This window comes from Lycorma delicatula, chromosome 13 (assembly GCF_047948215.1).
Source record: "Lycorma delicatula isolate Av1 chromosome 13, ASM4794821v1, whole genome shotgun sequence".
In the NCBI taxonomy this organism is placed as follows: Eukaryota; Metazoa; Arthropoda; class Insecta; order Hemiptera; family Fulgoridae; genus Lycorma; species Lycorma delicatula.
Window position 1 is genome coordinate 20,933,399 of NC_134467.1, and position 576,716 is coordinate 21,510,114.

General features: G+C 31.2%; 4 protein-coding genes and 1 long non-coding RNA gene across 5 annotated transcripts; 3 read left to right on the top strand and 2 right to left on the bottom strand.

Annotated features, from left to right (window-relative positions):
* Nucleotides 1–1,635: 1,635 nt before the first annotated feature.
* On the bottom strand, nt 1,636–141,406 carry Khc (kinesin heavy chain). The gene is made up of 19 exons (XM_075380977.1): nt 140,890–141,406; nt 71,736–71,823; nt 60,444–60,671; nt 56,249–56,392; nt 53,036–53,160; nt 47,395–47,648; nt 31,110–31,247; nt 30,720–30,820; nt 28,348–28,748; nt 24,927–25,073; nt 20,787–20,927; nt 17,534–17,702; nt 16,003–16,177; nt 15,368–15,469; nt 13,683–13,815; nt 10,447–10,635; nt 7,696–7,831; nt 5,207–5,365; nt 1,636–3,076 (listed from the first exon to the last, which is right to left on the bottom strand). The coding sequence occupies exons 1-19, from the start codon at nt 141,034–141,036 to the stop codon at nt 3,060–3,062; spliced, it is 2,994 nt and encodes a 997-aa protein (XP_075237092.1). The 5' UTR covers nt 141,037–141,406; the 3' UTR covers nt 1,636–3,059.
* Nucleotides 141,407–159,634: 18,228 nt separating this feature from the next.
* Nucleotides 159,635–166,598, top strand: LOC142333693 (uncharacterized). Its single transcript, XR_012758659.1, has 3 exons — nt 159,635–159,911; nt 163,532–164,082; nt 166,510–166,598. It is a non-coding gene; the product is annotated as an uncharacterized LOC142333693 (long non-coding RNA).
* Nucleotides 166,599–180,774: 14,176 nt separating this feature from the next.
* Nucleotides 180,775–215,158, bottom strand: LOC142334034 (testis-specific serine/threonine-protein kinase 3-like). The gene is made up of 4 exons (XM_075381699.1): nt 214,767–215,158; nt 206,217–206,427; nt 184,956–185,146; nt 180,775–181,045 (listed from the first exon to the last, which is right to left on the bottom strand). Exons 1-4 carry the CDS (start codon nt 215,156–215,158, stop codon nt 180,775–180,777), a joined length of 1,065 nt encoding a protein of 354 aa, XP_075237814.1.
* A 5,748-nt stretch (nt 215,159–220,906) lies between these two features.
* LOC142334035 (uncharacterized) lies at nt 220,907–432,217 on the top strand. Its single transcript, XM_075381700.1, has 27 exons — nt 220,907–221,545; nt 272,891–273,011; nt 305,595–305,648; nt 338,279–338,339; nt 349,664–349,795; nt 350,800–350,884; nt 356,260–356,410; nt 358,022–358,282; nt 362,035–362,577; nt 368,635–368,774; nt 370,457–370,526; nt 371,120–371,184; nt 377,100–377,215; nt 380,184–380,270; nt 387,238–387,323; nt 389,555–389,622; nt 393,306–393,506; nt 398,009–398,136; nt 400,946–401,074; nt 407,411–407,465; nt 412,204–412,308; nt 413,872–413,988; nt 416,317–416,514; nt 421,462–421,628; nt 426,285–426,338; nt 429,100–429,413; nt 431,927–432,217. The coding sequence occupies exons 1-26, from the start codon at nt 220,907–220,909 to the stop codon at nt 429,410–429,412; spliced, it is 4,146 nt and encodes a 1,381-aa protein (XP_075237815.1). The 3' UTR covers nt 429,413; nt 431,927–432,217.
* Nucleotides 432,218–476,533: 44,316 nt separating this feature from the next.
* Nucleotides 476,534–532,669, top strand: l(3)80Fg (dnaJ homolog subfamily C member 16 l(3)80Fg). The gene is made up of 14 exons (XM_075381448.1): nt 476,534–476,800; nt 484,493–484,559; nt 488,333–488,517; nt 490,651–490,784; nt 495,011–495,157; nt 497,262–497,442; nt 498,999–499,200; nt 505,623–505,833; nt 509,003–509,172; nt 517,672–517,871; nt 518,932–519,189; nt 523,087–523,297; nt 527,210–527,341; nt 532,113–532,669. Exons 1-14 carry the CDS (start codon nt 476,655–476,657, stop codon nt 532,248–532,250), a joined length of 2,382 nt encoding a protein of 793 aa, XP_075237563.1. The 5' UTR covers nt 476,534–476,654; the 3' UTR covers nt 532,251–532,669.
* Nucleotides 532,670–576,716: the final 44,047 nt, after the last annotated feature.

Here is a 576,716-nt window from a genome sequence, read left to right on the forward strand (position 1 = left end):
TGTGCACAAATATTATTATCATTATTTAAAAAATTGATATACCAATAAATGTAAAATCAGGAGCCAATGAAATATTTAATATATATATATATATATATATTATAAATTATATGCAACAGGCATCATCATTAAATCTAGCATTTATTCTTATTTTATAATTCTTAATAATAATAATAATAATAATAATAATAACATAAAAATAACCCAGACAATAATAAATAAAATAAAAACAAATGTGGAAATAGTTTTTTGGATGCTCAACCTTCATTACGTTTTGTAATAAAAATCATTAAAATAGGATTTAAAATAATGATAAAAACAAATTTTCTGTTTATAAAGTACATCTTACCATTTAATTTTAAAACAAAAATGTTTCAAAAGAATTGTTTAATATAAATTTATTATTACTGGTTAAAACGTTAATAATGAACAGATTTCTTATCTTTTTTCTTTTTTTTTAATAATAATAGTTATCGGTTTATGTCACTCATCTACTAATATTGCAGATGATAGATAGATCACGTCATGTTCACTTATACCTGGCAATTTAAAAAAACAGTTTACAAGAACAAAAGTTCATCTTGAAGGAAAAAAGGCCACTAATGGGGTTTGGTACAGTCTTGAATACACACTTCTAATTATAAAGTACAATTAATACATATATAATGTAAAAAAAATGATATAATTTTAATTCCTGGAGAAAATTAAGTTAACTAAAATAGGTTAAGTTATTTAAAACAACGCTAAATAAAGAAATAAGGTCAGAAAAAGTAAATCATGGATGATTTAAAATGAAAAAAAAAGATATTACAACTCAGAAGTTTAACAACGTATATAAATGCAAGAACAGTGCGATGAATCATTGTAAGGGACCTGCCTAAAAGCAGATAACCAACCAGATATTTACAATAATATAGTTTATGCCTAATAAAAGCTTCATATTTTTTGGTTTATTAATGTTTTTAATACTATTATATTTGTTTACAGCTGAAATTAAAGTATTGTATTTTTAAAAATATTTTTCACGCTTTTATCAATTATTTTTCATTAAATTAATAATATTTTACTATTTATAACAATTAAGCTTCATTGATAAATAATCTTTAACTTAACTCACCAAAAAAAGAATTATATTAATTTCATTATTTTTGGATTATAGTTTTGAAACAAAAAATTGTAAGCCCAATTATTAAAATTTGTTAATTGATGTCAAGCCTTGGCTTGACATTTTCAAAAGAATACCAGTTTATTTTTAAATATAGTCTAAAATAAGGTAACTAAAGATTAACCTGTACGATGCAGCATTACGGAATATCCAATTGATAACAATCATTGGACAGACCAATACTTTCGTAAAAAATAAAAAAAATAATTAAAAAATCTTTTAGAAAATACAACAAAATATTATATATAATTGACATCTTTTTATTATAATTTAATGATAAATAATACTGATCTGAATTTAAAAAAAAATAACTTTTTAATTTATGAAATTATCAGTAAATTCTAATAGTATAATAATTAAGACTATACACATTTAAATGCTTTAATATTTAATACACACACACACTAATATAATATAATATTTTATATATATAAAATATAAGCAGGTACTATAATGTCCAAACTTAAAAAAAATATGCATATTTATATAAAGTAACAGCAATAATCGATTATTTCAACAATATAATCTGTTATTTCATACGTAAAATAAAAGAAGCGTAACATTTAAAAAAATGTCCATTAGACAAATTTTTGATTTTAAAAAGTTAAAATTATAACATACATACATATTAATAATTATACTGGAGTATTGAGTTAAAATCTACTTTAGGTAACCACATTTCTTTTTGTAGGGAAAAAATATATATTTAAACAATAATCATGTACAGCAATTGATGACTACAGAAAGAATTTTGGTCAGACTGTACCAACTGACTAGTTATAAAAAGGTCTTTTATCATATACCTATTCAAAACGATATTTTTTTATTCAATCAGCTTTAAGAGTATTATTTTCTGTGTTCATTCTTATACCTGGGTGCATATATATATATATATTTACTGGTCGCTAAATGTTTTTGTCTATCCTAATTTGATTCCTTCTTTGATTTATCACCGTAATTTATATAGACGCATTTTTAAAAATACTAATAAAATAAATATTGCACAATATTTTAGCCAGTTTATATAAAAGTATTTTATATTTTATTCCTTCATTCATTTTTATAAATTATTTTTTTTTTTTATTGTAAAAAAAAAAATTAATTTTACTGTAAATATAAAATATTCACTATTTAAAAAAATTTATTGACAATTAATATTGCAGGATGAGTGATAAAATATAGTATTAAATGAGGTTGAGCAACAAATAAAATCATTGATCGATACGTGTACCATACCAAAAATGGTTTATGAGTTTCCGGAAAACACATTTTACTTAACAACAAACATTTTTAATTTATTATTATTATTATTATTATATATAATAAAAAGGACATTAATTACACAATTTCAACAAATTACAAATATATATATTTATAAAAAAAAAAGCATAAACTGGATGAAATCAATTATACAATTGACCAATCACAAAATAATAAATAAATAAAAACCAATATAATTTACATCATGCCTGTAGTAACAATAATAAATAAATAAATTAACTGGTGATGGAAGTATACTGTATTATAATGAAAGAAATATATTTAATTTTTATTTTTTAGAAGCAGACGACATACGACGACATAGCTTTTTATCTTATTATTAATTATTTTTTCACCCTCTTCTATAACTTCTTAATTGATTAACGTTAATTCATTAATAATAATAATTTATATATCATTACATCAAATAAATTTTTTATAATGATATATAAAAATAAATATTTTATTTATCTTTATTTTATTAATTAATGCGCAGTAGTTTTTTTTTTTTTTTAATATTATTATTACAATAATAATTACTTTTGTTTTTTAATTAATAAATTAATTTATTATTACCTTTATACATACATTACCAATAATAATAATATATATCGTACGCGTCATCGTAAGCCACTCAGCTTTCATTAATATCTGAAAAAAAAAGAAGAAAACTTATTACAAACCAATTATCTAGTATTCTCTATCCGTAAGTCGTTTGGCATATCATTAGAATTTAATCATGTATAAATGGGTACAAATAAATACCTGAATTTTCACTGATCTACTCCTATGAGTGCAAAATAAAGGGTGTCTCAAAATTAACGCAGGATTTAAATTGCATGCCATTTTTTTTGTCGGGTTGGCAATGCTGTTTGAAGCACATATAGTAGTAATCACATTCCGGTTAACGGTGAGTAAGTCATGATGGAGAGATACACAATGCGCATAACTATCGTGAAAATATGTTACAAATATAGAGAGTATTGTGCTGAAACAATGCTCTCTGTAGAACCACGTAAACAAAAATAAATTCCAAACACCAACCAAACGAAAAAAATTAAACTAATTAATTTGGCAGAAAATTTAGGTGACTAATTTGGCAGATTTAAGTGCTTTAATAATTTAATAATGTATATTTTACCGTTAGTAAATGTTTTTTTTTTTAAATTTGTTTTTATTCTTTTAAGTGTTGCTTTTTTACTTTGAGTTATACTTTGTTTGGGTTACATTCAGTTTCATAACTGTTTTTTTCTATTTTGTTCTTTTTTATTTGTTACGGTTATGTTGTACACATTTTCATACATTATAGGTTCTTGTTATTTGTTGTTTGTCAATGGTGTATGTTATTGTGAGATGATAGCAGCATTTTTGTGGCTTCAATTGGAAACCATGGGCATTGGCTTTGACGTTAATGAGATGTTCTTGCAACATGTCATGTGGTGAACAAAACTAATGAATTGTTACTGCAGAAATTTCACGGGCGGGTAGCTGATTTCGCCCAACAGTGATCACAACTTGCTACCAAGATCATGCAATCTTACACATGCAACTTTTATCTCAGGGAATTTGTAAAGTCCAAAGTTTACAGCAAACACATACCAACCATTTTTTAAAAGAAGAAATCCAATGTGTTATCACAAAAACTGAACTAAAAGTCTGTGAAAATATGATTGTAAACTTTGTCATAAGATTGTGTGAGATGTATAAGACACGGAAGACATTTAACAAATATTACTTTCCATATTTAATCGGAGTGTTTATACTCTTTTCAAGCCTCTTTTGTCGGGCCAGTACTGGAGTGGAATGGTGATCACAATGCACCAGATCTAAATTTCATTCAGTTGCCCATCTCCCACCTGCAGAAGAGGCTGCAGAGCCTTGCGATGGAAGCATGGCAGCTGATTTAAATCCTGCATTACTTTTGGGACATCAAAAGTATTACTGGACTAACACTTGCATGTTTAAATCGGCTGTCATTAGTATCGTTAACTGCTGTTCCTCTCTCACCTGTTGATTACAATCAACATATCTAAGAAAAAAAATCACTGTGGTTATACAGTGAATTATTACTTTATGAATAACAGACCTTCTACCCAAGATTTACGTGACATTTAAATATAAGTAAATAAAATATCAGTAGTGGATAATTATCTCTCTCAGTTCAGGATATACAAAATATTCAATGAGTTGCACCCTAGTTAGCCAAGAACTAAATAAAGATGAAGAAACTAAAATCAAGATACTTATTTAAGAAGACTGGTGAATAACTGTAAAATAACTGTATGATTGAGAGAGTAGCAAGCGAGAAGCTTCCAAGATGATGGAATTAAGAACTTGCTTTCTAATTCATTTAGATTAATGTGGAGAAATAAAGATGTTTTAACTAAAGGTATTATAAGTGAATACTAAAATAAAATGCTTTTAAAGATTTTTCTCACTTTTGTAACTTTGTTTTCAAACTATCCCTCGCTGCAAAAAAACTAAGGCAGCAGAAAATAAACTTTGATTCAATATTGAACATATATAAATCTAAACGACAACCAAGATATTGTACTTTTCTGTTATAATTCTCTATTATTCTCCTACTATTGCTAAATTCTCAGTAGTTATAAATCACAGCTTAAAATAACACGGCGCAATAACGTGAAAAAAAAACTAGTGCAATACTGTCACCTACCTATGCGTCATGTTCAGCAAATTCTGTTAACGACAGGTTTAATAAATATATTAAGAAATATACAATACTGATGAAAATAAAAAGAAAATTTTATACTTGCATACCTTTATTAGCTCCACCAGAAAGTATGGTCTTCTTCTTTCTGATTTCTTCTTCGTTTGTTAAAATTCGCGAAGCAGGATTATTGTTGCCGATGATTGGTACCACTCTTAAACCACCACCAACACTGCTAACATGATGTTGGCCGGCTCGGATTGGTTTAGCTGAAATTTAAGATAAAGACTGTCAACACAAAATAATGTTTTAAAGGGGAATACTAAATGAAAAGCTTGAAAAAATTGGTATCAAAAGTTTACCTCTTCAGTTATTTAAAAATTATCTGTTGAATAAAAGATAATATATAAAAATTAATGGAATAAAATGCAACCTACAAGATTTGAATATTGGTATTCCTCAGGGAACCATTCTTTAGCCTTTATTATTTATATTAATGATATATTTGAACTACAAAATCCAAACTATAAAATTTTATCTTATGCTGATGACAAAGTTACAATATATTATAGAAAATTTTTGGTTTAAAGTTTTAAATTGGAAAAACAACTTACTGAATTAAAAGTATAGTTAGATTCTAGTAAGTTAGCTTTAAATTTAGTTAGTAAGTTAGCTACTAATTTAGCTCTATTTAATTTTTGATAATTATAATATTACTACTGATTTTAACTTTCTATTAGCAATAAATTTGTTCAAAGAAAATATTACACAAAGTATTTAGGTATTGTCACTGATCAACATTTCAGATGTGATTTTGAGATTTTAAATAAAATAAAATATAACATTCTCTTATTACCTAGACTAGTGTTTCTCAACCTGGAGGCCGTGAAATTAGCCAACAACTTTACACATTAACAATAATAAAATTACGAGAAAAAAAAATTATTTATTATAAACATTTTACTTGCATTTATAAAAACATATATAAAGAAAATAAATTATCAGATGGTTGTGTTTGTTTTTCATTTAAAAGTTTTTCCATATGTGGATTTATATTAGAAATGCACAAAAGAAAATTGTTTTCAAGTGATGAAAGACGATTCTTATATATAGATTTTAGTACAACCGTAAATGAAAAACCTTTTTCACATAGCTAAAATGTGGTTAAAGGGATTAATATTTTCAATGTTTCTACAACTGCATTTCTTTATTCAGTTAAACAAGCAAGCCAATACATATCTAAATCTAAAGATGTGAATTGTAGTTGTAACATTTTATCGGTAGACATTTCAACAAGCTGGTCATGTATTTCAACTGGTAACTTAGCAGCTGCAACATTTTAATTAAATGGATTCAATACCCATTTCTTCAGGAAATCATTTTTATCTTCTGGGAAATACTCTACCAACCTCAATTATTATTATTTTCAATGAAAATAAAGTTTTAAAACCTTAAATAAAGCCACCAGATGCAAGCTTTGCATTTGAAGCTAAACTGATGTTCTGCAATCCCTTATGTCTCTTTTATATTGCTGAAAGCATGACATGTTCAAATGTATTATAGGCATGTTTGAACATAATACTCTCACAGTGAATATTACGCAAGCAGACCAAATTACAAGGAGCCTGGGCACATCAAGTTAGAATCTGTAAACTACTCATGATTGTACATGAGCAATTTACATGTATCCATGTATGTACATACATACATGGATGTTCATACCCGTCGCTATCAACGCAGCTAAATAGTTTTAACTAGGTTTCATTGAGTTGTTGTTACCAGTGGGAGGGGGGTCATGAAATATTCATTATATATATATATACTTTTTTTTTTTTACTTTTTGCGGGACAGTGGAGATAAAAAGGTTGAAAATCACTGATCCAGACTAAGTAAAATTTGTTTTGTTCAAAATTTATTTACTAATATGAAATAGAATTTATTACAGTACCATTAGCTATGGTATAATTGCATGGGGGTCAGCTAATAGATATATAAAAATAAAAAAAAACAATTGAAAACTATACATAACAAAATAGTAAAAATTCTTAAAAGATCAAACAAAAATATAAAATTAACACTTAATTTTTTTGAAAAATATGTATTAGAATATTTGAGTCATCGTTACAATAACATAGTCCTTAACTATATAAATACTCATAATTTCTCTACAAAGATATAAATTTATATATAAATAAAGATATAAAGAAATTGGCAAAAGAAATCATAAACATACTTCCTCTTGAAATAAGTTTCAAGAAAGTTTATAATCTCAAGAGAATTTAAAACAAATATTAGAAAAGGTTATAAGATGAATAAACTTGAATTAAGACTATTTCACACTGATGAATAGTTAAGTGATTATATTGGATGAATCATTATTTTTGTTTTTACGTTTTTGTATTTTTCTTGTACTATTATTATTTCTTTTTTTTGCACTATTTTTGTATTTTTATACCCGACTGTATAAATGGCATCTCTGCAAAGTACTGTTAGCACAATGGTAGGTACTATGTTACCAGGTATTAATAAATAAATAAATTTATTCAAAGAAAAAAAAATCAATTCTTTTATGTACATCACTTAAAAAAATAAAGTATACCTATTTGTGCGCTAGGACCACGTCTTGCCAAATTCTTTTGTCTCACAGCCTCCTTGATTCTATCAACTTCATATTGGTATCGTTTTCTATCACGCATTGCTCCTTCTTTCGCTTCTTTCAAGGCCGTTTCAAGTGCCTGTTTCAAACAAATATAATCTTAATAAAAGGCAAATGTTAAACGAATCACACAAAAATTAACTCATTTTATAATCAACTTTATAAATATCCTACAAATATATTATTAGTATTATTCTGAGACTCCAAAACTGAAAAAAATTTACAAAGATGAATGTTCTTTGAAATCTAAATAACAAATTTCCATTCTTACAATTTCATAAAAATATTAGGTATCTTTCTACCATCTTTTGTAATAACGGTATGAGGAATTAAAAAAAATTAATTTGCAAAAAAAAATTTACCACACTTTCCAAAAGTATTGATTTAAATAATTTTTCATTATGTCTATGTTTACTATATTTAGTCATATTTATTTATTCATCATTACCAGGTTACAGAATAAGATACAATACATAATTACATGAGACGTTATATAACTAGACATTGAACCCTGCAGAGATGCTTAAACATCTCTACACAGCCTGGGGAAAACCTAACAGCCTTATGCAGTTATGTTTTAGGGAAACTATGCAGACATCTCCATTTTATGAATATAAAAAAAAAAAAAATAAAAAAAAATACTATGATTATATTAATTATGAATTGTGGAGCTATTTAACTAGTACGGGTTGAGTAGTTTTTTTTACAGAAAAATTTCACAGAGATGTCTGCAAACATCCAAAGCAAAATGTGCTGAAGCACCTAGCTTTTCAGTGTTACTGAAAATGATGTTAGCAATCCTTTTCGCCATTAATTCTGGAAGCAACCACTCGTTGATCACTCTCAGACATAACTGTATCGATAAACTGTGCCATAAAAAAAATAATGACCAAGGAGATGTTCAGTTGTCATCCCAGCCTAAATCTAAGTTGAGGTAGATATTGTACGATTTCCTCAGAAAATGTGGATTGTCTTTTACCCAGAAAAAAGCTTTTCTGTTACTATAACTTCAATAAATCGCATACTTATCTGAGAACATGAGGTGGTTCTTATTGTTTACTTTCAGAAAGTGTTCAAGCAGTAAACTGACATGCATAAACAGATCAATCGAGGTCAGTATCACTCAACTCATTAACAGTGGCTAGACGAAAACATTTAACTTTCAAGTCCTTCTGAATATGGTCTCTCATTGTCAATCTTGAAATGTCTAACTCTGCACAATGTTTGCATCGATCGTTGAATTGATGCCTACATAGCAGCACACATCTTGGCTTGATTGCTTGGCCTCCCACTACGTGGTGCGTAAAAAACACTTCCTGTTGCGAAAGCCTTCTTTTCTTTTTCAAGTTCATCATGATGGTGACCATTTCCCAAAATGCACAAAGAAGTCATTCAAATGTTCTCCAACGTTTTACCAGTGTGTGGATGTTTGTAGTCCCATATAAAAGCTAACAAATGCTCATCGACAGTGCTCTCATATCTGCCATCGTTCTACACTGACCTACGATTAAGGTCATCCCACCATGAATAAACACATTGGATGATCACCGTCACAGCTTATCCTACCCACTTTTTCCAACAGCAGTGAGTGATATCAGTGGTGAAAATTAGCAGATTTTACTTTACAAAAGCAAACTTTTGAGTAACAGGGACTGCTTCATATCAAGATTATTTGAGCGGTGATCATTCTCAATCACTGCCATCTGTCTCTTGATTTTTTTCTTTCTTTGATAAATAACACACAAATCTCTTAAGATTAGTGAGCATTTCTGTCTGGAGATTCCATTTCCTGTCCAGAAATAAAACAGTAAGTCTAATAGCTATTGTATCTATTGGTAAAACTGGAGAACATATACTTGAATGACAAGGATTTTCAATTTTCTAAGCATTCTTGAATCTTCATGGAATAAAAGGATGGTTCCCAAGGGATAAATTGTAAAATTTTACATTTAAATTTTTATTTACAGGATGGATGAAGTTCTACACAAGAAATACCGGATGAAAATAAAGAAGACCAAAACGAAAGTAATGAAATGTAGTAGAAATAATGAATGTGAAAATAGGAAGAGAAAAGATCATGGAGGTAGAAGAATTTTGTTATTTGGGAAGTAGAATTACTAAAGATGGATGAAGAAAGAGCGATATAAAATGCCAAATAGCACAGGCGAAACAAGCTTTCAGTTAGAAATATAATTTGTTTACATCAAAAATTAATTTAAATGTCAGGAAAAGATTTTTCAAAGTATATGTTTGGAGCATCGCTTTAATGGAAGTGAAAATTGGACGATAGGAGTACCTGAGAAGAAAAGATTAGAGGCTTTTGAAATGTGGTGTTACAGGAGAATGTTAAAAATCAGGTGGGAGGATAAAGTGACAAATGAAGAGGTGTGGCAAATCGATGAAGAAAGCATTTGGAAAAATATAGTTAAAAGAAGAGACAGAGTTACAGACCATATATTAAGGTATCCTGGAATAGTTGCCTTAGAAGGAAAAAATTGTACAGGCAGGCAACGTATGGAATCTGGAAAACAAATTGTTAGGGATGTAGGATGTAGGGGGTATACCGAAATGAAACGACTAGCACTAGATAGGGAATCTTGGAGAGCTGCATCAAACCAATCAAATGACTGAAGACAAAAAAATATACATACCATAAAATTTTTTTCTTGATAATCAAATCTAAGTAGTACACACCTTAACACGTTCCAAAGTAGCACGCAGCCTCTTCTCTAATTTTGGTAATTCGCATCTCAAATCAGCGTTATCGCGAACGAGTTGTTTGTGCACTTTAGTTAATTGATCTAGATTATTTTCTAAGAAACTAATCTTCTGTTTCTGTGCCAAAGAACCACCATCATCCTCGTTATCTTCAGCATTTACAGACTAAAAAAATAAAATAAAAATAAATATTAAAACATGACATCCAGTTTTTCAATAGTGTGTCACTAACATCAATATAGGAAAAATAATTCTTATAAGCATAGTTCCAAGAACCATGCACCCACTAATTTATTATCAGAGATTTATACACCCAAATGAATTGGGCTATTTCAATGATACTTTTTGATTCAGAGTTCTGTAAATCTATAATTTCTTATTATTCTTTATCTGATTATTATTGAATGTATTGTTCTTTATTCCTTTAGTCTTGAACGACTCGCCATAAGAGTCTCGTCTTTATTAGGATTCTAGAAGTTAAACGTATCTTAAATTTTAAATACTGTATTAAGTCTTTATTAGAAATAATTTATATGAAGTGGAGCCTCTAATATATTAAAAAATATGTCTTTTAATCTAAATAAATTATAGTCTAACGTATAAGTATAATCTAACGTATAATATTTTGTTCACTTCATTATATATGTAAATGGTAATTCTGTTCGATTCATTAGATAAGCAGTTACATGTTACATTGTTAGGAAGTAATTATTTATTAGCTAAAATTTAAAGTGTTTCATTTCGAACAAAATGGTACCTTGTTTTCTTTCAAATTAGGCTTCAGACAGCCAATATATAACAGAAAATGTTAGAATAGATTTATGCTCAAAATTATAAAATAATGTAATACTAGTTACAATAAAATAATACTACTCTGTATCACTAAACTAGTGTTTTGACAAACGCAATGTAAATTTAATTATTATTGTTACAAAACAAAATTACGGCGTTACCAAAAAATACAAACAAAAATATTAAATGTAGACACTAAGACATTCTATTTTTTACAAAAACTAACATAACTTTAATGAATCTACATTATTATTTACATAATGTCAACCTCCATAGCAGAGTGGTAGCATCCTTGCCTTCCATCTTGAAGGTTATAGGTTCGAACCTGGACAGGCTTGACATTTTTTTATAAGCTTCAAAATTTAACTTTCATTCAATAAAAAAGTACAGCAATAAGCTCGTAACTGCAAGCATAAATAAATAAATAAATATGTATCTATATGCTGTACGATTGTAAAATGAATGAAATAAATTAATAATTACATGAACTGTATGAAAAATCTATAATTTAATCTGTCATAAAAAGAGGCATGTACTCTGTATACCTCTGAAGCAACTAAAATATATTAAATGATAGCAGGTTAAAAAGAGTCAATTATAAACAAAATTATAAAACATTAGGTGTGATATGGAGCTGGTAAGATAAGAAACTCGGCGTCTTATATGCTACAGAGATTGCAATCAATGCGTTAATATATTAGATAAATCAAAAGCAATTAGCAGATCAGTAAAAGCTACAATTTTAATCATTCCTTCAAGATGATGTCTAAGATCAAATAAATCTGAGAAATGTTAAGTCATTTATGTTTATACTGGTGGCTCACAGAAATTAAATAGGATATAAGTCAAAATCTATAGGCAAATATTAAAGTTATAAAAACCTTAAGCTCAATGTTGAAGGTCTCGATACTTCAGGATGAAATTCAGAATAGAATTTTCCATAAGCGACATACTAAAATGCCTGAGTAAACATCTAAATTTTTCAACAGGTATAAGAGGGTAAATCAAATATAAACTGAAATTTTTGTTTTATAATTTACTGAAGGTTAATAAAAATATATATTCAAAATATTATTTTTCTACATAATTTCTTCTTTTGGGAACACAGTTTTCCCAGTAGATAGATAGCTTTTTGATCTCACTATTGTAAACTGAAGGTGGGCATGACGCCAACCAATTGCGCATGAACGCTTCAACAGCAGCATTATCTTCAAATTTCTATCCTCCAAGTGGTTCTTTTAGTGGCCCAAATGAATGATAATCGCAGGGCAATAAGTCTGGACCGTATGGAGGGCGCTCAATGTACTCCAGTATAAGAATGGAATTTTTTCTTGAGTCTGAGCCGAAGTACGGGGCTGAGTGTTGCCATGAAGCAGAATGATGTCTCAGATTGGAGATTGATGTCTTTTTTGACGATATACAAATTTTGCTTTGTCTAAAAGTTGGCAGTAGTATACAGAATTCACTGTACAACATTCATGGAGAAAATCAACATGCAAAACTCCTTTGATATCAAAAAAATAATGTGGAATCGAATTAAGCAATCCAGCTGACAACAGAGTATTGACTTTAACAGGTGGTGCAGTTTTTCCCTTTTTTCGCCACTCCACACTTGCCTGTTTTGATTCTGGGGTGTTAACAGTGCACCCAAGTTTTATCACAGGTCATCATTTGATACAAAAAAAATTCTCCTTCAGCTTGTTAAAGAGTCAACAACTGCTGGCACACTTCTAACAAAAAGAGCTTTGAACCTTTGGTGAGAAGACGAGAGACCGATTGCGGTGCTACATTTTTAAATCTAAAATTGCCAGTAATGATTGCCTGAACACTGCTATAGTTTATTCCGATCTCAGAAGCAGTTTCTGCAATTGTTAATCGACGGTTGTCCTTGATAAGGTGACGAACCATGATAATGGTTTTAGCATTAGCACTTGTCCTTGGGCTATGTTGTGATCTTTATTTTCAACTAGTTCTCGTCCTTCCAAAAACTGTTTATGCCAATCATACACTTAAGTCTTTTTATATGTGTTGTCCCCGATCTGTACCAGAAGTCTTCTCAAAATCTTGGATGGTTTCACACCCTCTCTCATGAGAAATTTAATAATAATACACTGCACTATGTACGATGATACCTCTTGCTCTGAGTTTGTGATAATGATTAGAAAAAAGTAGTGAGCTGGCTTTCTAAGAGTAGGATCCCCTCCAAGCATCCTTACGTACAACACAGAGAAACCATTCCCTTCTCCATTATCAAAGGCAACAAAAATTCCAGTTTATATTTGATTCACCCTTGTAATAATAAATCAAAACTAGTTTTGGACCATCTGACAAACTGTAAAAGTTATAACAAAGTTCATCTGATATCAATATTATCTCACAAGTATGTGTTTGGAAATGAGAAGCATGTACACATAGTTTACCTTCTTAATTCTAGCCTGCAAATCCTGAACGAATAATTTTCTCAAATTGTGCAATGTCTGTAATTCTTTAGCTACTGTGTCTTCAAGACCTTTCAGATCTTTGCGAGCCTGTTCTCTCCTTTCATTCGTTAAACTGTAAAAAACAAAAAAGCGCAACAATTAATTAACTTTTTATAATTAATAATAAATATAAACAAATATCACCAATTATAGATCCAAATCTTATGTCCCTGTAATATGAGATATAAACTAAACAAAATATAAATTTTTAGTTGAATCAATTCAAAAAAATATTACATATGAAGCGAGATAAAAAAATAGAAAGAATTTTTTAATTCTGCATGCTATGTACTTTTGACTGACTTCATTTTTTTTTTAAGTAAGAAAGTATTGTCTGTAATGTATAACAATAATTTTAAGCCATATTACAGTAACAGTTTAAATTTAGCAGCTGAATAATTAGGATGCATTTAATTTAGAGTGATTTACTTTGTTTGAAAATGACACAACAAAGAATTTATATTAAAAATGGAATAAAGAATTGAAAATATTAGAAAAGACTTTTGGCAAAAATTTATGTCGACACCAAGGGTTTATGAGTAGTACAAATGGTTTAAAGAAGACCATGAAGACAACGAATGGATTGACATCTTAACACATAAATGACTGATGAAAAAATTGGCAAAACAAAGAGATTGTGATCAATAATCATCAAATCAATACCTACATGAGATGTTGCTAAAGATGTGAGAATCTCTTATCGATTGTGTAAAACTAAAATTTTTTCAAAACTATTAAATTTTCAACAAACGCGACATCTCAGAAAAGTCGCAAATAATTGTTAGCTGCCATTACTGATTACTCAAATATATCATAATGGTTAAAATAAAATGTGGATATTGAAATGAAGGTACAATTATCCTGATGGAAGCTTTCTGAAGAACAGAGAACAAAAAACCCATGAGAAGTTCATTTGAATGAATGTTAAGACCCTCCCAGTGGTGGGTGTCATCTACTATGAAAGAAAGCAGTTTTACATCGTTTACATGAGGCAATCTGAAAAAATCACAGCACACGTAAACAAAACAATTATCGAATTTTGGATGAGTCCAGCAAGTTACTGAACAAATTAATATGAAATAAGTGTACTATGAATAATACTTTTCTGTTAAGATAATAATTTACACAGAAAGAAGAATGTGAAAAAGAATTAAGAGGTGAAGATGGTACCAAAAAATACACGAAAAAATATCTTGAAACCAAGCACCAGAAGATTGGTAATTTAAACAAAATCTGTGTTGTAAAAGGCATAAGAATAAGAGAAAGAGAGATAAAGAGGGATTTGATAATAAGTAGAACAGAAAAGAATGCTTAAAATATGATGAACAGATTTAGAAATGAATGACATGTTAGAAGAGTTTTTAAAATATATGCTGAATAAATAACATAGTTAACAGAGACAGAAAAACGTATATCATATTTTGTGAAATATAAAGTTGTAAAAAAAAAAAAGAATTGAAGGTGGGAGAAAAAGAAGGAAACTGAAAAAACATAGTATGATATTTCACAGAGAAAATATGTAAATAGATGTACAACAAAATATACAAGAAGAAGGAACACTTGAACCATGATGACAATGATAATAAAATTTATACAAACAAATTGCCTTAAAATATTATACTCACATTAATTCATTTAATTTGTTACTCTTTTCAGTTTCTTCTTGTTTAAGTTTTTCATATTCTTGCTGTAACTGTTGATGAGCTAATAAGTATTTCTGGTTGAGACTGGAAAAAAAGAAAAAAAAACAACGATCAATCAATGTCATATTAAAAATAACAGTAAACATTTTAATTCTTTACTTTTATCGTTTATTTCTTAGAGAACAATCAGTTATCTATGTTCCTTTAGGTAACAGTTATAAAAGAATGTTAAGAAAAATTCTAAATAAAAAAAAAAACGATAGTAAAATCATAATGCTGTTAATTGATCATACTTGGTTGATTTCCCTGGAAAAAAATCACTCATTACACTTTTTCAGAAAAAAAAATTAAAATGTACTTATTTCCAATTCTGTGAAAAACACCCATCTGTAAAGATATTGTATAAGTCATATGTAATAATTTGAGCCAACATGAACATTCTAGCATATAGCTATCACAAGAAATTTGTGCCCCAAATTTTTGTAAAAAAAAATTTCGGTTTGTTAAAAAAAAAAAAAAATAATAGTGTTTAAATTTGAGATAACAGCTTTAAAAAAGAAAAGGTTTTGGGGTAAATCTCTCCCTTAACAAAAAAGCGTTAATGTAAAAACACTTACTCTTTAAGTTCGTTAATAGCAGCCTGTTTTTCAGAGATTTCATCACGTAATTGTGCAACTTGTTTTTGATGAGCATCGCGTAACTGATCCATTTGCTGTTCCAATGCTACTCGCATTGTTGCAGCCTTTTCTTTTTCTTCAGCCTTCTCTTTTGATGAAACTGCATGAACTTGTTCTGAAAGTAAAATAAACATAAATATAAAACAATCTTCAAACTGAAATGGTTTTTTATTTGAACTGCACATTAATTTAAACATCTGGTACCTTAAATTTTCTAGTTTTTTTAATAATATCACTTTAAATTTAAATATAATTTTCCATTCCAGAATGAAGATGTCCGAAAAATTCTAAAGTGATGGTGTTGGCCGAGATAATTATTTTTACTGATGTAAATGTCTGCCGAGGCATTTGCATCGGTGGCATCCTGACTGAGGACTGTGAGATGTAATCAGTTGGAGAGTCTAAAGACGAACTCCAGTAAAGCTCTTCTGAGCTTGGAACAGAGGGGGTGGTGTGGTGACTGGAATCGCCACAAGGTGAGTGTCTTCCCCTACGGGGTTGGGATGTTTGTTTTAGTTTAAGTATTTACATCTTTAATTATTATAATGTATAAAGGCACCTGAAATCTTAATATAACTGGACGATATCAGGACAACAAAATGCCACGCAAAGCAAGAGGTGGTGCAGAATCTTGTAGTTTCATTCCCTTACTACTAACATTCCAAAACTCATTGATTCAAACCCTCTCATATTCTACTGTTATGTAGTTAAGTATGCCTGCTGTCAATGCCTATAAAGCAATGCGTAGAGATAAGGGAGATAACTTTCTTTTTGATACCAACAGGAGACGTATCATTACTACCCAGAAGAAAAACAGCTAAGCATTGAGTACCAGCACTATAGTTTACCGTAATAAAAAAGATTCAAAATACAGTCCTTTGCAAAAGTAATTCTCTTATGAGTTCATACATGTTTACAGATTGACTGTAAATTCTGTGTGATACATTAAAACAGCTTAAAAGATGTATGCATTGTGTTCATCAATCTATGGAGCCAATAAATCTGCAACATATGTCACGCATAATCGCAGGGCCTTGTGAAATTGAAATTTAAACCTTTTCTACAACTTCCTAGGATATGAAACAAGATATATAGAATAGAGAACCAATATGCTACTAGCGCTTTATGGTTAAATTAGAGCAAAAACAGAAGTAGACTCACACATTGCAGTAACTCGTGAAAAAACAGAATACGACAGGAAATTCATAATAAAAAATTATTTTATCAGAGGCACTTTTCAGCAAAAAAGTGGATGACAAGTTAATTTGTCAAAAACCAGTAAGGAGTTAAGAGTCTCTAGATGAAGAAAAGAAGTGAAGGAAAAAAAGGATTAAGTTAATAGAGGTGAGAATTGGAAACTACAAGGATACGAAGGAAAGGCTCGGGATAGAAATGGATGGAAACAGCATTGGCATAAGAGACCTGCTGCCAGGCAGAACACCAGATGATGATGATATATAAAACAACATACCAGCAGCTTTCATCTTAGCACATTCTTCTTGTAATGCATCGACTTGTTCTTCTAACGTTCGCTTTTTATTTTCTGCTTCCCTCATTGATTCTTGCAATGATTTCATTCTAGCTTCGTGCTGAGATATTAATAACCTACATTCACTCAGATCTTTTTCATATTCGCTGATCTATAAAAAAAAATGAAAACACATAAATATATTACTAAAATGTAAACTAAACTATTAACTTATAAAAGTAATAAATATTATAAAAGAGATAAAACATTAACAAAGACAATTAGAAGTGATTATAGGTGAGAATAAGATAAAAAAGAAAGGTAAGAAGGAAATATTTGGAAAAAATAAGAAGAACCCAATAGGGTTAGACTCGCACTTATGTGGAACCAATACTGATAAAAAAAAAGTATCAAGGATAAGGAAAAGGGGATGAGTTGTAACAAAGGGTGATCTATCCAATAATGGGTATATCAGAATAGTTTTCAATCTTGTCCAGGACCGAAGAAGAGTTCAAGAGATGAAAGCAATAGAATTAAATTGATTTATTTTATTTTCAGAGAAGAAATTAAAATTTAATTTTCCAACTAACCTCGAAACAAACTTCCTTCAGACATAGTAAAAAAAGATACAAACCCTTAAAATAACTTTTAATAAATTCTTCAGTTATGATTATACATAGATGTGTGTAAAAAATTACATAACATTAGAAATTGTTAACAAAAATGTTTTGGATATTGCAAAAAAAGTGGTTTTAACCAACATTAAAGTAGTTCTGACTATTGTTGGTTTTTATAATTTTAACGCTAAGATCTTATAATTCTAGTTAAACCATTTTAATCATACATCCTACTTATCTGTAACAGATTTTCCAACATAAAATTTGTAAAAATAATGATTTTAAATTTTTAAAAAAAGAAGTAATTAAGACCAAGTTGGTCTTAATTTTAAAAAAATTGTTTTTATTTACATTTTTACGTAAATTATTTTTAAATTTGATTTTATTGATTAAAATTAAGGTCAGGTTGGTCTTAATTTTAACTATTCAACAACTCGATGATTTAACGATCTACGATTTATTTAATGATCTGTAATCATTACACTAATCATAGTTATACCGAGAAAAAACTACCCATTTTAAAACTAACTACCAAACAAATTGATTTATTTAATAGAATACTGCAAGAAATTAAATGTTTATGCTGTAAGCGATGATTACCTGGTAAGTGAAGTGGAGAATCAAAAAAATGAAAAATTATAACCTAACATTTAATGTTCCACACATACTCATTGATGGCAGAGTATAAGGAGCTTAAATTGTAAGATATTATCTACAGGGTTGATGAATAAAATGAAAAATAATTAAATAAACTAGTTTATTTTTAAACAGGAAACGTAGCAAAATTACAGCAGCTCTTATTGTATCAATGCTAAAAAACAAATCACATAACCAAACCACTGACAATAGTCACTGAAACATTATTTCAATTTTTTATTCACTCATTTCTTTATTTCACTAAAACTCTTATTTCATCAGGATATAAAACACATTCAATAAATTTTTAACAAAAGTTTACAAAAACAAAAGTAGAATGCTTATATATTAATAAAATTAAAAACTGTAATAACAGTAAAGATTTACATAATTAAAAGTAAATAAGTGTTAAGTCCTTGAGATCTTTTGGTTTTTTCAAACCATCAGGCATTAAAATACTATTAAGTCAAAAGTTAAAATATTTTAATTCCTGATGATGGTTTGAAAAACCTAAGGATCTTGAGGACTTAATACTTATTTTCTGATAAGGTGGGTATATATATATATACGAGGGCTATTCAGAAAGAAAGGAACGTTTCCTCCTGACGCCGCCAGAAAAATTCAGCAAGAGATTACCTTAACTATCTCCAACATCATAACCGGTGATGAGACATGGGTGTACGGGTATGACCCTGAAACTAAGCAGCAGTTGACGCAGTAGAAGTCGCCAAGTTCACCACGGTCAAAAAAAGCACACCAAGTTCGCAGCAACGTGAAGTCCATGATGATTGTTTTTTTCGATATCAAAGGCATTATCCATAAGGAATTTGTTCCTCTTGGTCAAATTGTCAATGGGATGTTCTATTGTGTAGTTTCGAAGCGGTTACGTGAAAGCATTAGGCGCAAACGTTCAGATCTGTGGAGTAACAACAGCTTGGTTCTGCACCATGACAACGCGCCTGCACACACATCGCTAGCCGTTTGGAATTTCTTGGCTTCCAAAAAGACGGTAGTGATTCGAAAATAAAATTTCAATTGAAAGGTCGTCGTTTTAACACAATTGAGGAAATTCAGGAAGTAACGCAGAACGTGCTTCAAACACTTACACCTGCAGACTTCCAGGGATGCATGGAATCATGAAAAAAACGCTGGGATCACTGTATCAATGCCCAAGGGAATTACTTTGAAGGAGGGAGTGGAAATTATAAGATAAGGTAAGCTATTTTATTTTTACGGTAAAATTCCTTGAACTTTTGGGTAGCACCTCATATAATAACCTGTAACATAAATGATTAAAATATGAGCAGGCCTACTAAACATGTTAATCAAATGACACAGCAACATTTAAAGGAAAGTTGCCAAGAAAGGAATGATTGTTTAAGAGAAAAAACATGAAAAAGGGATGATTGTTTAAGGCAAAAATAGAGTAAGAAATGCCATGAATATTACTAAGGAGATTAAACAACGATAATATAAATTGTTATTAATATCCTACTCATACAGGGAACAGAGTAATATGGTACTGTGCGAGCAGTCAGCGGCTAAGGGTGTCAAGACCTTCAGTTTTTTCTGGTATTTTTCCTAAAATTGTCATTGGATTTGGTTAAAATTTATATGGGACCATTCCAAAAATATACACTTCCAATTAAAAAAAAAAAAATTATTAAATTCCGGTTTACTAATGTCAGAGATATTGCATAACATACATTAAAATAAAATACGGTCAAATTCATAACTTTTTCCTTTTTTTGAAGTTCGTTAATAAAGCATTAATTTTCAATAATGTTTCTAAACAATGTTTCTTGATCACAGTATTGTAATGTTACTTGCATCAGATGCTTCCAATTTTATTTCACTTTTGCCTTATTTCCTTACTCATTGTCTCTTTTAACATAAAATTTGTTAAATCCAAAAATATTAAGTATTCACCAAGGTTCTGTAATAAACATTCTCTTTATATATATATATATATATATATATAGTAAATAATTGAATACACTTACCTTTTTGTTACAATCAGCCTGATAAGATTCCATTACTTGACATCGCTGTACTAAATTCTTAACCTCAGATTTCATTTTTGAAATATATAATCTAGCAACTGTAAACTCTTCTTCAATTTTACCGTTTGAATCACTATTTAACTGTAAACAAAAAATGGAAAATTAAAAATGGCAATCTGTACATATATTCTCATCAAATTTCATTAAACAAAATTAAAAATAAGTGAGGTAATCATATTATCAAATTTTTCTAATAAATTTTATATTTTAATGCATAAAGGATTCCAGAAGTAAAAAAAATCTACTTTTTAAACTAATTCTGCTAACTTTATGAACAATTTTATCTGAAATACGGCAACATTTTTTGTTGAAATTTTTAAAATCTCTTATCTAATGGATTGCTTTATAAAATACATAGTAATGAAATCATTTTTTCAATAAATACTGCTAAAAAAAATATATTTTTTCTTAATACTCTATATTCAAATTTTAACCATAGTTTTTTGATAGACTGCTGCTAATATGGTAGGTATAATTATTTTATTAAAAAACATTTTTCAATACATGAATTTTTTATTTCCTACAAGTGAATGTATAGTTCTCAACAGAAAGGGACACAACATTTGTTTTTATATAAAATCTATCCTGGTATTTCTTTATGGCTATAACACGTAAAATACCTGAGGTGCACAAATCATCTAGACTGAGTTGCTTTGTCTGAGATTAGAGATGTTCATTATTATAGCAACAGTCAAACTGAAATGATGATAAAAAAAAATATATTTAGCTTTTATTCTGGAGATAGGCTATGCTGTTTATAATAAGAGATATTTAGAATAAAAAATAACTAATTAACACTTTTATAGTAGGAAAAGCAAATATTAACAAAATATTTTTTAATTTATAATTTTAGATGGAAAATCGTGTAATAAAAACTAAATTTATAATATTCAAAAAGGTTTTACATATTATATTGCAACAAGACCAGTATAATGGACCTAACTAATGGATTCCTACCAATTAAGAAGAAAGTAGTAAAAAATATAATAATGGGAGGATCCAAGAAAGGGATAAAAAAAAACCCTTTTAGTAAAGTTAACAGGACTGTTTAACAGTCACCTTGTAATATGTCCACTGTTACACCTAAACAGATGTGCTTTCATGAGAAGAATTACTGGACCTAGGTTAGGAATGCATGGGAATAAAAGGGCTCGGTAAATCGTTCTCACGCTCAACTGGGGGTTTGGTCCGGCAGGTAAAGAAGATAGGAGTACAAATACTCTGTGGAAGACCAGTATGAAATCAGTTTAAGCAAGATGTTATGATGTCAGTCGGCGAAGAGGTCAATGAAGAAGCAAATTTCTAGTGAATTAAGTTCTGCACGATAAGGCTGAGCTCACAAATAATTCCAGTACATGAAAACAAGAAATGGTTTCAGCAAGTTACTGTAAGACTATAAGTGAAAGAGATAATGTACTAAATTTCATTCATAAATTGTTAGGATCGTTTTATTTGTGAACAGCAAAGGTATTTGCAGTAAAAGAACTTTATACTTATTGTACTATTGTTATTAATACAAGACTAGTGATTAAAAGTGTTAAGACTAGTGGTCATGCTAATGTCTTTTGTCAATGGCACTGAATTCTGCTTTTTATTATTTAGCTGCCTGTGAATAAATTCTGATGATTACTTTAAAGTCTATTTTGTATATAATCACTGATTATTATTATTATTATTCTGATTATTATTGTGGTTGTGTTTACAATTTTTATTATTTGTTTTATTATTGTCATTTACTATTACTACTGTCATTATTAATATTATTGATTTATCTTGTTTTACTTTTGTTTTTAAAACAATAAATTGCAAATATTTTCAACTGTCAATCTCTCAATATTCTGATCGAGCTGCGAACATTCGACAATATTATACAAAATTTAGTCTCCAGCTAAACATGAATTTTTCTACAGATCTCAGTTTTATGAAATACAAACTAAAATTTTTCTCATCTTTTATTTCTTATTCTGAAAATGAGATTTAAATACGTTACACAAAATTTTAGCTTTTTTATTGGAACTTTTTTTTTTTGGCGAAAAGCATTTCCGCTTATCATCGCCTGGAAAATGAAAATATGAAATATAAAATAAAAATAAAATCTGATAGACAACAACAAAATTAAAATAAAATAAAAACTTAAAGTAGAAATGTAAAAACAAATTTAAAACTCAAACTAAAATGTTAAACATAAAAATATACAACTACCGTACAATACATTGGAACTGCCTGAAACAATAAACAGTTGTTTATACTGTACTGATTTTTTTAATGTCTCAAATGTATTGTACTTTTTTCAAGTATATTCTTTATTTATTATTTTATTTATTTACTTAACTATTTTCCATTATAATTTTTTTTTCTGGAGTGTCTACTAATGAAGATATTTTAATAATCAAATGATAATAAATACATCAAAATAGGTTTAAATGTATAAGTAAGAAAAGTTTTTAACAGTTTCTGAGAATATTCTTGTTTTAAAATTTATTTTATTAACAGTTTAAAAATAACCATTTTTGTATTCATATGATCATGCAACCTAAAATGGATATCAAATCTACATTTTAAGTTTCTTGTTACAGGATTCCTAGCAAGGTAGAGATATTTTGTTGAAACTATACTAGATGATACCAAAACGCATAGATCATACTTTGTGCCCAATAATGAAGATGCAAGAGTTTTATTTACTTTTATCTCTTACGAGTACTCATACTTTTAGTTAGGATAGGGCGCTATGGAAAAATTTTAATTGAAAAAATGCCGCAACTTGGAAATGTCTGTTAACCACTGGTATAGATTGTATAACTTGTCATGTCTGTCAGTACTTTCACAGCAGTACAAGTATGCCACTTTTACAAACCCAATGTGCATTATGTATTGCTGAAAATTAATTTAATCACTTTGTTTTAATCTGAATAACAAAGAAAAAATTTTTTTGCGTAATTTTCCCAATAGTACAGAATAAATTGACTATTTTTCATGTAATGTCTAGATTTCATGGAACAGAAAATTATAAAATGTTTGTCTATCAATTTTACACAATGACAGATTGCAGTTGCTTTGTTTTCTAGGAATGTTACTCAGGAAGCATCTTCAACAGACTGAACTTTCGATTAAATTCATTCACAAGGCAATACAAAGAACTAAAGTTATGTCCATATGAAATTCAAATAGTGCAGGAAGTTGGAGAACAGACAATTTCAGAACCACCATAGGTGATTCAAACGTTTCATTTATGATGGTGTGCATGTTTTAGGAAATCTTATTTCTTTATGATGATGCACAGTTCCATCTTTCTGGATATATTAACAGCCAAAACAATGGAGTATGGAATGAAAACAATAATTGCATTTATCATGAAATACTATATTTAAAAAAGAAAAAGAAATGTAGAATGTTATTTCAAATTTTAGAACTACGAAGAGTAAACCTGAGATTACAAGGTTACAAGCTGCGGTTACATGCCACACTACCGATTTAACTATGAAGTTACAATGTGAATTTTTCAATAACCATCTATTTACCCTGAACTTTGGCCTCCATGGTACCTGGATCTCTCACCAACAGATTTTTCATTTATACACTCACCTGAAAAGTACTGTTTGCAAAAATAATTTGCACACTTTGGATAAACTGAACAAAAATATTAGTGCAGCAACTCTAAGGAAAGTTGTACTGATTATGAAGAAATGAGTTGATACCTATAATTAGTGCACAAATGGACATTTTGAACACTTATTACAATGTGTAAGCAGAAAAAAGTCTGGTTTAGTTTCCTGTTCATAATTAATTAGATTAGTCTTGTCATTAAATAAATATAGTTTATTTTACAATTGGATTGTGACTTTAACATCCTGAATGTAGTTTAAATTAAAAAAAATAAATAAGTAATTGTAAAATAAAATTGGTAAATAACCACATAAGAGTAGTGACTCAATATATATAAATAAACAAATTACTGACAAACATTACCCAATCATATATAGCGATTCTTGCAGTGTTTTGTGCTCTTAATACATAAGGATTAAATAAAAATATAATTTATTTCATCAGGAAGACTAATAATTGTTAATATTTTTTATTTACCTTAATATCACCTTCACCACCAATAGCGACACCAATTTCACCGAGATCTTTTAATAAATTAGTTAACATTTCAGTAATGCGCCGCCTCTGATGTGTTGACATATCTTTCAATTGTTGTAATTCAGAGGAAGTACTATTAAGAGAAGACTGAAACAAAAATAAAAGTAACATTTAATTACTGAGTGAGGATAGTTTATGCGATAACTAAATTTAAAAAAATATTTGTCAGTTTAACTTTTCAGTTCATGTTCAGTAATGTTATGTTGTTTAATCAACTGTAAACCAAGTGCTGCTGTATTTATAATGGCATCTATCAAACAACATTGAATGAGAGCATGTGGTGCAAATGCTCAGAGCTGCTATCACAACTATGACAGTGGTGTAAGGAAACGGTACTTACTTTCTCAATACACATACACACACCTCTTCTATGTATTTAAAAATCAATGTTTGCTTGTTTATCCTGTATGTGTTCCTATACCATTGTCCAATTATGATGAAACTTTGGTGAGTTGTGCGCACGCCTGTGAAGGTTTCTGAATTAGTTTGGTCCCACTAGGTGATGCTGGGATTGACATATTTTGAAAAATTGTATTTATGATCTGATTTAGCTCATATTCAGAATATATAGTTACGCGAAAAGAAATATTTTTATGAAAAATGAGCCCTCTAGGTGGCGCTGGGGTTGAGATAACTAAAAAAATTGTATTTATGGTATGACTTGGCTCATATTGAGAATATGTGTTACTTACATGGAAAGAAATACCTCTCTAAATGTGGCTGGGGTTGAGATATTTGGAAAAATTGCATTTATGGTCTGATTTGGCTCAAATTCAGAGCATATATTAGTTAAATGAAAATAAAGGTTTTTGCAAAAACTATACCCGCTAGGTGGTGCTAGTGTCGAGATATTTATGAAACAAACAAACAAATATACAAACAGACTTTCTTCTTTATATATATATATATATATATATAAAAAAGATTACCCATGCAAACAAGATACATATTAAAAAATTTTACTTTTTTAAATTCATCTGGAAGATCACAGGCAAAAGTATCTAGGCTCTGACAGTTTTTCTTAAGTGGTCAGAAAATGGACTGTGAATAAGTGTATTAGTGAATAGTGGAAAAAAAAGTGTTTAACAAACTTACATAAATAAGATTTTATTAAAAGTTTGTGAGTTGTTGTGTGCATGCCTGTGAAGGTTTTTGAATTAGTTTGGACCTGCTAGGTGGGACTGGGATCAAAATTTTCAAAAAAATTGTATTTATGGTCCGATTTGGCTCATATTTGTCCAAGAATTACAAAATTATCAATTTCTATCATACAATTGACCTAAAAATATTGTCAATTCTGCATTTATACACATCTTAATCCTTAAAGCCTCAAGGTAATGATATATCGTACATGAGTACTTGTGGTAAAAGTCTCACCCGTATGATATATCGGTATGTAGTTTTTATGTTCATATATTTTTTTACGTTACCGCTAGATCGCTCATACATTATCTTTTCTTACAGCTTACAATTCGTAGCTATTGATAATGTAGGTTGTTTTCATTTTACGATACGTATTTTAGAGAATAATCGATTTCAAAATTCTGATAATCTCTGATGTAAACAGTAGTGTGTTCCGTGCATTCATGGTTATGTTTTGGTTACTCCGTGCGTTTATAAGGGATTTTTTATAGGTATTATAATATTATTTTATGAAATAAGAGTTTCCGTTATAGTGTTAGTTACCATGATTCGTAAAATATTCAGATTTATTCGTTAGTTCAGTGTTTTTTTTTCTACAATGTCCGGGCCTGGTAGACGTCTTACTGATGCAGAAATTAATAACTTTTTTGTTGATGATACTGATAACGATTTCGAATTATCTAGTGACAGTGGGGCTGAAGAAGATGAGGCATACAGAAACATCATTGAACCGGAAGATAATGTCCTTCTTCCACATCAATTTTTGGAACTCCCCGGCCCAAAACATATGCCTAATCCAGGTTCCACACCTATAATTTATTATTTACACTTAATTTACTTGAACTGATGGTGAAAGAAACCAATAGATCAGTTGATCAATATTTAAATGCAAATAGAGATAGGCTGTCTGAACCATACCGAAAATGAAAAAATATTACCATTTCTGAAATGAAAGGTTTTATAGCTTGCATAATGAATATGTGGATAATTAGAAAACCTACTCTTAAGAGTTACTTTTTTTTTTTTTAACACCCCCAAAGTGACCGGTCCTCGCCGTTAGGCTTTAACACGATCACTTCAGGGTGTCATGGCAGTCGTCTGCCCCCCTGACTTGGCCTCTCCTAGGGCTTCCCTTCGGGGTCCCACAAGTGTCATCAGGATACAGTAGCCATCCCTTCTGGACGACCACTGCACCCCTCAACTAATGGGCTGCCCTTCCCTGGCCTACACTAGGTTGCTACACTCGCATTGCGCGGGTCCAGCAAACCGCCGCGTCCCCCCACTCTCACACCTGAGGGTCCCGAATGCATCATTGGAGCACCCCGACTAACCCGCATTCTTGCATATGCAGGAGCCAGAGTGACCTCTGCATCCGACTCTTAAGAGTTACTGGAATGCAGTATCATCACAGGCAACCCCTTGGTTTGGTAAAATGTTTTCTGCGCACCATTTTAGAATTATTTTGAAATTTCAAAGCATAAATGTTACAAAAAAAAATGGTAACACAAAAATTTCAATAACTCTGTAAATAATATGAATTTTGAAGTGAAAATTTTTTTATTTTGTTCACAAATAATTTTAGTTTTTAGAAACAGTGATAGATTAGATATAAATAGCAAGGATTTTTTTCAAATAAAGAACAAATTCAGTATTTTTTTTTTTTTTAAATGAGAAAAAGTTGAATTTTATTTTTTAAATAATTAATCAAGGGTGTAACACCATTTTGGATCGCAGCACCACAATCGACATATTTTTCTGAGAAATTACAATTTTTTTCATAATTTTATCGTGTATATTGTTATTTCTGTGGCATTTCTACTAAACATCTACTTTTTATGAAAAACGTGCTTGAGGCTTTTAACTAGAACTTACAAAATAGGCTTGAGACCGTAAGGGTTAATACACTTGGACATTATGAAACACAAAACATGCAACAACATACTCTTAACAAGAAGGCTCACTCAATTCAAATCTGATACATTCTTCAACAATATCCTTAATACAGGAATTTTAACTAAAAAAAAAAAATAATAATTCAGAAATAAATCATGTAAGAATATAAAACAAAAGGATTACTCATTGAAGGTATGATTATATGACATTTTTTAAAAATGTCATATAAAAAAAATGTTTTACAAAAAATTTATTTTTTGTAAAACATGTCATACAACATAATTAAGAGTTTAGTTTTCAAAATTTCATTTTGAAAATAATTTACCTGCTTCTGCATTAGTTCTTCGGCAAGATTTTCATTTTCCTTATTCTTACTTTCGACTTCCTGACTCTTTTGATCATAATTAACAGCTAATTCTTCTAATGCTTGTAAAACTTCTTTTACTTCTTCTTTAGCGCTTTCGTTTTCTTGGGTAATACGATTCATTTCTTGTTGTAACAATTCGTAATCTCTTCTAGTAGATGCAATTAATTCTTCTTGTTCCAGCATCTGTTCTTTTAACTTTTCAACGTATTGCGATTGCTGATTAATTTCTTCATCTTTTTCATCCAACTGCTGATATAATCGTTCTCTTTCTTCTTCTAACTTCTGTCGTTCTTCATTTGATAAAGAACCTAACATTATACCGGCACCTGGTGTAGCAGGTATTGGACCCAATATGACCTCTATTAACAGAAAAAAAAAATTATTAATGGCAATATTTTTTTATTGAAAAAATATTAATATAAACATATCTGTATAATATTACAAGAGAGGCCATTCTGATCCTTATTTTAAGGGATTTTTAAGATTAAGTAGTAAAATTAAAGCAAATTGTAGGATTAACTTCAGAAGGCAGGTAAACAAAAATAAGACCATCTATAATGGCATTGATAGATATTCAAGAAAGCATTTGATAATGTAAACCAGAATAAAATTAAGTTTTAAAAATTTAAGACTATTCAAATTTATATACAAGCAAAGAATTATCATTATCATCAGCTGTTTACAAGAAGGTTATATTTCAATTTAATGTACTTTTATTATATTATCCATGAAGATACCAATAAACAGAGCTATGTATTACTAAAAACAAGAAAAATAAATTACTGCCCATTAAATGTTAGCAGGTACAGCTATCCAAAATCAGATGTACAAGGGTAACAATTGACTTTTAAACATAAACAATTTCTTTGATCATCTTAAAAAAATTTAAGTTAAATCTGAAGAGACAGTTGATTACAGAGAAGTTTCCTTATCAATATACTAAAGTTCACAACGTAACACAACTTTCAAAATTTCCCATTTCTTTGAATCACGCTGTATAATGTTGCATCATTCATGGCTCATTAAAATGCAGGTTATACTCAGCCCTACGAGAATTTTGGTTATGTTCACCATACAGAGTGGTAATATAATGAACATAATTGCGCTAACATTACAGAAAGTAATTGTGAATAGAGCTTGTTGCACCTTGGGTTCTTTACTCGTGTCAAAAGATAATTAGTTTAAAGCCATCGCATTAATGTATTTGCTTTCTGTGCGAAATAATGAAACATTACATACACTATGCCCATTCAGTATACATAATAAAACATATATATATATATATATATATATAGAAAAACACTACATTTAAGATGGATTTTATAAACTGTATCAATCATATAAACATAGAGGGTCATTGAAAAAGGTTGCAGCAATAAAAAAATAAAAAACAAATCTCCCTATGTAAATGAGATAAAGTATTAATTAGAACTGCAAAATAATCATATCATCAAATTTTTTCAGACATGACTGGCTGTAACCTTGACCATATGCACATAACAATACAACGCCTCTGCACCACTATCAGTCAGTCCAATGGCAACTATCACAGGGAACGTTTATTTAGAGATGCTAAAACTGTTACTGCAAGTTGACCAACAAGAAAAGAAACGTTGCTGCAATGTTTCAACAAGATGGTGCGTCCCCATACTTTAGCGTAGGCATTCAACATGCTCTAAATGAAAGAATTGTTGGATAGGTAGGGCCTGTCCCCCTGTGCTGTGGCCTCCGAGAAGCCCGGATTTGACACCCATACACTTTTTTTCTATGGAGATACGTTAAAAACATTGTCTACAGTGAAAAATATCAGGGAATATGTATAACATTTAAGACAGGATCACTGCTTCTAATGCCACAGTTGATCCTGCGATGATCCAGCAGACATGGACAGAAGTCGATTATCGTCTAAGTGTTTGCAGAGCGACCAACGGAGCTCATACTGAAACATCCTAAGGTATGTAAGAAAATATTTGAGTTAGTGAATTTAAAAAAAATACATGTTTGATTATATGTAGTAGTTTCTGATAAATTTTTTTTGAATTGATGCAACATTTTACAACGATCCTGTATGTTTATATGATTGATACAGTTTATAAAATCCCTCTTAAATGTAGTGTTTTTCTATATATATATTTTCAAGATCTAATTAAATATGTTTCCTTGTATAATTAATTAATTAAGCGTAATTAAGAAATTACAATTTTTTTAAACTTAAATTAATCAGATTCAATAATCCGTCACAGACATTAGAATGGTTAAGTCTTTAGCTGTGCATAACAAACATCAGTTTCCAACATGTAATTTTATTGAATAATTATAAAAAAATATACCTTTTTTGTTATCAGGTGGTGGTGCAACAGGAGTGACCGGTTCAACTGGTTCTTGCAAATTAACCTGTTCCTCAACATTTACAGTTTCACCCTTTCTCCACCTGTATCAAAAGGATAACAATTAAAACATAATTAAAATGTTTGTATATGTATATTTCTTTCTATTATCAGCTGAATCGTGATGTAATAAACTGTTCATATATTGGTGACTTCTAAATACACTATAATTCTTTAATAACCACACCGAATTGTACACTTGTAAAAATTTTGAAGTATACAATGTCTCATAACTTTTGTCGAACTGATAACAAAAATCAGTATATTTAATAAAAAGTATTAAAAAAAAAATTAAAAACAAAAAAGAAAAAAATTCCAAAACTTCAAACATACCTTTCAAGTTCACACTCTAATTTCTCCAATTTTCCTTTAAGTCTCCCGACTTTCTCCTTTTCCTTCTCATATCTTCTTTTCCATTCTTCTGCTGTTAATTCTTCATTAACTGTTACAACATTTTTAATTGTCTTTGCACTAAAATGTAAACAAAAATAAAACATAAGAATAATTATCAGCTTGAACAAATAAACACTTCAAAAATAAAGACAAATTGAATAAATTATTTATATATATATATATATACACATAAACAGTAAAAGCTCCTTATTCGCGGAGGTTAGAGACCGTACAAATGCTGCGAATATCGAACAGAACTAATACTCATTTAAGGAAGAATGGTTAGGTTTTGTCCAAAATGAAAAAAAAAAAAATCATGTGTACTTACTTATGGTGATGTTATTGATGAAATACAGATGGCAACATTAATTATAAGCACTGGTTTAATACAGTACATAGGTACACTACACAAAAAATATTTAACAAAATACAGTATATTTCCTAATTTACTCATAAGCACTTACCGAACTGTTTGATTTAAAAAATCACTACAGTACGTATTGTATTAGAAAACAGTATTAACATGTTGAAATTATACTCAGTAATCGCCTTAAAAGACAAGAAAACATCACTAAAGTACTACGTAAACTAAAATTAAAATTACTGTAAAGAAAATTTACAAAACTAACCTACAGTATTTTGGATTGCATTTACGAAAATTTGTAATTTTTCCTTATCTCACTCTTGTTTTTAAATGTGAAATTCTGTGTATTCTTGCATGGCATCCTCAATTTTGCGTTTAAAGATTAAACTTCTGTTCAAAGATGGATCAGCATCTATAAAAAACTGGATAAGATCATAGGATAGTTTAATGCCATCGGTAAGTGTTTTGATATTTAACTGTTTACCAGGGATTGTATCTTCTATCTCTACATGTTCATTCTCTACCTGTGCCATTAAATCTTTTAATATTTTTAATGTCACTACATAATATAATGTATGCGAATATGGAAAATTTTAGCAGCGAGTATAGAAAAAACATCGCAAAATATTGCACCGTGAATAACAAAATCACAAATATGGGAAGTGCGAGTAAGGAGATTTCACTGTGTGTGTATATATATATATATATATATATATATATATAATAAGAGATAATGTGCTATATTGGTTACTGAAATAATCATTAAGAGAAATACTAAAGCATAGTTTACAGAAAAATAACAATTTAGATGTATATATTTTCATTCATAAACAACCACAAACTATAGGTATTTCAGATGTAAATGTAGAAGAGACATTGGAAATGAAATATTTTGAAGTTGTCAATAATAATAGTTGCCTAAATTTAACATATTGATGTTAAATTTTCTTAACATTATTTTTGAATACTTTTCAGATTGTAGAATGGAATACTACAACACATCACAGAAGTGGAGCAAATTGTTTTACGAGGAGTAAAAGTTTAATGTTGGACTACCTATCATTTTACCACAAAAATGAACATTGGGTCACTATACTACTGAGAAAACTGAACATATAAAAATCTAAATCATTCAGCAAGAATTTACTCTAATATTAAATTTATATTATTGCTATCTTATCATGATTAATAAATTCTGAATTTTAATAAAATTATATGTTAAATAAATAACCAATACATTTAGAAAAAAATTACTGTTTTGGATAAGACTGATCTCTGTGGTGGAGTGATAACTGCTCTGTCTTTCATCTGAAAGTTCTGGGTTTGAATTCTGGTCAGGCCAGGCAAAAAATTTATCATCATTCATTGGCATAACACTGTTGTTACTGCTGTTAAATAAATAAGTTATATTATCCGAAAACATAGGATTTTTTTCAAGAATGCTAAGAAATACTGACTTCTCCTGCAGAATGTGTAATGCTTAATGCTAGTAATATGATAAACAGTAGACAATGGTTATTGATATTAAATACAGAGTTATCATAAAAGAATGGTGCGGTTTCAATAATTCATGGGAAGATTGTATGGAAATTTCTAGATGTTATATTGGTATCCCTGAAAGCCTCCAACCCAAAAATTTGTTTATCAGCAGTTGTAACCACAATGTCAGTTCTTGTATTGTTGTTGCGGTGAGTTTAATGAGGTTACTATGTTTTCGGATAAAGATAAAGCAAAGTGTGTTTTATTGACGGCTGAATTAAAATCCGTAATTTTAGTTCAACGTGCGTTTCGACACGAATTCAGAAGAGATCCACTGCACAAAAATAACATAACACGTCGGTTCAAATAATTTGAAGAAACTGGATCGGTTAAGAAACAAAAATCAACCGGCAGACCAAGTGTACCAGACGAAACGGTTGAACTAATTAGACGATCGGCAATTGGAAGTCCTGGGAAGTCCATCCCCCGTTGAAGCGTCGAATTATGTATTCCAAAATCAACAGTTCACAAAGTTTTACATAAAAAACTGAAACTACACGCTTATAAAATCCATATACTGCAGGAATTGAAACCCGATGATGGTGTAAAACGTTACAATTTCACTGTTGAAATGTTGGACAGAATAAGTGAAAACGAATCATTTTTAGATGATATAATTTTTACAGACGAAGCTACATTCAATGTAACGGATGTGTTAAGAGACACAATTCATGAATATGGGGCTCTGAGAACCCACATGCAATTATTGAGAAACAATGCGGGCCTAAAGTTAATGTTTGGTGTGGTGTGATGAAAAATCATGTAATAGGGCCTTTCTTCTTTGCTGAAAAAACAATTAATGGAGTTGTGTATCTTGACATGTTAACCGATTATTGCTTTCCTCAGCTAGATGAACTCGAAAACATTCATCGACTTCATTTCCAACAAGATGGTGCTCCCCCGCACTTCAATGCGTCACGGATGCTTTGAACAAAAAATTTGGAGATCGATGGACAGGCCGGCAATCCAAGGAGTCCAGACCTGACACCTTGCGATTTTTTCTTGTGGGGGTACATCAAAAGCGTTGTTTATACACAAAAAATTTGCGACTTAAACCACTTAAAAAACAGAATTTATGAAGCAATGACAACCATTAATGAAGAAATGTTAACTAATGTTTGAGTATCGTTTGGACATTTGTCAAGCGACTAAGGGCGCACATATTGAAACTTATTAATTATGTAAAAAAATTAAAAAAAATTATGGAAATCTTGAAAACATCATTTTCAAAACAAATTTAATATCAATTTTTGAAATCTAAGATGAATTTCTTTACAAAAAAAATTTTCTCTTTGAGTTTATAAAAAACAAAATTATTTTTGGCAGATAATTAATTCACCTCATAAGCCTGGAACAGAAATTTTGTAGTGTAAAAATTGTTTGCCTGACTATCCAAAATCCAGGAACTTCAGATGAAAGGCTTAGTCAGTACCACCTCTGCACTGACAAGGGTGTTGACCAAAACACAATAACTGAAAAACTATACAATATTACTTTGGATAATTCAACTTAAAGGTAAACAATTTTAATTTTCTACTAGGATTGGCCAGTACATTATAATACTTTATGACAGAATTTTCCTGTTAAAATAATTATATAAACACATAATTAAGCATTTTTTTAAAAGTATGAGTATCAGTTTGAATAACTTTTTGACTATCATGAATTTAAGAAAAAATAAATAACAGAACTTGATCAAGGAATGTCTATTAATCGACTTACGATATCATAATAACTTAAAATAATTTAGCATATCATATTCACTTTGTTTTCTTAAGTTATAGTAATTACATTTTCTGTCAAGTCTTAGTTCAGAGGATCGTATTTTTTTCATAACATAATTTGCTTCAAACAATGAAAAATTATTATAATAATAACTAATGCTACTCATTTTACAAATATGCGATTACATTATACGATAGAAAATAATTTTTAATTCTTCATGTAATCATTCCTTATTGTTCTAATAATAATAATGAATATACATTTTTCTAACATGTATTTTTCCTTAATAAATTCTTTATTGTTCAACAAGAAATATTTAGTAAACTTTATGGACATTTGCCTTAACATTAATCTTTACACATTATAACCAGCACATGAAAAGAATGGTTATCTAACCTCTTCCACTGTTACTTAACACATTAGCTGTTACAAGTAAAAATTGTAGAGAGAGTATTATTAAGTTTCTATGATTTCAAATGGCAAAGAAGATGTTTTATTCTTATTTTATTTTATAGAGTACTAAATACAACATTTTTCTTCTTTTCCTAGTATTTTTCAATTTAGATAGATACTTTTATTAATATACAAGTGATGTATTTTTAAATTTATTAATTTTTTTAACAACAAACTGAACCAAATATATAATACAGGGTTATCATAAAAAAAATGGTGCGGTTTTGAACATGGTTTAAATTAAAAAAGAATTACTTACAGTTTATGGTTTTATTTTTCAAATTTGTCGTCTCAAACATTTTTTTACATAATTAATAAGTTTCAATATGTGCACCCTTAGTCGCTCGACAAATGTCCAAACGATACTCAACTTCTCTCCAAACATTAGTTATAATTTCTTCGTTAATGGCTGTCATTGCTTCATTAATCCTGTTTTTTAAGTGGTTTAGGTCGCAAATTTTTTGTGTATAAACAACACCTTTGATGTACCCCCACAAGAAAAAATCGCAAGGTGTCAGGTCTGGACTCCTTGGAGGCCAAAGTATGGGTCCTTGCCTGCCTATCTATCGATCTCCAAATTTTTCGTTCAAAGCGTCCGTGACCAACGCATTTAAGTGCGGGGGAGCACCATCTTGTTGGAAATTAAATCGATGAATGTTTTTGAGTTCATCCAGCTGAGGAAAGCAATAATCGGTTAATATGTCAAGATACACAACTCCATTAATTGTTTTTTCAGCAAAGAAGAAAGGCCCTATTACATGATTTTTCATCACACCACACCAAATATTAACTTTAGGCAAATCGTGTTGTTTCTTAATAATTGTGTGTGGGTTTTCAGAGCCCCATATTCATGAATTGTGTCTGTTAACGCATCCATTCACATGGAATGTAGCTTTGTCTGTAAAAATTATATCAACTAAAAATGATTCGTTTTCACTTATTCTGACCGACATTTCAACAGCGAAATTGTAACGTTTTACACCATCATCGGGTTTCAATTCCTGCAGTATCTGAATTTTATAAGCGTGTAATTTCAGTTTTTTATGTAAAACTTTGTGAACTGTTGATTTTGGAATACCTAATTCGACGGAGGATGGACTTTTCAGGACTTCTAATTGCCGATAGTCTAATTAGTTCAATGTCTGGTATACTTGGTCTGCCGGTCCAGTTTCTTCTAATCATTTGAAGCAACGTGTGATGTTATTTTTGTGTGGTGGATCACTCCCGAATTCACGTCGAACTAAAATTACGGATTTTAATTCAGCCATCAATAAAACACACATTGCTTTGTCTTTATCCGAGAACATAGTAACTCACTAAACTCACCGCAACAACAATACAAGAACTGACGTTGTGGTTACAACTGCTGATAAACAAACTTTTGGGTTGGAGGCTTTCAGGGATACCAATATAACATCTAGAAATTTCCCTACAATCTTCCTATGAATTACTGAAACCGCACCATTCTTTTATGATAACCCTGTATATAAAGTTTTAAAAACACCTATCATAAAGCCTGTAATCACTTTAATTTATCTGCGATTTGTGCTGCTGTTTCTTACTCTAGAGACAGGTGATATAGTTACTGGCCGACATCTTGGGTAAGAAATATATATAATTTGATGATGTGTTGCAAGCAAATTGGATCTGTTTATTTAGAACATAATTTTTTGAATGTTTGAAGATTTAATAACACTTGAATACGAATGTTGTTTGAAAAGTTTTGAGCCTCAACATGAAGCAGATGGCAGCACTCGTCAACAAAGGCTAGGGAATGTATTCACGTATGCGTTGAAAAATATCCACTAAAATTTCAGCCATTTTGGACGTTCATTTGTTGTCTGATAATCATTTGAGTAAGTCATTGTGAGTGTTTTTGTGAAAATGGGGAAAATCAAATATCGTGTCGTGATTAAATACTTGCATTTGAAAGGGAATACACCTATGTAAATTAAAACCAAGTTGGATACAAGGACTCTGTCCCATCATTTGTCACCGTGAAAAAATGAGCAGTTGAATTTAAACATGGTCGTACCAGCTTGGTCGATGATGAGCGTTTGGAACGACCAAAAATTGCAACCACCACCGATATCATGAAAATAGTTCACCAAATGGTACTGGATGACTGAAAAAAGTAAAAGTTAGAGAGCTAGCAGAGGTTATGGGCATATCAAAAGAATGTGTTTGTCATATATTAACTGAGGAATTGGATATGCGTAAGGTATCTGTGTGTTGGGTACCGCATTTGCTCACTTTGGACCAAAAGCGCATTTGAATGAACATTTCCAAGGTCCCACTGAAGCATTTTAAGCAAAACGAGTAATATTTTTTTGTGTCAATTCATAACTGCAGATAAAATGTAGATCCTACTAAACTCCTGAGAAGAAACAACAGTCAAAACAGTGGACTGCAAAGGGTGAACCTGCTCTGAAAAAGGCGAAGATGGTTCCATCAACAGTGATGACTGTTTTTTGGGATAGTAACAGAATTTTGTTTATTGATTATCTTCAAAAATGTAAAACAATAACGGAACAGTATTAGGCATCATTACTTGAAAGCTGAAGGCAGAAATTAAAAAAAGTGTTTTTCCATCATGACAATGTTCACCTTCAATGGTTGCCATGGCTAAAATTCACGAATTGCACTTTGAATTGGTTGATATAGTATTCACGAGAACCGGCCCCAAGTGATGTTTTCTTGTTTCCTAAGTTTAAATTTTCACTTGAAGGAAAGATATTTTCATTGGATGAGGAGGTTATCGCATACGGAAATAACTATATTGTGGAGAAAGATGCCAGCTACTATTTGGAAGGGTTAAAGAAATTAGAGCATCGCTGGAAAAAGTGTATCAACTTGAACAGAGACTTTGTTGAAAAGTAAAACTATATTTGACAGAAAAAATATGTTTTTCTATGTTATGCTCAAAACTTTTCAGACAACGCTCGTATAAGTTAGATATACTTTGTTTTTTAATGCAAGCTGTACCAAGAAAATGTAAGAATGATGTTATAAACAACAAATATGCCTCCCAAATAATGTAGCCTGTACAAAATGTTCCAGAATTAAACCTATAAAAACAGAACTAGTGGCAAAAACTCATGGGAAAGGTTGTAACTTGTCGAGAGAAATCTTGTGAATAAAATAAGCAATGCTCATAATCAAAGTTTGGATTAGTGGCTTGTGTTGTATATTCATTTTATGTGAAGTTATTTTTTGCATATAGTTAGATTTAAAAAAAAAGTCCAAATGTAAAATTTTGTTTTCTGCTTGGTACAAGTGCTACAGAAACATTTGAAAATGTTACATACAACAAGCAAATGGTGATGAAGCTATGTCTTATTAAAGTCATTTCGTGATGGTCAGATGTTGTTAGAAAACGATAAGAGAATGTAGATGCTGGTAACCAGCTTTAACATCGGAAACGTTGAACGCGTGTGTAAATTACCGTTGTTGTCTACCAATATGTCCTAAAACATTTATTCGAGTGAACTGTCATGTAATTCACACTTTTATAAAACCAAAGACTGGTTCTTGCTTCATGACAATGAACAATCTCACACAGCCATCACTTGTACGGCAGTTTTTGGGCTAACAAGTGATAACGCTGGACCACTCTCAATACTTACAGAAACCTTGCAGACTATTTTCTATTTCCTAAAATTAAAATGCAAAATGAATAGGGAATGATATAAGTCGATAGATGCCATAGAAGACAAAAGTCTTGTAACACTACAAGGATCCTAAAGGCAGCTTAAAAATAAGACTTTCTAGGGCTTTTGACGACCTTTTATAACTGCTCTAAACTTTTTATCATGTTGAAGGGAAACTATATGGAAGATTAGCACAAATAAACTTTTTTCTCGACATGTTTTTATATCCTCAGTCCTGGAAACTTTTGTACGAATTGTGCAAATCGACATAAATATGTTGATATTTTTTCACTTTATACTGGATTAAGATTTCAAGGAGACAAGAATTTTGAAGCAATAAAATTAGGTGAAATATTTGTTGAAAATTCAAACTGAATTCTTTTCAAGATAATAAACAAGCATTTTAGTACTTTTAAAACCTGAAAAAATTCAAGGGTGATTCAGCTTTTAAACAAAGTGATTTAAGAAACTGATAAAAATTGCAATTTTCTTATGAAACGTACTACTAAAGCCAAGAATGAATAAAAGTAGTAAGTAATAAGTAAAAAATAAAAACTAAGCTATACTGACATGGAAATAAATTCATGAAGATTTAACACTTTAAAACCATTTATAAAATAATTAAAGTCAAAACTAGATGTGGATATTAATAGTAATCATAATTAGTAAAAAAAATCCCAATATTTCAAAGAAACATTACAAAAATAAATTATACCTGTTTTTATAAAATAAAAACAATGGTTTAAAAATTGTACAGTATCCTGTAAGGCAATCTGTTAAAGTAGAAAGTAAAAAAAAACTAGTTTAGAATGGTTTAAACTAGGTAAAACCAGCATCTCAGGAATGATCAAACTGAGAATGTACAGGACTACATTTCATTCACACTCATACATATCATCCTCATTCATCCTCTGAAGAATTGTCTAATCGGTAGTTACCGGAGGCTAAACAGGAAAAGAAAGAAGTCTAAATTGCTTAAGGATAAGTCAAAGTATTAGTTTAAGTGGTTTAGATAGTTTTTAAGGTAATTTTCTACTTACAATCAGATCTGTCAAAAAAATTATATAATTAACTTTTTAATTAACAAACTTTTATAAGTATTTTTACCAGACTAAGTCCATAGAAGGAGTGATAATGTATTTAATTGTTATGTATATTTGTTTGGTCCCCTCTGTAGCTTTACAGGTCCAACCAATTACAACCTATTTTCGTGTTAAACAGGTATTCGTTCTGCAAGTAACGCAGACATTCTTAACTTATATTATTTAGAAGGGAGGGAAATTAAAAAATTTCAATATTTTCAAATTTTAATAATGGTATAAAACAATAAAGAAGAAACAACTTTTGCCTCTTGTGATTTTTTTGAAAAAAAATCACCATTCTCAAACTAAAAATGAAAAATGTACGCCGTAAAAGGAAGCAAGAATGAATCATTACTAGAGCCTGCCTGCATACTGTATATTGCCAGTACATGTTGCAATGAATCGCTGTTAATGATGGAGTATCACAGGTCAGAACCTTTTCTTTCTTTTTCCTGTTTAGCCTCCGGTAACTACCGTTTTAGATAATTCTTCAGAGGATGAATGAGGATGATATGTATGAGTGTAAATGAAGTATAGTCTTGTACATTCTCAGTTCGACCGTTCCTGAGATGTGTGGTTAAGTGAAACCCAACCACCAAAGAACACCGGTATCCACGATCTAGTATTAAAATCCGTGTAAAAATAACTGGCTTTACTAGGACTTGAACGCTGTAACTCTCGACTTCCAAATCAGCTGATTTGGGAAGACGCATTAACCATTAGACCAACCCGGTGGGTACAGGTCGGAACCTGTGCATGATATCTTTACCTATTATCATTAGAAGTTAAGTTAGAACTGTGTAGGATATAGGGCCTTCACTTTTTTTACAAATAACAGGCACCCGAATAAAACATAAAATGTAGAAGTAATATTAAATTTCACATCGCTAATTTCATCCTGAAAAAATGCCTGTAAGAAAAGAAAGAAAAACTTGTGTTACTATGGTTTGTTCGTTTCTCATAATTATATTAGATAGATGTGTTAAGTCAGGTATATTTTCTTTTTAATAATTATTAATTTTTCTTTATATTTATTTTAAGTTTTGGATTTTTTTCCTTATATCTAATGATATTTATTGAAATATATATTTTCATTTTTCTATTAATGAATTAATTTTAACAATAGATAAAAATTATTGCGCAACTTTAATTTTGAAACAAAAACAGTAGAATGAGTATACATCTGTCCATAAACAATTTTTTTAAATATCACTGCAAGTCACATATTAAAAATGTATGAAATAAAACTACGGTTAAAAGTAGGGAAATAAAAAGTACCATATTCTCAGTTAGTTTTCCTTCTATCGACTTTGATATCTACATACTTTACATTTTGATTTATTTACCACCTATATACAATTTATTCTTATTTAATATTTACATTCTTTAGGTCTATATTTGTTGTGATAACACACAATTATTTAATAGAAGTTACATGATGTCTAGGTTGATAATAAAATAACGTAAAAGCTAAAAATAATTTTTCCTGATAAAATTGTTTATTATATAAATCAAATAAAAACTTATTTATATTGCGGATTTCACTTAATTTATTTAACTGAAAAAAAAGAAGAAATTGAAAATAAATTACTCTAATAACGGTCTGTACATTTTCAAGAAACACTTAAACAACTAACTTATCTTCTTAAACAATAAGAATACTCATTGGAAATCTTTTAACTAACAATAATTCTTTACATGGATTCACAATACTTCTGAAAAAAAAAGTCTCTTGAGGACCATAATATTCTGAAAAAGTCAGTGTACAAAGTAAAGAGTACAAAGGGTTTAGTCTAATTTATAAGAATTTATTAAACTTTCAATAAAGAAATACATTTAACTAGCGGATAAAAAGTTAAATAAAATGATTAAATAGTGTAATTTTCAATTACAATTACTGAAGAAAAATATAAATTATTTTTATTATAGTATAATAACAATAATATACTTACAAACTAGTCATGTTTCTTTAAATTTTAGTCACAAATATGCCAATAACACAAACAGAACAATTTCAAATTAAAAAAAAGGATATTAATTTTTTTAATATAAACACCAAATTATCAGAAACGAGCTTTACTAGTTGTTAACGAGACACAAAGAAAATCTTATAACAAAATGCAATGAAAATGTTTATAATTAATGAATTGATTCAATACTACACTGTAGACTAAACAATAAAAACGATTTATGAAGGTGAGGGATATAAATTTCATATCCAAAGTAGATATCCCCACTCTTACCAACACAAAAATGTTATGTATTTGTGCATACATGCACACATACACATGCACGCACATAAAACTAATTTAACATTACTTTTAATTAATGTGTATTAATATTAATATCCTAATATATTGAAAACTAATTTTTCAGCACAACTTTCTTTAATAGATTCAACTGGGTAATCTAAGGATGAGGTACTATTTTTAAGCTAACAAAATTGTTTGTTATAATAAAATTTAAAAAATCCCTAAATGCAATTTGTTAAATCAAACAATAAAGAAAGAGATGATGTATTTATGGAATGAAAACTTTATATCCTGCGAAAATGACAGAAGAGACAGAGAGGGGCAAAATGTAAACTATTATGACTACAAAAGATTTAAAACTGGTAATAATTAATTGGGTATTTAGAACGAACCTTTCTTTATTTTTTTACATAGTCAAAAATTTAGATTTTAATAGTGTGAAACTACTTCTTTTACATCATGACAGAAATTTTATGCTGATTTTAACTCGCAAAATCATTTTTATTTATTAATCTTACCAAAAGATTTTTTTTTACTTAAGAAAAAGATTAAATCAGGACTATATGGTAGACGCACAAATACTTCCCAGCCAAATTTTTCAAGTAGCATTCAAATTATTTATGCCCTGTAATTTATACTTTCTTTTTTGTATGAAAATAAGATACAGGGTTATCATAAAAGAATGGTGCGGTTTCAGTAATTCATAGAAAGATTGTAGGGAAATTTCTAGATGTTATATTGGTATCCCTGAAAGCCTCCAACCCAAAAGCTTGTTTATCAGCAGTTGTAACCACAATGTGAGTTCTTGTATTGTTGTTGCGGTGAGTTTAGCGAGTTACTATGTTCTTGGAAAAAGACAAAGCAAAGTGTGTTTTATTGATGGCTGAATTAAAATCCGTAATTTTAGTTCGACGTGCATTTCGTAGTGAATTCGGAAGAAATCCACCACACAAAAATAACATCACACGTTGCTTCAAATGATTAGAAGAAACTGGATCAGTTAAGAAACAGAAATCAACCGGCAGACCAAGTATACCAGACATTGAACTAATTAGACTATCGGCAATTAGATGTCCTGAAAAGTCCATCCTCCGTCGAATTAGGTATTCCAAAATCAACAGTTTACACAGTTTTACATAAAAAACTGAAATTGCATGCTTATAAAATCCAGATACTGCAGGAATTGAAACCCGATGATGGTGTAAAACGTTACGATTTCGTTGTTGAAATGTTGGACAGAATAAGTGAAAACGAATCGTTTTTAGATGATATAATTTTTACAGACGAAGCTATATTCCATGTGAATGGATGCGTTAACAGACACAATTCATGAATATGGGGCTCTGAAAACACGCAATTATCGAGAAACAACGCGATTCGCCTAAAGTTAATGTTTGGTGTGGTGTGATGAAAAATCGTGTAATAGGGCCTTTCTTCTTTGCTGAAAAAACAATTAATGGAGATGCGTATCTTGACATGTTAACCGATTATTGCTTTCCTCAGCCGGATGAACTCGAAAACATTCATAGACTTCATTTCCAACAAGATGGTGCTTCCCTGCACTTCAATGCATTGGTCACGGATGCTTTGAATGAAAAATTTAGAGATCGATGGATAGGCCGGCAAGGACCCATACTTTGGTCTCCAAGGAGTTCAGACCTGACACCTTGCAATTTTTTCTTGTGGGGGTACATCAAAAGCGTTGTTTATACACAAAAAATTCGCGACCTAAACCGCTTAAAAAACAGGATTAATGAAGCAATGACAACCATTAATGGACAAATGTTAACTAATGTTTGGAGAGAAGTTGAGTATTGTTTGGACATTTGTCGAGCGACTAAGGGTGCACATATTGAAATTTATTAATTATGTAAAATAATGTTTGAGACGACAAATTTGAAAAATAAAAAACATAAACTGTAAGTAATTCTGTTTTAATTTAAACCATGTTCAAAACCGCACCATTCTTTTATGACAACCTGTATAACACTTCACAATAAGCATGTGAATTTGCTGTTAATTCATTTGTATTAAATCAATGACTTAGATAATCTAATTCCAGAAATGATCATTATCTTTTCCCATGTGCTCATAGAGCATTCTTTTTTTTTTACGTTTTGAAGAAGTCCCTCATGTTTATAATAATTACAAAATGACAAGAAAATTTCTATTTCAAGGAAACTATGTGAAGCCAATGTTATACCCAAGATAATTACAGTTAATTTCATGATGAAGAGATCTTGAAATCTAACAAAATGAACTACGTAATCCATCAATATTGATTTGGGTTCTGGATAAATGGTAGACACTAACCACTTACAATCTGGTGGACCGGCAACACCTGGAATGTTTTAGTTACTAGTAGAATCTTGAAAACTGTAGGCGGTGAAGTAAAGTAAATGCTAATATTTAAAGCCATGTCACATAAATTAGTTCCTGCAGATCAACGAAGTTAGGTACACTAAGTGCATCACTGTATGCGTTTAGCATTTTCAATACTAAAAGCATTTTAAAAAATACCGTATTTATTCGAAAATAAGTCACTTTGATTGTAAGACCCTCAAAATTTGGCGGGCAAATTTTGGGAAAAAAAAATTGCGAATGTTAGACACCCATCAGCCTGTAACATGTTTTCAGCCTGTAATTTCTAGAAAAACAGTTCTTTGGGAATTTTTTTGTTACTGTACATACAGTTAGTTGTTGACGAAGGACAAATTTTACCTTCTCAGGTATTTGCAAAACAATCCTATGGTATTTGACAGAAGGGGGCGAGACGTTGACCTTCACAAAGTAGCAACTTAAATCCTACTACCTACTTTCTTTTTACTAGTAAAACAAGACCAATGGTTAGAACAGTAGCAACTTCATTGAAAGTGAGTTTCTCTTGTATTTTGTCTGTGTTACCGGTAAAATGAATTCATGGAAAAGTTTCACTGTAGGGTTTATAAATTAGATGTTCTGGGATTCGCTGAAAAAAAAGAAGAAGGTGTTTGAGCAGCGGGTCGAGAGTAATCGGTACAACCAAACATGATTCGTTACTGGAAAAATCAGAGTGATAAACTTAAAGCGGAGCTCAAACTTAAAAAAGGAACACAATCTTTTCATGGCCCTAAAAAGGATGCCATCCCACAGTGGATCAAGCAATGATTAAGTAGGGGGAAGAGAATGCTGTGTAGTGAACTGTGAAATGATACAAACAAAAGTGCGCGAAGTACCAAAACACAATTTAAATGTGAGTGTATAAAGCCAGTTGTGGGTGGGTGATGCGATTAATCAGAAGAAAGGGATTCACTTTTGAGGTGGACAACTTTGTGCCAATTACTATCAGTAGAATATACTGACAAATTTTTGGAGTTTCAATGATACATATTACGTGAAAGAGGAAAAATCAGTAGCCATATCTCACATTAGAAATGCTGATGAAACACCTGTCTTTTTTGAAATACCGCGAAACATGACAGTAAACAAAGTAGGCGAATCCAGTGTACTGGTGAAAACGGCTGGAGGAGAAAAAATGAGATGCATAATTATATTAGCCATTTGTGCAGATGGAAAAAAATTGCCTTCTTATGTCATTTTTAAAAGATAAACTCTGCCAAAGGGAAAACTACCAAGAGGTTTACATGTTCGCATACAAAATAAGGGGTGAATGAATGCAAAACTAATGTGCGACTGGCTAGAAGTCGTTTAGATCGCATCCTGGAGCAATGTTAAAGAAACGAGGACTTCTTGTCTTATATAACTTCCATGGCCATCTTGAAGATTCTGTGAAGAATGTTAAAATCAATGAAATGCACACAGACAGTGCAGTTATTCCAGAAGACCTCACTTCTGTGCTGCAACCCTTGGATATGAGCATCAATAAGCCGTTCACGGACCACATTAAGAAGTTTTACACTAAATGTATGGCAGATGGAGATCACACTTTCAAGAAGAGTGGACAAATGCAGAAACTTTCAATAGAGCTTCTTTCCAAGTGGATTGTCAAAACCTGGAGGGAAATTACTTCAAAAATGATAATTAAGAGTATCAAGAAGACTGGTATCTCCTGCACATTGGATGGAATGGAAGATTACCTCATATATGAGGATTCTGATGACACAACTGAGGGAGAGACTGACATCAATGACGGTGAAGACGAGGATGATGGTGAAAGCAGTAGTGACTCTGAGTAAACAACTGTGTTCCAGGTAATTAAAACACAATACTGCACTTTTTGCACTGGACAGAAATTGGTTTGACCTATAAATTCTTAAGTCGTTCATTTCTGTTTAGAGACATGCCGGTACCTCTGAACCTGAACAAAGCCATGCCCCTGATGTCAAGTAGCACGTACCCTCAAATTCCATACTCTTTTATCTGTATAACTTACAATAGTTAATGTTTAATAAAACATACTACATTCATAGTTTGGTAATACAGTTATTTTCATTTCCAAAATATGCATTTGTAATACCTGCCTTGATTATAAGATTCCCCCTCAAATTTTAGGGTAGAATTACACTAAAAAAATAGGGGTCTTATTTTCGACTAAAAATAAGATAAATTTGTAAACCTTTACAAATTCCACTGTAGATTTGTTGCTTTAGTTCTTCTGTCAAAAAGAAGGGTTATTCAGACAGAATACAATCTTTCTTTATTGAATGTGATTCACTATTTTTTTTTTTTATACTTGTTAAACCTTATTAAAAAATAATTTCTGATTAACTGATGTATTTTCTACATAGTAACTTTTCTCTCAATTATAAATTAGATCACATTTGAAATTCCATTTTTACACATGATTTCTATTAATTTTTTTTACACATTAAGTAAAATGAACATACTTGGCTTGGATTGAGGTAATAAAAAGTGAATTAAATTTCCAATGACATTATAAAGTCACCCCATTTTACTTTTTGGATACCCTTTTATTAACAGAATGGCATTTTTATAACAAACTGGTACTTGTATCAATTAAATAATTAGGAGTTTTTCATGTGTTATTAAACCTAAGCAACAATACTAATTTGTAACAAATCAACAAAAGTTTCCCTAAAAGAAACTTAATTTCATTGTTTTAATCTAAAGTCTATATTACCATAGTGCATTTTAATTATAAGTAATTCACATTAAAAAAAACCATTACCATAACAATAAAATTACAATAAAAAAACTTACCGTCTACCAAAATCTAAAGTGGATTTAGTTTCAGATTCGTTAAAAGATGCCGGTGAACAACAAATAATGATTGTAGTTCTAGCGTTACCACCCAAAGATTCTTGTAAGATACGAGTTAATTTTGAATCTCTGTAAGGTATGTGCGTTTTATTACCATCAGCCAAAGCAGATATGACGTTACCCAAAGCCGACAGTGATTTGTTAATATTTTTAGCTTCATCTAGAACAGTACCTTCAGCACCAGTCTTGCTGACCTATTCACAGGGGGAAAAAACAGTTTAATAATACCTAAATATTTTATATTTATAAAATTTAATTGAATTATATATTTAACTGAGGTTTACAAACCCTAGAGAAATGCTAGCTACTTTGTTAATGACATATGCTATAATGAAAATTCATTCTTGAATTTTCCTAATGATACATTCCTAATATCATTTATCTCCTTTAATTTGAATTATTTTGAGAGATTAATTGAATCATTACAAGAATAAATTTCCCTAATGATTTGTAGCAGGGTATTATAACGCCTTATTTCACGACAGGAAGGGGTACATTCATTTTTCTACTATACACTACCAGTTTTACAACTATGACAAACTTCAGGTTCAAGAGACATTGATCATGTCGCCGAATGGCATGTAATTCATAACCTTGCAGTGGCCCTGAAAAGGGCCATTTTTTAGCGTTAGCTCTGAGAAGAGCTGTTGTTTTCGGAAGCTGGTCTCCGGCGAAGTCGGGGAACTGCAGCTCATCCATTGAAGTCTGACCGGGCTTTCCCTCAGCGGCAGTTGGCTACTACAGTGTGGCAGTGGTGGCCCCCAGAGCCTTGCAGCATTGAGGTCGGTCGTCTTTTGCCAGCGCGGCTGAGGTGGTTCTCCCTGAACAATCCCATGCTGGGCCAGCTCTTGCTGCTGAGCTCAACGAGCTGAAACTGGAGCAGGAAGGTAGCGTCCACATCCAGTGGCTCCATCGATGGGCCGGCCAGGTGACTTCTTCTTCTTCCAACTGAATTGCCAATTCGCTCTCGTGCACGCTCTTTTACAGGAGCCTGAGAGTGGTGGGACTGCAGCGCCGCTATGGGGGGAGAAGTGTGCAGTCACATGCATGGTGGGAGTGATGCTTGTATCAATGCGTGTGATACTGTGCACCCTGCTCACATTGCTGCTACCGTTATCGCCCGTCGATATTAAATTAAGCATATATGTGGTAACAATCAACAATTTTTTCTCTGAAAATAATTTTCTTATTAACCATAAATAATTTTTATATTTTCAATTAATTTTTAAAATTCTCTTGTAACACTTAATTTCAAAGGTGTTTTGTTTTTGCTTTCTACTTTTCCTAAAATCCACATTTCACTAAAATTAAGAGCAACATTCCAAAAATATATATATATATATTTTTTTTTAATTTCTAATTACCATGTACGTTAAAATATTTCATAATTCCATCTTTTTTCTTCATAAAAGCTCTCCTTGCTTACGCCAATCTGCATTTGACCTTTGACTTACATCATTCATTCTTCTTTATTTTTATACCCTAAATGACAAAATTTTGTTAATCTTGTTATATTGTGTTCCCTTTGTTTTAATTATCTTCTAACTTTAGTAAGAATCGCAAATAAAATGAAAGAGTAACTCTAATATATTCTCCTTTCAGCACTTTTTGTCACACGGCGTACACTGAATGTATAGGAAAATTCATCCCGTAATTTAACCAGCATAACTGGAATAATGGAAGCGACAGCTGCTTCAATCCTACACCTCAAATTGGGTAGATCAGTAGGTAGCAGACACACATAAAGGAGATCCTTTATAAAACTCCAAAGAAAAACATGGGATCAGAGTCATGATAGAGAGGAAGCTCACAACGTACTAAAAATTAAATCGTCTGGTCAAACTTACAGTCAAGGAAAGTGCCATGCACACAGAATATCCAAATAAGCAGGTCCAGTTTATGTTTACACGTGTTTCATCGAAAATAAAAAAGGCTCATAGAATTTTGGAATAATGAAGAGAAAACATTTAATTTTGGGAATCTCTTTTCCATTGTAAGAGTGAGACATTTTCTAACTCTCAGACATGACAATATGTGCTTATTGACTTTTAAACTAAGATGAAATGTAATGATCAAGAAAGCCATCAACTTCATGTTCAGCGACGGCTTGCATATAGGCACTGTGGAACTGAAGCACCCCTTATTTTTACTTGATATTATCGATAATACTTAATGTGAGTCCTTTTTTCTTTAATTCTTTCTTTATACTTGTACAATATATAATCCTTAAGCTTAAAGTCAGAAGCCATCCCCCAGTTTATGAAAAAGATATAAAAATCTTTGTACGGAACTGTACACTTCACAGTTCCTGCGGCGTGGTGTTTGCTGTTGTACGCAAGTGAACAAAGAAAGCTGCACACGAGTCTGCAAGGGAAAGAAAGCACTGTCACCCTGCAGTGCCAAGCTTGGCATGCTGGTAGAAGGTAGTTTTTTTTTACTCCACATGTGTATGAAACGTTCCTTGTTCACACCCTTTTCTAGTTTAGTCAGTGGAAGGAATATGAAAGCGGTTTAGTTGTTTTTTCAGTAGTGATCAGAAGATGGTGGAAAGCAAGGGCTCTTTGATCACCAGACATGTTCAAAAACACCCTATAAGGGCGAAAGAGAAGGTAGTTAATAAAAAATGATTATGTATTTGTTTCTGTATACACAGAACAAATTTAATTAAGCACCACTGAACTATAGTGTTTTTAAGTGGGCATTTTATTAAGCTATTATCTAATAATACTAAAAAATATCTGTATAGACATTTTATTATTTTTTCGGTTAAACTGAATAAGGTTTTAAGCACGTTGTGCTTAAAACATATTCTTGAATGTGATGAAGTGTAACTATTCTAATTATTCGTTTTTTTCTATTCTTTTGTTTTACAGAAAACTTTAACCGTGGCCTTGAAAAGGTCCAGAAAAAAAATTTCTGGAGCAACACCCCCACTAATTTTAGTTACGAGCTGCAACTGTTCATATTGCAACATTTTGATTGAGAACTTGGCACTGCATGGCATAGTCACTAGGTTTTAAAGCCTGTTAACAGCTGTAAACGGTACAAACAATGCATAAGCGTAAGGAAATGCACATGAAATCATTTACTTAAAACATTCTTGTCATCATTGGTATTACAAGTCCAGAATTCCTAATAGAATTTTTTAGGACCACGACGGAACCTTTTCTTTCTTTTTCCTGTTTAGCCTCCGGTAACTACCTTTTAGATAATTCTTCAGAGGATGAATGAAGATGATATGTATGAGTGTAAATAAAGTGTAGTCTGTCTTGTACATTCTCAGTTCGACCATTCCTGAGATGTGTGGTTAATTGAAACCCAACCACCAAAGAACACCGGTATCCACGATCTAGTATTCAAATCCGTGTAAAAATAACTGGCTTTACTAGGACTTGAATGCTGTAACTCTCGACTTCCAAATCAGCTGAATTGGGAAGACGCGTTAACCACTAGACCAACCCAGTGGGTAAGGAATGACTACCTGAATTTTCTTTTAGACACCTTTGGTCACCTGTACTCTCCCCCTTTTCAAAGAAATCTAGTCATCTCAAACCGATTTTGCTGCTGATAAATGTTATTGTCACCCAGAATATCATAATTAAACCTTCTACCGAATGTACATCAAATTTTAACGACAGATTCACATTTAGCAAACTGCAAAACAGAAGTCTTTCTGTTCAGGAGTCATCTTTGATAGTGGCTTTGTCAAGCAGAAAAATAGGGAATTAATCTACAGTGATATACGCAAAACTATCCTTTTTTTCTCTTTGATTCTAGCCACAAATCAACACTGAACACGTCTTCCAAAAAATATTATTACAAATTAAAACAGTGATTTTTTTTGTACACTCAGTATTTAATTTTTCATCCTTGTACATGTTGCATTTTATTACGTTTTAGTCTAAATTATTCTTAACTCATTTTTGGTTCTACCAGAAGAATAATACCAACAGAACATCAGAACAACTTTATTATTTTTTCTCTTTACATTAGGGGTCTCAAATTTAAAAAAAAATTCTTATATTACTTCTTTTATGTAAATATAGACCAGGAATTTGGGGATAAGCTACAAATTTTTCTCATTCCATTCTGAATCAGAACTTTTACTTCCTTATATGAAGTAAAGGAAGTATTGTGATTGTGAAAAATTTCGATTTTCAGATTTAAACGGAAATATCCATTTTGACTACTCTCAGCGTGATGTCTGTACGTACGTACATATCTTGCATAATTCAAAAATGATTAGCTGTAGTATGTTGAAATTTTGGATTTAGGACTGTTGTAACATCTAGTTGTGCACCTCCCATTTTGATTGCAATCAACAGAACCAAAAATCTCCAAAAAAAATATCACAAAATCCTAAACAAATCTGGATTTTGGACTTTTTCTTAACTGCAGTAATAAGCTCTCACTAAGAGCTTTTCAATGATATATCATAAAAGGTACTTATTTTCATTGGTTCCAGAGTTATAACCAAATGAAATTTAATTAATGAAATATTTGGATCTTATAAGGGGAAGGCACGTCGATTTGAATCAGACTTCATCTCCCTTTTTTTAACTTTTTTTTTTTAATTTAAATATATTGTTTTATTAATAATTATTAATAAAAAAAAAACTTACAATAAATAATAATTCAGTAATAACAATAAAAAAAATATCTAAAAAAATATCAGAAGTTATTAATGAAATAAAACCTTATGTACTTTTCATTTTTAAAAAGAATTGTGTATGTAATTTAATAGTGGTGCAAGTAAATCATGTGATGTGAACATCAGATTTGGTGAAACATCAGATTACTTGTTTTTGTGTTCATTTTGCTGATGGTTACAACAATAATTTAAAAAAACAAAATAGTATTAGCTAAGTATAAAACATATTTATTTAAAGAGTAATAAAGCGATTTTTATTCTATCCTAATATTTCAGGTAAGATTGTTGAATTAATAATTGCATAAATATTTGGTGTTAATAAAAACTAATATTTTAGTAATTGCGTAACTGTTCACTTTATTAAAGGATTGGAGATCATATCTCACTTTCAAAATGAAACAAATTTAAACGAAGTGCAGCAAAAAATGTGTAAATGTAATTAAATAGGCGTTCAAGGAAGTTATGTGATGTCCACATCAGATTTTTACTTTTAAAACTGCCACCAGATAATTTCATAGAATATACATATAATTCTTCTTTCTTAATGTATAAATAAAAAATTTTTTAAGAGTTTTAAACATTTTATAATACCAAATGTTCTCTCTAAATCTACAAATATCATGTACATTTTTTTATTTTTCCTAAGCCTTTGTTTTAAAATTAAACAAGAATGTCATTTTCCATACCTATCTGGTTATTGAAACTAAACAAGTCATCAATCAGTACACCTTAACGTCACATATTTTATTTACCTGCAAACTATTGCAATAAGTATTTTTTATATACCATAACATTAACTTGTGCAGCAGTACATCAATTCCTTCTATTTTCTTTGGTATGATAACAGTTATACTTTCAATTTGTTTTTAAAGGCAGGGCAATTTCCATACTAATAATAAATAAAATAATATTAAAGAATAAATAACAAACCTTTTCACTGCCAGCCAAATCTACTAAATATAATTTCCCTGATAACTTCTTTTCATTTTCCAAATTTTCTTGTTTAACATTAATCAAGAAAACACTATGACTTCGAGAGCTGTGTTCATTCATATCTGTAAAAAAAACAAAAAATTATTTACTTATAAATAATAAATATTATAAGTATATAAATATACTTATATAAATAAATAATAAATAAATACTGAAAAACAAACTTTATAAATATTTATTCCCTTCGCTAGTCTTTTTTAATTGTTAAATATATATAAAATTGATAAGTGATATAATAATATTGATATTGATAAGTGATGATATTATCAATATATGAAAACGTGCATAAAAAATTAGTAATACTTAATAGTAATCAATAGGAACTTTATTGCTAAAAAATTAGTAGTAATTTTTTAGCAAAACAAATCTAAACTCTACGTTTAGGGAAGTATATGGGGTTGTAGATTAGGTTAAGTATTATTTGTTTATATGTGACTGAACAAAATTTTCACTAACTGGACAAAATGGCAGCCGTTTAAAGGTGGTGAAAATCAGTTTTTCAATTTTTTAGGCCATTGGAAACTTCCTAAGGGAAAAGTTTTTGAATAAAAGTTGTGGGCATTTGCAGTATTTCAGCCCTTATACATTGAATATAATTACTGTAAGCCAAAAAAGCCAAAAAAAAAAAACCATTAAAAAGGGCTGTTTTTTGGAGAGCCAATATTTATTTTAAAAATTACATTTTTATCATTTTATTAGTTAGTTCTTGGAATTCTGAATTCAACGAGTGGTTACACAAGAAAATTGGTTTATTCGCTGCTGATGTAATGTAATTTATTTATAAAAAGACTCTTCGGCAACTGTAATTTATTTTGGCTTTTAAGAAATTTTTCATGTCCTTTTCAAGTGCAATCTATTCTTCAATACTTGCATTTTTAAATGGTGTAACGTTTTAGATCAATAAAATTAATGTAAAAGTTGTTTAAACTTCTTTGAAAAAATGAGCAAAAAATAGAGCGTGCTCGCATGGTAGTCACGGAGGGGGAAGCAATTCACAACAGTCATGTGCGAATGAAGCTGAAATTGTACTTTCAAATTGGCAGAGTGAAGTCAGCTTTTATGAACTTTCTACACTCTTCTAACTTTCTGTAACTTCAATTAATCAACGTACATAAACTGGACCAGATATTACATAAATATAATAAACAGCGTTTATAAATAGTATTCTGTCTGTGTCTACACAGATAGAATTATAATTATAGAGTGGACTCATATTCATGAGTTACAACACATTTCAATTATTATTTAAATTTATCAATTTTTTTATCTACAAAAATGAAGAGTGTGGTAAGTACATAAAAGCCGAATATAATATGATATAATCCTATCTGAAAAAATATGTACAAACTGAAAGTTTGATAGTTATTTTTTCAAGCTACTCCAGTTTAAAAAAAAAAATGGTCTCAATCCAGCTAAAATTCGGGAAGATAAGTGATTTTTTCGCACCCTGTAATAACTATTTGCTTTGCAAAAAAACAACCATTATTAACGGGTTTTCAGCTTTTTTGCAGTAACTAATTATGAAAATTCAATGTTTAAGGGCTTACATTATAGGTACTGCAAATGCTCACAACTTTTTTGTCTAGAGAGTTTGCCTTGGCCTAAAAAATTGAAAAACCTATTTTCACCAACTTTGAACAGTTGCCGTTTTGCTCAGTAAGCAAAAATTTTATCCAGTCACATATAAACAAGTTATACTCCCTATTCTACAACCCCATATATTTCCTTAAACTCTACTAATTTTCTTCAAAAATCGACTTTTTTTCCCTGCCACTGACTGAACTGTAATTAGGTCAATTATTTCAACTGGTTCATAAAGTAGTTGTTACCTGCTTCAGAAACACAGAAGGTTGTTTCTTGGGAAATTCTAATGTAATTATTTGGACAATTATCCATTTTACACTTCCCATGTGAAAGCATACAGTGGAGACTCCTATAGGAGGAGTCCATTGCACTTCCAATAAATAACACTGGCAGTTGTAAAATCTGAATTTTGATTTGATTTCTCCGATCAAAAATAGATCTTAATGATGGAAAATTTTATTATTAGCCGATGGCAACGAAAAAACAATACATTATAAGTCTGGCAAAGGCCATTAGATTAAGTTACATTTTATTTTGAACGGGAAGCCAACCTTTACTCTGGTGATACTGACCTTCATAGGGGAGACACCAGCCTTGAGATGATCCCCGTTGCCATACCACCCCCTCAGTTTCTAGCCCTGATGGGCATTACCAGAGGTCATCTTTAGACCCTTAAACCTTGATAACATAACAGTCATATGTTTGGCCTCTGTCAGAATGCCACCGATGCAAATGTCTTGTCAGACATTTCTATCAGTGTATTTACACAACCTACTACCTACTATCGTCTTCATTTGGCGTCTTCCAACCACAACCACCTTACCATAAGTTACAAGCTTCAACTGTCAAATTAACCGATTCTCAGAAGCATGAACCCTGTGCCTTCCTCTAACACTGAAGGTTTCACAAAAAAAAACTCTTCCTATATCTAATTTCAATTAGACTATGAACTCAGATCATTAATTGATAGAGTCTTTAAACACAAAAAACACTATCCTCATAGCAACAAAACAAAGTGCTGATCGCAGCAACAATTCTGTCTTACAATTCAATTTACTCTTGTTTTACTTAAAAATCAAGAAACAGATTCACAAATTTAATAAGCCTCTAATGAAAACATACCCTACCTCTCTCTGCTCTGGTCTGTTTTTGGAACGACATTATTGCCTAAATCTTCCCACACCGCTCAGCTGACACTACAACCACAAGTTTCTTTAGGTGTGCTATCCCTAGATAGAAAACATGACTCATAAATAGTTTCCATAGGTATAAAAAAGAGAATAGCCATCCCATACATATTTGTTAATAAAGAAATACCTCTCTTGATTGGCTAATAGAAAGTACAGCATGATAACAGATGAAACTAGAATTTTTTGTGCTCATATTATCCCTGGTGATTTATAGATTTGTTTTTATTTTATTAAAATTAATCTTTTTAAGATTTCTTTTTGTATATGATAAGGAACATAAGAGAAGAATTCAAGCATTAATTATAAAAACAATATGATAAAAAGAAATAATCACAGTGGTACAAATAAACCAAAGCAAGGGTAAAATAAAACTTACTAGTAACAGCAATATGCCGATTCGATTTTCCTTCTTCAATTACTTCGAATACTTCGTCAGGACTTGATACAAATCGTTCTGTAGCACCTTTTACAAATGGAACCCTGTTTTTATCTTCATGTACGCTCAAATTCACCTTTGATACTGCAAAAATAAACAAATAAATTAGGAAATAACACTAAACAATGAATTTTATAAATAAAATTTATAAAGAATTAACGCCAAGGACTGCTGTCGAAAGGTGTAGTGTTGTTGCACGACAATGCCCATCCACATATTGCTGAAACGCTCTGGAAACTCAACTTTGAAGTACCGGCTCATCCTCCGTATAGTCCTGATCTTGCCCCTTCTGACTACCATTTGTTTGGTCCACTCTAAGAGGGGACCATGAAAGAAGCTGTGCATTCCTGGCTAGCAGCTCAACCGAAAACCTTCTTTTATGAGGGCATCAAGAAGCTTGTACAACGATGGACCAAGTGCGTTGAAATGCAAAAGGACTATGTTAAAAAATGATGCACATGTAAGTTTCCTATTTGTATTGCAATAAAATTTATAACCTTATTGTGAATAATAAACGACTTACCCTCATATATCATAAATGGTACTTATCTTCATAGGTTCCAGAGTTATAGCCAAATAAAATTTTAATTAAAGAAATATTTGGATCTTAGGGGAAGGAACATCGGTTCGAATCAGTTTCATTTTTTAACTTTTTTATTTTAAATATATTGATTTATTAATAATTATTAACCTCTCATTGTAAAAAAAAACTTATGATGAAGAGTAATTAAAATATATATATATATATATATATATATATATATATATATATCGTAAGTTATTAATGAAATAAAATTTTATGTACTTTTCATTTAAAAAAAAAAAATATGCAATGTAATTTAATAGGCATAAGCAAGTCATGTGGTGTTCACATCAGTTTTTTTAAATTGTGATTCTTTTCAAGTAAATTTCTACTCGCTAGATATTTCATAACATATTACTATATCTGTTTTTTATTTTTCTGTATGTATGTTCTGAATATTTTTTTATTGAAATAAATGTATGTTTTTATATTTTCATCTTTTTATTAAGTGTGATACCTATTAAATATTAAAATGTTATGACAAGTATGTATAATAATTTTTGAATTTTCAAATTCTCCAGATTTCATTTTGTAAAGATTAATCTAAATAACTGGCATTCCAGTATCAATTTAAATTTTAATAAATCTTTTATTCCTTTTCCTGGCCATTTTAACAAAGTTCAATGAATCAACAAACCATGCCTAAATATACTTTTGCAGTGAAACAAATACTACTACTTATATAAATAATTAACAATAATAGTTTTTATCTTATTGAAGAACTCTTGCATATTTAAATAATACAGCTGAAACTACAAGGTCTTACAATTTATAAGAACCCAGTTTCTTCTTGACCTTGCAATTCAAGAACAGTGCATTCCCTCCCCTCCTCCAGACAATATCTAGTGAGTCATTTAAAAATTAATAAAAATACTGGTGAAAAATCACCATGGCCGTTTCTCGTAAATTATTGAAATGAGATATACCTCCCAAATGTAACGTTAAATTGTAAACAGATTTTTCTTTTGCCATTTGGAACTTCTATTAACCATGTTAAAACACTTCAATTTGTATTCTGTTTTTTGGTTTGGATGTTTTGTTTTCTTTGAGTTTATTTTTGTTCCTCTGTACTAAGTTTGTCTGTATTTCTCTTAGTCTTCCCTGGAAACTAAATTGATTTTGTATTTTGTTTCTAAGTATTTTTTCTTTATGTTTAAACCTTTTATTTCTTAAATGGTTTACATTCTTAAATTTAAGAGATTAGTTAAATATTGTCTTTCTCAATCTACTGTCAGTCATTCTTAAAAAAAAAAAAAAAAAAAGAAGCTGTAATCTTTTTTTTCATATTGAGTCTGTAATTTTTTCAAATCTTTGATACAGGCTTTTCATATGGTCTTAGTATAATTTTATTATTCTAACTTTGGATCTAACATTTTCTTTTCTTTTTTAAGGATTTTTCAACTACTGATTTATTTGCTAGCGTCACAGTTTCTATTGTACGTAAACAATTTGGTTTTATTTTGTTGTAGTATTAAATTTCATGTCAACAGATATACTAATCCCATATTATTTCCTTAGTAATGTAGATTTAATTTTTCTACAGCAATGTTTCGTAATAATTCTCATGGGTATTTAAATTTTTCAAAAAAAGTTTTACTAAATTTCTAAGCCTACATTTTATATCTATCATGGATTCAGTCTTTTCATGGATAGTTGAAAACATGTTCTTTCCTTTAAGATTTCTATTCGTATTTTTAGCTGTATTGAAATCATTTTCAATCGTGGCATCAACTGTTTTATAAAGACACAACGATCTACCTAAATTTATTTTTTTTAAATATTTAACATTTTTTTATTTTATGATATTTTTCATTTGTTTTTCCATGCTTCTATAAACAAGGTCTTGTACCCTTTTCTCCAAAAGTGGATGAAACTTAAGTGAATAAATTTAAAAACATCAATGTTTATAATAAGATTTTAATTGGCTGTTATATATTCTTAATCCTTTGAAAATCACTTCACGATTTTTCATCAGGTTCAGTTAAACGCAAACAAAGATCAACTGACGATTTTTCATCAATCTCATTTTACCCGAGAAAGACGATTTGGCAAAGTTTTGTCACGGTCAAAATGATATTTGTACTGATCAAATGTTTGGTTGTCATAGTAGTCTGCTTATGAGAGAGGTTACATTTGTTTTTGTTTAAAATCGTAAGTGACATCACAATTAATAATCGGATAGTAAACAAAAACAATTATTATTATTATTCTGAACTTAACGAGTGTTTATGTTTTTATTTTTAGAAAACATGTAATCATGTTCATTGCAATGAACATCGCAATCAACAACAATAAATATCATTTGCTTGTTATTGTTTTGGGTCGGCCGTGAAACTATAGTTTGTTCGGAATGAAAGTGAATTATTTATTTTATCTATTTAATTTTTTTACAATACTGTATTTATTGGTGTGTTGCATAGTACATAGATGAGTTGAAAAAACATTGTACGCTTATCATTATTTTTAGTTGTTTATAACATTTGGATCGTAATATTATACTTACTTTATCTTATTGTTTTGTTTTCTTTTTTCCAGCAATATTTATTAGTGAATTGCTATAATAAACAAAATCAGTGGTGTGCTTTGCACACTGAATGAAAATTATCGGGAAATTAGGAATGTTCAATCCAATACCGATTTGTATACTGACAGTTCTAAAAAACTTAATTTTACAAATTTACATAATTTATCAATTTCTCGCCAAAAATCATGATTGCCACTGTATAATTGTTTCTTGATGTTAAAGTAAGCGACTTCAAACTCATTTTTTATTTCTGATTTTAGGTTCTTTAATCTTTAGAAAATTTCTAGTTGATATCACATTAGTTTTCCTACAATTTAGAAAAAAACTGCAAAAAAATATTGGTAATAAAAAATTTTATCGATTTTTTAGTACACGCTTACAAATAGTCACCATAAGACACTGTACAGTTTTTTTTTTTAACAAATATGGATGCGATTTTTTTTAACCATCTAGAAAAAAGTCTGGTCCTCAAAGATTAAATACTAAAATAGATTTTAATCCTAAAAATTTAGAATTTAATTATAAATGTATATAAACATATAACACATGTAAAATAAATGTAAAGAAATATACAAAGAACTAAAACAGTTCATTTAGGTCACGTGTGCTAGACTCTGCACTATAAACTATGGCTATTTTAGAAGTAAAGACTTTTGTAACTATAACAGATGGTTCAATACTATTTATTTTTTTTTGTTTGCTGCTTTGTAAACAAAAGTTTATAAAATTTTCCTAGAGATTGGTTTATGACGACGTTTGTCAAAATGTTGTAATTCAAACATATTATATGAACTAATCCACGATTTATAATTATTTATTTATTAAGATTATAATATTCAACTACAGAAGCTGTTTTAAAATCACTTCAATGACATCATTTACAATGAAGGACTTCAGAAAAAGCTCCAAATACTTCTAGACTGGGGTACACCTTCAAAGATTAACAAAAACAAAAGTTGTTTTCTTATCATTCACATTTACAAAATAACAATAAAATTAAAAATAATAATATAAAAATAATAACTTACCATCTAATAAATCACGTATTTTATCCATATAAATTTCAAAATAGGATACTTTAATGTGAAATTCCAAATTTTCTTCCATCGCGTATATATGATTGAAAATATCGTTGACGATACGTGGAATAATACCTTGTTTCTGTTGATCACCAATAACTCCTTCCATTGTATGTGTTTTACCAGATGATGTCTGGCCGTATGCGAATATCGTGCCATTGTAACCACATAAAACGTCTGTAAAAGAAAAATAATAATAAATGAAAATTATTATGGAGAAACACTTACAGAAACGCATTCAAAAGTAAAATTTTTAGGAGAATTATCAAAACCGTTTGAAATAAAAACAGGCATAAGGCAAGGAGACGTACCGTCTCCAATCCTCTTTAATTGTGTGTTAGAAAAATCAATCAGAGAATGGAACAAAAGGTTAGAAGAACTACAAATTCATAGGAATATAAAAGTAGGAAATAAAGGAAAATGCATCCCGATAAACAAACTTGGGTTTGCAGATGATAAAGTAAATTTGAATTGAGAATAGAAATCCAACAAAAAGAAAAATGTGCGAATAAAATATATTTACAAATCTCATTTGAAAAGACAGAATGGTTTTCCAACAGTAAAAGTAACAGAAACAAAATCATCAAAGTTTCGGAAAATAAAATAATTAAAGGAACAAATAAATTTAAATATCTGGGAAAAGTAAGAACACCAAATGTTTTGGAAAAAGAAGGAATGAATAGAGTAAGAGAAATTCAAGCGGCTATTCATTTAACAAAAAAATCCCATCTAAAAATGCAAAAATTTGACATTACAGAACAGCCATTTTACCATACATCCTTATGGAGCAAAATTAAAAAAAAATTAACATAATTAAAATGGAGAAGAAACTATTATGAAAAATTCACAGCCCTAAAATCATCGATGGAAAATATAGGCTTAAAAGTTCAGAAGAAATTTACAGAAATTTGGAAATAATAGAAACTAAAATAAGAAAAAGAAGACAAAGTTTATAGACATCTATACAGAATGGATGAGAACAGACTAACTAAGCAGTAATTTACATTCTTTAAAAACAGAAAAACAAAAATTGCGTGGTTTAAATAAGTTGACAAGGATTTAAAAATATTAAACATCTCAGAAGAAATAATTAAAAATAGAAACATATTTAGAAATTTAGAAAAGTAATAGACGAGTATAACTTTTCAGCAAAGCTGAAAATTATAATAGATTAAAGAGAGAAGAGAAAAACAGAGCGAAAGAATGAAACAATTTTGGAAAACGAGAAAGAAGTCTAAAACTGTGCAACATGATCCTTAGATTGTCCAATCGAAAAAAAAAATTATATAGTAATTAAATACAACAGCATAATGATAATATATTTGAAAGTCATCAATTTTAGCACTGAACTTGTCAACACTAGGTTCTGGGGCTCAGATGGAAAAACAGTTTGTATATAAGTTTGGAGTATGATCATAAAGTAATTATAATGTAACTTTTGATGTATGACTAAGTTTACACTTCTTAAATAAACCAGCCGGCCCGTTAGCCAGAATCTGGGTCCAGGTTTTCTCTCAGAGACCAGGTAGGTGCAGGCAAACCCCAGAGTCAATTCAGAGGCTCCTCGGGACCTCCTCCAGGGCTGCAGAGCTCACCATTCCCTATCTACCCAACGGGTTCTGCCCCTGGGCCCCCCTAACAATTTTTAAGTATTGAGGCTCTATAGAAACCTGAAAAAGAAACTACATTATAAAAGACAGAATAACAGTAGCTATGGTAGTATAACTGAGCAGTTATAGCAAGATGTGGAGTGGAGTAGATATACGGCTATAAATAGAGGAAAAAGAACCTTTTTAGAACAGCTCTGCTATACACACACATTTGACGACAAAATATTCATAACTTATTTCTTTCCCATGGGGGCAGAAATATAACAATGAAGTAAAAGGATTAATCCTTATTTCTTAATCTTTGATTTACAACTTCACCCCCTGGGGGTGAAAAAATAATATTTTAACCTTCAAGGGAACTAGGGCCTCAATCTGTGGTTTAAAACCTTCTATGGTGTAATACGAATGTATCCTGAAAATTTGAAAGCGATCAATTGGTTGGTTCTTCGAGATTATTCAAGATGAAAATGAAATACATCTACAAACCTTCTCAGTTATGCCAAGAAACATGAGTAAAAATTTGGTTGCGATTCACCGCTTACTTTTTTTGCTTATCTCAAGCAAACAAAAAACCCTGTTTTTCTTTATATTATTATTATTATTATGCTTCTACGGCCAACATGGGATCACTTAAGTCAATTTTAGTTAGATCTTTTCTGAGAAAATCTGTAAACACCCTCTTCGTTGTATTTTGTCGTTTGTCTGATCTAATTTTTTGTCTTTTAGCTTTGTAATTTTTCCAGTTTTATTCTGTAAGTCAGTCAGGGAAATTCCCAATTCTTTCATATTTTCTCTAATTTCTTTGATCCTTCCTACTTTTAGCTTTTGGAACCAGAGCTTTTCAATGATATTTCTTGACAGTCTTGTTTTCGATGTCCTTATGAGATGACCAAAGAAACAGACTCTTTTTTTCCGTATAGTATCAGTAACAGGCTCTATTTCTCGATACACCACCTCATTTTGCACAATCAACCATTGGTCTTCTTTTTGGTGTTTTTTTATTGATACACGTTTCTTTATATTATAATATAGATAAATGCTTATTTTTTGTACATTAATTAAAATTCTTAGTTATTACTTACAAAGGATTTGTTGGAATTTTTATAAAAAAAAATATTTAAAATTTTACTTTCTTTAATTCTAGCCCCCTCAAATAATCTACCAAAAGTAAATAACATAAAAATGATGCAGCTCTCCAAGATTCCCTATCTAGTGCTAGTCGTTTCATTTCGGTGTACCCCCTACATCCTACATCCCTAACAATTTGTTTTACATATTTCAAACGTGGCCTGCCTATACAATTTTTTCCTACTACCTGTCCTTCCAATACTAAAGCAACTATTCCAGGATGCCTTAGCATGTGGCCTATAAGTCTGTCTCTTCTTTTAACTATATTTTTCCAAATGCTTCTTTCTTCATCTATTTGCCACAACACCTCTTCATTTGTCACTTTATCCACCATTTTTAACATTCTCCTGTAGCACCACACTTCAAAAGCTTCTAATCTGTTCTTCTCAGGTACTCCAATCATCCAAAATTTCACTTCCATATAAAGCTATGCTCCAAACATATACTTTCAAAAATCTTTTCCTGATATTTAAATTAATTTTTGATGTAAACAAATTATATTTTTGACTGAAGGCTTGTTTCGCCTATGCTATTCGGCATTTTAAATCGTTCCTGCTTCGTCCATCTTTAGTAATTCTACTTCCCAAATAACAAAATTCTTCTATCTCCATAATCTTTTCTCTTCCTATTTTTATATTCAGTGGTCCATTTTCTTTATTTCTACTACATTTCATTACTTTCATTTTGTTCTTGTTTATTTTCACACGGAAGTTCTTGCGAAGAACTTCATCCATGCCGTTCATTGTTCCTCGTAAATCTTTCTTCCTCTCAGCCAGAATTACTATATCATCAGCAAATCGTAGCATCTTTATCTTTTCACCTTGTACTGTTACTCCGAATCTAAATTGTTCTTTAACATCATTAACTGCTAGTTCCATGTAAAGATTAAAAAGCAACGGGGATAGGGAACATCCTTGTCGGACTCCCTTTCTTATTACGGCTTCTTTCTTATGTTCTTCAATTATTACTGTTGCTGTTTGGTTCCTGTAAATGTTAGCAATTGTTCTTCTATCTCTGTATTTGAACCCTAATTTTTTAAAAATGCTGAACATTTTATTCCAGTCTACGTTATAGAATTCCTTTTCTAGACTATAAATGCCAAGTATGTTGGTTTGTTTTTCTTTAATCTTCCTTCCACTATTAATCTGAGGCCTAAAAATTGCTTTCCTTGTCCCTATACTTTTCCTGAAGCCAAATTGGTCTTCTCCTAACACTTCTTCTACTCTATCAATTCTTCTGTATAGAATTCTAATTAAAAATTTTTATGCATGGCTAGTTAAACTAACTGTTCTGTATTCACATTTATCTGCCCCTGCTTTCTTCGGTATCATGACTATAACACTTTTTTTGAAGTCTGACGGAACTTCCCCTTTTTCATAAATATTACACACCAGTTTGTATAATCTATCAATCGCTTCCTCACCTGCACTGCACAGTAATTCTACAGGTATTCTGTCTATTCCAGGAGCCTTTCTGCCATTCAAATCTTTTAATGCTCTCTTAAATTCAGATCTCAGTATTGTTTCTCCCATTTCATCCTCTTCAACTTCCTCTATAACAACATTTTATAATTCATTTCCTCCGTATAACTATTCAATATATTCCACCACCTATCGTCTGAGTCTGAGCATTATTATTTTCATTAACTGTTTTCCGATTTGAATATAATTCTTTAATAATTAAGCTTTTCTCTCACAAACATACACATGCCTACTAATTTACATGGATCTATATTGCATGGACAAGTCATTAAAAAAATAAGCATTCATTACATATCTATGACAAAAAATTTGTTGTAGGAAAGATATTTGTAAAAATTTTTATTAATCTTGTAAGAAAAAAAAATTAATTTTATTATTTATTGTTCCTTACAGTATATATTCAATTTTTTATTTGTTGAATGCTTTGCTAATAGATAAAACAATTACTGAGAAAAAATTTGCTTAATTTATATAAACACAAGTGGTAGAAAACTTTGATGATGAGAAAATACTGATGCTAGATTGATGAATTTAATATTGAGATAGTTTTAAAATTGACATAAGAACATTACAGAAAAATGAAAAAAAAAAAATTTTTTTAAATGCTATTTTATCTAAATAACTGTCATTTAAGTTAAGTTATCAAAACATTTTGAACAAAAAAACCTGACAAATGACAGCAGTAAAATATATAGAACAGAAATTTGTTTTGGTATTGCAAAAAAAAAAATATTTTTTATGGAACAAGCCAAAACAAACAAGAATAAATCTCTCCTTAAAAAAATGAAATCACTTCTCTGTTTTAATGTCATATAAAAAATGCACTTTAATTCTTTTTCAGTAACTACCTATTATGAGTTAAAAAGGTAATAAAAAAATACTCTCCTAATTAATTGTATGTAAGCAATTTTTTTGGTATAGCCCTACCTCTAAAGTCTTAATTTATGTAAATTTTTATTGGTGTGATCGAAAAATAACAATTTTTAATTCTAAGTGATATATCTTTTCAACTAAGTTTGTCTTTATTCCATACAATGGTAACATTGTCTGTAATGTATATTAATATTTTCAGCCATATTAGAGGGATAGTTCAAATTAAGCATCTGACCAAAGGAACTGTATTAAATTTTGGGTTAACGATGGAATAAAATACAGTGAAATGGTGAAAACGTTAGAGAAACTTTTCGGCAAGGATAAAATCAACACAAAGAGTTTATGAGCGGTACAAAGATTTCAAGGACATGAAAATAATAATATGACTGCACATCCCAACACATCAACAACTGATGAAAATATCAGCAAAATAAAGTTTACCATGATTGGTCAGTAATTATCAAATCACTTTTGAAATAATTCTGACTGATATTTAAGTTTGAAAATAGTGGCAACTATATCTGTTCCAAAGTTATTTAATTTTCATCACAGAACAATTGTTAGATGGCATACCTGAAGAGTATGAATTACATATGTCATAATAATGAAAAATGGGTTTACAGTTTACCAGTAAACTCATTTGATTGGTCAAATACAAGTCAAATCATCCCAACGGAAGCTTCCTAAAAACAAAACGCACCGAAAAGCGTACAACAAATACAATCAAATGTTACAGATCTCCTTAGTGTTTTTTTCCAATTACAATGGCATTATCCATTATGTATTCTTACCATACAGTTATATTATTAATAAACAATATTAGTTCAAACAATCCAAAGAAAACTAAGACAAATGTGGGCAAATAATTATTTGATTTTGCATCATAATAATGTTACGGTTCGCACTTCACTATCAATTTCTGATTATTTAACCAAAAATAACATTATACTGATGTTGCAGCCTCTATACTCTCCAATCACAGCAACCTATGACTTTTACTTGTTTCCATTGATTAAAAGAACATTAAAAGTGCAATCATTTGCGATTATAAATGAAATAAACAAAAAAATACCCGGTGAACTTAAAGAGACATCATCAAATATTGCTTTCCACAAATAAATATTTTGACGACTGGAAGAAATGCCGACATAAGTTCATTACATTTCTGAGGGATTACTTTGAAGGTGAATATCGATACGGAAGAATAAATAAACTGTTTTTCATAAAAGTTAAAATTGATATTTGTTCACATAATTATTCAGGGGGTAAACCATTTGAAATGTCCTATTTTCATTTACTATATCTCCTAAAATAGACATGTTGACATGGAACAAAAATTAAATTCAAGCCTGTCTTATCATGTTATAATAAAAAATCACATCACATCATTTTTACATGTGTCCTACCAGTCACAATGAATAATATCCAATTGATAGAAATTTGTTGCCATGTTCGTTGAAGCATTTCTGGTGTGATGGTCGAAATGGCATTCCAAACACTAATGGAACTCCTGGATGTTTGCTACTTTTGTCATATACATCTCATCTTTCACATGACCTCAGAAGAAAAAGTACAGAGGGGTTTTATCTGGCGATCTGGGCGACCAAGGAATTCAACCGTCTCTTCCAATCCACCTAACAGCAAACACCTCATCCAGCCTTTCCCTTACCTCATGGAGCCAATGCAAGGGAGCCCCATCTTGCTGGAAGAGGATATTAGTATGCCTATGCTCAATTTCTGGGAATGCTCTAACACATCAAGATTTCCAGTACGTGGATTGAAAGAGGTGGTTGAATTACCTGGACATCGAGATCACCAGACATAACCCCACTGGACTTATTCTTCTGGGATTTTCTCAAAGACAGGGTGTATCAACAAAAGTAGCAAACATCCATGAAAAAACACTTTCACATGCGTGATAGTGTTCAGAATGCCAATTCAACCATCACACCAGAAATGCTGAAAAACAAATATGACAAGAAATTGCCTATCGACTGAATATTCTTCGTGTGATTAGTGAGGCACATGTGGAAGTAATGTGATGTAAAGTGATTTTTTGTTATAACTTGATAAGACAGGTTTTAATTTAATTGTTGTTTCATGTTGATATGTGTAATATTTTAGGAAATACAATTAAATAAAAATAGGGAATTTGAAACAGGACACTCTGTGTATGAAATTACACCTCATATATAAACCTTAAATAAATTAAGAAACTACAGAGTGATTTTTTAGTCCTGTTACCCAATTGTTAATGTCTGATAATTTTTTTTTAAGAAAGGGAAATTTTGTTTTGTGAGATGAAGTTGGTAGCGCTACTCAACCAGTAGATGGCAGTGGGAGTTGATTCTCCTTGAGCTGTGTAAACTTTTGTGCCGTTTCTGGCCGTGTTACGAACAGAATGTTTTTTACCATAGAACAATGAGTTTTTATTCTTGAACAATATTTTTCTACGAAATTGTACGCGAGTGTAAAAGTATCATTTCAAATTAAATTTGTTAGTGTACCTCTGCCAAAAAAATGTCAATTTCTAGGCTAGCATACCGATTTCGAGAGACAGGTAGTGTTTGCGACTGAAAACGTAGCCGTCAACCAACTCGCTTGACAGATGACGTTTTAGAGAATGTGAAAACAAGATTGCTCAATTTTCCACGGAAAAGTTTATGAAAACTTTACACGCAAGTCGGTTTGTCATATTCAAGTGTTCAGAAAGCTGCTAAAAAATCAAAATTGTAGCCGTATCGCATACAATTAGCTTCAGCCTGCAGATTTAAACAAGTGATTGCAATATTGCTGTTGGTTTAGGTCTCTCGTAAATGATATCAGAATCAAATTTTTAAACACAGTGTTCTTTAGTGATGAAGCCTGGATCCATCTCCACGGTTATGTGAACAGTCAAAACTGTCGAATTTGGGCGGTTGAAAATCCTAACGCTTTACAAGAAAAATCTTTGCATCCTGAAAAAATTGATGTGTGGTGTGCAATATCTCGTCATCGTATAGTCGGACTCGTATTCTTTGAACAGACAGTAAACGGTGAAGTATACAGGAATATTGTGTGCCAATTTGTGTCCCTCCTAGAACCTTAAGAACGGTAATGCTGGTTTCAGCAAGACGGCGCTACATGACACACGTCTCGAGAAACCATGGATTTTCTGCAAGAGTTCTTTGATGATCGAATAATAAGCAAGGGCTTATGGCCTCCAAGGTCCCCAGACCTCGCATCTCCTGACTACTTTTTGTGGGGCTATATTAAGTCCGAGGGCTTCAAAAACAATCCTCACACCATTGATGAACAAGTCAATATTACAGACTTAATCAGGAATATTTACAATGTAACTCTTAAAAAGGTTTCTGCTAATATGCTTAAAAGAGTCCGTGCATGTATAACCGCAAGGAATGGGCATTTTGAAAATATTCTTCACAATTATGTAAGTAATAGCTTTTTATTAAATCTCTTTTGTACGTAACCAATACATTTTTTTATTCCACCTAAATTCCCCTTTTTTAAATTACATTTATAATTGGGTAACAGGACTAAAAAATCACTTTGTATAATAACTTGTTTAAATAGACATATTTTTTTTCAGATATAAGAATATGAATAAATTTAAAAAATATATTCATACTCTGGAATAAAATGTTTATATCATAATAATAGAAATCATTAATGGACAGATTAAGGGTAACAATTGTATGACTTATAAGAATATGTGTTATAATAACTGTTTGATAAAAACATGAAAAAGCAAACAGAAATAGATTAAATATGAATAATGTAGCAAAAAATAACAACTATATAATAAATACAAAAACAAACTACAAATAAAATATTTAAATGAACATGTAACACTGGTATCACATTAAATAAGAAATGACAACAAAATTAAGATAAAATCCATTACGTACAAACATATCAGTAACAATAAAAACAAAAATTAAATGTATATATCTTAAAAATAGATAACATAATTAAACAAGTGAACCATTCTCTAATATTCTCTTTGAAGGATTCCGCTGTAAACTTTATTTAAAAACATCATCGTTTCAAACTCTTATCATAACATCAACTTTTTCAACATTTATCTTATAATACCACATCTGAAAAACTATCATTTATTTTTCTAGCTACCTTATTGTCTGTCTATTAATACCCATTAAACTGTTTAAATAATCTTAAAAACTAAGCCCACAAGGTTTTTGTATCGACAACCACACTCTATATACTTATAGGGCATCTCAATAACATTTTAAATTTAAAACTGAATAAATTCAACATTTTTGATCACTCAATTAATCTTTAATCATTTAGAATGATAATTCACTATTAATTCTTACTTCATTGACTGGATAATTTTTTAAAACATCATTCTAAAATCAAACATAACTATACATTCGATTGAGATTGAGCAGTTGTTTATATTGTATGTAAAATCTTCACTTGCTATTTTTGTTAAATAATTACTGCTTAATTTTTTTAAATAAAAATAACGTATTAGTATATTATTTTTTTTCTAGGCCTAGAAAGGACCATAAAATATTATTTCAATTCCTTCTGTACTGATTTTCCCTCTTTTTCCTCCAGAATTCTTTCATTCTTTCACTATGCTGTGTTTTCTATTCTGTCCAGAAAAAGTGCTCACTTTTCTTTTTTCCTTTCACAAGAACTATTCTGCAGATTTTTTCTCAAAACTCTTTCTATCTTGGCAATGGTTTATTTCATATTTACTTACAGGTCTTTTTGATTTTCATGTGTGGTAGCAGAATTTCATAGATTTCCAAAATTCAGCAAAAAGCTTTTTGGTCAATCTATCTGAATCCATTTGAAACATATGTCCCACAAAATTTAATCTTCTATTTTGGATTGTGGTTTCAAAATCTTGAAAGTTTTATATATACACAGTGATTCAGAAGGATAGGGCAATACTTTGACAACTCATTCTACAGGCTAAAAGTAAGAAAAAAGTTCATATAAACATATGTCCGAAAACGCTTCGTTAGCGAGTTATACAGGGTGAAAGATTTCGCCCGAGTTTCAGTTCCTCTGGGTAAATTAAGGCTTTCTGAAATTCTGGGAAGGTCAATTAAGGCCAAATTCAATTGTTTCTTGTGGTTTTTGAGCTGAGAAATCGAAAAAATAGATCCCAGAACTATATCTCTCATAGTTTCAAAGATATCCCATGTAAAACGCCAAAAATAGGGTCAAAATACATATTTTTTTACGTTTGACGGACAATAATGTTGTTTAATTGGCAATAAATCATACATTTTTTAAACATAAATTGCAGAGAATTTAATTATAAGAAGATTGATGTAAATAATGTCAACAGAAAACAAATAAAATTTTAAACATGTCGATTCTTATTAACAACTTCGTTTGGGTGCTATGCAAACTTGCATCAAAGAACAAATAATGAAAGGAATAATGTGAACAGCTTTTGAAATCCTATCGTTGCAAGGGAGATAACTGCATCTTCATTATTTTGAAGAAGACAAAACTTGGGTGCATCATTACAACCCAGATGAAAATGGCAGAATAAAAAAAAACTATACTTGTCCACAATAAATTCTTTTTATAGTGTTCAGTATCCAAAACACACATTACATGGCTGATGACCTCCTAGAAGACCGGTTTACTATAAAATTTGTGTGATACATACGACATTAAAATACTTTTAGGATACATGCGTGTCATGTTCAACAATTCAAGAACTCATAATTTTACAACACAAAAATACTCGGCCATACTGCCGAAGCTTTTATGAAGTTAAAATTGAGATTTGAACTATTCTGCATTCTCCGTAATAGTTTTGATGCCCAAAGATTTTCATTTCTTTTCGTAAATTAATGGTATTAATTTCACTACGGATAACTGAAGGGCACGAGGAAGTAATGAATTAAAAAAAAGATCACCTGAATTTTTGATTGATGGAATGAGAAAACAAGTTTACCTTTGAGAGAGATAGTTGTAATGACTACGTGGAAAAATAAATGTAAATTTTTGTAGCAAATAAAACATTACTTTTATGCATATTTGTTCATTTGTTTATCTATCTCTTTTCATTTGCGAGTTATGAGTGACTGTGCGTTACATTTCAGCAACTCCTATTAATTTTAATATGAATAATAATCATCATAATAATAACAAACCTGTAACAATTGACTTAGCAGCTTCACTGTATACTTTCTCTTGTGTCGCATTTGGTTTGAATACTTTATCGAATAAATAAACTTTTCCCTGAAAAAAAACAAAATTATTAATAAAGAAAATATTTTATCTAGCATAATACATAATAAACTATTCTAATCTGTACCTACCTGAAATATGGATTTTCTTTTAACACCGCAATATTTATATATAATATTGATAAAAAATAATATATTACATTTTCATTTACTCTTAATTTTTTATAAATAATTTCCTACGGTTGATCTTTCATTCTTTTTATCGATATTAAAAATTATACAGTGAAATAATGCTGACAAATATTGTTTATGTTATTTTAATATTAAGTTATTCATTAAATGGTAATATCGAGGTTGGTTTATAAATGAAAACATTAATAAAATTATTTTAAACATTTTTAAGGCCAAAAAACAACTAAATCAAATTAAAATTAACCTTTAGACTGCATACTTCAATCTGTATTTAAAAAAAAAATTCTTTTAAGTGTAATTTGATTTGATTTGAAAAAGTAGTAACATTTTACACATGAGATTTCACACAAAAGGAACTGTGCAAATTTTCTGTTTATGCCATTTATCATTTTATTCAAAGTTTAAAGTAACTATTCCATTTTGTTTCTCCATAAGAAAACAATAAATAATTTTACTTATTGACATCTCTTTTCCTTTGTTTCTAGAATGATTTCACCTTGCGTAAATCTTCTTATCTTCTTTGCTGGGTACATTCTGTTTTCGTTCTTTTCTTCTGGAATCCTTCACATATTTTCAATTTTTATCTGAACATGTTTCACTGTGATTTTAAGTATTTCTTCTATCTTTTCTTCTATTAGATATTCTGTACCCTGACTGAAATAATTAGTAGTTGATTTTCTGTGGTTTCCATTGGTCAAAGGTTTCTTAAGTTAGTCTATTTTCATCAATTCTCATCAAACGAGGTGTGGTTATAAAATAATATAACTAATGCTGCTACAGAATTGTGCATAAGCCAAATTTGACCAACAGCTGTATAGTGTGAAGCCTTCTCTTTTGATTATTACCACTCCAGTTTCTGTGGACATATTAGTCTGGCCGTGGCCTTCGTTTGGATAACATCTGTTTTTCTGTTTTGCCGAAAAAATGATAAGTGTTTTAATAGAGCAAAGAATTGCCGTGAAATTTCATATGAAACATAGAAAAACTGCTACTGAAACTTATTTTTTATTAAAAAACGTATATGGCAATGAATGTTTTTCATGTGCATGGGTTTTTGAGTGGTTTAAGTGTTTCCAAGATGATATAAGCCGAGAAGATGATATTCACTCCGGTGGCCCTTCCACGTCAAAAATGGATAACAACATTGAAAAAATTGGTAATCTGATCTGATCTGACTGTTGGTTAACTATTCATGTGATTGCTGAAACTGTAGGAATTGACAAAGAATGTGTAAGGCAAATTTTAAATAATTTTAACATGCAAAAAGTGAGCGTGAAAATGGTGCCTAAAATTCTCACAATCAACAAAAAGAAGCTCGTGAATCTTTTTGTTCTGACAATTTGAATGTCACTGAAGATGACCCAAACTTCTTTGAAAGAGTGATAACACGAGATGAATGGTTGGTTTTTCACTTATGATCCAGAAACTAAGTGTCAATCCATGCATTGGAAGGCATGAGAGCAAATCAAAATTCAAGGCGATGATTGTTTTTTTGATATTCATGGGATTCTGTACCTTCACTGGGTTCCTGAAGGTCAAACTATTAATCAATATTACTACCTTGCTCAACTCCGTGAAAAAATAAGAAAAAACCGTCCCAAATTGTGGAAGAACAAGTCATGAGTTCTTCATCAGGACAACACACTGGCTCACACTGCATTGTCTGTAAAGGCATTTCTAGCCAAGCATAACATCCCAGTGTTAGATCATCCGGCTTATTTGCCATGTGACTTTAATCTATTTCCCAAGGTCAAATCTGCATTAAAATGAACAAGATTTCAGACCGTTGAAGCTGTGAACAAAAGTGACATGTGTCATAAAAGAGCTCAGAGAAGAATAATACTTCCAGTATTGTTTCGAATAATGGAAAATTTGCATGGAGCATTGTAGGGATAGAGGAGAGGTATCTATTGAATGGGATAATAACTAAATATGTAAAAATTTTAAATAAAATATTTACAGCATTAGTTTTGTTATTTAATAGCCACACCTCGTACATACATAGAATGCAACTTCGTTTCCTAATCGTCTGCCTATCTTCTGGTAAAGTACATCGATTTTTAGTAGATTTATTTTAAACTTTTATTTTTTTGTTCATCTTTCTGTCATCTTCAATAGCAGAGTTGTAACACCTCTGCCAATAATCCAGCAAGTCCTGGGTTAGACTCCCTGACAGATTGTTATTTTCTACAGCAATAGATAAAAACTTATGATTCAAAAATTTTAACTTGTATGGTTTTAAATAATGTAACTAAGGCATTTGTCTTAATAAATACTTTCAATTGTAATACTTATAAAAGATTTTACTAGTACTATTCTTCCTTTTGCTATTAATATGTCGTTTTTTTTTTTTTAACAATTGACAATAAATTTATCTATAAATTTATGTCTTCAGACAAGTGAAATGGATTGTTTTTTGTTTTTTTTTTAAGAGCAGATTTATAAATTTATATTTTTAATTATTTAAAAAGGTTTTTTTATTTTATTTTAATAAATAACTTACAAAAAATTTTTAATTCTATAAAACTTAAAAATGTCTAGTAAAAATTGGTTTGACATGGAATAGAATTAATAATGCAGAAAAAAAAGGTAAAGAAATTTTTCAAATTATATCGGTAACTGAAAACTTGTATTTTATTCAGACGAAAAACAGAAAATAGAGAAGAAAATTACAGACTCCTTGGTATGTTATATGAGAAAATAACATCTTGAAATTTAAAATTAAAGGCATGTTTGTACAAAATTACAGATGAAACGTAAGTTTTGCCTGCAAAATATTATACACAGGAAGGAAGATGAACTATAAAGAAGTGGTACAAGAAACAAAAAAAGAAAACAAACTAATAATATAATAATATTATGAAAAATTCACTAGAAATTTTTCATAAAGGAAAGAGATGAATGAAAAACAAAAATAAACTTAAAAAAGAAAAAAAAATATCAAAGAAAGTTATTTTGCGTGTTTTATTATTTCTTTGTAATTCATTGAAATTTCAAAAATTTCTTGTAATAGAACTTATTTGCATTTTTTCAATTGGAAAAATAAATAAAATATGTAAAGAAAAAAAAAATAAACAATGTAAATAAAAACAGAAAATAAAAAAAAATTGCTCAAAAACAATATTTTTCCCAGACTAATAATTTTAAAAAAATATATTACTAACTAGCGATACTGAAATAAGAAGGATTTTAATCGGTAAGAAATAAGAAATTGACAAATATTTCACATGGTGTACCAAAACTGAAAGGGTAAAACATATATGAATAATAAATTGAAGTGTATGAAAATTGGAAAATTTTGATAATCCAACGAAAGTGTTTTTTTTTTCTAGAATATGGGCATCAACTGAGTTTGATCTTTAGCCTTACTTGTACAGTATAAAAAATGCCATGTCTGACCGGGATTCGAACCCAGGACCTCCAGATGAAAAGCTGAGATGCTACCATTCCGCCATCAGAAGTATGATGCTCTTCAACTATCAACATTTTTAGATTTCTTTACACTTATTCTACAGAGTGTCCCATATAAAACGCAACCCATCAATCACTCATCCATGAAATTTCAAAAGTCAAGCTTACTCCCCTACTCGTTACTGAAATGGAGTCGTCCCAACATCTAAACATCGCGGCGACGCAGTAGAACACTACCGATAGTAACAACAATGCAATCATAACGTTCAGTGTATTGCTAGAGACAAGAAGGTGTTTTCGCTAGATGAACGTGTTTTCATTGTCGAGTCGTACTTCAGTACGAAATCAGCGGTTGCAGTGCAAGATTTGTTTCGCCATAAATACCCAGATAAACCGGGTCCTAACAAAACATCAGTATTAAGGTTAGTCGCAAAATTTAGAGAGACCTTTTCTGTTAATAAAAAGGAACACAAAAGATCTGCGTCGGTGTTGAATACAGATACAGTCGCTTAAATCAAAGACCGATTACTCGCCTCGCCAAATAAATCGATCAGACGTTTGTCTGCTGAAATTAATTTGTCTAAATCAACCGTTCATCGGGCGACCAAACGATTACAATTACTACCTTATCGCATACAAACGGTTCATCGACTTCTTGAGCCCGACAAAGAAAAACGGCTACAATATTGTCAACGGTTCCGTCGATTTCTGCGCTGGGAAATTAACAGGGAATTAACGTTACGGATTCGTTATTTTTCACAGATGAAGCACGGTTTCATTCGGATGGCTACGTAAACAGCCAAAACAGTAGAATTTGGAGCGCTGAAAATCCCCACGTTTATCAAGAAAAACAATTACACCCGCAGAAGTTGGGCGCGTGGTGCGCGATATCGCGGAAGAAAATAATCGATCCTATTTTTTTCGAGTACACCATTAATGCAGAACGATATCAGGATATTTTATTTCGGTTCATCGCACTGTTGGAAGAGGAAGACAGACACTGCCGGCTACAACATGACGGTGCGACATTGCACTACGCAGGTTCAACTTCTGATTTCGTCGAGGAATTCTTCGGTAATCGTGTTATCGGTCGAGGCTTGTGGCCACCGAGATCTCCAGATTTGACTGCGGCGGATTTTTTTCTACGGGGTTACCTCAAAGAAAAAGCCTACAGCAACAAACCACAAACACTTGAACGATTGAAAGTCAATATTGAACAAGCTGTATTAAATATCCACCCACAAACTTTGAAAAAAGTTGCAAGAAACGCTGTAAAAAGAATTGAATCTTGTAGAAGATGGCGGCCACTTCGAACATTTACTCTAAATGTAAGGTAATGGATGGTAATAATAAAAATTACATTTACATTTACACATGCCTTTTTATTATTTCAATACCTACCAATATAAGCTTGGGTTGCGTTTTATATGGGACACGCTGTATTTATACATTACCCTTTGAATTTTGGTACGCCATGTGAAATATTCATTAATTTAAATGATGCAAAATGATTTTTTACAAGAGTAATATTATTCTTAGTTAGTGAATGTGATCTGTTATTGTGTTTATAAAAACAGTGACGTATATAAAAATGTATACATTAATGATAAACTGAAATAATTTATTGAAATCTAGTTTACATGTTATCCATCCATTAACATTTCCTATAAAATAAATAAATTTAACAATTTTACCATAAAAAAACTCCAAAATGGCGTCCATTAAAATCTTTTAATCATTAATACTAACTAGTTTTATGAAATTATATTTTATTAGATAAAATGTAAAATTTTTTACTGTGATCAAAATGACATGTCATTTGCTCGAATCGATTGATAAACAGTTGAAGTTGTTAATGGATTATTAAAATTTAAGCATTCCTGGCAATTTTGTACCCTTTTTCACTTCCTTCACTAAATAAATTTAATTAATAATAATAATAAAACAGAAATTTATTGGGTACATGTAAATCAAATTTCATTAAAATAGCTCAACTGTTCTTAAGATAAAAAAGTTTCATTGAAAAAATACAAAATGGTATAGAAAAGTAAAATGAAGCGAGTAAGGCATTCTATATGAACATCTCGTGATTATTTTTACTATATTTAAATCAAACAATCACGTTAACCTACTTGTGAATTGTAGTAACTACTTGTGAATTGTAGGAAAGAGATTTTATCGTATTACATTCTTTTTTTTAATGCAAAGTTAACTTCCATTGCGGAATGATCTTCATCCTTTCAAGGATTTACAACCAGATGGCATTTTTCATACACTACAAAATTCATATTCCACATGCAAAAGCTTTTAGATTATATATACAACAAATTTATACATAGATATATTTAAACGTTCATTTGTTAAAAATCTTAAATCTCCGAAAGTTCTTCACATATTGCTTTGAAATTTTGACACAACATTGCATTCGAATAGGCGCATGTTTTTATATATCTACTATTTATATACCTAAAATGTCACAGTGATAGGTAAAAACATGCTATTTATGAAAAACAGCGCTATCTGTTGAACATAAAAGCAACACACGCTACACTAAATATTTTATGATTCCATTTCAATGTTTACAATGTGTGTGTCCGTTATAAACTAAAAAAACTACTGGACTGATTTACGTGAGGGGAAAAGGGAAAAGTTGGAAAAAGGAAAAATCAAAAAAGATAAAAGGGAAGAAGGGGTAAATTGAAAAAAGGGGAAAACAGGAAAAAGGAAATGGAAAGGAGAAAGGGAAATAAAGGAATGAGAAATGGGGAAGGGAAGGGAGAGGGGACAAGTAAAATGGGAAAGGGGAAGGGAGAAATTGGAGAATGGAAAAGGGTATATGGTAAAATGAAAACTAGAGAAAAGGAAAAAGTGGGAAAGGGGGAGAAAAGGGAGGAAGTGGGGAAAGGTTAAATTTTGTGAAGTTCTGTAATGTTCATTGTAATGTTTTATCAAACTTCTTTGAATTGTGTTTGTTTAATAAAAAAATATATATACATACACACACAAACATTATATTTTTTTTCCATGTAAAACAATATATTTTACTTTGTATTAATGACATATGTAGGTCATAAGAGGAAAATAAAAAAAGAATTAATTAAAAATGCATTGCGACTAAAAATACACTTCCTTACAACAGTGAAAAACCCTAAAGGTTTATCAAACAATTACCTTGTCATTCCTTTCAGAACTAATAATATTTTAAATAGTCGCTTTAATATTGGAAGGACAGGTAGAAGGAAAAAGTTGTGTAGGCAGGCCACGTTTGGAATATGTAAAACAAATTGTTAGGGATGTAGGATGTAGAGGGTATACTGAAATGAAACGACTAGCACTAGATAGGGAATCTTGGAGAGCTGCGTCAAACCAGTCAAATGACTGAAGACAAAAAAAAAACTTTTAGATTAAATAATTTTTAGCTTACTGTATTGTTACAAAGCTAATCGATCTTGTGTTATCTAAATAATTCAACTCAAGTTCAAAAAGATATGTAGTAATATTTAATATTTAACTTATGGTTATAACTATTACTGTTGTCGTCACATTTACTTTAAATATATCACACAAATTTTGTCATGTAATATTATTTAGAATGCACAACAAATAAAAATAAGTGAATTTTCGTTGGAAGACGCTGAGACATATTGTTACATCATGTCATCAACGGTCTTTTCCTCTACTACTGTTTACTCTAAGGAAAATTATTGAAAGATTTGTGAGAGAAAATTTAAAAATTGTGGTAATTATGTGCTATAATACATCATCTTTTATTCTCAATAAAAGATGATGTATGATGGAGTGAATAACACTAATTTAAATTAAAAAATCAAAACTACTTGCAAGATATTTAGAATAAATTTCATTTTTATAAAGCATGTAAAAATTCATTTCCAATTAATTATTTAATCCAATGTGATACAGTAAATACTATACAAAAATATACTAATTATCTTTCATCAAAATCACATTATTAATAGAATGATCATGGCATACATAATACTATTCACTGCACAAACATTTTAGTTACTAAAACAAGTAAGTTTACATCAAAAATTAATTTAAATGTCAGGAAAAGATTTTTGAAAGTATATGTTTGGAGTGTCGCTTTATATGGAAGTGAATCTTGGACGATCGGAGTATCTGAGAAGAAAAGATTAGAAGCTTTTGAAATGCGGTGCTATAGGAGAATGTTATAAATCAGACGGGTGGATGTTCAAATGAAGAGGTATTGCGGCAAATAGATGAAAGAAGAAGCATTTGGAAAAAATATAGTTAAAAGAAGAGACAGACTTATAGGCCACATACTAAGGCATCCTGGAATAGTCGCTTTAATATTGGAAGGACAGGTAGAAGGGAAAAATTGTCTAAGCAGGCCACGTTTGGAATATGTAAAACAAATTGTTAGGGATGTAGGATGTAGAGGGTATACTGAAATGAAAGGACTAGCACTAGATAGGGAATCTTGGAGGGCTGCATCAAACCAGTCAAATGACTGAAGACAAAAAAAAACAAGTATTCTATTTTATAAAAAAAAGAAAAAAAAGCTGACAACAATATTTATAATTTCATTTAAATATATTTTTGTACAACTGTATATCAGCGCTACACTAGCACTCCTTGTGGTGACAGGGGATACTACTGACACACTATACCCACTTAACCACTAGTTTGAGCATTTTTTGGGGTTGGAGTGTGGTTTTGAAAAAAAAAATTTTGGAAATATTTTTTTAATCATTAACAAATATACCCTTAATTAGGTAATATTCCAAGATATTGAGGGTGACCTTGCTCTACAGCCTTACTCCCTTAACCTACTACGTTGAAAATTTAATGACATTAAAATTGGTACAGCAGTTCTGGAGAAATAAAGTGTGAGACACTGAATAAACAAACAAACACACACACACACGCAACACACACACACACACACACACACACACACACAAGAATATCTGGAAAATTTCCATCAGGTTTTATGGGTTAGGTGTCAAAATGTACCGGTGAAAACTGGACATGCCCAAATTGGACCGATTACAATATTTTCCCTTCTAAAGTTATAACTCTGCTATAGGACTAGAAGGGAAAGTAAAAATCTGGTAAATTATTAATTACTATTTTTGCTTAAGACAATAATTTTGTGTCCGAGAAAGTAATTTATTATATACTTCCATTGTCATTTCATTTATAATAAGATACCAACCAGTTTAAAACATTTTTTTTTTTTAAATAAATATTACTCTGTTGATGGCGTTTTTAAATAATAAAAAAAAGGGCTGAATTTTTTGCAACTCTGCTTAACTTCAACCTAAATTTTTATTTATTTTACTAATATGTTTACATTTGTAAATCCTACGAGGTAAACAAGTTCACAGTACATAGGAACTGGTTACAATAATATTAGTAAAACAACAAAAATTACCACTCAAATAAATTATTTCATGAAATTTAACAGATCAATATATATATATATATTATCAATTATTATATTATCAATTGCAGCATGGATTATACAATACATCATGAAATAAATTTGACTTTACAACATGTACCGTGGTTACAAATTTTCTTGTTAGATTCCGTTGTTACAGGAACTTGTAGTTTACTACTGATTATCTGAATTTTCTTTCAACAGTAGCTTTTCCATTCATAAATACTATGAAATCATTCGACATATTATAAATGGTTTTTATAGCAACAATACAATTATTTTTGTTAGAATAATAGCTGTACAAAATTAATGTATTCAAATAATTTTCATTAACACCTTTTGAATTATTTTATTTAGCTTGTACTTTCATACAGCGTGTACCACGAAGAGGTATACGCTTTTGATTCAGTATCACTCGCCCATTCCTCTACCGATTCTACTGAAACTTTACAGACCTTTTAACTAAGATTCTAAAAATCTTCTACGAAAAATTCAACCTGCTATAATTAAAAGAAACAAAATTGCAGCTTTTAAACAAAAACATCAATTTTAAATAAACCGCATTTTTTATTCATTATAAAATAGCTTATAAAAATTATTAAAAACAGATGATAATTAGAACTAGAATAATTAAAAACAGTTAGATAATTAGTCACAGTTATGACTAAATTATTGTGTTATTCAATTTGAACAGCTGTTTAATAATATATCATCTGTTTTTAATAATTTTTACCAGCTATTTTGCAATGAATAAAAATGTTATTTATCCAAAATCGATTTTTTTATTTGAATGCTGCCATTTTGTTTCACAGAACATTTTTTGGAACCTTTATTAAAATGTCTGTAAAGTTTCAACAGTATCGGTGAGCGATACTAAATTAAAAGGGTATACCTCTTCATGGGACACAGTGTATATATTTTACCTCAATGTTATTTTATTTACTTATATTTGATCAAGGTTTTATCATTGTTTCTCTCGATCCATCCAGACAAATGCATGACACTTCCTTCTTTTTAATAGTACAGTAGAATACCCACCTATTACTAGCTTGATCTAAATATTAATCAGAAAAAATATGATTATTTATTAATCTATTTTAATTATTTTATTTTCCGCCAAGTCAAAATACAGTGTTAGAAGTACTTCAACCTGTTTCTAATTCTAAAGTTATTTTATACGGCAAGTTGAAACGGTAATGAGTTCACGAGTCAATTACTCTTATCATTTTAGTAATGTTTTGGAGGAGATGAAGAATGACACTCTTAATTACTTCCTTGTATGAAGTATTGTAATAGTAAAACATTTCAGTTTCCAGATTTAAACGGAAATATCCATTTTCACTAGTTTTGGCGTGACATCTGTACGTACGTATGTATCTCGCATAACTCAAAAACGATTAGCCATAATATGTTGAAATTTCGGATTTATGACTGCTGTAACATTTAGTTGTGCACCTCCCCTTTCGATTGCAATCGACTGTGTCCAAATAAGACAAAAATTCAAAAAAATTAGGATTTTTGTCTGCAGTAATAAGCCCTCATTGAGAGCTTTTCAATGATATATGATAAGTGGTCTTATCTGCATAGGTTCCAGAGTTATAGCCAAATAAAATTTTAATTAAAGAAATATTTGGATCTTAGGGGAAGGACAAACCAACATACTTGGCGTTTATAGACCTAGAAAAGACATTCGATAATGTAGACTGGAATAAAATGTTCAGCATTTAAAATAAATTAGGGTTCAAATACAGAGATAGAAGAACAATTGCTAACATGTACAGGAACCAAACAGCAACAGTAACAATTGAAGAACATAAGAAAGAAGCCGTAATTAGAAAGGGGGTCTGACAAGGATGTTCCCTATCTCCGTTACTTTTTAATCTTTACATGGAGCTAGCAGTTAATGATGTTAAAGAACAATTTAGATTCGGAGTAACAGTAAAAGGTGAAAAGATAAAGATGCTATGATTTGCTGATGATATAGTAATTCTAGCCGAGAGTAAAGAGGATTTAGAAGAAACAATGAACGGCATAGATGAAGTCCTACGCAAGAACTATCGCATGAAAATAAACAAGAACAAAAGAAAAGTAATGAAATGTAGTAGAAATAACAAAGATGGACCACTGAATGTGAAAATAGGAGGAGAAAAGATTATGGATGTAGAAGAATTTTGTTATTTGGGAAGCAGAATTACTAAAGATGGACGAAGCAGGAGCGATATAAAATGCCGAATAGCACAAGCTAAACGAGCCTTCAGTAAGAAATATAATTTGTTTACATCAAAAATTAATTTAAATCTCAGGAAAGGATTTTTGAAAGTGTATGTTTGGAGTGTCGCTTTATATGGAAGTGAAACTTGGACAATCGGAGTATCTGAGAAGAAAAGATTAGAAGCTTTTGAAATGCGGTGCTATAGGAGAATGTTAAAAATCAGATGGGTGGATAAAGTGACAAATGAAGAGGTATTGCGGCAAATAGATGAAGAAAGAAGCATTTGGAAAAATATAGTTAAAAGAAGAGACAGACTTATAGGCCACATACTAAGACATCCTGGAATAGTCGCTTTAATATTGGAAGGACAGGTAGAAGGGAAAAATTGTGTAGGCAGGCCACGTTTGGAATATGTAAAACAAATTGTTAGGGATGTAGGATGTAGAGGGTATACTGAAATGAAACGACTAGCACTAGATAGGGAATCTTGGAGAGCTGCATCAAACCAGTCAAATGACTGAAGACAAAAAAAAAAGGGGGGAAGGAACATCAGTTCGAATCAGGCTTCATTTCACTGCAAGAAAAATGCTGAAAAATAAAAACAACTTACAATAATGTATCTAATTCAAAATGTCGGGAGGGAAAACTTAAGATTTTCCAAGAATTAAAAATCCAACTGTATAATCATTTATGTAGAAATACAGTCGAGTGAGATCACTTTGGTTTCAATTCATGTTAATTAAGATTGAGGTAAAAATTAACTGCAAGGTTATTTTTTATCTTATTATACGTAAAAAGGGTTAACTAATTTCCTAATTTAAATCTAATAGGAAGGTGAAATCAACTGTGTATATTCAATTGACCTTGAGTTTACCAATAAAAATAAAAATTGATCATTAGTTTTATTAATTTAAAATGATAAAAAAATTTTAATTGACATAAAATAATTAACTAAAATAAAAGAGATCAAAATAATTATCAAAACATCATTAATATAACAAATTTTAATTTAAATATCATGATATCACAATAAAAAATTGAAGTAAATCAATAGTTAAATTTTTTGTTTAACAAGTCAATTTTTCATTTTAGAACTGAACTTAAGCTACAGTAAATTCACTGTTTTGGGAAGAGCGAGTTGATTAAAATCAACTTTTAATCAGTTATTTAACTGAATTAAATAAAAACCAATAGAATTAGGAACAGGAGACAAATTTATTTAGTAGAGTAAATTACTTATCTATTTTAATTTTTCAAACTATTTTTAATTTTCCCTTTTATTTCAAATAGTGAAGTTAGTAAACACAACATTACCATTTTAATGGTGACAAGGGAAAAAATATTCTGTGAAATTTATGAGTTATTCAATGTTATTTTTCCTAATTGCGCACCAATTTTGAAATGTGTCATGTCAAGAACAGTTTGACATTTTAAACAACCAGGAAGCATTAGGAAAAAAGCCGGCTATCTAAAATTGCTACTTGTGATGATAGTTGCATAAAAATTTATTACAACACTATATTTAAAATCTCAATTTTTCAACTAAAAAAAAACATGATATCAGCCAAACTAGCTGGCCCGCCTAGCCAGAACCTGGAGATTCAGTGCCCAGGTAAACCCTAGAGCCAACTCACGGCTGCAGAGCTCGCTTCGGTCCAACTCCCGTCTACTCAGAGGACTCCAGTCCCTGGAAACTAACAGTTCACAGTTCATTCATGGATAAAAATTTGGATACGATTGATCAAGTAGTTTTTTTATTTAACTTGAACAAACAAAAACCCTCTTCCTCTTTATATAATACTACTAGCTGTACCCGCCACGATTCGCTGTGGCACATTGTGGTTGCATGGATGAGAAATGAGAAACAAAACAAAGCATACGTTTCATACAAGTTTAATTTTGCAATACTTGTGGATATACAATATTTTTTTTTTTTGTTTTTCCACTGTCTACGTAGATATAAAGGCTATCTGGTTTGCCGACTCGGGAACACGCACATACAGTTGTCCATGTGAGAAGCAATCCGCATCTAAATCTAAACCACACAATTCTAAAGATTGACCTTGAGCTTTATTGATTGTGACTGCAAATGCCAATCGAATTGGGAATTGCAATCTTTTAAATTGAAATGGTGTATCGGCCGGGATCATGGGTATTCAAGGAATGAGGACATCTTCAGCTGTGAAAGGCCCAGTTAAAATCATTGCTTCCACTACGTTATTCATCAATTTATTAACTGTAAATCGCGTGCCGTTGCAGAGTTTAGGCTGATTAATATTCCGCAACAGGATAATTGGCACACCTATTTTCAATTTTAATATGTGTGGTGGCATCTCTGGCAGATTAAGTGATTTCATCTGCTTCCACAACGGTGTCTATCGACTTATATGTAATTTCCTCACTTTGAATGCTGGATTGAATAACATTATTAAGTCGATAGACATCTTTATTCTTTGCGGCAAGCATAGCTCGTCCACTGAGCCGATCGTGATTTCTATGATTAATTTGAATATCAGGAAATACTTTTTCGATCGGTTCTTCTTTCGATGTTACTAAATTACAAAAATTATCAGGGAATGATATTCGTCAAGACTTCTCATCGACCGACAGCTGTCCGTTTTCAATGTCCAGTAATTGTCGTGAGAATACCTCACCTGATGGATCATTCTGCAACTGGACACGCATATTCGTAGTCGACTGCAATGTACGTACGTGTCGCCACAGTGTTGAATATTTCAGGCAAGCATTTATTTCGTCTGCTGGTGCCGATCGAGAAATTACAGGCAATCTTTGCCTAACATCTCCTGCGAGCAATATCAAAGCATTCCCGAACGGTTGAACGTTTCCACGCAAATCTCGTAACGATCGATAGAAGAGCTTTAAGCGATTTTTTATGCGCCATCGTGCATTCATCCCAAACAATGAGTTTACATTTTTGTAATACTTTTCCCATACAGGATGCTTTGGAAATATTGCACGCGGGAGTCTCGACGATTTGCATGTTTAATGGCAACTTCAGAGCTGAATGCGCAGTCCTTCCACCTGGTAACAATGTCGCAGTTATTCCAGACGAAGCAAGAGCTAAGGCTATGTCATTTTTTGATCAAATCGTTGCTAGAATCAATCTAATGAGGAATGTTTTCCCAGTTCCTTCTTGGGCATCCAAGAAGAAGGTCCCCCCAACTCCGTCATTTATCATTTGCATTATGCGATCATAAATGCCTTTCTGTTGACGCGTTAATTTGGGAATGTTTCATTGGACATATGATTGAAGATCACCAATGTTGTAACTCTGTTCACGGCGTAAATCCACATCAAATAAGGCAATCGCAGCTCCGGTGGGTGCTGGCATTCCCAATCGACTAAGAACTTTATTTGCATTAGCTAAGCACTTGTCTTCAATATTTACCAATGCTTCGTTGTAATTGCCTTCTGTAAATTCAGACAAAAGTGAATATTTAACCTAACAAAGGATTTTTTGGTCATTACGTACGGATATTTTTTCTGTGTATTTGGTTATTTCGCCTTTTTTTGTTTGCATAGTCTTAAGTCTATCTGGGCTATAAGAAATGTGGGTGTTTTAATTTATTTACTGTAATTGATCCTTCTTGGTGGCTTTTCTTTTTGTTTTGGTGTTTTTTTAAATAAAATACAGACGTTTCAGCCGTTAAATATAATTCAAAGAAATTTGTTACTTAATCAGTTGTGATTTTTTTTAAATTGGCAACGGCCATACGGGCTCTTTGTGATTGGTCGTTGTGTTTGACAGCGGCCATCTTGCATTGATCTGATTGGTTTTCCTTTTTTTACATTTCCATCTGAAATATTAGCCTCTTATTATTTATTAAAAAACTGTACAAATTAAAAATAGATATATCGATTTATTAAAAATAGATGAAAACAATCTCTGATGCGGGTTATATATCGTGCTAAAATTTGAGCTCAATCGGTGCTAACATTTTGAGTTTTTGAAGCGCACACAAACGAACTTAACATTTATATATATATATAGATACAGATTAAAAAGTTAATAAACTCAAACCAGTGAAGAACATTATGAGAATGATATTTGATTGTAGAATCAAGTTCTGTGAAATTATGATGGCAGATCTTGATGCGTATTATAGTTTATTAATAAATAACATAGCTTTTAGCGATTAGATAACTTTCATGTTGAAAGGTGAAATGAACCAATATAGTTGTAGATATTGGGTAGAATAATTTTAAAATTTAGTTTAATTGAACCATTAAATCTCTTGAATGTTTCAAGCCCCTGATCTAAAATACCTTCAGAATTAGAATAGGGTTGTAATACTTTTTAGACACTATGTTTATAAGGATTCATATACACAGGTGATAACAAAGTATGGAAATTCTTGAACTTTTCAACTGTTAAAACTTAAATTAGTATATTCAAACTTTTTTTTTCTGTTTAGCCTCCGTAACTACCGTAAGGTATTACTTCAGAGGGTGATAAGTGTGAATATAAATGAAGTGTAGTCTTGTACAATCTGAGATGTGTGGTTAATTGAAACCAAACCACCAAAGAACACCGATCTAACATTCAACTTCATATAAAAGTAACTGCCTTTACTTTGAACCTTAGAATCATCAACTTCAAAATCAGCTGATTTGGAATGATCACGAATAACCCAGTGGGTAGTACAGTCAAACTATTTCAAAACCATTTATTTTTCAGTTTGAGACCACTATTTGTGGGGGGGGGGGTGTACTCTTTAAAACCTAACTGTGAAAAATATGAAATGGCCACCGATTTGGTTAGGACTGTTGTTTTTTGTATCAAAATTTACATTCTTCAATGCCTTTAATCCTCCCCTAAATATTTTTAAAGTTTTTAAGTTTCACTGCTATGGAGACTTGGGAGTATGATGATCTCATACTGAAAAATAGAATATTTTGAATTAGGTAGGGATATTTGCTATTTCTTTTAATAATTCATCACTGTCAAGCAGTTATTTAAAAAAATTACTATAGACACCTTTAAATCTAACTGTGGAAAAATTAAATGGTAATCAGCAGCCACAAGGATAGCATTAAATCAATAGTTACAATAATTCTAACTATTACATGGTTAGGGTTGTCAAGAGCTCAATGCAGGTTCAGTGGTATTTCCGGTGAGGTGTAGTCAAGATAAAAATAATTATTTTGAGCTAGAAGGATTTGATTAATTTATTCTTTTTTTTGTTTAATGGTTGAAAAAGTTACTTAAAGACTGTCAAATTTATTAAAACCCAGTATAAAATCTTTATTAATGAATTTGGTATGTAGTTATGCAACTTATAATCTTTATAGCATAATTTTAAATTATTAATATTATTATTTTTATAATCGCATCATAGAAAAAAACATGTAAATATTTTTCACTGAATTTATAAATTTGTTTCATTACATCAGGATATTAAGTTATGATAGGAATGCTATTTCATTTTATATTAATGTAATAAGGCTGAATAAAAAGTGAATGTTATTAGCAATTATATATTCCATCTATTCTAAAAGAGATTAAGAATTTCAAATTAATTTTTTCAATATTTAAATAGACACTAAAAATAGTGGCTAATTTATGAAATGATAGTTAATTCTCTCTCTCTCTCTCTCTCTCTGTAAATATATATAATGCTGAAAGAAATTTAATTTTTCAGATACCAAAATGTTGCAATGAACAAACTAACATATTATATTCAAGCAAAAAGTGTATTAAAAAAAAAAAAACAGCGATTAAACATAGCTAGGACAATAAAAAAGTGGTTTCAGAAAAGGAAGATCATGTTCAAATTTTTAACATACTTAACTAGACAAAGAAATGTATCTGCCAAAAACTAATATACTGTGAAAAGTAATTGGGACAAGCTTTTTTCTCTCTATTTATTTAGCGTATGGCACCAAAACACAACACCAATTACAATCAAAATTATTTAACAAACTAATATGCAACTGATTCTGGAGTCGCAATCAGGAATTCTTCAGGATTCCCTTCATAAGCTGTCCTAGGGCAAACTTCTGTAATGTGTCTGACAGTTTGATTTTCACCAAACTCACAAAGGGGCGTCAGTGTTTTACCCCATTTATACAGGAAATAGGTGCACCTACCATGCTGAGTTCGTATTCTGTTTAGCGCTGACCATGTCTTATATGGCAAGTCAAAACCCGGTGACCTTTGAGTAATACAGGGTGTCCCACATAAAACGCAACCCATCAATCACTCATCCATGAAATTTCAAAAGTCAAGCTCACTTCCCTACTCGTTACTGAAGTGGACTCGTCCAACATCTGAACATCGCAGCGACGCAGTAGAACACTACCGATATTAACAACAATGCAATCATAACGTTCAGGGTATTGCTATAGACAAGATGGTGTTTTCGCTAGATGAACGTGTTTTCATTGTCGAGTCGTACTTCAGAACGAAATCAGCGGTTGCAGTGCAAGATTTGTTTCGCCATAAGTACTCAGATAAACCGGCTCCTAACAAAACATCAGTATTAAGGTTAGTCGCAAAATTTAGAGAGACCGGTTCTGTTAATAACAACGTACACAAAAGATCTGCGTCGGTGTTGAATACAGATACAGTTGTTGAAATCAAAGACCGATTACTCGCATCGCCAAATAAATCGATCAGACGTTTGTCTGCTGAAATTAATTTGTCTAAATCGACTGTTCATCGGGCGAACAAACAATTACAATTACGACCTTATCGCATTCAAACGGTTTATCGACTTCTTGAGCCCGACAAAGAAAAACGGTTACAATATTGTCAATGGTTCCGTCGATTTCTGCGTGAGGGAATTAATGGATTTTATGGATTGTTATTTTTCACAGATGAAGCACGGTTTCATGTGGATGGCTACGTAATCATGCCAAAAAAGTAGAATTTGAAGTGCTGAAAATCCCCACGTTTATCACGAAAAACAATTACACACGCAGAAGTCGGGCGTGTGGTGCGCGATATCGCGGAAGAAAATAATCGATCCTATTTTTTTCGAGTACACCATTAATGCAGAACGATATCAGGATATTTTATTTCGGTTCATCGCACTGTTGGAAGAGGAAGACAGACACTGCCGGTTACAACATGACGGTGCGACATCGCACTACCCAGGTTCAACTTCTGATTTCGTCGAGGAATTCGTTGGTAATCGTGTTATCGGTCGAGCCTTGTGGTCACCAAGATCTCTAGATTTGACAGCGGCGGATTTTTTTCTACGGGGTTACCTCAAAGAAAAAGTCTACAGCAACAAACCACGAACACTTGAACGATTGAAAGTCAATATTGAACAAGCTGTATTAAATATCCACCCACAAACTTTGAAAAAAGTTGCAAGAAACGCTGTAAAAAGAATTGAAACTTGTATTCAAGAAGATGGCGGCCACTTTCAACATTTACTCTAAATGTAAGGTAATGGATGGTAATAATAAAAAGTACATTTACATTTACACATGCCTTTTTATTATTTCAATACCTACCAATATAAGGTTGGGTTGCGTTTAATATGGGAGTCCCTGTACATGGGATTTGGTTATTCTGCTTTGTGGTCCATTCTTGATGCCAGGCGTCAGTTAGGTTAAATCCGTCCTCTGTGGCAGCAATTGGTGTTTTGACAGGTGGCTTTCTAGAAAAAAAAAGGCGACCACGATTGGAATCCTCAATGTCCTCATGCACTGGTAGGTTTCGATTGTCCATAATCTTCTTGTACTCTGTTACAAGAGCGTTCATACGGCGCAGGTTTGGGGATGGTATGTGGCTCAATACCGGGAGTCATTCCACAGGAGTAGAACTGATAACCCCGGCAATCATTCTCATAGTGTTATTAAGTTGAGCATCAATTCTATAAATATAAGGGCTGTTAAGCCACACTGGCTGACAATATTCAGAAGCCGAGAAGACGAGGTTCAGAGCTGATGTGCACAAAGTGGAAGCCGAGGCTCCCCACGTTGTACCACAGAGCTTATGTATAATGTTGTTTCTCGCTTTCAATTTCCCTGGAGTTTTCATTAGATGCTACTTAAATGAAAGGGTTCTATCAAATGTCACGCCTAGGTTTTTCGGTGTCTTACTGCGAAAGAGACATGTATCCTGGAATAGAATTTTAAGCCCCCTATTAGCAAACTTGTTACTCTTACTCATTTTTTCTCTAATTATTATGAAATTGCCAGTTATGTCTCAAACTGCCTTAAACTGGTTTTATCTGCCTTTTGGTGGTATGACTGATTGACTTTGACAATATGAAAGCTGTTTGACCAGTTTTAAAATAGAAGTAGTCACCTTAGCTTCAGTTGTGAGCCTCTGAGTGAGGCAAGTGGATGTTAGTTTTTGTGCTCCGTGTTAATAAGTGTTTAAAAATAGATATTATTCCAAGGAAACGACCAAAAATTATCGCTCTTAAAGATCGTACTTCTATGACAGTGAGAGATTTCGCTTCTGCAGTCGGTGTAGGCAAGTGTAATAAGAATTCTGACAACGTTCAAAGAATCTGGATCATATTTCCAAAAAGGAAAGTAAAATGCGGGTGCAAACGGAAAACTAATCCAAGAACTGATAAAATTCTAATAAAAATAGTAAAATTAATCCAAGGAAAACAAGCTCACACCTTAAGCGATTTATTGGCGACTGGTTTTGATGTTAGTAGTTCAACTGTATGCTATAGAAGCTTCTGAAAGATGACTGGAAGGAAACAAGACAAATGAAAAACCAATTTTGAACTCTTAAAATGAAGAAAAAACATTCAGCATGGGCCCAAAAATATTAATCATCAACTACTGATGACTGGAAGAAAGTAATTTTTAATGCAGGGTTACAAAGCAAATTTATACATTTAATTTATTAATTTATTTACGCAGGGTTAAAAAGAAAATGTCGTGAGATGAGGTGACAGTGAACCTGACCGGTGGGTATCCAGCAAACTGTAAAGCATCCTCTACAAGAAAAAGGGTAGATTAAAAAAAAAATAGCTGATAAAATTATTTTAAATTTTAAGGAGGTGAAATAATGTTCTAAATCTGTTACTACTTTACAGGAAATAAGTTAACTAGTCTTAACATCTCTTCCTGACTGGAAATTTTTTTGGTGAACTTTGTAATGATACATTAAAAATTCAATCGGATCCATCCGGTTGAGATCTGTATGAATAGTTCAGTTTAATTGTTGGATTTCACACACTGTAATTTTGTAAACAGATGAAGAGTAGCAGCCAGAGAGTAGAGATTACAAAAAAATCTGACGTGGACACTGCATGACTTCCTTCTACGCTTCTTAAAAAACATATACACGTTTACAAAGTACAGAGTGATTCAAAGAAACAGGACATTTTGAAAGTTGTGTTGGTAGCCGTGGGCGATTGGTACCACTTGATAAGTGGCGCCAGCCTCTCTAACCAACCTTCCATTTAGTTGTCATGGATCCTTGGAGTGGTGCGCAACGTGCATTTGCTATCAAAGCGTTTTACAAAAACAATAACAGCGTGGAGGGAGCGCGTAGAGAATTTCGCCGTCATTTTAATCTGGGACGGCACGACCGTGTTCCATCAGCACGTGCAATTAAAACACGGATATCTAAATTTGAGGAAACCGGTTCGGCAATGAAAAGAAATCTCCAGGCCGTGAGCGAACCGTCCGTATACCACAGAATGTTAAAGCTTTACAAGATGCTGTCACACGAAGTCCACATCAGTCAATCCGTCGTCTCTCAGCATCTTTACAATCGCGTAGTTCAAGCGTTCGAAGAATGTTAGCGAAGGACTTGCAATACCATCCGTACAAGTTGCAGATCGTCCAGAAACCGAAACCGAACGATACAGTTGTGCGAGCACAATTCTGTAATGTAATGTTTCAGAAGATAAACGATAACGAAGAGTTTGTTCACGAACTGTGGATGTCAGACGAAGCGCATTTCCACCTCAGTGGATTTGTTGCTCAGATACCGGGCACAAGAAAATCCTACACAGCTGCACCAGTGTCTGTTACACAACCAGAAAGCGACCGTGTGGTGTGCTATGTCATCTTACGGTGTTATAGGCCCTTATTTTTTTGAGGATGACAACGGTCTTGCGATTACAGTGACGTCGGCTCGTTACGTAGCCGTGCTTGAAAGCTTTGATGTTGAGCAACAAAAGAGATTTCCACCGATTCTTAACGCAGCCTAGTTTCAACAAGACGGAGCAACGTCACATACTGCACAAATATCGATGGCAGCTGTACACCGATTGTTTGGATAACGTGTCATTTCACGAAACGGTGACATTAGATGGCCTCCCAGATCGCCTGATCTCTCAGCTTGCGATTACTTTTTGCGGGGTCACCTTTAAAGCAAAGTGTTCCACAGTAGACCTGCTACAACGGAAGAACTGAAGGCAAAGATCCGAGAAGCAATTACGGAAATTCCAGTCGAGATGTTACGTCAAACCGTGAACAATTTAACGAAGAGACTTCGTGAGTGTTTACGTAGAAGAGGAGGTCACCTGGAAGATGTCATCTTTAAAAAATAAACTAAAATGTATGTATCCTAAAACGGCAACATTTGTACAATTACATGAAATAAAATTCATTTTCTAAAAAAAATATTTCATTAACGTTATTTAATTTTTAAAATTTCCCGTTTCTTTGAATCACCTGTACAAACATACATATGTATAAAGAAAAATGATATAATTAACTAAAAGATTTTATAAGATTTTTAAAAGAATGATTCCTTGTATAAAACTGAGCAATAAAAATTAATAAATTACAGCAGAAAATACTTACAATATTTTCATCAGGGAATTAAGAACGTGATCAACATTCAACGTAATTGAAACCTGTTGTTGAAAAGGATCCAAATACTGATTAATAACAGGATATTTCATCAGTAATAAATAAAATACCAAGAAAAACTATCCTGGTTTTGTAAAAAAGAAAATTTTGAAAAAACCCTGAGTAAAAAAGGGATGAAGAAGAAAAATATGAGAAAAACAAAGACAGAAATAAACAAACAACAATAAACAGAGGGGGAGGAAACAAAAAAAAATGCTTTGAAAGTAGAAGGATGAAGGAAGAATATGAGTGGCACATTTATTAAATTTCTTAACAAAATGAGGTGGGAGAGAAATTAAATCTTTCATATTACAGTATCTAACAACAACAAAACTTACGGGATCGTTACAATAAAGCTGCCTATTAAACAGAAATCCCTTCGCAGCAATTCCTTAACTTTCACAGACACAGTTAAAATGCAAAGTGTACACATCCACACAAATATACTAAATAGGTGGTATGGGAAATAGTCTACAAGAGGTAGAAACTTGTTCTTTCCAAGCTATATAATATACAATGTATAATGCTCCAGGGAATCCAGAAATCTATTGGGGAATGCGCGCGCGCACGCACATGCACACAAGAGAACACTGAATCTCAAATTTAATGCGTTCCCAAGAATACCTTACATAACAACGGATCAACTATCCATGAACACACATACACACACACACATATTATACGAGTGACAGTTGCAAATTAAATAAGTAAAGCTCTTTTCTCCTTTCTTCTTTTACCTTAGCTATCTTTTATTAAGGAATATAGAAAAGAAATTTATGGAGAATGTTCTTTTTTACTATTCTTTACTTTATCTTTTATTTCGATGACCTTTACACGCACATTTTACCAAAGAAGATGAATTAAATTCAATTATTATTGAGAATATACCAAAATCTAATCAGGAACTAATTCAACAGCTACCATTACCATGCAGTCATCTGCATGGTAATGGTGGAAGTTTTTTTTTATGTTCTCATGAACATAAAAAAAAAAACTTTAAAAAGTATAAAAATTACTTCTTCCTAAAATTCAGTGTTTTGAAATTGTTGCTAAATAAAAACCACTACTAACAACTTAGTAGCATAGGCACGCTTCTACAGCTAGTTCCTCTGGGCGGGCAGCGTCTCGGAATGTTTAGGTATCCAAAATTGAACAAGGAAACATAGAAAAAAATATCAGCAAATCTTCCCGATTAAATTTGGTTTAGATCTGTTTAGGCATCTTGTATTAGAAATAACAAAGATGAACTACTGAATGTGAAAATAGGAGGTGAAACGATTATGGAGGTAGAAGAATTTTGTTATTTGGGAAGTAGAATTACTAAAGATGGACGAAGCAGGAGCGATATAAAATGTCGAATAGCACAAGCAAAACAAGCCTTCAGTCAGAAATATAATTTGTTTACATCAAAAATTAATTTAAATGTCAGGAAAAGATTTTTGAAAGTATATGTTTGGAGTGTCGCTTTATATGGAAGTGAAACTTGGACGATCGGAGTATCTGAGAAGAAAAGATTAGAAGCTTTTGAAATGCGGTGTTATAGGAGAATGTTAAAAATCAGATGGATGGATAAAGTGACAAACGAAGAGGTATTGCGATAAATAGATGAAGAAAGAAGCATTTGGAAAAATATAGTTAAAAGAAGAGACAGACTTATAGGCCACATATTAAGGCATTCTGGAATAGTCGCTTTAATATTGGAAGGACAGGTAGAAGGAAAAAATTGTGTAGGTAGGCCAAGTTTGGAATATGTAAAACAAATTGTTAGGGATGTAGGATGTAGAGGGTATACCGAAATTAAACGACTAGCATTAGATAGGGAATCTTGGAGAGCTGCATCAAACGACTGAAGACCAAAAAAAAAAAAAGAAAAAAAGGGCATCTTTTAAAGATTGCACTCTCAAAATTTTGATCAAGATCCATATGAAAATTCACTCAATACCAGAGCTGGAAGCTTAGAAGTAAATTAAATTAATTAATTTATTATATTTATATATTATATTCAATTTACGAAACAAATTATCATAATACCAAACTAACCTTTCTTGAAACAATAACAAAAGAGAAGCTGGATTCAAAATCAATAAATCGTTAAAAGAAGATATATATATATATATATATATATATATAGGATTCAAAATTCTTCTAATTTTGAACTTTTTGTTTACCATTTAATTTGAACCACATGTTTTGCCTATATGTGTTTGATAGTTTTTTTTTTATGGATCACTTTAGTTCATTTTTTTTTTTTGGCAAGTTCTTTCTTTTCTTGCTGATTTGTTGTTTTTCTAGTAATTTCTAAGGGTTTCAGATCTTCTTGTTCAGAGTACACCCGGCTTATTGTTTTCTTGGGTTTTGATAGGAATCTTGTTTCTTTATTTTTTTGATTTCTCATAGTTTCCGGTTTTCGTTTTTACGTTTTCACGGGTTATGTCTAATTCCTTCACGTCTTTGTGTTCGTATAACCAGTTCGGTCTGCTTTACTTGTTCCAGAAAAGTTCGATTATCCGTCTGATAACTCTGATCTCTTCCGTTCTGAAAATATGTCCTAGAAAGGAAATTCTCTTCTTTCTAAATTTATTAGTTATCGGGATGATCGTTTTGTAAATCTCTTAGTTTGGAATAATTCTCCAAATCCCGTCTTTTTTAATGTTTTTCCCGATGCATCGTCGTAGAATCTGTCTTTCAATCTTTTCCAGTTTGTCGGTAAACCATGTCTGGTGCGGTCCAAATATGGTTTCGTATCCGTAAAGCGGATAACTGAGTTATAATGTCTTATATTTGTGTTTATGGACGTCCATTTTTTGTTATAGATGTTTTGTGTTTTTATTGCGGCTTTGATGAGTTTATTTATTCTTACATTCCAGTTTGGATTTTCTTGTAGGCTGTGATGTTTTCCCCCAAATATTTAAAGTTTTCTACTAGTTCTATGTCGTTATTGTTTATTTTTACTTTGCTTATGCATAGCGGGTCTTTCACCATAATTTTGGTTCTTTCGTATGAAATTTTTAGACCAATTTTTCCTGCAATCTCTTCCAGTGTTGACAGTTGGTAACTGGCCTCTTCTATATTTTGGGATAGTAGGGCTAAATCGTCCGCATAGCCTAGGCAATTTACTGAGATACCTTTTCCTATTTTAACGTTGTCTTTATTTAATTTTTTTCCAATCCTGTATTATAAATTCAAGGGCACAGTTAAATAAAAGCGGTGACAGTTCATCTCCTTGTCTCAATCCTGTTCTGATGTCGAATGGATCAGATATTTCTCCCCAGAATTTACCCTTGGATTCGGTATCCGTTAGAATTAGTCCGATGATTCTGACTAGTTTTGGGTGAAGCCCTAAATTTCTCAGGATTTTTAGCAGGGATTCTCGATGTACACAATCATATGCTTTCTTGAAATCAATAAAAGTCACTACCAGTAATTTGATTTTATTACAAGGCCAAAAAAAAAATCATATATACGACTCTAAATGCATAATCGATAGTATTTTCAGTATCGATTTATTTATATCGAAAATAGTTGTGTTTTAAGATATGCTACGATATTGAATGAATGAATTACAGCAGTAAAATTTATTAATTTATTTTGTAATTATTACAAGACTAATCAACAATAGAGCATTACAGAAATTCACTGGATAAGATTAACAAAAACAGTAATAATTTATAGAATAAAGGAAATAGTGAAAATTTACAGAGTACGAAAAAAGTGAAAAATATTTACAAATAAAAAAATAGGAAATTGAACCCCTGATTCTTAACATAAATTATCAATTTTATGAAAACTACATAAATAAAAAAATATATTATTAATATATATAAATGTACATATATAGAAGTATAGTCTCATGTTCAAAGCCGCACCATTATTTTATGATAACCATGTATAATTATTCAATTTAACTTACAATTAACTTTTAAAAATTTAAATATATTCAAAAAAAAAATTGTGTTGATTAATTTAATTAATTCTTATTACGAATCATATTATTTTGTCACTACTACGTTTTATATTCCTCCTCTTTAATAAAAGTAAAAATTACAAACAAATCGTATTCATATAAATTTAAATCGGGGAACCTTGGAGGACAACTAGTTGAACCTTCTTTTACAATCTATTTGTTTTGATGTCAAATTTACATGCTGTCTAATGTCATTAAAAAAATATGCTTTGTCACATTGATAAAAAGACTAACATTTTTTGAACACAAATCAGAATTTGTGTACAAAATTTAATTATTAAATTAAAACGCAACCCAATTTAAAGAAAAATAATGTGCCTTTACTTAATGCGATTAGTTATAAATACTACAATTATTTACGCAAAATAATAAAAGACAAACTTATTTTTTAATAGAATTTGAAAGTAGATACATACTCCAAAATAAAATTCAAAAGAGAAACATCAGAGCCATTCCTAATCAAAACAGGTTTAAGATAAGGAGATGGATTATCCCCACTGTTCTTCAACTACGCCCTAGAATATATAATGAGAGAATGGTACAAGAAAGACCAACCACACGTGACAATTGAAGCGAGGAAACATATAACCATATCAAAGTAAACTGTCTAGGATTTACAGACGACCTAGGACTTTTCTAGCCAATAACATCGTAGAAGCTAGAATCTAAGTAACTTCATTGGAAGATCTAGCAAGAAAAATAGGTCTAAGAATATCATAAGAAAAGACTAAAACAAGGCTATAAATTTCCTGGTATTGAACCAAGTAATCATAAACGGACACCGAGTCGAGCTAGTTGAACGGTTTAAATACGAGTTGCGACAATAAAGTAATGAGACTGACGTGAAAAAAAATGTCGCTTACCGTTTTAGTTATGTTTAGTGTTGTCTCCTTCAAAGTAGTTCCCCTCTGATTACACACACTTATTCCAGCGCTTCTGCCATTGACGGTAACATTTCTGGAACTCATCTTCTGTAATATCCTCCAAGACCCTCGTCACAGCTTTTTGGACATCTTGTGTTGTTTGAAAATGGTGTCCCTTGACCGCCATTTTGACTCTTGGAAATAGAAAAACGTCGCACGGAGCGATATCTGGTGAATAATGTGGCTGTGGTAGTACTGAAATTTGTTTTGAGGTTAAAAATTGCTGTACTGACAGAGCAGTATGGGATGGCGCATTATCGTGATGCAGAATCCAATTATCAACAATGTTGGCACAGACACGAAGAACTCGTTTAGGAAGTGTCTAAAATTTCTTTGTAGAAATATCGGTTAACTGTTTGTCCAGGAGGCACCCTCTCTTTATGAACAATTCCCTTGGAATCGAAGAAGCACACAAGCGTGCGTTTCACTTTTGACTTTGACATGCCAGCTTTTTTTGGTCTGGGTGATCCCTTTGAGCACCGTTGCGAACTTTGGCGTTTTGTCTCTGGATCGTATGGAAAAAACCAACCTTCATCGCCAGTGATAACACAGCTCAACAAATCTGGATCGATTTCCGTTTGCTCTAACAGATCGGCTGCCACATTTTTCCGTGTTTTTCGCTGTTGTGTGAGATTTTTGGGGACCATTTTTGCACAAATCTTTCTTGTACCAAGATCATCAGTTAACATTAGACGAACCGTTTCTCGATCGATGTTGAGTTCTTCTGAGATCATCTTCACGGATAATCTTCGATCAGATCGTACGATTTCACACACCCTGGTCAAGTTGACATCTGTCCGTGAGGTTGATGGTCATCCACTGCGATCTTCATCTTCAACATTCGTTCTGCCTTCACTAAAAATTTTATGCCACTGAGCGCTTGACATAACCTCCTCTCCAAAAGCCTTCTGAGGCTTACCGTAAGTTGTCGTCGCTTTTCACCCGATTTAACGCAAAAATAAATGGCATACCGTTGCGCAATATTTTGCGGTTTTATTTCTGTGACGAGAGACACAAACACGTGTTCACTTATTACAGCACAACTCACGACTGAGCAGTTGCATCAATGTGCCGCTTGGACTAGAAGTAGCTTATAGACCAAGGACAAAGATGGTGTGCCTACGCAAGCTGCAGGGTTGCTACATCTTGGAAAGAAAAATCAGTCTCATTACTTTATTGTCGCACCTCGTATTAGTCTGTCCGTGGCCTTCGTGAATGAATGAATGAATTTTCAGGCTCAAGCGTCAATTTAGCAAAAAAAAAAAAAAAATGACTAGATTTTACAAAATTTGAATTATGGAAAAAGTTTAATATTTTCATTTTGAACGCAAAATGAGGTCTGTTCTACCGCTTTAAAGTAAATCGTAAAAAAACTTAAAGTGCATTATAACATTTTAATCAATTTTTATGCAATTAAAAGAAAAAAAGAATTCTAAAAAAAGTTTTTTCTTATAAGCTCAGAGATTACTTATGTAATATAGACATTTTTTTTAATTGAAAAAAAAATTCCATCCTTGACCAAGATTCGAACCCAGGATTTCCGGATTAAAAGCCACACAAAAATTCTATTAAAAAATCAGTCTATTAAAAAAAAAAAAAAAATGACAACCGAACGAAGCATATATATCAGCTTACCATGACATATAATGACTAATCAATGAAAAATAACTAAGGTGAAAATGTAATGCGTCATCAGAATTCTTACGTTCGCGTGATATACAGTACGGTATATAATCATCAATTCAAGGTAATACGAAAAACTAAAGGGATGTTAATAAAATAATTTTTTTTTTACATAAAATTTCGTTACAAAATAATTATTACGAATAGCAAATATAATTAAATAAATATTGATTTAAATAAGGAGAACAATAGTAATATTAATTTAATAAAAATAATAAAAGCTAAACAAAAAAAAAAGCCTTAAATTATACGTTCATTGGCCTAAATTACAAGGAAAAAAAACAATGTACTATTGTTAAATGTCTAACAAAGAAAAACTATTTAAAGGTTTAAATTTATTTAACTAAATAAAAATAAAAGTAAAACTTATATAAAAGTTAAAAGCTGGTTTTTAAAAATTAATAATGGACAATTAAACGGTTTTTAAATTTAAATACCTAATATATTCTGCCGTTTAATATTACAGCTATGAAGATATAACGTAATTATAATTTTTTTTCTAGATCCATCAGTCAATTGACCGGTTTCTTGTTACTTTCACCTACTTCTTCAGCTATTTGTCTATATGCTATATATTTAAAAAATAAATTTTAAAGATTACACCATCTAATTTTTAACGTATTTCATATATATATATATATATATATATATATATATATATATATATATATATATGCAGAGTGATTCAGGAGGAAAGGGAAATAGTTTGGGAACCAATTCTAGAGCTTAAATAAGGAAAACCTACATATAAAAATATATGTCCGTAAAAGCTTTGTTATAAAGTTACGGCTAGCGAAAAAATTCGTCCGAATTTCAGTTCCCCTGGTGAAATGAGGTCATACTGAAATTTTTAAGGGGTAAACGTTTTTTGTTTTTTTTTGTTAATTTTTTGCTGGGCGAAAAACGCTCCGGCGTTATTATCGCCCGAACACGATGTATTTGCTTTAAAAAACTAAATTTCAAATATTCACAATTTTTTTTTGTTATCAGTTATTTGACTGGTTTGATGCAGCTCTCAAAAGATTCTCTATCTAGTGCTAGTCGTTTCATTTCGGTATACCCCCTACATCTTATATCACTAACTATTTGTTTTACGTATTCCAAACGTGGCTTGCATGCACAATTTTTTCCTTCTACCTGTCCCTCCAATATTAAAGCGACTATTCCAGGATAAATATGTGGACTATAAATCTGTCTCTTCTTTTAACTATATTTTTTCAAATGCTTCTTTCTTCATCGATTTGCCGAAATACCTCTTTTCATTTGTCACTTATCCACCCGTCTGATTTTTAACATTTTCCTACAGCACGGCATTTCAAAAGCTTCTAATTTTTTTTCTTCTCAGGTACTCCGATCATCCAAGTTTCACTTCCATATAAAGCAACGCTCCAAACATATACTTTCAAAAATCTTTTCCTGACGTTTAAATTAATTTTCGATGTAAACAAATTATATTTCTGACTGAAGTCTCGTTTCGCCTGTGCTATTCACATTTTATATCGCTCCTGCTTCGTCCATCTTTAGTAATTCTACTTCCCAAATAACAAAATTCTTCTACCTCCATAGTCTTTTCTCTTCCTGTTTTTACATTCAGTGGTCCATCTTTGTTATTTCTACTACATTTCATTACTTTTGTTTTGTTCTTGTTTATTTTCATGCGATAGTTCTTGCGTAGGACTTCATCTATGCCGTTCATTGTTTCTTCTAAATCCTCTTTACTCTCGGCTAGAATTACTATATCATCAGCAAATCGTAGCATCTTTATCTTTTCACCTTGTACTGTTACTCCGAATCTAAATTGTTCTTTAACATCATTAACTGCTAGTTGCATGTAAAGATTAAAAAGTAACGGAGATAGGGAACATCCTTATCAGACTCCCTTTCTAATTACGGATTCTTTCTTATGTTCTTCAATTGCTACTGTTGCTGTTTTGTTCCTGTACAGCAATTGTTCTTCTATCTCTGTATTTGAACCCTAATTTTTTTTAAATGCTGAACATTTTATTCCAGTCTACATTATCGAATGTCTTTTATAGGTCTATAAACGCCACCAAGTATGTTGGTTTGTCTTTCCCCTAAGATCCAAATATTTTTTGATTAAAATTTGTTTTGGCTATAACTCTGGAATCTATGCAGATAAGACCACTTATCATATATCATTGAAAGGCTCTCAATGAGGGCTTATTACTGCAGACAAAAATCCTAATTTTTTTGAATTTTTGTCTTTTTTGGACACAGTCGATTGCAATCAAAAGGAGAGGTGCACAATTAAATGTTACAGCAGTCATAAATCCGAAATTTCAACATATTATGGCTAATCGTTTTTGAGTTATGCGAGATACATACAAATGTCACGCCAAAACTAGTGAAAATAGATATTTCCGTTTAAATCTGGAAACTGAAATGTTTTACTATTACAATAATTCATACAAGGAAGTAATTAAGAGTGTCATTCTTCATCTCCTCCAAAACATTACTAAAATGATAAGAGTAATTGACTCGTGAACTCATACCGTTTCAACTTGCCGTATAAAATAACTTTAGAATTAGAAACAGGTTGAAGTACTTCTAACACTGTATTTTGACTATCCCCTAAGGGGGATAGGGAACATCCTTGTCGGACTCCCTTTCTTATTACGGCTTCTTTCTTATGTTCTTCAATTATTACTGTTGCTGTTTGGTTCCTGTAAATGTTAGCAACCATTCTTCTATCTTGAATTTAAACCCTTTTTTTTTAAAAATGCGGAACATTTTATTCCAGTCTACGTTATTGAATATCTTTCCTAGGTCTATAAATTTGTGACACGAAGTTGGTAGTGCTACTCAACTGGTATAGATACGGCAGTGTGAGTTGATTCTCCTTGAGTTGTGTAAACGTTTGTGCCGTTTCCGGTCGTGTTACGAACAGAACATCTTTTAACATAAAACAACGAGTTTTCATTCTTGAACAATCTTTTTCCACGAAATCGTACGCGAGTGGAAAATAATAATTTCAAATTAAATTTGTTGGTGTTCCTCCGCCAGAAAAAATGTCAATTTCTAGGCTAGAAAACCGATTTCGAAAGACAGGTAGCGTTTGCGACAGAAAACGTAGCGGTCGATTAGCTCGCTTGACAGATGACGTTTTAGAGAATGTGAAAACAAGATCGCTCAATTCTCCATGGAAAAGGTTACGAAAACTTTCCTCACAAGTCGGTTTGTCATATTCGAGTGTTCATAAAGAGGCTAAAAATTTTTAATTCTATCTGTATCGCGTACGATTAGCTTCAGCCTCCAGATTTAAACAAGCGATTGCATTATTTCGGTTGGTTTAGGTCTCTCGTAAACGATAATGGAATCGAATTTTTAAACACAGTGTTCTTTAGTGATGAAACTTGGATCCATCTCGACGGTTATGTGAACAGTCAAAACTGTCTAATTTGGGCGGTTGAAAATCCTAACGATTTACAAGACAAATCTTTGCATCCTCAAAAAATTGGTATGTGGTGTGCGATATCTCGTCATCGTATAGTCGGACCCGTATTCTTCGAACAGACAGTAAATGGTGAAGTATACAGGAATATTGTGCGCCAATTTGTGTCCCTCCTGGAACCTCAAGAACGGTATTGCTGTTTTCAGCAAGACGGCGCTACATGCCACACCTCTCGAGAAACCGTGGATTTTCTGCAAGAGTTCTTTGATGATCGAATAATAAGCAAGGACTTATGGCCTCCAAGGTCTCCAGACCTTACATCTCCTGACTACTTTTTGTGGGGCTATATTAAGTCCGAGGTCTTCAAAAACAATCCTTACACTATTGATAAACTTAAAGTCAATATTACAGACGAATATTTCCAATGCAACTCTTAAAAAGGTTTCTGCTAATATGCTGAAAAGAGTCCGTGCGTGTATAACCGCAAGGGGTAGGCATTTTGAGTATATTCATTAACAATTATGTAAGTAATATCTTTTTATTAAATCTCTTTTGTAAGTAAAAAATACTGTTTCTTATTCCACCTAAATTTCCCGTTCTTAAATTTCATTTAAAATTGGTTAATAGGACTAAAAATACGAAAGGTAAAGTCGATAGATGGGTGGAATATATTGAAGAGTTATACGGAGGAAATGAATTAGAAAATGGTTTTATAGAGGAAAAAGAGGAAGTTGAGGAGGATGAAATGGGAGAAACAATACTGAGATCTGAATTTAAGAGAGCATTAAAAGATTTAAATGGCAGAAAGGCTCCTGGAATAGACGGAATACCTGTAGAATTACTGCGCAGTGCAGGTGAGGAAGCGATTGATAGATTATACAAACTGGTGTGTAATATTTATGAAAAAGGGGAATTTCCGTCAGACTTCAAAAAAAGTGTTATAGTTATGATACCAAAGAAAGCAGGGGCAGATAAATGTGAAGAACATAGAACAATTAGTTTAACTAGTCATGCATCAAAAATCTTAACTAGAATTTTATACAGAAGAATTGAGTGGAGAGTGGAAGAAGTGTTAGGAGAAGACCAATTTGGTTTCAGGAAAAGTATAGGGACAAGGGAAGCAATTTTAGGCCTCAGATTAATAGTAGAAGGAAGATTAAAGAAAAATAAACCAACATACTTGGCGTTTATAGACCTAGAAAAGGCTTTCGATAACGTAGACTGGAATAAAATGTTCAGCATTTAAAAAAAATTAGGGTTCAAATACAGAGATAGAAGAACAATTGCTAACATGTACAGGAACCAAACAGCAACAATAACAATTGAAGAACATAAGAAAGAAGCCCTAATAAGAAAGGGAGTCCGACAAGGATGTTCCCTATCTCCGTTACTTTTTAATCTTTACATGGAACTAGCAGTTAATGATGTTAAAGAACAATTTAGATTCGGAGTAACAGTACAAGGTGAAAAGATAAAGATGCTACGATTTGCTGATGATATAGTAATTCTAGCCGAGAGTAAAAAGGATTTAGAAGAAACAATGAACGGCATAGATGAAGTCCTACGCAAGAACTATCGCATGAAAATAAACAAGAACAAAACAAAAGTAATGAAATGTAGTAGATATAACTAAGATGGGCCACTGAATGTGAAAATAGGAGGAGAAAAGATTATGGAGGTAGAAGAATTTTGTTATTTGGGAAGTAAAATTACTAAAGATGGACGAAACAGGAGCGATATAAAATGCCGAATAGCACAAGCTAAACGAGCCTTCAGTAAGAAATATAATTTGTTTACATCAAAAATTAATTTAAATCTCAGGAAAAGATTTTTGAAAGTGTATGTTTGGAGTGTCGCTTTATATGGAAGTGAAACTTGGACAATCGGAGTATCTGAGAAGAAAGGATTAGAAGCTTTTGAAATATGGTGCTATAGGAGAATGTTAAAAATCAGATGGGTGGATAAAGTGACAAATGAAGAGGTATTGCGGCAAATAGGTGAAGAAAGAAGCATTTGGAAAAATATAGTTAAAAGAAGAGACAGACTTATAGGCCACATACTAAGGCATCCTGGAATAGTCGCTTTAATATTGGAAGGACGGGTAGAAGGGAAAAATTGTGTAGGCAGGCCACGTTTGGAGTATGTAAAACAAATTGTTGGGGATGTAGGATGTAGAGGGTATAATGAAATGAAACGACTAGCACCAGATAGGATCTTGGAGAGCTGCATCAAACCAGTCAAATGACTGAAGACAAAAAAAAAGGACTAAAACATCACTCTGTATAATCTAACTTAGCGTACGCTCGCTAACCTCGACTAATTAACAGTAATGTTTGATTATTTAAATAATAAATAATTGCAATAATTACTGAATTTATTTTTTTCTCCTAAGGGAAGGAGGAAAGCTCTACCAGCCGCCACCAGGCCCGCTCTGACGGCAAGTGCGGGGCTTTGACCTGCTAAAAAATTTTCCCTCTTGTCGCGCAGGGGGCCAGACCCAATCCACATGGTATGCACACAGCCCATAGGATTAGATCCGACCCCTTTGCGACTACGGAAAATTTAATTTAATAATTATTGTGTTCTTCTTCTTCTGTTTAGCCTCCGGGAATTACCGTTCAAGTATTCCTTCAGAGGATGGATGTTATGTATGAGTCTAAATGAAGTGTAGTTTTGTACAGTCTCAGTTCGACCAATTCTGAGATGTGTGGTTAATTGAAACTAAACCACTAAAGAACACGATCTAGTATTCAAATCCGTATAAAACTAACTGCCTTTACTAGGACTTGAACGCTGGAACTCTCTACTTTCAAATCAGCTGATTTGGGAGGACGCGTTCACCAGTAGACCGACTCGGTGGGTTAATTAGTCAAGGTTAGCGAGCGTAGGTTAAGTTTAGTTAAATTATATTTTTTTTAAATAAATAAATATAAATGGTAATATAAGGTTATATTGGGTGATATTAACAATAACCTAAAAGTTTGTCGTTTATTGGTCCACGGGTTAATATGTAAGTACCCAAACATTTCTAAGAGAGTTTTTTATCTATCTCGACTTAAAAAATTATTAAGCAATTTATGTGGAAATTAGTTACATTTGGTATAAATGACTTCCATCAAAATTAATTAATTAAAAAACTAATTCATATTTCATTAAAGGGTATCGTTTATATATGTATGTTTAAGTGTCTGTGATGGGGGAGAGAGAATTCTGATAAAATACGTCTTTGCTTAGATATGCAGTCTATTTTGATGTTAACAATAGCATATTCGTCAACAGTGTTAAATTACAATCCTAGTAAAGTATATATAAGACTGCCGCAAACTATACTGTAACACGCGCACGCAAACACCACACACACACACACACACACACACACACACACACACACACACACACACACATTCTCTTTATTCCTGTCGCCTGCAAATGCAAATGTTAAAAGAGCACAGCACTAACATCTCACATCAAAAACACACTGAATCCATTACATAGCATTAAGATGACGTCATTTACATTTAAAAAACAGGCTCCTTTTTACATACAACATACGACATTGTCTTCTAATGAATTTAACCAGAACAATGAATACGTGATATAATAAAACAATAAATATAATATTCAATTTATTATATATATATATATATATACACACACACACACACGTCCCCTCGTAAATTATACATTTGGTTATTTAGTTAATATTTACTAAGAAAGAATTTAAATTTCAAAAACAAATAACACAGATAAAAACATAATCTACTCCAGAAATTGAAGTGAATTCTATTTATTATTTAGGCAGCAAGATTACAAAAGATGGACGACGTAAAACAAGACGAAAACGACATGAAAAAAAAAAAAAAAAAAAGATTGAATGGTTTGTATATATAATTCACTTACTAAATCTAGACTTGAATATAGAATTGAATGTTGAACAGGCACTTGTAATAAATAGTCTCACTTAACAAGTGTGAAAAGAGCACAAAAAATAATAATTAGAATTATACATTTCAAAAGCAGTATCAATCCATTTCTTGAGTAAGGTTTTCAAAAAAATATGATGTGGACACTACATGACTTCCTTGTACGCCTATTAAATTACATATACGCATTTTTTTTTTACATGAAAAGTACATAAAAATTTATTTCACTAATAACTTCTGATATATTTTTTTTATTGTTATTATTCAATTATTATTTGTTGTAAAAGATTTTTTACAATCAGAGATTAATAAATCAATTTTTTCTCTTCTGTCATTTGACTGGTTGGATGCAGCTCTCCAAGATTCCTTATCTAGTGCTAGTCGTTTCATTTCAGTATAGCCTCTACATCCTACATCCTACATCCCTAACAATTTGTTTTACATATTCCAAACGTGGCCTGCCTACTGCCAGGTATTCACGGATTTGAATACTAGATCGTGGATACCGGTGTTCTTTGGTGGTTGGGTTTCAATTAACCATACATCTCAGGTATGGTCGAACTGAGAATGTACAAGACTAACACTTCATTTACACTCATACATATCATCCTCATTCATCCTCTGAAGTATTATCTAAACGGTAGTTACCGGAGGCTAAACAGGAAAAAGAAAAAGGCTCTAAAATTTAATAATGAAACGAAAGGGATGTGTGTTGCGCTGGCGGAAAAATCAAATTGCCTCAACTTGATGTACCACCAGAGCAATTGAAAACCCTACTTGCTGGATATATCGCTGAATCGAAGCATTTCCTATCGAACATCAGGAAATATAACTCTTGCTTCCAAATGACGTCATTTGGTACGTAAATCGTGACGACTCAATTCATGCCAACTTTTAAAATCAAAGGGCAAATATATCAGAAAGCTGGCTCCCTGTTCCCGTTCCCAGATAGTGACCAAAAAATTCCATCAAATGTACTTCATCGGTGATGATAGAGATGGAAGTCGATGCGCGTTGTGGAATACATACCTCGCTAAGAAGATCCATTATTTCGCAGCTACAAAAGCTCCTTCACGAAAGGAACAATTTGGTGCGTTTGTTCAATACGGCAATTGATATGATGAAATCAGATATCCACAAGATTGTCATTCACGCAGACAAAACGCCCGCTGGAGAACATATCCGGAGATATAATGCTCCGACTATAGACGAAGTAGCAATTGTCATAGTCGGACATCAGTTCCAACCTAGAGATATTGTTCTCCATCGAAGAAACTATCAATTGATAAACGTCGCAGAAACTTCGCTGTGCCACAGCGAAACGTGGCAGGGTACAGTTAGTATATATATATATATTAGAGTGGTCCAAATAGGGCAAAATTTTTGTCGAAAAACGTGCACCCCCTGATTTAAAAGTACCCTCAAAAACAAAATTTTTGACGCGTTGTTGAACCCTTTCCGTTCGAAAAAAGTCATCCCTCACTCCACTTGAATTTTAAAGGGGATTTAACATGGATTTTAGGTTATTTTCAAATCGTGACGATATAGCGCTAGCATGTTTCATCACAAAACTTAAAAAAATAACGTATATAAGGGTTTTTGGGGTCGGAGAACACGAATTTGAAGTCAAAAACTTATTTTGACACATCACAACTGTCAAAATTGCTGTCAATCAATTGACAACTAGCGTTTTTATGAAAAAAAATCAATGCTCAACATTACAAAAATTGTCAATAAGGGGTTTTGGGGTCGGAGAACACGAATTTGAAGTAAAAAAACTCATTTTGGCACATTGTAACTGTCAAAATCGCTGTTAATCAATTGACAACTAGCGTTTTTATGTATAAAAATCAATGGTAGACATTACAAATAACGTTAATAAGGGTTTTCGAGGTCGGAGAACACGAATTTTAAGTTAAAAACTTATTTTGACTAGTTAAAACTGTCAAAATCGCTGCCAATTAAATGACAACTACCTTTTTTATGTAGAAAAATCAATATTAGACATTACAAACAACGTTAATTAGGGTTTTTGGGGTCGGAGAACACGAATTTGAAGTGAAAAAATTGTTTTGACACATTAAAACTGTTGAAGTCGTTGTCAATTAAAAAAAATCTGAAGGATAGATTCAAAAAGATCAACTCTCATTTTATTAAAAAATTTTATATTCATGTATATAATTATTCAAATAATGTTGTTAAAATTTTATGATTTCTATTTCTATTATTTACATTACATTACATATGTAATGTAATTATATACATTTGGATGTTTTTTGCGATGATCATTTACAATTTGTAATATATATTGCAATTGACTTTCATCTCTAGTGAATTTACATCTAAATTCTTTCGCCAACTTAACCGTTCTTTCTGAGCAGTCATTGACGACCTTTAGATTTTTAACACAATTCAAAGCAGCCAAATAATCTTCGTTTTCGGTCAACTTACATGGACCAATTTCTAGAAAGGTAGTCGCAAGTTCGAATCGTGCACCCCCTACTTTTTTCGACAAAAATTTTGCCCTATTTGGACCACTCTAATATATATATATATATATATATAAATGTTTTTCTTTTGATAAAAGTATAAAAATATTTTGAAGAAAGAACAAGTATGGTTTAAAAAAAAATAATAATTTAAAGTTATTGTTTCATTTCATAAAAGTCATATTCACTCGTTATTCTGTTAAATTTATGTTTGCATAGCAATTATATAAAAGATAAAACAAACCGCTAATGTATATAGGAATCAAATAAACAAAAAAATACCAAAACACTACGATTTAAAACAATGGCATAAGTGGAAAAAAGTATTGTGCGTTTGATCCCTTGTAAAATATCTACACTATACACGGCTGTTATAGTTGCTTATTAAATTTTCTGATAATTCAAGGCGTTGTGATTAAATCCATATAAAAATCTTTTTTCTATGTTAAATGGTTCATGAGAAATTTGAATTTGAAAAATTGATGTGGTTAATATAGTAACCAGCGGATGATAAGGGGTTAAAAGGATTCGCCTATTGTCAGATGATAGAATGAAGAAAAGTATAAGAGAAAGGAAACATAGTAAAAGAAAAAGGAGTTAAAATAAATCTGAAACAAAACTGTTAAAACAATCTACATAAAGTAAATAACCAAGGTAAATTCTTCTTGGAAGACGAACGAACTATTTAGTTACGCACAAGTTTATCTAATTTCAGTATAATAAAGAATGGTAGAAGGTAAAAAATTTAGAGGAATACAATTTTAATTACTTACAATACATGAAGCGGAAATAAAATAATATAAATATTTGAAATTAAAAATATTATGAAAGAATTTAAATTACGAGTCGTGTGAATAAACCGACGCAAAGCACACATAACATCCTTTTAAAAGGAGAAATTAGTTTACTTTCTCTCAAAATAACACCGAGCAGAACGATTAAACATATTTAAACAATGCAGGAACTTGTTATAAAGTAATATATAACAACAGTTCAAGTATGAACGTCTACAGATGTACTACATTTTAATGAACGGGATCCATCCTATCAAAACATACTTTCATTAAAAAATACATCATTAAAACCAACTTTGCCGATCCCTTAAGCGGAGCGGTAGTGTATCGGCCTTTCATGTGGAGGTCCCGGGTTCGAATACCGGTCAGGTATGGTATTTTTCAAACGCTACAAAATTCCATCGAGGAATGAGATCAAAATAATCGATTCCCGTAATCTTAAAAAAAAAAAAACATTCCGACATATCAAGCTCAATCCGTAACAATTAAATTATAAGTTTTAGATTTATATCCAACCTTTATTTATTGTTGGGTTCAAATTAACAACGTATGAACTTTTTTTTTAACCTCCCGGACAACAGTTATGTATCGTTTAAATCAATGGTTCTCTCAAACTTTTTCGCCTACCGCCCACAATGAGAATTAAAATCTTTTTAGCGGTCCCAAAAATTTAAAAACCAAAAAATGCAACGTTACAATAAAGAGCTCACAATTTATCATTAAAATTAAATTAAAACCCTTTAATTTCCATATTTTTTTTGTATCAATAGGTTACTTAGATCGTGAGATGCAACATTAAAGACAAAAGTGACCTTTTCTCTTTAAAGGGAAATATTTCAATTCAGAAAAATCTTAGACATACAAAAAACAAAAAATTAAAGCTAAAATCGCAGGCTTTTAAACGATTTTAATGCTATTTACTGAAAAAATTTCGTTTCCACCATGCGCTCGATCAAATATGAAGAAAAACTTTCAAATTTTTACAAATTTTTTTCTCATTGATTTTTTTTTTTATTTGATGATTTTTGAAATCTGAAGTATACTGTCAAAAAGTAGAGTATTTAAGCTTTAATTTCTTTTTTTATTCGTTTCTCTAAGCCTCTTGGTTGCAAAGTTAAACTACTTTAAATACAATCATTTTTTTATCATAAAATATAAGTGTCCCTTTAATTTTTTGTACTAGTGTAGTAGGTTCTTAATTTTAGTTAGAAATATCAGGAAAACATAATCATTGCCTTTGTTTTTTTTTTTAATCAGCTATCGCTGTCCTAGACCGCCTTTTTCTTTTTCCTGTTTAACCCCCGATAATTACCTTTCAGGTAATACTTTAGAGGATGATATGTATGAGTGTAAATGAAGTGTAGTCTTGTACAATCTCAGTTCGACCATTCCTGAGATGTGTGGTTAATTGAAACCCAATCACCAAAGAACACCGGTATCTACGATCTAGTATTGAAATCCGTGTAAAAATAACTGGCTTTACTAAGACGAACTCTGGAACTCTCAACTTCCAATTCAGCTGATCTTTCTTTCTTTTTCCTGTTTAGCCTCCGGTAACTACCGTTTAGATAATTCTTCAGAGGATGAATGAAGATGATATGTATGAGTATAAATGAAGTGTAGTCTTGTACATTCTCAGTTCGACCATTCCTGAAATGTGTGGTTAATTGAAATCCACGATCTAGTATTCAAATCCATGTAAAAATATCTGGCTTTACTAGGACTTGAACGCTGTATATCTCGACTTCCAAATCAGCTGATTTGGGAAGACGCGTTAACCACTAGACCAACCCGGTGGGTTAAATTCAGCTGATCTGGAAAGACCCGTTCACCACTATACCAACCCGGTGGGTCATCCTAGATCGCCTGAACGCCCCCAATTTTCTACAGGCCTTCTACCGCTTTCCCTTGAAGATCTCAAGCACCCAAAAGGGGGCGTTATCGTCAACTTTGAGAACGAATGGTTTAGAGAATGAGATGAAATGATAATTTTGTAGTGTATGAAAATGCGATGTCTGACCCCGGGACTTCCGGGTGAAAGGCCAAGACGCTACCGCTCGCGCTACGGAGACCGGCATGATGAAACACTTTGATTGTATTTAAACCATATAAAAATTTTAACTTTCTTAACAAGAGACGCGAATGTACAATGTTTTTTAGCTCACAAAAAAAATCTACCAATTGTATCGATGAAATAATTTAAGAATAAAAAAACCGGTAAACAGAAAACTACTTTTATAAATAAATAAATAAATAAAAATTTAAAAAACGTATAAAATTATTACGAAACTGAAATCAACACCCAAATAAATAATAACTTAATAGTAGACGGAAAAAACTAAAAGAAAGAAGATAAATGTATACAATGCTACCTCTCCCCATTAAATGAAAAAAGAGAAACTGTATTTGACCATTACATCCATTTTTTAAAGACCGAACAATGTAATAATTTTTAAACGTTATGTAATACCAATCAATTACATGGCGTTTCAAATTAAATAAAACTTTTACATGTGAAAAAAAACAAAATTCACAGCATACCCCGGAACGCAATGATTTTTTATTTTATTTTTTTTTATAATTAAAACAATCAACATAATATATCAATTTATACACCAAAAATACTTCAAGTATTTTGACATGAGACTGTAATTAGCGTGGCCATCAGTGACGGCTCGCGTATAAGCACTATGGAACTGCAGCACCCCCTATTTCCACCAGATATTATCGATAACATTTAAATACAGGGTAATCATAAAAGAATGGTGCGGTTTCAGTAATTCATAGGAAGATTGTAGGGAAATTTCTAAATGTTATATTGGTATCCTTGAAAGCCTCCAACCCAAAAGTTTGTTTATCAGCAATTGTAACCACGTCAGTTCTTGTATTGTTGTTGCGGTGAGTTTAGTGAGTTACTATGTTCTCGGATAAAGACAAAGCAAAGTGTGTTTTATTGATACCTGAATTAAAATCCGTTATATTAGTTCAACGTGCGTGTGAATTCGGAAGAGATCCGCCGCACAAAAATAACATAACACTTTGGTTCAAACGATTCGAAGAAACCGGATCGGTTAAGAAACAAAAATCAACCGGCAGACCAAGTGTACCAGACGAAACGGTTCAACTAATTAGACGATCGGCAATAAGAAGTCCTGGGAAGTCCATCCCCCGACGAAGCGTCGAGTTAGGCATTCCAAAATCAACAGTTCACAAAGTTTTACGCAAAAAACTGAAATTACAGGCTTATAAAATCCAGATATTGCAGTAATTGAAACCCGGTGATGGTGTAAAACGTTACAATTTCGCTGTTGAAATGTCACACAGAATAAGTGAAAACGAATCGTTTTTAGATGATATAATTTTTACAGACGAAGCTACATTCCATGTGAACGGATGCGTTAACAGACACAATTCATGAATATGGGGCTCAGAAAACCCACACGCAATTATTGAGAAACAACGCGATTCGCCTAAAGTTAATGTTTGGTGTGGTGCGATGAAAAATCGTGTAATAGGGCCTTTCTTCTTTGCTGAAAAAACAATTAATGGAGTCGTGTATCTTGACATGATAACCGATTATTGCTTTCCTCAGCCGGATGAACTCGAAAACATTCATCGACTTTATTTCCAATAAGATGGTGCTCCCCCGCACTTCAATGCGTCGGTCACGGACGCTTTGAACGAAAAATTTGGAGATCGATGGATAGGCCGGCAAGGACCCGTACTTTGGCCTCCAATGAGTCCAGACCTGACACCTTGCGATTTTTTCTTGTGGGAGTACATCAAAAGCGTTGTTTATACACAAAAAATTCGCGACTTAAACCGCTTAAAAAACAGGATTAATGAAGCAATGACAACCATTAACGAAGAATTGTTAACTAATGTTTGGAGAGAAGTTGAGTATCGTTTGGACATTTGTCGAGCGACTAAGGGCGCACATATTGAAATTTATTAATTATGTAAAAAAATGTTTGAGACGACAAATTTGAAAAATAAAAAAACATAAGCTGTAAGTAATTCTGTTTTAATTTAAACCAAGTTTAAAACCGCACCGTTCTTTTATGATAACTCTGTATATAGGTTCTTTATGACCTCCTTTCTTCCGAGTCATTCTTCCTTTCTGGCCGAGACAATCGAGATTTTAATCTAAAAAAAAATTTACTATGGCAAATAAATAATTTGGTTCGGGAAAATATGTATAATAAAAGTGTGCCCTAGCGGACTCGAAGGATTAACCATTTAACTTATAAATTAAAAATTAAGGAAACAATTTTAGTTTTTCGCCAATAACGGCTATTTTTAATCGCGTGTAAAAAAAATCTGATGTGGTCACCATATGACTTCCTTGTACGCCTATTAAATTACATATATACATTTTTAAAAGTACATAAAATTTTATTTTGCTAATAACTTCTGATTTTTTTTTGTTATTATTGAATTATTATTCCATCGTAAATTTTTTTTTACAATGAGAGGTTAATAATTATTAATAAATCAATATATTTAAATTAAAAAAAAAAAGTATAAAAAAAAATGAGATGAAGTCTGATTCGAACCGATGTGCCTTTCCCTTATAAGATCCAAATATTTGATTAATTTAAGTTTTAATTGGCTATAACTCTGGAACCAATGAAAATAAGTACCACTTACGATATATCGTTGAAAAGCTCTCAATCAGGACTTATTACTGCAGTTAAGAAAAAGTCCAAATCCAAATTTTTGTATATTTTGGGCTTTTTTGGACACCTGGTTCAGTCGATTTGCAATGAAAATGGGAGGTGTACAAATAGATATTACAACAGTCCTAAATACGAAAAATTCGACATCCTACGGCTAATCGTTTTCCAGTTATGCGAGATACATACGTACAGACATCACGCCGAAACTAGTCAAAATGGATTCTTCAGGGATGGTCAAAATGGATATTTCCGTTGAAATCTGAAAACCGGAATTTTTAGAAATCACAATACTTCCTTATACTAAAAAAAAAAAACTGTGTTAAAAAAATCACAACTCAATAAGAAACAAGTAAAACCGTTTAGGATTTTGAAGCTTTCGTTGTAAAACTTTTTGTTGTTGTTAGTACGTTAAATTCATGAACGTTATTTAGTTACAATTCGTAAAAGCATTTAACAAAATCATGTTTAATGAAACATAAATCAAGTAACATTTTCGCGGTGGGCATTACGCTCCCGCCTGTTTCCTCGTGAAAGTAAAAAAAAAAAACAGCTGATAACATTAAACAATACCCGCTTCTGATTGGATAGTGGTTGAAAAGAGTAGGCTTTTGATTGGTTGAACAACTAACTGTATCGTAATGAAATTTTGTTTCATACTGACCCTCATTATGACACGGGTTCTAGCCGCGTAATTCAAACGTCATAATACAGCTGTAGAAAAATTATCATAGTAGATACTACTTTTAAATTCATTTTCTTAAGTAAAGTAATAACGTAACGTGTAGATATTGTGTATGTAAATAAATAGTAATTCTGTGTTATTTGTTAAATTTATTATCATTTATATGTAAATATGAAATGTTGCATTATCTAGTGTAACCCATATACTATACGACATTATATACACAGAATGATTCAGGAGGATAGGGCAATACTTTGACAACTCATTCTACAGGCTAAAAATAAGAAAAAAGTTCATATAAACATAGGTCCGAAAACGCTTCGTTAGCGAGTTATACAGGGTGAAAGATTTCATCCGAGTTTCAATTCCTCCGGGTAAATTAAGGCTTTCTGAAATTCCGGGAAGGTCAATTAAGGGGCAAATTTAATTGTTTCTTATGGTTTTTGAGCTGGGAAATTGAAAAATAAGTCCCAGAACTGTATCTCTCTTAGTTTCTAAGATATCCCATGTAAAACGGCAAAAATAGGGTCAAAAACACATTTTTTTTACGTTTGACGTACAATAACGTTGTTAAATCGGCAATAAATCATACGTTTTTTAAACATAAATTGTAGAGAATTTAATTATAAGAAGATTGATATAAATAATGTCAACAAAAAAGAAATAAAATTTTAAAAATGTCCAATCCATGGATGAAAATCATGTCGACATATTCGGCATTAGTGAAGATACGCGGCATTTTAAAAAAAAAAAAAAAAACTAAACAGAATTTCACTTTTTTAACACCTTATAAGGATGAAAATTATTATATTTAAGCATTTTTATTACCTACAAAATAACTAACGTCATGCTGGATACCTAAAAAAATGTTTTTTTTCTGTTTTACATTGAATATCATGAAAACTACAAGTTCGGGGAACCTGTTTTAACCTATTTTTCATGTAAAAAAGCATTAAAAATCACCAAGTTTACCCTTTATATAACCCCTTAAAGATTTCAGTACGACCTCATTTTACCAAGGGAACTGAAATTCGGGAGAAATTTTTTCGCTAACCGTAACTCTATAACAAAACATTTTCGGAATGTTTGAATGAACGTTTTTCTTTATTTCAAGCTGTAGAATTAATCCTCAAATTACTTCGCTTTTCATTTGAATCACCTGTATAATTTTTATTTTTACGTAAAAATCGTAATGGCTATGACCGAAAAAATTAATAACAATATAAAATGATAATAATAAAAATATAAATGACAGAAGCTAATCAAAAAAAATAATAAAAAAATAAATTACGTTTAAAATTTTACAACAGTCTATAATAATAAAACAGCACACTGCAGTTTACAGTATACAAAAGTAATAATAATCTCCGCTAGTCTGTAAGTCGATCAAAGTCGTGCGATACCGTTGAATATTATACACGTCAATACAACAAACACGCGAACATTACAATGCGTAAAATAGACTAAAATACACAAAAAAAGACAATGAAGTTAAACTATTGTCTATCTAATTTACAATTATATTACTATATTTGATAATAATATTATAAAACTAGTCTGATCGGTACGCATACGATACGCGTATTAATACATTGAATTTATGAAAATAATAAAGACACACAACTAAAAAAATAGATCCGACTTAAAATATTTAAATAAATAAACCAATCAGATTCGGGAATTTAAAAAATGAAATTGTATAATTTAAAAATTGTATCAGAAACATAAATTATACAGAATGATTTTTTAGTCCTGTTACCAAATTGTTAATGTCTGGTAATTTTTTTTTCTAAGAAAGGGAAATTTTGTTTTGTGACATGAAGTTGGTAGCGTTACTCAACCGGTATAGATACGGCAATGTGAGTCGATTCTCCTTGACCTGTGTAAACTTTTGTGTCATTTCCGGTCGTGTTACGAACAGAATGTCATTTACCGTAGAACGAGTTTTCATTCTTTAACAATATTTTGCTACGAAATCGTACGCGAGTGTATAAAAATCATTTCAAATTAAATTTGTTGGTGTTCCTCCGCCAGAAAAAATGTAAATTTCTAGGCTAACAAACCGATTTCGAAAGACAGATAGTGTTTGCGACAGAAAAAGTAACGGTCGACCGACTCGCTTGACAGATGACGGTTTAGAGAATGTGAAAACAAGATCGCTCAATTCTCCACGGAAAAGGTTACGAAAACTTTCCACACAAGTCGGTTTGTCATATTCGAGTGTTCATAAAGCCGCTAAAAAATTTTAATTGTATCTGTATCGCGTACGATTAGCTTCAGCCTCCAGATTTAAACAAGCGATTGCATTATTTCGGTTGGTCTCTCGTAAACGATAATGGAATCGAATTTTTAAACACAGTGTTCTTTAGTGATGAAGGTTGGATCCATCTCGACGGTTATGTGAACAGTCAAAACTGTCTAATTTGGGCGGTTGAAAATCCTAACGCTTTACAAGACAAATCTTTGGATCCTGAAAAAATTGGTGTGCGATATCTCGTCAACGTATAGTTTGAACAGACAGTAAATGGTGAAGTATACAGGAATATTGTGCGCCAATTTGTGTCCCTCCCTGGAACCTCAAGAACGGTATTGCTGGTTTCACTAAGACGGCGCTACATGCCACACGTCTCGAGAAACCGTGGATTTTCTGCAAGAGTTCTTTGATGATCGAATAGTATGCAAGGGCATGGTCTCCAAGGTCCCCAGATGTCACATCGCCTGACTACTTTTTGTAGGACTATATCAAGTCCGAGGCCTACAAAAACAATCCTCACACTATTGATGAACTTAAAGTCAATATTACAGATTTAATCATGAATATTTCCAATGCGACTCTTAAAAAGGTTTCTGCTAATATGATGAAAAGAGTCCGTGCATGTATAACCGCAAGGGGTGGGCATTTTTAGCATATTCTTTAACAATTATGTAAGTAATAGCTTTTTATTAAACCTCTTTTGTAAGTAACAAATACATTTTTTTATTCCACCTAAATTTTCGTTTTTAAATTACATTTAAAATTGGGTAACAGGACTAAAAAATCACTTTGTATAAAACTTGCTTAAATAGAGACATACTTTTTTTCAGATATAAGAATATGAATAAATTAAAAAAATATATTCATACTCCAGAATAAAATGTTTATATCACAATAATAGGGAGGGGTTAGTAGGGCGTGGTTAACCCCTCCCTGACGATTTGAGGCAGGCGTTGATCACAAAAGAACCAACCGGCGAGGCAAACTGGAGGCTCGTTTTAGTTCGAAGGGGACTCCCCCTGAGCTGAGCTTTACTTCATTTTATGTGCGGATCAGGATAGTGGGGGGGGGGGGGAAGAAAAAGGTTTCGTATTACATTTATAATACGATAAGTAACTGTAATTATCACTTATACTAAATGTTATATTTAAAAAGATATGAATTTTTAATTATACTCCCTTTTTACCAAAATAATTTTATCTAATCATTAAAATAAATGCATTTTTAATGAATTAATTCCACAATATTAAAAATATATAACGTTAAAAAACAATAGGGACCCCAAGAAACAAAAAAAAAGGTGGAGGTAATGCTCGTACGAAGTATGTACGTGTATTTATGTGTTTAAAGCTTAATAATTACTGATTGGATGAACAAATCTTAATGAAATCTTGTTCAGAGATTCGTATATATGGGGCAATTTGTCGGTGATGTTTTGGAGTCAATACTGCAGGAGGTGGGATAACTTTTTTTGAGTCAATTCTCTCAAAATCTTTCAAACCCAGTCAACATTAAACTCATTAAGTTTTACTATTTAAAAAAAAAAAAATGTTGACCCAAATTTCCAATTTTCCAAAAAAATCTAAAAAATTTTTTTTTTTACTTATTGCATATTTTTAGTAGGTTACTCACAAATGTGGGTGGCCCTAAATCTTCCAGGCGAAAATATACGTACATGTAGTTAATTCTATAATTCTTTATAGGATCCCTACGTGGAAAAAAGCCATTTTTCGAAGAAAAATGTACGCACATTGGAGAGTTTTCAGAGGCGTATATGGCCCTGAGATCGTGCTTCGCATACAGGACTGTCTCAGCTGAGGCAGTCTTAGTTATAGCAGGAACATCACCAGTCGAGTTGCTTGCTAAAATTAGATGCGCAACTTATTCAGGTATGAAAAAAGCGAAGCGTATGACCTTTTGTTAGAGCGATGGCAGGTACGTTGGAGTGAAGCGTCCACCCGTGCGTGGACTAGACGCTTGATCAATGAGGTTAATAAGGCATGAGTCCTGGGGGAATTTGGTGAGCTCGGTTACGAGTTCACACAGTTCCTGTCAAGACCACGGCTGTTTCCGCTAATACCTCCACAAATTGAAGAGAATGGATGATAACGCGTGTCCATATTGTGCGTGGAACACGTTGTATTCCACTGTTTACGTTGGGAACCGTTGACGCATAATTACAGACACCTGGGTCCTCTCACACCAGAGAATATAGTAGAGATGCTTTACAACGAGGAAACATGGGATTCCATCTCTCGTATATTCATCCGTATTATTAGGAGTAAGGAGTCAGATGAGTCTGAGAAAGTCCTAAATATTCCAGCAGCTAGGTGAGAAATTTCGACCGAAGAGCGAGGGAGATGGACAGCCTCCTGCGGAGCCGTATTTCGTTCGCGCTTGCGTGGATGGGCTACGGTGATGATACACGAGAACTATCGAACCCCTGAGCCTAAAGACACCCCTCGGAGCTCAGAGTGCTTCATTGCGGCCCGACCTCGGTGGGGAGAAGTGGTGAGATAGTAGTTTTAGTCGGTAGGGTGCAGGTATACATACGCTCTTAACAAAATCTAGCGGAACCTGTGCGAGTCCGACAATGTCCAATTTGCGTGCGTAAATGGCATTTCTCCGACTCATCAATAAAAAAAAAAATATGTAGGAATGGTGAAGCCGATTAAAATGTAAAAATATCTATTTTTCTTTTTTTTTGTCTTCAGTCATTTGACTGGTTTGATGCAGCTCTCCAAGATTCCCTATCTAGTGCTAGTCGTTTCATTTCAGTATACCCTCTACATCCTACATCCCTAACAATTTGTTTTACATATTCCAAACGCGGCCTGCCTACACAATTTTTCCCTTCTACCTGTCCTTCCAATATTAAATCGACTATTCCAGGATGCCTTAGTCTTAGTATTTGGCCTATAAGTCTGTCTCTTCTTTTAACTATATTTTTCCAAATGCTTCTTTCTTCATCTATTTGCCGCAATACCTTTTCATTTGTCACTTTATCCACCCATCTGATTTTTAACATTCTCCTATAGCACTACATTTCTAAAGCTACTAACCTTTTCTTCTCAGATACTCCGATTGTCCAAGTTTCACTTCCATATAAAGCGACACTCCAAACATACACTTTCAAAAATCTGTTCCTGACATTTAAATTAATTTTTGATGTAAACAAATTATATTTCTGACTGAAGGCTCGTTTAGCTTGTGCTATTCGGCATTTTATATCGCTCCTGCTTCGTCCATCTTTAGTAATTCTACTTCCTAAATAACAAAATTCTTCTACAACCATAATCTTTTCTCCTCCTATTTTCACATTCAGTGGTCCATCTTTGTTATTTATACTACATTTCATTACTTTTGTTTTGTTCTTGTTTATTTTCATGCGATAGTTCTTGCGTAGGACTTCATCTATGCCGTTCAATGTTTGTTCTAAATCCTTTTTACTCTCGGATAGAATTACTATATCATCATCAAATCGTAGCATCTTTATCTTTTCACCTTGTACTGTTACTCCGAATCTAAATTGTTGTTTAACATCATTAACTGCTAGTTCCATGTAAAGATTAAAAATTTTCTTTTTAATTTTGCAAAACTTTTTTGGTTTTTTAAACTTTAAATATTATTAAAAGCTTAAATAATAAAATTTTAGTAAAAATATTACAACAAAATTTTATCATAATTCACCACCACCCAAAAAAAAGAAGAAATATTAGGTTAATTCTTTTTTTGGTAATACACATTTTAGTGGAATTTTTTTCACAATAATTACTTTTCCACTACACGAGATGTGTTCAAAAAATAACAGAACTTTTATAATTACGCGGCAACGGAGATATTTAATGACGTACGGTTGGCAGCACAAATTTTGAAGGCGAGATTTCTAAGGTTCAAATCCTAGTAAAGACAGTGACTTTTATACGGATTTGAATACTAGATCGTGGATACCGATGTTCTTTTGTGGTTGGGTTTCAATTAACCACACATCTCAGAAATGGTCGACCTGAGACAGTACAGGACTACACTTCATTTACACTCGTACATATCATCCTCTAAATTAATACCTAATTGTAATTCCCGGAGACTAAACAGGGGAAAAAAATGATACAAACATATTAAAGAAGAACTGGAAAGAGAGAAAACGGTCTAAGAATAAATAACTGAAGATTAGAACATAACCCTAAAACGCCTAAAATCGAAAAATTTTTTTTTATTATTTCCAGAAAAATTAAAACTTAAGTCTGATTTATCGGAGAACAGCACTAAATCAAACAAATAAATAACAAAAACAACGTAAAAATTAAAAGTAATAAAATTATAAATTCTAAACGTACTAAGTAATACGTGACCGCGCAGCCTTAACAATTCATAAATTATTTTACAAATTACAATATCGCTTAACCTTACACAACAGTAACATTTAACATTGACAATGACAACTCGGGATAACGAAAAATAAATAAATAAGAAACTAATATTAACGTTCGAATAACTTTACCACACGTCATCAGAATTGTGTAAAAATAATAAAAATTAAAAAAAAACACGACTGTCAAAAAATAAATAAATAGAACTAAAAAAAAAGAAGAAAATAAGGTATAGAAATAAAGGAGTAAACATTGTTACGCAGAATTTAATAAAATAAAATAATGAATGATCAATCAACTTTCAGACAGTTTTAATTTGTTTAAATATATTTTTCATGTTGTAAAAACAGCAGATATTTAAGTCTAACGTATAAATTCTCACAAGGACATATACATCAGCAAGAAAATTCTGGGAAAATTTAAACAAAATTCCCTTTGATTTTCCATCGGGGCTATGTTCAAACTAAAGCAAGAAGCAATTCTGGTCCCAACGTGGAATAAACAATGAAAAAAAAAATCCCCACTACCGAAAGATCCTTCAACATTTGCCTAAGTTACAACATAAAATGTCAAAATACTGGTGGCACTGGATATGCTTCACGACCTTGTGCAAGCCTAGAAATAATTGCATTTTAGAAACCAAACAATTCGTTCAAAGATTTAGAAAAGTTCCTCGAACTCGACCAGAAAAGTTTCCGTTACGCTAGAAATACCCAGAAAATATTTACGAATGTATCTAAAAAAAAAAAAAAATTGAAGTACTAAAATTGAAAAACTGAAGAGTTATCGAATCAGATTACTTCACGTAACAAGTGATTTTTACAAAAGCTAATGGAATTTTGTGGGAGATTTCCTAATGATCATTTATTTAAGTTATCTGAAAAGTTTTAAGCCTACCATAGAAAGACGTACTTTTTTCTATCAAGTATAGTTTTATTTCTCAACAAATTTTCCTTTCAAGTACATACACTTTTACCAGCAATGCTCTAACCTGTTTAACCCTTCCAAATACAGAATGTCCCATATAAAACGCAACCAATCAATCACTCATCCATGAAATTTCAAATGTCAAGCTTACTCCCCTACTCGTTACTGAAATGGACTCGTCCAACATCTGAACATCTCGGCGACGCAGTAGAACACTACCGATAGTAACAACAATGCGATCATAACGTTCAGTGTATTGTTAGAGACAAGATGGTGTTTTCGCTAGATGAACGTGTTTTCATTGTCGAGTAGTACTTCAGTACGAAATCAGCGGTTGCAGTGAAAGATCTGTTTCGCCATAAGTACCCAGATAAACCGGCTCCTAACAAAACATCAGTATTAACGTTAGTCGCAAAATTTAGAGAGACCGGTTCTGTTAATAACAAGGAACACAAAAGATCTGCGTCGGTGTTGAATACAGATACAGTCACTGAAATCAAAGACCGATTACTCGCCTCGCCAAATAAATCGATCAGACGATTGTCTGCTGAAATTAATTTGTCTAAATCGACCGTTCATCGGGCGACCAAACAATTACAATTACGATCTTATCGCATTCAAACGGTTCATCGACTTCTTGAGCCCGACAAAGAAAAACGGCTCCAATCAACGGTTCCGTCGATTTCTGCGTGAGGGAATTAACGTTATGGATTCGTTATTTTTCACAGATGAAGCACGGTTTCATTTGGATGGCTACGTAAACATGCCAAAACAGTAGAATTTGGAGCGCTGAAAATCCCCACGTTGATCACGAAAAACAATTACACCCGCAGAAGTCGGGCGTGTGGTGCGCGATATCGCGGAAGAAATCCTATTTTTTTCGAGTACACCATTAATGCAGAACGATATCAGGATATTTTATTTCGGTTCATCGCACTCTTGGAAGAGGAAGAAAGACACTGCCGGATACAACATGACGGTGCGATATCGCACTACGCAGGTTCACCTTCTGATTTCGTCGAGGAATTCTTCGGTAATCGTGTTATCGGTCGAGGCTTGTGGCCACCAAGATCTCCAGATTTGACTGCGGCGGATTTTTTTCTACGGGGTTACCTCAAAGAAAAAGCCTACAGCAACAAACCAGGAACACTTGAACAATTGAAAGTCAATATTTAACAAACTGTATTAAATATCCAGCCACAAACTTTGAAAAAAGTTGCAAGAAACGCTGTAAAAAGAATTGAAGCTTGTATTCAAGAAGATGGCGGCCACTTTCAACATTTACTCTAAATGTAAGGTAATGGATGGTAATAATAAAAATTACATTTACATTTACACATGCCTTTTTATTATTTCAATACCTACCAATATAAGGTTGGGTTGCGTTTTATATGGGATACCTGTATATTCCTTCAGAATATTATTACGACTAGACGGACAGTCATGACTGCTTTTACATTTTAACTATGATTTTTTAAACTTTTGACTTTAAATGGATTAATTTTAACTCCTGATGATGGCTTCCAAGTAAACCGAAAGATCTAAAGAACAAAACAACGTGCTAATAAGGTGGATTATATTAATTGTTAATTTATTTAACACATCAGCGGTACCGTGATACAGAAATTGATTTTTTTTTAATTTCAAAAGTAAAAAAACAATTTTAATTGTAATGTCATAATTAACATTTTTTATAAAACAATGTATTACCGCTTTCATCTTTCATGAATACAATTATTAATTCCAATGAAAACGATTTAACTGTATACCACAGAATAACGTTCAAATAATAAAGGAACAACCTAAAATAAATATAATGCTGAATAGAATTTCTGAGAGTAAAAGTTTTTTTTTTTTTTAATTATTTATCTAAAAAAAAAGCAATATAAAAAAGAACGAAAACTAAAAAAAAGAAAGAAAAACAAAGGGAGGAGAAAATATGAACAAAAGAGGACGTCGCACAAAGAAAAGATACACAAACCATAAAATGAAGAATAAATTTTACACAATTTATGCATACACGAAGTAAAACTATCATTATTATTTTTTTTTTTACCTTTAAAAAGCGTACTTTAAAGTAAATAGCTAACGTACATATAGCAAAGCGATTGTATAAATATACAGGACTTACAAACTTAAATAAATAACGACAACTGACGGTGTATCATGAAAACACAAGGGAGTTCATACAATTTTACCCGTCCGACGTACAAATACACAAAGTTTATCCAGGCGTGACATCATTTATTCAAACACGTACAGTAAAAATATTTTGTAAAATATCCCACTGTATTATACCTTCCGGTCTTTCATTAAAAAAAATTAATAATAATAAATGTAAACCCGATCTCCGTGGCAGCATAAAAGCCTTTCATCCGGAGGTCAAAGGTTCGAATCTCGGTCACGCATGAAATTTTTTTATAACAAAATTCTACTGGGTTAAGAGCACTCGTTACCGGTAAAAAAAAACTGTTTTTTTCGAATTTCTTCCGTTTATTTTTCAATATTTTCTAAGTCAATTGATATAAGATTCATAACTGTATGAGGGCGTTTCGGAAAATATGCGGCCTAGCTACTTCTTTTTTTCTTTTTTCTGTTTAACCTCCGTAAATTACCGTTTAGGTATTAGGATGATATGTATGAGTGTAAATGAAATGTAGTCTTGTACATTCTCAGTTCGACCATTCCTGAGATGTGTGGTTAATTGAAACCCAACCACCGAAGAACTACGGTATCCACGATCTAGTATTCAAATCCGTATAAAACTGGCTTTACTAGGACTTGAACGCTGGAACTCTCGACTTCCAAATCAGCTGATTTGAGAAGACGCGTTTACCACTAGACCAACCCGGTGGGTTCATACAAAGCTACTAATAGATCCGAACGGTATACCCTGCGGCTTGGTCTAATGGTGAAGGCGTCTTCCCGAATCAGCTGATTTGGAAGTCGAAAGGTCCAGCGTTCAAGTCCTAGTAAAGTCAGTTATTTTTACACGGATTTGAATACTAGATCGTGGATACCGGTGTTCGGGTTTCAATTAACCATACATCTCAGAAATGGTCGAACTGAAACTGTACAAGGCTACACTTCATTTACACTCATACATATCATTTTCATTCATCCTCTGAAGTATTATCTAAATGGTAATTACCGGAGGCTAAACAGGAAAAAGAAAGAAGATCCAAACGGCGATTTGTAATTAATGTAATATCCGTTGGCATACTAAACAGTTTCCAACATGTCTTCTCAGTTAATTAATAGGTAAAATGGATAAAATCGAAATTCGTGCAGTAATAAAATATTTCGTCGTGAAAGGTTTACACTCGACGGATATAAAAAACCCTTTCGGCACGCCAGAAGGTGGCGGTACATTTCAACAATGCTATATAGAGGATTAAAAAGATTTCCACTTTAAACTTAAGAAAAACTTCAAATATACTCAATACGACAATGGTTGCATGTTTAGCATACGACAAGCCCCATCTTCTTACAATTTGGTCATACCTTACCGTAAGGGTTGGTCATATCAAACATTGTTTCAGATAAAAGTTTTAGGTAATGTTTAGAGGACTAACGACCACTTTAATTCGATAGTGTGCCTATTAAGGGAGATATGATTTTTTTCAAAAGTCTTCAAAAGCACAATTCCAGTGTGGTGTCCACCACAATTCAATTGTGTAACTGTCTACTTTATTAAAGAATTGGGGGATCGTACCTCATTTTCAAATGAAGTGCAGCTAAAAAAATGTTATATGTAATTTAATAGGCGTACAAGGAAGTCATGTAGTATCCACACGACATCACAAGCCTTCGACTTCCAATTGATGACACACACGTACAGAAAATCAGTAATCTGGTGCATTAAAATCGCCGATCGACTGTCAGAGAACTTACAGGAAGGGTTAGCATCTCGATTGGATCATACCGTGACATTTTGACTGAAAAACTGAACATTCATCGAGTCGCAGCAAAGTTTGTTCCTCGTTTGATGACCGAAAAGCAGAAGGAACATCAACTAGACAATTGCCAGTAATTCCATGAACAAGCCGATGAGAATGAAACATTCATGCAAAGGATCGTAACGGGAGACGAAAGCTGGGATTACGGCTACGACATCCGAGACAAAACTCCAATCATCAAAAAATCTCACATTACAAAAATCGCTGTTACCATTTAAACAACAATAACACAAAAACTAAACGGGATAACAGCACTCCAAGAACATGTGGTTACAGAAGAGGTTATGCGGAACACAATGCTACCAACCGCACGTCACTAAATATTTCCTTTGGCGCGTAATTACAAAAGTTGGGTTATTTTTTGAACAGTATATGTTTTTCGTTCTTTGACTTAAAATATTTTACAAGAATTATCTGAAAAAAATATTTAAAACAAAAGGAGATAGAGCAAAAAAAAACATATATTTTAATTTTAAGAGATGGAAAAATTGTTTGATTTATATATATGTATACATTCTAGGTAACAAATTTGCTTTAATAAAATACCTAGGAAGAAAATCAAAATTGCGTTTTCAAGATATCTCACAACCCCTTAAGCAAATTTTGAAAAAAACAAATAAAACAATTAATTCTCCATATACAGAAATATTTGAGCCAAATTTTTAAGTAAATCGGTTCAGTCAACCCTGAGAATATAAGGCCAAAAGCAATTCGACATAAATGTTTTTTTTTCTAGATGAACTAGTTGAACCCTAAAACAAACGTAAAGATTTGAAAAAAAAAAGAAACTAGTTACAAAATTTTTCAATCAACACCATACTTAACACTTTAATATACCTATAGCTATATTAGCGGCGGTGGGGATCAATAATTTAAAATTCTGATATTGATTTGAAGCCAGACCTTTATGATTCATAACATTATTATACCACTATACTAAAATCTCAACAAAAATATTCGTTATAATATAAAACAACTAATGAAGATAATAAGTGAATGTAAGTACATTAGAATGATTCACTTTTAAGAGAGAAAAAAGCTACAGACAAGAAAAAAACATTAACAAAACGACCTTGTAAATACAAGAACACAATATATATATATATAAAATATTAATAATCTATTGTCTCATTACTGCAATGCTGTTGTAAACTTCACACAAAAATTCATACCACGGAACAAATAGAAGTAAAAAAAATTTCATAACATTTAACGAGACGAGACGTACACAGGTTCAAAAATCTTATAAACTCTTATATATTAAAAAAAAATTAATACGCATTTTTTTTATATACAAATAGAAAATCAGAAAAAAATTGTATCTGTAGTGCATTCTTTTATATACGGGGAACTGACATATCCATCCATAATCAAATTAAATACAAGACAAATGCGTATTTTTAAATAAAGAAATACTAATGATTGAAATACAGTGGTCGATTAACCGAAATGACCTTCACAAGGACGAATCCGAATTAGAAAATTAAAAAAAAAACCCTTTCGGCACGCCGGAAGGTGGAGGTAGATTTCACCGGTAATAAGTAGGGGATAAAAGAGATTTCCATCTTAAAGTTAAGAAAAAGTTCAAATTTAATCAATACGACAATGGTTGCATGTGAAAAAAGTTTCACATGTTTAGCATAAGACAACCCCTACTTCTTACAATTCCATCAATATTTTGATCATCCCTTGCCGTAAAAGTTGGTCATATCAAAAATTATTACAGACAAAAGTTTTACGTAATGTTTAAAGAACTAATGACCACTTTAAACCGATTCGATGCTGTACGTAATAAGTCCTAAAATCTTAACTAGAATTCTATACAGAAGAATTGAGAGGAGAGTGGAAGAAGTGTTAGGAGAAGACCAATTTGGTTTCAGGAAAAGTATAGGGACACGGGAAGCAATTTTAGGCCTCAGATTAATAGTAGAAGGAAGATTAAAGAAAAACAAATCGACATACTTGGCGTTTATAGACCTAGAAAAGGCATTCGATAACGTAGACTGGAATAAAATGTTCAGCATTTAAAAAAAATTAGGGTTCAAATACAGAGATAGAAGAACAATTGCTAACATGTACAGGAACCAAACAGCAACAGTAATAATTGAAGAACATAAGAAAGAAGCCGTAATAAGAAAGGGAGTCCGACAAGGATGTTCCCTATCTCCGTTACTTTTTAATCATTATATGGAACTAGCAGTTAATGATGTTAAAGAACAATTTAGATTCGGAGTAACAGTACAAGGTAAAAAGATAAAGATGCTACGATTTGATGATGATATAGTAATTCTGGCTGAGAGGAAGAAAGATTTAGGAGAAACAATGAATGGCATGGATGAAGTCCTTCGCAAGAACTTCCGTGTGAAAATAAACAAGAACAAAACGAAAGTAATGAAATGTAGTAGAAATAAAGAAAATGGACCACTGAATATAAAAATAGGAAGAGAAAAGATTATGGAGGTAGAAGAATTTTGTTATTTGGGAAGTAGAATTACTAAAGATGGACGAAGCAGGAACGATATAAAATGCCGAATAGCACAAACGAAGCAAGCCTTCAGTCAGAAATATAATTTGTTTATATCAAAAATTAATTTAAATATCAGGAAAAGATTTTTGAAAGTATATGTTAGGAGCGTAGCTTTATATGGAAGTGATATTTGGACGATCGGAGTATCTGAGAAGAAAAGATTAGAAGCTTTTGAAATGCGGTGCTATAGGAGAATGTTAAAAATCAGATGGGTGGATAAAGTCACAAATGAAGAGGTACTGCGACAAATAGATGAAGAAAGAAGCATTTGGAAAAATATAGTTAAAAGAAGAGACAGACTTATAGGCCACATACTAAGGCATACTGGAATAGTCGCTTTAATATTGGAAGGACAGGTAGAAGGAAAAAATTGTATAGGCAGGCCACGTTTGGAATATGTAAAACAAATTGTTAGGGATGTAGGATGTAGGGAGTGTACTGAAATGAAACGATTAGCACTAGATATGGAATCTTGGAGAGCTGCATCAAACCAGTCAAATGACTGAAGACAAAAAAAAAATTTTAAACACCCAAGGCTATTATTAAAAGTGAGGGAACTGGCGTTATGGTGAGTGACTTTATATGGGAATAGATATATAACTTATCTTGCGCTAAAGGGAGGGGATATAGATTTTATCAGGCGCAAAAATAATTTGATTACAATATTAATAATCATTTAAATTTTAAATTGATTTATCATTATTTTAATAAAGGGAAAATATATCTTGTATAAACATAATTGCAGTTTGACAGTTTTCTTCAATAAACAATAATCAGTCAACAGAAAATCAATCAACAATCATCATTAGCAAAGTTTTATATTTCAATGATTGATCATAACCTCTTTGATATGATCACACTGGGAATGAATAAAAAAAATAATAAACAATATTTTTCTCTCTCAGAAATTAAAATCTGGGCTTGATGAAAGAAAGTAGTTTATTATGGACTGATAAATTTGTTACGAATAATATTCAATACTTTTAAAACAAGATCATCATCTGAACCAGAGGTAGTCAACCTGGTCCCTACCGCCCACTAGTGGATGTTCCAGCTTACATGGTGAGCGACAAGGGTTTTGTTCAATACTATATAACTTTCCTTTTTCTTTTAATTTAATTGACATTTTAAAAAATTTTCATAGCTTTATTTAAAAACTATTTCATAAAATTCCCTGTGACAATTAAAATTTCAAAAAATATACTATCTGTATCACCTACGCATAAGTTTAGTTCATGTTACATAAATGAAACTAAATAACCCACTGGGTTGGTCTAGTGGTGAACACAAATCAGCTGATTTGGAAGTCGAGAGTTCCAGAGTTGAAGTCCTAGTAAAGGCAGTTACTTTTACACGGATTGGAATACTAGATCGTGGATACTGGTGTTCTTTGGTGGTTTGGATTTCAATTAACTACACATCTCCTCAGGAATGATCGAAATGAGACTGTACAAGATTACACTCATACATATCATCCTATCAAGTAATATCTGAACGGTAATTCCCAGAGGCTAAACAGGAAAAAAATAATAGTAAAACTAAATGACGCTATAGTGCAACCACAAACAAAAGAGGTTCGTCGGTGAAAAGAGCCTCGTCCCAGAATAGCTCGTTCATCTGTCAGTATAAGTATTTGCTAAGTAATTATTATTATATGCTTTAACTTGCTGTAATTCTGCTTTATAAATTTTATAAAGTTATTTTCCTACTTTATAAATCAAAATTACTGTGGAACTGGTGGGCGGTTAGAAAATTTTACTACTAACAGAGACACAAAAGTGGGTGGTACATATAAAAAGGTTGACTATCACTTATCTAAACGATACTTTTCAGTATTTTTTTTTTGATTACAAAAGGAAACCATTAGACACACAGTACAATGTAAAAATAACAAAAACATTCAAATAACAAACTTTTAAATACGCATTTAACGACAGTTCCCAATTAATTTACATTCATGTTAAGTACCAAAATTAAAAATGTTAGACAACCTGACATTAGATATAAATTACTAATAAAAGTGACATAGTATAAAGAATAAAAATCATGAAATGCCAGGCCTGGAAAATGAAGTAGTTCTCTACAGCCTTCTTCAATTAAAACATAGTTGCACTTCGGCATATCAAACCCACCAAAAATCAGATGATGATATAAGAAACCTTTATTCTTTCAAGCTAAATAGAATTAATATATAATGAACATCAATACCCTCTCAGTAACAACAATACAGACCAATCAAGACGTCTTCACGGATAATATTCATAAAAAAGACTGGGTGCAAAGCAGTAATTAACATACTCAACATTTTTAAGAAGGATTTACATCTTTGTACTGCTCAATAAAGGAAATTACTTATTTACAAACCGATAACTGATAAATCATACAAATTTTAAAAGAAATCTACAGACTGATAATTACAGCAAAATAAATCAAATAATCAAGTTTTTGAGCCATCTTAATATTCATGGAGAAATTATTAAATGAAAATATTTGTAATGACTGAAAAATATGTATGAAGCAGAAACAAATTTTTTAATAAAAATTTTTTTATACCACTTATAAATTTCATCCCAGTACCAATCGTAAGTTTATGATCCGATTTTAATTCATCTTCTGTTTTGACCCAAATTTAACTATATACCAAGTTTATAGAAAAATATTTCTTTAACAATATGATTCGTCAAAACTCCAAAAGTTTTAGGAAAAATTAAAGTATTGTAATTAAAACAACAATACAGATTAGTGGTAAGGATAAATAAAAGCATAGAAAAAGGCATAAAAAAAATTACAGATATTTGGGGGGCTAGGTTGACAGTATTGAAAATGCGTAACATTAATAAAAGAAAGAGTAACTTAATCAAATACTATGTATTGAGTGTCATGTGCATAAGTGAACCACGGACTATGAAGATGGATAGGTACCGGATTGAGGCTTTAGAGATGAAGATATGGAAGATGGATAAATTGAGTAATCAGAGAGCAATCAATAAAAATAAAAAAGAAAGAGCATTTTTATGCAGAAAGAACAAAAAAGAAAACGAAATCTATTAAGGATATGTAGTTGTAGGAACTAGAATATTGAAAACCGCATCAAAAGGATCAATAGAAGGAAGATAGAAGCCAAGAAGAAGGATGAGTTAATACATGATATGAAGATTGGAAACTATAAACGAAGAAAGCAGAAGGTTTAGAACAGAACTGAATGGAGACAGAAGTGGTGTTAACAGACATGCCATCCGGCAAAAATACCAAAAGACGATGTTGACAACAGATCTTCAAAACATCTTTCAGTGCTTTTATCACACTGGTGTAGGTTTAATTTTTGTTTTAGTCAGAATAAATATATAAAAATCCGAAAGTCACTGAAATATCTAGATTTATTTAGGTGTATTTCAAATATAGCGGATCCCCAGCAGCTGTATTACACCAAAACTTTGCCACGCCAGGATGTGTTATTAATTACTACACCAAACAACAAATCTTTGCTTGTAACGGGGAAGGCAGAACCTAAGTAACCAATAATATTTATATAAAAAAACAGGTAAATAGTTATTTTGAAATTATTCAAAACTGGTTAACTCCAGGGGTAAATTATTTTTTAAAAACCCCAGTTAATGATCAGTTGTACATTAACCATCATCATTAACTCTAAAAGATTGGCAGATCAACAATTATGTCATGACTTACAATAATAATCAATATTTCAATAGATAATTTACATTTAATTCTTTCAGTTTGAGTATCTAACAAGAACTTACATTCAGTTATTTTCTTTATATATGCAGCCAATTCTCAATTTTATAATTTTACAAATTGTTATAACAACTGGAAATCGGCTGGCTGCTTTAATATGGGTCAACATGTTGCAGATATTATGCAATTATTTTATGGATATTTATTTATATAAAAACAGAATTAAAATGCTGTTGTTTTAAACAATATATTGATTTTGCACTATATATATATATATATATATATATATATATATATATATATTGGTTTACATATATATATATATATATTATTTCAACTTTAATATATTGAAGAAAAAGATTCACCAATTTTTCCATTTTTTTTTTTAAATCCACTAGAACAGTTTTTTTTTCAATATAATAAATGATTTTCCATTACTTTTCAAATGTACAAACAAAACAAAATAATGTGCAATATGATGCAATTTTAATTGAAGGATTAATTCTTTTAAAAAGTAATGTAAAAATGACCAGTTACGTTATACGGTAGCTGGCTACCACATAAAGAAAAAACTAGGTTTAGAAATTATGTACAAACAGAAAAAAAAACTTATTTAACATTCATAAACCCTTTATTATGATTCTCTCTTAATTTTTGAATTGTTCAAAATGTCTAATCTTTAAAAAAGAACCAGTACAAAAAAAAATCTCAGATTCATCCATCATTTAAACTCACACTGGGGGAAAGGAATTTTAAATTCAGCTAGCTTTTTATCAGAAGTTACAGGATTGATGTTCACTACTACAACAATCACAAAAATTTGTTTGATTAATAAAAAACTTGGTTTTTTAAAAATCATTTCAATTGTACAATGGACATCATATTGAGCTTCCATGAGCATCATAAAGGAAGTGACTATGTGATTACTTTCAAACGAAAGTCAAAGAAACGGCTTTACAAAACAAGTTTACATTCAAATGAATTTTTGTAAATAAATAATTATGTAATATTTATATATAATCAGTATATCATATGAACACACCTTTCTTTCTTTTCTGTTTAGCCTTCAGAACCACCATAAGGTATAACTTCAGAGGATAATACGTATGAATGTAAATGAAGTGTAATCTTGTATAGTCTCAGATCGATCATTTCTGAGATATGCGGTTAATTGAAACCGCACCATCAAAGAAAAATGGTATCCACGATTCAAATCGAAATAAGAGTAACTGCCTTTTACTAGGATTTAAACCTTACAACTCTTGACTTCGAAATCAGCTGATTTACGATGACAAGTTTATCAGTAGACCAACCCGGTGGGTAACAGACCTGTAAGTATTCTACATACTTAAATGTATATCAGTAAGTAGCATTTAATGAACAAAACTCTGTAACAGACAATGAACGAAAATAACTTGAAGTTTAGCAGTTTATGTATGGTAAAAGAATACCATAAAGTTTTATTTTTTAATCTGTAATACATTAATATTCATAACACTCATTTATGCGTTATCTTTTCTAAACTATTTATGATATATAATTACTGATAACTCATTTTCCGTTGTGGCAAAGTAAATATAGAAATTTATAATTGTTGAACAGATTAGGTAAAGTGTTATAATATTTAGAAATGATATTTAAACAGATCTATTACTAAATACATTTTAAAAAAGAAGTCTGGCTGCTAAATTTGCAATATGAGGAAATTTTCTCATTAAAACACCTAGAATTTTAACACAATATATTATACAAGTATAGGAGGGGGATGTACGTCCAAGAAAATCAAAAGATTTTATCCCCACCCAAAAAAAAAAAAGTTTGCATTTACCTAAAAATACTCCAAACTTCATTCTGCGCTTGGAAATTAATAATGAGCTCACACATACCTTTGCATTACTTATTTATTTTATAAATTTATCGGATTGCAAAAATTGAAACTTAAAAAGTTAATGAAAATCGTTGATTACATGGAGTGGTTTAAAAAAGCATGCAATCGGCACAAAAATACTAAAATGAATTTGGTGTAGGGAGAAGGGATCAGTGGAAAGACCAGACGTTAAGGGTTACAAGTATAACAAAATATTTAACCAGGGACAAAAATAAGACAAAATCAGTAATTTCAGTTTCACAATATTTATTCAAAATTACATATTCAACTTAGGTGGGAGGGGGAGATAAAGTACATATAATGGATGATATTAAAGTAGATTTTATAAGAATAACACTTAAAACAGGGAGAATAGCATATTTCAGAGACAAAATTATGTAACAATAAACATAAAGAAGATCAATGATAGATTAATAACTGAATTAAGTGGACAGGTAAATTAATAAAATCGGATTGAATACGTTAAAGAAGGATATCGATTGATTTATTATTATGTAATATTATTTACTGCTCTTTAGGGGTCAAAATATTTATTTTTATTATTTATATACACAGCTTTTTATATTGATAAAAATTTTGTCTGTAATTATTATTTATGCTTCAACTTCAGTTATTTGTGTCTCACTTTATTCTATTTTAAGAATAAATTTACAACAGCTTAGGTAGTTGAATGATGTATTTTGTAAAATTATATACTCATATAAAATTTAATGTTGAAAAATAAATGAGCAATAATAAATAAAAAAAATATATATACTCACAACAGTTAGCGGATAATCAATGGACATATAAAATTTATAATCAACCTATTAGTATTGGTAGAAACAATAATAGAATGTACTTTTAAATATATATTCCAAGGAATTTCTATAAATTTTATGGTACTTACGTATTAACACCACCTACAGCTCTATTTAAAAACAAAGTAGTCAATCGGATTTCGGTGGAAAATGAGCCAATATAGAGTTTAACATAGATTCAAAACAAGTCTCTTTACTTAATTTTAATAAATGGTTATTTATATTTATTTATTTTATAAATATAATTTAACCAAACTTAACCTATGCTCACTTCGTTCGCTAACCTTGACTAATTAACAGGAGTGTTTTGATTAAATAATAAATAATTGCAATAATTACTGAATTTATTAAATAAATACTCAAAAAATTACGGTGTTAATTAGACAAAGTTAGCGAGCGAAGCGAGCATAGGTTAAGTTTGGTTAAATTATATTTATAAAATAAATAAATAAAAATAACCATTTATTAATATTAATATAAAGAGGCTGTTCATTTTCCACCGAAATCCGATTGACTACTTTGTTTTTAAATAAACCTGTAGCTGTGGTGGCGTTAATACGTAAGTGCCAATTTTATACTTCTGATGATGTATATATAAATATATTGGTATATATTCTACTACTATATCTACCAATACCAAATAGTTGAAACTGGATTTTACGTTACCGAAGATTACTGTCAACTGGATATTCACCAAAAAAAGGCTTACAAAACGAATGAAAGATAAAACCAAATTTGCGCATTTTTCTATATACCGAAGGGATGTATTTGCAGTGTTTTGTCCACCAGTACTAGATTAACCCTCTACCAAGCTCAACACAAAATTTTAATTACGAACCCCATTTATATAAGTTACAGACAACTTCAAACATAAATTGAAGGGTAGACAAGAAATCCCATTTTTGGGATCACAAAAAAAAAGCTGACAACACAGTGTAGGACTTTCCTGTCATGCGGCTTTTTTCTGATGCACAGCTTTCATACACAACTTAATTAAAAATATTTTTTATACAGTTGTACGTCAGTATAACAATAATACTCCTTGTGGTGACAGAGGGTACTATTGACGCAGTATACCCATTTAGCCACTAGTTCAGAGCATTTTTTGGGTAGGAGGTGTGATTTTGAAAAGGTTTTTTTGCAAATATTATTAGTACTTATGTATTAACGCCACCGCAGCTACAGCTTTATTTAAAAACAAAGTAGTCAATCGGATTTCGGTGGAAAATGGGCTGAGTTTAACATAAATAAATAAATATTTATTTTATAAATATAATTAACCAAACTTAACCTACGCTTGCTTCGCTCCTAACCTTGACTAATTAACACCGTAATTTTTTGAGTATTTATTCAATAAATTCAGTAATTATTGCAATTATTTATTATTTAAATAATCAAAACACTCCTGTTAATTAGTCAAGGTTAGCGAGCGAAGCGAGCGTAGGTTAAGTTTGGTTAAATTATATTTATAAAATAAATAAATATAAATAATTTATTAAAATTAATAAAGAGATTGTTTTGAATCTATGTTAAACTCTATATCGGCCCATTTTCCATCGAAATCCGATTGACTACTTTGTTTTTTAAATAAAGCTGTAGTTGCGGTGGCGTTAATACGTAAGTACCATATTATTTTTTAATTGTTAACAAATGTGCCAAGAAAAATAAGACCTTAATTAGCCAAAATCTCAAGATACTGTGGGTGACCTTGCTCTATAGCCTCACCCCTTGACCACAGATTGAAAATTTAATGGCATCAATGCCCTATATACAGAAGTAATCTGACCAAACTTGGTCAAAATTAGTCAAGTAGTTTTTGGGATATAACATGAGACAATGAACATATACATATATACGAACATTTATAAAATTTCTATCTGGTTTTTTGGATTCCTTAGATGTTAAAATGTAAGATCCAATGAAAACCGCATATGCCCAAATTAGACAATTACAATACTTTCTCTTCTAAAGGTATAGGCGCTAGAAGGGAAAGTAAAAACAAAAAGACCGCCTTCTCATATTTTTATTTGATTTTAAAAAATAATTATTTTTTCCATTTTTTAAATTTTAAAGGTATTACTTATTTTTTATCTTTTTAAAAAATACACTAATTTAAAATACAATAATTTCAATGGCACTAATCCAATTTTATTACTTCGTCAATTATTATGAGTACATCCATTTGTATTATTTAAAAGTAATAACATATTGTTCTATATTATTAAAGATAAAATTTAAAAAAAATCATTTTTATTTATTCCTCTACTAAAGCCAGGCCCCTCCGAATTACAGGCCCTAGACATTTGCCTCATTTGTCTATTAGTAATCCAGCCTCCTTGTCAACTGTCAAATAATATAATAAAATAATCTTTATCTGTCCTTTTATTTAACAACATTATTACCCCATCTTATTTATTTACAATTTCTACTTATTTACTATTCTATCTATCGGTTACTGGTATATCCATATTAAATATAAATAAATATAAATATATAAATTATGTTATTAACATTAAACTAATTTGAAAACTATTTTTCTTTATTTACTTTTTTTTATTAAACCGCATTAATTAAAACATATAATTGTTGGCGTAATCCTTTATAAACAGTTTATATTTAGGCTAAATGTTCAATTTTTAAAAATAATTACATTACTATGCGAGTTATTTACTAAAAATAATAGATACATCATCAATAAACAGTCCTTGCATATACAGACAATTTCCTTATTTGCTAAAAAAAAGTGAATTCACTTTTTTGAATAAATTCAAAAGTGAATTTATGGAGATCTGCAAACTCCCCCTCTATGTTGAGAACAACCCCTAAAACGATTATTTAAAATGCTTAAGTATTAAATTAAAGAAGTATCTTTATTACTTTCAGACTTTCATACAAAAATTATGTATGATACATAAAAAAACTATTTACTATATAAAAAATATTTTGCATGTCAATCTAATAACTTAAATGTTTGAAATAAAACAAAATATATTATTTAAAAATAGTAATACAAAATTAAACAATAAATGTAAAAGACAAAATAAAAAATTATCAAAATAAAATATACAGAGACTAAATTGAATAAATGATTCCAAAAGATATATATATTACTTGAAATATTGTGATCCTGATTTGAAACAGATCGAATTGTAGAGTGAACAGCTTAATTATAATATACGTATTAGAGCATAACAAATACTAACTTTTTAAAAACTCTGACATATAGTCTCTTTTTAATTTTTCTCTAAAAAAACACAGTTCAGGATTAAAACAACCTCAAGTTAATATACCAAATATTTTCACAGATTACTCACACATTTATGGATCTATAACATTTAAAAAAAATATCTCAGTTAACATTTTTTTTTTTTAAATTGAGCAATTTAGTTTAAGAGATAATAAAAATGTAACAAAAAAAAACTATCAATAAATCCCATTATCATATAAAAATAATAAACCTTTAAAGAAATACAGTTGTTTTGCATACGAATATTTTTACATGTACATAATATGTATAATATAAGACAAATTACAATTAACAAGCTGTCATCTTTCTTAAAATGAAAGTTTTTTTTTCTGAAAGAGTTAAGATTCCCTTTGTTCTTCCAAGCATGAAGTAAATAAAATAAAATTATTTATGACAATTCTGAAATAATTTAATAACCTTTCTCTAATAAAATACTTTCAGTTAACATCTTAAATAATAGCTAAATGTATTTCTACAGTAATTTTTTCAATATTTTTTATTAAAAAGATGAAATTTATTTGTAACAAGTAAAAGAGCGTATTCACTACAGAAAAACTACGTTTAAATCGGTTAAACCCATTTTTCTTACAATATTAGCGACTTTTTTAATGAAAATATGCGTATAAATATAATATGATGTTACATTTAATCATAAAACTTGTGACTAATATTTAAAATTACGTAAAACATGAAATCTATAAAAATATACATGATCAATCTAGTAAAGTATGCATCATGAGTTGGTAGTGGTGCTTCAGTTTTACTCTCATAAATTTACAATAAAATTAAGTTAAATAATAAAATACATAAATAACAATAATAACAGACTTTTAAATATAATTTATAAACACTCACCCCTATAGAAATGCAATTTTCATCGGAACCAGAAGGAAATTTGACAATGAACTTAGAACCAGCCTTTTCTTCTGAATCATTTAATGGCCTAAATCGACAGACCACTTTGATACTGTCTTCAGCCGCTATTTCACGTTCACCGGACATTTTATTTTAGATTATTTTACACCTCATTCATTAAGAAATTTATTTATTTAACAGAAATACGACACCATTGGTAAATTAAAAAAATTACTATTGTATTTTCCAAGACACATTGACAACGATCCGTCCGCAATACATTCAATATGGCTCCCGTAGTTCATTACTTTACCACTAGTACGCGCCACTATTTATAAATATCCCAGCTGAGATCGTTCGATCATAAAAGTAAAAGATTGTTATACTTCTAGATTTTTTAATAAAAAAGAAGAAAATGACGATAAGTTAAATCGGTTCGCACTTGTATCTTACGAATGTTACTTCTGTAATGCGGATATCACATCTTTTTAGGAGCAACAACTAAATACTGTATGACTCATTGTCGATTCGACAAAAGTTGTCCTCGAAAAGCCGTCGCGATGTCTGCTGTGACGTCAGATTACGCCATGCGCACCTCTTTTCATATTGATCTTTTGGTCCATACATTTGCTATCCCTACCCCTAAATGGTATATATACATTCTTTTCTTGAAATCTGCACTATTACTTTATTCTCCAAGACTTATATATAAAAACAAATTGATTAAATAAAAACAACTAAAAGTTTAATCAATCGATATCTAAAACCTAACCACGAAAGGAAGCTATTTATAATAATAATTTATTCATTTTTTATTAAACTAAGAGTACATTAACATTTACGCATCGGTTTTACCCTTTTGCTATACAATGTACGAATTTCGTGATAGATTTATAACAATAAAAAAAAATCTATGTACTTTAACAGATATAGGTCACGCACCTATCTGCATAACATAATTTTAAAAATATTACTATTAGATTAATATTCATAAATTTTTTAAGTTTTACGCATTACAAAGCCCTTAAAATACAAACAACATTAATCAATTTGTATATAAAAAATATTTGTACAGGATAAACAATTTTTTTTTTCTATAATGAAAGTTAAATATACTGGTATAATCTTAAATACGTGACACTTGTGAATTAACCAATACTTTTTTTTAAAAAAAGAAGAAATACCGTAACACAAAATGTATTCTGATAAAATATACTGTTACGTAACCAAAATCAATACCACATATACAAATTAGCTTACTTTTTTTTTTGTTTCAAAAAAATAGATCCTTTACTCTACAATCGAAATTATAAATATTTATATTATATTACACAATGAGGTTCCCTTTTTATTTAATTATTTTTATAGAATAAAATATTTAATTGTGAAGTTTTGTGGGGAATTTTCCGAACCTTTTTACATAAAATCCGGACTGAGACAAGGCGACGGACTTTCGCCTTTATTATTTTATTGTGCACTAGAATTCCAGATGCGCGAATGATTTAAAATTAATCCAAAAAAATATTCACATAGGATACAAAAGAGATAACTTAAATTTAAATCGCCTAGGATTTGCCGACGACTTAGCTTTATTAGATAATAGTATCGCGGAAGCCAGAATACAAACAACAAGTATAGAAGAACTTGCGAATAAAATTGGACTTAAAATTTCTTACGAAAAGAATAAAATGATGGCTATAGATCCTTTAGTTATTAATTCTGTGAATATTAACGGAAACAAAGTAGAACTTGTAGAAAAATTTAAATATTTTGGAGAGATAATTACTTGTAATTGTAACGAAAAACAAAATTGGACCGAAAGACTTAATAAATTATTTAAAGTGCTAAAAGTAACCAAAAATACGTACAACAAAAAATCGCTCTTGATTAACACTAAAATTAGACGTTACAAAACTGTGGTTAAACCGGTAATTACTTATGCGAGCGAGACTTTATTTAAATTAAATCAGAAAAATAGGACTGGACCTTTGCTTAAAGTTGAACGCAGGATTCTTAGAACCTGCATAAAAAAAATATATAAACACGAAAATCAGTATGGATTATCGCCTAATAAATTTCTGTACTAAAACTTGGAATCCTTAATCGATACTATGAAAAAGAAGCAAATTTCTTTCTGTGCACACTTGTTAAGATTACCGCAGGATAGGATTAATAAGAAAATTATCGATCGATTTTGGTCTTTAAAAAATCCGCCGTTATCGATTAAAGAAATTAAAGAAGACATGCAAGAATTAAATTTGACTTATGAAGATTTACTTAATAAATCCGAAAAATTAAAATTTGTTATTAAAGATCCGAATACCGACTTTAAAGTAAGAACTTTTAATTATACAAAAAGGGTTTATTCAGAAGAGGATCGTAAAGCAAGATCGTTAAGAATAACTAAATATTGGGAGAAAGTAAAAGCTAAGAACTTAAAGGCCAAAAGATCGGCAAAAAAGACTTAAATTATTCTGACTAAAGTGGTCCTTTGTAGCCTTAAAAGTAAAAAAAAAAAAAATAATAATAGATTTTTTTTGGAAAACTATACGCTAAAAATCTAATTGGAAATAGATAACAATAATTTATTTTATTTTTATAGGCCTATAATGTACCAATAAACCTATGGAACTTGATAATATTACGTAATAATATATCTTCCAAACATTCTACCTAAGGTAAATTACAAACGACAGTTCTCATGAGATTACAGATCTCTATACACATGAAAATATTATTCATTTTGACTGTTTTCTTTGCTATTGTTAAAATTTATAGGTTTTATGGAATCCGCTCTCTCTCTCTATATATATATATATCACACACACACATACACACACACACACACACATACATACACACACATATATATATATATATATATATACACACACACACACACACACCTAAATTTTATTATTTTCAAATAAATTGACAACAATAAAATAATTATTTGTAACCGTACAAAATATATTTTTTAATACGAAAATAAATAAATATTTTATAATTCTTTAAATTTTAGTTGATAATTATTTCAAAAGATAGAAGATTTAAATGTATGAACACATTCACTACTGTAGACGTCATAATGCTTAACTAGAAAACGAAAATATTAAATAAAAAAAAATATTCAAATTTTATTTAAATATAAAAACATTTGCTACGACTACAAACAAAAAAAAACAGTGTCCCCTATGAAGAAACGGAGAAACGTTCAGGACATGTTTTACTAGCAAAAATATTGAAAAAAGATTTACACGAGGGTTATTTTTTTTTTCAAGGTCCGATCGGTCGCGAAATAAAAATCCGAGCAAAAATCGGATGAACCTTTGCGCATATGTGTTGCGCAAAGTCTCTAGTATGGCCTTCAATCACGCCGCGTCACTTCGTTTAGTTCTGAACACGCAGCTAGCACGTAAACATGTCTACAACAATAGCATCTCCCGCCAAGTGTGAAGTGCTTGCGGTAATTCGATTTCTTCAGGCTGAGGGGTGTAATGCGGCTGAAATTCATCGGCGAATAAGTAATGTGTATGATGAAACTTCAATGAGTGACAGCAAAGTGTGACAATGGTGCAGAAACTTTAAAGCAGGACGTACAGATGTTCATGATGCAGGCGGACAGGGAAGGAAGCGAGTGTCAATTCCGGAATGGAGTTCTCTTGGTTGAATTCATGGAACGTGGAACGACCATCACTGCAGCCTCATACTGCGTTACTCTTCAACCTCTACGAAGGGCAATTCAGAATAAGCGGAGAGGAATGTTGTCATCAGGCATTGTCTTTCTCCATGACAATGCTCGGCCGCACACTGCAGCTGTAACAAAGAAGCTCCTGCAGCGTTTTCTTTGGGAAGTGTTTGATCACCTACCATACAGCACGCACTTGGCTCCATCCGATTTTCACCTCTTTGCTCACATTAAACGCTGGCTAGGAGGACAACATTTTTGCACAGACATCGAGCTGCATACCAGCGTAGAAACATGGCGTAAAACACAGGCGGCTTAGTTCTATGACGAGGGTATTGAAAAGTTGGTACCACGCTACGACAAATGTCTAAATCGGAGTGGCGACTATGTAGAGAAATAGTTAACTATTTAAATACTTGTTACAAATAAAAAAAATTGTATTTTCACTGTGGTTTTAATTTCGTGACCGATCGGACCTTGAAAAAAAAATAACCCACGTATGAACATAGGCCTAGAAACGCTTTCTTTACGAGTTACGTCAAGTGAAATGTTTCACCCAGTTTTCAGTTCTTCTAATAAAAGGAAGCCGTACTGTAATTTTTTGGACTCAAATTAAGGTATAAAGTTGGTGATTTCTTATGTAATTTAAGCTTGGAAAAAGGATAGGATATGTCCTGGAGCTAACTCCAGTAGTTTTTATGATATCCGACGCAAAAAACAAAATTCGGTATCGAAAAACATATTTTTTTTAGCCTTGTAGAACAAACCAACCGGGTTGTCTACTGGTCATCGCGAATCAGCTGATTTTGAAATCGAGAGTTTTAAGTTTCAAATCCTAGTAAAGGCAGTTACTTTTATACGGATTTGAATACTAGATCGTGGATACCAGTGTTCTTTGGTGTTTTTTTTTTTTTAACTCCGGGTCCACCGTAAGGCATGCTTCAGAGGATGAGATGAATGATTTGTAACGTGTATAAAAAAATACCATGCCTAACCGGGTTTTGAACCCGGGACCTCCGGATGAAAGGCCGAGATGCTACCACTCGTGCCACGGAGGCCGGCTTCTTTGGTGGTTGGGTTTCAATTAACCACACATCTCAGGAATGGTCGAACTGAGATAGTACAAGATTACGTTTCATTTTTTATTCATACATATCATCTTCATTCATCCTCTGAAGTATTTTCTGAACGGTAAAGTAATACCTGAACGATAATTTCCTGAAGATAAACTGGAAAAAGAAGAAGACTTATATATAAAATATTGTGGTTCGAAAATCTCCAAAATTATTAGATAAATTTCTTTGAAATTTAGGTATGTTGTAGTAGTGCATCTAAAGTTGTGCATGTGAAAAACTAATGAAAATTGGTTGAGTCGTTCTTTAGTTACGCTCAATTTAAAATCAAAAAAATTTGAGCGGGGAAATTTATAATCGTGGTTCGTTACCATTCTGTAAGTTTGAACGTTGATGTTTATTTTTAGAAATGTTTTAAATATTTAAATTTATATAAATTGTGTTGTGTTTTAAATATATTGTAAATATTTTATTGTGTTCTTTTTTATAATGTACTTTCAGAAGTACAAAAAGTTTGAAACGGAAGATTCTGAGGTTTAAATCCAAGGAAAAATTAGTTTCTTTTATACGCATTTGAATACTAAACATAAGATACCGGTGTACTCTGGTGGTTGAAGTTGAATTAATCAAACACAGTAATGGTCGGCCTGAGACTGTAAAAGACTACACCTCATTTACGTGTCATATCATCATTTCATTCATCATGCGGTGAGAGAGGCATCCTAGAATAGCCGCTTTAATATTGGAAGGACACGTAGAAGGAAAATTTTGTGTAGGCAGGCTACGTTTGGAATATGTAAATCAAATTGTTAGGGATGTAGGATGTAGGGGGTATACCGAAATGAAACGACTAGCGCTAGATAGGAAATCTTGGAGAGCTACATCAAACCGGTCAAATGACTAAAGACAAAAAAAAAACTATTACCGGTCCGATTTCATTTATTAACCAACAAATAATCATAAGAATAGTATTATTTTTGTAAATGTGATATGTATTACAGATAAATGAAATCGGGCCGATAAGAGTTTTGAAACATTTTTTTTTAATTTTTTGCTTATTATACGGAACGCTTAAACATTATTTATTATCTACTGGTAGACCCTATTGCTATATATATATATATATAGAGTGATTCAGGAGGATAGGGCAATACTTTAACAACTCATTCTACAGGCTAAAAATAAGAAAAAATCTCATATAAACATAGGTCCGAAAACGCTTCGTTAGCGAGTTATACAGAGTGAAAGATTTCGCCTGAGTTTCAGTGCCTCCGGGTAAATTAAGGCTTTCTGAAATTCTGGGAAGGTCAATTAAGGGGAAAATTCAATTGTTTCTTAGGTTTTTAAGCTGGTAAATCGAAAAAAATAGGTCCCAGAAATGTATCTCTGTCATCCCGTGTAAATCCCGTGTAAAACGCCAAAAATAGGGTCAAAAAACACATTTTTTTACGTTTGACGTACAATAACGTTGTTAAATTGGCAATAAATCATACGTTTTTTAATCATAAATTGTAGAGAATTTAATTATAAGAAGATTTATGTAAATAATGTCAACAGAAAATAAGTAAAATTTTAAACATGTCGACTCTTATTTTCTCTTTAGCCTCCGGAACCACCGTAAGGTATTACTTCAGAGGATGATATGTATGAATGTAAATGAAGTGTAGTCTTGTACAGTCTCAGGTCGACCATTCCTAAGATGTGAGGTTAATTGAACCCCAATTACCAAAAAACAACGGTATCCACGATCTAGTATTCAAATCCGTATAAAAGTAACTGCCTTTACTAGGAATTTAACGTTGGAACTCTCGACTTCTAAATCAGCTGTTTGTGAAGACAATTACAACCTTATCGCATTCAAACGGTTCATCGACTTCTTCAGCCCGACAAAGAAAAACGGCTACAATATTGTCAACGGTTCCGTCGATTTCTGCGTGATGGAATTAACGTTATGGATTCGTCATTTTTCACCGATGAAGCACGGTTTCATTCGGATGGCTACGTAAACAGCCAAAACAGTATAATTTGGAGCGCTGAAAATCCCCACGTATATCACGAAAAACAATTACACCCGCAGAAGTCGGGCGTGTGGTGCGCGATATCGTGGAAGAAAATAATCGGTCCTATTTTTTTCGAGTACGCCATTAATGCAGAACGATATAAGGATATTTTATTTCGGTTCATCGCACTGTTGGAAGAGGAAGACAGACACTGCTGGCTACAACATGACGGTGCGACATCGCACTACGCTGGTTCAACTTCTGATTTCGTCAAGGAATTCTTTGGTAATCGTGTTATCGGTCGAGGCTTGTGGCCACCAAGATCTCCAGATTTGACTGCGGCGGATTTTTTTCTACGGGATTACCTCAAAGAAAAAGCCTACAGCAACAAACCACGAACACTTGAACGATTGAAAGTCAATATTGAACAAGCTGCATTAAATATCCAGCCACAAACTTTGAAAAAAATTGCAAGAAACGCTGTAAAAAGAATTGAAGCTTCTATTCAAGAAGATGGCGGCCACTTCCAACATTTACTCTAAATGTAAGGTTATGGATGGTAATAACAAAAATTACATTTACATTTACACATGCCTTTTTATTATTTCAATACCTACCAGTATAAGGTTGGGTTGTGTTTTATATGGGACATATAAAAGGTAAGGTTCTGTAGAATCTAACCCAATATAACTTATGCTCGCTAACCTCGTGTAATTAATGTTAAGTATACAATTTTTTTTAATTTTATTTTTTTTTAGTTTGGTAAATATTAATGAGCAAATTATGATTCGTGAAAAAAAAATTAAAAATGTTGGCTGTAAAATTCCAAAAAATTACCATATACAGTATTTAATTACCGTATAGTTTTATTGTTAATTTCCGAATGTCTAGTTATGTGATAAATGCATAGCCTCATTAATCAATTGTTTACCGTAATACATTTATCTGTAGAAAACACTATAATGTAACATAATAAGTTTTTACATAATCTTTTTTTACTTCCTTGTACGAAGTAAAAGAAGTATTGTGATCGCGAAAAATGTAGGTTTTCAGATTTCAACAGAAATATCCATTTTGACCATTCCTGAACCCATTTTGATTAGTCTCGGTGTGACGTATTGTATGTAGGTACGTATATATCTCGCATAACTCAAAAATGATTAGCATAGGATGAAATTTTGGATTTAAGACTGTTGTAACATCTAATTGTGCATCTTCCCTTTTGATTGCAATCGACTGGACCAAAAGTGTCTAATATACTCAAAAATCCAAAAAAATTGGATTTTGAACTTTTTCTTAACTGCAGTAATAAGACGTGATGGAGAGATTTTTAACGATATATAATAAGTGGTACTTATTTTTATTGATTTCAGAGTTATAGCCAAATAAAATTTTAATTAATGAAATATTTTGATCTTACAAGGGGAAGACACATCGGTTCGAATAAGATTTCATCTCATTTTTTTATTTATTTTTTTATTATTTTATTAATAATTATTACAGACTTCGAACATACAGACGTCACGCCGAGACTAGTAAAAATGGATTCAGGTATGGTCAAAATGGATATTTTCGTTGAAATCTGAAAACCTAAATTTTTCGCGAACACAATACTTCTTTTACTTCGTATAAGGAAGTAAGAAATGGTGATTAATACAAACTCCCGAAAAACACTTACGATGTGAAGATATTCTTAAAATATTTTTCCAGATTCGTTTGCCCCGAATCTGAAAAAAATTGATTTACAAAGAAAGTGAATAATACACTATGTTAATCATATATTTCTCTAAAATACAATTCTTTCCTTCAAACGCAGACAAAAAATATTTAAAAAAATTATGTCGTGTAAAACTTAAAAAAAAAAAAATACAAAAATTCATTCTGTAAGGGGCTGTTTTAATTAAAAAACAATAAATAACAAAATAGTGTTATTTTAAATAGATTTTGTTCTAAACGATTGTTTATTTCGTGTTTTTTACTTCCTTGTACGCCGTAACGGAAATCCAGTTTAACTAGTTTCGGCGTGACATATGTTCATATGTATGTCGCATAATCAAAAACGATTAGCTGTAGGATGTTGAAATTTTGGATTTAGGACTGTTGTAACATCAAATTGTTCATTTTCCCTTTTGACTGCAATCGACTGGACCAAAAGTGTACAAAAAAGCACAAAATCCAAAAACAATTTGAATTTTTGACTTTTTCTTAACTGTAATAATAAGTCCTCATTGAGAGCTTTTCAACGATGTATAATAAGTGGTAGTTATTTTAATTGATTTCAGAGTTATAGCCAAATAAAATTTTAATTAATGAAATATTTTGATCTTACAATGGGAAGGCACATCGGTTCGAATAAGACTTCATTTCCTTTTTTTTATTTTAAATATATTGTTTTATTAATTTCTGATTGTAAAAAAATATTTACAATAAATAATAATTCAATAACAACATTTAAAAACAAAATATATATATACGAAAAAATATCAGAAGTTAGTAATGAAATAAAATTTTATGTGCTTTTAACAATGGATTTAGGACTGTTGTAACATCAAATTGTGCATTTTCCCTTTTGACTGCAATCGACTGGACCAAAAGTGTCCAAAAAAGCACAAAATCCAAAAACAATTTGAATTTTTGACGTTTTCTTAACTGCAATAATAAGTCCTCATTGAGAGCTTTTCAACGATATATAATAAGTGGTAGTTATTTTAATTTATTTCAGAGTTATAGCCAAATAAAATTTTAATTAATGAAATATTTTGATCTTACAATGGGAAGGCACATCGGTTCGAATAAGACTTCATCTCCTTTTTTTTTATTTTAAATATATTGTTTTATTAATTTCTGATTGTAAAAAAATATTTACAATAAATAATAATTCAATAACAACATTTAAAAACAAAATATATATATATACGAAAAAATATCAGAAGTTAGTAATGAAATAAAATTTTATGTGCTTTTAACAATGAGTATATTTAATTTAATAGGAGTACAAGGAAGTCATATGGTATCCACATCAAATTTTTGTTTTCAATAAAACAAAATAAAAATAAAAATTATAATAATAAAAACATCAACTGTTGATGACGACAATAAAAATTTGATTAGTTTTAAAATCTAAATGATTAACTTTAGAATAAAATGATCTGTTCAAATTGCAGTTACGATTCTTCCTTGTAGCAATGCGTCATTTTACTCCTGAGCGTGTAAACTCTCTTGGGAAAATTGATTTCGTTTATTGCAATAAAATTGAACTGAAGTGTTTTGATTTGAAGTGGCATCTTAGTAAAATGCTTAATGCTTCTTCTTCTTCTTCTTATTATTGTTATTATTATTTATTATTATTATTCGCTTCCATGCCCCACGGGGCGACTTCCCGCTCTTCTCGATGGAAGAACTGGAGGTAGTACTACGGTCGCTGAAAGGCAAAAAAGTCCCGACGTTATACCAGCCGAAGTACTCAAACTAGTGGCGCGCTGCAGGCCCCGTCTTCTACTAGACAGGTATAATGCATGTCTGAAGGCTGAGTCTTTTAGCTACAAGTGGAAGACAGGGCGTCTTGTGCTAATTCCCAAGGGAAAAGAAAACCCAGAGTCGCCGTCCTCCTACCGCTCATTGTGTTTGCTTGGCACAGCTGGGAAGGTATTGGAGAAGCTGTTAAAGAAAAGACTGGTTGCGGAGATGAATCAGGCAGGTGGCCTGTCACCTAACCAATACGGTTTCCGGCAGGGTCGGTCGACCCTAGATGCAATTCAGGAGGTTGTTGAGGCAGTGCAACAAGCAGAGGACCACAATCATTTTTCGTGACGTGGGGTCCTACTCGTTACGTTGGACGTAAAAAACGGTTTCAACTCCGCACGATGGAGCGATATGATTCGAGCCCTGGAGCATTCGTTCCATGTGCCTCAATACCTTCTCAGAATGGTGGACGCATATCTGAGGAACCGCGGTCTCATTTACGAGACCGCGTCAGGGCGGCGCAGGGGTTGATTCTCGGCCCCGTCCTTTGGAACGCCGTCTACGATGGCTTGCTGAGGCTGGAGATGCCTGAAGGATCTGCCTTGTTTGGGTACGCTGACGACGTTGCTCTACTTGTCGCAGACCGCGCCCAACTGAGGCTCAGCCGAGCCATGCACAGAGTCGGTGACTGGCTGGACGACCATGGGTTGTCTCTAGCCCTCAGCAAAACGGAGATCGTAGTTCTCACGAAGAAGCGTATCGACACCCTTCTCTCCCTGCGGGTCGGGGTAGAGGTTGACGAGACCAAGCCGGCCGCAAAGTACCTCGGTATGATATTTGACCGGAAACTCAGCTTTGCTGAGCAGCTTCGTACAGCCGCCGACAAAACTGCTCTCAGCCGGTTTTTGGCAATGTCGGCGGACCGATGGCCAGCAGACAGCGATTGCTGATGTCCATAGTGCATTCCATTCTGTTATACGGGTCGGAAGTGTGGACCCAGGCATTAAGAGTTGCGAGAAACCGGAAGCGGCTTGCGCAGGTGCAACGCACCGCAGTCTTGCGAGTCGCTTCCGCGTATCGGACGGTCTCTGAGCCTGCAGTACTTGTGGTCGCCGGCGTCATACCCGTTGCTACTTTAGCAAGGGAGGCGTTGCTACAGGAGGCGACGGGCAGGCGAAGACCGGGTGACCATTACCAACGAGGAACGCACTCGCACGTTCCTCGTATGGCAAGAGACCTGGGACCACGAGACCAGAGGACGATGGGCCGCAAGGCTTATTCCTCTGGTGAGACCATGGACGGAGCGGCGGCATGGAGAGGTAGAGTACTACATGACCCAATTTTTAACGGGTCACGGGTACTTCAGCGCTTACCTCCATGTCATAGGGAAAGCGCCGTTCCCCGACTGCCTGTATTGCCCCGGTGTACGGGACGACGCTGAGCTTACCTTTTTCAAATGTGCTCGGTGGGTGGCCGATCGAGGGACACTAGAGGCGGATCTCGGAGCACTGAGTCCCCACAATGTGGTTGTGATAATGCTCCGTGGCCTGAGCAGCTAGGAAAGTGTAGCCCGATTCGTCGGCAACATTTTCAGTGCCAAAAAGATTGACCTGGATAGTCCTAGCACCTAATCAGGCTAGTATAGGAGGACTCGACCGGAAATAATGTGTTAAATGGTTCCGGGTCGAGTCCTGGTAGAAAGGGGGGTGGTTTTAGTCGGTAGTCTGCTGATAGTGATCGGATAATACCATCAGCGTAAATGCATTTCCACCTCCATTCGCAAAAAAATATTATTATTATTATTACTATTATGTACATTTATTTCCGGTACTCTTTCAGAACATTAAATATACAAATTATATAAAACAATGATGATATCTTTAATGATGGCTAATAGTTGGATTCTTATTTATGTGAATTTCTATGACGTCAGCGACGTAAAGATGAGGAACATTTGTTCAAGTTGATACTTTAACATATTAGTGAGTTTCATCCTGTAGTATAATTATTCTTTACTAAAATAAGAATTGTATTGTGTTTATAATAGTTTTGTAATTATCATTTACAATAAATTTTATATTTGAAAATATTTTATATGAATTTTTAATTGTACTCTAGTTTCTAGAAATTAATTATATCTAATTATTAAAATACATGCATTTTTAATGAATTATTATATTACACAATATTAAAGGTACATATCGCTAAAAATAAAAAGAATTGGGGGGGGGGGGGAATTCCAAAAGAGTACCTTATTTGCATTAAAAAAACATATTATTTCTTTTAGGGTCCCTAAAAAAAACAAAAAAAAAACGAGTTTTCAATATAATGTATAAAAAATAGACTAATGAAGATGAAAAGAAAATTTAGTTTTAGTGCACAATTTTTATATTTTATTTATCTTTTAAAATATTTATTTAATTTTTTTTTTATTATTGATCTTATATTTAATATCTACATCTTGATATATAAAAATGTTAAGTTCGTTTGTGTACGCGTCAAAAACTCAAAATTTTCTGCACCGATTGAGCTCAAATTTTAGCACGATATATAACCCGCATCAGAGATTGTTTTCATCTATTTTTAATAAATCTATCTATCTATTTTTAATTTGTACAGTTTTTTATAAATAAGAGGCTAATAAATCAGATGGAAATGTAAAAAAAGGAAAACCAATCAGATCAATGCAAGATGGCCACTGTCAAACACAACGACCAATCACAAAGAGCCCGTATGGCCGTTGCCAATGTAAACAAAATCACAACTGATTAAGTAACAAATTTCTTTGAATTATATTTAACAGCTAAAACATCTGTATTTTATTAAAAAAAACACCAAAACAAAAAGAAAAGCCACCAAGAAGGATGACTTACAGTAAATAAATTAAAACACCCAACTTTCTTATAGCCCAGATAGACTTAAAACTATGCAAACAAAAAAAGTCGAAATAACCAAATACACAAAAAATAATATCCCTACATAATGACCAAAAAATCCTTTGTTAGGTTATTTTTTTACATATATATGACCAAACCATCGTTTGTTGGTCATTTAGCGTTCTTTGCTATGTAAAAGCAAAGAACAGAATTCACAAATAGTAACACTAAAACCACACAACCTAAGTATTCGTTTTTTTTTTTTGTTTTTTCTAACCTCCGAAACCACCGTTATGCATTGCTTCAGATGATGATATGAATGATTTATAGCGTATGAAAATGCCATGCCTGACCGGAATTCCAACTCGGAACCACCGGATTAATGTCCGAGACGTTACCACTCGCGCCACGGAGGCCGGCAAACATATTCGTTAGGAGCCGAATAAAAACACGACTTACCTATATGGCGTTGTGTGTCAAACCGATTTTATACGGACTATAATTACTTTTAATACGCGAAACCCTTTGCAATGATTGAACATTGACTTAAACCTCTTCAAAAATTATTCCTTTTGAACTAAGCCACATTTTGATATCATTGTTTTTCTATAACACGGCTGGAATTTTTTTCGTTTAATGATAAGAAGCGTTGTCGAAGACAATAACCGAATTCTCTTCCAAAGGACATAATACACCGCTAAATTATTTCTAAATAATTCAAATTCGTGTAATTTTTTTACGAATCGTGTTTTTATCAAAATCTCACCTTTTTCTCAATTGACCTGCGGGGTTTTGTTTTCTTTGAAGACCGTAATTCATTAGTAGATTCATACTCGAAAATCACGTTGTACACTGAAGCAGCACAATTTCTACTTACGTTAGCAGTTTATTAACATCTGAAATCAACGCCGTTTGATTATTCTGTAATTTGTAAGCATTACTCTGGTTTTGTAAGCATTTAAAATGATGTGTTTTTTTCGTACGACTTAAGGGCTTTTTTTCGCAGCCCACAAATCTTTATATATAAAAATGTTAAGTTCGTTTGTGTACGCTTCAAAAACTCAAAATGCACGGATTGAGCTCAAATTTTAGCACAATATATAACCCGCATCAAAAATTGTTTTCATTTATTTTTCGCATCAGTCACATACCCGCGACCGCGAGAAAACAGTTTTTTTAACGGTCAGCTGTGTACCAGTGACCGCGCCATCTGCCGGAAGAGAGGGGAACACTCGCCATACTAGCTAACGACAACCGCAGTCACATGTGAAACAATACCTGTTCCCAATTACATTGTTTATTAACAAAAAAAAAAACGTATCCACTTGCATCCGATTCAGATTATTATACAATCTGAATTAAATATTCACTTAAATCGAGGTACTTTTGTGTGATCGTGTCGTTATTTAGCTGCGCCTTTCACCAAGCTCTGAATTTATTAAAAAACGACCAACAGTGGGATATATGTATTAATGACGCGTGCAACACTGCACATCCAAACCAAATTCGCGCATTATTCGCAATTACATTGACCGCTTGCTTCTCTCCACAGAGTTATGGGAAAGATATCGATCGCATATGGCTGAGGATATTTTGTATACAGTACGCCTAGAAAATACCAATATGACCGTGGAATTTACAGAAGGCATTTACAACGAAGCATTAATAAATATTGAAGACAAGTGCTTAGCTATTGCAAATAAAGTTCTTAGTCGATAGGTGATCTTCAGTCATATGTCCAATCAAACATTCCAAAATTAACGCGTGAACAGAAAGGCATTTATGATCGCATAATGCAAACGATAAATAACGGAGTTGGGGGGACCTTCTTCTTGGATGCGCCAGGAGGAACTGAGAAAACATTCCTCATTAGATTGATTCTAGCAACGGTTCGATCAAAAAATGACAATTATCCTGTTGCGGAATATTAATCAGCCAAAACTATGCAACGGCACGCGACTTCCAGTTAAGAAATTGATGAATAACGTAGTGGAAGCAACGATTTTAACGGGGCCTTTCAAAGGTGAAGATGTCCTCATTCCTCGAATAACCATGATTCCGACCGATACACCATTTCAATTTAAAAGATTGCAATTCCCAATTCGATTGGCATTTGCAATCACAATCAATAAAGCTCAAGGTCAATCTTTAGAATTCTGTGGTTTAGATTTAGATGCGGATTACTTCTCACATGGGCAACTATATTTTGCGTGTTCTTGAGTAGGCAAACCAGATAGCCTTATATCTACGCAGACAGTGGAAAAACAAAAAAATATTGTATATCCACAAGTATTGCAAAATTAAACTTCTATGAAACGTATGCTTTGTTTTGTTTTTCTTTTCTCATCCATGCAACCACAATGTGCCAGAGCGAAGCGTGGCGGGTAGAGCTAGTAATATATAAAAAATAGACTAATGAAGATGAAAAGAAAATTTAGTTTTAGTGCACATTTTTTATATTTTATTTATCTTTTAAAATATTTATTTAATTTTTTTTTATTATCGATCTTATATTTTGTATCTACATATATTTATTATAAATAATAAGTCATAAAACTTTTAACCACTTCTAATAATTTCCCTGCTATATAATTAACCGGCTGTCAAAAAAGAACTCAATTTTTTTTTATTATATTTAAAATTATAACCCGGGCTGTAATTTTTAATGGTAGATACTTTGAACATCTCTTATAACTATTAGCAATTGTTAACTGTTTATTTTTAAAAGAAAGTACACCTAACGTTCTACAATAATTAACGTAAGATTGTCACAAATAGTTGTTTTATTTGTTTAATTAAAGGTCTATTATTGTGAGAAAATTATTACTTAATTTGATACTAATTTACAATACTAGAATTAACGATAAATAAAAACATTTAATATTTAATGGAATTGAACGTAAAGTGGAGGACATGAAAACAGACACAAAATTACAACATCAATTTTCTGCAATAACTCGGCTATTTTTTAACCGATTTTAATAAATGAAATGTTATTTTGTTCAAAATAAAAGGCTTAATATTTTAGAAAAACATACAATTTGATAAAACTTACACTTATGTTGATATAACGGATTGGAAAATAAACATGACTGCCATTTTGTAATTTGCGAAGGTACTAAGTGCTGATTTTTTTCTAATTTTAAAACTTTATTACCAAAACGCTTCACAAATATTAATGTGATTCCTCTATCCAAACTTGAGATATAAATTTTTATATAAAAATAACAAAATGGCGGACAGTAGGAGAATGAAGGAAAAATTGCCATTTTTCCTAAGGATATTTTTTGTTTAGTTTTACAAGTAGAATTCGAAAAAGTATAGCCTGTCCACCATTTTAGACATTTTTTATACGGGTCGATACATAACCTCCTTTTTTGAAGTCGGTTGATAAACTTTCCGATTATGCCGGTTTTTTCTGATACACGCTTACACACACAATTTAAAATATTTATCATTTTATTTAAAAATAATATTTTTTGTTTATTTAATTAAATGATTCTAACTAATGCTTGCGCGCATAACGAATTTCATTCGCGCAGATGTGGCAGTACTAGTGGCCACTTTAAACGACTACATAAGCTGTATGTCAGTGCTACACTAGCGCTCCTTGTGGTTATAGAGGGATACTATTGACGCAATATACCACTTAACCGCTAGTTTATTTAGAGCATTTTCTTTTTGGGATGGATGCGATTTCGTAAATTTTTTTGCAGATATAATTTTTTAATTCTTAACAAATGTGTCTAAAAAAATAAGACCTTAATTAGGCGAAATCTTGAGATACTGAGGGTGATCTTACTCTACAGCCTCAATTCTTTGACCTTCTAAGTTGAAAATTTAATGGAATCAATGCCCCGTAGAAGTAATCTAACCAAGTTTGATAAAAAACGGTAAAGTAGTTCTGGAGATATAAGGTGATTTAGACTGCAACACCGAACTCAAACGCGTCCGGAAAATCAAACATCCGAAAAATTTCTATCTTATTTTTTGGGCTCCTTAGATGTGAAAATCCAGTGAAAACAGTATATGCCAAAATTGGGCCGATTATACTTTCCCTTCTACAGTTATAGTTTTGCTATAGCACTAGTCGGGAAAGTAAAAATACATGTACATTATTTTGTTTAACGAAATAATAATTTCTAATTTAATCATTATATATCAAATTTATATTTATAAATAAAGATAATATTTGAGACAGTTTCTTTCATTTACTAAAATAATTACTTAAAGTGGATAAAACTACATCCGGAACAACACAACTCATAAAAAATGGGGTTAAAAATAAATACAAGGGGGATTCGAAGCAGGGACCTACGGATGAAAGGCAGAGACCCTTCAACTCCACCACAGAGATCGGAATTTTCATTTGATACATATTGTAAAACTAATTATTGAATTTTCTTTAAAATTTTGCGCCTAAATACTTCTAAAATAAAAAGCATTAATTAACATAATACTTGAAAAAAATTCTTGTAACAAAATATGTCTTTAATGAGTTATACATTAAAATTATTTCAGGAAATTCTTTCTCTTCTAATAACGAAAATTGTAGAATAATAACATTTTCAGTTAAGTCTCCTATGTAAAAAAACGATTTATTAAATGTAATACTACTACAAAATTTAGTTTATTTTATACACGAGAGTCACGTAGGTATGTTTAACAAAACGTGAGGCAAACGTCTCATGAAATATGAATGAGTAAAACACGACACACGCTCTCAGCTTTAAGTTTTACTGATTATAAAGTGATGAAATTACATGGATAGATTTATACCTAAAATATTAATAAAAATTAAATAAATTAAGAGTAAAATAATCATTAAGTTCATCCTAGCTTTTTTTTTTATGTAAACATATTTAACGCAGATGAATGAACATTATGAATTAATTATAAGATAAATTTAGAAAAATTAAAGCGCATATAAAAATAAAAAAGTACATTTATTTTAAATAGAAAAATAATTGTGAATTGTTAAAAAAAAAGTCAAGATAACATAAAATAATTTTTGAGCGGTTGTTTTATATAGAAGGGTAGTTCTATTGTTCAAGAAGTGACAGTAAGCGATGTTATATTCTAGGTTCATTAAACCAGGATGCGTTATTAATTATAAACAAAAACAAATGATGACCTGAAAACAAAACCAACGTAGAAGATTAAAATTTAACTTCTATGACTTGATTTCAATCTGTCAACCTTTTAAACAGAAACATTAGGCTTTTAAACCTCTAAATATTTGTTGTAACAAAAATATTCAATTATCTTTCGTAAAGTGTGGGAAACAATTATAAGAAATTTAGTACAAAATAAATTTAAAAAAAAAAACATTTTTAGAGGTGAAGATTGACATGGTTCATAGTTTTTTTACGACTGAAAATTTCAGAGAAAATAAAAATAAAGTTATCCATTCATAACATGAACTATGCGTGATTTCTTTTTTTATTCATACGTAAATTATTTCCCACTGAAAGTGTAAAAAAAGAACGAAATAATATACAGGTTAAGTGAATTATTATTGAAAAACACGCACCTCTAGCACAAAGTTATCTTTTACTAGCCTACTGTATACTCGGGGAAAAAAATGCGAGTGAACTGTGAATAGTGAACAGAGAACGGTTCAAGGCAACAGTGACGATGCGATACTTGTTCAAGAAAGCGGTGAACAACGGACAAGCAATTTGTAATGCTTTTCCTGTCATACACAATTACGCTTCCACTTTCCATCTTTATCATACACCCGCGTTGATGTATTTCTCATTCATTGTATTATAAAAAAACAAAAAAAAAAAACAACTACGTATAAAATAAAACTGTTTAAATTAAAAATTCATTAATATATGCATGCATGAAGACATCTAAATAGGTTATGTATGTATAAAAATTAAAATTTGTCAATAGCCTATACTCAAAATACCATCAGGTAAGAAAATTACACCCTTTTTGATATTTATTTTTAAGCTTTATTGATTAGTTTGTTTTACATAAAACTTTTAAGGGGAAAGGTATAAAAAAAATGAAATAACATTTTTGTTTAATTTTTTCGGCTATGAACTCATATGAAGTAAAACAGTTATTGAAATACTTATTGAAAGTTATTTTGAAATTTTTTTTTTCAGTAACAACATATATGATAGTATCTTAATGTTCTGTCATTTATATTGTAATATATAAATTTATGTTTGTGTGTATTTGGAAGGCTATGCTTTTCTTTTAGCAATTCAATAAACAGAATTGCTGGACTGATCTACAACTATTGCATCCTCAATAAAACAAAGCAAATACGAAGGACATAGCAACTGTATACAAAAATTCTTAACATGGATCCAATGGCAAGAAACACACTGAATACTATAGAGAAGAAGAATCAAGTTTAAACAAAAGTGGTGAAAAGTCAAAAAGGATAACCTAATGAGACAAACACATGTAAGCAAGTGAAAATCTATTCACTTAGGTAAATAGTTATACGTTAGCTAAATCAACCACACATAAACATATTCAACATACATAAAAAAGGAGCTATCCCACTTTTTTCCTGAAAGGAGCAAGGAAAACCATGGTTAAACTGTAATCAGAAGATCTCTAAATTTAAAATTTAACATCATATGGTTATGAAACTAATTTGAAGATATCCTGTATATCTTGCTTGAAACCCATTCTCATTTATTCCAGCTAAACGTTTGAGTTAACTTTTAGATTTTTTGTTATTTTTTTCTTTGTATCTTTTAATGACCCTTTCAGATTATTTAAATCAACCTTCCTCTCTCATAATGTTTCCTAGCCAGTTTATTTTACTATCTTTATTGTTCTGATTAAACTTTTATTCTCATTTAGTCTTAATTTATTACAATGTCTGTCCAATTAATTTTCTTCAATTTCTTCCAGCTCATAATTCACATATATTTAAACTTTTTTTTAAATTTTTTTAAGTGTCCATGTTTTATATCCATTCTGATACGTATTGTAAATATAAAATTTTACCAAATGCTTGGTTTAGTGTGTGTATATATATATATATATATATATATATATATATATATATAATGTGTATATAAAATATATTTCTGTGTTCTTTGAAACAGTCATGAGTGCTTCAAAGCACACCTATGTGTGAGTACATTGAAACCCTCTGCAGAATGTTGTTGTTATGGGAAGGAGAACTCTACGACGTTCATGTCCAATCAATTCCTGCAGCATAGGAAAGTTTGATAGAGGAAATTCAATGTATTTTCCACAAATAAAATCGTGAATGATTCTTTATACATGTATAAACATAATATGTATTATTGATAGTATATTATATAAATTCTATTAAAGTAAACAACCTAGTACAGAATACTGAGATAAGACATATCTTACATTAACTTTTCATGAAAAGTACTTTTGTGGGATCTGACATCTTCAGTCACGATTGAAATAATTTTGTTATTGTAATAATAAAATTTATGTATTAATTTATATAAGTGCTGCTATCTGTTGCAGTTTTTTTAAGACTGTCTCCCTGAAATGCTGTCTGATAATTTATTAAATTGAACTTTGTTGTATTTATATATGTAATATTTTTCTAATATATTTAATTTTATGACATGTTTATGCATTTTTAATATTTCTAAATTAATGTTAATGTCAGAAAATAGAATGTTTATTGTTTATTATACGGTCTGCCATATTAGATAAACCTAATTTATCATTTTTGTAATTTCTATAATTTTGAAAGAGCTATTTGGTTTTCCTATATAAATACCATAACACATTTTTTCTACCTTTTGTTTCTTATTATCTACTGGTTGTAAGATAATTATTTTGTTGTTATATTTTGATAGTTGTTTTTTATAAATATTTTAAATTAAAATAGTATATTTACTTTCAACTGTTATATGTTTTATGATATTTATTTTATTATTTAACTTTTCTTTGTTATTATGTGTGTATTTGATTTTAATATTTTTTATGAGATCTGTGGGTATCGACTTTTGAAGTCATTTAGCCAAAATGGAAATTTATAGCATATGAAAAATACCATGCCTGACCGGGATTGGAACTCAGGATCTTCGGATAAAAGGCTGAGATGCTATAACTCGTGCCAAATTATATTTGTATGAATAGTTATTTTATGAGATCAATGATAATTTGATTGTTTATTAATTATTATATTATTAGATGTTGGTTTTATATATAATAGGTTTCAGTTTGGTTGTCCTTGTTTATTTTGATATTGACATCTAAATAATTAAACAATATATTATTATATATTCACATATATTTGCTACCTGCATCAAGGATAAATATGTTAAACAAAATTGTATATCTATTTTTAAATTGATAATAAATATTACGTATTATTTAACAAAAATCTACAAATACAAAACTGTGAATGTTTAAGTGAATGCTAAGAATGAATAAATTCAGTTTTCTTATCGTATGAATATTTCTTGTTGCCTTTCATATGTTATATAATTTTACATTCTGGTTCATTTTCTTTTTTCTTTTAAGTCTATTTTCTCTAATTTATTTTTCAATTTAAATTTTTATTTACTTTTATGTATCATGTTACAAAAAACATGTAGTTAAAAAATTTTGTATTTTTAATTAGTTCTTTTATTAATCATCTTTCTATTATGATATGAACTCGCAGCTGGCGCTCAAGGCTTTTTTTAGTAGCTGCGTCAAGGATAAATATGTTGAATAAAATTGTGTATGTAATTTTTAGTTGACAAATAAATAAATAAATATATATATTAAAAAATAGAAACTTATTCAGCCAATCCACAAGTACAGAAATAAAAAACACTCTTACCTTACTTTTCTTTTAAGGGCTTTTGGGCCTAAGCCCATCATCAGTACTGTTTTTTAAACCAATTTTTTTTTTCTTCTCACATTTACAAAAACTAAAAAAAAAATTATTGACTGAACAAATATTTGCTCAAAACATTTTAACTTATCAAAAATGTAAATGTGTAAAGAGAAAAAAAAGTTTTAAAAAACATTACTGAAGTTGGGCTTAGGCCTGAAAGCACTTTGATGAAAGAGAAAAGTAAGGTTAGAGTGTAATATATTATATTACACTTTTACTCTTAATATAAACTTCTTTAGCCACTCCACAAGTACAGAAATAAAGAATATATTAGTTTATATTTTGTAATTAGCTAGAAATTACGTACAGAGGAAATATGAACTATAAAAAATTTAATTTAAATAAATTAATAATATACTCATATTTATATATATATTTTTTTATTCCAGTATTTACGTATATCAAATTTTATGTGTAAGTAATCCTTAAAAGGTAAACTAAGTTCCCTGTACATCAGACCAGACACAAATTTAACAAAAAATATAAATTATTCTATTCTTAATTACTAACTTAGATAACTAAATACAGTATTAGTTTTTTATTTTTATTTTGTATTCCCTAGTGACTAGCTAAATATTATGATTTAGTATCCACTTTTTAAGCCTTTCTTATAATCTGGTTTTTACTTTTCAACTGCTTCAATTCATTTACTAGTTGATTGATTATACGAAGGTTATTTTTTTTTCAAGGTCCGATCGGTCGCGAAATAAAAACCCGAGCAAAAATCGCATGAACCTTTGCGCATATGTGTTGCGCAGCGTCTCTAGTATGGCCTTCAATCACGCTGCTTCACTTCGTTTAGTTCTGAACACGCAGCTAGCACGTAAACATGTCTACAACAATAACATCTCCCGCCAAGTGTGAAGTGCGTGCAGTAATCCTATTTCTTCAGGCTGAGGGGTGTAATGCAGTTGAAATCCATCGACGAATAAGTAATGTGTACGATGAAACTTCAATGAGTGACAGTGCGATAATGGTGCAGGAACTTTAAAGCAGGACATACAGATGTTCATGATGCAGGCGGTCAGGGAAGGAAGCGAGTGTCAACCGATGATCTCGTTGAGCGAGTGGATGAGGGAATTCGAGAAAATCGTCGGTTCACAATTTCTATATTGAGGGATCCGTTTCCTAAAATTTCAAGGTCTGTTCTCTACATCATTGTGAGTGAGAGACTTCAGTACCGCAACTTTGTGCGAGATGGGTTCCCAAGATGCTGTCACAATATTTATTAAAATGAAATGTAAGTAAATAAGAAAACTTTATATTTAATACATAAATCCTTTTAAATAAATTTTTTTCGATATTGTCAACTTTATTAAATTTTTATAATATTATTTATTTGCGACAGTTTTTCCTTAAATTATCAATATAATATTTTTCAAAAACCAAATTTTATCCTGCCGCTATTTTGGGTACATCGTACCAAATTTTTATTAATATTATTTCCCTTATCTTAAAGAAACCTTTAAAATCTTACAAAGAGTGATACAATTTAAAAAATTTGAGTTACAACCTCTGAGACACCCTCCTGAAGCCTTCCGGTCATACGAATTCGGATAGTAGAGTGCCTGGGTGATCGTGCAGGGACTAAAAATACAATATGGCTTAGATCCGGCCCCTGCATGATAAGAGGGGAGGTTTTTAAAAGTGTGAGAGCCTCGCACTGCCGTCAGTGCGGGCCTGACGTCGGCTGGCAGAGCTTTTTCCTCCCCCTACGGAAAGAAAAACAAAAAACAACCTAAAACGCGTTTTCGACAAATTTTTTTAATTTCTATCCCAGGTTAGTCAAAACTAAAAATTCATGGACCTATTTTTTTTATGCGCGCGCGCGTTCACTCGAATTATAATTATAAAGGAGTGTTTAAAAACTGAATAAAAAATTTATAAAATTAAACAATGTATTACATACATCATTGTTAATTTAATCTCATAGCAACATACGTTAAATCTTATTAAAATCATTCTGCGTAAGACAACCGTAACAGCAAGATTAAAGAAGAAAGGTGATATAAGAAAAGTAATAATAAAATACGATAAAACATATTAATCGACTAAATTATGTTGAACTATCTTATATATTTACTTCTCATTTTATTATACAAGTTCGCTTCCTTTGCTGTTGGAGTTACTATTTACGTAGTATTCAGAGCCCCACTACTAAAATACGTAGTGGGTGCGTTGATCTTGAAGAATTTAATTATAATTTTATCAAAAATTAGAAATTAAAATTATTTTATACATCAAAATTCAACGTATATCGAATACATAAAACAAAATTTCTGTATGACAAAATTTTAATGCGACAAAATTTCTGTATGACAAAATTTTAATACGACAAAATTTCTGTATAACAAAATTTTAATGCGACAAAATTTCTATATGTGAATGAATAATATAAATTGTGTACAAAATTATTATTTTATTAATGTATAATTATTTTATTTTAATAAAAATTATTTGTAAAAAAAATTGTTTTGAAATTTTATTTAAAAAAAAAATACAAATATTATGCGCGCGCGCGTGTGTATGTGAGTACATAATTTTTTTTTCAGACTGAGAGATATTTAATTTAAAAATATTAAAAAAATCTGATATAAAATAGGCGTACATAACTTCCTTGTACGCCTATTAAATTACATATACACATTTTTTTTTGAAAAGAAAAGTGAAAAGCACATAAAATTTTATTTCATTAATAATTTCTGATATTTTTTAATTTTTTTTTTTATTACTAAATTAATATTTATCGTAATTTTTTTTTACAATCTGAGGTTAATAATAATCATAAATAAATCAATATATTTAAATAAAAAAAAACAAATTCTCGCCGATGTTTCTTCTCCTTATAAGATCAAAATAATTCGATAATTAAAATTTTATTTTGTTCTAACTCTGGAACCGATGAAAAAAGTACCACTTATTATATATCGTTGAAAAGCTTTCAATGAGGGCTTATTACTGCAGTAATAAATTAAAAAGTTTTGGATTTTGAGTTTTTTTGACACTTTTGGTTCAGTCGAATGCAATAAAAATGGGAGGTGTTTAACTAGATGTTACAACAGTCCTAAATCCAAAATTTCAGCATTCTACTGCTAATTGTTTTTGACTTATGCGAGTTACATACGAACAGATGACACGCTGAAAGTAGTCAAACTGGATTCAGGGATGGTCAAAATAGATATTTTCATTGAAATCTGAAAACCGCGATTACAATATATGTGTAAAAATCATCTACGATATTTATCGATTCAGTTATTGATATTTAATTGATTAATAAATTTTAATTGTTTTTTGTTTACAAGATTGAACATTTTGTTTCATTTAATATCTTTTTCTTTTTCCGTAATTACCTTTATGATAATACTTTAGAGGATGATGTATGAGTGTAAATGAAGTGTACTGTCTCAGTTCGATCGTTCTTGAGATGTTTATCCCAGAAAGCAAAAGAGTATCGATGGAACAGCAACATCCTCTCCAAAAGCGAAAACCCCCTTTTCAGCAGGAAAAATTATGGCTTCATTTCTTCAGGATACAGAGTGTTCTATACACTGATTTCCAGAGCAGTACCCTATAAATGCTCAATATTACTTAAATTTAATAAAATGTTCAGTTAAGCAGTCATCTGAAACAAGTGGAAAAATATCAACAGGCCATCTGTTTTTTACAGGACAATATGCACCGTCATTTAGTCTGTCATACTATGGCTGAAATCCGTAAATTAAAGTGGACTATTCTGCCATACCACCATATAGTCTGGACCTCACATTCTCTGACTTCCATGTGTTTGGACTTTTAAGAGAAGCTGTAGAGGGTAAATAGCTTTGTTCCAATGAAGCTGTTTGAGAGTGGATTTGTCAGCAACCACAGAAATACTGTATTTTTCTGAAGAAATATAGAAGCTACTCTGAAGATGGCATCTATGCATTGAAAAGGAGGGAGTATGTTGAAATATAAAAGTGTCTAACTTATTTGCTTTACATTAGTTTTTGAATAAATAAATATTACAATTCAAATTTGAATGCTCCTCGTAAATACAGTTCATTAAAGTATTTTTAAGAATTTTTTTCTAATTCTTTAATTTATGTTTACATTAGCATATTCTTTTTCTACATAAAAGTTCTACTTGTTTGTTCCGGACTGCTGTAATAATAAATCATTGGTTTTTTGTCCATTTCTTCTTAATAAACCTTTTATGACCTCATAGGATCACTTTAGTCAGTCCACTATCCAAGTCTCTTCTATGGGACTGTTTGGGCCTTGCGGTCCTCTCACAACTTTTTCATACATTCAATCTTTGTGCCCTTTCTAGTGTTGAAGATGTTCGTGTTGTGAATTTCTTTTTTGTGAATATGAAGTGAGTATTTTTGTTCTTGTTTAATTTTATCTTATCAGTGGTATCTTCTGGTGTAAGGCCAATTTCCTTCAGATCCTCTCCTATTTCTCTGATCCATCTGCATCCTATCTTGGTGTTTTTTAAGTCGACATTGTAACTGTTAAAGAAATTTTGAATCTTGCATCCTCAACATAAAATCCTAGTCTTCACTTAACGCGTGGTATCAGTGATGGGTTCTAATTCTTTGTACATGATTTTGTTGGCCACAATCCACCACTGCCCGTCTTTCTGGTACTTTTTATTGATGAAGGTTCTTCCAATTCTTCTTCTGAAGTTTGTCTTTGATTGTTCATTCAGGTGAAAGATGGAAGAGTGTTTCTGCTGCATAAGTGGCTTCCGGTTTTAAAACTGTGTTGTAGCATCTTATTTTTGCGTTTATTGATATGCATATTTTATTGTAAGTGTACCGGATTAATTTTTGAGCTTTAACTAGTTTGTTTCTTCTTATCTGGATCAAGGTTTTCTGTTTAGATTGTTTGTTATTATTTCTCCAAGATATTTAAATTGGGTTATTATTTTGATTTTATTACTGTTTATATTTACTTCTTTTTATTGTCGTGGTTTTTGGGGCATAATTTCTGTCTTTTCAAATGATATTTTGAGGCTAAATTTATTTGCAATATTTTGAAATTCTAGTATCTATGATTGATTTAGCTTCATCTATGTCGTTTGCCAGTAGTGTCAAGTCATCGGCAAAATCAAGACAGTTTGTTTTGATTTTTAAGCCTATTTTTATTTTTGGGGGGCATTTTTTAAGCCATTCCCTCATTACCATTTCTAGAGTGCAGTTGAATAATAGTAGTGCGAACCCATCGGCTTGGCACAGTCCTGTCTTGATTTCAAACGGTTCCAAGAGCTTGCCTCTGAATTTTACCTCTGACTTAGTGATTGTGAGGGTCAGTTTTATTATGTTTATTAATTTGATGTGTAGTTTGAGGTATTTTAGAATTTTCAGTAGGGATTCTAAGTGAATGCAGTCATAAGCTTTCTTGAAACTACAAATCTTATCACCATGTCTCTTTCTTTTCCTGTTGTAATCCATTATTAGCTTGATTCATGATCTGGTCTGGTCAGCTCCTCCAGGGTTGAAACCCCTCTGATATTCTCCTAGTTCTTTCTAAAGTTGTGAAGCGATCCTGTTGAGGATGATTCTTGAAAAAATCTATCCCTTATTATTTAATTACTTAAAAAAATGTTACAACTTCTGGTATAGCAATTTCTTTAAATTTAATATTTAAGTCTTTATTAAAAATTGTTCCACTGCATTTCATTACATCTGTTTTACAAGAATAAACATTGAAACTGAAGTTTTAAAATCTTTTTATTTTTATATCAGTTTCAGCCAAAATAATATTACAGTCGGCAGATAAACATTTTTATTTTTATTTATGAACTCTTATTCTTATTTTGTTTCCTTTATTATATTCCAGAAACAAACAAATCAAAGAAAAAGAAAAATTTGGGTAAATTCTTATCTCACACCTTTCTATATTTAAAACTACTATTAATAAAAATTTGCTTCACAAAAAATTTGTTTGAATAATTTTTCTTTAACTTTATTTAAACTTATATAAAATATAACACAAACGAATAAAAATTCAAAATAGTATCATTTTTTTATTATAACAGAATGTGATGTGATATGTTCATAGTTTTTAACTTACCTGACATGACTGAATGTTTGCCTAGGAAGACGTAATAATTTTTCAACAGTTCTAACTATATTATCACAATCTCTCCATTCTCGAACACTGAAATAAATTAAAAAAAAAAAAAATAGCCACAATAGTGATGTAAAAACAAATAAATAACTAATAAATAAATGTGTTATTCTAATCAGTCGATAATAATAACATTATGTTGATCAATCAGGAATAGATTGATATACTATTTCATAGATAAAAAAAGGGTTTGATCAAGGGAAACTTTAGTAAAACCTTGATTCAGAACAGATTGTAAAATATACAGTTAACAAAAAAAACATATGTATTTAAAAACTTTATTAATTTTTTTAAATATAAACATATTAGGGACGTTAACGTGAAAATTAACTATAAGGCGAATCACAAATCAGAAGTATAAATAAAAATTATTTGAACACGTATGTACATACGTGTTTAACAAAGATATAAATAATTCAGGTTTTTTAAACGTTTGTTTAATTAGTATTATTTTTATAAATTCATTGAAAGGTTAACATTATTTCTGTACAAAAATTTTTTATACAGATATAAACTGTAGTATTTAAAATAAACTGTATAATAACTGCATAATAAAACGGTATTTTAAATAAATTGATAGAGGATTTTATATAACATTTTAGTAACTTATTAAAAATGGCAACAAAAGTATATGATCCTTTTTTGTATGTTGTATTGCGTTGATTTATTCGAAAACAGTTCTGATGTTTGGTTTGATCATTTTTTTTAGAAAAAAATATTGTATAATCATTAATATAAAAACAAGGAACATTGCTTGTTCCTTGTTTTTATATTCCTTGTTTTACTTTGGAAGAAATCAAAAATTTATTTAGTCGATCTACACTTATTCACTCTAAATAAATGGAAGAAAAATGCAATTCATTTCATTATGGTGTCTGACAATTTTTCAATTTTAGTATAAAGTTGATATTTATAATTAATTTTTACCTGATTATTTTGAAATTTAGACCTAAAAATTTTCTTATAGTTTCCTTTATTTTTTTTCTAGATTTTTTTAGTGGACAGTCTTAGGGTTTCTGCAGGATAGAGTGCTTCCGGATTTATCACAGTTTTATAGTTTCAAAATTCTGAGTTCCATGTTTGTTATACATGCTTTTTGTTAGCTGGAAAGCTAACAAAATTTATTTTACTAGTTTCAACTGTAATTATTCATTCATTATTATTCATTCATAATTATTCATATAATAATTCATTCATAATCATTATATTAATTTCATATTCATTCATTCATATAATTCATAATTATTCATCATTCAACTGTAATTATTCATTTTACTAGTTCTAACTGTTAACACTTTTTTATCTAAAGAATTCCTATTGATCCATTCTACGAGATATTTGATATTATCCACTTCCTCTAAGGAAATTTGAGCGGTTTTTATTATTAGTCAATAATTTTCTTCTCTCAAATCCAATTTTTAATTCCATTTTAGCTGCTTCTTTTTCTAATTCTTTACTTTGTTGTTCAGCTTCTTTCCAATATGGCTTTATCACGTCCAACTCTTTTACATCGTTTGCAACTGTTTTATAACTTGTTTGCATCGACTAATAAGTAATGTGTACAGTGAAACTTCAATGAACTTTAAAGCAGGACGTGAAGATGTTCATGATGCAGGCGGTCAGGGAAGGAAGCGAGTGTCAACCGATGATCTCTTTGAGCGAGTGGATGAGGCAATTTGAGAAAATCATTGGTTCACAATTTCTGTATTGAGTGATTAGTTTCCTGAAATTTCAAGGTCAACTCTCTACACCGTTGTGAGTGAGAGACTTCAGTACCGCAAACTGTGTGCGAGTACTGAAGATGCTGTCCGACTATCACAAAACAATGAGAACGGACGCCTCCCTAACGTTTCTCTAGCGCTACCACAATTAAGGAGAAGATTTTTTGAACAAAATTGTCACAGGGGATGAGACACGGGTCCATTTCGAAACTGAAGAAACAAAAGAACAATCCAAACAGCGGATGCATTCTCATTCTCCCAGTAAATCAAAGAAGTTCAAGCGAACCTTGTCCAACAGAAAGCATATGGCTACTGTGTTCTGGGACCGGAATGGAGTTCTCTTGGTGGATTTCATGGAACATGGCACGACCATCACTGCAGCCTCATACTGCGTGACTCTTCAACGTCTACGAAGGGCAATTCAGAATAAGCGGAGAGGAATATTGTCATCAGGCATTGTCTTTCTCCATGACAATGGTCGGCCGCACACTGCAGCTGTAACAAAGAAGCTCCTGCAGCGTTTTCTTTGGGAAGTGTTTGATTACCTACCATACAGCCCGGACTTGGCTCCATCCGATTTTCACCTCTTTGCTCACATGAAACGCTGGCTAGGTGGACAACATTTTGGCCCAGACATCGAGCTGCAGACCGGCGTAGAAACATGGCTGAAAACACAGGCGGCTCCGTTCTATGACGAGGGTATTGTAAAGTTGGTACCACGCTACGAAAAATATAAAAATTTAGAAAATAAACTTAAAATTTTTACATTTCCGTTCAATTTGTATCAAATTATTTTCATTGACATTTTCTGAGTAATGAATTATTTTTTTAAATTATTTTTTTATATTTAGTAGCTTTATGCATTAACCTTAAAATTATTCTATGTATTGTATTTATATTTTGTTTTAAATGTAACGGATATCACATTTATTTTTTATTTTATAATTTTAATTTGATGTTTACGATGCTGTTTTGATCAAGGTTTTGTCATGGTTCCTTTGATTCTTCCTGGAAAATGTTAATGCAGTTTAATTTTTCAACCATAGAGTAGCGTATCTATTCATTCATGACATAATTCATATAATATTTTATTATGTACTATTCAGAATAAAAGATTTATTTATTTATTGTTCTATATATATATATATATATATATATATATATATATTACTTTCTGTCTCATGCTGTAGCTGTAGAAAGTATTGTAATCTGCCCAATTTGGGCATATGCGGTTTTCACTGGATTTTGGGATTTTGATACTTAAGGAACTCAAAAATCATATGGAAATTTACCAGATGTTTGTATGTACATATGTGTGTTCGGTGTCTGACACCTTGTAACTCCAGAACTGCTGGACCAGTCAAAATCGGTCCAAAATTGATCAGATTACTCCTGTATATGGAGCATTGATGCCATTAAATTTTCACCCTAAAAGGTCAAGAAGGTGAGGCTGTAGAGCAAGGTCATCCTCAGTAACTCAAAATTTCGCCTAATTAAGGTCTTATATCTTCAGAACTACTGGATCGATTTTGACCACACTTGGTCAGATTATTGCTATATATGGGGCATTGATGCCATTAAATTTTCAATGTAAAAGGTTAAGGAGTTGAGGCTATAGAACAAGGTCACCCTCAGTATATCGAGTTTTCACCTAATTAAGGACTTTGGCACATTTGTTAATAATTAGAAAATAATAAATAATATTTGCAAAAAATATTGCACCCTCCACCCCAAAACATTCTTTAAACTAGTGGTTAAGTTGGTATACTGTGTCAATAGTACCCCCTGTCACTATTAGGAGCACTAGTGTAGCATTGATGTACAGCTGTTGTAGAAAAATATTATATTTAAATAAAATGATAAATATTTCAAATTAAGTTGTATCTATAAGCCGTGCATCAGAAAAAAGCCGCATGATGGGAAAGTCCTACAACTATGTTGTCATTTTTTTTTCAAACGTTATATTTATCAAGTAAAACAATTTAAAAAATTTTTAAATTATAACTACTAGATAAAGTCAGAATAAAAAGGGTAAGAACACTTCCTTAACTCTAGCGCCTTTGGATTATCATTCCATCTTCAGCAGTCCAAAATATAAATTACAAATTTCATTTATACGTAAATACTTGTGTCAGTAAATTAAAACTTCTTATAGCTACCATGGTAAGATAATATCAATATATATATATATATATATATATATAAAAATAATTTTGAAAAGTTTTAATTAATAAGAACAATACTTGAGTAAATATATAGTTATAAAATAAAACAAAATATGCAGAAAAAACAAAGGAAACAATTCATATTTTTGGCCAATAAATAATGATCTGCCAGCATATTTCTCTTTAAGTAGATTGGAAAGACATAAGGTTAAATGTATAAAGAATTATACTTGAGACAAACAACATCAAAGGAAGTAAATAAGAATATGTAACTGAGTTAGTCTGATTTGAGGGTGGTAGACAAGAATAGTGCCTCTCACTTTGTTTATGATATAGTAATTCTCTAGTTGATGGCATGTGCACACTTCAATTGTTAACAGCCCTGGAGGAAGGCGTGAAAGAGTATGGATGAAAATAAATATAGTAAAAATTAAAATAATGGATGTAAACAACAAAGAGGATTTAGTTATAGGAACAAATGAAGGAGAAATAGAAAAAGTAACAACAAGTTACAGATATTTGAGGGCCACAGAAACAGAGAGTGGTGGAAGTAGAAGATAGGATAGTGACTTCAAAGGAAGGTTTTCATAGACTTTTATTGCGTAGAATTAAGGAGGAGGTTAGCCGAATACTACATTGTATGGAAGTGAAATATGAGGAAGAGGGAGTGAGTCTGAATGTAGACTTTTGAGGATTGGGTATGTAGGAGGATGGAAAAAATAAGACGAATGTGTATAGTGAGGAATGAGGAAGTAATGAACAGAATTAAAGAAGAAAGAGCATTATGTAACAAGTACACAAAGAAGAAGAAACTGGTTAGGACATGTGGTTAGGGAAAATGGAATTTTGGTAACTGGATTGGAAGGATCAGTAGAATGCAGAAGGAAACAAGCAAGAAGAATGATGTTAATAAATGAGATGAAAATTGAAAACTATAAGGGGATGATGGAGAAGGCTTGAGACTGAAATGGATGGAACAGTGGGCACTTAAGGGACCTGCTGGTATGCAGAACACTGCATGTGATGAGCCCGTTGGGTATTTTGAAATCTTTTTTCAAGTTTTTAAAGGATTTTCTAGGTATAACATTACATTTTAGTTGGGAATACACATAGGAACAATAAGTATTTAACATTACTTTACAAGTAAACTTAGACGCTGTTTCCCTACAACCAAAAGAGAAAAAAATATGAAAACTGTTTCAAAAGTAATGTACATTAAGTATTTGTCATTATAATTAAATACAAAGATCAAATAAGAAGTAATGCTAAAGTATTTTTCTGTGTTATATATAACAACACAATCTGTAATCTGGTTTGGTAGGAAAAAATTATTTTTTTATGTACAGCAAAAATAATACATTTATAAATATATAAACTCTACCAACAGTCTAGGAAAGTAAAATTACATTCTATTAATATAACAAAATTATGATTTTTCTGAGGAACCATCATGTATTCTCATTCTAAGCTAAGCTAGCATGTTCGTAATGATTACAAGCTTATATTTTATCCAAAATTTCATTCAGCATATTACAAAATTACTTTTAAAAGATTAAGAAATATAAATCTAAATAAAAGTAATTGAATAAATAGTTTGTACAACACAAATTTAACTAATGATATTTAATAATAATAAAATTTGCAGATTATTGTTGGACGTTAAAGAAGGTTGTTCCAGATGACGAATACATATTGAATTGCATCCGTGACAGCATAAATATTACTACAATATGCTGAATTGTTTTCTTCTGATTATAACTCTTGAAACTCTTCCTGATTATTACAAAAGAAATAATTTATTGTCAGCATAAAGAAGATTCTAGCCTTTCAGCTTAGATCCCAAAAGCTTGGCTTGTTTCTTCGAAAAGTTCAAATCCTGAACAAGGTCATTTAATTCACCTTGAGTTATCAGATGTTCACCGGAAGAGGATGCTGCTTCAAAAGAATCATTTTACTCCTTATGTCAAACTTAAATGGCTACCTCATATTCTGATTCATTTTCTAAAGAGAGAGTGTTGGAGGATGCAGGACAACTAAGTCCTTACCATGAAGCACTAGCCTTATGCCAAATGGTAAATTTTGGTATTATCCTGTTTGTTTATTTTTTATACCTTTTATATTTGTAATACAGACATAAAAGTTCGGCAAATAATTTTGTGGTTCACACCACACCATCGTATGGCAACACTCGTGCATCATTTACCAACTCTAGCAAAGTCTGTCAAACATTTCACACAGGTTGAACAACATGTGAGGGACATATCTTTATCAAGCAAATTTGTCCCAGACCTTAAAGGACATTTCAAATGAAGCTATCCAGGACTACTTCGCAAAGTGGAAACACCGCTGGGAAAAGTGTGTGAATAGGGAAGGAGAGTACTTTGAAGGGTGTGAGGACCAATAATTTGTAAAATTACTAATGAAGATTAAAAAGATAAGGTTCGGTTATTTTCTGAACAGATCTTGTTTTTTGTTTCGTCAATAGTTTGTTTTGATTTTTCTACAGAATATATTATATACAGAACAGAATGCTGTTTATTGGGCTGTTTTTATGTTGCTGTGGACAGCCTTCATCGTTCATTGACTGTATCTTTATTTGAAGCTATTTACCATCTGTAAAATGTAAAACATTGTGCAATCAGAGCAGTTTAATCTATACACAAAAGGTATATTATGTTTGTTTTGGTGATTCTGTTCTAGGTGTAATGATTTATTTATGTTTTTATTCTATAGGCTACAGTGAATCAAATTTTTAAAATTAATTTGAGCTACTTTTCCTTATGTCTTTACTTATCTTTATCAGAACGATAAAGAAAGCAATAAAATACATTTCCTTCTATGCATGTCATACAAAAATATTCATAAAAATAATATTCTAAAAAATAATTCAATCATAGTCATATTCTATAGAAAAAAAATTCATGTTTTGTGTAATATTTCCTTTAAATATGAAAAAAAATTTGAAAGAAAAACAATTAATAAGGGAAAATTTAATACTAAGGGAAAAGGAATACGAAATACAATCGGATAACTGAGAATGCTGAGAGAATGTGCATTTAAAGCAAATAGGATACGTATGTCTGTTTTATTGATTGGGAGTTAGTATTTACACGATTATTGGTCTGCAGTATGTTGTTTTGAACATTTTGAGAAACACTAGTATAGATTGGAAGAATAAAAGATTAGAAAACTCAGAACAAATTTTCAAGTTATAAAAATGAAGTTATAAATATGAATCATATAGAGCAATATTAAAAAAAAACTAAATATTTTTACTTATCGTTGTTGTTTCTATTTATAAATATGCAATTCTTTAAAAATAATAGTCACTTATTTGAAAAAAAAATAACATCCACTTATATTAAAACAGACAACAGAACTGTTTAATATAATATTTCATGTAACAAGAACAGAACAGAAAAATTGTATTTCTCATTATAAATATTTGGGTTTCACCAAGGCTCTAAGCCTTACCGGCAAATGCCCATTCAATACAGTACAAATACATTAACAGTGAAAAATACAAATACAAAACAAAATTTTGTATTACTAAAATCAGTGTACTGTTAAGTTTATGATAAAAATATTATTAATTATGAGAAAATATTAAGTGGGTCGTGAAGTGGTTGTAATAAAAATATATATTTCATTGTAATGAAATAATAAAGTATTTAACTATTTGTTGCCTTACGATTAACAAATAACGATTATTTGGATGCCTTAACGATTATTTTGGATATTTACATTTTGAGAGGCTAGCCATCGAAATACTTCTATCTTAAACAAACTATAATTTGTCATAATCTTTTATTTCTTTTGATAACATATATAAACTGGGAACAACAACTTTCAATGGCTTTCTACCATATAAATTATACTTAGAAACAATGAATAGATCTTTTATACCTAGTTTGATGAATAATATTTTTTTAGATTTAAAATCATTTTTCATACATACATATAAATATTAACCGATAAAATCTACAGGTGATAGTGTTGATACGGCATCAGAATTATTTTAATTACTCTATTTCAACCCTTTTTAATTTTTTCAGTTAAATAATTTGCTGTTGAACCCCATATTTCAACACCATATCTAATTAATGATTCAAACATCAATTTATGTAAAAAATTCATTATTTTTTATGTTAATATACACTTGAGATAGTAAAATTTACTAGTAACTATTTGAAATTTTTTTTAGTAGATTTGTTATATAACTTTTTTATTTTAATTTACTATCTAAAGTAATTCCTAAATATTTAAATTATTGTACATTTTGCAAAATTTTAAAATCATATCCATTATTATTATTCATAGTGCAATTACAATCATGAGCTTTGATAATCAGTAAGCTTGTGACGGGTTTTGAAGTGAACCACAACTGTTTTACCTTTAATTAGGCAAAGTCACCTTTCATGAGTCCATTTCATAAAAGAATTAAAATCACCTTGAAAACATGTTTCAGTTGTTTCAAATAACTTATGAGTAATCAAGATTAATATGTCATTCGCACACAGGAAGACTGTACAATATTTTAGTTCATGGTAGAATTTATTTACGTATATTAAAAAGAAAGGTAAAAAAAAAAGGTTCAGGTTGCCTTAATAATATAACAAAACAAAACACTCCCCTAATCTCCATGGAGGAGTGGTAGCATCTTGTCCTTACAAAAGGAGGCCTCAGATTCGAATCCCAGTCAGGCATGGCATTCATTTGGTAAAAAATTCCATTTCCCATGTATAAGCTTCAATGGTGAATTAATTCATCAAACAAAAAAAAGACAGAAAACGATTTTCAGTATCTCATTCAACCATCGTTTTAATCATTAATAAATAAAATTTGTAGTTAATATTTAATATCTTCAGGTATTTACCTTGACATATTTCATAAGTTTTAAATTTTTAAGTAATTTTATGAACCTTAATCACATTTATTTTTTAATAATCATGTTATCTTGTTATGCTGCTGTGATCAAGGTTTCACCATAGTTTTTGTTAATTTATCTAGGCAAATGCTGAAGCAGGTCTTCTTTTTTTCATCAATGGAGTAGCATATATCTAACCATTCCTGATGTGGTTTGTATATAATTAATTATTTATGCATTGATCACAGAATAAAAGATTTATTTTATATTTTACTAGTAAACAAAGAGTCATAATTACAGTAGGAAATTATGAAATAAAAGAAATCGACATTGAAAGAAGTGAAAAAGGATGTATTATTTTCCTAACACTTTTCAACAAATGAGATGTAATCAAAAAGTATCCGACCTTGGGTCATAAAAACAAAATAATCTATTTAGTTTAGTGACTTATTCCCTTCAAAGTAGGTTCCTTCTGATGTACTACATATCGCAGTGATATTTACATTGAAAGTATTTCTCAAAGCTATTTTTAGTGACCACGATAAGTCGCATTTCTTTTAATCTCTTCTCTGTTTTCAAATATCTTTCCTTTAAGTGGAATTTTAAGCTTAGGAAGGAGCCAAAAATCGCTGGGAGCCATGTCTGGTGAGTAAGGAGCGTAATAAAGTATTCAATTTTGTGTTCTGTTAAGATTCTCTGGATAAGTTGTGGTACATTATGTTGGAGTGTTGTCATGATGAATTTTCCAATCACCATTTTCTCAGAGTTGTGGTCTCTTGTGTCAAACAGCATCTCTTAGCTGATAAAGAACAGTTGTGGTAGTACTGCTTTTATTGATAGTTTGTCCTTGATCATAATTATGATAAACCACACCTCGATAATCAAAAACACTGTCAAGAGTACATTCGTGTTGTAATTTTGTGTTTGGTATTTTTTTGAATTTTGGTTTTTTTATCTTGATTTTTTTTTTTATAATGATTTTATTTTGTTCATTTATTTTATTTTTTGTTTGTTTGTTGGTAAAATCATGACAGCAAATAGTAATTTTTATTTTTATGATTAATAAAGAATTACCTACCGGTAATTAATTATAGAACTGAATATAATATGTCAGCAGGCTTGTATGATTTTCACCAGGCATGTAATTTATAGTAGTATTATTTCATTTTTTTCTTAATTTTTTTTGTAAGTCTGTTATAACATATTTGTTTTTCTTGAGAATTACTGTACCAGTAGAACGTATGGTTAAACAAACATCTTCCCATATGGAAGATTGGTAGTTCCAGGCCTAGTTAAATCATTGTATTTTAACACTAAAATCTACCACCAATATCAGTAGTTTCTGGCACTAGTACAGGGGTGTTCTGATGCTAGAACACCATTCCCCAGTACTGCTTCTTGGGAAAAATAAAAAATTATCTTTTCTTAAAATTTGTTATAACTTTTACAGTCTCTCTTTTTGTTTAGCCTCCGAAACTACCGTTAAGGTATTACTTCAGAGTGAGGATGATATGTAATGAATGTAAATGAAGTGTACTCTTTACAGTTCAGATCGACCATTCCTTAGATGTGTGGTAGAGTTCTAAGATTCAAATCCTAATAAAGGCAACTGCCTTTATTAGGATTTGAACCTATAAAACTTTTATACGGATTTAAATACTAGATTGTGGATAAAAGTAACTACCTTTACTAGGATTTAAAGCTTAGAACTCTTGATTTCTGGGTTAAAACTTAAAGTCTGACCTAGATTTTTTCCTTAAATGGTTATCACTAAGGACGTAAATTATAATAATCAGATCACATGAAAATGATCCTTGCTTTTGGATATCTGTAGGCAAACGGTGACAAAATAGATAACTAAAAATCTAATTAAAAAGAAAGTCAAACATTTGATGTGAAAAAGACAAATTTTTCTTCTTATTGAAGAAAGTTTTATTACATTTGGTGAAAGACAGGATCGCTGAAGGGGTGTGATGTTCTCCTTGGACTTTCCTTCTTTGTGTTAATGTTTGGTTTTATTGTTATTTTGATTTATGGTTTGCTAAACTGTTGCTGTCTTTGTTTTTGTTAGGTTATAAATTTGTTTTTTGTTAGTTATTGTTTTGTCAGTGTTTTTGTGTTGCATTTTATGATTCATTGTGTGTCAAACTCATTTACCTTTCGGGTAGGTAGAGTTTAGTTTCTTTGTTCTTAGAAAGTCATTCAGTCTTGTTTGAGACTTGGCTAGATGTGTTTTGTTTGGAGTTTATGTTAGTTAGTAGGACACCGATGGGAATGTCACTTGGTGGCATCCTGGCTGAGTCTAGACTGAAAGATGTTATTGCTGAGGTACTAAAGATGATCTCTGGTAAAGCTCATAAGGGCTAGGTATGGAGGAGGTGGTGAAGTGACCAAAACCGTCACATGGAGGCTTTCTTCCCCTTCTTCCCCTATGGGGTCAGGATGTATACATCAAAATGATTGTATTTTTCATAAAATTTTATGTGTACTATATTTTTGCGATATGTTAAAACACAAAATCAAATGTTCTGGTTCTGGAAAATTTACAAGTGTACCCCAGCACTAAATGGTTTCTCAAATCATCCTCACCTATTGTTGGATTCTAATTAACAACAAATTATGGCCTGGATGTAACAAGCTCTATATTATTATATAAAATAAGGCCTGCTGCCTATCGATCCCCAGTTGTACTATTCTTTAAATATTTGGAGACTTACAGAATATTATATAAATCAAATCACACCATTAACAGTGCAAGTTAATTACAGGAGACTTTCTGGGTATTAAATGAATGTAACGGGTACAGTATTATTTAAAAACTAATATTAATAAATAAGACAATAATAAAATATAATTAGAAACAATGTAATTAAAAATATGAAGAAACAAATATATATACATTCACACATACATATATTAATATTTTATATATGTAAAATAATTTTGTTTGTAAATTTTTTGAAAAAAAAATATCTATACTAAAAACAAAAAATATCAATGAACATGATGAAATATCAATATAATTATAGTAATATTTTATCAATTATTTTTATTGTAATATTTTTTTATCGTCCGTGTGGACTTAAAGAGGTAGGTATATTATTCACATTAAGATGATGCTGATTTGTGTAGTTATTATTATTGTTATTTCCACTGCTGTTATTTGTATTAGTGTTGGTGCTATTTTTATACTGCGACTGACAATGATGTTGTTGATAGGGTTGTCCATCACCTTGTCCATGTTTTAATGGCTGTTCACTATTCATTATTAACCATGGTTCTTGTGCTATTTGTTTTACAGTTGCACGTCTTGTTATATCAGGCTCAAGAAGATGCCTGAAAAATAAAAAAAATTATAAAAATTTTATTTTATAATTTCTAAGGAAAAGTCTAGTAAAAGTTGAAAAAAAAATTATGTAAAATATCTACGGCTCAAAATTCAAAGATAATATTTATGAATTAAAAAAAAATTAAAGAAATTCATTGAAATTTAAAAACCCGCAACGATGTAAATGTTAAGTAAAAAAATATTAATTAAACATTCACAAGCTTTTTGAAGAAACATATCTATTGCAGCACTCCCTGGTTTAAATTATTAATTTATTTATAACCATAAAACTAATCTAAGAACCTGTTCTGAGTTGACACGTATGTAATGCAAAAAGTTGGATCAAAATTGGTCCAACTGTTTTCGAAAAATATCTACTGCTGCACCCGTTCTCTTTTTTTTGTTTAGCCTTTAGAAGCACCGTACGGTATTACTTAAGAGGATGAATGAGTATGTTATATATGAATGTAAAGTACAGTCTTGTACAGTCTCAGGTCAAACACCCCTGAGATGTTTGGTTAATAATTGAAACTGGACCACTAAAGAACACCAGTATCCACAATCTAGTATTCAATTCTGTAGAAAAGCAACTGCCTTTACTAGTATTTGAACCTTAGAACTCGCAAGTTCGAAACCAGCTGATTTGCGATGATGAGTTCACCACTAGACCAACCCGGTAGAGGTTTATGTAAAATACCTGTATGTGATTCATTGTATCTGTAAATGAATGTGGATCCTGTCTATCTGATGTATTTTAAGTGGCATTGACTGATATGGTCATTAAGAAAATTCCAATAAGTTAAAATCCAGTAATAAACAATATTTTAACTGATTTATTGAGACTAGTTTGATAAATATGGGCATTTACTTATGACATTTTAGTTTAGTTCACACTAATTTTTTTTTTGTTTTTGTTTTTTTTCTGTTTAGATTCCGGGGATCACTGTCAGGTTATTACTTCAAAGGATGATTGAAGATGATATATATCAGTGTAAGTGAAGTGTAATCTTGTACAGTCTCAGGTCGACCATTTTTGAGAAGTGTGGTTAATTGAAACCCAACCACCTTGGAGCACTGGTATCCATGATCTAGTATTAAAATCCATATGAAAGTAACTGTCTTTACTAGAAATTGAACATTGGAACTCTAAACTTTGAAATGAACTGATTTGCGTAGACACATTCACCACTAGACCAACCAGGTGGGTTTAGTTCACACTGCTTGAGATATTCCAGGTGTTTAGTTGTTATTTTTCTATATTAAAATAACAAATTTTTTCAATCGGCTGTCAGGTTGTTGTTTGGCACCAATAAGTATTAAACATATAGGCTAGTCAATTATTCTTCAATCAACATGCAAGAAAAGATCTTATGCTTCCTTTGCTATTTTTGATAAATTACCAAAACACTGAAAAAGTCTTTCTGCCAATTTATTAAAAAAAACACAAAAAAATGATTCACAGAAACATTACTCCCAGGCAGAAGAACTTTGAAATAATACTAATACTAAAAACCAAAAATTTTTCACATCCTGTTCTACGAATGTTCTTAAATAATGCTTTTTCGTTTAAACCTTCTAAATTTTGTAGCTTTTTTTTATAAAATAATTTTCACGTATTTACTTACCTTAGTATTATTTAATGTGTATATATTTCAATTAATTTAGACTACAATTTTATCCAGTTTTCATTTTATAATTATGCATTTTGTAATACTACTACTCTAATCAAAATTTTTCCATTATTTCAGTTTATCAATCCAAATATAGACGGCTACTGAGCCTCGAAACAGTTTAGTGACCAGTGTCCTAAATAGCTCCAAGAGCTAATCTAAAAGCTAGACAGTTAACATAAATATTGCTAATTCTACTTAAATCTATAAATCATATAATTTATACATAAACAAGGAAAAAGTGATGATCTCTTTTGGAATAATTATATAAAAGACATATTAAAATAATTTTAGTTAGGTTTATGCTAGAAAGAAGTTGAACAAACTAAGTACATAACATACATCTATTTCTTGAAAATGTATTTATAATTTAGAATGGTATAGAATGTTTAAAAATTAAGTAAAACAGAATCGAAATAAAGAAAAAATGTTATTTATAATCTGAACAGGAATCAGGTTGTAATAATGAGTAAAAAAAAGAAAGGGCAAGCTGAGATTCATAAAATCAAACAAGGATGTAAGCTTGTCTCTAGCTTTTTAATTTATAAACAGAAGAATCAATTTACAAACTAAAAGAAATCCAGAAACAAAAATGTTATAATTCATAAGAAATGGATTTTGAATATCTAATATATTTGAGTATTTAAAACGAGGGATGAATTAGAAGAATTTGTGAATGATATAGATTTTTTATGCTAAGAAGCAGGAGAAATACATAATTTAAAAGTAAACAATAATATAATTATGGTTTATAAACGATTAAATGTTTTGAAGTTTGTTTGGTTTGTTGAAAACATTTATATTTTTAAATTACTTTCTCATCGTCATCTGGTGTCCCTCACACCACTGTTGCCTATAACCACCTTGTCCCAAGCTTTTTCCATTATCCCCCTGTAGTTTTCAATTTTTATCTCATCTTTTAACTTATCCTTCTTTCTCGCATCCTTTTACTTCTACAGAACTTTCTTGTATAATTGTCAAAATTTCACTTCCTCTAACCACATGTCCTTATCAGCTTCCTTTCTTTTTGTGTGCTTCTTATATAAGTACTCTTTCTTCTTTAATCCTGTTCATTCCTCTCTATCCTTACCTCCTCCATATCCACATCTCAAAAGCCCAATCCAATTTTTTCCCCTGTTTCTCATCAACCATGCTTCACTTCCATACAACAAATCAGTTCATAATTCTTTCTCAGTTGTAAGTCTTATTTAATTATAAGTTCAAACTTTTACTACATAGTAATTTCCTCTTACTAAAGGTTTTCTTTGCCGTTGCTTATCTTCCTTCTATTTCCATCACCCTTTTCTAGTCTTCTGTTATCATAATCCTCAAATATTTGGAATTTTTTACTTTTGCTAATATTCCTTCATTTGTCATTATCATAAAATCTTCTTTATTGTTTACTTCTATTGCTTTAGTTTTTCTACATTTATTTTTATTCCATCTCTTCCTACAGGGCTGTTAATCTGTGAAGTTTGTGTGTGAAATCAGCTAGAATTACAATATCATTAGTCATTTTCCTTTTTATTTATTGCTTTATTTTTTTCTTTCTTTTAATATCTAATAATTTTAAAATTACTTTCTAGAAAGTAAGTTGTTCTTATTTTATCTCTATTCTAAAAGTAAAGTATTTGAAAATGTATAGAATGGAGACATTTAATGAACATTTATAATTAAAAAAGGACATTTAAAATTTTAAGGTTATATGTATATATATATATATAGTGAATAGAGTTTACAATCTGTTCAAGAAACAGGTTGTAAGAGCAGCGAAAGATGAAGGAAGAGTAGTTTTGATTCAGAAAGGAGTTAGACAAGGATGATGTCTCTGTTTATGATACTGGTGAGATGCAGGATGTTTATGATAAAAAAGGCATAGAAATAATAGAGAATGAAAATGTTCATCAAACAACTGAAAGAAATTTTTTTCTCTTTATATATTATTTTACAAAAATACAGAAAAAGAATTAATCGGTAGATTAACAAAACAATAAAAGTTTTGATGAATAACTTAAGTACGTATAATATTCTTGACCAATTAACTGCATCTTCATGCTCATCCATTAATTCTATATTTGCTATCATTAATTATATATTTATTAAAATTGTAATATTATATAATGGTGGTACCATTTTAATTGATGTTACATTGCTATTAAATCAAGTTTTAATAAAGTGAGATTATACTTGGTATATGCAGGTGTAAAATAATTTAATTTATAAATGAAACAATTTTTAAAATACTTACATTACTAATTTTTTTGCAGCAGGGGTGATAAATGCATCACACCTAGAAGGGAATGTCAATTTACGATGCATTTGTATAAATAACATTTGTTTTATATTTGAGTCATCAAATGGCATCGTTGCCGTTAACATTATATATAATATACAACCTAACGACCAGACATCATACATCTTTGGATTGTATGCTACACCCTGAAACAAATTTTAATGTTGTATTAACTTTTAATGGAGAACTGAATGATATTTACTTAAACTTACAATACTGAGTAAGATGTAGAATAATCATTAGTATATCGGATATCTGAGATATAAAATTAATGGGAATATAGGTCTTGTATTTATATACTACTGGTTTCATTTGATTTCTAGTTATTACTTAATTAAACTTAATTCTGAGATCACTTCTACATGTACATAAATTCTTTTACTAATTGTACCTATTATTCACTCCTACATAATGTTTTAAAGCCCTAACAAATACAATACTGTCTTATTTCCTTACAATTTGTCAGCAGATTGGTAATTTTTTATCCTTGTTGTGAATCCAAGTACATTCAGATTATAAATCTTTTGATTTTTTTAAAATTATAAAGATTCATCTTTGATATAAAATGACATTTTTTTTAAAAGGCCTTTCAAGGCTAATTAAAAGCATTTTCAATGGATTTATTACAATTGTAATAAAATTAAAAAAAGGGCCAATTTAAAAAACGTTACGTTAGGGAAAATTAGGTTTTTTTTTGTTTAAACTCCAGGATCACTGTTAAGTATTGCATCGGAGGATGAGATGATATGATTTGTAGAGTGTAAAAATGCCTTGCCTGACTGGGATTCGAGCCCAGGACTTCGAGATGAAACGCCGAAATGCTACCACTCGTGCCATGGAAGCCAGCCAAGGGAAGGTTAGGTTCCTTTTACTATTTCACACCTTTCAATCTCACACTGTTCAAGTGCATGGATATCTTGATCACTAAATTTGATAATAACTAAACAAGGTTTTTGGCTTCTTAAAAAATGATTTATGCTTAATTAACATCATGTGTGTCTAAAGTACGTATTAAAGCAAATTAGATCCAAAATTTATGTCATTTGGTAGTAATAGACAATACTCAATTTATTTCTATTATATTTTTAAAAATTTTAGTGGATTAACTCTACATAAAATTAAATCATTACAAAAATTTAATTATTTGGTTGTTTGCTTATTAAAAAAAAAAAAAAATCATTTAATGACAAAGCGATAATGCAAATTTTTATCCAAATTTTGAATAATTAAAACTTGATTATCTGTGAATAAGTACAAATATAGAATAAAATTCTTTCATAATCCCATGTCCTCAAGCACTGATCCTAATAAATTGAAACTTGACAGGAGTTCCACATAAATTGTAATTTCAAAAGAATATTAACACGGATTGACTGCCTAATTGACTATTGCTGATTTTTCTCATATAATCAGAAATAACTAACTGGATAGTTTAAATAATTTATTCAATTAGTATTATTCTTAATAATGAATATTAATAAAATTTCAAGAAATTAACGCACAAAATTTTTATCAATGATGCAATATTGTAGGGAGGCACAAAAATAGAAGTACAAAAAGAACTAAATATTTCAAATTGAAAATAAGAAAACCATAATAGCAAACCAAAAATATTCAGTTATTTTATAACAAGTTATAATGATACAAATTTATCAGGAGAAAGTCAAACTGTAAGAAGTAGATCATGAGTTTTTATTTCACTGAAGTCAGAAGATTCAACCAAAAAAGTTACCAAGAGGCATAAAAAAGGAGCTCATTTTTATTAACAAGTTCAACATTTCTGGCGTGACAAACAAGATACTTCCAAAAATAAAGATTGTCATTTTAGAATAACTTTTTTCTTCAGTAATTTATATCCTAGAAACATGTACCATCTCAAAAAAAAAATAAAATATAGAAATGAAATTCTTGTATGTGTGATACAGAAGACAAAGGACATGACAGAGTAAGGAGTGCAGTTTTTTTTGTCTTCAGTTATTTGACTGGTTTGATGCAGCTTTCCAAGATTCCCTATCTAGTGCTAGTCGTTTCATTTCGGTATACCATGTACATCCTACATCCCTAACAATTTGTTCTACATATTCCAAACGTTGCCTGCCTACACAATTTTTTCCTTCTACCTGTCCCTCCAATATTAAAACTACTATTCCAGGATGCCTTAATATGTGGCCTATAAGATTCTAACAAGCACATAATGGGAGATTTAGCCCAGGTACAAAAAAGCTAGTTAACAAAAAAGATATTAATGAAATTTAATATATAAATGGAAAGTTTGTGTAAGTTCTGTCCATTTGTAACAAAAAGAGAACCAACTGACCGATTGCTTTCAAATTTTTCAGGATACATTCATGTTATCTCAGGGAAGGTTTTAAGCCATAGATCAAGGACTTAGCCCCCTTGGGGGATGAAGTTGTAATTTTTCTTCGTGGACGATGACCTAATACTGTTTTTGATTTTGGTTTTTGACATGAAAATAATAGATTGTGTGTTTTATAACATTTGATTTTCAGCTCTCTACACCTTTAGTTCCACTTCCCGAAATAAGGTAATGGAAAGGGTCACCAAAATGGATATGTTTGTCTACAACAGTTGCTTCTATATCAAGAACGAGGGAAACATTGTTGGAAAGAGAGCTTTTCAAGCTTTAATTGTTATTTATCAGCATTATTCTCACAACCATAAGGATAACGAACACAATGGTGGTCGAGGGGATGAAGCCTCCTGACCAGTTAGTTTTTATATTTACCTCAAAAAAATTTGAGCAATTCTGAAATTCAATTTTTGGTATATTTTAGATAAACACTTGTTTCAATTTAAATTCCTATTATTATACAAGATTTTTAACAATGCGCCCCTAAAAAGTTTTTAAATTTACCTATATCGATTTTATATTATTACTTAAAAAATTATCTTTAGATTTAAATTATTATTTTAATTTTTGTTTAATATTTTTTTAACCGACTTAAAGATAGGATTGTAATCTCAATTTGAAATATTCCTTTAAGGAACACATGAATATTCAAAAGATATGCCCTGAATTCTAGCGGAATTTTAATATACTTCATCAAGATGACGAAAATGCAGTACAATTTAATAATTAAAAAAAAATTATGTTTTTGCGCTAAATTGCTTAGCACCCACCCTTATGATGTAGCTTTAAAATATAAATTAAACTAATATAACATTTACAAATATTTTTAAAATTGTTAATTTGAAGAGAAAACTAATTAGATCACTTCGATATAAAATGCGGTATGTATTACATATAATTAAACTTAACAGTACTTTTAAAATACATTTATAAATTATCGAATTTTATTTTTTTAAGAAAATAAATATGTTTTGTATCCTTTTTATTTGTAGGTTGGCAAATCTGAAACAGCTGTTTCACTAAACCCCAAACAGTTCGTTTTGTTTTAGATGTTGATTACAGAGACGAAGAAGTGTATTGATAAAAAGTGGTTGTGTATTCGTGCTTAATATAATTTTCCTAATCGGTGAGGTGAGAATTGATTTAAAGATTATATATATACATTTTTTTTTTTTAAAATAATGAAAGATTCGTATTACACGATATTTACCCATCAACGTTGTATGTTAATATTTTGCCGCTAACACATATTTTTGTTCTATTGATTATATGTTTTATTAAAATTTTAACAATCTAACCTTGTTTTCTTTTTTTAATTTGTAGTAGTATTATAATATCATTGTAAACGAATTATAAATTTGTCTGTTTGGTATAATACAAGTAAAATTGATTATTTTAAACACTGTGTGTTTGTGTGTGTGTGTATATATATATTATACCCTATACCTTTTTTTTGTTTTAAAACAGCTGATAGTATTGATGTGTTTTTAAATTGCTCCATCTCTGTTTCACTGGACGTATATTGGAGAAGGAATGATGTTTATTCAATGTGATGGTATGTCGGCTAATAACGTCCTGTAGCAACGCAGTACAAAACAAAATCGATCTTTTTGTTTATCAGTACCGGATTATTTATGATGTTATAAAAAACATGAATTATCCTTTTAAGATATTAATTATTAATTTTGCAGTACCTCTTCTTTTATTATATGATTTTATTTATTATTTATTTATAACATGATTCAATTTTAGTATTAAAAATATCAACTTAACTTCATTTATTTATCTATGAATATGCCATCTTTGTTAAAAACAATATTTATCACTTATTAAAAAAAAAAGTAAAAAAACTAATTGTATCAAACTTGACAGCAGAATTGTTCGTGTTATTCAACACAACATTTGGGTTACAAAAAAGGGCTTATTATGCTTCCACTGCCAATTTTAAATAAATTACCGAACTATTAAAAAAAGAAAATTTCCAATCAATTATTTAAAATACAATTAAATGATTTTCTTTTACGCAAACTATATATTTTCAATGAATTAAAAAAAAAAAGTAATTTAAAAAAAATGCTAAATTTTCAACATCCCGTTCAGTATAATTTTTATTAACGCATATTTTTTTTATTTCTGTACGTTTCATGATCCAAGGATATCAAAAAACAAAACAAAAATCTAACGGGTATGTTTTGCACTATGTACATGCGTTGGCGTGTTTGAAGGTTAATAAGTTTTGACCGGATAAACCAATCTTGATGATATTTTGTACAAAGAATCGTGTAGTAAACGGGACATATTTTTGTTAAATTTTTGTTATAGGAATATTTTATTGAGAGCCCAGCATCTCCTAGATGTCTCGCATCTCGTAGACGAGAAAGAGACAGCGTATCACGTCTTCTTTCACTACCACCGATTTGAGGATGTGAGATGGGAAATATTGGATACTATAGATAAAAGGGATATGTTCCTCCCAGAGGTACTACAGAGCAGATGATGTTGGAAAGCGCGGAAAACTGGACTGACAGGTACGCGGCTGAGTGCCTAGGGGGTTTCCTGCACATGTGGGGGCCGCCTGGGTGCGATGAGATCGTGGGCACCTTGCTCCTACGTCCGATGGGTGACCCGTGAGTTAAATATACTGTAGTGTTCGATTGCGTGTGAGGTGTTTATTTATATGATTGGATGGACTGACTTTGATGTGATGTATATTGTTTGCGGCGTGACGTATATTTTCCGAGTTATGTTTGGGTGTCGTGGTGTGTGTGGTGAGATTTTAGTTTGATGTTTGGTATCTTGTGCGTGTGAAATCCGGGGTATCTGAATGTGTGTAAGGGCGTACTCCCCGTTCCTAAAGTAATGCACACCAGCTGTACCAGGAAGAGTGGGTAGCCAGGGGTGGAGGTTTAATCGGTAGTGCGCAGGAATACATACGCATTTAATATAACATCTTGCGGAACCTGTTAGCGAGCTCGACATTACTCAGGCGTCCGTAAATGGGGTTTCTCCACCTCTACAAAAAAAAATGCGAGCGGTCCTCGTTATTTCTGGTGTTAAGTGCATTGATATCCTTGCGACTGAGCAATAATTACGTTACTAAGTAAGTAGGTTAACTTATTCCTGACACATAAAAGAAATAGATGACCAAGGTTTCAATTTATAGCAGGTCAGATGAATTGAATCGTTCGATGGCCATTATACGCATGGTATTTTTCTTGATGTGAGAAGTATACAGGTTGTTAGGTGAATTTTCTCCAATCAGTATATTACTCTTTCTTTCTGGAGATGGTTTTTTTTTTTGAGATAGGTCGGTCAGATTTGGTTTGATTAATTCAGGCTTGTGTCCGGAATATAGGGCCATTGATGTATGGAATGTCTTTTATGTCTTCCCCAGGTAAAAACAAAACGTACCAAAGTAATTAGAGAGCTTGCGATGGTTAATTCTGGTTTTGATCTGCAAGTTAATTGGAAAAGCGAAAGGGAATGGACGGAATATAGTTGCTGGGTTCCTTAGATTCTTAACCCTGCGGAAGATGCTGTTATAAATAGATACCTGGGTGTGGCTAGAGTGCACCTATGTTAGGATGAGAATGGATGTGTGGAGAAATCTATGGGGTAGGGATTGACCTCGCTCCCGAAAGCGAACCAGAGCAGAAAGAAACAGTATATTTTCATTAGAGGCTTATTATTAAACTTGTGAATCTGTTTCTTGATTTTAAAGTACCTTAAGTGAACTTCGAATAAATTAATTGTGGGACAAAATTGTCGTTACGTTCAATACTTGTTTTATTGGTATGAAAATAATGTTTTTGGTGTTTAAACACTCGATCAAGTAATGAGCTGAGTTCATAGTCTAATTGATGTTAGATATAGGAACAGTTTTTGTGTAAAACCTTCGGTGTTCAAAAAGAGACGCGTAGATTGCGCTTCCAGAATCAGATAATTTGATAATTGAGGGTTGTAAAAGTTATGATAAGTGGTCGTGGTTGGAAGAAACGATACGAAGGCAAGTTGTGTAAATACACTGATAGAAATATCTGCCGAAGCATTTGCATCGACGGTATCCTGATAGAGGTCAAACTGATGACTGTGTTGTGTTATCAAGTTGTCTAAAATACGACTTTCGATAAAACCCATCAGGGTTACGAACGGAGGGGGTGGTGTGGCGAATGGAATTGTTACAAGATGGGTGTGTCTTCTACTACGGAGGTCAGGATGGTTAAATTTTGGGTGTCAATATCTCCAGAGGGTGGTATAGATTTTTGGGTCAATTTTGCAAACGTAATCCCATTTTATATTAAGCTTAGTTATATGTGTACGTACTTATCTTATTTAAAAGAAAAAATGTTCTACAATTCTACCTTCTACAAAAGAAAAGAAATAAGTATCTTTTTATTTATTGAATATTTTTTAAATGTCTTCCTAGGCTAGTAGTAGTGCAAACACCCCCCAAAAATATAAAAAAAATCAATTTTTTGTAACTTTTTTTAGTTTATTAAACTTTTAATAATATTATAATAAAATTTCAACATAATTCACCCCCCATCCGTAAAAAAGAAATCTTAGGTAACTTTTTATTGGTTGTACATATTTTAGTTTCTCCCATTTAACATAGTAAATATAGAAAAAAAGTTTTTTGGGGGGATCAGGGGAAAAACATAAATAAACCGATTTTTTTGAATTTTTAAAACTTTTTTTTGGTTTATTTAAACATATAACGATAATTTATACGTTAAAACTTTATCATACATTTCCCTCTTCACCACAAAAAAGAAATCTTTGATAAATTCTTTCATATACAATTCTTTTCCCATTATATAAGAATAAATAACCAATGTCAGGAAAGTATTAACAGTTTTTTTTTTTAATATTATAATTGATCTTTTTTCTTCTTCTTCACCCTCGGACCGGATCCTGCACTTAAGTATTACACAGCCCAGGAGAGTGTTCTTTATTCTAACGGTCCTCCACGTCTCGGCCTGCCGGTCGGATCTCGCTTTGCGCCCGCCTCAAAACCCGGAGTAGGATTCACCAGGCCCGGCTATGCCACTCCGGGAGCAGGGACTCTTGTCTTTTTCGCTCGGGGGTGCGACAGTCCCCGTGCCTCATCGCTACCGTCCATTTGTGCAAGCACGTGCGAACCACAGCTCCGTATTATAATTGATTACATATTTTTTGATCACGATTTTAACCATGGTTTCCCGTGATCTATTCAGAATAATTTTGGATCAATTTTTTTCTTTTTATCCATGGAATAAATCTACTAATTTTTGGCTTGATGTATACTTTTACTTTACGTGTACAATAAGAATTTAAGATTTATTTATTTTTCAATTAATCGTACGGAAGCTTTTTTTTTATTAAATGGGAACGATGGTACATAGCTCACATCAAAATTTTATTAAAATTATAATACGAATTAAAAAAAAAAAATCAAGGTCAAACGGCCGAGAAATTAGCGATTGACATTTACGTACATTTGTCTGTATTGTACAGAGTGTCCCATATAAAACGCAACCCATCAATCACTCATCCATGAAATTTCAAAAGTCAAGCTTACTTTCCTACTCGTTACTGAAATGGACTCGTCCAACATCTGAACATCGCGACGACGCAGTTGAACACTACCGATAATAACAACAATGCAATCATAACGTTCAGTGTATTGCTAGAGACAAGATGGTGTTTTCATTGTCGAGTCGTACTTCAGTACGAAATCAGCGGTTGCAGTGCAGGATTTGTTTCGCCATAAGTACCCAGATAAACCAGCTCCTAACAAAACATCAGTATTAAGGTTAGTCGCAAAATTTAGAGAGACCGGTTCTGTTAATAACAAGGAACACAAAAGATCTGCGTCGGTGTTGAATACAGATACAGTCATAGAAATCAAAGACCGATTACTCGCCTCGCCAAATAAATCGATCAGACGTTTGTCTACTGAAATTAATTTGTTTAAATCAACCGTTCATCGGTCGACCAAACGATTACAATTACGACCTTATCGCATTCAAACGGTTCATCGACTTCTTGAGCCCGATAAAGAAAAACGGCTACAATATTGCCAACAGTTCCGTCTATTTCTGCGTGAGGGAATTTAATGTTATGGATTCGTTATTTTTCACAGATGAAGCACGGTTTCATTCGGATGGCTACGTAAACAGGCAAAACAGTAGAATTTGGAGCGCTGAAAATCCCCAAGTTTATCAGGAAAAACAATTACACTCGCAGAAGTTGGGCGCGTGGTGCGCGATATCGCGGAAGAAAATAATCGGTCCTATTTTTTTCGAAGAGGAAGACAGACACTGCTGGCTAAAACATGACGGTGCGACATCGCACTACGCAGGTTCAACTTCTGATTTCGTCGAGAAATTCTTTGGTAATCGTGTTATCGGTCGAGGCTTGTGGCCACCAAGATCTCCAGATTTGACTGCGGCGGATTTTTTCCTACGAGGTTACCTCAAAGAAAAAGCCTACAGCAAGAAACCACGAACGCTTGAACGATTGAAAGTCAATATTGAACAAGCTGTATTAAATATCCAGCCACAAACTTTGAAAAAAGTTGCAAGAAACGCTGTAAAAAGAATTGAAGCTTGTATTCAAGAAGATGGCGGCCACTTCCAACATTTACTCTAAATGTAAGGTAATGGATGGTAATAATAAAAATTACATTTACATATGCCTTTTTATTATTTCAATACCTACTAATGTAAGGTTGGGTTGCGTTTTATATAGGACACTCTGTATATAATTGATTAAGATATAACCTTCGATTGTCGATTTTATTTGTAGTAATAAACGGTACGTAAAATATTTACATCTGTAATGGTAAAATAAAACGAACTTTTATGGTGGTAAGAAAAATTGGTAGTTTTATGGAATACGACGAATCTCTTTTTTTCATTGTTGATTTATTTGCTACTGAATTATTTCAGCTTACGGAAAATTTACTTGTTGACTGCTGTATGGCGATTTACGGCAGCCAGATGTTCCTTATTGCTTCGAATACTTTCTGGAACGGATTCTCGTCCGTTATCATGCGACCACATATAAACTCGACAATTTCCAAAGTTTGAAATCCTCGGAGTTCTCCTGTGCTTTTTATTTCGTCATTTCAACGAAACCCCTCCCCACCCCCAACGTTCATCGGTTTAAGGACGAGCACCGCTGTTAAAATTGACGAATGATATTAATCAAAATGGTATACTTCCAGCGCATCGGTATGGTACGCAGGTTAGAAATCCGAGTATATTTTCTTGTCATGAACGTTGTTTTTGATAGAATTCAGCAGGGGTTAGAATCGATCTGACAGCAATTCACCGTTTTTTCAACCAATGTCTGCCGAAATTGTTATGCGTAGACGCTACCAGCATGATTTTTCGCGGCGCCTCCAGAACAGAATCTTGCCGATTTTGATGTCTAACGTTTCCCCCTGATTTTATGTTGCTTGTACTATTCGGTATAGTCGGGGCATGTAAATTACTCCAGACGATTACGTATTGGGACCCGAATCCGACTCGCGGTCCCACGAAGCAACAATAAATAGTTCGTACGCCAAACTATATATAAAACGTTTTACGTTCATAAAGGTGAGGTTCGAATTTTTTTAGCTACGTATCGAAATACAGTAAAACTTGGTTATAACGAGATTCAAGGGGCCTATCAAATATGCTCGTTACTGTCGAGTGCTCGGCACTTCCGAGTTGCTACCTGGTAACCGTAAATTTTTACGCCATCTATTACAATACAAAAAAATATACTGTATACCTAAGAAGAACCTGTTAAAAAAAATCCCTTTCGACACGCCGGAAAGCGGAGGTAGATTTCATCGGTGCAAGTTTTTTTTGTCTTCAGTCACTTGACTGGTTGAATGCAGCTTTCCAAGATTCCCTATCTAGTGCTAATCGTTTCATTTCGGTATACCACCTACATTCTTAACAATTTGTTTTCCATATTCCAAACGTTACGCGCCTGCACAATTTTTACCTTCTGCCTGTCCCTCCAAAATTAAAGCGACTATTCCAGGATGTCTTAATATGTGGTCTATAAGTCTGTCTCTTTTTTTAACTATATTTTTTTCAAATGTCTCTTTCTTCATCGATTTGTCGCAACACCTCTTCATTTTTCACTTTATCCACCCATCTGATTTTCAACATTCTCCTATAGCACCGCATTTCAAAAGCATCTAATCTTTTCTTCTCGGGTACTGCGATCGTCTAAGTTTCATTTCCATATAAAGCGACGCTCCAAACATATACTTTCAAAAATCTTTTCCTGACATTTAAATTAATTTTTGATGTAAACAAATTATATTTCTGACTGAAAACTCGTTTTGCCTGTGCTATTCGGCATTTTATATCGTTCCTGTTTCGCCCATCTTTAGCAATCCTATTTCCCAAATAACAAAATTCTTCTACCTCCATAATCTTTTCTCTTCCTATTTTCACATTCAGTGGTCCATATTCGTTATTTCTACTACATTTCATTACTTTTGTTTTTTTCTTGTTTATTTTTACGCGGTAGTTCTTGTGTAGGACTTGGGTTTCATAAAGTCTGTGCAAAATGGGTCCTAAAACAACTCACACAGTAGCATAAACAAACGCGCTTGGACATCTACCAAAAACATTTGGATCGCTACGGTAATGATCTTCTTAGACAGAATCATCACCGGTAACCCACCGGGTTGGTCTAGTGGTTAACGCGTCTTCCCGAATCAGCTGATTTGGAAGTCGAGAGTTACAGCGTTCAAGTCCTAGTAAAGCCAGATATTTTTACATGGTTTTGAATACTAGATCGTGGATACCGGTGTTCTTTGGTGGTTGGGTTTCAATTAACCACACATCTCAGGAATGGTCGAACTGAGAATGTACAAGACTAACACTTCATTTACACTCATACATATCATCCTCATTCATCCTCTGAAGAATTATCTAAACGGTAGTTACCGGAGGCTAAACAGGAGAAAGAAAGAAAAGAATCATCACCGGTGACGAAACATGGATTCATCATTACGAGCCGGAGAATAAACGGCAGAGTATGGAATGGAAACATCCAAATTCGCCCTGCAAAAAAAGTTCAAGACCCAACCGTCCGCAGGAAAACTGATGCTTACGTTTTTTTGGAACTCACAAGGCCCAGTACTGGAATATTATGATAAAAGTGGCATGACAATAAACAGTGCGCGTTATAGTGAGATGCTTACTGCCAAGCTGAAGCCTGCAATTCGAAGCAAACGCCGAGGACTGCTGTCGAAAGGTGTTGTGTTGTTGCACGACAATGCCCGTCCACATACTGCTGAAACTCTTCAGAAACTCAACTTTGAAGTAGTGGCTCGTTCTCCGTATTGTCCTGATCTTGTCTCTTCTGATTACCACTTGTTTGGTTCACTCAAAGAGGCATTAAGGGGCCGACGATTTACCTCGGACGAAACAGTGAAAGAAACGGTGCATTCCTGCGAGCCAGGAATGCACCGTTCTTCTTTTATGATGGCATCAGCAAACTTGTGCAACGATGGACCAAGTGCGTTGAAATGCAAGGGGACTATGTTGAAAATTAATGTACATGTAAGTTTCCTATTTGTATTGCAATAAAATTTATAACTACATTGCGGATGACTTACCCTGGTATATATATAAACATTTGACGGTGGGTTTGGTGTCTGGGGGATGTGAAACGGGAAGATTTATCGAATTTCGTGTTTTTTCCGAATTTTTCCGGAACAATTTGAGAAATTAGTTTGATTTTTGGTGAATATGTTTTTTCATGTAAATATTTGAAAAAACTTTTCTGCGTTATTTTCCGATATCTTGTTTCTGTGGCGGGAGGGATGAAAGAGGGTTAAATGTGATTGAACGGAAATAATGATTTATTCAATTGGTTTTATATCATAAATATTTCCAACATATATTTTTCTTCGTTCTCTCTGGGGTTGTAAATTATGATACAATTTGACCATACTGAAATCAGCTGTTGTTTTCATTTGCCTGATTTTATTAATAATATCGGCCAGTCGGACACATTTACTTGTTTATTTATATCTCTGAAGAAGGTGTAAATGCTAATAGTTTTGTAAATTAACATAAAATGATGTACGATTTTTATGTTTACATAAAATCTTTAAATATTGTAAATGGAATATGGAAATAGAATTTTGTAGCATATGAACAATGCCATGAGTGACCGAGATTCGAACCCAGGACCTTCGGATTAAAGGCTTAGACAATACCACTATGCCACGGTGATCGGATTTATAAAGATTTATCTTTATAAATAAATCAGGATATTCATATATATTTGTACTATGGTTTTTTTAAAATTCAGGAATCACTGGATCGATTTGTTTAATTTTTCTATGCTTTCAGAAAGGTTTAGGTTAATTTTATTTAAGTGTTACTAATTAAAAAGCGTATCTATCTTAGTGGAGACATATCGGTCTGCTGAGGAAGCCTTGGGTAGTTAATTTTTTGTTGATTTTAACCTGAAAATTTTTATACTTATTAGAAAACATTTTTATTTTTATTTATTTATTTTGTTTCCGATTAACTCTACCATTGTACTCTCTTCGGCTATTCTAATTCGTTTTTGTTTTTTATTTATTATGAAAAGTGAATTTTTTAGGGTGTAAAAAATATTTCCAAGTATATTTACAATTTAAACCCAGATTCTTTTGAATGAAAAACATTTTGGTGGTTGGCGGAGTGGAAAGTTCATTACTAAGGTAGATGTACTTATTTAATTAAGAAAGAAAAACAGATTACTTTTTGAAGAAGGGAGAAAAATCCTCTTTAGATAAGTAGGGAGGTACTTTTGTGATGTTAATGTTGGTAATATTTCTGTGCCAGTTTATTCTGTTGTTATTTCTTTATACTGGTTTTTTTTTTTTTTAATTTTCTACAATTAAATTATTTTTTAGCGTCTTGTTAAATGATAAACTCTTTTTGTGGAGCGATGTAATTCATTTTACAATAAAATCAGTCATTTTTTTCTTAATCCTTTTAATATGCAAATATTGTTAATTTTATTAAATTTTGTACAAAAAAATAGGATAATTCTAATTATATTTAATACATCTTTAATTTTTAGAATATAAAAAATTAAAGTTAGATCTTTGTTTGGTTCAACTTTGTTTCATTTAGGAAAAAATTTAATAAATATTTTCATTAATATTTAAATTTAAAAAAAAGTTAACAATTGTTGGACTTTCCCATCTTCCGAACGTTTTCCGAACGATAACACCGAAGCATTTTTCGCCCAGGAAAAAACTTTCCCATCCCGCTGCTTTTAGGTAAATTTCATAAGAAATCTACCATTGTAATGAGTACCATGATTCGACTATGTATATATATATATATATATATATATATATATATATATATACGAGGTGCAAGTAATGAGACTGATTTTTCTTTGCAAGATGTGGCAACCCTGCAGCTTGCGTAGGCACACCATCTTTGACCTTGGTCTATAAGCTACTCCTAGTCCAAGCGGCACATTGATGCAACTGCTCAGTCGTGAGTTGTGCTGTAATAAGTGAACATGTGTTTGCGTCTCTCGTCACAGAAATGAAACCGCAAAATATTGCGCGACGGTATGCCATTTCTTTTTGCGTTAAATCGGGTGAAAACGCGACGACAACTTACGGTAAGCTTCAGAAGGCTTTTGGAGAGGAGGTTATGTCAAGAGCTCAAGTTTTTCGGTGGCATAAAATTTTTAGTGAAGGCAAAACGAATGTTGAAGATGAAGACCCGCAGTGGACGACCGTCAACCTCACGGACAGATGTCAACTTGACCAGGATGCGTGAAATCGTACGATCTGATCGAAGATTATCCGTGAAAATGATCGCAGAAGAACTCAACATCGATCGAGAAACGGTTCGTCTAATATTAACTTAAGATCTTGGTACGAGAAAGATTTGTGCAAAAATGGTCCCCAAAAATCTCACACAACAGCGAGAAACACGGGAAAATGTGGCAGCCGATCTGTTAAAGCAAACGGAAGTCAATTCAGATTTGTTGAGCCGTGTTATCACCGATGATGAAGGTTGGTTTTTCAATGCGATCCAGAGACAAAACGCCAAAGTTCGCAACGGTGCTCAAAGGGATCACCCAGACCAAAAAAAAGCTCGCATGTCAAAGTCAAAAGTGAAATGCACGCTTGTGTGCTTCTTCGATTCCAAGGGAATTATATAGAAAGAGTGGATGCCTCCTGGACAAACAGTTAACCGATATTTCTACAAAGAATTTTTAGAAAGACTTCGTAAACGAGTTCTTCGTGTTCGTGCCAACATTGCTGATAATTGGATTCTGCATCACGATAATGCGCCATCCCATACTGCTCTATCAGTACAGCAATTTTTAACCTCAAAACAAATTTCAGTACTACCACAGCCACCTTATTCACCAGATATCGCTCCGTGCGACTTTTTTCTCAATTCAACACTAAACATGACTAAAACGGTAAACAACATTTTTTTCACATCAGTCTCATTACTTTATTGTCGCACCTCGTATATATATATATATATATATATATATATTTATTTATTTTACTTTCTTGTGGACACGATAACTGCCGTAATTTTACGTTATCACTTTAAAATTGTTCCTTAAAAATAACTCGTCCGAAAATCTCGTTTGAGTTTGTTAACGGCCTAAATCGGACCATGGGAGTAAAAACGGAGCAGCTTTTTCGAAAAAAAAAAATATCGCTGTAACTTTCGTATTAACTAAAATATTGAGTTTGTTCCTACTATTCTTTGGATAAGGGCCTAAAACTGTAAGTAAAGTTTTTTGATATCATCAACCATTGACCCAGGGGGTGGAAAACGTGAGGTTTTGAGGATAAAAAAATCATTCCTCCCTTAATAGGCACGGTATCGAATCGGTTTAAAGTGTTTGTTAGTCCTCTAAACATTATCAAAAAATTTTGTCTTAAATAATTTTTAATATGATCAACCCTTACGGCAAGGGATGATCAAAATATTGCTGGAATTGTAAGAAGATGGGGCTTGTCGTAAACTAATCATGCGAAACATTTTTTCACATGCAACCATTGTCGTATTGAGTAAATTTAAAGTTTTTCTTAACTTTAAGATGGAAATCTCTTTTATCCCCTACTTAAAAACCGGTGAAATCTACCTTCGCTTTCCGGCATGCCGAACGGGATTTGTTTGATGCATGGCTTACACACACACTCACCCAGATTAATTAAAAATATTTATAATTTTATTTAAACGTAATATTTTTTGTATAGCTGTATGTGAGTGCTACACTAGCGCTTCTTGTGGTGACCGGGGGTACTATTGTGACGTAGTTTACCCACTTAGTCACTTACCCACTTAGTTTAGAGCATTTTTTAAGGTCGGGGTACGATTTTGTACAATTTTTTTGGAGAAATATTTTCTAATTTTTAACAAATGTGCCGAAGAAAAATAAGACCTTTATTGGGCGAAATCTCGAGATACTGAGGGGGACCTTGCTCTACAGTCTCATACCCTTGACCTTTTAAGTTGAAAATTTAATAAACATCAATGCCCCATATTAATAGCACTAATCTGATCAAGTTTGGTCAAAATCGGTCCAGTAGTTCTGGAGATGTAAGGTAGATATACGGTGCCACAATGAAAATACACACGGTACATTTTTTTTGGCTTCAGTCATTTGACTGGTTTGATGCAGATCTCCAAGATTCCCTACCTAGTGCTAGTCGTTTCATTTCGGTATACCCCCTACATCCTACATCCCTAATAATTTGTTTTACATATTCCAAACGTTATCTATAATCTTTTATCTGTAAATAAAAAGTAATTTTTTAAAGTTTAAATCTACTTGAGCCTTCCGGCGTGCCGAAAGGAATTTTTTAATAATTTCGAAATTCTTATATATCTGTATTTAGGTTTTGTGGGCATACCATATTACTCAAGAAAATATTCTCTATAGTACAAGTGTTTTTATTATACTTTTTATGTATTTATTACACATTTAATAAAGTTATTTCAAGCCAGACATAAAATACTGTGTTTTTAACCCTAATCTTTTGTTTTTTACCCCAAATTTTTAGGAAACAACAAAAAATACAATTCTGGAATCTATTTTTTTTTTTCAATCTTTCAGGTCAGATTTCTTCTTGTTTTTGTCTTCAGTCATTTGACTGGTTTGTTGCAACTCTCCAAGATTCCCTATCTAGTGCAAGTAATTTCATTTCGGTATACCCTCTACATCCTACATCCCCAACAATTTGTTTTACATACTCTAAACGTTGCCTGCCTGCACAATTTTTTCTTCTACCTGTCCGTCCAATATTTAAGTGACTATTCCAAGATACCTTAATATGTGACTTATAAGTCTGTCTCTTCTTTTAACTATATTTTTCCAAGTGCTTCTTTCTTCATCTATTTGCCGCAATACCTCTTCATTTGTTACCTTATCCACCCGTCTGATTTTTAACATTCTTCTATAGCACCGAATTTCAAAAGCTTCTAATTTTTTCTTCTCAGATACTCCGATCGTCCAAGTTTCACTTCCATATAAAGCGACACTCCAAACATACACTTTCAAAAATGTTTTTCTGATATTTAAATTAATTTTTGATGTAAACAAATTATATTTCTTACTGAAGGGTCGTTTCACCTGTGCTATTCGGCATTTTATATCGTTCCTGCTTCGTCCATCTTTAGTAATTCTACTTCCTAAATAACAAAATTCTTCTATCTCCATAGTCTTTTCTATTCCTATTTTTACATTCAGTGGTCCATCTTTGTTATTTCTACTACATTTCATTACTTTCATTTTGTTCTTGTTTATTTTCATGCGTTAGTTCTTGCGTAGGACTTCATCCATGCCATTCATTGTTTCTTCTAAATCTTTTTTTAATCTCAGCTAGAATTACTATATCATCAGCAAATCGTAGCATGTATCTTTTCACCTTGTACTGTTACTCCGGATCTAAATTGTTCTTTAACATCATTAACTGCTAGTTCCATGTAAAGATTAAAAAGTAACGGGTATAGGGGACATTCTTGTCAGATTTTTTTATTACTGCTTTTTTCTTATGCTCTTCGATTATTGCTGTTGAAATTTGGTTCTTGTGAATGTTAGCAATTGTTCTATCTCTATACTTGAACACTAAATTTTTTAAAATGCTGAACATTTTCTAGTCGTTATCAAATGCCGTTTCTGAATCTATAAATGCCATGTATATCGGTTTTTTTTTCTTTAATCTTCCTTCTACTATTAATCTGAGGCCTAAAATTGCTTCCCTTGTCCCTATACTTTTCCTGAAACCAAATTGAAGACCAATTTGGTTTCAGGAAAAGTATACGGACATTAACATCTGGGAATTTTCCATCCGGTTTTTTTGGGTTTCTTAGGTGTAAAAACGTAAAAATTTGGTGAAAATTTCATATGCCTAAATTACCTTTACTTTCCCTTCTAGAGATATAGCCCTACAATAGCGCTATCTAGACGGGAAAATAATAAAAAAATTTGACAACATAACTTTCCGTTGTCATGCTTTGGTTTATAGTAATTGACTTTCTCAGTTTTTATTTTTTAATTAATTGTTTATGAAGAGGTAAAAATATCTCATTAATTTTATTTAAAATTAAATTAAATCTTCCTTTCGGGAAAAAATATTACTCGGTTGATAAAATTTTAAAATCTTAAATGTAATTGAATTTTCTTTTTAAACTTTCAAATATCTATTAATTAATAGCTTCAAAAATATAATTTTACTTTCCCTGTGAATTCACCGGGAAATTATGTATGTATGAGGTCCGTTGAGAAAGTAACCGTACTTTATTTTTTTTAATCTTTCAGATTATTGGCCTAAATTACTAATGTCGCATATTAAATAAAATTGTATTATTGGGATTAAAGTGTCCAACAGAATTGGAAATATCTGTTTATTTTTGCTAAAATTATAGGCTAATCGCTCAATTACCGTTACTAATGAAAAATCAATTTTTTAATAAAAAATGGTAACCCCTGACCGGGATTTGAACCCAGAACCTACCGGATGAAAAAGAGATGCTACGGATGACTGGTGAAGCGGTATACAATATAATTCAGATAGATGTATAACAAATTTATCAATTTTGGCCATATTTTAAAATACCTTCCAACTATATTTACTAGTTTAAATTTACTTCACAGTAATAGCGTAAAACATTGTTACGTAGAAATTATCTAAGGGACTTATTGGATAAACATGTGTTAATTTTAAACAAACGATAAAGGAAGCTTTTTCAAAGCGATTGTTTTGTCTAGATGGTTCCATTTTCATCTTATATTTTAACATATGATGTTGCTTATTGTCGAGAAATTTAATTCATTCATTGCTAACCTTATTTCAGCCAATTAAACAGTTCACAAAGGAGTTATTACCACCCTTGAAAAGGCTGATCTTTTATTTGATATCTAAGATCAGCTCAATATAATTTACTAGAGTTGATTTCTAAGTTCTAAAAAGGACAGAATACCTTTGTAATTCCTTGGATTCCTTGGTAAGTCCTAAAAAGGATTATCTTTGTAAATCCTTTAATTTATCAGGCTCTTGAATGTTCCTTTGTAAGTCCTAAAAATGATTATTTTTGTAATACCTGGAATTTCTCAGAATCGCCTGAATATTCTTTGTTAAGTCCTAAAAAGGGGCTACATTTGTATATCCTGGAATTTCTCAAGATTGCTTGGATGTTTCTTTGTAAGTCTTAAAAAGGACTATTTTTGTAATACCTGGAATTTCTCAGAATCGCCTGAATATTCTTTGTTTAGTCCTAAAAAGGGCTACATTTGTAAATCCTGGAATTTCTCAAGATTGCTTGGATGTTTCTTTGTAAGTCTTAAAAAGGAATACTTTGGTAATTCCTTGGACTCCTTTGTAAGTCCTAAAAATGATTATTTTCGTAATACCCGGAATTTCTCAGATTGACTGGATATTCTTTGTAAGTCCTAAAAAGGACTACTTTTGTAAATGCTGGAATTTCTCAGGATTGCTTGGATGTTTCTTAAGTCCTAAAAAGGAATACTTTTGTAATTCCTTAGATTCCTTTGCAAGTCTTAAAAAGGATTATTTTTTTAATACCTGGAATTTCTCAGATTGCCTGAATATTCTCTCTAAAAAGGACTACATTTGTTAATCCTGGAATTTCTCAGGATTGCTTGGATGTTTCTTAAGTCCTAAAAAGGAATACTTTTGTAATTCCTTAGATTCCTTTGCAAGTATTAAAAAGGATTATTTTTTTAATACCTGGAATTTCTCAGATTGCCTGAATATTTTCTCTAAAAAGGACTACATTTGTTAATCCTGGAATTTCTCAGGATTGCTCTTGGATGTTCCTTTGTAAGTCCTAAAAAGACTACTTTTGTAAATCCTGGAATTTATCAGGATTACTTGGATGTTTCATTGTAAGTTTTAAAAAGGACTACTTTTGTTATTCCTTGGATTCCTTTGTAAATCCTAAAAATGATTATTCTCGTAATACCTGGAATTACTCAGATTGACTGGATATTCTTTGTAAGTCCTAAAAAGGACTACTTTTGTAAATTCTGGAATTTTTCAGGATTGCTTGATGTTCCTTTATAAGTCCTAAAAGGACTACCTTTGTAAATTCTGGATTTTCTCAGGATTGCTGAAATTTCTCAGGGTGTTTCTTTGTAAGTCCTAAAAAGGATTACTTTTGTAATTCCTTGGATTTCTTTGTAAGTCCTAAAAAGGATTACTTTTGTAATACCTGGAATTTCTCAGATTTCCTGAATATTCTTTGTAAGTCCTAAAAAGGACTACATTTGTAAATCCTGGAATTTCTCAGGATTGCTCTTGGGTGTTCCTTTGTAAGTCCTAAAAAGGACTACTTTTGTAAATCCTGGAATTTATCAGGATTGCTTGGATGCTTCTTTGTAAGTTTTAAAAAGGACTACTTTTGTAATTCCTTGGATTCCTTTGTAAATCCTAAAAATGATTATTCTCGTAATACCTGGAATTTCTCAGATTGACTGGATATTCTTTGTCCTAAAAGGACTACTTTTGTAAATTTTGGATTTTCTCAGGATTGCTGAAATTTCTCAGGGTGTTTCTTTGTAAGTCCTAAAAAGGATTATTTCTGTAATATCTGGAATTTCTCAGATTGGCTGGATATTCTTTGTAAGACATAAAAAAGCCTGTTTCTGTAAATCCTGGATATTCTTTGTAAGATCTAAAAAAGGACTATTTTTGTAAATCCTCAAATTTCTCCGGATTTGCTGAATATTCTTTGTGAGATCTAAAAAGGAATACTTTTATAAATTCTGGAGTATCTTAGGATTTCCTGAGATTTCTTCTAATAACTCGTAGCAGCTTTTTATGATCACCAAGAATAACAATTAAAAAATGCATGTCCAGAGTTATGAAATGTATTTTTTATATATCTAATAGCTTTTTAAGTTAAATTTATGATCACAGCATATCAGAAGAATACGTCCAAAGTGAATCAACCTTGCTTTGAATTCTTTTCATTTTGGTCGTACACAATAGTTTAGTCAACATTTTACAGAAATTGTTTTGTCTCATTTCTTTTGATTTTTTGTAGTATTTTTTCCAGTGATTTTTCCTTTCTCGTAAATTTCTTTATATTTATTGTTTCCCCATTTCTTAGATTAAAGAATACATATTATCTAAAGCTAAAAAGGGTAAGGGCATTTATTGCTAATAAATTTAGCTTACCTTTTATATGGAGGAGGATGACGTATCTAAATCTCGATTATTTTTAGCTTTTCTTGTAAAGGAAAATTAAAATCGATAACCGTTTACATCTAGTTATCGTATTTAATCTTAGACATGTAATTAAGTATAAAAAATTATTTGATAAATTTACTTGCAGAATTTCCGGTGCCGCGTATGCTGCACTACCACAGAATGTTTCACTTAATATTCTTTTACGTGTTTGCGAATCTCTGCACCATCTAGCGAAACCGAAATCCGTTATTTTTACACAGTCTTTTGATGATAAAAGTACATTTTCACATTTTAAATCTCTGTGACTGATGTCTAAAGAATGAAGATATTCTGTTGCTGAAACCAACTGTCTGGCACAATAAACAAATTATAAAAATTTATTAAAAAAATATGTTTTTTTTTTATTATAAAAATAAATAACTTTTTTGTTTTGTTCTAAGATATAATTATAATAAAAGAAGAAGAAGGTTATTATCTTTTCCTTTTGAATGAAAACATAAGACGCTACAACTCCGCCATGGAGGTCGGCATTAATTACAAAAACTTGGGGGGAGGGGATTTTATAAATTAAGAAAAAACAATTGTATGTTTAGATTTTTTAATTCCTGTTCATAGTAAGTGAATTATTTTGAATATGTATATTACAACACACACACACACACACACACACACACACACACACACACACACACACACACACACACACACACACACACACACACACACACACACACACACACACACACACAGACAGAGAGAGAGAGAGAGAGAGAGAGAGAGAGAGAGAGAGAGAGAGAGAGAGAGAGAGAGAGAGAGAGATAGAGAGAGAGAGAGAGAGAGAGAGAGAGAGAGAGAGAGATACAAACATAAAGGGTTGAATCAGTTTCTGTTTCAAATTTTTTTGGAGTTGTGCAGTACAAAGGAACCTCATCGAATAAACTGCATAGTAAAAATTATTAATTTTTCCAGGTATACAGGTATACAGATTGAAGATATACTATAAAGCAGTATCAGTTATAATATATATAAACAACCAGTTTACTAGTGGTGGCTCGCGTATAGGCACTGTAGAATTGTAGCACTCATTTCCACTTAATTATCGATAACATTTAATACAGAGCATTTCACTTACCTAAATGAAAATTGTACGAGGTGATGCAGGAACTCAAACAGTTTTTGTTAAAATCTATAAATGTTCAATATGTGCTCCTCTGGTGACACGGCACACATCAACACGAAAGTCTAGCTCTTGACAAACTCGTTCTAACATGTTATTTTCGATAGAGTTGATCGCATTGATTATGCGATCCTTTAGCTCAGCGATATCGTGCGGCATCGGTGGGATAAACACGTTATCTTTCACGTAACCTCAGAGAAAGAAATTACATGGCGTGAGGTCTGGAGATCTTGGTGGCCACAGCATAATGTGTTGGTCTTCTTCAGACGCACGTCCTATCCAGCGCCAAGGTAATGTTGTGTTAAGGTATGTCGAACCTCGTTATGAAAACGGGCAGGACAACCATCTTACTGGAAAATGAAGTCGTTGAGTAGCTGTGGCATAAGCCATAATTGTAACATATCTAGGTATATCATGCCTATCGTTTACATAAAAAAGAACGGCCCATACACTGCCTCACGAGAGATCGCACAAAACACTTTTACTTTCGGAGAATCCCGAATGTGTTACACGTAAGCGTGTGGGTTTTCAGTTCCCAAAACTCGCAGGTTATGACCGTTTACTTTGCCGCTAATGTGGAAAGTAGCTTCATCGCTGAAAATTATCTTGTTTAGAAAACCTTCATCTAACAACATCTTTTCCTGTAACTGTAAACAAAAATCGAGAATACGTATTTTATCTCCGTCAAAAAGACACTGGATTAATCGAAGATGGTACGGTTTGAATAATAAACGTTTACGGAGAACTCTCCACACTGTTGTTTTCGGAATTTTTAATTCTCTGCCTGCAGCTGCAGTCGATTTTGACGGGCTGCGAGTGAAACTTGCACGCACACGTTCGACATTGACTTCTGAGGTTGATGGACGACCAGTTGATTTTCGCTTGCACAAACAACCGGTTTCACTGAGTTGTTTATACCGTGCACGAATTGAATTGTCACTTGGTGGCTCCTTATGAAATTTCAACCGAAACGCACGTTGCACAGAAATTACCGACTTTGACAAGTGAAATTCTAACACACAAAACGATTTCTTGCTTCCCGTGGCAGCCATTTCCTTTACTGTCGACGCCTAGTGAGCAAATGGTTTACTAACTGTCTAGTATATGTGGAAAAAACTATTTGAAGTACTCTTTCGTACAGTACTTGTTTTATTCTTATGAGTGAAATAGTTTTTTGCTAATGAATTTTCGAAACTCCGAAGAACATTATGAAACGTTCTGTATAATGACTCCTTTTTTCTTTTTATTTATACAATAAATAATCCTTAAGCTTAATGTCAGTAGCCATCCCTCAGTTTATGAAAAGTTACAAAAATCTTTGTACGGAACTGTGCGCTTCACAGTTTCAGCGGCGTGGTGTTTGGCTGTTGTGCGCATGCGCACATAGAAAGCTGGACACAAGACTGAGGGGGACAGAGCACTCTTGCTCCCGCAGTGCCGACCCTGGCGTACTAGTGGAAGGTAGTTTTTTTTTTACTCCGTGTGTATACGGAACGTTCCTTGTTCGTTCCCTTTTATAGTTTAGTCGGTGGAAGGAATATGAAAGCGGTTTAGTTGGTTTTTTCAGTAGCAATCAGAAGATGGCGGAAAGCAAGGGTTCTTTGATCACCAAATCTGTCCAAAAACACACTGGAACGGCGAAAGAGAAGGTAATTAATAAAAACTAATTACGTATTTGTTTTTGTGTACACAAAAATTTAAATTAAGTATCGTTGAACTATTAGTTTTTTTAAGCAGGTATTTTATTAAGTTATTATCTAATAATACTTCTTTTTTTGATGAGGAGGGGAATACGAGTTACGTACGCCCCATAAGGGGCAGCGTTGGACTCGCCACAGGTTCCGCAAGGTGTTAATTAAAGTGGGTATATGTTCCTGCGCTCTACCGACTGAACCTAAATTCCCTCACCAACTCCACCCGTCTGGGGAAGTTTTTTTACCGAGGTATATTGTTTTTGTATTGATTTTTCTGAAGCAAAATATACCTTTTTAAAGGGAAAAGACCACTTTTGTTTTTAACACTGCATATCTTCCGATCTAAGTAACATACTGATATAAATAAATATGGAAATTAAAGGGTTTTTATTTAGCTTTAATAACAAGTTGTGAGGTTTTTATTGTAGCGTTGCAGGTTTAGGATTTTTCTCATTTTTTGCCGAGGTATTAAGATCTTTAAAGATTGAGACTAACATGTATTACTCGATTATAACTTAGCCCAAAATCAGTTGAATATGCTGTCACTATTATTGTTATATAACTATTTAGATACAATTGTAATTTTTTTTGAAAGCAATTCTAATAAAAATACTTCCAAATATGATTAAATAGGCGTTTTAATTCCTCTCATTTAAAATGTAAGTTTCAACTCAAAAATATGATACGAAATATTTAAAAATAATAATTGCAATTGCTCTTTTTAAAGGCGAATCTTAAAAACATCAATTGCAATTATTATTATTTTTAACAGATGTTAAGTTTAAAAATTTTGGGGGCGCTAGAAAATCTTTGATTCTCAATTTGAGGAGTGGTCGAAAACATTTGAGAATCAATGGTCTAGAAATTTTCACGCCACAAAAGGTTCTCATGTACACATTAAAACGAAAGCAGGAGATTGAAGACCGGGGCCTTGCGTCTTGGTAGGTCAGGTGGATCGAATCTCCTACAGGTATATTTCCTGTAGTGTCTGATTTAGATGCAATTATATGTGTTTCCTCCGTCGGTATGTCACACAGTTTCTCTCCGGGCATGGTGCATTTCGGACGAGTTTGGCTGGGTTTCGTTTGGTGGAATCGAATCAATGACCGGATTGTGGGATTGATGATACTGTGACCATGTCTTCTATGTTTTTCTACGATGAGGTCGAACGTTCACGAGCTGTTAGGGAACATGAGACATTTCTTTCTGGATTTCCGTATTTGATGAACCGGCGAGGAGTGGTTTTTTTAGGTCTCCAGAGGGAATTTAATCGAGGTATTTGATCATCCTAAGATCTCGGGTGGCTAGGGTTCCGGCCTAAACCCACCGGGTTGGTCTAGTGGTGAACGCGTCTTCCCAAATCAGCTGATTTGAAAGTCGAGAGTTCAAGCGTTCAAGTCCTAGTAAGTCAGTTATTTTTATACGGATTTGAATACTAGATCATGAATACCGGAGTTCTCTGGTGGTTGAGTTTCAATTAACCACACATCTCAGGAATGGTCGAACTGAGAATGTACAAGACTACACTTCATTTACACTCATACATATCATCCTCATTCATTATCTGAAAGGTAATTACCGGGGGCTAAACAAGAAAAAGGAAAGGAACTAGGAATTGGATTGGTTGGAGGTAAGCGCATTGGCATCTTGCCACGGTTATGTTGGTATCGTTTGTGATTCAATTTGAGGCTCCCATTGGCGGGGGTGGCCGCGCTGCCGGGGTACGGTAGCCCGTACAACTGGTGGCGTGGCTTCGTCCTGCCGGTGGCGGTCCCTGATTGTGACTTGGTAATGCCGCGCGAGACTCCATGATGGTACTGTGTGGAAGTGCGCTGTTTGTCCCCGACTCCTGCGCGGAATGAGGTTACGTTTCCTTTATTAGGTGAAATTTGGTCGACTTATTGGGTGTAGGTTTGAATTTGTATGTTGCGTAAAACATAATTTTGATTGGTATGAGTGTAGCACTTATTTGACTTACAACTCGTTCGTTTTCTGAGGCATTTACAGTTACGAACGGTGTTGTAAAATTTACACTAGGCGCGGGGTCCACGCTTCCGCGGGCTCGGTTAGTTAGTTTAAGAGAATCATGTTAGGTTGGATGTGTACCCATCGGGTTGGTCTAGTGGTTAACGCGTCTTCCTAAATCAGCTGATTTGGAAGTCGAGAGTTACAGCGTTCAAGTCCTAGTAAAGTCAGTTATTTTTACACGGATTTGAATACTAGATCGTGGATACCGGTGTTCTTTGGTGGTTGGGTTTCAATTAACTACACATCTCAGGAATGGTCGAACTTAGAATGTACAAGACTACACTTCATCTACACTCATACATATCATCCTCTGAAGAATTATCTAAACGGTAGTTACCGGAGGCTAAACAGGAAAAAGAAAGAAGGTTGGATGTGTACATGTCCGTTTTAGGCGTACGTGACGTAAAAAATTTAATTACTAATGTAAATATCTGCCGAGGCATTTATATCGGTGGCATCCCGACTGAGGCCTGGCTAATGACTGTGAGATGTCCAGAGGGTCTAAAGATGATCTCCGGTTAAACCTCTCAGGGAACGAAGGAGGTGCTGTGGTGACCGGTAATATCTCAAGGTGGGTGTCTTCTCCTCCGGGTTTGTTGGGATGATCATGTGGAACTTTTATGAAGTTAATAAGTGTCCTAAAAAAAAAAAACTATTTAAAGTGCCTTGTTCAACAATAAAACATGCATTAAGTACATTTCTTTGTTTTTTTTTTTTTTTTAAATTAACATCTAAAATGCGCTTTTATTGCTTAATTGCTGTCATTTTTATCACATTTAATAATATTTTTGTCTCAGTTTTGTTTCGTTTTAATTAGAATCTGTTTCCTATCAATACATTTGTGCCAGTATCTATTATTCAAATTCATTATAGATGTACTACCGTTACTGTACCAATAAATATTGTAATTTTGTTATGTGCAAACTAGGTACGTATATTATCACTTTGCTAAATATAAATTATGAATTTTCAATTACTACTAACGGCCATTATAAAATATTTATTACATTCATGTATATTATTTTCAGTTCCTGTTAATAAGTCGAAATCAAACTGTACTATTCTGTTCACTCAATGCTCAATAGAAATAATAGACCCGCAATATACAGAGTAATCATAAAAGATAATTTTTTTTTGTCCTCATGAATTTGACTGGTTTGATACATTTCCATTTTATTCCAATTCTATTTTAGCAATAACATACATTTTCATAATACTTATACTTATGGAGATATAACGGATTGAAAAATAAACATGACCGCCATTTTGTAATTTGCTAAGGTATTTAAGTCCTGATTTTTTACTAATTTTTAAACTTTATTATCAAAACGCTTAGCAAATATTAAAGTGATTCCTCTATTCGAACTTAATATATAAATGTTTATATAAAAATAACAAAATAGTGGACAGAGAAGAACGAAGGATAAATTGCTATTTTTCCTAAGGGTATTTTTTGTTTGTTCTAGACAGGATCCCAAAAGTATAGACAGCCCACCATTTTAGAAATATTCTGTATATATATATATATATATATATATATATAGGTGTGTGAGAAAAGTAATGAGATTGGTAACGCTGCGACCGATCTGGCAACGCTGTGTTTACCGGTCTATGCTAGACCGGTTTGTTCATCCCTTCCACATGCACAGTACGAGTTTCAACTCTGTTCAGCCAACACATTATTTTTGACAGCGCCATCAATGAAGTTGTATTTTTGTTGTGTGTTACGATAATGAAGCATCGGAATTTATAGCCACGTTGTGCAATCAAGTTTTGTGTTAAATTTGGGGAATCCGCGAGTGTGACCTTTGAAAAGTTGAAACAGGCCTATGGGGAACATTGCTTATCAAGAGCACAAGTTTTCCGCTGGCACAAATCATTTTTGGAAGGCCGAGAACACGTTGAAGATCAATCTCGCTCAGGGAGACCTTCAACTTCAAAATCTGACGAAAACGTTGAGCGTTTGAGGGTTCTTGCGAGATCAGACCGTCGTTTAACAATAAGGATCATGAGTGAACAGTTAAATTTAAACACTTTCACCGTACATAAAATTTTGTCAGACGATTTGGACATGCGAAAAATCTCACAACGGAACAGAAGGACAATCCAAGAAACATATATATATATATATATATATATATATATATATATATATATACAGGATTATCATAAAAGAATGGTGCGGTTTCAGTAATTCATATGAAGATTGTAGGAAAATTTCTAGATCTTATATTGGTATCCCTGAAAGCCTCCAACTCAAAAGTTTGTTTATCAGCAGTTGTAACCGCAACGTCAGTTCTTGTATTGTTGTTGCGGTGAGTTTAGCGAGTTACTATGTTTTCGGATAAAGACAAAGCAAAGTGTGTTTTATTAAGGCTGAATTAAAATCCGTAATTTTAGTTCAACGTGCGTTTCGACGTGAATTCGGAAGAGATCCACCACACAAAAATAACATTAAACGTTGGTTCAAACGATTCGAAGAAACGATCGGTTAAGAAACAGAAATCAACCGGCAGACCAAGAAACGGTTGAACTAATTAAACAATCGGCAATTAGAAGTCCTGGGAAGTCCATCCCCCGTCGAAGCGTCGAATTAGGTTTTCTAAAATCAACAGTTCACAAAGTTTTACGTAAAAAACTGAAATTACACGCTTATAAAATCCAGATACTGCAGGAATTGAAACCCGATGATGGGGTAAAACGTTACAATTTCGCTGTTCAAATGTTGGTCATAATAAGCGAAAACGAATCATTTTTAGATGATATAATGTTTACAGATTAATTCCATGTGAATGGATGTGTTAACAGACACAATTCACGAATATGGGGCTCTGAAAAACCATACACAATTATTGAGAAACAACGCGATTCGCCTAAAGTTAATTTTTGGTGTGGTGTGATGAAGATTCGTGTAATAGGGCCTTTCTTCTTTGCTGAAAAAAACAATTAATGGAGTTGTATATCTTGACATGTTAATTGATTATTGCTTTCCTTAGCCGGATGAACTCGAAAACATTCATCGACTTCATTTCCAACAAGATGGTGCTCCCCCGCACTTCAATGCATCGGTCGCGGACGAGTTGAACGAAAAATTTGGAGATCGATGGATTGGCCGGCAAGAACCCGTACTTTGGCCTCCAAGGAGTCCAGACCTGACATCTTGCGATTTTTTCTTGCGGGGGTACATCAAAAGCGTTATTTATACACAAAAAATTCGCGACCTAAACCGCTTAAAAAACAGGATTAATGAAGCAATGACAACCATTAACGAAGAAATGTTAACTAATGTTTGGAGAGAAGTCGAGTATCGTTAGGACATTTGTCGAACGACTAATAGCGCACATATTGAAATTTATTAATTATGTAAAAAAATGTTTGAGACGACAAATTTGAAAAATAAAAAAACATAAGCTGTAAGTAATTCTGTTTTAATTTAAACCATGTTCAAACCCGCACCGTTCTTTTATGATAACTCTGTATATATATATATTTTTTTTTATACAACCAGCCCTTATTTGAGAATTGAATGAAGGTATAGGGTTGAATTTTTTTTGTTTTGACTAGTTGATATTCAACCGGTGATACAGTTAAGAAGGGAACCAGGAAATTACTTAATTCCTCATTTCTCTTAATAAACCTGGCATAAGATGTTTGTAATTCTTTTTAAAGGTGATTGTATAATTTTTACTAGTGATTTATGTACAATTAAATCGGGTATTTACAACAAAATTTTATTTATAGAAAGCTTAGGATCACTTAAGAGGTGTAATTATTAATAAAAATTACTTACTTGAAATAGTAGTTGGCTTTTGACTCCATAACCGGTCCTTTATTTCGTATGTGATCCAGCAAATCACCTTTTTCACAAATATCCATAAATATGTATACTTGTTCGGATATTTCAATTATATCCAATACCGATACGATGTGAGGATGACGTAGTACTCTAATTATACTTAATTCGCGCGGTAAAAATTTCGTTACGAAATCTTTTGATGCTTTTTTCTTATTTATTACTTTACAGGCGATTTTTCGCGTGAAACCGTTTTCATAAGTTTTAAATGCCGTTTTGACTTTACAATACGAGCCTTCTCCGATATTTTTACCTATCCTATATCCACGCCGTTGTAATGCCAATCCTGCATGATCTCCAAATACTTCATTTAATTTTACAAACGTCATCGGTACACAGGATGGGTAAGACATTACGGTTTTCTGATTAAATTTTTTTTCTATTAATTTATTACTTAAAAAGACAATTTTTTTTATTTTTTTTTTAATATTGTTTTGTATGTTTCGTAAAGTATTAGGTGTAAATCAAATCCATAAGTTTAACGATCAATTAATTACAAAAAAAACCACTGAGTTATTATCTCACAGTATTTACAGTAATAATTAAATAATATTAACACTTAATTCTTTCAATAATATTTTAACACATTTTTTTCTTTTTCATAATAAATTTATTCGGAGGTGTAAATTGTATGTTTTTATCATAATTTTTTATAATTATTATTATGTCATAAATTTTTTTAATTTTCTTATATTTTTAAATTTTATCATCATTTAGACAAAATTCATTCAGTCTTTATATTTATTCGTAATTCTTTTTTCTGTTTTATTTCTTTAATAGTAATTTTATTATTCAGTAGAGTTTTTTTTATCACCTATATACTTTAATATACTTATTTTTTTTAATCAATAAAAATAATCAAATTAAATAAATTGTATATTGTTTTTACAACTTCAAATTTTCATTGTAGGTTTTGTTTTTAATAAATTCTTTAAAAGAATTAAGTTTAGGATTTCTTTACCTAATTTTTATAAATATCTTTATAATGTATTAAAATTAAAAAAAATAAATAATTATTTGTTGCCGGGTAACAACTTTTTTATTTTATTGCCTATTTAAAAAAAAAATCTATATACATATTTATATAGAATCATTCACGCGAACCGGATGTTTTTAAAATAATCATAAAAAATTGAATATTTACTTTAAAAAAGTTTTATTGGTATTGAAACACTTGTTAAATCAAAACATTTGTTACTTACTCGTGAACGAAAAATTATGTCCGACAAGTGATATCCATTTTGGGCAATACATTGTTGTAGCCTTTCACGGTAACCGGCCTCAATTCTTTGCAGCATGTCTACATCAATCTGGGTGACGCGATGACGAATTGCGGTCTTTAGGTCCTGCAATGTACGCGGTTTATTGCCGTACACACGCGATTTCAGAAACCCCTGCAGAAAAAAATCACAACTACTCAAGTCGGGGGCCAAGGAATGTCGCCGAATCTGGAAACGATCCGTCCCGGAAACAAGTTACGGAGAACAGCCGTCGTTGCCCTCGCTGTGTGCGCTGTAGCTCCATCCTGCTGGAATAACACATTTTGAAAATCGATTCCCCTGTTTCGTAACTCAGGGATGAAAAACGTATTCAACATCGCAATGTAATGATCAGGTGTTACAGTTACGGCAGCGTCATTTTTTTAAAAAAAATATGGTCCAATAACACCGACCTTTCCTATTGCACACCAGACAGTCAGCTTTGGGCTACGAAGTGGTCTCTCGTGAAGCTGATGTGGGTTTCTTTCTCCCTGAAACCGGCAATTGTTGACGAAGCCATTCCAGCCAGATAATACTTCAGAGGATATGTATGAGTGTAAATGAAGTGTAATCTTGTACATTCTCAGTTCGACCATTCCTGAGATGTGTGGTTAATTGAGACCCAACCACCAAAGAACAACGGTATCCACGATCTAGTATTCAAATCCGTGTAAAAAATAACTGGCTTTACTAGAACTTGAACGCTGGAACTCTCGACTTCCAAATCAGCTGATTTGGATTTCTAAAGCTATAGTCCCCTGCTATTATGCTAGACGGGAAAGCAATACCTTAATGAAGTAATACCTTACGGTGGTTCCGGACGCTAAACAGAAAAAGAATGACGGAATAGTAAAAAAAAAAATAAAACCATTGAAACGAATTTTCTTAGTAATTTTTTTTCTTCTAATTTCAATCAAAAGGGGTTTTTCTCTATCTTTTACCAAAAAAAAAAAATTTAAATGAATTTTTTCAACGCAATTCAGTGGAAACATTTTATTTAATCATTAAAATGAGTAATTATATAGGAAAAAACGTTTTCTCTGAGAGTAATGATGTTCATTATATACAGACAGTCCCGGTATGGTGAACAGAATAAAAATTCCATAACGTAGATTGGATATCTACATTTCAACTGTAAAGTAAGTGCTGGGTACGATTTTTCAATCGTGTAAATGGACAAATTATATTAGAAATGGTGGTGGGGGGTGCCGAAAGTATCTCAAATTCCAATGGGCATACCGGAATTGGAGACCAAGGACCCCTGGGCAGGGGTAAAGTTGCATAAAAATCAGGTTTCTCCGTATATTTTGAGAAATATGGGTCGGATGAAAAAAGTTTAGAAAGTTTTTGTTTGTCCTCCAAAACTGCACAATTTTGTTTAACTCTCTTTTGTGAAACTAATAGTAATTATAAAAAAGGAGAACAACGAATAAAAATATTAGATTTACCTTTAATTTCAAAGAAATTTTAGTTCAATACCATTCCTTAAATTGTAGCGTAGAGCTTGGAAAAACAAAAAAAAAATTTTTTGAAAAACTTTTTTCTTTGACGCATATTTTTCGAGATATACGGAAAAAAATGATTTTTTCAAATTTAGCCCTGCCCGGTGGCCCTTGAAACCCGGTTACATGTTTTTCCTTCAGGATTTTGTATCAGCATCCGCATACTATTTCCACAGAAATTGGCTTACATTTTTAATGGAAATGATTTGAAAACAATGAGTTTTGTTTTGGAAATTAAAGGTAAAATTCTGCAGTGTGTTCAAAAAGTGACGCATGCATTGGTATGGAAAAATGAGTACGTTACAATAGTTGAAGAAAGTGGTTTCCATTATGCGATTCGTATAATTGAACACGACGTTGCATGCTCTTAAACACATGTCGTAAAGTTTGTTGAAAAATTACAGTAACACATCGTTCAATTTTGTTCTGAATTTGGAAACGGTGTGAGGTATCCCCACACGAGAAAATCAGGAGACTAAGGGGGCCACAAACCCTTTGAAGTCAGTTGTCCATGAAAATCCTGATCCAGGAAAATCATAGTGTGGTTGGCTGTATGAGCCATAGCATGGTCTTGCTGAAACCACGAGTTTCTTTAGCCGATCTGCATGCAGGTGTAGTGTTTACAAATTGTTGTACCATATGTATGTAACCCTCACTGTTCACTGTGACGTGAAAGAATGTTATGAAGATTCGCCTACGTGAAATTGCATACCAAACACGCGCTTTTTGTTCGTACAGTTGATGTGGATTTTCCGTACACCAAATGCGTGAATTCTGTGGATTCACGTATCCATCAAGACGAAACCATGCCTCGTTAGACCAAAACCAGTCATCGAGCTGTTGCCCCATAGGGCGTTACAAATGACATGTACCGCTGACATCAGTTCAAAAGGTGGTTTGACGGTGGTTTTGGAGTCTAGGATATGTAAAACGTAAAGATATGTAGAAATTTTCCAGAAGTCGAATCATGATACTCATGGTAGTTTTCTTATGAAATCTACCTAAAATGATTGATTTGACAAAAAAATGTTCATGGAAAAAACTGTACAGCTTAGAAAGATAAACTAGATTTTTGGTAATTTTTTTTTCAGCCGACGCATATTTTTCGAGATATACGGAAAAATCTTTTTTTTTTAACTTTACCCGTGCTCCGAGGCCTTTTTTTTTTTTTTTTTTTTTTCCTGACCGGATATCCAATTAAGTATACTCAGTCGGGGAGAGTGTCCTTTTACTCTCAAAGGAGGCGTCCCCCAACCGCCGGCTATACGTCCGGCACGGCAGGTTGGCCTCCCCGGTCTCGGATCTTTTGTTTTACATTGCCTGCCTCTAATCCCCCGCTTTAGAGCCAAGGTCCGGCTATGTCGTCCCCCAGCGCCTCAGCAGGGAACCGGGACTCGGTCTTTACGCCTTTGGCCTCTAATCGACAGCGCCGACCCCACAAAGAGCCTAGGCTCCCGCAGGGACGACCCCGCCTGATGACCGGGACTTGGTCTTTTATTTTAACCCAAACTCAAACTCCCCTGGAGTTCACCCCCTTCTCAGGTACCCGCACACCAAGGCGTACAGGCCCTCCATGGAGTGACTGTCCACCCTACCCTACTGTTTATACTCCCATTCTTCTGTCTTCATCCTCTTTGGCCCGCAGGACCTCCCCGGCGAACCTGCGGAACCATTCCCAGTTCTCATTGTTGTACCCCAACCGGTTTATGAGATTTTCTGGTGTAAGACCATTAATTACTATTTGACCTCTGTTAACGGCCCATCTTGGACATATGAACAACGTATGTTCGGCATCGTCGTTCTCTGGACAATAGATGCACTGCGGGGTGGCTCTCTTCCCGATCCTATACAGATACTGACCGAAAGAGCCGTGCCCCGTCAGTAATTGTGTCATGTAAAAATTGACATCTCCGAGTCTATTGTTATTCCAGGTTTTAATATTAGGGATTAGGCGTCTGGTCCATTCTCCCACTCTGGACCCTGTCCACTCTTCTTGCCATTCTTGTTCTATAATCCCTTCCATCTCTTCTTTCGACATACCGCTGTGTCTGAGGGTTCTGGCTTTTATCTGAAGGTCTATGGGTAGGACCCCGGTCAGTACGCACGGTGCGTAATACGATACTGTACAATAACTAGCAGCTACACGCAGCAATGCCAGTCTATGGACACTTCTCAACTTCTTTTTATTTCGCTGTATGCTCATTGCCGCCCCCCATATGGGAGCCGCATACAGTACCGTCGAAGTGATAGCCGCGGTTATCAATCTTCGAATAACCATTTTAGGTGTGCCGTGGTTTTGAAATAATCCTCTTAATCCTTTTACAGCAGGAGTAACTCTCCCACAAATCATATCAATATGCTTGCTGAACCTTAAACTTTTGTCCAGAAGTACCCCCAAGTATTTTGTTTCTTTTACTTCATCAATTCTCTGTCCTCTGATATTTAGATTCACACTCGCTCCGAGGCCTTAATATCCAGTTACGTTTCTGCCCGTATGGTTTGAGATACTTACCGTAAAGTATTTCCAATATTATTTGTTTATTAACACGATTGGTGAAAACATCGTACCCAGTTCTCCGACTATTACCAACCGGGTTGGTCTAGTGGTGAACGATTCTTTACAAATCAGCTGATTTCGAAATCGAGAGAGTTCTAACGTTCAAATCCTAGTAAAGATAGTTACTTTTATATGGATTTGAATACTATATCGTGGATACCGGTGTTCTTTAGTGGTTGGGTTTTAATTAACCACACATCTCACGAATGGTCGACCTGAAACTATAAAACTACAATTCATTTACATTTATACATATCATCCTTTGAAGTAATCCTGACGGTGGTTCCGGAGGATAAAGAGAAAAAGGAAAAACGTTTTCTGATTATTGGTTTTTTTGTTCCCCCTCTGGTTAGGGGAATAATCCTATTTACGGACAAAGTGTCGGGGTTGCTAACAGGTTTCGCAGATGTTATGAGCCATACTCTGGAATGTTTTCTATGATGGAAAATTCAGGCTTCCTTATCCGGAAGGAATGAGGATTGTCGGCTATGCAGATGACGTTGCGGTACTGGTGGAAGATAGGGAAGTGGACCTTCTTGAAATTAAGGCATATCAGGCCTTACAACTATTACACGAATGGTTAGATAAAACTAACTCCAAGTAGCCCCAGCCAAGTCAAAATGCATTTTGCTCTCTGGTAGGAGAAGGGTCAGAGGAATAAATATAGAAATAAGGGGGGAAATTATTCGTGAAGTCAGTAACGTCAAATACTTGGGCGTATTCATAGATAAGAGTCTAAAGTACGGGTATCACATAGATATGATTTGTCAAAAGGTTGCCCCTACAATTAAGGCTCTAATAGGTCTATTTAATAACCACTATGCACCGAAATTGGTGGTCAGAAGGTTGATCACAACGGCAATGATGTCATCTATCTTATACGCGGCACCAGTCTGGGGCACTGCAATGAATGTAGAACGCAATAAACGCAAACTTAGAAGCGTGCACAGAGTAGCACTAATACGAGTTGTCTCAGGATATAGAACAATTTCTTACGATGCGTTATGTGTCTTAGCTGAAACGCCTCCCATTGAATTACAGATAAAAGGAAGCATGAGGGCAACAGGTGTGCCAAGAGCCGAGGTAGAAGACACAGTCGTTAGCAACTGGCAAACCGCATGGTCATCCGCTCAAACAGGAGAGTGGACAAGGAGACTTATTCCCAATCTGAAAGAGCGGTTGGGTAGGGAGAAAAGCGGACTAAATTTCCACACCACTCAGTTGATGACAGGACATGGGTCGTTCGGGAAATATCTTAATAGAATCGGGAAAAGGCAGACGTCGAGGTGTCCGTACTGTCAGGAAGAAGACAACGCGGAACACACCGTATTCAACTGCTATAGATGGGAGGGTCTCAGACATGAAATAAGGCATAATAACCTGACACCTGACAACCTGGTTAGCTGGCTAATGCAATCCAATAACAACTGGGATTGGTTTTCCAATTTTGCGAGCACCGTTCTCAAATCTAAAGAGGAAGTGGAGAGGCATCACATAGGATAGGCACGAAGATAGGGCAGGAAGGACAGTCCCACCCTGGAGGGCCCGTATGCTTAGGTATGCGGGTTCCAGTGATGGGGTGGGAACTCCTGGGGTTGCTTGAAAGGGATAAAGAAAAGACCGAGTCCCGGCGGCGGTGCCGGTTCCTGGGGGCGCTTCGGTGCTTGCTGGGGCTGGCGCCGCCGGTTTGAGGCAGGCATAAAAGAGTAAAGATCGAGACCCGGTTCTCTGCATGTGGGGAGGGACGGCATAGCCGGACCTTCCCTTACGTGCGGAGGATTAGAGGCGGGCAGCAATAAGAAAAGATCCGGAACCGGGGGGGGCTGATCTGCCGTTCCGGACGTACAGCCGGTGGGTGGGGAGGCCCCCTTTGAGTCAAAAGGACACATCCCTGGGCCGTGTATACTTGAGTGGATGTCCGGCCCATGGATGTAGGGGGAAAAAAAGAAAAAAAAAGATGTTATGACGTATGTAGCCTGCGCCCTACCGACTTAACCTCTATCTTACCAGCCCCCCCCTTCACGAGGACGGAACCGGATTTAAGCATTAGTCACCTCCAGGAGGTATCTTCGAGCTGAGGTGTTCAGAGTCCTCGTGCATCATCACTGTCGCCCATCCATGCAAGCACGAATGAACGCCAGCTCTGTAGATGGCTGTCTGTTCTTTGTTCATTCTCCAGTCCGATATCTTTTACCTCACTTCTTAATGACTTCGCTGGTCTTCTGTGTTCTGCTGGACGGTCCGCATGTTATTATCAGGGACCCTCTCCTACTCATCTGAGTTGAGTTAGCCAAGGCAACCTAGATATGGTTGCATCCAGTTTCTTCTCATTAACTGTTCACCTGTCCACCCTGCTCCTTCTCTCGGAGAATCTTTGTGGCTAGTTCTGCTACTGCAAACCAGTTTCTAATCTCCCCTGAATATATACTCCAGTATATTTCCGGCGTCATTTGGAGGACCCCGAGGTCTCTCCGTAGAGACACCCGTTTTCCACAGTCGAAGAAGGTGTGCTCTGGGGTATCTACTTCCTCTTAATAGACACACACAGGGTCTGCATTTAGGCAGAATCTGTGGAGGTAGGCTTCAAAATTGCTGTGACCAGTGAGGAGCTGTGTAAGGTAGTAATTAAGCTCCCTCATGCCTTCTACTTTGTCGCGATCCAATCCGTGCGATGACCTTCCTAGTCCACCTCCCCTTCTCCGACGTGTCTCACTGTTCTTGCCAGGCAGCTGTAAGCTACTGCCTGGCTTTTCCTGATGCCAGTCTTCTATGTCCCTGGTCTCGTTCTTCAATCAGTAACGACTATTGGTTTAGCGTACCGATATGAAACATTTGTTTGATTGAAGAAAGAGATATCCTTTAGTACATGTGTGATCCAGTTGTTTATTATTTTGATATTTTTCTAATTTTTAGGAAGGATTTATTCCTCCTGTAAGGTCATTTAAATATAATTTTTTTCTTTTTTTTTCACCTTATATAGGATTAAAAAAAAAATTTTAAGTAAAAAAAAAAAAAATAAAAATAATTAAAAATAAAAATAAAATAAATTTAAATGAAGTATTCCTTTATAATATATTTTTCTCGTTGGGGATAAATTTTAATTTAAGATACTAAGGAAATAAGAATTAAAAAGTAATAGTATGTGAAAGGATTTTTAATATATCTTAAATGAGAATTGATAGATGAACGAGAGTATTGGACGAATATCGGGGTACAATTCAGTTCGTCAATTACACAACACGGGTATAGTACGTTAAATCTACGCATGCGTCTTCGTTAACATTCGGGTTAGTTCGTATAAAATCGTAGACACTTGTTAGAATTATACTGAAGTTCAGCCATTTTATCCCTTATCTTAGTATATAGTGGTACGTTGAACAGTGTTCCCGTTATACGACCATATTGCTGCTCTATCTTTAGCCTGTTCCGTTATATATTTTATGAAATATTAATTATTTCATTATATAAAATGTGATTTAATTAATTCTAACTACAGCTGTATTAAATCAGCTCGATAATATTTGTAAGTATTTAAAAAATTTATTACATTTATAAATGTATTTTCTGTTTCGTTACTACTTGACTTGTGTGTATATATATATATATATATATCTGTGTATGTGTGAAGCGCGCTTCCATCGATTTTACCTATGTATAATAGCATCCTACGCAAAAACGTTACGTCTCTTTCTAACCCTCCTACGTTATTTTATCTTTCTCTTTCATCAAGTTTTGACTTTTTATTTTATTTTTTACATCTCTTATGTGAAGATTTCTTGATGTTATATTATTAAATTTATATATATATATATATATATATATATATATAAAATTCTGTTATAAATCAATCTAAAAATAGAAATCTCTGTTACCTGGTACTCTATTAACAAATCCATCCATTTTCTAACATATGTTTTATGTTTTTATGTATATCTTAGCATAAAAATATTATTATTATTTTGTTTTTTTATTATATATTATGTAATTAACTGGAAACACTTTTAAAATTTATATTTAAATAAATCTCGAAAATTCAAATTTTATCGAAAAGAAAATATTTAATAAATATATAAAAAGAAGTACTATGTAAAGCCTAGATACTTCTGAAGAAATGTAAATAAATAATATATGTTTTTTTTAATCCCATTTAACCATTGAAAAGTTAATTTGTTTTCGTATAACAAGGTGGTTGTAAAAAAAAATGATTCCACGTTATGTTGTTATTAATATTAAATAGGTTACAAAAATATTTAATTAAAAAATTACGTCATTTCGATTGTTTAATAATCATCGTCAGTAGATACCCAGGAAAAATATAAATTATATAATTTTTAATTATTAAACGGAAAAAGAATTAATAATATTATTAAAAAAGGTATTAATTTATAAATAAGTAGTACTTATAAAAATAATATAATTCTAGTATATTAATTTTTATTTATTAATAAATATGTTTAATATATCTTTATTCCTCGGTATCTATTGGTATTTAAATTTTAAATAATAAAATTATTACAACGATTTTAAAATATACATATTTTTACCTATAAATCAACATGTCCTCATTGATTAATAATGAACGCCCCGCAAAAAGTGATAGAGTATAATTGATGAAAATTTATATATACGTTCTTCTTATGGTATAAGTTCATACGAAGAAAGGTTTTTTGAAATTTCGAATTTAAAGGGTTAAAATGGGGTAATATTATATATATATATATATTTTTTTTAATTTTATTTCTCGGTAATAAATGAAGGTATCAACTTGAATTTTGGACTTAGTAATTTTCATATAAATATCTAAAAAGTAATTTCTACATTTTTTGAAATTTCATTTTGAAAGGCGTAATAAAATATAAAAAAACTTTTAAAGAATGATTACAAAAATCTTCCCCATTTTTTCGAGTATAATAAATAAGATATTTAATCGATTTGAGATTGCAAATACTCTTTAAATAAATATCTAAAAAAATAATTCGGTTTTTTTAAATTATAATAATATTTTAAGAGGTTAAAAAAAATAAATTTGATTTTTTTTTTTTAAATCTTGATATTCTTTGAATTTCTACATAAAAAATAAAGATATCGATTTGATTTTTGATACATGTAATCTTATATGAATATCTAAAAACCAATTTCGAGATTTCTCGAAATTCGATCTTGAAAGAGATGAAGAAAAGTAAAAATTGTTTGTACAATGATTGAAAAGTTTCCTTATTTACGACTATACTAAACGAGAAATTCATTCGGTTTAGGTTTGCAAATATTCTTAAGATAAATATCTATCTGTTTTTTTTTTTTTTTTAATTTCGATTATTAAGGGGTGCGTTGATGTACGGGACGACAACTATTATGTACCTGGGACGCAACTGGTTGCACCTATCTACTTGACTAAAAATATAAAATTAAAAAAATTAAAATAATGAGAAACGAAATACGGTCATCTCCTAGTGTTGTTTTTCGGGTAACGCTTAGAACCGGGCGAAATATATTTTTACCCTTACTGGTACCCTTGGTACCCTTATTGGTACTTATTGGTTACCCTTGACTGGTAAACCAGTTAATTATACCTAATACTTTTAAGATGAAGGCCGACTATTTTAAAACCCGGATTTTTCAGATAATTTAAAATCTAGGGTCCTGTACTGACCAAAATGTTGTTTAGAAGAAATTACCATACGCTGATAATTTTATAATTAAATATGCTTTAATTTTTATTTTCCATTATTATTTACAAGATGAAAAGATAAAGATGCTACGATTTGCTGATGATATAGTAATTCTAGCCGAGAGTAAATAGGATTTAGAAGAAACAATGAACGGCATAGATGAAGTCCTACGCAAGAACTATCGCATGAAAATAAACAAGAACAAAACAAAAGTAATGAAATGTAGTAGAAATAACAAAGATAGACCGCTGAATGTGAAAATAAGAGGAGAAAAGATTATGGAGGTAGAAGAATTTTGTTATTTGGGAAGTAGAATTACTAAAGATGGACGAAGCAGGAGCGATATAAAATGCCGAATAGCACAAGCGAAACGAGCCTTCAGTAAGAAATATAATTTGTTTACATCAAAAATTAATTTAAATGTCAGGAAAAGATTTTTAAAAAATTATTATTTTTATAAGTATGAATTTAATGAACATAGGGGGTCCAGGGGGCGGGTGGCTAAACGGGAAGAGAGAGTGAAGAGAGTCCTGTAACCTGCTAGTTTAATATATATATATATATATGCATGTATATGTGATATATATGATATTGAAAAAATAATTAGGTACTTACGTATTAATGCCACTGCAGCTGCAGCTTTATTTAAAATTGAGTATTTATTTTATTGGGTCTCTATATTAATTTTACGAAATGGTTATTTTTATTTAAAAAATTTTTTTTTTTGTCTTCAGTCATTTGACTGGTTTGATGCAGCCCTCCAAGATTCCCTATCTAGTGCTAGTCCTTTCATTTCAGTATACCCTCTACATCCTACATCCCTAACAATTTGTTTTACATATTCCAAACGTGGCCTGCCTACACAATTTTTTCCTTCTACCTGTCCTTCCAATATTAAAGCGACTATTCCAGGATGCCTTAGTATGTGGCCTATAAGTCTGTCTCTTCTTTTAACTATATTTTTCCAAATGCTTCTTTCTTCATCTATTTGCCGCAATACCTCTTCATTTGTCACTTTATCCACCCATCTGATTTTTAACATTCTCCTATAGCACCGCATTTCAAAAGCTTCTAATCTTTTCTTCTCTGATACTCCGATCGTCCAAGTTTCACTTCCATATAAAGCGACACTCCAAACATACACTTTCAAAAATCTTTTCCTGACATTTAAATTAATTTTTGATGTAAACAAATTATATTTCTTACTGAAGGCTCGTTTCGCTTGTGCTATTCGGCATTTTATATCGCTCCTGCTTCGCCCATCTTTAGTAATTCTACTTCCCAAATATCAAAATTCTTCTACCTAATTATAATAATTATATTAATTATAATAACATAATTATAATTAATATTATTAATAATTATAATAATAGTAATTATTGTATTTAAAATAAATAATTGCAATAATTACTGAATTTATTAAATAAATACTCAAAAAATTACGGTGTTAATTAGTCAAGGTTAGCGAGCGAAGTGAGCGTAGGTTAAGTTTGGTTAAATTATATTTATAAAATAAATAATTTTTATTTATTTTATTTATTTTATTTATTTTATTTATTTTATTTATTTTATTTATTTTATTTATTTTATTTATTTTAATCTATTTAAACTCTATATCGGCCCATTTTCCACCGACATCCGTTTGACTAGTTTGTTTCTAAATAAAGCCGTAGCTGCGTTGGCGTTAGTACGTAAGTACCAAAAAATATTATTTATAATATATATGTATATATCAAATCTTCCTTTATTGCTTAAAATCATATGCAATCCTTTTTACTTCCTTGTACAAAGTAAAGGAAGTATTTTGTGATCGCGAAAAATTTCGGTTTCCAGATTTCAACGGAAATATCCATTTTGACCATCCTGAATCTATTTTGACTATTTTCGGCGTGACGTGTCTAACTTGCATAACTAAAAAACGATTAGCCGTAGAATGTTGAAATTTTGGATTTTAGTACTGTTGTAACATCTAGTTGTGCTGATCCCCTTTTGATTGCAATCGACTGGACCAAAAGTGTCCAAAAAAAAGTCTAGAATCCAACTTTTATGGATTTTGGACTTTTTCTTAACTGCAGTAATAAGTCATCATTGAAAGCTTTTGATCGATATATCATAATTGCATAAGTTGTACTTGTTTTCATTGGTTACACAGTTATAGGTAAATAAAATTTTAATTAATGAAATATTTGGATCTTACAAGGGGAAGGCACATCGTTTCGAATTCGACTTCATTTCCTAATTTTTTTTAATTTCAATATATTGTTTTATTAATAATTATTAACCTGTGATTGTAAAAAAAAAAAAAATACAATAAATAATGATTTAATAATAACAAAAAATAAAAATAAATAAAATCAGAAGTTATAAAATTTTATGTAATTTTAAAAATGTATATATGTAATTTAATAGACGTAAAAGGAAGTTATGTGGTATACATCAGATATTTTGATATAAAAGTTATTGATTTAAATCATTTTAAAATTACAACATATTTTTATTGTCTGAATAATTCGCTAAAAGGAAAGGAATATTCAAATATTTCATTAATTAAAATCTTATTCGACTGTAAGTCTTGAACTAATAAAATACCACTTATGATATATCATTGAAAAGCTCTCAACGAGGTCTTCTTACTGCATTTAAGAAAAAGTCAAAAATCCAAATTTTCTTTAGATTTTCGGCTTTTTGTTCCAGTTGATTGCAACCAAAAGGGGAGGTGCACAACTAGTTGTTACAACAGTCCTAAATCCATAATTTCAACATCCTACGGCTAATCGTTTTTGAGTTATGCGAGTTACATACGTACAGACGTCACGCCGAAAGTAGTAAAAATGGATTCAGGAATGGTCAAAATGAATATTCCATTGAAATCTGAAAACCGAAATTTTTGCGATCACAATATTTCTTTTACAGAGCAGATATACCAACATAAACTTTAAAAAATTCCCTGTAAAACCATATCATTTACTGTATTTTCGTACACCGATTTAAGTTTTTATAAGCTATCGAAAAAGTATATTTAATTTGTAATCATTCTGTACATTAAACTTATAAACTTTAAAACATTCAAAAAGATAGTTAGGAATGAACCCATAGACTTGATCGAGTGGTGAACGCGTCTTCGCAAATCAGCTGAGTTGGAACTCGAGAGTTCCAACGTTAAAATCCTAGTAAAGACAGTTACTTTTATACGGATTTGAATATTAGATTGTGGATACCGGTGTTCTTTGATGGTTTTTTTTTTCTCTACTCCCCTGGCCCGGACCGACTTGATGGTATTACGCCATCCAGGGGAGTGTCCGTTACTCTAATAGGCCCTCCCCGCCTACCGGCTATATACCGGCATGGCAGGTCAGGCCTACCGGTGGCTCTTTTGAGATTTTTTATTCTCTATTATGTCCTCTATGGAACCACATCATACCTACAAGTCGTGATGTGACCCCCGGATCTTTTATAATACTCTCTTGTCCCTACAGCACACCCCAACGAGTCCTCAGCGAATCATTGAAACCAGCACACCTAAGCATGCTGGCTCTCACCGCTGAGGCTGTCCACCCGACCTAACATACTAGAAACCCATACTTCTTTCATCTTCATTCTTCTGTTTTAGTACTGTCTTTATATAATCAGCGACCTTCCTCCAGTTCTCCTTACTGCTGAGCATGAAATCCACGGTCTCCTTCGGCGTTTTTCCATGAATACCCGCGTCGTGTCTTAGTCTTATCCATTTATTACATACTAAAAACGTATGCTCAGAATCATCGTCCTGTTCGCAGTACATGCACGTGGGTTCATTCCTTCTTCCCACCTTATGGAGATAACCATTGAAACACCCGTGTCCCGTCAGGAACTGGGTGATCCAATAGTCAGTTTCTCCATGCCGCCTGTTAATCCATCCTGTTAATTCTGAAATTAAGGTTCTTGTCCATCCAGCCACTCCAGCCTCCTCCCACCTCTCCTGCCAGATTCTATGTATGTTTTCCCTGACTTCATTTTCTGCCCTCCCTAAAAACCTGTCAGTTCTATATCTGGCGATAAGGTCAATCGGTAACATTCCCGAGAGTACACAGAGGGCCTCGTAAGAAACAGTTCTATAGGCAGATACTACTCCCAGTAGTATCCCCCTGTGTGCTCTCTTCAACCTGTCTCTATTTCTGCTAATAGTGAGAGCACAACTCCATGCCGGCACGGCATACATCATTGTTGACACTACGGTTGTCGCTAAAACTCTTCTTTTTGATGCTCGAGGAGCGCTCTGCTTTGACAAAATTATATTTAGGCATTTAGTCAGTTTCTCCGCACTCTGACAGAGACTTAGTACCTGCTCAGTAAATCTGCAGTTTTTCTGTAAGATGACTCCAAGATATTTTAATACTGTTACTTTCTCAATATTATAGTCTCCAATTCGTATATCTACTGGCTGCAATACACGTTTTCCAGTGAATTTAATGTATTTAAATTTTTCAATCGAAAGCTGCAATCCCCTGTCGATGAGCCATCTACCAACTGTCTCTAATGCAGCGTTTGCCTTGTTTTTAACTTCATCGATCGGTCTGGCCTGCACAAGGATTGCCAGATCATCTGCGTATGCTATAATTTGTACACCCTCAGGATGGTTGGGGATCAATTAACCACACATCTCAGAAATGGTCGACCTGCGACTGTACAAAAATACAGTATCATCTCTGAAGTAATACCTGACGGTAATTCCCGGAAGCTAAACAGGAAAAAAAACTATAGGAATGAAACGGGGAAAAATTTATATATTCATTTAAAGATCCATCAATGTAGAAAACATTCATGTAAAAATTTCCCGTTATTTTTATTGATGCAAGAAATAGCTAAAAAAAGGAAAAAATCGAGTAATTTTTGGGGGCTTGGTTTGAGTTAAAAAAAAAAATGTACAATTGATTATCCTGATAAAAAGGATTTCAATTTTTATAAATAAATTGTTTTGATAAAATGTTCCAGAAAATTAAAAAAAAAAACAACAAATAATTTGGCCTAAACATCCCCACCTTTTTTTAAATTGTAATATAAATGTAGTATAATAAATCCCCTTGAGAACGATATCTTCGTACTAAAATTTGACGAAGTTCCAAATAAACAAAAAATATTTCAAACAGGATAATTCAGGAAAAAGGCCAGTGAGAAATTAAAAAAATCCCTCTTTTTAAATTTCTGCTTTTTTAAATTTAAAATTAAAAAAAAAAATTATTTTCCATTTTTTTTAAATTTCCGCTTTCCGGCGAGCCGGAAAGCGGAAGTAGATTTCACCGGTGCTAAGTAAGGGGATAATAGCGAGTGGTAGCGTCTCGGCTTTTCATCCGGAGGTCCCGGATTCGAATCCCGGTCAGGAATGGCATTTTCATACACACTACAAATCATTCATTTCATACTCTGAAGCAATACCTAATAGTGATCCTGATGTTTAAACAGGGGGAAAAATAGGGGATAATAAACATTTCCACCTTAAAGTTAAGAAAAACTTCAAATTTACTCGATACGACAGTGCTTGCATGTGAAAAAAAGTTTCATATGTTTAGCATCCGACAAGCCCAATCTTCTTACAATTCCAGCAATATTTTGGTCATCTCTTGCCGTACGGGTTGGTCATATCAAAAATTGTTTCAGACAAAAGTTTTATGTAATGTTTAGAGGACTAACGACCATTTTAAACCGATTCGATACTTTGCCTATTAAGGGAGGTATCATTTTATTTGTCTTCAAACCCCCATTTTTTTCACCGCCTGGTCCAATGGTTGGTTGATGTCAAAAAACATCAGTTAAATAAGCTTTAGACCTTATCCAAAGAATAGTAGGAACTTTAAACGAATTCATTATTTTACTTAATAAGAAAGTTACAGCGATATATTTTTTTTTTCAAAAAAGCCCCCATTTCCACTCCCATGGTCCGATTTTCCCATTAACGAACTGGACCGAGATTTTTGGTCGTTATATTTTATGAATCAATTTGAAAGTAATTGGCGAAAAATTACGGCTTTTATCGTGTCCAAAAGAAAGTGAAGTATACAGAATGTCCCATATAAAATGCAACCCATCAATCACTCATCCATTAAATTTCAAAAGTCAAACTTACTCCCCTACTCGTTACTGAAATGGACTCGTCCAACATCAGAACATCGCGGCGACGCAGTAGAACACTACCGATAACAACAATGCAATCATAACGTTCAGTGTATTGCTAGAGACAAGATGGTGTTTTCGCTAGATGAACGTGTTTTCATTGTCGAGTCGTACTTCAGTACGAAATCAGCGGTTGCAGTGCAAGATTTGTTTCGCCATAAGTACCCAGATAAACCGGCTCCTAACAAAACATCAGTATTAAGGTTAGTAGCAAAATTTAGAGAGACCGGTTCTGTTAATAAAAAGGAACACAAAAGATCTGCGTCGGTGTTGAATACAGATACAGTCGCTGAAATCAAAGACCGATTACTCGCCTCGCCAAATAAATCGATCAGACGTTTGTCTGCTGAAATTAATTTGTCTAAATCGACTGTTCATCGGGCGACCAAACGATTACAATTACGACCTTATCGTATTCAAACGGTTCATCGACTTCTTGAGCCCGACAAAGAAAAACGGCTACAATATCGTCAACGGTTCCGTCGTTTTCTGCGCGAGGGAATTAACGTTATGGATTCGTTATTTTTCACAGATGAAGCACGGTTTCATTCGGATGGCTACGTAAACAGGCAAAACAGTAGAATTTGGAGCGCTGAAAATCCCCACGTTTATCACGAAAAACAATTACACCCGCAGAAGTCGGGCGTGTAGTGCGCGATATCGCGGAAGAGAATAATCGGTCCTATTTTTTTCGAGCACACCATTAATGCAGAACGATATCAGGATATTTTATTTCAGTTCATCGCACTCTTGGAAGACGAAGACAGACACTGCCGGCTACAACATGACGGTGCGACATCGCACTACGCAGGTTCAACTTCTGATTTCGTCGAGGAATTCTTTGGTAATCGTGTTATCGGTCGAGACTTGTGGCCACCAAGATCTCAAGATTTGCGGCGGATTTTTTTCTACGGGGTTACCTCAAAGAAAAAGCCTACAACAACAAACCACGAACACTTGAACAATTGAAAGTATTATTGAACAAGCTGTATTAAATATCCAGCCACAAACTTTGAAAAAAGTTGCAAGAAACGCTGTAAAAAAATTGAAGCTTGTATTCAAGAAGATGGCGGTCACTTCCAACATTTACTCTAAATGTAAGGTAATGGATTGTAATAATAACAATTACATTTACATTTACACATGCCTTTTTATTATTTCAATACCTACCAATATAAGGTTGGGTTGTGTTTTATATGGGACATCCTGTATATTTAAATGCATATATAAATTTTTAAACTGACGGTGGTTTTGGGGTCTGTGGGATGTGAAACGCGGAGATATGTCGAAAGATTGCGGAAGTCGAATCATGGTACCCATTATAATAAGCAGCTTTCTTACGAAACTACATAAATATTACAGGTAGAAAGAATGTAAGGTAGATGTTAAACGTTGTCCATTAACGGCAGAAATAGGGGAAATGAAAAAGTATAAGCAATTATTATTTCCAGTCAAAATCTGATTACGAAAAACTGTTCTGTTATATTTAGGTTAACAGCCCTACTGTCTGTAATAAAAAAATATATATAACGTTAACTGTGAGACCGTATAAAGGTCAGTCACGAACATATTAATAATTAATTGAAAAGCACCACAAATATCACTTTACTAGTCAATTATATTTAAAAATTAAATGACATAAATTTATTTTAAATAGCAGATCTCTTTTAAAAATAAATTAAAAAAACATTAAATTCATATATATTTTTATAAATAAATCAATTAGGATAATGTCTCTGTCAACAAAATTGATATATATATATATATATATATATATATATTTTTTTTTTTTATAATTTCAAATCGTTAAGAATTAAAAGAAAAAAATTAAGGTTATATAAGATGTCTGGATTCATAAACCTAAACATATCGATCGGTTCTTCGATTTTATTATTACACAATATGGAATTTAAAAAAAAAACAAAAAACCATACAGAAATTTTACATATATAGAGTGATTACCAAAGAATGTAATAAATTTCACGTTTTAATTGTGAAAGTAATGAAAAAATTCCTACTAAAACATAGGTTGAGAAACGCTTCGTTAGCGAGTATCTACTGGCGAAAAATATCGCCATGATTTCTGTACCTTCGGTAGAATTAAAACGGACTGTAATTCTTGCGACTTAAATCAAAAGATAAATTTCTGAATTTTGTATGAAATCTGCATCAAAAAACTTAATTAGAATTCTGTACAGAAGAATTGAAAGGAGAGTGGAAGAGGTGTTAGGAGAAGACCAATTTCGTTTCAGGAAAAGTATAGGAAAAAGGGAAGCAATTTTAGGCCTCAGATTAATAGAAGAAGGGATATTAAAGAAAAACAAACCATCATACTTGGCAAATATAGATCTAGAAAAGACATTCGATAACGTAGACTGGAATAAAATGTTCAGGATTTTAAAAAAATTAGGGTTCAAATACAGAGTATAACAACAATTGATATTATTTACAGGAACCAAACAGCAACAGTAATAATTGAAGAATATAAGAAAGAAGCCGTAATAAAAAAGGAAGTCCGACAAAGATGTTCCCTATCCCTGTTACTTTTTAATCTTTACATAGAACTAGCGGTTAATGATGCTAAAGAACAATTTAGATTCGACGTAACAGTACAAGATGAAAAGATAAAGATGCTACGATTTGCTGATGATATAGTAATTCTAGCCGAGAGTAAAAGGGATTTAGAAGAAACAATCAACGGTATGAATTGGTCTTACGCAAGAACTATCGCATGAAAATAAACAAGAACAAAATGAAAGTAATGAAATTGTAGTAGAAATAACGAAGATGGACCACTGAATGTGAAAATAGGAAGAGAAAAGATTATGGAGGTAGAATAATTTTGTTATTTAGGAAGTTGACGAAGCAGGAGCGATTTAAAATACCGAATAGCACAGGGGAAAACGAGCCTTCACTCAGAATTATAATTTGTTACATCAAAAATTTATTTAAACGTCAGGAAACCATATTTAAAAGTATATGTTTGGAGCGTAGCTTTATATGGATGTAAAACTTGGACGATCGGAGTACCTGAGAAGAAAAGATTAGAAGCTTTTGAAATGCGGTGCTATAAGAGAATTTTAAAAATCAGACGGGTGGTTAAAGTGGCAAATGAAGAGGAATTGCGCCAAATAGATGAAGAAAGAAGCATTTGGAAAAATATAGCTAAAAGAAGGGATAGAGTTATAGGCTACATATTAAGGCATCCTGGAATAGTCACTTTAACATTGGAGGGACAGGTAGAAGAAAAAAAATTGTATAGGCAGGCAACGTTTGGAATATGTAAAACAAATTGTTCGGGATTTAGGATGCGGAGGTATACCGAAATAAAACGACTAGCACTATATAGAGAATCTTGGAGAGCTACATAAAACCAGTCAATTGACTGAAGACAAAAAAAAATATATGAAATCTCACCTGAAAAATGAAAAAAATATATAAGAACATATCCCAGAACTGTATTTTTAGTTGTTTTCTAATAATTTGGGGTAAAAGACAAAAGATTAGGGTTGAAAAACGAAATATTTTGTCTGGCTTGAAATAACTGTGTTAAACGTGTAATAAACACATAAAAAGTATAATAAAAAACTTGTACTGTAGAGAATATCTTTTTGAGTAAAATAGAATATCCACAGAACCTAAATACAAATATGTAAGAATTTCGAAGGTATTAAAAAATTTCTTTCGGCACGCCAGAAGGCGGAGGTAGATCTAAACTTTAAAAGATTCAAAAAGTTAGTTTTTTCGTTACAGACTATAGGAATGGAACGGGGGAAAAATTTTTATTTTCATATAAAAGGCCATCGTTTCACATCCCCTTGACCCAAAACCACCATTTGTTCAAAAGTTTATATATATATATATATATATATATATATATATATATATATTTTCTTGTAGACAAGATAACTGCCGTAATTTTGCGCTAATCACTTTCAAATTAATACGTAAAATATAACGACCCAAAATCTCGGTCCAGTTCGTTAATAGGCAAAATCAGACCATGGGAGTGGAAATGGGGGCTTTTTTGAAAAAAACAAAATATCGCTTTAACTTTCTTATAAAGCAAAATATCGAACTCGTTTAAAGTTCCTACTATTCTTTGGGTAAGCGCCTAAAACTTATCTAAGTAAAGTTTTTTGATATCGCCAACCATTGGCCCAGGGATTAGAAAAAAATGGGGTTCTGAAGATAAAAACAACTATACCTCCCTTAATAGGCAAAGTATCGAATCGGTTTAAATTGGTCCTTTGTCCTCTAAACATTACCTAAAACCTTTATCAGAAACAATTTTTGATATGACCAACCGTTACGGCAATGGATGACCAAAATATTGCTGGAATTGTAAGAAGTTGTCGTATGCTAAACATGTGAATTTTTTTCACATGCAACCATTGTCGTATCGAGTAAATTTGAAGTTTTTCTTAACTTTAAGGTGGAAATCTTTTTTATCCTATACTTAGCACCGGTGAAATCTACCGGCGTACCGAAAGGAATTTTTTTTGGCAATCATTAATTTTTAATATCTATCTCATGTCGTAGTCCAATGTTTTTTTGTGTTTTTATTTTTGGTTTTCAATGCCCCTTTAAAATTAAGAGTCACGATTCTATTCTTTACATTTAAAAAATTTGAGTTGCCCCTCCTGGATGCTTAAGAGAGAAGGCGTGGTACTTTCCTACCGAATAATGAATGGAGTATTTCGAGGTAGTAGTAATTTGGTGAATTATAATTTTATTATGTTTAACTGTTGCAAAGTTATTTAAAAGATCATATTTTGTTAACATCTTGTATTCCCTAACACAGCAAAAGTGATGATTATTTAACAATTTAAATTCTTATTAGAATTTTAATTTTAATTAAAAATTGTATAAAGGTTTTTAATAAATATTTATCATAAATCTTTGCATAATTCTCTGGTTAAAATTTGGGAATCCGAAAAACTTCCAGAACATTGGACGACAGCTATTATATACATCTTTTACACAAAAAAGGCGACAAGACAAATCCGGACAAGTGGAATTTCGTTATTGGATTGTACATATAAAATGTTATATAGAATTATTTACAATAGAATTATGGACCAACTAGAAAGCGAGCTAGGCGAATACCAAGGTGGTTTTCGGCCTTGGCGCAGTTGTCCAGATCAAATTATTACTTTGAAATTACTTATAGATATTTATAATTGAAAGCAAAAACAGATGATTATTTCTTTTATTGATTTCATAAAAGCATACGATTGCATACATAGGCCTTCGATGTTAAAAATTCTGAGAAATCTCGGATTTGATCCTAAATTGTTAAATATGATCGGTTTAACATCGACAAATACAAAATCTAAAGTGAAGTTTCGTGGCGAATTTTCCGAACATTTTTACACAAAATCCGGACTGAGACAAGGCGACAGACTTTCGCCTTTATTATTTAATTGTGTGCTAGAATTTCTGATGCGCGAATGGTTTAAAATTAATCCAAAAAATATTCACATAGGATACAAAAGAGATAACTTAAATTTAAATCGCCTAGGATTTGCCGACGACTTATAGCTTTATTAGCTAATAGTATCGCAGAAGCCAGAATACAAATAACAAGTATAGAAGAACTTACGAATAAAATTGGACTTAAAATTTCTTACGAAAAGACTAAAATGATGGCTATAGATCCTTTAGTTATTAATTCTGTGAATATTAACGGAAACAAAGTAGAACTTGTAGAAAAATTTAAATATCTTGGAGAGATAATTACTTGTAATTGGAACGAAAAACAAAATCGGACCGAAAGACTTAATAAATTATTTAAAGCGCTACAAGTAACCAAAAATAATTATAACAAAAAATCGCTCACGATTAACACTAAAATTAAACATTACAAAACTGTGGTAAAACCGGTAATTACTTACGCGAGCGAGATTTTATTTAGATTAAATCAGAAAAATAGGACTGAACCTTTGCTTAAAGTTGAACGCAGGATTCTTACAACCTGCATAAACAAAAAATATAAACACGAAAATCAGTACAGATTATTGCCTAATAAATTTCAGTACGAAAACTTGGAATCATTAATCGATACTATGAAAAAGAACCAAATTTCTTTCTGTGCACACTTGTTAAGATTACCGCAGGATAGGATCAATTTTGGTCTTTTAAAAATCTTCCATTATGGATCAAAGAAATTAAAGAAAACATGCAAGAATTAAATTTGACTTAGGAAAATTTACTTAATAAATCCGAAAAATTAAAATTTGTTATTAAAGATCCGAATACCGACTTTAAAGTAAGAACCTTTAATTATACAAAAAAGGTTTATTCAGAAGAGGATCGTAAAGCAAGATCACATTAAGAATGACTAAATATTGGGAGAAAGTAAAAGCTAAGAACTTAAAGGCCAAAAGATCGGCAAAAAAAGACTTGAATTATTCTGACTAAAGTGCTCCTTTCCGGCCTTAAAAGTAAAATATTTATCATAGCTCTATATTTATAATTAAACCAATTAATTTATTACACATTAATGTAATTAATTTATTAATTAATGTAAGTTACATTTAAATTAATAAAAGTAAAAATTTTATGTAACGAAAAAAATCAATATTAAAAATGATTGGACATAATCAAACAGTAAATAATAAAAATAGTATAAACAAAAATTAAATTGAATAAATTTTTTTAAATGAAAATCAGTTAAAAACAAATTGGAAAATGATTTTTGTTACAGATATGATAGTGAATTTCATCACGTTTATTCATATTTCATCACGTTTTTTCATTAAATAACATTCCCCACCTCTCCGGCAGTTCAATTAAAACGGGGAAAAAGGAAAGATCAATCAAATGTTTTCCATTTTATGTCTTTTTTATTTAATTTTTTTTTCTAATTTCAGTTTCCCTGTTATACCGATATATGCTGTTATAGCTATAACGGAAAAGATCAGTCAAAAAAAAAAAATGTAACAAAAAATTTTTTTTTTTAAGTTTTTGGCTTAAGCATAACTTATTTCTCTTTATCCTGTTTAGCCTCCAGTTCTGACTAAAGTGCTCCTTTCCGGCCTTAAAAGTAAAATATTTATCATAGCTCTATATTTATAATTAAACCAATTAATTTATTACACATTAATGTAATTAATTTATTAATTAATGTAAGTTACATTTAAATTAATAAAAGTAAAAATTTTATGTAACGAAAAAAATCAATATTAAAAATGATTGGACATAATCAAACAGTAAATAATAAAAATAGTATAAACAAAAATTAAATTGAATAAATTTTTTTAAATGAAAATCAGTTAAAAACAAATTGGAAAATGATTTTTGTTACAGATATGATAGTGAATTTCATCACGTTTATTCATATTTCATCACGTTTTTTCATTAAATAACATTCCCCACCTCTCCGGCAGTTCAATTAAAACGGGGAAAAAGGAAAGATCAATCAAATGTTTTCCATTTTATGTCTTTTTTATTTAATTTTTTTTTCTAATTTCAGTTTCCCTGTTATACCGATATATGCTGTTATAGCTATAACGGAAAAGATCAGTCAAAAAAAAAAAATGTAACAAAAAATTTTTTTTTTTAAGTTTTTGGCTTAAGCATAACTTATTTCTCTTTATCCTGTTTAGCCTCCAGGAATTACCGTTCAGGTATTACTTCATAGGATGAATGAAGAGGATATGTATAAGTGTAAATTGAAATCCAACCACCAAAGAACACCGGTATCCACGATTCAAATTTGTAAAAAGTTAACTGCCTTTATTATGACTTGAACGCTGGAACTCTCAACTTCCAGATCAGCTAATATTGGAAGATGCGTTCACCACTAGACCAAACCGGTGCGTTTGACTTATAAATTAAAAAAAAAAAAAATCTGCAAAAAAGTAAATTTTTTTATTCAATGCTCTCAAATCATAAAAATCTATTTTAAGCAGCCTAAGGTGTGTGAGTATGTACGAGGTGTGACAATAAAGTAATGAGACTGATGTGAAAAAAATGTTTTAGTCATGTTTAGTGTTGTCTCCTTCAAAGTAGTTCCCCTCTGATTGCACACACTTCATCCAGCGCTTCTGCCATTGATGGTAACACTTCTGGAACTCATTTTCTGTAATATCCTCCAAGACCCTCGCCACAGCTTTTTGGACCTCTTGTGTTGTTTGAAAATGGTGTCCCTTGACCGCCATTTTGACTCTTGGAAATATAAAAAAGTCGCACGGAGCGATATCTGGTGAATAAGGTGGCTGTGGTAGTACTGAAATTTGTTTTGAGGTTAAAAATTGCTACTGACAGAGCAGTATGGGATTGTGCATTATCGTGATGCAGAATCCAATGTCGGCACGGACACAAAGAACTCGTTTAGGAAGTGTCTAAAATTTCTTTGTAGAAATATCGGTTAACTGTTTGTCCAGGAGGCACCCGCTCTTTATGAACAATTCCCTTGGAATCGAAGAAGCACACAAGCTTGCATTTCACTTTTGACTTTGACATGCGAGCTTTTTTTGGTCTGAGTGATCCATTTGAGCACCGTTGCGAACTTTGGCGTTTTGCCTCTGGATCGTATTGAAAAAACCAACCTTCATCGCCAGTGATAACACGGCTCAACAAATCTGGATTGATTTCCGTTTGCTCTAACAGATCGGCTGCCACATTTTTCCGTGTTTCTCGCTGTTGTTGTGTGAGATTTTTGGGGACCATTTTTGCACAAATCTTTCTCGTACCAAGATCTTCAGTTAATATTAGATGAACCGTTTCTCGATCGATGTTGAGTTCTTCTGCGATCATTTTCACGGATAATCTTCGATCAGATCGTACGATTTCACGCACCCTGGTCAAGTTGACATCTGTCCGTGAGGTTGATGGTCGTCCACTGCGGTCTTCATCTTCAACATTCCTTCTGCCTTCACTAAAAATTTTATGTCACCGAAAAACTTGAGCTCTTGACATAACCTCCTCTCCAAAAGCCTTCTGAAGCTTACCGTAAGTTGTCGTCGCATTTTCTTCCAATTGAACGCAAAAAGAAATGACATACCGTCGCGCAATATTTTGCGTTTTCATTTCTGTGACGAGAGATACAAACACGTGCCCACTTATTACAGCACAACTCACGACTGAGCAGTTGCATCAATGTGCCGCTTGGACTAGAAGTAGCTTATAGACCAAGGTCAAAGATGGCGTGTCTACGCAAGCTGCAGGGTTGTCACATCTTGCAAAGAAAAATCAGTCTTATTTCTTTATTGTCGCACCTCGTATTTTCATCTGTATTTTGGTCTTATAACTCGACTTCTTGGATCAATTTTCTTCAAACATATATACTAGCTTTGTGGAGGAAAAAATGTATTAAATTTTTGCAAAAATTGGAAAAAGGGATGGGAGTTTTTAGACGAAATAAAATTTTAGATATTTTTACTGGGGCACTTAAATTAAAATATTTTCTAAAAAAAGTTTTTTTTTATAGATGTCACAAATATCAAATATATTCATTTAATATTTCAATCTCTCCCCAAAAAATTATTTTTTATTTTAATTATTTTGCTATAACTTGCTTCATAAAAGGAGTTAATGGGGTTTTTTTAAGTCTGTATTTTTTATATCGATAGGATATCAAAAGACTATAAAAAAATCTTCTGTCCATTCCACCTACACAAATTGTTTGAAATAACAAAAAATAATTGTTTTTAATTAAAAAAAAAAAAAAAATTATTTTAAATCCATCTCGGAAATTACTCATTGCATGTAAAATATAAAAATCTTTATTTTTTTGTACCTCTTATTTTTAAGTAATTTTGAAAAAAAAAATTAGCCAAAATTTTCAACACCTTTCTAGAAAATATTACAAAAATATTTTTTTGTATTTTTTTTCGATCTTAAATTTTTTTTTAAAATTTATCACTAATTAGGGATTAGTTTTTAAAAATTAATTGTAACCGAAGTTTTCCCTTGAGAAATGGAGCCCCCAAATTGAAAAGAATTTTTTTTTGGTAATTTAAAATTATAGGTAGATTTCATAAGAAAACTACATATTGTAATGGGTACTATGATTCGTCTTCCGGAAAATTTCGACATCTCCGCATTTCATATACCACAGATTCCAAAACCACCGTCAGTTCAAAAGTATATATACGAGGGTTATTCTTTTTTGAAGGTCCGATCGGTCACAAAATTAAAACCACAGTGAAAATAAAAAACTTTTTATTTCTAAGAAGTACTTACATAGGTACGCTATTTCTCTACATAGTCGCCACTCCGATTTAGACATTTGTCGTAGCGTGGTACCAAATTTCCAATACCCTCGTTATAGAATGGAGCCGCCAGTGTTTTCAGCCGTGTTTCTACGCTGGTCTGCAGCTCGATGTCTGTGCCAAAATGTTGTGCTCCTAGCCAGCGTTTCATGGGAGCAAAGAGGTGAAAATCGGATGGAGCCAAGTCCAGGCTGTATGGTGGGTGATCAAACACATCCCGACGAAAACGCTGCAGGAGCTTCTTTGTTACAGCTGCAGTGTGCGGGCGAGCATTGTCATGGAGAAAGACAATTCCTGATGACAACATTCCTCTTCGCTTATTCTTATTCATCCATCCTATGTAACTACTTAAGTACTTGTTAAAATAAAACATTTTTTATTTTCACTGTGGTTTGAATTTCGTGACCGATCGGACCTTGAAAAAAAATAACCCTCGTAATTCTTATCATTATCGGGGACAAAATTCTAACCAATCGTATTCTTTGTTTTTTAACCAATCATAAGGTGAGAGTAATTCTTATCACCATCATGAACGAAATGCCAACCAATCGAATCTTTGTTTTTTAACCAATGATAAGGTGAGAGTAACTTATCATTATCAGACACAAAATTCCAACCAATCGTCTTCTTTGTTTTTTAACCAATCGTAAGGTGAGAGTAACGTATCATTATCAGACACAAAATTCCAACCAATCGTCTTCTTTGTTTTTTAACCAATCGTAAGGTGAGAGTAACTTATCATTATCAGACACAAAATTCCAACCAGTCGTCTTCTTTGTTTTTTAACCAATCATAAGGTGAGAGTAACGTATCATTATCAGACACAAAATTCCAACCAATCGTCTTCTTTGTTTTTTAACCAATCGTAAGGTGAGAGTAACGTATCATTATCAGACACAAAATTCCAACCAATCGTCTTCTTTGTTTTTTAACCAATGATAAGGTGAGAGTAACTTATCATTATCAGAAACAAAATTCCAACCAATCGTCTTCTTTGTTTTTTAACAAATCATAAGGTGAGAGTAACTTATCATTATCAGAAACAAAATTCCAACCAATCGTCTTCTTTATTTTTTAACCAATCATAAGGTGAGAGTAATTCCTATCATTATCGGGCACAAAACTGTGCCCGATAATGAGGTGGTTGGGGTTCAATTAACCACAAGGAACTTATTAACCCCAACCACCAAAGTAAACCGGTATCCACTGTCTAGTATTCAAATTCGTATAAAAGTAACTGCCTTTACTAGAATTTGAACTTTATATTTCTCGACTTCAAAATCAGCTGATTTTCGATGACAAGTTTAACACTAGATCAACCCACTGGGTGGGGTTTGTATCCTAGTAAAATCTAACTGCTTTTATACGGATTTGAATACTAGATAGTGGATACCGGTTTACTTTGGTGGTTGGGGTTCAATTAATCACAATTCTCAGGAATGGTCGGCCTGAGTCTGTGCAAGAATACACCTCATTTCATATTATCTATATCATCCTCATCTCATTGAGCTGTGGGAGAAATTGATTATTGATTACTGGTTGAAAAAATTGCAATGTACCACTGAAAAAAATACTATTTTTTTAAAAGTTATTCAATAATGAATTGCCAGATTTTTTCCTTTTGTTAGTAACGATCATTTTGTTTAATAACTTTAGATTAATTTCTATTTTTTTTTTTTTTTTAATTTATAATAATGATTTTTAAATCGTTGATGCCATTTAATTTTTTAATTCGGTCAAGCGGTTGGGTTTTTATATTAACTATGGGTTCCGTACCGTAAAATTTTATACAAAGAGAATAACTGTTTAATGTAATTCTTTCCTTGTATATTTATAAACTTTAATGTATCGTTTAATTTTTCTACTATGTAGTAGTTGTTTGGAGAGCAAATTCCTTGGTAGCCAGAGAGGACAGCTTTGCCTGTTTTTTTTTTTTTTTGGGTAGTGAGGAGAGAAATTTTTTACTGTGATAATAAATAAGAATTCATACTTGATGGAACATAGTTTATATTTTATAAGATTAATGGAAGATGACTTAAGGGTTGTCCTTGGAAGAGATGGCACGATCAGTTCTTGTTAATAATAACCTTTTAAACTGTAAACAGTACGAGGTGTTAAATAACGATACTAATGCTGCAACAGAAGAACTGCGTATGTGCTTTAAATTCATACGAACGACAACTGTATAGCTTGAAGCCTTCTCTTTCGATTGTTGCCACCCCAGTTTCTGTAGACATCTTAGTCTGGCCGTGACCTTTGTTTTGAATAACATGTGTTTTTTTTGTTTTACAAAAAAAAATATAAGTGTTTTATTAGAGTAAAGAATTGTCGTGAAATTTCATTTGAAATTTGGAAAAACCGCTACTGAAACTTAACTTTTATTAAAGAAAGTATACAGGAATGAATGTTTATCTCGTGTACGGGTTTTTGAGTGATTTATGCGTTTTCAAAATGGCCAAAAATATGTGGAAGATGATGTTCGCCCGAGTTCGGTCTTCCACGTCAAAAACGAATAAAAATGTTGAAAAAAAAATTGGTAATCTGATCCGATCTGATCGTCGTTTAACTATTCGTGCGATCGCTCAAACTGTAGGAATTAAAGAATTCATAAGAAAAATTTTACATAACAATTTTAACATGCAAAAAGCGTGCGTAAAAATGGTACCTAAAATTCTCATAGTCCAACAAAAAGAAGCTCGTGAAAATGTTTGTTCTGCACTTTGAATGCCATTAAAAATGACCCAAATTTCTTGGAAAGATTGATGACAGGTGATAAATCTTGATTTTTCACTCCTTTTTTTTCCCACTATTCTAGATCGGTCCGAATTGTTGGGTATAACTCCACCAAGAGGAGTATCTGGTTACTCTAACGAACCTTTCCACCAACCGGCATGGTAGATCGGCTCACCGGTCAGCTCTTTTGAGGAGTCTTTATTGTGCCCTTTCTTGACGCCGTGTCCGGACATATCTGCCCAAAACACGTCGCCGGGTCTTTTCTCTTTTACTGTGCCTACCATCCCTTGGAATCCCCAGTGGATCATAGGCACTGGCACACCTGGGCATGCCAGCCCTCACCTTTGGGGCTGTCCTCCCGTTCCTATACTAATAACCCCGGCGCTGCTCCTCTTGATTTTTACTTCTGATTACCTCCGTGGCATATGTGTTGACTCTCCTGCAATGTTCCTCGCTTTGTAACATGTAGTTCACTAGGGTGACTGGTGTGTACTGTGTGATACCCGCCCTATTCCGTTGTATGTCCCACTTTCGGTATTTGAAGACTGTATGTTCAACAGAGTCCTCGTCTTCGCAAAAAATACATGACGGTGACACAAGTCTGCCTATTTTATGCAGGTAATCTTGAAAATTACCATTGCTCGTTAATATCTACACTATGTAGAAGTTTACTTCACCAAACTTCCTGCTGTTCCACGCGTCTAGGTCATGTATACTTCGCTTGGTTCATTGTGCCACCCCTCTTGCAGGTCACCTGTTCTTCCATTCGGTCACCACAGATTCTCTTGCGTCTCTCCTGCTCGAGCCATGAGCTATATCCAGCCTTTCTCCCACTTGAAGGTCGACTGGCGGAACTGAAGCTAGAACACAGAGAGCCTAGTACGATACCGTGCGGTAGGCGAAAACTACTCCTATTAGGGCTCTCCTGTGTGCGCTGTTAACTCTAGTCAGTGTGATTTTTCACTCTTTTTTTTTTTTTTTTTTTTTTTTATATTCCCACCTACTCCCCTGGAACGGATCTACAATCAAGTTTGACTCGCGCCAGAGTAGTGTCCTTTACTCTAGCTCGCCTCCCCGCCCGCCGGCTGTATGTCCGGCACGGCAGGTCAGTTCACCGGTTAGCTCTTTTATTTCTTTTATAGATATTCATCATACACTGATTACTGAGAGTCCACCACCCTTGTTCTCTCAGCAACAGTCACCCCTATTCTTTAATCTCTCTCTTTTTTTTTATACGATATCATACCAACCCAACCAATTAGTTTAAAACTTAAGCCACGGAGTCCTCAGGTTTCTTCACCTCTCTGCCCATCCACGCAAGCACGAACGAGTATGAGCTCCACCTTCGGCTGTCCGTCATCACAATCGAGCAAGAGCACCACCTTAAATTACCCGTCAATAACAAACAGTTAGTTACCTTATGACAGTTTTCAGTATCTTTTAACAAATTTTTATAAACTTATAATTTAAGAAACACAAAGTTTAAGAATCTATAAGTTCCTTCACCACTTATCCGATAAAACCTACAAACCAGAGCTCCATCATCAGCTTCCCCTCAACAACAAACAATTTCCTCTTGTAAGTTTTCAGTATATTAATACATTTTTATACATATTTTATAAATTTTTTTTTTTTTTTTGGTGTGTAAACCACACTTAAAGCTATATCTCAATATTGCCCATTCTCTCAAATATTGACAAACGGAAATTCCACCTACGACAAGCCGTCATCAGCGAGCGGTTTCTTCTTGACGAGCTTCCTCATCTTTCTTCTTTATAACTGCGGTTATAAACGACGAGATCACATTAAAGTTATCCTCGTTAAGTAGCATTTTATCCACCACATTCTCCGTAGATAATGGCCCTATACGTCTTACACAGGATTGCCTGCTTTCAGTCCAACGGTTACATTCAAATACTACATGTTCAGGGGAATCATAAGCCCCACAGTAAGGACAGTTGTTGTTATCTACCCTTAGTCTCGCACATAAATAGGACCTGAACGACCCATGCCCTGTAAAAAATTGCGTTATCCAGTAATTTATGTCCCCGAACTTCCTTTCTATCCATGGTCGGATCAAAGGTATCAAACGATGTGTCCATCGTCCCGTGTTGGCTACATCCAAACGATGTTGCCAATTACGCAGCATCTCTTCATATGCTTTTTTAGAAGGTTGTCCACGTGCTATATTCACTCGCATCTCCGCCAGTTGTTTAAGCGGAGGAACTCCTGCAATTACGAGTACTGCCTCGGTGGAGACTGAAGAATATGCGCATATCACTCTTAAGCCCATGCGCCGTTGAATTCCTTCAAGGGCTCTTCTGTTCTTGTCGGCACGCAGAGCTCTTTCCCAGACTTGTATACCGTAAAGTAAGATGGAATTAACTACGTGAGCGTAAATCTTACGCTTCGCAGTTCTGGTTCCTGTCATATTACCGAGTAATCTGCTAAGATTTTTGACCGTGCATTCAGCTCGTTTACGTATTTCATTCACGTGTGCCGTAAAACTCCTCCTCATGTCAAGCCAGATCCCTAAATATTTGGCTGAATTTTCACTCCTGGAAGCTCCCAACTTCACCGAGGCTAAAAAAGTTCGAATGTAAAAATCGAAATTCAAAGCGATGATGATTGTTTTTTCTATATTCATGGGATTGTGTATCTTCTCTTGGTTCCTGAAGGCCAAACAATTAATCAACATTATAACCTTGAAGTCCTTGCTTAACTCCATGAAAAAAATTAAGAAAAAACAGACCCGAATTGTGGAAGAACAAGTTATGGGTTCTTCATCAGGACAACGCACGGGTCACACTGCATCGTCTATCAAGACGTTTCTAGCCAAGTATAACATCCCAGTGTTCGACCACCCACCTTATTCGCCTGACCTGGCACCATGTAACTTTTATCTGTTCCTCAAGGTCAAATGAATTGATAGGAACAAGGTTTCAGATCGTTGAATCTGTGAAAGAAAAAGCGGCACGTGTCATGAAAGAGCTCACAGAAGATGACTTCCAGAACTGTTTAGAATAATGGAAAATTCGTTGTAGGGATAGTGTAGGGGTATATTGTGAAGGGGATAATAACTAAATATGTATAAATTTAAAATAAAATTTTTTACAGTATTAGTCTCTTTATTTAAAAGCCAGACCTCGTATTCTGTAATAATAATAAATTACCATATTTTAGAATTATTTAAATTTAAGGAATCATTCTTTCTTTATATATAAGATTATTATGTATTTCTAATCACAGTTTTTCGGTTCTTTGGCGTTGATAAGGATGAGTGTGTTTCTATAGAACGGTTGCTCAATTATTAGGTCCGTTATTTATATGATTGTGGTTTACTTACTTCCTGTTGTATATATAATGACGTCACTTTGATACTATTATTTCTATATTGATTTTTTAAATACATTTTATCCTATATATTAGAATTCTGTATAGTTTATAAAATTTTGATAGAATCTGAACTTTCAGCGCGGTTAGGTTATCTTTTGAACGATATTATTAAAGATTAATTGATTTAATTTAGAATTTAATAGAAAATTACTTATAATTAATTAAAAAAAAAAAAACTCTTGCGTAGAACTGCGCAAGAAGATCCACTTTTCGTTATTTTATTTTATTTCCTTTTGAAAAAGTGCCAGTCAACAAAATCTAATCAAACATTTTATCGAAAAAAGAACACGAATCCTATTCTATTACCGGAAATTTGTATGTGGGTCTGTGTGTGTGTATCCCTTAGCTTAGCACCGGAATTTACCGATCATTGGCGGAAAATCCCGATTCGTTAGTACATGCCTCGTGGTGATCATAATTTTTAGCCCACCTGGCTGGTCTAGTAGTTAACTCGTCATAGTAAATCAGCTGATTTCGAAATCTAGAGTTCTAACGTTCAAATTCTAATAAAGGCAGTTACTTTTATACAGATTTGAATACTAGATCGAGGATACCGGTGTTCATTGACGGTTGGGTTTCAATTAACCACATATCTCAGGAATGACTGAGACTGTACAACACTGCATTCATTCACATTCATACATATCATGCTCTGAAGTAATACCTTACGATGGTTCCGGAGGTTAAACAGAGAAAAGAGAGGTTGTATACTAGTTATATTATTATATATCGCATATATATATCGATGTATGTGCAAAATATATACTAATAATATATTAGTCAGTTTTCATAAGAAAGCTATCTATTGTAATGGGTACCATGATTCTACTTCCGGAATATCTTCGCGTTTCACATCCCCCAGATCCCCCAAACCATCGTCAGTCCAAAAGTTTATATATATACAGGATTATCATAAAAGAATGGTGCGTTTCAGTAATTCATAGGAAGATTGTAGGGAAATTTCTAGATGTTATATCTGTATCTCTGAAAGCCTCCAACCCAAACGTTTGTTTATCAGCAGTTGTAACCACGTCAGTTCTTGCATTGTTGTTGCGGTGAGTTTAGTGAGTTGCTATGTTCTCGGATAAAGACAAAGCAAAGTGTGTTTTATTGATACCTGAATTAAAATCCGTAATTTTAGTTCAACGTGCGTTTCGACGTGAATTCGGAAGAGATCCGCCACACAAAAATAACATAACACGTCGGTTCAAACGATTCGAAGAAACCGGATCGGTTAAGAAACAGAAATCAACCGGCAGACCAACTGTACCGGACGAAACGGTTGAACTAATTAGACGATCGGCAATTAGGAGTCCTGGGAAGTCCATCCCCCGTCGAATCGTCGAATTAGGTATTCCAAAATCAACAGTTCACAAAATTTTACGTAAAAAACTGAAATTACAGGCTTATAAAATCCAGATACTGCAAGAATTGAAACCCGATGATGGGGTAAAACGTTACAATTTCGCTGTTCAAATGTTGGTCATAATAAGCGAAAACGAATCATTTCTAGATGATATAATTTTTACAGACGAAGCTGCATTCCATGTGAAAGGATGTGTTAACAGACACAATTCACGAATATGGGGCTCTGAAAACCCACACACAATTATTGAGAAACAACGCGATTCGCCTAAAGTTAACGTTTGGTGTGGTGCGATGAAAAATCGTATGATGGGGCCTTTCTTCTTTGCTGAAAAAACAATTAATGGAGTCGTGTATCTTGACATATTAACCGATTATTACTTTCCTCAGCCGGATGAACTCGAAAACATTCATCGACTTCATTTCCAACAAGATGGTGCTTCCCCGCACTTCAATGCATCGGTCACGGACGCTTTGAACGAAAAATTTGGAGATCGATGGATAGGCCGGCAAGGACCCGTACTTTGGTCTCCAAGGAGTCCAGAGCTGACACCTTGCGATTTTTTCTTGTGGGAGTACATCAAAAGCGTTGTTTATACACAACAAATTCGCGACTTAAACCGCTTAAAAAACAGGATTAATGAAGCAATGACAACCATTAACGAAGAATTGTTAACTAATGTTTGGATATTTGTCGAGCGACTAAGGGCGCACATATTGAAATTTATTAATTATGCAAAAAAATGTTTCACATGACAAATTTGAAAAATAAAAAAAACATAAACTGTAAGTACTTCTGTTTTAATTTAAACCATGTTCAAAACCGCGCTATTGTTTTATGATAACCCTGTATTTCATTTTTTGTGGACACGTCGACTGCTGTAATTTTGCGCCAATCACTTTCAAATTAATTTATATCATATAATGACCCAAAATCTCGGTCGAGTTCTTTAATGGGTAAAATTGGACTAGGGTGGTGAAATGGGCCGCTATAACTTTCTTATTAAGCATAATATCGAATTCGTTTAAAGTTTGTACTATTCTTTGGATAAGGGCCTAAAACTTATTTAAGTAAAGGTTTTTGATGTTACCAACCATTGGCCCAGAGGGTTGAAAAAATGGGGTTTCGACGATAAAAATATCATACCTCCCTTAATAGGCAGTATCGAATCGGTTTAAAGTGATCGTTAGTTCCCTAAAAATTACCTAAAAATTTTGTTTGTAACAATTTTTGATATGACCAACTCTTACGACAAGGGATGACCAAAATATTGGTATTGTAAAAAGAGATTTCCCATATGCTAAACATGAGAAATTTGGTTACATATGAAACCATTGTCGTATTGTGTGAATTTGAAGTAAACGCATTTAAACTGCCGTGACTTAGTACGGTATATATTTTTATATTTGCATGTGATACTATGTTATTGCCAAGAAATGTGGTTTTTCTTAATGTTAACCCTTGTTTAATGTGAAAATGTCTAATATGCTTAGACTTAAGGAGAAAAGTTCTGTATATTCAAACAAGGTAGGATATCTAACGTAAGTTGTAATATTTAATGTGGGTAATGTAGGTCTATCGTACTTTAAAATAATTTTCTCAACATCACCGTTGTTACATTTATACATGTTTTTAAATAAAACTTTCTGAAAACATTGTCTTTTTTTAATAATACAAAGAGACAAACCTAGAATTTCCCACTAATCTTCAAATAGCTGTGTTGTCAAACAGTTCAGGAAAAATCATAAGTAAGTCTTAATAAATTTAGCAATAGCTTGTAGTCTAACGATAAAACATGGAAAGTAATGTTTGATACGAGCTCGTACAATCCGCTATTCCCCTATTTATCCCCAGTAAAATTTATCTTCACCTTCCGGCGTGCCGAAAGAAATTTTTTTATTATTTATGTGATTATTTTTCTTCGTTAAATAATGAACTATAACGAAAAAGTAGGCACCGAAATATACCGATCACTAGCGGAAAATCCCGATTCGTTAGTATAAATTTCTAGAGTTAAATTTCTAATTTAACTTTCTTTATATTAATTTTCATCATTCAAAAATAAAATTTTTTACACAAGAGTTAATCAATTTTGGATACCTAATAATCCAATTCCATAACGCCGCCTGATCCCGGAGGGCGTGCTGTGTACGTCTCTGCAGCTAGTTAAGAAATAAATAAAAAAATCAAGAAAGAAATTAAAATAAAATAAAACTATACACAAATATATACATAAAAAAAGAAAAATAATATTCTGTAACAAGAGAATCATTAATAAGTTATTAATTCTAACACCCTAACTATTTCGATACAACGCAGTACATATGTTGGATTAACCAACAGACCGTACACACTTGTGTCAACTTGACTTCCTGCATAAGCGGGTATGGAAAATACCCCATTACACAATCAACATAACCCTTAAGATAAAAAACATTTATCCAGTCATCTGTGACTCTAAAAGTAGGTAACGCTACCTGAACATACCGAAAAATATTACTAACAATAGATACCGTAGATAAAGAAACATAAATGTTCCAATTTGCAATATGAAAACGAACCACGCTTCCAAGTTTTCCTACTCAAATCTTTTCAACGTTAAATTAAGCGTAACTTAAAAACGACTCAACCAATCTTCATCAAAGTTTTACATGCACAATTTCAGATACAATACTACAGTACATCTAAATTTCATTGAAATTAATTTAGCCGTTTTGGAAATTTTGAGCCACAAATTTTATATATAGATCAGTGGCGGCTCGCGTATAGGCACTATAAAAATGTAGCACCACCTATTTCCGCTTGGTATTATCGATAACATTTAATATAATGAATATTTTTTTACTTTAATGCTTTCATTATACTTTTTTTTTTGTCTTCAGTCATTTGACTGGTTTGATGCAGCTCTCCAAGATTCCCTATCTAGTGCTAGTCGTTTCATTTCGGTATACCCTCTACATCCTACATCCCTAACAATTTGTTTTACATATTCCAAACGTGGCCTGCCTACACAATTTTTTTCTTCTACCTGTCCTTCCAATATTAAAGCGACTATTCCAGGATGCCTTAGTATGTGGCCTATAAGTCTGTCTCTTCTTTTAACTATATTTTTCCAAATGCTTCTTTCTTCATCTATTTGCCGCAATACCTCTTCATTTGTCACTTTATCCACCCATCTGATTTTTAACATTCTCCTATAGCACCGCATTTCAAAAGCTTCTAATCTTTTCTTCTCAGATACTCCGATTGTCCAAGTTTCACTTCCATATAAAGCGACGCTCCAAACTTATACTTTCAAAAATCTTTTACTGACATTTAAATTAATTTTTGATGTAAACAAATTATATTTCTTACTGAAGGCTCGTTTAGCTTGTGCTATTCGGCATTTTATATCGCTACTGCTTCGTCCATCTTTAGTAATTCTACTTCCCAAATAACAAAATTCTTCTACCTCCATAATCTTTTCTCCTCCTATTTTCAAATTCAGTGGTCCATCTTTGTTATTTCTACTACATTTCATTACTTTTGTTTTGTTCTTGTTCATGCGATAGTTCTTGCGTAGGAATTCATCCATGCCGTTTATTGTTTCTTCTAAATCCTTTTTACTCTCGGCTAGAATTACTATATCATCAGCAAATCGTAGCATCTTTATCTTTTCACCTAGTACTGTTACTCCGAATCTCAATTGTTCTTTAACATCATTAACTGCTAGTTAGAAGTATGATTAAAAAGTATAAAGCAAGTTTTTTTAAATTTCGAAAACTTTTTGTCATATTATTTTAAAAATTTAGGATAATTACGAAGAAGTGATTTTCAAATTTTAAATAAAGATTTTAATATATCAAAAAACGGTTCTTTTTCTTTGAAATTCGTTAATAACGAACATTTAAAATTACGATTTCGTAATATAAAGTAATTATTATACCAGGGTTCAACATCGGTGGAAAATTGTATTGAATAAAGATTCTTATTATGCTATGCAAACGTATATTACAATTATTAAATGTAATTAATATTTTTTTTATCGTTTCATTTATTAATTAATTCAGAGGAGAATAGCCAGGAAGGGAAAGAGATAAAAATAGGGATACAGTATTTCTGTTTACTAAGTAATTAGAAATGAATAAAGCAACCAACGGCTTCAGACACTTTTGTATACATATATTACCTACATATGCGTCAACCTATATACAAACAAACAGTATATATACTCGTATGTGTGTGTATATATATATATATATATATATATATATGTATACAGAGTGTTTCTAAACTGGTGGGTTGGCTATACTTTTTCGGCTTCTACTTTTAAAACTAAACAAAAAATATCCTTAGGGAAAATGGCAATTTCTCCTTTGATCTCCCCCTTTCTACCATTTTGTTATTTTTATATAAAAATTTATATCTCATGTTCGGATAAACGAATCGCATTATTATTTGGTAAGCATCCTGGTAATAAAGTTTTAAAATTAGTAAAAATCAGGAATTATTTTCCCAAATTACAAAATGGCGGCCATGTTTATTTTTCAATCTGTTATATCGTCGTAAATATTAGTTTTATCAAAATTTATGTTCTTTTCTAAAATATTAAACCTTTTATTTTGAACAAAATGACATTTTATTTTTTGAAATCGGTGAATAAATAGCCGAATTATGGTAAAAAATCGATGTTGTAATTTTGTGTAAGTTTTCATGTTCACCACTTTACGCTCAATTCGATTAAATATTAACTGTTTTATTAAAATTATTTTAATTAAATTCAATATCTGACCAGTGGTAGGGATATCGTAAAGGTTTATAACTTGTCCTATAATGAAAATATGTAGAGATATCGCACACAGGTTCTGTCATACTCTACCATTAACAACAGTACAATACAACGTATACCGACAACATACAGAGCCTGGACGAGCCCTAATGGGATGCTTTAATTCAAGGTCAATGGAGAAAAATCGGTGGCAGTGATGTTCACATACAAGACACGTACTCCAACCAGGCAACTGGAAATCTCAGAAGAGAAAATCCCCTTTAGGAAAACAGTGAAGTACCTGGGAGTAGTCCTGGATAAACGGCTTTAGGAAAAAATGTTAAATATGTGACCCAAAGGGCAAAGGCCGTCAGGGCCTCATTATAGAACAGTGCCAGCCCATATCCACTGGCTACCATATTGCTCATTTTTCGGCTACAAGTCACGCCAATTCTAACATATGCTTACCCGGAATGGAGAGCTTTGTTGAACTCCACGCTTCAAATGAAGTTAGAATCCGTCCAAACCATAGCGTTGCGAACGATATTTGGAGCACCATGGTTCATCAGAAACGCCAGTTTTCGCCACGATGCGTGACTACACACCGAATCGGAGGTGAGGGTGGCGCAGTCATGCAGACTGTTCGGGAGAGCGACCATGTCTGAACACAGCCTTCTCTGGGACATCTGCCGAGAGGACCCTATTCCACAGGGTATAAGAAAACGACCTCATGCCGTATTAGATGAACAACCGTGAAGAGGCGGTACGGTAGTCAAAAAATTATGAACCAGGCTTAGGAGCCTCTATATCGTGTAACTTATAAGTGAAAACCGCGCGAAAATCCCGGCAGCGAAAGTGACCGTTTTCACAATTAATTTTTGTTAAAACTATATAAACCTAGACAATAATCCATATCGTCCCACGAAGAAACCATAATTTAATTCAGTCAGCATATGCGACTCCCTACGGAGAAGGGAACGCATTGCTCCCTCCAAATAACTAGGGCCCCGGTAGACATATTCCTGCTAGCCTATAAGGTGCTAGTACCGAAAGGACTTAAGCGGATGGACTGAAGGGAAATCACGCCGGGATTATTAGGCTCAAAAGCTCAGTCTCCCACGGTCAGACCCAGTAAATAAATTTCACGCTGGTCTATACGGATAGAAACGCAAATTACCAAATCCGTCCATAAATATAATATAAAATTTATAACCGTCACTAAATAATTCATGAAATCCGCCCGATAATAGAAAGATACATCAGAAAGGGAGATTGTCCAGGCTGTTCGATCTGTAAGGAGAAATATTCAAACTCCCGCCATTCTTGCGTTCCGTTCCGTTAATGGGGTGCTTTAACATGAGCATCCAACTCCAAGTCATTCATCACGCATACAAAAAAAATTGCAAAAACATCAAATTTTTAATTTGAAGCTATGACTTTCACATAATCTTACACACCACCATCAAACCTTGTTGTCAAATCTATTCTGAGATACTGTCTTAAAATTTTTTTTACCTTTTAGTATATTTAATGTAAGAGTGGTTTTTAAAATGTTTTTTTACAAATTTTTTATTACGAATTTCTGATTGTCTTTACTGTTATTCAAATCTCTATAAAGGGTGGAGCAAAAACCTCTTACTTCTTTTTTTATCGTTTATGGAATAGTCTCTAGAACAAGAATTTGACTGTCAAATATGATTCTATTATATTAGTATGTCATTCTATTTATGATTTCATTCAAGGATGACGGAGAATGAGACTTAAGTTTTGTTTTCTTTTGTGTTTTGTCTGTTAATATTTTTCTTCATAATTTAATACTCAAGGATAAATTGATTTTTATGAAATTTTGTACTCATTCCTAAATATGATTCACTTATATCAAAAGTTTACTTATTTATTTTTGTTTGATGAAATTACACTGAAACTTTGAAGGTTATACGTAAAAAATGGAAATGAAATTTTGATGTGTATGAAAACTACAATGCCTGACCGGAATTCAAACCCGGGATTTCCGAATATAAAGTCTAGACACTACCACTTCTCCACAGAGAAATTATTTCACGTAACTTTCCTTTTAAATAGCATAACTTTTCCAGGAAAGTTTAATGAACTCTGCCGGATTTATTTTTTTCATATTACAATACTATTAATGGTGTGAAATAATGATATACTTCTAAATTTATCATGTGTAAATTAAATAGTAATCAATCAGATGATTTCAGTTGATTGAATTGTCTGTCATTTCTCCCACCACCACCCCATTCGGTTGCCCTAAAGCATAAGATCGAATGTCCGTATCACAAACGACTAATTCGCCTCATAAGATTTAGTGACCAATATCCTAATTAGCTCCTAGAGCTTATCTAACGTCGTGAGCGAAATAAGCGTGGTGCCCTACAACACTTGCATGCGTGTCCCACCGCTCACTTGTCATATATTCTAAAATTTGAAGGCGCACCGCGTTAACTACCAAAATATATGGCATTCAATAAATTAAATTTATCACGTCAAGATAGAAATTCGCTGCCACGCCTAGCTCGCTGAATGCCAGCAAGTACCTTTTTTTCCCCCTACTCTCCCCGACCGGATATCCAATTAAGTATACTCAGTCGGGGAGAGTGTCTTTTACTCTCAAAGGAGGCGTCCCTCACCCGCCGGCTATACGTCCGGCACGGCAGGTTGGCCTCCCCGGTCTCGGATCTTTTGTTTTACATTGCCTGCCTCTAATCCCCCGCTTTAGAGCCAAGGTCCGGCTATGCCGTCCCCCAGCGCCTCAGCAGGGAACCGGGACTCGGTCTTTACGCCTTTGGCCTCTAATCGACAGCGCCGACCCCACAAAGAGCCTAGGCTCCCGCAGGAACGACCCCGCCGACCGGGACTTGGTCTTTTATTTTAACCCAAACTCAAACTCCCCTGGAGTTCACCCCCTTCTCAGGTACCCGCACACCAAGGCGTACAGGCCCTCCATGGAGTGACTGTCCACCCTACCCTACTGTTTATACTCCCATTCTTCTGTCTTCATCCTCTTTGGCCCGCAGGACCTCCGCGGCGAACCTGCGGAACCATTCCCAGTTCTCATTGTTGTACCCCAACCAGTTTATGAGATTTTCTGGTGTAAGACCATTAATTACTATTTGACCTCTGTTAACTTGGACATATGAACAACGTATGTTCGGCATCGTCGTTCTCTGGACAATAGATGCACTGCGGGGTGGCTCTCTTCCCGATCCTATACAGATACTGACCGAAAGAGCCGTGCCCCGTCAGTAATTGTGTCATGTAAAAATTGACATCTCCGAGTCTATTGTTATTCCAGGTTTTAATATTAGGGATTAGGCGTCTGGTCCACTCCCCCACTCTGGACCCTGTCCACTCTTCTTGCCATTCTTGTTCTATAATCCCTTCCATCTCTTCTTTCGACATACCGCTGTGTCTGAGGGTTCTGGCTTTTATCTGAAGGTCTATGGGTAGGACCCCGGTCAGTACGCACAGCGCGTAATACGATACCGTACAGTAACTAGCAGTAACTAGGTATTGCGTGTAGCATTGCTACACGCAGCAATGCCAGTCTATGGACACTTCTCAACTTCTTTTTATTTCGCTGTATGTTCATTGCCGCCCCCCATAGCCAGCAAGTACCTGTCTACCAATATTAAAACGCTTGGAACTTTAATTGGCTGATGACAAGTCATAACTGTCGAGTAGCTTCCCACAGCAATAATATAGGTATCTTTCCCTTAAATAAACTAATAATACCGGTTGAACAAAACAACGGCATCAAGGAACACCCACACGGTCCAACAATTCGATTCATGCCGCATTGACTCGCCGCTTATGAGTTGCCAATTTTCCCCTTGACCTCTAAGTTCCAGGGTGGCCTGAGTTCTGACCCACCCAAGAGCTTGGCAGTCGAACATCATATGTTCGTTTGACTGAATCTCCCCGCAAACGCACACCTCATCAGCCTGTCTATATACTAAAATATATGACTTGTCAATAAATTAAAATTTATTCCGTCAAGGATAGCAATTCGCTGCTACGCCTAGGTCGCTGAATGCCACCTTTTCTTTCTTTTTTCCGGTTTAGTCTCCGGTAACTACCGTATAGATAATTCTTCAGAGGATGAATGAGGATGATATGTATGAGTGTAAATGAAGTGTAGTCTTGTACATTCTCAGTTCGACCATGCCTGAGATGTGTGGTTAATTGAAACCCGACTTACTTGTAAAAGTTACAAAGAGGTCAGGTCTGCCGAAAGTTCGTACATAAGCGAAAGCGTCTTGAGTGTATTCATGCAGATAACGGGGACTGTTCACAAAAGTAGAAGGCAGAATAACCATCTTGCCTATATCGTTAGGTCTAATATTACCATCTGCGCTAATCGCATCTTGTAGATGAATGTAATTTTCAAAATGTAATCTTAATTTTCTTCATCACCCGTAAAATACACATGCAAAAATTTATGCTGTTCATTATCTGCTGGAAAAAATGATCCAATTTGATAATATATCTGTCCTTGTACAGTAAAAGTTGGTGAAAATCCGGGCATTCTTATCACTTTATATACTCCAAAGGATGTCATTTGGAAGCAAGAGTTATACTTTCTGATTTTACTTAAAAATTGCTTCGACTCATCTGTAACACTTAAATATAGAGTTTTCAAAGGCTCCTCTGGTTCACCAAGTAAAGGAAGCGAAACTTTACCGCTGGAACAACACATTCCATCAGTTTCATCTTTCCATTTCAAAGCATCGCAATGCTGACATTTTCTATTCATCGAGCCAATACCGATTAAAGAATGCTTATGGTATTCGAGTGAAGGATCATATTGAAATCCAGAATTATTAAATACAGACCAATTGTTCGAATTAAATTTCGACGGCGCGCGATTTGCATTTCTGCATGAACGATTCTTCTCGCCTGCGATTGTTCTGAAGTTTCTCTTGCTCTCATAGCTGCCTGCTGTTCAGCTTGTCTTTCTAAACGAATTAGTTTGAATTGGTGTTTCAGCTGCTCTTAAGGTAGCTTCGCGTTCAGCTTTCTCATCTAACCTTCTGAGAAGTTGTTTCATCAGTCTTCAAAGCACATTGTCACCTCGATTGTCGTCTTAGTTCTGCGTGACCGGAAGATTCTTGAGTTCGAGCAACTTCTGCCGTCCGGGCCCGTGATGAATCCCTTGGACAGGTTAGATTTGGGTTCCGAGGAATTTAAGAAAAAATACAGAGTAAAAACTGAAAATAGCGTTAGAAGTAAAATAATAAACAGGCACCTAACCTCAAAAACTGGAAAAAGTTTTAGTATTGCTTAGAAGTGACAGAAGAATAACAATAAATATAGAAGGATTTGAAACAGCAGAAGCGCTTTACTCAGTTGAATAGTGACTTGATCGTCGGTATTACAGTGTTGGATCGGCACTTTATTTCATTTACTTACTGGAACGCCAGATGGCGTTGAATTTGGTCAAATTTTTTGTCGGACGATCATACCTAAAAATATTTATTTTTTTACCCTCCCGAAAAAATATTGGTTTTTTTTTTTTTTTACTAAAAAGTGTCCTATGTCCTTCGCAATACCTTTGAGAATATGTGTACGAAGTTTCATGATGATCGGTTGAGTAGTTTTGCGTGAAAGCGTAACAAACAAACAAACTCGCATTCACATTTATAATATTAGTAAGGATTTACCGTATGGCTACAAGATACAACACCAATTACAGTCAAAAATTACAAACAAATTTAACAAATTAATATAAGCTAGTGATTCTGGAGTCACAATCAGGAAATCTTCAGGAGTCCCTTCATAAGTTGTCTTAGAGCAAACTTCTGTCATGTGTTCTTGATTTTCACCACACTTGCAAAGGGGCGTCGGTGTTTTACCCCATTTATACAGGAAATAGGTGCACCTCCCAATTTTCCACCCTTATTCCTTTGTGGAATATTTTATTGTCACCCGATCTTAATATGTGTGCAAAATTTCATCAATAGGCATGTCAGAACGTATGTTAAATTATTATACACGCACTCTTAATTTCCACCCTTAATTTACCCCCGTTCAAGGGGATGTTTGAAAAAAATAGTGAATAATGGTGGTATTGACAGCCGACCTTAGTAACTTTGCAATATTTCATCAATAGTTAATGTCAGGAAGTATGTTAAATTAAGGATAAAAGATTAGAAGACAAACATGGAAAAAAATAAAAATATTGTGAATTAAAGTCAGTAAAAATACTGAATTATAGTGCATTATTTATACGTTTTAATATGTAAAGAAAAGAGAGATAAAAGTTTGTTTTCGTTCAAATAATCTATATACGTATATAAAAATTAGTGTTTGTCTGTCTGTATGTCTCTTATGCCTTCCTAAACCGTTCATCCGATAGCGATGAAACATTGTGGATTGGTTGGACACATACCAGGAAGGTTTCTGAATTAGTTTGGACCCGCTAGGTGGCGCTGGCGTCAGGATATTTCGAAAAATTGTATTTATGGTCCGATTTGTCTCGTATTCAGAATACGTGTTACTTACATGAAAAGAATTATCTCTGCAAAAAATGAACCCGCTAGATGGCGCTGGGGTTGATATTTAGAAAAAAATTATATTTATGGACCGATTTGGTTCATGTTTAGAATATGAATATTAGTTACGTGAAAAGAAATATTTTTGCAAAAATTAAACCCGCTAGGTGGCGCCGGTGTCGAGATATTTACGAAACAAATAAACAAACAGACTTTTTTATTCTATATATATATATATATATATATATATATAAAAGCAATTTTAGGCCTCAGATTAATAGTAGAAGGAACATTAAAGAAAAACAAACCTACATACTTGGCGTTTATAGACCTAGAAAAGGCATTCGATAACGTAGACCAGAATAAAATGTTCAGCATTTTAAAAAAATTAGGGTTCAAATACAGAGATAGAAGAACAATTGCTAACATGTACCGGAACCAAACAGCAACAGTAATAATTGAAGAACATAAGAAAGAAGCCGTAATAAGAAAGGGAGTCCGACAAGGATGTTTCCTATCTCCGTTACTTTTTAATCTTTACACGGAAATAGCAGTTAATGATGTTAAAGAACAATTTAGATTCGGAGTAACAGTACAAGGTGAAAAGATAAAGATGCTACGATTTGCTGATGATATAGTAATTCTAGCCGAGAGTAAAAAGGATTTAGAAGAAACAATGAACGGCATAGAAGTCCTACGCAAGAACTATCGCATGAAAATAAACAAGAACAAAACAAAAGTATTGAAATGTAGTAGAAATAACAAAGATGGAGCACTGAATGTGAAAATAGGAGGAGAAAAGATTATGGAGGTAGAAGAATTTTGTTATTTGGGAAGTAGAATTACTAAAGATGGACGAAGCAGGAGCGATATAAAATGCCAAATAGCACAAGTGAAACGAGCCTTCAGTAAGAAATATAATTTGTTTACATCAAAAATTAATTTAAATGTCAGGAAAAGATTTTTAAAAGTATATGTTTGGAGTGTCGCTTTATATGGAAGTCAAACTTGGACAATCGGAGTATCTGAGAAGATAAGATTTGAAGCTTTTGAAATGTGGTGCTATAGGAGAATGTTAAAAATTCGATGGGTGGACAAAGTGACAAATGAAGAGGTATTGCAGCAAATAGATGAAGAAAGAAGCATTTGGAAAAATATAGTTAAAAGAAGAGACAGACATATACGCCACATACTAAGGCTTCCTGGAATAGTCGCTTTAATATTGGAAGGACAGGTAGAAGGAAAAAATTGTGTTCCACGTTTGGAATATGTAAAACAAATTGTTAGGGATGTAGGATGTAGAGGGTATACTGAAATGAAACGACTAGCACTACATAGAGAATCTTGGAGAGCTGCATCAAACCAGTCAAATGACTGAAGAAAAAAAAAAAAAAAAGGCATGTTCGTATGTGTGTCCGCTAAAGACTAAAAAACTAATGGACCGATTTACACGCGGGCAAAATGGAAAAATGGAAAGCGGGGAAAATGTGGAAAGAGAAAAGGGGAAAACGGGAAAGGGTAAAAAGGAAACTGGTAGAGTAGTGAGGGAGAAATTGGAAAGGGAAAAGGGGAAGGAGAATAACTGAAAAGTAAAATTTGTGAAGTTCAGTTTTTTAATTTTTTTATCAAATTTTGAATTGTGTTTGTTTAAACTCTCTCTTTCTCTCTCTCTCTCGCTCTCTCTCTCTCTCTCTCTATATATATATATAAAGAGAGAGAGAGAGAGAGAGAGAGAGAGAGATAGATAGCAATAGGGAAGTATTGCCGGGTCTGCTAGTTGATTATAAAATGCAAAAGTGTTTACAATCAATTACTTATACATTTAAATGTAATTTATTCGTCTGGAATAATGAAGCTGTAAAATGTATTGTTAAGAATTCGTTTTATAACTAATGTAAATTTAATGTAATTTTATTTCAATAGCCGTTCGGTGTGCCGATATATTATGTTAGGTTGTCAATATAAAAGCCTTTTTCCATTACGAAAACTAAACTTTATGTTAATTAAAATACAAGGAAAAAATTAGTTTGTTATTTGCAATAGTACTCTAGTTATATCTGTAAGAGACTGTACCTATTTATTCTGTCTAGTAGACCAATGATTTCCATTCATTTACAGAACTGTATAATGTTTATTTATTGTTTTTATTAACAGTATTTTTCTTTCTTTTTATAAGCTTTTATTTAACATGCTTTAGTTATAATCAAATCTTGCAACAGCTATATCTTTTGATCTATCGTATGAAAATCAATGAAATTTGGTACACGTATGTAACTTCGATGACAATACAGCACTACGGTGTCGGAATTTGATATGACCCACCCCCACGCTAAATTCATGTATTTACGTGAAATTTTCCGTTTCTCATGAACTATCGTATGAAAATGATTGAAATTTAATACACGTATGTAACTTCGATGTGTAAAAAAAAATATTTTTACTTTTTTTTAGTCTTAAAAAAAATACAAAAAATCCAAAAAAAATTACAAAAATATATTTGATTAAATATAAAAAATTTTTAAGCTTTTTTAAAAAAGCTTTTATTTAACTAATATTAATGTTAACATTAATAAAAAAAGGAAACAAATTAGAAAAACCGCGTATAAAGTAAAAAATAAGAATTAAATCAAATTGAGAATTTTAAACAAAAAAAATATAATATATTAACAAATATAAAAATGCACTGAAAAGTAAAAAATAAATTATATAAATATCTAATAAATAACCAATAAATAAATGTAATAATTATTAAATTTTAAAATTAAAAGTAATGAAAATATTTAGTTAAATAAAAGCGTGGAGCAGTTTTCGTATAATTTTATTTCGACAGTTTTCGACATGTATCGTATAATTTTATTTATGGTCCTATATGGCTTGTATTCAGAATATATATTAGGTGAAAAGAAAAAAAAATTTGCAAAAAATTATACCCGCTAGGTGGCGACTGTGTTGACCGGCGGGTTGGTCTACTGGTGAATTCGTTATCACAGATCAGATGATTTCGAAGTTGAAAGTTCTAAGGTTCTAGTAAAGATAGTTTTTTATACGTATTTCAATACTTGATCGTGGATACCGGGGTGTTCTTTGGTGGTTGGATGGATTTTAGGAATGTCTGACCTGAGACAAGACTACACTTCATTTACATATCATCCTCTGAAGGAATATCTTAATCTTCAGGAGACTAAACAGAAAAAAAGTGAGGTGTATACTTGTTATATTATTATATATCGATATGCAATATATCGATATATATATATATATATATACGAAATATATATTAACAATACATTATATTATTTGTATGATTGTTTTTCTTCATAAAATAATCAACTATAACAAAATAAAAGCACCGGAATTTACCGATCACTAGCGGAAAATCCCGATTAGTTTTTTTTTTGTCTTCAGTCATTTGACTGGTTTGATGCAGCTCTCCAAGATTCCCTATCTAGTGCTAGTCGTTTCATTTCAGTATACCCTCTACATCCTACATCCCCAACAATTTGTTTTTCATACTCCAAACGTGGCCTGCCTACACAATTTTTCCCTTCTACCTGTCCTTCCAATATTAAAGCGACTATTCCAGGATGCCTTAGTATGTGGCCTATAAGTCTGTCTCTTCTTTTAACTATATTTTTCCAAATGCTTCTTTCTTCATCTATTTGCCGCAATACCTCTTCATTTGTCACTTTATCCACCCATCTGATTTTTAACATTCTCCTATAGCACCACATTTCAAAAGCTTCTAATCTTTTCTTCTCAGGTACTCCGATTGTCCAAGTTTCACTTCCATATAAAGCGACACTCCAAACATACACTGTCAAAAATCTTTTCCTGATATTTAAATTAATTTTTGATGGAAACAAATTATATTTCTTACTGAAGGCTCGTTTAGCTTGTGCTATTCGGCGTTTTATATCGCTCCTGCTTCGTCCATCTTTAATAATTTTACTTCCCAAATAACAAAATTCTTCTACCTCCATAATCTTTTCTCCTCCTATTTTCACATTCAGTGGTCCATCTTTGTTATTTCTACTACATTTCAATACTTCCGTTTTGTTCTTGTTTATTTTCATGCGATAGTTCTTGCGTAGGACTTCATCTATGCCGTTCATTGTTTCTTCTAAATCCTTTTTACTCTCGGCTAGAATTACTATATCATCAGCAAATCGTAGCATCTTTATCTTTTCACCTTGTACTGTTACTCCGAATCTAAATTGTTCTTTAACATCATTAACTGCTAGTTCCATGTAAAGATTAAAAAGTAACGGAGATAGGGAACATCCTTGTCGGACTCCCTTTCTTATTAGGGCTTCTTTCTTATGTTCTTCAATTGTTATTGTTGCTGTTTGGTTCCTGTACATGTTAGCAATTGTTCTTCTATCTCTGTATTTGAACCCTAATTTTTTTTAAATGCTGAACATTTTATTTTAATCTACGTTATCGAAAGCCTTTTCTAGGTCTATAAACGCCAAGTATGTTGGTTTGTTTTTCTTTAATCTTCCTTCTACTATTAATCTGAGGCCTAAAATTGCTTCCCTTGTCCCTATACTTTTCCTGAAACCAAATTGGTCTCCTCCTAACACTTCTTCCACTCTCCTCTCAATTCTTCTGTATAAAATTCTAGTTAAGATTTTTGATGCATGACTAGTTAAACTAATTGTTCTATATTCTTCACATTTATCTGCCCTTGCTTTCTTTGGTATCATAACTATAACACTTTTTTTGAAGTCTTACGGAAATTCCCCTTTTTCATAAATATTACACACCAGTTTGTATAATCTATCAATCGCTTCCTCACCTGCACTGCGCAGTAATTCTACAGGTATTCCGTCTATTCCAGGAGCCTTTCTGCCATTTAAATCTTTTAATGCTCTCTTAAATTCAGATCTCAGTATTGTTTCTCCCATTTCATCCTCCTCAACTTCCTTTTCTTCCTCTATAAAACCATTTTCTTATTCATTTCCTCCGTATAACTCTTCAATATATTCCACCCATCTATCGACCCGATTCGTTAGTAGTACATATTTCGTGGTGATCAGGTGCTCACTTGTTAGCCAACCGGACTGGTCTAGTGGTTAACTCGTCATCGTCAATCAGCTGATTCCGAAGTTGAGAGTTTTAAGATTGAAATCCTACTAAAGGTAACTATTATACGGATTTGAATACTAGATCGTGAATACCGGTGTTCTTTGGTGGTTGGGTTTCAATTAACTACACATCTCAGGAATGGTCAACTTGAGAATGTACATGATTATACTTCATTTACATTCTTACATATAATCCTATGATGTAATACCTTACGGTAGTTCCGGAGGCTAAATAGAATAAGAAAGGTGTACAGATATTTATTTGTAAAAAATATATATCGAACAGGCTTTTATCTTTATATATATATATATATATATATATATATATAGAAGAGTATTCGTGCGGACAAGGTACATACTAGAAAATTTTATTTTTTTTAAATTTGTCCGGAAAATCTCGCAGGTAAAAGCATCTAAGCTCTGACACGTTTTCTTAAATGGTGAGAAAAATGACTGAAAAAGTACATTAGTGATTAAAGTGTAAAAAATAAAAATAAATATAAAAAAGTGTTTAACAAACTTGCATAATTAAGATAATAAGATGTTATTAAAAGTTTGTAAGTTGTTCTGCGCACGCCCGCGAAGGTTTCTGAATTAGTTTGGATCCGCTAGGTGGCGCTGGTATCGAGATACTTCGAAAAATTGTATTTATGGTCCGATTTGGGTTATATTTGTCCAAAACTACAAAATATTTGTCGACGCACAATTAATAATATGTAATCATATAACGCGGGCGAAGCGGCAATTAGGATGCTAGTATGTATATAAACTAGATTCAAAAGAATTTTGAAATCCGCTAATAAAAAATATAAGTAGTTTATTGGAGCTAATTTAAAAAAACAACATAAGAAAAGTTTCTAAAAAAAATTTCTAAATATTTTAAATAAATTATAAAACCTTATACGACTATTTCAATTGTTAAATTATAATTTTATTCCAAATCTTTTTGTGGCGGACGGCTTCCGGGGCGCGAGTGATGGCGTCTCGGCCTTTCATCCAGAGGTTCCCGGATTCGATTCCCGGTCAGGCATGATATTTTCACACACGCTACAAATAATTCATCTCATCCTCTAAAGCAATACCTAACGGTAGTCCCAGAGGTTAAACAGAAAAAAAAATTGTGGCGGAGTCTTTTTGTTTTTCATACTAAACGTTCTGGGTTCGATCCCGGTCGGGCTTGGTTTTTTTTTCGCTACAAAATTAGTTTTTTTCATCTTGTTATTTAACTACTTCAATTTTACAGATTTTTTGGAGAAAAATTTAATGGAATATATATATATATATATTTTTTTTTTTTTTCATCTTTTGCTCGATTAATTATTTTTTAATGAAATTTTATTCAAAGATTTCTGAATATGGATTATTGATGCCAGTTAATTTTAGATTAAACCCACCGGGTTGGTCTAGTGGTTAACGCGTCTTCACAAATCAGCTGATTTGGAAGCCGAGAGTTACAGCGTTCAAGTCCTAGTAAAGCCAGTTATTTTTACACGGATTTGAATACTAGATCGTGGATACCGGTGTTCTTTGGTAATTGGGTTTCAATTAACCACACATCTGGAATGGTCGAACTGAGAATGTACAAAACTACACTTCATTCACACTCATACATATCATCCTCATTCATCCTCTGAAGTATTATCTAAACGGTAGTTACCGGAGGCTAAACAGGAAAAAAGAGAGAGAGTTAATTTTAGATTACATTTGCTCAAACGGGTAGGGAAATTTGATTACTATGGGTTTCGTAACACAAAAGTTTATTTATTTTTTAATTTTCGTGCAGAATTAAAAAAAAAATAAATCTATTTTCGGAGTGTTGAAAAAAAAGTTATGATACTGGTATATATTATTTATAACAAAAATATAAAAATAGTTTTATTTCAGTCATGTTTATTTTTGTTTATTCCTTCTTTCCGGAAATAAAATAATATAAAAATATATTCTTTATTGACATTTTAATTATAATTTTCTTTCTCTATGTGTTTGTTTTTCATTTGATTAAGTAACATCAAAACGTTGTTTATTTATATAAATGTATTACTTTTCAAATTTAAATTCCATAAAAACAATATGTTGATTAAACATTTCTGTTATTAAATAACAATATTTATATTTTTTCCGATGATTTTTAAGGTTAATAAATTGTTTCATAATATTCATAAAGCCGGGTGAATGGTAGAGTGGTAGTGTCCTCTCTTAGCCTTCCATCCCGAGGTCTTCGGTTCGAATTCAGGTCAGGCATGACATTTTTCATCCACTACGAATTTTCATTCTCGTATGACAAAATCACCGAAACAGTCGATCCCTGTCATTTCTTGAAAATAATAATATTTGTGGTTTCGGTTTTTTAGTGTGCGGTAAAATAATGTAACTGGTTTTATTTATTCAATTAGATACTCTTAATAGTACGAGATAAGATGCTTCAAGTGTCCTTATATCAGTATGGCTTGATTTACAGATAGAAACTTGTTGATTTCTCAACGTATACGAGGTGTGTGAGAAAAGTAATGAGATAGACTTTTTACTTACCAAAGTTTTTATTTTTTTCAAACAACAATATTATCCCCTTCAAAGCAGTTCTCTTGGGCAACTATATACCGGCGGAGTCGTTGTTTCCACTCCTGGTAACAGCGCTGGAAGGCTTCAACTGGTATGGCTTTTAACTAGTCGGTCACAGTCTTTTGAATGTTCTCCAGAGTTCCAAAATCACGTCCTTTTATGACACGTTTCAATTTCGGGAAAAGGAAAAAGTCACAAGGACTCAAATCAGATGAATAGGGGGGGAGGGTGGTTGAGGAACCGTAGGAATGCATTTTGAGGTCAAAAATTCCCTGATGGAAATGGCCGTGTGACATGGGGCACAGTCATGATGAAGCATCCATTTGTCTGCAATGTGTGGTTTCACGCGAATCACTCTTTTCCTGTGCCTTTCAAGGACACCTTTGTAAAACACTTGGTTGACAGTTTGTCGTGGAGGAACAACTCCTTTATGCAAGATACCCCTACTGTCAAAAAAGCAAATCAGCTCGGTTTTGATTTTTGATTTGCTCATTCGACATTTTATCGGTCGATGAGATGACGGGAGTGTGCCACACTTCGCTTTGTTTCTGGATCATACTCAAATATACAGGATTCATCACCCTGTGATCACACAATTGAAGAATTCTTGGTCATTGTCAATCCTTTCAAGAAGATCAATGCACACGTTTCTTTGATGTTCTTCTGTTCCGTTGTGAGGTTTTTCGACACCAATTTTGCATGTCCAAATCGTCTGTCAAAATTTTATGTACGGTGAAACTGTTTAAATTTAATTGTTCACTCATCATCCTTATTGTTAAACGACGGTCTGATCTCACAAGAACCCTAACACGCTCAACGTTTTCGTCAGATTTTGAAGCTGAAGATCTTCCTGAGCGAGGTTGATCTTCAACGTGTTCTCGGCCTTTCAAAAATGATTTGTGCCAGCGGAAAACTTGTGCTTTTGATAAGCAATGTTCCCCACAGGCCTGTTTCAACTTTTCAAAGGTCACACTCGTGGATTCCCATAACTGAAGACTAACTGTCTTCAGTTAGTCAGTTTAGCAAAAACGCGATTTGTTCTAAATTCCGATGCTCCATTTTCGTAACACACAACTTCACTGATGGCGCTGTCAAAAATAATGTGTTGGCGGAACGGAGTTGAAACTCGTACTGAGCATGTGGAAGGGATGAACAAACCGATATAGCACAGACCGGTAGACAAACAGTTGCCAGATCGCTCGCAGTGTTACCAATATCATTACTTTTCTCACACACCTTGTATTCACAGTATGTCTGAAAAGTTCCCGAATTAAATTTCTGTAGTCGATACAAGTAGCGCCTTATCTCGGACAACCAAGGAACTCAACTTCGTTTTGCGTTTGAAACAGATCCTTTTTTAATCAACTTATATTGGTTTACTTGGCATTTCTCCCGCCACCACCTCATTTGGTCACCCTATTGCATAAGACCGAATGTCTGTGCCATAAACGGCAACTGAGCCTCGAACCGTTTAGCCACCAGCATCCTAACAGCTCCTAGAGCTTACCTAACAGCATGAGTGGACTAAGCGTGGTACCATGCATCATCGGCTTACGTGTCCCAACCGATCACTTGTCATACATTTGCTAAAATGGGTAGACGCACTTCGTCAACTACTTAAAATGTATATGTCATCCATAATAATATTTATTTTGTCTAGGCAGCAATTCGCTTCCACCGCCTAGGTCGCTGAATTCCAGCAAGTACCTGTCCACCATTTTATAGCGCTTGGGGCCATAATTGGCTGGTGATCAGCCATACTCAGGATTAGGTTCCCACGGCAGTGCGGTAAGAGCCTTTCCCTTAAATAAACTGTGGATGTCGGTTGAACAAAGCAACCGCATTTAGAAACTTCTACACGGCCCGAAAATGTGGCTCTCGCCACACTGACTCGTCGCTTACGAGCGGCCAATTTTCCCCTTGACCTCTAAGTTCCAGGGTTGCCCGGTCTCTGACCCCCCCCCCCCCCAAAAGAAAAGAGCAGGGCAGTCAAACATCAGGTGTTCATTTGACTGAAAATCAACTCATATGTATGCTGTTCTTTGTTTGGAATACTACTATTCGGAAAAAATTTCCGCCAATTTTTGACGAGTTTCTTGAAAGGATGTTTTACGCACATAAAATTCCTCTATAAAGGTCCTTTCCTCAATTAAATAAGCCACTTTAGAAAAACACAACTGGAAAGAATGAAAATATACTGCATTTGACTACATACGAGAATATTAACGTACACAAACAATACTGACTGCAGTTGTAGCCGGCTTTGTTCGGTTTTAAGTTTTTCACTCTCTGTAATAAAATGTGTAATATTTTATAAAAGACATGTATAATGTAATAATAAAAATAATAATAATATAGTAAGGTATACATGAATAAATCCAAGTCTCTTGTATTGTCTCTAAAAATACTCTATTTACATATCGTTAGTATATTTAATTATTATTAATGTATAAACTCGATGGAATTTCTGTTGTTCTTTATCTGTAAATGTTTTTACTGTTTGTTCTTGTTTATTATTTTGTTTCCTTCTTATATAGTTATAATGTTTTATATGTCAGTAAATATAAGGGAAATAATATTGATAAGAATTGTATGGCGTTATCGGTAACATTATTTCGTTTTGTTATTTGTTTTATTTGTTATTTACAAACATTTATTTATTTTAATATATAAACTACATTTATACTTTTATTTGAGATTTAAATTTTAATTTTTTTATGTTGAAGTTTCATATTAATTTTAATCAATTTGTTTTTGTCTTCAGTCATATGACTGGTTTGATACAGCTCTTCAAGGTTCCTTATCTACTGCCAGTCGTTTCATTTCGGTATACCACTTACATCCTATACAATTTGTTTTATATATTCCAAACGTTACCTGACTGCACAATTTTTTCCATCTACCTGTCCTTCCAATATCAAAGCGACTATTCCAGGATGCCATAATATGTGGCCTAAAAAATCTGTCTCTTTGTTTAGCTATATTTTTCCAAATGCTTCTTTCTTCATCTATTTGCCGCATCACCTCTTTGTTTGTCACTTTATCCATTAGTCTGATTTTTAACGTTCTCCTATATTACCGCATTTCAAAAGCTTCTAATCTTTTCTTCTCAGATACTTCGATCGTCCAAGTTTCACTTCTATATAAAGCAACGTTCCAAACATATACTTTCAAAAATATTTTCCTGACGTTTAAATTAATTTTTGATGTAAACAAATTATATTTCTGACTGAAGGCTTGTTTCACCTGTGCTTTTCGGCATTTTATATCACTCCTGCTTCCATCCGTCCATCTTTAGTAATTCTACTTCCCAAATAACAAAATTCGTTTACCTCCGAAATTTTTTCTCTTTATATTTTTATATTCAGTGACCCATCTACATTTAAATCAAATTATAATAATTAGATTGTATTTTTACGACGTATTTTACGGTTAAATATCTTATTTTCAATATAGTTATAAAAGTATAAAATTTAAAAAACCCTTGAAGTTTAAAAAAATGACGTAGAAAATTAAAAATTGGATGACATTTATGGCTCAAAACCTTTGGGAAAAAATGACAATGAAAGAATTAAGTCGATATTTGCCGAGAAAATTATGAACATACACCGTACAGGTGAAACACATACCCCTCTATTTCCACATTTCTATATTCGGGGATTAAAAATTGAACTGGGACTTATTTTGTTGTCGCGTTTTTGTCTAGTCTTGTGTTGCCAGTGTAACGGTATCTTTGTGTTCCTTAATTATAGCTGCAGCGTTGAGAATGCGAGCAATCAGTTCATCGCGTGTGTCTACTTTTTGCTTGTAAACCTCATTTTTCAACCATCCCCACAAACAATAATCCATCGGAGTGAGGTCTGGGGTTCTCGGTGGCCAATTAACCGGCCCTCCACGTCCTATCCATTTACCAGCAAACTTTTCATTAAGACATTACCTTACTTCATTAGTGAAATGTGTAGGAGCTCCATCAAGTTGGTAATACATTTCAATTCGTTTTGCTAAGGGGATATTTTCCAGCAATATAATAAATTCATTACGTAAAAATTCCAGATAATTTCTCCGTCACACGATGTTGTAGTATGAAAGGACCAATTAATTGGTCATCTATGATACCACACCAAACATTCATTGAAAATTGTTATTTATAATATGTTTAACACAGGACCTATGTTTATATGAACTTTTTTCTTATTTTTAGCTTCTAGAATGAGTTGTGAAAATATTGCCCTATCCTCCTGAATCACTCTGTATAAAAGATATAGATTTTTAGAATTATTTATTTATAATTTTTTTTTTTTCAGGGAATGGACTACTACAGGAAGGAATTATCAGTTAATTCGTGCTTCCTGGTAGTTAAACTGATTCTATTACTGTTATCAATACAATTGACAAAAACAAATGTCGCTGCCGATGGAAATATTGGTAAGTGTTTTAGTTATATATAAAATAAATGTTTTTTTATGAAACCTAATCTATTTTATTTTCCCAGGTATTGTATTATTATATAAGATATCTTACAAAGAAGCGTATAAAATTTAGGACATGTTCTATAAAAGAAAATAAAGGAAAAAAGTTAATATAAACTTAGGTACGAAAACGTATAGTTTTAGAATTAATGTTTGTGAAAAATTTCTGCACCATGAGTAAAAAAAATGAAACCATGCTAAAATTCTTAAAAAATTTAATTTAAGGTGTAAATTTGATAATTTCGTATGATTTATCGATTGAAAAGTTGAATAGCATTGGTATTTTGGTTTAAAATTATAATACGATTTGAATGGCAGAAAGGCTCTTGGAATAGACGGAATACCTGCAGAATTACTGCGTAGTGGCGGTGAGGAAGCGATTGATATGTGTGTGATATTTACGGAAAAGGGGAAGTTCCGCCAGACTTCATAAAAAGAGTGTTATAATCATGATGCCAAAGAAAGCAAGGGCAGATAAACGTGAAGAATTCAGAACAATTAGCTTAACTGGTTATGCACCAAAAATCTTAACAAGAATTCTGTATAGAAGAATTGAGAGGAGAGTGGAAGAAGGGCTAGGAGAAGATGAATTTGGTTTCAGAAAATGTATAGGGACAAGGGAAGCAATTCTAGGCCTCAGATTAATAGTAGAAGGAAGATTAAAGAAAAACAAACCGACATACTTCACGTTTATAGATCTAGAAAAGGCTTTCGATAACGTAGATTGGAATAAAATGTTCAGCATTTTAAAAAAATTAGGGTTCAAATACAGAGATAGAAGAACAATTGCTAACATGTACAGGAACCAAACAGCAACAGTAATAATTGAAGAACATACGAAAGAAGCCGTAATAAGAAAGGGAGTCCGACAAGGATGTTCCCTATCTCCGTTAATTTTTAATCTTTACATGGAACTAGCAGTTAATGATGTTAAATAACAATTTAGATTCGGAGTAACAGTACAAGGTGAAAAGATAAAGGCGATACGATTTGCTGATGATATAGTAATTCTAGCTTAGAGTAAAAAAGATTTAAAAGAAACAATGAGCGATTAGGATGAAGTCCTACGCAAAAATTACCGCGTGGGAATAAACAAGAACAAAACGAAAGTAATGAAATGTAGTAGAAATAACGAAGATGCACCAGTGAATTTAAAAATAGGAAGAGAAAAGATTATGGAGGTAGAAGAATTTTGTTATTTGGGAAGTAGAATTACTAAAGATGGACGAAGCAGGAGCGATATAAAATGTCGAATAGCACAAGCTAAACAATTGGTCAATAGCGAAACCAAATTGGTCTTCTCCTAACACTTCTTCCACACTCCTCTCAATTCTTCTGTATAAAATTCTAGTTAAGATTTTTGATGCATGACTAGTTAAACTAATTGTTCTATATTCTTCACATTTATCTGCCCCTGCTTTCTTTGGTATCATAACTATAACACTTTTTTTGAAGTCTGACGGAAATTCCCCTTTTTCATAAATATTACACACCAGTTTGTATAATCTATCAATCGCTTCCTCACCTGCACTGCGCAGTAATTCTGCAGGTATTCCGTCTATTCCAGGAGCCTTTCTGCCATTTAAATCTTTTAATGCTCTCTTAAATTCAGATCTCAGTATTGTTTCTCCCATTTCATCCTCCTCAACTTCCTCTTCTTCCTCTATAAAACCATTTTCTAATTCATTTCCTCCGTATAACTCTTCAATATATTCCACCCATCTATCGACTTTACCTTTCGTATTATATATTGGTGTACCATCTTTGTTTAACACATTATTAGATTTTAATTTATGTACCCCAAAATTTTCCTTAACTTTCCTGTATGCTCCGTCTATTTTACTAATGTTCATTTCTCTTTCCACTTCTGAACACTTTTCTTTAATCCACTCTTCTTTCGCCAGTTTGCACTTCCTATTTATAGCATTTCTTAATTGCCGATAGTTCCTTTTACTTTCTTCATCATTAGCATTCTTATATTTTCTACGTTCATCCATCAGCTGCAATATATCGTCTGAAACCCAAGGTTTTCTACCAGTTCTCTTTATTCCGCCTAAATTTGCTTCTGCTGATTTAAGAATTTCCTTTTTAACATTCTCCCATTCTTCTTCTACATTTTCTACCTTAGAGAGAATTCTAGGAGAATCCTAGAGAATTCTAGGAGATTCTCTGGAGAATTTTAGGCCATAGAAACTTTTCTTCCGTATTTCGGTACTTAAGTTACTCCAGATTATTGCCGTCTTCATCAAAATAAAATCCAGTCGAGGAAGAAGAATAAACGTAATTCAGCATATTGAACGTACCCTGGGCAACAAACCCAGAAGAATTTCTTATTGTACTGTAAATAACAGAACAAAATATGATAAGAAAGTGAGGAATATTTCAAAAAGATAAAAAGTATCCTTTTAATTTACGAACAGTTAAAAATTTACTTCCCCGTTCTTTTGAATTTTTTTCACTGGATTTTGACAATTTTACTAACGTACAAAGTCTGTAAATACACTAGTAAGACTAGGTTTTTTTGTTTGGCAATCAAAGTGGCAACACTGTAATGTTACTAGTAAACATATGTTTATATGAACAGCTGATTAATATTAGGTATTAATATTTCTATTCTATTTTTGCCACGTGAGACGTAAACAAACTTTTCGTGAAACGAGATTTTGGTGTGCGTTACAAAAATGAGTGATACTAATTATAAGCAACGTTGAACAATCAAGTTTTGTATTAAACTTTGTGAGAATGCTATTGAAACTTTTTCAAAATTGAAAAGGGTGTATGGAGTTGACGCTCTGTCACAAGCCCAAGTTTTTATTTGGTTTAAAGCATTTTCAGATGGCCTGGAAATGTTGCGAACGATCCACGCTTTGGAAGACCGTTAACGTCAAAAAGTGATGACAATATTGAGTGAAACAGAGACTTAATGGGGTACAACCAGCAATTAACTGTCAGAATGATTGCAGAACAATTGAATTTGAACGGTACCACAGTCCATCAGATTTTGAGAAACAAATTGGACATGAAAAAAGTTTGTGTAAAATTAGTTCCAAAAAATCTCACTGGTGAACAAAAAACAACAGGGTAGAAGTGAGCCGCGATCTTCTACGGCAAATTGAAACCGATTCTGATTTTCTAAAAAAATGTTATTACTGGTGATGAATCTTAGATATTTGAGTACGACCCAGAAACAAAACGCCAGAGCAAGGAGTGGCACACTTCAAACCACCACGTCCCAAAAATGCAAAAATGAGCAAATCAAAACCATGCTAATTTTTTTCTTCGATAGTAATTGGATTATCCATAAGGATTTTTTGCCTACAGGACAGACTGTAAATTAATATGTTTACCGAGAAATTCTTGAAAAATTGCGGAAAAGACTGCCAGCCATCAAAGATATCTGGATGCTGCATCATGACAATGGACCTTGTCACACTTCACTCTGAATTAATGAGTTTTTGGCAAGGGAAAACATTCTTGTAGTTCCTCAACCACCTTATTCACCTGACTTAAGTCCCTGCGACTTTTTCCTTTTCCCGACTTTTAAAAAACACCTCAAAGGACACCATTTTGTAACAGTAGAAAACATTAGAAAAAAATTGGTACCGACCAACTGAAGGATATTCCGGTTTTTGAGTTCCAACATTGCTATGAAGAGAGGGAAAACCTTTTAAAGCGTTGCGTGCCTTCCCAAGGGAACTATTTCGAAGATGATAGAGTCCAACTTCTCGGACATATTTTTTTTCTTTCAATTTTTCAGGTCATATTTCATATAAAACCATTAAATATACCCCTTAATTTAGGTTCCAAGAATTACAGTTTGGCTTAATTTTAGCAAAAGCGCTGAAATTATAGCTAAATCATTTGCCAGCTAACGAAGCGTTTTGGAACTATGTTTGTTTAAATTTTCTTCTTTGTTATTTCTTTATTTGTTTGTTTAACCTTAGGGACTACCATTAGGTACTGCTTCAAAGGATGTGATGAATGATTTGTAGTGTGTGTGTGTGTGTGTGTGTGTGTGTGCTGGCCGGGATGCGACCCGGGATCTCCTGATGAAAGGCCGAGACGGTACCACTCGCGCCACGAAGACCGGCCTTCTTTATTACTTGCTTTTCTTTATCTCACATTGTTTTTTATTTTTCATGTTTGTCCTCAAACCTTGCATCTTTAATTTAACATACTTTCTGACAGTGCCTATTGATGAAACTTTGCACGCTTATTAAGGTCGGGTAACAATACAATATTCCACAATTTATTTTGCAAAAATCCCCCCCCCCCCCAAAGGGGATAAATTAAGGGTGCGGGTGTAAAAAATTGTAAAATCTGCAAAACGGCTATGCCGGGTTTTTAGGGTCGCAGATAACAAATTCGATAGCTTTTTGACATAAAAAAATGACAAAAACTTGGTACGGGATATTTTGTGGTTTCGAATTTGACATTTCGTCATCACTTATATATATATATATACATACATACAGAGATATAGACATACATTCATAGATACAGAGAGAGAGAGAGAGAGAGAGAGAGAGAGAGAGAGAGAGAGAGAGAGAGAGAGAGAGAGAGAGAGAGAGATAGAGATAGATAGAGAGCGTGCGAGAGAGTTTAAATGAACAAAATTGAAAATTTGATAAAATAATGAAAAAACTGAACTTCACAAGTTTTACCTTTCACTTACTCTCCTTCCCCCTTTCCCTTTCCAACTTCTCCCTTTCACCCTTCTCCCTCACCCGTCTACCAGTTTCCTTTTTACCGTTTCCCGTTTTCCCCCTTTCTCTTTACCTTTTCCCCGATTTCCATTTTCCCCTTTTTCCCTTTTGCCCGCGCGTAAATCGGTCCATTAGTTTTTTGGTCTTTAGCGGACACACATACGAACATGCCTTATATATATATATATATATAGAATAAAAAAGTCTGTTTGTATATTTGTTTAATATAAATACAATTTTTCGAAATATCTCGACGCCAGCGCCACCTAGCGGGTCCAAACTAATTCATAAACCTTCTCTGGCATGCGTCCAACCATTCCCCAAAGTTTCATCGCTATCGGATAAACGGTTTAGGAAAGCATAAGAGACATACAGACAGGCACACATTGATTTTTATATAAATATAGACTAGAAATTTCAATCTATAATGTATCATTTGAAATCCAAATTAACCTACTAATTAAACTTTTGCATTGTATGATAATAATTTAATTAAAAAGTATAAAGCAAGTTTTTAAAATTTTTTGTAATTTTACTTTCACCATTAGAACAAGTCCTGAAAGCGTTCTTACATACTTTGTAAATCACTCTGTATAATATCTCCATTTTACTATTATTAAGTTGTTTGTTATTCATAAAGTTGTATCTTTAACATGTAATTATGGTAAAATATCTTGTATACAGATAGAGAGGATAATTATTTTTTTAATTTATTTAGATTAAAATATATGTAATCGAGTAGATAATGATAATCATTTGTTTGTTAAAATAATGATTATCATTTTTTTACGTTCGATATGACAGGTCTCTTTGTAAAACATTAAAATCAATATTTCAGACATTATTATATGAACTCCCCCTCTTTCATCCTCCTTCCTGCTGTCAAATTTACCCCCCCCCCCAACCACCATTCTTTCTCAATTTACTATTCCCCATCTATAATCAATTTTTTTATTTGTTTCGTTATCGGTTATTATTTGTCTTATTTTAAATGTTTTAAAATAATATTTATCTTCTTTATTCGAATGTACAGAATGATTTATGAAGAAAATAACAAATTTTCAGGACATTTTTTAATGGTGAAACTACTTAAAAACGTCCATATAAACATAGATATAAAACGCTTCGTTGGCGAAAGATTTCGCCTTGATTTAATTCGCCTTAAGTAAAATAAAACCGGATTTTTATTCTTGAGACCCAAATTATGGGATAAATTTATTTGGTTTTATTTATTGGTGGCAGGCTCGGCAATGCTTCGCTATTGCTAGATTTGAGTATATATATTGTCGCCGAATGGCTTCGACGGCACGTGGCAGTTACTAACCTTATGGTGGCCCTGAAAAAGGCCGTCCTTGTCGTAGATTGGCTTCGACAGCTCTTTGTAATTGCTAACCTTTAGGTAGCCCTGAGAAGGGCTGTTGTCTTCGAATCGACGGTTCGTAATCCATAACCTTTTTTTGCGTTAGCTCTGAGAAGAGCTGTTGGGTTCGGAAGGTGGTCTCCGGCAAAGTCGGAGAGTTGCGGCTCATCCATTGAAGTCCGACCGGGCTTTCCCTTAGCGACAGTTGGGTCTCCACTACAGCGTAGTGGAGACCCCCGTCCGAGCCCTGCTGTGTCGGATCGGCGTTGGTGGTCCTTCGCCCCGGCGCGGCCGAGCGATCCCACGCTGGACCGGCTACTACTGCTGAGTCCGTCGGCCAGTGCGATTAAAGCCCGGCAAGTTGGAGCTGGAGCGGGAAGGTAGCGTCCGGGTCCAGCGGCTCCCTCGGCGGGTCGGCCAGGCCTGCTGTTCCGGCGGGGATGTTGGCATCCGCTGGGAGGTCCCATGTAGGGCCGGCCGGGGAACTTCTTCTTCTTGGTTTTCTGCGGGTGGTGGTCGACGATGAATTGCAAATTCACTCTCGTGCATGCTCTTTTATTAGAGCCTGAGAGTGGTGGGGCTGCAGCGCCACTATGGTTGGAGAACTGCGCGGTGGAAGTGATGCTGTATCAGCGCGTCTGTATACTGTGCGCCCGCTCACATCGTTGCTACCGTTATCTCCCGCCGATATTAAATTAGGCATATATGTGGTAACAATATATATACATAGATTTAATGAACACAATTGAAAGTCTGATAAAACAGTGTAAAACATTACGGAACTTCATAAAATTTAACCTTTTATTTTATAAAAGTCAGAATGTAAATAAATCCAATTTTTAAAACAGCATTACCTTTTTTCCTTTTTCCTGTTTAGCCTCCAGGAATTATGGTTCAGGTATTGCTTCAGAGGATGAATGAGGATGATATGTATGAGTGTAAATAAAGTGTAGTCATTTACAGTCTTAGTTTGACCACTCCTGAGATGTGTGGTTAATTGAAACCCAACCACCAAAGAACACTACGATCTAATATTCAAATCCGTATAAAAGTAATTTGCTTTAGTAGGCTTGAACACTGGAACTCTCGACTTCCAAATCAGCTGATTTGGGAAGACGCTTTCACCATTAGACCAACCCGGTGGGTTAAAAAAACAGCTCTATCTATCGGATATAATTCAAACTACTTTCTAAACACAGTAGTCGATTCAAAATAACCCTAATTGTTTTTCTACTAGTCAGATCAAGGATTTCAATAGCTTTAAACCTTCTCCGGGCAACGCGGACCATTTTGCAATAACCCGCTTGTAAATCGGTCTAGTAGTTTTTTAGTGGAAACACATAAGAAAATTGCCTTTTATATTTATATATATAGAAGAAGAAAGACTATTTGTATATTTTTATGTTTCGTAAATATCTCGACTTCCAAATCAGCTGATTTGGGAAGACGCTTTCACCATTAGACCAACCCGGTGGGTTAAAAAAACAGCTCTATCTATCGGATATAATTCAAACTACTTTCTAAACACAGTAGTCGATGCAAAATAACCTTAATTTTTTTTCTACTGGTCAGATCAAGGATTTCAATAGCTTTAAACCTTCTCCGGGCAACGCGGACCATTTTGCAATAACCCGCGTGTAAATCGGTCCAGTAGTTTTTTAGTGGAAACACATAAGAAAATTGCCTTTTATATTTATATATATAGAAGAAGAAAGACTATTTGTATATTTTTATGTTTCGTAAATATCTCGACAGTGGTGCCACCTAGCGGGTGTAGTTTTGCAAAACATATTTTTTTCACGTGATTAATATATATATTCTGAATATGATACAAATCGGACCATAAATACAATTTTTCAAAATATCTCAACCCCAGCGCCATCTAGCGGGTCCATTTTTTGTAGATGTATTTTTTTCTATGTAAGTAACACGTATTCCTGAATATGAGCGAAATCATAACATAAATACAAATTTTTGGAAATATCTCGACTCCAGCGTCACTTAGCGGGTTCAAACTAATTCAGAAACTTTCGCGGGCGAGCTCACAACTCACCAAAGTTTCATAACAATCGGGTGAATTGTATAAGAACGGAAACAGTACAAACATTTATTTTTATACATATAGATTATTATTCTCAAAACCATGAGTTTAAAAAAACACAGGGCCTCAGCGGGTGGGGGGCTAAACGGGAAGGCGAGCGAAGAGAGCTCCCTTATCGGCTAGTGTAATATATATATATATATATATATATATATATATATATATATATATATATAAACCTATGATATTCAAAAAATACCTATTTTATAAAATAAAACGATGCAAACAAATCAAATTGGGTCAAGAAAACAGCAAAAAGCTTTTAGTGTTCTCTTGAGAATACACTATAACGTAAACATGTTCTGTATCATTGCTCCATGCAAAATGGGTAAGACATTTACTTGCTGTGAAGTGTTAACATATGATCATTTGTAAATTATTATTAAAATTTTTACCAATGATTTATAGGTAAAACTGTAGTTGTTTTTACTAATTTTATTTATTTAATTTTTTGTTCTTTTCATTCCGTTCACTATATATAACTTTTGCAGAGTTTTGACTTTTCTTCTTTACCCAAATGCTTTTCATTCTTTTGCTTTGTTATTGTCGTTCATCTATTTAGATTTATACCCTTCTTTTACATTCTTTTTTGAAACTTAGATTCTTGAATCTCTTTACTAAATATATCTCCTATCTTTACACAGATGTAGAGAAATGTTTAATGTTTTTAGACCTGTTTCTATTTCTTTAAACCGGTTATTTTTTTTTGTAATTCTGTTTATGTAGAAATTAAAGAATTGTTTTGTAAATTTTTGGTCGTTCATTTTGCATAAATGTCCATAAAACTGAAGACGAGTCGTAGCTAAAATTAACGAGGGTGCTGCTCCAGAAAATTCTTTCTGGGCCTTTTCAAGGCCAGGAAAACTATATAGATAGATAGTGGGAAAATTATAAATGTATACTTATATATATATTTTTTTTGTCTTCAGTCATTTGACTGGTTTGATGCAGCTCTCTAAGATTCCCTATCTAGTGCTAGTAGTTTCATTTCAGTATACCCTCTACATCCTACATCCCTAACAATTTGTTTTACATATTCCAAATGTGGCCTGCCTACACAATTTTTTCCTTCTACCTGTCCTTCCAATATTAAAGCGACTATTCCAGGATGCCTTAGTATGTGGCCTATAAGTCTGTCTCTTCTTTTAACTATATTTTTCCAAATGCTTCTTTCTTCATCCATTAGCCGCAACATCTCTTCATTTGTGATTTTATTCACCCATCTGATTTTTAACATTCTCCTATAGCACCGCATTTCAAAAGCTTCTAATCTTTTCTTCTCAGATACTCCGATCGTCCAACTTTCACTTCCATATAAAGCGACACTCCAAACATATACTTTCAAAAATCTTTTCCTGACATTTAAATTAATTTTTGATGTAAACAAATTATATTTCTTACTGAAGGCTCGTTTCGCTTGTGTTATTTGGCATTTTATATCGCTCTTGCTTCGTCCATCTTTAGTAATTCTACTTCCCAAATAACAAAATTCTTCTACCTCCATAATCTTTTCTCCTCCTATTTTCACATTCAGCGGTCCATCTTTGTTATTTCTACTACATTTCATTACTTTTGTTTTGTTCTTGTTTATTTTCATGCGATAGTTCTTGCGTAGGACTTCATCTATGCCGTTCATTGTTTCTTCTAAATCCCTTTTACTCTCGGCTAGAATTACTATATCATCAGCAAATCGTAGCATCTTTATCTTTTCACCTTGTACTGTTACTCCAAATCTAAATTGTTCTTTAACATCATTAACTGCTAGTTCCATGTAAAGATTAAAAATTAACGGAGATAGGGAACATCCTTGTCGGACTCCCTTTCTTATTACGGCTTCTTTCTTATGTTCTTCAATTATTACTGTTGCTGTTAGGTTCCAGTAAATGTTAGCAATCGTTCTTCTTTCTCCGTATTTGAACCCTAATTTTTTTTAAAATGCTGAACATTTTATTCCAGTGTACGTTATGGAACGCCTTTTCTAGATCTATAAACGCCAAGTATGTCGGTTTGTTTTTCTTTAATCTTCCTTCTACTATTAATCTGAGGCCTAAAATTGCTTCCCTTGTCCCTATACATTTTCTGAAACCAAATTCATCTTCTCCTAACACTTCTTCCACTCTCCTCTCAATTCTTCTGTATAGAATTCTAGTTAAGATTTTTCATGCACGACTAGTTAAAGTAATTGTTCTGTATTCTTCACATTTATCTGCCCCTGCTTTCTTTGGTATCATGACTATAACACTTTTTTTGATGTTTGACAGAAATTCCCCTTTTTCATAAATATTACACAGCAGTTTGTATAATTTATCAATCGCTTCCTCACCTGCACTGCGCAGTAATTCTACAGGTATTCCGTCTATTCCAGGAGCCTTTCTCTCATTTAAATCTTTAATAATTATATTAATTATACATTTTTTTTTGTGGTGGAGGGGGGTCATTTGTGATGAAGTTTTATTCTTAAATTATATTATAGGTTTAAATAAACGAAAAACGTTTTAAAAATTCAATTTTTTATTTTTTTCTTCCCCACCTCTAAAATCACTTTTAAAGAAAACGGTGTTAAATAGAAGAAACTAAAAAAAAATTCAATAAAAAATGTATAACCAATAATAAGTTACCCCAAATTTTTTTTTTGGGTTGGAGGGGGTTAAATTATGATGAAATATTATTATAATACTAGCGTACCCCGTCGCGAATTCGCCCACAATATAAATGTAGCTTCATTAGCAATGCTTTTAATATTAAATTTTTTTTTAATAAAAAATATTTAATTTAAAATATTATATTTAGATTTTCATTAAATCCTGATTAAACGGTAAATAAAAATTTTTATGAAAAATACTGAAGGAATATACGATAAACAATGAATTGTTGCCCAAGACATAAATAAAGGTAGATAAGAAAATTGAACAATATTTGTTAGACCAATCCATTTTATGAACGAATTAAAATAGTTCAATATAAAAGTCCAATAAAGATAAACAAAAAATTATTACAATCCCAAATCTAGCAGCCCCATCGCGGCTTCGCCCGTACTCTATGGTTACTTGGACTTCCCGTCACGATCAGAAGGTCATGGCTTGCTTCGATTTCCCTTCCCGTTTTCTCCCGTTTCCCTTTCCTTCTCCTGTTTCTCTTTCCCTTACTTTCCGTTCCTCCTTTCCCATCGTTTCCCTTTCCCCCTTCCTCTTTCTTCATTCTTTTTTCTCTTTTCCCTTTCTCTTCCCCTTTTTTATATTAATTTTCCCCTTCATCCCGATTTTTACCTTTCTCCCTTCTTCCCCGCGCGTAAATCGGTCCTGTAGTTTTTTAGTCTATGGCGGACACACATATCGGAAACATTGCAATGGAATCGTAAAATATTTAGTACAGCGTATGTTGCTTTTACGTCCAACAGGTAGCGCTGTTAAGAGGAAATTTAGTTTTTTATCGATTTGAACCCCATAAAATCAAAATTTCGCAAAATCCTTTCTTAGTGCACGACTACTTAAAGATACGAAGGTACCCTTAAAATTTCAAGACTCTACCTATAATAGTTTTGGTTTTACGTTGATTATGAGTCAGTGAATCAATCAGGACATTCTCTTTTATATAATAGTACAGGCAATTTGTCATCAAAATAGGCTGAATTTGAAAATCCTTACCTACCGATTGATCTTTTGTCCATGCGTTAGAGGCGATGAGGGAAGCTAACTCCAGATTTGTAACATACCCCTCCCATAGATTTTTGAAAAACTCAAAAGGTTTTTGAAATGCGTTTTTCTCAGAATCTATGCATTTTAGAGAAAAGTTTTTCAAATAAAAAATGTAGAGAACATTCTCCTCTACAATTAATGTTTTTGAAGTTATGTAATATAATTTGAAATTGAAATACTAGGTGGTGCTGAAGTTGTAAAAATAGTGTTTTTTCGGTTTTTTTACCGGAAAAAATTGTTTTTCGTCTGTATTGCATTCGAAAAAGTTGTTAATCTAAAAAAAAACAGACAACTTTTATTTAAACAATTTTCTTGTACGACTTAGCATTTCAGAGTTATAGCGGTACAATGGCAACGCAAGCGGTCCTATTGTTACTGTAGCGGGGAGATCACCATTGTTCAGCGAATAGACTGGTTTCGAAAACGTGCCCAATTCACAGGTCAATAATCTTAATAGTAACATTTTCACACTTTCACAAGCTACAGCTCCAAAACGGTAAGTGGTACAAGAAAATTGTTTAAATAAAAGTTGTCTTTTTTTTTGAGATTAAAAACTTTTCCAAATGCAATACAGACAGACTAAAAACAACTTTTTCCGGTGAAAAAACACGTTTATTACAACTTCAGCGCCACCTAGTATTTCAAATTCAAATTATATGGCATAACTTTAAAAACATTAATTGTAGAGGAGAATGTCTTCTACATTTTTTGCTTGAAAAACGTTTCTCTAAAATGCATAGATTCAGAGAAAAACCCATTTTAAAAACTTTTTGAGTTTTTCAAAAATCTATGGGAGGGGATGTTAAAAATCTGGAGTTAAGCTTCGCTCGTCACCCCTAACATTAGGAAAAAACATCAATCGGTAGGTAAGGATTTTCAAATAAAAATACAAATTGACTGTACTATAAGAAATAATAAGTGAAAGTTTATTATTTAAACTTTTAATAATATTACAAGTTTAAATAACGTTTGAAAAATTCAAAAAATCAATATTTTTAAACTTTAATCGGTTCTCTTACCCTTAATATTGTCCCCAAAGTATTATTTGTATTATTTGACTACTACTACTACTACTACCCGATATTACGAGTGTGTTTACCGCTGAACTATACGCTATAAATAAGGCTTTGAACATCATTAACCCTAAATATAGAAAAATTCTTATTTGCAGTGACTCGTGTAGTGCTCTCCATGCCTTAAAAAACTTTTATTCTAAACATCCTATCGTCATTGAAATTTATAACGCAATCGCCGAGTTGAATAATCGCAACACAGAATTAAGTTTTTGCTGGGTCCCTAGCCACGTAGGGATTCCAGGTAATGAACATGCAGATTCCGCTGCCAAAGAAGCATGTAACCAGCCTCCTTTCACCACCCGAGTTGCTACTTCTGATTTCATTAACTATGTAAAACAATTATTAAGAGCAAGGTGGCAAGGTGATTGGACGGCTACCGTTGATAATAAACTCCGTCAGATTAAAGATTCTGTGTTACCATGGAACTCCTCATACAGAAAACCCCGGCGTGAGGAAGTAGTTCTCTGTCGATTGCGGATAGGACACACGAGTACCTGTTTACAAGAGGACAACCACCTCTATGCACACGATGCAACTGCCGCGTGACTGTGCACCACATACTCGTGGATTGCGTATGTTATGCGGCATTACGTCGTAAATTTAAACTACCCAGTAACATCCGTGGTATCTTGTGTAATGATAAAGAGGTTTTAAACCGGATGTTTCTGTTTTTACGTAGTATAGGGTTAATACAAAAAATTTAATTAGTATGTATTGTTTTGTAATTGTATGTATTGTCCTATGTATTGTTTTTGTTATCCGAGTAGCGAGCCTTTTACACTCCCTATCGGAATTTTTTTTTTTTTTGTTATATTTTTTTGTTTATTTGTTTGTTTTTTAAATCCGTCTGTGATATTAGTTGTACGATTTTTGTGATATTAGTTGTAAGACTTTAAACATAATAATTTTAAGTTTTATTTCTTTTTAGTTTTAAGTTTTATTTATTTTTAATATGATAGTTTTTAACGTAGTTTTAAGTTACATGTTAGTGTTTTTGTTATCCGAGAATGGGCCCTTTACACCCATTCCGGATTTTGTTTCCTGTGATAGTAGTTTTAAGTTTTAATTTTATGTAACAATTTTAATTACTTTTATTTATTTATTTTCCGGGCGATGATAACGTCCAACCGTTTTTCGCCCTAAAAAAAAAAAAAAAAATACTACTAATGACTACTACTAACGACTTCTACTACTGACGATTACTACTGACTACTAATATCTCTGACTAATACTACTGAAAACTTCTACTGACTACTAACTACTGACTGCTACTACTGAAGTCTACTATTGACTACTTCTACTGACTACTACTACTGACTACTAACTACTGAATACTACTACTGACTACTATTACTGAATAATACTTACTACTGACGACTAAGTACTGACTAGTACAACTGACTACTAACTACTGACTACTACTACAGACTACTACTACTACTACTACTGACTACTAATACCTCTGACTAATACTACTGACGACTACTACTGACTACTACTACTGAAAACTTCTACTGACTACTAACTACTGACTGCTACTACTGAAGTCTACTATTGACTACTAACTATTGACTACTTCTACTGACTACTACTACTGACTACTAACTACTGAATACTACTACTGACTACTATTACTGAATACTACTACTGACGACTAAGTACTGACTAGTACAACTGACTACTAACTACTGACTACTACTACAGACTACTACTACTACTACTGACTACTACTACTACTACTGACTACTAATACCTCTGACTAATGCTACTGACGATTACTACTGACTACTACTACTACTACTACTGACTACTAATACCTCTGACTAATACTACTGACGACTACTACTGACTACTACTACTGAAAACTTCTACTGACTACTAACTACTGACTGCTACTACTGAAGTCTACTATTGACTACTTCTACTGACTACTACTACTGACTACTAACTACTGAATACTACTACTGACTACTATTACTACATCTATTATGCCTAGGAAGAAATAAAAAAATGGGGAAAAATATGTACAATAAATTAAAAGATAGATTTTTCGATTTTTGGGGGAAATTTTGGAACAAGTTTCAGTACCGGCTCGTAGGTAAAAACAGTGGGGGGTACTGCTCAAAAAAAAATTTGTTCTGAGCCTTATCAAGAGCCTTATCAAAGTTTTCTGTAAATATAATAATATTATAATATATGAATAATATAATATATTATTATAATATACTAATATTATTTCCCGTTTAGATAAAGGCTCTCCTAGTCGATTTATTGATGAAAGTCCGGGCAGCCATGTGGAGATTGCAAAGAGATCGGAAGGCCGAGGTATCTGGAATGCGGTTTCAAGCCGGGCCAGTACTGTTGAGAAACGGTGATCACAATGCACCGGATCTAAATTTCGAACAGTTTTTCATCTACCTCCTACGGAAGAGGCTTAAGAGCCTCGCGATGGAAAAATGGCAGCAGGAATGGAACACCACGACTAATGGACGATCCTTGTATAAATTTATACAGGATTTGGGAGGATGATACGTCTCAAGTTCATTTTTAAGAGCAACGGGAGCCCAGGTGCTCACAAACCATGTTAATTTGAGACAATATCTTTTCAGGTTCCGCCTGGCAACTGATGAGGTGTGAGTATGCGGGGAGGTCCAGTCGAATGAACATATGATGTTCGACTGCCCCGCTCTTGAAGGGGGGGGGGGCAAAGCTTGAGCTAACCTGGAGTGTAGAGGTCAAGGGGAAAATTGACCATTTACAAATGGTGGGTCGATGTGACGTGAGCCGCACTGTTGGACGTGTGGGAGTTCCTTGATGCGGTTGCATTTTTCAACCGGCATCAGTAGCGTATTAAAGGAATAAACTCTTACCGAGCTGCTATAGGAGGCTACCTTCGAGGAACGGTCGAGTAACGGACAACAGCTCCAAGCCATATAAGTAGTGGACAGATACTTGCTGGCATTCAGTGACTTAGGCGTGACAGCAAATCGCTGTCTTTACATTTAAAGCGATAAGTTAAATTTTATATTTACAATAGTAATACGAGGTGCGACAATAAAGTAATGAGACTGATGTGAAAAAAAAATGTTGCTTACCGTTTTAGTCATGTTTATTGTTGTCTCCTTTAAAGTAGTTCCCCTCTGATTGCACACATTTATTCCAGCGCTTCTGCCATTGACGGGAACATTTCTGGAACTCATCTTCTGTAATATCCTCCAAGACCCTCGTCACCGGTTTTTGAACATCTTGTGTTGTTTGAAAACGGTGTCCCTTGACCGCCATTTTGACTCTTGAAAATAGAAAAAAGTCGCACGGAGCGAAATCTGGCGAATAAGGTGGCAGTGGTAGTACTGAAATTTGTTTTGAGGTTAAAAATTGCTGTACTGACAGAGCAGTATGGGATGGCGCATTATCGTGATGCAGAATCCAATTATCAGCAATGTTGACACGAACACGAAGAACTCGTTTACGAAGTCTTTCTAAAATTTCTTTGTAGAAATATCGGTTAACTGTTTGTCCAGGAAACACCTAGTCGTTATGAACAATTCCCTTGGAATCGAAGAAGCACACAAGCATGCATTTCACTTTTGACTTTGACATGCGAGCTTTTTTTTGGTCTGGGTGATCCCTTTGAGCACCATTGCGAACTTTGGCGTTTTGTCTCTGGATCGTATTGAAAAAACCAACCTTCATCACCAGCGATAACACGGCTCAACAAATCTGGATCGATTTCCGTTTGCTTTAACAGATCGGCTGCCACATTTTTCCGTGTTTCTCGCTGTTGTTGTGTGGGATTTTTGGGGACCATTTTTGTAAAAATCTTTCTCGTACCAAGATCTTCAGTTAATATTAGATGAACCGTTTCTCGATCGATGTTGAGTTCTTCTCCAATCATTTTCACGGATAATCTTCGATCAGATCGTACGATTTCACGCACCCTGGTCAAGTTGACATCTGTCCGTGAGATTGATGGTCGTCCACTGCGGTCTTCATCTTCAAAATTCGTTCTGCCTTCACTAAAAATTTTATGCCACCGAATAACATGAGCTCTTGACATAACCTCCTCTCCAAAAGCCTTCTGAAGCTTACCGTAAGTTGTCGTCGCGTTTTCACCCGATTTAACGCAAAACGAAATGACATACCGTTGCGCAATATTTTGCGGTTTGATTTCTGTGACGAGAGACACAAACACGTGTTCACTTATTACAGCACAACTCACGACTGAGCAGTTGCATCGATGTGCTGCTTGGACTAGAAATAGCTTATAGACCAACGTCAATGATGGTGTGCCTACGCAAGCTGCAGGGTTGCCACATCTTGGAAAGAAAAATCAGTCTCATTACTTTATTGTCGTACCTCGTATATTATAGTATAGACGGGATGCGTCTACTCAGTTTAGTTTAATATATGTCAAGTGAACGACTGGACACAAAAGCTAATGATGTATTTACTAAGCTTATACCGTTCACGCTATTAGTTCTAGAAGCTAAATAGAGTATTGGTCGCTTAAACTGTTCGAGGCACAGTAGCCTTACGTGGCACGGACATTCGGTCCTATGCTTTAAGGCGACCGAATGGGGCGGTGGCGGGTAAATCAATTACCAACAAAGTAAAATTAAATCGTAAATTTTTATTACTTTGTTTAATAAAAATGTTTAATAATATTTTTCTTGAAAAGTGCAGTGCCGTTAATTAAAAGATAACAAATAAGAAAATAAATTATTTTATTATTATTTTTATTATTTCTTTGATCTTTTTGTTTAGACGATAATTAAAGATTGAAAAGAAATAAAATATTTCACAGTAGAGTTTATGTCTTTGGTTTCTGATCTTCTTTATTGCATCTCATATTTCTTTTGCGTTTTTCTCTTTCTTTTTTTACGGTGTAAAGTATCTTATACGTTATTTTTATAGAGTCCGTAAATAAGTCTTTCATTACAAATTTTTCGTCTGAAATTAAATCTTTATTAAAAAAACAATATGCAGCATTTATCTTCTTTTACAGTAAACAAGATTTAAAAAAAAAAATCCTCTCAAGTTTTTTTTTTTATTATACAGAATGGTATACGAAGAATAACAAACTTTCAGGACATATGTTTTACTAATGAAAATAAAGAAGAAAATTCATATAAATATAGGTTAGGAAACATTTTGTTATTGAGTATCGGCTTGCGAAAGATTTCGCCCGGATTTCTACGGTAAAATTAATCCTAACTGTACTTTTATGGAACATAAATTAAGGTATAAATTTTTATATGAAATCTCAGCTGAAAAATTGAGAAAAAAAATCGGTTCTAGAACCTCATATACAGAACAAATATCAAATCTCTCTCTCCCTCGTGTGCAGCTTTCTATGTGCGCATGCACACGATAGCCAAACACCATACCGCTGTGCGCTTCACAGTTCCATACAAAAGTTTTCATATCTTTTTCATAAACTGGTGGATGGCTACTGACCTGAAGAATTATATATTTGGTAGATTTTAGATCGAAGGTATGTTAATTGGTGATGAATCAAAAACACGAGATAAATAAATTATATTAACGTAAGTTGAAGTTAGAGATAATAACTTTGTTAGAAATGAATTAATAATTGAAAGAACAGTAATAATAATAATAATAACAATTTTCGTTTAGAAAATTCTTACTAGAATTTTTATTTATAATTAGTTTTTCTTTTACTTTGTTTAATGTCACGCGTAGTATAAGTTTCCTGTTAGCGATATTTTGTTATAAATTATTTCGTAGAAATATTATTATTTTTTTTTCTATTTTAGATTAATAATTATGATTCTTTTTTTTGTTTTAATAAAGGCGAAGTGAGAAAAAAATTAATACAAAAAATATCAAACAAAAGAAAATTAAATTTTCTTTAATATAGAAAGAAAGAATGAAGGAAGGAAACATAATAATGGTGATTAAAGTTCCATTGTTTTACTATTTTCATTCCTTTTCTTTCTGTTTCTTATCGATCTTGCTAGTTTTTTTCTTCTTATTTTTATATTTTTTTTCCTTTTTAATCTTCTTTGTTTAATCCATCAATCTAATCTTTTTTTTCATTTCTTTTATTTATTTTATTTTATTCTCTTATTCGTTATTTATATATAGATTTTATATGTAACGGTAGTAGTTCATATATGTATTTGTATATTACAGATAGAAATGGAATGACTATGAAGGTGTGAAAAAGAGATATGAAGGACGGTAAATTATATTGAGAGAGAAATAGCGTAGCTTCTTTTTTTTTTAGGTTTGGTTATACGTAGCATTAATGTTATTAGTACAAAATTGTGTAGGCGGTTGTTCAATAGTTATATAAGGTTGGTTTTCATGGAATCGTGGTATGGTGGTGGATGAGGTAGTGGATTATATGGTAGGTGGATGGAATGGTGGATTTAGCGTGAAGGATTGGGTAGGAGGTAAAAAGGATCGTGGGTATGCGGGTCAGAGAGAGAAGCGTTGTTTGGTGTCGGTCGGACGGTACAGTTATCAGAGTTCGCCCACGCTCACTGAGAATTAATCTCAACAACATTCGTTCTAGTTAATAAAATGTACATTCGTGTGGGAAATTTTGAGTTATAATTTTTTTTATTTTTTTTTCCCCCTCCTTTAGCCTTTACATATAAATGCACTTATATGTATGTGGAAATATCTATATATCACAGATTGATTCCAAATTAAATCAATCTCTCGGGAGAAAATTCTGTTGACGAAAAAAAATTCATAAACAGGTCAGAAAACGATTCCTTTCTACTCCTATGAAATTAAACCTTACTAAAATTCTTTGGGTATAAATTAACGGGTAATTTTGGTACCTTCTTTATGGTTTTTGATCTCACTTAGATTTTAAGAAAAACGGGGTAAAACATTAAAAGGTTTTGTTGGAAAATACACTTTTACTTTTTTAACCTTTTCCCATCACAATGATCCGCGCGGTTGATTAGCGCTCCGCGAAAATATGTTGGTATCTGATTGTCTCACTTCATAGTCTTATGCTACCCTCTTATGAAAAAAATTTCAATAAATTACAGTATATTAAAGATATTTAACAGATTTTCACAAAAAAAAAAAAAAACAGTTACGATTGGATATTTTTGATGCCTGTAACAACAAAAAAAAATGAAACAGTACAAAAATTACGATAATTTAATTGCAGAATTTTATTTGCGCATTTCTACCGCGTTTTTTATTAGCGAAAATTTTTTTTTTTGCTTTTTGTTTATGAAACATAGTTTGCTGATTTTAAAAATAATACTTTCAAGCAATTCGGTTGAAAATTGGGCAAAATATGATGAAAAACCCGTTTCATAAATCACAGATTAGTAACGTATGTTAGTATAAATGAAAGTAGATTCAGAAAAGTACGTTTTATAAAAATTCCCACCACTCAAAAGGCTATTCAGATTGACAAAAAACTATTTTTACTGTATACTCTTATTCATTACGAATCTATATGTGTTACATGTTTACCGATATCATTTGTCAGAAAAGATATTTATAGACTCAAATAAAAGTGACGTATTTATGACCACAAATTCCTTCTTTTTTTGTGTGCCGTATATCATAATTTATTATATGTTTCAATACATCGATATGTTGCTAGTAAGATAAGCTATTTTTGTAAAGCCAGCTATTTTTACACGGATTTGAATACTAGATCATGGATACCGGTGTTCTTTGGTGGTTGGGTTTCAATTAACCACATATCTCAGGAATGGTCGAACTGAGAATGTACAAGACTACACTTCATTTACACTCATACATATCATCCTCTGAAGTATTATCTGAACGGTAGTGTTACCGGAGGCTAAACAGGAAAAGAAAAAAAAGCTATTTTTGAAAATAATAAATAAATTCGTAACCCTCATAGCAATTATCATACACAAGTCACACACACACACACACACACACGCACACACACGCACAAGCACATTTCTGAGAAAAAAATGGTCATATTCTTTCTAGTCTAAATAAAACATTTATTTTACATCGTATAAACGTCGTTCAAATTGTGTAATAAAACTGATTCCTTTGTGAATATAAAACAAAATAACCGACTTAGATGCCATATAAAATGATTTTGTAACAGTGTTTTAAAACTGACGCCGTACATGGCTACATGATCTGAAAAGGGTTTTGAATAAAACAGCTCTTAATTTACCAATAAACAAATAAACATTTGTAAAGAATTTAATTCTGAGAATATTTATGTAAATAATATCTATTAAAATTAAACGCAAATTTGAAAAGTTTAATTAGAAACAAAACATACAAACAAGGTTGGAAAACTGATATGATTTTAAACAAAACAATTTACATACAAATGTTAAAAATCTGATGTGGACACCACATGACTTCTTTGTACACCTATTAAATTACATATGTACATTTTTTGCTGCACTTCATTTAAACTTATTTCATTTGAGAGTGAGATACGATTCTCCAATTCTTTAATAAAGTTGATACAATAGCTGAAATATTAGTTTTTATTAACATCCAATATTTATACAATTATTAATTCAAGAACCTTACATGAAATGTTAGGATAGAGTAAAAGTCCCTTTATTATTTGTATTACTAGATCAGTATTATTCGGATCTTCATGAGTTACTGATTAACAAAAGTTTTAGATTTCTGGTGTGTCGTATAAATAAAAGTTAATTATAATTAAATTTTCCGTTTAACTCCTGTATACTTAACTTTAAACTGGTTCGTTTTCTAAGGCATTCATAGTTGAACGGTGTTGTCAAATCCTTACTAGACGCGGGGTTCGCGCATCCGCGGTTTCGGTCAGTTAGTTTGAGGGAATCATGTTAGGTTGTATGTGAAGTATTTGAGACCTATGTGAAGGCGAAATTTGATATGTATTTTATTGATGCAAATATCTTCCGAGGCATTTACATTGGTGGCATCCCGACCGAGGCCTGGCTGATGACTGTGAGATGTAATCAGTTAGAGGGTCTAAAGATGATCTCCAGTAAAGTCCTTCAGAGCTTGGAAATGAGGGGGTGGTGTGGTGACCGGTCAAAGGTGAACCGGTCGCCCCCTCCCCTAAGGGATTGGGATACTGATTAGAAATGTTAATTTCAACCTAACGGTGTAAAATATTCAGTTTTTTTTCATTTATTGTATTATTTGGTGAATAATCAAAAATGAAAAAGAAACAATCAAACAGGAAAAAGAAAGATAACATGAAGAAATATATTTCAAAAAACGACAAGAAGATGAATACGAAGGGAGAATATTAAGAAAAAATGATAACTATAAAGAGGAAGAAATTGTTTTAAAGAAAGAGAAGATGATAAATATAGAGGAAGAGAACGTTAAGATCAAGGAAAGAATAAAAAGATTAAGAGAGAATGATGATTATAAAGGGAGAGAAACATTTTAAAACTAGAGAACGTGTACATAAATTAAGATCAGAAGAATTACATAAGACCAAAGAGGGATTAAATGATTGGCAACAAAAAACAAATAAACGAAATGATGATCAACTCCGACTTAGAGAGAATATTGTTCGACAATATCAGAGGAGTAATGAACTGAAAGATAAGAATTTTTTGCAATTTATTAAAGATCGGGCATGTATACTTCAGTGTATATGTTGTTCATGTTAGGGTCTATTTTTCAGTCACTCTGTAGTTAACTTTAATGTAGATAAAATTAAACAAAAATTCCAGGAATATTTAAATAAAATTAAACAGAAATTAAACTAGAAAATCCGAAAATAATAAGACTCTTATAATTATAAGGAGGGGAAAAGATTATGGAGGTAGAAGAATTTTGTTATTTGGGAAGTAGAATTACTAAAGATGGACGAAGCAGGAGCGATATAAAATGCCGAATAGCACAAGCTAAACGAGCCTTCAGTAAGAAATATAATTTGTTTACATCAAAAATTCATTTAAATGTCAGGAAAAGATTTTGAAAGTATATGTTTGGAGTGTCGCTTTATATGGAAGTGAAACTTGGACGATCGGAGTATCTGAGAAGAAAAGATTAGAAGCTTTTGAAATGCGGTGCTATACGAGAATGTTAAGAATCAGATGGGAGACAAATCAGATAAAGTGACAAATGAAGAGGTATTGCGGCAAATAGATGAAGAAAGAAGCATTTTGAAAAATATAGTTAAAAGAAGAGATGGGCCATCTAATCTTATGGGCCACACACTAAGGCATCATGGAATAGTCGCTTTAATATTGGAAGGACAGGTAGAAGGAAAACATTGTGTAGGCAGGCCACGTTTGGAATATGTAAAACAAATTGTATAGGATGTAAGTGGTATACCGAAATGAAACGACTAGCACTAGATAGGGAATCTTGGAGAGCTGCATCAAACCAGTCAAATGACTGAAGACAAAAAAAAAAAAAAACTTATAATTTTCAATTAATATTAAATAATCAAATGTTTTACCAAATGAATTGCATATACAGATATGTAATGCCTATTAAATTACATTTACACATTTTTAAAAGTACATAAAATTTTATTTCACTAATAATTTATTTCATTTTTTTTATTATCGTTGAGTTATTATTTATTACAAAAATCTTTTTACAATCACGAGTTAATAATTATCAAATTAATATATTTAAATTTAAAAAAAAGAAAAGGTTTATGAAGTCTGATTCGAACCGACGTGGTACCTTCCCTTTAAGATCCAAATATTTCATTAATTAAAATTTTAATTTTATTTTCGATTGCAATCAAAAAGGGAGGTACACAAGTCGATGTTACAATAGTCTTAAATCCAAAATTTCAACATCCTACGGCTAATCGTTATTTGAGTTATGCGAGATACATACGTATGTACAGTCGTCACGCCAAAACTAGTTAAAATTGATTCAAAAATGGTCAAAATGGATATTTCCGTTGAAATCTGAAAACCGAAATTTTTCGCGATTCTTGTACTTGTTTAATTGATGCTAAATCGTATGTCAAATGATTAAGGATAAGGGAAAACATATTATTAAATGCTAGATATTCACGGATTGTATAGGTATGATTTTTTTAAAAATAGTTACTCTTTATTAAATAACATCTGTGTTCGGATTAATATGCACGCTATTGTAAAAACTGATTAAGGATAAAGGAGGATATATTATTAATTGCTAGATATTCACAGATTGTATAGATATGATTTTTTTATTATATAGTTACTCTTTATTAAATAACATCTGTGTTTGGATTAATATGCACGCTATTGTAAAAACTGATTAAGGATAAAGGAGGATATATTATTAATTGCTAGATATTCACAGATTGTATAGATATGATTTTTTTTATTATATAGTTACTCTTTATTAAATAACATCTGTGTTCGGATTAATATGCACGCTATTGTAAAAACTGATTAAGGATAAAGGAGGAAATATTATTAATTGCTAGATATTCACAGATTGTATAGATATGATTTTTTTATTATATAGTTACTCTTTATTAAATAACATCTGTGTTCGGATTAATTTGCACGCTAGTGTAAATACTGATTAAGGATAAAGGAGGATATATTATTAATTGCTAGATATTTACAGATTGTATAGATATGATTTTTTTTATTATATAGTTATTCTTTATTAAATAACATCTATGTTCGGATTAATTTGCACGCTATTGTAAATACAAGGATAAGTTAACATTTTTAATTTTCTAAACATGTATCTGCATGAATCATGTGCTAAGGTATGATTTGACACAAGATTGGATATTAATTGTATTTAATTATTAAAAATTATAATTAATTTTTAAAAAATTATTCATATTTTTTTTTTTTATAAAACAATACATTTAATTCCATCTTTAAAACCTTTTCACCAGTAACATATTGGGTGTCCTAGACCACCCGTCCACCCCTTATAAAATTGAAGAAAGTGACTTTTCCGGAAAATGCAAAAAAATTTGATCACAAAGTCGGGAGCTTTCTACCTTTTGGTCATATTAACAACTTCCGGTTTCGACCGGAATTTCATTTTTTAAATGGGACACATATATTTTCAAAGCGTATTATTTGGATTCTAGAGACAAAAATACCTAAGTCTTGTCTGAAACATTTTTCAATAAATTTCCATCTTTAACCTCTAAATGACCTTCAAACTTTACCTAGTGTTGAACTCATTTCAAAAACTGTTTTGAGCATGAAAAACTTGATTTTTATAACAACAACAAAAATTTAGAATAATAAATTACATATTTTTCCCTTTTTTATGATATCAGTTTCCGGTTCTGACCGGAAGTGGTTAACGAGACCGTATATTATTTTTTTCTAAACGGGACATCGTTTATATCCCGGATTTTCATTATATGCACAAAAGTACGTAAAGTCTTTTGACACATTTGTTCCCAAAAGTGCCTTTTTTGTTCCTAAAATGACCTTTAAACTATATTTTGTCCTAAATTTTTTCAAAATATTTTCAACTCCTCGGTAACGATAAAAGGAAAAGGAAACAATTTTATTATAAACCACATGCATTCTATCGAACAATGTGCTCATTAATTTTCAGTCTCGACTCAAACTAGATTATTTTGTCAGGATTTCCATTTTATTCGATGGAACTTAGTACTTATTATTACATAACCGGAAGTTATCTTTGTTTTTTTGTTAAAGAGATGGAGGAACCCCATTTACGGGAGCCTAAGCAGTGTCGGGCTCCCTAACAGGTTCCGCCAGTTATAACCAAGGACGTATGTATACCTGCGCACTACGGACTAAACCTCCATCGCTTGCTTCCCTCCTTCCTGGTACTGCTTATAAAGCATTTCATCAAGAAAGGGGAATCGCCCGGATACACAGTCATAACAAACCAACAGGATGTCACACACCACACAAATAACACCACTGGAATCAACACATCAAATACACACATCTAGAAATACATATCGCACAAAAACCATGCAGAAAACAGGATAAATCTTCTCACATCCACACAGCAGTGAAGACAGAAATCTCAAACAGTTACACCATTTACCAGTGCCCACAATCAGATGAACGAGCAGAGTGTCCGCTACCTCATCGCATCCAGGCGACTCCCACACATACGGGTGATCCTCCAGGCACTCAGTCCCGAGAACCTGTACACCCTCGCACCCTCCGGCGACATTCTCCTCTGCGGGACTCCTCATGACCGTCCTGACAAATCTTTCCACAGTCTTCCACTGTGCCTTACCTTATAATAGGATTCGTAGGGTATCCTCAGGCCGAAAGATGTGTTTACATTTCAGGTTGCCGAGCATCTCTCTGCACTCTATAGGGAATCGCGGGAATAATATATGTTGGGGGGGGGGGGAGGGGTCTCTTCTACCTCGCACTCCGGACAATTTGTTTTGTAAAATTTAAGTTTTTTGTGCTTAAAAGAGTTTTTGAAAGGATTTCAGGATTAGGTAAAGTTTGAATATCATTTAGAGGTTAAAGGTGGCACTTTATGGAAAAATGTTTCGGATTTTTTTTTGTCTTCAGTCATTTGACTGGTTTGATGTAGCTCTCCAACATTCCCTATCTAGTGCTAGTCGTTTCATTTCGGTATACCCCATACATCCTACATCCCTAACAGTTTGTTTTACATATTCCAAACGTTGACTGCGTACACAATTTTTTCCTTTTACCTGTCCTTCCAATATTAAAGCGACTATTCCAGGATGCCTTAGTATGTGGCCTATAAGTCTGTCTCTTCTTTTAACTATATTTTTCCAAATGCTTCATTCTTCATCGATTTGCCGCAATACCTCTTCATTTGTCACTTTATCCACCCATCTGATTTTTAACATTCTCCTATAGCACCACATTTCAAAAGTTTCTAATCTTTTCTTCTCTGGTACTCCAATCGTCCAAGTTCCACTTCCATATAAAGCCACGCTCCAAACTTATACTTTCAAAAATCTTTTCCTGACATTTAAATTAATGTTTGATGTAAACAAATAATATCTCTGACTGAAGGCTCGTTTCGCTGGTGCTATTCGGCATTTTATATCGCTCCTGCTTCTTCTATTTTTAGTAATTCTACTTCCCAAATAACAAAATTCTTCTACCTCCATAATCTTTTCTCCTCCTATTTTCACATTCAGTGGTCCATCTTTGTTATTTCTACTAAATTTCATTACTTTCGATTTGTTCTTGTTTATTTTCATGCGGTAGTTCTTGCGTAGGACTTCATCCATGTCATTCATTGTTTCTTCTAAGTCCTTTTTACTCTCAGCTAGAATTACTACATCATCAGTAAATCGTAGCATCTTTTAACATTCCACCTTGTACTGTTACTCCAAATCTAATGCTGAAAGCAATGGAAAACTACAGTTGCTTTTTTCCAAGAAAATGTAGCTCTGTATTTTCATATAGCAATGATGGAGGCACCTTCCTTGGTAAAATATGCCGGATCTCTATGTGCCCGGGTGGGCACTACTAAAGAAGGGCTCACCAGAAAAATTTTTCGTATAAGATTTACGTAGTTTTGTCTCTAGAATCCAAATTTGCGGTGAAAATATGTTGTTCTGTTTTTAAAAAATGAACTTCCGGTTTAGTTAGCCGACTTCCTGTTGAAAACGGATGTTGGCAATATTATCAAAATTTAGAGCGCCTCGACTTAGTGACCAAATTGTTTTACATTTTTCAGAAATATCACGTCCTTCAATTTTAGAAGGGGTGGATGGATGGTTTGGCGCACGAAAAGATTTAACAATCCTTCCTAATTCATGATTCAATTTTACGATTGTAATTTATGTATACCATATGAGGTATTACTCAAATTTGCTTTCTTTCAGAGTAATGATGTTTATTAGATAGAAAATCCCTACGGTGAAGAGCAGAATAAACTTCTTACTTGTAGGGCTCAATATCAGCAGTATATTTTGGTTCAGTAATGAAGACAAACAGAAATCACTTCATTCTGTACAGGGTTATCATAAAAGAATGGTGCGGTTTTGAACATGGTTTAAATTAAAACAGAATTACTTACAGTTTATGTTTTTTTATTTTTCAAATTTGTCGTCTCAAACATTTTTTTACATAATTAATAAATTTCAATATGTGCGCCCTTAGTCGCTCGACAAATATCCAAACGATACTCAACTTCTCTCCAAACATTAGTTAACATTTCTTCGTTAACGGTTGTCATTGCTTCATTAATCCTGTTTTTTAAGCGGTTTAGTTCGCCAATTTTTTGTGTATAAACAACGCTTTTGATGTACCCCCACAAGAAAAAACCGCAAGGTGTCAGGTCTGGACTCGTTGGAGACCAAAGTATGAGTCCTTGCCGCCCTATCCATCGATCTCCAAATTTTTCATTCAAAGCGTCCGTGACCGATGCATTGAAGTGCGGGGGAGCACCATCTTGTTGGAAATGAAGTCGATGAGTGTTTTCGAGTTTTCATCCGGCTGAGGAAAGCGATAATCGGTTAACATGTCAAGATACACAACTCCAGTAATTGTTTTTTCAGCAAAGAAGAAAGGCCCTATTACACGATTTTTCATCGCACCACACCAAACGTTAACTTTAGGCGAATCGCGTTGTTTCTCAATAATTGCGTGTGGGTTTTCAGAGCCCCGTATTCGTGAATTGTGTCTGTTAACGCATCCATTCACATAGAATGTAGCTTCGTCTGTAAAAATTATATCGTCTAAAAACGATTCGTTTTCACTTATTCTGTCCGACATTTCAACAGCGAAATTGAAACGTTTTACACCATCATCGGGTTTCAATTCCTGCAGTATCTGGATTTTATAAGCGTGTAATTTCAGTTTTTTACGTAAAACTTTGTGAACTGTTTATTTTGGAATACCTAATTCGACGCTTCGACGGGGGATGGACTTCCCAGGACTTCTTATTGCCGATTCTCTAATTAGTTCTACCGTTTCGACCGGTACACTTGGTCTGCCAGTTGATTTCTGTTTCTTAACCGATCCGGTTTCTTCGAATCGTTTGAACCAACGTGTTATGTTATTTTTGTGTGGTGGTTCTCTTCCGAATTCACGTCGAACTAAAATTACTGATTTTAATTCGGCCATCAATAAAACACACTTTGCTTTGTCTTTATCCGAGAACATAGTAACTCGCTAAACTCACCGCAACAACAATACTAGAACTGACGTTGTGGTTACAACTGCTGATAAACAAAAATTTGGGTTGGAGGCTTTCAGGGATACCAATATAACATCTAGAAATTTCCCTACTATCTTCCTATGAATTACTGAAACCGCACCATTCTTTTATTATAACCCTGCATTTACCTTAAGTAAAGTATATGCTGTGTGTTGTTCTTGAAGATTTGTATCTTATTTTCAGAAGTGATTTTTTGTCTCATATCAGATCTCTTATAACTAGTACAGCTATGTTATTTTATATATAGTTTATTTTTGAAGTCAATTTTCTTATTTTTTTTTTAATCGGCTTATTTTATGAAATATAGAAAATATATTAAAAGTTTAATAAACAATAAAGTCGAGATAAAACAAATAAAATAAATATAAAGAAAAAAGTGTAGGACTAGTATTGATAAGGAAGAGTCAATATGGATGTATTGAAGTTAATAAAGAAAATGTACAATCAGTGCTAAAAATAATATTTGTACTGATAAATTGGTTTCACGGTATGATTAAACTACACCATATGTATGTGTGTGTGTGTGTGTGTGTGTGTGTGCGCGCGCGCGCGCGTGCGCGTATGTCTTAGAGTATGATTTAAGAACTAAAATAGAGAAAATATGAAATATCGTATAAAATAATGGTTGGTGGAGAAATTAAAGACGGTATAGTTTTAACCAATTTTCCACTTAAATCAAAACTTTTAATTTCATCTCATCTTACGAGAATACGAGTATTACATTTTTACAAATAAACTGGTATACATTTAAAAAATAATAATTTAATTATAAGTTATTTATTTTATTATTATATTTAATAATTCATATTACTCTGTCGTTGACCTCAGTGACGGAGTAATAACGTATTTGTCTCTCGTTCGAAAAATTCTTTGTTTGAATCCCCGTCAGTATTTTTACTTTCCCGTCTAGATAGCGCTGTAGAAGAGATACTATAGCTGTATAAAATTTACGCTATTTTTAAGTTTTAATGATGGTAGTCTTTTCTTTTCTTTTTCCTGTTTAGCCAGCTTCGCTCGCTACCCTTCGCTCGCTAGTCAAGGTCAACAAGCGAACCGAACGTAGGCTAAGTTTGGTTCGTTTATATTTATAATTTTATTTATTTATTTCAATATAGTGTTATTGGCGACATCTAAGAACTAATAATTAATGAAAACATTTTTTTAGAAAATGAATTTTATTTCATGTAATTGTACAAATGTTGCCATTTTAGGATACATACATTTTAGTTTATTTTTTAAAGATGACATCTTGCAGGTGACCTCCTCTTCTACGTAAACACTCACGAAGTCTCTTCGTTAAATTGTTCACGGTTTGACGTAACATCTCGACTGGAATTTCCGCAATTGCTTCTCGGATCTTTGCCTTCAGTTCTTCCGTTGTAGCAGGTCTTCTGTGAAACACTTTGCTTTTAAGGTGATTCCACAAAAAGTAATCGCAAGCTGAGAGATCAGGCGATCTGGGAGGCAATCTAATGTCACCGTTTCGTGAAATGACACGTTGTTCAAACAATCGGCGTAAAGCTGCCGTCGATATTCGTGCAGTATGTGACGTAGCTCCGTCTTGTTGAAACCAGGTTGTGTTAAGAATCGGTGGAAATCTCTTTTGTTGTTCCACAACAAAGGTTTCAAGCACGGCTACGTAACGAGCCGACGTCACTGTAATCGCAAGACCGTTGTCATCCTCAAAAAAAATAAGGGCCTATAACACCGTAAGATGACATAGCACACCACACGGTCGGTTTCTGGCTGTGCAACGGACGCTGGTGTAGCCGCGTAGGATTTTCTTGTGCCCGGTATCTGAAATTTTGCTCGTTAACAAATGCAATGAGGTGGAAATGCGCTTCGTCTAACATCCACAGTTCGTGAACAAACTCTTCGTTATCGTTTATCTTCTAAAGCATTACATTACAGAATTGTGCTCGCACAACTCCATCGTTCGGTTTCAGTTCCTGGACGATCTGCAACTTGTACGGATGGTATTGCAAGTCCTTCACTAACATTCTTCGAACACTTGAACTATGCGATCGTAAAGATGCTGAGAGACGACGGATTGACCGATGTGGACTTCGTGTTGTCACACGAAGTCCACATCGGTCAATCCGACATCGGTCAATCCGATGAAGCTATACAAGCTTCAACAGTTAAGCTGTTGAAGCTTTTTCAACAGCTTTACAAGCTGTTGTCACAGCTTGTAAAGCTTGAACATTCTGTGGTGTACGGACGGTTCGCTCACTGCCTGGAGGTTTCTTTTTCATTTCCGAACCGGTTTCCTCAAAATTAGATATCCATGTTTTAATTGCACGTGCTGATGGAACACGGCTGTGCCGTCCCAGATTAAAATGACGGCAAAATTCTCCACGCGCTCCATCCACACTGTCATTGTTTTTGTAAAACGCTTTGATAGCAAATGCACGTTGCGCACCACTCCAAGGATCCATGACAACTAAATGGCAGGTTAGGTTAGAGAGGCTGAAGCCACTTATAAAGTGGTACCAATCGCCCACAGCTACCAACACAACTTTCAAAATTTCCCGTTTCTTTGAATCATCCTGTACTAAGGAAGTAATTAGGTAAAATTAGTGTTTAAAAAGGTTGCCCCAAAATGGTAATATTAGATATAAAAAATTTGATGTTGATACCACATGACTCAAAAAAGCCCAAAATCAAAAATATTTGGATTTTTGGACACTTTTGGTCCAGTCGATTGTAATCAAAATGGAAGATGCATAACTAGATGTTACAACAGTCCTAAATCCAAAATTTCAACACTCTACGGCTAATCGTTTTTTTTTTTAGTTATGCGAGATGCATATTTACATACGTCACGCCGAAAGTAGTAAAAATGGATTCAGGGGTGGTAAAAATGTTTATTTCCGTTGAAATCTGGAAACTTAAATCTTTCCTGATTAGATTAATTCCTTTACTTTTTACAAGGAACTAAAAGATTTATTTCTGGAGCCTATTTTATTCAATTTTTCTGGTTATTAATCTTTATTTAAATTTCCAAAAATTTCAGTACTTCTTCGTTTTATCCTAATCATGGCGAAATGTTTCGCTACTTTTAAGTCGAAAACGAAGCATTTACGGAATTAGCTTCATTTATGATTTTTTGTTTTCTATTTCAGTTAACGAATTGTTTGAAATTTTTTACGTTTTTTTTTTGTGACATTGTATAAGGAATTTTGAAAAAAGTTAATATACTATAAAATTAAATTAAAATTACGAACGGGATATTTACAGAAATGGGAAGGGAAATATTTATCTTAAAATACGATAATTTATTTTATTATGTTGTGAAAGATTGTTTGGTTATTTGGGTAACAAATTTCTTTATTAAAATTATTAGTGTAATAAATTAAACCCTAGGACTGTGTATAATTTGATTGCTTTAATATTATTATATAAGAAAAGTTAATATTTGATTTAAAGTTTAAAAGACTGATTTTTAATATAATTTACTGGATTTAAAAGTCTTATCGGTTTTTAATTTATTTAATTTTGTTTGTTGACAGGTTGCTTGTTTAGTCCAACGCTTTGTGTTAAGGACGTAGAATGGTGTTTTGACGGTAAGTTATTTTTTATTTATACTCGCGCGCACACACACACACACACACACACACACACACACACACACACACACACACACACACATATACAATTTTATAATACTAAAAAAATGATTAACACGTAAAGTTTTAGTCTGTTTCATTAATAAACCGGTTACAACTGCAGGTTTTCGCCCAATTTTATAGTTGTCAATAAGATGTGATGAATTTTGTTGTGCTTGACCGGGATTCGAACCCAAAATCTTAAAGATGAAAGACGGAGACTTGGATGGGATACATCCAAATAAGGAATATGGACATGCGATACATGATTTTAATGTAAAATTTTACGAGATAACGAAATCCGTTTTACGATAAATGCCTTCGTTTTTAAGTTATAATTAATCAAAAAAGTAATAACGTAAAATCGCAATAATAATAAAACATAGTAAAATACCCTATTTAAAAGTAATAATAATTTATTTTATTTCGTATTAGAGAATTATTCGAGTAAATCATTTGAATTTACGCGAAAAAGCGTGGGTTCATCTTATGTGCTTGTTTTTTTCGGTACTTACGTATTAACGCCACCGCAGCTACAACTTTATTTAAAAACAAAGTAGTCAATCGGATTTCGGTGGAAAATAAACAGTCTCTTTATTAATTTTAATAAATGTTTATTTATATTTATTTATTTTATAAATATAATTTAACCAAACTTAACCTACGCTCGATTCCCTCGTTAACCTTGACTAATTAACATCGTAATTTTTTGAGTATTATTTAATAAATTTTTATTTATTTTAATAAATAATTATTGCAATTATTTATCACTTAAATAATCAAAACACCCCTGTTAATTAGTCAAGGTTAGCGAGCGTAGGTTAAGTTTGGTTAAATTATATTTATAAAATAAATAAATATAAATAACCATTTATTAAAATTAATAAAGAGACTGTTCATTTTCCACCGAAATCCGATTGACTACTTTGATCTTAAATAAAGCTGTAGCTGCGGTGGCGTTAATACGTAAGTACCTTTTTTCATATAAAACTTTCTGAAGCAGTTTTTCCGAGTTATCCAAAAATAAATTGATGTTCGTTAGATGTCCCATTTTTTAAAAATAGGACAAAAATTATTTTACAAAAGCAAATATATAATACAAAACCGATTTATCAAACTTACAGTGGTTTAGGTATGTTCAGAAGGTTTCTCTTAACATGATTCAATTTTTCACAAGACATAGCGCCAGTAGTTAGGATTTTAATACCTTAATCTTGGAATATTTTGTATGGAATTTCTGTTGCAACTGATGTTTGTATAAACTACACTAGATTTTGTGTACGGGATTAAGTTTTCCAAATTTTGACGCCCCCTGATCCCATTAAATCCCGGTCGCTACACCGTCCCCTTCGTTTCTAGCCCTGATTAGCCTTATCGAAAGTCGTATTTTAGACCCTTTAATCACATCTCGATTCCCTCTTCTCCCCGAGGGGAGAAGATCCCACCTCGTAGCGTATCCGGTCGCTACACCACCCCTTCCGTTCCTAGCAAGTAGTGGCTTTAACGGAGGACATCTTCTCGCCCTCAAACTGATTGCGCACCACAGTTTTCAGTCCAGGCCCCGCAGAGATGCCACCGATGCAGATGCCCCGAGGGACATCTGCATCGGTAAAGTTCACCCCGAGATAGTTTTTCGTGTTTATGCCTTCAGAATGAAGACAACGGACACCTGCAGCTACCACGTCGCCCTCAGGAACTAAGCTAGATGCCTTACCGCGGAACGAAGACCCCGCGCCTAGACCTAACTATTAAAGAGCCACTTTCTGAACGTCTCAGATCCGTACTAATAACCTCAACAACAAACTTTCCCACTAAAGTTTTATACATCGAAATTTAGACCTAGTTCCCTTAAGAACCGCTTAATACTCAAAATGAGTTTCTATCTGGCTCCGCTCCGGTCTGCCCGGGAGAGGAGAATTAACGCCTACTCCCGCACAGCGCCATCACGGAGTCCCGCGTTACATTCACCATCTTTCGCAGACCGCCGCCAAGACTCCCTTGCATACCACCAAAGCAGTACCCAGAGAAGCCCCGCCGACAGTGTCATTAGCTCATTAGTACCCCGTCGGAGCGCGACCGCACCCACCGGGCAAGAATAATCCCGCCCGCCGACAACGGCCGCAACTCCGCGGACAGCGTGATTAAATACATGCCACCAATACATCTACCCGAGGCACGCTGCCTTAAGCGCCTACCTTCGGCCAGTCAACTGCCCAGGCGGTCCCTAGCCACCCAGGTTCCTATCACCTACCCTTTAATCACAACCTAGTCATCAGTTTTTCCTCTGTTAGGATGCCACCGATGTACCCACCGGGTTGGTCTAGTGTTGAACGCGTCTTCCCAAATCAGCTGATTTGGAAGTCGAGAGTTCCAGCGTTCAAGTCCTAGTAAAGCCAGCTATTTTTACACGGATTTGAATACTAGATCGTGGATACCGGTGTTCTTTGGTGGTTGGGTTTCAATTAACCACACATCTTAGGTACGGTCGAACTGAGAATATACAAGACTACACTTCATTCACACTCATACATATCATCCTCATTAATCCTCTGAAGTATTATCTAAAATTTAGTTACCGGAGGCTAAACAGGAAAAAGAAAGGATGCCACCGATGTAAATTCCTCGGCAGAAATTTCCATCAGTGTATTTACACAACTTACTATTTATTACCTTCGTATTGCCTCATCCAACTTCGACCATCTACCATAACTTACAGCCCTCAACTATCAAATTAACCGATTTGCGGAAACACGATTCTCGCGCCTTGCTTTAACACCGAAGGTCTCACAAAAAATCTCTTCCTATACCTAACTTCAATTAATCTATGCACTCAGATAATTACTTGATTCAATCTTTAAACACCGAAAATACTATCCTCATACCAGCAAAACAAGTGTTGATTGAGATATCCCAATTCCCGTCGGGGAAGAGACTTTCCTTGTGACAATTCTGGTCACCACGTCTATAACTTTTTACATCTCATAGTAATAAGTCAGGCCTCGTTGTGATGCCACCGATGTAAATGCCTCGGTAGACATTTAAATCAATGGTTTTATAAACTCAGCTTTTGCCTTCACTGTAGGCCTCATCCGGATATCTTGAATGTCCTACAACACTGTAGGACATATAATAACTCGGTTATCTAGTTCACGGAAGCACGAACCCCGCACCTAGTTCTACACTTTACAGAACCAATTTATGCGTAAATGTCTCATAATTCAAATAACACACCACCAAAAATGTTGTTCGCAACAACGAAATTTATTTCTAGTTCCCTTAGTGAACTCAATTTTCAGTTAATAATTCTATTTACTCAAATACCCGTCTCTCTCTCTGCTCTGCTCTGATTCGCTTTCGAGAGTGAGGGGTCATTTACGAACTTTTCGAAAATTAAAATTTTTATTGATATAATACTTTTTAAAAAGTAATTTTATAAGCAGTTTAAAATTATTTATTCTATTTTTATTTCTTTTCTTTTTAGATACAAAAGTAATAAAATTTTATGAAATCGTAACTTCACGCTAGTTCATTATAAATTAATAAGTAAAAGGAAATATAAAAGAAAATTTTATTAACTTTAATTTTCTTCTCTAATAACTTTTATCTAAAATTAATACCCCGGAAGCTATTTTGTACAAGAGTTGAGTACTCTTTCTTTTAATTAATTTCATATCTTTAAAAGAAAAAGATTAAACACGTTCAAATATTTATTTATTAAAATTTAGCTTAAATAGTTCCTTTTGCATCTTAATGGTTAATATGATATTATGAAAATTACATTAAGTCGTGCGCAGTTTAATTTTATTTTTTATACATTAATTAGTTTAAAATACGTTTTCAAAGAACAATTAGTATAACTAGTCATGCATCAAAAATCTTAACTAGAATTTTATACAGAAGAATTGAGAGGAGAGTGGAAGAAGTGTTAGGAGAAGACCAATTTGGTTTCAGGAAAAGTATAGGGACAAGGGAAGCAATTTTAGGCCTCAGATTAATAGTAGAAGGAAGATTAAAGAAAAACAAACCAACATACTTGGCGTTTATAGACCTAGAAAAGGCTTTTGATAACGTAGACTGGAATAAAATGTTCAGCATTTTAAAAAAATTAGGGTTCAAATACAGAGATAGAAGAACAATTGCTAACATGTACAGGAACCAAACAGCAACAATAACAATTGAAGAACATAAGAAAGAAGCCGTAATAAGAAAGGGAGTCCGACAAGGATGTTCCCTATCTCCGTTACTTTTTAATCTTTACATGGAACTAGCAGTTAATGATGTTAAAGAACAATTTAGATTCGGAGTAACAGTACAAGGTGAAAAGATAAAGATGCTACGATTTGCTGATGATATAGTAATTCTAGCCGAGAGTAAAAAGGAATTAGAAGAAACAATGAACGGCATAGATGAAGTCCTATGCAAGAACTATCGCATGAAAATAAACAAGAACAAAACAAAAGTAATGAAATGTAGTAGAAATAACACAGATGGACCGCTGAATGTGAAAATAGGAGGAGAAAAGATTATGGAGGTAGAAGAATTTTGTTATTTGGGAAGTAAAATTACTAAAGATGGACGAAGCAGGAGCGATATAAAATGCCGAATAGCACAAGCTAAACGAGCCTTCAGTAAGAAATATAATTTGTTTACATCAAAAATTCATTTAAATCTCAGGAAAAGATTTTTGAAAGTGTGTGTTTGGAGTGTCGCTTTATATGGAAGTGAAACTTGGACAATCGGAGTATATGAGAAGAAAAGATTAGAAGCTTTTGAAATGCGGTGCTATACGAGAATGTTAAAAATCAGATGGGTGGATAAAGTGACAAATGAAGAGGTATTGCGGCAAATAGATGAAGAAAGAAGCATTTCGAAAAATATAGTTAAAAGAAGAGACAGACTTATAGGCCACATACTAAGGCATCCTGGAATAGTCGCTTTAATATTGGAAGGACAGGTAGAAGGGAAAAATTGTGTGGGCAGGCCACGTTTGGAGTATGTAAAACAAATTGTTGGGGATGTAGGATGTAGAGGGTATACTGAAATGAAACGACTAGCACTAGATAGGGAATCTTGGAGAGCTGCATCAAACCAGTCAAATGACTGAAGACAAAAAAAAAAAAATTTACTCAAATTTACTCTTTAAATATTATTAATTAATTTAATTCTACCGCTTGCCTAATTCACAAGCTTAGGAGGTTTGCTTGGAAGGATTACGGGCTGTCATTTGTACACGGTGTACCGAGGTGCACCGAAAGTATGACCCCTCTTACGCGGCGTCCGTTTGGGCGGATAGGTTGGAAAGAAATCGAGTACTTATTCAGAATTTAAGGAGTGTCCAGCGCAGAGTATTAATATATGCACTGCTGTTTTTAAAACAACCTCCTACGAGGCTACCACCGTATTGGGAAAGGTTCACCCAATCGATTTAGTGGTGAAAGTTCGGGCGGCCATGTGGAAGTTGCGAAGAGGCAGGGAGGCGAAATATTTGGGATGCGGTTTTAACCCGGGCCTGTAGCGGAGCGGAACTATGATCACAATGCACCGGTTCTAAATTTCGTCCAGTTGTCCATCTCTCGCCTGAGGAGGAGGCTTTACAGCCTCAAGATGGATGCATGGCAGCAAGAATGGCACACCTCGACTAAGGGAAGGTCCTTGATTTATACAGGACTAGGGGGGATGGTATGCCTTTCTTTCGTTTTTAAGGGCAACGGGTGCCCAGGTGCTCTCCAACCACGCGAACTTGAACCAATATTTGTTCCGGTTCCGCCTGGCTGCTGATGTGCCGTGCGTGTGCGGGGAGGTCCAGTCGAACGAACATATGATGTTCGACTGCGGGGGCCAGAACTCAGGCCACCCTGGAACTTAGAGGTCAAGGGGAAATTGGCCATTCATAAGCGACGTGAGCCGCATTGTCGGACCGTGTGGGTGTTTCTTGATGCCGTTGCTTTGTTCAACCGGCATCAGTAGTTTATTTAAAGGAAAGAGTCCTACCTCGCTGCTGTAAGATGCTACCCAAGAGTTATGACTGGCCATCAGCCAATTAAATATCCAAGCGCTTTAATATTGGTGGACAGGTAATTGCTGGCATTCAGCGACCTAGGCGTGGCTGAGAATTGCTGTTTTGACGTGATAAATTTAATTTATTGAATGTCATATATATTTTAGTAGTTGACAGGGTGCACCTACCCATTGACAGGGTGCACACAAGTGAGCGGTGGGACACAAAGCAAGTGGTGTATGGCACCATGCTTAGTTGGCTCACGCAATTAGGTTAGCTTATGAGCTAGTTAGGACACTGGTCGCTAAACTGATTCGAAGCTCAGTAGCCGTTTTTGGCACACACATTTGGTCTTATTCTTTAGGGTGAACGAATGGGGTGGTGGCGGGAGAAATGCCATGCAAATCAAAAAAAAATCAATCTACCGCTTGCCTCTATATCACAACATAGCCTAACAGAAGTTTTCGGGGTGGAGATGTGGTTTTCATTTTTTTTTAAATGTGTATATTTAATTAATTAGGCGTACAAGGAAGTCATGTGATGTCCACATCATCTTTTTTTATTCTCGAAGGAGGGGAAACCTTTTTTATGATTTTATATCTCATAATAGTATGGGACTCTCCCTTGCGGGCCTATGCATCCACTAACATCCCTCCCCCTCAACAATATGGGATATTGTACCCACCTTATAGTATTATCACAGCACCCCATGTATCTTGTCTCCATCCGCGCCTCCATTACCGGTCCCACTCCTTGAACTTGTCGGGATCCTTCGTTTTCTTTTTAACTTCAACCTTTTGGGACCGGGATCCTGTCCTAAGGGATACACAGAGATAGTTATTCATCCTTGGAACATCTTGCGCCAACTTGATGCCGGATGATCTTAACCAGCATCGTGGACATCGCGCGCCACAATCGTTCAATTTCAAGCATAGTTTCAATTACGTTCTCTGGGGTAAACACGGCGAATTCTCTCCAGAATGCTTCCGCTTTCCTATATGCTGCAGGAACCGATCGCATACGGTGTGTTCCGCGATGTCCTCCTCTCCGTAGTAATCGCAATCCGCGGAGGGTCTCAACGTCTGCGCACACAAGTATGCCTTGAAACGTCCGAGTAAAAGAAACTAGGTCAACTCGTATCCTAGTTTCCTGTGTTTTCGTCAAAGCCATTTCTGGAGCTCTGGGATCAGTTTATAGGTCCATCTACTTTTCGTTGATTGTTCTCATCTCTCCTCCCACCTACGGACAAGCGAAGTCTCGGCATCCGTTTTACCCAGTTCCTTATACATCTCCTCCCTCTTTCGAACGAGGAAATCCTGGGACGCAAGTCCGGCCACTACGCCGGCGGCATCGCCTGAGATCGTCCAGTACTTGCAGCATACACAAGAATCATAATCTGGCTTATTGAAGGTCCAGAAATCTGGGAAAAATCTTTCGCCAACCGACAATCGCTAACAAAGCATTTCCGAATCTATTGTGTATGCTCGTATGAAGTTTCATCCACATTTTCACCAGTACAAAATTTTCTGAAAGTCATTAATACATTCTTCATTAATCAAACTATACAGAGTGTATCACGAAGTTGTTCCGAGACTTTCATAACTTATATTCTACTCCTGAAAATCATGGAAAATATTTTCATATAAATATACTCCTAAAATGCTTCGTCTAGGAGTTACGGCTAGTAAAAAAATTCCTGCTCGGATTTCAGATACTTTGGTGAAATAAGGTCGTACTTTTCAATTAAAATTCACAGGAAATCTTTTCTAAACGACAGCACAAATGCACAGTACCCAATATACTTCCTTTATTCGTTTTTTAAACACCCAAAGGCAATCGATAAAAATTTTAAATCCTATAGAACACGTAAATATATCACGTAAAAAAAGATCAGTGACCCTCTAGATTATTTCATTAATCAATGTACCTATTTTTACTAGATTAAATAATTGTGTGTGTGTATATGTGTGTGTATATATATATATATATATATATAAATATTTTTTTTTTAATATTACTTTATGAATAAACGTAAGAGTATATAAATAAGTCTTTGTGAAGGTTTGAAAAAATCAGAACTGATTTATGAACAAATAATGAAAAAAGACCTCAATATTTGTGTGTGTGGGTGCGCGCGCGGGCGCTCGCGTTGGTACACATATATATATATATATATATATATATATATATATATATATATATATATATCACATAATATTTTAATCATATTTTAAAGTAGTAAATTTGTTTTATTAAAATACAAAAATAACTGCATTTATTCATTAACTGAAAGAAAAAAAATTCAATTATTGAAAGCCAAATATGTTTGTATTGAAAAGAGTGTGTATATAGAAAAGGGCATTGACCTTTATTTAACTTTCTTTTATATTATTGTTATATTTTTCGTATCCTCTTTCCTGAACAAAAGATTCTTTTTACGTGTTTTGTTATAAATGTGTTTAAGTATATAAGAAGAATAAAAAATGATAGAACAGTAAGAGGGAGGGACAAAGATATTGAGTGGGGGAAATGTAGTTTTTAAGGGGTAAAAAATGTATGTATATGGTATAGAAGAAGAATTATGATAGATAAAGAGAAAAAATTACAAAACGTAAAGAGTTTCTCATCATTTTGTATTGTGTTTTTTCTTTCTTTCTTTTTTTTTTTTGGTTGTCATCATTTCTTTTATTCTTTTACTTAATTTTTCTGGATTATTGCCAATGGATTTTATTTTTTGCCAGTATAAAGAAAAGTTGTGCAGCTGTCATTGAACTGGGTGGATTTTTAATGTAAAAATATTCGTATTTTTTTTTTTAATATAGATTTTGTTTGTATTGTGTGTGTGTGTGTGTGTGTGTGTTTGTGTGTGTGTGTGTGTGTGTGTGTGTGTGTGTGTGTGTGTGTGTACAACTATATATATAAATAAAGTATAAAACTATTAAAATTCTTATTTATTGAACTTCTGATTATCCGAATTTAAAACTAATCGATAATTTTGATATTCTTTGGTATTTTTTTTTTTTTTTATTATCCGTTACTCCCTTGGGCCGGACATACAATCAAGTAAAGCTCAGCCCACGAGAGTGTCCAACTCAAAGAGAGAGATCCCCATCTACCGGCAGTACGTCCGGTATGGCAGTTCAGCTCTCCCCGGCCCCCGGTGGACCTTTTTTATAGCCTGCCTTTTACCTCCGAGAAAAGGTGTACCGGACCCGACTTCCCGGAGACCGGGTCTCGGTCTATACTTTTTAATACCTCACGCCTCTAACCACTGAGCAGGGAGAACTGAGCTTGACCAAGTCGTACTCGGCCCCACAACCCAGCAGCCGGGTCTGAGTCTTTTATTTTGTCCCATCCCAGCCTAAGGATCCCGGAGTACCCGGTCGATCATCTTAACCGTCACACCTCGGTATGCCGACCCTCACGACCGGGGCTATCCGCCCTTCCCTAACTCTAAAATTCACGCCGGCGTCCCTCCTCGTATTTATTGCGTAGCACTTTAGTGGAAAACGAATTAAAAGCCCTCCAATTTTCATCTGATGTCAAAATAAAAGGTATTAAAGTTTTTTACTGGAGCCCATCCAGGCCAGCCTTTCTTTTTCCTGTTTAGCCTCCGGTAACTACCGTTTAGATAATTCTTCAGAGGATGAATGAGGATGATATGTTTGAGTGTAATTAAAGTGTAGTCTTGTACATTCTCAGTTTGACCATTCCTGAGAGGTATGGTTAATTGAAACCCAACCACCAAAGAACACCAGTATCCACGATCTAGTATTCAAATCCATGTAAAAATAACTGACTTTACTAGGACTTGAACGCTGTAACTCTCGACTTCCAAATCAGCTGATTTGGGAAGACGCGTTAACCACTAGACCAACCCGGTGGATTATCCAGACCAGCCTGTCTACGTAAAACGCGTCGTTTCTCACGCTCAAAAATTTTATGTTCCGCAGTATCCATCCTACTGGAAAACATGCAGCGGGGGAACTACGTCTGCCGAACCTATGCAAATAATAAAGTCCCATGACCTGTTAAAATTTGTGTCATGAAGAAATTAATTTCACCATGTCCCCTATTTAGCCAAAGATCTATATCTGTAATTAGCCGCCTGATCCAATTAGTACATCCACCTGTCATCCATTTGATTTTCCAGGAATTTCTTGTAGCCTCCATCACATCACGTTTCCCCATACTTTCATACCACTTCATTCGTTTTTTCGCTTGCAACTCAATTGGCAGAGCTGAAGGTCACCTGAGACGGTCGACCTGAGACTGTACAAGAGTACACTTCATTTACATTCATACATATCATCCTCTGAAGTAATACCTTACGGTGCTTCCTGTGGCTAAACAGAAAAAGAGAGAAAGGTATAAAATAGTTAATTTGGATAAGATCGATTTAAGTCAATGGTTAACGATTGAAATAAACTTTAAATCGATTTAATTAGAATTTCTGGATACAACTATCGATATATATCGTATACGATAGATATTTTTAATCGACTTTAAAAAGGAAGTGTTTCTCAAAACACATCCCGTCAAGTATTTTTCATGATTTGTTTAATATTTATTTATATTGATTTTTGTTCGCGCATACAACTACACTTTTTCAAAACAGATATTTGTCTTCAAATTTATTTTCAGAATTAGTATCATTCTTCTTTTTTTTTACACTCCCGTCTAGCGCTGTAGCAGAGCTATAGCTTTACAAGGGATATTATTGCAATCGATCCAATTTGGGCATATGCGGTTTTCACCAGATCTTGACATTTTGACACCTAATTAACCCAAAAAACAAAAAAAAAAACAAAAAACAACAGGATTGAAATTTTCATGATGTTTGTATGTAGCGCGTGTGTGTGTATTCGGTGTCTCACACCGAATACATCTTCAGAACTGCTAGCCCGATTTTTAATAAACTTTGTCAGATTACTGCTGTATATGGGGGGCATTGATACCATTAAATGTTCAACATAAAAGGTCAAGGGGTTGAGGCTATATATCATGGTCATTCTCTTGACCTCAAAATCTCAATCTTGAGATTTCACCTAATTAAGGTCTTATTTTTCTTAGGCACATATGTTAATTAAAAAATAATAATATTTGCACAAAAACGTTTTTGAAAAATTGCATCACCACCCCCATAAATGCTCTAAATAAACTACTGGCCAATGGAGTATAGTGGGTATAGTAAAGCATTAACATACATCAGTGTTACACTAGTTCGGTGTGGCGGTACTAGCGGTGACGGTTGGATCTAACTAAACTAATATCATTTCACAACTTACGTAGAACAAATTATGCTTGTACAGTCGGCAGACTGGTGTAGCCGCGAGGATTAACCTACCAAGTACCGAGTCGACAATCATATAGCTTAATATTTTAGCAAATAACATAAATTTTTATAATACTAATATTTATGGAGATATAATGAATTAAAAAATAAACATTTTATAATTTGCGAATGTATTTAAGTCCTGATTTTTTTATAATTTTAAAACTTTATAAAATGTTCAGCATTTAAAAAAAATTAGGGTTCAAATACAGAGATAGAAGAACAATTGCTAACATGTACAGGAACCAAACAGTAACAATTGAAGAACATAAGAAAGAAGCCATAATAAGAAAGGACTCCCTTTCTTATTATGGCTTCTTATTATGACAAGGATGTTCTCTATCTCCGTTACTTTTTAATCTTTACATGGAACTAGTAGTTAATGATGTTAAAGAACAATTTAGATTCGGAGTAACAGTACAAGGTGAAAAGATAAGGATGCTACAATTTGCCGATGATATAGTAAGTCTAGCCGAGAGTAAAAAGGATTTAGAAGAAACAATGAACGGCATAGATGAAGTCCTACGCAAGAACTATCGCATGAAAATAAACAAGAACAAAACAAAAGTAATGAAATGTATTAGAAATGACAAAGATGGACCACTGAATGTGAAAATAGGAGGAGAAAAGATTATAGAGGTAGAAGAATTTTGTTATTTGGGAAGTAGAATTACTAAAGACGGACGAAGCAGGAGCGATATAAAATGCCGAATGGCACAAGCTAAACTAGCCTTCAGTAAGAAATATAATTTGTTTACATCAAAAATTAATTTAAATGTCAGGAAAAGATTTTTGAAAGTGTATGTTTGGAGTGTCGCTTTATATGGAAGTGAAACTTGGACAATCGGAGTATCTGAGAAGAAAAGATTAGAAGCTTTTAAAATGCGGTGCTGCTGTAGGAGAATGTTAAAAATCAGATGGGTGGATAAAGTGACAAATGAAGAGGTATTGCGGCAAATAAATGCAGGAAGAAGCATTTGGAAAAATATAGTTAAAAGAAGAGACAGACTTATAGGCCACATACTAAGGCATCCTGGAATAGTTGCTTTAATATTGGAAGGACAGGTAGAAGGGAAAAATTGTGTAGGCAGGCCACGTTTGGAATATGTAAAACAAATTGTTAGGGATGTAGGATGTAGAGGGTATACTAAAATGAAACGACTAGCACTAGATAGGAAATCTTGGAGATTTCCTATCTAGATTTGGAGATTTCTAGATTTCCTAGCATCAAACCAGTCAAATGACTGAAGACAAAAAAAAAAACTTTATTATAAAGAGCTTATCAAATATTAATCTGATTCGTCTATCCGAACTTGAGATATAAATTTTTATATAAAAATAACAAAATGATGGACAGCACGGAACGAAGGAGAAAGTGCCTGCCATTTTTCCTAACGATATTTTTTTGTTTAGTTTTCAAGTAGAATCCAAAAAAGTATATCCAACCCACCATTTTAGAAACACTCTGTATATTTGGTTTAATAAAATTCGTTTGAAATACAAATATTTGATAGAAAAATTGCAATACTTTCCAGGCATTTGGTTTTTTATTTATTTTTATGTAATGGAAAAATAATTATACATAAAAAAGGTTACCTAAGATTTCTTTTTTGGGATGGTGGGTGGGTAATTTATGATGGAATTTTATTTTAAAATTATCATTATATGTTTAAATAATAAAACTTAGAAGAAAATGTTAATTTTCTTCTAAGTTTTCGTCGGTTTTGTTGTTAATAAAAGTCGACATGTTTAAAATTTTATTTCTTTTTTGTTGACATTATTTACATCAATCTTCTTATAATTAAATTCTCGACAATTTATGTTTAAAAAATGTATGATTTATTACCAATTTAACAAGGATATTGTACATCAAACGTAAAAAAATGTGTTTTTTGACCCTATTTTTGACGTTTTACATGGGATATCTTAGAAACTAAGAGAGATACAGTACTGGGACCTATTTTCTTCAATTTCCCAGCTCAAAAACCATAAGAAACAATTGAATTTGACACTTAATTGACCTTCCCAGAATTTCAGAAAGCCTTAATTTACCCGGAGGAACTGAAACTCGGACGAAATCTTTCACTCTGTATAGTTCGCTAACGAAGCGTTTTCGGACCTATGTTTATATGAACTTTTTTCTTATTTTTAGCCTCTAGAATGAGTTGTTGCTCTGTTCTCCTGAATAACTATGTATCCCCCCATCGATGTATAACATCTGACTGCATAAATAGAAACGTACATTGTGTTGGAAGGTGTATATATATATATATTAATTTTACATAGGTGGAAAAGCGTATGTATGTATTGATGTATTGACAGTTTTCCCCAGGTGCTTTTGAGGTGTCTATTATTATGAATATTGTAGTCATCATCAGGTGTTGTAGGGTTGTTAATACAGGAGAACATATACGTATAATAGGAAGGGATATATAGAACGGAATACAGTTCTGGTTGCTATAGTAACGGATAGACACAACTCGGTTACTGCGTTCTTCTTACGTCCCTTCCTCTCTAACCCCTCTACAACGTACACAACCTTCAATCTATGAACGTATACGTCTGCCCCACCCCAATTTTAATCAAATGTTCCATATACAGAATAAACCACAGATTTGTTCCGAGTGTATTATATAGACATTATATTTGTAAAGCTGTGAACTTAAATTAATTTACCGCAACATAACATATATATCATTTTTGGTTTATTTGAGGTTTTAGTAATGATAACGTCAGTTATATTAGATACAATTATTAATTAATTATAATATATGTCGAAAAAACATATTCCCTTGTATTTATCTGATATTTAATAGTTTTGACATCACCTATTCCTGGTTAAATAAAAAAATGCGTTAGAACGCATTTTTAGTTAAAAAGAAAGGATGTTGCACTGCTGTAATGTTTTTGAAAACAAAATTGCTTTCGGTGTTTCGGTAGTATCAAGTGCTCTTTTATAATACCGCGATATACTGTTTATTATTCCAGTAAATACATTATACAGAGTGTTCAGAAAGTTACGCAACCTTATCCTACCCTACTACTACGCTGTTGAAATGTCGGACAGAATAACTGAAAACGAATCATTTTTAGACGATATAATTTTTACAGACGAAGCTACATTCCATGTGAATGGATGTGTTAACAGACACAATTCACGAATACGGGGCTCTGAAAACCCACACGCAATTATTGAGAAACAACGCGATTCGCCTAAAGTTAATGTTTGGTATGGTGCGATGAAAAATCGTGTAATAGGGCCTTTCTTCTTTGCTGAAAAAACAATTAATGGAGTCGTGTATTTTGACATGATAACCGATTATTGCTTTCCTCAGTCGGATGAACTCGAAAACATTCATCGACTTCATTTCCAACAAAATGGTGCTCCCCCGCACTTCAATGCATCGGTCATGGACGCTTTGAACGAAAAATTTGGAGATCGATGGATAGGCCGGCAAGGAGTCCAGACCTGACACCTTGCGATTTTTTCTTGCGGGGGTACATCAAAAGCGTTGTTTATACACAAAATATTCGCGACCTAAACCGCTTAAAAAACAGGATTAATGAAGCAATGACAACCCCGTTAACGAAGAAATGTTAACTAATGTTTGGAGAGAAGTTGAGTATCGTTTGGACATTTGTCGAGCGACTAAGGGCGCACATATTGAAATTTATTAATTATGTAAAAAAAAAGGTTTGAGACGACAGATTTGAAAAATAAAAAAACATAAACTGTAAGTAATTCTGTTTTAATTTAAACCATGTTCAAAACCGCACCATTCTTTTATGAAAGCCCTGTATAATTGTTCAACAATAACAATTAAAAAAATGAAAAAAATCAGAAGTTATTAGTGAAATAAAATCTTATGTATTCTTAAAAATGTGTTTATATAATTTAATAGGCATTATTACATATTTGTATATGTAATAGAGTTGTTGAAGCATCTGATTTATTTACTATTAATTGAAAATTATAATTTAGAATCGTATTATTTTTGGATCTAGTTAAATTTCTGTTTAATTTTATCTACTTTAAAGTTAACTATAGAGTGATTGATAAATAGACCCTCACAGGAACAACATATACACTGAGGCATACATGCCCGATCTTTGATAAATTGCAAAATATTCTTATCTTTTAGTTCATTACTCCTCTGATATTGTAGGATATTGTCATCATTTATTTTTTGTTGCCAATCATTTAATCGCTCTTTGGTTTGATATAATTCTTCTGATATTTAATATCGTCTGTCGATCGTTTGACTCGGTTCAAATTTCTTTGAATGCTTAAAAAAATTCTTTTTTTATTCATGCCAAAGAAGTATAACTTCTTACTTGCGTACACAAGTACATAAGGTATTTTTTTAAAAAGAATATTGAAAATATTTTTTTTTTTAATTTAAAAAAAAAAAAAATTCCCAGTTTATTTAATAAATAATACATTAATAAAATTTAATTCAATTTAACAGTTAAATGTTATTTATTAAATAAACTGGGAATTGGTTGGCAGTTTAAATTTAAAAAACATGTTTTTACTTCCTTGTACAAAGTAAAGGAAGTATTGTGATGGAGAAAAATTTGGGTTTTCAGATTTCAACGAAAATATCCATTTTCATCATCCCTGAATTCATTTTGATTAGTTTTTTTTTTTTTTTAAACGCTTAGGCGTTATCATCGCCTGGTAGTTATTATTAAAAGTTCAATATAACTCCGAAATAAGAAGCTATACAAGGTGTAAATGTAATATTAATCATATAATAAAAATTTACTAAAACAAGCCAAGAAGGCAAAAGAAACCCCAAAACTAATATCACAGACAAAGTCTATAAAACATTAAAGATAAAATAATAGAATAAAGAAAGTATAAAAACTTATCTAACTCCGATGGGTTGTGCAAAAATCCCCACCCTGGATAGTAAAATTAAACTAAAAAATCAAATCGAAAATAAAGGTTAAAATTATTAAAAAACTCTCCTTAAAACATATATAAGTATATTAAATCCTTTGCAGTAACCCAGTACTATGCAAAAAGAGAAACATTCGCTCCAAAACCCTGCCATCATTGCCCAAGACATCACGAATGCTAGGGTATATTAAACTGACGACGCAATGCCACATAACATACACAGTCCACGAGAATGTGGTGCACAGTCATGCGGCAGTTGCATCGTGTGCACAGGGGTGGGTCTCCTCCTGACATTAGATATTCGTGTGTGATCCTCGTATGCCCCAACCGTAATCGGCAGAGGACCACTTCCTCACGACGAGAGTTCATACAAGAGGAGCCCCACGGCAACACTGAGTCTTTAATCCGTCGAAGTTTACTATCGACGACAGCCGTCCAGCCACTGCCACCTAGCTCGCAGTGGTTGTTTTATATGATTAATAAAATCAAAGGCAGTAACTCGGGTGGTGAAAGGAGGCTGAATACACGCATCTTTTGCAGCAGAATCCGCCCTCTCATTACCAAGAATCCCAACATGGCTAGGGACCCAGCAAAAACCTACCACCCTGTTTCGTTTTTCTAACTCAGCGATTTTACCATAAATGCCAACAACGACAGGATGTCCAGAATAAAGGTTTTCCAACGCCTGGAGAACACTGTACGAGTCACTGCAAATAAGAATGTTCCTATACTTAGGGCCAACGATACTTAGAGCCCTATCCACAGCGAGTAGTTCCGCGGTGAACACACTCATAACACCGGGTAGGCCAAACATATAAGTCTGTTCATTGAAAACAAAAGCACAACCAACGTTACCGTCATGCTTCGACCCATCAGTATATACCACCACGTCTGGGTTCGACTTGGTGAGAAGAAACTGGAACACCTGCTGGTAAACAATAGGTGGCGTTGATTGTTTATCATACGTTGTAAGATCAAACGTAAAACTTACACGGTGTAATCTCCACGGGGGATTCGAGCACGGACATGATGGAAAGAACGAGGGAGTGCCAACATTCATACGCTGCAGCAGACGTCGTGTACGGACACTCACAGGCGCAGTACAACGTGGACGGTCCTCATACTTTCTCAAATTAGGATTCTTAAGAACTGGGTCAAAAGCTGGGTGATTCGGCTGTCCGCTGAGACGGGCAAAATAAGATAACAAAAGCTGGTCTCGTCTATCCCAAAGTGATGGCTCGCCACTGTCTACAAGTAAGCTTGCGATAGGGCTTGATCTAAACGCACCCGTGGCAAGCCGAAGAAAAGAATGATGCACACCGTCCAGCATCTTAAGTACGGTTTGACGAGCTGAGGAATAGGCGACAGAACCATAATCCAAACGGGAACGAACAAGGGAGTAGTTTTCGATGTGACGTCTGTACGTACGTATGTATCTCGCATAACTCAAAAACGATTAGTCGTAGAATATTGAAATTTTGGATTTAGGACTGTTGTAACATCTAGTTGTGCACCTCCCCTTTTGATTACAATCGACTGGACTAAAAATGTCAAAAAACTCAAAATACGAAATATTTGGATTTTGGAATTTTTCTTATCTGCAATAATAAGTCTTCATTGAGAGCTTTTCAACGATATATCATAAGTATATTTCCAATGGTTCCTGAGTTATAGCCAAATAAAATTTTAATTAATGAAATATTTAGATCTTACAAGGGGAAGACACATCGGTTCAAATCCGACTTTATCTCCTTTTATTAATTTGTTTTTATACGAGGGACATTAAGTAATTAAAGAGATAAATTGGTGTGGAAAAAAATGTGTATTTTTACAAAATGAGATTTTTATTACTTCTCAACATATCCCCACCAGTAATAATACAGTTGTCTCAACGATGAACTAGTTTTTTTATACCTGATGCAAAGAAGTATTTGTCTTGTTGTGTGAATCACTTTCCCACAAATTCTTTGACCTCCTCGTTGTTGCTGAACTTTTTTCCACGTAGTGCCTCCTTTAGTGGACCAAACAAATGAAAATCCGAAGGTGTCAAATTTGAACTGTATGGAGATATCTCCCAACTCATTTTTTCAATATTTACTTGATTAAGTTCGACGGTGCGAGGGCGTGCATTGTCGTGTAGTAATATCACGCCTTTTCTTTGAGATCTGCAACGTTTTTCTCTTATTGCTGGCTTTACTTTTTTCATCATCACATCTTAGTAGTAAACACTGTTTATTCTACGCTGATTTTCCAAATAATCACAAAAGACGACATCTTGGATATGCCAAAAGACGGTCAACAAGACTTTTCCCGCTGATGCTTGCGTTCTGAATTTCTTTCAGACAGGTGAGCTGGTGTACTTCCATTTCTTGCTTTGTCTTTTAGACTCTGGTTCAAAATGGAGAACCTAAGTTTCATCACACGTTAAAATCTTGTTTAGAAAAGAGTCACCTTCCCTTTCTTAGCGTTCTTTCAAATCTGTACACACTTTGAGTCTTGTTTCCTTGTGTTGTTGCGTTAACTCTTTCGGGACCCACCTTGCACTTCTTTTGATGTACTTTCTTTCTTTTTCCTGTTTAGCCTCCGGTAATTACTTTTCAGATAATACTTCAGAGGATGATATGTATGAGTGTAAATGAAGTGTGGTCTTGTACAAAGTCTCAGTTTGACCATTCCTGAGATGTATGGTTAATTGAAACCCAACCATCAAAGATCACAGGTATCCACGATCTAGTATTCAAATCCGTATGTTTTGATGTACTTGATCTCGAATAATGATAAGATTATGAACTGTGCCAACACTTACTGCAACTGGTTTTGTTATATGTTCAACTGTAATAATTCGGTCTTCAGGAATAATGCCGTCAATGCGGGTTTCAAGCGATGGAGTTGACACACTTCAACTGGCCGGCCAATCACTGAGGTTCGATCATTTTTGAACTGTTCTACCCATTTTTTAAATTTCCGCGGTTCATACAACTTTCACTGTACCGTAAAATCATTCGAGGAAAGATTTTAACCGGTTTTTCACATTCAGAAAGCAAAAAAACGGATCCCTGAACGTTGTTCAACTAATGTGGAAACTTCAAGCGGTCACGCTATCGTTAAATGCAATATTGAGGTTATAAAAAAAACAATTTTTATACGTCAGCTGTTCTCAGTTCATCCCAGTGATGCCAACCTTAAGTTATTAAAGTACTAAACTCCTCCATCAAGATGTTTCATTTCTACATCAATTTGTCTCTTTAATTATTGAATATCTTCCTTATATTGATTTATTAATAATTATTAACCTCTGATTAAAAAAAAATTATGATAAATTATAAATCAATAATAATTAAAAAACAATTATTTTTGGAAGAATTTCGGGAAGAATAAAAAACCGTAATAATCCACCCTATACATAAAAAAAAGTGATAAAACCAACCCTGACAACTATTAGGGAATTTCCTTACTAGATTGCATTTACAAAATTCTATCAAGAATAATTTACAACAGAATCAAAGACCAACTGGAACAAGAACTAGGGGAATACCAAGGGGGATTTAAACCATGGCGAGGCTGTCCAGAACAAATTCTAAATTTAAAATTAATTATAGAAGAAACAATGAACGGCATAGATGAAGTCCTACGCAAGAACTATCGCATGAAAATAAACAAGAATAAAACAAAAGTAATGAAATGTAGTAGAAATAACAAAGATGGACCACTGAATGTGAAAATAGGAGGAGAAAAGGTTATGGAGGTAGAAGAATTTTGTTATTTGGGAAGTAGAATTACTAAAGATGGACGAAGCAGGAGCGATATAAAATGCCGAATGGCACAAGCTAAACGAGCCTTCAGTAAGAAATATAATTTGTTTACATCAAAAATTAATTTAAATGTCAGGAAAAGATTTTTGAAAGTGTATGTTTGGAGTGTCGCTTTATATGGAAGTGAAACTTGGACGATCGGAGTATCTGAGAAGAAAAGATTAGAAGCTTTTGAAATGCGGTGCTATAGGAGAATGTTAAAAATCAGATGGGTGGATAAAGTGACAAATGAAGAGGTATTGCGGCAAATAGATGAAGAAAGAAGCATTTGGAAAAATATAGTTAAAAGAAGAGACACACTTATAGGCCACATACTAAGGGATCCTGGAATAGTCGCTTTAATATTGGAAGGACAGGTAGAAGGGAAAAATTGTGTAGGCAGGCCACGTTTGGAATATGTAAAACAAATTGTTAGGGATGTAGGATGTAGAGGGTATACTGAAATGAAACGACTAGCACTAGATAGGAAATCTTGGAGAGCTGCATCAAACCAGTCAAATGACTGAAGACAAAAAAAAAATAGGGTATCATAAACTAAGGAATAAACAACTGGTAGTGACTTTTATTGATTTCAAGAAAGCATATGATTGTGTACATCGAGAATCCCTGCTAAAAATCCTGAGAAATTTAGGGCTTCACCCAAAACTAGCCAAAATCATTGGACTAACACTAACGGATACCAAATCCAAGGTTAAATTCATGGGAGAAATATCTGATCCATTCGACATCAAAACAGGACTGAGACAAGGAGATGGACTGTCACCGTTTTTATTCAACTGTGCCCTTGAATTTATAATACGGGATTGGAAAAAATTAAATAAAGACAACGTTAAAATAGGAAAAGGTATCTCAGTAAATTGCCTAGGCTTTGCGGACGATTTAGCCCTACTATCCCAAAATATAGAAGAGGCCAGATACCAACTGTTAACACCGGAAGAGATTGCAGGAAAATTTCATACGAAAAAAGTAAAATTATGGTGAGAGACCCACAATGCGTAAGCAAAATGAAAATAAACAATAATGACATAGAACTAGTAGAAAACTTTAAATATTTGGGGGAAAACATCACGCACAACCTCCAAGAAAATCCAAACTGGAATGAAAGAATAAATAAACTCATCAAAGCCTCAATAAAAACACAAAACATCTATAATAAAAAATGCACGTCCATAAACACAAAAATAAGACATTATAACTCAGTTATCCGACCACAAATACTTTACGGATGCGAAACCGTATTTGGACCGTACCAGACAAGGTTTACCGACAAACCGGAAAAGATTGAAAGACAGTTTTTACGACGATGCATCGGGAAAAACATTAAAAAAAAGGAATTTGGAGAATTATTCCAAACGAAGAGATTTACAAAACGATCATCCCGATAACTAATAAATTTAGAAAGAAGAGAATTTCCTTTCTAGGACATATTTTCAGAACGGAAGAGACCAGACTTATCAGACGGATAATAGAACTTTTCTGGAACAAGAAAAGCAGACCGAACTGGTTATACGAAGTACAGAAAGACGTGGAGAAATTAGAAATAACCCGTGAAAACCTAAAAACGAAAACCGGAAACTATGAGAAATTAAAAAATAAAGAAACAAGATTCCTATCAAAACCTAAGAAAACAATAAGCCAATGTACTCTGAACAAGAAAGGGCAAGATGATCTGAAACCCTTAGAAATTACTGGCAAAAAAGAAAAGCTGAAACATAACAAATCAGCAAGAAAAGAATTGCCAAAAAAAAATGAACTAAAGTGATCCATTATGGTCTTAAAAGTAAAAAAAAAAAAAAAAACAATTATGAAAAAATATCAGAAATTATTAATGAAATAAAATTGTACGTACTTTTAATTAAAAAAAAAAAAGTGTATATGTAATTTAATAGGTCTATAAGGAAGTCATGTGGTGTCAGACATGAGATTTTTTTAATTTATGAAAGAAATGGTTTTTAATAGTTAAATTACTAATTTATTATTTAAACACCACGTGTTTAAAAACTGGAGTAATCTAATGTATAAAATACCACTAAAACCACATGATTTGTTATCTCGTTTATTATTAATTAGGTTATAACATTCACATTATTTTGATTAATTGTTCATATAAAATTAATATGTATTAATTATTTCATGAGTGAACCTTATTTCATATAATAATTTTAAATTCTATATTAAATATATTTTTTATTTCAAAATTAATAATAAATTTTTTAAATTAATGAAAAAAGATAAAATGATAAATATATATATACAGAAAAATTTGAAAGGAATCTGAATAATAGAAATAAGGAAAAGGTCACAGTTGAAAATATGTTAGTAGCTACGCTAGGGAGGAATAACAGAATGAAAGAAATATTCATGGCTTGTAGTTCATATAAATGAATATTCAAATAGTGTTACGGAAATAAAAATCCATAAATATAATCCGCTTAGTAATTTTAATATATGAGAATTTTGAAATTGTAGAAGAATGAATAGAAATGAAGTCCGCACTTTTTTTAATGTTAATACAGTTATAAAGTTATTATCAGTAAATAAATAATATTAATTAATATATAAATGTAAGTGCTTTAAGGAATTTGATAATAAGTAAATAAAAATATAACAGTTTATTTATTTTTATATTTTAACTGGTTAAAAATAAAGTTTTTTTATAAAATCTTTATTGTATTTTTGCTTTTTTTTTGAATAATCGAAAATTCCATCAGTAGATGGTATTGAATTATCGATTATCAAGCTAAACTTGCATTCCTCTTCATTTTTCTACTCATATTATCTTTTATTTTTAATTAATCGAAATTATTTTATTATTATTATATGTGATAAAGTCATTCTTCTTTCTATTTTAATTAATTGCCCAGTATTTCTTTATTTTGTCATCATCATGACATCATCATTGTCATCATCATTTCTTTATTTTGTCATGATACCAAAGAAAGCAGGGCAGATAAATGTGAAGAATTAGTTTAACTAGTGAAAAATCTTAACTAGAATTCTCAGAAGAATTGAGAGGAGAGTGGAAGAAGTGTTAGGAGAAGACCAATTTGGTTTCAGGAAAAGTACAGGGACAAGGGAAGCAATTTTAGGCCTCAGATTAATAATAGAAGGAAGATTAAAGAAAAACAAACCAACATACTTGGCGTTTATAGACCTCCCTCTTTTTCCTGTTTAGCCTCCGGTAACTACCGTTTCGATAATTCTTCAGAGGATGAATGAGGATGATATATATGAGTGTAAAGGAAGTGTAGTCTTGTACAATCTCAGTTCGACCATTCCTGAGATGTGTGGTTAATTGAAACCCAACCACCAAAGAACACCGGTATCCACGATCTACTATTCAAATCCGTGTAAAAATAACTGGCTTTACTAGGACTTGAACGCTGTAACTCTCGACTTTCCAAATCAGCTGATTTGGGAAGACGTGTTAACCACTAGACCAACCCGGTGGATTGGCGTTTATAGACCTAGAAAAGGCATTCAATAACGTAGACTGGAATAAAATGTTCAGCATTTAAAAAAAAATATAGGTTCAAATACAGAGATAGAAGATTGATTGCTAACATTTACAGGAACCAAACAGCAACAGTAATAATTGAAGAACATAAGAAAGAAGCCGTAATAAGAAAGGGAATCTGACAAGGATGTTCCCTATCCCCGTTACTTTTTATTCTTTACATCGAACTAGCAGTTAATGATGTTAAAGAACAGTTTAGATTCGGAGTAACAGTACAAGGTGAAAAGATAAAGATGCTACGATTTGCTGATGATATAGTAATTCTAGCCGAGAGTAAAAAGGATTTAGAAGAAACAATGAATGGCATGGATGAAGTCCTACGCAAGAACTACCACATGGAAATAAATAAGAACAAAATGAAAGTAATGAAATGTAGTAGAAATAACAAAGATGCACCACTGAATGTGAAAATAGGAGGAGGAAAGATTATAGAGGTAGAAGAATTTTGTTATTTGGGAAGTAGAATTACTAAAGATGGACGAAGCAGGAGCGATATAAAATGCAGAATAGCAAAAGCGAAATGAGCCTTCAGTCAGAAATATAATTTGTTTACATCAAAAATTAATTTAAATGTCAGGAAAAAATTTTTGAAAGTATATATGTTTGGAGTGTCACTTTATATGGAAGTGAAGCTTGGACAATCGGAGTATCTGAGAACAAAAGATTAGAAGCTTTTGAAATGTGGTGTATAGGAGAATGTTAAAAATCAGATGGGTGGATAAAGTGACAAACGAAGAGGTGTTGCGGAAAATCGATGAAGGAAGAAGCATTTGGAAAAATATAGTTAAAAGAAGAGACAGACTTATAGGCCACATATTAAGGCATCCTGGAATAGTTGCTTTAATATTGGCGGGACAGGTAGAAGGAAAAAATTGTACAGGCAGGAAACTTATGGAATATGTAAAACAAATTGTTAGGGATATAGGATGTAGTGGGTATACTGATATGAAACGACTAGCACTAGATAGGGAATCTTGGAGAGCTGCATCAAACCAGTCAAATGACTGAAGACAAAAAAAAAGACAAAAAAAGTCATCATCATTTTTAATTTCCTTTAATCCAAGTTTCCTCAGGTTGTTTCTTCATCTACCTTGATCCAAAAACCATTACACTCACCATATTCCCCTCTCTTGTTCACTTCCTCTATCATTGTATTTATCCATTTAATTCTTTTTCTACCCCATGGTTTTCTACTTGTTTCTTCTGCATGCATCATCCTTTTTGGTAAATTTTTCCTCATCAATCCTTTCAATATATCAAAATCATCTGAACTTTGATCTTCCAATTGATTCGACTAGGCTTTTCAATTTCAGTTCCTTTCTAATCGTACTGTTCCTTATAATATTCCTTCTTGTCTTCCCTAGCATACTTCTCTTGAATTTCATTTTTCCTACCTGTACTGGACGATCCATATTTCTTCCATCTATCCAGGTTTCTGCTGCGTAGGTAAGAATTGGTACAAAATATGCTTTATTTATAAATCTCTTACATTATAAAGGTTCTGCACATTTTTTGTTTCGCAGTGATTTTAATTACAACAATATCCTGACAACCTCTGTTTTATTATTATTGTTATTTATTTTGTTTTTTTTTTTTAAATTGTTATTAATTCTGTGAAAAGGTTTTGCATCTTTATTTTCATGCTTTACTTATACAGCCAAAAATGTCGAATAATATGCATCCTTGGTTCAATATCTCGGTTAGGTTTAATTATTCTAAATATTTATCACTAGCAGACCTGGCAATGGTTAGGAGATTTAAGTATTTATATATATATATATATACATACCTTTTACCCTTTCTCCCTTTTCATTTTCCCATTTCCCCTTTTCCCTTTCCCCCATTTCATCATTTCCATTTTAATTTTTATCATATCCCCTTTCCCTTTCCCATTTTCTCCCTTTCATTCACTCCCTCTTTCCTATCCCTTTCCATTTCCTCTCCCATTTCTTGTTCTCTTGTGTTCCTTTCCCCTTTCTCTTTCCCACTTTCCGCATTTATTTTTTCTCCTTTCCCATTTCCATTTGCTTTCTCCCATTTTCCCTTTCTTCCCTTTTACCTTTTTCGATTTTCCCTTTGTTCCTATTTCCCTGCACGTAAATCGGTCCAGTAGTTTTTTAGTCTATAGCGGACACAAATATTGGAAACATTACAATGGAACTGTAAAATACTTAGTATAGCATATGTTGCTTTTACATCCAACAGATAGCGCTGTTAACAAGAAATTTAGTTTTTTATCGATTTGAACCCATTAAAATCAAAATTTTTGCAAAATCCTTCACTAGTGCACGCCTACATAAAGATACGAAGGTACCCTGAAAATTTCAAGTCTCTACCTATAATAGTTTTGGTTGTACGTTGATTATGAGTCAGTGAATCAGTTAGGCATTCTCTTTTATATGAGATATAGACTTTTTTTATTTTTTGGACCTTTCAAAATTTTGATCTTTATTTGTAAATCCTTTTATATTTTGTTAAAATCTTTAAAATGTACAATATATGTGTGGAGTTAATTTGTATTGCGATAAGATTTTGTTTTTATTTTGTGTTTTTTTTTTTGTAAGTCTGCAAAAAAAGTGTAATAAATTACTGATTGCAGTTTATACAATATAATTTTTATTGTCATTTGCAGTAATTGGACTTAATTTTGGTCAGTTGGGAAAAAATTATTTTATAAATAAATAAAGTTATCTATTTAAATGGAAAACAAATTAAGAAAGCTTACTTTACATTTGTTTATTCAGTAACTAAGTAAATTATATGTTATTTACCAGATGTAATTTTAAAGTTAACCATTAGAGTATAGAACTACATTTAACATGAATAATTCTTGAATTCAACAATTCATACCGATGCTGTAGTTTTCAATATCTGATCGATGTAAACAAACCATTGAAATATTGTGTAAATATGCTAAATTTCAATATTGTAACAATGGTTTAGCAAATGACTTATTGGACATATAAATTATTCCATTATCATCTCCCTTCTGACGTCAATCCATTTGAATAAATGTTATGTGATATTAGAAAATCGTTTTGTTTCTCAATGGGTAAATTTATATTTTTCAATATTAAAAGATATTATAATATGAAGAGGAAAATATTTCATAGTTAGTGATAATTAATAAAAAAATGTACGAATTTAAATAAAAGGACGGATGCAGTTTAACATTTTTTTTGTGTCTTGAATCTTAATATGAATGAACATTAATTTAATCTTGAATTGTTTGGCTATCATTAACTTTAGAACATTGTGCACTTCTCAAGGGATTTCCCAGTATATGTATATATATATATTTTATATATATATATATATATATTTATATATATTTTATATATATATATATATATATTTTATATATATATATATATATTTTATATATTTTATATATATATATATATAGTCAGCTCCAGTACCCATTCCAAGTATGATTTATTATACTAGAATATCTGGACCCTTTATGTAGAATAGATTAGAACTTTATTACTGCTATAAGTTTATAACTTGGAATGGAACAAATGCATCTAACTGTTAACAACTTTTGCTATTAACAGATTCCAAAAACTGATTGATTTAATCTCTTTTAACCTCATACAAAAAAAAAATTCAGCTTATCATTTCTACTTATAAAATTTACAATAATTGGAGCATGAAGTGAATTTCTTTTAGATCTTATATGATAACAAATATCTATTTTGATTTTATTTTAATCAAAATCATTAATCTCTGCAGTTTTTATAATTAAAAAAGAAATAAAAATGGATCCACATTTCTAGTAAGAGATATATTAATAATTCTCAGTCTGGTAAATTTCAATTTACATTAAAGTAATCTGTTATATTATTTTTCTAATTTAAAAAACTGGAATAAATCTCTTCGTTAATTGATATCATATTATTTCATATTAATTCTGAATAGAATTTAATATTTCATAGTTTATTTTTAATAGATTAACATGTCGATAACAACTTTTATATAATTTATAAACAAACTGAGAGACTTAATAATCCTTTCAACATCAGATACTTTGGTGTTACTTGAAAGTTGATATTTATCTTCTATTGAAAAGAGTTTATCTTTTTAAATACTTTAATGAATTTTCAACTATCAGCTTTTAATCCATAATTCCTAATGTTATGTTCAAAGTGTATGAAAAATTAATCTACAATATAATTTTGTTATTATATTTTATATATATATATATATATATAGAAATAATAAGTTGGACCACTGAATGTGAAAATAGGAGGAGAAAAGATTATGGAGGTAGAATAATTTTGTTATTTGGGAAATAGAATTACTAAAGATAGATGAAGCAGGAGTGATGTAAAATGCCAAATAGCACAGTTAAAACAAGCCTTCAGTCAGAAATATAATTTGTTTACATCAAAATTAATTTAAATGTCAGGAAAAGATTTTTGAAAGTATATGTTTGGAGCGTAGCTTTATATGGAAGTGAAACTTGGACGATCAGAATACCCGATAAGAAAAGATTAGAAGCTTTTGAAATGGGGTACTATAGGAGAATGTTAAAAATCACTGTTCCTAAAAAATGTCCAAAAAAAACCCAAAATCCAAAACATTTCGATTTTTACTTTTTCTTTACTGCAGTAATAAGCCCTGATTGAGAGCTTTTCAGTGATATATCACAAGTGGTACTTATTTCCATTGGTTCCAGAGTTATAGCCAATTAATGAAATATTTGGATCTTCAAATCCGAAAAGAAAAGAAAAGATTAGAAGCTTTTGAAATGGGGTGCTATAGGAGAATGTTAAAAATCAGACGGGTGGATAAAGTGACAATTGAAGAGGTGTTGTGGTAAATCGATGAAGAAAGAAGCATTTGGAAAAATATAGTTAAAAGAAGAGACAGACCTATAAGCCACATATTAAGGAGGCATCCTGTAATAGTCGCTTTAATATTGGATGGACAGGTAGAAGGGAAAAATTGTGTAGACAGGCCACCTTTGAAATATGTAAAACAAATTGTTAGGGATGTAGGATGTAGGGGGTATACTAAAATGAAATGACTAGCACTAGATAGGGAATCTTGGAGAGCTGCATCAAACCAGTCAAATGACTAAAGACAAAAAAAAATATTCTATTGCCAAATTTTCTTACGCGAATGACATAAAATTAAAAAAAACTAAATTGTATCCTCAAGTACATCAAAATTCAAAAGAATGATGTGTAGATGGCTTGATGATGCATGTAAAGATATCCAAGAAATAAACATCAATGAAGAAACACAAGAGTGAAATTTCAAGAAAAAAACAAGAATTTTATTGGGTTTCAGGAACTAACAAAACAAATCTTCAACAATTTGACTTGGTCTGAGGATAGAAAACAGCTTCATTTTACAATAAAATAGAAAATTACTGGTGTAAAAAGCTTAAAAACTTTACATTAAGTCATTCACATGGTCCATAGATCTAAGAAAAAAATAATAGTACAACAGTCATGAAATTATCTTAAATGTAAATTATTATTGATTAGAGTTTTTATTTATATAGTTGGCCCATCTAGCCAGAACCTGGACCCTCGGGGCTCTGGTCAGCCCAGGCAATCCCGTAGCCAACTCAGGGTCTCCCGAGGTCAGGGGGCCTACGCTGTGCTCGCTTCGCTCGCCATTCCCAATTTGCCAGGGGGATTGGTGCTCTGGACTCCCATTCAGCTTGCTTTGATTATCATTCCCTTCTACCCAGACGGCTCCAGCCCCTCGACTCCCGCACTATTTGTTCTCCTCAAGATTGTGACAATAATAAATAAAAATTAAAATATTAGGGCTTTATGGAAACCTGAAAAAGAAACTAAATTAGAAAAGATAGAATAAAGTAACACACACCTTTGATGATGAAAATTCATAACTTATTTCTTTGCCATGGTGGCAGAAATATAATAATGAAGTAAAAGGATTAATCTGTTTTTTTCCTTAATGAATATCTTTAATTCACAACTTCACCCTCTTTGAGGGTGAAGAAATATTGATTATTTTTAATATCTCAACCTTCAAGAGAGCTATGGCCTTGGTCAATAGCTTAAAACCTTCCCTGGTATAACACAAATGTATCCTGAAAATTTGAAAGTTATAGGTCGATTGATTCTTGCGTGATGCAGTAACAAACAGATAAACTTTATATATGAATACATTTCCGAACAACCATGATTTGTTAGATTGAGAGTGTACCTGATGCACCCAAAAGTTAGCCTTCAACCTACTAACAAAAACACCATTTAAATTTTGAAAATTGGATGATTGTTTGCAGAGATATTATAAGAGTACCCAATTACACTTCTCAAAACAGCACCCAGGGTTACCCTATTTGTTACCAGTTGATGCTGATGGTAGGTCTAACCTCCCATGAGGTGCTTCGTATACCTCACCATTCTAGCCTCACACACAGACCCCATGAGAAGCCCATTATTGTTAAACAGTTTTTTTTTTTTTTTGTCTTCAGTCATTTGACTGGTTTGATGCAGCTCTCCAAGATTCCCTATCTAGTGCTAGTCGTTTCATTTCAGTATACCCTCTACATCCTACATCCCCAACAATTTGTTTTACATACTCCAAACGTGGCCTGCCTACACAATTTTTCCCTTCTACCTGTCCTTCCAATATTAAAGCGACTATTCCAGGATGCCTTAGTATGTGGCCTATAAGTCTGTCTCTTCTTTTAACTATATTCTTCCAAATGCTTCTTTCTTCATCTATTTGCCGCAATACCTCTTCATTTGTCACTTTATCCACCCATCTGATTTTTAACATTCTCCTATAGCACCACATTTCAAAAGCTTCTAATCTTTTCTTCTCAGATACTCCGATCGTCCAAGTTTCACTTCCATATAAAGCGACACTCCAAACATACACTTTCAAAAATCTTTTCCTGACATTTAAATTAATTTTTGATGTAAACAAATTATATTTCTTACTGAAGGCTCGTTTAGCTTGTGCTATTCGGCATTTTATATCGCTCCTGCTTCGTCCATCTTTAGTAATTTTACTTCCCAAATAACAAAATTCTTCTACCTCCATAATCTTTTCTCCTCCTATTTTCACATTCAGCGGTCCATCTTTGTTATTGTTAAACAGTAATTTAATATTATTTTATGTAATTTAATTTTAATTCTATTATTTTTGTAATATTATTCATTCTATTGATTCGAATCATTCAGTTCAAACCCTGCTCACACAGCGATAGAGAATCATGGTTCACTGTTCATTAATTCAATTCATTAAAGTTTGTACTTCAACCAGAAAATTTCCATTACCACATTTACTTATATATATTTAAAAACCTTCTCAGTTATGTGAATAAACAAGAGTAAAAATTTAGTTGATTAATCGAGTAGTTATTTGTTTATCCCGAACAAACAAAATTCCTCTTTATATAAATAATAATATTGATAAAAAAAAAATCAAATCATAGTAATTATTTAAATAGAATAGAAATTTATTAAAAAAAAGAACGGCTTAAAACAACGTTTGTTCATTTATCTATTTGTTATTCGATTATGCTGAGCAAAGGACAACCGGTTCTTCTTATACTAAAGGTCAATAAAACTAATACCGATCTTAATCAGATCTTTTTAATTCAGATCTCAATCTCATTTAACATGTATATAAATATGTGTTCAAATAATTCTCATTAACGCCTTCTGAATTATGAATTTTTTTTATATTTATTATCTTCACGTGTTTAATTTCATATTATTTAGTTTTTTATATTTTACAAATAATTAATATAGACTGATCTTTTATTTTATAATTAATTGTATATTTTGTGTTGGTGCTCTGATCAAAATTTTACCATGATTTTCCTTGGTCCATTCCAGCAAATGTTAGAACAGTTTTTTTTTAATACATGGAGCAGGCACATCTACCCACTATTTATGTGATTTGTATGATGTATTATTATTATTACTATTTTACACTGATCAGAATAAATATTTATTTATTTATCACTTGAATGACAGAATACCAATTAACTATATGAACTCATTTATAGATAATGAAAGATTACAGGAATTCTGAACATGGATCAGTTATTGGTTTTAGAAGGCAGAATTAGAAGATCCAACTTCATTTGATAAGTATGATTTGTTGGGTACAGACGACAGAGAACAAAGAGTTCCTTAGTTAATCTGCAGGCATATATGATGTAAAGAATGTACTGCATCTTTCGATACTCAAATCTTCAGCATGAATAACGTTATAGCAACAAATCTGCAACCACCAAAGTATTAAATAATATAGCTGAAAAAAAGCTGACAACACAGTTGTAGGACTTTTCCATCACGTGGCTTACACACACAACTTAATTCAGCTCTTAATGCTACATTAACAGTCCTTGTGGTGACAGGGGGTATTATTGGTGCAGTATACCTACTTAGCCACTAGTTTAGAGCATTTTTTGGGGTGGAGGTGCGATTTTGCAAAAGTTTTTTCAAATATTACAATTTTTTTAATTGTTAACAAATGTGCCTAAGAAAAATAAGACCTTAATTAGGTGAAATCTTGAGATACTGATGATAACCTTGTTCTACAGCCTCATCCAAATGACCTTTTAAGTTAAAAATTTAATGGTGTCAAAGCCCCATATATAGAAGTAATCTGACCAAGTTTGTTCAAAATCGGTCCAGCAGTTCTGGAGATCGATACATACAAACATTCGGAAAATTTCAATCCGGTTTTTTAGGTTCTCTTGGTGTCAAAAGTCAAGATTTGGTGAAAACTGCATCTATTCAGATTCGACTGATTGCAATGCTTTCCCTTCTATACAACTATAGCTCTGCTATAGTGGTAGACGGTAAAGTAAAAGGTTGTAATGAAAAATAATTATCAACCCATCAGAGTAGTTCACCATATTGTTCAGGATAGTAGAATACAACTTTTAGGTTGTTGTAAATGAAAAAAGTATAATAAAAATTTTTTGTATAATTATAATTAATAACAATAAATTATTTAAATATTTAACTAAATTTAAAATTATTCTTATTTTTTATATTTTTTTTTTACAGATTTTGCATTTGGACATTGCATCCAACATTATGGTAACATAGAAGAGGATGATCTCTACAGGTATTGTTAAGTAAAAATGTCAAACTTTTGAATGAAGTAGGTTTTATTCTATAAGAATTCATTTTTTAAAAACTTGAATTGATACAAGTTTCATGAATACTTATTTTTAAAAAAATGTTTAAATTCAGATTGAACTAGAAATCTACATAAAATTTGGATTAGAAGCAATAGAGAAAGATGGTTAAATTAATTAGTCACATTATTTATTTTTCTCTAATGTAGATCTTTTTTTCAGACAACTTTTAATTTGTCATTAACTATTATAAGTCCTGTTTAGTGTTTTATGAAGCTAAAAAAGATAAATGCACCTCATTGTCTATCAATCAGTTATTATTCAATAGAATTTATCTTTTAACAAAATCATTAGTTTTAAAGTAAATTGGAAAAAATAAAATAACAGAAATTTTTATTAGTTTTGGTCGCTTTTATCAGTAATATTTGCTGTTCTTTTAGTCAGATGAGCATTGTGATTGTATAGTGCATTTTTTTAGTGATTGTATTCCATATATGAGTAATGCTTTCTACAAAGATTGTTAATCCTCCATTGTGTGTAGTTTGTTTTATGAGTCAGTAGTCTGGTGACCTTGTGATGAGAAAGTGTGTCTGATTCTTTATTGTCCATTGCATTTTCATCGCCTTTATGAGACCATGTCTTTCAGTGTACGCTCAGAATGGTGTTAACTTACAAGAATTGAATATTTCTCTTTGAATATATCTTCCTTGAGCATGGTAGTATGTGCAGATGGTGAAAACCCAGTTTTCTGTTAGATTTTTAATTTTCAGGTCCACCGATTCCTAATTGATACTTAACACTGTGTGCTTCTCAAGAGATTTAAAGAAATGGGTTTGGTGGTGGAATTGGTACACCTTCAATATTTGATGTAGAAAAATTGTAAGACATATCATCTGCTATGCAGTATAGTCCCATGCAAAAGTCCCATAATCCCATAGTCCATGCAAAAGTCAGCACAACAGAAGAACATTGATGTTGCAGATGTATTCGACAGTTTTTAAAAAGTTGTCTCATCCAATATAAAGTGAAATAAGGTTAATGGCAAAAGATTATGGAAAATGAATTCAATATTGGAAATGGTTTTAACAGTTTTTAGCAGATAATTCTGGCGATGTTTGAAGTACGTTTTCTGTATGGATGAGGCATGGCTTGGTTAATCTGGGTTTGTGCACACATAGAAATCATATGTATCATCTGCCAACATCCCAACCCCACACAGGAAAGACACCCGTCTAGTGATGTTCCGGTCGCCACACCACCCCTCCCGTTCCTTGTCCTGTTGAGCTTTAACGGGAGTTGTCTATCGCCCTCTGACTTTTTTCATCTCATAGTAATAAGCCTGGCTCATTGGGATGCCACCTTTGTAAATGCCTCTGTAGATATTTTCATCTGTGATTTAATAACTCAGCTTATTGCCTTCGCTGTAGGCCTCGTCCAGACATCTTGAATGTCCTACATTGTAAGCTAACCAAGCTTGCGGAGGCGCGAACCTCGCACTTAGTTCTACTTAATATGAGCCAATTACATGAATGTCTCGAAATTTGAGGCAAAATAAACACAATACACCACCAAACATGATGATCGCAACAACAAAATTTAGTCCTAGTTCCCTTATGAATCATCTACCAACAGCCAATATGCTGTACATGAAATTCCTATACATAATCGCAAGATTGAATATTCAGGAGTTTTGAATATCCAGGAGAACAATAATCAGCCAATATTCCTCACAGAAATTATTAATTCAATTCATTAATGTTAAATCATTCACCAGTTCATGGGAGAGCTACAGAGGATAGAATTAATAACACGATTTAACGAGAATGCATAACTGCTCATGCAGCTAGATAGTCCTTGAAGTTACTGCAAGAGGTTTTCATAAAACGAATCATTTCTAAGAGCATGTAGCCATACCAGATTTTTACTTCTGGGGTTATCAAAAATGTAATGTTTACCGCTGAAACTCTCACAACCGCCAGGATTTTCAAATTGTTATTTGACATTTCACCAAAAATTTTGCACGTGAAAAACGTGAAAGTCTTTGAGAACAAGAAGAAATGAGTGAAGATTTATATGGATGTTCATGGGAACTGTTTCCAGCAACTACTGTGAGGGAAGTTGATGTTATGTATTTTACTAGTGCATGACAAGTTACTTTCTGAATGAACTGCAGTTGACTTTATTACAATATTTCTTTATTATTGGGAAGTTATACATTTGCAATGCGACCCAAAAAAAAAAGAAAAGTTTTTTCTCCATCTGTCTGTCCTATTTAATTTATCAGTATTATACATTACACATCAATTGTCATGTAAAGTAGAATTTTAGATTCTATTTTTGTTTTAGATAATAATGTTTTATATATTTATTTAAAACTCTTTTAATTTTTTTTTAGTATTTTATTCAAACGAGTAATTATTATTAATGAAATTTGGTGTCTGGTTGAAATATTTTCCAGTTTGTTTATTGTGAAACATATTTTAAAAAATTATAGAATTTTACAATTTTTTCAGTATGTTACTAAATCTTGTTTTGTTTAAGCAATTTTTGAAACCGATTATAAATTATATATATTGAAGTTATGTAACAAAGGTATTAAAAGTAGATTGAAAACTAACTATTGTTCTTTTAATATTCATTGATATTAACTTATCCTTTCATGTAAAACCAGTTACCTACCTCAAAGTGTTTGAATTTACTCACATTAGAAATTGAGTATTTAAAAAAAATGTTTACCTACTTTATTGGTTTTCCTCAGAGATAAATTTACTACTGAACACTAACTGACCTGCCTAGCCAAATCTGGATCTTCAAGGCACAGGTCAGCCCAGGCAAATCCTGTTGCCAACTAAGGGACTCCGTGGGGCCTCCTGGAAACAAGGGACCTATCCCATGGTCAGAGAGCTTGCTTCAGTTGCCATTCCCATCTACCCAGACAGCTCCATCCCCTGGACCCCCACACTGTACGTTATCCTCACGGTTGTGAGAATAATATTGATAAATAATAATAGTATTCAGGCTTCATAGAAACCTGAAAAAGAAACTAAATAAATTACAAAAGATTGAATAATAGTAACTATGGTAAGTAAACTACACACACCATTGACGATGAAAAATTCATAACTTATTTCAGAAATATAATGAAATAATAAAAGTATTAATCTATTTTTTTCTTAATGAATATCTTTAATTCACACCTGTACTCTCCTTGGAGATGAAGAAATAATGGATATTTTTAATATCTTAACTTTCAAGGAAGCTATAGCCTTCGTTGATAGCTTAAAACCTTCCCTGGGATAATACAAATTTATACTGAAAATTTGAAAGTAATTGGTTGGTTGGTTCTCATATTATGCGATAATAAACTTTATATATATATATATATATATATATATATAAATAACTTGATCCTCCAAGTTGAGAAAAAAATTAAATTAGGTAGGATGACACTTACCTTATATCATTATATATACACAAGAGCACTTTCATGATTTTCTCGCATCTTTAGTTGATACACTCTTTTAACTGTTCACGTAAAATTACATATTATAAATATATATCTTTAACAAAATAAATTCTTGATAAATACAATAAAACAGAATTTGCAAAAAATTTAGATATAAACTTTAAAATCAAAATTAAAAATTCCTTTTAATTAATATTTTTATTATTTGATGACATATTTAAAAATTGTTTAATTTAAAGTTTTTAAATTTTTTTTTAAATTTTTATTTAAGACTTTGAAGTATGATAAGTTAAATTTTAATTTAATTTAAAGATTTTTAATAAAATTTAATTGATTTAAAAATAATTTTAGCATAAAAATTATAAGTGAATAAGTTGTGTTATCATGAATTGAAAGTTTATGATGTCTTTTCAAATATATATAAATGTATACAGCTGATGATGAGAATCAAGTTTGCGAAAGCGCTTCTGTTTGTGTTATGAAATAAGGTAAGTCATCCTATTTCAATCATTCTGTACTTAAGATTGATCTATTAAATATCAATATATATATACACATTTCCAAATAACCGTGTTAGATCAGGTGTGTACATGATGCATGCAAAAGTTAGTCATCAACCTACTGACAAATACCTGTTTGAATTTTGAAAATTGGATGATTGTTTGCAGAGATATTATAAAAGCACCCCATTTTACCTCCCAAATCAGTACCCCAGGGCATCCTGTTTGTCATCGGTTCATGGTTATGATTGTTCCAGTCTCTCACAAAGTGTTCGCATACCTCGCCACTCTCATACTCAGTCCCCACGGGAAGCCCATTTTTGTTAAACAGAAATTTTTTTAATTTATTTTATTTAATCTAAATTTAATTCTATTATTTTTTGTAATATTTTCATTTGATTGATTCGAATCATTCAGTTCAAACTCAGCTCACAGTTCACAATTCATTCATTAATTCAATTTATTAAAATTTGTGCTTCAACCAACAAATCCTCCACTTTTTTTTGAGTTGAACTATACCTAAAAACCTTCTCAGTTATGCCAACAAAACTAATGTATGATCTATCTTGACTAATATTTGTAGTCATCAATCAATTCATTAATGTATAACTTTGTAGGTGCTGCAGAACACTGAGGTAAACAGCTTCTTACGTGGTCCGTGATATGAATTTTCCTTTTTTTCAAAATGTTTCTTCTCTGAGTTTGTTCATCATTTCTTCCTGTTAGTTGAATTTAAAAAGAAATATTATTTAGTTATAAATTCATTGGTAAGCGAGATATTTATTTAATTTGAAAATAAACTAATGAGTAAATCAAAAGTAATGAAATTAAAGAAAACAATAAGGTATTAAATGTTAAGGTAGGTGAATACAATACATTAGATGTTTCAGGATTATATTAATTAAGATTAGATGTTTCAGGATTATATTAATTAAGATTAGATGTTTCAGGATTATATTAATTAAGTAGTTGAATTATATATGATGAAAGTTATAATGGAAGACATTAACGGAAATTTTAATGCTGGCCTGAACCAGAAAGTTCGGTATTTAAAGAGTATAGCTAGAATGATGATGATTGTGAACCATTATAATAGTTACACTGATCTAACTGCTACCTAGAAATGGTAGGAGTCTGGTCGATCCAGCAGGATATATGTATGTTTATTGAGGTACTAGAGCAAATCCCCAGCTCCACATTATGCAAAGTGGAAGAAACGTTTATAAATATTTGTTCAGAGTGTAGCATTTATATGGCTTTGATTTTAACAACCAGTATTTAATTCTGTTGATTATGACACTTGTCGGTTTCTACATGTAATGATGATACTGCATTACCTGATATTTTAATATAACTGATGGTATATCCATGAATCAAACGATTTTTTTATATAAATCAGTAACTTTCTATTAAATTTGTTCTTTTGATGTATTTGTAGATATTTTTTTTTAATTATATACATATATCTATAAATCACAGATATTAGAACTTCAGAATATTACAAATAAAATTGGTCTTAAAATATCATTCGAAAAGAAAAATTATCCCCTAATAACCAACACAATTAAAAAAAGGAAACATAAATGGTAATAAAATCAAAGCAGTAACCCAGTTTAAATATCTTGGAAAAATAATAACAAGCAGCTTAAACAAAAAAACCTTGTTCCAAATAATAAGAAACAAACTAGCTAAAGCTCAAAGATTAAGCTGGTTCACCTAAAAATATAAAAACTGCCTATCAATAGATGTAAAAATAATACACTACAACATAGTTATAAAACCAGAGGCTGCTAGAAAGATTCATCCACCTGAATGAACAATCAAAGACAGGCAGCTCCAGAAAATTGAAAGAAAAATTGGAAGAACCTACATCAGTAAAAAGTACCAGAGATACTTGCAGTGGTGGATTGTACCTGACAAAGTTGTGTACAAAGAGTTAGAACCCATCACTGATACTACGCGTAAGGATTAATTGGACATTCATGAGGATGCAAGATTCAAGAATTCTGAAACAACTAGTACAGAACAATCCCGACTCGAAAAACACCAAAACAGGATGCAGATGGATCACATAAATAAGAGAAGATCTGAAGGAAATAGGCCTTACACCAGAATATGCCACAGAAAAATTAAACAAGAAAATCAAGAACAAAAGCACTTGCTTCACACTCACATGAAGAAACTCGTGACACGAACATTTTCGACACTAGAAAGGGCACAAAGATCAGAACGTATGAAAAAGTACTGGGAAGGCTGTAAGGCCCAAACAATCCTATCAAAAAGACTTGGACATTGGACTGACTAAAGTGATCCTGTATGGTAATAAAAGATGATAATAATATCTGTATATGACGGGTTGGAGGAGAAAAAAGGAATGTCACAGTATACCAATCCTTCAGGAATTAATGTTAATTATTTTATTTCTTTATAGTGGATTTTATTTATTAAATAATTTCACACATTTTTTTTTTGTTTTCAGTTGATTTATTTCAATTATATTATTATAGTATAACACTTTTTTATATTATATTGTTCTAAAATTAATTACAGTTTAATGTCAGTTAGTTTCTTAAGTCAATATAATAGGAACTTTGAGTTTTTTGAGGCACTTGATTGTTGTATATTATTGATAAATGTTATTAACATGATTTTTACCTGTAAATGAATGATAAATAAAATTTTTCAAATTTTTTTATAAGAATCGTATTGTTTACTTTTAGAATCGCTTTAATATTGGAAGGACAGGTAGAAGGGAAAAATTGTGTAGGCAGGCCACGTTTGGAATATGTAAAACAAATTGTTAGGGATGTAGGATGTAGAGGGTATACTGAAATGAAACGACTAGCACTAGATAGGGAATCTTGGAGAGCTGCATCAAACCAGTCAAATGACTGAAGACAAAAAAAAAACTTTAAGATTTAACTTTAAGATTATTAAGATTTTTATACATATTGTACGTTTTCTTTATTCTTTTTTGGTCTTGCTGAAGTAAATTTGTTGGAGTCATATCTGCTGTAATTTCAAGGTCTACGTAAACTTATGAAAGATTTTACAGAATTCATTTTCACACTTAGTATATCAGTATTAATGCTTTTATGAATCTGTGATGTTTTTCACTTTAATCTTTTAGTGAAACACCAGTACTCATTATAATTTGTTTTATGTGTTCTAATTTCCTCTTAGTAATTCCAAAAATTGAAAACCAAAGTTTCAATAACATTAGAACGGCCTTCATTTTCTTGTATAACTTTTACTCTACATGATAATCTTTTTATTTTGATAAATTTTCAGGTAAATGCGATCCCTTCAAAGAATTAGGATAATGGTTATGATACCAGTTTAAAATTAATTTTGTTCATTATTAGATCAGAATATATTAAAATTAACCAGTAAAACTTTACATTTCTCAGGATTAACGTTCTTAAAACATTTAAGGTGCTTACAGTTTCCTTCTGCTTTTATGAGAACATAATCTTATTTTCTGGATTAAATTTTATATCCTATCTGCTTCGATTTTCTTTTTTTAATTATCTTTTTCTTTGTCTTTTTTTTTTTTTTAGCTAACTTTTCGCTGAACAAATCAGAATCATCAACATAATTTTAATAATTTAAAAAAATAAAACAGTTAAATACTAAAATGTTAAAAAGAAATAAGTAATAACGACATACAATAAATTTAGTCATAAAGAAAGTTCACAACATATCAAAGAACAAAGGCAGACTGAAAGTATGTGTGAGTGCTTAATGGGCGCACATTACTGGTTTGTTCCGCTGATGCTTGGACATTCCTTTTTTCTTTCACTTACTACTATTTATTATGAGTACATAAAGCAGGCTAAAATGACATTCTTTTTGTTCCATACTTCTAAAATAACTGTAGAAATTGTACAGCAAAAACCACTATATAGCAACATAATACTAAATTTAAAAAATTTGTGACATTCCTTAAATTTCCTGCGACCCCATATATATATATATATATATTTATGCCGGCATCCTAATAAAATGTATGGTTACTCTAAATAACTATTACAAAAACAATTATTAACATATAGCAAAGCTTCATACCTCAAATTAATTTATACAAATGTAAAAGGTCGTCAATTATTCAAAGTGTTCAGATTGTTGTCCAGGCCACCGCTGATAATTGCATACTTCACTAAACATATCAATTGGTATTTGATCACATTCTCTTTTAATAGCTGCCCTCAACTCGTCAAGTGTACTGATCTCGTGCTATAAATATTATGTTTGAAGTGTTTCCACAAAAAGAAATCCAACAGAGTGAAATCCAATGATCATGAGGGGACGTAATGCTACCTCTTTAACTTAATTATCTGTTCTGTTTTGTTCAGTTACCCAGAATTTTATCAAAAATGTTATCTTATGAATTTCCTTGTATGAAGTAAAGAAAGTATTGTGATGGTGAAAAAATTCCAGTTTTCTGATTTCAATGGAAATATCCATTTTGATCATCCCTGAATTCATTTTGACTAGTTTCAGCATGACATCTGTATGTATGTACGTATGTATCTCACATAACTCTAAAACGATTAGGCATAGGATGTTGACATTTTGGATTTAGGACTGTTGTAACATCTAGTTCTGCACTTCTCCTTTTGATTGCAATTGACTGAGCCAAAAGTGTTCCAAAATCTAATTTTTTTTGGATTTTGGACTTTTTCTTAACTGCACTAATAAGCCCTCATTGACTCCTTTTCAGCGATACATCATAAGTGGTACTTATTTTCATTACCTCCAAGTTATAGCCAAATAAAATTTTAATTAATGAAACATTTGGATCAAATGGAAGGCAACAGTTCGAATCAGACTTAATCTCCTTTTTTTAATTGAAATATATTGATTTATAAATAATTATTAACCTCTGATTGTAAAAAAATTGTACAATAAATAATAATTCAATAATAATATTAAAAAAAAGAAGAAAAATATCAGAAGTAATTAATAGAATAAAATTTTACGTAATTTTCATTTAAAAAAATGTGTATATGTAATTTAATAGGCATACAAGTAAGACATGTGGTGCCAACATCAGATTTTGTCACTATAGTATTGTGGAAGCATTCCATACTTCTGGAAGGACCATTCTTCATTCCCAAAATCTTTTTAATATGTAGCATAACATATTCCTGTTTGAGTGCAGGAAATTCCACTGATCTATGTAAATCTCAAAATAGAAAGATTCAGTTAATCCAAATGTTGACAAATTATATCTCACTTTACATCTGATCTCCAAAAGAGGACACCTTCCACCATCCCCTCCATTCCTAGTCTTTATGGGCTTTACTGGAGGTCATCTTCGAAACCTCAGCTTTTGACATATTCCAGTTCACCTCGACTAGGTTGCCACCGATGCGAATGCTATGAGTGACGTTCCCATCAGTGTACTACGATTTAATGAACTCAAAACAAAACCCGTATTACTGAGTCTGGTAAGATCTCTTAAGCTCACTTGGTGTTCCACTGCCATACAATAACGATTGATCAATCAGCTGCCCAGTAACTGCAGTTTCTATGACCTCTCTTTCTCTTGTGGATCTGTGGTTTTCTGGAATACTTCTTGTAAAGTTTGTAAACGGTTTCTTCCACTTTAAACTTATCCCGAATATTAGCAATGGTAGTTTTGTTGGTGTATCTGGATGAAACTGTCTTCTAAACTTTCTTTGTACTGCAGCTATGTTCTCTGCCTTCCAGTAAGATTTAAAGAGTTTCAAAGCTTAGTATTGATTTAGATATTTTAATTAAGCACATCTGAAATAATGAAAGGAGTTTGGTAGTTATTAGCTGTAAAAGAGGTATAATTCAGATCATTGAAGTTAAACAGCTCTAAGACAATTTAGAATTTATTAATGATTATTATTGGCCACAGCAGATTTTAAATCCAATTAAAATTAATTTTAAAATTCTGTAATTTCACACTCTCTCTCTCTCTCTCTCTCTCTCTCATTCTTGTGAAAATTAATTTAAAAACTTAAATTTTTTTAATAAACTTTAATATTTTACTTACATAGTTTACATTGCACAATTTTGTTAGTATGAAATATTGCCACCTTTGGTGCTCCATATCTCTTTCACTGTTTTTGTCATATATCTAGTACATATTGTTCTTTAAAATGTACATTTTAGTTCACCCTAAAATCATGTATTAATTGGACTGTTGATCACATTTTCTATTTTGTCATGCAATCTAGCTTTCTCATTTACCTTTTGTTAATGTCCTACAAATTCTTGATTAGGTTGAAATACAAGTTTACTGGACAGTTATTGTCACTCTTCATGTGAATTTTATTGCCAGTCATGAATCTTTTTGCCACTTTTATTGAATAACAGGAGTTAGGTCTTATGGAACACTAAATTTTTACTTTCCATATGTGGCAGAACTTTTCATTTTTCAAAATCTATATTTATTCTTTTATTTCTTCAACAAGAAGATAACACTGTTTTTTTCCTTTATGGAAATTTTTCAACAGAAAAACATTCCCAAAACATGTTTCATGTATTGAACAATATATTCTTCAGCTCTTTGAACTGACTCTGAAAATTTTCCTTCCAGAATTAAATACGTTTTTATCAAAGAAAATCACTTTTGGACAGTCTTCAAAAGTCCAATTTACATAATTGTTTAGCCCATAGTAACCTTTTTCTTCATATGTTCAATTAGGAACTGTTTTTTTTTTCAACAGAATTATGCAAATTTGTTCAACAATCTTTGTCAAACAGTTGAATCATGAACAAACTTTTAACAAACTATTTCTCTTTTAAGAGCATGACTTCAATTTTGAAGATCAATGAGATTAGTCAGCAAGAAATTATCTTGTGTAGTAGTCTTTCTTTTTCTTGATAAAACTTTTCAGGTGAATAATGGAAGTAGTTTGGAATATTTTATAGGTTTTAAACTTGGTACATATTGCATTAAAATTTGATTGAGACGTTAAAGAATTTTCGAGAGTAGTTTTTGGTGTAAAAACCATAAAAAAAATTAAATTGGATCGTCATAATAAAAAAATACACCAGTATATAAGAAGAACAAAAAACAAACGCACTTATTACAAAAATTAAACAGTTCTAATTAATAACTTTATGAAAAAAATGAATATGTAACTTCATATTAGATTTCGGTAAAAGATGAACAACTGTAGGTACAAGTATTTACAAAATAGCACAACAGAGCTAACCTTGGAAAGAGCAGTTTGATCAACTTAACAGAAATTTCCCTCTACAATGCAATTTTTCTATTAATTTGTACAATACTATAATTAATTTTAGTTTACTTATAATATATATTAATTTTATTCTTAAAAATAATGCATTTATTTATTTACAGGTATGACCTAACAAAAGAAGAATTAAACATTTTGGAACATGAAATGCAAAGATTGTTCAGTTTAGGTTACAGATGGAGTCATATGTATACACAATGTACTTTACAAGCTATTTTGTATGCATTTAAAACAAGGTATTTTATCATGCGTTTATTATATTTTGTTTTACATTTTTTTATCGTCAGTTAGTTAATAATTCTAGTTAATATTTAATTGTACAGTATATTATAAATATATTGTGATGAATGTCGCCAGAAATACTTTAAAAGAAAGGATGAATTGTTTTCAAATTTTTTTGGGTATACTAGTTTTGAATGATACTGTCATCGATAATTTTAGTTACACAGTATTAATGGCTGATAGCTTAGAAGGATTGCAGTTATTATTAAATAAAGTAAATATGTTACTAGCTTCTACAGATTACAACAGATCATTAAAAAGATAAAATATTTGGTAGTAAAAAAATTTAGAATCTATATATTATTAAGTTTTGATGTACTTTGAGTACAACTTTTGTAACAATTTGGATCACTTTCAAGAAATGAAATATTGTTAAGGTTGGCTTTGGAATTGACAGCACTATATTTAGATAAATTAGATTAAACAAACTTAAAAAATGGATTAAATGTATTTTTAAATCATTAATATGTGTAGTGGAAGAATTATAAATTGTTAATTAATTAGATTAATTACAAGACATTGTGTAACACTACAAAATTAATTATAATTTTTACACTATAAAATTCCTTTTCTGTATTCTCACACATTATTATTTAATGCAATGGTTCCTAAATTTTTCCTTGTCGTGGCGCCCTTTTTCAATTAAAATTTTTCCATGGCGTCCTACCTTAAGTAAGAGTATGACTACTCTTAAGTAAAAAATAAAAACAAATAAAACTTGTGTGTCTTCATTATTTAACATTTTTTTTTACTTTATTAACATTAAATTAATAATTATTAATGTCTTGTTCAATTAATTATGAAGCTTTTACAATATTTCAAGGTGCCCCTGTAAAGAGGTCGCAGCTCCCTCAGGCGCCACGGTGCACAGTTTGGGAATCACTGAATTAATATAATTATATTACAATTAACTAATGTTTGAATTTTATGAACAAATTTATTTTATTTTTTATTACAGGACTGAATATGATTCGAACATATGTGATCATTTAAAAGATCAAGATTTGGATGCTGCATTAAAAGCTATAGAAAATGATGTTGAGGTATAATAGCATATTATAATTATACAATTTCATTCTAAAAAAATAAAGTCTTTAATATTTAATGACAACACAAACTAAATTTAAGTAGCATTAGTAATAAATAGATATTTTATAGATTAGTACATTATATAGTTATAATACAACATATTTTCATATCAGGAATGGTTAGTTATCGTGTTCCACAGATAAATAAAACAGAATTACCTTAGTGTTTACCTGGAAGGATCAATGGAAAAGACTTACCAGAGCAGAATCACAAAATACAAAATTAATTATTAAAAAACTGACAACACAGAGTTGTTTCTGATGTACAGCTTACACAAACACACACACGTGCGCACACACACAACTTAATTTAAAATATTCATCATTTAAATTAAGCACTAACTTAAATAATGTAAATTCACTACTTACGTAGAACAAATTTTGCTTTTACCGTCGAAAGACCAGTGTAGCCGTGAAATTTTAACGCACCAGGTATTGAGTCAACCGGGCGATTGAATTCGAAACCCAGCCAGTTTTTTACATTTTTAGAGTTACTTTTTTACATTTTAAATACTATTGATTTATTTAATTCTACCACTCACCTGTGACGTCACAACATATCATATAACTACAAAAGCTGAACGTCAGTGCTATCAACCTTTGAAATATTAACTAAATAAAATAAAATAATTAATATTTAAAATGTAAAACATGATTTGGTCGGCAACCCTGTGGAATTTCAAATTTTCCAGTCCAACTGGGCAAGGGGAAAGGGAATATCCCACAGGGAAAAGGGAAATTCCAGGATGGCAGACTGCAGCACTAGCACTCCTCATTGTGGCAAGGGGTAGGTACTATTGATGCAGTGTGTTCACTTAGCCACTACTAGTTCAGAGCATCTTATGGGGGTGGGGGTGCAGTTTTTCAAATTTTTTTTTAGTATACAAAGCTGTACTTATAATTTGTTTAAAATCATTTTACCAGCTGTAAAGAAGTAGTTGAAATTTCATCTTTTGATAAATATACATAAATAAAATTGAGGTCCTCACTTCAAGATGTAAAATGCAGAGTACTTCAGAGTGTCCTTGGTTACATGCTTTTCTTATAATTTATTATTGATATACAACAAAATCTTCGCTATTTATTATTATTATTGGTATTTTCCAGTAACACAATATCAGAAAAAATTTATTTGAAAATTTAAAAAAAGTCTTTGTTACCATTTAATAATAAATTATTTGTTGTTGGATGAATTGTATTCAACTTACTTCAAATATGGGTAAAAATGTTCATTGTGTTTCTCTGTTACATAACATATTCTTCTTCTTACTGCATGAAAAATATTTGCATTAACATTAATAATATTTCTATTACCCAGAATGAAAATTTCTGGGTGTCTTTTTTTGAGAATAAATTCTAACTAATAAACTCCAACATAATTAAATTGTACTGTTAAGCACAAAGTATTTCAATAAAACACATCATCATATTCAAATATTTACTTATACTCCAGTATGAAATACAATACTATCTTTCAGGGGATTTCTCAAAAAAAAAAACAAAAAAACAATAACTTTCAGTATTCATAAATGGGCGGCTGTTAGATTGTTCATCAGTACCAATAAATATGAAACAGTTTTACAAACATTTAATGAAATAAATATATTATCTCTTCCGTGCATATATATATATATATAAATATACACAACCATTTTTAAAAAAAATAAAGTTATTCTGAAAAAACGAATAGTTTATACTTTTTATCAAACCAAACCTAACTTTTATCTGGTTAACTCAGCATAATGCTTTGATATACAAAAAAGAACCTAATTATGCTTTTGTGATAATTTTTAATAAAATTACTAATCCATTTAAAAGATCTTCACACCCCATTTACTTTAATTATATTTAAAAAATTTTTTATTTTGTTTAATAGAAAACAAAATAAATGAGTTTTATTTAAGAGATACTAAATAAACGTTATAAAAATTTCTGAATTTATTTCATCTTTTAATATGTATAAATGAAAACTGCCCCAGCGTTTGCCTATATAGATCAAAAGATAGTATAGTAAAGATTTGAACAGCATATTTATGAATATGTAGTCTTTGCTAAAAGGAATAATTATATATTCTTAAAATTTACCAATATTTATCATCTCTATTAAACCAAAACTGTGTTTATGTAGCTCAACAAAATACTTTGGCTTAAGAGAAAAGGGCCGTATTAATGCTTCAATGCTATTTTTTTAATTAATTACCGAATCATTTATCATTCCATCTATTTATTTAAAATACAATTAAAAGGTTTTCTTTTACATACAATATTAATTAATTACTGATCCATTTATCTTTCCGTACAATTAAAAGGTTTTATTTTGCATACAATATTAATCTTTAATCGCTTTTTAAGTATAACAATTAAAAACTTTTAATAAATAATGACTTTTCTGCATCTCCGTTCTGTATATATATATATATATATATATATATTATATATATCTCAAATAGTTTTATTAACTCTTTCTGAATTGTTATTTATTTTATACTTAATTAATTTCTTCATGTATTTATTATTATTTAATGTCTTTATTAATTTTTAAAAATTATTAATTGGATTTTAATCAGTTCTATTTTTTATTTTATAATTAATTGTCCTCCTCTATGAATCATGAGACCTTGCCGTTGGTGAGGGGGCTTGAGTGCTCAGGGATACAGAGTAGCTGGACCGAAGGTGCAACCATATCGGAGAGGTATCTGTTGAGAGCCAGACTAAGGAATGATTCCTGAAAGAGGGCAGCAGCTCTTTCAGTAGTTGTTAGGGGCGTGAGTCACAATGACTTAAACGGCCATATCAACATCACTCAGTCCTCTGAGTACTGCGCAGCTGAAAGCAATGGAAAACTACAGCTGCTTTTTTTCCAAGAAAATGTGGCTCTCTGCATTTTCATATAACAATTAATTGTATTTTGTGACACTGCTTTCATCAAGGTTTTACTATTATTTCTCTTGATCCTTACAAAGAAATATTCGAAAAGTTATTTTTTTATCTTTGGAGTAGCGTACCAATCTATTTCTGATGTGATTTATATAATGGTTAATTATGCTTCATTCAGAATAAAATCTATCATTTTATTATGTTATTAAGTGATCCTTTAGATTTAAAAGGCCATTAAGTTAGCCATGTTTATATTAATTAATTAATTACTAAAAGTGTTGTAGCATTAAATTGTAGATGTACCGTTGGGCCAGAAGTCATTACCCATTGTAAACACTAGGCTAATCTTGTTTATGATATTCAAATCGATTTTAAATTACCACCTTTTGTTTACATCAGTTAGTTATTGACACAAACACCAGAGTTCACTGCTATTCAATCAAATAATGATTATATGCAGCTGTTATTATGTTCATTGGACATTCTTGATTATAACTTGTTGTGAAGATGTTTACTAATGAAGAATTATTTTAAAAACCTAGTTTAAAGGTGATTATAATTTAATAATAAATGAGTAGAATGATCATTTCAACACTGTTTCACCGACATGGAAGGCTGTCTACAACTTACGAAAACATTTTGAGAAAAATGCATCTGTAGTGAACTTCCCTGGGTTAGATAGGCCATCATTAAGTGATGAAAGTAAGGTTAAAGTTTTAAAAGTTAATATTTTAAAAGTTTTAAAAAGGCATGGCATTTTCACACGCTACAAAACATCCATCTCATCCTTTGAAGCAGTACCCAATGGTGGTCCTGGAGGTTAGAAAAAAAAGAAAAAAGTGGTTATCCATGTCTGTGGATCCCGGTTAGGCATGACATTTTCACACACTACAGAAATTGTCATTCATCTCATCCTCTGAAGCAGTACCTAACAGTGGTCTCAGAGGTTAAAAAAAAGTGGTTATCCAGAGCCCTAAAATGTCTGCTCATAGGCTATGTCTTGAACAGAATATTTCTAGAACTTCTATTCAGAGAATTTTACATAAGGTTAAATTCAAACATTACATACCTTGTCTGATACATGGCATATTGGAAGATGATCCTGATCATAAGTTTCAATTTTGCGAGAAATGTTAAATGAAGTAAGAAAAGCATTAATACGGCCCTTTTCTCATAAGCCAAAGTATTTTGTTGAGCTACATAAAAACAGTTTTGTTTAATAGAGATGATAAATATTGATAAATTTTAAGAATATATAATTATTCCTTTTAGCAAAGACTACATATTCATTAATATGCTGTTCAAATCTTTACTATACGTTCTTTTGATGACTTGTTTTCTAAGATAATTTGCAGCGATGAGGTAACTTTCAAATCAACAATTCATGTCAACAGACACAACTATACCTACTGGTATTCAGAGAACCATAGAATTGTTTTTGAGAGGCTGCTGAATCAATCTGGTGTTACCGTTCGGGGTGGTATCTCATGTCATGGAGTAATTGGGCCTTGGTTTTTTGATGGAATAGTAACTAGAGAGAAGTACCTGGAAATGTTGGCAACCTAGGCCGTTCTGGGGCTACAAATTAACTACAACGACTTCAACTTTCTTTACTTTCAACCGGATTGAGCCCCACCCTCTTATGCAACAGCTGTGCAAAACTACGTTAATGAGTTATTTGGTGGGAAAGTTATTGGACGACAAGGGCAGTATCTCCAGACCTTACACCTGTAGATGTTTTTTCTTTTAGGGAATTGTTAAAGATAATAACGTCTACACTACAAAACTGCAAACAATTGAAAGATGCTATTCAAAATGCTTTTGAAGAAATAAATTTCAATACACAAGTGTGCTTTAGCGTCTCAGGTCATCTGCAGAAATTTATCGACAAAAATGGAAAACAATTCGAGAAGCAATGTAATAAATAATCATAACTTCAATAAAGTGGTAGTGATGAATTCAATTTGTTTTTCTTTATATTCAAAACCTTTACGATGGGTAGTGACTTTTAGCTCACCAGTATATTTCTTAATGTATACAAAACTGTTTCTAAATGGAAAGGATACGTTAATCTGTTCCTTTACAACACCTGTCCCAATTTTTTTTATGGCTGTGACATGTAAAACATCTGAGGTGCAAGAGGGACTAGTTGGAATTGCTTTCTTTGAGAATAATATTAGTATTTTCTGAGAGTGAACATTTTCTTCATTTTAGTAGTTGTGATGGTTGATATCCAGCAGTATAATTGACTGCAAAAAACTAACTAACTATAATTGACTCTGCAATTGGAACTATTACATCAATCACTTTTAATAAATGAGCCTGGCGCAATATATTAATTAATCTATTTTTTTAGCTGTAGCACATAACATAAAATTTCTTCTTGTATGTTATAGTTTTTATTAATTTTTAATGAAGTTTTTATTATTTTTGTTTTTAATATATTTTTTCAGATGCAAGTTGAACCGCAAAATATGGCAATTGTTAAATTTACACCTAGTTTAGGTGATCCACATCCTGATTTTGCTGATGAAGTTTATTTTCCACCACTAACAGCTGAAGAATTAAATGAAGCATTAGCACTTCCACCGCCTCATGATACTGGTATATTAACTACATAAATATTGTTTTAAAAATTTATTTATATTAATTTTTATAGAGAATAGTGTAGAAAAATATTTCTATATATACAAACACAGTAAAGTTATAACAAAGTATAATTAATTTATACAAAGTTGGTGAGACCAATTTATAAATTTGTAGGTTGGCTATAAAATAAAAATGAAGTTAAAAAGTTCCTTCAGTTCAATTTTTTAATGAATGCTAGGATGTAAATTTAAACAAATATTTGTTGGTAAGCAGATTATATTTATATTTATAATTTCTTATATAACATACTTAGTTTCATTAGCAAGGAGTACAACAAAAAGAGGATCACCCATTGAGTTATCAATTTGAAAAAATTAACTCAGCAGTAAGTAATGCGGAGGTAAACAACTACTTCAAGAACGCACAGATACTATGATTTATAGATAATCACAAATCAATATAGCCAATGCAGTTATTCAGGAAAACAAAAATTACTTGATTTTTATTCCACTATTAAGTGGAGAAAACTATAAGTATTGTTTCCCACAGAAAGGGATTGCTGTATTAGTTAACAATATCCATTAATAATTTTTTAAAATTTTTATGATTCATGAAAACCATTTGAGGTACAAGTAACACTAGTTAAAATTGCTTTCTCTGTAAATGAAGATGTTCGTTATACATTCAAATCCCTTGGTGAACATATTGAAGGTGTCATTAGAAGGGCTGAATATCAATTTCATTTCACTGGGCTTGGCATTCTGATACACATTAATATATTTGGCTAAGTAAAGAACAGCATTGGAAACCACTTCATTCATCACTGTCTGTAATAAACTTGGCTTGTTATGCTTAACAATTTTAGGAATGGCTGTGCATTCTTAGGTATATCATGTTGCATAGAATCATAAAATGTATGGCACTTCATTATAGTAGTGAAATAATTAATCCAAACAAAGGGAATTTTTGTTTTGTTGTAGGGAATTTTCATTCTGTGGCAGACTGCTTGCTGTTTGGTGTTTCAGGTTATGTTATTAGTTCATATACAAACAGAATTGGTGGTTTTTGTGCTTTTATAATTCATTGTCAATTAGTTTTTGGTGACTTTGTGAGTTTCGGTTATAAGTTTGTTATTTGTTTCTAGTTAATACATTTAGATTCGGAGTAACAGTACAAGGTGAAAAGATAAAGATGTTACGATTTGCTGTTTATATAGTAATTCTAGCTGAGAGTAAAAAGGATTTAGAAGAAACAATGAATGGCATAGATGAAGTCCTACACAAGAACTACCGCATGAAAATAAACAAGAACAAAATGAAAGTAATGAAATGTAGTAGAAATAATAAAGATGGACCACTGAATGTGAAAATAGGGGGAGAAAAGATTATGGAGGTAGAAGAATTTTTTTGTTATTTGGGAAGTAGAATTACTAAAGATGGACAAAGCAGGAGCGATATAAAATGCTGAATAGCACAAGCGAAACGAGTCTTCAGTCAGAAATATAATTTTTTTACATCCAAAATTAATTTAAATGTGTAATTTAATTTAAATGGAATACTGGGATCGAGTTAATTTCATGCAAATAATGTTATTTATTACACGATAATAATTTTTTTTTGTTCACAGTTGAGTTTGATTCAAGATTTTTACAAAACGATGAACAGTCACCATTCTCAGGATCTGAATATAAAGAATTTCCATATAATTTATTAAGAAAAAAATCACAGCCGGAACCTAATTTAATTGAGAATAATCATGAACCATTTATTAGAAGAACATATCCGACACATTTTACAACTGTTTACAATACACCAGATCATTTCCGTTCTGGTTATGAGAGTAAAGATGATAATATTCAACAATCAGCACCTATATTTATCGCTAATGGTAATTATTGTTAATTTTGTAATAAATCGTTTTTAGTTGGTTTTTATTTATTTATTTACTTAGAAAATCTTAGAAATTTTAAGAATCATAGAGAAAATTTATCATAATCCAAGGAGATCATTAAAACACTTCCAACTGTTTTTTTTTAATTTTTTTTTTTATTCATTTGACTGGATTTATGCAGTATTTCATTCCTTATCGTTCTTTACCCATCTGCCACAACATATTTCCTAAATTCTATATCCTCAGTTATCAACATCGTCTTCATGTGTTATGCAAGGAGTCGCTGAAATGTAATGCACACTGGAACAAAATGTCACATAAATTGACAGGTTTTATCATTATAGTTTCATTTCCTAATACTAACATTTCAAGACTTGTTCACCCATGCTTTCTCATTTTCTGTCATTTGTCATTGTTATGTGGTTGAATGTATCTTTCACATCAATATATCTAAAACAATATGCAGTAATTGAATTTTTAACAGCGGAAAAAGAGAAGGCTAGTAACATTCATTGTTTAAAAGCATTTACAGTGAAACTGTTGATAAAAATACTATGAGTAAATAGACAATACAATTTTGTACATCAGAAGTATTGGGGATAAACATCATTGTGATCATCCAATTTCTGTTATTGATTAGAAGCACCAAAAGGAGTTTGGTTCAAAATGACTGTCGCATTACTACCTAGATTGGCACATTGAAAAAACTAGTAGGACACATTATTGCAAAACTGGGCTACCATAAAATCAGCAAACTCTTGCAAATTGATATTTGAATGTGTTCAGATCCTCCATACTCCCATATTTTTTGCTTTGTGATTTTTACATCTTTGTACAACTAAAACATATTGTTAATGGTATTCATTTCACCATGGATGATGAGCTGAAGGAAGCAGTGAGATTATGAATATAGGAAAGACTGTTTGCATTTTTCATTGACAGAATGAAAAAATTGGTTCAGTGTTGGAAGAAATGAGTATCTAACTACGATTACAAGGAAATATAAATGTAACATTTTGTAGCAAATGTAATGTACTTCTATTTCTATGCCGTATATTAACTGTTTAATTTGTGAGTTATGAGCAACTGTACATTACATTTCAGCCACACCTTATAATTTTACATCCATTCTTTACCATTTTGACTGAATTTACTTATCCTGTGTTTATTAATTTATGGCTTATCTTTTTTTTCCTAAAAATCATGCATAAATTTATCTCATTTCTTATTAATTTAAAAACTTTTTCATTTTAAACTTAATACGTTTAATCAGCATCATTAAACACTAATAAATGCCAATAATTGTGAATTTGCATCTAATAAGAAGTATTAAGACAAATATACTTATTAATGTAGATTCATGTTTTTAACATTTTTATTCTTGTTTAAATATATTGTTATTACTGAAAATAAAGTAAAAGAGAAATTTCTTAAGCAGTAAGCAGCCTCTTAATAAAGCACGAAATTATTCAAATAAAATAAAAAATTGTAAACATTGATCATTTCACAATGTATGTAAGCTAATAATAGGGAAGAGAAGTTTTTTAACTCTTTATTTTTAAATTAAGAAAACATATGTTCAGTAGAATGTGCAAAAAATCACTGGAAAAGAGTAAAACCTATGGGAAATGTAAAAGGAAATGTTAGATATCCGGACTCAAAAGTTTAAGTGAAGATAAAGAAGAACTGGTAAGAATGTACCACAAAGAAAGTTTTTCTTAGTACCTAACCTTGCTAGACACATTTTAACAATAGTTAATTGTTTTTTTATACTGATACAGAACTCAAAACTGTAAAAGTAAGTAATTTAAAATAACCTTTTTCTTTTTCCAATATCTTGTTGATACTGGAATAATTCTTTCTTGAAAGGAAAATTCTATAGTTAAATTCTTCGGAAATGGATATAAGTTATCCACAATTAAATTGTACCATACAGCTGATTGCTTATGTTCATCTTCTATTTCACTGTTAATAATGTTGCATTATTAGTTAAAATTCTTACAAATATACAGTTTATTTATTCTTAAGTATCTTATTTACAAAATAAATAATTTATCAAAGCATTAATTGTGATTTTATTATAAAATTTACAATAACTAATCAAAATTAATACAGAACAACAAAAAATGTTACGCTGCAAAAATGTTTTGTGGTTTATGTTTCATTACTATGATTTTATTAAATTTTTTTTTCCAATTGTAACTAATAACATTCATTCATGAATTTATTGTACTAACAACAAAAACTTTTACAACGAAAAGCTTCAAAATCCTGAAAATTTTTAGCTGTTTCTTGAGATGTGATTTTTTAACATAGCTGTAACCCTAATGTTTCGCTTTTTTATTCCCAAAACCCAAATATAATATATATTGCTCATAACTCTAACCCCAATGTTTCCCTTTTTTATTCCTAAAACACAAATACAATTTTAGATTCATCGTTCATATCTAGAAGTATAAATCGTTCAAATGATTGAATTGTTTGTGCGCTTCAATTAAAATAAAAATATGAGCACATACAGCAAACATACACCAGCCCATCATGCTTTTTTATTGGAGAGATTTAACAAGTGATTATAAAATAAGATTACAATTATAAAATCAATAATATAATACAAGGATTATTTGCTTCTGGTACTTACAAACAGAAACTAGCTGATACTGTTAACAATGACCGTGACCTGTTTTCATAATAAACTTGCGAAACAGCTTCTCATATATAATCGTAGAACAGAATATTGTCGCACTTTTAAGACAAAACTGGATGCACTCTCTTTATTTGTTTGCTTCAAGTCTTATCACACACTTATTGCTCGCTGGCCATCCGCAGTATTTGTAGCCTGAGGTGTAGGAGTTGCCCTGATGTAATAACAGCCAACCCTTCCTCATTTTCATTCAAAGATGTTTTTACAAGTTTTATTTCATTTTCTAGAATTTTCTTTATAATCAACTTACTATTCTATTTTAAAATTATTTTTGTTATTGTTTCTAAATTTTATTTTTTTACATGCTTTCTTTTTCATGTTGAACTTGCCATTTCTAAAAAAAACTCAATTCATCACAATATTATGTAATTTAATGTTCGGATGTTTTACTATGATAAAATTATAGTGACTACTGTTTGTAATTGCTACTTTGTTGTATTTTGCCAAGAAGCGCTTCATTCAGTGTGAGCATATGCAGCAAACAAACCAATGCACCATGCTTCTTCATCTGGTTGATACGTTAAAATAAATTTAAACATTTTTTCAAATTCGATCAGATGAATGAGTCATTTTTGAATAACTCGGCACTTTTGAATAAATTAATGCTTCATTCTGAATGATTCGGATACCTTGCTTCGTTCAAAATAAAAATGTGAGCACATACACCAAACAAACCAATTCACCATGCTTCTTCATCTAGTTGATTACAAGAGCAACAGCTTATGGTTGATAATGAATCATAGCGTGTGAAAATGCCATGTTTAATTGGGACTTGAACCACAAATTCACCAGAATGGCGAATTTATATTTCTTATAGAATTTTTATTTAAATCTTAAGTCTTCATGTTTATACATAAAGACAAAGATTCAATTTCAGATTACAAATATTATTATTTGACACCTGATATTTGAAACTTAATACACTAATAGTTGAGATAAACATTTTCAAAAGCTTGATGTGTAAATATAATCCATACTATTAAACAAAATTTCTTTTTGACATTTATGTTTTGAATTATTTATATATATTTTATTTCCTTTTCAGATGATAGATATTCAACAAAAATTACTGATAATAATAATAATATGTATCCACCAGAAAATTTAATTTCATTACCTTTTGAAAATATAAATTCAGAAGATTTTGGTATACAAGGTATATTTAATGAAAGAGATCCAACAAAGTTATTAAATAATGATAATAATAATCATCATCAACAGAATCAACAGTCATTAGTTGGATTTAATAGAGAGTATAATACTCCAGATAAATTCCGTCACGGTTTTGAAACTAAAGATAATTACAAAAATATTATCGAATCATCATTATCGCCTCTAAATAACGATAATAATAGAGATGACAATAAAAATAATAAAGGTTTACTATATCAGTTGGGTTATAAAATGTCATTGCACCCACAACAGCGACAGTTATTTGAGAAAAATAATATTCCTGATAGTTCTGCTGGTAATATTGACATTGATAATAGTAATAAAATTATGTTAAACGATTTGAGTTCAGCACCACCTAGAGGTTACACAGAAGGCGGTATGGTTTTTCTACCTTCAAAAAATAACAAAAATACAGGTATATTGATTATTTTTACATTATCATTCTTATAATTTTATTTTACTAGTACCAATCAACCAGTAATCTGATCTATGTGGAACGAAAAACCTCTAATTCAAGTACACACAGTTCAACAAAACAATGTTATAATGCTGTGATATATTTGTAAAATTAATAATAACAAATTGCAGACACATGTTGCATTACAATCAGACAGTACTTGAATTAGAAAACAGCTGTTCCACATGTGTTTTGTTAACTCTTAAAATAATTTCAAATCTATATCCGTTAGTGTTTCCATCATTTTATCTTGATTTCAAGTTGTAGTTGAATTCATTATTACAGTAATGATATCAAATTTATTGCAAAATGCCTAGTCGGATCACAGAATGCAAAAAAAAATCACGGATGTTAAAAAATCATATAATCAAAGTGGTATTTGAAAGATTTGATAATCTAACATATCTGTTTGTATTCATATTTGATTTGTATATTTGTTTTTGTTTGTTGAATATAACATTTTTATAATCAGTAATTTTTTTATAGCTGTCTAAATTTTATTTTTACAAATATCTTCTAAAAAGCTGTATTTTCTCATTTTTATGTTAATAAAAAAAGAAAATGATAAACTACATGGACGTCTTGTTTTATACATTTTATGAAGAAAATATTGATGACTCTATTGAAGTAATTAAACTTTTCCTACAATCTTTTTTGATAGCACAGTAACATGTCAAAATCATCTGCTAACTTGTACGGTATTTAGTATAGTAACATAACCCCCTGGGTTGGTCTAATGGTGAACTTGTCATTGCAAATCAGCTGATTTTGAAGCCGAGAGTTCTAAGATTCAAATTGTAGTGAAGGCAGCTACTTTTATACAGATTTGAATACTAAGTCGTGAATACCAGTGTTTGGGTTTTAATTAACCATACATCTCAGAAATGGTCAACCTAAGACTGTACAAAACTATACTTCATTTGCATTCATACATATTATTCACATTCATCCTATAAAGTAATACCTTAGGTGGTTCCAGAAGCTAAACAGAAAAAGAAAAGTATAGTAACATATATATTTTCTTCTTCTTGTGCCTAATTTGTTCAGTGACTGTTGGCGATCATAATTTTATTCATCACTATTCTGAAGAGAGGTGTACTCAACATTCTAAACCTCATTTTCAAATCTGAAATTTTCAACCTATCAAATTTTTAAGCTATGATGTCCTTCAGCTGCCTGGGTCACATTATGCTGGTATCTTTCCCTCGATTACTAGATGTAACAAAGAGTATTTGGATGTCTCATGATGTGGCTAAAAGAGTATAATTACTGGATTTTGACTAATCGCACAGTCTCTGATTCCTGTTTCTTCCAGCTTACAATCGTTTCATTTGTTATCCTGTCCATCCAACGCACTTTTAAAAGACAGCTTTCTTCTATTTTTCTCTTTATCCTCCAGCTGGTATCCACAATCTAATATTTAAATCCATATAAAAGTAACTGCCTTAACTATGATTTGAACCTTAGACCTCTCGACTTGGTAATCAGCTGATTTGCGATGATTTCACCACTAGATCAACCAGTGGGTTTTTCAAAAGATATCTGTGAGACTACATCTCAAAGGCTTCAATTGTTTTTAATAGATGGCTCAATGAATGACCAGGATTACACCAGTACAACAGGAAAGAGAACAAGTAGCATCTGAATCATTCTTGTATGCAGGCCGAGTGGGTTCAAGATCTAGTGACATGAGTACATTCCTAAGTCAGAAGAAGGCTGATGTGGCCTTCTAAATTCTGTTCTTTGTTTTCATACTGTGATCCCACTGTTCATCAATACTACTCTCCAAGTACACATACTTTTTTACCCTTTCTAACATGCCACCCATGTCCATAAAAGGTCTTACTAGATCCTTACTGACAACTATGTACTTGGTCTTTTTGGTGTTCTGACTTAAACCATTTATTTTCACATACAAGTTTAATGCTGTATAACTCGCTTCATAACAATAAAAAATCAAGAGTAATCGTTTTATATTTTAGATTTTCAGTTTCATTTCAGTATTTTAATTTTTCTTTCAAAAACATGGAAAACTTATTTGTATTCTCTTTTTACTATTCTTTAATGTAACTATTTAACACTGACATGAAGTGTCCTAAAATAATTTTAAAATTGAGGAAAAAATTAATTTCTGAATTCTTTAGATCTTTTTTAAAATATTCAGTTTGAGTATTTTGAAACTTAATAAAAGCGAAATGGAAATATCTATGTAGTATATAGATATTTCTCAGTTTGTTTTATATGGTTTTGCTAATTCTAAACATATTATTTTATTATAACATTTTTCTTTCTAAATTTTGTTTGTTTTCTCACGGCAAATTATTTTTGCATTGTTCACTAACTATATTTTATTAGTATAGTTTTTTTTTCATTAATAAGTAAGTCTTTTACTCGGATGGGGTAATAATAATACATTATATAAAGCATGTCAGGAATGTGTAGAAATGCTAGTTTATGGATAAAAAAGGAACTGCCTCATTATTTTTCTGGATGGATCCAGGGAAACTGTTGTAAAAACTTAGATCAGAGCAGCAATACAGAGTACATATTTAATTATAATAAAATAATAATTATGATTAAAATGCATTAATATTAATGTAAATACATGAAGATATTAAATATAAAAAAATAACTGAAAAATAATTTACACTTCAAAAGATGTTAATGAAAATTATTATTTGAACACATGTTGAACAGAGTAGAAAATTAAAAGGTTTTCAGATATTGTAATAGTTTGATCATTTTATTAAATTGCAAGAGAACCATAATGAGGCTTTTTTCATATGCCAAAATACTGTGTTGAGTTATGCAAAAACAGTTCTGTTGTCTAACTCTACTGTTGGTCTGGTCTACCACTGTTGTCTGGTCTAGTGATGAACTCGTCATTGCAAATAAGCTGATTGTGAAGTTGGCAGTTCTAAGGTTCAAATCCTAGTAAAGGCAGTTACTTTTATATGGATTTGAATACTAGATCATGCATACCGGTGTTCTTTGGTAGTTGGGTTTCAATTAACCACACGTCTCAGGAATGGTCGATCTGAGACGGTACAAGACTGCACTTCATTTACATTCATACATATCATCCTCTGAGATAATACCTTATGGTGGTTCCAGAGGCTAAATAGAAAAGGAAAGAAAGAAAGAAAGAAAGAAAGTTCTCTTGTCTGGTTTAGTACAGGAGGATGTTGTTATATATATATTTTTTTTTAAATAAGTGATATGTTTTTTTTTTTTTTTTAATGAAGACTTGCTAAATTGTTACAGGTTTTTGTTGTATAAATAATGTTTTTTTTTTTTTTTGTAATGTCATTTTGTTATTCTTATACAGAGTAATTTTTTAGTCCTGTTACCCAATTGTTAATGTCTGGTAATTTTTTTCTAAAAAAGGGAAATTTTATTTTGTGACATGAAATTGGTAGCGCTACTCAACCGGTATAGATACGACAGTGTGAATTGATTCTCCTTGAGCTGTGTAAACTTTTGTGCCGTTTACGGTCGTGTTACGAACAGAATGTCTTTTACCATAGAACAACGAGTTTTCATTCTTGAACAATATTTTGCTACGAAATCGTACGCGAGTGTAAAAGAATCATTTCAAATTAAATTTGTTGGTGTTCCTCTGCCAGAAAAAATGTCAATTTCTAGGCTAGCAAATTGATTTCGAGACAGGTAGTGTTTGTGACAGAAAACGTAGTGGATGACCAACTCACTTGACAGATGATGTTGTAGAGAATGTGAAAATTCTCCACGGAAAAGTTTCCATTGAGAATTGAGAAAACTTTCCATGCCAGTTGGTTTGTCATATTCGAGTGTTCAGAAAGCTGCTAAAAAATTGAAATTGTATCCGTATCCTGTATGATTAGTCCAAGAGCTTCAGCCTCCAGATTTAAACAAGCGATTGCAATATTCCCGTCAGATTAGGTCTCTTGTAAATGGTAACGGAATAAGATTTTTAAATACAGTGTTCTTTAGCGATGAAGCTTCGATTCATCTTGACGGTTATGTGAACAATCAAAACTGTTGAATTTGGGAGATTAAAAATCCTAATGCTTTACAAGACAAATCTTTTCATCCTGAAAAAATTGGTGTGCGGTGTGCATTATCTTGTCATCGTATAGTCAGACCCGTATTCTTCAAACAGACAGTAAATGGTGAAGTATACAGGAATATTGTGCGCCAATTTGTGTCCCTCCTGGAACCTCAAGAACGGTATTGCTGCTTTCAGCAAGACGGCGCTACATGCCACATGTCTCGAGAAACCATGGATTTTCTGTAAGAGTTCTTTGATGATCGAATAATAAGCTAGGGCTTATGGCCTCCAAGGTCCCCCACCTCACATCTCCTGACTACTTTTTGTGAGGCTATATTAAGTCCGAGGCCTTCAAAAACAATCCTCACACTATTGATGAACTTAAAGTCAATATTACAGACTTTCACGAATATTTCCAATGCGACTCTTAAAAAGGTTTCTGCTAATATGCTGAAAAGATTCCATGCGTGTATAACCGCAAGAGGTGGGCATTTTGAGCATATTCTTTAACAATTATTATTAAATCTCTTTTGTAAGTAACAAATACATTTTTTTATTCCACCTAAATTTCCCTTTCTTAAATTACATTTAAAATTGGGTAACAGGACTAAAAAATCACTCTGTATCTTTTGTGATTATGGTTCTAACTGATCATGATAATAGAATTTCAGTGTATGTTGAATATTTTTAAAGATCATAAATCTAATTCCTGTGTAACAAAAAAGATAAGTGATAAGTGTAAAGAAAATCATATAAGACAAAGAAGGATTTAATTAAACAATTTTTTAAGGATAAAGATTGTAGTAGATAAGTTGTTAGTGGTTGGCAGGATCATAATGTACAGTGGAATAATTTATTACTATTATTAAAGCCATGAATAGTTGACAATAAACAGGGTTCTAAATAACCATATATGTACATAAGGGATTTTCAAAATGTAGTAACATGCTTTCCAATTCTGATTCTATAAATATTAGTTGAATCATCTAAGCAGAGCCAGGCCTAGAAGGAAGGCAACTGCCTACAGCAGCAAAACCACCTGAACTAGACCGCAAAAAAATAAACACAACTCTCAAATATATATTTCAATTGCTTGAATCTAGAAAATAATACTGTTTACTATTTATTAATACAATAGTATTATTATTGTACTAGTTTTGTTTATTGTTGTAAAAGTATATTTAGATTATCTCTGAAAATAGTAGGTACTAGTTTTAGTTTGTAAGGTCATTGTCATTAGCTTGTTAAAAATGTAAATTTTGTTTTTCAGTAAAACAATTTTCCGTAAATCAGTCTTAGTATCATTGTCTTAATTCAGTTGTAAGACATTTTTATGATTAATATGGTTATTTTGTAACTCTGTTTTTTTAATTTTAAAGTTTTTTTTGAAGCTTCAGTGGTGGCATTTTTTGGGTTTGCCTATGGTGGTAAAAACGCTAGGTTCTGATCTAAGGCTAGTGGTGGAGTAGAAATATGAATCCTCTAGAATTAAATAACAAAGAACTGGCTTCAATGTGAGTTTTAAATTCATAGTGACAACATGAGAAGTTAGACAGACCTTTATTCCAGTGGTTCCTAAACTTTTCTGAGTCGCAGTGCCCTTTCCAAGTCACGGCACCCTTTTTCAATTAAAAGTATGACTACTCATAAGTAAGAAGTAAAAATAAATAAAACTCTTGTATCTTCATTATTTGTTTACTTTATTAACATTAAATTAATTATATTATAAATGTCTTGATTCAATTATTTATGAAGCTTTTACAATATTTCGCAGCGCCCTGTGAAGAGGCTGCAGCTCCCCAGGGTGCTACAGTGCACAGTTTGAGAATAATTGCTTTATTCATTTATATTCAAGAGGAAATTCAGCACAAAATGTATACAAGTAGCCAAGAAGCCAACTTGATAAACCATACATTTTATTTCTCATAATATTTATTTAACGATTAATCTATTTTTTATTTATTTATTTTTTTTACTAATTACAGCTGAAGAAGAAGAAGAAGAGGCTCTTACTGAATTTTTAAGCGGTATTGATCCAGCATTGGGCTGGGGTTTTAAAAGACGTGAACGGCTTGATGTTAAAAAACCAGGTCCATTTTTCAGCACGAATAATTATGCTTTTCAGGTATGTTTCTTTTTATCATTTAATTTTTTGATTTTCACTTTATCGATTAATTATTATTACTTAACTATATGAAAAAAGTAATACATGAATTAAACGAAAAATTTTAAAATATTGGAGTAGCCTTAGAAGCGAAAATATAAAAATTTTAATTTTTACTGGATCTATTACTATTTTTTTAATTAATGTAAAAAAAAGCTGCCAAATGTTGCACGTCTGTTCTGGCTATTAATAATAAAAATTAAAAGACAGACCCAAAAAACAATATATATAGTTTTTAGAGGTAGGGAATAAATTTTAAGAAACATTTTTCTAAAAATATTCACGTAAAGGTTAAGCTTAACAAATTTTGCTTAAGTCAAGATTTCTCTAACTTTAACACCCTCCCCCCTTCAATAAAATAAGAAAAAGAAAATTTGCAAAAAATCTTTTTTCATTTTAGGTATGGAATGATTGTAGAGATTTCTTGAAGTTATACATATGAAGTATATAAACTTTCCAAAAATATTTGAAAAATATTTAAACCAAAGGAAGATAGAATAAAAGAACAAAAAAAATATATTTTGATTTTAAAAAATGGGATTGCTTTTTTGGAAAAAGTATTTTTTTCTTATTATTTATGTATGTATTGTAGGTAAGAAATTTGCTGTAATAAAGTTTTCTTTAAAAGTCCACTGAAGAAAATTGAAATTAGTTTTTTCACGATATCCTCCAACCCCCTTAACGAATTTTGAAAAAATTAATTGTAGAAAAATTTGAGCCAAGTTTGAAGAAAATCGGTTCAGTTTATTCTGAGATATAAAGCTATAAGTAGTGCGATAAATATACATTCGTGTGTTTTGGTGTAGATGAACTAGTTAGACTCAGATGTAAACGTAAAGATTTACAAATAAACTTGATACCTCATTTTTTGAAATAATCACCACATTTTCCCCTTCAGTAAGGCTACTCTAGCTGTTTTTACCAGGAAAGTAAAAGAATGAGTTGTATGGATTTATTGCTGATAAAGAAATTTAGTTTGTAAGTAAAAAAATAATAAAATAAAGATAATAAAATTCAGCAGAAAGATAATGAAAAAGATTACTGATTAATTTTTTACTCATTCCAATGTGAAATAGATTATTGATAAAAAATCTTTTTTGTATGTATCCATGTAATTATTTTTCAAATCTTTTACAATCTCGTTTCTCTCATCCCAAATTCTCCTATCATAGTGTTACAAGGTGATAAAAACAAATACGATTTGGAATGAGGAGATAGAGAGATGAATGGATGTTACTCATGTGCTGGAAAGAAGACAACTTCAGTAGTATGTATACATGAGATGTGTGAATAATGAGAAAGTCTTTCATTAGAAGTTGAACTGGGATCCCTTCCGGACATAAAGCAAGAGGGTGTCCTAAAGTTGCGTGAAGAGATTGAGTTGAGAATTTTACAAACGGGGAGGTTTACATGAGGAAGAGACAATGGCTAGGAGAGTATTGTGTAAATATTGAACTATTTAAAAAAAAATATTATTTTTACATTGATGTTAAATATGTAGCTGCATGAAAATTTTATGCAGATGTAACAGTTTTATATTTAATTTTAAAATTAATTGAGTATTGTAATGTTGTGTTGTGGCTCTTAGAAAGAAATTAATTATAGATTTTTTGAAAATTGTTTTACTTTTTTTTTGTTTTTAGGACAATAAAGAAAAACATGAAACTGAAAATATCGGTACAATGAAGCATAATGCTTCAAAGAAATCTGCTGGTATGTTTTTCTATTACTATTACATTCATTTGTTAATCCTGCAATATTTTTATTTCAATTTCAATGTATTTTCAATAAAAAGAAGTTCTCAATAGAACTCATATTTTTTCTTCTTTTTTTATTTGTATGTTCAAGCTTTATTCTTTGTAAAATTCATATTCGATAATTCATTTTTTATTTTACAGAAGATGTTCTTCTGGTAGTCCTGTGACAAGTTTTTTCATGCAATTTAATTATAATATTGTTTTTAAAACAAATAAAAGTCTTAATGACATTTATTTGAAGAATATTTTTTCATTGATTTTTTTAGTTTTCATCATATTATAGTGTAGTGACAATATAATCTGATGGCAGTCTGATATTCAAAGTATTTTCACTTGAAAATACAAAAAATTAGATAGAAAATTTGCAGTAAAAAAAATAATACTTATTCTAACTTTATGAAAAATCTTAGATTATGCTCATTAATAATCTTTTTACATCGTACCTACAGTCTTTTTCTTATTTTTATTAAAATTTAATTTCACATCTTTGTGAATTTATTAACAAGACCAATTTCTATAATTTGTAATTTAATGTGTTGTTTGTTATAGATGACATGGAATATTTTCGTACAAAAGAACTCTTACCAGAAGAATTATTGATACATAAACCTGAGGTAAATTTTCAGTATTAATAATAATAATTTTTATTATTAGTCTAACTAATAGAATTCCCAAAGAAAAAAATTAACAATTTATATATATATATATATATATATAAATTGTTCAAAAATTCAAATAATTTATCAAAATATTGACCACTATGTTAATAAAATTTAATACTAAATGAAACTCAGATCACTAAAACACAGAAAACAGATAAATTACACTTACCAGATTAATACCAAGAATAGATTTTTGCTAGATCCCACATTTTCAGTTGTTATTTAATACCATAATACATTAAAATCAATTGTTTTTTTTTTAATTTAGAATTTATAAATTGTCAAAATTGTAACTGTTTTATAATCTTGAATTTTGTTATGGACGAACACACAATTTCGCTGTCCAGTACGGGAATAAATGTTTAAAAAGTAATTGATTGCAATGCAAAAATAAAATTAAATCAACTAAAGATCAAGATCCTGCAAAGATTAAGTCTTGGTATTAATTTGGTAAGTTTAACTTATCTGTTTACTGTGTTTTGGTGTTTACATTTCATTTAGCCAGGGGGCTCTGCCTCCTAGACCCGCACTGCATTTGTTATCCGTATGGTTTTGAGAATATATTAAATATTTTACAGATATTCATTTGAGAAAAACATTGATCCTTTTACTTCATTGTATTTCTGTTGCCATTGATAGAAGTATAATAATGTAAAAAAAATTAAGTTTTTTCTTTACGACTTCACCCCCAAGAGGACTAGGGCCTCGATCTATGGCTTAAAACCTTCCCTGGAATAACACAAATGTATCCTGAAAATTTGAAAGCAATCAGTCAGTTGGTTCGCATGTGATACTGTTGCCAAAACACAAACAGACAAATTTCACATTTATATATGTATGTATAATGCAGCTGATGATGCAAGTAAATCATGAAAGTACTTCTGCATATATAGTAGAAAAGGTAAGTCATCCTACTTTATTTATTCTGTACTTTGGTTGATGTAATAAAAAATATATATATCTCACAACAAAATCATCTCCAAAAAGTAAAAAAAGCACTAGGATTAGTTCACAACATCTACAACAAAAAATGTATGTCAAGACAGACTAAACTCCAGCATTACAACACAGTTATAAAACCAGCAGTCCTTTACACCAGTGAAACTTTGACACAACAGAAAACATGAACGTGAAGAAATGAAAAAAGTAGAAAGGACGATCATTCGGAAAATCCTAGGAGCAAAATATGCCCAAGATGGTTGCAGACTACAATCAGTCAAAACAACAGAAAAGTATTCAAACATCGAAATTGACATTAAGAAAAGACGAATGAAATTCTTTGGTCATCTTGATAGACTACCAGAAAATCGATTGACAAAAAGGGTAATAAAATATGTAACCTCGCTCAAGAACTCAACACCTTGGATGGACAATCTTCGAAAGGACCTAATGAACACCAACATAAATCCAACTGAAATTTTAGAAAGAGACACCTTCAGATACAAAATAAACAAATGGGAAGTTACATCAGAGCAACCAAAACAAAAACAGTATAGACCAAAGTGGTCAGAAGAGCGTAAACAAGCTTATTCGGAAAGAATGAAAACTTATTGGAGCAACAAGAAGAACTGAAAGGAAAGTTGAGTTATTTGCTTAATGTCTTCCATTTAGTGGGAGAATTAAAATATAATAATAATAATATATATTATATTCCACTGTATATGTAGGAGTATTTTCGTGATTTCCTCGCACCATCAGCTGCATTATATACACATATAGTCATTTCAAATTACATTACAAACTTTGTAAAATATAATAAATTATCATGCATTTATTTATTTTATTTAAAATTTAAAACCTTTAACCTTCTTATTTTTTTTATTTTAACCTTTTATTCAGTTAATTAAAAAATTAATTAAAATTAACATTAAAAATTAAATCGTAAAACCTTTTACACAAGTAAAAATATGACGTCAAGGCATAAAATCAAATTAAAAAGTTTTATTAATTTGAAATTTTAATTAACAACAAAAGAGAATTTCATGTCGTGTTCAAACATTACTTTTTAAAAGGCAAAACCACAAAGGAAATTAACGCTGAATTGAATAAATATTATGATAAATTATCTCTATCAATTAAAACAGTTTACCAATGGTTTTATTATTTTCAGTGTCATATGAATACAAATAGATCTGATTTTTCTGTACAGGCCTGTTGAGATTACAAATGTTGAGAATATTGAAAAAAATTCATGTTATTGTATTGGAAGATAGAAGATTGAAATCGTCAGATTGTTAAGACATCTCAAATGAACAGGTGCATAATATTTGGATACACAAAAACTATCTTCAAGAAGGGTGCCGCCGTGTTTGCTTACAATCAGTCAAAATTGTAAACAAGTTAATATTTTTCAAAGCTCAATTTGGAGCTATTTTAACATAATCAAAAGTAGATTTTACGTTTGATAACACTTAATAAACTTGGGTATATCAGTAACAACATGAAACCAAGGAATGTTCTAAACTTGGATGAAATCAGGGAACTAGAACTGAAAAAGAGGAAGATTGTTCCATCAGTAGCAAAGCTCTGATGGCCATTGTCTTTTATTATGTTCATGGTGGCATAATCTACATTGATTTTCTGAACAACCTGCAGTATTATGCATCTTTGCCAGATTTTCTAAGTGAGGAATCATAAAAAAATCTGATGAGGACAACATATATATGACTTCCTGTACACCTCTCTCTTTTTCTTGTTTAGCCTCCGGTAACTACCGTTTAGATAATACTTCAGAGGATGAATGAGGATGATATGTATGAGTGTAAATGAAGTGTAGTCTTGTACATTCTCAGTTCGACTATTCCTGAGATGTGTGGTTAATTGAAACCCAACCACCAAAGAACACCGGTATCCACGATCTAGTATTCAAATCCGTGTAAAAATAACTGGCTTTACTAGGACTTGAACGCTGGAACTCTCAGCTTCCAAATCAGCTGATTTGGGAAGACGTGTTCACCACTAGACCAACCCGGTGGGTTCCCTGTACACCTATTTAATTACATTTACACTTTTTTTTTTTTAAATGAAAAGTACATAAAATTTTATTTCATTAAAAACTTTTTTTTGTTATTATTATTGAATTATTGTTAATCGTAAAGATTTTTTTACAATGAGAGGTTAATAATTATTAATAAATCAATATATTTAAATTTAAAAAAAAAAGTTAAAAAAAAAAAAGGAGATGAAGTCTGATTCGAACCGATGTGCCTTTCCCCAAGATTCAAATATTTCATTAATTAAAATTTGTTTGGCTGTAACTCTGGAACCAATGAAAATAAATACCACTTACGATATATCGTTGAAAAGCTCTCAATGAGGGCTTATTACTGCACTTAAGAAAAAGGAAAAAATCTGGTTTTTTTGGACACTTTTGGTTCAGTCAATTGCAATCAAATGGGGAGGTGCACAATTAGATGTTACAATAGTCCTAAATCTAAAATTTCAACTTCCTACAGCTAATCATTTTTGAGTTATGCAAGATATATATGTACATACATACATACATACATACATATTTATGCACAGACATCACACCAAAACTAGTCAAAATGGATTCAGGGATGGTCAAAATGGATATTTCCGTTGTAATCTGGAAAAAGGTTTTCACAATAACAATGCTTTCTTTACTTTGTACAGTAAGTAAAAATGATTAATTTGAAGAAGAAGAAGAAGAAGGTTCTTTTACACCAATACAATGCACCAACTTGCTCCACTGCAATTGTAACAGCAAAATTGTTTGAATTAAGCAAAACAATTCTCCTGCACACCTCCTACTTATTAGACTTTCAGAGAATTATCAGTTTCAAAAAATGAAAAAGTGGCTTGTTGGAAAGTGATTTATATAAAACGATTAAGTCATTGCTAAAAATCTACCTATTTTCATGACTTTTATAAATTATAATATAAGAACAAAGTTAAAATCTTGAGCAATGTCGAACTATCTACCAGGTGTGTAAATATGAAACTGAAATTTGCCTATAGATGGCCCTAGCTGTCAATGCAATTACTATCAAACCACATCATTGGCACCATTTTCTTTCTTTGACAGCTGACAAAGATTTTCAACTCACAATAATACAAGTTTCATACAACAGCTTAGTTTTAATTAGCATTGAACATGTCAAGTTTTGTACCTACAAAACGATTTACAGACAGCATTGATTTTCTGTTACCATTTATAGAAATCTGCTGCAGAATCGCATCGAATGCTTGTTGAAGCTTACGGTGAGCATGCTCTTGGTACAGTGATTTGAGTGATTTAAAAAAAATTCAGAAGTGGCTATTTTGACGTGAGAAACGAAGAACGTGGAAGACCACCAGTTTGAAGACAGCAAATTGCAAGCATTGTTGGATGAGGATGACACTCAAACGTAACAACAACTCACAGATCAATTAAATGTAGCATGAGAAGCTGTCTCCATACGTTTGAAAACCATGGGAAAGTTCCAGAAGATGGGAAAATGGGTTCCACATGAACTGAATGAAAGACAGCAAGAAAACTGAAAAACCACTTGCAAAATGCTGCTCACCAGGTACAAAAGAAAATCATTTCTTCATCAAATTGTGACAGGTGATGAAAAGTGGATATATTTCAAGAATCGTAAGCGTAAAAGATTATGGGTAACTCCAGGCAAACCATCGACATTGATTTCAAGGCCAAATCGCTATGGAAAGAAGACAATGCTCTGTGTTTGCTGGGATCAAAAGGATGTGATCTATTATGAGCTGCTAAAACCTGTCAAAACCATTAATACTGACAACAAATAATCGATTTGAATCAAGCATTGTGTGAAAACTGACCAGAATATCAAAAAAGGCAACACAAAGTAATTTTGCTTCATGATAATGCACCATCATACACAGCAAAACCGGTCAAGGAAACGATTGAGATGTTCAGTTGGGAAATACCTTTGCAAGCGTCTTACTCACCAGACTTGGCTCTGTCCAACTACCATTTATTTGCATTTATGGGATACACACTTGCTGAGCAGCGGCTTCACTGCTTATGAAAATGTACAAAAATGGCTCGATGACTGGTTTGTCTCAAAAAAGCAACAGTTTTTTTTTTTGATGTGGCATTCATAAATTATCAGAGAGATGGGAAAAATGTATAGCTAGCGATGGACAATATTTTGAATAAAATATTTTTTATCATTTTCATACAATAGACGTGTATTTTCTATACAAAAATTTCGGTTTCATATTTACACACCTGGTATGTAGACCTGAAAGGAGTTGATGTTGAGATATTAGAAAGATTTTTCAATTTTTCTAAAAGACAAGTTCTACTTTTGGATTAATTTCATGCAAACCTTATCCTTCCCTTTATCAAACCTTTATCAAACCTTCTTTATGTATTAAAATTATACATTATTAACAGCAGAAGAATAAATACAAATGATAACAGAAAATTATAAGTTGTAACTAAGCATTTAATAAGTATCAGAATTTTTTTCTTAAGTGAAATTAATGAAAATATAAATGTAAATATTTTTATATATTTTATAAATATAAAACACTGGGATGTTAATAGCCCAAAATGTAATTATTTATTCACTCCAGCAAGTGCAGGCCAACGTCTTAGTTTAACATCCCCTACTTTTTTTTTATAGCATGTGAAAAATGTATTTGCAGAGCCTGATCAAGATTCAAACGCAGAACTTTCTGAATTAAAACTGTAGATGCTACCATACCATCACAGAGGTTGGCAGGGATCAGTAATATTTGATGTCTATTTGAAAACATAAAATGATTAATTGTGTAATTGTGGTTTATTTATTATCTTCATCTTAGATTTGGATTGATCTTTTCATATAAACACTTTTTATTAAATAAATACTTACAAATATTTTATTTCTCTGTTTTAGAATGTGTTAATGATACCGCATAAAAAAGAGGTAGCACTACCATCTCATCCAATGTTTGATCCAGATTCTTACGATGTCGTAGATCTTAATTATGTATACATCAGATTTGAAGACAGGTAATCTTTTTTCTAATCATTCCATAATTATTTATGTTTTGTTTCTTACTGATAATTGTTAGTCATCGATTATAATATGGATTTTTAATGTAACGGATGTGACGCATTCTTTTTTCTGTGTTTTTGTTTTTTTGCATCATTTTGCACGAGGACTATTTTAACTTCGACCAATAAGTAACATAGAATATTATTTCATATATCTATGTGTTATAAAATACTGTTCGGTTTTTTCTAATCTGTTTACAATTTATATCAGAAATTCAAAATTATCTAAAGAGGCAGAACATCCAAATTTTTATCAGCATAAAATAACAACTATAGAAAATAATTTAGATTGTTCACATTAACGGTAATTACGAGGGTTATTTTTTTCAAGGTCCGATCGGTCACGAAATTAAAACCACAGTGAAAGTAACAATTTTTTTATTTGTAACAAGTACTTACATAGTTACACTATTTCTCCACATAGTCGCCACTCTGATTTAGACATTTGTCGTTGTGTGGTACCAACTTTCCAATACCCTCATCATAGAACAGAGTCGCCTGTGTTTTCAGCCATGTTTCTACGCTGGTCTGCAGCTTGATGTATGTGCCAAAATGTTGTCCTCCTAGCTAGCATTTCATGTGAGCAAAGAGATGAAAATCGGATGGAGCCAATTCCAGGCTGTATGATGGGTGATCAAACACTTCCCAACGAAAATGCTGCAGGAGCTTCTTTGTTACAGCTGCAGTGTGCGGCCGAGCATTGTCATGGAGAAAGACAATGCCTGATGACAGCATTCCTCTCCGCTTATTCTGAATTGCCCTTCGTAGACGTTGAAGAGTGACACAGTATGAGGCTGCAGTGATGGTTGTGCCACGTTCCATGAATTCCACCAAGATAACTCCATTCCGGTCCCAGAACACAGTAGTCGTATGACTACTGTGTTCTGAGAACCTTCTTCAACTTTCTGTTGAAGAAGGTTCTCTTGAACTTCTTTGGTTTACTGAGAGAATGAGAATGCATCTGCTGTTTGGATTGTTCTTTTGTTTCTTCAGTTTCGAAATGGACCCATGTCTCGTTCTCTGTGACAATTTTGTTCAAAAAATCTTTTCCTTCATTATGGTAACGCTGGAGAAACGTTAGGGAGGCGTCCATTTTCATTGTTTTGTGATGGTCGAACAGCATCTTGGGAATCCATCTCACACACAGTTTGCGGTACTGAAGTCTCTCACTCACAATGGTGTAGAGAGCTGACCTTGAAATTTCAGGAAACAAATCACTCAATACAGAAATTGTGAACCAATGATTTTCTCAAATTGCCTCATCCACTCGCTCAAAGAGATCATCGGTTGACACTCGCTTCCTTCCCTGACCGCCTGCATCATGAACATCTTCACATCCTGCTTTAAAATTCATTGAAGTTTCACTGTACACATTACTTATTAGTCGATGCAAACAAGTTATAAAACAGTTGCAAACGATGTAAAAGAGTTGGACGTGATAAAGCCATATTGGAAAGAAGCTGAACAACAAAATAAAGAATTAGAAAAAGAAGCAGCTAAAATGGAATTAAAAATTGGATTTGAGAGAAGAAAATTATTGACTAATGATAAAAACCGCTCAAATTTCCTCAGAGGAAGTGGATAATATCAAATATCTCGTAGAATGGATCAGTAGGAATTCTTTAGATAAAAAAGTGTTAACAGTTAGAACTAGTAAAATGAATAATTACAGTTGAATGAATGAATAATTATGAATTATATGAATGAATGAATATGATATGAATATAATGATTATGAATGAATTATTATATGATTAATTATGAATGAATAATAATGAATGAATAATTACAGTTGAAACTAGTAAAATAAATTTTGTTAGCTTTCCAGCTAACAAAAAGCATGTATAACAAACATGGAACTCAGAATTTTGAAACTATAAAACTGTGATAAATCCGGAAGCACTCTATCCTGCAGAAACCCTAAGACTGTCCACTAAAAAATCTAGAAAAAAAATAAAGGAAACTATAAGAAAATCTTTAGGTCTAAATTTCAAAATAATCAGGTAAAAATTAATTATAAATATCAACTTTATACTAAAATTGAAAAATTGTCAGACACCATAATGAAATGAATTGCATTTTTCTTCCATTTATTTAGAGTGAATAAGTGTAGATCGACTAAATAAATTTTTGATTTCTTCCAAAGTAAAACAAGGAATATAAAAACAAGGAACAAGCAATGTTCCTTGTTTTTATATTAATGATTATACAATATTTTTTTCTAAAAAAAATGATCAAACCAAACATCAGAACTGTTTTCGAATAAATCAACGCAATACAACATACGAAAAAGGATCATATACTTTTGTTGCCATTTTTAATAAGTTACTAAAATGTTGTATAAAATCCTCTTATCAATTTATTTAAAATACCGTTTTATTATGCAGTTATTATACAGTTTATTTTAAATACTACAGTTTATATCTGTATAAAAAATTTTTGTACAGAAATAATGTTAACCTTTCAATGAATTTATAAAAATAATACTAATTAAACAAATGTTTAAAAATCCTGAATTATTTATATCTTTGTTAAACACGTATGTACATACGTGTTCAAATAATTTTTATTTATACTTCTGATTTGTGATTCGCCTTATAGTTAATTTTCACGTTAACGTCCCTAACATGTTTATATTTAAAAAAATTAATAAAGTTTTTAAATACATATGTTTTTTTTATTAACTGTATATTTTACAATCTGTTCTGAATCAAGGTTTTACTAAAGTTTCCCGTGATCTATCCAGGCAAAAACTGAGGCAATCCCTTTTTTTATCTATGAAATAGTATATCGATCTATTCCTGATTGATCTACATAATGTTATTATTATCTGCTGATTAGAATAAAACATTTATTTATTAGTTATTTATTTGTTTTTACATCACTATTGTGGCTATTTTTTTTTTTTTTTTAATTTATTTCAGTGTTCGAGAATGGAGAGATGGTGATAATATAGTTAGAACTGTTGAAAAATTATTACGTCTTCCTAGGCAAACATTCAGTCATGTCAGGTAAGTTAAAAACAATGAACATATCACATCACATTCTGTTATAATAAAAAAAATGATACTATTTTGAATTTTTATTCTTTTGTGTTATATTTTATATAAGTTTAAATAAAGTTAAAGAAAAATTATTCAAACAAATTTTTTGTGAAGCAAATTTTTATTAATAGTAGTTTTAAATATAGAAAGGTGTGAGATAAGAATTTACCCAAATTTTTCTTTTTCTTTGATTTGTTTGTTTCTGGAATATAATAAAGGAAACAAAATAAGAATAAGAGTTCATAAATAAAAATAAAAATGTTTATCTGCCGACTGTAATATTATTTTGGCTGAAACTGATATAAAAATAAAAAGATTTTAAAACTTCAGTTTCAATGTTTACTCTTGTAAAACAGATGTAATGAAATGCAGTGGAACAATTTTTAATAAAGACTTAAATATTAAATTTAAAGAAATTGCTATACCAGAAGTTGTAACATTTTTTTAAGTAATTAAATAATAAGGGATAGATTTTTTCAAGAATCATCCTCAACAGGATCGCTTCACAACTTTAGAAAGAACTAGGAGAATATCAGAGGGGTTTCAACCCTGGAGGAGCTGACCAGACCAGATCATGAATCAAGCTAATAATGGATTACAACAGGAAAAGAAAGAGACATGGTGATAAGATTTGTAGTTTCAAGAAAGCTTATGACTGCATTCACTTAGAATCCCTACTGAAAATTCTAAAATACCTCAAACTACACATCAAATTAATAAACATAATAAAACTGACCCTCACAATCACTAAGTCAGAGGTAAGCTCTTGGAACCGTTTGAAATCAAGACAGGACTGTGCCAAGCCGATGGGTTCGCACTACTATTATTCAACTGCACTCTAGAAATGGTAATGAGGGAATGGCTTAAAAAATGCCCCCCAAAAATAAAAATAGGCTTAAAAATCAAAACAAACTGTCTTGATTTTGCCGATGACTTGACACTACTGGCAAACGACATAGATGAAGCTAAATCAATCATAGATACTAGAATTTGAAAATATTGCAAATAAATTTAGCCTCAAAATATCATTTGAAAAGACAGAAATTATGCCCCAAAAACTATGACAATAAAAAGAAGTAAATATAAATGGTAATAAAATCAAAATAATAACCCAATTTAAATAACTTGGAGAAATAATAACAAACAATCTAAACAGAAAACCTTGATCCAGATAAGAAGAAACAAACTAGTTAAAGCTCAAAAATTAATCCGGTACACTTACAATAAAATATGCATATCAATAAACGCAAAAATAAGATGCTACAACACAGTTTTAAAACCGGAAGCCACTTATGCAGCAGAAACACTCTTCCATCTTTCACCTGAATGAACAATCAAAGACAAACTTCAGAAGAATTGGAAGAACCTTCATCAATAAAAAGTACCAGAAAGACGGGCAGTGGTGGATTGTGGCCAACAAAATCATGTACAAAGAATTAGAACCCATCACTGATACCACGCGTTAAGTGAAGACTAGGATTTTATGTTGAGGATGCAAGATTCAAAACTTCTGAAACAGTTACAATGTCGACTTAAAAAACACCAAGATAGGATGGAGATGGATCAGAGAAATAGGAGAGGATCTGAAGGAAATTGGCCTTACACCAGAAGATACCACTGATAAGATAAAATTAAACAAGAACAAAAATACTCACTTCATATTTACAAGAAAGAAATTCACAACACGAACATTTTCAACACTAGAAAGGGCACAAAGATTGAATGTATGAAAAAGTTGTGAGAGGACCGCAAGGCCCAAACAGTCCCATAGAAGAGACTTGGATAGTGGACTGACTAAAGTGATCCTATGAGGTCATAAAAGGTAATAATAATAAGAAGAAATGGACAAAAAACCAATGATTTATTATTACAGCAGTACAAACAAGTAGAACTTTTATGTAGAAAAAGAATATGCTAATGTAAACATAAATTAAAGAATTAGAAAAAAATTCTTAAAAATACTTTAATGAACTGTATTTACGAGGAGCATTCAAATTTGAATTGTAATATTTATTCAAAAACTAATGTAAAGCAAATAAGTTAGACACTTTTATATTTCAACATACTCCCTCCTTTTCAATGCATAGATGCCATCTTCAGAGTAGCTTCTATATTTCTTCAGAAAAATACAGTATTTCTGTGGTTGCTGACAAATCCACTCTCAAACAGCTTCATTGGAACAAAGCTATTTACCCTCTACAGCTTCTCTTAAAAGTCCAAACACATGGAAGTCAGAGAATGTGAGGTCCAGACTATATGGTGGTATGGCAGAATAGTCCACTTTAATTTACGGATTTCAGCCATAGTATGACAGACTAAATGACGGTGCATATTGTCCTGTAAAAAACAGATGGCCTGTTGATATTTTTCCACTTGTTTCAGATGACTGCTTAACTGAACATTTTATTAAATTTAAGTAATATTGAGCATTTATAGGGTACTGCTCTGGAAATCAGTGTATAGAACACTCTGTATCCTGAAGAAATGAAGCCATAATTTTTCCTGCTGAAAAGGGGGTTTTCGCTTTTGGAGAGGATGTTGCTGTTCCATCGATACTCTTTTGCTTTCTGGGATAAACATCTCAAGAACGATCGAACTGAGACAGTACACTTCATTTACACTCATACATCATCCTCTAAAGTATTATCATAAAGGTAATTACAGAGAAAGAAAAAGATATTAAATGAAACAAAATGTTCAATATTGTAAACAAAAAACAATTAAAATTTATTAATTAAATATCAATAACTGAATCGATAAATATCGTAGATGATTTTTACACATATATTGTAATCGGGGTTTTCAGATTTCAATGGAAATATCTATTTTGACCATCCGTGAATCCAGTTTGACTACTTTCAGCGTGTCATCTGTTCGTATAACTCGCATAACTCAAAAACGATTAGCAGTAGAATGCTGAAATTTTGGATTTAGGACTGTTGTAACATCTAGTTAAACACCTCCCATTTTTATTGCATTCGACTGAACCAAAAGTGTCAAAAAAAATTCAAAATCCAAAACTTTTAAATTTATTACTGCAGTAATAAGCCCTCATTGAAATCTTTTCAACGATATATAATAAGTGGTACTTTTTTCATCGGTTCCAGAGTTAGAACAAAATAAAATTTTAATTATCGAATTATTTTGATCTTATAAGGAGAAGAAACATCGGCAAGAATTTGTCTTTTTTTATTTAAATATATTGATTTATTTATGATTATTATTAACCTCAGATTGTAAAAAAAAATTACGATAAATATTAATTTAGTAATAAAAAAAAAAATTAAAAAATATCAGAAATTATTAATGAAATAAAATTTTATGTACTTTTCACTTTTCTTTTCAAAAAAAAATGTGTTTATGTAATTTAATAGGCGTACAAGGAAGTTATGTACGTCTATTTTATATCAGATTTTTTTAATATTTTTAAATTAAATATCTCTCAGTCTGAAAAAAAAAATTATGTACTCACATACACACGCGCGCGCGCATAATATTTGTATTTTTTTTTTAAATAAAATTTCAAAACAATTTTTTTTACAAATAATTTTTATTAAAATAAAATAATTATACATTAATAAAATAATAATTTTGTACACAATTTATATTATTCATTCACATATAGAAATTTTGTCGCATTAAAATTTTGTTATACAGAAATTTTGTCGTATTAAAATTTTGTCATACAGAAATTTTGTTTTATGTATTCGATATACGTGGAATTTTGATGCTTCTTGTAAAATTTACTCTTCAAATTTAGTAATTTTGTTAACTTTGAATTTTGATGTTTATAATAATTTTAATTTCTAATTTTTGATAAAATTATAATTAAATTCTTCAAGATCAACGCACCCACTACGTATTTTAGTAGTGGGGCTCTGAATACTACGTAAATAGTAACTCTAACAGCGAAGGAAGTGAAGTTGTATAATAAAATAAAAAACAAGTATATAAGATAGTTCAACATAATTTAGTCGATTAATATGTTTTATCGTATTTTATTATTACTTTTCTTATATCACCTTTCTTCTTTAATCTTGCTGTTACGGTTGTCTTACGCAGAATGATTTTAATAAGATTTAACGTACGTTGCTATGAGATTAAATTAACAATGATGTATGTAATACATTGTTTAATTTTATAAATATTTTATTCAGTTTTTAAACACTCCTTTGTAATTATAATTCGAGTGAACGCGCGCGCGCATAAAAAAAATAGGTCCATGAATTTTTAGTTTTGATTAACCTGGGATAGAAATAAAAAAAATTTGTCAAACGCGTTTTAGGTTGTTTTTTGTTTTTCTTTCCGTAGGGGGAGGAAAAAGCTCTGCCAGCCGACGTCAGGCCTGCACTGACGGCAGTGCGGGGCTCTCACACTTTAAAAAACCTCCCCTCTTATTATGCAGGGGCCGGATCTAAGCCATATTGTATTTTTAGTTCCTGCTCGATCACCCAGGCACTCTACTATCCGAATTCGTATGACCGGAAGGCTTCAGGAGGGTGTCTCAGAGGTTGTAACTCAAATTTTTTAAATTGTATCACTCTTTGTAAGATTTTAAAGGTTTCTTTAAGATAAGGGAAATAATATTAATAAAAATTTGGTACGATGTACCCAAAATAGCGGCAGGATAAAATTTGGTTTTTGAAAAATATTATGTTGATAATTTAAGGAAAAACTGTCGCAAATAAATAATATTATAAAAATTTAATAAAGTTGACAATATCGAAAAAAATTTATTTAAAAGGATTTATGTATTAAATACAAAGTTTTCTTATTTACTTACATTTCATTTTAATAAATATTGGGAATGACCTCCTTCTGTTGTTTGACAGGGTGTGTGGGATGATACTGCATTATTCAATGATTCCCTACGGATATTTTGTGTTGATTCTCGAATTTTATTTTATAAATTATCGACATCTTGGGTCGTATGATAAACAATACTTTTGTAAAACGTATTTTCCAAGTTATTAGAATTTCATGTTTTGATTACCATTTTCAGTTATCAATAAAATAATTAATAATAATGTTAGTAAAACTAATATGTGAATTATTAATAAACAACGTCAATGGAGAAATAAAAATGTATCGAGATCTACAAACATTATATTTAATGTTTTATTTGTTTTTAATTAATTCGTAAATTTCTTAATAAATTCATGGACTATTACTACTAAATTTAGCTCAATCACGAGTCAATTTTTCTTTTTAATAAAACAAACAAAAAAAATTATATCAACTCAAAAGTTAATAGTTGACAGATTATGAATTTATTTTTTTTTAATAGACATACGTTAAAATTAATAAAATACAGCCTATTTTTTAAATAAACAAATAAATGAAATTCTATTAATTATAATTAATTTTTTTGTACATTTATATTATAAAAAAAGCCGACAAAATAAAATATATTGCATGGCTTTCCCAAGTATGCGGTCATGTCATACAATACTAATTACACAGCTTTTGCATTCTGTATATTTTTTTGTTAGTTAAAAAAAAAAATCTTTACATAAAACTACTAATTAATGATGTTAAAGAACAGTTTAGATCTGGAGTAACAGTACAAGGTGAAAAGATGAAGATGCTACGATTTACTGATGACATAGTAATTCTAACCGAGAGTAAAAAGGATTTAGAAGAAACAATGAATGGCACGGATGAAGTCCTGCACAAGAACTAACACATGAAAATAAACAATAACAAAACACAAGTAATGAAATGTAATAGAAATAATGTAGATGGACCGCTGAATATAAAAATAGGAAGAGAAAAGATTATGAAGTAGAAGAATTTTGTTATTTGGAAAGTAGAATTACTAAAGATAGACGGAGCAGAAGTGACATAAAATGCTGAATAGCACAGGCAAAACGAGCTTTCAGTCAGAAATGTAATTTTCTTACATCAAAAATTAATTTAAACATCAGGAAATTATTTTTGAAAGTCTATGTTTGGTGTGTCGCTTTATATGGAAGTGAAACTTGGACGATCAGAGTACCTGAGAAGAAAAGATTAGAAGCTTTTGAAATGCTATAGAAGAATGTTAAAAATCAGATGGGTGAATAAAAAGACAAATGAAGAGATGTTGAGGCAAATTGATGAAAAAAGAAGCATTTGGAAAAATATAGTTTAATTTTAACTATAAACAGACTTATAGGCTACATATTAAGGCATCCTGGAATAGTCGCTTTAATATTGGAGGGACAGATTGAAGGGAAAAATTGTGTAAGCAGGCAAAGTTTAGAATACATAAAAAAAAAATTGTTAGGGATGTAGAATGTACTGGGGTATACCGAAATGAAATGACTGGTACTAGATTGGGAATCTTGGAGAGCTGCATCAAACCAGTCAATTGAATGAAGACAACAAAAAAAATAAAATGAAAACAACTTATAATTTTGATGATGATCTTGCAATTTATTTGCAGTATGGTCAGTTCAGCATTAATAATGTGTCAACAAGGATAACGAGTTTAACTAATAGACCAACCCGTTTGCATTTTCATAAATGTTTGCATTTTCATAAATCACTTACATGTAAGTGTTATTTACACAAAAAAATAACTACAGACGATATGTTTATTTCATTATATGTTGAAAATAATTCTGTAGGCGATTAAAATAAAAAAAAATAAAAATTAATTAGAGTACCTTAGTATTACAAAATAATATTTAACGTTAGGTTAACATTTTTTTAATCTCTTCATTATGAACTGTACTATATTAACTTATTTATTCTCTTCTAAGTAACAACAGCCTACACTAAATTACTGTTCTGCTCCCTTTTTTTGATTGATTAGAAATGAATTTTATGTTGTCTGAAAAAATGTAAAAGATCTGAACCAAGAAATTTACTTAGGTGTAGTTGATGTAATTTAAAAAATATATATAACTTAAATTAAATATATATTAATTATTTATTTTAATTTTTACAGAGTTGACCGAAATGAAGTCACATTTAAAGTTGACCCAAGTCGTAACAGTCAAGGTTTAAATGCATCTGAAGTCGTTAAAAAAATTGGTATGTTATAATTTTTGTTCAACTAAACATTAGAACATTAATAATTTTCTGTATGGATAAAAAAAAAATATTAAAATGAATTACCTTTATTTAACTGCACATCCTCTCCCAGTGATTTTGGTAAAATTCTAGTTTTGTGCTTAAACAGTATAAAAGTATCTCTTTATGAAAAAGGTGAAAAAATCTAGCTCTTCTCCTTTCACCAGAAGACACAAGATGAGGATGTTGTACCCCTTGTACTCTCAAACTACTATTTATACATATTTTTATTTTAATGTGATGAATAATGTTAAATCCTAATATTTCTTTTCTAATAAGTTTTTAGGATGGCTGGATGGTTTTAAAAATGTTTATACCAAAATTCAACAAATATTCATTCACCTTCAAAAGTTTATTGGTATAGTTTTTATCAAAATGTTTTCTTCTCATCATCCTCTGATGTTCTGCTTGATGGACAGTTCTCTTATATATTTTCTGTCTTAAGCCTTCTTTTTCTTCTTGTAGTTTCAAATCTTCATTTCATCTATTAAATTCATCCTTCCTACTTTTCTTTCAACTTCATCTGACCCTTCCAATGCATTTATAGAGATTATATACATAGTATTTAGTTAACGTCTTCCTTAAGTCTTAAGTTCAGACTTTCATCGCATAGTAATTTCCTCTTCTTACCGAAGACATCCTATCTTCCTATATGAGTTAATCAAAGAAATTATTACATTTTCTTTTCCGATTTTCAAAAAAACTTAGCATCCATCCTTAACTCATGTACACATACCATAATATCAAGTTTCATAACTGCGAGATTTGTAAATAAAGTAATGAGACTAGTTTTTTTGGCAGCCAAAGTGGCAACTTTGGCTGCCAAAAAAAAAGTGAAACTTTTTAAAAATTGAAAAGGGCATATGGAGATGACACTCTGTCACGAGCCCAAGTTTTTAGGTGGTTTAAAGCATTTTCAGATGGCCAGGAATCAGTTGCAGACGATCCATGTTCTGGAAGACTGTTAACATCAAAAAGTGGCAACAATGTTGAGTGAAACAGAGACTTGATGCGGTATGATCAGCAATTAACTGTCACAATGATTGCCGAACAATTGAATTTGAACCATACCACAGTCCATCAGATTTTGACAAACAAAATGGACATGAAAAAAGTTTGTGCAAAATTCGTCCCAAAAAACCTCAGTGTTGAACAGAAAAAGAACAGGATGGAAGCATGCCACAATCTTCTAGAGCGAATTGAAAATGATCATGATTTTCTAAAAAAAATGTTATTACTGGTGATGATTCTTGGATATTTGAGTATGACTGCACTTTTGAGTACACTGCACTCTCAATTAATGAGTTTTCGGCAAAGAAAAACATTCCTGTTGTTCTTCAACCACCTTATTCACCTGACTTGAGTCCCTGCAACTTTTTCCTATTACCGATTTTAAAAAAACACCTCAAAGAACCCCATTTTGGAACAGTAGAATTCATAAAAAAAAGTGTAAAATATAAACTGAGGGTTAATAACACATCAGTTTTTTCCTCAACTCTATCTAGGTGTGGGTTCAGTTGAATTGATAGTTTTTATATCAGCATTATTAATATACATTACACCTGACCTTTCTCAATGTATAGTTTCTCTCTCTCTCTCTCTCACACGCATACACACACACACACACACACACACACACACACACATCCATTCATATACATAAAATTGGTATCTAGTAATTTTTATTGTTTTTTTGGATTCAGGATCGTCGTCCCTATGTTGAAGATAAAAACAAAAAAAATGGTTTCCCAAAGTATTTTTTTTTTCCTAATGTGTACGTTGTAATCTGTTCAAGTAGTGGACAATAAGCAACCTCCCATGGCCCTATGAGATGAGGATGTGATACATATGACATGTAAATAAGATGTAGTATTGTACAGACTTAGGCCAACCATTCCTGAGATATGTAGTTAATTGAACCCCCAACCACCAAAGTACACCAGTATCCATGTCTAGTATTCAAATAAAAGCAACTAGCTTTCAACCTAGGATTTCAACCTCAGAATATTTGTCTTTGAAAATCAGCTGTTAAATGACTAATTTGCGATGAGTTAACCACTAGTCCAGCCCAATGGGTTACCCAAACTATTGATACAGTTTCATTTTTAATATTCTATACTCTAAAATGGGAAAAGTAATAAATTTTAAAATCTATTATTGTATTAAAAATTATGTGTTTTGTTTTTTTACAGAGGGTATTAAACATCAATTAAAACGAGAAACTGGAGTAACAGTTACATCTGCTGGAATCGGTAATAAGGTAAGGCAAAAAAATATTAAATTAGATTTCTTATATTCATCATATATATTTATTTAAAACTAGCAGCTATTGCTAGATTTGAATATATATATATATATATATTAAATAAACACAATTGAAAGTTTGATAAAACATTATCAAAATGAACATTACGACACGTCACAGAATTTAGCTTTTCCTTTTACTTTCCCCCTTTTCTTTCCCCCTTTTCCTTCAATATCCCCAGTACCTTTCTCCATTTTCCCCTTTCCCCCTTCCTCTTCCTACTTTTCCCCATTTATTTTTTCTCCTTTCTCATTTCCATTTCCTTTTCCTGTTTTCCATTTTCCCTTTTACAATTTTTCCTTATTTCCCTTTTCTGATTTTTCCCATTCTCCCTTTTTCCCCACACGTTAATTGATCCAGTAGTTTTTTAGTCTTTAGTGGACACACATATCGGAAACATTGAAATGGAATCGTAAAATATCTAGTGTAGCGTGTGTTGCTTTTATGTCCAACAGAGAGCCCTGTTTTTCAAAAAAACATGTTTTTACCTGTCACAGGTGTGACATCTTAGGTATATAAAAACACGCGCGTATTTGAATGCAATGTTGTATCAAAATTTGAAAGCAGTCGGTAAAGAACTTTTGGAGTTTTAAGATTTTGAACAAACGAACATTTACATTTTTATTTATATAGAATATGAATTTAATGATACTACAGTTTAGTGCTAAATTTAATCCTCAGATTTTAGAAAATATGTAATTGTAACCATACCAAATAAATTAAAATGTTTAAAATTTCACAAAATAAATAATAAATGTTCTTCTATATACTCTCATCTGCTACATGGGTAACATTGTGACAATAACTGAATTCTTTTGCAACACATTGCAGCTTCATTATCATTGCAGCAATATATTGTCTTATTTTATACAAGTTACTGTAACTGTGATTCTGGTTTTCAGTTCATTCTCATTGACATATGAGAACCCGAGAATCTGCATAAGATTGTACAGTAGAAGCGAAATTCACCAATTTGTCCTTGAGGAGCATACAAGCGATAAATAATCTTGACCTTGATAATAATCTTTAATCCAAGGATAATAATCCTTGTTAATAATCTTTATTCATGGTAATAAAAAAATACTGTTAGCATAACCTTCATGCTTCATGATCTCAACCCACGCATCACCACTCATCCAGTTTCTTGGCAGAAACCAAGATTGAATAACTTCAGTAAGCTCCTTAATCACCAGATATGGCTCCCTGTAATTTTTGCCACTTTCCTAACCTTAAAATTACACTTAAAGTCGTAGAAAAGATCAAAAGAAATATGACAAAAACTTACGATGCTTACTAAAAATGATTTTAAAAAATATTTCTAGCAATGAAAAAATTTTTGGGATATGTTAAATCAAAAGGGACTTCTACTTTAAACGGGATAAGCCATTGAAGTTAATACAGTAAATATTTTTGTTTTTATTAGCTAAGGTCAGTTACTATTTTTTGATTAGACCTCATGTTTATCAGTGTATCTGTCATTTTTTTATCTATTTACAAAAGATAAATGATTTTTATAAATAAATAATTATAATACGAATAATTGAATGTATTTAGTTTTACAAATTTATTCTGTGTTTTATGTATATTGTTATAAAAATTTAAACATTTTCTTTTCTTTTATTTAAGTATGTAGACTAGAATAAATATTGTTACAAGTGTGATGATGATACATTACATTCATTCAGTTTTATTACTATTATTATTATTAGTATTTGTTTGTTATTTATTACTTTTTTTTCTACCTACACATATGTCATAACTGTGATGTGCTTCTATGTAACAAATATAAAATAGTTCTGTATCTTTCTTTCTTTTTTAAATATTATGGTGTCGTGTTTAAAACTCCATCATTGTTTTAACGTTTTTAAAAAAAAGATTTTGGTTAATTTTATTAAAGGTTAAGAATGAATTTATTTAATTGGGATTTCTTGAATCTGTTTGATATTGTAAGTGTTTTATGTTAAATATTTGGTTTTTTTATTAGTCTAAATTTTATTTCATTATTTTAAATTAGTTAATATGAAATAATTTTTGATATTTTATAAATTTAATTTTTTGAATATTTTTTTTTAACTAAAATTTGTCATGTGTTAAAATGATTGAATATTTGCCTTTCAGTAAACTGTAAATTTTTTTATATAAGATGAAATAAATTTATGATAAATATTTATATTGAAAATGTTCCTCTGAAAAGTAATAAAAATTTTAGTTTTATTTTTTATTAGATAATCCTTTTTGTTTACATCACTGTATATATTAAAACGATTTTAAAAAATCCTTTTACAAATATTTATGTAAATGATTCCTGAATAGTTATTTACGTAGATAGTTGTTACAAATTTCCTTCACCCAGAGTTTTTTTTTTTTTATGAAGGGGATTTAATGATTATAGTTAAAAAATAATGATCATTTTGGTTAAAAATTATCAAACCGATAACTTTAAACTTTCTGAATATCTTTTATCTGATGCAATATTTGTAAGTATTATTAATACATATCCTTTTAAAAATGAAATTTTATTGGATAATTTTGTGTTATTTAGTTTTCACGATAATATTTTTTCTTCTGATGCAACATTTGTTAAGTTTTATTAATGTTTTTGAAAATATAAATTTTATTAAATAATGTGGTGTAATTTAAGTCATTTTTTATGACTTTTGTTGGAGTTATAAAAATATGTTTAAATAAATAAAAAGTACAGAGATTTACTAATTTAAAATTGTCACATTGCATTTTTTACAATTTTTTTTTTAGTTGAAAATTTTCTGTCAGATCAACTAATAATATAAATATCATGCTACTGTTTGTTGGTATGAATTTTATGAAATGAAAGAAATCTAAGCAACAATTTTAATTTAATATAATATTATGGTACTTATGTATTAACGCCACTGCAGCTACAGCTTTATTTAACAACAAAGTAGTCAATCGGATTTCGGTGGAAAATGGGCACATATAGAGTTTAACATAGATTCAAAACAGTCTCTTTATTAATTTTAATAAATGTTATTTATAATTATTTATTTTATAAATATAATTTAACCAAACTTAACCTACGCTCGCTAACCTTGACTAATTAACAGGAGTGTTTTGATTATTTAAATAATAAATAATTGCAATAATTACTGAATTTATTAAATAAATACTCAAAAAATTACGGTGTTAATTAGTCAAGGTTAGCGAGTGTAGGTTAAGTTTGGTTAAATTATATTTATAAAATAAATAAATATAAATAACCATTTATTATTATAATTAATAAAGAGACTGTACATTTTCCACCGAAATCTGATTGACTACTTTGTTTTTAAATAAAGCTGTAGCAGCGATTGTGTTAATATGTAAGTACCAATATTATTTATATACATATTACATCAACCAGCAAATGCCTTATATCAGTTGTTGATGATATCAAATTTACTGTGACATGTGAAAAATGTCATTCATGATGAGGACTCAAACCTGGATTCTTTGGATGAAAGGCTGAAACATACTTTTCTACAAGTGATTGGAAAAGATCTCGACAAAATAATGAAATAAAACTGATATAATAGTTTTAGTAAAATAAAAAAAATAATTATGTGTATTGTTATTGTTAATTTCTAACATTTATATGTATTTTCCTTTTTTTTTAATTTTAGACGAAATTACCACCACAAGTAATGCCATTATTAGCTGAAAATGATCAGCAGTTATATATATTATCATTTGTTTTAATCGGTGTGGTTGGAGCAGTTGTCGTTTCTGCTGCAGCTTTGTATATTATAAGACGTCATGCTCATTCGAGACAGAAAATACAAAATTTGACTGCACATGATACTGAAGCCAGTAAAGATTATCAGGTTTGAATCTTTTTTTTAAATGTTTTTATCTTTAAAACAAAAATGTAAATTTTTAAGTTAGAATTATAATCGTGATGAATCAGACTAAATGCGATCAGTTGTAATCCAGATGTATAAAATTTTGGATAAATCAAAAATATCTATTGAGATTTCACAATATATTTGAACTTTGTGAAGTTCAGAACATTATTTGAAATCATTTTTAATGTACGTAAAATTGTAATTAAAACAAAAGTAAAATTTACATTTTATTTTAATTTATTCTCATTTTTTCATTTTTACTGCAATTACAAAAAGAAAGATCAGTATGAAAATCACAGAAAGAAAAGAAATCATGAAAAGAAAAGAATAACATTAGTCATAATTGAAATTGTAACAATAATGATTACAGTTGATCTTTCAAAAGTTCTGAATTACTGTACATAATAAAAAAAAAAATGTAATTGACTTGGCTTGATTAGTAGTTTCTTCATTGTGAAAATTTTGTTAATGATGATAAATATCACTAGAATTCAAATTTTCAGCTGTTAAAAATTCAGTTACTGTACATATTTTTAAATGCGTGTCACAGCAGCATACTTGAATGTATAACAGAAGTTCTTGACAAAGAATAAATGAGTGGAATTCAACAGCACATAACATAAATCATAAAAATTAGATCAAATATTTCATTAAAATGTGATGATTTAAAAAACTTGTTGATGACTGAAATTATAAAAGATAAATCACTGGACCTTTAATATAGAAAAATAATTGTATTAAGACATGTAGAAATGTTAACTTTGAATATAAATGATTTTATAACAATAAATTGGAGATAAATACTGCTTCTAGAGCAGTTAATCCTTGGAATATATACTAATCTAAAAACAAAATTAGTTAGATTAATTTATAAGATTTTAATTATGATGTGACAGTGAAATTTTATATATTCAGTTCCAATAGCACATTGTTTTTTATAAATGCTTTAATTGAAAAGATACACATCAATTTTTTCATGATGGTTAAAGATTCAAGAGTTTGGTACCAGATGGAATGCAAGGATATCAAAGGAAATTTTATCCTTCGATTAATTGCAGAGCCTGGACATCAGTCCCTTGCTACTGGTTTTTTCCATTTATCTGGCGGGTATTTAAGTTTTAGTGTGATTATATATTTATTTTTAATTTAAGATTGATGGAGTTTCAGAATGTATTCCAATCCTTTGTAAATCATATTGTTAAAGTATTTTACTCTGGTTATTCCTTGAGAGATTAGCAAGGTATTTGTGTCCCACATCTGAAGCGATTTCCCTTCAGTCTGTCCACGAAAGCCATTTGGTGCTAATCGCCTTTCATTCTAACAAGAGTGTTACCTGATGGGGTCCTAGTTTTGTGGCAGGTCCAATGCAACTCTTTGTGGAGGGAGTCGCATGTAGTGTCTACAGGCGATTGCCTAACTAGTGATTGTGGTACCTGACTGATAGGTGTCATTCAGGGCTACCACTGCAGATTTTAAAAATTATCTTTTTTTCTGAGCCATTGTATAGATGTAATATCACAAACTGAAATAGAAAATACTTTACACTTTTCAGTTTTATCTATCTATACACCATTAGTCATTTCCAATGCCTTCCTCCTATCAGACTTGGATGTTTGTTCCTACCTTTTTCATGTGGCCATATTCTCTTTTGTTAGTTTCTATTTCTTACTCTTGTGTATGCTGCATTTCACCAAACAGTGTCTTCTTTGTCTGAAGGTGTTAGATTTATCTATTTAGAAAGTTAAAAATGTTAATTTATCTTTGTATTTTTTATTTATGAATGTAAAATCTTTGCTACACATGATTGGTCACTTATTCTTAGTAAAAAGAAAATCCACCTGCAATCCACCAGACAGCAGAACTATTTTTATACTTAATAAAATACTTCAGCTTATGAGAAAGGACTTTATTATGCTTCCACTTTTTGTTTGTTCAGGATAAACAAAAAACTACTCTATCAATCACAAACAAATTTTTACCCATGTTTCTTGGCATAACTGAGAAGGTTTTTAAATATATTTCATTTTGAATATATATACAGTAGTGGAGATTTGCAGGTTAAAATGCAAACAACATTAATGCATTGAATTAATGAACTGTGAACTGTGAGTCTCTATCACTATGTGAGCTGAGTTTGAACTGAATGATTCGAATCAATGGAATGAAGTTGTAAATTAAAGATATTCATTAAGGAAAAAAATAATAATCCTTTTACTTCATTATTACGTTTCTGCCTCCATGGCAAAAAGTAAGTTATGAATTTTTGCCGACAAAGGTATGTGTAATTTAATTACCATAGCTACTATTACTCTTTGTTTTTGTAATTTGGTTTCTTTTTCAGGTTTCTATAAAGCCTGAACACCTTAATTGTTACTTATCAGTATTATTATTACAATCATGAGGGTAACAAACAGTGCAGAGATCCAGGGGGCAGAGTCCTCTGGGTAAATGGAAATGGCGACTGAAACGAGCTCTGTGGGTGTCCAAGGCGCCATCCCCCTGTAACATGGGAATGGTGAGCGAAGCGAGCTTTGCACCCACGGCATAGGCCTCAAGGAGCCACTTAGTTGGCTATGGGGTTCGCCTGGGCTGACCTAGGCCCTGAGGGTTCAGTTTCTGGCTAGATGGGCTGGCTAGTTTATTATAACTGAATTTTTTTTTTACAAAAAACAATATTACTACATCAATGAATTTCTAAATAATACTAATTTTAAATAAATAAATTTTGAACTGTGAATTATTATGTATTTTTTTAATATAAATTCTCTTTTCATGAATTTACATTATTATTTCGTGCACTTATATTTTTAATTTATTAAAATGGATTTAATCATATCTATCTTTTACTTTTATAATTAATTTAATATTTATTATGTGATGCTGCAGATCAAGATTTTATCTCAAATTCCCTTGATCCATTCTGGTAATGCTAAGGAAGTTTCCTCTTTTTATACATGGAGTAGCATATCAACCTGTTCCTGACTTGTCTACACAGTATAATATTATATATCAATCAGAAAGAAAGATTTATTTATTTCATAATCCTGTTCTAAGGAAAGTTTACAGTAAAAAATGTTATTTTATAATCCTAATATATCAGGTGTCCCAAATGTTGCTTGACTGAGAATATTTGTATTTCATGTTGTTTAAAAAATTTCATATTTGTTAGGGTGGTAACCCTACTTAAGTTTTCATTTTTTCCAGTTGATTGAGTAGTTCATTGTTTATGTTTACCAATGTTGTTCTGTAAATTAAGCTTGAACTGTAAACCAGCAACCGAATATGTTTTTCTCTTATAATGTTAGTGGAAGACCAATATAAATAGTGATGAAGTCATTCAGAAATTTGTATAAAAATTTTCTCAAACTCCAGCACCATCCAGACAAACAGTCTACAACTTGAATAAATGACTTGAGACAACAGGAAGTGTATGCAATTTTCCAAACAGCAGGAGATCTAAAACTGCGCGAGTGAAGATAACTTAACAACCATTGTCAAATCAGCTATTCAGAGCCCAAAGAAATCAATTCATAAAAAATCTGCTGAGTTGGATATTGCTTGAAGTAGTATGTATTGTATTTTGAAAGCATTGAAACTGAAAGCTTATCGTCTACAATCACATCAAAGTTTAATGGAAGAAGACTTCGAAAGGCATCTTGAATTCTGTGAATGGTTTGTAATACGCTGTGAGGCAGAGCCTAACTTTCAAAATCACATTTTGTGGATGAATGAAGCTTCCTTTAAACTAAACATTTGTATTGATCGTCGTAACTTTGTGTACAGGAATGACACAAATTTGCACAAAGTATTTCAGTAAGAACTAAATGTTCCAGACATCGATATTTGGGCTGGTGTACAGAGTGTTGGCATTATTGGTCCATACTGTTTCAATCGCTATGTAAGTGGTAATTTCACTTAAATAATGTTTTCTCTAATTAGCCTAGAGATTTGCAATAGTTGACGCAAATAATCGAATATGAATTTGAAGTGTTAAACGCAAACAAAGATTTGTGTAAAAAATTGCTGTAAAAATGTACTGATGTACATGGGCAGCATTTTTAGGATCTCGTAAGGTTTTAAAAAAATTTATATAAATTTTACTATGTGTAAAACACCTATTGTTGATTCAATAATACAAGTATTGTTTTCTGCTTTTTGAGATATTGTATTTCTCGATCAAGCAGTTTTTAGGACACCCAGTAAGAAAAAAATATGGTAAATGGTTATCGAAATAAACCAGGAAACAATAAAAACTGCTCAAAAATTGTTAACAAATAAAATTTACAACTAGGTGTGCATTTTGATTATTAATCTATTATCTATCATTATTAATCTATTATTAATCATTATCTATAGATAGTAAAGAAATTGTTTATTAAAACCATCCAACTCAGAGTCTTCCAAATGTATTTTTTAACATTTCTTTTTTTACAATTTATTCATGTTATAATTTTAACTCACACTTATGTTTTTTTTTTAAGGATTTATGCAGAGCTCGTATGACTGGAACTAAACCACCTCAAGAAGTAACACCAGCTGCTCAAAGAATTGCAAGTTTATCCAGAGAATCTGACAACAGTCCTTCATCACGATCTAGCACATCATCATGGTAATTTTTAGAGAATGTTATTTTATAAGAAAACTAGTAAAAAGTATCCTGTTCTAATACAACTTAAAAAAAATTTTAATCTATTTTTTTAAAAAATATTTTGTTTTATGTTTGTGAAAAATAGTTAACCCTTAATTAGTTTAGTTACTCAAACATAAAATAATTTTAACTAAAAAAAAGATATTATTACAGCTTTTGAATCACTGTATTATATTAATTTCATGCTTTAATGTTTTATATATTTTTTTTTAAATATAAGAAAAACAGACTTAAATTTAAAAATTACATAAAGATTATGAATAAAAGTATTTTTTACTATACAATCATCCACACACCGTCCACACTTTCTTCTACCAATCTCTGACAGATTCATCTTTAATCAGATTTATAGATGGAACGAGGTTTTCCATTTTGTTTCACTTATTTATATATTTTTTAAATGTAAGTTGAAGGCTTTGCAGAGGTATTTTCATAAATTTTCCAGTACTGTAACATTTGATTTTAATCCAATGGCTTCATGACAATGTTATGAAAAATGCACATTTATTTTAATGTTTATACTGAAAAAGAAGCAAAACTTATCTTTTTCATATTAAATGTTTTAACTTTTTTTCATAAAGTAGATTTTTAGAGATGTATTTTGTCGCAATTTTCCTAAGGATATCCAAAATCAACGATCATTTTCATACAGTCTGATGTCTATAATTTAGTTTATATTTTTTATCGTCTCATAATTTGTTAATAACTTATGAATACAAATAAAAGTGAAGTGAGGGTTAGGAATCAAACCAAACAGATTTCAAAAATAATATGAACATTCATCATAAAACAAATTTCAAAAATAGTATTACATTCATCATACACTATTTAAGGGAGTCATAATATCTTTCATTAAGAAATATGAGAACAATAAATACTTAATCTATATAAATAAAAATGTAAATGTTTGTCTGTTCTAAATCTTAAATCTCCAAATGTTCTTCACTGATTGCTTTGAAATTTTGACACAACGTTGCATTCGAATACACACGTGTTTTTATATACCTAAGATGTCACATCTCTGACAGGTAAATATATGCTTTTTTTGAAAAATAGTGCTATCTGTTGGACGTAAAAGCAACATATGATATACTAAATATTTTACGATTCCATTTCAGTGTTTCCGATATGTGTGTCTGCTATAAACTAAAAAACTACTGGACTGATTTACACGCGGGGAAAAAGGGAGAAAGGGAAAAATCGAAAAATGGAAACGGGAAAGAATTGTAAAAGGAAAAAATAAAAAAAGATAAAAGGGATGAAGGTAAAAAAGGAAGAAGGGGAAAATGGTAAAAAGGGAAAACAGGGAAAAGGAAATGGAAAAGGGAGAAAGGGGAATAAGGGAAAGGGAAAGGGGACAAAAAATGGGAAAGGGAAAGGTGTAAATGGGGAAACAGAAGGGAAAATGGGAAAAAATGAAAGGTAATATGGTAAAAAGGAAATAGGGGAATAGAAAAGAGAAAAGGGAAATAGGAAGGGAAAAAGGGAGAAAGGAAAAGAAAGGAGAAAAGGGAAAGGCTAAATTTTGTGAAGTTCCATAATGTTCATTTTCATCAAACTTTCAGTTGCGCTCATTTAATCTATATATATATATATATATATATATATATATATATATATATATATAAAATCTAGCAACAGCGAAGCATTGCTGCGTCTGCTAGTGTTTAAATAAAATGTAGGCCAGACTTTAAGTTAAAACAAATTTTATGTGGAAGAACAATTTTTTATTTTTCCCAAACAAGAGTACTTGAATGGCATTCCAGCACCAGTGCACCCTTGATTCCTCATCAGACTGCCTGATTTTGATGAATATTTATTTAAATTGTAAACAAAGTCCCTGTTAAAAGATTTGTTTTAATAAAAAATTACATTATCTAGTAAGTGTTTTAAAGTTGTTCATAATTTTTTTTTTTGTTGTCATCAGTGCTGCAGTATTGGATTATTACAGTCTAAGGGATATTTAGCTTGTGTCATGTGGATATTAACGGTTTTGACAATGCCATTCTAAAAATTATTTTACGTTAATTTAAGCAGAAAGTGTCATGTAACTAGTAGAATTTAAAAGGTATAAAACAAGAAAAAATGAACAAGCTTGGTAAATATTTTCTTTGTAATTGTGACAAAGAAAGTGTTAATAATATTACAAACATTTTTTTAAAAATTAAAAAAAAAATTCTTTATACTTGTTAGTCATACATTAATCAAATTATTATCATACATTGCATAAGTTTAATTAGTAGGTTAATTTGGATTTAAAATTAAAACCCTGCATAGCTGTTTTGTAGATTTTGCAATTTTTTACACCCACACCCTTAATTTATTCCCGTATGGGGGGATGATTGCGAAAGTAATGGTGGAATATTGTATTGTCAGCTGACCTTAGTAACTGTGAAAAATTTTATCAATTGGCAATGTCAGGAAGTATGTTAAATTAAGGATGCAAGATTTGAGGCCAAACGTGAAAAAAAAATTTAAAAAACATTATGAGTTAAAATAAAGTAAGTACAAAGCTAGTCATTTTTTGAAACCAGTTAAAAATGCCTTTAAATTATGTGGTTTTGATTTATTTGATAGAAATTGATTGTATTATTGATTTTTTGTCTTGATGAATTTTTTTGCAGTGAGTTCCAAAGATAAGTTGTTTTTTTTTTTGATAGTATGTTATTTTAATTATTTTTTATTTTTTTTGTAAATATTTATCCAAATTTTGGTTAATTTTATTTATTTTTTTTTTGTTTTAAATTTTCTGTTCATTTATATGGATTAGTACAACGCATTCACGTATTTCAATCAGAAGTAATAAAAGTTTTCCAGATGATGTTACCAGCCTAAACCAGGATTCAATTCAGGAACATACTATATATCGTACTATAACATTCCCAGTTGAGTCTCTGAGGTAACCTAATATTATCAGTTGTATGATTCTTTTTCTTCAAACTGATTCTGTTACTCTATTATTTTCCGATGACTTAATGTCAGTTATAATTACTGTACATATAAACATTTATATAATCTTTTTCTCTTTTTAATTTTAAATAATTTAAATGTTTAATTACAGAAAAATCATCTATCATGTTAAATAATTTTTCAGTGCGTAGAATGTTAAAAAAAAAATTTCTATAATAAATTACTTAAAAAACACTACAAACATCTTCATCTATTTAATTTCTATCTTTTATATAAAAAATGAAAGTATATTTCCATATAAAATTATAATTATTTGGAGGGAAATGTAAATAAAACTTGTTTTTATGACTATATAACTTGTTAGTAAATTAATTTAACCAATTCTGAAGTTAATAATTTATTTTTATTTTTAACCTGTTAAATTTGATTCTTTCTCTAGAAAGTGACATCCCCTTTCTAACGTAATTAATTTTTCGTTTTATGCTTTGTTTTGCTGTGTAACACTTCAAGAGGGGTTTCGATTGAACCTATTATTCTGAATTCTATTTAATTGTTTTTTCTTTGTTATTAAAACAGTAAAATTTAACTGCACAATATACTTTCATTTTACTTTGTGCAAAGTACAAGTATATTATTGCTTTTCTAAGTATAAATGGAATTGATCAGTGTTTACTACTAATGCCAAGCTATAATATTTATACATTCATGTATTTTATTTTCGCTTTCTGATTTTAAATAAAAATAAATATGTTCTAGTCTTTCGACTTGTATTTGTTCCTAGCCGATTCATTTTTTTGCATGAAAATTTTCCTTGCTTACAAGTATTTGCTTTTTATTTATACCTTACTTCATTTATATGTTAAGTTTTTACTACCAAAATAACAAAATTCTGTTTTTACAAAGTTTACAAGCTCAAACCGATCTATTTCAACTCTTTACAAGATTCTTCCTCAAAGTCTCTTCTCTCCTATTCTTTTTTGATACCTATTAATTTGAATTTTGTTGACCGACCTTATTTTCAACTTCATAAGGTTGATGTGTTTGAATAATCAAAAATATTTATTATTTTATTCATTCAATAAAAATTAACTATGCTCAGTAGAAATAATAAACATACAGAATATAATGGCCTGTTTATAAACTAAAGACACTGTTACATAAACATATGATGCACATGTGTAACTTGCACATCATGTGCAAGTGATACATGTGGCACAGAGATCTAATATACAGATCTAAGCTGTGGTTCCTGTGCTTAAAATGCACTCTGCTCTATCTTTTGTAGCGAAATAATTTTAATTTTAATAAAGTATTCTTTACAAACAGAAAATTAAATAATTTGAATCTTCTATTGTTAAAAATATAAACAAATTCTAGTTTCTTTATTTAATCTTCTATAATTACAACTAATTATAGAAAACAATTTTAATTCTCTGTGTACAAAGAGAATTAGGGAAGTTCTGCAATATGATCATCATATTTGATGATCACCTATGATCATCATAGGTGATTACTAGTTAGTGAATGTTTAGACAGGTCCTACACTGTAGCCACTGTAGTCTCAATGTCACTTGCCTTTTAACTGTGTTAATGAAAAGAAGTAGTGGTCAAAAATGAATACTAGGCAGTTTTACGCATGGGTAATTGTTAATTGTTTAAAGGAAATAACTCCTTTGCTTGGAGAAGATTGTCCTTATTATACAATATTTACGTGGTACCAAAAATTTGAAAAAGAAAATGTTGACCTTAAGGACAGTCTTCGTATTTGACTGAAGGTAACATTGTTGCAGTTCAAAAAATGCTTAAGACAGACAGGTGTATGACCTATCACCAAATAGAGGTGTCCTGGGGCATTAATGCACCGGCAATTCATGTTATTCTGCAAGATCACCTTCAAGTTAGAAAACTTTATATCCTTTGTACTATGAAATGCTGAAAATGGAAAATCTTCCTGTGTGAACAGTTATGACAGGTGAGAAGTACGGTTGTGACATTCCAATTAAGCCTCAGTAAACAAAGTGTGAATGTTCGAAGATGAGAAGACTCCCCAGGGCTGTTCGAAAATCCAGATCACTTTAAAAGAGAATGGTGGCTGTATTTTTAGTGTGAGAGGAGTTTTAAAGTGAGTTGTGTTGGAAAGTCAGAATACATTAACAAAAGAGTGGTATACGAGGAATGCCTGCCTAAAGTTGTTGAACTCTTAAGAAGGTACCCAAACTCAAGGATGGATACATAGTTTCTTCACCGTGATAATGCTCCAATGCACACTTCAAAGTTTGTTTCGAATATTGGCCAACACTGGAATAAAATTGTTGGACCATCCTCCGTATAGTTCTGACCTTGCTCCAAGTGACTTCGTGCTATTCCCCCTGGTGAAGAATACACTGAACGGGATTTTATGAGTGATGATGACCTGCTAAGAGCTTGGGACGATGAGTGTGCTCAGATCTCTAACAAAACATGGCAGGCCATCTTTGAAGATGGTTTTTAATAAATAAAACATTCAAAAGTTTTTACAACCGGTAATAGTTTTCTTTTATTTTACAACAATCTTAACAGTAGTGTTAATTCCTGATTATTGATGTTAAATTTTGGATTATTAATTATTTCACAAGTACTGAGCTTATTTTAATGAAAAATAGAAAAATGATTGTCTATTTGTATTTTTTTTTTTTTGTAATTTAACATAATTAAATAAATATAATGTAAATTAATTATAAGAAAAATTTCTTTTGAGAGGTAATAATTGTAAGCATACCTAAGCCTTTTTAAATTTATTTATTTTTTTTGTAAATGATATACCACATTAACAAATGTACAGTTTGGACATTGTACATTTAAAAATGCATTTATGTTATGTAACATTTTTTTAATTTAATGCAATACCTATTGATTTCATTTCAGTTTTTTCATTTTTTAAATTTACTTTTTTTTTATAAAATTCAGATTTTTGTTTTATCATCTGCAGCATAATGTTTTAATGTCATCTGCAACATTTCTACCATAACTTTAATATAAAGTAATACTTAAAATGATTTCTTGTAACAGTTTGATAACCTCCTTTTCTACAGAACTTTTGTGTGTGTGTGTGTGTGTGTGTGTGTGTGTGCCATGTGCATGTGTGTAGGTTGATTCAGGGAATTTGTTCTGTATTCTGTATGGAAGAAAAAATATTTTAGTGGAGAATTTTGGATCTGTTGATTTTATATACATATAATGCTTTTACACCACCAAATACAGTTCATAAAAAGTAAGAACACTTACCTAGTTGTTTGACAAATTTTTATGAACCTTATTTGGTAGTATAAAAATATTATTATTATGTAATAAAATAATAATTACTTGATACAGTAGTTGTAATGACAATAATTTATGCATATGTTACCTTCCCGATGAATATAGCTAGAATAGTTGTATTAAAGGGAAAAGAATGGTGATTATATAAAAAAATGAGGTATTGGGTATTTTGCAAATCGTTATGTATTAGTACATAATCTTTATGTATTAGTTCATCTATACCAAAAAAAAAAAAAAACATATGTGTTTGTGTACTTATATGTGTGTGGTTCTGCTTTTGTCTTTATATCTTAGGCTTGACCGAACTGATTTTCTTCAAATCTGGCTCCAAATATTTCTATATATGGGACACTGATCATATTATTTTTTTTTAAATTCATTAAGTGAGTGGGGGGGGATATTGTGAAGAAACCAATTTTAATTTTCTTCAGAGGCTATTCAGAAAAAAATTTATTTAGGGAAATTTGTTATTTACATTGCATATATGAATAATTCATAAATGTTTTTCAAAAAATTAACCCCATCTCTTAAAATATGTTGTTCTTTTGTTTTAAATTAACCTCCGCCTCTTGAAATATGTTTTTACATTCAGTTTTAATATTTAAATAAAAGAATTTGATATTCTATACATCATATACGAGGGCTATAAAAAAAGTCTATAATTTTCCAAAAAGAGTGTTAGATTTAAAAAAAAACTTTACTTAAGCAAATAAGCTTAACCTATTAGTCCAACCAAATTATACTTAGAGAAAAAAAAATTGGACTTTTGTAAGAGGAAATGGTAAAGGGTTGAATAATAAACGTAAAAATAAATGCATAAGCACAGGTGGTGGGGGTGATTTGGGGAGTTGAAAAAAAAATTTTCCAATATGAAAGTTGTAGATCGTGCAAAAATCTACAACTTTTGTAGAGGTCACTTTTTAACATAACCTCAAAATTTCTGAAAAAATGCGAAAAAACTTTTTTCTTTGTTTTTTATTTTTCATTTCCTCAAAAATAATTTAATTTTGACGAAACTTTGTGAAAGTACATATACCTTTCTGTGTCTTAAATAACCACAAGTTTTTTTGATATCAACTTTCACCGGAAATTACAATAATACAATTTTTCACCCATTTTCAACCCCTCCAAATCAACCCTCCACCATCCTTGCTCATACATTTATTTTTTTTACGTTTATTATAAGCCCCTTTACCATTTGTACTTATAAAAGTCCAGGTAAAAATTTTTTTCCTCCTCTAAATGAGTTATTTCGATCTGCCTTTATATTTGATTATTAAAAACAAATGTTTACAAATTTATTCCTACCTTTAAAAAATATATTCTGTATTTTTTATTTTCTATTTAGGCTCTAACTCTTTTTGTTTTTATTGTTAAAATATTTTTTTCTATTTTTCTTTATCACTTTAAGGGTGATTAAAAATTCTAGTAGTTTTGGCCTGTAGACCCACCAGGGTGGTCTAGTGGCGAACACATCTTCCCAAATCAGCTGATTTGGAAGTTGAGAGTTCCAGCGTTCAAGTCCTAGTAAAGTCAGTTATTTTTATATGGATTTGAATACTAGATCATGGATGCCGCTGTTTCTTTGGTGGTTGTGTTTTCAATTAACCACACATCTCAGAAATGGTCTCACTGAGATTGTTCAGGACTACAGCTCATTTACACTCGTACATATCATCCTCATTCATCCTCTGAAGTAGTATCTGCACGGTAATTACCGGTTGCTAAACAGGAAAATGAAAGAAACATGGTTTGGCTCCTAAAATGTACACTGGGCCCAAAATAAGAAGTAATTTTTATATTACTATCATAAAATTTTTACTTAATTTTTCAATGTATTTTAATAATTCTTTTTTTAAAATTTTTTTTTAGTAAATTTTTTTTTAAAATTGACTCCACAGAGTAAGTGAGCCCCAAAATAAAAGACCTTTTATTTGAAATTTCAAAATTTTGTTGCTTAAATCTTATTTTGGTAATCATTATTAATAAAAAAAAGCCCCACTGATACAAGGGCCACAAAATTTTTAAAAATTCAGAAAATGTTTTTACTTATATTTAAACATTAATTATAAAAATAAAAATAACATTCTTAGTGTTTTGATTGCAATATGAAAGTTGTCAAGTTGTATTGTATCACATGATCGGCATAGCAGGAAAATTTTTAATGATGTATCTTTTAATTTTAGCATTAAGCACCCTAAATTATATTCATAAAATTGTAATAGAGTAACTTTTTGACAGTTTTAATTACAATATTGCACATAATAAAGCAGTATTTTTATTTATAATCATATTAAATAGAATAACTACAGATTTTAAGCGCATTTTAAATTCTATCTTTCGTATTCCTAACATTATGTTGTAACCTGTTTAACCAATAAACAATAAACAACCTCCCCCTCTGGTCCAATGAGAGGAAGATGATATATATGACATATAAATGAGGTGTAATCTTGACCATTCCTTAGGTGTGTGGTTGATTGAACCACAACCACTAAAATACTCCAGTACCCATTGTCTAGTATTCAAACTCATATTCAAAGTAACTTACCTTTACTAGGATTTGAATCTCAAAACCTTCATTTGACCTTGAAAATCAGCTTTTATACGATTGATTTGCAACAATAATTTAATCACTAGACCAACCTGGTAAGTTATTTTAAGTTAAGGTTATTTTTTTAAATAAGAAAAAAGTTTGAAGTTTCAGTTGTTTTACTGGGTATTATCGTTTTATTAGGTTAAAAATAATGTTTATATATTCATTTATGATTAAATTTTTATGAGTTATACGTTAATCTTTAAAATACATGAAGTAAAATTTGTAAATATTGTACATCACTTTATGAAAAAGGAAGTATAGTTTTTCCCAGCTTTAAAGTTAAAATTGTTTTTTTTATATTGAAATGTTACTATATTATTTTGAAGATATGATATATATGTAAAATCATGCATTAATTATTTTAATGGCTATAAATAACATTTTATTAGATAATTCATATATATTATTTTTATAAATTCATATTTTCAGGAGTGAGGAGCCAGCGTTGACAAATATGGATATATCAACTGGACATATGGTTTTGGTAAGATTATTAATATACCACTTTATCAATTTTTATTTTATTTTAAAAACAAAAATTAATGAATTTTAATATGATACCAGTAATAATTGGTACATAAGTTAAAAATTAATATTTTTACTGTACAGATTTTCCCCGAATTTCCCAAAATATGGGATATAGCTTTTATAAATTTCTTTAGGTTAAACTTGAACAAAATTTAAGTTAAAATAACAATAAAATTCACTTTAACAACATTGACCAGGAAAACAACGTCCTGTTTAACTCGACATTTTGATATCTCATCCATTTTGTGTTTGTAATGTGGCTATAATGAAATAAATTTCTGTTTTCTATACAGTAAGGTTTCTTGCTTTTAGGTAGAATGATATATTTATAATGGTTTTTAGTGAAGTTTCTCTATTACAAAATAGTGGCCAGCCAGCCTCTGTGATGTAAGTGGTAGCATCTCAGCCTTTCATCTGGAGGTCCTAAGTTCGAATTCCGGTCAGGCTTGGCATTTTCACACACATTACAAATCATTCATCTCATCCTCTGAAGCAATACCTAACTGTGGTTGAAAGAAAAAAAAATAGTGGCCGGTAAATGAAATACAATATAGTCATTATTATTTGAAAAATAACTGCTTAACACTGATTCGATAAAATTTTGAAGCCTATTTATAGTGTTAAAAAATAAATTATGTACAAAGCTGCTTATGAAAAAATTGAATTTATAATAAATGAAATGAAAATACATCTTCATATCATCAGTGATCCTTCCTCTCACACCTGAGAGTTGGTGATCCAGTTCATATCCTGCTGGCAATTTCCCACCGTAGCTTACAGTCCTCTGCCATTCAAATCAATGCCCCTAGCATTTATCAAGCTTCAATTTGGTCCAGCCATTTTTTGGCCACTCTTCCTTGTAATGTAGTGCTTTTGATTTGCTCTGAATAACTAGCTTCTCAAAATCTTTACTAGACCTATGGACTATATGGCTGAAAAAGTAGAGGATGCACTGGAAGCATAATGCGGTCAACCTCCTTGGTATACCAGCTCATTTATAATCGAATGGTTCATCCTCTTTTCCGTCCATGATGATGCAGATCGTTTCATAGGCCTACAATTCAAATGCATCAATTCTCCTCTGGTCTTCCATCTTGTTGGTCCAGGTCTCAATGCTGTGAATGACTATTTTTTTGTTTAGCCTCTGGAACCACTGTAAGGTATTATTTCAGAGGATGAATGAGGAAGATATGTAAGAATGTAAATGAGATGCAGTCTTGTACAGTTTCAGGTTGACCATTCCTGAGATGTGTGGTTAATTGAAACCCAACCACTAAAGAGCACTGGTATCCACAATGTAGTATTCAAATTCGTATAAAAGTAACTGCCTTTAGTAGGATTTGAACCTTAGAACTCTCGACTTTGAAATCAGCTGATTTGCGATGACTACTGGGAAGAGCTGAAGTACTCTCAGCTTTGTAACTTCCTCTTGATTACCTTATCCTTTCAGCAGCTGTCAACTTTGTAAGAGCCTTCTTCACCAAGATAATTTTTCTTCATATTTTAACCGACAAGCCTTTATCTATTGTGGATCACATTCATGATCAGATGTTAATATTTAAATTAAATAAATTTCAAATATTGATGAAATATCTGAATTACAAAAATATTTTTTTTTATTCATATATTATTTTCACATACAGTTATAAACAATAATATAATTAATTATTTTATTTTTAATAACAATAATAATAAATAGAAAATTCAATAAAACAATTTCTGCAATATAACATAAAATGCATAACGTGTATGAAAATTTAGGTACCCTCTGTTGACAAATCCATGTTGAAGGTACCATTACAGTAACATTTTATAAAGTGAAACAGAAATTCTGAGATATACCGCCGGCAACTTAAAATAAGAATAACAATCTATAAATATTAACTTAAAATAATAAGGCAACTTAAAATAAGAATAACAATCTATAAATATTGTAATCTTAAAATAGTAATTTCTTTTAACAATCTCTTCTATAATTAGATTACAATAATAACTTTTCAATTTCATTAATTTTTAGTAACCATACAAATATCAGAGCATTGTATTCTCTACAGTTTCTTAATCCCTTTATATTATTAGGTAACAAATTGTACACCTTTGGACCCACAAATGAGTAAAAATGTTTATACAGTTCCAATTTTTGGAAACGTAACCAAATTTATCATTCCTTCTTAAATTACTCTTGACCCATATGTGTGCATATATTACACCTTTTATAAAAAAATTTTAGGACTCTAAAAACATACAAATATCTTAGAGGCAATATGTTTTTAAAAAACGAAAAAGGCTCACTAAATCAATTTTTATTTGAAATCATTCTAATTAATTACATGTTTTATTACTGCCAGTAATGGCTTTTTATTAGAACAACACACACTTCCCCAACAAGTTATACTATACATTAGTCTCGATTTTATCAAGGAGTGTTACAACATCTTCAGTAACTTTGTAATATAAAAAATTCTTTACAAAATAAAGTTTATATATACTTAGTCTGATTTTTTAAATTTTATTTATATGTTCCTTCCAAGACAGATTCACATCAAAAATTATTCCTAGATACTTAACTGTATTTACTTTTGATATATTTTGTCATGTACAATTTATGTTTGTATTGTAATTTTAATTGAAAAATTATTTATGGTTTTGATTAACCACCATCTAATTCTCATAAGGTCTTCTTCAATATTCTTACTTATTTCATATACAGTTTTAGCTTCATAATCTAATGCCGTTTCATCAGTAAATTTTGACACTTTATCATTAAATTTTCCACTACACAAACCATTTATATGTATAATGAATAAAATAGTTCCAAGTACAGAACCCTGTGGGATAACGTACTTATCTTGATTACTTATTTCTTCTCCTAATTTGACCTGTTGACATCTTCTCCTCAAATATATCTCGAATCATTTATCGAATTGACCTCTTATTCTAGCTTTTCATAGTTTGTCAAGCAAAATATTGTGATCCACAATGTCAAATGCTTTTATTTCAAATCAAAGAACAAGCCTGCTACTTGTTGAACGTTGACCTTCTATTATACTGGACATAAAATTCAAAAGAGCATCTTCAGTATTTTTTACTTTAAGAAAACCATATTGATTTTTACTGAAAATTTTTATTTTTTCAACCTTATTTTTATATTTTTTCTAGAATTTTTGAGAAAATTAAACCAATGAGTCAAAACATTAATAACAGTATCACTAATTTCTTTTATTATATTTATCCCTAATTCCTGTAATGAGCAGTACTTCATTGAAGAACAAATTTTGTTATGAAACCATAGCCCATTTTCACTTTGTAAAATTGCTTAAGAATAAATAATTAAGATGGATAAAAATAAAATTTATCGGATACATCATATTAAGAAAATGAAAACGTATTAAAAAGATGTAAAAGAAAAACGTTGGGATATAATTTGAGAGTGCATAAAATAAAGAATTTAACACTTTCATGAATGTAGAGATATTGTAAAATTTATAAAGGTCAAAGATTAAGTAGAGTAAGACTTAAAATAGATGTGAAAACAATAGTCAAGATAATATTGAACGAAAGAATATGGAAAAAGACAAAATGACCTCCTAAGAATGAAGTGGCAGGATGATATTATGGGAATCTGGTTTCAGTGGATGTGAGAAAGTGGAAGATTATGGTGATGGAAAGGAAGGTGTGAAGAAGGATTATTGAGGAAGTGAAGTCCATCAAGAGCTGTAGATTTACAATAAGTATGTAAGTAATGGTTAGCTTTTTGAAGACCACCTGAAAGAGAAGCAATAGAAAAGAAGTTTTCTTAATCTAGCTGTAACTGCTGACAAACTAAATATGTGATCTTCTTTCTTTTTTTGGTATGAATATGACTATTAAACAATTTTTCTTGGGCAGTTTGGGTATTATTCAATACTTACTCTGGAATATAGTGGTAGTAATCGGTGAATGATGTCTGGTATTCTTTAATATCATAATATTGTCGTACAGTAAGATTATTTCTGTGCTAATTAAATATAATGTAATCAGTTCTGTTTTATACGTTATTGTAATTTTATATTTATTTAATTTCATTATAGAACTCAGTTAAATTCAGTACTAAATGAGCAAGGTCAAATGTTCAGAAAACTGTAAGTCTTAACATTACAGTTAAAATCCTGGGCAAGATAGTAAATTATCATGATCAACTCAATGGGTAAATCAATCTTTCTCACCACCTAACTCTTTTTTTTTTTTTTTCCCCCATTATTGGGACTGTGGTTTTAGATATGACCTTACCAGATTCTTTGACATTGATGATTGTATGGTAAGGCTGCTTTGGATTGATTCAGGGACCTATGTTTTTAATTTAGTGACTACACAATAAGCGTAATCGTTGATCTATCTATTGGGTAAAGCCACTTTTACCAGATTGAAAAACCAAACAATATTTTGGATGTAATATTACCAGCAATGGAACTGTTCTATAAGTTTAAATTAAATTTACATATATACATACATACGTACATAGGAAATCATCTTACATGAAATATGGTACATGTTTCCCAACCTTCAAATATCAACTTTCCTGTTACGATAATATATAATGAGCCATATTTAATTTAAAAATGTGATTATAATTAAAAATTTTTGATATGATTACCTAAAAGTTTAGTTTTAATTTATAATTTTATGTTAATCAATAAATAATTTTATGATTTTAGTCATACATGGAGGATCATCTAAGAAATAAAGATAGATTGGAGCGTGAATGGGCTGCGTTATGTGCTTATGAAGCTGAACCATGTGCTACTACTACTGCAGTAAAGGTATATGACGTATCTCTCGTATTAATTTTTTCAGTTAAATGTTAAATTTTGTTCTGCAGTAGATCATTCTATAAAAACTTCTTCGTTTGTGCTTGCATTTATGTTTAAAGAAGATTTTTTCTTTTGTAAAAAGAAGATAATGAATGATGTTTGGTCAGAAAGAGGGTAAAATAGTGAAATTTAATCACATCATACGGCTGTTTAAGATTTTACTCCAAATAAATGTAAGACGATAATTACTTTTCATTAATACTGTTATCAGTAGTACTTTTTTAATAACTATAATTGTATGGTTCTCAGATTATTAGTGATCGACAGTCTGAATTATAAGAATGTAAGAATCAGCTTTAATAGTAATAAAATTACCTACAGAAGTAAATATTATTGAAATCAAAGAAATTAGATTAATCAATTAACAGTGGTGCATAAACAAAATTTTTCATAAAAATTTCTACAAGATTTTTCACACTTTGTACAATTTACTTCTATTTTCTTAAGTGTTCGTATAAAAAAAAATTTTTTCATTATTATACCATTAAATTACTATAGTTTTTATATCAATAAATAATTTTAAAAAAAATACTATTTTACTGTAAAAGTAGAGATTTGCCTTTTTCTTTTTAAATAAATTATTATCAATTGAAATTACTTATTAGTGTTTGCGATACAGTTAATACATTTTAAAGACCTGCTTAAAATATTTTAACAGCATAAAAATGGAAAAAATAACCTAGAAAAAAATTGTAGAAAAGGTGTAGTGAAAATGATTGATTATTCTATATAATTATATTAATCCAATCAACCCAAGTTCAGAATTAATAAAATTAAATGAAATAGGACGACACCTACCTTATTTCAAAATCCAAGCAAGAGCGCTTTCACAAACACCTTTCATCATCAGTTGCTCTAATTTTTCTAATTTTTCATTGCAAATTACACATTAAAATTAAAATCATACGTTGCAAATTAAAATTAAAATTGAGATTTAAATTTGTTAAAAATCCTTTTCCAATTAAGTCAAAACAGAAATAGAACTAATTTTTTTTATATTCAAAATTTTTTAAATTTTAAATTAAAATTAAAAATTTCATATATACAAAGTATGAAGTCATTAATAAAAAAATTAAATTAAAAGTTAAATTAAAATTAATAATAAAAATAAAATAGAAATGCACTTTAGCTAGCCAAAGTTATGTGAAATATATTTGTGTATAGAATAAATGTTTCTAAATGACTCTGAGCAACAAAAAACTTATTTAAAGAACTATACCTGAGCAAAAATTGAATAATAAATGTATACATATACATCTAGATGGTTATACACCGTTGCTAAATAAAGACAATACAGATTACTATCAGCATAAATAAATATGAATGGTGCTAAGATAAACACGCATTTGTATTTTATCATTTCTCTGATAACTTAACAAATTATCGCATGGATAACAAATTATCCATGCGTTGAGCCATTATTACCCAAGGTGATTAGAATAGAAGAAAATGTTTAAAAATTTTAAAGTAAAACGTATAAATTTTTTATTTTATTTTTATTCTATTTTTCAGCCAGAGAATGTTAAGAAGAATCGTTATGTTAATTCTTTGCCATATGATCATGCTCGAGTTAAATTAAATGATTTATCAAACATCTCCGGTTCAGATTATATCAATGCCTCTACAATTGTAAGTTAAATGTTTATTTATTTATTTATATATAAATAGTTGTAATTATATTTTATATTGATAAATTGTTCTTTATGTTCAACTAAAGTTAATTATAAGTTTAAAGCATAATAGAATAAATTATATATTTGGTTCTGGAAGAGTTATCATAAAAGGAAACTTTGTTGTTCCATATATTTAAACTTGACTTTAAATGAATTATAATAAATTGATATATATTATTTATTTAAATTGTTGTATAATATGAATTGTATTTATACATCTGTAACATTGGATTAGAATTTTTATGTAATATGTATCAAATAATTTGTCTTATTCATACAAGCAACACTTAGTGTACGATAATTTGAAAAAAAAATAAATAACTGATGTTACATTCCTCTTTATCTGAACGAAAAAATCAAAATGATTGATTTTGACTTATATAATCAAGTATTGGATAAATTTCCTTGGAAATCTAATGAATAATAATAATAACAGGAGAGAGACAACAGATAAAAACAGTAAATTATATAGTGTAATACTACCATCATTATACAGTGTTAATAAAATAAGGAAATCCTTAAATAACTATTTAACAGTTAAATTTGGAAAATGACATTCTAAAAAAATGTTCTTACTTCAAAACAACTTATTTCTTGGTATAAGTCCACAACATGGGATGGGGGCAGCTCAAAAATGTTAAATAAAAACCGTAGGGTTGTCTTCATCATCCATTATCATCGTCATCTGGTGTTCTGCCTGGTGCCAGGACCTTTACACCACCACTGTCTCCATCCATTTCTTCATTGTTGTTCTTCCTCACTTCCTTTCTCCTTCTACTACCCTTCCAATGCAATTGTCGAGATTCTACTTCCTCTATGGCTTAACCGCTTTTCTTTTTTTATACTTCCTGCAAAATTTCTCTTCTTCTTTAATCCTATTCATTACGTACTCATCCCTGACTTTATCTATTTGGCTTACTTTCTCCACATCCACATCTCAAAAGCTTCAATCCATCTCTTTCTTCCTCATTGTCTGTGTTACTTTCATACGACAAAACACAATACTCTTTCAGAATTTGCCCCCCAAAATTTTTCAATTTTTTTTTTTAGTGATATATGACGATATTTTTTTTTGTTTTCGGTCATTTGACTGGTTTGATGCAGATCTCCAAGATTCCCTATCTAGTGCTAGTCGTTTCATTTCGGTATACCCTCTACATCCTACATCCCTAAAAATTTGTTTTACATATTCCAAACGCTGCCGCCTGCATAATTTTTTCCTTCTACCTGTCCCTACAATATTAAAGCGACTATTCCAGGATGCTTTAATATGTGGCCTATAAGTCTGTTCCTTCTTTTAGCTATATTTTTCCAAATGCTTCTTTCTTCATCTATTTGCCACAACACCTGTTCATTTGTCACTTTATCCACCCATCTGATTTTTAACATTCTCCTATAGCATTTCAAAAGCTTCTAATCTTTTCTTCTCAGGTACTCCAATCGTCCAAGCTTCACTTCCATATAAAGCAACACTCCAAACATACACTTTCAGCAATCTTTTCCTGACATTTAAGTTAATTTTTGATCTAAACAAATTATATTTCTGACTGAAGGCTCGTTTCGCCTGTGTTATTCAACATTTTATATCGCTCCTGCTTCATCCATCTTTAGTAATTCTATTTCCCAAATAATAAAATTTCTCTACCTCCATAATCTTTTCTCCTCTTATTTTCACATTCAGTGGTCCATCTTTGTTATTTCTACTACATTTCATTACTTTTGTTTTGTACTTGTTTATTTTCTTGTGTAGGACTTCATCCATGCCATTCATTGTTTCTTCTAAATCCCTTTTACTCTCGGCTAGAATTACTATATCATCAGCAAATCGTAGCATCTTTATCTTTTCACCTTGTATTGTTACTCCAAATCTAAATTGTTTTTTAACATCATTAACTGCTAGTTCTATGTAAAGATTAAAAAGTAACGGTGATGGGGAACATCCTTGTCGGACTCCCTTTCTTATTACGGCATCTTTCTTATGTTCTTCAATTATTACTGTTGCTGTTTGGTTCCAGTAAATGTTAGCAATTGTTCTTCTATCTCTGTATTTGAACCCTAACTTTTTTGAAATACTGAACATTTTATTCTAGTCTATGTTATTGAATGCCAAGTGTACATACAGCTAGTATACTTTTAATATTAAAAATCTAGTATATAATGATTTTCTCTTGCAGAATTGTTTTATTATCATTTTTAAATTGTTTCAACCACTTACATTAAAGATCTTCATTCAGATTTTGTTGTTCTGTATACATGTAAAGATAATTTTTATTTATGGTTACAGATGGATCATGATCCAAGGAATCCAGCTTATATTGCTACACAAGGTCCTTTGCCACACACAACTCCTGATTTATGGCAAATGGTTTGGGAACAGGGATGCGTTGTTATGGTGATGTTAACAAGATTAATTGAAAATGACAATGCTATGTGTCATCGATATTGGCCAGAAGAGGGCTCTGAATTGTATCATATTTATGAGGTAAAATATGTTCTATTCTTGTTTTGTATCATCAGTAATTTGATTATATTTGGCGACCTGTATAATGAAAACATGCGAGTTTGAGTTGATATAATTTAGTAAAGAACTATGATAAAAAATCATATTATACAGAGTAAGCCAAAAGTTACGCAACCATGAATTCATTAATCCAGTGAAGTGGGAAATATGCTTTTCAATTGGTAATGCTTGACCTAATAGCAATAACATACGCACAATAATCAGATAATCTTTCGCTGTTTTGTCTGTGGCAGATTTAATGTTAAACGATTACCATGCATTTTATACAATCTGAATGTGTATCAATTCTTGAGAGTAATTTTAAATTGAAATTGTTTTTTAAGTGCCAGGAAGACTTTGCTGTAGCTTTTTCTTGACCAAATATATTCAATAAGGCAACAATTTCACACATAGTTCTTTGTTTTAGAAAAACCAGTAGTGTAAATGAGGGAAAATGGTCTGGTTGACCAATAAATTTAAATGACGAATTTCTAGAACGTGTCTGTGCAGACTTTAAGTCAATAAAACAGCTATCTTGGCAGGTTGGAATGTCATACTACAAAGCTATAAAGAAATTAAAATTACAGCCATATCATGCAGTCATATGGCTTATTATTACAGTCATATTCTGCATTCTTCATGCAAGAATTGCAAGAACCCCAATCATACAAAAAGATCCAGCTATAGTAAAATTTATTTATGCATTTTGTTCACGGCAATATTTGAACCTTGGATAACATTTTCTTTACTAACAAGTCTTGGTTTCATATGTGAACATCCAGAACAATCAATATTGGATTGCAAAGAACCCTCACATTTTCTACAAGACTTATTACATTCAGTAAATATTGCGAGTTATGGAAAGCAATTTCCCAGAAGAGAATAGTGGGTCTCTACATTAATATATAACTTACATATAGTAAACACTATATGTAATGCTACCAGCAGATTATGACTGACTTCAAATACCGCTAAAGAAGATGAAGGCAATTACTGGTTACAACAAGGTGGTGGAACAGTCCACACAGAGAATAACACATTTTTTTGGTATGTTACTTCTTTGAGGAGAAAATTTTCTGTTGTCTTTAGCCACCTAGGTCACCAAATTTATCTTTCACAGATTTTTTCTTTGTAATTATTTAAAAGTGTTCAGAAATAATCCTTGCAAGAATTGATCAATCTACTCCAGTTGAACATTTAAGTCAAAATATTCCGTATCAGTGGTGCAATTATTAAAAAAGTGGCTGCTAACATATGAAACATGTTGATGCTTGTATAACTGCAAATAGAGAGCATTTTGAACATTTATTTAAAACAAAATTTATATAAGTTATGAAATTATTTGATATTTATTTCTTAAAACTTAATAAAAGTTTTTTCATATACTGATTGGTTTCCATGAATGCATTTTTCATATGGTATTGCACAACTTTTCTCTGTATATTAAATTTTTTTTATATTCTTTTATTTGCAAATTGTTTTCCCTAAATTCCATAATTAGGTCAGTCAGATTACTGTATATTGTTTTTAATCAAATGTAATACTGTTTGTAGGAAAAACTGCATATTCAATCAAACTTGTATTTCCTAGCATGTCTCAATCTTCATTAAGTGGACTTCAGGATAGATTTCATTTTGTGTTTAAACATATCTACCCTTTCAAAGACAGTTTTATATATGGTAAGTGCTATGATGTAAAAGGTTTTTGATATAAGCTACAAGACCCTCTTGAAAGTGATATATAATTTTCAAGATAACAGGCATCCCTCAACGGACCTAATATAAAAATTAGGTAGGTAATATAAAAATTAACTAGTGGTTTTCTGTTGCCTACTTCACTGAGTCAAACATACTTTTGCACAATGGCTTGGCCAGGTTGTAGAAGTGATATCTTTTCTTTGTTCACCATAAGAATTGACGGTTAATGAACATCATTACTTTCAAAGAAAACATTTTGACTAGTGCCTCTTGTATTTCAGTTACTTTACGTAAGTTCCAGCCGTAAGAAAGAACAAGACAGATGGTGTAAAGCAAATGTACTGTTTCTGTTAGAAAACAGCGCATTGTATATGAATACATTGTTTCTACCCAGTATGATAAAAACAGGGACTTCTAATAGGCTCATGTTTAAAAACTGTTAACACACATATGAGATTCTACATCATAATAGAATTATTTTTTATGTATCTTTAATATTGTTTTGTTTTTTTTAACATAATTTCTTTTATTTTTTTTTTTTTTTGGGAACAGAGCCGAGTAAATTATACTCAGCCTAATTATTATACTGACTGCAGTGTTAGTAATTATAAATTATAATGAAAAGTCATTGGTTAAATAAAATAATTATTATTTTTTTTTTGTTTTATGTTGGAGGAGGGGAGAGCTCCTCACCCACCTGTACTGACACTAGTGTTGGGCTCTCACTGACTAAACCCCTTCTCCCTTAATACAGCATGCTTTGATACCTATCTTTCAACATTACTCGGGGTATACTGTACTTGCCACAGGACTTCAGACTAGCTCAGAGAGTCCTAGACAGCTCAACAGTAGCTGACAACTCTGAGAGCACCCAACCACTTCCTTGTATGTACTACTTTCACCCTACTCCTACCCAACAGCAGCTACTGTTCTACTATTAGTCCTCTAAACTTTATTCTTCTTGTGTATTTGCTTGTAGGATTGCTCTGCACCAGTTAGCACACAACGAGTGATGATAATATGAAAGCATTTTTTACCCTAAAAAAAAAAAAAAAAAAAATTAGCACATAATCTCCATCCTGTCATGCTGTGCAAAAATAACCGCATCACTACATCAAGGCTAGCATATTTCTCACCACCCAGCCTATCTGCTAGCCATCTTGGACACAATGTCCAACTGTACCTTTGTCTCCATTGTACCTGCATTCAGCTGAGAGACTCCTTCCCCTATCAAACAGGTAACTGTTGAATGCCCTGTGGCTCGTAAGCCACTAAGTCATCCAAAATCTACCTCATCATGAGTTCATTCTATCCAGCTCCTAATGTTCAGATTGAGCAAGTACATCCATCTGCCAGCGGTTCTTATTCTGCCACTTTCAAAGCAAGATCTCCCTTGCCTCCAACTTAGTCATCCCTTTACTCCTCCCCAGGATCAGCAAATTCATCGACAGAATATCTGCTGTGATCAACACAGCTCTAAGGAAACCGTGTGGTATGTCCTCACCACCCAAAATACTATCCTTCTCTGTAAGCTATCTAATTTCTGGAGGAAAATAGTTGCAGATAACCTATATTTTTGGCTCATAATGGTATCATTGCTTATTTAAGTTATATATTTCCCCAGCTGTGTCATTATCTGTTATCTCTATCATGTATTTGGCTTTTTTTATTTATTAAAATACAAATCTTACTAACATCAGAAAGTGATATGAGAATAAAAAGTGCAAAATTCACCTTTGAATCATCTTTTAAAAATTTAATTTTGTAGTTAGAAACTTAGATAACAAGAAATATTTAATCTACAGTAAAAATACTGTATTTTTATTACATCATTTCAATTCATTACAATGATATTTGTAATATTTATATAATTTTTATATTGAATTACCCATGTTGAAGAGCTAGTAATGCATTACTTAAGTATAAAAAATAAAAATTGCATTAAGAGAATATGGTTAACAGATTAAAATTTTATTTTGGGATAAATTGAAGTTTTATGTTTAACAATGGATTAATCTATTTGAGTCAATTTCATATAAGGTGGTCAGATTTGCTACACTGGATCTACTCAAACACAAGAGGAGAAGATGCACAGGGGAGTGGGTAAGGCAGATATGGAGGCTTCAAATGTAAGGCAGGAGAGATGGGATCAGTCTACTTAGGGAAGATGGAACTACAGACTGATACAGAGATGGCTTCTCCACAAACATGGGGAACTGGGGTACAAGCTGTCCCTGTGTAGCGTAGGGAAGCATACCGGAGAGAATTCAATGTGCTTATCCCAAAGAATATCATTGGGATTATGTTGCAGACCGAAAGATCATGGCACGTAGTGTCTACAATGTTGATCAAGATTATCCAGACAAAGATGAGGGATGAAATACAGGAGTGAAAATTTCCTTCTGAATCTCCCTAGCGGTTGTGCTCATATCAAAGCTAGTCCAGTCCCAAGGCGGAGAGGAGAAAACTATCTAAGGAAAAAAATTAAAATTTTGAAGTTAATTTTTAAATAACAATAAATCTTTGGATGAATGAATAAATAATACTAAGAAAGAAGTAAAAAGTGCAAATATTTTCTTTCATGTTACTGGCAATGAAAATAATTTTATGTACTTCTATAGAATCAATGACAAAAGCTTGCTGAATCATATTAATTGTTTCACTTTGAATACTTCTGACATTTTAGTAAATCTTGATTTAGTAATGTTTTGTCATTAGCAAAATAAAAATGCAAGAAGCTCTTGTTATAGCATCGCATACACAATCCGCCTAGCATGACTGATTTTTTCTATAAAGCTACAAAGCATGATGCATGTATATTTTAAGGAGTTTACTGCTACTACTTTCTGAGGTTTACCACTTGAATCCAAATACTTAACAAAAAAAAACAAAAACAATAAGCTCAAAATACTTTTTTAACAAACCTTGTGTGTACTTGGTACTGAATTATAAAGAACAAAATAATGTTTTAACTATATAATGATAATGCAAAATGCAAGTCTAAACCAGTTAAACATATAGTTACTACTTACCATTCTGTCACTGAATTGAATAAATAACTCTTCACCTGGATTTTCCATTCTCCCTCCTGAATATAGACGGGCATTTAATGAGACTATAGATTGCTTTTTAATCAGTTGCCCCATGCACCTTTTTGTCAATTTTGCAATAGCTTTTAATTTTAAATAAAGACATATTAATTTTATTATTATTTTAATTTAATTTTTTTTAGGTGCATTTGGTATCAGAACATATATGGTGTGATGATTATTTAGTAAGAAGTTTCTATTTAAAGAATCTTAAAACTGGTGAAACAAGAACTGTTACTCAATTCCATTTCTTATCTTGGCCTGATGGTGGAGTACCTTCTTCTATCAAAGCTTTATTAGAATTCCGCAGGTAATTTTTTTATCATTAAGTATTATTAAATTGTTTTTTTTTTTTAGTCATTAATTGTTTAACTTGTTTGATACTACGCACCATTCATTTCCGTTCTGTACATCCTTTATTCCTAAATATTCCAGTCTTTTATTTTCCTTTGTTGTTTTTACTGTTACATATTACTTTATTTATTCTGTAAGGGTTAACTGTCAATTTTTCAGTAGATACAGTGCAATTTGAAATAAATCTGTTGAAAAATTAAATCCTGATTATTTTTATAATAGGTGCGAAGTCAGATAATAAAGTAATGTGACTGATTTCAAAAAAAAAAAATTATTTACATTTTTAGCCAACTAGAGTGTAATCTTCTTCAAAGCAGTTTCCTTATACACACTTACTGCATTGCTTCTACCATTGCTGGTAACATATCTAGAGCTCTTCTTGAGAAATTCCATCCAAGATCTTTGTTTATAGTACTTTGAACATATTTTTTTTGAAATCCGTGTTCCTTGAGTACCAAATTGATTTTAAGAAATAAAAAAAAGGTTGAATAGTGCAAGATCCGGTGAATAAGTTATCTATGGTAATACGAAAAATCCTTTGAAGTCAAAAACTGCTGTTCACACAGAACAGAATAGGTCGGTGCATTATTGTGATGAAAACTCCAACATTTAAATGGACATAGAGAACTCATTTTCAAAGTCTTTCTAGAATTTCTTTGTAAAAATATTGATTTATTATTCCTCTAGGAGACGCTCACTCTTTATAAATAACGCTCTTCAAATTGTAAAAGTACATACTAATGTATGTCTCTTTTGACTTTTATAGGTGAGATTTTTTCATCTTGGTAATCTCTGTAAACACCACTGCATACTTTGATGTTTTGTCACTGAATCATACTGGAAGAACTGACTCTCATAATCATTGATAACGCAGTTCAATAATTCTGGATTGAATTCCACTTGTTCTCAAAAGTTCAACTGCTACATTTTTACACGAGCTTCACTGCTGCTTTGTGAGATTTTTGCATAATTTTTTCTCATTTCCAGATCTTCATTTATTATTAGGTGAACAGTTTTTCCAATTACGTTCACTTTTTTTAAAATATCTTCACTGAGAATTTTCGATCAGATCGTACAATTTCACACACCCTGACTCTGTTGTCATCTGTCCATGAAATTGTTGGTCATCCTCTTTGTCTTTAACATTCATTCTACTTTCAGAAAACATATGTCAACAAAAAACTTGTGTTCTTGTCATAATATCATTTCCAAAAGCTTTCTGAAGCTTATTATAAGTTGTCATTGGATTCTCATTGAGATAACACAAACAGAAATGTCAAACTACTTATTGCACACTACTCAAGACTGAGAGGTTGCAGTGAAGTGCATCTTATAGTAGTAGTGGAAGTAGGATCAAGGTCAAAAATGGTGTCTACACATGTGGACAGACCTTGTATGTACTAGGTACTGAATTATAAAGAACAAAATAATGTATTAGCTATAAAATGATAATGAAAAATGCAGGTTTAAACCAATTTACGAGTGTTATTTTTTTTTCAAGGTCCGATCGGTTACGAAATTAAAACCGCCATGAAAATTAAAAATTTTTTATTTGTAACAAGTAGTTACATAGTTGTGCTATTTCTCTACATAGTTGCCACTCCAATTTAGACATTTGTCGTAGCGTGGTATCAACTTTCCAATACCCTCGTCATAGAACAAAGCCGCCTGTGTTTTCAGCCGTGTTTCTACACTGATCTGCAGCTCAATGTCTGTGCCAAAATGTTGTCCTCCTAGCCAGTATTTCATGTGAGCAAAGAGGTGAAAATCGGATGGAGCTAAGTCGGGACTGTGTGGTGGGTGATCAAACACTTCCCAACGAAAACGCTGCAGGAGCTTCTTTGTTACAGCTGCAGTGTGCGGCCGAGCATTGTCATGGTGAAAGACAATGCCTGATGACAACATTCCTTTCCGCTTATTCTGAATTGCCCTTCGTAGATGTTGAAGAGTCACGCAGTATGAGGCAGCAGTGATGGTCATGCCACGTTCCATGAATTCCACCAAGAGAACTCCATTCCGGAGTTGACACTCGCTTCCTACCCTGTCCGCCTGCATCATGAACATCTGCACGTCCTGCTTTAAAGTTCCTGCACCGTTGTCACACTTTGCTGTCACTCATTGAAGTTTCACCATACACATTACTTATTCGTCTATGAATTTCAGCCACATTACACCCTCAGCCTGAAGAAATCGAATTACTGCATGCTCTTCACACTTAGCGGGAGGTGCTATTGTTGTAGACATGTTTACATGCTAGCTGCGTGTTCAGAACTAAACGAAGTGACGTAGTGTGATTGAAAGCCATACTAGAGACGCTGCGTAATACATATGCACAAAGGTTCATCCGATTTTTGCGCAGGTTTTTATTTCGCGACCAATCGGACCTTGAAAAAAAAATAACCCTCGTAGTATGCAATTACTACTAACCATTCTGTCGCTGAACCGAATGAATAACTCTTGGTCTGGATCTTCCATTCCTCCACCTGATATTAGGCAGGCATGTAATGAGACTATAGATTACTTTTTAATCAATGTAGCTGATTCATTTATGTCTATTTTTTGTACTGTAACTAATGGTATACTTTGTGATGCTGTTCTAATCAAGGTTTACTACGGTTTCCTTTGATCCAGTTAGGTTGGACATTCTAACAGTCTGGATGAGGCCTACAACGAAGGTAAAAGCTGAGTTTAAAAATCATAGATGTAAATGTCTACCAAGGCATTTACATCGGTGGCATTCCAACAAGGACTGGCTTATTACTATGAGATATAAAAAGTTAGAGGGCAAAAGACGACTCCCGTTAAAGCCCATCAGGGCTAGGAACAGGGGGGATGTGTGGCGACCGGAAGCGTCACAAGACAGGTGTTTTCCCCTACAGGGTTGGGATGATACGATTAGGTAAATTCTGAAGCAGTTTTTTTTCATTCAAGAATGGGTAAACCCATCCCCGATGGGATTTGTATTATGTATTATGAACTGATCAGGATAAAAGTGTATTTGATTAACATTTTATAAGTTTATAATAATAGTAAGTCTATCATAAAGACTTGTACTTGAGCCAACATAATTCAATCTGAAAGTAAAAGTGATTTTATTCAGCTTTCACGAGGGATATTGGTCCTACTATTATATGCCATTTTAGAACTCCATTTTGAAATTTTAGGTGAATAACTGTGAAAATATGCTGTTTAAAAATGTTTATCCCTTTTTTTATTGGTATTTTCTTGGTATAATTTTTAAATCAATTTCTAAGATAGTTTTTTGTTTCATTTGTATTGTTACCAATCTTATATACATTTTACCTACCGATACTTATATGTGCACCTGATCTGTCAGACTATTTATTATTTAATTTATTCAATTAATTTTTTTTTTTACTTTTTGAATATATTTCAATGAATACTTACTTAATAAATATTTTAATGAATATTTACCATTCCACCAATCTCATGGCAGAGTGGTAGTGTCTCAGCCTTTCATTTGGAGTTCCCAGGTTCGAATCCCGGTCAGGCATGGCATTATTCATATGCCATCTCATATTCCCAGTTACAAGATACTTTGTAAGGTTCTGTAGTGAATTAATTCACCAATACTTTTTGAGCTCATTTTACCAGTGAAAATAATGAAAAAGTCATACAAACATGGGTCCAGAAACACTCTGTCAGTGAATTACAGCTAGTGAATGATTTTGCTCCGATTCTTGGGCAAAGAATGAAATAAAACCTTACTGAAATTCTAGTTTTAGGAACCCAAGTAAGGGGTAAACTTGATGGTTTCTTATGGATTTTGATCTGCCAAATTGAATAAACAGGTTCCAGAACCATATCTCCAGTAGTTTACACAATATCTGACATAAAACAGAAAAATTTATTGTCTAAAAACACGTTTTTTTTTACGTTTGTAATACAAAAACTTTGTTAAATTACTAATAAATGTGTAATATATATCAAAACTTGTAGATGGTTTAATTCTGAGAAAATTGATGTAAAAATATCCCAATAAAAAACAAATACAAGTTCAAGAAATTTGATTTTATTACTAACACTTACATATACACTTGTACGTTATATTGTAATATGTAGTGTAAAAAAAAAATTTATGAATAGTAAATTGAACTGAAAACCTGTTCATATGACTGTTATAAAAGTGCTCACGGTTTGGCAGATCTTAATGATAATTAGACAGTTTTCATTAACATAGTAAATATTTTAAATTACTACTTAATAGATAAACATTCTAGAATGTGGAAATTTTATATATATGCACGTTCCTATTTCTAACCTAATAAACAAAATTTTCACAGTTTTGGTGCTGAAAAAAAATTGTATTATTTCAGGATAATTTAATTTCAGATAAGATGCCTATCGGAACATTTTTTTCCACTCCTGGAAAAAGGTCACAAATCACTGTACTTACCTTTGTAAATAAGAAAATTGTATTTTTATTTAAAAAAGAAACACTTTTTATAAAATTTGTAAAATAGCATTTTAATCTATATTTTTTTATGGACTTACATTTGTTATACTGTTATGAGGAACACACTTCCAAGATGTTCTTTTTGTATTCCTAATGAATATCTATTTACTTATATTAATTATTTTTCTGTTTCAGGAAAGTTAATAAATCATTCAGGGGAAGATCTTGTCCGATAGTTGTACATTGCAGGTAAGCTTCATTTGTTTATATTAATCTTTTTATTAGTGTGATCAATTCTGGGTACAGTAATAAAAACTACCTACCTATCTGCATAGATTGTTTCTGATAGTTTACCTCTTTTCTTTTTTTTTATTTGTAATCTCTCCTTCCCAATTTTTATTTTTGCGTATATATCTGACTGCATAGTTCTCCTTGCTGAGATTGTCAGGACCTCAAAATCAGTAAAGCCAGGCTTACTGGTTTTCCTCTCATCGAAAAAAAGCCTTTGAAATCTTGCTGATATTACATTATCTATTGAAAAATATAAAAATTTATTTTGGGAAGAACAGCTGGTCTTTTCATTTGTAAATTTTATATTTTTAACCATTACAGTTGGTGATGAAAATTATTTAAAGTATATTTTACTTTTGAAATTATAAAATGAACCAAATTTTATGAATAAATTCCAATTTGTACGTGAAAATAGTTTATTAAAAATTGTTTTATTTATAAATTTAAAAAAAAGTAACAATATACAGTTTACCAGGAGAAATCATTGTCACAAATACAGTGTACTCAAAAAGTAACTATACACCTTTATAAACATGATTATATGTTAAGGGATTGAATTCTGTGCGCTGTGAGTAACATTTTCTACAAAGATTGGTAATCCTGTGTTGTGTTCAGTTTGCTTTTGCAACCCTTTAAACTGGTAACTTTGAGATGAGAAGGTATGTCTGGTTCTTTGTTCCTCACTATTTGTTCATTGCTTTTGAACGATTGAGACTTCTGTGTATTCAAAATGGTAGTGATAATTTTAGAACAGCAAATATTTCTCGTTGAATACGTCTTCCATGAGAACAGTGCATAAATGCAGACAGTGAAAGATCGGTTTTCAATTTGATTTCCAGATATTCCAATTAGTAATTGATACAATGTAAGAATAGTAATTAAGAAATTTAGGAAGTTGGGATCAGTAAAGGACTATGAACAAAGAAGTAGATCATCAGTACTCAATGAAACGAAAGTGCAAGACATATAAGCTGCTATGCAACGTAGTCAAAACATGTACATATGAAAGTCATTCTAACAGAAAAACATCAGTGTTGTAAGTGCACACAATGCAATTCGTAAGAAGCTCAGTCTCATCCAGTATAAAGTGAAAGTGATTCAAAAGTTATCAAGTTATAAAAATTATCCGCAGGACTATGGAAAGTGAATTCAATACTGTGAATGGTTTCAACAGTATCTAGCAGACAATTCTGTTTATTTTTTGGATTTTGTTTTCTAAGCTGATGAGACATGATTCCATTTCTCACGATGTGTGCATGCACAGAATTCATGTTTACGGTCTTTTTTTTGTTTAACCTCTGGGACCACCGTTAGGTATTGCTTCAGAGAATAAGATGGATGACAATGTAACATGTAAAAATACCATTCCTGACTGGGATTCAAACCTGGGACCTCTGAATGAAAGGCTGAGATGCTACCACTCGCGCCACGGAGGCCGGCCACGTTTATGGTCTGCCAACAATCTGTATGCCATACATTAAGTTCTTGTATATGACATAAAGGTTGAAGTTTGAATTACAATATCCAAGAGAAGAATAGTCGACCCAATATTCTTCGTAGAAACAATAAATTCATTTCATTATTATGAAATCATTTATCAGTTCATGGGTAAGCTAACTGAGAAAAAAATTAATTCTGGTTGGTTTCAACATAACTGTGTCCACAGTCCAATCAATTACTGCAAGAGGTTTTCAGAGATCGAATCATTTTTAAGGACTTGTACTTCAGACTTAAGCCTACTAGTTGTTTACTTATGAAGTTATACAAAAAGTAATGTTACGTTTTCCAGCCTTCAGGAACTTCAAACTACAATTCATGATTTCACCAAGAAAATTTTACTTGAACAACTTATTTCTTTTTCCTATTTAGCCTCCAGGAATTACCATTCAAGTATTACATCAAAGTTTGAATGAGGATGATATGTATGAGTGTAAATGAAGTGTAGTCTTGTACAGTCTCAGTTCGACCATTCCTGAGATGTGTGGATAATTGAAACCAACCACCAAACACAAATATCCACAATCTAGTATTCAAATCCGTATATAAGTAACTGCCTTAACTAGGACTTGAACGCTGGAACTCTCGACTTTCAAATCAGCTGATTTGGGAATATGCATTCACCACTAGACCAAAGCGGTGGATCTACTTGAACAACTTATCAGAGTTTACATGTACAAGAAGAGACTCATGCAGGTATGCTTGGATGTTTGTGAGAACCATTTCCAACAACTACTCTAAGGTAAGTTATTGTTACGTACTGATGTAATAATTCGTGGCAGGTATATAGTTACTTTTTGAATACACTGTATTATAAAAAAGTTTTCTAATTTTGTGATCATAAGTATTTCAGTTTAATTTTAGATAGATTTAGGTTTAATTTATAAATTTATAAACTATATTCAAAGATTTTATTATTAATTTAATAATATTAAGAGAATTATTTAATAATAATATTTCATGATCTATTTTTTTGTGTTTATACAATTTGTAACTGAATATAAATTATAGTTAAGGTTTCTACTAATATATTGTTATTTGGAATTATTTAATAAATTTATAATTTATGGTTCTTTTATTTGAGAATTGACATATTTTCAGTTATTATCTTTACTGGCTAGTTTTAGACTTATTTTCTAATTAATGGGAAAACAAATAAGACAAATTCAGTTTGACAATAACGTTGGTAATTTTTATTTAATGCATTTTATTTTATTTACAGTGACGGAGTTGGCAGGACTGGTACGTATTGTTTATTAGATATGGTATTAAATCGTATGGCAAAAGGAGCTAAGGAAATCGATATAGCGGCTACATTAGAACATATCCGTGATCAGCGAATGGGTAGTGTAGCTACTAAACAGCAGTTTCAGTTAGTTTTAGCTGCTGTCGCTGAAGAAGTACAAGCGATTTTACGTGTTTTACCACAACAACAACAGCAGCAGCAGCAGCAACAACAGCAGCTACAGCAACTACAGCAACAGCAACAGCAGTCTCAACAACAACAACCACAACAAGAAGAGAAAAAACAATAAGGTATGGAAGTTATTTTAACCCTGAAAGTTAAAGCTATCAATTTTTACTTTTCCATCAATTTTTATCTCCCATTAGTAGGGAAAGTATTGTGATCAGTCCAATTTGGGCAAGAGCAGTTTTTACTGGATCTTGATATTTTTACACCTAAGGAACCCAAAAAACAGAATGGAAATGTTCCAGATGTTCGTTTGTACATGTGTGTGTTTGGTCTTGCATTCTTTATATCTCCAGAACTATTGGACCGATTTTGACCAAACTTGGTCAGATTACTTCTATACAAACAGAATTTTCTAAACAGAATTTCACTTTTTTAACAGACTTGATTTTTATGCACTGTAAAATGAATATAAAATTACACTTCTTAACAGTTTTCTGAAATTTTAACGATAAGAATTTGACGTAATACTGCAAACACGATTCATCAGCGAAAGGTTATTTAACACATTACCACAATTAACTGACAACAATGAGTAGTATTTAAACAAATTGTGATGAAAAAAATCAGTGTTGCCAACTTGTTTTCGTTAGGTTTAAAATTATTCTACCTAATAGGCGCATCTGTTTTCTTTTTTTATAGCATTTTCTTCTAAGTTTTCGTCAGTTTTGTTGTTAAGAGTCGACATGTTTAAAATTTTATTTGTTTTCTGTTGACATTATTTGCATCAATCTTCTTATAATTAAATTCTCTACAATTTATGTTTAAAAACTGTATGATTTATTGTCAATTTAACAATGTTATTGTATGTCAAACGTAAAAATAAGTGTGTTTTTTTACCATATTTTTGGCGTTTTACATGGGATATCTTAGAAACTAAAAGAGATACAGTTCTGAGATCTATTTTTTTCAATTTCCAAGCTCAAAAACCATAAGAAACAATTGAATTTGCCACTTAATTGACCTTCCCAGAATTTCAGAAAGCCTTAATTTACCTGGAGGAACTGAAACTCAGGCAAAATCTTTCACTCTGTATAACTCGCTAACGAAGCATTTTCGGACCTATGTTTATATGAACTTTTTTCTTATTTTTAGCCTCTAGAATGAGTTGTCAAAGTATTGCCTTATCCTCCTGAATCACCCTGTATATTGGGCATTGATGCCATTAAATTTTCAATTTTAAAGGTCATAAGAATGAGGCTGTAGAGCAAGGTCACCCTCAGTATGTCAAAATTTCACCTAATTAAGGTCTTATTTTTCTTAGGCACGTTTGTTAACAATTAAAAAATGTTGCAACATTGCACCTCCAACCCAAAAAAATGATCTAAATAAACTAGCGGCTAAGTGGCTATTCTACATCAGTAGTACCGCCTCTCACCACAAGGAGCACTAGTGTAGCATTGACGTAGAGCTGTTGTAGTCGTCTGCTATGTTGTGACATCACAGATGAGAAATAAATGAAAAGTAGTTAAAGTTTCAAAAAGTATTTAAATATTTAAAGTGGGCGGTTTTACTGCCACACCCACGCAAATGAAATATGGTATGCATGCACACACTTTAATTAGAATCATTGAGTTAAATAAACAAAAAATATTATATTTAAATAAAATGATTTTTTTGTCTTCAGTCATTTGACTGGTTTGATGCAGCTATAAGATTCCCTATTTAGTGCTAGTCGTTTCATTTCCCCATACATCCTACATCCCTTACAATTTGTTTTACATATTCCAAACGTGGCCTGCCTACACAATTTTTTCCTTCTACCTGTCCCTCCAATATTAAAGTGACTATTCCAGGATGCCTCAATATGTGACCTATAAGTCTGTCTCTTCTTTTAGCTATATTTTTCCAAATGCTTCTTTCTTCATCTATTTGCCGCAACACCTCTTCATTTGTCACTTTTTCCACCCATCTGATTTTTAACTTTCTCCTATAGCATCACATTTCAAAAGCTTCTAATCTTTTCTTGTCAGATACCCTGATCGTCCAAGTTTTACTTCCATATAAAGCTACGCTCCAAACATATACTTTCAAAAATCTTTTCCTGACGTTTAAATTAATTTTTGATTTAAACAAATTATATTTCTGACTGAAGGCTCGTTTCATCCGTGCTATTCGGCATTTTATATCGCTCCTGCTTCGTCCATCTTTAGTAATTCTACTTCCTAAATGAAATGATAAATATTTTTAATTAAGTTGTGCGTTCAAGTCATACATCAGAAAAAACTGCATGATGACAAAGTTCTACAATTGTGTCGTCAGCTTTTTTTTTATTTTGGTAGGTATGATGTGATTCAAAATTTTAACAGTTTATCATAACTGTTAAAAATTACTATTTATTTTTATAGTAGTTCTATTTCTATACCGGTATATATAGTGGAACGTTGATTATCCTCATAAACCTTGCAAGGCTGAACCGGATAATTGGAAAATTAAAAAAGATTTATCATACTATTGGACAAGATCAACCTGGTGGGTCATGTTATTTAATTACATTTTAGAACATATTGTTTTCATATTATTATATTGTAGTCTTAATTGGTTAATATAATTATTTGTCTTCTTTTTTCTTTTACAGATAAATTTAAAAAATAAACTGGGATGTTAATTGTCGTAGATAAAATACACATACTCACAACATGTGTAAGTTGATATATTGATGTAATCAATATATTATTGTCAACTTTATACATGTATATGTGTTGGAGATATAATATTTATATTATACATACATATATATATAAACACAGAATTTAAGTATAATGAAGAGAAATATATGTACTAAAATACAGTATGTCGTGTGACAAAAAATGTTGTATTTAGATAATACAGTAAACTAATATTATTTAAAAATTAAACATAAGAATAAAGCCGTAAATATACAGTGTATATTTTTACAAAATATATTATGCTCTACATTTATAAATTATCATATATAATGGGAAATTTATTATCAATAAAAAAATATTATTACAAAGAAAATTTATTATTACTATCATTTATATATCAATTGTAAGGTAATTAATTATTTTATTTCTAAGTATTTTTACAATTACTTATTTTAAAAAATAGTCAATATAAAATATTATTATTTTATTAAATTAAAATTGGATAAAATAAATTAAGAGGTTTCAATTTGTCATATTACGTTTAATTTGTGAACATTATCTAGTCTTGTTATCATGTACATATATTTTTTTCTTGTTTTTCTTTCTATCTATTATTAGCACTATATTTTTAGTTTTTTTAATGTAAAATTTGTTGCTGTCACCAAATTTATTTGTTAAATAAATAAATTTATGTATATAGAATTATAAAATAAAAAATATGCTGCTCAAATAAACAAAAATATTATTTCAATTATTATTTACAAATCAATTTCATATAAAAATATAATAAATCTGTCAATTTTTAGAATAAATAACTTTGTTAAAAAAAATTGTTTTATCATAAAATAGATAATTTAAAAAAAAAATAAATATAAAAATTCCCTCCATAAAAATAGACATTTTTTGCAAAAGACAATCTTATTTTTAATATTATTTTAAAAAATTTTACTAAAAAAAGCTACATAGAAATATAAATACAGGAACATTTTACTTGATTATTAAATTAATAATAATTATAATCTGTTTTATATGATAATATTAATACAGATATTTGTATATTAAAAAAAATACAAAGAGATATGTTTATCAGTATAAAAAGAGATCAAAAATGATTTGATATTTTATAAAATATAAATAAAGATATAAAATATGAAGTTATTTTTTTTAATATAGATAGTTATTTTATACATCTATTTATTTATTTATTTTTTAAGGTGACAGTATTTATTTTTAATTTATAACTCTTTGCCTTATATATTTCACTATTTTTTTTTCTTAATTATTATTTTATTATTAATACTGGATTTTATATTAAAAAGGCCTACAAATAAGTATATTATAAAATCATATTAATTAATAAATTCAATGGAATTAACATCGAAGAATCTTCAAGGCCAAAATAAAAAAAAAAATTATATATACATATTAAAAAAACTTCCTAATATTATTATAGATTAATTATTTAATTTAATATAATTTTATTTATGATAAAGTTGGTAATACTGTTAATAGTATTTTCATGTTTACATTTATATAAAAAAGTTATTACTTATTTGATACTGCTTATTCTTTTCATTTTTATGATAAACAATAAAAAGCACATTGGACCAATGTTAAATATTATTTTAAATAGATAAAGATTTTTGTATAAATACTTTTTTTTTATTCTATTCAATTTAATTTAACCAAAGGTCATTTCAGCCAAATAAAATATTTGTTCTTATTACAGATCATTAAGGTAAGGTTAGGCTTCATAGAGTTGGTTAGGTTTTAATAAAGAGAATAGAATAATTTTTTTCTTTTTAAATTGCACAACTTGTTGACAGGAGGTTATAAATAAATAAATATTGACTAATAATAATAGTGAATAAGTTTGAATTTTTCAGATTTTAATATTTGGATAGGATTTAAAATTTTTTTCTCTTTTTCATAAAATATTGTTAAATGAATATTGAAGATACTTTGATCAGAAACTTTCAGTTTTATTTTTTTGAGAAATATAATTATTGTTACCACCTAGGGCTAAGAAGAGAAGTAGATTAAATTATATTTTGTCTCTCTGATCATACATCACCATTTTGGTGTTATAAAACGTAATAAACCATTTTTATGATGAAAATGATAACTAAAATTATTTTCTCTTTAATGTATGTTTCTTATTAAAAAAATGTTTACGATAAAAATAAACATTTTTTCAGATTTAATAAGAATGAATCCATTTTTAGATCAGTTAAAATATTATTCTAAATAATGACACATTTCAGCACGCCATACAAATTACTGTTTTATGTATCATAAGCTAAATTAAAAGAAATCTCATTTTCTTGCTCAATTTGAATATTACCATTCATTAATTATAATATGGTAAATGGGTAGATTGTTTTATTTAGGAGAATCATCTTTGAAATTATATTGTAATATTATATAAATAAGATATGAATGCAGTTTAAAATTGAAAAAGAATGACAAATGTATGCATGAAACTATTATTAATGGTTCTTTATGTATATTTTTTATTTATTTCTTAATTATTAAATAGATTATATATTATAAAAATATTTACATGACTTTGTTACAGATATAGTCCAGTTGTACTGTAATTTTATAATTGCTTTGCTATAAATTTCCATGGGAAACTGATAACTACAATTTACTTTTCTTCTAGAAGATTTATGATTTAAATTTCTACCAGATTTGGACTTTGTTTTGTCATTTTAATTATAAAACGAAAAAGATGGATCTTAGCTTTAATTAAATATCATCCAAAAAAATTAGTTCCTGAAATGAGTAACTACATTGTAATTTTATACAAATTTAAAGTTGCAGTTATTTAAGAATTTGAATTAAATAAATTAACATTACTTTTAAATTCAAGGAACTTCTGTTGCTTTTTTTATTTAGAAAAGAATTGCAACTTGGATTTAAAAAAAAATAAATCTTTGTCAAATCATGGCTTGAGCACACAGTCTTATGCTAAATGATAAAAAAGTCATATATATGGCATTTTCTCCCACAAATAGTAAACAACCAACCATTCAGTATAGCAGAACACCCTAACAATATTAAAATCCACTCGCCAGACTGCTTAAGTCTAATCGCAACAACAAATTACTCATTTAGAGGTGAGATTTACAATATCTCTCATTATAAAGAGTAAAATATTTTGATGTTCTTATGAATCTGTACTTAAAATAGAATATTCATATTAATAACATGTGCTATAAGTTAAAATAATACTCATAAGTGTTATAGAATAAACAAACTTAAAACCAAAATATAAACAAAATTATATATTCGGTCTATGCCCGATGTATATATTCGAATATGGATTCTAAGCATGAAGTGGGCCATCAGACCCCCACTTTAACAAAATCGATATAACCCAAAAATATGTGTATTAAGAGCCACACTTGGTAGATCAAGACATTTCCCAAGTAATAGATTTTTGATGAATTCAAAAGTTTTACTAAGGAAATTATTCATAAAAATCCTATTATATATATATATATATATTATTTTTTAATTCTACTAATGTAAACTACCTAATACTCTTTGAGTTAATATGTTTCTTATCTTAATTTTATCATGATAGACTTTCGCAGGATCCCACATCCTCAGTCATGATTGAATTAATTTTATTAAGTTGAAAATAAAAATAAAAATGTACTTTGTCACTAAAATTAACCACGCACAACATTGCAGTATTGAGTATTACAACAAATATTACACCATATGCACGGTTAGTGACTCAGCATATTGTTTATTTTTATTTTAATGTGCAATTTAATTAAATTAATTCAAACATGACTGTGGATGCAGGATCCTGTGAAAGTACTATCGCAATAAAATAAAGATAAAAAATGTCTTATCCCAATAGTATGTACTATTATATTGGTGGTTTATATTAATAGAATTTAAAATGTTATTTAATATTTCATAGGAAAAATATGAATCTAAAAGAAATTCAAGATTTTTAAAAACTAATTCACGTAGTAGTTAATTGCTCTTGCGCTTTCCTCTTCAAGATATTTATGATGATCTATCCGCCTCATGTATTTATTGTTCTGACAGAACAAATTATACATATCTAATAATGAAAAGAAAAAAAAAATTGAACTAGTAAGCACATCGACTACTAGTTACGCCGTTTTATGCCAGCCTAACTCCAGTACAGAGTCCTGGATAAGTCTATTAATAGAGTTTGTACTCCATCAAAAAGTATCGATTATTTGGCTCTCTATAGTACAAATTGAGCTGATGCTACGTTAATCAAATTTTTTGGTTCAAGGAAGAAGAAATAACAAATAAGAAAAAAGGAATAGTAAAAATATGTATAATCAGTTCTAGAAGGATAAAAAATTATTTAGATAATTATTATTCAATTTAAATGGATTTGAAACTGGATTATGTAATATCACATACCACATATTCCAAATAATTGGAAACAATACTTAACTTTTACGTAATAGATAACTTTTTTCCATAGACTGTAGTATGAAACCTCACCTATCAAAAACCTAAGAGAATAATAAAAAATTACTTTAAAAAATAACCATTATGTCCTTCCTTCAGAAGCTCAGTAATTGTGTCTTCCACCCTACTGACTTGGATCATGTCGATTCATACAGTCCATTAAATTCGATGCATTTTAAATTATATGTTAGATATATTAGTGTTTACTTTTGTTATTATTTTATATAATAATACAAAGTAATAAATAATTTCTGAAATAATCTACATACTATATTCGTTCAAATGTATGATGAAATTGATATATATTTTTTTTTGTTAGCTCAGTTAGCCAACCACAAAAATAAATGCAGATCTATATAAAACGAAAATAATAATAAACATTGATGTAGCAAAAATTATCTTTAAATTACTGGGGAAAAAATAAGTAACAGTGTAATTTTTTTTCGAAGGATATTGTACTGTATATACCAATCCAGAAATAATTTTAAAAATTAAAACCAAAATCTAAATATATAGTCAGGGTACAAGAGGAAGAAAGGAATTTTTATTAGAAATAAACAAATTGTCATAAAAGATAAGATATGTACCCTTAGGCAGGTCCTTTGCACCATTTTTATCACCACTCTTTTTTACTTCCAATTAAGCTTTACAATTTCTTGATGGCTCAAATTTCCTTTTACTTAGTTTATAATTTCTAATCTTTAATCATATCTTTTTTTTTCGCTCTTTCAACTGATCCTTATAGGTTTTTAATCAGTCCTTTTTCCTCTCTGAATATGTTTTAGGCACATTAGCTTTCCTATTCTGAATTATTTTCTAAATAAATTTAATTCTTGGTTATCCTTCTTATTAATTTTTAATTTTGTTAATTAATTAGATCATCTTCAACCTCCTCCATACCTACATTTAATTCTTTACTCGTATGTTACCTATTTTTCCCATGTTTCTAATTTTTATAATAGTAAACTCTGAACATTAGCGATTCATAGATATTCCAGAAAATATTAACGTAAAAAAATTGAAAAATTTTTTAAATAAATTTTCACTTGTAAAATTTCCCAATCTGAGATGACTTTAAACAATTTTTTTACAATCTAAACAAAACTTTGGAACAGAAAAAGCTCAGTTGTAGGAATTGGACTGAAGAATATAAAAAGATCAAATCAGAACAGATGAAGAAATTTTGGGAAGAAAGAAATTAGAAGAATAAAAAAAATTTTTCAATGATCCTTTGACGATCTGTTTGCACAAAATAAAATAAAATTTAAAAAAAATTGTATTCATAGGAAAAAACTAACAACAAAAACTAAAACTGCTAGTTATACAGTGTATAATACAGCCTTATTAAGTACAAACAACAATCGATTCAGTTGTTCAAACCAGAAGCGTTATTTGCTACCTATAATATGGATCTAAACATTATCTAGCACAAATGTGTTAATGAATTCAGTTATCCACTGTCTAAATAAATAGTAGAACAATTTACAACCAATGATTCCATTTAGTGAATGAATTTTCATCATTTAATGAAAAAAAAAATAAATAAAAAATTTATATAAATTATTTTATATTGCAACTTAATTTTATTTCTAAAAATACAATCTTCATTATTTTTAAATCAGAAATAAAAATAATAAATATCTATAACTTTTAATAATCATATTTATTTGAAAAAAAATAGTTTTTTTAACCTTTTTTTATAATTATTATTTTTAATTGATGTAACCAATCGGAAAATAATAAAAATACTGGACATTATCTGTAATATATATAATTAATTAATTATATTTAATGTAAAATGTAGTTGACTAGTTGCAGAATAAGTACATTCTACTAACTTTATATGTATAGGTTACATATAGTTATTATTGTAAATTATTATCATAAAAACAAGAATTATTAGTTATATATATATATATAAAACTATATATATTATTTATAAGAATATAAATATTTTGTCGTTATGTTATAAAAATATATTTAAATCTTTATTATTAAAAAAAAAATAATGTTTATTGTTTAAAACTATATAAAGGTTATTTGAAAAATTCTTGTTATGAAATTACAAAAAATTATTTTCTCTTTATTAAACTTAAACTTTTTATTTGTATTTTTTATATTTTAATTAAACCACATAAAGATATAATTTTTTATACATTTACCCCATGACACTCAACAATGTGAGTAAACCACTTTTAATATTTATATTATTTGTTCCATTAAACCTTTTAACAAATTGAACCTTTAGAATAAAATTTTTACTAAAAGAATTCTGCTTTTTGAAGAAAATTTTTGGTAATTTATTAAAATTCATTATTTTAATTCAAAAGAGACATGAATGATATGAATTGGAGTAAAAAAGACTTGAGGCATTAGAGATTTGGTGCTGTTAGAAAAACTTAATAATTTCGTGGGTAATCAGTCCTTACCAGAATAGGGAGGAAAGAAAAACATTTAGAGAAACATTAGAAAACGAACTTATCACTCATATTATGCGCTGAAAAGGAGTTGTAAAAATTATAGTAAAAGTTGAAAGGAAATGTTGCAACAGTATAAACAGGAACTAATTTATGATGTGCTTCGCAAATCTTATCTGAAACAAACAGTGTCAATCAATCTGTAGAATTGCAATAAATCAATTTTTGGACAAAGAAGAAGGTTGTTAAACAATATTTTTTAATAATCATATATAGCCGTTTATATTATTAGAATTTTATTACTTATTAGAATTCTATAACTGATATTGTATGATTCCCTTGTCTGCATTTTTAAGAATATCATTGATACTTGCACACTATTGAGAGTTTTTTAAATTTATATATTTATAATTATCCATGAGGCACTTTCAAAAAGTAAGTACAGTAAAATTATTAAAAAATAATTACAACTTTATTTTTATCAGAAAGATTATACCTTAAATTACTTTTCTCAAATATAAAAACATTTGTCATATCGTGGAATCAATCTCTGAGCATCCTCATCATAAAATGATAACACCTGTAAGACCATCAATCTTCTATAGCTCTTTTGTCTTCATGATTGATATCATAATGCTGACAGGGATAAAGATTACTTCAAATGTATGAATATCACTGGACAGTAAGTTTATTCTCATAAATATTTTTCTTAAATGAATTGTACCAAATCATCATTAATGAGTTCACTCCACGTTTCATCATAAATATTTTTTCTTGTTCTTTTTCATTAATCTCTTTTACCGTTTCATTATTCACTACATTTTCACCACAAACTTAATTAATTTGTTAAATGTAAATCTCTGCTGATTTATATTTAATAAGTACAGATAATAAACTATATTTCAGTCGGCATGCTTTTAAATACATTAAATCATAAATAAAAAAATTGTTTTTTATGTAATAACATCTGTAGTAAGCGTATGAATAAATTCAGCATATGTGGGCACAGAAATGATTAAATTGTTTTAATGACTATATCTATTAAATTTTTAATTGACCTTGTATAGGGCAAATGAAGAAAAAAATTATGAAACTGATAAAAACAATTAATCAAATTGTTTTTTTTTTTTTTTTCTATAAAAATATTTTGTAAAAAGTTACTTTTTGCCAAAAAATTAACATAGTTTATTTTTTAATTTATAAAATTAAAAAAAAAATTTTTAATATAAAAATGATTTTCTTGTTAAAGATCTACACAAAAAATTGATTTCAACAAAATTCAAGAAGCAAAAGGTTTGTTAATATTGTATGATCACATTAAAAGAACGAATAAAGATAGATTATTGAAGAAATTTTTATTTTGAAAAAAATAAAATGAAAAACAAACCAGTTTAAAATATTTAACAAAGACGTAAAAAAGGAAAATATCAAAATTGAAAATGTAGAATATACAAGTGATTATACTAGAGATAATATAAAAGAAATAAAGAACCATCAGGTTATAGAGAAAATATCAAATCTGAATTTAAAATGAAATGAAAAAAGAAAGAAAGCAAATGTACTTATAATGAAAAAAATATTGGAAAGAAAGGAAAAAAAAACATTGTCAGAAGAATAAATCGTTATTACAAGCTTATGCATGAACTTATGAGATTAAATGAATTTAAAAAAGAAAATTGTTTAAACAGATATTTTGGTGCTAAAACTTTAATGTGAGTATTAAACCTCAATAAATATCAAACTAATTTGAGATAGTTACAATTCATTTAATAGATAACACAAACGCTATCTATATTTCATTTCAAGAACTTTTCAAACGAATCTTTTTTTTTTTTTAATATTATGTGAGAAAACAGCTTTAATTGTTGTTAATTATATTTATTATAAAATTAAAAAAAATATATATTATTTAAAATTATGTTATAAACTTTAATAAAAATTGATTTTTCTAATCTCCGATTAGTCTATAAAATTAGACTTATATTTTATTGGTAGTGAGTAGGTTAAATCATGAAAAGGATCTTTTAAAAGCATAATTTCAAGTATTTAGAAAAAAAGTTTGATTAATTTATAATATAAGTTACATTTAATGCAGTTAGACTTTATCAAATGTTAAATGATTGATATCTGAGATATAATTTTTGTTTCAAATATATATATATTAAATTTATAATTTTAAATAAAAAAATATTATATTGTTTGTACATTGTATGATTATATATTTTAATTAAATATTTTATTATTACATTATATAATTTGGTATACCTGATTAAATCCTATCTATTATTGAATTTAATCACTATATCAGAGTTTTTGTAATATATACCTAAGAAAATGTTTAACTTGTTACATTTTAATGTTTATTGATTGTTTTTCTAAAGATCATTTAACTTTTTTTTTTTTTTTAAGTAAATTGAGAAAAGGACTATTTTAACAGAGCACAAATCACAAATCATGATAAATTTACTTTGTCTCGTTAAGATACTGAAACCAAATTATTTAAAAATTTTGAAACAGTTTGATACATCAAATCTCAAATAATTAACTTTTATATGTTTTTATTTTTTATGACAATATGATATCTTCCACTTCTACAACTCATGTAGTCTTGAGTGTTATAAATTAAAAATTATGGATAAGATATGATTAGGAGATCTCTTATATGAATTTTTAAAAATTTATTTATATATTAGAAATGACGGGAAAGGAGTCTTCAATATTGTAAGTTTTTTGGGTATAAAAATAAGTCAGTGGACAAAAGAGCTGACTTCTTGTATGTATACTATTTAAAAATAAATTTTAATAGAAGATTTCAACTTGTCATAACTTCATTTTAATGTTATTTAATTTTAAACATGGTAAGTATAATAAATCTAACACAGTGTATCTAATATCTACTTCAGAGTTGCTAATATCACTTCCTCGTTAAAGAAAAAACAAGAAAATTGAAAATTATAAATGTTAATAATTTGAAATTCAAAAGCTGTTTTTAAAATAACATGATAAATAATATGCTTCAAAATTTTAAACAATCTGGTTGGAGACTTAGTGTGTTACAAATAGTTTAATTAAGATGTTCAGAACCAAAAATTTTTTTTATTTTTTAACTTTTTAATAAAGTTATTTTAATTTATAATTTCCACCAATTGAATCTAATTATTTATTTAGTTGTAAGGAATTTTTTTTTAAACGTATAGTTTATTAAAAAAAAAAAACTTTTGAATGAGTATTTATATATATGAAATGGTTTAATAATTTACCAGTTAAAATGTTAACTATTTGTCAATAAATGTTACCAGATTTTAAACGCTTAAAATGTTTCTATAATTAGTATAAAATAATGAAAATAGTATACATATATTAATGAATTGATAAAAATAGAATTTAATTTTATATATACATTAGAAAATATATAATTATTGTTATTTTGTGTATGGTTTCCTTCTACTGTTTTATGCTAAAACATGTTCCATTCCAATAATTTAAAAAGAACAAATAAATAAAAAAATAATAAAATTTCAGATATTTATGTCTGTAATAAAATAATTTATACAAACAAAAAAATAATTTATAATTTTTTTATCAATATCTAGTTTTCACTTAATCTTTTTCCTTTTATTTCCAGAACTTTTTCATTTTCTTTGAGTGATCTTATCTTTGCTGGATTTAATCTTTTCTTGTTCTTTTCCTTTAAAATCCATCACATGTTTTAAGTTTTTGTCTGAATGTGTCTCTGTGATTTTATACGTTTCTGTCTTTACTTCTTTTAGATCTTCTTTGAACCAGTGGTAGTTTTTATCTTGTTTCCTTGGTTAGTCTGTTTTCATCCATAATCAAGTTTTCATAAAACGCATATCTGTACTCCCTTATCACTTCTGATTGTCTACATTCCAGTAAAGTTCATTTTTTTTGTAGTTTCCAACCATTTTTGCTTTTCAGGATCTTAGCATTTTTTCTCAGTATTTTCGATTCTGTGTTTTCAAGTTTATTTCTTCCCATTCGAAGGTTTGTGCATTCAGCCGCATATTATATTTTGGGTCTTACAATTGTTGTATAACACCTCAGTTACCCCATCCTTGAAATATGTTTCTTGTTACATTGATCTTAAGATTTTATGATCCAGTTTCTTTAATTAGCCCGTCGGGCTGTATTATTTCTCCAAGGTACTTGAAGTTAACAGTTCTCCTGAATTTACTGAAATTTGTGATATAATATTTGAGTACATTTTTTATGTTTTTTGGGTTCTATTTTTTCTAAAAATATCTGTAGGCTCATTTTTTCAGCTATTCTTTTCAATCTATTGGTATGTTCTTTGCCTGATTGTAATACTTCTACTAGAATTGGAAGATCATCTATAAATGTCAATCAATTTATCAAGAGACCATTTTATTAAATCCTAATCTTACTTTTTCAATTTTTTTTTCTTCGCTTTTCTTTCCCTAATTACCTTTTTCTAGAACTGTATTAAACATAACGGCTGGTAATCTGTCTTCGTGTCTTACTGCCGTTTGGATTTTTGATGCTTCTGACAGTTCTACTTTTGAACTTTTAGATTTCTTCCTTGTTAACAATTGCTTTATGAAATTAATTAGTTTGTTATCTAATATAAATTATAATTTTTATAAATATAAATCATAAATATGTATCCTAACGTTTAAAAATTGTTACAATTGAGCATTACATACATTTTTATAAGTGAAATCTCATTCTGTAAACAAAAAATTCATAATTTATATAATTAGTTAAAAATATTTTTTTATAGATTCTATTAAAATTAAGTAACATTTATGTATTATTAAAAAAATAAATTTGATATGTACCTGTCATGAAACATAACCAAGTATACTACAAGTAGAATAGAATCTATTCACCAATTTTGATTACAATGGATTAAAAATACACTAGATAACTGCAAAAATAGAAATATTATAAAATATGGATGTACTTACTTTATATAGAACCGGTAAATTCTGGATGAACTTAATTCACATTTAAACTTAATTAATTAATATAATGAATTTATGGTTTATTTGATGTAATGAGAGATATCTAGATAATCAGACTGACATATAACTTTATATGTTTTATATTATACTTACTTTTTGGAGATAAAAAAAATTATTACAGTATCTGGAATGGAGTGGATTAACAACTATAACTAAGGTTCTGTGTATTCCAGGACCTAGATTAAAATAAAAATAAAATAATAGTTAATTTATCTGAATCTTCCTTTGGTAGTTAGAGATCAGTTTGAAATCTTAAATTTTCTATCCATAATACACTGTTTTTTTGTTTGTTTTTTTTTAAATATAAAGGAGGTTTATAGGTCATACTAGTTTAAGGTCTGTCTATAGAATCATTTAATGGAGAATTATTTTTATGAATATATTTTACTAAAATGTTGATTTTCTCAGATTTCTCTTAGATTACATGATTCTATGTTGGGATTAATAAAAAATATTATCTAAAGTAATAAAATTTGATAGTGTTTATTGTCACTATGTAATTGATAAGTTATCAATTAATTAAGTTATCGTGTACAACTACAAATTTCTTGGCTTTAAATAATTATCTATTTCAGTAAGAGTGTCAATGAAAAAATGTATATTAAGTAAATAAATTTAAAAAAAAACAATATTTTAATAAAAAAATATTTTTTGAATAAAAAATTCTGTAATATATATTTTTTTCATTTTTAACTCTTAGTTAAGGTTATGTATTATCATTTTTTAATCTATATATAAAAAAATATTTGCATTTTTTATTTTTAAGTTAAATTTATATTCAGGAACACTAAAAGAGATTTTTTTTATTAACCTGACATAAATCTTACAAAAAATAAAATAAAATACTTAACTTTAATTTTTATATTATTTTTCTTTAATAAAAAATAATATTAATACTATAACATGAAAAACTATATTTTTTTTTTTTTTTTTTTTTTAATAAATCATGATATTTAAAAATTATTATGATACATTTATGATGATAATAAAATTACTGTATAATGAGTATCTAACTTGCATACCTCTTCTTAAGAAAATTTAAGATTACATGATATATGTAACAGAAAAGAGTAAAATATAGTATATATTACAACAAAAAAATAGATAAATATAAAAATCCTAACCTTAAAAAAAAGTTTAGGCTATGTTAAGTTAGGTTATCATATAATAAATATAATTATAATTTAGGGAATTATATATAATGTAATGTTATAAGTATAATATATATATAATATTATTATTACTATTACTGTAATTATAAAAATATAAATTAGTATATTTGACTGTATGTATAAAATATAATATATTTTTGGAACCAGCCTCCCAAAAAAAAGAAAAAATATTTTTTATATAACAGTCAAAATACATTATATTTTTTATTTTATTTATTTAGTATTTTTATTTAGCTATTATTATTGATAATTTTTTTAAATTTAATTATATTATTAAAAAAAGATTTAATAAATATAATTATAACATATTTTATTGCTTATTGTGAATATATTATGTGCTGTGATATATGTATGAGACTTATTAAGAATTGAAATGGAAAAATTCTTTAATTAAATTTTAAACAATATTTTAATTTATTAATTAATAATAAATATTGTACTGGTTGAACAAAAAATAAACCTAAAAAAAGTGAAATATATTTAATTATGAATTGATAAAAAATTACATATATATTTTGCAGTAAAATTTAATTCATTTTAAAACAATAAAATATCTAAATTTTATTATTTTTATTAGATTTAATCATTCATATTATTTTGATTTTCAGTATAGTTCTTGCTATATGTTCGTGGAAAAATCATTTTTATTATTATATTCAATTTCATATTACTGTTGTTTAAATCATACTCAATTTTTTTTTTTATTTTAGTTACATTTATAAATCAGAGATAGAACTGAAAATCAGTTAGGAGAAACATTTTATCTACTCTTGCATGCCAAATAGCCTAGGAATTGAATTCAAAACATTATAAAAAAGTTCAAAAATGTAATTATTTTTATTCTTTTTTAATTTGATAGGCATTTCAGCTTTTAAGTTGAAATTCCAGAAAGGAAGCAAAAAATTGATAAAATATAAAATGAAAAGATGTTAAAATTAATTTAAGAAATTTATGGCTGAATATCATAAAAATGATCATTAGTATGCTTAATAGCACATTACATTAGGAGTCCTTAAGTCTACCTATGTTGATAATCTACAGAATCAATAATGAAAAAAAATCAGAGATAAAGAATAAAGTATCGATATTTGAGTAAGGACAAGTAATCTATTTTCAAAAATAGTTTATTGCGTATTCCAGGGTTTGTTTGGTCATCAAGAGATGCAGAAGTTAAATTTAGAACTTTAATGGCAATCACGGTACTTACTGATAATACTTATAAGTTACTTATAAGTACTGATATTTACTTATCATAGATAGTACTAATATTTACTTCTAAGTTTTTAAGGTAAAAACACTTGGCAAAAATCCCAAAATAGGTTCTACAAAGTACTGGTACCAACATCACTCAATTGTTGTGAAAAATATACAGTAAAAAAAGTGAGAAAGGGAAAAGATTGCGATAACAAAGAGGAAGACATTCAGAATATGCTGGCTATGAAAGATGATCTTTTGTCTAAATGGGAATGAACTACTAAAAAGAACAACAATTAACAAAAATAAATCTTCCAATAAAGGAATAATACTTTGACATGTAAATGTCTTCAATGTCTAGAAAATGTGTAATGTTTGGATAATCAAAGACTGACAAAGAAAGTCTTAGTCAACTAAAGTATTTATTCGAGATGAAGTCTGAAGCTAAAGAATGAAATTGAATTAACAAGATCATGATGAACCGTGATACAGTATGTATAAACAACTGAAGAAAAATATTGAAATATTCACGTTGTTTTCTAAATTTGTTTCTAGGAAATATATGTGTGATTTTTGGTGATAGTAATTATAATGATGATATAAAATATATCACATCTGAAAGGTAGTGTGTAGAAAAATTTGTATTATTAGAGGTTAAATAAGTTACCACTAAATTGTGAGAACATTAATGGATTGTTGTTTTGTTATCCTGGTTCAAAACCAGATAAAACTAGATTTATTTGAATTTCTTGTAACTGGTTTATATTATATTGTTAGGATTGAATTTAACAGCGTTACTATGGACTGTATTGGTTTTTACAAATGGTAATTTAAATATTTATTTGGATAAAAAATTGATTAAATTTTTAATCAATTAAAATCACCAAAAATTAAAATAAATTTCCATGATTATGTTTATAAGAACTTTGCTTATATATTGATAACTTCTTTTTAAAAGTTTTATTGATCACATTTTTCTTTTTAAAGTTATTTTAGTTTTTAATATTTATTATTATTCTTCTGCCTACAAGGTTTATTTAAAATGAAATGTTTAAAATTTAAGAAAAAATAATTTTTCTTAAGTACATGTAGCGATAATCATGTAATTTATGAATTAATTAATTTTTGTACTTTTACTTAGTTACCATTACACCTCATAATTATCACTAAAATTAGTAAAGATTCATTTGAAAGAACAAAGGATGGTACCCAGCTAATTTTATCAGTCGTTAATACACTGATTTCTAATCATTTGGTAAAAAGTTGAATTCCTAAATTTGATCCATTATTTTTTTATGATTTATCACATCATTTTAACCATAAAAAAGGTATTGTTTTGAGTATGAACAGTAAGTTTAAATACAGTAGCAATAATTTTTTAATGATTATCGTTGCAATTACTCTAAGAAAAATGTACTTTTAACCATTGGATGAATAATGAGATGACGTACTCGTAACCTTTTATTAAATAACTAAAAGAAATATATGGTTAAGCTGTTTTTAATATTTTAACCAAACAAGAGCATTAAACATATTTGAAACAATTTTTTTTTTAGTGAAAGAAAGATTAGAGTATTTGGATATCTAAAGATGAATAGCTTTATATCAAGTAAAATGATTTTTTGTAATTTTTTAGGCATTTTTGTGAAAGAAAGGTAATTTTCATTTCGAGTCATTTCGACTCTACTTGGGGTAAAAGAATTGACTGTCTACCTTACTTATATTAAATTACTAATATAAAAATATGTTTTTGAAGGTATTCAAAATTTATATCTCTCCACTGAAAAGTAAGTTTATTTATTGGATAAATTTTTTTATCTAGCACTAATTAATAACTCAAAACTTGACAGAATAGCACAAAATACATCTTACCTTATAATTTTATTAAAATCAATTTTTTAAATATGATAAATTTTATATTTTTGCAATATATTTAAAATTATATACTTTATTTCTAGTCCCATCGTGTATTAATAACTCATCTCTGTTTTTACACTACTGTGTGAAATAAGTAAATTTATTAAAACCTCAAAAATATTTATTATATATGTATAATTATTTACAAACTATCAACTATAATTCTTTTTTAATGTTAAATTATGAAGAAAATTTAAATTGATAATAAATTTGCAATTATTAACTGATGATCAGTATCAATTAATGGGCATTTAAAAAAGTTAGAATCATTTTCTTTTTTTTATATATATAAATGTAGAAACACAGTACTTCTTCCGGTGGCGCTTTATGCTTGTGAGATTATCTTTCAGATTAAGAATGAAAGTAAAATGGACACCAATTACTTAAAACAGAAAGGTGAATTATCAGAAATTGTTTAAATAAAAGTTATCAAAAGGATGGAGTCTGGCGAATTGCCACAAATGAAACAGTCTATAAACAATTTGACCTGACTCTCAGTACAATGAAAAAATGAAGGATTTCACATTTTTTCCACGTATTAAGAATGCTTGAGAACCGAATTCTAAAACAATTGGTCACAAGGAATATTAAAAAAAAAACCTGTAGAAAATATGTTGGAAAAATCCAAACAGATCTTCAAGAAATTGGCTTGAGGGTTGAGGACGTAATGAAAATTAACTATGCACTTCAAAATAATAGATTCAGTGTTAAAAAATCAGAAAGGCATACAAACTGGAGGTCACAGACGAGATCAGAAGGCAACGATCTGATAGAATGAAGAAATAATGGGAAAATCGAAAGGCCAGACTAACAGAAATTCAAGAGGAAATGAAATATGGATGACTAAAGTGGTCTAATGTGGCCTCAAAAGTAAAAAGAAAAAAAAAGTAGAAATTCTTTACTATAGAAAACAAATATCGCTTTAATTTTTTTTTTTTATTAGATTTTTTTACCATTTTGATTTTTATACTGAAAAAAACACAAATGAATATTTGCTAATAGCAAAACTTACAGTTGTTTTATACGACAATTCAATGTTATAATGATTAGTTATTTAATAATCATTTCTTTTTTTTAAATCTGTGGATTAACAAAAATAGTTATTGAAAAAAATTTGTTTAAAGAATGATGCTAAGATATATACTAATTAATTTTAGTTCATATCGTGAAAAAAGATTTTTAAAATCTAATAAGACATTTCAGTAAAGAGTTTTGTAGAACTTGCATCTAAGAGAGATCCTAAAAAAAAGTTTATAAATTAATACATCCTTTATAGTTACCAAATGATTCTACTAAAGATTCACTAAGTGACGTCAATGAAGGTTTACACAATTCCTGTAATATTATACTCAGGAAGAAGGGACAACGGTAACGAATAGTGGAGAAAAGATAATAAATCTTTACAGATATTTTACAATCTCGCTTAAGTATAATCTGTCATTTTAAAATTATTTTCTATTGTGAGGCAATATAGAATTTCATGTATTATATTGTTTATAAATTGACTGTGTTGGATTTGATAACAGTCACAAGAAAATAGTAACCTGAGTTTAAACAAGAACATTGTATAAAGTTAAGTTAATTACTTGTATAAGTTAAAAATATCATTATTCATAGAAATTTATTAAAATATTATTTTATTGTGCAGATTGTAGTTACAATCAGATTAAAAAAGCAATTCTTTATTAATAAGATCAACATTTCCCTGCTCTATTTTCAGTCTATTTAATTCATATTCATGATTATTTTTACAAGGTGTAAAGCCACATGTAGAATCTTTCAGCGTAAATTTTATATTAGAGCGTGTTAATTGTTGTTTTTCCTACTAACAACAATAAAGTCAAATTATTCCGATTGTTGAACTAGAAGCCAATGTTATATCAAAATCAATTCGAATAGAAAGCTTATCCAGGTCCTAAGTATATTTGTGTTGAAAAGTACAGGCATCCAGTTTGTAATTGTTGATACTGAATTACTGGTTTTTAATTATTTAATAAGTAGCTTTGATCTCACACGTCATACTGCTGGAGTTCTGCTCAAACATATAGGACCTCTGCTATGTTTTCATATCAAATAGGTATATTCATTTCGTATTTAAATTCAGTCCAGAGAATTTTATCCTTTCGATTCAATAAACTGTATATTTTATTTTTTGTACCCTTAACTTCCATCTACTTATAATGATAATAATGTATTATTTAATTTATAATTGATTAGGAGTACATACCAAAACTGATATTGTTGTGGAAATATATTTCATAGAATACAAGTATGCCTCTGTAATATTTATTGTATAAGTGTTTGATTGTACGTAAAATGAATTAGATAAATTATGGCAACATACCTCAATTTTAACAAATGCTGTATTTTTTAAATATTTCTTAGCATGGTTATTGCAATACATAATCCACCACATAATTTATTTAAAGATGAATTTTAAAAATCTATACTGATTTAAAATAACAGTAAGTTGTGCTATTATATATATATTCTTTATATTTAACTTATAAATTAATATAAAATTTAACTAATTAATTAAATGCATTATAAAAAAAATGTATACCTGCCAAATAATTCTATTTTATTTTAAATCTGCTGATGTCCTTTTAAAAACCAAAACGCTGTGAAAAAATGTAAAAAATAATTTAAATTATATTTTTACGTTTAAAAGAAGAAAGAAAATAGTTTATTATGTATTATTTATAAAATAATTTCATTATTTTATTATACTATAATATACATTGAACATAATTTTAAAATTATAAATAATATAAATAAATTTTAAGTAATATCATAAAATTAGATTAAAATTTATATGTGCAAAAATTATAGAATTTTTTTTTTTCATTTTAATGATTTGTATTTCTTTTTATAGTTACGAAGTAATATTGTTAAATTTTTGGTCTTGGCCATTATAAAATTTGTTAATATATTATATGTATAATTATTGTATTTATCATAATAAAAAAACAGTGTTACCAACTTTATGAAAGGTATAATAATTAAAAATAATGATATGATACATTAAAATCATAAAAATTTTCTTTAATAGAAATTGAAATTTAAAAAAGGAATATTTGTATAATTTAAATAAAAAAATATCTACAATATTTTCTACCTGTATTTTTATTTATAGAAATATATATATATATATATATATAATAAAACTTCACTGACTTCTTGAGTTTACATTATTAAAGAAATCTATGCAATTATTTAAATTAGATTGAAACAAAAATATGAAAAAACTATTCAGACATCTATATTTATACATTTTTTTTATTAAACTTATAAATATAGATACAAAAGAAATATATATTTAAAATTAAGAAAAATTAGAAAAAAAAATTTTTTTACTGATTTGATATTATAACCAAATAACATGTTAAATATTCCAGTTCAGTTCTTATCTTATACTTTTTCCGATTAAAAATAATTTTGTAAGCATTGTACAAGCAAAAGCTTATGTAGGAATAATTAATTGAAATGTTATGTATAAAAGACAAAAATAAAATAATTATTTGACCAAATTTTAATAAAAAGTAAATAATTTATTTTTAATGTTAAAAAACATACATTTTTTGACTGATATACTTTTTATATCGATCTAGAACAGAATTAAAAATCGCTGAACACAAATCTTTACCTGGATCAATCATTTCAAATGCATTTCAAGAAAAAATATCATGTTTAAATGTTGTACCCATTTTATCATTCATTATCGACTAAATCATTCTTGGTAATTAATATTAAGTATTTCTTAAAGAAAGGTGGAATTGGCTTACCAACTATGTCGTGACATATACAGCAAGAAATATGTTTTAATAAATATCAAAATAGATACTATATCACATTGATTGAACCAGAAAGTCTGTTTGCAGTATAATGAATATATATGAACAATTAAAGCGTTCTAGAAGATTTGAAAAAAAGGAAAGGAAGATCCTAAGCATGAAAAGAGGTAAAAAGGAATACCAATGAACAGCTATACTGGACCAAAAGAAAGAAATTACAACCACCTTTAGGAAAACAAGGCTTCTATGGTCAAATCAAGAGAATTTTCATGGAAGGGTTAGCTAAAAGAATTCTAAAATTCATAGAAGAATTGAGTGACAGAACTACCTCCTTGTTGGTACAAGGTGGTAGTGAAGGACATGAAAGAACTAAACATACAACTCGAAGTGATCAACAACAGGACAAGAATCCAGGGGAATAGCCCAGAGTAGTTTTAAAACTGCACAAACAGAACGAAAACAAAACACCTGGTAAGAAAAATGAAAAGAGCCCAATCTGAAAGGAGGATGAAATACTGAGAAGATGTTGAAAAATAAATAAACCAAAATCTATCATGATCCATAACAGGAAGTAATAAAGAATAAAAAACTAAGGAAGAACCTATTACTCTGCAATGCTGGATTCAATCTAATTATTATTTTAACTCCAGAGAAAATATAAATCTTTCTAAATGACTGGTTTCAGAAACTATTAATCCAATAATCATATTGCCAACCTCCACAACAAAATGGTAACATCGTAGCTTTTCATCCAGAATGTCTCAGGTTTGAATCCTAGTCAGGCATGGCCAGATGATATTTTTTATATGCTACAAAATTTCCATTATACACACTTATATGGAAACATCCCCACAAATATGTAAAATAATGTGTAAATCATCACCACACTTATGTATTGAATTTATCGTCAAAAAAAATATTTTGTTCATTTTATTCCAGTAATAACATAAAATGTATTTGATTTATACAATCACCATTTACTTCATGTTTGTTTTCATAAAGCACTGGTAGAGTATGAGATATGAATTTGATCATAAAGAGCTTATAAAAAGATGTGGTTATTTTAGAAAATTATTGTGACCTAATTTCAAATTGTAAATCTTCTTTTCTAACTGATATAATTCAATTTTTTTCAGTTACTTATAAAAAATAATTCTTGATCCAGGGTCTCTTTTACGTATATTTTTTCTGACCAATAAAATTAATGATTGAAGAGCATATTGTAAAACTTTCTATAGCAAACAAAATAAAAAATACTGCCATTTAAATGTTAAAAAAATCATTATTTAGCCACTTATTGTAAAAAAAATATTTAATTTCTTAATAGAAGTAATTCATAAGTTTAGTCGGTCTAATGATAAGTATGTTGGCTTCTAATTTTAATTTCTAGAATTTTTTATTGTTTTATTTTCATCATTAAAAAAAATTAATAAATAAAAATGATCTCTGAAAGCCAAATGTTTACTTATTTAGAGAATAAATAACGTAGAAAAATTTGTATATAAAATTTACCACTCCAACATTAGCTTGTGGTTAATATTATTACAAGAAAATCATTTATGTGACCCATCTTGAGTCAAAGTAAAAAATAAAAAATTTCATTATTAAATTTTTATTTATTACTTTATTTAATTTAAATGCTTTTATTTCATTTACATTGTAATTTGATTTTTGAAAAAAAAATCACAAAAGTAACAATATATTACGTAAATCACATCAGAAATGGATAGTACATATCTACATGAATTAAAATGGAACTGCCTCTGAATTCGCCTGGATAAATCAAGGGAAACTATTCTAATATCCTGATCATAGTAGTGTCACAAAATATATAATTAAATTATTAACATAACCTAACCTAACATATTAAAAATATGTTAGATAAATATATATGCTAAATAAATAAATAATTAATCAAAAATTTGAGCATATATTTCTTTATATAAGTTAAACAAAGACAAAAGAAATTCAGGTTTTTTTAATATTATTTAAATATTTATCAACAGAATATTTTTGTGGAAAAGAAATGATTTAATATATATTTAATTATTTTTTTGGAAGATCTTTTTTAAAAAGTGTCTGTAATTTATTTAAAAATGGTAATGGAAGCGTAAACTGTAAGCTTGAAGTATTAATTAATTTTTATTAAAACAGAACTGTTTATTAAGTTTTATATTTATTGAAAATTATTATTATAAATAAATTTATGTCTTCCTTTCATAATTAAATAACTGTAGCGTATATTTATAAATAAATAAAAATTATTTCTTTTAATTATAATGGCCAAGGTATGAAAATTAACAATAAAGCACATCACACAAAAAAAATGTAATATGAGTTACCATAAAGAGATAGTATAAAGAAATATCAGATGTTATTATTATTATCTATCTTGTTATGCGTATAATATATATATTTATTTATTATAAGTATATAATATATATAATATTATATACTTAGTTATTTTATGTGTTTGACAACTATTTAGAAATTTTTCTTTCTTATTCTTGGAAAGAAAAACCTTACTTTCTTTAATTCTTAATAGATTTTAAAAGATAAAAAAATTAGATAAATTATTGTATGTATACTAATTATTATCTTTGTTATAATTATTGTAATTAATTAAAAGAAAATTAGTTATAATTATATGGGTAGCTGTATTAATTAAATGTTTGCATCTGATATTAACGATTTTTATTCTTATTTATTTAACAATCTATACCTATGAATATTCATGTGCATAATGTCTCAAGTAGGAGTTAGTTTCTTTTTTATTTTAACATGGTTAGAAGTTTAATTTTTATTACAAAAAATAAACTTTTGTTTAGAATATTTATTATAAGTATAATAACAAATAAACAGTTGCCAATAGACACAATTCTTAATCGCAATTGGCTAGTAAAATTAGATGAATATTCATCCAAGGTGAGTATTAAATAACAAGACTGATACTGTAGTTCATCTTTAGTTGTATGAATTTTGTATGAAGCATAATAAGAAAGGGATTCTGACAAGGATGTTCCCTATCACCGTTACTTTTTAACGTTTACATAGAACTAGCAGTTAATGACGTTAAAGAACAATTTAGATCCGGAGTAATAGTACAAGGTGAACAGATAAAGATGCTACAATTTGCTGATGATATAGTAATTCTAGCAGAGAGTAAAAAAGATTTGAAAGAAAATGAACTGCATGGATGAAGTCCTATACAAGAACTACCGCATGAAAATAAACAAGAACAAAATGAAAGTAATGAAATGTAGTAGAAATAATGAAAATGGACCACTGAATGTAAAAATAGGAAGAGAAAAGATTATGGAGGTAGAAGAATTTTGTTATTTGGGAAGTAGAATTACTAAAAATGGATGAAGCAGGAGCGATGTAAAATCCCGAATAGCACAGGTGAAATGAGCCTTCAGTCAGAAATATAATTTGTTTACATCAAAAATTAATTTAAATGTCAGGAAAAGATTTTTGAAAGTATATGTTTTGAGTGCAGCTTTATGTAGAAGTGAAACTTGGACGATCGGAGTACCTGAGAAGAAATGATTAGAAGCTTTTGAAATGTGGTTCTACAGGAGAATGTTAAAAATAAGATGGGTGGATAAAGTGACAAATGAAGAGGTGTTGTGGTAAATAGATGAAGAAAGAAGCATTTGGAAAAATATAGTTAAAAGAAAAGACAGACTTATAGGCCACATATTAAGGCATCCTGGAATAGTCATTAATATTGGAGGGACAGGTAGAAGGAAAAAATTGTGTAGGCAGGCAACGTTTGGAATATGTAAAAATTGTTAGGGATGTAGGATATAAGGGGTATACTGAAATGAAACGACCAGCACTAGATAGGGAATCTTGGAGAGCTGCATCAAACCAGTCAAATGACTGAAGACAAAAAAAAATTAAAAATTTAATTTTATGAAAAAAGTCAGATGTTACCAGATCTGATGACTATGGCAGATGTTTCAGTGTAGTAATGTGTTTTTTGGCTGAAACCACAACCCAAATTCTTTCCTTCATTTTACAATAATTAGTCAGGCAGCTGCCTACAGCCACCATATGCAACTCCTGCAAAGGGAGTTCTCCAAAAAATTAAGTTCCCATCAGGCACGTTAGTACTAAACTGAAAGCCACTACTACCAAATGGCCTTCAGTGGGTGAACTAAAGGGGAATCGCACCGGAAGAAGGACGCAAATACTTTGCAAATATCCCTAGTTATAACCCGAATAAAAATATTTTTCATAAACACACCTTACAAAGGATGCAAATCCCAAATTTGCTTCCTTTGCAGTTTTAATTTGTTTAAATATATTTTGCATGTTGTAGAAGTAGCAAACATTTAAGGTTATCTACTAATTAAGTGTTCACCAGGTCTTACATCAATAAGAAGATTTTGTCCTTCAACAAAAATATTCAAATTCAGTTGGGGGGGCTCTGAATAGCAATTGTCCTATATTTAAATATTTTCGTTGAAGGAAAAAATTTTTTATCAATGTAACACCTGGTGAGAAGTTAATCATTAAACAACCTTAAATACCTGCCATTTATACAACATGAAAAATATATTTAATAAAACTAAAACTGTCTGAAAGTTGATTGGTCACCACGCGTTATTTTATTTAATTAAATAATGGACAACGATATTTAGTCCTTTTTTTCAATATCTTGTGTTTTTTTTTTTAGTTCAATTTATGTCGTTTTTTTAGCTCAATTTATTTATGAGTAAAAATCTTTTTTTGGCAGTCGTGTTTTTTGATTCTTATAATTGTTTTTATTATTTAAAACTTTTTAATGATAATCAAGAAAAATTCACCATTCGAAAACTTACTGATCTTAACGTACTGAGCCAAATGAGGAAACTAAACGTTTCAATTTATTTATTTAACTGGCGTATATCAACTTAAACTTACAGATTCCTCAAGCGATTGAGTTCCTCGAGAGAATCTTTATCGTGCGGATCATTCAGAAATTTTCTGGGATCCAAACTAATGGCTAAACTCTCCAATTGTCTTACCCGACTCAGTGCTACCTTGGCAAAGATGTGAGTGCTCAGATCTACAACGGCTCTATTTAGGATAGTACCTTGTAGTTTATGCACCGTCACAGCATCAAATTCGACTAAGGGGGGGGGGGGGTCAATACTCAATCCGATGCCGTAAGCATTAGCTCTAATCATACTGTCACCAAACTCTACAAAGACAGTTTGTGAGAGCTAGCCAGGCCACTCGATTTTTGTGAGTATATCAGTTAATTTTTGTTCTGATTTGGTTCCATATCGTGATTTTGTATTACACTAGCAAATACCCCGTTCGAATTTTGAAAATTGGACGACTGTTTGCAGAAATATTATAAGAGAACCCTATTGCATCTCCCAAAACAGCATCCCAGGGGCACCCCGCTTGTTACCAGTTGATAGTGATAATTAATTTAGCCTCGCGCGAGGTGCTTGAATCATCCTACCACTCTAGTTTCACACGCACTCCCCTTACGGGAAGCCCATTATTATTAAACAGAAATTGTTTAAATGTATTTAATATTTTATTTAACATAAATTTAATTCTATTATTCTTGTAATATTATTCATTCGATTGATTTGAATCATTCAGCTAAATCCAGTTAACACAGTGATAGAAGCTAACAGCTCACAGTTCATTAATTCATTAAAGTTTGTGCGTCAACCGGAAAATCTCCACTACTACTACACACACACACACACACACACACACAAATATATATATATATATATATAGATCCTATGATACTCCTGGTAATATAAGGATTTCAACGCGGGGTCATACATCTAAATCGGTTCGGCTGTTGCGCTGCTAAAGTGGAACAAACAAACGTACATATGTACACTCCCTTTTTTTGTGTAATAAATATATAACCAACTTTAAAAAAACGAATTAGATAAATAAAAAGACCAGCAGCATGGGACTGATATCCAAAATCTGCAATAAAAAAAGAGATAAAACATCTCTGATATCCTTGCATTCCGTTTCGTACTATTAGTTGAAAACTCCTTCACAGAAAATTCTATCAGTGCAGAAACAAATTCCTGATTAAGAATGAAACTGTTTTTTTACAGTTCTGGTTGTGTATTATTTTTTAAAATCTTTTTCTCAGCTTTGTTAAAACTTCTATATAATAACGCTAGTTCATTTTTGTGTCCTCTGGAATCCATTCTTCCAAAATTATGTCCTTGACATAAAAAAACACAGTTAGTATCGCTTTGAATATGAATTTTCTTTGACTAAATACTTTCATTCCTAATGAAAATATGATAACCATGTTTTCCCAATCCATCGACTGTCATTCATCTCAGTTCATACTGGAATACCAGGTTTTGTCACGGCTGATTTTTTGTAAAAGGTTGGGGTTGGCATCAGAGTTACTTCTAGCTAATTTTTTTTAGTTCTTGAAGTGAAATGTCGTCCAGGATGTTTACTGTTTTCGACGATGTGACATCCTTCATTGAATCTTTGGTTCCTTCAAATACACGTGCAGTCTTTCCTGTAGGCCTTGATAAGCATTTAAAAATATTTTATGTTTTCCTCAATCTTACTACAGATTTCAGATGCTCATAAAAATTTTTTTGCTCACCTTTTGAACTTGCATTATTCCGGCATACAACAAAAACAATAAATGATGAATTACAATCAATTGAACAGCCGAGAGAGTGTTGACGTTTGTCATGCAGATTCAAATTCATCCAAGAGTTCTACTAACGAGCTCAGAATCAATTCTCGCTGCTTTCTTTTTAAGAAATAGAAACACTGCCTAGTTGTTTAAAATAGATAACATCATATACAATATTAAAAAAATAAAATACTTAATTTTAAAACCAGATAAATAACTAAGCCAGTAATGTATGACATTACTTCAAAAATTTGGTGTGTTAATATATGTCAGGTAACACAATCGTAAAAGTTATAGGTAGACTGACATGAGTCAACCCACCGGTTTGGTCTAGTGGTGAACGCGTCTTCGTAAATCAGCTGATTTGGAAGTCGAGAGTTCTAAGGTTCAAATCCTAGTGAAGGTTGTTACTTTTATACGGATTTGAATACTAGATCGTGGATACCGATGTTCTTTGGTGGTTGGGTTTCAATTAATCACACATTTCAGGAATGGTCAACCTGAGACTCTACAAGACTAGATTTCATTTACATTCATACATATCATCATTCAACATTTATCCTCTGAAGTAATATCTTACAGTGGTTCCGAAGGCTAAACAGAAAAAAGAGACTGATATGAGTCGCAAATCACAACTAAAAATGGTGCTGCCATTTTAGGATTAGCAACCGTAACAAGCCACGGTTTTTAAGAAAAGTGCAATCAAGTCTTTTCTTATATCTCTTCATTGAGCTGAATATCTAGTTTGACACACAATGCGATAGCGGTAGGACGTATTTTAGATAGCTCCGATCCTTCAAGTTTGTTTGGAATAATAATATATTATTTGTGAGTTTTGTTTTTACTATTGTTATAAAGGATTTAGGTGTTTGTTTAATCAATATTTTCGGAGTTATTTCAGTGTTATTAATTATTTTTGGTTATTTGGTAGCCTAGGCTATCTGGACTATGGACTATTTGGTGGTTCTTTATTGAATTTCACCTCCTTTAGTTGAATTTCTTTGGTATAGTGTTTTGTTAGGAGTTTAATTTTTTATTATTGGCATTTATCCCGCTACCACCCCATTCGGTGGCCCTAGAGCATGACACCGAATGTGCATGCATCGACGGGCTACTGTACATTGTAAAAGTTTAAGCAACCTAGTTTCTAACAGCTCTTGGAGCTAACCTAATTGCGTGAATGGTATAAGCACGATCTATTTTACACCACTTACTTGTGTGTCCAGCCGTTCACATGTAATATATTTTCTAAATGGGTAGGCGCATAAAATATATGAGCGTCATAAATTAAAAGTTTACCTCGTCAATTTAATGAAATAAGAAAGGCAATTCGCTGCTGCTCCTTGGTCGCTGTATGCCAGCACGTACCTGTCCATCCTTTATAGCTGGAGCTATAAATCGATGGTCGATCATTACTCAAGGGTAGCATCTTTCAGCAGTGTGGTTAGAGTCCTCCCTTAAGCAAACTATTGATGCCAGTTGAACAATGCAACTGCATCAAGGAACTCCCACACAGTCCGACAGTGCGGTTCACGCCACACTGACTCGCCGCTTATGAATATTTTCTCCTTGACCACTAAGTTCCAGGGTAGTCCGAGCTCTGACACCCGCAAGAGCGGAACAGTTGTACATCATATATACATTCGACTGGACCTCTCCGCAGACACACAGCTCATCAATTACCAAGCGGAACCTGAACAGATATTGTTTCAAATTTACGGGTTTGGTGAGCTTTTGGGTCCCCGTTGCCCTTAAATATGATCCTGAGGCGTACCGTTCCCTCAAGTCTTATATAATATTATACAAAGACCTTCCCTTAGTCGTGGTGTTCCATTCACACTGCCATGCTTCCATCGCGAGGGTCTGAAGCCTCTTCCCCAATTGGGAGATGGGCAACTGTACGAACTTTATATCCGGAGCATTGTGTTCACCGTTCTGCTTTGGTACACACCCGGCTCGAAACCGCATCCCAAATACCTCGAACTCCCGACCTCTTCGCAACTTCTACATGGCTGCCCGAACTTTTACCATTAAATCGATTGGGAAAGCCTTTCTCAATGCGGCAGTAGCCTCGCAGGAGGTTATTTAAAAAAAAAACACTACATACAATGAGAGCTCTGCGCTGGGCACTACTTAAATTTAGAATAAGCGGAAAGAATTTACAATAATTGGAAAGAAATAGAGATTTCTTTCCAATTTATGCGCTCATACGGGTGCAGCTTAAGGTTATACTTTCGAAGACTCCTCGGTACATCATGTACAATTGGCGGTCCGACAGCCCATAGTCCTTCCGTGCAATTCTTGTAAGCTTGTGCATTACAGAGTTGGCGTCCACCGCTACTTGCCTAATGTAGTTGCTAAACAGCAACTTTTCATCAAACAGTACACCTAGGTACTTGTGAACTCTTACTCGGCTAATTACACAGCCTTTACACAACTGTATGATAAGTCTACGCTTTTCAGAAGCATATACTTCGTAATGAGCACAGAAATCTTTAAATTTTGACTGTCCATCCAGCCCCTGCAGCTGACAAGGCTGCTTGCGCTCTTTCTTCTAGCTGTGGTCGTGAATTACCAAGAACTAATAGGAGGCAGTCATCGGCGAAAGCCTGACCTCTTTTGGGAATGTCAATCTCAGAAATCCATAAAAAACCAGGTTTTACTGCAGAGGACCGAGAACAGAACCCTGCGGGCTTCCCCTTTTTCACAACTTTTTCACAACTAAGCACGAATCCTTAAACAGAGCCGTGTGGTTATACAAATAGTCATGCACAACGGCCTGTAGGGCTTCGGGAACACTGCGGTTCCAACTCATAGAGGACAGAATTCCAACACAAGGAAGGAAATGCTGCTTCTATGTATATAAAAATTGCCAAAACATTTTACAGTCGACGCTTTCCACCTCGGCAAGAGAATTTAAGGTGCAATCCTCAGTGCTAACCCCTTCCATGAAGCCATATTGGTCTCAATTTAGCATGGGATGCTTGTTATTCTTACATACAGTTATGATACCATTACATTTTTCTGAATGAAATTTAAAAAGTTAAATTAATAAAAATCTAACAAGTATTCTGACGAAGAATGGTTGGCTTGGCTTATCAGACAATTACACTACCTACAATTAATACTGAGCGCAATTGTCATGATTAAACAATGTATAATAAATTAGCAAAACAATAGTTTTATTAATAACATAAATACTGAATGGAATCAATCTGTATGATATATTTCTTCATTCAAAAAAAGGTAAATTAATTTGCTCCTTTCAAATTGCAACAATATCTGTTTCAGTCTTACTTATGACTAAGTTTAAATTTCAACCTATCTTCCCAAACAGGTCCTGCATATAGCATTATAGCATCACACGCCTTTGTACAGGATACACATGGTCCTAAAATTAAGACCCCAATCAAGATTGACCATATGTCAAATACCAAAGAAAGCACTTCAGCTCTTCCCTATGGTGTATTGAAGGTGCTTCTTGAATTGCAACTTCTCATCGAGAAACATCCTGAAGTACTTTTGAACCCAATCATACTTTATACGTTTGCCTGCCAATGAGACTAGGGCTTGCCACCTCACAGTCAAACAGTCCTTAAGAACCATCATTGTGGTGTTCTCTGGACTGAATTTTATCTTGAGTTGATAACTCCACAGCTTATGTATCTTGCATGCATGATTAGCTCTGAGCTCCAACTCCCTCCTTACAAATCTTTTTTGTACCTTTATGGCTTTATCTCTTTCAGCATTTTGCATAATAAAATAATGGATTTAGTTAAACTCTAATGCAGGATTCTTTTTTTGTGTTCAAGCAATCATAATTTTTCCAACTGTTTTATCATGAAAAAAAATATTTATATAATATAATATAAGCATAATATAACAATATAAAGTGCTATATAGCAAATAAAATTTTGATGGTATAAATAATATGGAAGACCAGGAAAAAGATCTAACTGATTTTAATCTTAGCTTTGGAAACAAAATGTTGATTGATGAAGATGTTTACACTTGTGGGAAATTTGGGAGGGAATAATAAGTACATTATCTGTTACATAATTAAATAAATAAATATAACAGTAGATATATTATATCCATGGTAACCATTACATAAACACGTACACACACACACACCATACACACAAATTTTTAAATTATTCTGAATTTTTTTAAATTTTAAATTGTTTCATGTGGTTATTATAATTTTTTGTCAAAATTTTTAGAAAAGTATTATTAAAATCAAAAATTTGCAAAAAAAAATGAATTTTTTATAAAAATGTATTTTTTATAATTATGTTTAACAGACATAATTAAAATTATTTATTTATGTATGTTTTAATGGAGATATATGTTTACATTTTTTTTATTTTCAAAAACACTTTCTTTTTAAATTGTCAGTAAATATATTTTATAATAATTGAATATATATGTTACACCATGAGTCTTGACACAGAACCGAGTTCAGAAAAAGTAGAAAGGTATAAAAAAATAACTCAGTGTGTCAGAATGGCTTCTTTAATAATTGGTTTGTTTGATTTATTTATTATATTAATATTATTATCATTATTATTATTACTTCATTTATTTTCATAAGTACCAACAGGCTGACACCCAGTTACAATTACAAGGGTAAGTCAATTATTATCTGCAATGTAGTTATAAATTTTATTGCAATACAATACATAATTTTTCAACATAGTCCCTTGGCACTTCAACGCACTTGATCCATCATTGCACAAGCTTCCTGATGCCCTCATAAAAGAAGATTTTTGGTTGAGCTGCAAGCCAGGAATGCACCGCTTCTTTTACTGTTTCGTCCGAGATAAATCGACGGCCCCTTAGTGCCTCTTTGAGTGGACCAAACAAGTAGTAGTCAGAAGGGGCAAGATCAGGACTATACGGAGGGTGAGCCAGTACTTCGAAGTTGAGTTTCTGGAGCGTTTCAGCAGTGTAGGCAGCAGTATGTGGACGGACACTGTCGTGCAACAACACAACACCTTTCGACAGCAGTCCTCGGCGTTTGCTTCATATTGCAGGCTTCAGCTTGGCAGTAAGCATTTCACTGTAACGCGCACTGTTTATTGTCATGCCCCTTTTCTCATAATATTCCAGTACTGGGCCTTGTGAGTCCCAAAAAACAGTAAGCATCAGTTTTCCTGCGGACGGTTGGGCCTTGAACTTTTTTTTCAGGGCGAATTTGGATGTTTCCATTCCATACTCTGCCGTTTACTCTCCGACTCGTAATGATGTATCCATGTTTCGTCACCGGTGATGATTCTGTCTAAGAAGATGTCCCGATCGTTACCATAGCGATCCAAATGTTTTTGGTAGATGTCCAAGCCCGTTTGTTTATGCTACTGTGTGAGTTGTTTTGGAACCCATCTTGCACAGACTTTATGAAACCCAAGTCCTACACAAGAACTACCGCATGAAAATAAACAAGAAAAAAACAAAAGTAATGAAATGTAGTAGAAATAACGAATATGGACCACTGAATGTGAAAATAGGAAGAGAAAAGATTATGGAGGTAGAAGAATTTTGTTATTTGGGAAATAGGATTGCTAAAGATGGGCGAAGCAGGAGCGATATAAAATGCCGAATAGTACAGCCGAAACGAGCTTTCAGTCAGAAATATAATTTGTTTACATCAAAAATTAATTTAAATGTCAGGAAAAGATTTTTGAAAGTGTATGTTTGGAGTGTCGCTTTATATGGAAATGAAACTTGGATGATCGCAGTACCTGAGAAGAAAAGATTAGATGCTTTTGAAATGCGGTGCTATAGGAGAATGTTGAAAATCAGATGGGTGGATAAAGTTACAAATGAAGAGGTGTTGTGACAAATCGATGAAGAAAGAAACATTTGAAAAAATATAGTTAAAAAAAGAGACAGACTTATAGGCCACATATTAAGGCATCCTGGAATAGTCGCTTTAATATTGGAGGGACAGGTAGAAGGAAAAAATTGTGCAGGCGGGTAACGTTTGGAATATGGAAAACAAATTGTTAGGAATGTAGAATGTAGGTGGTATACCGAAATGAAACGACTAGCACTAGATAGGGAATCTTGGAAAGCTGCATTCAACCAGTCAAGTGACTGAAGAAAAAAAAAACTTAGCACCGATGAAATCTACCTCCGCTTTCCAGCGTGTCGAAAGGGATTTTTTTAACAGGTTCTTCTTAGGTATACAGTATATTTTTTTGTATTGTAATAGAGATGGCGTAAAAATTTACGGTTACCAGGTAGCAACTCGGAAGTGCCGAGCACTCGACTGTAACGAGCATATTTGATAGGCCCCTTGAATCTCGTTATAACCAAGTTTTACTGTATTTCGATACGTAGCTAAAAAAATTCACATGCCTAAATGTAAATTACATGAGTAATTTACATGCCTCGACTATACCGAATAGTACAAGCAAGATAAAATCGGGAGGAAACGTTAGACATCAAAATCGGCAAGATGCTGTTCTGGAGGCGCCGCGAAAAATCATGCTGGTAGCGTCTACGCATAACAATTTCGGCAGACATTGGTTGAAAAAACGGTGAATTGCTGTCAGATCGCTTCTAACCCCTGCTGAATTCTATCAAAAACAACGTTCATGACAAGAAAATATACTCGGATTTCTAACCTGCGTACCATACCGATGCGCTGGAAGTGTTCCCTTGTGTACCATTTTGATTAGTATCATTCGTCGATTTTAACAGCGGTGCTCGTCCTTAAACCGATGGGTGTTGGGGGGGGGGGCACAGGAGAACTCCCAGGATTTCAAACTTTGTCGAGTTGATGTGTGGGCGCATGATAAGGGACGAAAATCCGTTCCAGAAAGTATTCGATGCAATAAGGAACATCTGGCTGCCGTAAATCGCCATATAGCAGTCAATAAGTAAATTTTCCGTAAGCTGAAATAATTCAGTAGCAAATAAATCAACAATATATCTGGTTGGAAATTTCACTCATAATACTGAGTCATGCCAATTTTGATGGTTCCAGCATCATATTGTAAGGGCAGGAGGGGTTTTAGCTGGTGCAACCCAGCAATACAACCTGTACAGACAGGTTGTCTGTCAAAGATTTATCGTCCTCCACCAAGGAAAAACATTCAGCTATTCAATTGTTTATAAAATAAAAATAAAAATTAGACTATTATATTCAAATGTTCATAGAAGAAAACATTATAAGTAATTATTCATACCAATGTTTGTTACAGAGAATAATATTTCACCCTTTCACCTGGAAGGTACTAGGCCAGGCATGGCATTTAGTATTTTTCATGTTCTATAAAATGTTCATTCCATATTAACTAAGCTGAGCAAGATTCAACCTTATGTAGTGAATTAATCATTCACAAAAAAACAAAACAAAACACAAATTAAGAAAAATGCTAAAGACTGGTCTGTGTAGACAAGTAATCGATATGCGTGCTTCTAAATTGACTGTATTAGGTTTAATTCCTAATTAAGGTTTAGCATTAAATTTTTCAATAATTTAATTCATCTCAGCTTCTACTATACTAAATAAATTATACTATAAAATTTATACTATAATTTATACTAAATTATACTATACTAAATTCTTATACTAAATATCCAAACGTTGTTTACCAATTTCTTTAGCAAAATTATATTTTATCTATGCTTTTCCGCTAGAAAATTGTACGTTCAAATCTTGGTCAGGCTTGAAAATTATTTCATATGATGCAAGGTTTTTCTTTTCATTATTTAAATAAAGAATTAGTAAATTACATTAGGGTGTCAGCCTTTAATGTTAAGAGATAGATAAATAACATTTTGTAATCTTAATGAAAATAATTTTAGTTGCTGATGTGTAGTCAGTATTTTTCAATATCAGCTTTCTTAACATATTTTAGTTTAAAAAAAAAAAATATTTTTATTGAAGATCATTAATCTTTATTTAAAGTAACTTGTGTACATTATAAAAATCTATTTACATTCAGGTGTAAACCAATATGACTGATGGACGTTACACAAAAATATTTATAATAATAACACAGGTAAAATTAATGATGTTCTTTTTCCCTAAATATTTTTCTAAGTGAAAAATGCCATATAAGGTACAACCTTAAAATTATTGGTGGTAAATTTTTTTTTGGAATCAAATTTGACAGTTCTGAGGTTCAAATTCTAGTAATGGATTTCAAAATCTGTTACTAGAATAACGGATTCTAGTATGTAGTTAAGATGGTGATAGATAATTAGACAGTAGATTTAATGGTTGAGGTTTAATTAACTACACATCTCAAGAACTATTGACCTGAGTCTGTACAAGATTAAATCTTGTTTACATGATATACACTTAATTAGGTCGTGGGGTTTTTCTTATTACTCTACTTTAAGATATGGAACCAACAATTTACATGTATATTTAAATAATATAATAAGTAAAATAAAATAAAATGACAATTAAGTGAAAATCTTCATTTCAGGAGCTGGAGTTGGAATTGGTGCACTAGTATCGTCTGTTGTTTTAAGTCGTAAGTTTTAATGATTAATTTAATTGTAAAATTGTAATTAACGAATATAAAATCCCATTAGTTTAGAATTCCTAATTATCTCGACTAATTCTTTTATTGCAATAAGAGTTGAAATGGTAAAGTGGATCGATCAGAATTTCTGGGTTGTTCATTTGCTTCATGTTGCCACCCATTTCCTTACTTATTTCTATTTCATTGGATAAGTACTTTAAGAATGGGTCATCGCCTTCCTGGAATCTTTTAGTGGCCAGGAAGAGCCATTTCTTTATTGGGAACTCTCCAAGGATTCTGTTATCTCTCTGGGAATTGCATAAAAAGTCAAATTAGCACCTGAGGTGTCCATTGGATAGCCCATGTCTCCCAACAAAATTTACTAAAGTTGCATAATCAAAAAAAAGGTAAATTAGCCATGCAACTCCTTCAATATCAATTCTTTAAAATATCTATGTGTAATGACAAAAAAAAATGGTAAAAATGTGTTAAACCACAAAAAATTATTTCATTAAATCAATAAATATATGTACAAAGTTAGATAAATGAGAGTGTCAGTCAGAGCAGCTTTTTATGTGTCCTCTATTTATCTGAGTTCAGCTAAAAATGTCTCTTGTGTTAATGGTCTAATATTGTAGGAAAAAATTAGCAGTCTCATAGAACAAGATATGTAATCTACATACTTCTCATATTCCATATTTTTTATACAACACAACAAAGAAGATGGTAAGAGTGAATAAGAGTCTATGAATTCTTTATTCATCTGCCATCCTTATTTCCTCTACCTTACAATTTAGACAGATTGTTAGCACGTGGTGAAGGGAATGCATTGCATCCTCCAACTGTTAGGGTCCCATCAGACACATTCTTGCTTGAACAAAAGGTGTTAGCACCAGTAGACAGACTTTTAAAACTTTTATCAAAAATTGACATTTTAAGATAAAATGCAATTCAATGGACAGACTGAAGGAGAATTGTGCCAAAAGAAAGACTGAAAAATATTACTCCCAAGGTCAGAATGTACAAGTTCTGCCGAATGTACAAGTGAAATCTGTTTTATGTAAGTTGTAAAATTACATTAGTTTAGTTAGTGCCGACTGTTGTTGCTAATATTTCCATACCCATGTGAATTATATGTGGTATGTGTGCACACTTGAATTAAATAAACGAAGAAATATTATATTTAAATTAAATAAATATTTTTAAGTTGTGTGTGTAATCCATGCATTAGAAACAACCCGCAGTTGTCAATTCTTATTTTTTGCTTGTTTTGAAGCATACATTATTTTTAAATCATGATTTTTAGTTACAAATCTAGAATTGCATTTTATCTTAAAATGTCAATTTTTGATAAAAGTTTAACATTATAGTGCTTTCCGTTGGTATTTCTAAATGGCAGCATAAATTTGAGCAACTCTTTTTATTTGTACCAAGTCAAATATGTCTTCAAAGAGTTTAGATATATAAATTTATTCTCTAAAAAAAAGTGAATAAGTAGACTTATGAAAGTCAAAAGTAGGTTATGAAGGTTTAGATAACTAAATCATTTTAATGTAAGCCATATTGTGTAGGAGGCTAATCATATTGTAATACTGGTTACTCAGTATACTGGTAACACATTATCATACTGGTAACCATATATTACCATATGATACTGGGTTTCTGTGAAAATAATTTTTTTTGTGAGAGGACTTACATTAAGAATTTCTTCCCTTTCTCAATAATTGATCCTCAATGAAGTGATATCCTCTTACTACAGTAGAACATATACTATCATAATTACCCCATGGTAGAGTGGTAACGTCTCAATCTTTCATCTAAAAAGTTCTGGATTTGAATCCCTGTCAACCATAATGTTTTTCACAACTACAAAATTTTCATTCTATAAGTCACATGCAAAAATTTAAGTGGTAAATTAATTGTGTACAAAAATAAAACGAAGAAAATAACATTGTTCTGATGAAATGAAAACTTATTTTAACGATGAAAGGAAGTACCCAAATTTTTATATTAAAAAATCCAGAATTCTATTTTATTTTTTAGCTTTTCAAATACCTCTCTTCATAGTATTTACCACTGAATTTCAGGTTGGAAATTACTGATTTAAAAAAAAAATATGAAGGCCTGCCAAATGAAAGATTTCAAATATAAAAAATTAAGTAAATAATAATAAAAAGAAAATACGAGTACATAATACAATTAATGAAATAATATTCTACTATTCTATTGAAAATATAATATTGTTAAATGTCTTTAAATAGATCATTTTAAGGCAGAATTTGAAAACTTATTTAAAATCAACCAGATTTAACATTTTAATTTTTAATAGTACTGTTGATAAGTGCCGGCCTCCGTGGTATATCTCGTATGGTAGCATCTTGACCTTTCATCTGGAGGTCCCGGGTTCGAATCCCAATCAAGTATGGCATTTTTACATACTACAAAATTGCCATTTCATCTCATTCTCTTCAGAGAATGAGATGATCCTGTATAATATAACGGTGGTCCTGTAGGCTAAATAAAAAAAGTAATGTTGATAAGCAATAGCCTTGAATATCTCCTTTGAGTATTTTTGCTTACTATTATTTTAATTACTATTTTTACTAAATATTATAATAATAATCATATAAAAAAATAATTAAAAAAAAATTTTTTTTTAGCTCTTCCAGTTTATTTGGGAATATCAACCAGTTACGCTATATCTATGAATTATTGTTATAATCACTTTCAAGGGCATGATGGTTCTCTACCTGAAATATTTTCTAGTACCAACGGCTTGAAAGCGAAGATATTCTCCAGTGATCCCTGTGATAACATTTACAATAGTAAAGATACAAAAATAAATGAAGGTTGTCTATATTTACCAGATATAACAGAATTTGGTAAACAATGTATTGAAATCAAAAATAAAGACAAATCAGATAAAAAGCAAGATTTATGTGTTGGTGAAATAACTAGTGGGAAAAGATTTAAAATGCCTAATGATTTTAAATCATGTTTTAATAGACCTTGTTTAAAAACTGATGGTGAATCAAAAAGTGTAAGTATTATTAATCGTACGTTACAGTCCCATTTATGAAAGATAATGTGAATTCTGGATAAATTAAAAATTGAAGAAATTCTAAAATTAATTTGAAATTTATTACAACAGACCTGTTTTTTTAATGCTCTTAAATTTTCCCATTTACCTATTATTAATTTTTCTCTGCTAAATAGAGTATAAAATGGATTGTTTCACAATAGAAAGGCATACAATTTGTTGTTCATTACTTGTCCCAGTCTTTCTTGAAACTGTATCTTATGAAACATCTGAAGTACAAGAAAAAAACTATTTATAGATATATATAGACAAGAAACTATTCCCTCATCACTTTCCTAATAAGTCTGGCACAGGATGGTTGTTATTTTTGAGAGTTGTTTTGTCGTATTTTAGTGTAAATTATGACTCTCTATTAGGTTTCCTGTAACTGTTATGATTAAGACACTTGTAGAAGTAAAAATTACTTAAATAATTAATAAAAGTATTATAATATGACTAAATGTCATATAAATAAATGAACGAACTTGAATCTACTATAGGATGTCACCAAAAATCAACTCGTAAAAATCTAATGATAAATTAACCAGTTGGAGGAGAATTTACTTACATCATATCTCATCTTGTCTGAAAGGTTTTAGGTTGAATCCTGATTGAAATTTTTATATAGTACAGAATATAATATTTATCATTAAAAAAAAAGATGTACTAAGATCTACTTAGACATCACTCTGTAGTTACTGATGTGAATAAAAAAAGATATTTGGTTATAAATAATTAAATAAAAACCCACTTACCAACAGTTTTAAAGATTAAGAACAATCTTAAAACCTAAAAACTAAAAACAATGTTAAAAATTGTTGGTGAGTTTATATTTTAATTATTTATTGTATACTCATACCAACGGGCCATTTTGATAAAATTATTATATTTGCTAATCTTAATGTGTTTCTCTGTGTCCTTGCAACTTTATTAATTGTTGTACCAATTATGAAATGACAATTTGAAAAAATAAAATAAGAATACTAATGACATTTTTTTGACAAAAAAATAAAATTATGTTAAAAAACAGCATAAAGTTGGTTATAAAAAAGAAAAAAAAATTGTGAACAATAGAATTTTGTAATTACATATTATATTTTTGCCTTTCATTCAGAAAGTTAGTTGTATGTTTGAATTCCATACAGGTTAGGCAATTTTCAAATCTATATAACCAGTTTTTCATCACCACCACCATCAAAGTATATAATTACATCTACTAATTTGTTGTTAATAAAAAAATAAATAAATATGACACCAACCTGATGGTTCAAATATCTATTTTAATTGAAAACAAAAATAAATTTTATTTGTCTCTAAATTGATGATCATTTAAATTGAAATTACCATATTGGTGATATAATAATTAAAATATCTTTAAATTTATATGCATTATAAAAAATGCCAAGAAATTTGTAATTGAAATATACTTAATTTAGTTTATTTACTAGACATAATCCAAATCAAATACACTTTTTGATTGCATTCTAAATATGAGTTGGGTCTAATTAAAAAAAAAAGGAAAAAATTATGCTAGCAATATCACTTGATGTCAAAATAAGAACACAAGCCCTAATCTCTGAAGATGATCTCAAAGACAAATGAAATTATTTTGAGGTAAATTACTTACGTATTTTATTTCTTTGATTAATTCATCACATTAGCTCAAAGCTTGTTTGTGGGAGTATGGAATGGACATTTTGTAATATATGAAAAATGGCATGTCTGACCAGAATTTGAATCTATATAAAAGGTATAAATCTATATGAAAGGTATTTTAAAAAAGATTAGTATTTAAAAAAATAATAAAACATTAAAAAATATGGTTTAGTGCCTATCATTAAACATTTTATATTTTTTAAAAATAATTTCAATTCTTTATTTTTAGGCACAGAAGGAAGAAAATGGCAATAAAGGTAAAGAAGAATTACAACATAAAGTGAATGTTTACCCTTTAAAACGTTTTACAAATCCATCATTACCAAAAGACTTAATGACTCGTGAAGATGCACTTAAAGAAACATATAGAACAAATCCATTAAAACGATTTAAAAATCCTAAGCGGTTAGTTGATTCAAAATAAAATTCTGTAAAAATTAAAAAAAAAAAAAAACAAAAAAAAAACAAAAGCATGATTGCAAAAAATATGGATATGTATGATTATATGAAAACAATAATATTTTTATTGTATCTCATAAAATAAATAAAATCTTGTATATAAAATTTGGTAATAAAACACAATATTATTTTTACCAAATTACTGAGTTTTTAATTATAAGTAGTTCTAATAAAATTCATAAATGTAAGAACTAAAATTCTGATTTGAAATAATGTTGGCATCCTTGAAAATGAAATAGTGTGAAATTAAAATAATAGTGGGGTTTTAAATGGTTATAGCTTTGGAACAAAGCATTGTAGAGAGATGAACTATACATTAAATTAAAGAGAAACATTCCAAGTTTATGTGCTCAAAAGCTAATACAATGTTTGAGTCAATTATACGTGTTAGGTAGGAAAACTATCGTATGAACAATAAAGACCCCCCACATGAAAATAACATTCGGCAATGGGACCACAACTCAAAGAAACAGATAGTCTACTGGAGCAAACACATACAGGATGGCCAAAGCTGTGTGAACAAGTTTCTTGATTAGCCCGAAGAAATCCATGTGAAAGTCTTCTAGACATTTGGGAATTCCTAAAATAACTGTTGGCAATATGTTAAAAAGACCTTTCACTGCATACAAAATTTAGGTGTTACAACAACTTTATCACTGAACAAAGTGAAACAATGTGATTTTACACTCACATTAAAGATGTCATAATTGTTCATAATTAATTAATTATTAATTAAATAATTAATATTGTCAAACTGTTCACAATTACTTGACATTCTGGATAGGTTAAAGCAGGATGATGATTTTTAAAGAAGTCCATTTCAGTGATGAAGCAACATTTCATATTTCTGGATGAGTACATCTGCATAATGTTCATATATGGGTTACTGAACCTCCATATGCCGTTATTGAACATCAGCATGACAGTGAAAACATCAATGTGTGGTGCGCTATTGGTCAAGACAGAATTATTGGCCCATTCTTTTTTGCTGAAAAAACAATAAAGGGGAAAATTTTCTTAGAGTATGTAGCACCCCAAATACCACAAAATTTCATTTTCCATTTAGATGGAGCTCCTCCAATTTTACTGCTACCATGTAGGAATTTCTTAATGAAATATTTTCTCAGTGATGGCTTGGACAAGAAGGATGGATTGCCTGGCCCCCTATGGTCTCCATAGGGGGCCATAGATTACCTCCATAGATTTCTATTTTTTAGGTTATATAAAAATACAAGTGTATCTGTTCAGGTATAAAATCTGGACTATTTAAAAGAAAGGATCACTGAAGCTGTTTATTCTATCACGCCAGATATCTCTGCCATGTATGACAAGAAACTGAATATCGCCTTGATATCTGTAGGACCACTAAGGGAGCACACTTTTAAATATACTGAACAGGTAAGAAATTTGCCCACCTCCATGGCTTGAGTGGTAGCATCTTGGTGTTTCATTAGGTCCCGAGTTCGAATCCCGGTCAAACATGGCACATTCACATTCTACAAATCATTCATTTCATCCTCTGAAGCAATACCTAATGGTAGTCTCACAGGTTAAAAAAAAGAAAAAAGAAGGTAAGAAACTTGGAATGTTTCTCTTTCACTTAACATATAGTTCATCTATCTACAATGCTTTGTTTCGAAGCTATAACCATTTAAAACCCCCACTATTATTTTACAAATACACTGTAATATCCTTCTTATCAATCGAAAGAATTCAGATCTGAAAATAATGCTATATACAGGTGATTCAAAGAAACGGGAAATTTTTAAAGTTGTGTTGGTAGCCGTGGGCGATTGGTACCTTTTGATAAGTGGCGCCAGCCTCTCTAACCTAACCTGCCATTTAGTTGTCATGGATCCTTGGAGTGGTGCGCAACATGCATTTGCTATCAAAGCGTTTTACAAAAACAATGACAGTGTGGAGGGAGCGCGTACAGAATTTCGCCGTTATTTTAATCTGGGACGGCACGACCGTGTTCCATCAGCACGTGCAATTAAAACACGGATATCTAATTTTGAGGAAACCGGTTCGGCAATGAAAAAGAAACCTCCAGGCCATAAGCGAGCCGTCCGTACATCACAGAATGTTCAAGCTTTACAAGATTCTGTCACACGAAGTACACGTCGGTCAATCCGTCGTCTCTCAGCATCTTTACAATCGCATAGTTCAAGTGTTCGAATAATGTTAGTGAAGGACTTGCAATACCATCCGTACAAGTTGCAGATCGTCCAGGAACTGAAACCGAACGATGCAGTTGTGCAAGCACAATTCTGTAATGTAATGCTTCAGAAGATAAATGATAACGAAGAGTTTGTTTACGATCTGTGGATGTCAGACGAAGCGCATTTCCACCTCAGTGGATTTGTTAATGAGCAAAATTTCAGATATCGAACACAAGAAAATCCTACGCAGCTACACCAGCGTCCGTTGCACAGCCAGAAAGTGACCGTGTGGTGTGCTATTCATCTTACGGTGTTATAGGCCCTTATTTTTTTGAGGATGACAACGGTCTTGCGATTACAGTGACGTCGGATCGTTACATAGCCGTGCTTGAAACCTTTGTTGGGGAACAACAAAAGAGATTTCCACCGATTCTAAACACAGACTGGTTTCAACAAGACGGAGCAACGTCACATACTGCACGAATATCGATGGCAGCTGTACGTCGATTGTTTGGACAACGTGTCGTTTCACGAAATGGAGACATTAGATGGCCTCCCAGATCGCCTGATCTCTCAGCTTGCGATTACTTTTTCCGGGGTCACCTTAAAAGCAAAGTGTTCCACAGTAGACCTGCTACAACGGAAGAACTGAAGGCAAAGATCCGAGAAGCAATTGCGGAAATTCCAGTCGAGATGTTACGTCAAACCATGAACAATTTAACTAAGAGACTTCGTGAGTGTTTACGTAGAAGACGAGGTCACCTGGAAGATGTCATCTTTAAAAAATAAACTAAAATGTATGTATCCTAAAATGGCAACATTTGTACAATTACATGAAATAAAATTCATTTTCTAAAATAAATTCTTCATTAACGTTATTTAATTTTGTAAATTTCCCGTTTCTTTGAATCACTCTGTACTTTACAGCTCAGCTAATCTCTGGCATCAGTTAAGAGAAAAGATGGGCTCAATAAACACTGCGGTATTTATGTGATTGTACTGCATGATAGATCTCATGAAACTAAACAAAAAAAGAAATGTAATTCTGTAGAATAATTTTTTTATGTAGAATAATTGAAAACATGCAGAAAGCATTATTATTACTAACCGATTTGGGCAATAAAATCATTTTGCAATAAAAATTTGTAAAAAGTATTCCTTAACACTTCTGGATAAGACTAAATGGGATCTCTTAAAAAAACTAGATTTAGATTTATTTTTACGCTGTGTTTTTGCTATTTTACAAAACCAGTAACATATCATTTTTTGCAACAGAAAATCTTCAAAACCATAAAACAGTATATTCCCAAACCTTCCAAAAAAAATAAATACATAAAAAAAAGTAAAAGCTAGAATTATTTTCAACATCAACATAAATCAGTGAAAACTACTAATGTATGAATGTTAGGTGCCATGAAGGTTCAGATGACCATTCTCAAATTGACAAGCATCGTTTATCAAGATTACTACAGAAAAAAACAGTGAAGTGTTTTCACATTACCTTCTTTGCCAAACTGACGATACTATTACACATTAACAAGTCCAATAAAATGTAGGAAAAGTTCAGTTTTACAAATGATAATTTCACTCTGTTCACCAATGACACTGATTCCACAATGAAAATCATTATTTTGAAACCTATTTAAAAATTATTTAATCCGGGTTAAATATGTTTATTTATTCATTTAAAGTAAGCTAACTATAATTATTAGTAATAAAAAAATAAGTTGATACCAGAATAAAGTTTTAAGAATTTATGCACAAGTATGCAGTGTATGATTTTGTATCTATGATTCAATATTTTATTCCAGGAAAACATTTTTGTAAAAAATTTGTTTTTTCGTGGTTTATAGTATACTGCGTTCAATTGAATTTACATCCTCAACGACGTGAACGCATGCGTGAAGTTGGAAAGTTATTTAGTAATTTATAACATAAATTAAATTTTAGTAAACTTTTGTATCATGAAAACAATTGATTTGTATTTTATATTAATTATCCTATTTATAATTTATTAATCTATAGAAAATTTTGATAATAATTTCATTTCCATTTAAAAGTTGGATAACCTGAATACTCATTGGCGATATTATTATTTCTTATTCTAGTAGTTCGTCTGCAGGGGATCAATATGTTTAGTCGTCCTTGTAAGAAATAATTATTAAAAAAATAACAGTAGTTTTATTTGGTAATTATTTCGTTATAGTTTAAAAGTTATTAATTTAAAAAAAAATTGTGGTGTATAATGAAATGGATTGCATATATTTTAATTGTTTTATATTGTGTCGGTGTTTGTTTTGCCTTAACGGATCCATACAAAATCCTGGGAATACATAAATCAGCTACTGCTCCTGAAATAAGAAAAGCATATAAACAATTAGCAAAAGAATGGTGAGATATTATTATTAAGTGTATTATATTTATTTATCCAAAAGCCGGTTATTAAGGTTGTTAATTTTAAACGAAATATTGCAGTGACAATGAGTTGTTTCAATTTACAGGTTATCGATGAATCGTAAATTCATTCAGCTTGCATTTGAAGTCAGATTTATAAAGACCTTGTGTACAATGTTTTATGAACTTATAATTTTTTATTTTGAGAAAATTATATTTTCGTTAGGTTAATTATTTTTATATTAACTTTAGTATTTTTGCTCAATTGTGCCCTTTTAATTTACAAATCAGAAACTAAAGATATGCTTTAAGCTATTATAAATGTCAGTTTCTTTCATTTATATTAGTTTTTAGATTTAAAATTTTATACTGTTAACTATTCATCGATTTAATTTACTTTTCATATTCGTTGTATGTGAATTTTTAGAAATATTTTTATATACTTATTAACTTACAACCGTGTAATAATATCTCAGATATTTAAGTACTTTTAAACATTAAAAGTATTTTTAAACATAAAAATTGATTTATTGAAAAAAGTAATTTCAAAATGTAACTTTTAATCATGAAACACTTAACTGTCACAAGCATTCCTAGAATGTTACTGCAGTGGCAATTGTATATGGATTCACTAATGTTCTATGCATTGCAAACATAACTGCAGTTTATTTATTTTAATCTGGTTCAAGTTCATTTGTAAAGTACTGAAGTTAGTTAATAATATGAAACAGTATGTTCTAATTAAAAAAAATATAAGTTCAAAAATTGTCCAAGATGTATATAGAATTGTGGGAAAAACTGTTTTTTGCTCCTTCTTTTATTGTTAAATTATTGCAAAGTTAGATTTTAATATATTTTGTTTGTAAATTTTATAATTAGAAAATAATTACATATTATTTGAATCATGCCAGGAATAATAGTTGTACTATTTCTTACACAATAAAAATTACTCCATTTAGAAAAATCATTGAAAACTTTGATCAGAAAAACATTGCAAGCTTGAAGGAAGAAAAGTAGTTATTGTTTTTTTTTAAATAAAAATAATAATTATCTAAAATACAATAATAATTAGCCATTTAAATATAATAAATAAGTTTAATAACTATTTTGAAGGCATTAATTGAAAAAAAAAAATGCAAGTTTTATTATTTATTATTTAAAAAGCTAAGTTAAGTTGTACTACAAATAAGAAATAAATTATTTAATTTTAATTAAATTGGTCCGGATACATTGTTTGGTAAGTAATAATAGAATATGAACGGAAGCATAATTAGGTTTTCCTCATAGGCTGTAATATTTGCTGCATAAAAAAAGTTATTTTATGTGGTTTAATTCAAGTGAGCATTATTAGGTTTTAGGAATAATTGATTGTTTCTTTTTTTTAAAATAAAGCAGGCAAGTGCATAATTTAAAAATAAATGTATAGAAATGTTGGCATTTTTAATTTACTTAAAACTAAATCATATACTGCAGCCAACTGAAGATTTGACAGTCTGTTTTTATATTCTGTAAACTTGTTCTGACTTGTACTAGCTCCAAGATTAGTATTGTATTATAGTTGAAAATATCTACAGCTAGAATCAATGTATAATGTGATGACAAAGTTTAGTGTTTTATTAATATGCTTTAAAGAGAAATAATTGGTTTAATCTTGTAATTAAATTTATTTGTTCCTCCCATGAAACTTGTAATTAAATTTATTTGTTCCTCCCATGAAACTTTATCAATTAAATTAGATGGGAAATTATTTATTATTATTCAGAAAGTGTTTGTGTAAAACATAGTTCAAAAACTTCAACAGTATGTTCCAAAGGACTGTTAAATACATTTTTATAGAATTTCATAGTATCAGCAATGAAATTTTAGTTTTTATTCAATGTAAATAATATCCATGGTAGTTGGAGGTAACATGATAATTTCTGTATCACCCTTTCATGGTTGATTGAAAAGGAACACCCAATTTTACTTTTTTAATATTTAGAGCTGAAATCAAAGCTGAATTCTTGCCTTTTCACAATTTAGTTCAAAACATATATATAAGTATGAAATCTACTTTTATTAGGCTTTTTTTTTTAATGGTGTTTCAAAGGAAAAATTCAAGATGTGTTTTGTTTTCCTGGAATTTTGTCATTTGTGTTAAGTTTCAAAGTTATGTTACAAAGTTCAGTGGATTCACTTCAATACATTTATTCTTCAAAGGAGTGGTATTAAGGGAGATTTCTATATCTAGAATAAATGTTTTTGAAAATTTTCATTGTTCCTAATTTCAGGTCTAATCTGTTTGTTGTAGCTGCATACTTGCATACTACACTAAGTGAGCCGAAGGTTTGCCTCTGTCTTTATAACTGAGCTGTCAACTGGCTTAGACAGGAGCTAACCAGATATCATCCAGTTTACACACATTTGTATATAAATTTCAAACACAACAAATCAGTACAATGCAATGACTAATGCACTGGACTCAACAATTGGCAAGGGGGAAACTTTCATTTCATGTATTGTACTTCAGGAGAATATTCTTGTCAATTTTCTGTTTGTTTAAAAATCTAATTACTTACTGTATTTGGAGTAATTTTCATTTTAAATTTCTATGTTCTTGTGGTGTGGTTGAATATATTATAAGAGCTAATAAAGGCAATTTCCCATTTATTTATATATATATATATATATATATTAACTTAGCAAAAACAATTCTTTTGTTATTGTATTTGTCCATATTCCCCTCTGTACTAATATCTCAAAGACAAAAGTATAAAAACCATTTACCACCAAGATTTCACAACTCGATAGTGCTTCTTACTTTATTATTATTTTTTTTTAATAGTGCTTTCGAGATTTTCCCTCATCATCAGTTAAAACTTTTTCTTACAAATCGCACATTAAATTCAAACCATTAAAATTATAACATAAAAATATGTAGTCATAAATATTAAAAAATGGGTAGTCACATAATAAAAAAAAAAATTATATTTATGACAACATATTTTTATATGTTTTAATTTTAATGGTTTGAATTTAATGTGTGATTGGTAACAAAAAGTTTAACTGATTATGAGGAAAAATCTTGAAAGCGCTATTAGAAAAAAATAATAAGTATAAGAAGCATTATAGAATTCTGTACTCTTAGTGGTAAATGGTTTTTATACTTTTGTCTATATATGTCTATATATTTTATACACAAGTATGAAAACTCCTCCACAACTTTGAAATCGTACCAGATAATACTGTTAGGTATTGGTCAACTACTTTACCCTTTTTATTGAGAATTAGAATTTCAACTCCTTCTTGGATGGTGGCCCCAGGAGTTGTGAATATTTTAAACGGTAACACCCTTTTTTGTGATAAAAAAGGGTCTGCACTTAAGGTTTCTTTAAGATCAGAAATATGGAATAAATAAAAAGTTGGGATGATGTCTACCCAAATTGGCGGCAGGATAAGGTTTGGATTTTGAAAACATGACCATTGATAATTTAAGGAACTGTTATCGCAAATAAATTTTATAAAAATTTGATTAAATGGATATTATCGAATAAATTTATTAAAAAAAATTATTAATTAAGCATTATATTTGCTTATTTCATTTTAATAAATGTTTGAAACAATCTCCTTTTGTTTGACGGGTGCCAGTCGACTGTAAAAGGATGATACTGCATTATTCAGTGATTCTCTTTTGTGCTGATTCTCGAATTCTATTTTGTAAATCATCGATTTCTTGGGGCTTAATACGATAAACAATAAGCAGTCCCATAGAAAGTTATCTGATGTTGACAAGTCGGGTGATTTGATTATCCATTCTATTCGACCCCGTCAGCCTTCTTCCAGGAAAAGTGCATTTAAAATTTCTCATGCCTGTAGACTGAAATGAAGCGGCGCACTATCTTGTTGAAACCAAATGTTTGGGATGATTTGGTCAAGAAACAAAGCATCATATTTCACTGCATTTAAATTTCCGTCAATAAATATAGGTTGTATCAATCGTCCACAAACAATGCCCGCCTGTACATTTACTTTAACTGGATACTGTGTATGTACCTGACAATATCAGTGTGGCTTAATATTAGTCCAGTATTGACAATTATGGCAATTTACATTACCATTTAAAAAATTGTGACTTCACTAATAACTATTTTGTCATAATTCTGCAGAACTCAAGTCTTCGATTGTAGTCATTTTCATTAAGTTCTTGTATCAGATGAATTTTGAAGGGTTTGAAATTTTCACTTCTTTGAATCAGTGAACTTTGGTTAATGTTCTGTTCTTGTGTTGCTGTTCGAGTTGAGGAATGAGAAATCTCAATAATAATGATTTGTTGCAGATTTAGAACTCCTTGGTTTTCCCATATTATTAATGCTCCCTGTTTCTTCAGATCATTGGATGGTTCTTGAGGCTGCACCTTTTGAAATAAGGTTATTATTTAATATTGTATCAAACAATTTACAAACTTCATTATATGACCTATCATCGAACCCCCTCATCATTAAAAGTGTGACCCTCTTCTGTTCACTAAGTGACAGAAAGGGGTAAAAAACAAATTAATTGCATAGAAAAAATTAATTCAGTAAAAAACAATTACAAAAAAAAAATGTAAATAACAAAAGTGGCTTACAAATGTGGTAAAAGTAGACAAAATCAATTAGCCAATCGATATCAATAAATTCTCATAAGAAACTAACAGTATAGTAATGAAACACACTAAATGGGATATTATACAACAGTGATTCCCAAACTGTGTGCCGCGAAATATTGTAAGAGCTTCATAATTAATTGAACCAAGACATGTATAATTATTAATTTAATGTTAATAAAGTAAAAAAAATAATACGAGTTTTATTCATTTTTATCTTTTACTTACAAGTAGACATACTTTTTTACTTAGGGTAGGGCACCATGGAAAAATTTTAATTGAAAAAGGGCACTACGACTCGGAAAAGTTTGGGAACCACTGTATATACAACAAATAAGTAAGCTTCATTTTTGCAACAGTGGTAAGAACCATCAATTATCAGCTAATCAGCGCGATTTGGTGACAATATTTTTATTTATTTACTTTTTGTGTTAAAAAATTTTTTTTTTTACATTTAAATTAAACTTTTAAAATAGATTTTAATTAAATTAGATTAGATCTTAATTTAATCCAGTTTAATTTAATTCTATTATTTGAACTTGATTAAATTTAGTAATTTTCAAAATCCAAAATTTATCCTATTGCTATTTTAGATACAGAAATCATTCAAACTTTTTATTTATACCATTTTTCTTGTGTTAAAGAGACCTTTAAAATGATGTATCACACAAAGGGTGTTACCATTTAAAATATTTGAGTTACAACCCTGGGCCACACCCCAAGAAGGGGTTGAAATTCTACATCTGATCAAAAGGTAAAGTAGACCGATAACTTATTCTGAAAGTATTCTATCTGGAACAGTTTTAAAATTGTTGATGAGTTTCCATACTTTTTTGACATTATACAGGTGTATCACAAAGTCTCCCAGGACTTTTATAATGTATTCTGTTGAAAATAATGGAAAACCTTTAATAAATACGTATTCTAAAATGCTTTGTTTGTGAGTTGCGATTTGTGCAAAATTTCACTTGAATTTCAGCTACTCTGGTGAAATGAGTTTGTATTGAAATTTTTAGGACGTTAATTGAGGGATAGAATTAGTGATTTTTGAGCTGAAAAAGCCGAATAAAATAGGTCCCAGAACCATATCTGCAGTAGTTTTAGAGAAATCTGGGGGGAACACCAATAAATTGTGGTTGAAAACCTTGTTTTTTATGTTTGACATATAACAATAACTTTGTTAATTGTGTAACAAACACAAAACTTATAAACAAAGCTTGTAGCGAATTTAATTCTAAACATTTAAGAGAAGTTTAATAAAACAGTGAAAAGTTAGAACAATTTGAATTTTATTTAGAAACAATACACTAGACCAAATGCATTATACATAACAGTTTATATATTCAAAAAAAAGGAAATGAAGTCTGATTTGAACCGATGTGTCTTCCTCTTGTAAGATCCAAATGTTTCATTAATTAAAATTTTATTTGCTATAATTCTGGAACCAGTGAAAATAAGTACCACTTTTGATATTTGTTGAAAAGCTCTCGATGTGGGCTTATTACTGCAGTTAAGAAAAAGTCCAAAATCAAAATTTTTTGAATTTTGGACACTTTTGGTCCGTTCAATTGTAATCAAAAGGGGAGGTGTACAACTAGATGTTACGACAGTCCTAAATCCAAAATTCCAATATCCTACGGCTAATCGTGTTTGAGTTATGCGAGATACAGACGTCATGCTGAAACTAGTCAAAATGGATTCAGGGATGGTCAAAATGGATATTTCTGTTGAAATCTGAAAACCAAAGTGCAAATTGAATATGTTGGACACATGTTGTCCATAGATTGGACAAGTTGTAGAACCCGTAATATGACAGTGCTTATGACATGATCAGTGTATTTTATCTTTACTGTTATCATTTAGTATTTGTTTTTTTGGTGGAGGGGATCATAAAATCTTTAATGCTGTATTTTATTTTATTATTTACTTATGGTTTTGTCAGGAGAAACCGATTGTAAATATTTGTTTAACACAGAAAAAAATATTTTAAACAGTTACATCTACTTTCATATCCAAGTTGGATTTCATAGAAATATGATTTAAAAAAATTTTAATTAAGTATAGTTTGGATGATCATTTTAGTAACACCATATTTAAAGTTCCCATGCTTAGATTTCTTTAGGCTGTTGTAAGATTGCCTGAGGATGCTTCACATTCTCGTTCGATATAGGAGACTAAAAATAGGTTGAAAATTCTTGAAGTTCATACTTTAAAATTCTATAAATTAAACAAAATAATTATGTATGATTTTGTCTTCAGCACATGTTATCCATAATTATATTGTGCTTGATTTAAATTCAAGCATATCAGAAAAAAGTTTTGTGCCTTCTGTTTCATTGCTTCTGTTGTGAAGTTGTTGATGCTCATAAAAGTATTATAAATCCAAGAAGGCTCCATAGTAATTGACTTGTGAATTTACTGTGCAAGAATTTTATTTTGATAAATTAACTTTGATGGTAGAATACTTTACAAACAAGTTTTACTGAATCAAAGCTCTTAACCATTTTGTTTTGGGTTTTTGACTTACTGAAAGGTTTATGATGCTCTTTGAATCTCATAAGCACAGTCCACGGTACTTTTCCAGTAATTTTCCCCCACCATGCAAACTTCTGTATTACTTAACATTAATAAAACAATTCATTTTTAATTAATTCCTTTATTAATGTTATTATAACAGTTTTTAAATACTTAGGCGTTTAATACTATAATTTACAGTTATTCTCAGGACCAATATCAAACTCTTTTAAATAAGAATAATCTTCTCGTTGTATACTCTATGTAGACCATACAATAGTAAATTTGTTCTGATTTTCTTAATTAATTAATATTATTTTTGAATTTTGGGGCACAAATTTTTCTTAAAAATTCTTTTTTCAGCTTATACTAAATCATTTCGAATTCTGTAGGCCTTCCGCACTATATAATGTTTCTGGTGAAATACTTAATGTCTTAATTTTATGTTTTTGGATAAGGATTTTTATTGTAAATGTTTCTTGTAAGATGGAAAGCCATTTCAATTTTTTGATGATTTTATATTATTAATAAATTTTTGTTTTCCTTTTTAGGCATCCTGACAAGAACAGTGGTCCTAATGCTGAAGATAAATTTGTTGAAATTACTCAGGCTTATGAGGTAAACAAAATATATGTTCTTATAATGTATATAATATTCTAGTTATATTAGTTTGGATTTACTGTATAATAAAATTAGATATAAAATATAGGAATATAGGAATTCTAATTTTAAAAATAAATTACTGAAACGTTTTGCAGTAATTTAGAAAAGGAAACTTTTTACAACTCTGGCTATCTATCTAGTTAATGAATTGTCCAATTTATATTTAATTTCAGTATATCTTCTGTTAGATGTTTTAACCAGACAGTCATAAATGACGTGGCATGAAAGGCTTAACCATTTTTGTATTGTATATCAGCTTTCTGAAGTGCAAATTATAATCAGTTCTACAAGTATTGCTTTGGTTCATTGCAATAGTGAACTAGCTGATTATAGGTAGTGATGTTTATCATTTTATCAGGAAATTTTTTGAATTTTCCTTAAGGATAAGTAAATTAGTAACATGATTAGTATGCGAGTTGAGAAACAGTACAAGAAGACAGAATGAATGTTGGGTATTCTTGATTTTATTAATCAAAAATGGATAAGAAGAAATAGTGATTGGCAAATGAAGATTTATTTATGAGGGAAATTATATTTGAAAATAAATAATAATAAATAAAAATGAATTGTTGTTAAAAAGGAAGAAAATAAGAAATTAAATATTAAGATTAACGTAGTACAAGGTTTGATAAAAAAATACAAATTTTTGTTTTTCTCAAAAAAAAATTTATTTATTTATCAATATTCATTTTATCACCTTTAAAGTACTTTTCAGGTGTAATACATCGTAACAGCACTTTTTCCAATCTTTGGAGCACTTCTGGAATGCAATTTCTGCACTTAGCTCCTTCTCAGCAGTTTTGTCTTTATCTCTTTAGTGTTGGCAAAATGTTGTCTTTCATAGTTCTTTTCAGCTTGGGGAATAGGAAGAAGTCTTAGGGGGGCCATGTCCAGTGAATACAGAGGCTGAAGCATCATAATGGTGTTGTTTTTGGCCAAAAGTTCACAAAAAAGCAGTGAAGTGTGAGCAGGTGCATTATTATGGTGCAATTACCATGAATTGTTTCGCCACAAATCCAGGCGGTTTTCTTCAGATTGCTTCATCCAAATGGCATAGAATTTTCAGGTTGTAATCTCTTTATTGACTATGATAGTTAATTGGTGATTGTCCATAATTATTTCTTTCACGTTTTGACGTCATCAGCGGTTGTTAATATGTTTGGATGTCCAGGGTCTTGTCTTCAATGTCTTCACAGCTCTCTTGGAAATGTTTGTACCACTTTTAAACACTTGTTTTATTCATAGAAAAACATTCAATATTTACAATGTGTTGTTGCACTTTATTCCATTCTTAAAGCAAAATTTAATGCAAATTCTTTGTTTCATTTCTTTTCAAAAGTTAAATTACCTCGCTGAACATTCCAAAACATGTGTAATTTTTTCAACAGCCAAAAAACTAAACCAATGTAAACATATGTTAGGAACATGTGTGCCAACTCAAAAAATAAATTGTGACAATTGAACTTATACGCCCTGGAAAATCTAAAAATTTCACATATTTTTTTATCAAACCTCATATGTTAAAGTTACAACCTTTTTTAAGTTAAGAGTGAAGTTAAAAAGAATGAATGAAGTTAGCTATAAATCAAAAGCAGACTGGCACAAGCCAGAGAAGCTGTCATATATATAATAAATTTGGCCAGTTTCAAATATAGATCTATGTATGTAAAAGAAATTCTTAAGTGTATTTTTACTTACGTGGGTTGTCTGAAAAGTTTTGAGCCTAACATAGAATGATGTATTTTTTTTATCAAATATAGTTTTATTTTTCAACAAAGTCTCCTTTCAAGTCGATACTTTTTCCAGCGATGCTCTAACCTTTTTAACGCTTTCAAATATTACCAAAAAAAAAAAACAATTAATAAAAAATCTGCAACATAAAAAAGTAGGGATTTAAAAACTGTATGAATCAATAAATGCAAAAAACAAAGCACTAAAGAACCTAGTTGGTGTCTTTCTTCGCAAAATAGGCGTTTACATATGCGATAACCTCCTCGTTCGGTAAAAATATTGTTCCTCCAAACAAAACTTTAAGGTTAGGAAACAAGAAAAAGACTCTTGGGATCAGATCTGGTGAATACGGTGAGCGGTCAGCCAATTCAAAGTGCAATTCGTGCCGTGGTCACCGTCAAAGTATGAGCAGGTGCATTGTCCTGATGGAAAAGCACTTTCTTCTTCAAATGTGGTCGTTTTTTGCAATTTCTGCCTTAGCTAGTCAAGTAATAGTGCATAATACTGTCCCATTATTGTTTTACCTTTTTGAAGGTAATTGATAAACAAAATTCTGTTACTATCCCAGAAAACAGTCACCATCACCTTCCCGGCTAATGGAATTGTCTTTTTTGGAGCAAGTTCACACTTTGCAGTTCACTGTTTTGACTGTATTTTCGTCTCAGGAGTGTAGTGGTGGATCTACGTATCATCTACAGTTATGAAACGATGCAAAAAATCTGACTTGTTTGTCTTAAAATTCTTCAGCAGGGCCTTGAAAATATTCATTCAAATGTGGTTTTGGTCCAGAGTGAGCAAACACGGCACCCAATGTGCGGATAGCGTACACTTATCTAATTCTTCAGTTAATATATGACAAACATGTTCTTTTGATATGCCCATAGCCTCTGCTATCTCTCTAACCTTAATTCGTCGGTCGTCCAGTACCTTCTGCTAAAACCGGTTGTTAAAGTTCCATACAAATATAAATTGAGATGCCTGTTATTTTGAGGCAATTGTTTTGGAACCCTCCTCAAATACAGTTTTGTGGTAATTCAGCTTATAATGAATAATGGAACGGACAGTACTGATATTCACAATACAGATTTCATTGGCTTCCCAAATTTTTATGCGTCTGCTGTTATGAATAACATCATTGGTATGGTTTTGTAAAACTTCAGTCAAAACTTCAACTGATCATCTGCTATGGTGACACTTCCAAAAATCCACTTACAAATATTTGCACAGTTATTACATTTTTTATCATTCCGTTTAAATCTGCGATCGAATTTTGGGTGGTTATACACCTTCATAAAATAAAAATTGTATCACAGCATGCCATTTTTCCACGGTACGTGTTTCAAGCAGAGCTGTTATTTTGAAACAAATAAAAGAATTTATAGTAATGCCAGTTCTTTTCAAACAATTCAGTATTTTCTATGTCACAGGGCCAGACAGTTTCGGTTTATTCTATTAGATAGTTTTGCCGCCGATGCTATTTGTCTCTTTAATTATTAAACAATCATTGTATAATAGAAAAAGCACATTGGAAAAGAGTAAATTTTTTTGAAAGCGGTATTACAGGAACATGTTACAACTTTGGTTCTTTGATAAAGTAAAATGTCTTAAAGAAAGAAATCTTTAGCAGATTATTATAAAGAAATGAAATATATTGGTGGGCCATATATTATGAAATACAAATTTAGTTAATTTTTTCAATTTTCAGATTTACAGAAAGTAAAAACCATTTAGGAAGGCAGTTGCTGGAATATATAAAATATTTTAGGATATGTAATTATGTCGAGGTTAAAGCACTGGTCAGAACAGAATGGAATGAACCACTATATCTAGCCAGTAAGATTACTGATGACCTAAATTAGTTACAAATAAAGTTTCGCATATTATATTTTTTGTCTGGAGAATGGGAGAAGATTTATTAAATTAACTCTTAAATTTTAATAAATAAAATTTATCTATATTTTGTAAATCGTAACCCAGTACTTTTTTTTTTTTTTTAGTTGTTATCTGATCCAGAAAGACGAAAACAGTATGATACTTTTGGTAAAATTATTGAGGAGCCTCGGCCCAGAGCAGATTATAGAAAATTTGATCCAATGGATGATTTATTTGCAAGTACTGGTTTCCGTTTCCGGTATCCTGATCGGGATATAACATTATTTCATAAATTATCAATCAGTACAAGGTATGTTTTGTTATTATTGAAATATGCTTTTAATAGTTAATATAAAAATTTTGTAAAAAAATCTTCTGTTTGTCACTATTTAATTAATTTGTTTTTATAATTTGTCATCCACCTGCGTGTGATGGTGTGTATGTTTTGTACAATACTTTAATAAAAAACATTTCTAGAAATTATAGTATGTTTAAATTTGGCTGTACCTTTTTATGTATAATTTATTAATACTTATTTTTTTATATTCTTTTACTGATAATAAACATTGTGTAGTGAACTAATGCTGGATAACTTAACACTATTTGCGTTGTTTATTTCCATAATGTTTATAAAATAATGCCACTGAGGTTATTTACTCACTTTAAAACAACCTTTAATAAAATATCATATGTTTTTAAAGGCATACTTGTTTATGGAAAATAACCATTTCGTATCAGGAATTAAAAGAAATATGTCCGAGATATATATACACCTACCCTTAATAGAATGGTTTATAAAAAGTTTGTTACTATATGCAGAATTTTAAATGAAAAAGAAAATGTCATTTACATTCACAGTAAACATATATTTATTGAAGGAAATAAAAGAGTGTAAAATTAAGAACATTTAAAGTAATATGTTAATATTCATGTCGTTGCTTCCATTGTAGATCACCTTGCGTACCTAATAAAAGGATAGGAATGCTCTCATAATTACTACTGTAGAATATAATTTTTATTTGTGATGTGTAGAATTTAAATATTTAATTTTACTTTCATTGTTTCTGGGTTGCATTTTCAGTAATATATCTATTAATAAAATTCAGTTATGTTTTTAATGTATTCATTTCTTCCAAATCTGAAATTTATCCTGGAATAATTATTTCTTCAAAGAAACTGCTAGAGATTCAAAATTGCTTAAATACAGCCCGAATTTATATTTTAACTGGTGTGTGTACAGTTTGTTATAAGTTTATTTTTTCTGTTATTTCTTACCATTTGCTGATAGTTTTTCTTCATTAACCATACTGCTATTATTATTTAATTTCTTTTTATAGTGTTTTAAAAGAAGCAAGCCAGCCAGGCTGGTGACCTTGAGATGAGAAGGTGGGTTTGGTTCTTTGTTTTTCACCGTAGAACGGTTGAGACCATTCAAAATGGTGATAGTTTTAGAACAGCAAATATTTCTTGTTGAATATGTCTTCCATGAACACACATGTATATTACACAGACAGTGAAAGATTAGTTTTCCATTAGATTTCTAGGTACACTAGTTCCTAATCAACTTAATGTATGAGCAGTAATTAAGAAATTAAGGGATCGGGATTAGTAAAGGACTATTAGTGAAGCGGCAGACCATCAGACATATAAGCTGCTATGTAATGTAGTTCTGATAAGTCTACATGAAAGTCGGCTTGACAAAAATACATCGAGTTTGCGTGCAGCTGTACACAAGGTAGTTTGGTAAGAAGCTGTCTCATCCCGTATAAAGTAAAAGCAGTTCAAAATCGGCCATGGATTGTGGAAAGTGAAATAAATACTGTTAGTGGTTTTAGGCAGACAATTCTGATGATATTTTGTACTATTTTTTCTAAATAGTCCATGACCAGAAGATTGAGGTGTTGATGTTACAATATACAGGAGAAGAATAGTTGGCCTAGTATTCGTTGCAGAAACAATAAATTCAGCTCATTGTGAATCATATACAAGTTCACAGGTGCAATCATATACAAGTGCAACCATGCATACAGCCAGGGAGTTTGCGAAGTTACTTTAAGAATTTTTGGAAATTTAATCATTTCTAAACTCTTGCAGCCACCTTGTTACAAATCTGGTGGCTTTGCGGCCATCGGATTTTTACAAAAAGTAATATTTATTGAGGAAAACCCCACAGCCTCCAGGAACTTCAAACTGCTATTCATGATTTCACCAAAAACATTCCACATGAACAACTTGTCAGAGTTTTTTTTTTTTTTAAATGAGAAGGAACGTGTGGAGATATGTCTAAATGTTCATGGGACCATTTCCAACAACTACTGTAAGATAAGTCGGTGTTATGTACTGTTGTACTGGTGCTTGACATGTATGTAGTTATTTTTTTTAATGCACTGTATTATAACATAATATTTATTTAAGTTTTTATAATATGTTGTTATTTTCACAGGGCATTTGAAAATGTTTTAGTACCGAAGAGTTATAGAGTGCCACACCTTTTATTGTTCTATTCAGATTGGTGTTTCGCTTGTCTTCAAGTTGAACCAGTATGGAGAAGAGTAATAGAGGAATTAGAACCTATCGGTAATTAAAGAATTTTTTTATTGTTCTTTTTGTAAGTTTTTCATTTTACTATGTCTCTGTTAATAAATACATTTAACATAATTTCAAAAATGGTCATGAATTAAATGCCAATTTTGATTAGTAAACATTCATCAATAGTAGTTACAAAGATATAAATTAAAATCAACATTAATTAGTAAATAAATAAATAACACTGGAAGTAAAGTAAAAAAAATTCTTGCATTTATAAATAAACAAATAAAAAAGCCAGGAAGTGGTTGAATAACTTTCCCTTTCCTGGCTTTCTTGGTCTTTATTTCAAATATACCGTCGGGTTTTTAACAGTACAATTGTGAAAAAGTTGGAAATGCTCAGAAAGAGCCCGATTTAATCCCTATTATCAAATTTTGTTTTCTGCTTTAAAAATATAACTGAGAAAATATTGAGATTTTTAATTGAAAAATTTGGCTTTCAGTCGACCTTCTTGACCAAATTATCCTTTTTATCATAAAGATTATACTGTATTTATATACAGTTACTAAAAATAAGAAATCAAAATTTTTATTTAAATCCCTTTTGATCTCATTTGACTTACTTGCTCGATAGCCAACTCATATTACATTTTTAATAACAGTCACAGCTAGAAAAAGAATTAAAGTATCAGAAACTATTAAACAATTTTTAACATTCTCATGTCAAGTCCCATGAGACCCTGTTTTTTTTTTAAATGTCCTATGATGTCTACATTAAGTACAGGTTGAAGAATTTTCAATCTTAAAATCAAAATAAAAAATAAAAAATTGTTACCTTAAACTTGGGTCTGTTCGTTTTTTTTTTTTGAGGCTTAAAAATTGATTTCTTGCTGTAATTATTTACTTAATAAGTCAGCTTAATCTGGTGTGGTGTTATTCATTAAGGCTAAAAGATCTTATTTTATTAAAAAATATATATTTAGTTATTATAAATATAATATTAAAAACAGCTTACCAATATATTTATGACTATATATATAGGTCTGTGATTCCTGTTGTCCTTTAGTAGTCAAAAATAAGGCCAAAACTGAGATATATGTAGCCAGATATTTGTGTCAAAGTTCAGCTTTTTTTATTTATAGGTTTTTAAGATTTAAGGCAAAAACTATTTAGAAATAATGTTGAATATCTCTCTACCCCTTAATCCAATCAGGGACTTAAAATTTCAGAATTTTACAATAAAATTATAAGTACTCTTTCATTTTGCTATGTTCAATTTCCTAAAACTGCTGTTCAAAGAATAAAAAATTCAAAATAGCAAAAACTTCAATTTTATTCAAAGTTTAATTTCATCAATGCACTAATTATAACAATTTTTGAAGAATTTCAAAAAGTTTGGAGATATTAATCAAAATACAAGTCAACATTTGTACGTTTGTTTTTTTGAAATTTCTGCAACTATTTTGTTATTTTTTTTTGAACTAAGGTGGTCTTCAAATGTTGACATTTGCAAAAACACTGATTGTCAAAATTATGGTCAATTACTAAACCTTTCCCCTTATAGCTGCTGTATCAGCAGCAATAGAGCATAAGCTGGGAAATTAAAAATGTTAATTTATACTTTTGTTTTTATTTATGAATGTGCTTGCAATCTTTGGTATAAAGAATAGTCATTTATTGTTAAAAAAGTAGCAGTATCCGCTGAACCAGAACTGTTTGTTTACGTGTAACTCAACACATGAGAAAATGTTTGCTTTATTATGATTTCATTGCCATTTTTTATAAATACTGAACCATTATAAAAACATCTTCCCACCAATTTATTTGAAATAAAATTAAACAAAAGATTGCATTACAATATAAACTTTCCACTTCTATTTTACTTTTCGTGCATTTATTATATATATATATTTTAAACTTATTGTTTTTCATGAACACATTTTTAATTTTTTTATGGTCTTATAAATAAAATATCAGTGTACAAGTAGTAATAATCTTTCATTTAGTAACAAATCATTAAAATTGCGTATTAAAAAAATGCCTTCATCAATTACAAGGGCTGATCAGAAAGTAAGTTACAACCCCTCTGTGAAACACTTATTTATAAGACAATTTTTTTTTTTATTGAACAAAAGCTACATATTTTTATTTATTTTTTGACATAATCGTCAACCTTATCTAAACACTTTTCATATCTTGTGACAAGTTTTTCAATTCCACTCATAAAAATTTTGTTCAATTTCCTTTAACCATTTAAGGATCGCTTTCTTCAGTTCGTTATCATTAGTGAAATGCTCCTAGGTCTTGCTTGAGAGAACCAAATAGGTGGTAGTCGCAGGGTGCTAGGTCAGTGCTGTAAGGCTAATGAGGTCACACACTTTCCACTTCAGTTTTTGTCGTAACTATTTTGTCACAGGAGCTGAATGAAGAGTAGTGTTGTAAAGAAAAATGACCCCCATCGCTTGATGTTCTGGGTCTTGGATATTTAGTGGCTTTTCGCAATATTTTTAAAGTCAGAAAGTAAGATTCTGATTGTTGTACATCAGGGTATATATTTATTGTAAATAACTCCCTAAGAATCGAAAAAGACTGTCAGCATAACCTTTTGAACATGAGGGTATGTTTTCACTTTTTTTGGTTGCAGTGAATTTTGTGTCTCCATTCATGTGATGCTCGTTTAGTCTCAGGAGTGTAATGAAGCACCCAGCTGTCATCCTATGTAATGATTTGTTTCAAAAACTGTGGACCAGTCTTGGAATAATTTTGAAGAAAAGAATGAGCTGACGCAAAACGTTGATGTCTGTGGTTGTTCTCACAATCCGTAAGATGTGGCACCCATTGTGCACACTGTTATGGTAACCAAGCTGATAGTGAATAATCGCAAATACACTACCATAACTGATGTTAAGTTCACTTGCAATCTCTCTAATTTTAATGCGCTGGTTACTCAAGATGATTTCATTCACGCGTTCTGTGTAACCTTATTACAATACACACGTTATCGTGTTTACAGTTGAAGGGCGCCCAGCACGCTGTTCATCACTCACCATTTGTTCTCCCTTTTTTGAACATTTGGCACCATTTTACCTCATATAACTCAACAATTTGGCAATGAATTTCATAACAGTTGTAATTTTTTACCCACAAAAATTGGACTACTGAACTATACTGGACGAAACCTCTAGAGGACACACCATATTGATGACACTACACTCTTACTGAGTGTCGTACAGAATTGCTGCTAGGGGAGCATGAAGACAATAATACAACCAGTCTGCCACTACAAGATATTAATATATCCCTTTCAGTTCAAGAACACGAAAAGGGTGTAACTTATTTTTTGATACACCTCTCATATTATAGTATCCTTTGTTATTTTATTTATTTATACAGTAACAAGGGCTGATACTCGATGATAGTTGCTGATAAATAATACTGAAATTTGTAGTGTGAAAAATGCCATGCCTGATTGGGACTCAGACCTGGAACCATTAGAGGCAGAGATATTACTGCTCCACCAAGGGCATCACTGGATTATTAATTATTTTAAACATTTTTTAATTAAAACTTCAGATAGTACAATAGTGAAGTAAAATTAAACATCTCTACATACCTTTTATGGAAAGATGAAAATGAATAAAAAAATAAAATTATTCTTTAACTTTATATCCATAACTAGCTCCTTATCACAGTTTTGCCTGTTCTGTATGGATACTTGTGTTTCCCGTAACGGTCAATTTTTTGTATGTTTATTAGTCAAGTAACTGAAGCAGGTGCAGTCAGTCACATACACCGAAATGCCAAGAAACATGGATAATAATTAAGTTGCGAAAGATCGGGTTCTTTGTTTCTTGCGAATAAACAAAAATCCTCTTCCTCTTTATATAATAGTATACATAGATTACTTTATTTAATGTAAATTTATTTCTGTTATTATGTTATATTATTCATTGGATTGCTTTGTATCATTCAGTTCAAATCCTGTTCACAGTTCATTAATTCAGTTCAATCATTTTTGCTTCAACGGGCAGATCTCCACTACTACATATATTTTTTTTTTTGAGATGAAATGTATCCAAACATTTTCTCAGTTATGCCAAGAAATATGGGTAAAAATTTAGTAGCAATAGATCAGGTAGTGATTTCGTTTGTTTATCCCAAACAAAAAAAAAACCCTCTTCCTGTTTATGTAATAGTATAGATTTAATTTTATCTGTATTATATTTACTAATGTTGGTAGGTAATTTTGTAATGAAATTATGTATCTTTTTTCAGGGGTTGGTATTGCAACAGTTCATACAGAAAATGAGCCAATGTTATCCAGGAGAGTCGGTGTCCATTCTTTACCTTGCCTTGCTATTTTAATCGATGGTAAAACAAGTGTTTATAAGGAATCCTTGTTCAGTGTTCAAAAAATTGTTGGTAAGTACATATTATGCTATTATTACTGCAAATTTATTTAAAACTATAAATTTGTTTCTTATTCATGTTAATAGCGAAAGGTATTTTTATTTTTAGTATACATGATTTGAAAGAATGGAACTGTATCAGAAAGGTTTTTTGTTTTTTATATTAGTAAAGTTTATTAAATAATTTCAGAGAATTTATAATTAGATTATGAATTTAATTTTGATCTGCGAAAAGGTTTCATTTTTTGATAACCTATTTTAATAATCCATTTTTTTTTTGTATACAGTTTCAACATTGAAATTAATATTTTGATTTTTATTTATTCTTTTTTTTTTTAAATTTATTTAGTCTGGGTCATTGTTGTAATTTAAAAATAGTAAATAATACAAACTCCCGAAAAATGTTTACAGTATATGAAAATATCCCTCAATAAACAATTGGTTGCCCCAAATCTGAAAAAAATTGATATTTAAAGAAACTGAATACTATTTGCTACTTTCAAACTTCTAAAAATACAAAAAACTGGCATATGAAAATGTCTAAAGGTTAGTAATTTTAGAATCCATGTTTAAAACATTATAATAAAACTAATGTTTCATAATTTTAAGTAATAGTTGTAAATTTCATAAGTTAAGGTGTTACAAATCAAAGCTTTAAAAAAAAAGGTTCTTTTTCAAGGTTTATAAAAAGAAATCTTTTCATTATTTATTATAAAGTATTTGAACATTTTGAAAGCGGTCAACAAACCCAAAACTAAAAAGACCAAAGTTTTAGGTATATTTCTTATGAATACAATTGACTATTTCTGACATATTTTTCCTGTAAAATCTTGAGCATTATAATATGAGGTGTGTTCAGAAAATAATTAAACTTTATTTTTTTAATCTTTATTATTAATTTTACTGATTATTGTCCTTATCCTCCTTCAAAGTACTCTCCTCCCCTATTCACACACTTTACCAGCAGTTTTTCTACTTCACCAACTAGTTCTGGATATCTTCATTTGAAATGACCAAATTTGAAGACAAACTTCAGGTTCATGACAAATTTGAAGATTTGAACCATGAGTTGTCTCACCACAACTGTGGTTTCTTTTTGCAGATTTTTCACATAATTGTTATAAAACACCTCGTTAGTAAGTACAGTTCACTGTTTCACCTTGAGACAAAAATTCAAAATGCACAGTTCCATTAAAGTTGGAAAAAACAGAGAGCATCACTTTGACATTGGATCGAGACTGATGTGCTTTCTTGGAGCATGGAGATCTTTCGCTGATTCAATGTGATGATTGAACTTTTGTTTTGTTGTAGCCATATACCCGGCTTTCATCTCCCATTATGATATTTTGCATGAATGTTTCATCATCATTGGCTTGTTCAAGAAGTTGCTGACAAACGTCTACTCTTCGTTCTTTCTGCTGTTCGACCATCAAATGAGGAAAAAACATTGCTGAAACTCAATGCATGTTCAGTTTTTCAGTCATAATGTCATGGCATTATCCAATTGAGATGCTAACCTCTTCTGCAAGTTCTCTGACAGTCACCACCAGATCATTGATTTTCTGAAAACGCATCAGTTGAAGTCAAAGGCCTTACTGGTCAAGGGTCATCTTCGATTGACTGACGACCAACTAAATCATGAAAACCATTCGTAACATTGTGTACAACCCAGATCATCATCTTTATCAGCTTGTTCTATGAAAATTTTCCCCAGTTTCACACAAAAATTTTACATTGTATTGTTAATCCTGAAAATTACACATTACAAAAATCGGTACTAACACTTAAACACGTTGCACTCAAATAAAAATAACATGAAAACTAAACGAGATATCAACAATTCAAGGTTCGAGGTTATGCAGAACACAGTGCTGCCAACCACACATCACTAAATATCTCTGTTGGTAATTAAAAATGTTCAGTTATTTTCTGAACAGACCTTGTATAGTTAATTTTATAATTTTGTTAATTTCTAAATGTCAGTTATTTTGGTGGTAAGAATTGTGAGAAAATGTATATGTGATTTGTTGTCATTATTAAATTTTTATTTTATGTTATGTTTTAAGTATTAGTTAAGTATAATCATAAACATTTTATTATTGTTATTACTATTACAGAATTTGTAAGATATAAAATGCCATACAGAATGGTTACGTCAGTTACGGATGATTCAGTACAAGATTTCTTATCCGGTTGGGTCGATAATAAAGTTAGAGCCTTGTTATTCCAAAAAAATGAACCTATAAGATTAAGATATTTGTTGACTGTATTTTATCATAGTGATCGTGTTGCTTTTGGGTAAGTATTTTTATTATACTACAGTTTTTATTAATATTAGAATAATAATAATTATAATTAAAATAAATTAATTAAATTAAAATTAATAAAATAATAATAATTACCTTTGAGATCCCTTTTGAGATGACAGAAGAAGTGGAAGTCATACGGAGCCAAATCCGGTGAGTATGGCGGATGCAGAATAGGCTCAACCTTCAGCTTGCTGAGACCCTCTGTAGTATGTGCGGTACCCATCATGCACAGATCTTACGGTAACCCAATAGCTCAATAATATAGCCTACTCATTCTTTAGATATGTCTAACTAATAGCGATGTGTTGCTGGGTGATTCACCAATCACTTTGAAGCAAATCATCCACCTCCTTTCGATGTTTCTCATCGGTCACAGAAACTGATCATCTGCTGCGAGGTGCATCCTCAATTGATGCTTTACCAATTTCAGATTTGCAAAATTTCAACGTCCACTTATTCACAGTACTCCTGTCAACAGTTTCACTATTGTAAACCACTTTTAAACGATGAAAAATATTCGTAGGATTCACATTTTCTGTTCTTAAAAATTTGATCACTGTGTGCTGTTTTAATTGTGTTGACATATTGGCCGTATTCAACTCCATTTTAACTGCTACTGAAAACAAACTGCTAAACAGATTTCAACACATTATCTCAGGTTTTTAAAGGGCGATTTTAGCTATCATTTGCTGCCACGTCTAACTCGTTAGTACTTTTGTCTCTGTGTAGCACGCTAGTGTTCAAAATTTATCAGCCGAGTTTCGTAGTTACGTATTGTATCAGTTGGCCTATATATTATTAAATTTTGCAGAGTTTGTTTCCAACTAATTGTAGTTAATTTTGAATTAACCATATTTTAATATTTATATTTTATACTTTAATATAATTTTAGGCTATTTTATTTAATAAAGCTATTATATAACTAATATTAGGCGTGATAGAATTGAGAAAATTTTATGATTTTGTATTGAAATCAATAAGCCTCAAGAAGAGGTTGTTAAAAATTTTTGTGGAACATGTTTTTGTATGGAACGGTGAGGCATGGATAGGTAGAATAGAGGAGGAATGGAAAGTTAAAGCCTTGACATGTGATGCTACCACAGAATGAAGAAATTCAGTGGATAGACAAAGTAACTAATGAGGCAGTATTAAGGATGTTTGGCATTGATAAACCTTGCCTCTTGATAAAGTTTAACTAAAAAATATTAGAAGATGTAGAGGAAAGAAAGAATGCTAGTAGAAGATCTAGGTTCAAGCATATTGATCAGAAGTGAAATACATGGGATGTGGTACCTACGTAGGGAGTTAGAGATTTGCTGAAAATAAGAAAGACTAGAAAAAATTTGTCTTCAAGATCATATTGAAAACTTATAGAAATGAGCATTATTGATGGCTGTGGAAGAATGTCTTGTTAGTTGAATGTTGGTTTAATGTAATTTAATTATTTCTTCTTATTGAAAGTGCTAAAAACCTATTTTATTTTTATGTTTTTTTTTTTATAAAAACAAATGTTTGATGTTGTTTATATCTTATTGCTTTTTCCAGATTTGTACAGATGTCATCAAGTAATACTGAAGGTATAAGACTTAAATATCAAGTACAAAATGATATGGATTCATTGTTGTTATTTAATGAAAATATTGATAGACCTGTTGCAAGTATCTCAATGTCTGATATACCTGTACAGACTATGCAGGATGTAATTAATAATAATAAGTACCTATTATTACCTCGTTTATCATCTCAGGTAAGTTTATTATTATTACGAGGGATGATCAGTAATTAATGAGACAAACAGTTTATTCAATGACAATGAAATGTAAACTACTTTTCAGTATAGTCTCCAGCAACATTTAGACACTTATCCCACCGTTCTGTAAGCTTTCTGATTCCTGCAGCGTAGAAATCTGTACCTTGCTGTTTGAACCATTTGTGTACCGCTTTTTTGATCGCTTTATTGTCGTCAAACTTCTTGCTGCTTAAAAAGTCTTTGAGTGACCCGAACAAATAAAAATCGGACAAGGTGAGGTCTGGGCTGTAAGGAGGATATGAGATAACACCTCTCAACCCAACTTCTCAAGCATTTCTTCCATTCTCTGAGTGATGGGGTGGGTGCGCATTATCATGCACAAGAAAATCACACCTTTTGAAAGAGCACCCTGACATTTTCACCGTATCGCAGTCCTCACTTTCTGTTGAAGCACATTAGAATAGTACTCATTGTTCATGGTAAGTTGTTCTTCTAAATAGTCACTAAAAATTGGGCCTTGCAAGTCCCAGAAGACCGTCAACATCACTTTACCAGCTGATGTGTGTTTTGAATTTTTTTGGTGGGTGAATGTGGTTGTTTCCACCAAAGACTGCCATTTCAATTCGGACTTGAAATGTTGTTCCATTTTTCATCACATGTTATTACACAATCTAGAAAGTTCATTACCTTTCGCTTAAAACCATTCTTTGATTAGAACAAATGCAAATCCAAGTGTCATTATGGGTTTGAGTCAATTCTGTTTTGGAACCCATTCTCGAACACATTTTGCAATAATTCAGCACATCATGAATGATTGAATGCACGGTTTGAACACTAATATTACAGAAACTAGCAATTTGGGAAATTTTGACTCGCCCATCTTCACAAATAAGATCATTTAAGCGATTTTGCAACGCAATAGTTGAAATTTCAACTGGTCTTCCAGAGCAATAGAGATCAGTCCCACTTGTTCTGCCTAAAATGAACTGTTGCACCTACTTACACATGTTACTGCAGTTTAAAAACTTTTCAACATAGTGTTTCAACATTCTTGATTAAATTTTTGCCGTTTTCACACTTCTGAAAACAAAAGTTTTGTCACTAAAAGTTGCTCTTCTGTTATATACATTTTAACCCAAGCTGATATTCTGAAATCTACAGAAGAGGTTATGTTTAGATTAATTATGACCTAACAGTTGATCAAATATGTTCCCGAGGTTGCCAACTTGACCCTCAAAAGTTTCATTGTCATTGATGAACTGTTCTTTCTTTACATCAATTTATCTCATTAATTATTGAATGTCCCTCATACTATTACATATTATAGGTTATGAGTTATAACATAGAAACATAGACTGTGGAAAAGAGAGAAAATCCTCATTCAATATTTTAGTTATCCACACTGGAAAAGATTTTTTTTATTGGTATTATGTTACTAGGGCTGTCCAGAAAGTACTTAACATTTTGGTATTAAGAAAAAAGCAGAAAAAATCTATATTACAACTACTTTTTACTGTAGTAGTTAAATAAATTGAGACGTTTGTCGTATCTGTAAATTAGTATTTTTATACCTTCATTAAAAAATTTGCCATCTGGTTTTCAGCCAGTTCTGTAGTCCCTTGTCATCAAATTGCTTAGTTGCCAGCCAGTTTTTCATGAGAGGGAACTACTGGTAATTGCTTGGTGCATATCTGGGCTATATGCAGGGTTGGATTGAAAATTTCCAATCCATGCTGTTCCAAAGGTTCTTGTGTATGGTGAACTCAAGGACCATGCATTTTTATGAATGAAGAAATCCTGGAAGTCAAATCTTGTTTATGATTGTTCGTCCTTCTATCACACTCTATGCTCTGTTTATTAATCCTTATGTTCAGAAATTTGGGATTTATATCATATTGAGCAAAATGCTATTGTATTTTTATTAGACCACAGGATTTTACTGGTCAGTAGAAAATATGACATCAGACATAATATGAAGTTATATTTTAATGATCGCTTGTCTTGGCAATGAAATGTATTGCCACTTCATGTTCTATTAGTATGCATATTAGTAATTGGCTGGTAAATTCATAGTTCCCTTATTGCACAGTTGTTTATATCCTCAGCTGTATCATTGCTTATTGGCTACTGGAGATAGTATTCTAGGTAAATGTGTTTTTGTTTAATAACGCTTGATTGTTAGCCAAATGGTTGTAGGCATACCATTTATAGAACAATGCTGTCTCCTTTCAGGCTGGGTTTCTATTTCATTATCTTCTACAAAATTAAATTATTTATTCTTTGAGGGAATTTAATATTGTATTTTTTTTTAACAAAGATTTACATCTCGCAAATATTTTTTAATTACTTGATATCTGAAGTAGTACTTCTTCAGTTCTGCTTAACATTGCTTGTAGATATTAAATCTGTGGAAGCCTACATGTTGAGCCTCGTTTAATGTGTCTGTATTCAAGCTAGAATAGCATTTTTAAAAAAATTAATGTTGGCATAAACAGTGTAATAACGAAATTCTTCTTTTTTTTAGTTGTTAGTCATAAATTAGTTTGATATTATTCTGTTTGTGTTTCTCTTTTAATCTTAATATGTTATTACATTTCATGGTTATCTGTTTCATGTATTTCATTTTATGTTTTTCTTTATAAGTCGTCCTGTGACCGAATTAATTAAACCTTGGTATCTTAGTACATGACCCTCAAATGCCTTATTTACAAAACGGGTCAAAGTTTAATTTTAAAAGTTGTTTTTCTTTTACTTTAGGGTTTTATTTTTATTATCTCCAAGAGTAAGTTTATTATCCGCAATTTAGTTATATTTTTCTTTATGTTGGTAGTACTGTCGTGTTGCGTAGATGACGCATGCGTGGTTTAATTGCTATGTCTGTGCAGGTTTGATGCTGCTAGGTTAGTTCCATTTTCGCTGCCCTGCCATTAACCATGACTGCTCTACTTTCTGTTTGCACAAAGAAGAGCAACGTTGAGGGATCCATTTTTTGTGGTCGGAAGGTGTATCAGGGGCTGAAATTCATCGAAGACTTTTGGTACAGTATGGGAACAGTGTATTGCCGCAACAGGGTTTCTACAAATGGATTGAAAAATTCAAAAATGGTCGCTCAAGTGTTACGCATGACAAAGGAGCCGAAGGACCATTTATCGCCAAAAATGAGGAAAACATTGAACGTACACGTGGCATGGTTTTCTTAGACATACGAGTAACTATTGATGAAGTGGCACATCGTCTGCAAATTAGACACGGTTCTGCCTACGAAATCATCCACAACAGACTTTGGTTTCATAAAGTCTGTGCAAGATGGGCCCAAAACAACTCACACAGTTGTATAAACAAATGCGTTTGGACATCTGCCAAAGACATTTGGATTGCTATGGTAACGTACAGGACATCTTAGACAGAATCATCACTGGTGACGAAACGTGGATCCATCATTACAAGCCGGAGAGTAAACGGCAGAGTATGCAATGGAAACATCCAAATTCGCCCTGCAGAAAAAAGTTTTATGATTTTTTGGGACTCAAGGCCCAGTACTGGATCATTATGAGGAAAGGGGCACAATAATAAACAGTACGCGTTACAGTGAGATGCTTACTGCCAAGCTGAAGCCTGCAATTCGAAGCAAACACCAAGGACTGGTGTCGAAAGCTGTTGTGTTGATGCATGAAAATGCCCGTCTACATACTGCTGCCCACACTGCTGAAACGCTCCAGAAACTCAACTTTGAAGTACTGGCTCATCCTCCGTATAGTCCTGATCTTGCCCCTTCTGATTACCACTTGTTTGGTCCACTCAAAGAGGCATTAAGGAGCTGCCGATTTACCTCGAATGAAACAGTGAAAGAAGCGGTGCATTCCTGGCTCGCAGCTCAACCAAAAACCTTCTTATATGAGGGCATCAGGAAGCTTCTGCAACGATGGACCAAGTCCGTTGAAATGTAAGGGGACTATGTTGAAAAATGATGTGCATATAAGTTTCCTATTTGTATTTCAGTAAAATTTATAACTACATTGCGGATAATAATTGACTCACCCTCGTATTATAAAGCATTACATTTTCAAGATAGATTTTAAAATATTTCTTTTTAACATTTATGTCTATGTTTGATATCATAGACTTCTAATCTCCAAGAAAATTCTGCTTGTCAACCTATTTTTGATTTCTATCATTCTTCATTTGTCTTATGCAATTCTGCTACCTAACTAAAAGAATTTTATAACCTTCTGGTCTATTATGTTCATTCTCTAACATCTAACTATCTTTTATTTATTGACAGAGTTAGTTTTTTAGGTAGATTTCATAAGAAAGCTATCTATTGTAATTGGGGTACCATGTTTCGACTTCTGGAAAATTTCAACATATCTTCGTATTTCATTTCCCCCAGACCCTAAAACCACTGTCAATTCAAAAGTTTATATTTATATTTCACTTTCTTGTGAACATGATAACTGCCATATTTTTTCGTCAATCATTTTCAAATTGGTACATAAAATATAACGAAATCAACTCAGATTTCAGTCGATTTCGTTAATGAGCAAAATCGGACCGTGGGGTTGAAAATGGGGGGCTTTTTCGAAAAAAGAAAATATCATAACTTCCTTATTAAGTGAAATTAATAATTTCTTATTAAGTAAATATTAAGAATTCATTTAAAGTTCCTACTATTCTTTGGATAAGGGCCTAAAACTTGTCTAAGTAAGTTTTTTAATATCACCAACCATTGGGCCAGGGGGTGAAAAAAATGGAGTTTTGAAGACAAAAAAGAAATCATACCTCCCTTAATAAGCACAGCATCGAAAGTGTTCGTTAGTCTTCTAATAATTACCTTAAAACCTTTGTTTGAAACAATTTTTTATATGACCACCCTTATGGCAAGGGATGAGTGAAATTTGCTGGAATTATAAGAAGATGGGGCTTGTTATATGCTAAACATGTAAAACTTTTTTTCACATGCAACCATTGTTGTATTGAGTAAATTTGAAGTTTTTCTTAACTTTAAGGTGGATATTTTTTTTATCCCCTACTTAGCACCAGTGAAATCTACCTCCCCTCCTTTCAGTGTGCCAAAAGGGATTTTTTTGTATCAATAAATCCATGTCATTCAGAATTTCTTATAACTTGTGTATAGTTTCTGGTAAAAGTAGTAATATTTTCACTGATTCTTTACATCTTTATTTTTCTCCATGGGTATTTAGCTTTACTGTCAAGTTTTTTCTTTGATCATTGTATTGCTTCTTCTTTGTAAAAGTAGTAAAGAAAGTTACAGGAGACAGATTATATCCTTGTCTCTCTCTCTCTTTTCTGAATTAGAGCTTATCTTTCTTCATCTTCTATTCTTATCATCACTATATAATTATTATATAGTTTGTATAAAAGTTTTCTATCTTTTTCTCTCCACTGTGTTTTATTTTGATTGTCCATAAAATTTTAAGTATTTTGTGATGTTCAACATTATAAAATGTCTTCTTCATGTTTACAAGTGCTATATAGATTGTTCTTAAATCCGCTAAGTTAAGAAAACAGGAGAAAAATGTTAAATTTGATGAGAAAATGTCATCATCTGAGAAGATGTAAAATGAGGATTTATGTATAAAATATGGATGCAAATTTAAAAAATGTAGTTATCCTAAGGGTGATAATTTTTTAACATTTTTATCCATTTCCTGAATTTGGAAAATAATTGGAAAACGTTATTTATCAGATTTGAAAGTCATATTAATTTTTATATTTTTTTATTAGTGGGTTACAAAAAGTGGATACAAACAAATATATATAAAAACTAGAAATTATGCCATTTATAATTTAGCAATTTTTGGTTTTATGTGGATGTTTTGGCTCATGCCTATTTAGTTCCTGGTTACTGCACACGTCCTAGTAAAAATTAATGAATAGAAAAAAAATATAGAAGATGCCTTTCAAGTGATTATTTTTTCTGAAAGATAGACACAAAAAAATCTTTTACGTGTTAAAAAAAATAGTGTTTTAATGGAAGTTATCTACATACTGAGCTAACTAGAAAAAAATGCTTTGAAAAATTTAATATTTTTAACTGATCAAAAAGCACATATATAATTTTACATGTTTTTTTACACATTAACAAATTGTAAATGATAATTTTATATTTTTTAAAAAATTTAATAAAAATGTAAATTAATTAGAAATAGCCAAACAAATGTGTGGTATTCTTCAATTGTGTACTGCTGCTGGTTTTAAAAACAGTTAAAGAATTTAATTATGTTTCTTCGTTGTTTTTATTAGAAAACTTAGAGATTGCTGCAATTCTCCAAATTCTATGCTATGTTCCCTATACAATTGTTATTCCAACATTTTTAACTACTGAAATATATATATTGTACTTTTGGATTGTGTTGTAATAAAATTTCATTTTTTACTTTTATTATTTTTTTTTTTAGGCTATGTTGGATGCTTTATGTCCACCTGGATGGTCACGACCTCGTAAACGTTTATGTGTATTACTTGTATCACAGAACACGCCATATCATGATGAACATCGCCAGTCGCTACGTAGATTTGCTCAAGAATCAAATTATACACCTGATAGAGTTCGTTTTATGTATGTTTTCCAGGAGAGACAGGCTGATTTTGTTCATGCGTTAACTGCTGGTATGTTTTAATTGTTTATTTTTTTTGTTCTGTCACCTGCTTGAGTATATTTCCTTATGAACTTTAGTAACTTTGGTAAATGGAAAGTTTAGTTGAATTGTACTCTTACAGAATTTTTTCAAGACTACTTACAGAAGAAAAAAGTCAGCAAAGTGTTGCGTAGCTTTCCTGTTTTTATCATTGATGCATTTTTATTTTGAATTTATCATAGGGTTTTTAAATATTAATGATTTAATTGTGCAGTTTTTAGAATACAACTTTCTTTTTCTGTTTAGTTTCTGGAACCACTGTAAGGTATTACTTCACAGGGTGGTATGTACGAATGTAAATGAAGTGTAGTCTTGTACAGTCTCAGGTCAACCATTCCTGAGATATGTGGTTAATTGAAACCCAACCGCCAAAGAATACACCAGTATTCACAATTTAGTACTCAAATCTGAATAAAGGTAACTTCCTTTACTAGGATTTGAACCTTAGAACTCTCAACTTCAAAAGAATATAACTGTGAAAATTACGAGGCATATTCATAAAGTAAGGGCTCAGTTTGGTCATTAAAACGAATTAACTAATCAGAAACATTTTTACTTACAGTTTTAGTTTACTCATATCTACTTCACTTTTCCACATAATCGCCATTCAGTTCTAAGCACTTTTCATAACACTGCATCAGTTTCTTTAACCCCTCTGCATAGAAGTTCGCCGCTTGGGAATTGAACCAGTTGACAACAGCAGTCTTGAGTTCCTCATTATTTTTAAACCATTGTCCACCAAGCCATTTTTTCAAATGCTAGAATTAGAAGTAGTCACTAGGTGCAAGGTTGGGACTATATGGAGGCTGGTCAAAAAGTTACCAACGAAAATCTTGAATCTTTTTCTTGGTTAAGGCAGTGGTGAGAGGAAGCGCATTGTTGTGAAGGAGGATTATACCAGATGACAGAGTTTCCTGCCTCGTAGATTTTTGATCACACATCTTAGTTTGGTGAGGATAGTTTGGTACAGCAGTACACAGCTGTAATTGTTGATCCACGTTCTATGAAATCAACCAAAATGACATCGTCCCAAAAAACTGTAGCCAACATTTTACGACTCGAGTGCGGAGGTTGCTTAAACCTTTTCGATTTTGGAGAACTTGAATGGTGCCATTGCATTGACTGTTGTTTTAATTCTGCATTGATGTAGGATATCCATGTCTCATCATCCGTAACAATCTGGGAAAACAAATCATCTCCATCTTGTCAATAGCGGTCCAAAAATGCTCATCCTCTGCACATTCTTTGCTCTTTGTGTTGGTCAGTGAGCATTTTTGGTACCCACCTTGCACACAATTTGTGGTATCCGAGCTTTTATGTGACCTCATGTAGATAGAGGTGCATCCAACATGCGGAAATTCATCAGCCAGAAACTAATCATCAATTGCTGATCACATCGCAATTTTCAGTTCACTTGTTGAACAGAAACTCCCATTTGACCCAGTTGCTTGATAACTTCCTGATATATTAATAACAGCATCACAACTTGGAGAAATAAAAATGATCAGAAATTATAAAAAATTCTTTAATCATGTTCCATTTTATCTTCTTTCTTTAAAAAAAAGTTCCTGTATTTTGTGCAGTAATACTAGGTACAGTTGAATTTTCAGTCCTGAAAACAAAATTATAAAAAATTGTTATTTTAAGTATGGATGCTATTCAGTCTTGTTTTTTGGAGGGGCTTAAAAGTTTATTTATCAGCATAATTATTTACTTCATTTAATACTCAAAATTTGGTGCAGTATCTTTCAACAAGGCTGAAAAGAATTTTAGTTGACAAAAATGTACCTTGTATGATGGGATAAAAAATTAGGGCAAAAGTGGGATAAAAATATAGCCAATTATTTATGTCAAATTTCAAGTTTTTTAGTTGCTGGGTTTAGAAGTAATGTCAAATATATCTCTTCCCTAAATCAAATTGTCTTAAAACTTGGGAATTTTATAGTAACTTAAGTAATTTAATGTACTAAAGTTGTGCACCCCAAATATGACAGAAGGTTAACAATATAATGTTCGTGTTACTATTAAAAATCTTTTTTAGTGTATTATTTGTATTTAATATACTAAAAAAAAATGTTAATGGTATGTACAAAATAAAATATAAATGTAATGCAACATACATTGGTCAAACAAGAAAAAAATTCAGATTTAATGAACACATGAGATCTTTTGAAAAATCATAAAGAAGATTCTAATTATGCAACGGATTTAATAAAGGAAGGACATACCCCAATGAAAGTGCTAGAAAATTAATGAAATTAATTCACAAATAAAGGAAGAATAATGAACATTTTAGAAAATCTAGGAAGCTTTAAATTAAAAAGTAACAATAAAACAATCATAAATGGACAAATCAACGATCAAGCAGATGTCCTTTTGAAAACCTCAATTTATTGAAAACAGGAAATAGATAAATAAAATTAAAAAATAACTATAACCGTTAATAACAAATAAACAAGAAGGGCAGATAAGGTATGACATCAAATATAGGGAGGGGCTTTGGCTTTGTGCTATATAAAGATTAACAGACATTTACAAGTACCAGTACAAAAAGTTTTGACAATGGAGTGGTTTCGAAACACATCAACATCTAATAAAAGAATGAAGCTGAGAAAGGTAAACAATATTCAACATAGAAACTACAGTAATCTTAGCAGAAAAGATAATAGTAATTATTATTTTAATCACAACAATTTTAATGAATGACTGGATTGGTCGGTACAAACCCGATGGCACAGCTTGTTTGCAGTGGTCTTCAATGCTACCAGATCTGACTCCCATGTGATTTTTTCCTTTGGGGTTTTATAAAGGATTTCCTGTGCACCTCCATTACTTACTTTTCTACATGATTTGAGACAGAGGATTGAAGCAGCTTGGTATTCCAAACTTGCTGGTTAAATAAGGGATGAACTCTCCTGTTGGTTGGATATGAGGAACATGGAATGGGTGCTTACATTAAACACTTAATTGTTTTGGGGAAAAAACTGTAAGAGTTACTCTGATTTTATTTATGATTTATTGCTCTAAGTTGAAATTTGGAATTATTAAACAGCTTTAAAACCCCATGTTTTATATTTTAATTTTAATTAAGCGTTCAGTTTAAATATTCTAATAGGCTTATTGCTATTTTTTGTCTATAGGTTCTGGCAGTCCAGCTGAACCATTGTTACATGTTGTTATATTATGGCGTAGAGATACTAATCATATCAAATATGAATGGTTATCTGGCGAAACAGATTGGGCGGCTAGTTATAATGAAACTAAGGAACGATTGGAAGCGGCTATTGAACGTATATTACATGCTTCGCAGGTAATTTTAAGTAAATGTTTCTGATTTTCTAGTTTTCATAATTCCTGACCAATAAAAAATTCGTACTTTTTGTGTTTTTTATCTGACAAAGAGCTTTTCTGTTTTTATTAATATTTTTACTGCTGTCCTTTTCTCATAATATAACCCCTTAAATTTTTACATTATTTATTTTATTTTATAAGGTTTTAAGTCTGATGTAGTTATGTTAATTTCCTATTTGCAAGTAACAAAATTTATAATTTTATAATTCACAGCACATATATATATATATGTTTATATAGGTGGCAGAAAGTGTCACTATAAATTGCCTTGTGCCACTTTTTTGGTATGTATCAAGATAATAAAATGGTACTTCATATTACTGTCATTAATTTATTCTAAGTATGTAAATAGATTTTTATAGATTTACACATTATTTTCCTTTTAACATTATGTATAAAGTTACATACAGGCTGTGAATACAGTTCCCAGGATGCACTGTTCAGAACTATATACTTGTGGTACTGTTCATTCAAAGTATACTTCATCTTTTCTTTCTGAAATATTTTTCTGGAGTACGTTGAATTCCTTTAGGGATGTTATGGTGGAGATATTTTTACTTTAAAGATTATTTCTGATATCCAGATAATGTGATAAAGAAATTTAAAAGTATTCTATATGAAGAGTTCCAAGCCTATAGAAAAATAGGGTACATCATTTAAACTGGTGTATAGATGTTCAAGAGTTAATTTTGAAGGTAAGAAAAAATAAGTTAAAATTAAAAAATTAATTAAATTTTTAATTAATTGGAATTGAATTAAATTTTCACACTTAATAGAAATAGGAATATAATTAACAAAAGATGATAATTAATTGCATAAATGTCTTTATAATGAAAACAATTTCTGTTTTCAATTGTTCAGTAGTAGATTTGCACAGGTAGTTTTCTAAAAATATTATTTTATCTTATTTATGATAAATGAAATCTGTGGCGCATGAAACATATCAAATCTGTCTTTTATATAGTTTCTTTTTTCTATTATTTTAACTTTCATATTTTAAAGACTCCGTCTGCGATATTAGTTTTGAGTTTTATTTCACTCTTTTGACCTTTGTTTTAATAAATTTTTATTATATGCTTTATATTAATTTTAAACCTTGAAAGTTTTATTATTTTACCTTTTTATTAAAGAAAATTCTGGGCAATGATAACGCACAGGCGTTTTTCGCCCCCAAACAAAAAAAAACCTACTGGGATTCAAACTTAGGATTTTCTGGATGAACAGCAGACACACCACTCTGCCACAGAGGTTGACATTATAATTAAATCATTATTATCATTAAATCATAATAATAATAAAATTATTTTACAGCTTCAGGGACTGTCAATTATTTAAATACTTATTAATTTTTTTCTTTTAACATTAAATCATGAAAACAAGCATTTAAATATCCTCAAGCACTTAATATGACTTAAGTTGATGGTAATTTTTTTGTAAAAAAATTTTAAATATTTAAAAATTTAGTTAATGCAATTTAAAATACTTATACATCAATAATTATTATTATTTTTTATGACCGCATAGAATCATTTTAGTCAGTCCATTATCCAAGTCTCTTTGATGGGACTGTTTGGGCCTTGTGATCCTTCCAGTACTTTTTCATACGATCTGATCTGTGTGCCTTTTCTATTGAAGTTTTCTCTTGTGAGTATGAAGCGAATGTTTTTGTTCTTGATTTTCTTGTTTAATTTTATCTTATCTGTGGTGCCATCTGCCTACTGCTTGGTGATTTTTTGAGTCAAAATTGTACTGTACTAACTGTTTCTGAAGTCTTGAATTTGTATCCTCATGATATGTCCAATGAATTCTAGTCTCCTCTTACGCATGGTATCAGTGATGGGTTTTAACTCTTTGTACATGACTTTGCTGGGCACAATCCATCACTGCCCGTCTTTCTGGTAATTTGGTAATTTTTATTGATGTAGGTTCTTGCATCAATAAAAAGTACTATTATCATTGGTGCAGTTTCTTGCATCAATAAAAAGTACCAGAAAGATAGGCAGTGGTGGATTTGGGAATCAGTCATTTTTGAGCCATTCCTTCATTATCATTTCTAGAGCGAAGTTGACTAATAGTGGTGAGAGCCCATCGCCTTGGCGCAGTCCCATTGTGATGTGAAATGGTTCTGAGAGCTCACCTCTGAATTTTCCCTTCGACTTAGTGTTTGTGAGGGTCAGTTTTATCATGTTTATTAATTTGGTATATAGTCTGCAGTGTCTTAGAATTTTTAGTAGGGATTTTGTGTAGATACATTCATAAGTTTTCTTGAAATCTACTGATATTATCACCATGTCTCTGTTTCTTTTCCTGTTGTAATCCATTATTAGCTTGGAGACTCGTGATCTGGTCTGGATAGCTCCTCGAGGGTCTGAAACCTCTCTGGTATTCTCCTAATTCTTTTGATTCTAATTTTGTATGTTGTGTCTAGAAGTGAGATTCCCCTGTAATTGTTAGGGTCTGTTTTGTCTCCTTTTTTGTGTAGCGGATGGATGAGGTACACAGAATCGTCCTGTCGTCTTGAGTTCTGATAGTTCTTCTTTGATCCAGATGTTGACAAGCTGTTGATGAAGGGCTATTTTTGCTGATCTTCCTGCATGTTTCCAGCTCTCTATAAAAGTCTGATCTTCTCTCGCTGTTTTGTAATTCTTCATTTCATCCAGTGCTTGGTAGACTTATTTTGATTGTGGGAGAGTTGATGTTTTGTGGTGGTTTTGTTATCAGGGTGTTGGTGTTAAGGAATTCTGTTGGTTCTTTGCAGTTAGAAGTTTGTTGAAATATTTAACTAGGATTTGCATTATCTTTATTGTTATGGGCCAGTTTACCATTTACATCCTTTATGAGTAGGGTTGGGGGTTCGTATTTTTGGAGCTGATTTTTTAAGGTTTTTTAGTAGTACCTTGACTGTGTTTTATTTAATTCTTCTGTTTACATTTTAAAATAAGGAAATACATTTTTTTATACTTAAAACATAAAGCTGTTAAATGGTATTAACACTGTCAAAGGCTTGGTAATTATTTTTAATTAAATTTGTAGTAGAATGAAGCAACAAAAGTATAAAAAAAATTTTGTGTCATGAAGTTGATTTAAGTGTTTAGAGGAGATTACAACAATTTGTCTTAAGTTGAATAAACTGGATAAACAGTTAACTTGCATAAAAACAAAATATGTAAAAGCTGGTTTGAGAATCTGAAATTTTTTGAAGCTGGTTAAAAACAAATGTAACTGCATAAGGACCTTGGTTATTGTAGCTAATGGTGTAAGCACTAACTATACTATTGAGTGATTCATTATATATAAAAAAAATAATAAATTCATTACTGTAATAATATTTACAAAATAATATAGGCCAATTAGATTTAGATGAAAAGAAGATTGTTTTTTTATATTTGTTTTGGCAACATTGTATTGTTTAGGTTGGATTTTTTAGCAAATCTATATTGGCATAAATCCCAGTAATATTTTATCTTTCATTTTATAGTTAGTCATTGCTTATATTGTATGGAAGGTTTTGATATTTGCATCATCACTTCATATTTTTAAATCTTATAAAGTGTTTAAATATTATGATTATTGCTGCAGATTTTTTTATATATTGTTTGAGTTGATATTAAGAATTTTTTTTGTCGTATTTTTAAACAATATTTGTATATTTTTATTTTTTATCTAGAAATGAAGGTAATTATTTTACATTTAAATGTTTTTTCTTTTTCTTTTTTAGCTTTTAAGTTATTTTGTTTTTATGTATTTCTCTATTTCTTTCTGGTTTTTAATTATCTTTGAATGTCAACATATTTGGAGTGTTTTATTTTGTCATTGTTATTTTTTTATTATATTCAAACCTTTGTTTTATAATATGTACAATTTTTGTTTTTCTGGGCGACCGTACAAGTAACACTTCAGTAATTTTTTTATTGAATTTCTTTATTTTTTTGCTTTTTTTCTTTGTAAAAGAAGAAAATTTTATGGAATATCACTTTCTAATTCAGTTCTATTCATTCTTAATTCATAGATGATACTTTGTACCAGTCTACAGAAATTAAATAGAACGGTCATAAAATTTAGCATTTTAAAAATAATTTCTTCTATTTTAATCACAACTTTCTTGTTTTTTTATTTACACAAATATAAACTCTAAATGTAAAAAAAGGAATTATTAGTTACAGACTCCCTGGAGTTCTATTATTTGCCAGACTGTTAATTTTATTGAACACCCCCCACACACACACACACATACATACATACATATATACAAACAAACATACAAGGTATGTTCAAGAAATACGTAGACTATTTGAATTGCTCAGGTCCAGTTGGTTGCGGCGTCACCATGCTCATACAGATCAGCCGATTACAATGCAGTTTTTTGATTGCAAATATCATTATTGTTTGCTTAGCTATGCAGTTGTTTGTGAAGTGTGTTTTTTCGTTTGGAAAATTTTAGAATGAGTGACTTGAACAAGCAAATAGTTGCTGTGAAATTTTATGTTAAACTTTGAAAATCTGCGAGTGAAACTTTTGATATGCTCAAGACAGCTTATAGTGACGTTGCTATGAAGCGTGTGACATGTTTTAAAGATGGTCATCAGTCAATTGAAGACGATGAGCATCCTAGACGTCCTTCCACTTCAACTAATGACTCACAAGTAGACAAAATCAACACCCTGGTTCAGGCAAATCGACGTCTGACCATCAGGGATCTTGCTGAAGAGTATGGGATATCAGTTGGATCATGTTACAAGATTTCAAGATCATTTTACGAGACTGGTGACTGGTTTTTTCATCATGACAACGTTCCAGCTCATTCAGCCCTCAGAACTCGTGAGTTTTTGACCAAACACTCGATCACTGTTCTTCCCCACCCACCCTATTCACTTGATCTAGCTCCTTATGACTTCTTCTTGTTCCTCAAACTCAAAAACCTTTGAAAGGAAGAAGATTTGAGAAGATTCCTGAGATTGACGCAAATGCGACAAAGGAACTGAAGAAAATCACAAAAGAAGCGTTCAAGGACTGTTTCCAAAAATGGAAACACTGTTGGAATAAGTGTGTGTGTCAGGAAGGAGAGTACTTTGAAAGGGACCCAGACAAGTAACTGCTAAATAAAGTACATTTTGTTTTATGGCCTTAGTCTACATATTTTTTGAACAGACCTCGTTCGTACATACACACATATCATCAACATATTGACCACTGAGCTAATTAAATTCAATATAAACTTGAAACCACCATAATACAGTAAACAGATAAGTTCAACTTAATATTGAATTTAATTAGCACAGTGGTTAATTAGCACATATGTTGATTATATGAATATATAAACCTAAATCATGTGTAAATTCTAATCATCCATGGTCACAAAAATACGAGGGCTATTCAGAAAGTAAGGAACGTTTTGGAATTTTAAAAACCAAGTACAAGAAAAACTTTTTATTATATATATGTGAAAGAGGGACTAAAATACTACTTTTCAACATAATCACCATACAAATTAAGGCACTTATCATAGCTGTGGACAAGCTTTGAAATTCCTGTGTCATAGAATTCTGCCGCCTGTGATCTCAACCACTCAGTGACGCACCCATCTTCCACAAAATTTGTGGTAGCCTAGCTTCTGTGAAACAATTTCAAACAATAAAGTCCGTGAAACTTGTGGGAAACATAGAGAAAGCTCAGTTATTGTGAAACGGCGGTTTTCACGAATCTTTTCATCAACTTTGGAGACCAGATTGTCAGTCACAATGCTCTGACGTCCACTCTTCTCTTTATCGTGAACGTTTGTTCGGCCATTTTTAAACTGAATGCACCACTTCCTGACAGAACTTTCACTGATTACGTTGTTCCCGTACACTTCACAAAAGTTCCCGATGAATTTCTATTGGTTTTAAGTTTTTTGCCAACAAAAAACGAATCGCAGACCGCACCTCACAACTGGCGGGATTTTCGATTGCAGCACACATTTCAAATTTGTATATAAAAAAAACGGGCAGTGCGGAGATGTTACCGTTACGGCTGGACGCTGACTGAGGTACCGAGCACGAGCACACCAATATATATGTGATTGGCGGCGTCAGGTGGAAACATTCCTTACTTTCTGAATAGCCCTCGTACTTTTAAAACTCTGATATTTTGAGATTTTCATTATACAAAAAACAATAAAAATAAACTCAAAAAAGAATTAGATGAAATAAAATAAATATAGGTATTTAATGGTTTTGATGATAAAACCATTAATAATAGTAATAGTTTTTACCTTAAATACAGTTATACAAGTAAAATAATAGAAAAAATTACTAATGTATATGATAAAAATAAATATAGAAAAGCATATAAACAAAATAACCAAATTATAAAATATCTAAGAATTAATAAAAATAAAGAGGACTGAAGAGGAATATAAAAAATTAAATGTAATGAATGTTATAATATTTAAAACTAACGATCATTTCCAAAAATGTCTACATAACATTACACTGTTTATAAAAACAAAAAAACACGAGGTGAACTACGAGGTCTGTAAATAAAGTAATGAGACTGGTTCAGTAAAATCTTTTATTTACATTCCAATTATCACCTTCAAAATATTTCCCTTATGAAGCCATGCAATCCTTCAAAACAGTTTTCCCACCCTTCTTAGCAGTGTTGGAACTCAGAAACCGGAATATCCTTCAGTTGGTCAATTATATTATGTATTTTTTTTTATGTTTTCTACTGATCCAAAGTGTTTTTTAAAGTCAGGAACAGGAAAAAGTTGTAGTTGTATCGCATTGCTTCTAATGGCTAATGCATAGTGAATGGCGAAGAGAATGGGATAATACCATGAACCATAAACTTTACCCAATTAAGAACACTGTTTCGACATGGATCCCCTCCCCCCTCCTCAAACTCAATCTCTGTCTGCATGTGTGTGTTGTTGTTTTTTTCTCTATATGCGTATGCGCATCATCTGTCTAATTTCACAGTTTCATCTTTGGTATAAACCATTATTAATATAACTACACAGATGATACAAGTAAATGGTTTGTAAACAGGAATATTGTTATACATTGATAAAAAATAATTAAAGATTCTTGTTGTATGTAACGCTTATTAGAAAAAACATTTTTAATATCATTTGAGTTTACAATACAGTAGTAGTCCATTAGTCCGGCATCCAACAGTCCGGAATGCCCGATAGTCCGGCATCGCTCCGGAAAATTGTAAAAATTTTGGTTTTCTCCAAAAGTGTGTCTTTAAACCAAATAAAAACGCTCAAGAGCTATTCGGAAGTTTTCGGGGTAGTTCGGGATCATCTGGAAGCGCTCGGTATTGTTCGGAAACAATTAGCGGCCGGCTAGTCTCAGCTGTCACAACAAATTCAGGTGCAGTGCAGCTCCGTTAATCAATCACGAAGCGTCTTCGCCATTTTTTTGTGCGTTGTTGTTTTGTGTCCTTTGACATCGCAGTAAACATAACTTTTGAAACTGTTTATAAAAAAAGTGATTTTCGTTCTAACTGTACAGTGACCATGTTTTCAAAACCTAAGCCTTCGAGTTCAAAAGGAGAGAAACGAAAACACGTAACACTGACTCAATCAGAAACTAGAAATCATCAAACTGCTAGAAAAAGGCGAGAATAGAAATGTTTTAATGAATGAGTTTAATATTGGCTCATCAACTATTTATGACATTAAAAAACAAAAAGATGAACTAATGAAGTTTGCTTCTCGATCGGTAACAACTGAAAAATTGGCTTCTAGACAAACATTAAAAAAACCAAAACTGGAACAGCTAGTGTATTGTTCAAATGGTGATGATAGTGTATTGTTCAAATGGTTTAGTGCAATACGTTCTGAAGGAAAGCTGGTAACAGGGCCAATGATTGTTGAAAAGGCAAAGAATGCCTTTCTAATCGACGAGAATGAGCCTGTTGAACAAGAACTAACCGATGAGGACATTATCAACGTTGTAGTAAACCCTCAGCCTACTCAAAATCTTGAAGAAAGTGACTCAGATGCCAAAACGGAAGAAAAGGAAAAAATCAGCTGGGCAGAAGCTGCAGAATCACTAAATAATTTTATCTCTTTTGCTGAGGCTAGTACTAGCTACAGTGCTTCAGAAATTATTGATTTCCATATCATTAGAAATAAATTTTATACTAAACGCCAAAAGTCAAGAAAACAAAACGACATTAGTGACTTTTTTAAATCTAAGTGAAATATGTTTTACAATATGTGTAAAAACATTATATGAAATGTAAAATAAACTTTGTTGTATATATTTGCATACTGTATTTGTAGTTTAATTATTAACCTAATTGTTCTTATAATTACCGCCCAATAGACCGGAATTTTCGGTAGTCCGGCACCGAGCCGGTCCCGAACGTGCCAGATTATCGGACTTCTACTGTACAATGTGATTCAAGGGCACTTAAAATTATTGTATAAATCAAATCTATATTTTATTTATTTATGTTTGTTTAGGCATTACCACATGAAGCTGTTGTTGGTGAATTAATTGATGAACATGCACAAGGATTATTTACGAAAGTTTTTAATAAAATATTAATGACATATGATTTAATGCGAGATAGTCTCGGCAAAGAACATGTGTTACCAGCAATATCTGTTGTTGCAACGATCGCTGTTATTTTAGCAGCTGGTTACATTATGACTTATTTAATGTAAGTAGGAAATTTTTAATCAGTTTTTAAAGATATATTATCCAGTGTATTCAAATCATAATTTATATAATTATGTTTTTTTATGTGATTATGTTTTAGAAATCATTATATATTTAGTCATAAGATGGATATTAAATCTAAAACAAAAACTTCAATGAAAACAGTATAAAATATATATCATTACCATACTTAACATGTTATATGAGATTTATTGTAAAAGTATGCTGCTTTTTTTTTTTAGAAAATATTTGGATTCAAGCGACAAAAGTCTGTACAATAGCAGTTAACTGTAGAGCTTATGCATGATTTTTTCTGTTGCCTCATTGAATGAGTCGCAAATGCCAGTCAGACAGTGAATGTGCTTGTGTAACATCCTCGTATTTTTACTTTTCATGTGATATAAAACATACTGAACAGCACTACCACATCCAGGTTTGCTAAATTTTAGCGTTACTCAAAATGAAACAGTTTTTTTTACATAAATTTAAGAATGGTGTACGGTTTGAAGTTGACTGAAATTCAATTGACAGCGATTAGAATACTCTAGTCTATCAACAAGCTGAAATTTAAATGTTATTATCTAGACCACCGGCTGACCATTCAAGAAATTGTTAATGATATTAAGATTAACAATAGTTCTGTACATATGATTTTAACAGATGATTTGAACATATGCAGAGTAGTCACCAAATTTTGCCGTTTCAAGACATGCACCAGTAATAATCCTTAATTTTTAAAGATCATGATAATTTTACCTATTGTATTTGTTACTGATCTTTTTAATGTGAGAAAACAACGTTTGCTAGGTAACATGCTGTCTGTAAAATCTTGTAAATATTCTAGAGAAAAAATTAGAACGGCTGTTGGAACTGTATAAAGAAAAATATCAATAAAATCCCATCAATTTTTAGAGAAATTATGAATTTTCTCATAAGTTAATAACCCATTTACAATGTTGATATTTATCTCTTATGTTTTAAGTTAATCTACCATAATATCGTCTTCACAAGAAGTAAAAAAAATTGTTAGTTATTAGATTTGTTTATTAATCTTGTTATAGGAAACTTGAAGAGACAAGAGTACAAGAGGAATGCAATAGTGCGAAAGAATCAAAAAATTGTAATAATAAAACAGGGATACCGACACAACAATCATCGCAACAGCAACAACTTAAATTACATGAGATGCGTGCTGAAACGTTCAATGGTTTAGTTAGATTGTTAAAACCTGGATGCCGAACGATATTGTTACTTGTTGATACACAATCGAGAACCAAGTTGTTACCAAAATTTCATAAAATTGTTTGGCCTTATCGAAAGTTAGTATATTTTAATTAAGATTATATAATATATTATTTAATTGAAATTGGGTTAGCATAAAAAAAATCAGCAATTTAGTTGGGATGTGATCCTTGATACCCTTCTATTTCCCTACCTCTTTGAGATCCAAACCCCAAACCTCTGAATTTTTCCACTTGTTAGGAGTAACCGTGCAGAACTTGAAAACCAAGATTTTTGGTTCAGCCAATTCAAAGTTATTAACCTAAGTAATCATTAAGCGTACCTACATGCTCGTACAAAACAAATTAACAGGATTTATGTTTTTAGAATTGCCTTTTTTTACTTAAGCATCCTGTTTTATAAGTAATTTAAAAATAGTAAGAAAGTCAATAAATTTGAAAAATTTTATTAAAAAATGTAATATTTTTTAGTATAATTTTACTTAATAATTAAAAATATGTAATGAAGCTTATTAGTTTCTCTTGTAGATATTTGTTATAGATTTTTAAATTAAAAAATAAAAACCATACTTAGGATGCTCTTATTGTTATGGTTTGACTATTTCTATATTTTCTTTTACTTAACCCTTTGAGGAGCAAACCTTTTTTTGGAGATGATTAAAAAAAATCGCATGCTTATATTATTGTTGGTAAAAAGTATTTGTAAGCTTATGCTAAAAAATTTATAAAGTTTTTTATTATCAATATTTTTTTTACTTGCAAGAAACCCAAGGCACTGTCAACTAGAAATGTTTTTTGTGGCCATATCTCAATTGAAAATTTTTCTAAAGATTAAAGAACCCCCCCCAAAAAAAATAAAAAAGAGTTTAAAGTCACTTAACTCAAAAACGAGAAAGAATTGTACTTACTTTTAGAAATCATGATTTTTAGAATTGTTGTGCTGTTTTGTGTTAAACCTGAAAATTTTATAATTTTTGGCAAGAAATTGATAAATTTTAGTCAAATTTGTAAAATTAAGTTTTTAGAACTGTCAGTACATAAATCACTATCAGATTGAACATTCCTAAGTTCTCGTTCAGTTTCCCTCAGTGTTCAAAATACACTGCTCATTTTGTGTATTATAGCAACTTGCCAGTAAATATTGCTAGAAAAAGAAAACAAAACACTAAGATGAAATTTTATAATATTATGATCCAAATCACAAACAACTAAAAAAAATGATAAATACACATTGTTCTCCAATCGTCTACATACTATGAAACGCAATAAATACAGTTTTGTAAAAAACTAAATAAATAAAATAAAGCATTGAACAAACTATGATTTCACGGCCAACTCAAAACAATAAAAAACGAACTATTTTTACGTATTATGCAACGAATACGATTAAATGTTCTCTAAAAATAAAAACATAAACAAGTCGTAAGTTCAAAAAAATAATTATTTTTGTTTACCATCTGAATATTAATTTCGAATGTCACATGTGACTTTAAACAATAACAAACGTAACCTCTATCAAACGGACTGCCATATCTACCATGACAAAGAAACATTTCTATTGTAATCAGTAGGAACATCATTTTGACATTGACAAAATTTTGCCAAATCGTCTGTGTTACATAAAATGAGATCGACCAAAAATCTCCATTTGGTCTTTTTAGCATAAAATTGAACTGACGAAAAATCATCAAGTGTTATTCAAAGTGTTAGTTGCTTTGGTTTATTGTTTCCTCTCTATGTAGCTTTGTCAGAAGTTATTAGTTTTTATGCCATTGGTTGGTTTCTTGTAAATGTTTATTTAAAGTAAACTTTTTTTTGTCTCTGTTTGGTATACAAAGAAAAAATTTCCTTGTTGAGTTTCTTCCTTGGGTTGTGATTTGTTTTACCCATTTTTAGGGGTAAAACAAACTAAAACCCAGTTATCTTGTTTTCATTATAAAAAAATAACATGTCTTCCGTGGCTTTCTTTTAAGTTCTGCTTACTAAAGTTCCGATTTGTTCATGTCAACCTTTATAAGTTTTTAGTTTTAGAGTAAAATTCGAATGATGTACTACTACTGGAAATTACAATAAAAGTGAATTTTAAAATATCCGAACAGTTAGTAAATTACTGATTAAAAGTTGTTAATAAAAAGTTGAACTTTTTTTTGTAGTTTTTTTTGCTATTTTTATTTAATCTTGCGTAGAAAGCAAGTCCAATATTGTACAGTATACGAGTTCCTGATTGGAGAACACTGAATATCTTCACATATTTCACCATACAATAACTGTGAAAAAGAATATACATATTAAAAATGATATTAAAAAAAAAGACATTAAAACAATAAAAACATATTGTGTATTAAGACCGTCACTGATAGTGACAATCACATAAGTTGTTATGCAAATGAATTAAAACAATATAACCATATAATGCAGTAATCATACAGAGTGATTATTTAGTCCTGTTACCCAATTTTAAATGTAATTTAAGAAAGGGAAATTTAGGTGGAATAAAAAAATGTATTTGTTACTTACAAAAGAGATTTAATAAAAAGTTACTACTTACATAATTGTTAAAGAATATGTTCAAAATGCCCACCCCTTGCGGTTATACACACACGGACTCTTTTCAGCATATTAGCAGAAACCTTTTTAAGAGTCATATCGGAAATATTCGTGATTAAATCTGTAATATTGACTTTAAGTTCATCAATAGTGTGAGGATTGTTTTTGAAGGCCTCAGACTTAATATAGCCCCACAAAAAGTAGTCAGGAGATGTAAGGTCTGGGAATCTTGGAGGCCATAAGCCCTTGCTTATTATTTAATCATCAAAGAACTCTTGCCGAAAATCCACAGTTTCTCAAGACGTGTGGCATGTAGCGCCGTCTTCCTGAAACCAGCAATACCGTTCTTGAGGTTCCAGGAGGGACACAAATTGGCACACAATATTCCTGTATACTTCACCATTTACTGTCTCTTCAAAAAAATATGGGTCCGACTATACGATGAGATATCGCACACCCATTTTTTCAGGATGCAAAGATTTGTCTTGTAAAGCGTTAGGATTTTCAGCCGCCCAAATTCGACAGTTTTGACCGTTCACATAACCATCGAGATGGTTCTTCATCACTAAAGAACACTGTGTTTAAAAATTTGATTTCGTTATCATTTACGAGAGACCTAAACCAATGGCAATATTGCAATCGCTTGTTTAAATGTGGAGGCTGAAGGCCTCCTTCATTTACACTCGAATATGACAAACCGACTTGCATGGAAAGTTTTCATAAACATTTCCGTGGAGAATTGAGCAATCTTGTTTTCACATTCTCTAAAACATCATCTGTCAAGCGAGTTGGTCGACCACTTTTCTGTTGCAAACCCTGTCTCTCGAAATCGGTTTGCTAGCCTAGAAATTTACATTTTTTCTGGCGAAGGAACACCAACAAATTTAATTTGAAATGATTCTTTTACACTCGCGTACGATTTCGTAGCAAAATATTGTTCAAGAATGAAAACTCGTTCTTCTATGGTAAAAGACATTCTGTTCGTAACACGACCGGAACTGGCACAAAAGTTTACACAGCTCAAGGAGAATCAACTCACACTGTCGTATCTATACCGGTTGAGTAGCGCTACCAACTTCGTGTCACAAACAAAATTTCCCTTTCTTAGAAAAAAATTACCAGTCATTAACAATTGGGTAACAGGTCTAAAAAATCACTCTGTATATTTTTCTGCATGTATGTGATTTTATGTCATTTTATATATATGTATATGAGTGTACCACTCTGTATATAAATATTTTTTTCTAACATGTATAAGCAGAACAAGCGTTTTATTCTTCTCTCATCTGACAATTTCCTTTGTCATATATTATATCCTTTTTGTAATCAGATGTACTTTTAATATTGGATATTAAATTTAATTAAAACATAATTGCAGATTTGTTTACAAGTATTACGATAGTTTTTCTTATGTTTATTTTATTGCAGAAATAAAACACTGTTATTTGCTCATCTTAATTTGGATCGAGGGCTATCATGGTATTCACAGTTGTTAACTCTTAGTCTTCCTGAGCCAAGAGAATTGAAAATTAATCCACGTAATTGTATTGGAACTGTATTATCACTGAATGGACTTAGAAAATATTTCTGTATGTATCACGCAAAACATCCTGAATGTATGGGAACTAAGGGCAATAAGGTAAAAAGATTTATAAAAAAAAAGAAAGAGCTTTGCTTAATAATTAATGAAATGAATTAGAAAACATGAAAGCACTTTTTTCTTTTAATTTTTTTATATTTTGCTGCTTTGTGGCGTGTAATGTGCAATTTTTGCCCGTGCTTTATCTCCGATCCTTCTCCATTATTCTGAAGTAAGATAATGTTGAAAATATTTGTTAATTATTTCTCTATACTGACCACGGTTTCCTTAGTAAAATCATTTAACTCATCTATATCGTTAAATTCATTTCTTTTGCGATAAATTTACAGATTAATTGGCAACCGATCTATCGTAAAAATGAAATGAATCTTGGTTAATATAACCTATCAGTATGATATATTTTTTGTAAATATCAAAAATTATTTTACTATATTTGTGAATTAATTTCAACCCAATAACAGAATCATCTGTTAACATTAGTCTTTAATAATAAATTTTGTTTTTGTAAATCTGTTTTTTTTCTTTTTCAAAATTTTATGATGTCAAAAACAGCAAATGTATATCTTTTAAACTACATGAATTACTGAAGTTTCAGCTTTCATTTTAGATTACCCATCGTTGTTGTTTCAGTTTTTTTTTTTTAAAAACCATCAAATTCGAAAGTTTTTTGTTTCATATTTATATACATCTGCCAATCTCTGGCATAATGTTAGTGTCTTTGTTTTCATCTGGAGAGACTGGGTTCTAATCCTGGTCATGCATTTGCTAAGAAATTCCATTATCATCAATCATAAAAACTATTACTGAGTTGCAACCTGTTTATTGTATGATTAAATAAGTAAATAAATAATGGAAATAACTTTGTAATTGTATATGTTTTATTCCTTCATTTTACATGAATCAATAGATTGTGCGATTAACTTATAAAATTTAATTATTTCTTTGATTGAATTATTGCTCTTTATAGTATTAAATTATCATAAAAGATAATTTCATCAATCTATAAAATCCTACTTTTAAAGTTATTTATTAAATCTTAGTTATCCTTAATGGAAAAATATGAAAGTTGTCATAATTATTTAGTAATAAATAACTAAATTTATTGAGTACGCGTTTTTTTTAACGGTAAGGAGGAGGATTTATTCTGGAAATGATTTGTTGCATTTGATTTCCTGGTTTATGTATTCATGGAAAGAAATACACCATGTAGCTTGTAATTTAATAGTAAGGTTTCAAACAATCAGTTTTTATAAAATTGTAACAGAGATGTAAAGTATTTGTCAAATTGAAGAAAAACTCTAAGAATTTTACCTGTTCAATAGATTTTGATATCCACTCTTTTAGTTGGCTTACAGACAATCAAGGTGATGTTCAGCGTCTTGCCATAAATGATAGAGAATATCCAATATGATACACAGAACAATTTCACTGATAAGTACTTTTAAATGGCCTAAATTTCTTATTTTAACAAAGAATGCTTGTCCTTTACATAATTGAGCAAATTAAAATCCATTGATAAGATCTGGAGACCATAATATTTCCTATCGCTAAGGGAATGTTTCGTTTAGGTAATACCCTTTGAATGTGACAAAATGTGGAGAAGCCCAACTAACTGGAGAATGGAATAATCTGTTTTTTTTTTGGTCACTCCACACCTTTTTAACATATCCAGAATTGGGAAATTCTGGAAATTCCATAATTGGGAAACAAATTACCATTTGTTTTCCATTATAATTTTTTCTGCAAAAAAAAAGCCAATAACTGTTGCTCATCTAGTTGCATCCCACATACGAGGGTTTTTTTTTCAAGGTCCGATTGGTCCCGAAATAAAAACCCGCGCAAAAATCGGATGAACCTTTGTGCATATGTGTTGCGCAGCGTCTCTAGTATGGCCTTCAATTACACCGCGTCACTTCGTTTAGTTCTGAAAACACAGCTAGCACATGAACATGCCTACAACAATAGCATCTCCCGCCAAGTGTGAAGTGCTTGTGGTAATTCAATTTCTTCAGGCCGAGGGATGTAATGCGGCTGAAATTCATCGACGAATAAGTAATGTGTACGGTGAAACTACAATGAGTGACAGCAAAGTGCGACAATGGTGCAGGAACTTAAAAGCAGGACATGCAAATGTTCATATTGCAGACGGTCAGGGAAGGAAGCGAGTGTCAACCGATGATCTCGTTGAGCGAGTGGATGAGGCGATTCGAGAAAATCGTTTGTTCACAATTTCTGTATTGAGTGATTCGTTACCTGAAATTTCAAGGTCAGCTCTCTACACCATTGTGAGTGAGAGACTACAGTACCGCAAACTGTATGCGAGATGGGTTCCTAAGATGCTGTCCGACCATCACAAAACAATGAGAATGGACGCCTCCCTAACGTTTCTCCAGCGCTACCACAACGAAGGAGAAGATTTTTTTAACAAAATTGTCAGTGGAGATGAGACACGGGTCTATTTAGAAACTGAAGAAACAAAAGAACAATCCAAATAGCGGATGCATTCTCATTCTCCCACTAAACCAAAGAAGTTCAAGCGAACCTTCTCCAACAGAAAGTGAATGGCTACTGTGTTCTGGGACTGGAATGGAGTTCTCTTGGTGGAATTCATGGAACGTGGCACGACCATCACTGCAGCTTCATACTGCATGACTCTTCAACGTCTACGAAGGGCCATAAACGGAGAGGAATGTTGTCCCAGGCATTGTCATTCTCCATGACAATGCTTTACCGCACACTGCAGCTGTAACAAAGAAGCTCCTGCAGCATTTTTGTTGGGAAGTGTTTGATCATCCACCATACAGCCCGGACTTGGCTCTATCCAATTTTCACATCTTTACTCACATGAAATGCTGGCTAGGAGGACAACATTTTGGCACAGACATTGAGCTGCAGACCAGCGTAGAAACATGGCTGAAAACACAGGCGGCTCCTTTCTATGACGAGGGTATTGGAAAGTTGGTACCGCACTATGACAAATGTCTAAATCGGAGTGGCGACTATGTAGAGAAATAGTGTAACTATGTAAATACGTGTTACAAATAAAAAATTGTGGTTTTAATTTCGTGACCGATCGGACCTTGAAAAAAAAATAACCCTTGTATATTAACTTTTGGACTATCATGTTATATTAGGTTCAGTATTCCATTTCAACATTATGTCAATACTCATTCTGAAATATGAAATGTAGCTTCATCACTGAAAATAAACTGAAATTTAAAAATTCTCCATCACAAAGTGGATAAATTTATTACTGTATTTATTTTTTTTAAAACACTATAAACAGTTGTTGTTTGGAAAGCCTAATTCTATAAAACACTTCCGTACTGATTTCTGTGGGCTACACAAAAACAGTTTGTCCCTACAGCTTTAATAGTTCCATTAGATATTAATAGTCATCTTGGAAGTGATTGCTTAAGTTGGTTGCCCATTTCCCAAAGTTCTTTGTCCCATCCGAGAATATTATTTTTACATGTTTAGTTCTTCATTGAATACACAATTGTATTCACACTTAAGAAGTGTAACTAATTCAAACTTAGAAAGCCAAAAAAGACAATGAATGAATTTTCTTCTCCACTGTAATCATGGTGACGATCAAGCTTCATGAGAGTAATTATTAAACTTATAACACAGATCACTTGTGCTGATATTAAAAATTGTTTACATATTGAAAACTTAAACAAGTTTTGGTATAAAACTATGACTGTTTGAAACTTTGCCATTATTTTATGGGTTTACTATAGTATTGCAAAACTGGATTAGAAATAATTAGTTTATTTCGTGTATGAACTTGGCAAATTATTGCGACTAATAATAACCTGTTTTTTCCTCAAACGGATAGTTTTAGATTTTAAGTAATCTTTTTATATTCTGTTAACGAGTGCTTTCTTGTTGGTTCCAGTTTATCCTTTTATTTTTGTTAATTTTAATATTGATTTATTTTTTTAATAGAGAATGGCTAGAATGACTAAACATATGGGATCTAATGCATCGAATGGATTGGGTTCTTTTATGGGTTTCGAAGATAGTTTATCAGAAGATAGTGATGATTCTGATGTTGAACAAGGAAATCGTATAGAACAGGTGATTCATTTTTTTTTTTTTTATTGTTTTAATTTTGTTGTTTTGTAATTTCTTAAAACAACTTATTTCTTATTTTGGTAATAAACATTGCACAGTAAAATAGTATTGATTAATTTCATTTATAAAATTGCATCGAATTAGTTTAGATTAAATAAAATTTAATAAAATGTTTGATTTGTTTTTAAACGGTTTTATTACCATGGTATCGATCTGTCACCGAAATCCTAAAACTGTCATGTTACGTGTCTGTTTGTACCTGTTCACAAATTAGTTCCTTATGCAGCTGTTAAATAGTGCAATAATATATTCTTTTTCTTGTTTCATAATTTTATGTTTCTGTATCAATTTCACCCAATTATCAACTTTTTCTATTCTGTCTTAAAAGATTATAGATATATGGTTCATACTTAGTTAAAAGCATTAAATTTAACTTTTCCATATCGACATCAAATGGTTATCTTTATATTTTTTTTTTTTGTTTACTTCTCCTTGGGACTTTTGAAATGCTTTGAAAATGATCATAGCCCCAAAGAAAAATCAGATGGAATTTATCCGTGATGAATTCATGACTAACATCTTCGACACTGCACGTCACACCCTGGTCTGCAGCATAGTTTGCCGTGATGTTATCTAAGGTAAGTATGCCAAACTCTCTAAGAAATGGTTCCGTGTGCTGCAAGAATTGACTGCAATCGAACACAGTCTGTTTCGCGGCGTGTTCTCTTCCACAATAGTCGAACTTCCTAAAAAGGTCTTAATGTTCGGGCACAATGGTATGCTTTAAAGCAGTCATCACTGGTCAGGAACTGGGTCAACTCATATCGCAGTTCTCTGTGCTTGCAGTCCAGCCATCTCCAGAGGTCTGGGAGCAGTCTGTAGGTCGATTCTGATCAAATGATTATCTGCCTTTTGGTAAGTCCCTTATACCAATATCTGTACCTACTTTGTTTTAGGTAATATATAATTTTTCCCTTTTTCTGGCCTCTCTCTCTTTTACCTTTTACTCAACCTTTTAGTGCTGCTTTATATTTGATCCTTTTCTGTCATGATATGTCGCAGCCTATTAGCTTTTTTTTTTCCATACAGAGTTTGATTAAATTTTGTTATTTTAAGTTTTGAGTTTTTATAATGTATTATTATTATTTTATTTAGTAGCTTAATTTTTGCTTGATTGATTGATTTCGTCAGTAGTATTTCACTTTTAATTATATGACAACAAACTATACATCATAATTTTATAAATTATGTAATAAAATATTTTGTGATTTTTTTTTTTTTTTATAGGATCTTTGTATAGATTTCATAAAAGTTATTTCTTATAATTGAAAAGATGTGTGAGGAAAAGGGATTATAACACTTTGAAAAACTTTTAAGTAATTAAAATAGATTCCAAACAGTAGTTTAACAAAGCTTAGATTATAATTTACCTAAATAATTTAATATTTCTCATCTTGATTGAAACTTGGGTATTTGAGAAAGTTATTTAAAAAATAAGTCAATAAATTACAAATAATAAAATTAAAATTCTTTAATTTAGTATTGATATTTCTAATTCATGTATGTTGTCTACATTAGTACAATTTTCAATTTTATATTGTTCAGTTGAAAAAAAAATCATGCAACAAACCAACTTTCTTCTACAGTTTTATTTTATTTTCTATTCCTATTGTGTACAATGGTGTGGCCCAATGAGATAAGGATGTAGTCTTTCAACTCAGTCTAATCATTTCTGAGATTTGTGGTTAATTTAACTCTTTAACCATCAAAGTACACTGGTATCAACTGTCTAGTATTCAAATCTGTATAAAAGCAACTTTATTAGGAGTTGAAGCTCAGAATCTCTAATTTTGAGAATCAGCTAATAACTATTTGCTTTAGGATGATGATTTTAGTGTTAGACCGACCTGGTGGGTTTTTCTGTACTCGTAGTAGTGTAAATACTTATAAGAAAAGTTGTAACGGTGATACAGTGAAATCTTCATAAAACGGAACCTCTTAAAAACAGAAATATCATAAAAATACAGTTTTCCAAGTCCTGATTTATTTTAATAACGATTATTCTGTTCAAGACAGAAAACTCTGTTATATAGAAACTGAAGACAAACATGGATTTTACTTTTATTTTTATATGTTAAATTTATCCCATAAAACACAAAGGAAATAAAAATGGAGTAGCTTGTGATAAAATAAAGGGATTAAAAAAAAGATTGTTCATAAACTATGATTTCTAAAATCATAAATTTAATAATGTTTTTTTAATTGATTAGCACACAATACGCCTTCACATTTATGCCTCCAACTCCAGCCTATAAGCCTACAGTCATTAATAAGTTGATAGTAAGCAAAAGCTTATGTAATCAATCCATAGGCTGCATTTTGTTAATAAAATAGATTAATCGTTTCTTAGAATTTCTATATGTGTCAGTTGAGAATAATTTTATTCATTGTTGTGAATACTGTGATTGGAAGCAGTAATATTTTTCATTTTTTGTTCTGAGTATTTATTGTTGTTCTAGTTTTGCATGTTCAAAATCCGTTTAGAGCTTACATATAGTATTTTCTTGATTATTTCAAGAAATCGTAGAAAATTATTTTATTTTATGATCTATGTTCATATGCTTTAGGCCAAATGTATTTTTTTTAAGTGTAACTTTCAAGTGAAATATAACTAATTTGAATATATTTAATAAGCATTATATTTGTGAAACATCTGTGAATGAAAACAAGTTTTCACTTCTATTCTGGTAAATCAAAATTTATATAGTAAAGAGTATAATACATATTCTATAAAAATAATCGATTTAATTTTTGCGATTTTTAAAAACTAGGGAATAATATAGTCAATATACAGTTTATAGGTTTCTGGATTATTCCAAATGTTTATCGTTGTCTAACTTAATTTTATATTCTTATAATTTATTCTCTGTAGGACCTCAATTTAAATTAGCTCGATTTTTAGTGAAACTCTGCAAGGCAAAAAACTTTTCAAAATGGATTTCTTTGTCGGTATAGTCAGATTCTGTTGGAAGATTTTTACTGCAGTAAATTCTCCAATCTCTCATTCTTTAATTTAGTACACAAAAGAAACAAGAATTGAGTTATTAAGATTAAAATATATTATTTTGCTTTAAAACAGCTGTTAGCAGTATAGTACAAAAGACCCATCCTTTCATATATACTCAAGTATTATGCTGTATTGTATGAAAATAGAACAGCAAAATAGATTGAATGTTAGTGTAAAAATAGACTGAATTATACTAATGGAAATTGTTATATTGTTTAAAAATAAATTTTTTGTAAACAAATGTACTGAAATTTTATTAATTTTTAATTCATTAATAAGCTAGTAAAAAAAAAAAAAAAGTGAGCAAGTAAGCATAGCAGTGGTGGTATACCTTATTATATTTCAAATTTTTTTAATAATGTGACATTTAAAAAACTCTATTGTTTTTCAAAGCTCTATTGCATTGTTTCATCATTTGCATACGCTTGTTAAAGACTTATGAAGTGGGAGTAGGTAAAAGGGTCCTATTTAGATTATATATCCCCATCTGGAATAAAAGAAAATGCTCTTTCACCATAATAATGTGCCTGCACACACACACACACACACACACACACACACATACACAACTTGGGTTGTTGCTGCAAAACTCCATGAACTACACTTTAAAGTGTTTCCATATATACCATATTTGGCTTGCAGTGATAACTTCTTCTTCCCAAACCTAAAGAAATAGCTCGGACGAAGATTTTCTTCAGATGATATTAAAGCTGAAACAATCGCTTATTTTGCAGTTAGAAAAATTTAATTGTACTTAAAAAATTTATAAGTCGGTCTGAGTATATCAAATTTCAAGATTACTACATTAGGAAAAAATTCTAAAAATCTTTTGTTCTTGTTGTCAAGTCAAGAACTTTCTAAAGCCTCCTTATATGTAGTATTTTTTATAGATAAGCTAACAGGGTTAGACATCTTTGACCTATCCACTCTTTCACTTTACATTCTTCACTATGTATAAACTACTTTTTTACATAGTTAAGTATTTTTTGTACAGATATACAATCGTAAACAGAATTCAGCTTATTTTAAAACACAAAACGGTTAGTATCACAAAATAATTCATATCTATACAGTTATCTAAGGATTCATTGATTCAAGCCTACTTTGCCAGTTATTTTAACCATTTCTTTGGTGATTATATAGAAAGTAATGCAGTAAACTCAGATCTGACGATCAGTAGAGTTAAACGCCTTTCAAGACATCTGATTTTAATGAATCATGCATAAAAATCTTTTTTCCGTCAGGTTTGGCATTATGGTAAAATTTTGTAGAAACTTAGCATATTTAAACTTAATCGATCAATTGTAATCGATAACAAAATTACAATTAAACGTTTAATGAAAGAAGACAGAGCTTATAATACAACTTCTGTAAATTTCAGTCCATTTTCTTATTTTTGATAGTGTCAAAATTTGACAAACTATAAGAATTTCAGATGATGTATGTATGTATGCTGGGAATAATTAAGTATAAAATGAATCAAAGCTTCAGCTGTAAATAATGTTACTCAGTTTTATTTTTGAGATGTTATTTTTTTTAAAAAACCTCTTAAATGAGTAATAAACTACAGGATATTTGCTGGTACATAAATATCCACAATGACTTACGTGCACAACACGTTGTATAAATTAAATCCAGATTGCAATATTATTATTATTTTTTTTTTAAATTCAATAATTTTCTTTTTCTTTGTTTTTGTTTTTACAGAATGGTGGTGATAGGTATAGTCAAGTAATATTCCAAGAGAATTTATTGGATGGTTTACCGAATTGGTTAGATAGATTATTCGAAGGCACCACGCATAGATATTATATTAATTATTGGCCAGATTTTACTGGTAAATGAGATGAACAAAAATAAAAACAAAAAGAAGAAAAAGTTTAAAAAGAAATTCATATATTTGTTAATAAAATTTATGAATAAATTAAAAATAAATAAAAGAAAAAAAATAATAAAAAATAAAAACATGAAAGCAGTACGATGTTAAAGAAAAATAAGTACATGGTTAGAGATTACAGATTTTATAGAATTTATTAAAGGAGTAAAGAAGTAAAAAATTAAGGTATGGTACGAAATTATGGTAAGAAGTGCATCGATTTAAGTTTATATCTATGAAATAGGTCGTTATGATTAGTATAAATAATATTATATATCTTTATCATATAAAACGGTGATTATTAAAAATATATAAGTTGGTTTACCACATCTTTAAAAGTAAATTTAAAAAGGAAAGAATTGTTAAATAGTATTAAACTACAATGTTGTTCAGCATTTTCAATCAATTATGTTATTTATTAATATTTATTAGTCATAATTATTTAATAATAATAATAGTAAGATTATTAAAATAAATGATAATAATAATTATAAGTATAGATATATATATATATATAAATATATATATTTTAATATATTATCATTATTGCCTTTAAATTGTCCTATTATTTAATTTTATTATTTAGTATAGATAAAAAGTAATATATTATTATTTTAGTCAAACTTCTATCATTTGAATCTTGGACGGAAAAATAGTTTTAATTATATATGGAATGTTATTTATAAAAATTCTATTAATTTCTTTTGTTTTCCTTGTAATTATATTGTATTTTGTAGATGCTGTTGTATTAATTATTAATATTTTCAAATCTTTTTTTAATTTATTTATATCTGTAATTATTAAGCACGAAGGTACATATGGGAGTATGAAGCACAGTGTAATAGATTTTCTAAGCAAATTTTAAGTGACTATTCAAAAATTTTTTTGACATTAATCCTATACATATACCTTTCATCTGGTACTTGGATGCATTCACCTCTTTGACATATATGAACACACTGCAGTCTTTTTATTTTTTGTTAGATTCATTCGGTATGTTGTTAATTTAAATAAAAATTAATTTATTCTAGTAATGAATTTTTATATAGTTTTTAATTAATAGGAATATATAATTTGTAATTAAAAGCATTATTTTGATTATCATTAAGCATTATTTTTTATTATTTTAATTGGTAATGAAACTTAACGTATTTGGTTTGGGGACTACTATTCATGATCATCAGTATAAACAACCTGTTGGTTATCGTTTTTTTTTTACATTATCATTCATTTTCAATAGAAAGGTTATAAAATCATTGTCATTATAAAGTTATAAAATCAAGCTGGTAATAATATATTACTACCGTAACAGGTAATTTTATAAATTACAGATTCTTAATAAAATGTACTGACAAATGCCATCTGTATTTGTGTAAATCTAAAAAAATGTATACTGTGCCGAAGAATGAAGTTCAGATTGCACTTCATAAATGTCATGCATTATTTATTAAAAGTATATGAATTGAAATGATTTCATTCATTTAATGAGCAGTAATGGAATATGTAATTAACTTAATGGAATATGTAATTAACTACTATCATGAGTACATGATACCTAATGTCAAATACTTAGTATATTTTTATTAATTATGCAGTTAAATTGTGTATTTAAAACTTAATAAAATTAAAATATTTTCCTGTTCTTAATTTTAAAAAGGACTTTACAAAAAAAATATTTCTTAATATTTTTACATTTGCAAGGATTGCAGTTCTTCATGTAGTTGTAAATTAATGTAGGTAAATAGCTAAAAATGTTAATTTTAGAATTCTTTTATGTATTAAATTTTTTTTATATAATTTTTTTTATTTGGCATTAAAAAAGATAAAGCGACAGAAGAGTTCAAATCATGGAGGTTTGACTATATTGAATTAAAAAAGAAGACATCGTTCATACACATTTTTGTCAATCTAAATAATATTATATTAATTTAAACTGTTTTTGTAAATATGTTTATTATTAAATAATTATACCATAGTTTTTAAAAATAATTCTTTAGTATTTGAGAATATTACTTATTTAATTCTGGGATATGCGAGGTATGTTTTTCGGATAAGATATTGAAAACTAATCCGATCTCCTGATGCATTCACTCTGTGAATTGATTATTGCTTCTCCCTTTTTTTCTTTATTTTTCAGTATTCTTTTTCTCCTTTGGGAAGGTACCGTAGAAGTTATGTCAAACTAGTTTAAAATTAGTTATTAATTTTATCAGTTGAATCATTTCTTAATAAATGAGGGTCAGTCGTTTGTGAATGTGAGATAAAAAGTTAAATTTACACATCGGTCTGCAAAGTGAACAACAAAGCATTTTTAAATCGGCACTTTTGTAGAAAGTCTTTGCCAGCTTTGTTGTTATGGTTAGTTTTTTTATTAAAATGGTAGAGTTTGTTTGTTGTTTTATCGATGCTTAAAAAATTATTTTCATCAATAGGTTCACTGTTCTACTGTTTTTGCAATGTCCTTTAATAAGGTTTTAAATATATATTTCAATTAAATAGATAACGAGAAAGGGGTTTCTTCTCGTAGATCATTTCATTTTCCGTTAGTTTTTGTTTCATAATTGTAATGTTGTATTTATCTTTTACTATCTCTACTTAGTAGGATGACAGCTTTGCATATGGTGCTTGTTCAAAGATTCTGCATCCAATTTTAAAAGGGAGAGGGTTATTTAAAAAGTCCGATTAGTGGCTTATCATTAGCAGTGCTTATCGATTTAAGCTGGATCTTTTTATTCTTCTACAATCTAAAGTTATATAATTTTTAGTAGATAATAGTGTATTTATATATATAAATAATTAGAATGTATAAATTTGTATATATATATAATATTGTATAGATTTATTTTGAAGTATTTATGTATAATGATATTTTATGCACCTGATATTTAATGTATTCACAATTTTGTTTTTAAATTTTTTTTATTATAGTGCTTCCATTAGTGATGGGTTTTTATTATCACAGTTTTTTGTTATTTCTTTATTCTTAGTTTCAAAATAAATTTAAACCAAATTAAATTTAGCTCCAAAATATATCGTTATTTAAGGTAACATGAATAATTTACAGTTAAAGTTAATTTTAACAGGAATTGATATCAACTCAGAAAATATTTTTTTTTTAAGTAAATAATAATAATTATTAAAATGTAATTGGTTTGCTACTGTAGTTAACTGTTGGTGTAAAAAAAAATCAGATAATTCAGTGCACATAAATAAATTTCTCTATACAATCGTACGGTTATAACTAAATATATTAAATTATACTGGGTGATATTAAAACACGGAAACGGCTTCATATTTCAAAATTGAGGAATACTTGGAGTTAGAAACCAGTATGGATGTGTATGGTTACAAAATTTCTACTTTATGACATGTTTAAAATTTTTGGCTGTCATCTTGGATCTGAAATATTAATTTAATTTTTTTTTTTTTTAATAGGAAAGTGGACATGTGATTCATGATTATAATGTAAAATTTTATATGTAAAAATATGTCAAAAACAGTTTTTCAATAAATAACTATGTTTTCAAGTTATAAGATTTCAGAATTACAAAATAGAAAAATCGTAGAAGTAATAAAATGAGGTAAACACTCCTAGTTAATTTTTTATTCCTTATAACAAACTTTAAACAGTTAATGTTGTTATTAATGGTCGAAAATTCTAATAATACCAGCCTACACAATAATAATACACAATTACTAATAATTTGCAACACTGCTATAAATTAATAAATGATATTATTTACTTTAATATTTCATTTTGAAATTAAGATTATAAATTTAAAATTTAGTTAAAAGTTTTTAATTATAAATTATTTAGTACAATAAATATTATATTTTAGCTCATCTTTTTATTACTTCTGTGATTTTTCCATTTTTATAACTTGGTTGCTCTTTTAGCTCAAAAACAAAGGTATTTATTGAAAAACATTTTTTGCCATTGTTCTTTTTTTTTTGTAAAAGTTTATATTAAAATCCTGTATCACATGTCCATCTTCCTATATAAAAAACAAAAAAAAAAACATTGATTCATTATAGTGGACAAAAATTTCAAACACCATAAAGTAGCAGTTTTATAGATATATAGATCCGTACTTATTTCTACATCCTAGTATCCTTCAGTTAAATTTCTTTATTAATTTATTTCTTTGGCTCTAATAATTAAAAGAAAATTTACGTACTAGTAACTGAAAAAAATCATAAAAAATTTTTGTTTTGTTTAGAAATCGGTTTGGATGATATTTACCAATACATTAATACTAAATATACGTAAATTTGATGTGTATCTGTTTAGTTGCTAAATTTAACATATCCGAGTGATTTTTTTTTTATTTATATCTTTTATTAATATAATATTTTCTCATCATAAATACCTATTTCTGTCAAATATTTTACTTTTAGCAACTATAAAAAAAATTCAAAAAATTAAGAATATTAATAATTAAAAATCTCATATTTTTATGTTGTAAATTTTAATACAAATGATTTATCTACAAAGTAAAACAAAGATTATTTAAAAATAGATTAATTACTAAAAAAATAATTACATTTACGTAATAATTTTAATAATTTGGACATATTTTTGTTTGATGTTCTCTGCATATGGGTTGTTGACATTTCACTCAGTAAATTGTCATCCTTTTCAGTTTGTAGTCGCAAAGATGGCAATATTTTTTTGTTCTTTTGATATTGTTGGTTCTTGATCTTTTTCCAGAACAAATTACTTATGTTCTGGATTACTAATTTTAATTCTTGACTAAGCCGAGAAATACTAATTCTCATTTTGTGACGGCCGAGTAAGTCTTTCACATAAATCTAGCATGAAATCTTTTCATTGGTTGTCCAACACAGTTTTTCTGTCTGTAGAACTAACCGATGATTATGAACGAGAAATGAATATATTGTAGCGATGTTTATCATATTAAAAAAAAATAACAGAGGCCATCTTCTTTTTCTTCCACAGTTCATATTCATGCCACATTTGGTCAAAAGTGTCTACTGCTCCTTCTATTTCATTTTATGTATGAATAATTTCTAGCACATACCGTATTGCCTGGATGAATGGTTGGAACTTTATTTTGTTTTGGTTTAAACAATGCTGAGATGTAAAAAATGTGACCATTTTTACATCTCAACAGCAGCTAGAATTTCATGTTTCTGAAGAAAAGTACACTGCTTTTCTTCATTGTCGGGTAGATTCCAGATGTATGTTTTATGCAACGGTAAAAGTTAACAGCAACTGTGCAGACAAAAATGTTCAGAAATACAGTACCAATGAATAACAATTCGATTAAATTATGACATAGAGTTAAAAAGGTTTATTAATTGCAAATAATAAACAGATAACGGCATAAATTGAACGGTACATTTTATCTATTGTGAATTTTAATTCTGTGTTATTTTAATTACTTCTGATTAAAAGATTATAAATTTATTTTCTCTGCCTTATCGAAAGTAATTTTATAATAAAATATTAAAGAAAAAGTGGAAAATCAGGTGGTCCCTCTCCCGTTAATATGTACATATTGATGGTTATAACAAACTTTTTTTTTTAGATTTAATGTACGTCAGTTTTAATTTTTGTTAACTTTTTTATGTTTATCAAAATTTTTAATTCATGAATCATGCATACTGGTGTTAAAGCCCACCCATTTGTATAATGTAAAATAATAACAAAATTTTACGATAATTATTGTTATAATAATAATGTCATAAAATTTTATACTAAGTACTTTGATTATGTTTATGAAACTATCAATTTAATAATGTTTAATAATAACAATAATGGATGACATGATAATTTTGTTATAGTGAATTTTATTTTGTTAGATTTATATAGTATTTTTTACACGTATGAAATATTTGGATCTCAGTTTGTGGCAGTTAGGTTACCATATAAATCCAGTTCAATTAGCCAGGTCATCCAGGGTCACTTTCATGCCTCGTCCATTGTAATCAAGGTATTTCTTACGCTGCTTTATAAATAATAATTTTAAAAAATACATCTACAAATTACTAGATGTCTCCATACCACCAGGGTGTTATAGTTCATACAATATATGGAATCGATCTTAAATAATGAATTAAACTAAACATCTGAATACTTTTCTATTTTAATTTATATTAATCAGTTCTATTTTACAAGTTTTATGTTACAGTTCTATATAAAAGGTTTACTTCATAATAATTATAATAATAATAATAATGGGTGAGTGTTATGAAATAAACCTTTTTCCTTTTTTTGCATGAATATGGAAATAGAGATTTTTAGCATATAAAAAATTTTGTGGCTGACAGGAATTTGAGCCCTGCGTCCTTGGAATGAAAGGTTAAAATGTTACTACTCCGCCATTGAGATTGTCATTATAATATTTTGGTTGATTACAATAAAAAAAAATATTACAATGGAAGCAAAACTTATTCAATTTCTCTTTTTTTATTTTTTTATTTAAATTTTGAATATTTACTTTATGTTTTTACTGTCGTTTTTATTTTTTTAATTTAAATATTGTATTACTGGAGGAAAATAACCGATATAAAAAAATGTATATAGCATTTAATGTTTTAATTTTCATTTTTAATAAATAACAGTTGATTAATTATTTTATTATTATTAATTATAAATAAGTGCATTAATCTACAAATTGTTGGACAACATTTACAGTAGTTATGACTCTGTAAAATCATATTATACAATTATCTAGTCATATAAGTTATTTATTGAAGAAAAAAAAATTGTAAAAATTAAAAAAAAATAATTTATACAGAGAAAATTATTATTGTTTAACGTTATATTATTAGTGTTATTTAATTTTCAGATTTATGTGTTAATTATTGTTTTCATTATTGTGTGGTGTGAAAAAATGTTATTTGTATATTATGAGATTAGTTTTACTGAAGCTTTATCTTCTAAATTATATCTTCTTTTTTTAAATAATTAATTGTATCATATGAATGAAAGGATATTTTAGATCCTGGTTAACTGGAATTGAACTGTATTTTATGTCGGTGATGAAAACACTTTTGTTTTTAAATGAGTTAAATTTTATGTATTGTTTTATTTAGGTTGGAATAAAAACTTAAGGATTATGAAAAAAACGTTTAATATATGTCAATATTGTATAAGTGCAACGTAACAGTGTACTTCATTTCAATGTCATTTTTCTTTATGAAACAAGAGAACTCCCATTATGTTATTTATATATATATATATACACCATGTATCCCATGAAGAGAAGTATAAACTTTTGATTTAGTATCACTCGCCCATTATTCTCTCACTGATTCTATTGAAACTTTATAGACCTTTTAATGAAGGTTCAAATAATTTTCTGTGAAAATTTCAACCTTCAAGGATTTATAAAAACGAAATGGGGGTTTTCAAATAAAAACATCAGTTTTAGATAAACCACATTTTTTATTCATTACAAAATAGTGGGGAAAAATAATTAAAAACAGATGATAATTAAAACTAGATTAATTAAGCACAGTTAGATAATTATTATGAGTTGACTAATTATTAGACTGTATTATAATTGAACAGCTGTTTAACAATACATTATCTGTTTTTAATCATTTTTACCAGCTATTTTGTAATGAATGAAAATGTGATTTATCTCAATTGATTTTTTTTTTGTTTTTATTTGAAATCTGCCATTTTGTTTCTGTAAATCCTAGAAGGTTGAAATTTTCACAGAATATTTTTGGAACCTGTGCTAAAATGTCTGAAGGTTCAATAGAATTTGTGTTGGTATGAGTGAGTGATACACTTTTGATTCAGCGTATCAAAAGCGTATACCTCTTCATTAGACACACACATAGACAAGAGTAATATATGTGTGTTGTTCCTTAAAGTGTTTTTCATTGTTAAGTGAATATTAAATAAACCTAATAATATTTTTTTTTTTTTTTAGAGCTAAAATAAATTAATCATAATGTTATACTATTTGCTTTTATAAACTGAATGGGTAAAAATTATTCCTTAACACCAGATTGATTGATTTGATAATTTTTTAAGTTTAGAAAGGCCATTAATAACATTTACAATCAAATATATAAAGATTTACGATTGTATAGATGATAATATTGTAGAAAATGAAGGAAAAATGTATAAAATAAAATTTACGTAACGATTCTTCTCCTACAAAATATGAAAAAATCAGTAAATTTAAATATCTGGAAAAAATAATCCAAATTAATAGTTTAGATAAAGAAGCCAATCAAACAGGACCGAGAAAAATGTCATTTCCTTACTAACTAATTAAAAGAACGTCTCAATAAGCCAAAACCTGGTATTACAATAAGGTAATCAAACCAGAAGGCCAATAAATATCAGAATGCATCTTCAATTTGGAATCAGATGACATTAATGCAATAGAAAATAAAGAAAGGAAAAGCTTAGAACTAATAAAAGTAGGTGAAAATGAATATAAATTCAGAAATTGTATCAGTAAAAGAAGAGCCAAATTCTTTGGCCACTTTACAGAAATGAATGATAATGACATTCTCATAAAACAGATCTTCAACCATATTTATAATTAAATAACAGAAATCAGTGGTTCAAAAAATATAAAAGAATTTTGAACATATTTGAAGAAATAGTAAAAAAAATATGCTAAAACTGGTACAAGATTTTCAAGGGTTACCAATGAAAGAGAAAAAGTAACCAATAATGTGTGGTCAGAAGAAAGAAAGTAAAAACAAAAGTATGAAGAACTATTTGGAAGACCAGATCAGAAAACCTACCCTGAAGAAGGAAAATGAATGCATAATGTTACTTCATATGGTACTCTGTCTACCACAAAAAATAATTTTCTTAAAAATATTTCTTTGAAATAGAAAAAGGATATGCAACTTCTATGTATAAATTTGGGAATTTTCAATGCTCAAGAATATAAAATTCCTAAACAAGTTTATGTTACAAGTACAATCTTGTTTATGAATTAAAAAAGATGTTTATCTGTTTCTGCACCTCCAGGTATATAAAAAGTTTCATAGGTTTTTCCAGTTCATTGTACTACATACTTCATCTAGGCTGAAAATACTGACATGGAAGATTTACATATAGAGTTCAAGGCTACGGTATATCATCTAATTTATGTTGCATTACCTGCTACAACCTACAGCTGGTCAGAAAGCAGAATAAGAACTTATTAGAGCAAATCAATTATCTAATTAGCTTGCCATTTCATAAAAAGTGGTTACGTTAGTTATTATAATTAAATAATATATTAGTCAATCTGCTGAATTTTTAATAATTGTGTTTATTGTAATTCTGTTCCTATTCAATTGTATTATTCGATCAAGAATTGTTCCTCTAGTATAAATAAGCATGCTCTATATTATTTTTCCCATTATCTTTCTAAAATAATTTGAAAAATATCTAAAGCATGAAATTCTATTTCTCAAAATCCAATATAAACAAATTTAGAAATTTTTTTAATTTTATAAAGTGGCAAATATAATGTTGGTAATCCAGTTAACCAGAATTCTAAATAATTAAGTTTCTATTATGTTTGTGTGTTGATTGTTTGTGCGAGTGTATGGGCATTTGTGAAGTGTATATTCCATTTGTATATTTATTGAGAAAATTAGTATTAAAAAAAAAGTTCAATTGCACTCTTTCTCTGCAATATGTTTACCTAATCCTAATTATTAAAAAAAAATCACATTCCTTGTTTTTTTTTTTGTTGTTGATAATGTTAGGCTCCCAATTTCGAACCATTTTGTTTGAATAATAAAAATACTCATAATAGTGGCTTACTATTTTTTATTGTTTTGTTTTTTTTCATGTTATTAATATAAATAAAAAAATACATTTGTTTGTTTTTATCTATTTAAATTTTTTTATTTATAAATTATTCTATGTAAAAATAAAAAAAGGTTTGTTAAAATATTCTGTAATTCTTCAATTAATAGTAGGTAAAAAGATTTTTTAACCTGTTAGGTTTATTAACCTAATAGGTTAACCTTATTAAGTTTACCTAATAGGTTAACCTTATTAAGTCTAATTAACCTATTTTTATGCAACCAGTTTTTGGGATAAGTTGATGAAAAAATTAATTATTTTTAAAAATCGAATGATTTTTCAAACTTTGTGTTATACAACTAGACCAAAAAACCAGAGCTCTGTCGTGTACAGGGAATTTAATTGAATGAGCACATTGCTTAGATATGCAACTGACTGTACAACAGTCATTCAAAAAATTCTCAGCGTGAATTTTTTTAATAAATTTTCAGTTATCATCTTGTAATTTGATACATTTAAACAACAACTTTCTAATACCCTCGGTATAATGTGATTTCTCCAACTTGGCAAAATAGTTGATTGTCTCGGCTTTGATTTCATCATTTGACGTGAATCTTCGGCCAGTGAGTCATTTCTTCAAGTTTAGGAAGAGGAAGTAATTACTGGAAGAAGAATACAGCATAAATGAAAGCACTTTGAAGCATAGGTCATAGAATTTTGCAGCAGCAATCCGATAGGTGTGTGTAGGCCCATTGTTGTGGGGAAAGAACACTCTTTTTGACCAGATGTAGTCATTTAGCCTGATTCGATCAGTCCAGTAATGAAGAATAATACTTTTCCTATGATATTACTGCTGTTAGTCCGGCAGTCTATGAGCACCTACAACGAGAATTTCAAAAAATGTAGTGATTTTTCCTACAGATAGAACCGTTTTTTCTAAATGTCAAAGAAAATCAGTGGAATTGTGAAAAAACATGAACTTCCTTGAGAAGTGTTCAGTTAACACTTTTTTTGTTAACGATTAACAAATGAGGTGCCCATTTAACACAAAGCTTTTTCATACCCAAAACGTATTGTAAAAAAATATCAGAGATACAGTTAACCGAGATACTTGCTATGACAGAAAGCCTGCTTACCTTCAGTTGGTGATCTTTTAATACAGCATTGATTTTTGTGATGATTTCATAGACTGCAGTGATTTTTGGGTGTCCTGTCTCAATTGTTTATCTTCTTGAATGAATGTACAACCATGTTTATATTCAGTAGTCCAATTTTTTACAGTATAAAATAAAGGGGATGAATCCTTTAAACTGGAATGCTTTTGTATGTCTGTCATAGTTAAATCTTAAAAAAAAAATTATTTTTTAACAGCTCAAACTTCAATTATATTGATTTTTTAGAAAGTGTAAAACTTTTTTGCTTTACTCGATCACCATAAACGAGCAATTAAACACACACGTCTGATGTCTGAAACTTCACAGCGTAATATCTGAAGAATTGTACCTGACAAATATCTTAGTGTTTGGTCACACTTGCACCACCTCTGCGTCAGCCTGAAAACTTTCCGAACTATCCTTGGTAGATGCATGTGTGAAAATTGATCAGAGTTTCGACTTCCGTGTGACAGATATAGTGATTATTCTGTATCAAATGATTGAGGTTTTGATATATTTTGGTAGCGTCAGCCCTTATTCCTCTAGACAAGCAGAAAACTGAAGGTACCCCTGGATCATCTTGCATTTCTGCCTGTTTTTGTGGACAATGGCCTCTACCTTCTGCTGTTTGTTTACTAGCCACATTTAGGATTTCATATTATATAACAGATGACTCGAACGTTGGTAAGTATTTACCGGATACGCTGGTTGTGATAGTTTTGAACAACATTTGTTTTGAAGGAAGCTTCATTTTTAATTTCTCAACATGATCAACAGTAATAGTCGCTGTGTAAAATTATTCAAAAGTGAGAAATTATCAGTTGTTTTATTATTATTTAATGTTAAATCTTATTGTGAGAAAATTATTACTTAATTTGATAGTAATTTACAATATTAGAATTAACAATAAATAAAAATAATATTTAATCGAATTGAACATAAAGTGGAGGACATGAAAACAGACACGAAATTACATCAGTTTTCTGAGATAACGTGGCTATTTTTTTAACTGATTTTAGAAATAACAAATTTTGATAAAACTAGTATTTACGAAGATATAATGGATTGAAAAATAAACAATTTTTGTAATTTGCAAAGGTATTTAATTCCTGATTTTTTCTAATTTTAAAACTTTATTACCAAATCGCTTACCAGATATTAATGTGATTCATCTATCCAAACTTGAGATATAAATTTTTATATAAAAATAAAATGACATACAGAGGAAGAACGAAGGAGAAATCATTTTTCCTAAGGTTAATTTTTATTTAGTTTTAAAAGTAGAATCTGAAAAAGTATAGCCAGCCCACCATTTTAGAAACATTCAGTATAAATGACATCAATGCCAGAACCATCATTTTGCAATCAACTGTATCAAATATAAATACATCAAAGTGTGGGTACCAGGTGTAAAATTTTGCCCATTCTGTAATGTAGGATTTATCGAACGATTAGAATATAATTTAAATCGATACAATATTAAATAAAAACCTCAGTTTCTCAAGTAAGACCAACCAGTTAATGATAAACAGTAATAATGATCAGTTTAATTATAATTGCAATCAAAAAATAATTTCTGTTTGTGCGGGCACACACAATTTATTTTTAGTTAACGTAGGAAGTTCTACCAAAAGCCATGGTAGAACTAACTCTCTCTCTTTCTCGCCCCCACTACTTACCTTTGTAAAGTAACCTGTCAATAAAATTGGAAAAACGTTTTTAGTCACAATGATTTCTTATTGGATGTAAGGATCTTAATAAAATATAGATATTTTAACGTATAGAAAATCTTTTTGCATTAACTAGTAGACGCGGGCACTACTCTGTTATCGCCAGACTATTTACCACAGTTCAAGCCTCACCGATTTCACTATTATATTAATCATAATAATAAAAAAAAACGTATAAATTAATAACCTAAAATTTATACTAATTTTAATGTTGTATATATCGATCGTCATTGTCTCTGACAGGAGAGAAAAGCAATCGCATTATAGTTTACAGTACAGGTAATGGTGCAAGGAAAATAATCATAGAATCGTACCAACTATTATTTTCTACAGACTTCATCTCCTTTTTTTAATTTAAATATATTGATTTATTGACAATAACCTCCGATTATAAAAAAAATCTTTACGATAAATAATAATCAATAACAAAAATAAAATATGAAAAAATATCGGAAGTTATTAATAAAATAAATTTTTATGAACTTTTTTATTTAAAAAAACTCTATTTATGAGTAATTAAATCAAGAAACATCTTTTTCCTCCATGGCGCGAGTGTCGCTAAACAGAGTAGTCTGTTGAAAACGTACTTCTAACTTTCTTTCTACTGGTCAGATCGAAGAGTTGAATACATTTAAACCTTTTCCAGACAACGAGGACATTTTCCAAAAACCAGCGCGTAAATCGGTCTAGTAGTTTCTTAGTCTATAGCAGACGCACATACGAACATCGCCTTTTATATGTATATATATATATATATATATATAGTAGAAGAAACTCTGTATATTTATTTTGTAAACATCTCAACACCGGCGCCACCTTCCGGGTATAGTTTCTGCAAAAATGTTTCTTTTCATGTAACTACTACATATATTGAATATGAGCCAAATCGGACCATAATTGCATTTTTTTAAATATCTCGACCCCAATGCCATCTAGCGGGTCCATTTTTTCAAGTAATACATATTCTGAATATAAAAAAACAGACCATAAATACAACTTTTCGAAATATCTCGACCTCAGCGCTACCTAGCGGTTCAAAATAATTCAGAAACCTTCGCGGGCGCGCGCACAATAATTCATCAAAGTTTCATCCAATCGTACGAATGTTATAGGGACACGTACGGGACACACATTCATTTATATATATATATATATATATATATATATATATGGAACTGGAACTTGGGGAATACCAAGGGGGATTTAGGCCATGGAGAGGTTGCCCGGAGCAAATAATATCCCTAAAACTTATGATGGACTTATATAAAAGACGGAAAAAACAGCTAATAATCACCTTCGTCGACTTTAAAAGGGCCTATGATTGTATACACCGACCATCCATGCTGAATATTCTGAGAAACCTGGGCCTTCACCTTAAACTCGTAAACATGATAAAATTAACTTTAACCAATACCCAGTCCAGAGTGAAATTCAGAGGTGAACTCTCTCAACCCTTCTACATAAAAACTGGATTGAGGCAAGGAGACGGCCTCTCACCACTCCTTTTTAACTGCGCCCTCGAATTTGTCATGAGAAAATGGTATGAAATAAATCCCAAAAATATAAAAATGTGTACTAAGAAAAACTCCATCGCACTAAATTGCCTAGGATTTGCAGATGACCTCGCTCTTTTAGCAAATAATATTCAAGAAGCCAAAACACAAATCATGAGCCTTCAAAACCTAGCACAAAAGATAGGGCTTCATATCTCTTTCGAAAAACTGAACTAATGGCCGTAGATCCTCTGGTAATAGAGCGCATTACGGTAAACAATCAGAAAATTAAAATAGTAAAACGATTTAAATATCTAGGGGAAATAATAACTTATAATTTAAATGAAAAAGTAACATGGCAAAACAGGACAAATAAAATGATTAAATCCCAAAAATTAACTCGGTCAACATATAACAAAAAATGCCTTTCTGCTAAAACAGAACTTAAACATTATAAAACTGTAGTACAGCCAGAAGTCACCTACGGAAGCGAGACCCTTTTCAAAATCACTCAGAAAAAGCAAATTAAAAAAATTATGAAAATAGAGAGGAGAATTGTCAGAAGGTATATAAATAAAAAACACCAAAAAGAAGGCCAATGGTGGATTGTGCCAACTGAGGTGGTGTATCGAGAAATAGAGCCTGTTACTGATACTATGCGGAAAAAAAGAATATCTTTCTTTGGTCATCTCATAAGGACACCAGAAACAAGACTGTCAAGAAATATCATTGAAAAGCTCTGGTTCCAAAACCTAGAAGTAGGATGGATCAAAGAAATTAGAGAAGATATGAAAGAATTGGGAATTTCCCTGACTGACCTACAGAATAAAACTGGAAAAATTACAAAGCTAAAAGACAAAAGCATTAGATTTAAACAAAAGACAGACAAATGACAAAATACAACGAAGTTTACGGATGAAGAAAAGAAAGCAAGATCTGAACGGATGAAGAAATACTGGGCAGCTCGGAAGAGTAAAATAACACGCTTTTCTCAGAAAAGATCCAACTAAAATTGACTTAAGTGGTCCCATGTTGGCCCTAAAAGCATAATAATAATAATATATATATGTTTAAGATTAATCAAAAGACATTACCAATTTTTCTTAATCGAAAGAAACCCCAAGATAAAGGAATTCAAACGATACTTAGCTTCGAACGTCACTGAAATGTTTTATTTACCCTTCAAAGTATGTAATTATTTTTTCCTTCTACCTAAGGAAATATATTAAGAAAATTACTCCGCTTAACTAGAGATTACTGATATTATATATATTTTTTTATTTGCATTATTAATTATTCGTTTTGTTTACTAAAAACTGGATGGTGGCTCTATGAAATGGAATTATTTTTTCCAATTAATTCTCTTCTTATACAGGTCGCTGTTAAAATATGGAAACGGCTTGACATTTAAAAACTAAACGATACTAGGCTGTAAAGCAAATGCGTGTTTACATAGTTATAAAATTACTACTTATTGATGCGTTTAAAATTTTTATCCACTCTTAGATCTGGCGTATAGAATCTAACTTCTTTTTTTAAAATAAATACATATCATAAAAGAATGGTGCAGTTTCAGTAATTCATAGGAAGATTGTAGGGAAATTTCTAGATGTTATATTGGTATTCCTATATATATTGGTAAAAAACAGAAATCAACCGGCAGACCAAGTGTACCAGACGAAACGGTTGAACTAATTACACAATCGGCAATTAGAAATCCTGGGAAGTCCATCCCCGTCGAAGCGTCGAATTAGGTATTCCAAAATCAACAGTTCACAAAGTTTTACGTAAAAAAATGAAATTACACGCTTATAAAATCCAGATTCTGCAGGAATTGAAACCCGATGATGGTTTAAAACGTTACAATTTCGCTGTTGAATTGTTGGACATAATAAGTGAAAACGAATCATTTTTAAACGATATAATTTTTACAGACGAAGCTACATTCCATGTGAACGAATGCGTTAATAGACACAGTTCACGAATATGGGGCTCTGAAAAGCCACACTCAATTATTGAGAAACAACGCGATTCGCCTAAAGTTAACGTTTGGTGTGGTGTGATAAAAAATCGTGTAATAGGGCCTTTCTTCTTTGCTGAAAAAAAAACAATTAATGGAGTTGTGTATCTTGACATGTTAACCAATTATTTCTTTCCTCAGCCAGATGAACTCGAAAACATTCATCGACTTCATTTCCAACAAGATGGTTTTCCCCCGCACTTCAATGCATCGGTCACGGACGCTTTGAACGAAGAATTTGGAGATCGATGGATAGGCCGGCAAGGACCCGTACTTTGGTCTCCAAGGAGTCCAGACCTGACACCTTGCGATTTTTTCTTGCGGGGGTACATCAAAAGCGTTGTTTATACGCAAAAAATTCGCGACCTAAACCGCTTATAAAACAGGATTAATGAAGCGATGACAACCATTAACGAAGAAATGTTAAGTAATGTTTGGAGAGAAGTTGAGTATCGTTTGGACATTTGTCGAGCGACTAAGGGTGCACATATTGAAATTTATTAATTATGTAAAAAAATGTTTGAGACGACAAATTTGAAAAATAAAAAACTTAAACTGTAAGTAATTCTGTTTTAATTTAAACCATGTTCAAAACCGCACCATTTACATTCTAAAAATCCTCTCAATCATAGAAAGTGTTTTGTTAGTTTATAACTTCATAAATTAGTTGGGGTCACCTCAATTACAGTTTTGTAATTTTATTTGTAATCATTCTTATAATCATTAATTTTTAACCATGGAAAAACATTTTTGTAAGTTACACAAAATTAAATAAATAACCATTATCGAAACCAAAAACTATATACCTAAGAGAAATAAGTAAAACTTTTAATTCGATGAATTAATTACTGATTAATTTTTTTTATTCCCTAAATTCTAATTTCTGTAAAAGTAATTTTAGACTAATTGTATTTATCGTAGTCTCGAAGATCTTAGTTACTCTAAATTAGAATTTGTATGTTGGTCAGATTGTTTTTCAAGAACTCGAAATTGTTTACAACGCTTATTCTTTCCTAATTTTATCTTTTGCAAATCTGTGTTATATTGTCTTAAGTTTTTTTTACATATTCCATATATTTGTAATTAAGTGTATGTTAAATACAAATTACTGATTTTGCTTCATTTCTATCGTATTTTTTTTACAAAGGAACATGGATCGTATACCTTTACTTACGACAAACGAACTTGTGGCTGCATTAGATGTAACACCGCTATTAACTGAACATTTCCAGGAAGAATTAAATATTGAAGTATCTAGGATCGCAAATAAACATACTGAACAGGTGAGATTTTTACATTATAAGACATACAATTTTAAGCTCTTGCAATGAATAAACGTATATTCAATGTATATTTATTCATCTTGTAATAAAATTTCAAGCTATCCGTTAACATTAATTTTGTAAGAATGAAAATAAGAGGCAATGAAATTTTGGTTAAAATCCATTATGTGCTCAGCAGACGTACTTTGCTACAAACACCCCAGTTTTTTATGTCTCCACTATATGACATTAGTCGTCTAACAACGAATCACTTCGTTAGTTGACAGAATGTCATTATCACGTTTTATTAACAGTAATTCAAGTTTAAGATAAGATTTTAGATGAAGTTTAAGGTTGGGTAACTAATGATTCCATTTACTGAACTTGTGATATCAACGTAACCTAACGCTCGCTAATCTCGTCTAATTAAACTTAAATATTAAATGCCGGGGAATTAACGAATGTTGTAATTCTATACATAATATTAGGAAATATACCTTGTTATATTCCTAGCATACATTATATATGGTTACACCGGTCTTATGTAAAGTACTAATGCCATCTACAAAGTCCTGAGAAATTTGTACGTTGTCATCAATATTTAGACCAGTGTTTCTCAACTTTTTTTTTTGGTGGGCTGGTAATATTATAGAAAAATATACAGGGACTGGCAGACCCTCAACTTAGATTTTTGTCTAGAAAAAAAAAAATTTTTGTTTTATTAATAATTAAATTTATATATACATAATATTAATTAATATTATTTCTATCAATAAACAACAAAACAATATATAAATGAAAATCAGAAAATAAATAAAAAATAAATCTAGGCCGTTATATTTAAAAACTAATTGTAATTAATGAAAGTTAGAGAGAAATTTGTTGTTGCTCATTGTGCACAATTGTTTCAATGTCGGGTTGTAAATTACTTAAACCTAATCGAAGAGATGAATTTATTGATAAACGATTTCTTGTTTTGGTTTTAATAAGTGTCATAGTTAAAAATCTAGCTTCACAAAATATGTGGTTGCAAAGGTAAGTAGCATTTTCATGGTCTTGTTATATGTAAATTTGAATATTCACTTTTTATTGCAATCAAAAATTTAATTAAATTCATAATTGAAGATTTGTTTTTATAATGTTATGTCTGAACTCAGTTCCAAGAGATGTTCTTAGTCTTCGTTACTTAAATTTATATTATTGCAAGTTTATATTTGTAGGGAAATATTTTTTGAATCCATCATATAATGACTTTAAATGTTGACTTATGTACTATATTCAGATTATCAAATTATTAATTCTTTTTGTATAGTAATAAAACCGTAATAAGAATTAAATACATCAGGATTATTTTCTTCAATTTTTTTGTTTTACTAAGTTTTTAATAACTTGAAGCAGGTTCTTCAACTGTAGCTCATTGCCTTTGTTTTAGTTCAGTAGTATAGTTTTAGAGTTTCATCGACTGTTATGAAACTGTGTAATTTCCTCTTGATTATGTTGAAATGGCCCCAAACTGAGGTTAAAAATGTTTACTCATTCTCCATTTTGATTGACTGTGAATGTTCATGGCAGCCATCTTGGGGATAGTTTACGCATCATACTCCACTGAAGGCTGTCCCTTGCCTTCCAGCTTTTCATCCTTTTGACTACATTACTGGCAGTAATGTACAGTCATCATGATGTGATACTGCATCTCCAACTTCGGGTGTTTATAGGTGAATTTACCTGTAAACTTACATAATAAAAGTTTTTCTTTTATAAAAACAATATTACTCTGACAATGAATTTTTAAATAAATATTAAAAAAACTGATTTTCTTGCATCCTGAGTATGTAAATGTGTGTTTAAAGTAATTTTCTAGAATGCCTTTTGAATTATTAATTATTTTCTAGCATTATTTTATGTACTGAATTTACCTTATATCTTTATATTTTAATAATTAATTGGACACATCTTTCAATAATTTGATCTATATTGTACATAAAAATATGTACAAAAAAAATTGTACATAAAATATTTATTGTACATAAATAAAAGATTTATTTATTTTTTAATTACAAGAGTGTCAGATGAGAATGATTTTAATTTTTCTTAAGTTTGTATTTCTTACAGTTTATAGTACTGGTACTGCAGACTTATTTAATCTGTTTTATTTAGCATTTTAAAGAATATGAAGATGAATGTAAATTAATTGACTCGGCAGAAAAAGAGATTATGGAAGTTCAAGCTAAATTTTTAATTGATAATTTTACCGAAACCAATGTTTTACCTTCAGTTAACATGAAAGGATTAAGAAAGAAACAGCTTCAAACTAAACTTAGCGAGAGTACCATAAACAAATTCGGTTTAATAGATGTAGATAAGCTTTTTAAACCTTATGAAAAATTGTTTCTCTGTAAGTATTAATTAATTTTTGTGAAAATTATAATCTAGAATTAAGTATGCACACACACACATACACACACACACACAGAGAGAGAGAGAGAGAGAGAGAGAGAGAGAGAGAGTGAATGAGAGAGAGGGGGTGGAGAGAGATACACACACACACACACACACACACACACACACACACACACACACACACACACACACACACAGAGTGAGAGAGTGGGGGGTCCAAAAAATGTACTCACTGTTTTTTATTCCATATCTTGTGACAAGTGGCAATTTTTGGCACTGAGAGAGGTTTATGGTATGAGTTTGAAATGACCATCAGCAGCTTCTATACAATGCTCATGGTGCCAAACTGCACACCAAACTACGGCTGTTAGTGTATCTGCCATAATGGCAGCACATACTACGATTTTTTCATGTAAATCATTGATTGTTGGTACACGTCATTCTTGACGGTCCCCCAGAATGTCAAATCAGGAGACTGAGGTGGGTACTCAACAACTCTCTGACCCACCTACCACCTGGGTAGAGTTTTATCAAGGTACAACCTGACATTTCGATGGTAGTGAGGCAGGGCTCTGTCTTGCTGTATGTAAAAAAGTTAATCACCATGCCGGTTTTGGATGGCAGGCAAAATTGTTGTCTGAAGCGTATCAAGATATGTCTCGGCAGTTACAGTACCCTCAAAGAAGAAGGGACCAATCAAACCACACATTGATACAGTAGACCACACCACACAGCAACCCCGGTAGATTCACTGCCCTGTTCACATGAACGTGAGGCTTTTCAGGAGCCCAGTAGTTGCGCCTTGTCAGTTTACACACAAACTTTCCTGCAAATTCTTCATCCTCGCCAACCATGTGCTGAAACTATTCACAGTACTCCATCCTTTGATCTGGGTTGTCCTCATTCATCGTGTGTAGCAGTCTTGAAACGTAACTTTCCACTTTGTACTCTTTAGAATGTGTCTTACACTTGACCAGCTCACCTCATTTTTGTGCGCTCCCTGGTTCACTGAGTTTTGCAGTGATCGGGTGAAATGTTGCAACACCGCAGCACTGGACGCTGGACTTGTAACTATTTATGATTATGATCGGCCGAATCTTTCCTTGTTCCAAACTCTTTCTGCCGCTGCTGTTGTACCTCGTGAATGTTCTTGTACTTCCAGTATTAGTTAAGTACAGCCTTGCATTCAACAAACGATAAGTGAACTTCAGCCATTGTTGCTACTCAAATGTCTCCTGCTGCTCTGGCTAATATGACTGGCTCGTTCCACCACGAACCACCTGCGCATGTGCGACATAAATTGCCAGCTCTGCCTATCACAACAAATTTAACAGTACACTTCACATTAGATTAGTGATTGTAAGTCTTTTTGTTTAGATATTATTTAATTACAAATTGTGAGTATATTTTTTTGGATCCCTCTATATATATAAAAGTTTATTTTTTTATAAAAAGTTTATTATATTTCAATTTTTATATCAAAACGGCCTTTACTTATAAAAAACTTGCCTCGTATGTGTAGCTTGATATCATTTTGATTATTAAAATATTATTTCTTCATGAAATTTAGCCAAATAACTTTTTTTAAAAAATGGCATGTTCTTTCATTTCAGAGACCCTAAGTCTGTAGATGTATCAAGTTCCTTGGTTTGTTTTTTGTGTTCTTTTTTGTCATTTTTCAACAAGCTGGTTTTTCTCCTTTGCATTTTAAAAATGTATTTCATTTACTTACCTGTATTTTTATAGGTCTATTATAAAGTAGATAAATAATACAAATAAAAATTGATAAATTGTTTAGATCCTTTTTTAAGTTTCTTCAATTTTTAAAGTCTCAACCAAATTAAGGATTAGTATGAGTTGCTTGTAGATATACTTTTTAAAATTTGTGTTGGTGACATCTAGAGGTAAAAATTATTATTTTTAGGTTATTTTATTTTGTTTGGCTAAAAACAGGGCAATTTTATTACTTTATGTTAAATAACATTTTTTATATTTTAAGCTGATTTTCTATATGACTGATTTCAGACCTATCATTAAGATGTATCAAGTCAATCGGTCATGATGTATGAATGCATCAAAGGACTCCTGTTTGATTCTTGGTTCGGGTTGTTAGAATGACATCAGACATGAATTATGTATTAGGTTACTGTTCATGATTTAAGTACAAATGAAATGTTTTATACTAAAGAAAATATAATTTTCTAATTAAAAAAAAAAGTAGTCAAAGAAACTCCATTAGCATACTTTTTTATTTGATTTGATTTAGTTCCGAATGACTATTCTGAATATTCATCTAGCAAACAAGATTATAAATCATTACCAGAACAAGATAAGATTTGTTTTTGTTCCACAACAAAATCAAAGAATTTGGGTGATCCTTTTTTACATTCTTCAGCTAACAAGGGCCGTATCTATCCAGCTGATGGATTAAATATTAAGGATTTTGAATCTAGTGTTGAATACCGGTATGTGTAATTATTTATAAATATACATTTTTATTTGTTAAATTTTTGCAGCTCATCCATAGGCATTACACCAATAGTCAAATATAAGTATAAAATGTGAGTCCGATTCTTAAAAATAAAATGAAGTATACATAAAATTAAAAATGAAATAGAGTTTAAAAAAAGCCATAGAAATTATTCAGTTTTTCATTAAACTTGCATTCTATGCCACTAACAGAGGTATTTTGGTTAGAAAAGCTTATGTAGAAAGCTTATCTCGATCCTTAATTTTGTGCTGACTGTATTTACATAGTTAAAAATTTTTTTAAAATAATTTTTTTAAATCTTTTTTTTTTAAGTTTGTTTTGTAGTTTATTTTTGTTCAAAATACAGGTGGACCAATAAAAAAATCCAAAAGTTTTGTGATTAAATTTCTTCAACTTTTGTGCAATATTATATTTGGCAAGAAGTAGTAAGAATGTTGGCAAGAAAGTACTACATATCTCCACGCTCTTGCAATTCAATCATGATGATAAAAAAAAAAATATATATATATAATATTCAAATCTACTATATAGTTGATGTAATTTTGTTAAAAAAGAAAATCTTTCTATTTTATGAAGAAAGTTGTTTCAAAAGATTTACGAGCCACGTTTATAAAATAACTTCAAGCAGCTATGTTTCTTAAAAAAACATTTTTTATATCATCTTGACATAAAAAATCACTAGTAAATATTTTTTGTAAAAATTTATATTCACTGGCCTGCATCTTAATCTACAAGTCTATATAAATTTCCACCTACATTAAGGCACTTGTCTTATTGTGTGATTAGCTTCTGCATTCCAGCATCATAGAACTCTACTATCTGAGAAGATAACTGTTGCTGAATGGCTGTTTTAATATCATCATCGTGGCGCTAACTGCTCAGGTGCTGCTTTAAATGCAGGAATAAGTGAAATTGGGCACCAGATCATGACTATATGGTGAATAAATTGTTTCCAGTCAAATGACATGATGAGATCTTTGATGTGATGAGCTGCATGGGGCCAAGCATTGTCATGAATTCATGTTTCCTGTACTAAGCATGCCAATCCCTTTTGTTTTGGGTTGTGCAACACAGGGTAGTCAACGTCTCGCAATATGTCTTGGCATTTATCATTTAAGACCACAAGGCAAAAAATCAACAAGCAAACAGCCCTCTGTCTATCCAAAAACACAGTGCGTATAATTTTTCGGGCTGATATTGTTTGCTTGAACTTCACTTTTTTGGGAGATGGTAGGTGTCTCCATTTCATTGATTGTTGTTTGATTCTGGTGTAATGTGAGATACCCATATCTCATCACCAGTAACAATTCGGCTTAAAAACGGATCGCCTTCATTGCTGTGAACTAATTGCATAATAAATAATGAAAACAGCAAAAAAGATGAGAAGTCTAAAATTGATTGTCAATGTCTTTATTCGAAATGAAGCAGTGCGTGCATTCCTTCTCTCTCGTTCACACTCATCCAAACTGAAAGTAATTAGTTCAAATAATGGCAACCATTGCTTTGGCCATTTTTTTTACAGGCAACCGTGTGTTATCGTGTACAAAAAAAATTAAACTTCAATTTAGTATATAATTTTTTTGAAAAACATGATTGTAAATAATTAATAATAATATACCTGTTTACACCTGGCAACTTGGAGGTGACTCAGAGCTGGCAACCATTTTTTTTTAAATTCTTCCCCTCATTTTCTTTCAAAAGACTGTTAATTCACTTTAAAAAAAATATAGTTGCAATTTGTTAAAATTAAATTAATTACAATATATTGATTTATTAATAATTTTTACTCTGTAAAAAAAGATATTAATTTTTTGATAAATAATAATTCAATAATAACAATAAAAAAAATATATGAAAAAATTTCATTAGTTAGTGAAATAAAATTGTATGTTCTTTTCATTTAAAAAAAATGTGTACATGTTATTTAATAGGCGTACAATGAAGTCATGTGGTATCACATCAGATTTTTAATACTTATCTCATGTTCTCTGTTACTTTTGAACATTCTCTTTATACTGTTTAAAAAAAGCAGTAATATCCAATGAGAGACAGGTAAATTTACTACGCTCAAAAAGTTATTCTTCCATTAGTTTAACTAAATTATTAAGAAAAATATGTCAGAATTAATTTTTCAGTTGCTGTCAATAAAATATATACATATATCCGAAAACATCTAGTAAAGCAAACCACAAAACCAGAATCTATCTTTTTGTTAAGGGAAAGTGAATCCCTGGCACACATTTGATCCACTAAATCCACACTATGTTTTCTTATTATGATCATATATTATGAGAAGTTTGCCATCAGTTTCATCAACAGTACTTTCATCAGACTTGAAAGACTATAAAACAATTGCTTTATTTTTTTTTAGATACATAAGACGTCATCATTATGTAACCTTGGAATTCAAATATAGAGATCCTACTTTTCAATTTTTGTTTGGCAAAAATGTAGTTGGAATTTCCTTTTTGTTCTTTTGAACTGTTCCAATGCATGTTATCTTCTCTTACAATTGGAATGATATAATTAGTGGCTAGTTTGTATATAATAATTATCAGGCGTGACATTCATTTCTGTTATTCACTCTATATCAGAAATTAACCTGTGTACTACATCAAAAGATTTGTTTGACACATCATAAAGTTCTGGGGGCTGTTTCCACAATAGATCTCAAACTGTATGAAATTTTTTGGAATCACAATGCTTATATCTTGATCCAATATGTCTCTTGGTTTATCCTTCATATAAACATTGAAGCTGCATCGTTCTCTAAAGTGTTCAAGTATTTCATCTATTGTTATAAATTCCTCTGTTGTAAGATCAAAAAACTACATATGACAAACTACATATGATCATATGCAACTACATATGATCAAACGGCAGATATTTGTCAGTCTATTGCCTTGTTATTTTGCTGTCAAATCGTACAGATCAAAGTATATAGAGAAATCTTTTGGTAACTCGCATATGCTCTTAGTAGTAGGTTACCGATTCCATTTTTTCCCCACAGTTTTAAAACATTAGTATGATTACGATTCATATTTCTTGAACTCGTTAAATATGACATGTGAATAATGCATGAATTTCAGATCGAGAAGTCAGATGAGCATCCCTGTCATGGCTGAAATTTAATTCTAGTTTTTTTTACTCAATATATATGTATTTTACTATTTCATTATTCATGTCAACAGAGGTTATTTGTTGGATAGCTTCTTTTTTTTTCTTTACATGTCTTGCAGATTCCTTGGGCTCTGAAGATATTTTAACAGTATTTTTATCTTTGGTTTAGAAATTATGCAGACTTGTGTCTGACAACTGAGTTAATGAAACCCTCCTGAAAAAACTTTCTGCATCCAAATCATTGTACTTATCAGGATTGTATTCCATTTCTGAATCGCTTTCATGATCAGAATGGGTAATACATTCTTCTTCTCCATCTGAAAAATCACCGATAAGCTTATCCTTTTAATCATCCAGTTTTCCTGTTAAAAGATTTTCCTATTCATCTTCTTCTCTTGAAATTGTTTTACTCTTTTGGTTCCTCAAAAATCTTTACGTAGATAGAAAAAAATTATCACTTAACTGTAGGAAAAACCATAATATAAGCATAGATTATAAATTATTTTTTGATAATATTGAATAAAATCAATAATAAGAAACTATAAGAAATAAAAAGTATTCAGTAAATTGTTACCAGTTATAAAATTACAAGATTGAATGCAATGGGGTTTAAAATATCCTAAAATAGATTTCACACCAAAATATCACTTTAGCATTAATTTAACATGCATATTAACTTCTAACTACCACTGACTTAAAAAGGAGGCTTTGAGGAATACATTTGATGTCACTTGCAGTAATATCAATATTAATAGCAATTTCCCTGCATTGGGGAACTCTGTTCCCTAGCATGCATGTTTCAGGGTTAATCGTAATAATTTAGTAATATGAGTTGTGTAGAAGGAAAAAATTTCAGATGAAAACAACCGATTTTAATATATATAATTGGTAAATAAGGCTGTTGAGGTTACCATCAGCCCAGAAAAGAAAGATTTGGAGGTAGCAACAAATCTGCCTATTGACTGATGACTCAAAAGTTAAATAGTTTTATGATTTTATATTAATTTAATTTGTTTTATTTTTAGGAGGTACAAAAGACTTTTTAAATCTGAATTAAAATTCAAACCAACAGTTTTTGTGGCTTGTCCTAACGAAATCAAATTTAAAGATTGTGAACTTGGAAAGACTTACACTGTAAGTGATAAAGTGATGTTTACTTTAAATCTAATTAATATTTTTTTTTATTATCAGAAGAGAATTTTAAAAATTCTACAGCTCCTCATGTGCAGTAATTTTCTTTTTACAAAGAGTGTTTGACTGGATGTAGATACCTTATTTATTTACTGATTCGGTTACAACAAAGTAAGTTTCAAAAAATTATTAAAAGTCACTATTTGTTGCATATAAAGTGATGATAGAATAAAAAATGAAATTAAACTTTATAAATGTTTTATCTATAAAATAATCAGTTGGGTAATGTATCATATCTGTAAAAAACAAAGTAAAAATTAATTCTCAATAATTTGGTAAAGTTGTAATATATTTTCATAAAAAAGGATTAGTTGTGTTACAGTGTTTGAAAATCTTATACAGGCAGTAAATGTTTTATGGCTTTCTAACTTCATATCGACCCTTCATCACAGTTGTTGAGTCACAGAATTTTACTGCTGATAATGAGCAGTATATTAAATAAGTCGGCTAGCTTATATATATTAAAAATGAGAAACTATGGCTGCTTATTTATGGCAATTTTCCTGATTAATAATTTTATATGAGTTATATTGCCCATAGTGTTCTTGATGGTAATTCAGTTAAATGAACAGTTTTGTTTCTTTCTTGTAATTGTCTTGTTTCTGTCTAAGTAATTACTATTTCGTTTGCTGTTATACTGCTTATGATATTTTGTCGCGACATATTTGGCAACAGCATGACGCTTAACTGATACTTAGATGTGTTAAATCATTACATTATCTCAGATCTTAGTGTTCCAAAGATGAATTCTGAGGAAACCTTTTTGTAGGCACCATAGGATCTCGAACCCCATGATATAATGTAGGATTTCCTTGTGGATCTCTCCACTAAAACCCCTTCCCCCCTCTTTAACATTTGATGCCAGGCACATCTTACAGTATTTATTACAGCCTCCATTACATCTGGTGTCCACATCCACGATGATTCTTCTCAAAGATTGTTTGGCAGTGAGTTGACAAGTCCGTGTTTCGATGGCAGGCCAGCATATAAAGTATGTTCAGGTTCAAAAGTACCTCAGGGTGTTTCTAGATGAGAAAATGCAGTTTAAGAAGCACCTTCAATATGTTATGAAGAAGGCAGTACAGGCCTTCTTCATGACATATTGATACTTCACAAAAGTATTGGGGTCTTAACTTTAAGAAAATGAGAATACTGTGTAAGGGAATCTTCTAAGCAATTATGCTATATGTAGCACCAGTCTGGGTGGATTGGCTAAAATTAAAAAATTCTTGGGATATATTGTTGAGTGCTCAATGCTTAATATTGTTAATTGTAGCAGGTGGCTACTGCATGATTTATTGTGAGGCGATATTGTGATTGCAAGCCTGAAACTGATCGATTTACTTGCATTAGAGAGGCAACAACGTTATGTTGTCAAGAGTTAGGTGAGTTAACTTCTGAAAAAATTAGGGAAATTGAACAACAGGGGAATGCTTTATGGCAGGCCAGATGGGATGAGGCAGAGGGCGGATGTTATACGCATGGTCTCTTTAGATATTGTTAGTTTGCAGGGCACCTCTTAGGGTAAAACTGAACAAGTATGACAATATATTTCTGGGCACAGCGCTTTTAAGGACAGGCTGTAGAGGTTCGGCCCGGTGGACGTGGAATGTAGACAATTAGATGATGTTCATCATGTTTTTTATGAATTCTCTAAGTACGAGTTGATGTGCACAGAGATTGTTATATTATCGGGTCGGCATTAGATCTCCAGGTTAATTGATGAACCAGGCCGAATGGGTCATAGTGGAGAACTTAAAAAATTATTTGGCAAAGAAAGGATTACTGACGGGGTAGAGGGTGCCATTTGAGCTTTCTGTTGTGCTACGCATTCATGGTTTTTTTTTTGTTCATGTATTGTTTGTTATTGCATGTTGAACTCAACTTATCTTTCGGGTAGTTAGTGGATTTCAGTCCTTATGTTTGGTATTTAATTTTCTTTGAAACTTAGTTTAGATGTGTTTTTTTTCCTTTCCTGAGAGTTTATAATGATACTAGTACACCGACGGGAATGTCACATGTAGCATTCGCAACGGTGACATCCTCCTGACTGAGGCAAGAACAAGGCTGAAAGATGCCTTATAAGGATGTTTACACTCCCATTGCAGGCGATATGCTTCAGTCCATCAGGATTTTGCAGTATTTCTTTTTTACCTTGATCTTGGGACTGGTGGATTTGATTAATATGAATTGCCCCAAGGGACACTCATGATGTAATTATTCATTCGTGGACTTCTTTCATTATTTCTTTTTGGATGATGTTATCCAATATTGTGAACACTGCTTGCTATGTTCGTTCGATCTGCAGCATAGTCCTAAAGATGTTTTTTGGGATAAGCTTGCCGAATTCTTTCTAGCATGCTTCCCTATATAAAATATATATTTATAGAGATTTGAGTGGGTTTATCATTTTTTGATTTTTAATTGTAGTTAAGATTTCATCTTATTAATTTTAGTTATTTTATTTAGATTATCATTATTGGTGATTTTGCAATAAAATTAATTGCATAAAGTTACAAAAAGATATGTTTATAAATAAACAAAAACTTTATGGTAAATTTGTTGTGACTTTTATTGTGTCAACATATGAAAGTTCCAAGTTGATCAATTTTTAAATACTCAGCTAAAGTTGTAATCCAATTCATGAGATAAGCTGTATGTAAAATCGGTATTTAGTGAAGACAAAAAGTATTTTTATAGATTAAATAGATCAGTTTTTTTTTCAGGCATATTTTACACTTCAAAATGCTGGTAATATTTCAAAGAAATTTTATGCTACTTTACTCTCTTCAAAATCAGCGTTTAAATTTGATTATTATTCATCAAAAGATTGCCAGAAAATGATAGCCCCTGGTATTGTAATTAAGTTTGTAGTCCAGTTTACGTGTTACGTTGAAAAAGATTTCTATAATGAAATTAATTTTTTTATTGAAGATTCTCCAGGTGTTAGAGTTCAATTGAGAGCAGTACGTGAAGCACCTACGCTTAAAGGTAAGCATATACTATATATATATAAAATGAGACACTTTTCAAAACTATTGGCATAATTTTCTTGACATTTGATTTAGTAATTGTACACACCTTATGCATCTGCCTGATATCCAATTATAGACATTCATGCACCTGTTTCTATTTTCAGGAACTGCATGCACATGTCTCAGTTTCTGCTTGGTTTCAGTCAATGTAGAAATTACAGGTAGTGAAAGAGTTATAGCTGATTAGAAAGTTAAGAAGTTTGGATTAAACTGACGCTGACTTTTGTGGATCAGTTATTCATACTGATTACACATGTTTGTGGAGTTTTGTCTGAAATTAACTTAGTACAATGAATAGTTGTCAATAAGCTTTGTAAAAATATAGTGTTATTAATTTGGAAATATCTGTGTAAAATAGTTAGAAGTACGTGAAGAAGATGTTCTTTGTCATTTATTTTTTATGTACATGAGAGTAATGCATATATTGCTCATTTCTGATGATGCTCGTACATAACCATTCGATAATTGCTGTTTTAAGATGTTATATTTAACTTATTTGTGCATGTTGTAAGTGTTGTCATAGATTAAAAGTAGCACATAGAATTGATAGTAATTGTTTCTTTTTAAATCATTTAACAAAAGATCTGGTGGATTTTCAATTTCAATTCCTACTTCCTCTTCTTTCACATTAAAATAATTTATCTTTAGTTTTAACATCACTGCAACTCTGTGATCAAAATATTGGTTTGTAGGTACTGTTTTATATGATGATGCCTGTATTTGGCTTTCTAATAATTTTATTTTAATTTTTCTATAAATTGAACTATACCTTTTTTTTTCTATGAATCATTCAAACCATGAATAATGAAAAGAGTGAAAATTTATTGGAAACCAATTTTCAGATTTATAACAACAGAGAAAGGTGGGTCATGAGGATAGGCAAATTGATAAAATTAGCCAGGAATTGTTTCATTATTTTGAAATAGATTGTGAGTAGAAGCATTTGAAATGGTAAGATAAGAGAAGATTTTAAGATAATTGAAAAAGAGAAAATTAGTGGAAAAAAGAACAAGATAGGTTAATTGGTTGTATAAATTAAAGCATCCAGGATTGGTCAATTTTCTTCTGGAAGGATATTTAAAGAGTAAAAACTAAACCATAAAAAAATGTTTAAAACATTTAATTAAGGATGTAGAGTGAAAGATATACTATGATACTAAGAGAGGTCACTGAATTGAAAGTAACGCAGAAGTGTATCAAACACGTCAATTATTTAAACAATAGAAAAAGATAGTATAAATATCATATTTGTTAAAAATAAATATCTACTATTTTGCTGTTAATTTTGCGCTTATTTCGAACTATCTTTTTAATCTTTTGTTTCTTCAATCATATATTCATATTTGAAATAACGGTAGCAACAATATTATTTACAGTATGATTCTTGGAGTCAACTATATTTTCTTTTCAACTTCTAAAAATGATTACGTTTTTAGAAATGCTTTAATGCATAATTTATTTTAGAAATAGAGCATTAATTTTCTTTTAAAGCTCTCTATCAGTTCAGTATGAACGTATGAAAAATGTGTTTATTACTTACAAACATATGTTTTTTATAATGTAACACTTGTGTTGACTGGTCGTCTTAAGTACTTTTATTAATTTAAAAAGACAGTTAAAATTAATAAAATATTCACGTTTTGTCATTCCATATAAAAGATGTATGTGTGTGTGAATATATATATATATATATATATATATATGTGGTACTTTCCCATTCATATTTTTCTGATTGAGAAAAATATTTATGGTAAAAGTTTTTAACAGTGGTATTTAAACTTAAACTACAGTTGCTTTCAGTTAGTTTGATAGTAAATACTAAGTATATAGGGAATCTTTCATTTAAAAGTTTATAAAAAGTGAAATAAAGTTGTCTTTTGGTTATTTTTTCTATCGCTTTTGAATATTGTAATCCATTGTTACTTATACAATTTTAAAATGCCGCAATCTAAAAGCAAGTTAGGCAGAAGTAAAATTATTAAGGACCAAACTAGAGAGGTAATATTCTATGTAATTAGTTATTTTAAGGATAACAAGCAGGTACTTTTTCTGAATGACATTGAAAAAACGGTGACTGTAACAGGTGAGAACAAGCACTGTTTGGAGGATTTATTATGATTCTGAAACATTATGCCAGTCGTCATTTTCCACACCAAATATTAATAGAACAAAGAGAAAAACAAATCTGTGGTAGACAAATTTGATGACGCAAATTCTGTTAGATGAATTATTAATAACTTTCATATAACTGAAAAGAGAACCTACTGTAGATGCTGTGTACAGGTTTTTAAAGACGCAAGTTTTGTCGGGAAGTAAAATGTCATTTCGCCGTCTCATACAGAATTTGGGTTTCAAATGGAGGAAAACTTGTAATAATAGGTGCATTCGTTTTGAAAAACATGATGTAAGATTGAAAAAAATAATTTTTAAAAAAAGTACAATACGGTAATGGAAAGACTGTCAGAATATCGTGTATGTAGATGAGACTTATGTTTTCAGCAATTATTTAACCGGTAAAGCTTAGACAGATGAAAAGTAAGGAAGGATACTGTACCAGTTTCTTAAAGAAATCGTCTAATTATAGTTAATGCTGGCGGAGAAGCTGGTTTTGTTTCGATATGAGTTTTTTACTTTTAAAAAGTGGGTAGAAGAAATGTTAATCCCCAATTTGCCAGATGAATCCATTATCATTCTTGACAATGCGCTGTATCATGATGTGATTGCCAACCTTTCACCCAGTTCGAACACTTGTGTAAGGCTGAGATGCAAAATTGATTGAGGGAAAATGGAATTCCATTTTCAATGTCAATATTAAAATCTGAGCTGTAACGACTTGTACAAATTGTGAAATCTTAAATAATTAAATATAATATTGATGATAATTTTGAATCAGAGGATTATACTGTACTGTGATTACTGCCTTATCATTCACAACTGAACCCGACAGAGGAAGTGTAGTCAGTTAAACGTCATGTAGGCAGTAACAATAGTGACAATAGGCTTGAGTCTGTTGAAAACGTTTTAAAAGAAAAATTTGAAAACTTCACTGCTTCACAACAGCTATGTTATTGTAATCATGTAAAGGAAATTGAAACAACTTAATGGAAAAATAAGATTTTTGTGAATGTTGCTGTAATTGAATTATTAATTTAGATGATTCAAATTCGTTCATGAGTGATGAATAAAAAATTTCAAGTGTTTTAATTTGTCTTTAAAAAAAATCGGGCATGACTAATATAATGCTAAATTTTGGTTGTTTTATATATTTTTTTTGTTGTACATTTATATATGACATTTATGTTTAATTTGTATTCAGATTTTGTTAATAAAACTATTTGTTGTTGATTAGATGATTCTGCTTTATAATGACAAATTAAAAAAAATTCCCTTTATGGTAACACTTAATTACAAATCAGCTGTTGAAAAACTCATAACCAGTACAGTCAAGCTAATTGAAAGCAACTGTAACCTGATTTTTTTCTTTTTTTTCAATATATTTTCTTTTTGACATTCCAGTGCTACCTTCATTATCAGCTAATGTGAGCGATGCTAGGTTTCATATACTGACGCATTCAATTGAATGTGGTGTTTCACTAATCGGCGAAGATAATGTTCTTGAACTTGATTTATATAATGATGGTAGCCCGGCTAGATTTTTTATTGTACCTGAAGAAGATTGGGCATTGCAGGAGATTGTGGTAAGAATTCTTAATGATTTGATTGATTAATAATAATAATAATTTGTATTTTCTAATATGAGTAGTAATAAAAAAAAAACAATGAACTCAGAATTGTGTCAAATGCATTAAAAGGGTGTCAGATCAAAACATGTAATATTTTTATGCTAAGATTAAAGCACACAATTCTGACATTTTTATGTATAAGGTGTTTTTATGTTATACATAAAATTCAAGCTTGTTGTAAAGTTTCCTGATCTAGATCTAAAATAAGCTTACTTTATTTAAAATTAGCCAACTATTGAAGTAATTTTATCGGAAACTTATGTAATTATTTCTGACATTTCATAAGTTTCTTGATATGTCTATAGCAAATCCTTTTCATGAAGTCCATACTCCTTAATTACTCATAAACTACTCCTTGGGATTATAACAAATACTTTACCATTAACTGCTCCTTGGGATTTTACTTGAATGGTTTTTATGACCCAAATTCGAATTACAGAGAGAATATGGATGGGGCAATAAGACTATGCTGTTTTGCTTTTGTATCAAAAATTACTAAGACAGAGGCAATACATCAGGGGTTAGGTAACTTGGAGGCAGAGACATTGCTTCTTCGCAGGAGGGAAATATGAGGTCATGAGAAAGGAAAGATGAAGTCATAGACTGATCTTGGACCTGGAGAAATGGCTTCACTGCAAACAGGTGAACTGAGGTGCGAGTTAACCCAGTTCCTTGTTGGTCATAGTTACTTAAAAGCATAACTGTATATGCAGGTATTGAGATATTGTGGTCCTCCACCAAATGCGATTATTGCAGAAGGGATACCACCACAGAACACTGTTCGAATGCATCACAGGGAAGTATGCCTGAAAGAATTTGGCATGCTAACCCCCTCCTCACGATAACATCATGGAGGCTATGCTTTTCAGCACACAGTGCCGAGGATGTCGAATTCAATCATCCAAACTAAGTTGGGGCAAGAAGTGCAGGGATGAATGCCTCCTGATTTTCCTTTGCTGTGTTTGTAATTAAAGCTGGTTGGACCTGAAGGAAAAGAAAAGATATGCAAAAGGATTGAGAAAAGGTAGCTGGCTGGTTTTAGTGATTGATTTTGTAAGGCAATTCTGCAGTTATTTCCAGGCAGGATAGAATAAGAGATTTGATTATGTGGTGAAAATAAAGAAACTATAATGAATAGAACTGGAATGCAACCAGCCCTTTCAATTCAGTCACTCTGGATATGGTGACAGGTGGTCGGAGTAAATACCTTGATTTTAACTGGTTGCTAGAAGGAAAAGAAGGGACTGGGATAATGTGAAGTGTTGTGTAGGAGAATGGTTTAATAGAAAGAGATAACAGTTGGGTGGGGAATGGCAGTAACTGTAGAAACTTAAACAGAAAATAACAATACCAGTAACAATTCTGTAAAGATGTATTGTTAGATTCTTTGAATATTTTTTTAACAACATTTCGTTATTTATTTATATTACAGTTTTTGTATATGAACATTAAAAACATTTTAGTTTAAGACGGAGAGTATGAGTTATAACCTCCATTTTAATTATATTTTTAAGTTAAAAAATTTTACTTATATGCGGGGAAGTAAGTAAATTTTATTTTTATTAATAATTTATTTAGACTTATTTGTATTTATTTTGTTTCAGTCTGTGAGCGCTTCAAATAAATTAGTATGTTCATCTTTTAATGTATCTCCAGCGTATTTTATTGTTGGTAGAAATAAAAGTGTTAAAATAACAATTGTATTTAGTCCAAGGGAATTTGGATTTTTTACACAAAAATTATTTATTATGTGTGACAATAGCACTGTCACTTCAATCGATTTACTTGGTGAAGGAATTGTATTTGAACCGTCTCATATTACATTTTCTGTAAGTATATATAGTAGTGCCCATTCTTTAAGTTGTGTTTGTAATGTGATGTTATTTAGCAATGTTCATGTTATAAATAGTATTTTGTAAATGTTATTTAATTTTTTATTACAAAATAATATTTTTATATTTTTTTGTTTCGTGTGTCTTTAGTATGTAATAATGGTTATAACTCCAAGAAAATGTTTGAAAATTGTTTCTCTTTCTGATCATACCTGTAGGACATGAGATCAGATACCCTATTAAATATTTTGTTATACTAGGGACAGTGAATGCTGATTTAAAACAATTTAATGAAACTGGTTCCTTTTCACCTCAAAGAAAAGGTAATTGTGGCCATAAAGAAAAACTACTCCAACACAGGACCCCGGTTGGTTATCAGTGAGAAAAAGTAAACTTAATCCCAAATTATCTGCTGTGGACTTAATCGAGAATCAGCAGCTAGTGGAACAGATTTATATGTGATAACTGTTAGGTGCCAACTTCTTGCAACTGAACAGAAAGCTTATCGGTCTGCTAAAAAACAGTTTTTAACATCATTAATGTGCAAAAGAAAGACTTTGTGGTCGAAAGCACATGCTAACTGGACCAAAGAAGACTAGAAAAATGCGATGTTTTCCAAAGCATCAGATGATATCTGATGACGCAAATAGATGCATCCCTTTGTGCTTACAGCGACTGTCAAATAACTGCACCATATCATAGAGGATTGTATCTGTTATGTGGCATTGTGTGGCAAGTTTAACATAGGAGCTAACATTCGAACTATTCTAGGGGCTAATGAAATTTTATCTTATGCTTCGTGATTTCTTAGGGCCGTCTGTTTATATTTAAGTATTTGAATTACTGTTGTGTGTTTCAACTATTCATGCCATTTGGTGTAAAGCAGGTGGTAATTCTATGATTTTAATTTAGATATTTAATGTGATATATCTTTTTTTGATTACAAGTGTTTTTCACCCAGAAAAACCCCCAAAAAAAGGTTTTGGGGTTGTTTGACTGAAAACCCTTGTTCGTTACTCCCGGTTGATGGTATGTTGAAAAGTGATGGTTTTATAATGATTCTGAAGGAAAGGTTTGTGACGACTTCAAAACAAATTCCCACAAGGCAGTGGAGTTTTCCAACAGGATTTTGGTGCCATGCCATACTTAAAAAAAGTGGAAAAATTTTTCAAAGAATAAAACATTGTGTTCCCATAGTAAGGCAATTCCCCAGACTTAAACCCAATTGAAAATCTTTGGGCAATAATAAAAAAAAGATTCAAAAATGAATTGTACAACAAAAATTGACGTTATTAAAGCAGTAATATCATTATAGCTTAATAATGAAGAAATCAAAAAAATGTGTAGTACATGGATTTGTGTTTTTATTATACTGACAAAAATCAAAGTAGTAATTAATGAGAGAAGGCTGCCATGGAGGGTAATAACATGGAATGACAGTAAGGACGGGAGGTAATTTAATATTTAGAGCTTTGAAAAGGTGGTGAACTCTGATGCCTAGTGGAGCGGTAGTTCTTGGCTGTTGTTGGTGTCGAATCAATGTTGGTTAGATAACACTGCATCCAAATTTGGATGATTTTGTTGTACTTTAATATGAGCTATGCAAGTGCAAATTATTTGATTCTGTCAGTTCGAAAGGGATTGCTTACCACTTGCCACCAGTAGACCTACCACAACAAGGCTTGAATGAAAAGCACCTGTAGCAAAAGATGGATGAATGAATGACGGATGGAATCTAGCATCTAAAGTGGTGGACCATGTGGACGAATTAGCCGCACAGCTGTCGTCCAACTGGGAATATACTAGAGTTCAGTAGAAGCGCAAAATGCATACTCAATCAGTTCCACATTGAGTGTTAGATAAAACTTTCAATATGTCCAACATTTTTAAATATTTTACCTTTAGCTCCTTTAAATGTGTTACCTATGTTAATTCATATGTCAAACCATATTCCTAAAAATCTAACCTGTGTGCATGCTTCAACTGGTTCACTATGTAAAAACACTTGAGGGTTGGTATCTTCCCTGAATCATTAAAACAGATTCATTTAGTTTTCTCCAGAGAAAATGTGAATCCAGTCATTTGACACCACGATTCTAAACGGGTTATTGTATTTTGGAGCAGCCTCTCACTAATAGCTAAAGTTATAGATCTTACGGAAATTGAGAAATCAACAAATAAAGAACATATAATGTGTTTTCGCATGCAGTTTTTGTTATACTACTTATGGCTACTGCAAATAAGGTAATGCTTGGAACACTTTTCTGTGGTATTTTGTTTTCAAGTGTGTAACTTTCGGATATTGTCAACTCAAAAGGACCAACTGCTGAGAAAACTCTTGATAAATGCAAGGAGATTACCTTGTATACCCATTCATGCAGTTTATTTAGGATTTCTCTCCTCCAAGCTGTATCGTATGCCTTTCGCATATAAAAAAAATACCACAACCAGGCATTGACAAAGTAGGAAGGCGTTTCGAATAACAGATTCCAGGACAACTACATGATCGATAACCGATGTTCCTAGGTGGAAACCGCATTGTGTGGGGGCAATTAGGCCATTTCTCTCAAGGTACCACACTAGATGACCGCTTGCACAGGGTACTGGTCAAGGATATAGGATAATAACTTGAAGGGCATAATTTATCTTTACCAGGTGTCAGAACGGGGATGACCAATGCTTCTGAGCAGGAATTTGGAAATATCTAGTCAGAGAATATTTTATTGTAAATAGATAAAAGATGTTGTAATGTACTATTTGGCAGATTAGGTAGCTACTGAACCTGACATCATTTCCAGAAGTGTCACAGGAATTTTTCAACGCATACCGTAGCTCATCAAGAGAAAAGAGAATGTTAAATTTGTGAATCTCCAATAATAAAAGGCACAATTTCTTCTAGCTAATAAACTCAGGACAGTAGGATGGTGTTAGTGAAACTGACCTAAACGAGTATCCAGATGTGTTCGCTACATAAATTAGCATGATAACAAGCATGTTGTTTGTTTCTAGTTCAATCGGCGGTGGAGATTGTTCAGATCCAAACATGACTGGCTCATAACTTTCTCCAAACAATCAATGATGGAGTTATCCAAGAAATGGTATGGATGTAGTTTAGCCATGATTTCCGCTTAGCACACTGAAAAACTCAACGGCATACAGCCCTCGCATATTGGTAGGTACAGAGCATTTCTGTTGTAGGCCTATGACTGTAATTACACAAAGCCGTACGATGATCCCTTAATGCCCTCCTGCATTCTTCAGTACCACGAAACAGAAGGCCTTCTTGATTTTCCAGATGTTAAGTGGATATTGTGGCTCCTATTGATTGGTTCACCGACCAGGGTGCTTGAAGCTTCGCAAGCTGGGGCAGGAAGGTAGTGTCTGCGCCCAGCGGCTTCTGCGATGGGCCGGCTAGACTTGCCCTTCTGGCGGGAATGTTGGCATCCCTCTGGGAGGCCCCTTGTTGGACCAGCCAGGAAACTTTTTTCTTCTTCTATCCTCTTCTCCAGGTGGTGGTTGGCGAAGACTTAAAATCCATTCTGCTGTTTGGCTCTTTTATAGGTGCGCCTACGAATGGTGAGATCACTGTGGTGGGTGGGGGTGGCACTTGTACAGGCATGTAGGTATACAGTACTGCTGCTGACATCTGAACAGCTAGCATTGCGCGTGCCGATGTGAAGCTCAGCATGTATGTGGCGACAGTATAATTAAATTGTCATTTATAAATACTTGGAAAACTGGAGAACCCAAATGTGTGCTATGTTGTACCCCAGATGTAACATAGACTCCAAGATAAAATTATCAGTTTTAACTTGCAGAATTCTGTTTGTATGAAGTGAATGTAACAAAGATAACAATTTACCATTAAATCCACACAGCATCAGTTTTCTAAAAAGTAATTTGATATTAACTAAATTAAATGCACAACAAAAATCCATATAAATTGCACCAAGGTACCTTTATTTTGCGCATCAATAATATATTCTATATATACACAGATTGTTTGTGTAGATTTACCTTCCAAAAAAAAAAGTTTAGGAACTATAAGTTTCTTATGCAAGGTGTAAATTTCATGCAAACTAACTTATCTAAGAATTTGGCAGAAACATCACTATTTGTTAATAGGGTGATAATTATTGATAACTGAAGTGTCTCAATTTTTAAATAATGGGCTTATTTAGCAAATTTTCAAAACGCTAGAAAAAACCGTCAGTTTTCAAAATAATTCTAATTGTATTTTTAAAAATTTCTTGTTATTTTTTTGTAAAATCTTGTATTTTTCTCCCAAAGGGCACAAAAAACCAATTCTGACAAACACTGTCTCATATGATAACTGAATTTCACATTCACCGTATATCACAAATGAAATCACAAACATAATGGCTTGCAAATTGTCAGTTAACTTGACGTTAATATATCTCTCCATAATTATACAAAATTACTAATGCTTTAGGAAGGAATGTTATTTTGATTCAATATACAAAATATATAGAATACTAACAAGCCAACATGTTGACCAACATATTAAAAATTTGGGTTTTAACAAGTGACCCAAAATTATAACAATTACTAATCTAAGTGACCACACTAAATATTATGTTGGACAGACTGGTGATACATTCACTCACATGTAGAAGTAACATACCGACAATACTTTAAAATAATTAAATTAAATTAATTATTTAATTTTAGTTTAATCATTAAAATAATTACGAGTAATACAGTATTCATAACTTGCAGATTTCATTCAAATAGCACAAAACAAAAATTTATAAAAATGGTTTAAGCAGTATGAAATTTACTAACACAGAAATCTTTATAAAAAAAAAAAAAAAAACATATAAATGAACAAACGATGCGGGTTGAATGTATTAATGATTGATTTCATAGTTAAGGGATATACTAATCTTTTGTTTTAAAATAGGTACTATTAAAACACTTCCAGCAGTAACTCCACTGAAGAGGTGTTGCTAATTAGCTTTGAAAAGTTTTTTCAAAAAGTTCCATTATTTTGAAAATGAGTCACATAATATTTTATAAAGTTTAATATTTTTTTTATTTTTAGGTTTCGGAAAAGACTTTTCCAGCAAAAATTGATGATGACCCATCTTGTTCGATGTTTATTTTATTGAATACTTTGACGTGTTCAGGTTATGAACAATATCCATTGGTTGTTTATAGTAAATGGTAAACAATATATTTTATTTGTTTTAGTAGAATAAAATATCTTTATAAAAATTCTAAAGATTATGATTACTATACCAGAAAGCAAAAGTAACACTGCAGACAGACCAATGGATCTTCTACAACATATGAGAAAAATTGATCTTTTCTTTCATATATTTCTTCTACTTTACAATATCAGGTGATCGTAATTTTTGTTTTTTTAAGGGATAGTCAACCCAAATTTTGACTTAGAAAAAAAAATATATTTTTTCATTTATTGATACTTCAAAATCTGCTTTTTAATGTGATATAATTATTTTTTTCTATATTTTAACTCTAAATATTAAAAGAAAAAAAGGTACTTGTGTATTATAATGGCGTTACTCTCAAGAGGTTATAACCACGTTGTTGCTAGATGAAATTTCTTCTTTTTAGACAAAATATTTGTCACTTTTAAAAATTTATTTCATGTTTTTTAATAGTGTGATAAGTAGTTCATTTACGACTCATTTTAAAGCACATTTTGTCATTAGTAAAACTTTTTCCACCTGATGGTAGCACTACACTTTGAGTAATATAGTAATTTTTGTCATTCATTTCTGTTTATTGTGTAATATTTCAACAAATTCTTATGGATTTTTGAATTCATGGCATAAATTATTTATATTGTATCATTAGTTACTGTTTTTTATTTAATTTTGTGTAGTTATTTGGGATAAACAGATTGTTAAAACATTGTTCACACATGATTGTAGTATTTAGGTTATATATTTATCCGATGGTTATATGTATTGGTTATAGATATAGACTTTTGCTCTTATTTCTTTGTTTACATATGTTATAATTTTTATTTGATTATTTTATTAGTCTATAAAGTAAATTATAATATGGGACAACAAAACGACATGCTTCACAAAAACAAAATGTTAGAGAACGAAAATGAAAAATTCAAATTATGAACGAAAAATATTCGTAAAAAAAATCAAATTTCCTGGTACCTACTGAGATTCAAGATAATGAGCCAAAGGCTGGCCGTTCTGATGTATGTTTAGGGGACATTAGTGCAGAAAATGTTAGTATATGGATGTCTGATTTAAAAAAAATCAAAACTTTCAGAAATTCATGATGTTGGACCTGAATTTATCAATTAATTACATACTAAAAATATTTTTTACATTTTCCGAAAACTTTTTTCATGAACCAAAGGCCCTTCTCATGTAAACACAGGTGACAGGTGACATTAGCATAGAAAATGTTAATATAAGTCTACCTGATTTTCAAAAATTAGAACTTTTAGAAATTTGTGATCAGACCTGAATTTATCAATTAATTATGTATTACTGTTTTGGTACATTTTCCGTAAACTTTTTCTCAGAAACGTTGTAACTAAACTTGTGTGCATGATATTTTGGTGAATTTTTTTTTTTTTAATTTGTATATGAATTCTTGGTCTGTGATGTGTAGAGAGTTTATCTTAAATAATTAACTTGATATTAAATAAAAAATATCAAGGAAACACTATCTTTTTTGTTAATTTTCAGAAAAAAATGTTCTTTCTGACATAGTGAAAACAGGCAAACACAAACTGTTTCTACACATCACAGAGCAAAACTTTTTGTTTAATTTGGTTAAAGAATTAGGTTCCTAGTATAAATTATATCTGAGATAAAATGTTTCTCATAAATGATGATTATTTACCCTTACCCCAAATTTTATGGGTTGTAAATCAAATATGGATATGATTTTTTGTAGCGTAATTTTCATTTAGATATTACTCCATTTTCAGATCAGAACAGTAAAAGAAACCCAAACCTAAAAATAAAAATTGGGTTGACTACCCTTTCCTACTTTCTTTTCCTGTTTAGCCTTCGGTAACTACCGTTTAGTAATACTTCAGAGGATGAATGAGGAATGATATGTATGAGTGTAAATGAAGTGTAGTCTTGTACATTCTCATTTCGACCATTCCTGAGATTTGTGGTTTTGAAACCCAACCATCAAAGAACACCGGTATCCACGATCTAGTATTCAAATCCGTGTAAAAATAACTGGCTTTACTAGGACTTGAACACTGGAACTCTCGCCTTCCAAATCAGCTTATTTGGGAAGACGCGTTCACCACTAGACCAACCCGGTGGGTTGGGTTGACTACCCATTTTGAGTTAACATTACTGTTCTTTAATGGTCCAGCAACATACTTGACCATACCATCTCATCTCAGGTCATCCACATCTTCTTGTTTCTTTTGATCTTGCTTCTTTTAATTTCTTTCACCATTTTTTCTCATTGTATGTCAGAGTTGAAATGTTTTTTTGATTATTCTGTTACAAAGTTTTTTCGTTTTATTTCAAATTTGTTAGTTTTGCGCTTTCCCAATTTTCTCTCATAACCTGTGTTTCAGCTCCATGCAATATTGCTGGGTCCATCAATTTATAAACTTCTTACTCCTAATTTCTTCTGTATAAATGTTTTATGTAAGCAGTAATAGATTTGATTCTTTGCATCCCTACTCAATTATAAACCTCTTCATCTATTATGATAACTATTGATTAATTCATTCTTCTTCTAGAATATTTGTAACGTGAAACCTGTTTTTGTGCTTTATACTTGTATCATTTCAACATCCTTACCTCCTCATTTTCAACATTAATCATTATTGGTTAATTTATTCTTCATCACGAGAGTTAATTTTTACCTCCCTATAACTTTGAAGAAGATGATTCGGATTAGTGTTTTATCATTGCAATATCTGTATAATCAGAAGAATAATACTTAGACCTGTATTAAATCCACTCTTACTTCAAAATATTTTTTGCTTCTTTTATATAATTTTATAACCGAATTTGTGAAATTATAACTACAAAAAGAAGTGGGCTTTCCCGGTTATTTTTCCTGGCGTAGATATTCATCATACAACTTTTCCCACTGATGGACCACTGAATGTGAAAATAGGAGGAGAAAAGATTATGGAGGTAGAAGAATTTTGTTATTTGGGAAGTAGAATTACTAAAGATGGACGAAGCAGGAGCGATATAAAATGCAGAATAACACAAGTGAAACGAGCCTTCAGTAAGAAATATAATTTGTTTACATCAAAAATTAATTTAAACATCAGGAAAAGATTTTGAAAGTATATGTTTAGAGTGTTAGAAGCTTTGGAAATGCAGTGCTATAGGAGAATGTTAAAAATCAGACGGGTGGATAAAGTGACAAAAAAAAAAAATACTGAAAAGACTGATTTAAACAAATTATTTAATAAAATAAAAGCTTTCCAGTTTATCATGGAAAAGATTATATTTTATGCTATTATATTACTTAAACTAGAAGTATATTATTAATAGAAATACAAGGTAGGCAAAAAAGTTCTTTGAATCATTTTATAGTTTAAAATAGCAATTTTAATTAGAAAATGTTTTGGTTATTATGTTGGCAGCACTCATGACATCATGGTGTAGCCATATCATGTTTACTGTTTTGCAAATGCCAATATTATTATAGCTGTTAGTGAAAAATAGTGATGCAAGTATAAAATTGTTATTTTTTTTTTTTGTCTTCAGTCATTTGACTGGTTTGATGCAGCTCTCCAAGATTCCCTATCTTGTGCTAGTCGTTTCATTTCAGTATACCCTCTACATCCTACATTCCTAACAATTTGTTTTACATATTCCAAACGTTGACTGCCTACACAATTTTTTCCTTCTACCTGTCCTTCCAATATTAAAGCGACTATTCCAGGATGCCTTAGTATGTGGCCTATAAGTCTGTCACTTCTTTTAACTATATTTTTCCAAATGCTTCTTTCTTCATCTATTTGCCGCAATACGTCTTCATTTGTTACTTTATCCACCCATCTGATTTTTAACATTTGCCTATAGCATCACATTTCAAAAGCTTCTAATCTTTTCTTCTCAGATACTCCGATCGTCCATGTTTCACTTCCATATAAAGCGACACTCCAAACATACACTTTCATCTTTGTCCCTATACTTTTCCTGAAACCAAATTGGTCTTCTCCTAACACTTCTTCCACTCTCCTCTCAATTCTTCTGTATA

What these genes read in the sequence shown, in the direction of transcription:
- Khc (XM_075380977.1), bottom strand. Translation starts at nt 141,036, where the DNA reads ATGTCCGGTGAACGTGAAATAGCGGCTGAAGACAGTATCAAAGTGGTC. An exon ending in TGCTAAGTCAATTGTTACAG is followed by an intron (nt 60,672 to 71,735) that starts GTTTGTTATTAT and finishes TTTCTTTTACAG; the next exon opens with ACGTTTTATGTGGTTACAAT. An exon ending in TGCTAAGATGAAAGCTGCTG is followed by an intron (nt 16,178 to 17,533) that starts GTATGTTGTTTT and finishes TTTTACTTTCAG; the next exon opens with AACAAGTTCATGCAGTTTCA.
- LOC142334034 (XM_075381699.1), bottom strand. Translation starts at nt 215,158, where the DNA reads ATGACGTTTGTAAAATTAAATGAAGTATTTGGAGATCATGCAGGATTG. An exon ending in AAAGCCAACTACTATTTCAA is followed by an intron (nt 206,428 to 214,766) that starts GTAAGTAATTTT and finishes TTATTGTGCCAG; the next exon opens with ACAGTTGGTTTCAGCAACAG. An exon ending in GCTGCAAAAAAATTAGTAAT is followed by an intron (nt 181,046 to 184,955) that starts GTAAGTATTTTA and finishes TTTATTTTTCAG; the next exon opens with GCATCTTCTTGAGCCTGATA.
- LOC142334035 (XM_075381700.1), top strand. Translation starts at nt 220,907, where the DNA reads ATGATTTGTCAAAAGGTTGCCCCTACAATTAAGGCTCTAATAGGTCTA. An exon ending in CGCTGCCGATGGAAATATTG is followed by an intron (nt 273,012 to 305,594) that starts GTAAGTGTTTTA and finishes GTTTGTTGACAG; the next exon opens with GTTGCTTGTTTAGTCCAACG. An exon ending in TTGTATGCATTTAAAACAAG is followed by an intron (nt 349,796 to 350,799) that starts GTATTTTATCAT and finishes TTTTTATTACAG; the next exon opens with GACTGAATATGATTCGAACA.